The 576716-nt window shown below is 39.6% G+C and overlaps 1 protein-coding gene, 1 long non-coding RNA gene and 1 other non-coding gene across 4 annotated transcripts; 1 reads left to right on the top strand and 2 right to left on the bottom strand.

The window, feature by feature from the left end:
• Positions 1–158502: 158502 nt before the first annotated feature.
• On the bottom strand, positions 158503–188976 carry LOC149183584 (uncharacterized). Of its 2 annotated transcripts, none has more exons than XR_016257191.1 (3): positions 188436–188976; positions 185849–186731; positions 158503–158633 (listed from the first exon to the last, which is right to left on the bottom strand). It is a non-coding gene; the product is annotated as an uncharacterized LOC149183584 (long non-coding RNA). The 2 variants fall into 2 exon arrangements; XR_016257192.1 differs by lacking the exon at positions 158503–158633 and adding an exon at positions 185702–185799.
• Positions 187770–187842, bottom strand: TRNAK-UUU (transfer RNA lysine (anticodon UUU)). Its single transcript has one exon. It is a non-coding gene; the product is annotated as a tRNA-Lys (tRNA).
• An 11166-nt stretch (positions 188977–200142) lies between the features above and the next one.
• SRFR1 (Tetratricopeptide repeat (TPR)-like superfamily protein) lies at positions 200143–456911 on the top strand. Its single transcript, XM_089417193.1, has 18 exons — positions 200143–200210; positions 219273–219373; positions 219472–219579; positions 251002–251072; positions 251260–251316; positions 281312–281420; positions 281568–281648; positions 295419–295505; positions 337242–337448; positions 371269–371606; positions 412593–412679; positions 412763–412862; positions 413937–414028; positions 414499–414537; positions 414664–414754; positions 455881–455978; positions 456150–456264; positions 456465–456911. Exons 2-18 carry the CDS (start codon positions 219275–219277, stop codon positions 456633–456635), a joined length of 1950 nt encoding a protein of 649 aa, XP_089273319.1. The 5' UTR covers positions 200143–200210; positions 219273–219274; the 3' UTR covers positions 456636–456911.
• Positions 456912–576716: the final 119805 nt, after the last annotated feature.

Below are 576716 nucleotides of genomic sequence, written 5' to 3'. Positions count from 1 at the left end.
AAGGGAGAAGTGTGCAATTACATATGAATCTTTTGTTTGAGTTGGGAATTCTTACAGAGGCATAAGCGATCTTTGTACCATAATGAATCATTTTGCCAGCTAAATGTATCAGATGTACTAGAGTCTTGTTGTAACTTTTGAATAAGTGCCCACACTTCTTCATCATTCTTCCATTCCTCCCTTGCTTCATTTATCCAATCTGGTTGGATAATAGAAATGGCACACAACAATGCTTTCACATCCTCATCCTTTCTTGATAGTGCATTTGCCACCAAATTTTGCTTCCATTTTTTGTAGATGATTTCAAATTGATAACCCAACATCTTTGTGACCCACTTTTTTTGCTCTTCAGAGGATAATATTTGTTCTAAAAATTATTTAAGGCTATCATGATCTGTTTTTACCTTGAAGAGTCTTCCTATTAGGTAGGGTCACCATTTCTTAAGTGCATGTAGTATTGCCAGCATATCCTTCTCATAAATGGCTTTGTGTAAAAACTTTCCCTTGATTGGATGACTTTCAAAAGCAATGGGTCTTTCATCTTGCATTAAAACAACACCAATTCCATTTCATGAAGCATCACATTCCACAATAAAGGTTTTTGTGAAGTCCGGTGTAGCTAAGACCAGTTCTTGGCACATTGCCTCTTTAAGATATTTGAAGGCCTTTGTTGCTTCTTGAGTCCATGAAAATGCATCTTTCTTCAATAATGTTGCTATAGGTGCTGCTATTCTCCCATAACTTTTAACAAACTTGCGATAATACCCTATCCACCTGAGAAATCCTCGTAGATGCTTCATGGATGTGGGGATTTTCCATTCCTTAATGGCTTTAATTTTGCTAGGGTGTACCTTAACTCCTTCATGAGATACAATATGACCTAGATATTCCACCTCTTGTACTCCAAAGAAACATTTGGATCTTTTTGCATATAATTGTTTCTCCTCCAATAGTTGTAGCACCCTATCAACATGTTCAACATGATCCTTCCAAAACTTGTTGTAGATTAGTATATCATCAAAAAATACTAATACAAATTTTCTAAGGAAGGGTTTGAAAATGGAATTCATCACACCTTAAAATGTAGAAGGTGCATTGGTAAGGCCAAAAGGCATGACCAAAAATTCATAATGACCCTTATGAGTTCTAAATGCTGTTTTCGAAATGTCTTCAGTCTTCATTATGATTTGATTGTATCCTGAACGAAGATCCAACTTGGTGAAGTAAATTGATCCATGCAATTCATCCAGTAATTCATCAATGACAGGAATGGGAACTTATCTTTAATTGTGAGCTTGTTGAGCTCCCTATAATCCAAACACATGTGCCATGATCCATCCTTCTTGTGCACCAATACTACTGGAGCAGAGAAAGAACTTTGACTAGGTTGAATTATACCAGCGTCTAGCATTTCTACAACCATATGTTCAATTTCACTCTTTTGGGCATAGGGATATCTGTACAGCCTGATGTTTGGAGGAACACTTCCTGGAATCAAATGAATAGCATGATCATGATCATGAATAGGTGGGAGACCTTTGGGAGTCTCAAATACCTTGGAATGATTGTCCAAGACTTTTTGGAGATCTGGAGAAATAGATGATTTTGATGTAGAAACATCTAGTGAACATAATTGTGCAATTACGCCTCTTTGTTCCTTTCTTAGAAGCTTTGTCATACCATTAGAGCTGATTATCTTTCCCTGTTTCCCTGCAACCCCTTAATTCAACTTCCTTTCCTTCCGCAGAAAATTTCATGAAAAGTTCTTGAAAATTAAAAGCTATTGTACCCAAGGATTGTATCCATTGGACTCCTAGTACAACATCAACACCTCCCATTGGAATGGAAAGCATTGGGCTAGTCAATACATATTCTCCCATGGATAGCTTGATATTATGGCACTTTCTAGAGAAATTTATTGTTCCTCCATTTGCAACCATCACTTGACACTCTAGTGCTGGATATAGGAAGAAATTCAATTCTTTTGCTACCTTACAATGAATAAAATTGTGGGTACTTCTTGAATCAATAAACACTATTACCTTTTTCTTCTTGATTTGTCCTTCTATCTTGATGGTTTGAGGAGTGGTAATTCCTGCCAATGCATTACAAGATATGGTTGCATTCATTACTTCTTTATCTAGGCTTTGTTCCTGGAGTATATCCTCTTCTTTTGACATTTCTTGCTCCTTTTCTTCTTCCTCTTCACAATCTATGTAGAATAATTTATTCTTAGCACATTTATGACCTTTAGTGTATTTGCTATCACAACTGTAACAAAGCCATTTTGCTCTTTTTTCTTCCACTTTTTGTGGTGTCAACCTTATAGGTTGTAGAAGACTAGGGGCAACAACACTTCCATCTTTATAGTTGTGAGTGGTATGCTTCCTGGTTGCCATAATTTTGCTTTCTATTTTTCTTGCTAACCTGAATGCCTTCTCTAATGAATCAGGTTCCCAAAGGCGAACATCATGTTGGATATTATCCTTTAAAGTCCCTATGAACACATCAATCCTATGTTCCTCTGGAATATTTTTTACCCTTATGTTCAATTTTTGGAACTCTTCAATGTGCTCCATTATTGAACCCTTTTTTTTGAGACTTATCAATTGGCTAAAAAAAAGTGTTGCTTTTTGTATCCTCATAATGTGTGATCAATTCTTCCATTAAAATTACCCAAGTGATAATTTTTTTACAAGAGTAAAGCCATTGATACCATACAAACTGATTTGGTTCCAAATATAAAGCTGCAATACGTACCGTTTGTGTGTTTTTCACATTATTGAGATCAAAGAATTGCCCCATCTGTAATATCCATGTTGCGGGATCCTTGCCATCAAACTTCATCATATCGATTTTTGTAATATGGTGGGTCTTCGATCCAACATTAGAGTCTATGAAATCATGATTAACATTTCTTTTGTTCGCATCATGAGTTTCCTTTACTACCCTTTCACCATTTGTAAGTATTTCTTGTAGAAAAGTTGTCAAATCTGTCTTCAAATCTGCCATGTCTCTCTTCAAATCTATCTTCAAATCATCCATCTTAGCTTCCATGCCATTCATCTTAGCTTCCACGTTGTTTATCTTAGATTCCACACCATTTATCTTAGCTTCTGTTAGCTTTTGTGAGAGTGAAATTTGTTGCACTTGGTCTTGTAATTTTGATATATCATGTAGCATTTCTTCCTCTTCTTCATGAGTCATGCTAGAGCTTTCAGGTTGCTTACTAGGTGTTTGCATTTCCTCGGGGCATCAGTTATTGATAATAATGCTCTACTGTGCCCTTTGAATTCCTTCAAAATAATTTTTCAAACCAAGCTTAAGCAAAAACTTTAAAAAATATACACACTTTTTTTCACTTTGTAGGAGCTCAATATTGTATCTAATGTATCTCTGTAATTTCGAATCATCCAGTTCTAAAATTGTGATTTGTAGTAGCCCTCTGTGTCCTCTTTCCAATGCCACCAATCTGATCCAAATTGGATTCTCTAAGGAAGAGTTATGCCAAATCTCCCACAATGACCTAATTATAGACTAGTTCAATAGAGCGAACTTGTACGACATGCCACATGTCCCCTTTCGACCTATGGCTCTGAAAAATATATAGAAAAAAATACAGTCTATGCTCCTTCTGTACCTTCTTACAAAACTTCAATCCGATTCTCAGAGGGAGTTATGATGATTTTTCCCAGGTCACCTGTTTGGCATGTAATTCAGGAGTCTGCAAAAAGACCAACTTCCTCATATCATAACTCTGCAAATATAGCACGAAAAGCTCTGAAATTTGGACCCAAGGTTCAGTGAAATTTCTTCCCAAATTGTTTTTTTTTTGGCTTCTGAAAAGTCGTAGAAAAAAATTATAGAGAAAATGCCACGATTACCTATTTGGAGCAGTGAAACCATAGAATTCAAAGCTCTGATACCAAATGTTATGAAACCAGCTCACAAAAATATAGAAAAGATAGATCAACGCCTTAGAATTCATCCTCTTCAAGGGGGAAGCCTCCTTTACGTTACACAAATTAATGATTCTTTGATGATTCAAATGAAAAAACATCCTTTCTATATATAGGAGTCTAAGGAGTCACAATATAACCCAACCGACCTAACAATAATAATATAAAGGCACAAAAATAACAATAAAGGGATTCTATGGGGCACAGTAATAACAATATGGGGACAATAGGGGCACAAAAATATTAATAAGGGATATAACTATAGTAATAGTGGGGTAATCACTAGTATTATAGGGACTTAACATGCCCCTCTCCTTCAAAAAAGTGTTGTCCTCAATGCTTGCGTAGTTTTGGATGCTTTTGTATAAAATTCTCATCCTCCCATGTGGAATCTTCAGTGGATAAGTTCTTCCACTTGATGAAATACTTTGAAATTGATTGATTTCGTAGTTGTCGAGTTCTTGTTTCTATGACTGCTTCCAGTTCCAATATAATTTTTCCTTCCTCGTCAAGTTCTGGAAATATTGTTTGAACTAGGAGCTTGTCACCTATAACCTTCTTTAAACATGAAACATGGAAAACTGGGGGCACTCGAGAAGCTGCAGGAAGCTCCAATTTGTATGCCATCGTACCAATCTTTTGCAACACCTTGTACAGACCATAATACTTTGGTGATAATTTATCAATATTTTTATTTCTTTTGTCATTCCCCTTGTCAGGTTCTGACTCAAAGTTGGAACATGCATCTGACTCTAAAGCCTTCATCTCGACCGTTAGTGATTGTTTCTTGACACTCTCTTGTTTTGTGAGTTGGGCTCTTATGGAACTCACACCATTTTATTGTGTTCCTTTTTGTCTTCATGGTGTTTTTATTTTCTTGTAGCTTCGACAGGTTTCCCTAGGTCACCTCACCTTGGCCTTGTCCTTTGTTCTATAGTTTTGGGGTGCCTTTGCCTTGCTTTGGATTTGTAGATCCAAATTCTCTCTTCTTGTATTTAAGCTTCTTTGTGATCTTGAAATCGTATTAGTAGATGATGCCATTCGAGGACATTTCAAGGAATTACATCTTGTGCTATATGTATTTGTGTAGAAAACTATAGTACTTGAGTACTAGATGCCGCCCAAAATCCTTGATACCCAACATCATTAGAAGGGTATGAAAAATATTTGTGAACTCTGGCACGTCTTAGTCCTTTCTCTGCCATAATGTGGTCCACTTTATGTACTTATCTTCATAGCTCCCGACATGGTAATATTTCTCCTTAATGGCATATCCGAAAGAGTTCCAAGCGTGTGCCACTGAAAACAGTCAGGGTTCCCTCTCGTCATTCTACTCACAATAGGTTTCCCACCAGTCCTTGATGTGTAGGCAGATTTGAGGAGCACAAAAGTAATATTTTCCCTATTGGAAAAATCATGAACAAAAAAATACCCTTCGAATAGATTTAACCATATATCTATGACATTTGTATCTATCTAGACTCCAGAGTGGCTATCGGATGAAGATGTGTCACCTATGGGAATATGTTGAAGGATGTAGGCAAAATTTTCCATCATCACGTTCCTTGATTGCTCGAGGGCTTATTCAAGAAATATTTTGAAGGGATCTCTTGCTCCCTCATCTTTATTTTCTTTTACCATGGGAGGTTGTCAGGGTTTGTGAGGTTGGTATTGCAATGGTTCAACCAGTTCGAGCCCTAACTCCTTATACCTTGACCTCTTTGGGGACATGCAAAGAAAAACAAAGAAAGAGGAGGTTGCTCTAATACCACTAATCTAGACTTATGTAGGAACTTAACATAACACAAATATAAACATAAACACAAATATGCAACAGGAATAAAACTTCCCTTCATTAATATCAAAGAACTGAAATATGTTTACATGTAGAATGGAAATGAACTAGCTCGGGTGCTGGTAGCATATCTATGAGAAGAGATGTGGTGGTTGCATGCCTCTAAACTCAATGTTACAATGAGTCTCAAAGGCCTATTTATTTTAGAAACAATGGAAAACCCGAAACATCGAAAAACCTAACCCTAGGAGATGAAGCTCCAAAACTATAGCCCCCACTGGGGTAAATTGGTACATCAACTTCCCAGGGTCATAACTTTGTTATATGATCTTCATTTGACGCGCATGATACCTTGTTGGAAATATCTATCCGAGGACTATAAACTTTGAATAAAAACATAAAAGTAGCCTATTTTCCTAAAGAACATCATTTAGGGCCTCAAAATGGCTCCAAAAGTTTAGGACCCGAAAAAATTCCAAAAGTAGTACACTATGCTACAATTAAAGAAATTGAAAGAGACAATGGTGGGGGTCCAAGTGGAATGGGTGGGTGGCCACAAATATCCACCTAGATCACTACTCCCCACTTAGGAAGCAACTTTCTCCATTGCATTGAGTGCCTCCATGATATGGGGAAACTTATACTGAACTTGGTCCCTAGTGAGCCACTTTCCTTGGTGCAGAAGTTGACCAATTTTGACAACCTGATACAATTGGGTCTTCTCCTGGCGAGTGCTCTTAATCTACATGTCCATGATCTGATCAGTTGTGGCCCATTCCATGTATTCTGGGTTTATATCTATTGGTGTGATTTGTTTTGTAATGTCTGATGTGTCCAGTAATGTTGGGAAGTATGGCCAAAGGCAGTCCACATTGAATGCTCAGTGCATGCTAAGGAATGGAGGAATCCTGAGCTCAAACACATTGTCTCCCACAACCTTGGTAATGGTGGAAGGCCCATATTGGAGTGGTTTGTGCTTCCGATGGACTCCGATAAGGCATTCTTTCTACAAATGCAACCAATATTTGTCACACTCATGAAACTTATGTGGCACCTGATGTTGATCATGTAGATGCTTGTACTTCGCATTGAACTTCTCCAAGATGTCATGAACCTACTCGCGATGTGTTTGACATTTTCAATAAGTCTGGTTACTTTATCAATCTCAGACATTACATGTGTGGATTCTGTCTGTGTAGTCACATGAGGCATGACAACCTCAATAAGACACAACGGTTGAAATCCTAGGCCCACTTGAAAGGAACTGCAACTAGTCAAGCTATGGAGAGATTTATTACAACTCTGCTTCACATAGGGAAGGCTGTCATCTCAGGTTCATCGTTTCTTGGATTTGTACATGCAAATTATGTGCACTATCATCTTGTTGATTACCTTTGTTTTTCCATAATTCTGGGGATGGAATGCAGTCAACTTGGTGAGCTTGGTGTCCAATAGTGTCCAGAGGCTTGAGAAAATTGTGCTCAAGAAAATTATATCCTGATCTCATATAATGGTTTGTTGGATCCCAAAGTGTATCCACAATCATTTAGAGAAGAGTTTGGTAGTGTCCTCTGCTATGATACTCTTCTTGTAGGACACTAATATAGTCATCATAGAAAATCTTTCCACGACCAAAAATACATAGTCATTACCATGCTTGGTAGAAGGGATTCCAAACCGATACTCCATGTAGATGAATTCCCAAGGCTGGCTGGGAGTAGGAAGAAGAGCGTACAAGCCTTGATTCTGGATGGTTGGCTTAGCGATGATGTAGGAAATGCATGATCTGATATATTTCCCAACATCCTGTCAGAGTTTTGGCCAATAAAAGTACTTTGTTAGTATGACCACAATTTTCTCCACACCAAAGTGTCTCGTGACCAAACTGTAGTGTGCCTTCCAAATTATCATGGCACACTCGCTTGAAGGAACACAAAGGTAGCCCAAGTAGCATAATAATGCACCTTGGAGGTGGAAATCAAGAACTTTCTTTCCATATATTGGCATATGGTATATGGAGGTGAACTCTGGATCATTTTTGTACATTTGCGGCCATCTAGAGATATCGTGGCAAAAATAGTTGAGAACAGTAGTCGATGCTGCATCTAGGGGTAGGTTGAGGCAATCCACAACATGATTGGTGCATCACTTTTTCTATTTAATGTTCAAGTGTAATTGTTGCAAATATGTAAACCACTTCTAATGGCGATCATTATGCAACTTCCCTCATGTCTCTATAAATTGAAGAGGTTGGTGATCTAGGTGGATGACTGTCAACTTCCCAAAATGTAATGCTTCCATTGTCGAAAAGCCTGCAAGATGGAATACATCCCTTTATCATAGGTGGGGTACTTCTAATTTGTATCAGAAAGTGCCTCACTATGATAGGCCACTAGATGCCCATGTTGGGTGAGGATTGCACAAATAGCATAGTTAGAGGCATTTGTCTCAATTTTAAAAGGCTGCGGTAGGTCTGAAAATGTGTGTACTACTGCAGTGTTGAGGCAACACTTCAACTCAAAAAACACCTTATGTTGGGACTAAGACCAATAAAATTTTTCTTTCAATCTGCCCTTGGTAATCTGACTCAAAGGCCAATTGATATGGGAGAATCCCAACATGAACCTCAGATAAAAGTTTTCAACGCCCAAAAAGATGTGAATATCTATTAGAGTGGTCAGGCCTAACCAATCCCGAATGACTTGGATCTTAGTAGGATTCAAATGCATTCCTCGTTCATCTATGATGTAACCCATATAGGACCTGGATCATTCCAAAGGTGCATTTCTCTAAGTTGGCACACAGTTTGTGTTATCGCATGGTTTGAAGGATCTGTCGAAGATATTGCAATTGTTCTTCTCAACTCTTTCTCAAGATGAGGATGTCATCCAGATAAAAAACCACGAATGAGTTGGTGAAGGGTCGTAAGATGTCATCCAATAGCTTCATAAAAGTATCAAGGGAATTTTTCGACCCAAAGGGAATAACCAAACACTCAAAAATGCCTTCCTTGGATTTGAAGGTAATATTCCATACATTTGTGGGCTCTATTGGAACATGATGATAGCCAGACTTCAGATCGATCTTGTGGAAATACTTTCCCCCCTTGAGTTGGTCTAGAAGTTCATCAATCCATGGAATTAGATACATGTTGGTGATAATGATTGTGTTTAGTGCCCAATATCAATGCATAGCCTCTAGGTCTCATCCTTCTTCTGTACAAGTACAATCGGTTCCCACAAGGCAATGAACTAGATCGGATGTTCCATTTTTATAGCAAGTCCTGGATTTTCTGCTTGGTCTCTTCATTCTCTAGAATGGAGCAGTGATATATTGGCCTGTTGGGTAGAGTTGCTCAGGGAGTTAGATCGATCGATTGAATTCTGACCTGACAGTGCAAGGGTACCCATGTGGGTGATGAGAAAGTTTCATGTATTCTTCCACAACCTTATCCACCTACTTCTACTAAATGGAGGAACCCTTCCTAAGGGCCATGGATGTGGCCATGATCATCCCCTTACTTTGAGAGTGAATCATAAAGAAAAAAAATTTCTCGATATGGGAGATGATCTTACTGCCTTTCTTAATAGGGATCAAGGAGATGGCGGTAGGTGGGGCTCCCTCTAGTATCTTGTATAACTTATTTCCCAAATAAATAATAATTGTGCAAGGCTTCAAATCACTGCTAGCTGACACAAAGATCTCATCCTTGGGGAAGCCACCTCATGGTGTATGAATACAGGTTTGGTGTGGTCAATAGGCCCAATATCTTCACAAACTCTGCTGAAATGAGGTTCTTTTGGCTCCTGATGTCGACAATGAATTACAAAAGTGAACCCTTCACCCACATCTGTGAGTGGAAGAGGCATTCCCGCTCCTCCAAATCTTCAGGCTCAAACTTCTGGACCTTGGTGGTGGTGATAGTGGCACTAGGCTCCACATCAATAATATGCTTCCCTTTATCACTACCCTTGTCAAGTTCTGAATCAGAGTCAGAACATGCATCCGATTTTGAAGTCTCCAACTCGACTACCATGATTGTTTGGCTCGAAAATCACTTTTGTTGTGAGTGGTGTTCTTATGGAACTCACACCACTTTCCTGTGTCCTTCTTTATCTTTGTGGTTTTGTTCATTTCTTGCGGCTTCAAAGGGTTGTCCTGGGTCATCGCACCTTGGATTTGTCCTTTGTTCTCTGATTTGGGTGCATCGTTTCCTTACTTGGGATTCATAGATCTAAAGTATTTCTTCTTTTGTTTAAACTTCTTCTTGATCTTAAAAGCATATTGATAGGTGGTACCAAGCGAGGAGATTTTGAGGAACTCCATCTCACCCTATATGTATTTGTGGAGAAAACTGTGGTACTTGAATACCAAATTTCACTTAGAATCCTTGATACCCAACTTCGTGCGAAGGGTATGAAAAATATTTGTGAACTTTGGCACATCTTGGTCCCTTCCCTACCACAGTGTGGTCCCCTTTATGTACTTATCTTCATAGCTCTCGAAAGGGTAATACTACTCCTTGATGGAATCTCAGGAAGAGTTCCCAATGGGTGTGGCTGAAAATAGTGAGGGCTCCCTCTCGTCCTTCTTCTCATAGTAGGTTTCCCACTAGTCCTTGATGTTGGGGGCATATTTGAGCAGTGCAAAGGTAATATTTTGCCTATTGGAAAAATCATTAACCGAAAAATATCCTTCCAATAGATTTAACTATCTATCTACCACGTCTGTCTCTATCTGGCCTTCAAATATAGGAGTTTAAAAGTTGACTTGTATCTTAAAGGGAGTGATGCCTCAAGGGTGGTTGTTGGATGAAGATGTGTCACCTATGGGCATCCGCTGAAGGATTTGGGAAAATTTTTCCATCATCGTGTTCCTCTGTCACTTGAGGGCTTCTTCGAGCAATATTTTGAAGGGATCTTCTACTCCTTTGTCTTTATTTTCTTCCACCATGAGAAGTTGTTGGGGTTTGCGAGGTTGGTCTTGCAAAGGTTAACTATTTTGAGCCCTAACTCCTTATACCCTGACCTCATTGGGGACATCGAAAGAAACATAGAGAAATAGGAGGATTCTTTGATACCAATATTCTAGACTTATGCAGGAACACAACAAAATACATATATAAACATAAACACAGAGATGCAATAGGAATAAAACTTCATTTCATTAATACCAAAGAACTGAAATATGCTTACATACAAAATGGAAATGAACTAGCTCGAGCGATGGTAGCTTATCTCTGAGAAGAGATGTAGCAGCTACATGCCTCAGATGTTACAATGTGGCTCGAAGGCCTATTTATTATTGATAAATAATGTAAAACCTTAAATATCCAAGAACCTAACCCTACGAGATGAAGCGCCAAAACTATGGGCCTCGTTGGGGTAAATTGGTACATCAACTTCTAAGGTTCATAACTTTGGCATATGATCTTTGTTTGATGCGCACAATACCTCACTAGAAATATCTATCCAGGGAATATAACTTTCAACCACAAATGTTAGACATAGAGTCGTGTTTTCCCATTTTCTAAAAAATCATCGTTTAGGGCCTCAAAATGGATTTGGAAGTTCAAGACCTAAAAAATTACCAAAAATAGGAAATTGTGCTAAAATTAAGGAAAATGGAAAACTAAAAGAAACAATGGTGGGGTTCCAAGTGGAAGAGGTGGGTGGAAACCAATATCCACCTGGATAAAAATTTCCCATTGAGGATGAATCTTTAAGTAATCCTATCCCAACATGTTGATAAGGTTGTGGGGATTGAACTACAAATTGAATACTCCTAGTGATTTGGGAATCAATGGAAAAAATGGCAAGTTGATATATGACCATGATGCCCTCCTGGTGAGGGAAATAAATCATCCTAAAATAGGTTGATACCATGACTTCCATGGCATAAACCCATGTTCGACCCAATAAGAGGTTATAATATAAATATTCGTTGATGACTTCGACCTCTACTAATACTATTTTTCTAGCAACTTTTACTTCTAATGAATTCAAGATACTCTAAGGTTTAAATCCTATCCCATCTGTTATAGACATTTTTGTGCCTTGCAGCTCCAAGCATGAAATGTCCATAAACCAAGGGCTCCTAAGTCCCTAAAAGTGTTTTTCTAACCCCTAAAGGAACAAGGTCAACAAATTACAGCTTCTCCCAGAAGTTCTCCACTATAAACTACTCAGAATAAGTCAAAACAGGATCATTTCAGCTGCTACACTGGCTAGGTGCGTTGCATAGCACCTAAACACACTAGCTAGGTGCGTTGCAACGCACCTAAATGCACTATGAGGGTGCATTGGGTGAGAAATGACAAATGGAAATGCCATTCCGCGAGGTGGAAAGACAATGGAAGCTTCCAGAATCTTCTCCTATGACACTTGCCTCACTGAATTCGACCAAGGATGAGTAAGAGGCCTTCAGTCTCCAAGTGGAAGCAAGAACTGACAGAGAGAAGACACTAATCAAATCATAAGCTGACTCATCCTCCTTGCATACATCTATATATGGATCCCTCATCCCAGAGATCCAGAGGTTGGAAGTTTTCACATTGTAAGGAATTGCTGTTGGTTTTGAGACAGATATCAGAGTATTGGGTGATTTATGCTTTGTTGGAGGTGAAGAGGGGCTTCTTTGCTGGGAGGTTGATGTTGGATCAGGAATCATCGGTTGTAACTCCTCCTGGATCTTCTTGTTTATCAATAAAAGCTATTTGAGTTTTTCCTCCATGCTTTTGTATCATTGATGCTTGTTACATTTGTATGGTTAACTTAAATCTGACCCTAAGTTGTTTATGAATATAGATCCATGTCTTTGTATAGTTTTCTTCTTCTGTAATCTTACATGTACTTGGTGAAGCTGGGCAAGTAAGGGAGCAGGGAGCTGGAAGCTGTCAAAGAAGAGAGGGATTGGATCAAAGGATTAGCGCAAGACACAAGTTGGTTCTTTCTATTCCTCTCTGTCTATAGTTCATAAAGGAAATACAAAAGTAGTTTTTCTCTGTTTGTTTCTAAGGTAGTTGTCACACCTTAGTGGGATAGAGCAGTTCTAAATAGACACTTTTCCTGGTAACAAAATGGCGACTCCCGCTGGGGAGATTGTCTAATTAGTTTGTTTGTGTATCTCTTTGTTGTTTGTTTCATAAACTTATAAGTAGCATTCGAACTGCATTTTCCATAACAAATGCAAAGTAGACATCTACTGCTTCAATCCATTCACTGGATTTGTTTATGATTTGAATAGCTGATTCACAAATGATTTGATTGCCCTTCTGATAGCTCTTAGACCCTCCTTAGATATACCCCTGATTGTGCATTACTGATTGCTTTTACTCGGCCAAAAAACAAAGACTAAACTGCAAACCGTGACCCAGAACCCGGATAGATTCTCGTTCCTGGCCCAGCGCAGGTACTGTTAAGAGTTCCTGCATTTCAACGCACTTCCCGAAAGGGCAACCTGCGCTACAATCCAGTTTCTCTGTGTTACAGGTGCGCTGATCAGACTAGCCCTGTGCAGCTGAAGTTCTTGTGCTTCATTCTTTCCAGTTTTGTCTCTGAATTTTGCAGCCTGTGATCAATATATGTCTGTTTAAAAACCCCTTTTCCTTACTGTTATTCCGCCTCCTTTGTACAAAATAACTGTAGATGTTTTTGTTTGTTTGTTGAGTCGTTTACAGTTTTCCATTGCAAAAGTAGAATAGTCGTACTGTCGTCCTTTGATTTAGATCTGTCGCAAGTGTCAATTTCGATCATAAGAGAAATTTTGATTACTGTTGATAGTCGATTATACTTTTACTATTTCCTTTGGTCTGAATTTGTGACTTTCTAGTGTCAAAAATGAGTATTTATTTCAAAATCTTAAAGTGTCGTAATCGTCTCTATCTTTTGATTTCGAAAAGAAGCTTGTTTGTGTTTGTCGCTTGAAAGCAAATTCAGATTTGTACATCAACTTTCTTTTTAGCATCAATACTAAGAAAGTCAAAAACAAATACATGCATGTGCATTTGCATATTGGCAGTCTGTTTGGCTTGATTTAGGAAAGTGCATTTACAGTGTGCTATTTGCTCTTTGTGAAAAGATTGTGTCTTTCTTTTCCTCTAGTAGCTAGGATTTTCATTGCATAAAAGAGATAAAAGTTTGTTTATCATCTTTAGATTGCATTTTAGGAATTACATCTACATCTCGTGGTGAACCCAAAAGGAAAACTTCATAAGGAAGATAAACTTAAAATAAATTCAATGAATCTAACAACGCTTTGGAACTTAACGCACAACATTTAGAGGTCTAGGCTAGAGACGTATTCCGGCATCGTAAAGCCTGGTAATTGTTGTCCTCACTGATGGTTGGTTGATTCCTCCACTTTGAGAAGATAAGTGCCAGTACGGACTTGTTCTCCCACGTACCGTCAAGTATATTTTGGGAGACCCCTATAGGCTTAAATCCTTTATCCATAGGAAGCCGTGTCTGCCGCACTATCGATCGCAATGCACTGAACACAACATTCGGGAAGATTGATTGCCGTACCGTAAAAAGTATTCTGCAGTTTTGCAATTGGTTTGGTACTCCCTCTACCTAGATCTCCAGAGCAGTCCCTTTCGTTCCTTTTCAGACTCCTTAACGGAAAAGGTCCATCTGACCACTTGTCACTTCAGGCTCATTAAAAATCGAAGGAGACTAGTCATCTTTTGTTTTTTCTCGACTCTTAAAAATTGAAAAAACAAGTTGTGTCAAAGCGTATAAAAATTTATTTTAAACGGAATATTCATTACCCTTTCCTACGTTGATCTTGGGTTGAGAAAATGGAGTCTACTAACCAAGGAATTCCCCTTGGAGGAAATCCTAGTCCCTTCTCTTGGGGAGATGTTGGTGCACCCCATATGGTCACATTGTCGCTTCCAGGGCTGACAATTGGTTTTCCTGTATGGCTCTTCTCAACGTCTGTCGTTCAGAACACCACTATTCCTGAACAATCGAATCAGTAATTTGACGAGTCCAGAGTTGCCCACCAGCCTTCTACTTCCTCTAATTCTTCCTCTCCTCCTTCCTCTTCGCTTGATGGGGCTGGTAAAGCCAAAATTCAAGTTCCTAACGAGAAGAAGGAAAAGAAGAAGAAAGAGAAGAAGAAGAAGGAGCCAAAGGTGAATGGGGGAAAACAAGTGTCGTCTAATGAAAATCCACACACTGCACCGACCAGGCCTAAATTTCCATGTGTCATTTGCAAGGGAGACCACTTTCAAAGAGATTGTCCTTGCATCCCTCAGATATTAAGGGACTGGTCTCCTCATTTGCACAACCCAGTGTCGTCAACCTCTGATGACCATGTTGAAAGCACACCATCGACTAGTGAAAGTGAAGCCCCAGGACAAAAAGGAAAATATAGATTTCCTTGTAACCTGTGCGAAGGCGATCATGTCATCCACCGTTGTCCCTTCTTAGACAAATCTAAAAGAGTTTTGGATGATCGTTCGGTTTCGCCATTACGACTTCCTCCTGGATATAAAAGACTCTTGCCGAGTCCTTCACTAGTTGAAAATCTGGCTAGCCCGCTCAAGTGGTCGGCTGAAGCGCCTATCATTGAAGATAAACCATCTGGATCCATACCCAACGAAAGTCAAAAGGTCGAGGTGGCAGTTGACTCGGTCGTACCTTCAGAGGTTTCATCTTCAGATGATACAGTCACTGAGGAGAACAAGGATGACACCATCCAAATTCTTTTCATAAGCACAGACTGCAACGAACATAGGGGAAATTTACCCGTTCCTTTACCGCAGGAAGGAAGTTCGTCAGAGTCGTACCCGTCTGTCTATTTGGTCCCACCTCCAAGCAACATAGTTGTCTCCTGCGACTGGAATCAACTAGGCAGACCCCGTTTACCAGCAAGCATACCATTCCAGATTATCGTTCAAATATATAGAATGGCTATGGCCGGTACCATCATAGATGACGGGGCTTCTGTGAGTATCCTTTCCTCAACTGCTTGGAAAGCGCTTGGTTCGCCATCGCTTTTGCCTGAGATGAGAAATCTGACAGGCTTTGATAAAGGAACCAGTCGACCTTTAGGGATCCTTCCCGATGTGCCCATAACATTGAGAGGGAAGACCGTTCGCATGAACGTAATGGTAGTTCAAGGACCCCTAGATTACAATCTACTCCTTGGATGAGACTATATTTATTGCATGGGAGCTATTGTCTCCTCACTCTTTAGAGTAATGTGTTTTCCGCACGAAGGAAGAGTGGTCAAGCTCGTGGACCAGCTTTCATTTCCCGGATCATACAGAGAAAATAGTCATATACCATCCCTGAATGGTCTTTTCACGCAAGAAATGTCTCAATCTCCAGTCCGTCCTCCCGATGAGCACGAGTAATTCGGAGGGATATGGCTGAAACCCAAGGGGCATGCATCCTGGTCTGCTTCGGCAGGAAAACTTCGGGTATAGAGTAGGTTTTCGTGGGAGAATATGCCTAGTCTGTACCCCCGTCTGTGATTGGAAGAGGGGGTTATTCTAGTACAGGATTATCTTGTCAAAGTTATGTTAGGGATGGTCTCACTATATCATCCGTTCACCTTTGTTTATTTCAGTAGACATTGCCAAAGAAGTGTTTTGTTTGCGCTGTGAACAAAACAATCTTTGGGTAACTTGTAAGAGGTAGGCCTCTCTCGATAAAACAAATGTTTTAACGGACTAAAGAAGGGGTAACCTTGAAACTCTGTTTTATACCTGGGGGCATGCAAACCTTTTGGAGTGCAAGCGAAGAGCGACTATTTGTTTTTTAAATTTATTGGACCTCTAACCCTTTAAACTCGTAGGATTGGTTGTCTCCTAACTTACATAAAGAAAGGATGTGGGGCAAAACTCTAAAAATTGTCATTTTATATGAGACATTCTTATCATACGACTGGATTAATCGAGCAGTGTTACTGCAAGGTTCAAGCTCGTTAAAAAATAAACCCGCACCGAGCAAATGTTTCCACCCGCATTTAAGCTCTTTAAAAAATGAACTATTCCCCGGTAAATAACCACCGTGAATGTAGTAATTCAGCCATTAAAGCCTTGGTCGTGTTTGAACCATCACCTCCACTTTTTCATTGGCCGATCATTCACCTCCACTTGATTTTTTACCCATTTTGAGGAACAGCTGCGAAGAGTGATTTCACTAGCCATCCTTGTGACACTGCAGTGATTGGAAAATTCTAAACCTTACCTGGAATCAGTTGCTACCCGTTTTATCACTCGTTCCTCAAAAGACGAGTCTCCTTTAAGCTCTTTTCAACTGACTCGTAAAATATGAAAAGATTGCCGAGCCATTGGCCTCTCCAGCTCGTTAAAGGGACAGGAAGTGTTATCCCTCCTCTAGATTTTAATCTTTTTGGACCTGAGGGATTATTACACAAAAAGATCGAGCGCTTGTTTTGTTAGGCTCGTTAAAACTATCAAAAATTCATCCCTTCTCTATTGTTTTATACTTTTTCGGACTTAAGGGATTAGATGACGAAAAAGGAATTTTGGAGTTACCTTTACGTACCTTTTCAGACTCTCTAAAAATGAAAACGACCGAGTTATCTTTGTCGTTAAACTCTTTAAAAAGGTTAATAGCGACAAACTTGTCTTTAGACGAGAATGAGTTTCACTATCGCTAGGCTCATTAAAACATAGCGATGGGTTTGCCCGAAGGGCAAATTATAGAACAAGCATATGTTGTCCTCCTCAAGCTTGACAAAAATAAAGAGGTACTGGTCAGCAATGACTGGGGAAAAATTGGGAAGAAAACTCAAAGAATCTTTATAGGTAGCAAGTCGCTCTTGAACATGACACTTCAACTCCGTGTCCGAGTCGGGTTGGGTTGTTTCATTCACCGGTCACATCACCATGGTCACACCATACCATCCACATTTGGGGTTAATGCTACCAATCCATCACATCAGTGTCGCCGACATGTTCAAGAGAAGTCATCCAGAGAAGTCACCTGTGTCCCGCCCACTACCATACATTATACTCCATACTTTCATGACTGCCACCCTGAACCGTATATCATCAGATCGCTTTCACCTCCATCAAAATCATTTGCTCTGTTCCGTGTCATTGATGTGGGATTCATTAAGGCCCTCCTTTGATGGATCACTTATTGTCGACATCAGCTCATTATCCAAGAAGTTGGTCTGGGAACACCCCATTCAGTACTTTGAAGCTTGCATGCCTCAATGGCAAGTTTCTCACTTCCGGCGATAGGTTTACATCAATGGCCTTCGACCGAAAGATTTTGCGTGGTGTTCGACGCCAAGTCCTTTATTCAAACCACGTGAATTGTACTGTAGTACCTTGAGGGTCATTATCATTATCGGTGATTCCTCTCGCGCTTGTTAACAGTTTACATCATTGACTGGTAATCAAGCGATGTCTTTCCATGTTCGACGCTAGAACATTTCTCACATGGATCGACTTGTACTTCGAGTGAAGATCGGATGAGATTGAAGACCCCGGATCTAGTTTCATCCATTCAGGCTGCGATATATATTCAGGGAAATAAAGACATTAAAATGTACAACATTACAGCACAGATAATCATCCTACCAAAAGGATGATGGCTCTATCAGAATCATCAGTCTAGAATCAGACGATTGTCTATTCTATGTACATGAAAATGAATTTATAAAGCTGAGCATGGGAATGCCCACCTCAGCTAGATCATGAAAAAACAGTATGAAGATAATGTATTGTATTGTATCTTATTACAGGTCTCCTCCCAGCATTGAAAGAACTTCGGATCCTCATAATAAAGCATTTCACCCGATTAACGACCTCATACTTTAGGGGGCAACTGTTATAGACATTTTTGTGCCTTGTAGCTCCAAGCATGAAATGTACATAAACCAAGGGCTCCTAAGTCCCTAAAAGTGTTGTTCTAACCCCTAAAGGAACAAGGTCAACAAATTACAGCTTCTCCCAGAAGTTCTCCACCAGAAACTGCTCAGAATAAGTCAAAACAGGATCATTTCAGCTGCTACACTGGCTAGGTGCGTTGCATAGCACCTAAACACACTAGCTAGGTGTGTTGCAACGCATCTAAATGCACTACGAGGGTGAGTTGGGCAAGAAATGACAAATGGCAGGGCCATTCCGCGAGGTGGAAAGACAATGGAAGCTTCCGGAATCTTCTCCTATGACACTTGCCTCACTGAATTCGACCAAGGATGAGTAAGAGGCCTTCAGTCTCCAAGCGGAAGCAAGAACTGACAGAGAGAAGACACTAATCAAATCATAAGCTGACTCATCCTCCTTGCATACATCTATATATGGATCCCTCATCCCAGAGATACAGAGGCTGGAATTTTGCACATTGTAAGGAATTGCTATTGGTTTTGAGACGGATATCAGAGTATTGGGTGATTTATGCTTTGTTGGAGGTGAAGAGGGGCTTCTTTGCTGGGAGGCTGATGCTGGATCAAGAATCATTGGTTGTAACTCCTCCTCGATCTTCTTGTTTATCAATAAAAACTATTTGAGTTTTTCCTCCATGCTTTTGTATCATTGATGCTTGTTACATTTGTATGGTTAACTTAAATCTGATCCTAAGTTGTTTATGAATATAGATCCATGTCTTTGTATAGTTTTCTTCTTCTGTAATCTTACAGGTACTTGGTGAAGCTGGGCAAGTAAGGGAGCAGGGAGCTGGAAGCTGTCAAATAAGAGAGGGATTGGATCAAAGGATTAGCGCAAGACACAGGTTGGTTCTTTCTATTCCTCTCTATCTATAGTTCATAAAGGAAATACAAAAGTAGTTTTTCTCTGTTTGTTTCTAAGGCAGCTGTCACACCTTAGTGGGATAGAGCGGTTCTAAATAGACACTTTTCCCGGTAACACCATCACAATATTTAAATATGGATGGTGACTGATTAAGCTATGGAGAACCAGTGGATTTCCAACACGAAAGCAACATGATGCAAGTGAAATAACCTTCATGTACAATTGTGCGGTGAATAGTTTTACCTCTAATCACAACTTAGATTGCAAATGCGAGTTGTGGCAGAAGATTAGGAGTATGGTCCTCATGATTAGATACAAAAATATTCAAAGCCAAAGGATCTACTACTCCAATCACTGCTAGTAAATACTTCTTTTGAGCAGGATGACTCTACAACACCTTGAGTGCTGAAATAGCTAAAGCGGTCTAAACTAAATCCTCAACTATGGTGTAATTTTGTGTCGCTCTGACATGAGGATTAAATGTTGACTTATGAATCATTTCTTTAGGAGGTTTGACAGTAAATTTAGTAGCCATTATAATCTCTTTAGGAAGATCCAAAGCAGGTTGAGTAGAGATAGAAGGTTGATCATTAACCTTTCGAGTTGAAGGATTCATGTTTCCATAGTCCTTACTCCTTGTAGCCACCAAGGCACCATCTTATTGCTAATTAGGGAATTAGCTTTAATGATCATTGTTTCTAGATTAACTAATTTGCTAGATAACTAACAAAACTTTCCTTTCCCATGTGTGCCTCTCTTAGGATAATACTATTACTTTCCTTCTAGAGACTCACTTTTGTCTCCCTTCTCATGAAGGCCTCCTTTTACACATTGCAATTGTGGTCTCACATTGTCAACATGCTTGCTGATTTTAAAGGTTATACGGATACTCTCTTATGTTATTCATTGCATCCAAGGAAAACGTTGAGTTATGGTGGCTAGGCTAATAATCTGGATGGGGCTCCTACTCTAAATTGTGTGAGGTCTAATTGGGAGTTCACATCAGGGAGACCCCTTATATGTTGGCAGTATCTAGCACCGTCAACAAACCCCTATACCATAATTGAATATGAATGAACATACTATATATATATATATATATAGACTACCACCATGACCATTAAAGCAATTATATGAGATTGGATGTAAGATATTTTGTATAGCTTTAAATACCTAAGGATGTTTAACACAACATAATAGAATTATCAAACGAAATATCTTATTTCCAAGCTCATGTAATTGCTTTAATGGTCATGGTGGTAGTCTATAGAAAACCCATTCTTAATTTTTCTAACAAATTATGCATTGTTAGGGCTTTAAGTTATGAAAACCTATCCATGAAATTAACAGAGTACGAATCAATAAAATAACATTCAAAAAGAATGAAATGAGGAATAAATGTTAACCTACAATAAATTAACCGGGGTTTAGTTTCAGTAAACTAAACATGTGAAATAAGAGCCTATAAAAATTAAGGGCAGGATTGGAATTAATACCTGAGTGAGCTCGAATATAAAGAAAGTGTAGTGTTGCTACCAAACATTTTAAACATTTAATTACTGATAATTTATTCTAAAGAAAACTTTGGGGAAAAGGAGCTCCAAAATAAGACAAGAAACTAGACATGAAACTTGGAAGCAAGAAGAAAAAAAAATCACTAGTTTGGTAAAAGAAAAGGAGTTACGATGAAAGAGAAGAGGTAAAAATTGTTAGGTTAAATAAAATCCCTGCAAAATGAAAAAGAATATCTTCAGTTAAACCACAAAAGCGAGGAGGTGATTTTGTAAACATTTTCCAGAACATTGAATGATCGAGCGAGTTTGATTAAAGCTAGACTCCTTTATTAGAAAAAACAAAGGGTAATGGTGAAAGGTAAAGTAAGACCGGTTGCAGAGCTAGCAGAGCTCATCCAAAAGCTAAAGGAATGATGAACTGATGAACTGGTGGATGAGGTAGTTATTACACATCATGAAAAACCATATACAATGTCAATCATTGATCAAGCAAGATTAAATCATAGCCATCAAGACTAGTGTACATGTGTATCAACATGATTCGACATGAAAATTAGGTGGAACCACCATTGTAGGCTTTGGTTAAAGTTACATTTTTACAAGTAAGACCAAAATTGTTTGAAATGCGTGTTCTCACAATAATAGTAATTTTTATTGGTGAATTCTAATGGAAAATAGATCACTACTTGGGGGGGGGGGGTTAATCAATAAAGATGGCCTTTATATCAATTTTATAACTTCTTATCATATTATCAATTTTCAACACACATCCACAATATTAGCTTATCAAAATATGAAAGCAACAATAAACTCAAAGCATAATAACTATGGAAAATATCAACACAAGCATGCACACATAAGGACACATGTATTTCTAGTGGAAACCCTTTTGAGAGAAAAACCACCTTGTTGTTATTGTGCTGCTCAATTTTACTATTAATATGTTGAAAAAAATATTTATGGATTAGCTTACAACCATAATCCAAAGGACTTGGCTTCCTTCACAGTATGTTGGAACCTATCAATTAAGAAATTTGTTTCTCTCATGGATCTACGGAAAACTATTCCTTGGAAGCTGCCACAACCAACGATCCTCACCCAACTCCCATTGGAATATCAAAATCATATTGTATGGAGAAACATGTTCCTTCTACTGAATCCAAAAAATCACTTTCTACTCTTAAGCCTCCATGCCTTCACTTCCTCCATGCGAACCACGTTTCATACTTTTTCAAATTGGGCTCTCAATTTTCTCAACATGAGCAACCCAACAACATCATCATTCTGCAACCAAAATCTGAATAAAAAAACTATTCTCAGAGGGGGGAAATTCTTCTCTTCTTCTCACACCATAAGTTCCCAATTATTCTTCTCTCTAAACACTGCCACCTGCAACATGAAAAGTCTAAATATTCTTCCCAAATATAACTCTAATTACTACATACAATACTTTGAATGCTCTCACACTCTCAGCTAGACCAACCAAATGAACTCAAAGCCTTCCTATATCTATCATTTTCTTAGATGGTTAATTCAGTAAATGTTATAGGTAATGGAGCAATCGGCAATTCTTTTCACACTTCTGAATTTGCTCAGATCTAGCTCCTTGACTTCATCAAGCCACTCTCTCCGCTAAATGATGGATATTCTCAAGTTTAACCAACTTCTAGAACCTCCCTAGCATTTTCCAACCTTTACAAGGAAAGCTCTAAACAAAACAAGCATGAAAAACACATAAGAACTTGTTTTTCATGAGGAATGCAGAGAAATTCATGCTTTAGGCCTCAACCACACCCACAAAACTAGAAAATTACAGTTGTAACCGCACTCACAAGCCTACCAAATTTTGGTTGGAACCTGTCATCCGCATGCATAAGCCTGAATCCATGCGGTTGGGATAGAGGATGGAATAAACTTAGTCAAGCTAACTTGGAACCCACCCAAACTTCTTCCAGATCTTGATAAACATTAGATAGATCTTAGGAAGCCATTACCACCTTTGAAACACTTCTCCAAGCCACTACCACACCACCAACATCATCACAAGTCAAACTAGGTTGACTTGAGTACCAACCAACAAATACACTAACACTAGGGCCATCAACCTGCTCCACAACATTTCTACGATCACTATGTTTCTCAATGACATGTCATACATCCGTCAACACCTATACAACCTTCTTCAAACCTGATGTATCATATCATCAACATGTAGACCTAATAAGGGACATGAAAACCTAATTATCAAAGCTCCTCAACTCTAATTATTGTAGCAGCAACCAACACCTTCTTGATTAGTCAACATGATCAATAAGATCATCACATCTCCAATCCAAGTCCTTCTCTACACAATTGATCATCATGGGAAGGCCTCCAAACCAATGTAACACACCACCATCCAACTCCATGCAAAAATCATGATCATAACAACATGATCCAGAGGAACATGAAATCCTCTACTCACACTCTGTATGCAACACCTACAAATCACATCTCCATGCCTGTAGACATGGTGAAACTAATGCAACACATCAACCATATACAATCCACCTATAACCAAACATACAAGTGCTAACCAACTCTTTTTCAACCCAAGCTACCAAGTTGAAATCAGTGGAAACCAACAACATATCTACAACATTGCAACACACATCAATGCCAGCAAATCCATATGTCAATTTACAAATATATGTTAAGTGACTTATGCTGTCAGAGTGCTGAGCTTATGATGTTGAGTTGAAGCTAGAGGAGTGGCACAGGATCAAACTGTATTGGGTGATACTCTTCCTTCTACATTAATAAAGAGCTTATTCCTTTCTCATATTATTGTTCATATCTATGATGCTTATGTGTTTCAATGTCTTCGATTCGATTGGATTATAGTAGATAGATCATGTATGCTTTGATCGTTTGTTGTTTCTGTTTCTCTTTATAAAGGTACCAATTGAGCGAGTTTAGTTCAAGTGGGAGTGACGGGAGTGAATCAACAAGATTAAGGAAGCCAGAGACTACAAGTAAGTTCCTTCATCTCATCCATCTACAATAGGAAAAGGTTAAACTACTTTCTTTCTGTTGTTCTAGGTGTAGCCACCTACCTTGGGAAAATGTTTTTATCTGTAGATGAAAATTCCATGTAACAAATTGGTGACTCCGCTGGGGAGAAACTGTTGTTATTGGTGGCTTACCCTAATAAAATTACACCCTAGTAGAATTTTGCTTAGATTTATTGATCTTATTTTGGTCTTTTTGAAGTGTTTTTAGTCAAAAAATCATGCTTAGGTGTCTCTTCCTCTCCAGCACCAGCGCAGTCTTGGCTTAGAGACAATGCACTACAGTGCACCCTTGGCTTAGAGACAGTGCTTTGTAGCGCAATCTCTCCCTCTCTAGACTACGCCGATTCCTCTTAGGCTAAAAAACTTACCTTTGGCTTGATTTTTCCAAAGTTGCTTCTATTTTTGTTTGCTGAAAGATCAATGATTCTTGTGGTTCTAAAATCAAGTTGTATTTCTTTTCCTAGCCCTACTTTGGTGTTGATTCCTTTATTGTTTCTTAAATTATTTCTTTATCATTATCAATTCATTTTCGAAGTTAGCTTATAGTCAATTAATCTTCTCTAAAAAGGAAGTGTCGTAAAGTCTTCATTTCTTTCAAAAAGGAATTGTCGTAAAGCCTTCGTTTCTTGCAAAAATATTGATTGATTGTATGTGCATATAGTTTCCTTTTGTTCATTTAAACATTAAGGGAATTGAAAATAAAAACTTGCATTATGAAATTAGAGGTTTGTGTGTGCTTATAGGAATAGTATAGGGAAGTTGCATTAAATGTGCTCTTTTCTCTTTGTCAAAGATATGATTGCTCTATCCCTTACTAGCTACGGTTTTCATTGTAAATTGAATGAAAGAATGTTTTTCATGTTAGTTGCATTTTAGGAATTGAAAACATACATCATGTGGTGAACCTTGTAAGGAAAATTCTTAAGTATATCAACTTAAAAGTTATCTCAATTAACCTAATGGAGCATTGTAACTTAACGCATAACATTTAGAGGTATAGGCTAGAGACATGTTACATCATCGTAAAACATAGCAGCTGTCGTTAATTGTCTACAATACATTCCGAGTGTGATACCTCATTCCACGTACGTAAGTATATCGTAGCTCGTCCACATACCTTTGGGTATATAGGGTGGTGTTATAGTATGAAAAGTATAAAGGAATGATCTGACTGTGTGGTTTCACATTAGACAGTGCTAACACAGATTGGGCTTTCACATACTTTCAGGTATATATGGGAGGACTACATTAGGTTTCTATCCATCCTTAGATAATCAAGTCAGCCACCTTGTACACTGTGATACACTAAACACGACATTCGGGGAGATTGCCTGCACGTATGTTAAGTCCTTAGTTTACTGGGGAAATATATTGCAGTTCACAGTTACTTGGTAATCCTTTTGCCTAGATTATCCCTCTTTTGTTTTGTTATGTTATTTTGATTAGAATAAATTAATTGATCATAGATAACATCCTCAACATCACTCCTTAGTTGATCTTAGGTTTAAACATATGACAACAACTTCGGAGTCCCCCGATCAAGGAATTCCTTTTGATGGGAATCCTATTCCTTTCCCCCTTTCAGAAATATTGGTGCTCCTTATATGGCTACATTGTCCCTTCTGGGACTTACCATCGGATTTCTAGTATGGTTGTTCTCAACCTCCTTGGCCCCGCAACTGAATATTCCTACAACTGGAAAAATTCAACCTCCAATTGATCCTAAAGTTGACCCTTCGCCCTCTTCATTAGTTGTTTCTTCCTCCCCTGCTTCCTCTTCACCTGGTGAAAGTATTGGCACTAGTAATCAGGTGGCTAAGAAGAAGAAGAAAGGGAAGAATAAGAAGAAGAAGCAAATCTAGCAGGGGGCAACCAAGAAACCATTGCTTCGAATGAAACTTCTGATGAGAAATCGTCTTATAAGCCTCACAAACTTTGATATCCTTGCAAACTTTTTATGGGAGACCATCTTCTTCGAAATTGTTCTGGTATTTCGCAGATCTTAGAAGAATGGTCTTCTCATTCACATCATCCTGTGCCATCAACTTCTGGAGATCATGCTCGTGAGACACTATCAACTAGTGGTAGTAAAGTTCATGGAATGGAGCGTAAAGTTAAGTTTCCCTATAGGTTTTGTGAAGGGAATCACCCCATTCACCTTTGTCCCTATCTCGTTGAAGCCAAAAAAATGTTCGATAACCATCCTGCTTCTCTGCAACGACTTCCATTTGGTTATAGGAGACTCTCCCTCAATCCTTCACTAGTTGATGAATTGACTGACCCAAATCAATCGTTGATCAAACCCACTCTCTCTGAATGTGAATCCCATGAGTTTATACCTGACCAATCACAGGTCGAGGAAACAGTTGACCGGATTTCATCTTTAGTTAATCATACCTTTCCTATAAAGAGTGAGTATGATACCACTCAGGTTCTTTTTGTTTCTTCAGATTCCAATGAGCTGGGAGCTAACCCTCCTATTCCATCAAGACAGGAGGAAAATCCTCATGTTCCTGTAACTCAAGGGGGTAATTCTCCCGTTCATACGATACCCCCTCCAAGTAGTCTGGTCACTTCATTTGATTGGAATCGACTAGCAAGATGTCATCTTCCTTCTTATGTGCCTTTCCAGATCATAGTATAGGTTTGTAATATGATTGCACCTGATACTATTATAGATGAAGGTGGATTTGTGAATATCCTTTCTTCCATTGCTTGGAAAGCACTTGGTTCATTGCCACTTGTGCTTGCTACCCAGAATCTGTCGGCTTTTAACAAAGGAACCAGTCAACCATTAGGGATCCTTCCTTAGTTGCCTATTACTTTGGGATGGAAAATTATTTATATCAATGTGATGGTAGTCCTAGGCCCTTTAGATTACAATTTACTTCTTGGGTGTGAATATGTTTATGACATGGGAGCTATTGTTTCAACACTCTTTTGAGTAATGTGTTTCCAGCATGAAGGTAGAATTGCCACCATTGACCAACTTTCATTTCCCGATCCAAATATGGCTTCCAGTCAACCATCTTCCCTAAATAGTCATTTTGTCCCAATGGTATCTTCCCTACCATGGGTAAATTATGTGGCAACCCGTTCCATGCCTACATTAACTAACGATCAATTCTGTGATGTTGTGCATTATGTACTGGGGGAATTGGAACTAAATCTCTCTAATGGATTCCTTGCTACGTATCCCTTCCAGAGCATTGTTCTCCCATCTGGTGAGAACATCTTGGAAGTCATGACCTCTTATGGGTCGTGATCAAGGGTATGAGGATAGTTCTTTGTCTTGTGTCAACCTCATTAAAAATGAAACAAAGGGCATAAGGATAGTTCTTGGTCTTGTGTCAACCTCATTAAAAAATGAAACAAAGGGTATGAGGATAGTTCCTGGTCTTGTATAAACCTCGTTAAAAAATGAAACAAAGGGTATGAGGATAGTTCCTTGTCTTGTGTCAACCTTGTCAAAAAATGAAACAAAGGGCATGAGCATAGTTCCTTGTCTTGTGTCAAGATTGTTAAAAAATGAAACAAGGAATATGATGATAGTTATTTTACTGTGTCAACCTCATTAAAAAATGAAACAGGTCCTAGAACATAGTTCTTTGTCTTGTGTCAAGCTATTTAAAAAATGAAATAAGGAATCTGAGAAGAGTTCCTTGTCTTGTGTCAAGCTCATTAAAAAATGAAACAAGGTCCCCTAGACCAAAGTTCCAATTTGAGTCTTTGATTAGATCTCGTAAAATCCAGTTGAATCTTTAACTTGAGCTTGTAAATGATCCTTCATTCCATCTATTAGAGTCCTATAATAATAGGATTCATAATTTTGAATTCGCTATGGTTAGTCTTGTAATATTGTACATACTTTTTCTTTCTGCAAAATGTTTTCCCATATTAAAAATAAAAAATGTAAAGAGGGTAAGTCCTAAAAGAATAATCAAAGGACTAAAATAAACAAAAAAGATAAAAAAGATATAAAAAATATGAACCCCAAAAAAGAGATAAGAATAGATCATGAAAGTGTGCAAATTCAAATGCCACTCCTTTTACTTTACTTTGCAAAATAATATTGTGTGCAGCTTGTCAAAAATGCCACAAATCCATGATGGTCAAAGTAGTTTAAACTTGATTCATTCATGCTTTAAATTTCATGTTAATAGATAGAGAATAAAGATCTAGACAAACTGTTTAATCTTGGCAGATCAGTAGTTAGGTAGAGAATAATAATGAGCTCATTAGTTTAATCTGAGACATTGGATGTTATAAGGTTAGAATTAGATAGTTTACTTATCAAAGAAAAAGAAATAAAGGGTAGGTAGAAGAATTTTTGCAAGTGCACAAGGTTGCTAAGTCAAAATCACCTTCATCATGCTTAATCCTATGTTTCATGTGCAGGAGGAATTGTCAAAGAGAAAGGACATTCACTAAAGCTTATTTACTAATTTCCCCTCATTTCACTAGACCCACACATATTTGTTTTATTAATTTCCCCTCATTATCCCTTAATTACTTTTCATCCCCTAATGTTGTCCCCTTCTTGGTTCCAAAGCACCCCTTCCCTCTTCATTTCCCCTTTGTAAAAACCCTTTCCCTTCATTTTGACCTTTTATCCCTTTGTTTCACACATTTCCCTAGACATTACCCTTTAAAAATCATTCCCCTTTCCCAAAACCCCTTTCCCTAGTGTGAAACCCATTCCCATTAAAAATAATACATTGCCCCCTCACTAATTTCCCTTCTTTCCCTTAGAAACCCACTAAACCCTTTATCCTAAGTTATTTCGTAAAATACTACTTTATATATTTAAACCACCACTACAATTTCTTGACCCTCACTAAACCTTAGCAAGTATTAAACCCTCCGTATTATTTAACCCCGGGCCCCGCCAACCACATCCCAACTCCATCTGTGCAACTTCACCGTGCGATAGCCCTCCAATCTCCCACCTCCAAATCCAACAACGCATATCCATATTGCACAGTTTCATCATCTGATAGTTAAAGGTCCAAAAGCACGTGAGATTCGCGGTTTTGGCCGAGCACTATTTTTCTACATGGTGGCACTAGTTTATATCCCGTGCTTGTGAAAAATACCACCCTCCACCCAAAAGCAATGCAATATGGCATAAAACCGCCTCCTCATGTAAAACAAAACTAGCCACTGTTCATTTACCAAATCTCACACCAAAATGTAACCATTGTTGGTTAAAAAGCTGAAAAAGCCCCCTTTCACTCTTTTCACTCATTTTCGCTGTAAAAAACCTATGTTAACCAATTTTGAAACATTGAACCTCTACGCAACCGTTTTAACCACCTTTTGCAACTAGAAGACACTACAAACACCAAATTGAAGCAGAAAATAGACAATTGAAGCCTTAGAAACTGATGTTGCTACCGCAGAACCCTATTTGTGCACCAAATCATCATTTTCGAGGTATTCTTGAAAGGACCAGAATGACCATATAATTTAAGCTATGCATAGTAATTATCAAAAGGTTAATTAATTAAATTAATTTAAAAACCTTGCTAGACTGAAGAAAACCTTATTGTGCATCCAAAAGCCCTCTTATACATATTGTAATTACCCTCCCCACTGTTCCAGAACTTCTAACCTTACTCCTAAAGCCAGAGAAAAATTAATTCAGTTGAATAAACCAAATTATGGCTTCCCAAAGCACTCTAGATGTAAGACCCCTGCAAACCCCTCACCTGGATATTGACCACCTCCCATTGGCCGACAGAGATTTTCAAATTAAAGACATTGTTTCCCCTAGCCATCTACTGAAACTCCACTACTGGAGTAAAGATAAATTCTTGAACCAGAATGATGACATTCACCTATGGGAATCAAATTTTCCCAAATACTTTTTCCCATAGGTATACCTATTCCCAGAAATCATCCACTTCTGCCAAGCTTGCTATGTACCAAGTCAAAGAGCCTTAGTCTCTCCTGATCAATAGATTTTATTCACCATTACTGTAGAGTCAATAAATCAAATGTTGCAGATCTAGCCAAACCCAAATGAGACCCCACTTTCCATTGAAGCCTTACTTGAACTCTACACAAAGATGGACCTTCCCAAGAGAGCTCAAATCTTTCAAACTTTCATCATAGAAGAGTGTCATACTCCTACAGATAGTCCTCCATATGATGCCACCATTTTCTCTGAGAGAGCCAGACAAATTATAACCAAGCTCTCTTGTATTCTAGGATACACCACTGATGAACATGTAGATGAGGCTATACTTTCTTTCCTTTCTACTTTTTTCCCAGACAAGCCTCCAGCTATAGTTTTTAACTTTGCTCAGTTTTTGGAAAATAGAATCCATGAAAAGTTTATTAGATTTCCAAATGAAAGAGTATTCAAATACTCTTCAATATTGTTTCACATGTTCCTATATTTTCAGTCAGAAAGGTTTCCAATCAAAATCCAAAATTTAGACATTAAGGGCTATCCAAGATCTATCATCTTTTGAACACCATTAATCCAAATATATTCCATTGTTTTTAGTTATAAAGAGTTCATTGATTCCTTTGTTCATCCAGTTGTAAACATGCTAACCAGTAGCAATCAACCCAGGATCAATGATGAGATGAAGAGAGTTTTACAATTGTCTAAAAATAGTAGAGTGGGAGACTAGTATCTATACCAAGACCACATAGAAATCAAGATATATGGATGACAGCTCACTCCCTACAAGCTGCCCAAATACCTCCCCATGACGATGTTTGCATTAGAGTATTTCAGGAATATCATAAACTCAGATGCGGTCAATTTTCTGTTAGCTAGGAAGAAAACACAGTTCAAAATCAAAAACCAATTGGGCCCTTTTATTTGTAATAACAGGGAAGTTGGGAAAGAAGCAAAGAAAATTTTACAACAAATGAAGTTCACTAGCAGTTTTGTGTGGTAGTATGACCCTAATGGAATTATAAACAAGTTAAGTCTCAAGTTCAAATTAAGCCCTTTTGTGCATGAGTCTAGGCCAGATATTAAGAGATATGCCAACCAGTCAGAGTGGTTGGAAAATACCTTAATAGATGTAGAAAATACCTTGATAGATGTGGAAAGGCAGATATATACTAGTTCCTTCCTCCATGTTCCAACCCTACATGAACAAATGGGTATTAGTCCCATTCTACAGACTCTAGCCATGCAGGACATAAATGTAAAAGGAACTAGGGAAGAAGGTTCTAGCTCTGGAATGGATACTACAGATGATAGGTTTGAAATCAATTACAGGAAGAAGCCCAAGCTTAATCCTGTAATTGAGCAAGAGGACACCATTGAGATAGTTGAAATCATTGATACTGACACAATGGTTGAAAAGAGTAAAGGTCCAACAGTTTCAGAGGAAACTCATCAACCTTCTACCTCAAATACTCAAATTATTGAAAAATAGCTTAGTATTGAAGTCTCTTCATCCAGCAAACTAGTGGATAAAGAGAAAGATATAAAAGAGAAGTACAAAGAAATCAAGTTGAATAATGAGGCATTAAAGGCTTAAACATATGACCAGTACTTCAAATAGACACCTGCCAATCAGAATAGATTAATGTCAGCCTTTGACATTAAAACTGTTAAAACGAAAAATGACCTTTATGCAGCCTATAGTCCAGCAACCTATATCGTCAGCAGACTACAGGAAGGCAGAGTTGAAGTTTTTGGCATGGATGTTCACCTTATTGATCAAATTGAATTCCATAAGTAGGCAGCTGAAATGATTTACTCTATAATGACTCATAAAGCAATGAGTGTGCACAAGCTTCAAAGTTCGCTAGACAACATCACAGCATAGTTTAAGATAGAGAAGGCATCCTCGCAGGCCAAGGATGACATAATCAAGTCACCGGAAGACTTGGTAATTGAAATTGGATATAATCCAAATGATATCAAGGCTGCAAAAAAACTAATAAAGAAGAAAAATGAGAATATTGTTGCTTTGAAGGAACAACTAAAGTTGCCTCCTTCTAAACATCCATGGACCAAGGAGGCCCTAGCGAGCCAAACCCAGCAGGAGGAAATGATGGATCTCATTCTTCAACTAAATGCTCAATTGAAAGAAATGGAGAATGAATTTTACAATTTAATATGGTTGAAACAAGCTAGCCTTGAGACAACCACTATCATTGTTATTCCTATAGTTACTATAGTGGTTCCTTCAACTTTGGTAGCTTCATTGGCCCCAACAGCTCCACTATCTACAACACTTCCCCTTGCAATGGCAACTACATTAGGAACAGGTTCAACCACAGCAGCATCTCATCCAAGTGATGAAGTAAGAAAATTGGTCAAAGCCATGGAGGACATGTCCATTCAGACCACTGGAATAAATAGACTTAAAGAACAAATAAGAAGTCTAGAGGATGAGAAGAAACTGGCTCAAATTATGCATAAAAATGAAGTACATAAGTCAAACAAGTTGACTGAGAGGATAAAGAACTTGGAAAAGGAATTAACATTAAAGGAGCCACTTGCCCAAGCAAAAGAGTAGCTATGGGTCAATATCATTGACTCTGCCAATGATATTTGGCCATCTATACAAGTTATCTTTGAACAAAATGATTTAGTCAAAGAGGCTAGTGAAGCAATTCAAAGAGTTAAGGCCGAACTTGGAAATATGCCAGAAGAAGCCTCAAGAATAATCCAATTCCTTAACTCAAAGAATAAATATGAATTGCAGGAGCTTGACATAGCTGATAAGATTGGCACTATACTAGAGGTGAAGAAAGTTATCACCAAGAGGAACTTGATGATGCAGCTTGAAGACAAATGCCAAACCATGGAGCTAGCTATAGTTAAGTTCATGGTCAAATTTGATGATTTGAGGTAGAAAGGTCTGCCAAATCCATTGGTAATAAATGATAGGTTAATGCCACATGAAGAATATAACACAAAAATCAGAGAAGTGGCAAGAGAGCAAGCCAATAGTTCCTTTATGAAAGGGATGCCTATAGGAAAGGTTCTTTACCAGACTTTTGAGAACCTATTTTACCTCCAGCATGAGGTAAAACATCCTTTTGTAAACAAGCCCACCTTTGCAAAATACACGGAAGCTAATGAAGTCTATAGAAGAATGGTAAATATTAAATTACCAAATATAGAGACTTGGGAAAAATTAAATGATTTACTGTGAAAATGCAAGGTAAACAATAGATACAGCGTAGTGAAAGAAAAGCAGCATATCAGCTAAGTCAAAGACTATCATATGAAAGAGTATCAATCAAAAGGAAAAGTTAAAGAATAGTCAACGTGGAAGACAAACATCAAAGGAGAAATAGGGACAGCTTGTAGCAGTTACATATATGTCTTTATCTTCTTGCATTGGGATTTTTCTTTTCCCTTGAATGATTCCCAAAACAGTTTGGGATATTTTGTAATAAGTTTTTGTATAAATACTTCATAATTCGAAGTATAGAGGGTGGATTGATTAAAAATTTCTATAGTTGTATTGATATGAAACCTAAGGGTTCATTGTACCATTTTTTCAAGTCAGCAGACTGGACTGAGAAATAAAGGCATTGCATTTACAGGATTCAATTATTGGGCCACTTCAGTGAATTATTTTTCATTTGTCAAATTGTTATACACTTAAGTGTTTCACATACTTGCATGTTATCTAAATTGAATGAAATAACTGGAATATTATTACAGAATATGTTTAAGTACACTCTGTCCTAAATAGTTATTCATTTTAATGTTTTCTTATGATATCTGAAGTAGGGAATTCTTCATTTCTCTCTAGTTTTGATTGGCCTCTATTATTTCCCTCATTATCCATTTTGAGGAACCCTTAACTGCTCCTTGACCCCGATTGAAAACCACTTCACCCTCCAGCCTAAAAGATCTGAATTTACTCAGCTACCTTGCCCTATAAACACTATCTTTAGAACTTGATTCAGTCCTGTTTTCTTGACACTTGACCCCATAGCCCAATGGTAAAGGACATCCCTCTATCCATCTAAGTTAGTGATTCCACCACCAAATCAAAATCAAAACCCAATCAAAATCTTAAATAACTAGCCTAAAATCAATTAACTCAACAAAGTTAAATCATAAAGAGAGAGCCCTCTCTAAGCATTAGGAAGGCTAGATCCTGATCTCAAAAGTAGGTTTGTGGTTACCTCTAATATTTATTTTGACACAAGATAACAACTCGAGGGAAATTTTGGAGTGATAACACCATCCACCTGATAGCCATGAGTAGTCTACTTAGGTGAATGTAATGAAACTTGGGGGGCATGCACCTCGAATTGATTCATCATGTTGGGGGCATGTAAACCAATTCCAAGCATATCTTTTCATTTCAAGCTTGTGTAAACATGAAACTAAATCCAAGCATAGTTACCTATGGTTCATGCTTGTGTAAAAATGAACCCATTTCCATTTTAACCCTTGTGATTTCTATTCTATTAGCCTCTTTCATCATATGAGCCTTGATTTTTCTCCTTCCATCGTCAGTATCTGCTTGGACGATCATACGCTTTCACTTGGTTGTTTTACCCTTTTTGAGGAACATATGCAATGAGTGGTCTTATTAGTAAGCCTCTTGACCATTACATGTTTTGAGAAGTTCCAACATCACAGGAACTAGTTTCTATCCTATACACCACTCGTTCCTCTAAGTGGAGTCCTTGTTAAGCTCTTTTCAGACTCTTGAAACATGAAAATAGTGTCGGGTGCTTGTCCTTTTCAGCTCGTAAACATATTGGAAACAACATCTACTCAGTAAAAGTTTAACCCTTCTCCGGACTGAGATAGATTACTTACAAAAAAGGAATACATTGATCAAACATGGTCAATAGGTTCTCTCTTGTATGATTTTATGCTTTTTCAGACTTGAGAGACAAATTTATGGGAAAGAACTTGTAGAGTTTTCTTTTTGTCCCTTTTCAAACTCTCTAAACATGAAAAGGATCAAGTTCTCTTTGTGGTTAAACTCGTTAAAACATCAAATAGCGATAAACTTGTCCACCATGACAAGACCAAGTTTCACCTTCGCTAGACTCGTTTAAACATCACATAGAAATGGATTCACCCGAAGGGTGGAATTATACTACAAACATATGTTATCCTCCTCAAGCTTGTTAAAAAATAAATAGGTACTGGTCAACAACGACTGGGAAAAATGGGAAAAGGGATAAATCACTTTATGGTAGCAAGTCGCTCTTGAACATGACACTTTCACTTCATCTCCGTGACTATTTGGGTTGGGTTATCTGCTTGATCGTTAGCATACCTATGGTCTATCACACCATCCATCACTTTTGCTTTTGGTCAATGTTGCTAATTCATTCAGTGTTGCCGACATGTTCAAGAGAAGTCACTCAGTAAAACTCATCCTTTGCAATACGCATAAACCTTCATTTTCATGACCTCCATTGTTGAACCTTGTGTCGTTAGTCACATTCTGTCTCCAAAATAATTACACTTGTTTCATGTCGTTGATGTGGGATACATCAAGTCCCTCTTGCGATGAGTCGCTTCTTGTCGACATCAGCACATTATCCAAGAAGTTGACTTAGAAACACCCTTTTAGTACCTTGGGGATTGCATGCATCAATGGAAAGTTTCTCACTTCTGGTGATAGGTTGACATCACTGGCCTTTGACCAAAAGACTTTCTATGGTGTTCAACATCAAAAAATCTATTCACACCATGTAGAATGTACTGTAGTACCTTGAGAATCATTATCATTATCGGTGATCTCTCTCGCATTTGTTAACGTCTTACATCATTGGCTAGTAATTAGACGATGTCTTCCCATGTTCGACCTTAGATCACATATTCACATGGTTATACTTGTATTTGAGCAAACGATTGAACAAGATAGAAGCCCCGGATCTAGTTTCATCCATATGGGTTGCGATTTTAGGAAAGTACTAAATCATCTATACAATGGCTTTACACTGATGGTCATCCCATCGTGGGTCTATATATGTAGACGAATATCTATGTACATGTAACGAAAAGTTTCTATGTTGAGTATGGGTATGCCTTCCCTTAGCAATTCATGAAAAAATAAAATATCATGATGTTATGTATTGTAATCGATGTAGGTCACTGTCCGCTTCAGTTCCTCTCCATCACATCGTAAAGCATATCACTTAACATTATCATTTTCGACTTCATGCTTTAGGGGGAAACTATTACAGGTCTATTTGGGCACATCACTCCCGACATTCAAATCAGTGCTTTTAGGGCTCATCAAACCCTAATTCAATTGTTACATGCCTTAAAGAAGTCAACTCATTGAATGCCTCCTTCTATGAAAATTTCATGGCCTGAAGTCCTCATCAAAAGCCTCCATGGGATACCAACGTAGCCTATGCCTTGAGACAGTGCACGACAGAGCAAGCATGCCCACTGTGGCCTACACTGCAGTGCACTTAGGCCCTCTTTAGCCTATGTTGGGTGATATTGATCGAAATTTTCATAGGGTTTTGGGAATATTCCTTCATTCTAGGTGACTCTAGAAGGTTCCCATCTCTTATCCCCTCCTATGAGCTCAGCATTGGATAGGCTAAGGATCTATTAACCTCCTATCCTCTCATCCCTTGCTCAATAGAAACTAATTCCAATACTGAAAGCCATTCAATACCCTCATTTATGACAAAACCACCTCCATTTCCTATAAATTGAGCACTCATCATAGTGATCAAGGGGCTAGAATCTGAAGTTTGTAAGGAAATTCTGTTGGTTTGAGGATTGAGCTTATGTTAAGCGATGTTATGCTGTCGAAGTGTTGAGATTTTGATGTGGTGAGGGTTGAACTAAAGCTAGAGGAGAGGCACAAGATCAAACTATATTGGGTGATACTCTTCCTTCTACATTAATAAAGATCTTATTCCTTTTCTCATATTATTGTTCATATCTATGATTCTTATATGTTTCAATGTCTTTGATTCCATTGGATTATAGTAGATAGATCATGTATGCTTTGATCATTTGTTGTTTCTATTTCTCTTGATACAGGTACCAATTGAGCGGGTTTAGTTCAAGTGGGAGTGATAGGAGCGATTCAAAGGGGATTAAGGAAGCGAAAGACTACAAGTAAGTTCCTTCATCTCATCCATCTAATATAGGAAAATGTTAAACTGCTTTTTTTCTGATGTTCTAGGTGTAGCCACCCACCTAGGGAAAATGTGTTTATCCATAGATGCAAATTCCATGTAACAGCATGGGAAAAAAATTGAATTCTAGCATAGCTTATCATCCTCATACTGATGGTCAAACAGAAAGGACCAACTGGATCTTATAATACATGCTAAGAATGTATGTCATGGATAGGCCCACTGAGTGAAAAGGCTATCTCCACTTAGTTGAATTTATCTACAATAATGGATACCAAACTTCTTTGAAAATGAGTCCTTTTGAGGTGATGTATGGGAGATGATGTAAAGTACCCTTTATTTGGTATCATATTGAAGATAGGTTGGTTTTGGTTCCAAATATTTTAAATGAGATGGAAGATATATTTAAACAGGTGAAGAAAAAATTGAAAACAACATAGGATCGGTAAGAAGAGTTATGCAGATATGAAGAGAGTTTAAAAATAATTCAATATTGGTGACCATGTTTATTTGAAGGTGAAACCAAAGAAGAGCACACGTATACTTGGAGATTGCACCCAGTTATCACCCAAATACCGTGGACCTTTTGAAGGTAACTTGGGAATTGGAAAATGCTTTTAAAGAATCATATCCATCCTTATTTTGAAAGTTGGGATGAATTCCAAAGTTTAAGATAAGACATCAGGATAGTGTCAAGATCAAGTGGAGGAGAATGTGATATCCCCTAACTTGGAGTTTATATTGTAAATTTGTATATGCTTAGTGTGTTTATTGTCTTGATTTTAAAAGACTTATTTGAAAACTAGTTTATCAGTGTTGTATCACTGGTAAATATTTAATGTAATTCTATGTTATTATATATGTTAATAAAAATAAAGGAATTTGGAAATTATTGTTGAAGCTACACCTGGTTGAAAGAGATAAAGCCTCATGTATATGTTGGTATATGATTACCCATATTAATTAAGTCCTAGGAATATAATCTGAATGATTATATTATCAATGATAATGAGAATGGGAATGATTGATCAATAACTTATCTTAAAGATAGGAAGATATCTTTGAGAGTGGTGAAGTAGGGCTCATAAATGATTTATTAACTACCCACCACTTGTTGGATGAGGTGGAGGCAGTTACCAACTACATATTGTTTTGGTAAGGGGTATTTTGGTTTGTATTTTTCTAAATATAATTCAAACAGTGGAAAACTAGGTGAGAGGAAAAACTGTGACAAAATAAGTGTTGGCATTTTGGCACAGGTATGGCGCTATGGTATAGGTGTTGTCCTTGATGGCAACTCACTTTGGTGACAGATCTCAGTTCAGATGCTTAGAATGAAGGAAATCTTGTATATGCAGGTACAACTTGCAGAATACGCGTATACACGCGGTTTATACATTTCAAAGTCGCGTATGCGTATACACGCACTTTTATGCACATGAAAGCGCGTACATGGTGGGAAAATTATTTTTGGTCCGTGGTTCTTAGTCCTTGGAATTTGAACCTATGGTTGTGGACCATTGTATCTCGTCGGGAGTGTTGACCCTAGGTTTTTGGGCCCTTGGTATTGTTTATTATGGTTTTGGACCATGGTATTGTGCAAGGCCTATAACTATAAAAGAGGAAGGAGATCATGTGGCAAGGCACCATCTGAATTATTGAATATCTGATATTGTGATAGATCTGGAATACTGGTGATTGGGTTATGGTGCAGATCTAGATCTGAATAAAGGAGGAACCTGAGCGCAAGGACTATTGGTGGATCAAAATCTCAAGGCTTGAACATTGGTATCTCTGTATGATTTTGATCTGTTATATGTGGCGCACTCTTGATCTATAAATCTGGGCTAACTAATGTCTGAATGCTTAAAAGAATAAATTATCCTTTATAAGATCTGTACGCAGGTTCAGTAAATTGAAGGTGCGTATACACGCTTTTTATGTGAATGAAAGACGCGTATACGCAGGTTGGTTGTGGTACAGACGCGTATACTCGCAGGTTGATGAACAATGAAGTAGCGTATATATCTTGATTTATGTTCTAGCTGCTTCTGTTTTATTGCTACAGTGCTCTGGGTTCAGAATTGGTGTTTGATTACAGTTACTGTTTTTTGGGTACAGTGGTCAGAGAAGTGCTTATTTGTTTCGGTTTTGATTGGTGAAAAGGAGTTTGGGTTATGCAGAAATTCTTGATGTTACTTGTGGATTCAGTCTGAAAATTAATGAAACGAGGTCCCTGAAAGCAAAGAGAAGGTTGCAGCCTTCTGCATGTAGGAGTCTGCATACTAGTATCTCAAGCTAATACAAGAACTAAGGGGTTTGGAGCTCCCTTCCAGGAAAGCTGGAAAACGAGAGAGAGTTGTAGCTCTCTGCAGGTTGCAGCCTGTGTACTGGTAAAGTCTACTCCAATACAAGACATTGTAAAGAGAAGTTTCTAATTAAAAACAAGATAGAGACGAATTGCAGCAGGGGGTTTTCACCCACATTGGGTTTCCTCCTTATATCTTGTGTTCTTGTGTGTGATTGTCTTCTGCTCTATTTCACTGTCTCTGGTACTGTTTATGTGCATCTGAATCACAGATTAATAAATGACATCTGAAAGATAATTCAATTATAAGTCTGCTTTATATACGCGAGTTTCTTTATCTGTAGTTGCGTATATACGCGGTTTTTATTAACTGAAGTAGCGTATATCATCTGGAATTTAAAAAGGGAATATTTGGCTTGATAATACTGATTCACCCCCCCTCTCAGTATTATTTCCAACAATTGGTATCAAAGTAGGTCCTTCTGAAACAGCTTGATCGCTTGAAGGAAGATCTTTCATCATGAGCAACTGCGAGAGGGAAGCATCAATCAGGCCACCGGTTTTTTATGGGACAAACTTCGTATATTGGAAGGTAAGAGTTACTGCCTATCTTCAATCTTTGGGTACAGAAGTCTGGGATATCATAGATACAGGATATACTTTTCCTGCAGCAACTACAGATTCGGCTAAGAAGAAGAAATATGAAGAGCAAAACTTCAAACCCTCAGGATTCAGTATGAAAATCTCAAGATGTATAATGATGAAAGTGTGGCTAACTATTTTCTTTGTGTGGATGAGATTGTTAATTGCATGAAAAATTTGGGTGAAGAAATAAAAGAGGTTGTTGTGGTTGAAAAGGTTCTAAGATCTTTGTCACCTAGGTTTGAATCTAAAGTTTCTGCTATAGAAGAAAAGGAGAATCTACAACATCTTAAAATGTCACAACTACATGGAATTCTAACTGCTTATGAAATGAGGAAAGGAGGTCCATCTGACAGGAGAGAAGCTACCTTCAAGGCTTCAGGCAAAGGAGAGTACTATGAATTAGGACATGGGTCAAAATAAGAAGAAGAATCAAATTTTGTCAAAAATATTCAAAGGGGTGCTGTACGATTCCGAGGAAAGGAACCTGTTAGATGGAACAAGAAACAAAATCCAAACAAGAAAAGCTATTACACTCATGAAGATAGTGATGGACTCTCAAATAGTGACGAAGATGAATGACGTAATGAGTATAAAATTTTAATGGATTTTGAAGATGATGAGTACATGGATGCTATAGATGTAGAGGGTTTTTATAATGAAATGTCTGATCTCAAAGTTTGCTTAGAAGAGAAAAGTGCAATTATTGATTCTCTACAATGTCAACTGGCTGAAAGGGAAAAACATCTTGAAAAATTGGAATGTGAAATTGTTTGTCTTAGAAAGGAGATTGAGAAAACAAAAGCTATTAATCTTAAATTTGTTAAAGGATCTGAAACTCTGGATGAGATTATCAATGTGCAGCGTTCTCCACTAATCAAGACAGGTCTGGGATATAATGGAGAAACATCTCAAGCATCCACATCCAAAAGTTATCTTGATGCAGCAAGGAGGAGCGAGCAAAGGCCTAATAGAAATCATCAGGTAAATCAGGGACAGTTTACCTCAAGAACAAACAAAGACTATCAAGAAAATTGGGGGCAAGCTACCTTAAGGACAAATAAAAGCTACAATCAACCACAGGTAAAATCTTCTCAATTTTCCTCAAGAATGGATGTCAGTAGAAACTACAATCGGTTGGATGATAGATTTGATAATCGCAGGAGTTTCTTCAATGGCCAATGTTTCTCTTGCCATAATTTTGGTCACAAAGCAGCTCAATGTGTTGCCTATAAAACAATCATGACTAGAGAAGCCCAAAAACAAAGGAATATGACTGGGATCACGAAAAGGACCTATAACAACTTTTCGGCCCTTGAAAATGAAGTTGAATGTTCTATTTGTAATAACTTTGGTCATGAAGATTCTGAATGCAGGAGCAGGTTTTGGAAGACAACTCAGAAGGAACAAACCTCGAGTACTAGAAGATGGAGAATGAAGGAACCACAACCAGAAAGATGTGGGATAGCCTTTTATGCAGAAGGACAGGAAAATCTATGGTATATCGACAACGAATGTTCAAAGCATATGACAGGGGATAAAGAAAAACTTGAATCATATACTGCATTAGAAAAAGGGAAGAAGGTTTCTTTTGGAAACGATTCCCCTGCAGCCATAAAAGGAAAAGGTACTGCTCAGTTGAAAGAAAAGGTCAAAGCTGGAAATGTGTTGTATGTTGATGGATTGAAGCATAATCTTCTGAGTGTCAGTCAGATGTGCGATCAAGGAACCAAGGTAATATTTAGATCAAATGGATATCGTGTTCGTGATCTTGATACAGGTGAAACAGTGATCAAAGGTATAATAACTCCAAATAATCTATACATATTTGAAGAAGGACAACAACAATGCTATTTGAGCAAGGATGATGAACACTAGTTATGGCACTGAAGGTTGGGGCATCTAAGCTTTTCACAAATAAGGAAAGCATGCAAATACCAAGCAGTTCGTGGTCTTCCAGATATCAAAATTACAGACAACACCATATGCAAATCATGTCAGTTTGGTAAGCAAACCAGAACTAACTTTCCTGAGAAGGAAGGATCAGCTAGCAGGCCTCTTGAGCTAGTTCATACAGATGTATGTGGTCCATCTAGGAAAAGGTCACCTCAAGGAGAAGAATACTTTCTATTATTCATTGATGAATTTTCTAGGATGGTTTGGATAGGACTGATGAAGCACAAAGATGAAGCGTTCGAAAAATTCAAATCTTTCAAAGCATTGGTTGAAAACGAATCAGATCGCAAAATTAAATGCCTCAGGTCTGATAGAGGTGGGGAGTTTACCTCAAATGAGTTTTTCGATTTCTGTGAAGAACATGGAATAAAAAGGGAATTCTCTACAGCTAGGACTCCTCAACAAAATCGAGTAGTGGAAAGAATGAACATAACGGTTCAACAAATGGCTCGTGCTATGCTTGATGAGTCTGGAACTCCCGCAACCTTCTGGGGTGAAGCGGCTTATGCTGCGGTGGTTATTCTCAACAAAACAAATGTCTGGGTAAATAGCACTCAAACTCCTCATGAGCTTTGGTATGGTGAGACTCCCTCAGTAAAACATTTCAAAATTTTTGGAAGCAAATGCTGCATTAAGAATAATGATGAACATCTTGGCAAGTTTGAACCTAGAGCTGATGAAGGCATTGTTGGGCCTCACAATGGTCCCTATTTTCACTCCATTATTCACCAATATATTTACATTTTACCTTCATGTCACCTCCATTCCACCTCCACATCATTCCATTTACTTCATTATTGGGTTATAACTATGCTTTTCCAAAGTTTATTAATTCTTAACATTTTTAAGTGAATTTATGGCTAAGCTTTAGAAAATAAGATGCTTATACTTATACCTAACAATTAGAATGAGTTTGTTGACATGTGTAGGCACAAAGGAAGCTTCCAGGGCATCTTTATGTGGCCTTGAATGATCAAATTCGAATTTGATAAGATAATCCTCATGGAAAAGATCATGGAGAAGATCATGGACCTCATGGAGGAAATCATGGAGGATAGGGTTATGTGTCTAGATGGTTGAGAAATGTATGGAACTAAAGGAGAGATTAGTGGATCATAATTATGAGTTTGTTATCTCATCTCATTGTATAAATAGGAGTACCTCATCCATTCCAAAGGGAGGACTCTTAGAGCATTGTATCCAACTGATGATAGAATAGAATAAAGCTTGATTTTACATATAGTTTCATTATGTAGTTTTAGATATAGGTTTTACATATATTTCCATTATGTAGTTTTAGATTTAATTTTCCTTAATGTAGTATATGGAATAATTTGTCTTGTTCTTAAGAGAATTGAGCTCACTCTAAAAGGATGAGAGAAACATGTTATTTCATATTAGATCTTATTTCATTTAATTGCTTAGATGTTTGATGTTTGAGGATTTGTTTATGATTGATGAATGAGTTTTAAATTAGCATCTAATCAGCATATGAGAGGACAACTAAGGGTCTAAGTTAGTCTCTCTCTCTCTATTTGATTTGTATGATAATTGAAATTCATTCTTTTGCTTTTATGTTTCAAGTATCATATGAGGAGATACCAAGAGTCTAAGTTAGGCTCTCTCTCCATTGATTTATATGGTAATTGAAATTCATCCTTTTGCTTTTAAGTTTCAAGTTATTTCATTTCTTATGCTTATGGATGAATCTTAGTTTAGTTTGGATTAGTACATGAGAGGACAATCAAGAGACTAAGTTAGTCTTTCTCTCTCTTTGAATCTGAACAACAATTAAAGTTCATTCTCTTGTCTTTATTTCAAGTTTCTGGTTTTATGAATGATTTCTCTATGATACTGTAGGGAAGGACAACCAGGACCTCCTTAGTCAGGAGCCTCTTGCCTTGCATATTGTATTGAATCTTAAATAATTTAGCTAGACATAGATTTAGTTGCCTACTCCTGCATATATTTTGCTGGCATCATCACAAGCTTACGAGTTTCCCTGGTCGATAATTTAATGCAGCAATTTAAGCCCAATAAATTGCCCAACATTTTGGCGCTATTGCTGGGGATCGAACCCGGGTCACCCACGTGATAGGTGGGAATACTTACCACTATACTATAAAGTAGTTTTATACCTCTTGATATATCAAATAATTTAATCTGAGTAGTTTTATACCTCCTGATATATATGAATTAAGCGATTATCTGCATCAGTTTATACAGAAATCACCCCGAAAAATAGAGATGATCCGCATCAGAGGCCAAACATTTTGTTGAAGGCCTATCTCAGATCCAAAACAATTAACTGATGTCAAGAATTGCGAGGCATCCAATTGCAGTAGCAGACGCAGAAACTGCACGGCCCAGTGCCCTCATTTTCCTGGACAAAAGCATCTGTTAGTACCAAAACAAAAATCACTTGAAACTGCAGATTCCTACCGTTCTAACAGAGACTTTCGTCTATTCCTACGACATTTTATTCTCTGTTGTAGCCTCGACACTCTTGGGCGACACCTCTTCTTGCAAATCCACAGACTTATTTTGATTTTCAAGTCCTGAAGGTGCAGGGAAATCGTCCTTTGGAACTGCATCACTGACGTTTAGAATGTAATACCCGAGAGCTTGCACAACAAATCGAAAAGGTCATGCGCGCTCTCGGGGATTACTTGCAGGTTAAAGTTCATGTGTGCGTAGGTGGAACCAGTGTTCGCGATGATCAGTGGAGTTCATGTTGTTGTTGGAACCCCGGGCCGTGTGTTTGACATGTTACGCAGGCACTCTCTTCGCCCCGATTGCATCAAGATGTTTGTGCTGGATGAAGCCGATGAAATGCTTTCCAGGGGTTTCAAAAACCAGATCTATGATAAATGGACAAGATGACAGCTCATGACAGCTCGTGACCACACTGTCTCTGCTACTCAGGGGGACTTGGATCAAAACACCAGGGATATCATTATGAGGGAATTTCGATCTGGATCCTCACGTGTGCTGATTACAACTGATCTGCTGGCACGTAGTATTGATTGTTGGCATTATGATTCAAGTGTTGTCCTTGATGGCAACTCACTCAGAAGGTTGGTACAGGTGCTCAGAGACTGGTACAGGTGATGACAACTTAACTAGAAGACAGATCTCAGTACAGCAGGACAAGAAAGAGATATACGCAGGTTCAGCAAGGAGAATCAGCGTGTACACGCAGGTTGGCTTCAGCAAAAGCGCGTGTATGTGGAAACGTACCTTTGGTCCATGGCGGTTAGTCCTTGGAAGTTGTGCCTATGGTTTCGGACCATTGTGTCTCGACGGGCGTGTCGATCCCTAGTATTGAAGTTGATGGTATTATGTTTCTATGGTTTTGGCTCTTGGTATTGAACAAGGCCTAAAGCTATATAAGGAGAAGATCACTAGGCAAAGGAGCATGGATTGTGTGTGGCTGACGCAGTGAGAGGATCTGGTATTGTTGGTTATCTGTTCGGGACGCTTGGTAAGGGTCGGATCTGACAGAAAAGGCAGAAGTAATCATTTCTAGATCTGCACGCGGGTTGCCTTTGGAGAAAGCGCGTATACACGCGGTTTTGGTACAGTGAAGTAGCGTATGCATGATAAGGGTTGATATTTCAGGTTGTTGCTGATTCTGGTGGTTGTTGCAGAGTTCTAGATTCTGGTTGGGTTCTGTGTTCTTGATGACAGGGTTTCAGTGATTCGGTATTGGGTTGTTTAATGAATTATGATGCAAGTATAGTTGATGATTGTATTGTGATAATGTTTGCTTTGTACTCTTGGATCCAGTCTGAAAATTGATGAAACGTGGTCCCTGAAGGTTGTAGGGTCAGCACCTACGTACTAGTAAATAGATCAGCTAGTACAAGAGCTGAGGGGGTTGTAGCTCCCTTCCAAAAGTAGTTGGAAAACGAGAGAGAGGGTTGTAGCCCTCTGCAGGTTGTAGCTTGCATACTGGTAAAGGACTGCACCAGTATATTGTAAAAGAAGTTTCTCATTAAAGAAAGAAAGAGACGAATTGCAGCAGGTGGTTTTCACCCACATTGGGTTTCCACCTTATATCATGGTGTTCATGTGTGTGGCTCTTGTGTGATGATTCTGTTCTGTTATACTGCACCTGTTTACTGCTAAATTGCTTAATAATGTTCTGATGCATTTACTGAAGATAAGATTAACTGAATCATAAGATATCTGCATATACGCTAGTTGCTTTAGACACAGTCGCGTGTACACGCTGGTTCACTTAACATAAGTCGCGTATATGTTTCTGAGTAGGAAATTGAAAAGGTTTTATTAATCTGATAATACTGATTCACCCCCCCTCTCAGTATTATTTTCAACAATTGGTATCAGAGCAGGTCCTTCAGAGGAAGCTTGATCGCTTGAAGGAAAAGATCCATCAAAATGGCTAATCCAGAAAGAGAGGCACACATCAGGCCACCAGTCTTTGACGGGAACAATTTTACTCACTGGAAGATAAGAACCACTGCATATTTACAGTCTCTTGGAGCAGAAGTTTGGGGACTCATAGAAGGAGGATACAAATTCCCATCAGCAACTCCTACAGATCCAACAGAGAAAAAGCAATATGAGCTCAATGCCAAAGTAGTTAATGTCCTATTGGGTACTTTGACTCAATCAGAATTTATGAAGATCATGCATCTCAAATCAGCTAAGGAAATATGGGACAAAATCGTTACAAGCTACGAAGGAGATGATCTGGTAAAAATAGCGAAGCTTCAAACTCTCAGAATCCGGTATGAAACTCTTAAGATGCGAAGTAATGAAAGCGTAGCTAATTATTTCCTGCGTATGGATGAGATTGTGAATTGTATGAGGGATCTGGGTGAAGAATTTGAGGAAGTTGTCTTAGTTCAAAAGGTTTTGAGATCTCTGTCTACTAAATTTGATTCTAAAGTATCTGCCGTAGAAGAAAAGGAGAATGTGCGAAAACTTACCATGTCACAGCTTCACGGGATCCTAACTGCTTTTGAAATGCGACTAGAGGTACCACCAGAGGCCGCATTCGAAGTGTCAGAGGAAGAAGATGAGGTAAATTTTGTCAAGAATCTTGAACGGGGAACTGGACGGTTCAAAGATAAGTTGCCTTTCAAATGTTTTCTATGTGGAAGAGTTGGTCACTATGCTGCTAGATGTCCTCATAACAAAGGAAGGATATATGAAGAAGATGGTAGAAGCTATTATTCCCATATTAAAAGTTCATTTAATGATAGTGAAGATATTAGAAGTCTCATGGCGCACAAGAAGAAGAATGCTTCATCCAATGATAGCGAGGATATTAAAAGTCTCATGGCACATGAAGAGAAGAATGTAGAAACTGAAGAAGCTGCCAAATTAAAAGAACTATTGGAAACAGAAACCAGGGTAAGGGAGAAATTGCAGGATATAGCAAAAGATCAGAGCTCAACTATTCAGAGACTTGAATCAAAGATCCTCTCTCTAAAAGAAGATCTTGAAGATCAAGAACATGAAGTGATCAAACTAAAGCGACAAGTAGAAGAAGGGAGAAAAGTTGAAGAAGACCTAAGGAAGCAGTATCTGAAAAAGGAAGAACAACATCAAGTTGAGGTAAATATCTTGAAAGGTAAACTAGAAGAAAAGGATAAGCTTTTACGATTTCAAGATAGTTCTAAAGTCTTGGATGATATTCTTAATAGTCAAAGATCTCCTGCTATCAAGACTGGTCTTGGTTTTCATGAATATGTTGAAGGTGAATCTAGTTCACAAGGTGAGACAAGAAACTCTAATGAGAAATCTGAAATGCTCAAGGAACAACCAAGAAAAGAAATTCCTCAAGGAAGATCCTTTACTCCTAACTATGAACGTGATAGACGATTATTTCCTCCGCTGAATAAAGTTGAATGTTATGTATGTCATAATCTTGGACATGTTGCAGCCAGATGCAGAAGTAGAATGGTTCAAGAAAGATCATCTCATCCCAGGTATTTCAGAGGGTATTGCTTTGCCTGTAATGCATATGGACACAAAGCATTTGATTGTGATAGAAGGAACATGAAAAATATAAGGTGCTATACATGCAACAACTATGGGCATAAAGCAAGGGAATGCAGAAGCAGATTTCAAAATTCAAGACAAGGGGACCATACATCATCACAGTTGCAGGAATTGAAGAAAACAGAGACAGAAAGGTGTGGGATAACTCAGACAGCTGACATAACAGACACAGGGGAATCTGAAAGTGATGAAATTCAGTATTCCATCCTGCATACGCTGATAGACTGAAGACAAGTCGCGTATATACGCGAGTTACAGGCTGCAAAGTCGCGTATATGAAGAAAGGGCAGCAGAACAGACCCAGGTTCAGTCATGGTTGGCTCAGGCTCAGGGAGAGCAGAACAGACTCAGGAAATGGTTCAGACATGGTTGGCTTACACTCAGGGGGAGAATATTCTTCGAATAATGCATTGTTGGCATTATGGTTAGAAGGTGTTGATAAAGTCTATGAAGCTAAATGATACATCTTACTGTTTAGGAATGGTATTGCAGGCTGATGGTACAGATCATGATGCTGTTGGTGACTTTCATAAGTCTTGGTCTAGATATTTCATCACTATGTCAAGTATCTCTTTTATGATGTCAAGGTCATGTAACGGCCTGTGTTGGTTTCCCCACTATGCCTGGGATGAATGATGAAATGTTCATGTATTATCATGTATCTTCACATGGTTAGGTGAATGAGTCAATATTAGGATATCCCCACTAGGTTGGGTGATGAATGTATGTTGAGTCTTTTGATAGGAAGGTCTTCTATGATGTATAAGTCTTTGTTATTCTTGTAGAACATCTTTTACAGATCTTGCCTACAGTCAAGGGGAGCATGAACAGCACAATTCAGCAAGAGCAGGATGGATAGATTGGTACACTTTGGCATACACAAAGGGGGAGCACATTTGGAGATTTCAGCATGTACTCAGGGGGAGTATGGACAGCAGTATGGTCAGCAGAAGGTATACCAAGGAAGAGAATATCTTGGTCCACCCTTTGCCCTTGATGTCAAAGGGGGAGAGTGACTTGGTGTGGTGGTTGCCATCAAGTCCAAAGGGGGAGATTGTTGGCATTATGATTCAAGTGTTGTCCTTGATGGCAACTCACTCAGAAGGTTGGTACAGGTGCTCAGAGACTGGTACAGGTGATGACAACTTAACTAGAAGACAGATCTCAGTACAGCAGGACAAGAAAGAGATATACGCAGGTTCAGCAAGGAGAATTAGCGTGTACACGCAGGTTGGCTTCAGCAAAAGCGCGTGTATGTGGAAACGTACCTTTGGTCCATGGCGGTTAGTCCTTGGAAGTTGTGCCTATGGTTTCGGACCATTGTGTCTCGACGGGCGTGTCGATCCCTAGTATTGAAGTTGATGGTATTATGTTTCTATGGTTTTGGCTCTTGGTATTGAACAAGGCCTAAAGCTATATAAGGAGAAGATCACTAGGCAAAGGAGCATGGATTGTGTGTGGCTGACGCAGTGAGAGGATCTGGTATTGTTGGTTATCTGTTCGGGACGCTTGGTAAGGGTCGGATCTGACAGAAAAGGCAGAAGTAATCATTTCTAGATCTGCACGCGGGTTGCCTTTGGAGAAAGCGCGTATACACGCGGTTTTGGTACAGTGAAGTAGCGTATGCATGATAAGGGTTGATATTTCAGGTTGTTGCTGATTCTGGTGGTTGTTGCAGAGTTCTAGATTCTGGTTGGGTTCTGTGTTCTTGATGACAGGGTTTCAGTGATTCGGTATTGGGTTGTTTAATGAATTATGATGCAAGTATAGTTGATGATTGTATTGTGGTAATGTTTGCTTTGTACTCTTGGATCCAGTCTGAAAATTGATGAAACGTGGTCCCTGAAGGTTGTAGGGTCAGCACCTACGTACTAGTAAATAGATCAGCTAGTACAAGAGCTGAGGGGGTTGTAGCTCCCTTCCAAAAGTAGTTGGAAAACGAGAGAGAGGGTTGTAGCCCTCTGCAGGTTGTAGCCTGCATACTGGTAAAGGACTGCACCAGTATATTGTAAAAGAAGTTTCTCATTAAAGAAAGAAAGAGACGAATTGCAGCAGGTGGTTTTCACCCACATTGGGTTTCCACCTTATATCATGGTGTTCATGTGTGTGGCTCTTGTGTGATGATTCTGTTCTGTTATACTGCACCTGTTTACTGCTAAATTGCTTAATAATGTTCTGATGCATTTACTGAAGATAAGATTAACTGAATCATAAGATATCTGCATATACGCTAGTTGCTTTAGACACAGTCGCGTGTACACGCTGGTTCACTTAACATAAGTCGCGTATATGTTTCTGAGTAGGAAATTGAAAAGGTTTTATTAATCTGATAATACTGATTCACCCCCCCTCTCAGTATTATTTTCAACATTGATGTGCATCAACTATGACCTTCCTACCCAGCCAGAAAACTATCTCCATTGAATTGGTCATAGTGGCAGGTTTGGAAGGAAGGGTGTGGCAATTAACTTCGTTACAAGAGATGATGAGAGAATGCTACAAGACGTTCAAAGGTTCTACAATGTAGTTGTCGAGGAGTTTCCTTATCCCTTACGTGCCAATATTTAAGTTTTGTTTGGGTTTCTTTTTCTATTTTTAGTTTAATTTTGTTTTGTATTTATTGTAAAATATCCTATTTATTTATGTTTGGGATTTGTTTTGTATATATTTAGTTATAATTTATTAATCATGGATATGTTTTGATAACATTTGATTTGTATTAATATATATATATATATATATATATATATATGATTGTATCAATATATTAATTATATTAATATATTAATATGGTTGTATTAGTTATGTTAATATATTAATATGATTATATTAATTATACTAATATATTAATATAATGATAATATATTATCTTTTGTTATCATTTTACATAAAAAATAATTATAAAAAAATTAACAATTGTTGTTTAGAAGTCAACATTGGCATGTGAAGGGTACTAGAGTAAAACAAAACTTTGGGGGCATGAAAATTGAGAGAATCAGGGGAATTACAAGAACAGGATGAAAAACTTTAGAGGCATGAAAATTGAGAAAATCATAAGAACAGGATGAAAGAAAAAAAATAATAATAAATAAATAAACACAAACAAACAAACACACTTTTCACAAAATTCAAGCAGATTTGAAAATAAAGAATGGAACATTTGGAAGCAATATTTGAACGAACATTTGGTGGATTATTTAAATGCTGACTAACTTGTTTTAGAGTTGGAAAATTAATATTGTTGTATGCTTTCACAACGCACTAATCTGCAGGACACAAAAAATCTATGATGCCAAACTTTCGCCATGCACAGAAGTCAGCTGACACAAACAGGGAGTACTACTCTTCAAGGTTATTTTTACAAATGGATTGATATTAATATCATGATTAAGTCAACTTTAACACTTTTTCTGTCCTTAATTTGTTTTATATGGTATGAAATTTTTGCGTAAGAATCATGAAGCAACTGGCCATTTCTTCATGAGCACACTTATGTTTTCTTTGTACCAAGTTTTTTACAGGTTACAGGATAATCAAGTGATCATAAGGAGATTACATTGTGCGCACAATTGGTCTTCAAACGACTAATTTCATGAAAAATTCTACAGACAAATCCATGTCCACAACCATTATTTTGCACTCCCATTTTGCAAAAGATTTTCCACCCATTGTCCATGTCCATAAAGCATACAATCTCCATATCCATTTTTCACAGCAAGAGTTCTTATTCATACACCATGCATTTCCTTATTGTCATTTTCCATGTCATTACCATTCCCCTTCATTTCCGCAATAAAACTCTGCTTGAGTCAAAGTCCTAGAGTCTAAGTATCATTGAAAAAACACCTAGAGGATTGCATGCCTTAATGGCAAGTACTCTTGCCAATGAACAATGGCAGTACATTAATATCCCTTGTTCGTTGGATCTTGTAGGTGACTCAACCACGACAAATTTATTCGTACCTACAAAGATGTGTTAGGCATCCTGACTCCCATTGGAATCAATGGTGGGAGCTCTTGTGTTGGCTAGGGGCATTCATTAACGACCACTAAGTCAACAACTTCTTGCTATGTTCGACATCAACACATTTAATCACATAGTAAGATTTGTGCCATCGAGCGTTGAAGACTTGAAGACCCATATTTTGTAGCGGATGAAGCCAAATTCTTTTCATTGTTTTTCAGTTTGCCATCACTTGAGGACAAGGCAATCAATAAGGCTGGGAGGGACATGTAACTTATATATATTTTGTATACCTTCCAAGCCTTATAGATTTTCAGCCATATTCAGCAGACTCATCATATTCATCATCCAGCAGCAGATACAACTTTCAGCCATGTTCAACAGACTCCTCAGATTCATCATCTAGTAGCAGAGGATCTAACAGTCGATACAATAATACAGATCCATCTTTCATCCACAACTTGAAGAAGCAGATTCAGAGCAGAATTGTGGCAGCTGCACATTCATGATTCATGCATGATTTTCCCAACCAAGTAAAGAGGACTATGAACAACAGTCTTTTCCGCCACACGTGCATAACTCTGATCCATTTTTGGAAGGGTAAGTTAAGGTATGATATTTTCTAACTTTTAACCATTAAATTCCTTGAAAAGTTAGAATAATAATTTTTGGAAAAACTTCACTTCCTTTTTCCTTGCTTTCCCCATTTCACATAATTTCCCAAATCATCCGTTTAAGGGGAAGGATACATCCACATTCATATATCACATTCATATAACATCCACATTCATATATCACATTCTTAACCCCACTTACCTTCAAGCTATATTCACTATTACATGAGCATACAAATGGCTTTGTCAAAAGTATTTAAAAGTTAATTGGATGCCAACACACTCATGGTTGTTACACAAGAACCAACCATGATGCCTTCCAACAAAAATACTCTGCAATAAAAATCACATTATCAATATGCAAAGATCATACATTGAATGCAACAAACAAAATATGGTTGAAACACAAGAACCAACCAAGTTGTAATTCATCAAAATAACGCTTTGCAAAAGTTATGTAAATGATATCATGCAGAGTTTAAGCCAAAGCTCAAGTACCAAAAAGTAATGTAATACATTACATGAGGACATGCAATACCTTAAGTTTGGGGCAGATGTTGGGCCTCACAATGGTCCCTATTTTCACTCCATTATTCACCAATATCTTCACATTTTACCTTCATGTCACCTCCATTCCACCTCCACATCATTCCATTTACTTCATTATTGGGTTATAACTATGCTTTTACAAAGTTTATTAATTCTTAACATTTTTAAGTGAATTTATGGCTAAACTTTAGAAAATAAGATGCTTATACTTATACCTAACAATTAGAATGAGTTTGTTGACATGTGTAGGCACAAAGGAAGCTTCCAGGGCATCTTTATGTGGCCTTGAATGATCAAATTCGAATTTGATAAGATAATCCTCATGGAAAAGATCATGGAGAAGATCATGGACCTCATGGAGGAAATCATGGAGGATAGGGTTATGTGTCTAGATGGTTGAGAAATGTATGGAACTAAAGGAGAGATTAGTGGATCATAATTATGAGTTTGTTATCTCATCTCATTGTATAAATAGGAGTACCTCATCCATTCCAAACGGAGGACTCTTAGAGCATTGTATCCAACTGATGATAGAATAGAATAAAGCTTCATTTTACATATAGTTTCATTATGTAGTTTTAGATATAGGTTTTACATATATTTCCATTATGTAGTTTTAGATTTAATTTTCCTTAATGTAGTATATGGAATAATTTGTCTTGTTCTTAAGAGAATTGAGCTCACTCTAAAAGGATGAGAGAAACATGTTATTTCATATTAGATCTTATTTCATTTAATTGCTTAGATGTTTGATGTTTGAGGATTTGTTTATGATTGATGAATGAGTTTTAAATTAGCATCTAATTAGCATATGAGAGGACAACTAAGGGTCTAAGTTAGGCTCTCTCTCTCTATTTGATTTGTATGATAATTGAAATTCATTCTTTTGCTTTTATGTTTCAAGTATCATATGAGGAGATACCAAGAGTCTAAGTTAGGCTCTCTCTCCATTGATTTATATGGTAATTGAAATTCACCCTTTTGCTTTTAAGTTTCAAGTTATTTCATTTCTTACGCTTATGGATGAATCTTAGTTTAGTTTGGATTAGTACACGAGAGGACAATCAAGAGACTAAGTTAGTCTTTCTCTCTCTTTGAATCTGAACAACAATTAAGGTTCATTCTCTTGTCTTTATTTCAAGTTTCTGGTTTTATGAATGATTTCTATATGATACTGTAGGGAAGGAAAACCAGGACCTCCTTAGTCAAGAGCCTCTTCCCTTCCATATTGTATTGAATCTTAAATAATTTAGCTAGACATAGAGTTAGTTGCCTACTCCTGCATATATTTTGCTGGCATCATCACAAGCTTACGAGTTTCCCTGGTCGATAATTTAATGCAGCAATTTAAGCCCAATAAATTGCCCAACAGGCATTCTTCTTGGTTTTTCTCCCCACAGCAAAGCATATATATGTTACAATAAAAGACTTGGAAGAATTGTTGACAACATTGATGTTGTGGTTGATGAAAAAGGAAGCGTTCCTAGGCAAGTAAATTATGAAAATATAGAAGAAGATGAAGACTACCCTCCAAATCAAACTGATGATGAAGAAGAACCTCAAGGGGCACCAGTGGAACAGATAAGGATAGAAGAGAAGACTCCATCCAGGTATGTGCAGAAGAATCATACAAAATCTCAGATTTTGGGGCAGAAAGAAGCAGGTGTACAAACTAGAAGAACAATTGCAGAAGCCTCAAGCTATTTGGCATTGCTCTCATCCACTGAACCACAAAATGTAAAAGAAGCATGCGAGGATGAATGCTGGGTCAAGGCAATGGATGAAGAACTCGAGCAGATCGAAAAGAACAACACTTGGGAATTGGTCCCAAGACCAAAAGATAAGAATGTCATAGGAACAAAATGGATCTTCAAGAACAAGTTGAATGAAAATGGGGAAGTTATTAGAAACAAGGCCATGCTTGTTTGCAAAGGGTATGCTCAACAGGAAGGAATAGACTTTGAAGAAACTTTTTTTCCCGTAGCTAGACTTGAGGCCATCAGAATGTTCCTTGTCCTCTCTAGCTTTCAAAAATTCAAAGTATTTCAAATGGACGTGAAATCAACCTTTTTGAATGGAGACTTAGAAGAATAAGTGTACATTGAGCAACCAGATGGCTTTATCCTTGGAAATGATCCAAATCTTGTATGCAGACTTAAAAAGGCTCTCTATGGGCTTAAACAAGCTCCAAGGGCTTGGTACTATCGGTTGGAAAAATACCTTCATCATCAAGGTTTTTCAAAAGGATCAGCAGATAGCAATCTCTATACAAAAATTGAAAATAACAAATTGCTAATACTTGTTGTGTATGTAGATGATATTATCTTTGGAAGCAATGAAGAAGCTATGAGTCAAAGCTTTTCCTTGGTAATGCAGTAAGAATTTGAAATGTCCTTGCTTGGAGAACTGACATACTTTCTTGGATTGCAAATCCAACAAAATGAAGGCGGTATCTTCTTGTCTCAAACCAAGTACCTTAAGCAGATTCTGAAGAAGTATGGCATGGAAGATTCAAAACCTGTATGTACCCCCATGATTACAGGATGCAGCCTCAGTGCAAATGATGAATCAGCAGCAGTGCATCAACCAACCTACAGATCCATGATTGGGAGTTTTCTTTATTTGACAGGTACCCGACAAGATATTATGCATGTAGTGGGAATAGTTGGAAGGTTTCAAGCCAGCCCAAAGGAAACTCATCTTCAGGCAGTCAAAAGAATCTTCAAGTACCTTCAAGGAACTCAAAACTATGGGTTATGGTATCCTAGAGATACAAATCTCACTCTTCATGCTTACACAGATGTAGATTGGGCCGGAAGCGTGGATGACAGGAAGAGCACAAGTGGCAGTGCATTCTTTATGGGTTCCATATTAGTATCTTGGTTCAGCAAGAAACAGAGTTCGATTGCTTTATCTACAGCTGAAGCAGAATATGTGGCTGCTGCATCTTGTTGCACTCAACTCCTTTGGATGATGCAAACCTTGCAGGATTTTCAAATCACTTGTACTCCACCTGTCTCTATCTTATGTGATAATACAAGTGCAATAAGCATTTCAAAGAACCCAGTCATGCATTCAAAAACCAAGCACATACCAATCAAGTATCACTTTCTCCGGGAACAAGTGTTGGAACAAAAGGTCAAATTGGAGTATGTTCCTTCTAAGGAACAAGTTGCTGATATTCTCACCAAACCACTGCCCAGGGAAACTTTTGAATATCTCAGACAGAAGCTGGGAGTCGTTGATGCTTCATCCTGCTGTTGAAGCTTTTCTGTCCCAAAGAAAAGTTGGTGTACGTGAGTTGGATGAGGGGTATCCACGTACATACGCCGATTTATGCAGGTTCAGTCGCGCATATGGAGTTCTGAAGAAAATCAGCAAGGGCAGACTCTCGTTGGAGAGAGTCTGAGATGGGTCTGTCAGAGACCATCAGGCACAGGTTCAGGGGGAGCAGTTAATCTTCTCATAATGCATTGTTGGCATTACCTTAGAAGTTCTTGGTTCTCGTACTCAAGCTGTTTTGGTTTAGGTGTATCAGCTGCAGAAAGGAGATCAGAAGGAGAACATGATTGCTGATATGTACAGTGATTGACAGATGCTACTGATAGTAGTTATTGATGATTTGCATAGTCTTGATATCTCATCTCTATGTCATATATCTCTTTTGTGGTATCTATTTCATGGTGTCAAGGTCATGTAACGACCTATATTGGTTTCCCCACTATGCCTGGGATGAAGATGAAATGTTTGGTTGTTATGTGTAAATTTCTGATGTATCCCCACTTGGTTGGGTAATGGTTGTATGTATTGAGTCTTTTGGTGCTAGGAAGGTCTTTTATGATGTATAAGTCATAGTTCTTCTTGAAGAACATATTTTGTAGATTGTTGTTGGGAAAAGTATCCAATACGGAATGACCCTATCCCACTCTAAGGGTGATAGTACCTCAGCAACAATCAAAGCAAAGCTATTCGAGATTACTTCTTTATGAGATGTAAGAGAGGAGAGGAAGAGATCCACTAACCGTTGTCTTCCGCTAATGATTGATCCAATCTTCTCTCTTTGCTGCTTGCTTCCAGCTCCTTGCTCTTTCACTGGCTCAGCTACACCAAGATCCTGCAAAATGGCAAGAGAGGGAAACTACAAGAAGCATACATTCATAATTGATTCAAGGATTAGAATAAATCAAATACACAAGTATAGCAATACACCATTGAGACACATGCATATAGAAGAACCTCAAATGCTTTATTAATGGAAGAAGTAAATTTCAGGAAGTGATACAACCATAAAAGGCCCAATCTAGCACCACCTCCCAGCAGAAAGAAATCTCCTCTTCACCTCCTTCAAGCAAATCACCCAATATTTCTATACTCAAACCAACAGAACTTCCTTACATTCACAATATTCCAGCCTCCATAGACCTCATGAGAGAGCTCTATATATAGGAGTTTTGGAGAAAGGATGAGTCAGCTTGTAGCTGGCATGAAGCTGACTAGTGTCCTCTCCCACTTCAATTATTCTTCAGTTCTTGAGTCCACTTGGAGGTTCTTGCTTCCACTTGGAGATCTAGACCCTCTTACTCATCACCAGTCGAATTCCTTGATCCAAGTGTCATTTTGGAAGCTTCTTGGGCTCTGACACCTTGAGGAATGAGTCTGCCACATGTCCAAACTCGTTCAGCGCAGGTAGCTAGTGTTGGAGTTGACATTCAGTGCAGGTAGCCAGTGTAGCAGTTGACATTCAGTGCAGGTAGCCAGTGTAGCAGTTGACATGATCCAGAATTGCCTTATTTTTGAGTAATTTTCAGTGGAGAACTTATTTGGATTGCTGTGGTTACTTGGCCTTGTTCCTCTAGGGGTAGGAACAACATGTTTAGGGACTTTGGATCCCTTGAGTATTGACATTTCATGCTCAGTGATGCAAGGCACAAAAATGTCTATAACAGTTGCCCCTTAAAGTATGAGGTCGTTTATCGGGTGAAATGCTTTATCAGGAGGATCCGAAGTTCATTCAATCGCTGAGAGGTGACCTGTAATAAAATACAATACAATACATTATTTTTCATTCTACTTTCATGATCTAGCTGAGGCGGGCATTCCCATGCTCAGTTTTATAAATTCATTTTGGTACATATAACAGACGATCGTCTGATGGTAGACTGATAATTCTCTGCTGAAATTATCATCCTTTCAGTAGGATGATCATCTGTTGCAATGATGTACACATCAAATGTCTTTATATTTCCTGAATATATATCGCAGCCCGGATGGATGAAACTAGATCCGGGGTCTTCAAACTCATTCGATCTTCACTCTAAGTACAAGTCGATCCATGTGAGAATTGCGCTGAAGTCGAACATGGAAAGACATCGCTTGATTACCGGTCAATAATGTAAACCGTTAACAAGCGCGAGAGGAATCACCGATAATGATAATGACCCTCAAGGTACTGCAGTACAATCCACGTGGTGTGAATAAAGGACTTGGCGTCGAACACCACGCAAAATCTTCCAGTCGAAGGTCATTGATGTATACCTGTCACCGGAAGTGAGAAACTTTCCATTGAGGCATGCAAGCTTCAAAGTACTGAGGGGGGTGTTCCTAGATCAACTTCTTGGATAATGAGCTGAAGTCGACAAGAAGCGATCCGTCAGAGGAGGGCCTTAATGAATCCCACATCAGTGACACGGAACGGAGCTAATGATTTTAGTGGAGGTGAAAACAATCTGTGAAATATGATTCAGGGTGGCGATCATGGGTGGATGAAGGATAATGTATGGCAGTGGATGGGACACAGTTGACTCTTTCTGAACAACATCTCTTGAACATATAACGACACTAATGCGATGGATCGGTAGCATTACCCCAAATGTGGATGGTTTGGCGAAGACCATGGTGATGAGACCGGTGAATGAAACAACCCAACCCGATGTGATACGGAGGAAAAGTGTCATGTTCAAGAGTGACTTGCTACCATTAAAGCTTTGAGGTTCTCCCAATTTTTCCCCAGTCATTTCTGACCAGTACCTCTTTATTTTTGTCAAGCTTGAGGAGGATAACATATGCTTGTTCTATAACCTGCCCTTCGGGCAAGCCCATCGCTATGTTTTAACGAGCCTAGCGATAGGGAAACTTGTTCTCGTCTAAAGACAAGTTTGTCGCTATTTAATCATTTTAACGAGTCTAACGACAAGGAAAACTCGGTCCTTTTCATGTTTAGAGAGTCTGAAAAGGTACAGAAAGTTAACTCCAAAATTCCTTTTTCGTCATCTAATCCCTTAAGTCCGAAAAAGTATAAAACAATACAGAAGGGATGAGTTTTCGATAACTTTAACGAGCCGAATAAAACAAGCGCTCGACCTTTTTGTGCAATAATCCCTCAGGTCCAAAAAGATTAAAATCTAGAGGAGGGATAGCTCTTCCGGTCCTTTTAACGAGCTGGAAGGCCAAAACTCGGCAAACTTTTCATATTTTATGAGTCAAATGAAAAGAGCTTAAAGAAGACTCGTCTTTTGAGGAACGAGTGATAAACAGGGATAGCAACTGATTCCAGGTAAAGGTTGGAATTTTCCAATCACGGCAGTGTCACAAGGATGGCTAGGTGAAATCACTCTTCGCAGCTGTTCCTCAAAATGGGTAAACAATCATATGGAGGTGAACGATTGGCCAAATGACGGTGGAGGTGGTAGGTGCAAAACACGACCAAGGATTTTTATGGCTGATAAATTTACGATCACAGCGGTTATTTACCGAGATAGGTTCATTTTTTATTTAAAAATGAGCTTAAACACTGGAGGAAACATTGCTCACTGCTTTTATTTATTTTTTAACGAGCATGAAGACCACGTTAAAACTGCTCGGATCTTGCGTTTATTTTTTAACGAGCATGAACTTTATGCTAAAACTGCTCGATGATAAGTTTGCATGCCCCCAGCATAATAATGCAAATCGAGGTGCATGCCCCCCAAGCTTCATTGCATTCAACTCGGTGGTTGGAATGAAGGTTTACCTTTGAGATTTGGAAAGGGGGTTTGTTTCATTTTTTAATGAGGTTGACACAGTAAAAGAACTATCCTCATGACTCCTTGTTTCATTTTTTAACGAGGTTGACACGAGATAAGAACCATCCTCGGAGTCCAAATCCATTAGATATAGAAGGTTTCATATTCCACTGTGGCCATTTCCGCCAGATTACTCGGAGGCGGTAGGGCAAAAGTACCCATTAAGGCAGGGTCTTTTAGGAGATCTACTCCGATATTTTGGAGCGAATAATTGCTTCCATGGATCTTTGGAATGCTTCCCGTAACTTGTGAACTGTTGGGGAGAAAAGTTTGTTGGTCGACGATTGTAATTCCTCCTTGGAAGGGAAATGCAATCTTCCTGAAGTAGGTCGACACAACTGCGGCCATGGCATAGATCCATGGTCTTCCGAGTAGGATGTTGTAATCGAGGTTTGCATCAATTACTTCAACATCAATTCCTACTGTTTTGCCCCCCAGTTCAACTTGCAAGTTACTTAAAATCCTGTATGGAGTGTATGATCATCCATCAAATGCTTTTAACGTCGTTGACGATTTCGACAAGGGTGGTGAGCCTAAATCTTTCTAGCAACTCATTGACATAAGACATGTAGATGCCCCCTCATCAATAATTGTTCGATGAATAGTTTTGTTGAGGGCTTTCACTTGAATAAGGAAAGCTAGTTGAGCTGGTAACTGAGGGTCATATCCTTTATGAGAAAAGGCGACAAGATTGGAATCCATTGGGTCAATTCCACCTATTGCTAATAATAAAGCTTGTTCTTGGGAGAAGCAATTTTGCGGTACCTCAAGTGTCGACATAACGGACGATGATTGGGCCAGGTCCTCTATCTGTGCTATTTTCGCACAAGGATTAAATGTTGATTTGTGTACTACTCCCTTTTGCGACTTTATTATTGGCTTAGGGACGATGGGTGGCACAACTTCGGTCAAAGTTGTTGTCGAACTACTAGGTTGTTCATTAGCCTTGTTGTTCGACATCTTTGGATTCCTGTAATCCTTATTCCTCGTCAAAGCATTATTTTGCTGCTTTGAGGTAGACAACATAAGCACTTGGGATCGGGAAGCATTTTGATTAGCAACCAGATTTTGACCTGGATTAGGAAACGGATCAGTCAATACTGCTGGGGTTTTTGAACTCTTAAAGAGTTTCTTAACTTCAGCTATATGTGGACAATCTTTCGTCCAATGATCCTCATCACATATATGACACCCTACTGGGGGTTTCCTTTTTCTCCCTTTCTTTTTCTTCTTGCCCCCTGGTTGCTTCAGTTGTTTGCCCTTGTCGGTCGACATGGCATTTACTTCTGAGGCAAGAAGTTCTTCATTTGCATTTTGACTATAAATTTTGTGCTTGCCAATCACGCCATCGCCAGCGTGAGAGTCATTGTTTGATTTAGGAGGAGGAGGAATTGAGAATTCCAGTCTAGGGGCGTCAGGTATTTTGTCGTAGAGCGTGCCGGACTGAATATAGACCAAGTCCAGATATTGCGCACGAGCGATAACCTGCTCTTCCGTTACGACCCCCCCCCCCCTTTGCCACATCTTTCGTGATGGCAGGAAGTAATGACTTGATAAACCATTCAGCTAATAGCTGATCGGGAACGTACATTTTTACCATCCTACGACGACGTCGCCACTCATGTATATGATCAGATATGTGGGTGGCAGTCGTCTGTTTGAAGTTGGTAAGGAGTTCTGTTCCCGTTTCATACCTTATTGGTAATTGAAAATGAGTTAAAAAGGTTGTGGCTAAGGTACTGAAGTTGTCAAACGAAGCTCTACGCAATTCAATGTACCATTTTGCCGCTGGACCCGTTAACGTCCTCTGAAAGAGGCGAAGTCTTATCGAATCATCATTCAGAGTGTTCGATGAACACCATAGATGGAATGTCATCACATGATTCGACGGATCTTCACCCGGATTTCCATTAAATTTAGGAATATCTGACGGAAGTTTATGCGGAATCGCTGGCCACCAAGGGGCATAAGCAATTGGATCATTCGTCAGCCGGTTTAGATCTGGTAATTCTAGAGTTGCTACAAAGGGCAACTGTTGGTTCAGGTTAGGCGAAGCATATCTAGGATAAGATGGTATCGCCTGAGCAATGGGTCTTTGCAGACCAGCATAATGTTGGCAACTTTGACAAGGTTGATGGGCATAACCATTATAGCATGGTTGCCCATTACTTACAAAGACTTGTTGCTCAGGTCCTTGATATGATTGTTCGAATGGCGGTTGTTGAGATTGAACCAGCTCTGGTTGTTGGACCATTTGCTGTTGACCAATACTGGATGATTGACCAAGATGAGGAGTCACAGTAATTTTTTGAGCCTGAGTCGCTCCACATAAGGAGGCACTACCCTGAGATTGTGATTGAGTCGTTGAGACAAGAGGCTGTTGTATTGCAACCTGAGAAACTTGGGGTTGACATACAACAGGTAGCGCTTGTACTAGCGACGCATTCACCATAGCAGGTGTGGTGGGAATATCCGACACAGGGTGCACTGGTTGCATCGAATATACAACCCCTGGTTGTCGAGGCAGTATTGGTACCCAACCGCTGGATGTAATTCCAGTTTGACCTGAACTTTGTTGTAAACTCCCATATGGTTGTTCTCTAGGAGGGAACAATGAAAGAGCATACTGCCCTCCATACGGTGGAAACCCAGTACTTAAAGGGTAAATTGGCCTTTGAAGACACATTGGATCAATTTTTTGAGTTTCAACATAAGAAATACCAGATGATAATCTGGATGAAGAAATAGGAACTAACCATGTCGTCGTCCCTAATGGGACTCCGGCTTGTTGTTGAGGACAATTTGCTGGGACAGATGGTATACCAGTGAACATCGTTGGAGTAGCGGCAGTAGGCTCTGCCGCTGTTGTGTCGGGCGACACAGTCCTAGACGTCGACGGTTGTTCAGACATATTGAGTCTATCCAATAGATTGCCTAGCGATTCTACAGGAACTTCACTGGTGATAGACTAACTTCGAAGATCAACGAGGGAAAGGTGATGATTATTCCGCTTAAAATAAATTTTATAACGACGCTTTAGACACAACTTGCTTTTTCACTTTTAAAGAGTCGAGAAAAAGCTAAAGATGACTCTAGTCTCCTTCGATGTTTTAACGAGCCCGAAGTGACAAATGCTCAGATGGACTTTTTCAGTTATAGAGTTTGAAAAAGGCCAAAAGAAACTGCTCTAGAGATCTAGGCAGAGGGTGTGCCAAACCTTTCGCAAAACCACAGAATACGTTTTACGGTACGGGTGGTCGATCTTCGTGAATGCTGTGTTCATTGCATTGCGATCAGTAGGGCGGCCGACACAGCTTCCTAAGGATAAAAGGTATATGCCTATAGGGGTCTCCCAATATATACACAACGGTACGTGGGAGCAAAAGTCCGTATTAGTGCCACCAACTCTCAGGAGGAATCACCCACCTTCGTCGAGATCGACAGTCACTACGTTTAACGACGCCGGAACACGTCTCTAGCTTAGACCTCTATGTGTTTGCGTTATGTTTCAAAGCGTTGTTAGGTTCATTCAATATATTTTAAGTTGATCTTTTTAAAGTTTGCCTTTCAGGGTTCACCACGAGATGTATAGTAACACTCCTAAATGCAGTCTAAGATGATAAGCAAGCTTTTTCAATCTTTTCGACTTATGAAAATCTTAACTACTGAGGGAAAAGAAAGACATCATCTTTTCACACAGATCATAAAGCACACACTAATGCACTTTTTCCTAAATCAACATGCAAGCTGTCAAAATGCACATGCATAATGCAGGTATTTCTTTTCTCTTTCTTAATGTTGGTGCAATACAAAAAGAAAGCTGTTGTATAATTTTGAATTCAATTTCAAGTGAAAGCAAACAAGTTTGTCCAAAATCAAAAGACACCTTAAGATTTACTTGTTTCGACACTAGAAATATATAAATTCAAACCATATGACGAAAGAAAAAGCTCAATCAGCTATGAACAGCAAACAAACTAACTCTTAAGATCAAAACGACACTTATCATAGGTCTAGATCTAAGAGGCCACAGCAAGACTAGTTCACTTTCGTTATGGGAAACTGCAAATGATATAAGAAATACACAAAGAACAAACACAGTTTCTTTATACAACCGAGGCGGAATAGTGGCAAGGAAAGTTGGTTTCAGATAGGTACATTGACTGGCAACAGGCTGCAAAAACAAGGATGAAAACAGGGCAATAAACAGGAGGGAACCCCAGTAGCACTAGGCAAAACTGGTTCAGCGCAGGTAGTACACTGGCAGTTTGACCTTCAGCGTAGGTAGCCCCTTCGGGAACTGCGCTGAAATGCAGACTGCCTTCACAGTGCCTGCACTGAAGAGACAAACTTTTGTTTTTCTCAGTTTCCGGGTCACAGATTGCTCAAAAATTCACAGTTTTTGGCCAAATCAGAAGCTATCAGTCAAGTACACACTAAGGGATGAAAAGGAGGATGAAAAGCTATCACTAAGATCTGTTCAGAGTCCTTGTGGATCAGCTCTTCAAATCATAAACATGCCCAGAAACTGATCTAGAGTAGCTGCCCTCTACTTTGCATTTGAAAGATCCAAATGCAGTTCGATTCGGTACTCCCTGTGTTTATGAAATGAATAGCAAAAACACAAACAACCAACAAGATACGGTCCCCAGTGGAGTCGCCAATTTGTTGTTGGGAAAAGTATCCAATACGGAATGACCCTATCCCACTCTAAGGGTGATAGTACCTCAGCAACAATCAAAGCAAAGCTATTCGAGATTACTTCTTTATGAGATGTAAGAGAGGAGAGGAAGAGATCCACTAACCGTTGTCTTCCGCTAATGATTGATCCAATCTTCTCTCTTTGCTGCTTGCTTCCAGCTCCTTGCTCTTTCACTGGCTCAACTACACCAAGATCCTGCAAAATGGCAAGAGAGGGAAACTACAAGAAGCATACATTCATAATTGATTCAAGGATTAGAATAAATCAAATACACAAGTATAGCAATACACCATTGAGACACATGCATATAGAAGAACCTCAAATTCTTTATTAATGGAAGAAGTAAAGTTCGGGAAGTGATACAACCATAAAAGGCCCAATCCAGCACCACCTCCCAGCAGAAAGAAATCTCCTCTTCACCTCCTTCAAGCAAATCACCCAATAGTTCTATACTCAAACCAACAACACTTCCTTACATTCACATGATTCCAGCCTCCATAGACCTCATGAGAGAGCTCTATATATAGGAGTTTTGGAGAAAGGATGAGTCATCTTGTAGCTGGCATGAAGCTGACTAGTGTCCTCTCCCACTTCAGTTATTCTTTAGTTCTTGAGTCCACTTGGAGGTTCTTGCTTCCACTTGGAGATCTAGACCCTCTTACTCATCACCAGTCGAATTCCTTGATCCAAGTGTCATTTTGGAAGCTTCTTGGGCTCTGACACCTTGAGGAATGAGTCTGCCACATGTCCAAACTCATTCAGCGCAGGTAGCTAGTGTTGGAGTTGACATTCAGTGCAGGTAGCCAGTGTAGCAGTTGACATTCAGTGCAGGTAGCCAGTGTAGCAGTTGACATGATCCAGAATTGCCTTGTTTTTGAGTAATTTTCAGTGGAGAACTTATTTGGATTGCTGTGGTTACTTGGCCTTGTTCCTCTAGGGGTAGGAACAACATGTTTAGGGACTTTGGATCCCTTGATTATTGACATTTCATGCTCAGTGATGCAAGGCACAAAAATGTCTATAACACAGATCTTGCCTACTATCAGGGGGATCATGTTCAGCACAGCAGAGCAGAGATATCAGCATGTACTCAGGGGGAGCACAGCCCTTTGCCCTTGATAACAAAAGGGGAGAAGGACTTTGAGGATCTTGGGGTTGCCATCAAGTCCAAAGGGGGAGATTGTTGGCATTTTGGCACAGGTATGGCGCTATGGTACAGGTGTTGTCCTTGATGGAAACTCACTTTGGTGACAGATCTCAGTTCAGATGCTTAGAATGAAGGAAATCTTGTATACGCAGGTACAACTTACAGAGTACGCGTATACACGTGGTTTATACGTTCCGAAGTCGCGTATGCGTATACATTCACTTTTATGAACATAAAAGCGCGTACATGGCGGGAAACTTATTTTTGGTCCGTGGTTGTTAGTCCTTGGAATTTTAACCTATGGTTGTGGACCATTGTATCTCATCGGAAGTGTTGACCCCAAGTTTTTGGGCCCTTGGTATTGTTTATTATGGTTTTGGACCATGGTATTGTGCAAGGCCTATAACTATAAAAGAGGAAGGAGATCATGTGGCAAGGCACCATCTGAATTATTGAATATCTGATATTGTGATAGATATGGAATACTGGTGATTGGGTTATGGTGCAGATCTAGATCTGAATAAAGAGGAACCTGAGCGCAAGGACTATTGGTGGATCAAAATCTCAAGGCTTGAACATTGGTATCTCTATATGATTTTGATCTGTTATATGTGGTGCACTCTTGATCTATAAATCTGGGCTAACTAATGTCTGAATTCTTAAAAGAATAAATTGTCCTTTATAAGATATGTACGCAGGTTCAGTAAATTGAAGGTGCGTATACACGCTTTTTATGTGAATGAAAGACGCGTATACGCAGGTTGGTTGTGGTACAGACGCGTATACTCGCAGGTTGATGAATAGTGAAGTAGCGTATATATCTTGATTTATGTTCTAGCTGCTTATGTTTTATTGCTACAGTGCTCTGGGTTCGGAATTGGTGTTTGATTACAGTTACTGTGTTCTGGGTACAGTGGTCAGAGAAGTGCTTATTTGTTTCGGTTTTGATTGGTGAAAAGGAGTTTGGGTTATGCAGAAATTCTTGATGTTACTTGTGGATCCAGTCTGAAAATTAATGAAACGAGGTCCTTGAAAGAAAAGAGAAGGTTGCAGCCTTCTGCAGGTAGGAGCCTGCGTACTAGTATCTCAAGCTAGTACAAGAACTAAGGGGGTTGGAGCACCCTTCCAGGAAAGCTGGAAAACGAGAGAGAGTTGTAGCTCTCTGCAGGTTGCAGCCTGCATACTGGTAAAGTCTGATCCAGTACAAGACATTGTAAAGAGAAGTTTCTAATTAAAAAGAAGATAGAAACGAATTGCAGCAGGGGGTTTTCACCCAAATTGGGTTTCCTCCTTATATCTTGTGTTCTTGTGTGTGACTGTCTTCTGCTATGTTTCACTGTTTCTGGTACTGTTTATGTGCATCTGATTCACAGATCAATAACTAACATCTGAAAGATAATTCAATTATAAGTTTGCTTTATATATGCGATTTTCTTTATCTGTACTTGCGTATATACGCGGTTTTTATTAACTGAAGTAGCGTATATCATCTGGAATTTAAAAAGGAAATATTTGGCTTGATAATACTGATTCACCCCCCCTCTCAGTATTATTTCCAACAATAAGACAAAAAACAAAAACTTGTAGACTTGAGTGCTGGAGGGACCCTTTTGGAGAAAGGAGTCAAGGTTGGGTGGAGCTAGTTAGCTCCAATCTTAATTTGTAGACTAATAATTTCAAGTCAGTATCTCAAACTCTCTAAATTTTTAGAAGTTAAATTTTTTATAATGTATTTTTTTGTTATGCAAGTACATGACTTTGAAATAGAATGTTAGGAAAAAAAAGAGAGTTGAAAACTTTTATTGTAAAATATTGAATTTACTTGGAATATTTCATGTATTTGGTACAGTGAAAGAATACAGTGAATGATGAAGTGAAAGAATAAATTTCAATTATTTAATATTCAATGTATAAGCATGTAAATATACTCAAATCTTGTAAACAAGTATACTCTAGTATCTAAGAGCAAAGTATGTAACTTAGAGTGTAAGTTTTACAGAAGGGTTGGTAGTTAGAAATGGCTAGCTTCTTTATTAATCATTCTTTTATTAATATGTTGGGTGTATATGTATATGTATATGTATATGTATATGTATATGTATATATATATGTATATATATATATATATATATATGTATATATATATATATATATATATATATATATATATAGAATTTGGAAGTAAGATATAATAGGTAGGGAAAAAATATAATTATTTTGAGATCAAAAAGACATTTAGTGCTAGTGGTAAAAATAAACAAAAGTTAATTTGCCAAGGCTATAATCTCTAATAAAAGAGATTATGTAAAATTTATTGCCCAAGTTAATCTCTGTGAAGAGTAACTACGTGTTATGGAAAGGACCAAGAATAAAACAATTTAGTGCATAAGAGGGAATGAAAGAACAATTATAAATAATCTTTGTATAGATCTCACAAGATAAAGAGTATTTAAAGTAGACTAGTCCTAAAACTCTTAGTCCAAAAAGAGCATCTGAAGGATACATTAATTATATATATTTATTTTTCATGAAAATACAATAGTTCATTTCTTCAAAAAATAAAAACAGTGAGGTATAAGATTAATGGAGAACACAAGGAGTAGCATATAATGAGTTTGATCAAATATGTTAGATTGTTAAAGTCACAATAATTGTTTGAAAGTGACCTTGGTATTTATTAAAGCAATTGTACAATATTAATGTCGTTAGGTTATAGTAACCCTTTCATAAACATATTACATATTAGGTATAGGCACTTATGGAATACAAAATTCCATTTAGGAAGTATTTCCTAAGAATTAACCTAGTAATCAAACTAAAAAAAATATTGGAAGCTTATTTTTTCATATTCGACAAAAAAGTCATGCACATGTAGATAATGAACCAGGGGTTTTAGGATAATTTGACCTAGAAAGAAGAACTCAAAGTTTCCATGAGAAATAGGAAGCCTCCAAATTATATCCTTGAAGGAAAAAATTTCAAAATTATCCTCAGGATGTATTTACATGTGAAGATACACAAAAAAATAGATTTCACTAATATTTATTAAAGGAATAGTACATTAAATTACTATGTGAATTAAAGAGATATACCTTAAGGATAATCACTTTAAAGAGATCCTTATAAACAAAATTCTATGCCGTAACCCTGCAAGAAAAGTATTTATATATGATTAGGATTCAATTTTATAATTCCTTCTAAATTTAGAAAATATGGAAACCCTTTGAAAAATCAATTGAAAATTTGTTAAGGATTATAACCCTATAAAAACCTTAGGCCATAATTGAAGAAGAATGAAGAGAATTGGTGTGTGTGTGTGTGTGTTATATACATATATATGTTTCTATAGGGTTAAAACCCTAAGGATCTTTAACAGAACTCTATACAATAGAATTATCAAAAATTAAAAAAAACTAGGACCAAGCTTATGTAATTTTTTTAATGTACATGATGGCAGTCTAGCGCAAACCCATTCTTAATTTTATTAACAACTCATGTAGGGTTAGGTTTTCAGTTATGAAAACCTAGCCATGACATTGACAGAGTGTTGGGAATGGGTCCCCTAGGGTCAATTTTGCGGTTAAAAGCACAAGTTTTCGGGCGAAAGGCCCAAGTTTTGTGTAAAGGAATGTAAAGTCTCTACATTTTGTGGTCGCGGAGCGTGAAGATGTCAAGAGTCAATAAAGGGTTTTCGCCCTTCTTTTGTGTAAAATCATGTCGGCTTTAGAGATCTACCCATGGTCCGTGAACAATGGAATTATATATAAAGGAGGTATTAGAGGAGTCTAAGATAGTTTAGTTCATAGTGGAGTCTTGTTATGTTTTATGCATGGGTTTGTGAGATCTAAGAGCGAAGAGTCTTAGCATAGGAAGAGGATCTGCAATTGAGTGCGCAGAGGCCTAGGGTAGAAGTCCGCAACTGAGTGCATGAACCCCTGTAGTTGTGTGCACAGGGTAGTCAGAGTCTGTACTGGATATTTGAATAAATAATAAAGAAGAGTACTTTGAAATTACTTGTGTATTTTACTTTTGTTCCTTGCATGCGATTATGTTATGTTGAATACTGGGCTTGTGTTTTAATGCTACTTTGATGTGCAAATCTATATGTTTCTCTATTTTATATGACTACAAGTACATATATTTATTTACGCGAAGATAACCATAAATGCATTTTAAAGTAACTAATACGTAAGTGAATATGGGTAGATGCATAAGTAGGAGTAGTTACAAGGGCGCGTAAGTACTTGAACTATCTATTTAGGGCCCATGAAGGACGAAAGGGTACTTTCACGAAGGCTTCGAGGATGAATAAGAGAAGTACTTGGATAAGCCTTAAAGGGCTTATTGATCTGCATGAAGGAAGGTTAGGGAAAGTAACCGACATCACAACCATCTCAGGGTGCGGAAACTTGGTTCCTGCATCGCCCCATACTACTTCGGCTAAGACTTCAGCCCGCCCTCCATGGATTGATGCCAAAAGGGCTAGTAGTGTAGGGATTTGCTTGGCTGCTTAACCACTGAACCTGGATCCGGGCCCATCAAGCCAACAAATGGTTATGTTACGGGGAACAGGATTTGCATAACAAGATGTGTGATGTCGCATCATTGGAATCCAACTAAGAAGGAGATTGAAGACTGGTTGGATAGAAAGATCCATGAATTTGCAGCGCAAGAAAATAGGAATCTGTGATTGATGAAAGAATAGTGGTTGGATAGATATCTATACACAGAGATACATGAAATCTTCTTTTGTTCCTTCCCAATTGAATTATATGAGTGGATCGTGAAGTTGGCAGACGACCAAGGGAGGTGGAGGCTTGACGGTCTGATTGTCTGGACCCCAGAGTTAGTGCGGAAATTGGAAGCCTCTAAGGATAAGATCATGCGCGCTATCGATCATTGGCTTGACCATATCATAGGAGGGTTTTTGATAGATTTCGCAGTCAATACTTCGGTCAGTTACAACGAAGCAGAGCGCTGCTTCTTTAAGGTGCCACAATGTAAGTATTTGAAATCATTAAATACTTGGATTAAGATGATCTTGTGTGAGAAACGAGTTATGAAGTTACCTTGGTATTTGGGGCTACGTGAAGTGGAAGTATTTTCAGGGATTGGGAAAGAAAAGGCCCTCAATATAGCCCGCTGATTGAGCCTCCTCTAAGTGACGAAGAAGGAGTAGCATAGGCTTCTCTGCTGAGTGCTATTCAGTTGATAAGCCAGGGGTTCCCACGAATACCTACAATGCCTCCATCTTCACCTCATCCATCCACACTGCCTCCATCCTCACCTCCACTGCTTACCCCCTCACCCACACTGCTGCCACCTCCACCACCGTTCAACATGGCAAACATTGTAAAGCTACCTGTGTTCAACGACATAGGAAATGAAGATCCAGACTAGTTTTGGTTCATCATGAAGGCTGTATGGGAAGCTCAGGGTATCATGGATGATCAAATGAAGAAAAAAACATTGATTATTTCTTTGCAAGACCACGCACTAACTTTTTACATTAAGTACTGCACTGATAATCTGACGTCCGCATTGGTCGATATCCAGACCGTGCTGAATAGGGACTTTAGTAGATCTAATCTAAGGCACAATCAATTGTGGGATTCAAGGAGATCATGATGAAGCCTAGAGAGATGCCCTGGGAATTGGATCAAAGATTGAAGTGTACGATCCGTGAAGGCAACATGAATCAGACTGATAGGTAGCACCGGGAATGATTTGTGGCCTGACTCATGCCTCACCTAATGGTTGCGCTATCACAATATAAGATCAACACCTAGGCAAAAGCTCTGGAAATCGAAATAAGGTGGCATGAGATACCAATTCAGGATGCTAATCTGGGCATTTAGTAGATTCACACGCAGTTGTAGAACTTCTTCCTCGAAATGGAAAGTCTGGAGAAAGACAGAACAACTCAGTCAGAGGCGCGCGAAGAACTGTGGTGCCTAAAGTGAAAAAGCTAGGGGCATGACAAAGATCACTGTCCTGTTTTTGAAAATTATGTTGCATCAGTGGGACCAATGCCTCTGAGGTCGGAAGCTGTAGTAGGGCCAAGTGCAGGGCCGCGCTTTGGTGTGCTATCTGTCAAGTAACTAGGAAACATGTGGTAGACAATTGTCATTTGTTGCAGAAATTTGTACAGACACCGCAACAGTGCTTCTACAACTTTTTTCAATCTGTGGGTCATGATGAGTGCGATTTCTGAAGTTACGAATTAATAATGGATAGGACACTTGCATACAGGGTGCAGGTAGAAACGTGGCCTATGGAACAAGGTGCTGGAGGAGCGCGAGGTGAGTATCAAGGGTGCGGTCGAGGCCAAGGTGGAGGAGGACCTAGTAGAAGTTGATGATAACTTATTTTGTACAATTGTGGAGGACCAAGACACTACGCATGAGACTGCCCAAATCCGATGCAGCTATCATGTCGCTATTGTACTCAGTTTGACCATGCGATGGAGGATTGCCCTATATTATTAGCCAAATACGTGAGAAGGGGGTGCAACCTCAACAACAGACTCAAAAGTTGTAGATGATGAGGGTTGAACCTCACAAAGAAGACCCCAAGGTAAATATTGTGTTGCGGAGTGGAGTGACGATTGGTGAGGATAAGGAGAAGCAACCAGAGGAAGGTGAGTGGGTACACAAAGCACCAGAAAATGAGACCAAGTTTGATCTAGAATACACAAAAGAAACATTTATGGAAGCAAAGAAAAATTTTGCTGAGGCCTCTACCTCAAGGAGTCAGGAGAAACTAGTTGAAGAAATGGACCGGTCCATGCTTACCACATTCTTGGAGACCTGCAAGAAACTGCTATGTGATAGTAAGGTTGTGAAGGGACTGCAAGAACTTATCAATAGGTGTTCTGGCAAGGAAAATGTTACTAATGAACTACGTGTAGTCAAAAATCTTGGTAAGCATAAGGCAAGGAGTGGACATGAGATGAGACTCACCATGTAGATAGGAGAATATGAAATGTACCAAGTTATCTTGGCACTAGGGTCCAAAGCGAATGTTTTTCTGAAAAGGACATGCGAAAGAATGGGAAGACCTGTGCTACAATGGTCTCTGATTTAGTTAAGGATGAAAAATCAATAGAAAATCATCCCAATGGGGAGTTGGCAGGGGGTAACAGTTGATATCGAAGACGCGAGTGCACTAGCAGATTTTGAAGTGATAGAGATTGTGGATGACAACAATCCCTACCATGCGCTCCTTGGGATCAATTGGGCCACTAACATCAATGGGGTAATCAACCTGAAGAAACAAAAGATGATATTTGAGAAGAAATCACTCCATGTAGTAGTGCCACTGGGCCCTGCAGAAGGACTACACTATACTGAATCGGTCCGTGATTATGAAAGTGATTACGATTTGGACCAAATTTACAAGATAATAATGCGAGATCAGGATTGGGTGAATCTGTTAGGGTCCAAACCTAACCCCATTATTTATGTAATAGGGTCGAGTCATAGTTATAGTTAGTTAAAGAGTCAATAAAGCCCATATTAATAATTGTAAGTGGTTGACCTCCATTTAAAGAAAGGGACCATAGTTAGTTGCAAATGTGCCATGGTATTACGATAACCATGGTACTGACCCATGGTATTGCATGTATGAATCCTATATAAAGGATAGAGACTCCCCATTGAGGAGTCGTGTCTTATTTTGTAATCAAGCCTTACTCTATTGGAGGTTGCCCCCTCGAAGAGGCAAGTGAACATTACTTTCATCCATGAATAATAAAATACATTCTATTATTTCTCATTTTGTTATGTGTTTTGGGTTGTATTTCTTTGTATATTTCATATTCTAGCATCTTCTCATAGGTCAAGAGCATAACAAGTGGTATCAGAGTGCTTTCCAGGGCCGGTGGTATCTCCATTTTTAGCAGAATTTTGTTTTGGCTAGAGATGAGTTCCGATGTCTTTAAACCATGGGACCTGTCATTGAGCACATAAACCTATGGATTTGGGGAGGCATGCACGCATGAAATACAAGATGTGGTCATGCTTGTTGCACTTCCTTGTAACCAATGTGGGTACCCCTTTAAGTAGTAGCACATTAGACAGAACCGTGCATGGACTGTCTTCTACGTACCCTCTGGGTATATCAGAAGCCCCCTAGGCTCACCTGAAACCTCGCCATAGATAAACTGTCAGCCGTATTGCTACTATAGTACACCAAGAACAACACTTGGGGAGATTACTCGTGTGTACGATAGGGTAGTCAGGTAGTACGACTAAGGGTACAATTGATCTTCCTTAGTTAGTGCCCTGAAATATTGGGTCGAGTACTACTATTGGACCCTTATGTATATTGTGATCTATAGCACCTGACACCCCTTGAGACCATAGTTCCCTCATCTCTTTGAATATTTCCCATTATCTTCTTTGTAAGATCAAGCTGTTGGGGTTATGTTGCCGCCGTAATAATTAAATCCACCAGTTCAGGGTTTACTACCACAATACCATTCAGATCTAGCAGTTGGGGTTATGTCGTCGTCGTAGTCCAACTCACATTCAGCAGTTGAGGGTTACACAAACAAATCTAACCATTTGTGTAGGGAGGCTTGTGTCTCCTATACGCTGGGGCGATTCTTGCAAGACATTGGGCAGGATTAACTTTTCGAGAAATTGGTCACTGCAATATTGATAGGCGGGGAGTAATACTCCTTTCGAAGTAAAAAGAAAACACTTATAAGAGACTTATCCCATAAGAATTAGGATGATGATCTGAGTGACGGGGTACCATTCACTTGTTAGCTTCAATTTTTGGTTGATCCCAAATTTTTTGACAGTGACGAAAAGTGACTCAGATCTATTTATGGTAGAAGCCAAAGCTCAAGCCATGGCCAATGAGAATATGGAGACCATTGAAAAATGGTTGGAGGCTTTAACATTGCAGATCTAGACATTACAATACATAATCACAAAGGGAAAGTTTACATTACAATCAGAACCATATGCTTTTAATGAAGACCATGAAGGAGAATCTAGCCATCATCTTCACTTCCATGAAAATCGCCAACATTCCCACCCTCGACCACCCAAGCTGGACATGTACAAATTTGATGGCTCTAATTCATCAATATGGGTATCAAAAATCGACCAATATTTCACTCTAAATCACATCGTAGATTATGATACTAAGCTACATTTTGGAGGCCTTTACTTGGACCAAGAAAGATGGCAATTGTGGAAGTGGCATTAGAAATTATATCCAAGGACAATTACTTGGTAGGTGTTCACAAAATCCATTTGTGACTGCTTTCACCATGAATATAATTTTTTGGGTCATCTTACTAAGCTTAGAGAAATAGGCACAGTCAATGACTATATTAAAGCCTTTGAGGCATTAGCCTTCTGCATAGTAGGTCTGGGAGATGAATTCTACTTGGAATGTTTTATAAGTGGTCTCAAAGACACCATCCAAGCCCACGTCTGGATGCACCACCCAGCCACATGGATGGAAGCTTGCATAAAGGCTATCGAAGTGGAACTTGCTTTAACGGTCTAGTCGCCTCGTCTAAATTTCATAGCCAAGGGAAGCCTCACCCAGGCTCGGGGCACTACCCAAACACTTAAGGTTCAAAATGTGTCCCTCGCAAAAATGGCTGAAAGAAGAAAGCAAGGATTGTGTTACTAATATCATGACAAATACTCCCCAGGGCATCAATGCAAGGAACCCAAATTCTTTCAAATTTATGCTACTGATCACAGTTCATTTGAGGAATCCCCACCCTTTGAGGGACTAGAGGAGGAAGATGAGGACAACTAGCAGAACAATGAGCTCCTAGCGACACCAGAAGAACCAGTTATCTCGCTCCATGCTTTGGCAGACATTTCTTCTCCCCAAACTCTCAAAATCAAAGGTTTTATTAAACATTGCCATGTAGTAGTATTGATTGATAGTGGCAACACGCATAACTTTATCCATCAGAGTCACAGAAGTTGTGCATTGTTTTGTCAGAGCAGTCTCTAATTTCCAGGTCCATATTTATGATGGGGGGAAAATGAAATGTAAAGGATGCTATGAAAATATCAAACTTTTGATGGGATATTACCACCTAAAGACCCACATGTTTGCCATCAACATGGGTGGTTGTGACATTGTTTTGGGTGTTGAATGGCTCTGCACACTAGGCCCAATCACAATGGATTTCTAGGAGTTATATATGAGCTTTAAGTAGAAGCACCACACACATACCCTCCGCGGACTCGATGCAGGTACTCCTTCTATCATCAACTCGCATTGAATAGAAAAGTTCTTAAAAAGGGGCCATCATGGAGTTATCGCCCAATTTAATGCCATCTAGGACATCAAGCCCACTACTCTTCATATTCATCTTGAGATGCAACACGTCTTAAACGGCCACCCGCAGGTCTTTGACAAACCTCATGAGCTTCCACCATCTAGAGGGGAACATGATCATAGCATCACTTTGGTCCCAGGGTCACAACCACCAAATGTGCACCCATATAGATACCCTTTTGCCCAAAAGAATGAAATTGAAAAAATCATCAAGGAACTTCTGGAAGCCAGTGTCATTCATCCTAACATCAGTCCTTATTCATCCCCTGTGGTCATGGTGCTCAAGAAATATGGGGAATGGCGCATATGTCCAGACTTCAGGGCCCACAACAAGCTTACAGTCAAAGATAAATTCTCCATTCCAGTTGTTGATGATTTGCTGGATGAAATAAATGGTGCTAAATTCTTTACTAAGCTAGATCTTCGCTCAGGCTATCACCAAATATGCATGAAAGAAGTAGACATTCCCAAGACTACTTTCCGAACTCATGAAGGCCTTTATGAATTCTTGGTCATGCCATTTGGTCTCTGTAATGAACCATCGATTTTTCAGAGCCTCATGAATCACTTGCTCAAACCATATCTCAGAAAATTTGTCCTTGTTTTATTTTATGACATTCTCATTTATAGCATCACCTGGGAAAAAAATCTTCAGCATGTAGACCTGCTTTTGCAACTACTCGGGAAGCATAAATTATTTTTCAATTTGTCCAAGTGCTCTTTTGGCATGGAAGAAGTCGAGTATTTATGCCACATTGTGGGGCATGAAGGTGTCAAGGTGGGTCCCAAAAATATCCAAGCAATGCAGGACTGGCCCCAACCAAATACCTTGAAGAGTTTGAGAGGACTCTTGTGTCTCACTAGCTACTATCACAAATTTGTCCACAATTATGGTCGAATTACTAGACCCCTCACTCACCTTCTCAAGAAAAATTCATTCCTCTAGAGTGATGAAGCACAACGGGCATTTATAGCTCTCAAACAAGCCATGTGTTCCACTCCCATATTGGCATACCCTGACTTCAGCAAATATTTTGTGATTGAATGTGATGCTTCAAGTATGGGTATTGGGGTTGTCTTAATGTAGGAAGGTTGACCCTTGGCCTTCACTAGCCAACAACTAAGTGGCAAACATCTGGGACAATCTACCTATGAGAAGGAGATGATTGTCATCTTACATGTAGTGGATACCTGGCAACCATACTCATTGGGCGACGTTTCCAAATCCGCACAGACCATCAGAGCCTTAAATATTTTTTGGAGCAATGGCTATCCTCACTATAGCAAAATAAATGGGTAGCCAAAATGCTGGGATATGATTATGAGATATTTTACAAGAAAGGGTGAGAAAACGTCATGGCGGATACTTTATCACACCAATTTGAGGAGGACATCACCCTGCTAGCAATTTCTCTTCCCATTCCAGATTGGATTGAAGAAGCCTGCAAGGAATGGTTTTCACATCCTTTTCTCTCCCAACTCATTAATAACTAGCAAGAAGATCCTAATTCCATGGTGGGCTACTCTTGGAAGGAAGAGATTCTTTGCTACAAGCATAGAGTAGTGATATCACTAACATCCACCCTCAAAAAGCACATTTTGGTAGAGTTGCACTCATCTCCCACTGTAGACCATGCAGGCTTTCAGAAGACTTATGCTCGCACTCATCGTTCCTTCTTTTGGAAAGGCATTAAAACTGGCATTCTTACTTTTGTAGTTGAAAGTGATTTGTGTCAATGCCACAAAGGAGAAACAGTTAAGTCCCCAGGCACTTTACAACCATTTCCCATCCCTGCCTCAATCTGGACGGATGTTTCTATAGATTTCATTCTTGGTCTTCCAAAGTCAGGCAACAAGTTAGTCATCATGGTGGTTGTGTAAAAACTTTCTAAGTATGCTAATTTTTGCGCCCTACCCCACCCTTTTATCCCCACTTTGGTGGCTCCATTTTTCATGGACCAGATCTTCAAATTGCATGACATGCCCACTTCCATTATGTCTGATCATGACCTGATATTCACCAGTAACTTTTGGTAGGAACTTTTCAAGCTACAAGGCACCCAACTCCAACTAAGTACTTCCTATGATCCCCAAATAGATGGTCAAACTGAAGCAGTCAACAAATGTCTGGAGACCTACCTCAGGTGCTTCACTTCAAGAAAGCAACATCAATGGGTACAATGGTTACCTTTAGTTGAATGGTGGTATAATAATCACTATCATGCTACCAGCAAGATGACTCCATATGAAGAAGTTTATGGTCAACTCCCCCCTTCACCTACTTCTTATATCCGTGGATGCTCTAAGGTTCAAGCAATGAATCAAATCCTATAGAACTGTGAAACCATGCTATCCCATCTGAAAGGTAATCTCCATCAAGCTCAGAATAGCATGAAGCAATAGCCAGACCAACATCGTTCAGAGCACACATTTCAAGAAGGGGATCAAGTATTCTTGAGGCTACAACCATAAAAGAAAACATCACTCAAAGACAAAGGCTGTCAGAAATTATCTCCAAAATTCTATGGACCTTATCAAATACTTCAACATATTGGAGAAGTAGCCTACATTCTAGCATTGCCACCCACTACAAAAATCCATTATGTCTTCATGATCCAAAATGGATCCTAAAAACCCTCTAAGTCTTCAAAACTCAAAAACTATCGCATGAGAAAAACCTTTACAAAAGGTGGATTACACTATCGCAAAGGAAAAACAAGAAGAAATGGTGAAAACAGAGTCTATCGGAGGCTTAAGCAATTTCACACAAGAGCTGTCGGATCTGGCCAATCAATGTATTGCAGTTGAAGGTGGCAATTGGATTCCATCAGAAGTGTCCTTATGGGAAATCACGATAGCGATTGGTGTGATTAAATGAGAGCCGTTTATCTATGCACGCAGATCAATGGTCCAGATCTACTCACACCATCGCATCGCTAATACACACAAAGAGGACTTATCGGGGCCCGAGGACTATGCAATATGCGATTGCGATATATCGCATTGCAAAATCGTAGTGCGACAATACAAAGGAGTGAGGTCAATGCATATGTGGCTTGTGATAAAGTCGAAACTGATAGGTCTTATGGGTACAAATATATATATTTTGAGTTTCGGAAGAAAAGGGTTTTCCTATGTAATTCACATTTTTGCTAAATAAACGAAAAACAAAGGAAATGTGAATGGAGCGATAAACCGAACCCGAAAGGGTTTATACATCTAGCGATATATATTTTGAGTTTCATAATGAGCAAGATTTCAAGCGGGACTTAGGTGGTAAGCGGTATTGGACGGGCTTCACCCAAGCCCATACACTAGCTGCCACATGGCTTGGCGTTGAAGAGAGAAAACTTCCCTTTCGAGTGGGTAATCTCCATGCGCATCGACCACCAGAAATCAATAGAAATCATTGGATCCACGATCACATAGATCAACGGTGGACATTTGATAGTGCCCAAAGACGGATCCGAAAGGATTATAGGGCAGAATTGATAATAGTTCAGGTCTGATAAAAGGTGTTTGGGTGGATTTTTACAGTGTTTCTGTGTATTTCTCTTTGTAAATAGAGAACAAATGTTTTGGGATTTCTAATGCAATGATGGTCCCTTCTGTTACAAGATAGGTGGCCACCATCCTCGAACACGTTTAACAATGATTGTTTAACGCTTAGAGGGGATTTGAGTAGATAGAGTTCAGGAGCCAGAGAGCTCGAAAGAGAAGACGAACAGACAAGTGCCGATTGGCTTAAAAGCCACTGAATGACAGAGACAGGGGCAGGCAGTGTTGAGACAGAGAGAAAACTGAGGCAGAGAGCGAGAGGGGGAGTCTGTGTACTCAAAAAGACTTGGGGGATCCAAGTAAAGCCCTGTCGTTTTATTCCTGTTGTGTTGAGACTCAATTTGAGCTCACACTTGTAAAAACTCTGCTCTTGAAGACATAATAGAGAGGTCACCACTGAAGGCTAGACCATGAGACATCCTAGGAGTTTTGGGTGAACTCCTTGATTATTTATTTTGTTATGTGTGTGTCTGTTATGTTTCTCTAAATGCTTCATTATCTATATTATTTGAAATCTTTTCTATCCCTTGCACTAAGTAATATAGGCTAATCCTAAACATGAGTCTCTAATACCTTAATATTATTCTAATATCTTCATTTTTAGATCAAGTGGTATCAGAGCTTTAGGTTTGCTCAAGTTAAACAAGCTTGTGGTGGATTTTTGAATGCTAACTAGGTCAAAGCTCAAACTAGGAGAAGGAGAACTCATTAAGACTAATCCAAAGATTGGAAGAGTCTATTCTCAAAGGAGAATGGCCGGAGAAGTCAGCTTGGAATCAAAATCTTAGTTCATGGATAGTTTTATGGCCATGCGAACCATGGTGGAAGAAATGTATCAAGAATTTAAGAAGGGTCGAGGTGAAAGCACTTCAACACCTAAACAAGACAAAGGAGCAGAGGAACCTTCTCTAGATGACCCAAAGGGTAAAGGGAAAGGGGAAAATCCTCCTCCCTCATCTCCTCCACCATCACCTCCATCATCCTCATCTCCTAGCTCTGAAAAGAAAAAGAAGAAAATATCTTTGATTAAATTAGATGTAAAGTTTGATTTGCCAAATTATGAAGGAGAATTAAATGCAGGAAAGCTATATAACTGGATTAGACAGATTGATGTATATTGTAGGGTGTAGAACATTGATTCAGAAAGGAGAAAAATTCAGCTAGCTAGCCTTCGCCTGGGAGGAATTTCACTAGTGTGGTGGGAAGGCAAGACCCAAGCTAATCTGAAGAGACATGGTAAAATTCTTTCTACTTGGAATGAATTTGTTTCTTCCATTAAAAAAAAATTCTATCCACTAGCTTATATGCAACAAGCAATGATGAGTTGGCAAACTTTTTGCCAATTAAAGGGCCAAAGTGTACAAAGTTATACCCAGGGAATTTAGAAAAAGAGCTTTAACTCTAGGCATATCTCTAGACTCACCTGAAAAGTTGCTAAAGTATATAGGTGGTCTGCATAGCTATTTGAAGCACACCATTCTCATGTTTAATCCAACTAGCCTAGATGATGTATCAGTTTAGGCTACACATCTAGAAGCTAGAGGCAAGAATGTGAACCCATAGATTGGGGGATCATCAAAACCCTCTACAAGCAAGAATATGGAAAAGAAGAAGCTGAAATGGAAAGAGAGGAAGACAAATGCTGTACAGAAAGACAAAACTTCATGCACTCACTACAAGAAGGATGGACATGATGATGAACACTGCTGGTCTTTGCATCTAGAGCAGAAGCCTAAGAAGTTTGGTGGTAAGAACAAGAGTACTGTTGCTGCTATTCAGAAAGACTTGGGGTTAGAATCAGGTGATGAAACAACAGTCACAACCACAACTATAAAAGGTAAAAATTCTGAAGCATCTACAAGTAACTCTGCACAATCTATTGATAACGAGGATAATGAGAAGAAAAGACATGATCTTTTTCATATTACAGTTATTTCCAAGCACCAAAAGATTGATACTTTATTTGATAGTGGATCACAAGTAAACTTGATTTTTGAAACAATTGCAAAGAAGTTTGGCTTACTAACAACAGCTCACAAGAATCCATATCCATTAGGTTGGGTATGTGATAAAGCAAAGCTACAGTAACTAGACAATGTAAACTTAGGTTTGCTATTGGGTCAACATTTGTAGATGAGGTTGAGTTAGATATAGTTCCCTTGGATATATGTAGTATTGTTTTAGGAAGTCCTTACTTGTATGATAGAAAAGCCATTTTCTATAGAGCTGAAAATAAGTATCAACTCACTAAAGATGGAATAGAATATATTGTAAAAGCTCATAAAATAAAAAATAACTATTCTCTCATAAACTCAGGGTGGATGAAAAGAATTGTAAATTCATGCAAACAATTATTACTAATGGTTGTAAAGGAAAAGAACCCTGATAAAACCCATGCATTTTAAGGCTGTGATGCTAAATAGAAAGCTGATTTAGTTAAATTTGTTTCAGAATATGATATCCTATTTCAAGAACCTAAAGTTCTGCCACCCAAAATGGAAATAGTACATGATATTCATTTTTAGCAAGATGCCCCATTGCCTAACATCAGAATGTACAAGTTATCTTCTTTAGAGATTGAAGAGATCAAGAAGCAGGTACAAGAGCTGCTCGATAAAGGGTTTATAAGAACAAGCACATCACCATGTGGATCTCCAATCGTACTGGTGAGAAAGAAATATGGTTCATGGAGGATGTGCATTGATTATAGAGCACTGAATAAAATAACGATCAAGAATCATTATCCTCTTCCTCACATTGATGATTTATTAGATCAGTTGAATGAAGCAGTTTATTTTTCCAAGTTAGATTTGTGTAGTGGCTATCATCAGGTCAGAGTTGTAGAACAAGATGCATGGAAGACTGCTTTCAAGACAAAGCAAGGGCTATATGAATGGTTGGTTATGCCTTTTGGCTTAACTAATGCTCCTGCCACTTTCATGAGAGTTATGAATGATGTACTCTGTCCTTTTATTGATGATTTTGTAATTGTATATTTAGATGACATTCTTGTTTTCAGTAAAACATGGGAAGAACATTTGAAGCAGACTTCAGATGTTTTGAAAAGATAAAATATCTATGTGAAGTTATCAAAATGTGAATTTGGCAAAACATTTTTAAATTATTTTGGTCATATTGTATGGGGTGGTGAATTGAAGATAGATCCCTCTAAGGTCGAAGTCATTGTGAACTGGCCTAAACCCAAATATGCTACAGAAGTTAGGAGTTTCCTAGGAGCAGCACAATATTGGAGAAATTTTATTGCTAACTTTTCCTTGATTGCAGCTCCCTTACATGCTTTAATGAGATTGAACAAGCTGTTTCGGTGGGGAGGCAAACAACAAAAAGCCTTAGACACCTTAAAATAAAAAATTAGTACAACACCAGTACTAGCACTGCCAGATCTTCAATGACCATTTGAGATTGAAACAGATTCCAGTGACTATGCCATGGGAGCAGTGTTGATGCAACACGGTAAACCCATATGCTATCATTCTGAGACATTTAATTATGCAGTAGTTAATTATCCCACATATGATAAAGAATTGTATGCATTAGTGCAGAGTGTGAAAAAGTGGAAACATTACCTATTGGACAAAGAAACAATTATACATACAAACCATCAACCACTTCAATATTTACACTCACAAACTAAATTGTAGCAATCAAGACATTATAGGTGGATGGGTTCTCTACAACAATTTCATCTTGTCATCAGATATAAGAAAGGCATACACAATAAGGTTGTAGATACGCTATCAAGACCAATAATAAATGCATCTACTATACTTAAGCATAACTCAGTATTGCATGAAAGCTACATTGAACAATATTCTCAAGATGTAGATTTTAAAGATGTATATGCAACTTTATGTCAGGGAAAACAAGTAGAAGAATTGGATTATCATGTTAAGGACCAACTCTTATATCATTTTGGATAGTTATGCATTCCTCAAACTGAAAGATTTAACATAATTCAAGAAGCACATACTTCTCTAATATCAGGTCATTTTGGTGTAAGTAAAATAGTTGCATAGTTGCAAAGGTTTTGTTATTGGCCAAGAATGCATGAAATAGTTTCTAGGTATATTAAAGGGTGTACCATGTGTGCTACAAGCAAGCCCAGTAATAGAAAATTAGGCTTGTACACTCCACTTCTAGTTCCTTCTTATCCTTGGGAAAGTGTTTCCATGGACTTTGTTGGGGGATTGCCAAAATCTAGAAAAGGTCATGATTATTTATATGTTATTGTGGATAGGTTCAGCAAAATGTGTATTTTGATACCTTGTAACAAGTAGGTTATAGCTGAACAAACAACGAAGTTGTTCTTTCAGCATGTATGGGTTCATTTTGGGTTACCCACTTCTATTATATCTGATCGAGATTCCCGATTTGTTGGGAAGTTTTGGTCAAGTCTATGGGAGTTGATGGACACCAGATTGAAGAAGAGCACAACATTTCATCCACAAACAGATGGTCAAATAGAGGTGGTCAATAGGATAGTGATCCAGTTGCTCAGAGGCTATTACAGCAAGCATCCCAAGCTTTGGGATGAACATTTGTGTTATGTGCAACATGCTTACAACCATGCCAAGCACTCTTCTACTCAGAGATCTCCTTTTGAGACTTGTTTTGGTTTTATACCAAAGTCTCCCTTGGATTTTGTCTTTAGTAAAGACATAGCAGTTGATGGACACAATGATGTGGACAAAGCAAGCATGTTCATTGAACAGATCCAAGAAATTCATCAGGCAGTGCAGGAATAGCTGGAAAGAAGTCGGGCCAAGTATAAGGCAAGGCATGACAAGCATCGAATTGAGCATAGCTTCCTAGTTTGTGATCAAGTCTGGCTATACATCTGCAAAGACAAAAGGCAAGGTGAAGGTAAGAAGCTGAAACCAATAAGGTATGGGCCTTTCAGGATACTCGAGAAAATTGGTGAAAACGCTTTTCACCTTGATTTGCCAGCTTATATGCATATCTATTCAGTCGTTAATGCAGAGAACTTGAGACTATATGAACCTTCATTGATTGAAGATCGTGAAGAGCAAAGTTAGTTGCCTTCTATTGATGATCTGTTTCCTGAATATCTCAATGAGTGGCAGGAAGACACAATTCTAGACAGGAAGGTGAGAACTACGCGCAGAGGGGATGTTGAGTACCTGAGAATTAGAATTAAAGGTTCAAAACCAAGCAGTTCAATATGGATAAAGATTGGACAAGTGAGGAATTTGTTTCCTCACTTGATCGATGCTTAAAAACCAAATTTTAGTGGTCCAAAAGTTTTTTCAGTGGGAAGGTGTGATCCAAAATGGATCCTAAAAACCCTCTAAGTCTTCAAAAATAAAAAATTATCGCATGAGAAAAACCTTTACAAAAGGCAGATTACACTATCACAAAGGAAAAAAAAGAAGAAATGGTGAAAACAGAGTCTTTCGGAGGCTTAAGAAACTTCACACAGGAGCCGTGGATCTAGCTGATGAACAGTCCAGATCTAATCGGCATATCGCAATTGGAGGTGGTAAGTGGATTCGATCGGAAGCGGCCTTATGGGAAATCGCAATAACAATCGACGCGATTAAATGAGATCCATTGATCTATGTGCATAGATCAATGGTCTAGATCTACTCACACCATCGCATCACCAATACACACATAGAAGAACTTATCGGGGCCCAAGGACTATGCAATATGCGATTGCGATATATCGCATCACAAAAATGAATCACGACAATACAAAGGAGTGGGGAAAATGCATATGCGACTTGTGATAAAGTCAGGCCTGACGGGACTTATGGGTACAAATATATATATTTTGAGTTCTGGAAGAAAAGGATTTTCCTTTGTAAATTTGCATTTTCGTTAAATAAACGAAAAACAAAGGAAATGTGAATGGAGCAATAAATCGGACCCAAAAGGGTTTATACATGCAGCGATATATATTTTGGGTTTCATAATGAGCAGGATTTCGAGTGGGCTTTAGGTGGTAAGTGGTATTGGACGGGCTCTACCAGAGCCCATACACTAGTCGCCACGTGCCTCAGTGCCGGAGAGAGAAAACTGCCATTTCGGGTGGGTAATCTCCGTGTGTATCAGCCACCTGAAATCAATAGTAACCATTGGATCCACGATCACATAGATCAATGGTGGACTTGCGATAGTGCCCAAAGATAGATCTAAAAGGATTATAGGGTGGAATTAATAATATTTCATGTCCGATAAAAGGCGTTTTAGCAGTTTCAACAATGTTTCTGTATATTTCTCTGTGTAAAGAGAGAATGACTGTTTTTGGATTTTTAATGCGTCAATGGTCCCTTCCGTTACAAAATAGGTGGCCACCATCCCCGAAGACGATTAACAATTATTGTTTAATGCTCAGAGGGGATTTGAGCAAACAAAGGTCGAGAGCCAGAGAGCCCGAAAGGGAAGATGAACAGACAAGCACTAATTGGCTTAAAAGCCACTGAATGACAAAGATAGGGTAGGTAGTGCCGAGACAGGGAGAAAAAAAAGACAGAGAGTGAGAGGGGGAGTCTGTGTACTCAAAAAGACTTGGGAGATCCAAGTAAAGCCTTTTTGTTTTATTCTTGTTGTGTTGAGACTCAATTTGAGCTCACACTTGTAAAAAATATGATCATGATTACATAATAGAGAGGTCACCAATGAAGGCTGGACCAGGAGACGTAGCCCAAGAGTTTTGGGTGAACTCCTTGATTATTTGTTGTGTTATGTGTGTGTCTGTCATGTTTCTCTAACTGCTTCATTGTTTATATTATTCGCAATCTTTTTGATCCATTGCACTAAGTAATATAGGCTAATCTTTCGCATGAGTCTGTAATACCTTAATATTAGTCTAAGATCTTCATTTTCAGATCATTCCATGTATCATGCCTCAAGAAAGTGGTGGGGAACAGTTGCAGAATTCAAACCAGTCTACCTGAATTGGATGAAGAAGGTTCAATTTGGCTCCAACCTGCACAAGTCCTTGCCAAGCAAGAATGAAATTTGCGTGGCCGCACGACCAAGGAAGTCCTTGTCAAGTGGAAAGACACCTCTCCAGAAGATGCGACCTAGGAACCAGCCACTATTCTTTAGCAGTTTCCGCATCATCAGCCTTGAGGACAAGGTTGTTTTTATGGGGGAGGGCATGTTAGGTCCAACCCTAATCCCCTTATTTATGTAATAGGGTCAATTCATAGTTATAGTTAGTTAAATATTCAATAAAGCCCATATTAATAATTGTAAGTGGTTGACCCGCATTTAAAGAAAGGGACCACAATTAATTGCAAATGGGAAATGGTATTAGATAGATGGTATTATGAGAACCATGGTACTGACCCATGGTATTGCATGTATGAATCCTATATAAAGGATACAGACTCCCCATTAAGGAGCGTCATGTCTTATTTTGCAATTGAGCCTTGCTCTATTAGAGGTTTCCCCCTCGAAGAGGCAAGTGAACATTGCTTTCATCTTTGAATAATAAAATACATGCTGTTATTTCTCATTTTGTTCTATGTTCTGGGTTGTATTTCTTTGTATATTTGGTATTCTGGCATCTTCTCACAGGTCAAGAGCATAATAGAATCCAACTGTAGACGAACATATTGCATGGGACCACGAGATCTCCTACACATCAGATTCAGACAAAGAACTAGAGCACTAGCAGAATCAACTGCATGCAGTATCTACGTTGCACTGTAATATGATGACCAAGTCATTGCATTGTGTATCATCAGAGGTAATAAATCTGCCTTATTATGATGGGTTAATTGATGTTGATCACTTTTTGGATGCATTTGAAAGGGAAGGGATAGAGAAGCACCACTTTTAGGCATTAGATTGGGCATTGCGCACTATGTTCGCAAGATGGTGGGGTACACACAAACATAGTTTTGATGATTGGCACGAATATAGGGGGACAATGAGGGTACACTTTGGTCATCCAAAGGTATGATTAATAGAAAAATATGATGGGAGAAATGATCCACGCGACCATTTGGCCAAATGGACTGAAGTGTATGAAGCAAAGCCTTAACCGAAATGGGTCTATCTATTTTTTCATACCTTGGATGTTATACCAATGAATTGGTACTTGGAGACGAAACTCCTCCATGGCCCTGAAGAATGGGATATTTTGCACCAAGAAATTTTTAAGACATTCAGTTTTGAGGATGGATTTGAATCTATCGACGAAGGATTACAGGAGATTAAGACTACAATTTTTAGGATACCGTAGGATCCTCTAGATTTGATTCAACCTGATTGGACCACCCACTTGAGCCACGCGTTGGAGTGCTGAAATGTCATAGCGGAAGAAGAAGACAAAGACCCGAGGAAGATTAATATTCTAGAGACTGAAGGACACCGCGAAGTTGAAGGACCATAGCTAGAGAACCCAGACATAACTAAGCTGCTCAAAACCAGGCAGGTAAACATTAGCACAGAGGAAGAGCTGAAGTTAGCAAGGATTGGGGACTACTGGGACGACACAATAATAGATAAGGTCACCGAACTACTCCTCGAATATCAGGATCTATTTCCCACAAAGTTTTCAGATCTGAAAGGGATAATAGGGGACTTGGGTGTCATGAAGATCACCCTAAAAGCAAATGCAAAACGTTTGAAGCAAATACCTTACCACCTCAATTTGAAGTATAAATAAAGGGTCCGCTTAGAGTTAGACAAGATGCTCGCGGTAGGTATTATTGAACCGGTGGAAGGATCTGATTGGGTAAGCCCAATAGTGGCTCAGGAAAAGAAGCAAAAGGAAGAAATAAGGATATGCGTAGATCTTAGGAAGTTGAATGATGGCTACGTGCATGATCCATTCCCAACCCCATTCACCGATGAGGTCCTGGATAATATTGGTGGCTAAGAAGCATATTCGTTCACTGATGGGTTCTCTAGGTACCATCAGATCAAGATTGCGCCAGAGGATAGAAGTAAGACAACCTTTGTGACTAAATGGGGATGGTTCTAGTATATAATGATGCCTTTTGGGCTGAAGAATGCACCGATGATCTTTTCGCGCGTAGTGATCACGACGTTCAAGGATTTCATTCATAAATTTCTGGAAGTATACTTTGACGATTGGACATTGTTTGGACTATGGAAGTGCCATGTGGTCAGTCTGTGCTTGATGCTAGATACATGTTGGATGTACCAGATCACTCTCAATCTGAAGAAATGTTTGTTTTGTGTCCCTTTTGGGATATTGATGGGCCATTTGATATGCAGGCAAGGCTTGATGGTAGATCGATCAAAGATCACGGTCATAGCCAATTTGGACACGCCAAGGAGTGTGAAACAACTGCGTGCAACGTTGGGGCATACGACATACTATAGGAAATTCATCAAGAGATATGCCTAGATCACCTCACCGATGGAAAAATTGTTAAAGAAGGATGTTACGTTCTGTTTGAATGAAGAATGCCAGAAGAGCTTGGATGTGTTAAAGGAGAAAATGGTCACCGCACTAATCCTAGTCTTCCTTGATTGGAAGAAGTAATTTCATGTGCACGTGGAGATGTCATGTATTGTGCTGGGGACAGTACTAACATAGGCTGGTGAAGGGGACTTGGATCACCCTATAGTGTTCGCAAGTAGGAAGCTGTCCAAAGCTAAGAAAAATTATTCCACGACAGAGTGCGAAGGACTAGCTATGGTGTATGCGCTCCAAAAGATCAGGCATTATTTGTTGGGTGGACATTTTAAGATGTATACAAACCATTTGACATTAAAATTCTTGGTTGACAATCTTTTGTTGGGGAAGAAGATATGCAGGTTGCTGTTGTTGTTCCAAGAGTATGATTTTGAAGTTATTGTGAAACCAAGACACTTGAATGCTAGACCGGATTATCTGTCGCAAATTGAAATAGGAGAGCAACCTATGAATTTGGAAGAAGGACTACCCGATGTGTAGCTCTTTACAGTACAAATTGCAAGCAACCACTTTGAAGATATTATACACTTCCTGTCGATAGGTATGACTTCGGAAGGATATACAAGCCAACAGAAGGAGGAATTGGTGGTGTGCGGGGAAGACTTTTTTGTCATTACAAGGCACTTCTACAAAATTGTATTAGATGAAATATTGTGACGTTATGTGCTAGAGTTTCAATGAAACAACATCCTTGATAAGGCTCATGGCAGAGCCGTGGGAGGTCATTATGTAGGAAAAGCAACAACGCAAAGGATTCTACGCGCTGGGTTATGATGACCGACCTTCCATAAGGATTCAAAAGCATATTGTAGGGTATGTGACACATGGCAAAGGATGGGAATACCCTCACATAGGAATGAGCTACCATTGAATCTGAAAATATCATTACAGCCCTTTGAGAAGTGGGCGATTGACTTGTAGGACCAATTCAGCCTCTCAGGAAGAAGATGGGTGCGCGGTACATCATCACCGCAACAAAGTATTTAACCAGATGGGCAGAGGTGCAGCCTGTGAAGGACTGTACAAGTGTGACATCAGCCAAATTTATCTTTGATTATGTAGTACTGACATGATTTCATTGGCCAAAATTTCTAATGAGCGACTACGTTACACACTTTCTCATTGAGACAATCAGCATGATGATAGAAGAATTTCAGGTTTCGATTAGAAGAGCACACCCTATCACCCATAGGCTAATGGAACGGTAGAAGAAATTAATAAAATATTGGAGAGTGAACTCACAAAGGTTTTCAATGCTCAAAGAAATGACTGGGATGTTTGCGTGCCCACGGTGCTTTGGGCTTACAAGACAACTTGCAAGAAGTTGACTAGACAAACGCCATTCAGACTAGTTTATGGCGTGGAAGATGTGATACTGATGGATTACATTGTACCTAGTTTGCGCATAGTGGCATTCATGGGAACGGTGGATCATAGAGCCTTGGAGGAGATGCTCACGTAGCTAACAGAGCTTAAAGAAGATAGATTCCTAGCTGGATTCCATCAACAAGTTCAAAAGGAGCGTGAAAAGGCATGGCACGATCAACACATCAAACTACGCACCTTCAAGGTAAATGATTTAGTTCTATTATATGACAACAAGTTTGATAAATTTACAGGAAAATTTTGGATGCATTGGTTGGGGCCCTATGTCATCAAGGAGATTACCGATGGTGGAGAAATTCAGTTAGAAAAGTTGAATGGAGAACCATTCCCAGGGAAGGTGAATGGAAATTGATTGAATCCATACACTGGTGATCTGGCTAGATGAATACATGGTGGAAGAGCAATCTTAGCACTCTAGGCAGTTGAAAGGAGGCACGGGACTATAAACTACATTGCCTAGGTTGGGGAGTTGCGAGATTGGGGAACTACGTGGAATGAAGGAATGTCACAGTGTCAATAGAAACGCGTAGGGATTTGCGTTATCCAAGAATGGACCACGCAAGGTAGATGGAAAGTGACCATTATAGTCAATGTTCATGACTTGATATTGGGAAAACGACCAAATAGGGGGGGGCGGCATTTAAGTTGGAATTTAAGGGCAAGATCTATGAAAATCTGCCGCCAATCTAGCATTTATGAACGAATTATGGGGGAATGGTCGAATTTGAATTTGAAAATGCCTATAAATTACAGGTGGCTGCCCAATGAAAAACACTTGGCATTTTGAGAATTTAGGTGTTGAGCTCTCAGGCGCACATGAACCATGAGAAATTTGAAGCTTTGATAACGAGTTCAGTGTTTGAGAGATTGCCAAAAGAGACGAAAAAGTTGTATTCTTGTATTATGTCGGTACCTGTAGAAACCGTGAGCGTAAGAAAAGCAATGGCAGCTGAGAAAACTACCCCAGAAGTAGCAATAGCAGCTAAGGGTGTTGACCCAGAGGTTGAGAGTGTCGAAGTACCATCCAAAGTTCCTAAATCACTAAGGACACCTAGGGCAAGTCCTACGCCGACCAAGAGGGTCCAAAATCAAATAAATACAAGCAGAAAGTGCCGTAGCTGGTGTGTGCATCACCCAGAAGGCACTTGCAGAAGGAAAAGCCCGCCATACAAGAGAAGGGAAAGCTAATTGACCTTGAACCTAAAGAGGATGTTGAAGAGATCCCTATGGATGAGGAAGACATTGACATAGGGGTGGAGGATGTTTTTGTTGAGGGGTTTGACCCTATCTCTAAGCTGCTCAAGTACATTCCTCCACGCAGAGGCAAGACAAACATCTCAAAGGACATTGATGAAAACAGGGTCACTGCATACACCCTTGCTACCAGACAAACTCACCTTTGAAGGACCACGCCTGGGACACATTCCCTTGTTGAAATTGGAGGATTGGGATTTGGCTAATATGGAAAGGTTTCCCCACTTACCCACATATCAAATCATGCATAGTGTCATCTACAAAGACTCTGGTGTGATCACGCTGGAGCCAAGAATGTGGGAAAAAGAGGTGGATAAGGCTGGTCTGTTAAACATGTTGTGGGTATTGCATTACAACTGCACGCCCATTACCATGATATTGATCAAGCAACTACTATTCTTGGTGCATGATGGGTGCCTATGGCTAGAGGAGTCAATACTGGTCACTGACTTTCTAATCTGTAGGATCACTCGACTGTCACATGCAGGGGAAAATCCAGCCATGGTGTTTGGAGGAAAGGCAGGAGAGCGCAACCTCACCGAAGCAATGAAGGATAAATTTAATCTCGCAAAGAAGTCACATGGCTACTCAATCACTAGCATAGCCATCCTCGTAGTCAAGGTAGCGCTCAGATCCTCATAGGCAAGATTATGTGGAAGTGTCACACAGATGAAGTGCTGGCACTAGTAGTGTCTTTAGTGACCCAGTGTTCGAAGGGTGTATAGTTCAACTGGGCAAGCTACCTTTGCAATGAGTTTATTGCTAATTGTAGAGAGGCGTAGGACCAAAGCAAGATGTTTTGCTATGCATGGCTATTTCTGTTCATAGTGCTGGTCGCATGGGAGTTACCAGAGGATAGTCAATTTCCTCTAGTTGAGTAGGACCTACCAGAAGTAATGAAGTTCGCTTCGCTTTGGACTTTAAAGGACCCCCAAAGGGTCAGGGACAAAAAGGTCTTTTGGATCTTGATGGAGATGAATATTCACATGGCCATCAACTGCAAGCCAAGGTTGTCACCGACTATTTACGATAAGCTGGAAGAGTATGTGGAGTTCAAGGTAGACTTCCATCTGGTCTCAATGCATGTGTGGAAGGATCCTAAACAAAAGTGGTATCACCTTCCATACCTGGCCACAGACGACGCGATCACAATGGTCCTTGACCGCTGGCTGGCAGATTGGCACATCTCTTCAGACTTGACAGCTGGGTCTCACAATTCTGCAGCACAACAAAAGAAGGAAGAGGCCAAGCGAAAGATGGAACAACTAGCAGGAAAAAGGAAGAAGGACGCTGAGGACAAAGCTAGGGCAGAGCGCGTTGAAAAAAAGATGGAGGAAGAAGAGGAGCATGACTTTGACAAGAGTCAGAAGTCTTCTTCCCCAGAAATAGAAGAGGAGGAGGAACAACATATATGGTAGGGAGGAGAGGACCCGAAGACTACTTGTTCCAAGTTAAGCGCAATAGGGAATCAGAGAAAGTAGGGCCATGGAATAAATCCAAGGCCAGCAAGACTTCCCTTGACCTAGTCACCTTGAAAGAAGGTGATCTATATGAAATCGGTGATATAGTGAGGGATGCCACTACAAAACTCCTACAATAGTTTGAGCTGCAATAGAAGCATGCCTTGGGTTACATTCAGATGGGTCTGTGCAAGCTACACATCTAGGCGTCAAGAGTGTAGACTAGTGTGAGTCGAAGTAGTGTGACGTCAACCAGATTGGCACCTGGGAAAATTTAAGTAGTAGAAATGGTTCACCCCTTGAACCCCATGTTTATTGCATTTCCAGATGGAGTGCTAACTGAGGAAGCAGAAGATGATTGGGCCATTGTCTGCACCCTCAAGAAGGTCAGGCTAGACTTGGACGCACTTCCAAGAGAAGCCCTTCAAAGCCTGCATGATGGTGTGTGTTATCACAAAATCACTACTAAGGGCTGCAACCAAGTGAGATTTTATGTAACTCTTTCAACCAGACTTTAGACTAGGAATTAGCCTTCTTAATCAGAGAGGGCTCTCTCACAGATTTATAATAGAAATCAATTAGAACAAAAGATGGCTAACTCTTCACTCATTCATGAAAACAACAGCTGGTTGAACACATATCAAATTGGTCTTCATTGGGCTATGGAGTCTTACACATTTAATAGACAAAGGCACAGTCATTTCATGGAAGTCAAGGCTCTTTGCATTAGATGTCCAAACATATTTCACAAAAACCACAGCTTGCCAAACACACAGGAAGTCAGAGCATAAGATATGAATTCTGAGTGATTGTGCTATAACAAGGCTGTAAAAGAACAAATAAGATAAAACACCATCATTATATTTGAACAAAACAATCCATTGAGAATCTTGAGAAGAAATAACCACTGTTTTACTATTACTGTAACAAGTCTTACATTGGCCCAAATAACTCTGTTTTTGTATAAAATGTCCAACCTTTTTTACATCAGAGTCATTTCTATATATAGCAAACCAAAATACTACTACCTGAGACTCCTCAAAAAGCATGAAGGGAGCTCAGAATTCTATCATTAATTATCTTATCTATATCTTAAACAAACTAATTAATTACAAAGGTATTGTGCTGCGAAAACAGAGGGTTCCATTCCCATTGAAACTTCAAGTCTATCTCCTCGTGTGCATTGATGCGTTCTTGAAATTTGACACCTGTAGCACTTCAATAATAGCCAAGCCAAGCTGGAAGAACATTCACTGAATGAGCAGCTTCGGATGCCTGATATATGGATGATTCATCAACTGATAAGAATCTGTGCCCTATGTTCACGGTCTCTGCCTCCCATTAGTGTTCATGCATTTAAGATGATGCTTCAAGCCATTTAATCCTCTAATAGTCACGTATGATGGAAGAAACCTTATGATCTGGCCATCTCATAAACTGAACAGGTGTACCACTCAACACCTCGGCAACCCTACCAAAACCCTAAAAATTCGGATATAAAGTGAAAACTTTAACAAAAGACAAAATTTCACCTTTTCCTTAAATACTTACACCTGGCACCTTTTTAAACATCTGAATGGCTTTATATAATCTCCATGCTAGCCTCGAGTCATCCCTTTAAGATTCGCTGACCTCAACATAAATCTCAAATTTTTCATATAAACAGTCATCTACAGCAGTTTCGTAGCGCGCTACGAAACTGCTGTAGGTAATCAAAATTAAGCATATGAACCTTAAAGCAACAGTGACTTAACTCTGTGATCTCTTCAGCTATTTTACACAGGTGTAAGGACTTCAAAAAGTTTCAAAAAGTTTCAAAATGATGACAGCCAAAATTTACCAAAATTTGGAAGGCAAATTTCCCCTTGGATCAATTAGCTAGTTTGCCTAGCTTCCTTTTCAAGCTGCTAACTTCTTCCTTTAACACCTTGTTTTCTGCTCTTAAGCTTGTATTCATTTGTTTCATGATTTTTGCCTGCTTCAGAGCTGGCACTGTCCACACATATGCATCAGATACTGAGTCAGTTTGGCTAATCAAACTTGTTCTGCCTTTCATTACAGCCTTTTTATAATTTGTATATCTTACTGCCCTTTCCTTAGAAACATTTTTAATCTGAGGTATTTCTTCCTTTGTTGCTCCAGCTTGTTTCTTGATAGCAATAACATTTCCACTTTGACTGATGATAACCTTATTATTCTTGTTCTTGCTTTTGGCTGCTTGAACTATTCCGGTGAAAACCTCAAGTACCTCTGTCCTAGGCACTTCTAATGGTGCCTTCTCTTTCTGTGCTTTCTCCACTTCTTTGATTTTCCTTCTTGTAACTGGTCTGCGTGGCTTAAAAGCATATTCTTTACTTGGCTCTTCAAATTTCAACCTTTTAGAAGCCCTTGATTTTTTAGAATTTTCAGGTGAGGACTGAGTGAGGTCAATATGCATTGGCTGCACCGAGTGATCTTGCTCAAATTCTAGTGGTTCAATTTGTATTGGCTGATCTTGCTCTAGTTCAATGGCTTCAAGTAAGTCATTTAAACTACCTTTTGAAATAGGACTTTCTTCCACAGTAACTGACTTTCCTTTCTCCTTGTTTAATTGACCTCTGGTTCTCACCCTTGAAATCTTTTCAACTTCACTTGATTTAGCTTCATCCTTCTTTTTCTGAATCTTCTGCTTTGATGACTGAGGTGTTTCCTTAGATGATGACTTAGGAGTTTCCTTTTCTGATACTCTAGATGGCTTAGGAGTTTTCTTCACTGATGTTTCAGGTGTCTCTTTAGCTGCCACAGACTTCCCTGACTTCCTTGATTTAGTTTTAGGCTTCTTATGGTCTGTCACTTCTCTTCTAAGTTCAGCCAAAGTGGGTTCTTCACTCCTTTCTTCCCTTTCTCTCACAGGCAATGGAGTGAGGCCTGTTTTGCTTGGGAAGCCGGCCATAAACACAAATGAATCCCAATCTCTGCCAATTTTTTGTAAACTATCCAACACCAGCAATTTTATGAGACCATGATGAAAAAGGGATGTTTCACAACCATCTTTCTTTAACTGAATTTTATCACACATTTTGCTAATGCTCCTGAACAAATAGAAAGGTATGTCTATTGAAACCTTACCTGTGAAATGTAACAGAAGTTTGAAGTGGTAGGAGTAAACTTTATTGTACCTACCCTCGCATGTCAGGTATTTCTGGATGCATGTGAGGAGCATAGCATAATTCTCTTTTATATAACTCCTTGGCACCGCTTTGGTGAGATCTTTATCTACATAAGGTTCCTTCAAAAACTCTTTACAGGGACTCATGTCGAACTTGAAGTTTTTGAACCATTCTTGGCCACCCCTCGGAATTTCAGTGACAGTGGAAATAACTTCAGGAGACACCGGAAACTCTAACATTGCCACCTTCGAATTCAGTCCAGTGAAATTTAATGCGAAAGCCTTCGTCACCTCTGCATGTCCTCCTTTCAATTTTTCGCAAAACCTCCAGCAACCAGCATTTCGAAAGGCTCTTGCTACACCTTCATCCCTGAGAGTAACATCTAACCCCTCCGGCTCTGTCCTCACACACTTACCAGATCGGTGTTCCCTCCTTTCCATCCTGCTTTGAATATTTTCACACAGGAAACTAATGGTAGCTTGTAGCACGAAAACAAACTTCGACTTTGGAGTGCAGGCTCGCTTGCAGTAGTCCTTTTAAATAAGAACTTGGGCTTCTCATACAGCAAACATGTTTACATATTATGAAAAACCCATTATGATATAACGATTCCTTGTAAAATCCCTTAAACTAACACTCAAATGCATGACTCTGGACTTTATGGCGGAATAATGGTTTATCATGACATGGAGAGGACGTAAACTGACAATCATGAACGGACCTATGACTCACTTCTCTCGGATTTGACATTCAAAGGAAGAGCGCTACAAAAAACCCTGAAACCCCGATTTCGTAGCGCGGGCAGTTCAAACTTAACAAGATGCGCTACTAAATCGCTGACAAACAGAACGCTGCGAAAAAATGAAAACATCATTTCGCAGCTAAACTGACCAATCAAACCTGCGCTGCAAAACTGCGCAAAGTACTAATGACATGACATGCTTTAACTAACAATGATGGAGGGTGTCTAATGATTTTTCCTTTACACGAATTCACATCAATACCTTTTGAAATTCAAATTTCAAATTGACATACACCAATAAACCTATTCACAAGACTTAAAACCTTTATATAAAACTTATGGACAACCTTATATACATGAACTATAGTTCTAAGTGATAACAGTGTGATTGCATAACTTCGGGCTCGGGAATAACGAGAATTAAACATCATCAATGAGCAAAAGATGAACAACGCCCAAATGTTTGCCAAGAATAATTCTGCCATTGAGCTCTTTAAGGCTATCACTGTGAAGAATGAGCACACTACCAAGGTAGTGGTGGAGGCATGCAGGTCTGTCCCCAAGCTGGATATTCCTAAAGATATGCCAGTGGACGAGAAAATTTAGAAGGTCACTGCCAGAGTGCACGAAGCGAGATCAGAGCTGGCCAAGTTTTAGTTTGAACTAAACCTTAAGATCACAGAACTTTTGTTGAGGGACCAACCGTCGACTCTGCCAAAGGTAAAGGAGCACCGTGATGCTGCTGTTAAAGATGTAGTAGCCACAATAGATAGCGTAGTGAAGGAGTACACAATGCTTTTCAAGCTGGCATTCCAAGTGGTTACCAATTTACAAGAGGATCCCACCTTGCAAAGGTTGGAAATAGAGGCCCGAGAGCTGCAGCGGAAATATGATGAAGTCAAAGCGACAGTGTGCACAGTCTCCCTTACGCAGAGGCTAGTAAAACTGCAGGAACAAAAGGTGCTAAAGGATCAGGTGAATGTAGCATAGTGCAAAGAGAGCATCCTTAAGGCTAGAATAGGGCCTTGGCTTGATGAATCCTATGCACTCACAACCATCATCAAAGAAAAACTGGCTAGTCTGCAGGGAACACAGTAGAAGGTACAAGCAGATGGCGCAGGGCCAGTGACGGAGCAGGTAGTCGAACAAATGAAGCAGGTGACAACACAGTGCATTGCCAAAGTTGTAGTCATACTGGTGGAGCTAGAAAGTCTTCACGACAAGATCTTCACGCCAACGGAGTGACTCGAGGGCGAGTCACCAGATTTGTGTTGGGGGCCTTTTGGGAATGGGTCCCCTGGCGTCAATTTTGTGGTTAAAAGCCCACGTTTTGGGGCTAAAGGCCCAAGTCCTGTTTAAAGTAATGTAAAGTATCTGAATTTTGTGGTCATGGAGCACGAAGATGTCAAGATTCAATAAAGGATATTCGCCCTTCTTTTTTGTAAAATAATGTTCACTTTAGAGATCTACCCATGGTCCGCAGACCATGGGATTGTATAAAAAGGAGGTCTTAGAGGAGTCTAATATAGTTCAGTTCATACTGGAACCGTGTTATGTTTTATGCATGGGTCTGTGAGAGCTAAGAGCGAAGATTCTTAGCATAGGAAAAGGCTATGCAGTTGAGTCCGTAGAGGCCTAGGATAGAAGTCCATAACTATTTTAGTGCGCGGACCCTTGGAACTGTGTGCATAGGTGTTGGGTCCCTATAATACTAGTGATTACCCCATTACTATTGTAGTTATACCCCTTATTTATATTGTTGTGCCCCTATTACCCCCATATTGTTATTTCTGTGCCCCATAAAATCCCTCTATTGTTATTTTTGTCGCTTTATATTATTATTGTTAGGTCGGCTGGATTATATTGTGACTCCTTAGACTCCTCTATATAGAAAGGAGGTTTTGTCATTTGTATCATCCAAGAATTGTTCATTTATGTAATGTAAAGGAGGTTGCCCCCTCGAAGAGGCTGAATTATAAGGCGTTGATCTTTCTTTTCTATCTTTTCTTGAGCTTGTTTCATAACATTTGGTATCAGAGCTTTCGATTCTAGGGTTTCGCTGCTCCAAAAAAGTCATCGTGGCATTTTCACTATAACTTGTTTTCTGTGACGTTTCAGAAGTCACAAAAAAAACCCATTTGAGAAGCAATCACGTTGAACCTTGGGTTCAAATTTCAGATCTTTTCGCGCGACATTTGCTGAGATATGCTCTGAGGAAGTTGGTCTTTTTGCAGACTCCTGAATTACATTCAAAACAGGTGACCTAGGGACAATCGTCATAACTTTCTCTCTGGGGATCAGATTGAAATTTTGTAAGAAGGTACAGAAAGAGGACGGACTGTAGTTTCTTGTATATCGTTTTCAGAACCAAAGGTCAAAAAATGTACACGTGGCACTTCATACAAGTTCACTCTTCTGGAAAGGTCAAAATCAGGTCATCTTGGGAGATTGTGCATAACTATTTCTTGGAGAATCCAATTTGGATCAGACTGGTGGCATTGGAAAGAGGACACAGGGAGCTACTACAGGTCACAATTTTAGAACTAGAGGATTGGAAAGTATAGAGATACATCAGAGGCAATATCAAGCTCCTACAAAGTGAAAAAAGGTGTGTAGATTTTTTTAAATTTTTGCTTAAGCTTGGTTTGAAAATTTATTTTGAAGGAATTCAAAGGGCATAGTAGAGCATTATTATTGGTAACTGATGCCCCGAGGAAAGAAAATGCAAACACCTAGTAAGGAACCTGAAAGCTCTAGCATGACTCATGAAGAAGAGGAAGAAATGCAACATGATATATCAAAATTACAAGACCAAGTGCAACAACTGTCCCTTGCACAAAAAGGAACAGAATCTAAGATGGATGGTTTAAAGAAAGATGTAGAAGCTAAGATGGATGGTTTAAAGAAAGGTGTAGAAGCTAAGATGGACTGTTTAAAGAAAGGCGTAGAAGCTAAGATGGATGGCATGGAAGCTAAGGTGAATGGCATGGACGCTAAAATTGATGGCATGGATGATAAGATGGAAGAATTGAAGATAAATATGAATAAGTTGCTACAAGAAATGGTCACTAAGGGTGAAAGAGTACTAAAGGAAACTCATGATGAGAACAAAAGAAATGTTAATCATGATTCCATAGACTCTAATGTTGGATCGAAGACTCACCATGTTCCAAAAATTGATATGAGGAAGTTTGATGGCAAGGATCCCGCCACATGGATATTACAGATGGAGCAATTCTTCGATCTCAACAATGTGAAAAACACACAAAAGGTACGCATGGCAACTAGGAATCATACCATTCACAACTATAAAGACAGAAGTGTTGTTGCCCATAGTCTTCCACAACCTACAAGGTTGACACCACAACAATTGGAAGAAAAAAGAGCAAAAGGGCTTTGTTACAATTGTGATAGCAAATACACAAAAGGTCATAAGTGTGCTGAGAAGAAATTATTCTACATAGATTGTGAAGAGGAAGAAGAAAAGGAGCAAGAAAGGTCAAAAGAAGAGGATATATTCCAGAAATAAAGCCTAGATGAAGAACAAATAAATCCGACCATATCTTGTAATACATTGGCGGGAATTATCACTCCTCAAACCATCAAGATAGAAGGACAAATCAAGAAGAAAAAGGTAATAGTGTTGATTGATTCAGGAAGCACCCACAATTTTATTCATTGTAGGGTAGCAAAAGAATTGAATTTCTTCATATACCCAGCACCAGAGTGTCAAGTGATGATTGCGAATGGAGGAACAATAAATTGTTCTGGAAAGTGCCATAATATCAAGATATCCATGGGAGAATATGTATTGACTAGCCCAATGCTTTCCATTCCAATGGGAGGTGTTGATGTTGTACTAGGAGTCCAATGGCTACAATCCTTGGGTACAATAGCTTTTAATTTTCAAGAACTTTTCATGAAATTTTCTGTGGAAGGAAAGGAAGTTGAATTAAGGGGTATTGCAGGGAAACCAGGAAAGATAATCAACTCTATTGGCATGACAAAGCTTCTAAAAAAGGAGCAAAGAGGTGTAATTGCACAATTATGTTCGCTAGATGTTTCCACATTGGAATCATCTATTTCTCCAGATCTCCAAAAAGTCCTGGACAATCATTCCAAGGTATTTGAGACTCCCAAAGGTCTCCCACCTATGCATAATCATGATCATGTTATTCATCTGATTCCAAGAAGTGTTCCTCCAAACATCAGGCCGTACAGATATCCATATGTACAAAAAAGTGAAATTGAACGTATGGTTGCAGAAATGCTAGAGGCTGGTATAATTCAACCGAGTCAAAGTTCTTTCTCAGCTCCAGTAGTATTGGTGCACAAGAAGGATGGATCATGGCGCATGTGTCCAGATTATAGGGAGCTCAACAAGCTCACTATTAAAGATAAGTTCCCCATTCCTGTCATTGATGAATTACTGGATGAATTGCATGGATCAATTTACTTCACCAAGTTGGATCTTTGTTCGGGATATCATCAAATCAGAATGAAGATTGAAGACATTCCAGAAACGACATTTATAACTCATGAGGGTCATTATGAATTTTTGGTCATGCCTTTTGGCCTTACCAATGCACCTTCAACATTTCAAGGTTTGATGAATTCAATTTTCAAACCATTCCTTAGAAAATTTGTGTTGGTATTTTTTGATGATATACTAATCTACAACAAGTCTTGGAAGGATCATGTTGAACATGTTGACAAGGTGCTACAACTATTGGAGGAGAAAAAATTATATGCAAAAAGATCCAAATGTTTCTTTGGAGTCCAGGAGGTGGAATATTTGGGTCATATTGTATCTCATGAAGGAGTTAAGGTAGACCCTAGCAAAATTAAAGCCATTAAGGAATGGAAAATCCCCACATCCATAAAGCATCTGCGAGGATTTCTTGGGTTGACAGGGTATTATCACAAGTTCGTTAAGAATTATGGGAGAATAGCAACACCTCTAACAACATTATTGAAGAAAGATTCATTTTCATGGACTCCAGAAGCTGAAGAAAGATTCATTTTCATGGACTCCAGAAGCAACAAAGGCCTTTAAACATCTTAAAGAGGCAATGTGCCAAGCACCGGTCTTAGCTACACCGGACTTCACAAAAACCTTTATTGTGGAATGTGATGCTTCAGGAAATGGAATTGGTGTTGTTCTAATGCAAGATGAAAGACCCATTGCTTTTGAAAGTCGTCCAATCAAGGGAAAGTTTTTAAGCAAAGCTATTTATGAGAAGGAAATGTTGGCAATACTCCATGCACTTAAGAAATGGCGACCCTACCTAATGGGAAGACACTTCAAGGTAAAAACGGATCATGATAGCCTTAAATACTTTTTAGAACAAAGATTATCCTCTGAAGAGCAACAAAAGTGGGTCACAAAGATGTTGGGTTATGACTTTGAAATCATCTACAAAAAAGGGAAGCAAAATGTGGTGGCAGATGCACTCTCAAGAAAGGATGAGGATATGGAAGCATTGTTGTGTGCCATTTCTATTATCCAACCAGATTGGATAAACGAAGCAAAGGAGGAATGGAAGAATGACGAAGAAGTGTGGGCACTTATTCGAAAGCTACAACAAGATTCCAGTACTTCTGATACATTTAGCTGGTAAAATGATTCGTTATGGTACAAAGATCGCTTATACCTCTGTAAGAATTCCCAGCTAAAACAAAAGATTCTTATGGAATTGCACACTTCTCCCTTAGGAGGGCACTCAGGATTTTTAAAAACTTACCACAGGGTTAAGAAGGAATTTTTTTGGGATGGCCTTAAATAACCCTGTGATTCGCAGCCGAAAATCTGAGTTTGAAGCAAAGTTGAAGGGTTTGACTTTGTTAACTTTAGATAACAAGTTTGTGGTGGAATGTTTGGTTTGCCAACAAAATAAAGTTGAAACAATTAAGACACCGGGTCTATTACAACCTTTATCCATTCCAAGCCAACGTTGGGAGGAGGTTTCAATGGATTTTATCACAGGTTTACCCAAGTATGAGGGAAAGAGTGTCATCATGGTGGTAGTTGACAGACTTACCAAGTATGCACACTTTTGTGCATTATCACATCCATTTAAAGCCAGTATAGTTTCTACTGCATTTATGGAAACAGTTCAAAAGCTACATGGAAACCCAAAGATTATTGTAAGTGACAGAGATCCCATTTTCACTGGAAATTTTTGGACAGAATTATTTTCTTGTCTTGGTACTCAGTTAGCTCATAGCTCATCTTATCATCCTCAATCTGATGGGCAAACTGAGATAGTAAACAAATGTTTGGAAGGATATCTTCGTTGCTTTGTATCTGATAAACAGACACAATGGGTCAAATGGTTGCCTCTGGCTGAATGGTGGTATAACACTTCCTTCCATACAACAACAAAAATGACCCCATTTATGGCACTTTATGGGTATCAACCACCATCAATCACATCATATTTAAGAGAAAATTCTAAGGTTCAGGCAGTGGAACATCACATCGAACATCAACAACAAGTCCTCCAACTCTTAAAGGATAACCTCGTGTTGGCACAAAATAGAATGAAACAACAGGCAGATCAACATCGCAGTGAAAGAAGTTTTGATGTAGGTGATTGGGTATTCCTACGGCTACAACCATATAAGCAAATGTCCCTAAAGCAAGCTAAGAAGGATAATAAATTATCACCAAAGTATTATGGTCCGTACAAGGTGTTGGAAAAGATTGGTACTATGGCATACAAATTGGAGCTTCCTGCAGCTTCTCGATTGCACCCAGTTTTCCATGTTTCATGTTTAAAGAAGGTTATAGGTGACAAGCTCCCAGTTCAAACAATATTGCCAGAACTTGACGAGGAAGGAAAAATTATATTGAATCGGAAGCAGTCACAGAAACAAGAACTCGACAGCTACGAAATCGATCAATTTCAGAGTATCTTATCAAGTGGAAGAACTTATCCGTTGAAGATTCCACATGGGAGGATGAGAATTTTATGCAGAAGTATCCAGAACTGCTCAAGCGTTGAGGAAAACATTTTTTTGAAGGAGAGGGGCATGTTGGGTCCCTATAATACTAGTGATTACGCCATTACTATTGTAGTTATACCCCTTATTTATATTGTTGTGCCCCTATTACCCCCATATTGTTATTTCCGTGCCCCATGGTGTTGTTGGGAAAAGTATCTATTTAGAACGCCCCTATCCCACTCTAAGATTTGACAGTGCCTTAGCAACAAACAAGGAAAAACTACTTGAGTATTCTTCTTTATGAAATGTAAATGAAGAGGAAGGATAAACTAACCTGTGTCTTGCCCTAGTTTGTTGATCCAATCGTTCCTCTCTTCAATAGCTCCCTGCTCCCTTACCGGCCCAGCTTTACCAAATTCCTGCAAGATCACAGAAGAGAGAAACTACACGAAGATATAGATTTACATTCATAAAAAGCTTAGGATCAGATTAAGCTAAACATGCAAATATAACAAAACATCATTGATACACAACATGTAGGAGAAACTCAAATAGTTTTATTGATATGATAAGAAAGTCCAAGAGGAGATACAACCAAGTGAGTCCCGATCCAGCATCTACCTCCCAGCAAAGGAATCCCTTCCTCGCCTCCAACAAAGCATAAATCACCCAATGCACTAATCTCAATCTCAAACCAACAACAATTCTCTGCAAAGTACAAAATTCCAGCCTCTGGATCTCTGGGATGAGGGATCCATATATAGATGTAAGCAGAGAGGATGAGTCAGCTTATGTTTTGACTTGTGGCTTCTCTCTGTCAGTTCTTGCTTCCACTTGGAGACTGAGAGCCTCTTACTCGTCACTAGTCGAATTCAGTGAGGCTAGTGTCATTGGAGAAGATTCTGGAAGCTTCCATTGTCTCTCCACCTCGTTGAATGACTCTGCGACTTGTCATTTCCCGCTCAACGCACCTGGGTAGAGCATTCAAGTGCGTTGCAATGCACCCAGCCAGTGTATTTGGGTGCTTTGCAACGCAGGCAGCTAGTGGAGCATTTGAATTGATCCTGATTTGACTAGTTCTGAGTGGTTTTTGGTGGAGAACTTCTGGGAGAAGCTGTCATTGGTTGACCTTGTTCCTTTAGGGGCAGGAACAACACTTTTAGGGACTTTGGATCCCTTGGATTATGGACTTTTCATGCTCAAAGTTGTAAGGCACAAAAATGTCTATAACAGTTGCCCCCTAAAGTATGAGGCCGTTTATCGGGTGAAATGCTTTATTAGGAGGATCCGAAGTTGTTTCAATGCTGGGAGGAGACCTGTAATAAGATACAATACAATACATTATTTTTCATACTGTTTTCATGATCTAGCTGAGGCGGGCATTCCCATGCTCAGCTTTATAAATTCATTTTTTATGTACATAGGACAAACAATCGTCTGATGGTAGACTGATGATTCTGATGAAATCATCATCCTTTTGGTAGGATGATTATCTGTTCTGCAATGCTGTACATGTCAATGTATTTATTTTTCCTAAATATATATCGCAGCCCGGATGGATGAAACTAGATCCGGGGTCTTCAATCTCGTCCGATCTTCACTCTAAGTACAAGTTGATCCATGTGAGAAATGTTTTGAAGTTGAACATGGAAAGACATCGCTTGATTACCAGTCAATGATGTAAACTGTTAACAAGCGCGAGAGGAATCACCGATAAGGATGATGAACCTCAAGGTACTGCAGTAAAATTCACGTGGTGTGAATAAAGGACTTGGCGTCGAACACCACGCAAAATCTTTCGGTCGAAGGTCATTGATGTATACCTGTCGCCGAAAGTGAGAAACTTGCCATTGAGGCATGCAAGCTTCAAAGTACTGAAGGGGGTGTTCCTAGATCAACTTCTTGGATAATGAGCTGATGTCGACAAGAAGCGATCCATCAAAGGAGGGCCTTAATGTATCCCACATCAGTGACACGGAACGGAGCAAATGATTTTGATGGAGGTGAAAATGATCTGATGCTATATGGTTCAGGGTGGCGGTCATGAAAGAATGAAGTATAATGTATGGCAGTGGATGGGACACGGGTGACTTCTCTGGATGACTTCTCTTGAACATATCGGCGACACTTATATGATGGATTGGTAGCATTTACCCCAAAGGTGGATGGTATGGCGAGACCATGGTGATGTGACCGGTGAATGAAACAACCCAACCCGACTCAGGCATGGAGTGGAAGTGTCATGTTCAAGAGCGACTTGCTACCAATAAAGGTTCTTTGAGTTTCTTCCCAATTTTTTCCCCAGTCATTTCTGACCAGTACCTCTTTATTTTTGTCAAGCTTGAGGAGGATAACATATGCTTGTTCTATAATTTTCCCTTCGGGCAAACCCATCGCTATGTTTTAATGAGCCTAGCGATAGTGAAACTCGTTCTCGTCTAAAGACAAGTTTGTCGCTATTAATATTTTTAACGAGTCTAACAACAAAGATAACTCGGTCCTTTTCATTTTTAGAGAGTCTGAAAAGGTACGTAAAGTTAACTCTGAAATTCCTTTTTCGTCATCTAATCCCTTAAGTCCGAAAAAGTATAAAACAATACAGAAGGGATGCATTTTCGATAGTTTTAACGAGCCGAAAAAAACAAGCGCTCGATCTTTTTGTGCAATAATCCCTCAGGTCCAAAAAGATTAAAATCTAGAGGGATAGCTCTTCCTGTCGCTTTAACGAGCTGGAAGGCCAAAACTCGGAAATCTTTTCATTTTTTTTACGAGTCAGATGAAAAGAGCTTAAAGAAGACTCGTCTTTTGAGGAACGAGTGATAAAATGGGTAGCAGTTGATTCCAGGTAAGGGTTGGAATTTTCCAATCACGGTAGTGTCACAAGGATGGCTAGTGAAATCACTCTTCGCAGCTGTTCCTCAAAATGGGTAAACAATCAAATGGAGGTGAATGATCGGCCAATGGAAAAGTGGAGGTGACGGTGCAAACACGACCAAGGCTTTAATGGCTGATAATGTTACATTACCGGTGGTTATTTACCGGAGGATAGTTCATTTTTTAACGAGCTTAAATGCGGGTTGAAACACTTGCTCGATCTTATGTTTATTTTTTAACGAGCATGAACTATGTGCTAAAACTGCTCGATAATCCAGTCATATGATAAGAATGTCTCATATAAAATGGCAACATTTAGATTTTTGCCCCACTTCCTTTCTTTATGCAAGTTAGGAAACGACTAATCCAAAAAACAGATAAATAATCGCTCTTTTCTTGCACTCCAAAAGGTTTGCATGCCCCCAGGTATAAAATAGAGTTTCGAGGTCTACCTCTATTCGAGCTGACAAAAAATTTTTTTTATCAGGAAGGGTCACCCTTTATTCGAGTTGACAAAACATTTGTTCTATCAGGAAGGGTACTACCTCTTACAGGCTACCCAAAGATTTTGCTATTTACAGTGTAAACAAAACACTTCTCTGGCGATGTCTACCAAGATAAACAAAGGTGAGTGACAATGAGCGCCACACACATAACTTTGACGAGAGAATCTTACTCTAGAATAACCCTTCTTCCAAGCATGGACGGGGTACAGACTAGTCATATTCTCCCGCGGAAACCTGCCCTATACCCAAAGTTTTCCTACCGAAGCAGACTAGGACGCATGCCCCCTAGGTTCCAGTCATATCCCTCCGAATTACTCGTGCTCATCGGGAGGACGGACTGTGGGTTAAGACATTTCTTACGTGAAGAGACCATTTAGGGATGGTATATGACTATTTGCGATGCATGATCCGGGAAATGAAAGCTGGTCCACGAGCTTGACCACTCTTCCTTCGTGCAGAAAACACATTACTCTAAAGAGTGAGGAGACGATGGCTCCCATGCAATAAATATAGTCTCGTCCAAGGAGTAGGTTATAATCCAAGGGTCCTTGAACGACCATCACATTCATTTGAACGGTCTTCCCTTTCAATGTTATGGGCACATTGGGAGGATCCCTAAAGGTCGACTGGTTCCTTTATCAAAGCCTATCAGATTTCTCATCTCAGGCAAAAGCGATGGCGAACCAAGCGCTTTCCAAGCAGTAGAGGAAAGGATACTCACAGAAGCCCCCTCATCTATGATGGTACTAGACATGACCATTCTATATATTTGGACAATAATTCTGAATGGTATGCTTGCTGGTAAACGGGGTCTGCCTAGTTGATTCCAGTCGAAGGAGACAACTAGGTTGCTTGGAGGTGGGACCGAGTAGACGGTTGGGTACGGCTCTGACAAACTTCCTTCCTGCGATAAAGGAATGGGTAGGTTGCCCCCGTGTTCGTCGGACTCTGTGTTGATGAAGAGAATTTGGACGGTGTCATCCTTATTCTCCTCAGTGACTGTATCATTCGAAGATAAAACCTCTGAAGGCAAGACCGGGTCAACTGCCACCTCGACCTTTTGACTTTCGTTGGGTATGGATTCAGCTGGTTCATCTTCAATGACCGGCGCTTCAACTGACCACTTGAGCGGGCCAGCTGGATTTTCAACTAACGAAGGACTCGGCAAGAGTTTTTTATATCCATGAGGAAGTCGTAACGGTGAAACCGGACGATCATCCAAAACTCTTTTAGCTTCGTCTAAGAAGGGACAACGGTGGATGGCGTGATTGCCTTCGCACAGTTTACAAGGAGATCTAGCTCTCCCTTTTTGTCCTGGGACTTCACTTTTGCTACTTGACGGTGTGCTTTCAACATGGCTATCAGAGGTTGACGACACCGGATTGTGCAAACGAGGAGACCAGTCCCTTAGTATCCGAGGGATGCAAGGACAATCTCTGTGAAAGTGGTCTCCTCTACAAATGACACATGGCGATTTAGGCCTGGTTGGTGCTGTGTGTGGATTTTCATCAGACGAAACTTGTTTTCCCTTATTTGCCTTTGGCTCCTTCTTCTTTTCCTCTTTCTTCTTCTTTTCCTTTTTCTCCTTAGGAACTTGGTTTTTAGCTTTACCAGTCCCGTCACGCGAAGAGGAAGGAAGAGAGGAAGAATTAGAGGAATTAGAAGGTTGGTGGGAAATTCTGGACTCGTCTAACTACTGATTCGACTGTTCAGGAATAGTGGTGTTTTGAACGACATTGGTCGAGAAGAGCCAGACTGGCAAGCCAATTGTCAGTCTTGGAAGCAACAATGTGGCCATATGGGGTGCACCAACATCTCCCCAAGAGGAGAAGGGACTAGGATTTCCACCAAGGGGAATTCCTTGGTTGGTAGGCTCCATTTTCTCAACCTAAAGATCAACGCAGGGAAAAGGGTATGAATATTTCGTTTAAAATAAATTTTAACGACGCTTGGACACAACTTGTTTTTTCAATTTTAAAGAGTCGAGAAAAAGCAAAAGATGACTCTAGTCTCCTTCAATTTTTAATGAGCCTGAAGTGACAAGTGCTCAGATGGACCTTTTCCGTTAAGGAGTCTGAAAAGGAACGAAAGGGACTGCTCTGGAGTTCTAGGTAGAGGGTGTGCCAAACCAATCGCAAAATCGCAGAATACTTTTTAAGGTACGGGCGGTCAAACTTCCTGAATGCTGTGTTCAGTGCATTGCGATTAGTAGGGCGGCCGACACGGCTTCCTATGGATAAAGGTTTTATGCCTATAGGGGTCTCCCAATATATACTCGATGGTACGTGGGAGCACAATCCGTACTGGCACTTATCGTCTCACAGTGGAGGAATCACCCAACCAACAGTGAGGACAACAGTTACCAGGCTTTACGACGTCGGAACACATCTCTAGCCTAGACCACTATGTTGTGTGTTAAGTTACAAAGCGTTGTTAAGTTCATTCAATTTATTTTAGGTTGATCTTTCTTAGAAGTTTGCCTTTTTGGATCACCACGAGATGTAGATATAATTCCTAAATGCAGTATAAAGATGATAAGAAAGATTTTATCTCTTTCCAACAATGAAAATCCTAGCTACAAGGGGAAAAGAAAGACACAATCTTTTCTCAAAGAGCATAGAGCACACTGTAAATGCACTTTTCCTAAATCAAAGCATACAAACTGTCAAAATGCAAATGCACATATGCATTTATTTGTTTTCACTTTCTTAATATTGATTCATAAAAAGAAAGTTGTTGTACAAATTTGAATTCGATTTCAAGTGAAAAACACAAACAAGCTTCTTTTCGAAATCAAAAAGACGATTACGACACTTTATGATTTTGAAGTAAACACTTGTTTCGACACTAGAAATTCACAAATTCAAACCAAAAGACAAAAGTAAAAGCGCAATCAACTGTCAACAACAAACAAACTTTCTCCTAAGATCAAAACGACACTTACGACAGGTCTAGATCTAAGGGCGACAGTATGACTAGTTTACTTTTGTAATGGGAAACTGCAAATGATGTAACAAATACACAAAAACAAATACAGTTTCTTTTATACAACTGAGGCGGAATTAAGGCAAAGAAAAGGGGTTTTTAGATAGGTACACACACTGATAACAAGCTGCAAAAATCAGAGATAAAACGGAACAAAATGAAGCAAAGAACCACAGCTGCACAGGGCAAAGGCTGATCAGCGCACATGTTGCACAGAGAAACTGAATTGCAGCGCAGGTATCCCTCTCAGGACCTGCGTTGAAATGCATAACCTCTTCACAGAGCCTGCGCTGAAGGAGAAACGAGAATTTTCTCTGGGTTCTGGGTCACGGTTTGCAGTTTAATCTATGGTTTTTGGCCGGATAAAAGCTATCAGTAAGGTACAATTAGAGGGATGATTTAAAGGAGGACTAAGAGCTATCATAAAGGGAAATTAGAGCATTTGTGGATCAGATGTTCAGATCATAAACAGGCCCAGTGAATGGACTAGAGTAGCAGATCTCTACTTTGCATTTGTAAATGGCAAATGCAGTTCGATTCGCCACTCCTAAGTTTATGAGAAGAATAACAATAGAAACACAAATAAACTAACTAGATACGATCCCCAGTATGGTCGCCATTCTGTTGTTGGGAAAAGTATCTATTCAGAACGCCCCTATCCCACTCTAAGGTGTGATAGTGCCTTAGCAACAAAGAAGGAAAACTACTTGAGTATTCTTCTTTATGAAATGTAAACGAAGAGGAAGGATAAACTAACCTGTGTCTTGCGCTAGTTTGTTGATCCAATCGCTCCTCTCTTCAATAGCTCCCAGCTCCCTGCTCCCTTACTGGCCCAGCTTCACTGAATTCCTGCAAGATCATAGAAGAGAGAAACTACATGAAGATATAGATTTACATTCATAAAAAGCTTAGGATCAGATTAAGCTAAACATGCAAATATAACAAAACATCATTGATACACATCATGTAGGAGAAACTCAAATAGTTTTATTGATATGATAAGAAAGTACAAGAGGAGATACAACCAAGTGAGCCCCAATCCAGCATCTACCTCCCAGCAAAGGAATCCCTTCCTCACCTCCAACAAAGCATAAGTCACCCAATGCACTAATCTCAATCTCAAACCAACAGCAATTCTTTGCAAAGTACAAAATTCCAGCCTCTGGATCTCTGGGATGAGAGATCCATATATAGATGTAAGCAGAGAGGATGAGTCAGCTTATTTTTTGACTTGTGGCTTCTCTCTGTCAGTTCTTGCTTCCACTTGGAGACTGAGAGCCTCTTACTCATCACTGGTCGAATTCAATGAGGCAAGTGTCATTGGAGAAGATTCTGGAAGCTTCCATTGTCTCTCCACCTCGTTGAATGACTTTGCCACTTGTCATTTCCCACTCAACACACCTGGGTAGTGCATTCAAGTGCGTTGCAACGCACCCAGCCAGTGTATTTGGGTGCTTTGCAACGCAGGCAGCTAGTGGAGCATCTGAATTGATCCTGATTTGACTAGTTCTGAGTGGTTTTTGGTGGAGAACTTCTGGGAGAAGCTGTCATTGGTTGACCTTATTCCTTTAGGGGCAGGAACAACACTTTTAGGGACTTTGGATCCTTTGGATTACGGACTTTTAATGCTCAAAGCTGTAAGGCACAAAAATGTCTATAACACATGGAATCCCTCTTTTGTTATTTTTGTCCCTTTATATTATTATTGTTAGGTTGGCTGGATTATATTGTGACTCCTTAGACTCCTATATATAGAAAGGAGGTTTTGTCATTTGTATCATCCAAGAATTGTTCATTTATGTAATGTATAGGAGGTTTCCCCCTCGAATAGGTTGAATTCTAAGGCGTTGATCTTTCTTTTCTATCTTTTCTTGAGCTGGTTTCATAACAATAGGGTAGTCAGAGTTTGTACTAGATATTTGAATCAATAATAAAGAAGAGTATTCTGAAATTCCCTGTGCATTTTACTTTTGTTCCTTGCATGTGATTATGTTATTTTGAATACTAGGCTTATGTTTTAATGCTACTTTGATGTGCAAATCTGTATGTTTCCCTGTTTTATATGACTGCAAGGAGAGATATATGTTTACGTGAAGGTAACAATAAATGCATGTTAAAGTAACCAATACTTAAGCGAATCTAGGTAGATAGAGAAGTAAGAGTAGTGACAAGGGCGCATAAGTGCCTGATCTATATATTTAGGGCCTGTAAAGGACAAACAGATACTTTCATGGAGGCTATGAGGATGAATAAGACAAGTACTTGGATAAGCCCTATAGGGATTATAGATCTGCGCAAAGGAAGGTTAGGGCAAATAATCGACATCACAACCATCTTAGGGTGCAGATACCTGGTTCCTGCATCCCCCCATACTGCTTCGGGTGAGAATTTAGTTCGCGCTGCATGGATTGATGTCGAAAGGGCCAGTAGGGTAGGGATTTGCTTGAATACTTAACCATTCAACCTGGGTAAGGGCCCATCAAGCCAACACAGAGTAAAAAGTAATGAAATAATATTTGAAAAGAAGGAAAGGAGGAATAAATGTTCGCCTGTACACAAAAAGAGAATGTTTATGCATTGGAATTGCTCCAAATAAATTTTCAATAAGAGAAAATTAAAATACTAGATAGAAAAATGGGTAGTAAACCCTTATGATCTTGTAATGAATTGGTTAGGGTTTAGTTTTTAGTAAACTAAACATGTGAAAGAAGAACCTATAAAAATTAAGGGTAGTATTTGAATCAATACCTGAATGAGCTCGAATATAAAGCAGACATAGTGTTTCTACCAAACATCTAAAACATTTAATTGCTAGCAATCTATTGGTGGGCTCCAGTATTGCATCAATAATGCTACAACTCCTGGGGCTCCCTTTTTTACTTTTAACAACCTGGTAGTTCGAAACAACCTTAGAAGCGATGGTGCTATATGCACAAGTACTATCTCTTACTGTAGGCTGTCACTTGATCAGCTGGCACAAGTCCGCTAGGAGCTTAAGCCAACTTCTATGAGCTCTTAGAAGAAGCTTTTAACTGTGATGGATGAAAGCTAACTCAAAGGAGGCTAGTCTACTTGCAGAAAGAAGCTGAAAGCTGAAAAGAAACACAAACCCTAGCAAACCCTAGTTTTACCGACTAGCCCTACTGGTGCAAGAAAAGAGATGAAAGTGGTGGAAATGGATGCCATTGACTCTTGGAAAGGTAAAATGCATGTGACTGGGCTACTTCTAAAGTAAAATCTAGAAAAAACATCTTTTTTTTATTTTTGAGTAATCTTGTAGAATTATTATGCATGCGCTTTAATTGTTTTTTATTGTGTAGAGGTTGATTGGCGAAAAGAAATGGAGTGGGCACTTGCAGGAGGTTGGGAAGGTGAGAAGAGGGCCTAAGGGGTCCCTAGCACCCTTCCATAGAGTTTCACAATGATCATATCTCGAAAAACTATTCATGTGAACTTCTACATGAAGTCTGTAGGGGTTCTATAGGATGTTCTATAGGAAGTTCTACAGGAAGATCCGAAAGAGGATTTTGGAGGGTTGATAGTGGAAAAACGGTGGGAAAGTGGAAATGGAGGTTGGATAAGGATGTTAAGGGGTCTAGGACCTGGTGAATGAGGCTAAGGAGTGATTAAGGTGATTGGATTTGTTCAAGGATGGAGGGAGCAATGATGCACAAGAATGTAGAAATTAGGGCAAAGTGGGGAAATGTGAAAATGAAGGGAAGGAATCTTAGATTAGGGGTTGGAGTAGGTTGTATGATGGAGGAAGGATAGTTAGGGAGGTATTACAGATGCTCTACACACTATTTCTCAGAATTGATCGAAGAAGGACTAGAAAAACCCGAAATCTATCTACTTTGACCTACTTTGACCTACAAACCAGAAATATGATGAAAAAAAGTTTATTGGCAGAAAATCATGCAAGATAACTATGGAAAATAAGCAAGAACAGATTCTAAACATGCAAGTACAACTGGTATCAACTTTCCTAACTAAAAATCTAACACTAGCAATTGCATTGAAAGGCAAAATCAGTGTTTTTGTGGCAGCAAGAATGCCTTGGTCTCAGCTCATGGTCCCAAGGAGGGAGAGATGAGATCAAGGATTTCTTGATGGCCTTTTTGCAGATCTTTTCTATTACCAAGCTTTCAAATCAACCTAAAGCATGAAAATCTATCTTAATCATCAAAAACAACCTAAGTAACAAAGCAATATTTAAACCTAAATAACATAAATTATTCTATGAATGTAGAAAAAACACATAAAAGTACACAAAGGAGGTACTGGAAGTTGGGTTGGGCCCAGCCCCAAGAGCTACAGCCTCCTAAGAAAGATCAGATATAGTGCAAAGCCGGATTCATCTTTATTGATCACTACAATCTGACTAACTGACTAACTGAAATGAGGCCCTAAGCCTTCTTATTTATACAAATGGGGACCTCCAACAGTCCTCCTAAAATCAAGCAACTCGGCTTCCTGGAACTGAAGATAATTAGCAGTCCTACTTGACTTGCTTGGTTGCCGCTTGTGCAACGAATTTTTGATGGAGAATTCGAGGTAAGGGCTCATAAATGAAGGGGACACCTTCCTACAAATCCTCTCCCTTGTTCCTCTGTGAATTTGGCTGCCAAGTTCTCATTAAACCTTTGATTTTGTCTAAAAATTGACCAAAAATCCGCATAAAGCACACATTAGACTTTTTGGCATAATGAATAACCCAATTCACTCTATTAGCATAAATCTAATCAAAAGCATGCAATAAACTAATGAGGATGGTGTATTAAGTTGAATTAGGAGGCTAAATGAGCCCATATAATTACCTATTTCTGGGGCTCATCATCTATTATGAATAGAGCCATGGCCAAAAGGAGCTCCAATATAAGACAAGAAAATGTACATGAAATCTGGAAGCGAGAAGAAACAAAAATAGTTAGTTTCGTAAATCGAAAAAGGAGTTACTATGAATGAAAAGATGTAACATTTGTTGGTTTAAATAAAATCCTTGTAAAAATAAAAAGAATACCTTCCTCCAAACCACCAGAGTGAGGAGGTTACATTGCAAACATTTTCCATACCATTGAAATTCCAAGTGAGATCAATAAAAGTTAGACTCCTCTCTTAGAAAAATGAAGGGTAATGGCGAAGGGTAAAGTAAGACTAGTTGCAGAGTGAATGGAGATCTATCCAAAAGCTAAAGGAATGAATAAACTAATGATCTAATGGATGGGGTATCATTAAAAATTATGAAAAACAATAAACAATGTCAACCATTGATGAGGAAAGATTAAATCACATCCCTCGAGATTAGGGTACACACATATACACATGATTCCATGTGAAGAGCAGGTCTAATAACCATCATGGCCTTTGGTTAAAGCTCCACATTTGCAATAGGGACAACACACATTTGAAACACGTGCTCTCACATTAATTGTGATGTTTATTGGAAAAGATATATGTAAGTTACATATATAGATACAAATATAAACAGAGTTAGAAGTGGGCCAAAGTTTATTACTAGCAACCAATATATTAACCAAACATAAAAACTATATGTATCACATGCATGTACCTTTAGATATGTAAATATTGATTTCATAGTGTCAGGCTAGGAATTGGTAACTCCATGAATGTTTCATTCTATTAGGAAAATGATAATATATACAAGGAGAAGGAGACTATTGGAATTAGTATTCCAATGTCTTTTCATCTTCTCATTTTTTGTATTTACAATATTTTCCTAATCCCTAAATATTAGCTTGCAAAATTCCCACCTTAATTTGAAGGGATGTTGGTGATTCCAAACATCACTTTAAATCTTTCAAACTTTTATCTTCTAGGTGCTTTGGTGAATAGGTGAATAGTCTTGGCCTCAACATGATGTCAAATGAAATGATACTTTGCGTTGATATGCTTAGCTCAATCATGGAACTTTGGATTCTTGGCCAATTTTATTGCAGAAGTATTGTTAATCAAAACAGGAGTAGAATGCACTTGTTTCTCCTAAAAATATTCAAGAAATTTCCTGAGACTCACAATTTCCTTCATTGCTTCTACAACTACCACATATTCTACCTCTATTTTGGAATCTATTGGAATTGATTGTTAGCATTACCTCCAAGAGATAGCTCTTGATTTATGACTCATAACATAACCTGACGTAGATACTCCATTTTATTTATCTCCATCAAAATTTCAATCAAAGTATCCAATCAAGTTGAATTCATCAACTCGTGTATACTTGACACCAAAGTCTTGAGTTCCTTTCAAATAACTTAGTGTTGGAAATAATACTGAGAGGGGGGGGGGGTGAATCAGTATTATCAGATCAATAATACTTTTCAAATTTCATGCTCAGAAACATATACGCTACTTCAGTTAAGTGAACCTGCATGTACACGCTACTGTGTCTAAAGCAACTAGCGTATATCCAGAAATCTTATGATTCAGTTAGCTTATCTTTAGTAAATGCATCAGAACATTATTAACCACATTAACAGTAAACAGGTGCAGTATAACAGAACAGGTCATCACATAAAAGCCACACACATGAACACCATGATATAAGGTGGAAACCCAATGTGGGTGAAAACCACCTGCTGCAATTCGTCTCTTTCTTCTTTAATAAGAAACTTCTTTTACAATGTACTAGTGCAGTCCTTTACCAGTACGCAGGCTACAACCTGCAGAGGGCTACAACCCTCTCTCGTTTTCCAACTACTTCTGGAAGGGAGCTACAACCCCCTCAGCTCTTGTACTAGCTGATCCATTTACTAGTACGTAGGTGCTGACCCTACAGAAGGCTACAAACTTCTTTCGTACAGGGACCATGTTTCATCAATTTTCAGACTGGATCCATGAGTACAAAACAAACACTGCTGCAATACAATCATCAACTTATACTTGCATCATAATTCTCTAAATCACCCAATACTGAATCACTGAAACCCTGTCATCAAGAACACAGAACACAAACCAGAGCCCAGAACTGTGCAACAACCACCAGAATCAACAGCAACCTGAAATATCAAATCTTATTATGCATACGCTACTTCGCTATACCAAAACCGCGTGTATATGCGCTTTCTCCAAAGGCAACCCGCGTGCAGATCTAGAAATAATTACTTATACCTTCGCGGTCAAATCCGACCCTTGCCAAGCATCCCGAACAGATAACCAGCAATACCAGATCTTCTCACTTCGTCAGACACTCCTTGCTTGCACCCCTTTGCCTAATGATCTTCTCCTTATATAGCCTTAGGCCCTTCACAATACCACGGTCCAAAACCATAGTAACACAATACCATCAACTTCAAAACTAGGGATCGACATGTCTGTCGAGACACCATGGTCCAAAACCATAGGCACAACTTCCAAGGACTAACCGCCACGGACCAAAGGTACGTTTTCACATGTACGCGCTTTTACTGAAACCAACCTGCGCGTATACGCTGATTTTCCTTAATGAACCTGTGTATATCTCTTTCTTGTTCTGTTGTACTAAGATCTGTCCTCTGATTAAGTTGCCATCACTTGTACCTGCTTCTGAGTGAGTTGCCATCAAGGACAACACTTGTATCATAATGCCAACACTTAGAACTATTTTTACAACAAACCAATGCACCTCACAAGGATTTTTCATAAACCTAGACAGGATTCCAACAACAAATGAAATGTTTGGTTTGGTAGTAGTTAGGTAGTTAAGAGTTCCTACTAGTTGTTTGTACTTTGTTTTATCCTCAAATTCATTTCCTTATTTGCATGTGAGCTTTAAATTTTGTTCCATTGGAGTGGTCAAAGGATTGCACTCAACCATGCCAATGTTTTTCAAAAAATATCCAATGTACTTCTTTCAAGAGATGAATATAAACTTCAGATGTTGGGTTACTTCAATACCTAGATAATGGTGAAAATATCCCAAATATTTCATCTCAAAACTTTTCGTCAATCCTTTCTTTATAAATGAAATGTAATTTTCGTTGTTATCTGTCATCAGTAGATCATCTACATACAACAAAATATATATAACAATTTTTCCAACTTTCTTGACAAATAATTTTTCATCATCAAGATCATAGTGTTTGAAATTTAGTTTCAGAAGATGTTGAGTCAATTTCTCATACATGGCTCGTGGTGCTTGCTTGAGGCCATACAAGTATTTGACAAGCTTGCATACTTTTTGCTCATGTACCTTCACAACAAATCCTTCTCGTTGAAATATACTAAACATTCTCTTCCATATCTCCATTCAAGAAAGTAGTTTTTACATCCATTTAAAGGACTTTCCAACCATTTTGTGCTACCAAGGAAAAGTGAGATTTTATGGTAGCTCATTTTGTTGTGGGGGGGGGTGATTATCCTCAAAATAAACCCATTATTTTTGTGCAAAACCTTTAGTCATGAGCCTAGATTTATGCTTATGAAGTGAGCCATCTACTTTATACTTTTTCTTGAAGACCCACTTGCAACCAAACAGTTTGGTTCCCAATGGAGGGTCCACCAGCTTTTAGGTTCCATTCTTTATCAAAGAATAATACTCTTTCTACATTGATTCTTTCGATTCATCATGAGAAGAAACTTCTTTGAAATAAGCTGGTTCAAAATATGTAGACAAATTTAATTCACAATCATAAGAAACATCCATATCAACAGTTGAATCATAATCGCCTACATCACTTCCATTCTATGTAGTAGAACTACTCATTCTTGTCTCTCCAACCTCATCAAGGCGAACACTTTCAAACGTCTTAGTGATCCATTTTGGAGGAACTTTCTAAGATGGTCCAAGTTATTTAGTTGACTAAGATGGGGTTGAATCAATATCTAGCCTTTCAATTCTCTCAATCACATCACTCAAAGTGTATTCTTGATCAGTTGTTGGAGCTTCATGAGGGGGAGATAGTGATTTAGAAGGAGATTCCATAAATTTATCTATGATAGATATCCCCCCTTCAATATGTGGAATCTCATTATCAAATTCTTGAAAATAATTTTCATGCCTAAATTTGTCCAAGTGATCAAGTTGTTGCTCTTGTTAGTTTCAGTCTTTCCAGCCTTCCTCCAGTGATCAAATATGCTCTTACAAAGTGGTCTCAGAGTGTCAAGGTCAAATTTTGTCATTTCAGTGAGTCTTCAAGCAAAATTTGGTCACTAGGCATTAGGTCTAGGGTTTGCTTTCACTCCTTCTAAAGTTTTCCAAATGTTGGTCCATGTCATCATTCAGCTGAGTGTACCATCATTCAAAGGGTTTTCATTATCATGTCAGGTTCCATTGGGTCATTTTACTCCTTGTTCATGCTTCAGTTGCGCCTAGGCAAGGTTCATTTGCCTCTCCTAGGGTTTTGAAGGCAGTTTCTCTTGGATGGTCAAATCATTAGAAAAAATTGTATCCAGATGTTCATACACCTTCCCCTATCATTAAAGTACCTTATCAAACACTTCCCATCACCGAGATCCCCCAAATTCCTCATTTTCGCACAAACCCTAGTTTCTTGCTACAACCTGACAATTTTCTAGGTTTGGCCTGTGTTTTTCCCTTTTGGACCCCTTCCCCTCACTCAATCTTTGATATTCCAATTTCCCCTGCTTCCTAACATCCCTCCCTACTTCCAAAAATTTTCTCAAGAATTTAGAAGCCCCTCATCCCCTTCATTTCGCTTCATTTCGACAAAATCCCTTGTTCCACACATCGGGATAAGTTTCACTCAAATGATGTTTCAAAGCAATAAAAGATGAATTTTGGAAACCTGAGAGAGGTTTTTGTTCAAAAAATTCCAAGGAAGAAAAAACTCCTTCACGTTTTACACAGGTATAATGGTTTTGGAGAAATGTCAAAAATACAATCGCCTCGGGAGAATTGATGCACCTATAAAGTGACCTTGGGAAAATCTGGTTTTCTCCTAGCTTGGTTGGCCAAATAACTTTCTTGGTGATTCAAAGGATAACTAGACAAAAATATCTTTCCAATGAGCTATCATGAACTCAATTTGGAGTTGAGGAAGGCATTCAAAAGTTGACTGCAACAGCACTCTGCCTTGAGGCAGCCTCATTTGGCACATTTTGACCAGTCTTGGGAGATTTGATTTTTGATAAGGAAAATGAACTCTAAATTGAGAAATTATAGCTGGGTTGGAAAGTAGACTCAAATAACCTTCCAACGAGCTATCCTTCGCCCGATTTCGACACCGGGAAGGCCTCCAAAATCCTCCTGCAAAAGGCACTACGCACTGGGCCTCACTGGCCAGTGTAAAAATACACAGGCGCTACGCATTCAGGTGTGCGCTACGCATTGGGTAAAATATTTTGCTCCTTCATCCAGATTCATGCCAAGTTGCCTCCAACTGCTTGCAAGTAGGTTCTTTATGTTTTCTCAGTGAATTTTAGACATGATTATGGTGTTTTGAAGTGGAGAAACAAGTGTGAAATGTAAAACCCTATGTTTATTTCCAAATTCACTTCTTAGGGTTTGAAACAAATATTAGGGACTATGTGTGTTAATATATGCCTATGTCATCTATTTTTAGTGGTGTCCATGCTCATTGTTAACCTTAGCCTCACACTCTCTTTTTCCCATTACATCCCTGCTGTCAGTGTTATGGCCATTGTCATTTCCACCTCTTTTCTACACACTTGTCAAATTCCTTCATAATCAAAGCAATGACTGTTTTTTCATGCAAACTCATTTGACAAAACTATTCTCATTGTGTATTTCCTATGATACTTGGATACACATGTGACATATTTTGAAATTGCACCAAACTCTCATTCTTCATCTCATTGAAAGTCAAACAGACTTTGAAACACCATGAAGGCGGATAGACAGTGACTTTACAACTGAAACTGCATGCACCAAAAGGGCACTAAAATGTCGAAAAAGGGAGGATAGACTTTGGATTTTGGCCGAAGCCTCTTTGATTGAGCATAGTACTTGATTGGGGACCCCCAGCCCAAATTTCAACAAGTTTGGGGAAAATTTTGTCAATTTTGAAATTTTTGTGTAAAAAACAGGTTTTTGGGCTCAACGCGTAGCGCACCGCGCGCTACCCTTAAAATTGGGAGGTCCAAATCACGAAAGGTTTGCATTTTTGGATTTTTCATGATGAAATACACCTTCTCAGCCACTACCAAGGCATTTCATCAAGGTTTGGGTCCCCAAAAGGTCAAAAAACATGCAAAAAATGACCTCACTGCCCCTTTTTGGACACACAGGAAGCAACCTTGGCAGAATGCACTTTTGGAGGAGAAAATGGATATCAAATTGGAAAATTCCACTTGGGTTGGAAATTAGACATCCAAGGCTTTCCAAAAAGCTAACCTGAGCTCAATTTGGATGTCGGGAAGTGCCCCAAAAGCAGGTGGAAAGGCGCACTACGCATAGGGCTCACGCACGCTACGCATCAGGATTTTTTGCACAGTTTTCATCTTCAGCTCAGGAAACGAAGCCAGTTTGACCAGTTTTGAATTGTGATAGGATTTTTCACCCTCCTTGATGTAATTAGTGTAAATTTATTTTGACTTGACACTTATTTACCTATTCTAGATGATTCATTCATAAAATAGCAAAAATTTAATGAATGAATTGGTTTCCTAGCTTATAGAGGCAAGTTGTTTTGACTGCCTAGATTGTAGTGCTTTGTTTAGAATTGGTTGAAACAGCTCCTAGGATGATGAGCTCGACCCCTAGAGGCAAGGGAATGTGTTATCTTGCCTATATTATGTATTTTCTTAGTCATTTTTAGGGTTGGACTCTTGGGAAGAGCTTGATACACTATTGTACATATTTTATTTGCAATTTTGGCAAAGGATAGACCAGGGATTTGCAGCACTATTTGGGATTCATGTGTCCTTATGTGTTGATGGTGTGTTTCTCTCAGTACTTGTAAGTTGTGTATGTGTACCACTTTCCTTATTTAATCTTCTATAATTAAACAAATGAAGTGTTAAGGTAGAATCCATAAATTTGCTATGCTCTGCCTTTAAATTTGTTTAATTTTCCATGTTTTCTTCAGTTTAAGGAGAATCCTTGAGACTTCCTTGCTCTCCTTAGCTTCTCACCTATCAGTACTATTCATTCTATCACTTTAAAGGCATCAAAACAATTTCCTATCTTGCCCCAAGTAGACCTCTGCAAAAGCTGTGCCTCATCCCCGCACCCAAAATTGCTTTTCCCTTGAATTCAACAAAACTTCAAAAAATAAATTCCATAATCCTTGTACTTCATACCTAGCCTAAAATTAGTCATCAATTCAGTCATCTCGAGCCTCTTCGATTACCTTTTGCCGAGATTGACCGGAGAGAGCCCTCTCCTGTCCTCGTAGGGCTAGCTACGAGGCTGAGCTTGGTTTGATGTTGCCTCGAGTTTTGCCTTCCTCAGCCTGAGGCAAATTCGAACGCTAACAACTCTAAAACATTATCAGTCTTGGAATATTAAAGAAATATTACATCTTTAGAGAATATAAACTTCTTATTTATTTCATCATAGAGATGATATGCTTTGGAGGTATCTGGGTACCTGAAGAAGACACAATTTTAACTCCTTGCACCAAGTTTATTTCTTTTTTCCTTAGGTATCAAGGCATAATAGGTGGAACCAAAAACCCTGAGATGCCTCATTGAAGTACTATGGCCATACCACATTTGATAAGGAGTATTTTTTTTATAGCATGATATGGAGACTTGTTCTTAGTATACATTTAACATATAAATGCATCAACCCAGAACATTAACTTAACATTTTTGAAAAACATCATTGAACGTATCATATTTAATATTGTCATGTTCATTATTTCAGCTACATTACTCTATTGAGGATTATAAGTTAAAAAATTTTGATGTTGGATCCCATGCTAGCAAAGACAGTTTTTAAATTCTTTTAAAGTATATTATTTTCCATTACCAGTAAAAATAGAGCCAATATGAAATTGTGTATTGTTTTCAATCGATCCATGAAAGTTTTTGAAAGTTTCAAAAGCTTCATATTTTTTCTTTAGTAGATTGTTGTCGTTGTGACTAATACCCTCCAAAAATTTTATTACAGTTGAATTTTGGAGCCTCCTTGTGATCTTATGATCTATTGTTCCAAGCTGATCTTAGTCACTTCATGGTTAGTTGATGTTTTGCTAAGTGTCCATGTCTTCTTCTGAGACTATAACTATTGAAGCCACTTGATTACACATGCTGAGATCTTTTAAGCATTCACAAGTACACCTCTTTCAAGAAAGCTTAGCAATCTATGTATATCCTTTTAATACATGGATTGCATTAGTCTCAGAGGACAGTGTTAGCATAGCCCTTGGTAATAGTAATTGCACAGTCTTTAGTGGCAGAAATTATTCAGCTCTCAGACATTGTGCAATCCCTAATGGTAGCACCTGTGCAGTTGATAGGGACAGTGAACTATGCAATCCATGTGTATATTCAATGTGAAATTTCAGTTGATAGTCTCCCTCACTATTAGTTGCAAATGTACCATCATTTGGGTGAGTTTCTCAATTGTTTCTTTTGCGTAATTTTCTTTCATAAGTGTTGCTTTCAATTTCACAATTGTCCCTTTTGCTTGCTTGAAATTTTGAAAGTGTCACTGTTTCTTTCTTTAGCTTTTTAATGTGTCACTTTACTTTCTTTACATGTTTCAAATGTCATTTTCACCTTTTCTCATTGTCGCAAGTGTCATTTTTTATTGTTTTCATTCTTGCGTGTGTCACACTTTGGTGCACCATTAGATGCAGCTCTAGTGCACTCTTATGCATTATATGATATTATACATTATAATAATATGCACTAGACACTCTCCCACAACTTAGCACACTTTTTGGTTGTAATCGCCACTTGTATTGTAATGTGTACACTAAGTGTCACAAAGCTATGTTTTAACTGTCGTACTTAGAATTAAGTCACATTTTTCTGGCGTTTCAAGGTATGCACGTGGATATTGAGTATTATGCATTCTATTAGCTTTTTTTCATGGTATACATGTGTGTGATTATGTTTTGGAACTTGTTTATATTGTTGTTGTTGTTCCAGGAGTATGATTTTGAAGTTATTGTGAAACCAGGACACTTGAACATTGGACCGGATCATCTGTTGTGCATTGAAAAGGGAGAGGAACCTACAAATTTGGAGGAAGGACTACCCAACATGTAGCTCTTTACAGTACGTGTCACGAATAGCCACTTTGAATATATTATACACTTCCTATCGAAAAGTATGAATTTGGAAGGATATACAAGCCAACAGAAGAAGGAATTGGTGGTGCATGGAGCAGACTTTTCTATCATTGCAGACACTTGTAGAAAATGGGATCAGATGAAATATTGCAACGTTATGTGCCAAAGTTTCAACGAAATAGAATCCTCACTGAGGCTCAAGGCGGAGCCGTGGGAGGTCATTATGCAGAAAAGCAACAACACAGAAGATTCTACGCGCTGGGTTTTGGTGACCAGTCTTCCATAAGGATTCAAAAACATATTATGGGTATGTGATGCATGGAAAAGGATGAGTAGACCCTCGTATAGGGATGAGCTACCATTGAATATGTATATATCACTATAGCCCTTCGAGAAGTGGGCGATTGACTTGGTAGGACCAATTCAGCCTCCAGGGAAGAAGATGGGTGCACAGTACATCATCATCGCAACTGATTATTTAACTAGATGAGCGGAGGCGCAACCTATGAAGGACTATACAAGTGTGACAATAGCCAAATTTATCTTTGAGTATGTACTGACACAGTTTGGTTGTCCAAAAATTCTAATGAGCGACTGCGATAGAGATGATCAACGCAATGATGGAAGAATTTCAGGTTTACCATCCGAAGAGCACACCCTATCACCCAAGGCTAATGGAATGGTAGAAGAATTTAATAAAATATTGGAGAGCTCACTCACAAAGGTTTACAATGCTAAAAGAAATGACTAGGATGTTCACATGCCTGTGGTGCTACAGGCTTACAGGATGACTTGCAAGAAGCTGACTAGACAGACGCCATTCAGACTATTTTATGGCATGGAATTTGTGGTATCGACAGAGTACATTGTACCTAGTCTGCGCATAGTGGCACTCACAAGAATAGTGGATCACAAAGCCTTGGATGAGATACTTGCGCAACTGACAGAACTTGAAGAAGATAGATTCCTAGTTGGATTCCATCAACAAGTTAAAAAGGAATGTGAAAAGGCATGGCACGATCATCACATTAAATTGTGCATCTTCAAGGTAAATGATTTAGTTCTATTATATCATAGCAAGTTTGATAAATTTACAGTAAAATTTCGGATGCATTGTCTGGGGCCCTATGTCATCAAGGAGATTACCGATGGTGGAGAAATTCAGTTGGAAAAGTTGAATGGAGAACCATTCCCAGGGTGGGTGAATGGCAGCTAATTGAAGCCATACACTAGTGATCCAGCTAGATGACTACATGGTGGAAGAACAATTTCAGTGCTCCAGGTAGCTAAAAGGAGGCGCGAGACTATAGACTAAACTGCCCAAGTTTGGGAGCTGCACGATTGGGGAACTACGCGGAATGAAGGAATGTTACAGTGTCAACAAAAATGCACAAGGATTTGCGTTATCCAAGAATGGACCATGCAGCGTAGCTGGAAAGTGACCGTTATGGTCACTATTCATGACTTGACAATGGGAAACGACCAAATGGAGCTGGGGGGGTAACATTTAAGTCAGAATTTAAGGGCAAGATCTGTGAAAATCTGCTGCCAATCAAGCATTTATGAATGAATTATGGGGGGAACAGTCGGATTTGAATTCAAAAATGCTTATAAATTACAGGTGGCTACCCAATGAAAAACTCTTGGCATTTTGAGAATTTAGGTGTTGAGCTCTCAGGTGCACATGAACCGTGAGAAATTTGAAGCTTTGATAGCGAGTTTAGTTTTTGAGAGGTTGTGAAAAGAGACTCAAAAGTTGTTGTCTAGTATTACGTCGGCACTTGCAAAAACCGTGAGTGTAGGAGAAGCAATGGTAGCTAAGAAAACTGCCCCAGAAGTAGCAATTGCAGCTAAGGGAGTTTCCACGGAGGTTGAGAGCATCGAAATACCAGCTAAAGTGCCTAAATCACTGAGGACACCCAGGCCAAGGCCTATAACAACTCAAGAGGGTCCAGAATCAAAGAAATACAAGCAGAAAGTGCCACAGTCAGTGCATGCATCACCAAAAATGCACCTACAAAAGGAAAATCCCACCGTACAAAAGAAGGGAAAGATAATTGACCTTGAAATTAAAGAGGATGTTGAAGAGATCCCTATGGATGAAGAATGCATTAACATAGGGGCAGAGGATGTTGTTATTGAGGGGTCTGACCCTATCTCTAAGCTACCCAAGTACATTCCTCTGCACAAAGGCAAGACAAATGTTTCGAAGGACATTGATGAAAACAAGGTCATGCTGCATACACCCTTGTTGCTAGAAAAAATCACCTTTGAAGGACCACACCTCGGGCGTGTTCCCTTGTTAAAATTGGAGGATTGGCATTTGGCTAATATGGAGCACTTTCCCCACTTAGCCATATATCAACTCATGCACCACGTCTTCTACAAAGACTCTGGTGTGACCACGTTGGAGCCAAGGAAGTGGGTAAAAGGGGTGGATAAGGCTGGTCTATTAAACATGTTGTGGGTATCGCATTACAACCACACACCCATAACCATGATAGTGATCAAGAAGCTGCTGTGCTTGGTGCACGATGGGTGCTTGTGGCTAGAGGAGCCGATACCGATCATTGATATGCTGATCCATAGGATCACTCCACTGTCACATGTAGGAGAAAATTTGGCCATGGCGTCTGGAGGAAATCCAGGAGAGCGCAATCTCACCGAAGCAATGAAGGATAAATTTAAGCTTGAAAATAAGTCGTGTGGCTACTCCATCACTAGCATAACCAACCTTGCGGTCAAGGTAGCCACTCAGATCCTGGCAGGAAATGTCATGTGGAAGTGTGACATAGATAAAGTGCCAGCACCAGTAGTGTCTTTAGAAACCCAGTGTGCGGAGGGCGTACAGTTCAACTAGGCATGCTACCTCTGCAGTGAGTTTCTTTCTAACTGTAGAGAGGCACATCATCAAAACAAGACGTTTCACTATGCACAGCTGCTAGTATCCATAGTGGTGGTCACGTGGGAGTTACCAGAGGATAGTAAGTTTCCTCCATTTGCATAGGACCTATTGGAAGTAGGAAAGTTCACTTCGCTTTGGGCTACAAAGGACACCCAAAGGGTCAAGGACAAAAAGGCCTTTTGGATCTTAACGGAGATGAATATTCACATGGCAATCAACCACAAGCCACAGTTGTCACCGTCCATTTATGATCAGCTGGCAGAGTATGTGGAGTTCAAGGTGGACTTCCAATAGCTCTCCATGCACACGTGGAACGATCCTGAAAAAAAGTGGTATGACCTTCCATACCTGGCCATAGACAATGTGGTCATAGTGGTTCTTGACCGCTGGCTGGCAGATTGGCACACTACTTCAGACTTGATAGTTGGGTCTAGCAATTCTGTAGCACAACGAAAGAAGGAAGACGCCAAGCAGAAGATGGAACAACTAGTAGAAGAAAGGAAGAAGGAGGGTAAGGACAAAGCTAGGGCAGAGCGCGCTCCTGAAAAACAGACAGAGGAAGAAGAGGAGTGCCAATTTGACAGGAGTCAGAAGTCACCTTCGTCGGAAATAGAAGAGGAGGAGGAACAACAGACATGGTAGGGAGGAGCGGACCTGAAGACTACTTGTTCCGAGTTAAGCGCAATAGGGAATTAGAGAAAGTAGGGCCACGAAAGATGTCCAAGGCCAGCAAGACTTCCTTTCACCCGATCACCTTGAAAGAAGGTGATCTGTATGACATTGGTGATATGGTGAGGGATGCCACCACAAAACTGCTACAACAGTTCGAGCTACAACAAAAGCAGGCCTTGGATGCCATTTAGATGGGTCTGTGCGAGTTGCAGATCCAGGCGTCACAAGTGCAGACTAGTGTGAGTCAAAGTACCGCGATGTCAACCAGCTTGGCGCCTGGGATAGTTGAATTAGTAGAAATGGTTTGCCCCTTGGACCCCATGTTTATCACATTGCCAAATGGAGTGCTGACCACAGAAGTAGAAGATGATCAGGCCACTGTCCGCGCCCTCGAGAAGGTCAGGCTATACTTAGCCGCACTTCCAAGAGAAGCCCTTCACACCCTGCATGATGGTGTGATTGCATAACTTCGGTCTTGGGAACAACAAGCATTGAAAGTAATCAGTGAGAAGAAGGTGAACAATGCCAAAATGTTTACCAAGAAGAATTCTACCTTCGAGCTCTTTAACGCTTTCACTGCGAAGAATGAGCACACTACCAAGTTAGTGGCGGAGGCATGCAAGTCTATCCCCGAGCCGGATATTTCTCAAGATGTGCCAGTGGACGAATGAATTCAGAAGCTTGTTGCCGGAGTGCACGAAGTGAGATCAGAGCTGGCAAAGGTTGAGTTGGAACTAAACCTTAAGATCACAGAACTTTCATTGAGGGACCAGCCATTGACTTTGCGAGAGGTAAAGGAGCATCACAATGCTGCTGTTAGAGATGCAATAGCCACTGTAGATAGTGCAGTGAAGGAGTGCACAGTGCTCTTCGAGTAGGTGCTCCAAGTGGTTACTGTTAGTCTCCTATACCAATAGGGTTTCATTTTTCATGATTGACAGTGGAAGTGCCAAAAATGGTCATCTTTGATGATACAAAGGTTTTATTTTTGTGAAGGAGACAGACAGTTAAAAAATGTAAAGAGGGTATGCCTTAAAAGAATAATCAAAAGGCAAGAAAATGAATTGGTCAGAAAAAATAATTGAAATGAACCCCAAAGAAAGACCACGAAAGTGGCCAACCAAAATGCCACTACTATCTTGATGAATGGCCCAACAGTTCAAGCTGGGCCATGCCATGTTTTAAATTGCCTGTTTTAGACTAGAGAAACAAAATATGTCCAAACAGTTTAAGCTTGGCAGATTAGTAGTTAGGTAGAGAACAAAGGCGCCCAACTGCTTAATCTAGGCCCTTGGAAGTGATAAGGGTAGTTGTAGATAGCAAATCATTTGAAAAGAAAAAGAAAAGATCAATTGAGGGTTTGCAAGTCTAAATGCACTCTCCCTGAAGTAAGAAAAAATGCTAGGTACTAAGATGGGTAGGTAGATAGGGGTTGCCGAAGCCTAATTGTCTTCATGAGTTAGCTTGACAAAGAAAATTTATATCAGCAAGAACAGAACTGGTTATTCAGCATTTTGATAACAAAATATGGAAGCATGTCTAACTTCCCCTGTTTTCCCAGGAAATCTTTTTCTAACATCCCTCCAATGGACCTTGGGATTCGCTCAACAAGTCCTAGCATCACTTTATCTTTTGTGAAATATTAAGCCAAGGTGTTGGTTTCTATCACACAAGAAAGCCACATTTCTTGTGTAAAATCATTTCTCACTCTCATCTGCTTCTAAATCTAAGTTTACTCTTTAAACTTAGCTCTCTGCCCCTCTTTCACATCTCAAATTCATATCCACTTCTAACCTTACTATTTAACTCCCTAAGTGTTCCCCTCCCCCTACTATTATCATATTTTATGCAAAAACCCAAAAATACGTACATACCCCCCCCCTTGGGCATTATAGCCATATATTTTAAAGTTCGGGAAGCATGACAAAATCAAAGGCTTTCATGTATATAATTCTCCAGGCTATGTTCGGGAATTAGATTAACACCTGGTTAATTTAATAACCCTCACACGCAACACCTTTCATAATGTTAATTCCCTCATTTCCGCTTCACTTGTATAAAGTTCCTGTAAACCCACATTTGCCACTTATCCAAGGTTTTGTGTCTCTGCGTTGTACCAAAAGAAATAATTTAATAATGGTTGGGTCCCACCGTTATCGCACTGGCGACTTGTCCTCCCGTCTGTCGTCAGATCTGGGCCCTCCCATCCGACGGTCATTGGGCATTTCGAAGCCCTTCTGCTATCCGTCCATTAGCGCTCGAAATCTGTCAGTGGGTGACGTAGTACCAGGGACATGTGCCCATTTTTTATTGGATCGGGCGGCCTCTGACAGTTACCGGGCCCGTACCACAAGCGGTCCGATAATACCGCTTACCACCGTTTGCTTCCCGCCCCTACGTCATCGCCCACATCAGCAGTCACGTCAACTGCCATCTCACTCTCTATCCGACATGGCCGCCGCGTCATCCCTCCACGTCAGCCCAGTCATACATCGCCACGTCATCCCTGCCGTACCCGGGCCCGACCAGTGACGTCATGCTGACGTCATTTACAAAAAAGGCGCCAAATCCCTTTTTTCCATATATTCGCCCAAAATCATTTTTTTTCGCATTTCTATTGGACAATTGTTGTGCACCCTTGCATGTTGTTTTACGTCGTTTGTCCGCCAACTACAAAATTCATGCCCTGAGCTGCTGGCGCTGCAAATTCACCAACCTTCAACACCGTCAGCCTCACAGTTCCTGGGTATTTACCGATTTCCTCTGTGTACCCTGGTCTTCCGAGTTCTCTGCAGGATATAAAAAAAGAGACAAACAGAAAAAGCATAATAACTACTCAAATTCCTGAATGCTAAGACCCTCCATCTACCAGTTTGGCCCCAAGTTCATGTGAAAGGGCTCCCATTGTTCAAATTTCGCCCACTTCCCACAGCTTCCTGCACATTTGCGACTTAAAACCATTAGCAGACAAATTCCACTGAAAAAGCAGCACTCACTCCCAGCATTGGTTACTTTCACTTTCTCAACAAGCTGTTGCTCCCTGTTAACCCAATTCACCTTCATTCTCATCTCTGCAAGTTATCTCATCGACCATAATTTACTATTTACTGCCAGTTTTGCTGAACCAAAGCACCAATTCAACTCCAAGTGACAACTAAGCAATGGAGACCCCTGTGGCATTGAATATTGCACCCCTGAATGCCCCACATAAGAACCTAGAATGGTTGGCCCTTGCTGACCGAGATTATCAAATGAAAGAAACAGTTGAGATAAGTAACAAATATCACATAGAAACCATTTTTGAGTTGAAGAAGAAACACATAAGTGGTGCTGATGACATAGGTATCTGGGAGTCCAACTTGCCCATCTATTATCTTCCACAAGTGAATGTATTCCCACACTTTATCCATCAGTGTTGTGAACACTATGAACCCTCTCAAAGAGCAGTTTTGGGTCCATCTGGGACTATTTTATTTCACATCGCTCCTCAATCCATAAATGAGATGCTAAGCTTTGAGCCAACTAAACCTCTGGTGCCCCTTTCTATGAATTTTCTGCTCAAACAAGGTGCCAAACTGCCCAGCTCAGAGGTCACAAGGATTGGCCAGTTGTTCATGCAGCCAGATTATCAGCCCCGACAACCTCCTCCTTATCTACATGTCTAGTTGAATGAAACAGGGAGACTACTTGTGGACATGATATCCTGCATTTTAGGATTCAATACCAGTGAGTTTGTAGACGAAACAATCTTGGTAATGCTATCCATGTTCACTCTAGGACAGCCCCCTGCTGTCCAGTATGATTATGCCACATTCATTACTAACAGAATTCATGAGAAATTCATGAATTTGGAGAGAGAGAGGGTATTCAAATATACATCCTATATATATCATTTGATATTATACAATCAGCCTGACAGTTTCCCTATTTTCTTGAAAAAGCTGGATGCAAAAGGAAACAGGAGGTCAGTGGTATTCTGGACACCAATCTGTCATTATATCTTTTACTCTCCATACAGCTACTGTGAGTTCATTAATATGTTCATCCATCCAGCCTTGTCCCTACTGCAGAGTTCTCCTCCTCCTAGACTCACCGATGAAATGCAGAAGATCCTCCAGCTTTCAAAGAATTATAGCATTGGAGATTGGTACTTCTACCAAGACCACACAGTAATCAGAGTATATGGCTGTGAGCTAGCCCCATACAGACTACCAAAGTACGTTCCCATGAGACTTTTTGCATTAGAATACTTCCGGAAATTTGGAAATGCAGACATGATCCATTTTCATAGCAGAAATAAGAAAGCACAGCTGAAAATTAAGCACCAACTGGGTCCATTCATCTTTAATAAGAGGGAAGAAGCTTGGGGGGAGGCAGACAAGATCCTAAAAAGCCTCCAGCTCAAGACAAGCTTCTATTGGGCACCATATGACCCTAATCACTTCATAAGCCTCAGAAGAATCAAATATAGGCTTGCTACCTATGATCATTTTAGCATTCCAGAAATTGAAAAATATGCTAACCAACTAGAGTGGAGAGAAGGCACATTAGTGGAGGATTATTCTGAAGAAGAATTAGCAGAGAGAGCATTTAAAAAATTAGAAAAAGTAGTTGACTTGGAATATTTTGGACAGGTTTGGTCTCCAGCCCCTCGGCATCTTGGAGAAAGTGCCTCATCCTCCACTGTTCCCCAGTAGTCTGCCAAAGCAACTGGTCAAGCAGCAAATATAGCTAAAGGCAAAGAAGTACAACAAGAGGAGTCACTTCCCAATTTGGAGCAGCAAGCAGAGCAACAAGAAGAAATGGCTAAAATGCCTGCCTCCACAGAGCAGCAAACCCAAGAGCAGATCCCTCCAAGGCAGGAGGTGACAGTTGAAACTACAGTTTTACAGACACCTGCAAATGAAGAAAGAATGAGGAAAGGAGATAAACAAGAGGAGGCTCCTCCTACCACTTCGACAGATCAGCAAGGTGAGAAAAGGCAAAGACTTAACCCTTTCTCTGAGGAGGAAATGCCTAAAAGACCAACTGATACTATGCTCCCTCCTAGCATCGAAACATCGGCCAGCTCCTTACAGCAAGAGCAAGAACTACAACAAGAAACAGAAGTAAGTTCTTCAAGGCAGCGGACCAAGGCAGATTCTAGCATCAAGAAGCATTTTACAGACATAAAAGCAAGAAATGAGCCGGTTAGATACCAGCTCTATAACCAGCTGCTCATGTCAGCCTATGATATCCAAGAAGGAAAAATGACTCTTAGTCATTTTAGGCCTACTATGCAGCAACCTCAATTAGCTACAGACTAAATCAGAACTAACTTGGAGGTGTTTGTCAAAGACATCCACCCCATGGACCAGATCGAGCTGCACAAGCAAACAGGGGAGATGCTCTATTCTACATTGGCTGATAAAACTCTATTAGCGCACCACTTGCAAAATTCTCTACATAACACCATTGCCCAGTTAGAATTAGAGAAGGCTTCATCTCAAGCCAAGGACAACAGAATCAAGTCCTTGGAAGAAATTATTATAGAGCTAGGACATGATCCAAATGATCCTAAGGGTGTGCAGGCCTTGATGAAGAAAAAAGATGAGGATATAGCAGCTTTAAGAAAGCAGATCAAACTACCACCCACCCATCACCCTCAGACTGAAGGGGTTGCAGAACAAAAGAAAGATCAAGATGTGGTTGCTCTACTCTTGACCCTGCATAAGAGATTGGTGGAAACAGAGGGTGCCTTGGAGGTAGCATTAAGGGAAAAACAAGGAGAATTACCAGCTCAGCCAGCACAGACATCTGCAGCCATTGAAGATGTGCCTCTTGTAACTACTTCAGTAGGTCCTCCCACTGGACAAACATCAGAGGCAGTCCCTTCAGGCTCAGCACCAGCTCCAGAAGCGACAACACCAGCAACAACATCAGAACAGGTACCCAGCCTTAACACGCAAAATATGATGAAAGAACTAGAAGCTCTGGAGGCACAGATGGCAGAACTAAAGGTGGCTAAAGAGAAATTGGCTACGCTTGAAGAAAAATATGACAAATCAAAGCAGAATGTAGCTGAAAGAACAAGAGAGGTGAGAACTCTTGAAAAAAAGATAAAGGAGTTAGAAAAAGAGCTTACTCTGGACAAAACTATAAGTGAAATCAAGAAGATTCTATGGGCCAACATTGGTCAATCCATTACAGACCAATGGCAGTCCATCGAAACTATCCATGAGCAAATGGATCTCCTAAGCAGGGCAAAAGCAGAAGGTCAAAGAGCCCGGGCATCCCTGGGAAGTATGCCTGAAATAGCCAACAGAATGATTCAAGTGCTTAACAATCGCACCGGCCTTCAGCTAGCAGGAATGGGTATCAGAGACAGGACTGATACCATATTACTAATAAAGAGGGTGCTTACCTTGAGGAATTATGTGCAGACATTGGACAGAAGGTGTCAAGAAATGCAGACAGAGGTAAATGAATTCATTGCAAAAATCACAGCATTGCATAACAGAGGTCTTCCCAGCTTGGTAACTAGTGCAGGAAGGTTGTTATCACATGAAAATTATGCCAAGAGGGTCAACAATTATGCAACAAATCAAATAACAACATCCACAAGCAGTTCAGAGGAAATAGGGCCCCCATCTGGGCAGACTCTCTATGAAAAGTTGGAAAATTTGTTTTTTATTGAGCATGAGATCAAGCACCTTTTTGAAGTACCTCCAAATTACTACAAATATACTGAAGCTGATGAGACTCTGATTAAAATACAGAGACACCAATTGCCTACTGAAGATTGGTGGAGAGGCATGATAGAAACATTACTTTGATAAATCAAATTTTGTTTGAAATTTTTTGATCAATCTTGAGTCAGCATTTTCAAATGACTCACATGTTCAATCTACTTGGGCGGCAAAAGAAAGAGCAGCTGAGTGACAAAGATGATGACTAGGCACCAATGGATGATTACAAATGATGCGACCACAACAGCAGCATCGTGGCAAAGCAGCAAGAAAGCAAACACTCCCGAAATGAATGCAAATCAGTCGGCCGACCCAGTTGGTTTCAAAGTCAAGGGTCTCTGACAAAGATAAACAGTTGTTTATTGATCTTTTAATAAGCAATAACTTTTGTATCTACTATTCGTAGAAAGTTGGTAAGAAAGTTATGAGTTAATGACTCATCTTTCAGATATTTTGTGAAACACTTTTGTATATATATCCCCACGCATAACTTAGTTGGGGTTGTTGATTTTTCTTCTGAAGAGCTACACTGTAATTACAGACTTTGAATACAAGAAGCTAATGAAGTTCCTGAGATTCTGCGTTGTTGGATGTGTTGTGATGAGTTTGCTTGTTGTTGCAGGATTCCTGCGTTATTTGATGATACAATAAGTTTTCTAAATCGTGTCTTTATATTCTCTTCGCTTATCAAAACCCGCATATGTTGTATGTTCAATGGTCTTATCATCAGAGAAAAGGAATAGTTCAGGATTTGTTTATTAAACACCCTAAGCTCAATCTCTGCTGTTAATTATGTTTTCTTCAGAATTAGTTATGAATGTGAAATTCTTAATTGCTCACATTTACACTGAATCTTTCATAGTAAATACTGTTCATGAATTCTGAGTTGCTCCTGAGCAATATTTCATTTCTCCATCTCACCAGCATAGTGACAGAACCTTAATTTCCTCTCATTGACTTATTGCAATCCATACTTCCCGAATTTGAAGGTTGTTTCATGAATGCCCATCTGGCTCTATAGTATCATCATTCTCACTAAACACCTCAAGCAACATATAATCACAGACTCCAATGCCCAATGGACTAAAACCCTCTGAACATTGCATTTTCAGCTGTTAGAAGATATCATTCAACCAAACTTTAAACAAAATTCAGTGCATCCTAACTAGCCTAAAATTCCCAAAACAAAGCTAAATCAGAAAGAGAGAGCCCTCTCTGATTGCAGGTGGGCTAGAACCTATAATTCAAAGATTTGTTAGTGGTTACCTCGGCCGTATTCCCTTAGGATTCAAAGGGAACAACCTAAGTGATAACAGTTACCAATTTACAGGACGATCCCACCTTGCAAAGGTTAGAAATGAAGGCCCGAGAGCCGCAGCAAAGATATGATGAAGTCAAAGCGACGACACACACTATCTCCCTTATGCAAAGGCTAGAAAAACTACAAGAGGAAAAGGCTCTAAAGGAGTAGGTGGATGCAACATAGAACAAAGAGAGCATCCTCAAGGCTAGAATAGGGCCTTTGCTTGATGAAGCCTATGTACTCACAACCACCATAGAAGGAAAATTGGCTAGTCTGCAAGGAGCGTAGTAGAAGGTATAGGAAGATTGTGCAGGGCCAGTGACAGAGCGGCTAGTCAAATAGATGAAGCAGGTGAAAACACAGTGCATCATCGAAGTTGCAGTCGTACAAGTGGAGATGGGAAGTCTTCACGAAAATATCTTCGTGCCAGTGGAGTGACTAGAGGGTGACTCACCATATTTTTGTTGGGGGCCTTTTGGGAATGGGTCCCCTAGGGTCAATTTTGCGATTAAAAGCCCAAGTTTTTGGGCTAAAGGCCAAAGTTTTGTGTAAAGGAATGTAAAGTCTTTGAATTTTTTGGTTGCAAAGTGCGAATATGTCAAGAGTCAATAAAGGGTTTTCGCCCTTATTTTGTGTAAAAGCATGTCGACTTTAGAGATCTACCCATGCTTCGTGGACCATGGGATTGTATAAAAAGGAGGTCTTAGAGTTGTCTAAGATAGTTTAGTTCATAGTGGAGTCTTGTTATGTTTTATGCATGGATTTGTGAGAGCTAAGAGTGAAGAGTCTTAGCTTAGGAAAAGATTCAGCAGCTGAGTGCATAGAGGCCTAGGGTAGAAGTCCGCAGCTGAGTGTGCAGACCCCTAGTTAGAGTTTGTACTGGATATTTGAATCAATAATAAAAAAGAGTATTCTGAAATTACCTGTGCATTTTACTTCTATTCCTTGCATGCAATTATGTTATGTTCCTATACCAATAGGTGTCATAATTTATGATTGACTTAGTTGTCTCTGAAATATGTACATACCTTTGCTTCTACAAATGTTTTCCATATTTGTAAAAAATCAAAAAAATAAAAAAAATGTAAAGAGTGTATATCCTAAAAGAAAGATCAAAGGACAAAAAAAGAAATAAAGCAAAGGTCAAAAAAGATGAAAAATATGAACCCCAAAGAAGGAAAGACCATGAAAGTGTCCAAGCCCTAATTCCACTATTATTTTACTTTCTGTACAATAATTATTGTGTGCAAAGTGTTGTTAAGCCACAATCCATGGTATCCAAACAATTTATTCTTGGTTATTCCATGTTTTCAATTTCATGCTCAGAGATAGAGAATAAAATCTAACCAAACGGTTTAATCTTAGCAGATAAGTAGTTAGGTAGAGTAAATAAAGGATCTCAACAGTTTAATCTAAGCCCTTGGATATAATAAGGATAGACTTAGATAGATTTCCATTGTAAAAGAAAAGAAAAGTTTCATAAGGGTTTGCCAGTTTAAGTGCACCCTAATAAAGAGTAGAAAAATGGTAGGATGTGTAGGTGGGCAAGTAGATGGATGGTTATAGAATGGTGTATGATCAATGATTATTTGAAGCTCATATCATTTACTTTCCTCATCATATTACTTTGAAAGTATGGATAACAGAGATATTTACAAAGTCAGGTTATTAATTTCCTCATTTTCTTTTACCCCTAATATCACTAATTTCCCACAAATAACAATCAAGTCACCAAAAACCTTAAACCAAAGGGGCTCAGAGAATTTCTCTAACTTTTGGAGGGACTGGACACTCTACCTAATGATTTATAGGTTCCAAGTGCTAACTCATCAACATTCACTCCTCCATAATTCATCCATTTCATCTAACAAATCCCTTTTCCTAAGGTAAAATCATTATTTGCCCAGGGAAAGTAATTAACCTCATATAAAACCCCCTTTTTCCCAAAAAACCCACAACCTGCATCTAAGCCTAAGTTATGAATGTTTAAATGCGGAAATATAGTATATTTCGTAACATTTTACTTAGCGTATTCTCATGTCCACACCTATTTCATATTAACATAATTTATTGTTGTTAGCTCCCGCAAAATACACCCCATCCCCTATATATTATTAAAATCCCTTATTCTAATATCCTGCCCTAGTTTGAAATGTAAACCATAAATAAAAGATTAATTCAATAGATTAATTAATTTATCTGCGATCAAACTAAGCCATATAACCTCTCTGCTGCATTAAAAAAGAATTAATTAATCAACCTATGATTAATTAAGAACCTTCCTCCAATCGCATCACCCCCGACGTAATTAACCTCCCTAATCCATAATTACTACCCCGTCGGGCCCCTCCACTAAATCTCGAATAAGTCCCTTCCCCAACCACCATATGATCTGACACCTTCAGATCTAACAGCTGACGCTCATATCGTGCAGCCCCCGATGCCAAACTTTACCCGCCCGATACGAGCAGTTTCACTATTCCCCCGCTGCTATGTGTCACCTGATGAATGGCATTGGGCGGACCTCTCCCAATACCACTACACCCTCATAAGCGGTGTGATAGAATCCACTTACCACCTTTGCTAAATGACAAAATGTCCCATCTGTTAACTGGCGCCAACTGTCATTTTCATCATACCCACCAAAACATTGACTTTTCCAAATAAAAAAAAAAATACTCATTATTTTGTCCTACCGAGAAAAGAAACTTTTGTTCTCCATGCACACTTAGAGTACGTTCGAGCCGTCACCCTGCTTCCAACCATCAACTTTCAGAAGCTGCTGAATTCCAGATTGCCATTGCAGACCCATGCACTCCATGCAAATAGTGCACCAGAGCCATTTGTCCCTTCATGCAACCTTAACTAGGTATTTACCTGCTTTACTGAGAAAACCCTATTTTCATATTCAACCTGGACTGAATTGCTGTGAAAATCAAGTAAATTTAATGATAGCAAGCCGTTCTACAGTCTAGAATCTCTCTGAAACGACCCCATTCTTCACAAATTCCCTGAAATTCCCTACCCTCATCCTTGAATCCACAAGAACCAAGGATGGATGTTCCAGTTGCTTTGGATGCCAGGCCAATTACCACTCCCCACAGAGATTTAGACCATCTTCCCCTGGCTGACAAGGATTTCCAGATAAAGGACCTCACCTTTGATGAAACCCCTTTGAAATTACATTGAAAATACAGAGATAATTACTTAAACCATGCAGATAAGATAGGTCTCTGGGAGTCAAACCTACCCAAATATCAATTCCCAAGTGTTCATGTCTTTCCTGAAATTATTCATTACTACCATGCAAATTATGACCCCGTTTTGAAAGCTGTAATGTCCTCAGACCAGAAAATCCTTTTCACCATTACAGCTGAGTCCATAAATGAGATGTTATAGTTACAACCTGGTCAAGACCTCACCCCCCTGTCCATCCCTGATTTGCTTGAAAGGTTCACCAAACTGTCTAGTTCCAGATGTACTCAAATCCTCCAGACCTTCATTTCTGAAGAAAAATACATGCCAAAGGATCCCCCTCCTTACATGTCAGCCTTCTTTTCTGATCTAGGCAGAGACATCACAACAATGCTATCATGCATTCTGGGTTCCACCACTAATGAGTATATAGATGAAACTATTTTTTCCGGTATGTCTATATTTACCCCCGATCAACCTCCTGTAGTCAAGTTTGATTATGCCAAATTCATAGCAGATAAAATGCATGATCAATTTATGAGACTCAAAAATGAGAGGGTGTTCAAGTATTCATCAATCTTGTATCATTTGTTTCTTTATTACCAAACTGATAGGTTTCCCTTCTCTGTACAAAAACTTGATACCAAAGGGAATCCTAGATCTGTCATTTTCTGGACTTCTCTTTTCCACAGGTCTTTTGATTCTCCCTATTCATATATAGATTTTGTTGACCAATTTGTGCATCTAGTGACTACAATGTTGATAGGCAATCCCCCTCCCAGAATTAGTGTGGATATTAAGAGGGTTCTTTAGCTTTCGAAACAATACAAAGTTGGGGTTTGGTATTTATACCAAAACCATACTGAAATTAGGATTTATGGGTCTGAGATGCCTCCATATAAATTACCTAGATATCTCCCCATTTGATTATTTTCCCTGGAGTACTATAGGCAAATGATTAATTCTGATGAAATTCACTTTGTCAAGACCAAGAAGAAGGCCCAGTTGAGGATAAAGGATCATCTAGGCCCATTTATTTGCAATAATAGAGAAGCCGGAAAGGTGGCAGATGAAATCCTTGAGAGATTGAAATTAAAAAAGAGTTTCATCTGGCCCTATGACCCTCACAGATTCATTTGTGACAGAAGGCAGAAACATAAGCTATCACCATATATCCACCATAGGATCCCAGAGATTGAACAATATGCCAACCAATCAGAATGGGTGGAAGGCACACTGATAGATCAAGATAGCACTCAAGTTGAAGTTGACAATGTAATGGAGGACTTAGAAAGAAGATTTAATGAGGATTCATTTGTATAGGTGTTTAGAGAAACTTCATCCAAGAAGCAGTCACAGGAACCCAGTACACAACCATCAGAGCAACAAGGGACCTCAGAAAGAGTAGAAGATTTAGAACAACAAGAAGAATCTGAGCAGCCCGAAATCTCAGAGGAACTAGCTCAACCTCAGCAAATCATGGGCAATCCTCCTGTGTTGCAGACTCCTCTCAATGAGGAAAGAAATATCAAAAGAGATAGAGAAGAGGCCACTCCTTCCAGCAGGCCTATTGATCAAACTTTTGCTAAAAGGCAAAGGTTGAATCCCTATTCAAAAGAAGAATATACTGAGGACACCACGGGTAACACAATGGCTCAAAAAGGTAGATAGTTTTCAGACTATCCCAGCAGGTGGTACACCATCCACCTCCCATATGCAAGCATTGGAGAGACAACAAATGTTAGGCCCCTATACTACTAGTGTAACCCCTTATTGTTATTAGTATAACCCACTTATTATATTGATGTACCCATGTAGTGCCCATATTGTTACTATTGTGCCCCATAGAAGCCCACTATTGTTATTATTGTGCCCTTACATTATTATTGTTATGTCAGCTCTGATTATGTTATGACCTCTTAGACTCCTATATATAGAAAGGAAGTCTTTTCATTTGTATCATCCAAGAATTGTTTATTTATGTAATGTAAAGGAGGTTTCCCCCTCTAAGAGGCTGAATTATAAGGCGTTGATCTATCTTTTCTATCTTTTCTTCAGCTGGTTTCATAACATTTGGTATCAAAGCTTTGGATTCTAGGGTTTCGCTGCTCCAAACAAGTCATCGTGGAATTTTCGCTATAACGTTTTTTCTGCGATGTTTCAGAAGTTGCAAAAACAACCCATTTGAGAAGAAATTGTGCTAAACCTCAGGTCCGAATTTCAAAGCTTTTCGAGCTACATTTGTAGAGGCATGATCTGAGGAAGTTGGTCTTTTTGTAGACTCCTAAATTACATTCCAAACAGGTGACCTGGGGAAAATCGTCATAACTTTCTCTCTAGGGATCAGATTGAAATTTTGTAAGAAGGTATAGAAAGAGGACAGACTTTAGTTTCTTTTATGCATATTTCAGATCCAAAGGTTGAAACAGTGACACGTGGCACTCCATACTATTTCGCTCTTCTGGAAAGGTCTATAATCAGGTCATCTTGGGAGATTATGCATAACTCTTTCTTAGAGAATCCAATTTGGATCAGACTGGTGGCATTGGAAAGAGGACACAGAGGGCTACTATAGGTCACAATTTCAGAACTTAAAGATCCAACAGTACAAAGTTACAGTCGTTTCAAGGTCGAGCTCCTAAAATAAAATAAAAAAAGCAAGATGAGGAAGTTTGATGGCAAGGATCCGGTAAATTGGATACTTCAAATGGAGCAATATTTTGATCTACATGGCGTAAAACTATTACAAAAGGTATGTATTACGTATTTATAACCAAATCAATTTTTATGGTACGAAGGGCTTTGTTCTCGTAAACAACTTGTTACATGATCAATTTTCATGGAGGAAATGATAACACATTATGAGGATACAAAGAGCATCACCTTCTTTAGAGCAACACCACAACAATTGGAAAGAGTAAAAGGGCTTTGTGACATAGTCGAAAGCAAAATTATGGAAACCAGGAAGCGTACCCCTCACAACTATAAATATGGAAGTGTTGTTTCTCCTAGCCTTCCACAACCTACAAGGGTTACACCACAACAATTGGAAGAAAAAAGAGAAAAAGGGCTTTGTTACAATTATGATAGAAAATGCACTAAAGGTCACAAGTGTGCTAAGAAGAAATTATTTTACATGGAATATGAAGAGGAGGAAGAAAAGGATCAAGAAACATCAAAAGAAGAAGATATACACCAGGACTCTACCCCAAAGAAAGAAGAAATGAATCAGACCATATCTTGTAAAGCATTGGCAAGAATTACCACTCCTCAAACTCTCAAGATAGAAGGACATATCAAGAAGAGAAAGGTGCAAGAAGTGAAAGATCACATCAAGAAAGAAGAAATGAATCCAATCATATCTTGTAATTCATTGTTCAAAATTACCACTCCTCAAACTATCAAGATAGAAGGGCGTATCAAGAAGAAAAATGTTCAAGAAGTGAAAGATCACATCGAGCATCAAGAAATGAATCTGACCATATCTTGTAAAGGATTAGAAGAAATTACCACTCCTCAAACTCTAGAGATAGAAGGACATATCAAGAAGAAAAAGGTTCAAGTAGTGAAAGATCACATCGAGCATCAACAACAAGTCCTCCAACTTTTAAATGATAATGCCACTTTTGTGCAAAATCGAACGAAACAATAGGTGGATCAACATCGTAGTGATAAATGTTTTGATGTAGGTGATTGGGTATTTTTACTACTACATCTCAAGAAAGCTATTTATGAGAAGGAAATGTTGGCAATACTACATGCACTTAAAAAATGGTGACCTTACCGAATGGGAAGACTCTTCAAGGATGAGGATGTGGAAGCATTGTTTTGTGCTATTTATATTATCCAACCAGATTGGATAAACGAAGCAAGGGATGAATGGAAGAAGGATGAAGAAGTATGTCCACTTATTCAAAAGTTGCAAAAGATCCCAATTCAAACAATATTGCCAGAAATTGAAGAGGAAGGAAAAATCATATTGGAACCTAGAGCAGTCACAGAAACAAGAACCTGACAGCTACGGAATCGATCAATTTCAGAGTATCTCATCAAGTGGAAGAACTTACCCTCTGAATATTCCACATTGGTGGACAAGAATTTTATACAGAAGCATCAAGAACTACTCAAGCGTTGAGGACAATTATTTTTGAAGGAGAGGGGCATGTTAGGCCCCTATACTACTAGTGTATGTTGAAAATTGTGCAACAAGAAATGCTTGTTGAGAATGCAACAAGATGATGGAGCTTAGTGAAAAGAGTCACCTTCACTAAGTGGGCCCGCATGCAAATTATGGCGCAAGTCCTATTTTTTATCACAGTGTCGATGATCATAGTGTCGATGATCATAGTGTGGGTGATCATAGTATGGGTGATCACAGTGTGGGTGACCACAGTGTGAGTGATCAAAGTGTGAGTGATCAAAGTCTATTTTTTAGACTGGCTGTCAAAAATAGAAAAGTCAAATATTATTGTCTCATAATAATATTTGGACTATAAACTTGATCTTATTCTCTTGGAGCACTTCAGGATGAGCTATAGATGTGGTACATGCAGATCCCAGAGGGAAATACGTGGTTACCTATGGGATGACTAATATTTGCATGCAGGACTTCAGTTAGAACTCAAGTGAGTTGAGTTTAGCGGACTGGAGGTGCAGTTGGTGGATTTGTGTTCCGTTTAGCCTTGTTAAACTAGTTGTATTTAGTCTCACTGATAAATAGACTAGAGATGAGTTGGGTGAATTAGCTATTAACTAATTCACAAGTTATTAACTCATAATGCAACTATAGAATACATCAGTTAACTCAGTTGCATGTCAGTGCATGTTCAGTTCAGCAGGGACAGGTGTTAGAGGATCAGATTACTATCAGTTGTGACTATGGTTGTGCATGATGATTTGCACAATCAGAGGGATTGAGTATGCCAATGAATTGGCCAATATCAAGAATTGTAGCCTGTGCTCACATTCAACAGAGTGTGAGTGATTATTTTCAGGTAAAATATGAGTTTGGTAAGCCATTCTCATCAGTTCTTGAGCTGGAGAGGCAGGCAAGCAGTGGAATAGATTTGGAGATCATATCTAAGTTTTATTGTGTGTAACAGGTGGAGCTGGTACTGGATTTCTTGTGATAAGCATTGTACTTTGTAATGTTACATGATTCAATCAATATAATATACAGATAGTGTGGGGTTTTTAGCGAGATGCTTTCCCCAGGAAAACACTGAGTTGATATGTGTGATTGATGCTTCTATGTGCGCCTGTGAATGTTTCTGGTTCTGTAAATTGATGATCAACGTAGAGGAGGTTATGTATTATGCATGTTACAATTATAAGTGTATAATCAAGATAATCTCTATGAATATGTGTCATATTATTCAAAATTTATACATGGTATCAAAGCGAGTTGATTTGTAGAAAAATTTCTACATGGTATTAGAGCTCCTTGATTTGTAGAAGAGATTTTTACAGGATATCAAGCGAGGATTGATCATCAGATCTATTATTCAGGAAGTGTTTACATTTTATTTCTTCAGGCAGAGTCTGTAATCGGGTCAGGTAGCGTCTGGATTCATCCTTCTTTTGGAAGGTGAGATATCCGGTGAATGCCCATATAGTCTATCTCTGTACAAGAAATACTTTATTCTCACGAATTCTAGATCAGAAGTAGTTGAGTTTTTGAGCTGGTGGAATTCGAATTTAATTACAAAGAAAGAGATAAAACTCAGAAACATTAAGTGTGAGAATGGAGACAGTATGCCCCAGTATCTCATGAAGTTCACCCAATGCCGAGATGAGCTGGGAAGTGTGTGGGTGACTGTCGGATGAGGATGGTGAGTCTAGCACTCCTTGACCTTCCTAAGAGTTGGCATAGCTACCAAGACTCGGTGAATGGAAGGGAGAAACTGCCAAATTGGGAACGACTATGGTCGGATTTGATGCAGGAGGAGATTAGATGGCGCACCAGAGACAGTTCTTCGTCTATGCATGATGAGGAGAACTGTGCCTTAGCGAGTAAGGCGAAGAAGGGGAAGGGGAAGGTTTCTCTTTCCAAATATAATTCTTCCAATGATGGGAAGAAGTTTGACAAGGCGAAGGTGAGATGCTTTCGTTGTCATGAGTTGGGTCATTATGCTACTAATTGCCCAAAGAAGAAGTCCAAGAAGGGATCCGGGGAAGGATCTGAAGGTGAGGCACTTGCTTCACAGTTTGAGTTGGATTTCACACTCTTCGCATGCATGGTTTCATCCATGATGGGAAGTGGTTGGTTTCTTGATAGTGGAGCTTCTTTCCACATGACCGGTGACAAAATTTTGTTCAGTACTTTGGAGGAGAAAGATCTCCAGATACTCATAGGGATGGGTAATGATGAGAAGTATAGTGTCTCAGGTGTAGGCACGGTTATTTTTCAGAGGGAGCATGGAGCTCGCCTTACCTTGACCGATGTCAAGTATGTACCAAGACTGAAGAGAAACTTGGTGTCGATCACGATGATGGATGGCAAAGGCTATGATGTAGTCTTTAGTAAGGGAAAGGTTTTCCTTAGACACATCATCACCAGACAGGTGAAGCAGTTTGGTTCACGGGTCAAGAACTTGTATGCTCTTGAGGTTCAAGATGCATGCAAATCCTTGAGCAGCGAGGCAACTGATGGAGACTTGGTGGTTGAGAGGGAGCATATATTACCTCTCAACATGCAGAGCCAGAAGAAGTCTCAGACGATTGTGGAGGAGCCACGATTGGTGCAGCAGCTTGAGGAGGTTGTGGAGGAGCCACAACAGGGGAAGCTGAGAGGAGATCAAGTAGAGACATCTACTCATCCAGAGACCTCTAGTAGGGGTAAACTTCGAGCCAGGTGGGCTGAGGGATCGCATGCAGCCATACCTCCAGGTAGGAGGTCGGGTGATGTGGATTGATCGTCCCAAGGAGGAGGGGTAGGATCCTTGAGGTACCCAACCTCTTGGATGAGACCTTGCTACGGGAGCCCCAGATGTGTAGTAGCAGGAATTGACTGATTGGGTAGAGACAGATGCAGATGGAGCAGTAGAGAGAGCGACAGTGCAAGGAATCCCAAGACAGCGCATAGCTAGCAGGCTGCAGCAATGCGAGAGGCACAAGTGTTTTGCACAGTGCTAGGTAGCACAGAGAGGTGTGCAATGGTGTGAGATGCATGGAGATGTTGCAGTAGCGTAGATGTCGTTGAGGGAGCACTTGTCAGCAGCAGGTAGAGCTTCAGCATTAGAGGGTGTTTCTAGCTCAACAGGGAGGTCAGTTGGGAGGTGCAGTGCGAATGCAATGATAGGAGATAGAACTAGCAGCAGCACGGATGCAGTCAGAGATCAAAGTGACAGAGGCTAGAGCAGTCAGATACTGAAGAGCACAGAGATGTAGAGTTTCAGTCGACAGAGGCAATAGCAGTCAAAGACTTTGATGACAGAGCAAGTGGACCAACTAGATGTGTTGCATGGAGAACATTCCAGAGTTTCAGGATCGGGTTTGAGAGGAAGCCTTTCTTGTTGAGAGGGAGTGTTGAAAAGTGTGCAACAAGAAATGCTTGTTGAGAATGCAACAAGAAGATGGAGCTTAGTGAAAAGAGTCACCTTCACTAAGTGGGCCCGCAGGCAAATTATGGCGCAAGTTCTATTTTTGATCATAGTGTGGATGATCACAGTGTGGATGATCACATTGTGGGTGATCATAGTATGAGTGATCACAATGTGGGTGACCACAGTGTGAGTGATCACAGTGTGAGTGATCAAAGTCTATTTTTTATTCTGGCTGTCAAAAATAGAAAAGTCAAATATTATTGTCTCATAATAATATTTGGACTATAAACTTGATCTTATTCTCTTGGAGCACTTCAGGATGAGCTACGGATGTGATACATGCAGATCCCAGAGGGAAATACGTGGTTACCTATGGGATGACTAATATTTGCATGCAGGACTTCAGTTAGCACTCAAGTGAGTTGAGTTTAGTGGACTGGAGGTGCAGTTGATGGAGTTGTGTTCAGTTTAGCCTTGTTAAACTAGTTGTATTTAGTCTAACTGATCAATAGACTAGAGATGAGTTGGGTGAATTAGTTATTAATTAATTTACAAGTTATTAACTCATAATGCAACTATAGAATACATCAATTAACTCAGTTGCATGTCAGTGCATGTTCAGTTCAGCAGGGACAGGTGTTAGAGGATCAGATTGCTATCAGTTGTGACTATAGTTGTGCATGATGATTTGCACAATCAGAGGGATTGAGTATGCCAATGAATTGGCCAATATCAAGAATTGTAGCCTGTGCTCACGTCCAACAGAGTGTGAGTGATTATTTGCAGGTCAAATACGAGTTTGGTAAGCCATTCTCATCAGTTCTTGAGCAGGTATTGAGTTGGAGAGGCATGCAAGCAGTGGAATAGATTTGGAGATGAGTTGTATTGTGTGTAACAGGTGGAGCTAGTACTGGATTGCTTGTGATAAGCATTGTACTTTGCAATGTTACATGATTCAATCAATATAATATACAGATAGTGTGGGGTTTTTATCGAGATGCTTTCCCCAAGAAAACACCGTGTTGATATGTGTGAATGATGCTTCTATGTGCGCATGTGAATGTTTTTGCTTCTGTAAATTGATGATCAACATAGAGGAGGTTATGTATTATGCATGTTCCGCTTATAAGTGTATAATCGGGATAATCTATATGAATATGTGTCATATTATTCAAAATTTCTACAGTGTAACCCCTTATTGTTATTATTATAACCCACTTATTATATTGATGTACCCATGTAGTGCCCATATTGTTACTATTGTGCCCCATAGAAGCCCACTATTGTTATTATTGTGCCCTTACATTATTATTGTTATGTCGGCTCTGATTATGTTATGACCCCTTAGACTCCTATATATAGAAAGGAGGTCTTTTCATTTGTATCATCCAAGAATTGTTCATTTATGTAATGTAAAGGAGGTTGCCCCCTCGAATAGGTTGAATTCTAAGGTGTTGATCTATCTTTTCTATCTTTTCTTAAGCTAGTTTCATAACAGCAAAGCACAAAAGTGTCTTCTTTCAGAGCTTTCTCTGAACAGAGCTTAGACATTAAAGGGAAATACAAAGAAATCAAAGCAAGGAATGAGAAATTAAAAGCTCGAACCTACGCTCACTACCTCAAAATGGCTCTAACTAATCAGACTAGGCTTATGTCATCTTTTGACATAAAAGAAGGGAAAATGAAAATGAGTTTCCTGAAACCAACTGTAAAGCAGCTGAAGTCAATGGATGACTATTTGAAAACTTATTTTGAATTTTTGGCCAAGGATATCCATCTGATTGACGAAATAGAACTACAGAAGAAGACTGGTGAGATGGTCTATTTAACATTGACTGGTAAAGCTCACAACACACCAATTGCAAAATTATTTGCACAACACAATAACACAGCTGCAACTGGAATAAGCCTCCCCTCAGGCTAAAGACATCAGAATAAAAACCTTAGAAGACTTGGAGATAGAGCTGGGACATGATCCCAAGGATGTCAAAGCAGCTGAACAATTGATCAAAAAGAAGAATGATGATATAGTTGCATTGAAGAATAAACTTAAAAACCCTCCTCTCCACCATCCCAAAACTGCAGAGGTTATAGAGAAACAGAAGGAAGAAGAACTTATGGACTTAGTCCTTAAGTTAAATAAATATCTAAAGGAAACTGAGAGGGAATTGGAAAATGAAATATAGTCTAGGCAGAGTGCGCTGGCCACCGCTCCTCCAACTGTCACACCCACGGTTTCTACAGTAGTACCTTCCACTCTGGCAGCATCTTTGGCACCAATACTTCCACCAGTAATAGCACTGCCAGTGGTAGACGCTATTCCAACTACAGGTACATCAACCAGTGCAGGGACAAAAAAAAAAGTTGAAGTGATCAAAGCCATGGAACAGATGAGTATCCAGGCTACAGAATTAAAAAATCTCAAAGAAAAAATATCAAGTATGGAAACAAATTATGAACTGGCACAAATTCAAAACAAAGAAGAAGAAAGGAAGAACAAAAGAATGGAGGAGAGAATCAGAGTCCTGGAAAAGGGCTTAACACTAGAAGCCCGTGCCGTAATTAGAAGCCTTAGTAAGGTAAGTAAGGTTCCCGCTGAGGTAAGGTCCTCATCCTTAAGTTCCAGTTTCCCTGAGCTCCAGCGAATAAGAATCAGGTATTGCCTTAGTAAGCTATCTGTAAGGTATTAGCCATAAGGTTCCCGTAGTCCCAGTAGTCCCACAACCATAGAGATAAAAAGAAAGTAATAGTTCCATAGAGTGCGCCGCGAATAAGCCTTATGAAAGTTCTAGCCTTAAGAGACACTAGCGGCCGTCTTACTCATAAGGTACTACTAGCTCTAGAGAAAGTCCTATTAGCTCTAATCAGTACTAGCTTTCTTGACTTCCTTCCATAGCTCTACGGGTACGGTAACGGTGATAGACTTCAGGTCTTGCTTACTTACTTGAATTAGCTTCAGTCTTACGAGTAAGGTCCATGCACTTTAGACTTACTTAAGGTGCTCCATCATGGTAAGAAGCCTTAATAGACTCTCTTAGTCCATGCACTTAGTTCCATGGAGTGAAAGCCTTAATAGACTTGCTTTAGCCCAATGGTATCCCTGTAGTGTAGTCCCTAGTCTTAGCCTTAGTCCAAGCAGTTAGTCTTAGCCTATTGGACTGGACTAGCTTCAGTTATTCTAGTCTTATTTATATATTTGAACTGCTGATTCCATTGAAAGGGTTCTGGCTGCTTCTGACAAAAGGGAAAAGGTTCTATTAAAAGGTTACAGGCATCTTTCTGTTGGGCCTGTTTATTAGGCTTTTGGGGCTTGTGATGAAGGCTGAAGATGAAAGGTTCAAGGCTGTATCTGTGGGACCAGGATCTGTGGGACCAGGTTAAGCATCTATGGGACTTGGTGTACTTGGCAAAAGGCTCCTTCAAGGCATCATCTGTTTAAAGGCTCCTGGGTAAAGGCAGCTTCCATCTGTTGGACCTGGTTAGGCCAAAGGTGACAGTTGACAGGTTTCTTCATATGTAATGTGATATGACCACCGGTATGGTGAAGTATTGTCCTATTGGAGTTAGGTGGGTGTCCCATTGTCGTTGTGGGCAGGTTATTTGTGTAGGCCCTGTGGACACTTTCTCTTACTTGCCCTAAGGCCCCATATAGAGTCAATTATTAGCAGTAGTCTGAAGCTGTAGAGTAGAACTACTAGTTGTAGAGTAGTAGCGGTAGAGTAGGTCTACAGGCTGTAGATTCAAGGTTGAGAGGTTCAGTCAAAAGGTGAAGTTCCTTGCCCCCCGGAGGGACAAGCGGCTTCGCATTCCTTGGTTAGAGAAGCGGGTAGGTTAACTAAGGTAGGAACTATGGTTTCGTAGGGGTACGCCGCCCCGTCCAAATATGGGGACCTTCTCCTTTCGGCAATGACTGATTGACTATGATCGGCGGTGGATCGGCGGTGGCTATAAGCTAAGGCAACTGGGCTATGATCGGCAGGCAATGACCTTCCTTCTGGCAATGTGACTACTGTCAATGAGACTGTCTTGTCTATTGGTGACAACCACCTCCTGTCTATGATTGGCTGCTATGACTCCTGGCTATTGGCAACGACCCTATGAAGGTAAAAGATATCAGCAAGCATAAAGGCGCTAAACCGTGAAGCAAATGAATGCATCCCGGCTCTAATAGGGAAACGCTCAAAAAAGGTGCGAAGCCGCCAGAGGAGAAAAAGGAGGGGGCTCTCGGAAGAGCAAGCGATGAATCCCTTCCTCAGGCAAGGGCACTTCAGCTTAAATAATTAGAATAGTACTATTCTTATCTATTGTTAATACGTCTTACAGTTTATAGAAAGGGAGGGATTTGATGAGGAATGGTTACTGCCCTGTTTACTGCCTCCCTTAGAAAGAGTTAGTGCAATCTTTCTTAGTTAGTGTAAAGAGGAGACCTTTAGTAGATTGTGAAAAATAGATAATAGACTCTACTTGTTGGTTGGGGGGGAGCTTCAATGCCTGAAAAAAAGTGAAACAGGTCGGGAGGGGTGACATGAAAACGACTCTATTTATCCCACCCCGGTTCGATTGGTCTTCGCCTGTGTGACCAGTATCGTAACTCTTCTGGGGGAAGGCGATCAAGATCAACCGATGTTCAAGCTTTTCCGTACATTCTTGGGTTGGTTGCTTTGACGGGTGGGAGAGGGAAGTAGCTAGCTTTGTTTTATAGGGCAGTTGAGAACCGACGACCGACTACCTGCTCTAGATAAGACGTAAGCAGCTTTCGAGTTCAAGGGTGGTGGACTCTATTTGGTGTTGGGTTCTGGGGTCTGCCATCCACCCCTCATCCTTACTCAGAACGGGGTTGGGTGGTTTCAGTGGGTCTCTATAGCTCTATAGAATAGATAGTAGCTCACCTTTCTCGAAAAGCGAGCAGGGCATGCTTGCGGGAGCAGGACTCGAACCTGCAGTATCCAGGTCATGAGCTTGGCGGCGAGTTGACCGATTACTCTATCCCGCTTTCTGAATAAATTGAATGCATATAGAGTGGATGCCGAGGTGGGTGGTACAAGAATTGAGGATGCTTTTGAAAGGGTAAGGGTATATGCCCGCCTATTTCATATGTATGTCTGCTGATCCCTTTCGATGAGATTTGCTGCACTAAGTCACCACCCGCGGAGGTACGCATACGGTCCGGGGACACTTCGGGAACGTCTCTAAAAATAGAACACTTCAAAAACACTAAGCATCTAAGGTATATGTCCGGCGGAGCCTTTCATCCATCCAAAGTAGCATACTCCTTCTTCGGCGCAGCCTCCAGCCCCCAGCTCTTATCCGTTTTTTATTGCTTCTCAACCCGGGTCAACTAACTATGGATAGATTCACTATAGATGAGAATGAGAATGAGAGTGAGAGTGAGAGTGGTGGGTGGGCTCCTTCCCGTTCGCTTTCGTCTTAGGACCAGCCGGTAACCCGATAAGCTGGGTAGGACCAGCCTTTTGAATTGAGGGGAAGAAATCGATCTATCATTCATGGCATAATAACATATATAATATATGCATTCACGCTCTCTCGATCGAATAGGGTGAGGTACAACCGACTGGATCCACTCCCCGCGCTTTTCTCTGAACCGACTGGATCCACTCCCATGATGCGCTGATAAGGATGCACCTTACTGGTTAGGACCTTTAGGTGCTCGACTGATAAGGACCCTCACCATATGAATAGTGAGTGACTCCGTCCCTCACCCATATGATGAGTGAGCGTTAAAACCCTCACCATATGAATAGTGAGTGACTCCGTCCCTCTCCTCTCCTTATCAGTCGAGCCCCCTAAAGGGTCCTCTCCCTATGGTCGAGCCTGCTTACGCATCCTTGACAGTCGAGTGTGCTAACGCACCCTTTAGGGGGCTCGACCATAAGGGAGAGGAGAGGGAGAGGAGAGGAGAGGATGGAGACGGAGGACGGATACGGAGGACGGAGATGAGACGGAGGACGGAGATGGAGACGGGTCCACCACTCCCACTGGATCCACTCCCACTGGGTCCACTCCCGCTGGATCTACTCCCACTCGAGGACCCTCACCATATGAATAGTGAGTGACCCCTCACCATCGGAATAGTGAGTGGCTCCGCCCCTAAATAATATAGGGCCCTCACCCATATGATGAGTGAGCGTTAAAACCCTCACCATATGAATAGTGAGTGACTCCGTCCCTTTAGGGTGCTCGACCATAAGGACCTTTAGGTGCTCGACCAAGAGGGAGAGGATGCGTAAGCAGGCTCGACTGTTAAGGCCGCCATCACCTTTAGGTGCTCGACTGATAAGGAGAGGAACTTTAGTTACTTTCCCTCCGAGGGGAAGGGTAAAGGGGCTAAAGAAGCAATCTAATAAATCACTCCTAATCGGTACCACCTCAAACACTTGTAAGCCGTGTACTGTGTGCCGCCTTGGTTTCTTCAATACGTGTCCTGGGCCCTCTTCCTTCTTCTTCCTTAGGCGTACTGGGCGTTGTTTGACGTGTGGGGATGCGGGCATGACTGTGAGAATGCAGGTAGAATGCGGGGATGGGAGGATGCGGGTATACTGGTTATACTGTTATACGAGACTGGTATAATGCATATTGAATGGGTGACGGTGGACTGGGCAGGTGTTTGAGGCGTACTGTGCCTTGGGTGCCGTGGAGTTGTAGGTTCGGGTAGGATTTTTTTGTAGTAGGGGAGTTTCTGCGGATGTTACCTCCTCATATTGGGACGTTATATGGGGAGTTGATCGGTACGTGAGATGGGTATGAAGGGGACGTGATCTGACAGTGAATGATGGGTACGAAAGATTTCAACACTAATGGTACATGAGATGTAATCAAGTAAGAAAGCTAATCTGTCAGTTTTGTATTGGGACGTGAGATGTGTATATGACGGGTACGTGATCTGTCAGTGAATGCTGGGGCCGTGAGATGGCTACTTATCGGGCCGTGAGATGGCTACTTATCGGGCCGTGAGATGGCTCGTATTGGGACATTAGATGGGTTGATTGGGCCGTCTGTGAATGATGGTCCTAAAGCTGTGAATGAGGGGTACGTGAGATTGAACCTCGATGGGGAATGACCTTATCCCTTGATGGGGACGTGATACAAGATCAGGTAATAGAGCTTATTAGTCAGTATGGGTATGAAGGGGACGTTATATTGGGAATGAAGGTACGTGATCAGTCAGTGAATGATGGGAACACTTTTCTTGGGAGATGGGGCAGTTGTCTGTGGTAGGCTATCCCGGAAGATGTGTCAGTTTTGAAGCTTGCATTATATACGTCATTATACAACAATGGGCTCAGTCACTTTTCAAAACAGGTGCATCGTGATAAATATCGTGCATCGGTTCCAAAACATCCAAGAAAGCATCGACACCTGAAATCGAGTGCATTGACAAGCGGCATTGACTTCTGGGGTCACCTCTATCGGAAGATGTGGCATTTTTGAGTTTGGAGTTTGGAGTAGGGGAGTGTGGAGTTGTAGGTTGGGGTAGGGCCTTTGAGAGGGAATGAGGATTTCTAAGAGGATAGTGAACCCGGTGTTAAGGAGAGGTTGGGTGCTTTTACCGCGAGATTCATCCCTAGTCACCAACTCTATCCCTCCTCTAGTGTAGTGGACTTCACATCCCGAATTAAGACCTTGGGGGGAATTGGATAGTTTATGAATCATACTATAAGTAGTATCGAAACCGGATCTAGTGGCTACCATCCGGATTCCACCTTATATTCTCACTAGAGAAACCCGAATCCAGACCATTGGCTTACACCTTGGACCCTACGTTACACTTACTGGGCGAAGACCCCGGACCAAAACCCTTGGCCATTATTCGGGTTAGGCAAGAACCACGTAGGCGAGGATACACTATGTAGGTAAGAATACACTACGTAGGCAAGAATACATCGAGTCGAGATGTGCTTGCTATCACTTCGATTATACGAATACATCGTGGAGGCAGGGCCACACATTTGGTCGGGGCGTGTCGGCCTTTCTCCTGGGTGGGAAAGAATACATTATGTAAGTGAATACGTGTATAGGAAACTCTCCCTATTCACAGTGGGGTATTCTTAAAACGCCCTACTATTATGAATTCCAGCCCCCGTATATTATTTCAAGGGCGCCCTTGCCCCCCGGAGGGACAAGCGGCTTCGCACCTTAATAATAGTGGGGTTGGAGATAGAGATAGAGAGCACTCGACTTGTTAGATGACTCTACCTTTATGCTGGAACCGGGAGAGAGCGGAGGGTTTGATTCACTCGACTGCAGATGACTCGATCTTAAACTCGACCGATCACTCGAATTACCTGTTGATCATTCGACCTTCATGCCATGCCACCTGTTGAAATGCACTCACTTTGAATCAGGCGCCTATCATACAGAAACCATATCTGATATTGATGCAAGGGGGATAACATTCTTGGCAAAACCACCCCCATCCACCTACTGATTGACCTTGGATTCTTGGTTGGATCATGAATCTCAGCCCGCTTCTACGATGTAACAAGAACCTCCTTAGACGTTACTTACAACCTGAAGATACTAATACATAATCAATTACAACCATTACTCTGGTGAGATAAGCACTTGGTCAGCTTATTCATATTCATTATGTAGAACACATGTACCCGCGTGTGTTAGTAGTGGTGGGATGGGAGTGGTGTGTGCTTCTGTAATCAGTTAAGAGAGAGAGGATGGGTGGGATTGGTATGAGAGAGAGAGGTGGGATTGGTATGAGAGAGAGTTCGTTTAGTGGAGAGAGGTGTTGAAGATAGCTTGGCTTTGGAGATAGGCGGGATAGAAGCTAGGCACGAAGACGCAAGCTTGAGCGAGCTTTCTCCTTGTTGAGTTTGCTAGCTCAGGTTCTCTGGTTCAGGTGAGATGATACGAGATTGTTTCTCAATGTGTCCAAGGCCATTAAGATTGCTGTGCGCTTGACCCCATTAAGATTGGGGCTTCTGGGATCAGTGCCTTTCTCATGTGCCTTGACGAGAGAGACAACCAACCCTTTCGATTCAGTGCCCGACCAGAACCATCCGTTTAGGCTGGCCTTAGTGTGTCTGCTGGTTAGATTGCCTTGGCTTATCTGCCTTTCCCAGTATATAAAAAAAAGATTCGTTTGGGTTGTACCGTGAAAGAAGTGTCCAATATATATTCGGTGGTAAGGTCCCGTATTCACATTGCCCAGTGATAAGTAGATCAATATGTATGTGGATAGTGGAACCAATGTGATATGGGGGCACGGCTCAATACAGTCAAGTGAGGAGAAGGAAAAGGGTCTATATTCACATAGGGAGTCCGATGGTGACCAACAACCATAACCCTCCCTCCACCTTAGGGTTCAATGTGGATATACACGGTTTCTGTCCATCCATGGGCAAAACCATTCGTTCGTTTTGACTAGAACGGGCATAGGTCCAAACACCAGCCAGGCAGCATGATCACTTCGTTACTACCCCTCCTTTATGGATGGATTTTTAGGGTCGGTGGTTAGTGGCTCTGAGAAGAGGGCTTGGTGCCGGTGTAAGGATTCACTGCCATATAGGCGGTTCTTATGCAAGGAGGAAGACCGATTTGCTACCATTCAGAGTTCTTTCATGGAGAAGTGTTGAACTACCCTACTTATGCTAAAGATATCTTTGCCTTAGTTCGAGCAGTCAATAAATCATCGTATTATCCTATTATATCTAGTTACCGATATATTAGAGATCATCACTTCCTTATAGAATAGATAGCGCAGTGGAAATCTTTTCCATGACTTTCACTCACTTACCTAATAACTCACTTTCCTGGTGGGTCATGCTCCCCATACTGCCTACCTAACGTAATGACATCCCCAGATTCTAGGTACCCAATACACCTACCTTAAGTAACTCACCTATCCCTTTCCCCTCACTCACCTGCCTTAACTCTCTATCCTACCATTACCTGGGGAAGCAAGGTAAGTCAAGCCCCTACCTGCCTGGGAGAAGGAATGGAGCTTCCCACTTAGCTATTCGTTCACTCCTACCTACGTCGTTCACTCATGCATGCATAACACCATACCTTATCACCTTATAAGGAGGGAGTAAGACCATACCTGATGGGGAAGTCAGTAGTGATCTCCATAGAATATAAGGTAAGGAAAAGGGAAGATAAGGTGAGAAAGATCTCCCTCAAATTGAAAAGGGAAGGGAAGTGGAAGATAAGATGAGATATACCTCCATAAGAAGATGACAAGAAATATAGACCCTTAACGTGCGTGTCAGATAAATAGACTCCACAAGATATCTGTGCAGAGGCTCGGCTTAAATACGAACCATGCCTTAGATACGAAATACTAAAGCCTTACACGCACGATGAGGACATCTTCACTTAGGGGCCTACAACGAAGCATTAGACAGGGGCCTAGAGGCAAAGGGGTAACCAAAGCATAAGAAAGGGCTGTTCCCTGCGAAGGAAGCATTAGAAAAGGCCATAGAACAAACTTAGAACCTGGGAGCTGACCTTTTGAGCAGTCTAATCATCTTATTACAGTCTTACAACCTGCAGTCTTACTACCTTAGGAAGAGTATGCCGATACTCTGATCATGCTAAGAAGATTAGGATCTTGAGTTCAGTCCAATAACCCTCACCATATGAATAGTGAGCCCCCTAACGGGTCCTACCGGGCCTCAAATTAGATTGCGTAATTACGTATATAATGAATGAATGCATCGATATGTGTCATTACGCTCCTACCTACAAGCCCTCTCACCTGCCAAGCAATCTCACCTGCCAAGCTGAGCCAAGCCATCGAACCAATCTAATAGAATATATGCGTTGTCTGCAACGAGAGATCTTATATATGTCATTTCGGTTTCTGAAGGAGAGAGATTGAAAGCAGATCTTATATATGTAATTTTCACCCCTATTTTGATATATATAGCGCGGAGGTTTTTGAACTTTTAGCTCCTATTTGGCCATTTGATGGAGGCGGAGGTTTCTTCTCCCTACGAGATTATTTGATGGAGGCGGAGGCGCTCTTCCCTCTCCCGTTGGTCGAGCGATGGCGGCCTTATTAGTCGAGCGTTCGTACCTCACCCTGCCGGGGGCACGATGGCGGCCTTATCAGTCGAGCCTGCCTCCGCATCCTCTCCCGTTGGTCGAGCCCTCTCCTCACCATATGAATAGTGAGCCCCTAAAGGGTCCTTGCTTTCCTAACGTCAAGCAAGCACTACGTTCCTCTCCTTAACAGTCGAGCCTGCTTGCGCATCCTCTCCCTCTCCTCTCCCTTATGGTCGAGTACCTAAAGGTTCAATTTACTTATTGGCCCCCCCAAATTAAGTCAAAAAAAGGGTCGAGCCTGCTTACGCATCCTTAACAGTCGAGTACCTAAAGGTCCTTGGGGTCGAGTACCTCTCCTCTCCCTTGGGGTCGAGTACCTAAAGGTCCTTATTAGTCGAGCGTGCTTACGCACCCTAAAGGTCCTCTCCTTAACAGTCGAGCCTGCTTACGCATCCTCTCCCTCTTGGTCGAGCACCTAAAGGTCCTTATGGTCGAGCACCCTAAAGGGACGGAGTCACTCACTATTCATATGGTGAGGGTTTTAACGCTCACTCATCATATGGGTGAGGGCCCTATATTATTTAGGGGCGGAGCCACTCACTATTCCGATGGTGAGGGGTCACTCACTATTCATATGGTGAGGGTCCTCGAGTGGGAGTAGATCCAGCGGGAGTGGACCCAGTGGGAGTGGATCCAGTGGGAGTGGTGGACCCGTCTCCATCTCCGTCCTCCGTCTCATCTCCGTCCTCCGTATCCGTCCTCCGTCTCCATCCTCGAGTGGATCCAGCGGGAGTGGACCCAGTGGGAGTGGATCCAGTTAGGCTGAGAGAGAAAGCACGGGGAGTGGATCCTGATCAGTGGACCCGTCAGTTGAGTGAGTGGATCCAGTGGGAGTGGATCCGTCAGTTGAGTGGATCCTGATCAGTGGACCCGTTGAGTGGATCCAGTGGGAGTGGATCCATTATCATGGGATCCAGTTCGGTTCAGATAGAGCAGGAGCACCGGGAGAGGATAATCTTGAAAACCTCCGCCAAGCTAAAATGGCCAAATTATTAGGGAGAATGTCCAAAACCTCCGCCAAGGGAGCTGAATGTATGTGATCCAGCAAGCAGTGAGCCTCCTTGCACTAGGAAGCGCAAGCCCCTCCGGGACCTTCTTTCTGCTTTCCGATTCCGCGTGCCAGGTTCCGGTTAAATGAAGCACCGCCAGGTTCCGGTTGAATGAATGTTTTGGCCTTCCGAGCTTCCATCCAACTCTTCGACGAGCTTCCCTTGCCTTCCTTACTTCCGGTTAGGATTCTCAGGTGATGAGTGAAAGCTTAAACTAACGGACGAGCTTCCATCCAACGACTAGCTCGAACAACTGCCCCCGATTGATTGTTTGGGCATTCACCCTCGGTTCCATCCTTCACCCCCGATAGTCGATTTGTCTTGTTTGGCTGGTTCCATCCTGTGTAGGCGAGGGTCGGTCGTCGAGAACAACTGCTCTGGGGAGGGGAGAAGAGTATTAGAACATCAATCTGTATTTCCGATAGAGGGTGAAGGACGGCTAGTTCTATCCTTACATACGTTATATTGGCCTTCCAGAATATGGATTGTTCGTTCAACCGGAAGGTCTTACCATCCTGGGCTCCTGCTCCCTCCCTCCCGGAAGGAAGGACCATCAGTGAAGTTGACCCCCACTTCTTTTAGGGACCAGCTGGAAGGAAGTAAGTAAGGATGGAAGGAAGGAAGTCAACTCCATACAACTAGATATAAGTTATAGCTCAACCGGAAGTAAACGAGGAGCCTACCTACTTAATGGCCGGCCTACCTGAGCTTTCATTTCCATCGGGTGTGGATAAATCAATGCGACGAGTTCATGGAGGAGTGAACGAGAAGGCAACAAGGATAAGGAGTAGACTAGTGCTATTCCAGCAGGGAGGAAGGAAACTACATTGAAGTAATTGAATTCTACCGGCCCCTCCCTTATTTCTTATCTAGCTCGAGCATGCTTTCATTTTAGCTAGCCTACACCCCCGGGTTCTACAGCGTGAGCTTGATCCAGTTGCCCTGCTACCTGGGTAGCTTTCCCTGCCTCCCGGGAGTTCAGTTACATCTTTCTTTCTCCTTGTCCTCCCACACATAGTAACCCTCCCTTCCAAAAGGTGTGGCCGAAGGAAGGTGTAGCCAGAGAACCAAAAGTGTAACCAAAGGAAAGGATTTGGTGTGATGTTTCCCCCTCTTTGCTTGCATAAGTAGTTTGGACTAGCGACGCCGAAATAGATATATATTAACCTTCCTTCTTCTGATAGGTTGGTTGTTTGCCCAAGCCGAAGTGGTTAAGATCAACCAAATGCTACTCCGCCTAGTGCCCTATGCCCCTATCTGTTCTCCTGTCTCAGTACTGTTCCGACCTGTGTCTGTCTAAGCCCCGTCCTCCCTGTGGCTAAGGTATGTCCTCGGTAAGCTAAGCACCTGCTTGGTTCGTTCTGGTCGTAAATAAGCTAACTAGTTATTATGGTCCTATCCGTTAAGCCCGCCTTGTTGTGCACATGAAAAAACCAGTGAATGACCGGCGGATTCAGTAGCAGCCTCTGCAGTTGCTCGTGAACCAGTCGATGATCCAGTCGGTGAAGCAGCACCGTCTAAAGATCCAGCTACATAATCCTATCCTCTTCGGTGCATTCCATTCTAGTACCTAAAGGTCCTTATGGTCGAGTACCTAAAGGTCCTTATGGTCGAGTACCTAAAGGTCCTTATGGTCGAGTACCTCTCCTCTCCTTATCAGTCGAGCCCCCTAAAGGGACGGAGTCACTCACTATTCATATGGTGAGGGTCCTCTCCTTAACAGTCGAGCCTGCTTACGCATCCTTATTAGTCGAGCGTGCTTACGCACCCTAAAGGTCCTCTCCTTAACAGTCGAGCCTGCTTGCGCATCCTCTCCCTTGGGGTCGAGTACCTAAAGGTCCTCTCCCTATGGTCGAGCCTGCTTACGCATCCTTAACAGTCGAGCACCTAAAGGTCCTTATGGTCGAGTACCTAAAGGTCCTCTCCCTATGGTCGAGCCTGCTTACGCATCCTTAACAGTCGAGCACCTAAAGGTCCTATGGTCGAGCACCTAAAGGTCCTCTCCTTAACAGTCGAGCCTGCTTACGCATCCTTATGCAAATAGCTTTTACCCTAAGTTTTTGTGGGAATAGTGGAATAGTGTTAATGACCCAGCAGTTATAGCATGGGTGGATTCTGCACCCTAGAACTTCAAGTAGATGGATGGACGGGATGCCGGCGGGCCTCAAAGTTGAATCAAATCGGGATGTGTGCCCCCCTCCTTTCCTTTGGTTTACTATGTTAAGCGGCAAGCAGGTCCAGTACGGGTTAAACCTGTGCCTTCAATCTCTTCAGATCTCCAAATGAACCAAGGGTCGATATATCCCTGGGTTTTATAGGTCCCAAGGGGCAGGCACACTACTTTATAGCCCGCACTTATTAGGAGAAGACACGTGCCCATGTCATGTACAGGCTTAAGCTCTATGGGGTGAGCAGTTATGGGGCAGGTGCGATGCGCACCATAGATCTCTAAAGGTCCCCGATGAGATCACTGGCCATGATCTCCCTGGGTTCCAAAGGCCCAAGGACAAAAGGGCGTTACTTTATAAACCACACCAATGGGGTTGTTACACTTGGCAGCAGTGTGGAGCCTGAATGTATTATGGGGTGAGCAACTCTATGGTGGGTGCAACACGCATCATTGATCATAAACTTGATCAACGATCAAGATCTCTGGGGTCCAAAGGGAGTACGGCCCTAGGTGCGCTGCTTTATAACCCGCACCGATGGGGTTACGCCACATGGTGGGAACGCAGGGCTCGGGCAAACATGAAAGGACTACCACTTCCACCGCCGGTTAATCCTCACCATTGATCCATTCTCAGATCTACGACCAGGATTGCTATGGGTTCCAAAGGGGAAAGTACATGGACGTGCAAGCTTATACCTACACCAATCGGGTCGTGTCACGTGGAAGGATCGTCGGGTATTACAAAGTCAAACAATGAGGTTTTACCTCATACCGTGAATTTCTAAGGTCATACCACAGGTTTGGACCCTAAAACAGGCTCTCTATTTCGTGAGCCACAAAACACAGTTACACTACAGCCAGGAAATCTATGGTTCACTTAATACCTTGAGATCAGGAAAGGTTAATAAATATTTGAATCATTTTCCCATAAATAGAAAATCCAAATGGATTTGGGCCATTGTGGATATGTAATGGAGAATCCTAAGTCACTATGGACCCAATCAGGTGTTTGCACCCCAAACTGGACCCATAGAGTGAGGAAATACCTCAAACGAGTGCCTCAAGAGTCGAAGTGAACCAAATCGGTGACAGAGGGCCAAAGACGAAGAGAGGGAAGGAGGCAAAGGACCCTACCTAAGCATTAGACATCCCTAAGAGGTCATACATCTAGGTTAAGGTAGGGGAACTCAAGTAAGGTGATCTAGCACAGAAGGACGGTAGAGAGATATCATTTTCTCACTGGGTGGGTCACGCATGAACACGACACAGAAGAGGGTCACAACGCGACCTCCCTAGTGGGTAGGCATATGTGAGTTATAAAATGCAAAATCCATATGCTACATATTGCATCCCCTGCAGGAGATGCTATCCATAAGATGGGAATAGTAGCGAGTTGAAAGGAAGGAGAGAAGCGAGGATGCCCCCGGCAGGGTGAGTAAGCGAACTCTCGACTAAAAGGCCGCCATCGCTCGACCACCGGGAGAGGAGCATTTTGGAGAGTTGTGACATGCATAGAGGTGCTATGCCATGCTAATGAGTGAGCATCTTGAGTCGCTTGAAGTGAGTGAGCTTGATCGAGGAGTGCATGCAAGAGGTGCTATGCCTTGAGTCGCTTGAAGCTCAAGTGGGCTTGATCGAGTAAGTCGAGTGAGCTTGCTTGAAGTGAGCGAGCTTTCATCCTGCTTGAAGCGAGCTTGAGTGGGCATCTTAGCGAGTTAGCTTGCTGAGTGGGCGTAAATCTTACTAAGCTGTTGGAACAAGAGTGCTGATCGGGAATTGGACTAAGATTGGGTTCAAGACTAAGCTGTTGGATGGGAACTAAGATTGGGAATTGGAATCTCTGTTCGCCGCCTACTTTCTATTATTCAAAAGGGCCAATGCCTATATAGAATGCAATAGGTAGTACGGACCATTGCAAGATCGATCGTAAGTCTTAGCTAGTACTACCAAAGAATGAGTAGTAGCCGGCCTATTGAGTGAAGTGACCGGAAGCCAAAGGATGGGATAGAGGGGCCACCAATGCCGCAGGGGGCGATTGGCCGGACACCAATGAACCCTAAAAAAAGGGCCAAAAGGGGGATTAAGGAACACAACTTTGCTTCAATGACTCAACCATATGGTTTAGCAACTTGACAGGGGCTCGACTTATCAGTTGGTCGATGGGGAGAGAGCTCGACCAGATAGAGAGGGCCTTTACCGGCATTAGAATGAATTGACTGCTTGGCCGGAGTGAACGGTTTCAATTCTTATATAAGGGGCTCCGCCAATTCTTACTTTCTTCTAATAACAGGTAGAGAGCTGAAATGCCCGAAGAATTAGTCACTCTACCACCCCTCCCCATGACCCTATCGATCGAGTGAATCAGCTGCACTCGAATCTCTTTGAATCAGAAGGGCCTGCTGCTCCGTCCGGTAAGTGAAAGGGGATTAGTGAAAGGGGGCTGGGTAATGCGGAGGGGATGCGGATTGAATGGAATCGTTAATAAGTGAATGCGTACTGGGCCATCCTGGATGAGTGTACTGGGCAGGCGTACGGAATGCAGTAATGGGATAATGTGAACGGGGAATGCGAACTCGGACTTCAAAAATCTGGGTAACTTCAAGATACTTCCTTCTCTTTTGGGTCAGTTTCGATCCGTCCGCCCGTAGGTATGGCCTCACCTCAAACTATGTTTCCATCAATTGAATCAATCTCTATCTCTCTGGCCCAGCTCAGGAGCCCAGTCGGAGGGGCCAAGCTGAGTAGCCAAGTATCCAAATCAAATTGATCGGAGTTTATTAGCAAATTTGTAGCGAAACTACCGAATGGAAATCAAAGATCATTTTCTAATTGAACTGCGCTAGCGTCATATCCATATATCCTTATATCCCTTTTCGGCAGTTTCCTACAAAATGGCTTGAAACTGTCGAATGCATAATGACATATGCCCATAGCAGCATTGTTCGTTAAAGCGTAATGACGGCAGAAATGCATAATTACATATATAAGAATCTTGATTTCGGTCACTAGAGATAGATACGAAATAAAAGCATACTCGACATAAATGCATATATTATATATGTAATTACGTGATCTCAGAATTGATCAAATCATATCTCGGTGCATGAAATTCATATGATCTGAGTTGATTGTGTTCAATGAAGAGAATGAAATGACCAAAGACGCTAAGGAAGGAGTGATGGTTGTACTTCCATTCTAGAAGTTCTCCGATCTGCTGTAAGGGTGCAGTAGCAAAGTAAGCATAGCTATACGAGCTTATCCAGCAGCATCTCTTCCAGTCCCAAAGCTAGTTGTTTACCCAGTCCCAGTAGCAGCAGCAATACCAGCTTAAGCCATTGATCCGGTAGGTTAAGCAGTCGGTTAAGCTGTTAATGGTTACGCATAGATAGAAGATCCAAAGCTAGCAGCAGTACGACCAGCAGCAACACCAGCATAAGTAGTCATTTTACGGCTTAAGGCAGTCTTGATGGTAAGTGCATGGAGCTTACTAAGGCTAATAGTCCGGCTAGTACCGGCAGTCTAAAGTGCATGGACAACCGGAAGGAGTCTAAAGTGCTAAGTCCATACGGCTTAAGACTAAGGCTTGTCGATAGAGGCTAGAACTCTAAGTAACTCCATGGAACTAAGTGCATGTAAGAGAGTCTATTAAGGCTTCTTACCATGGAGCAGCTTAAGTCAGTCTCAAGTGCATGGACCTTACTCGTAAGACTGAAGCTAATTCAAGTAAGTAAACACCATCAACCATAGGGCATAGACTCAAGACTAAGTCTCTATTACTAGTAGTAAGGCTATAGCTTGAACTCGTAAGACGGAAGCTCATTCAAGTAAGTAAGCAAGACCTTACAGTCCATGCAGCTAATGCAATGACGGAAGCTAGTGTATCTAGAGCTTATTGACATGGACTAAGGCTGAGGTCGATAGCCAGTATCATTGACAGGAGGTGGACTTTGCAGTCATATAGCCAAACATAGACAGTGTTCATTGCCATATTGTAAGTAACGCATTTGATAGCCGATCATTGGAAGCCATAGCTGCCAGACATAGCTCTACCCTACAAGTAAGACATAGACCTCTACCCTCAATCTCTTCCTAGACATCGACCCTAGATCTCGACAGAAACATAGCCTTCGACCCTAGAACTTAGAACCTAGAACCTAGAACCTAGAACCTCTACCCGCTACCAAACACACCAGCTGATAGCCGCTAGTCGTTGAATAAAGGTCCTTTTCAATACCCAGTTGTCATTGCCGGGAGTAGAGTACTCGCTTTAAGGTCAGTGACACTCATAGTCAGTTATCATTTCCGATAGCCAGTTGCCCATAGACAGTCTCATTGACAGGAAGGTGGTCGCCATTGCCAGCCAGCAGGTGGTAGTCATTGTCATAGGGTTAGCCAATAGCCGCTAGGAATTGCTTGAAACTCATTGCCGATAGTCGCTAGTTGATACAGGTTCATAGTCCGTGCCGCTAGTCGATACAGGCGTCAATGCTGGTACTCCATGCCAGGTGTCAATCACTATATGCCAGTACTACATCCAGGTTTCCATGCCAGGTTTCAATGCACTCAATGACAAGAGTCGATCCAAGAGTCAATGCAATCAATGCCAGGTAGGTGTCAGTGCCAGTCATAGCCCATAGGCAACAGTTTCATAGCCGGTCAGATAGAGCTCTTCTCATTGCTGCTAGAACTCTTCTAAGTGATAGAAGAAACCTATACTACGTGCATGAAACTCTAATCTGTGCTCAGTTGTACGTGCCCAGTAGTTGTTCGTACCCCATATTCCGTGACCCATAGGACGTGCCTTAAGGTAAGTAACACTCATAGCCACTAGTCATTGCCTGTTGTCAGAGCAGTAGCCAATCATAGTCGCTAGTCGTTGAATAAAGGTCCTTGCCGAGAGAAGGTGTTACCCATATGCCCCAAGACCACGGATGAGGCTTACCCCTACGGAATCACAGTTCCTACAGAGCTTACTCCTACGGAACACAAGGGCCTATCTCAACTTGCATCTCTCACATGCATTACTTACAATGCACCTGTTTAGGATCATCGACAGACAGACACATGGGTTCATTCACGCTAGGAAGGGAGTGCCGGTCATTGCTGCCAATCATAGCCGGGAGTCATAGCTGATAGCCAGTTATCATTGCCTTAAGGTAAGCGCTGCTGATAGTCGGTAGTAATTGACTTAAGGTCATTGTCGATAGCCGATCATTGTAAGCCGGTCATAGCCAGCCAGGAGGTGCTCAGTGCCAGGAGGTCGATAGACAGTCTCATTGCCTTAAGGTCACCAATAAGGAGAAGGAGGTGGTCACCGATAAGGAGGTCACCGATTGCCAGTCTAATCGCCAAGATTCAATGCACCAGAATAAGTAAGGACGAACAGCCGGCTAAAGCCTTTGAACCCTAAAGCCGGTAGTTGATATGCCGTTTATAAGATCTGGGTCAACAACCCCTGGGGACAACAGATAGAAATCAAGCTCGAAAAGCAGGATCAGGCATAGGCAGCTATCATAACACCTCAGGTGCGGTTAATGCCCCTTATTTCCTACGATTTCATTGGTTTTTGTTGATCAGATCGGATCGGATCGGACAAGCTAAACCCTTTAGCGGGGACTCGACCAAGAGCAATTGAAGCTGGAGCTGCCGATGTTGATAATGGAAGGGGAACCTGACGAATGCGTACATCTGTACGGGGGCCTTAGCGAGTTAGCTTCGATCGGATGCACTTGCAGGTCTCGCTTCAGCAAGCTTTGAGAAACTCTCTTCGCTCTCATAGATGGTTGGAACCCTGCTTCCAGAGCTTGCTTTCGATTGGCAAATACATTCTCATTGAAATGCACCACCGGCAGGCAAGCAGCAGCAATGGGCATGGGAGTTGGAGCATTCCTTTGTTACTCGATTCCTTCCAATAAGCAGCTATTTCTAACCGTTCATGTTCCCGTTGGGAGCTGCCTTCGAAAGCAATCAAGAAAGTGCTGGAACTGGTGACCGGATCTCGTGTTCGGGCATAGCTTTAAGGGCCTTTCTTCGAGGGCTTTCCCAGTCCCATGAACAGAAGTCAAATGCCTCCATTTCTCGGAATGCCTTAACTTCCGGAAGGCAAAGCGGGAACATAAGAGTGCATTCATCGGTTCACATCATATTACTACCCCCGGGGGCATATCATATCCAATTCCATCTTACTTGGCATTACCCTACCGTGAGCCTCCATCATGAACACTTGGCTCGGTGGTGTCTATCCAAGTCATATCTTATGGGTGTTGACAGCGACCCTCCATGGAAACCCCGGAATGCAGAACAAAAGGCTGAAGCTTTCATCCTTGAAATGGGGTTTTCTTCAGTAAGAAATGAGATTGAATAGGTAAGTGTTTGGTGGGGATACTAACGGTAGGGTAGTTGGAGTCTGATTGTGAAGGGAGGGACTAAGATGAAAGGTAAGGTATGGATATCCTAGCAATGGTGTCTAGTGGGGAGTAAGAAAGGTAAGGATGAGGTTGTCTGATCCCGTCCTGATACCTGCTGATAAGAGAAGGGTTAATAGCAGTACCCGACTCATTAAGTGCATTCATGAATCCAAGTGGTATAAGGCTAACATGTCTAGCTCTGAAGGTGGGCAGGTAGTAAGGAAACACAGAAGTAAGGGGGAAGGGTAAGGTTGTCTCATGCTATGCTATGCCATGCAATCCCGGGTCTATAGCTGTACCTCCTAAGATTCACGAATCCAAGTGGTATAGGGAGAACAGGTCTAAGTCTATGGGTAGGTAGTTTGTAAACACTGAAGTATGTTTCATGCCATGCCATCCCGCCCGTATAAGTCTATAGCAGTACCTACCTCCTAAGCGCTTCATGAATCATCAAGTGGTATAGGGCATCCAAAGGTGGGTAGGGTAATAAGTGAGGGGGTAAGGTTGGTTGATCCATCCGGTGGTTATAAGTTATAAGCATTGGCTCCTAAGGGACGGAGTCACTCACTATTCATATGGTGAGGGATTAATTAAGGAAGTGTTATCGAACGCAGGTGCTGTATCCGAACGCCCGTGCACCATTGGGCACTGCTCTATGTGAAGCCGGTAACTGCTAAAAGGTGGGTAGATGGCTGGGTAAGTGAGTTATTGAGAGGTTTGAAAAGCAGGTGGGTTGGAGGAGGTAACAGTAAAAGTAAAGGTAGTGTAAAGGGTTCATAGGAAGAGTGCCGTACCAACTAAGATTCATTCATTCAGTAAGTGTGATAAAGCATCTCCAAGCAATGCTAATGCTGCTGTTTGTCTTAATTAATCAATTGTATCTGGAAGCTTGTCCCCCCGAGAAGATCAATAGTGGTACCCCTTTAAGCATTCCTGGCTAAGCACTAGGTTGAGGCATCCATAAGTAAGTCGGGTAAGTGAGGTATGAAATATAGGTTAGTTAAGCAGGTAGGTTGTTGATAGTGGTAACAGTTAAGTAAAGGCGAATAGGCATAGGTAATACGACAAGTAAAAAGACGTACCCAAGCCGGTAACTAATAAGTAAGGCAGTATGACATCAATAAAAGAGGGCAGTTAGTGAAGACGATCCAAGGATCCAAGACTGTTGGTAGCTGCTGTCCAAAAGACAGTAGTCCTGTAGGCTGACCAAACGAAGGAGGTGATAGCAATCAATGTGAAAAGTGCTCACCCAAACAAGCCCTTCTTTCTTTCCATCCAAAAGGTCTGCCTGTCAAATCCTTGCACTAGGAAGCGCAAGCCCCTCCGGGACCTTTCCTTTTGCACCCACCTAAAGCGATTAGTAGGCAGGCCAATGAATGCTTCTACGCTACCAAGGAGAAAGGCTCTTTTCTCAAATACTAGGATAGATATAGGAGTGGCTTTATCCCCCTTCTATTGCTTCCCCGCTTCCCTCCCATACCCGCCTTCTCGCATTCGTGCATCCCCGCATTCTACCCATTCTGCCCACTACTGCCTACACCTCGCCCCATTATGATGATAGCCACCGCTTATGAGGAAGGATGGCTCACCTGACTTAGGAAGGTTAGGAAGGATGGGTAGAATGCGGGGCAATGCGGCGTGCGTGCAACTATACTTTACCATTGTGAAATCTCCGTTGGAATAAGTAAGAATAACGTAGATAATATAATTCGCTAAGTGGTGGGTATACGCGTGGCTATGGGGCAAATATGTGTATCGTGTAAGCATAAAGTGTATCTTTGTATTGTCGCGCTATTGCATGTAGTGTGATCGCGGGTATTGAGGTATCGTTGCTAATGCGGGGCGTATGCGGGGGCTTTATGCGGTCGGCTCTATAACAACCGGGGGAGGCTAAAGGAATTACCAGTCGTCTATATGAACTAGGGTAGTCTATATGGAGAACCAGTCGTGTCTCTCTGAACCAGGGTAGTTGGCAGGTGCGTATTTAACATAAAGCGGGAATGGGTGAACAGCAATAACAGCAATAAAAGAAAGAACAGCATGGGTGAACGGAACGTGGGAAAGCGGATTGAATGGGAAGCGGGAATGATGAAATTGTCACCTACCTACTATCTATCTACCTACCTGCATGCTGGGGAGAAATACTTTTTATTTGCTACCGGCCATAGAGTCCCTCAATCCTGGGGATAATGTCCTCCCGTGAATGTAACCTCTCTCTCTATATTGTTTCATCTCTGTGCCGCTCAATTGAAGCCTATTGAAGACTGCCTGATGATCTTCCGTATGTGGTCCCTAATTTTCAATGGGGAAGGGGGGTCTTTCTTTCTTTTATCTCGGCATGGTAAATACGAGTACTCCCGGCAAGTACTAGTGGCTCTAAGCAAATAAGGCGATGTATGGAGGCTATGACTGGCATATTGATCTCCCTGGGATTTTGTACCGGCCATTTAGATTACAACCCTAATTAAGTACCATCCTTATATAGTAACCAGCATGAAGTAACCGGCATAGAAATCATAAAGATATATACCAATACCGGAAAAGAGTAACAAGCATTGGCACCTTAAATGTACTATTTCATTGGCAGACTTACATTGACCGGCGGATATGGGCTTTGGGCTCTTGTCAATGATCTAGGGAATGAGTTTCTTCAATGGGGATAAGATCTCCTCCTATGGGCTTACAGGTACTTACTGACTGATTTCCTATTGGCATACATAAATTGACCTTGCTTGTGGGAATGATGTTCATTTTCTCGGCTCTGACAGGCGGTGAGCAGTGGGTAAGGAGGGTAGGTTTTTGTTTTCACGCTTGTCTGGTTGGTTCCATTAAGGCCTTACTCCATGAGACCAGGGACTACTGAAGCTATGTTGATAAACCACCTCCTCACCTTTACCTTTTGCCGCCAGCAGGTACAACACCGGTTGAGCGTTATCAACCGTAGATCCCCTGTGCCCTAGATGTGTGGTTGGGTTGTCCATGCGGTACCAGTTTTGTGAACGGAAGAAGTTGGTTTATACATGACCAGCAGTTCTCCGCTGTGCTGCCCAGCAAGAAAGTACGTGTTCGTGCCAAGTTATCCTGTTTAGAGGGGATGGGAATAAGCCAATGGGACTAATCTATCTGGGGTTTACTACTCTACTACTAAGCTCACGTATTGGAGATGGGGCAATCCAACAACATATACTATATCCAATAGCGTAGAAAAGATGGATCATTTCTTCTTTGCCACTGCATCCAGGTTTTATACTGGTAGGAGACCGCAGGCCGCCTTAGAAAGGTTCCAAATAGGTGCACCAAACAACTTCTATCAGCATTACAAGGTGCATCTGAAGTTGAGTTGGATGTGTCCCTAGCGAAGGAAAGGGTGTGTCCATGCCTCTCATTTATTGCCTTGAGTCCTAATCATTAGTAGTGTGAGGTGGAACCAACCTTACAACTTCTCCATGCATGCATTCGTGCAACAAACAATCTGTTTAGTGTGTCCGTCCTAGTGTCCCAAAAGAAATGAGAGAATAACTAAAACTATCAACCTGTGACTCTATCACTCTCACAACCTAGTTTCCTTCCAGCTTCTCCCTACCTGCTGCTTCCTGAGATTTCACTTCTTCCTTCCGGACTCGCGCATAGAGAAGTTTCACTTGTCCATTAACAAATTATTGAAACTAGTTATAATGAGTGAGCTGTAGTGCAAGTTGTTCTAACTAATTAGCAATAGTTAAACTGATTTGATTGATTCACTTGAACAAAGCCGGCCAACTACTCGCTGCTTCTGCTTGCTGCTCTCCCTTGCTTGCTTTCCTGGCGTCGTGGTTCTCCCTCCTCCTCTCTGCTGCTCCTACCTATCCTCTCTGGCGAGTGTCATAAAAAAAGTAAGAAAGTAGAGTCCCTACATAGTATACCATAGTATACATAGTCTCCCAATTTTTGAGTAGTTATAAAAGTTCCTCCGTTAGTGTAAGTTCCGATTATTTCAATTAGTAGGATTAGTTTCATTAGTAGTGAGAAAGGCTCCTTCCTTTGCAATAGCAATAGGCTCCGACACAATTCATTAAACAAACAAAGGCTAGTCATCAAAGTAGAGTCTCTTCTATCTAGTGCACTAGTTCTAAGTAAATAAGTGCCTTAATTGGCATTCTGACTAAAGAATCGAATCCATTTTAGTTCCCCGATATAGCTAATCCAAACCCCCTAAAAAGAGGTTTCATTGAGCAACAACACCAAATTGGAAGAAGTTGTCATTTTGAAAAAGAAGTATCATTTCAACTATTGGCAGAGTTCACTACAGCTAATTAGAACTAGTTGGACTGAAGTTGAACTATTGGGTGGGACGTGTAAAGTTGTTGAACTACTACTAGTGGGACTAGTTTGATAGTCAGGCTTCGCGGTAGCAGCAAACAAAATAGTCGTTCGTTGTTAGAACTACAGAGCTTTATAACTCCATTGCAACTATCTATTTCACTACAGCTTATTAACTACTGCTAATTAGAACTAAGATTTCACTACTTGCAACAATCGAGACTCAACAAAGTTTTGAACAACTGAACTACAGCTTTATGTACTAGGAACATCATGAATAGAAGAACCAGGTGTTACTCAATGGGGAAAAGTCTCATATTTAGAGATTGAAACTTGAGATATTTCAATTATTCCAACCATTGGATTAAGGCCTTAGAAACTGCCTGAAGTCCATACTCGTAAGCTCTACTAGTTATTAGTGCATGGAAAAAGGCAGAGAGCTAGCAGTGTCCAGTATACCCACTCTACCTTTCAGTGAAAGGGTAATGGGTAAAGCGGTAATGTAACAGCATGAACAGCATGAATTTATCCCGGTCTCGGCTAGCGTAGCGGCAGCTCACACACAGTTTCATGTCTCGTCTATGCGGCAGGTTCCTTGTTCCCGGATATTGATCGGTAGCGCTCCATTTCAAGGGGTCAAGCGATAGCGATCTGTGAGCCTTTTGCAACCCAGTGCTCAAACCATTATGGGGGGAAGTATCTATCCAACCAAGCTCCTTCCTTCAAGGTTCGAAGCGTCTGTCCTGTTTAAGCGTATTGATTGCAAGGGGAACTAAGTAGCGGAAACACAATCAAGCAAGCAATATGATAAAAGCCAAGCTCAAGCAAGGTGCGAAGCCGCTTGTTCCCTCCGGGGGACAAGGGGTTTCGCTCATTATTCTTCTTCCCGCGGTAGCGCTCCAAGCTCAAGGGTTCAAGCAGTTGTATCTATCCAACCAAGCAGCATCAGAACCGTATCTGTTCCTTCTGTCTCATAGTGCTGTGGGACCTGGCCTCGACTTGGTATTGTTCCACAAATGCGTAAAGGTAGCAGAGTCTTTTGGATCGAATCTTGGATCGACAATGCTGCTTATAATTACGCTTTATTATATAAGTAATTACGCTTTAGCATCTACTGGGATCGTAGCTCAAATCATCGAGCATAATATCTTATACAAAGAAAGAGAAATTGAAAGTATATAAACAACCCTCGACCAGCAACGCCAATAAGTGTTGGACTTATCTTGGCTTTCTTCTTGCTAGAAGGACGGGCGGATCTTCGAATCAAGGACCGGACGGATGCTTCAAGTTCAGGGACGGATGCTGCTCCTAAAGCCATTCGTAACTCCATGAAAGGTGGGTGGTCGAACGCGGGCCTCTCCTAGTTTCGTATGCTGCTGCTTCGAACAATAGGGATTAGTTCCTATGCACTATGGTAGGGATTAGTTCCCACAGGTTGAGTGACAGCTTAGGGGTTTAGTTCCAATAGGGTCCGGTTTATCAGGTTGGTTTACCGATTAGTCCCCACAGGCCTTGAAAAGGTTGGTTTACCACCATTGGGGATTAGTCCACTGGGGCTTTTCTCCTCTCCACCTTAGAATTATATGCTCTACCTAGCTTATAAGGGTAAGCTCTACCTAGCTTATAAGGGGTAAGGAACCTTATATAGGGGTAGGGCTCCACTGAGGTGAGGAAGGTACAAAGCTATTCTCCACAACTTAGCAGGCTATTCTCCACTACCTTAAACCTTTTAAGGGGTTTGGGTCATAGGGTAGGTAGGGTTAGCCGGCGGAGGCTGTAATACATTTATAAGACTGAAACTAGAAGACTTCCGGGCGTCTAGTTATGGTAGATGAAATAGCTTAAGACTCAGCTTGTTCCCCCTGAGGGTAGACTGACCTGAGTGAAGGGGGAAGGTAAGGTACCGAACTGATAGCGGTGAGACGTTTCCCTCGAAGATTGCCTAGCTTCAAAGGCAGCGTGATAATTGGAAGAAATGGGTCGACTATGGCTGAGCAAAGGATGAGTCTAAATGGCATAATGAATATATGCGGGGTAATTTAGTTAGTCCGAGAAATAACCAGTCAAAGCGGCCATTCCAGTACCCGGGTATAGAGGAAGAAGAGACTAGGTAACCGTAGGCCGGGTAACAAGCAAATGATGCGTAGGAGGGTAGGAAGAGCATAAAAATGGTGTAATGAAGTGATTCGCCCGCCCTATTTATATATATTCGGGTAACAGATGCATATATTCGGGTTGTGTACGGTCAAATTAAATGAAAGTCCCTAAGTTTACCACTGTTCCCAAGGTCCCGGAGGGGCTTGCGCTTCCTAGTGCAAGGATTGTGCACATATATACCTCTTCCTGGACTATATACCCGCCCGCCGGGAGTAGGTAAACCAAGGTCCCGGAGGGGCTTGCGCTTCCTAGTGCAAGGAATAAGTAGCTCCAGAGCTATAGTACGTCGTTAAGATTGGTTCCGGGTATGGGTGAGAAGCGAGTCGATGGGGACATATATAAGTGGGCGGTCAAAGAAGAAGGTTTGTGGAAAGGATGCGACCGATTAAGTTAGATTTGGATTGTGGAAGTGTGGCGAGACTTTATAGGCTTGGCTCAAATAATATCCGGCCGGTAGGTAACTTGAAGTGAAAGAAAGCGTTGAAATGACTTGTTGCTACCCCAAGGATGGGTAGGATCTTAGCTTGCTGGATGAAATAAGGGTTTCCCTTCTGTTCGATGACCCGACCGTAGTTATGGGCATGTGTGTAAATGTTTGAGTAGCTGGGCCCACGTTTATCCCATTGAATATGGATGTAATTCAGTATCTATTGACCAACATCCCCGGTGGCGTTGCGCACTTACCCGAAAAAGATGCGGGTTGGGACGCAATAGATATCTGAGGGAAGCACTCGTTGGGAGCTACTTCATGATACGATATAATGGGTCGTGAAATGATGGATGCAGATTAGTAGATGACGCTTTACTGACTTAATATCATTAACCTTGTTTGCACGGACCCACCCACCTGAAGTAACTCCTCTTCAATAAACATAAATTGGGCCCGTCATCGCTGCCTGGTGAAGAAACCCGTGCACCTTAGACGATTAGGGATTGTAGAAGGTAAACGCGACCCCTGCCGTGGGCCACCTGACACCTTACACGGACCCCTTGGATTGGCTTACCATAGTTGACTACCCGTTTCACGCTAATGAGTACCTGTGCTAAAGAGACTGCCCTTATTTCTTTACAGGTACTAGCATGGGCCCCTCGTACCCGCAAACACGGAAGCAAACGGTGAACAGATTTAGAATGTGGAAATATATATATATATTAGGTGGCATTATTAGGAGGACTATTATGGTTCAAGAATGAGCATAGTGTAAGGGAGCGAACTCCCGGAAAGATTTCTATGATAAGGGAAGGACGGGGCAGGATCGTGTTTGGGCGCTGCACCGAACCCTTTGTCCAAAGCGGGTATAGGTCATCTCCAGTAGACGCAGCTAAGTCTCTCTTTCTAAACATTTCAGTTCCGAGCATCAATAAAAAGAAATGCCTCACATAAATAGTTGTTCGTGCGGGTTCATTCAATATACACACCCCATTACCGAGTCACATCATCTAAATATATAAATATATAGAGGGAGTTATTTCGTTACCAGGTGAAACCTTGGCTGAACCTAACTTAGTTAGGGAAAGAGGGAACCTCAACCTTGTTACCTATCTGTATTGTATCGCCCCATCAGGGAGAGGCGTGCAACAATGTCTCTTTTTTACATAACCATAGGGTCAACCTTTACCAACCCAAAAAATGACAATGAACATGAGCACTCTATATATTACCTCACCTTTAGCACTCACCTTAGCGACCAAAGCACAGAGCGAGAGGAAGCCCATCCACACCGCTACCACCCGAACCAATATTTCGTTCGGAGCTATGAAACCATGAATCCATGGCCTTCCCAGTGATCAATACAGCCTACCAGACAAGCTACTACCCCTTCCCTCATAGATTTATATTACATATGTAATCTAGTTCATGATTCGAACATGTTTAATGAATGGATTGACTGGGGGGAGAGCATATTTGATCTTGGGTTTCGGGAGGTTGACTTATTTCTTTGCATCCTTTTCACTTACTTGAAAACTATATGATAGCGCGTGCCATTGAGTGATACCAAAAAACCCAACAACCCCTTCTCACTCTAGAAGCATCATGGAGTTATCCCCAACCCATTACCCCCTTCGATTAGAAGCTCCAGATTTAGGGTTGATTAGCCAATAGGGTTAGGGTTTCCCTTTCACTTAGATCCTTTCACTTCCGGATGCCTTGGGGTACATTGGATTCTTGTTGGGACATCGCCCCTTGGGATGGATTGAGGGATTTCTTCTAGTTGTCCCGAGAGGCTGGCCTTTCCCTTTAGCTTTGATCGTTTTCACTGCCGGATGGAGGATTCTCTAGTTAGTTGCCCAGAGAATAGGGTAGGGGAGCCTTTACAGCGGGCTTGATAATTGACTCTTATTACTTATATAATATGACGACACTTCTTGTGAGTGTGAGCTTTCTTTTCCACGAATTACCGTACAACCCAACCAAGTCAGGCAAGTCAGGAAGGAGAAGGACAAGTGCTTCATTCACGAACTTCTATTTTAGGACATTGAGTGAGTGCTTGCTGCCCAACCTATTAATTGGATGAAGCCAGCCCAGCCAGGAACACGAAAGTTGCAGTCAGGTATGGCAGGCATAACCCCTTTTTGACCTACTCTTTACCTGCCAGAAATAGATCTTTAGAAACCCTAGATCATGAGGTGCTTTGGAGGGAGGGAATGCTAGAAGACCTTAGATTAGAAGCAAGTACCGGGTAGACGGGATGGATTGAGAAGGAATAACCTTCAAGGCAGGCTATCATTTAGCTACTTGCCTAATGACAAATTACCTTTACCAACCCAGTTGAGGTGAGGATTATGTCCACGACCCATGCCAACCACGGGTTTAATATAGATATAATCACATCTCAGAACGTTTCTTTGGATCGACCGGAACCGCTTCTTGGGCAACCGGAATCTTCAGAATTGACTTGAAAAACTACTTACCCACTGGAAGAACTAAACCTAGTAGCGATGGCGGCCTTTAGTCGAGAGTTCGGCAAGCTCACCCTAGATCACTCACTTAGTTCATCTTAGGGAGGTACCAACCTTTCGATCGGGCTTTTTATAATAGAACCTCTTTTTTATGGGATTTAGCATTATTATTATTAAATATATAATACGAACACTTAGTTGACCCTTTTTTACCTTGTTGCATTGCACGACCCAACTGAGCAAGGATCAGAAGTAAGTGCTTTATCCACGAACTTACCACTTTGTTACCTTTTTCTTTATGTATTATGGATTTGACATTCCACAAATACTCTTAGTAGCTTACTTTACTCCCCCTGCATTACAACATGCCGGGACGGAGGAAGCCAGATGGATCGATGGCTTGGCTGGAAGGCTTTATGTTTTGGATGGGACATCAGACAGAGAGCAGAGTTTGGATGGATGGATGGGTGGGAGGGGAGGGCTAGCATTCAATACTATTCCCTTCAGATACGGCGGGTGGACGTGATGACCCGATGATGGATTGGGTTGGCCGTTGATCCATATCTGATATGCTTTCTGTTCGATTGCCCAATGATCCGAAAGGTTGGGAAGTTGAACAGAAAAGGTTGAATGCTTGTACGAAGAATATCCAAATATATCATTATATATGTCATTATGCATTTCATATGGTTCGGGTCTGCTTAAGGCTGGGGGGCTGGGTGAAGGCTTCTCTTGCTGGCTTCTGGCTGGGCTCTGGCTTCATCTAGAGCCTTTCCTTTTAGGACCTGATGATGGATGAGCGAGAAATCCCTCATCCATATGATGGATGAGCGAGAAATCCCTCATCCATATGATGGATGAGCGAGAAATCCCTCATCCATATGATGGATGAGCGAGAAATCCCTCATCCATATGATGGATGAGCGAGAAATCCCTCACCCTGCCGGGGGCATGATGGCGGCCCTCGACCTCCTCTGTCGGTCGAGCGAGAAATCGATGGCGGCCAGTCGAGCGATGGCGGCCAGTCGAGCGTTCGTACCTCTCCCATAGGTCGAGAGTTCGACAGGCTCACCCTCATCCATATGATGGATGAGCGAGAAATCCCTCACCCTGCCGGGGGCATGATGGCGTTGGTCGAGTCATGCTTACGCATCCTCTCCTCTCCCTCTCCCTTATGGTCGAGCGGCCTAACGGCACCTCTCCCTCTCCTCTCCTTAACAGTCGAGCACCTAAAGGTCCTCTCCTTAACAGTCGAGCCTGCTTGCGCATCCTTAACAGTCGAGCATGCTTACGCATCCTTATGGTCGAGCCTGCTTGCGCATCCTCTCCTCTCCCTCTCCTCTCCCTCTCCTCTCCCTTATGGTCGAGTACCTCTCCTTATTAGTCGAGCGTGCTTACGCACCCTAAAGGTCCTCTCCTTAACAGTCGAGCCTTAACAGTCGAGCCTCTCCCTTGGGGTCAGTACCTAAAGGTCCTCTCCCTATGGTCGAGCCTGCTTACGCATCCTTAACAGTCGAGTACCTAAAGGTCCTTATGGTCGAGTACCTCTCCTTATTAGTCGAGCGTGCTTACGCACCCTAAAGGTCCTCTCCTTAACAGTCGAGCCTGCTTGCGCATCCTCTCCCTTGGGGTCGAGTACCTAAAGGTCCTCTCCCTATGGTCGAGCCTGCTTACGCATCCTTAACAGTCGAGCACCTAAAGGTCCTTATGGTCGAGCACCTAAAGGTCCTTATCAGTCGAGCCCCTGACGGACCTTATGGTCGAGCAACTAAAGTTCCTCTCCTCTCCTCTCCCTAATGGTCGAGTACCTAAAGGTCCTTAACAGTCGAGCCTGCTTACGCATCCTATTTGGCGAAGACCCGAGCATAGGTCAAGACGCTAACGCCGGGGATCTTGAAAGGGTCCTTTGAAGGGATTTCCGTCTAGCTAAGGTCAGCCACTTGGTCTTTTTCCCTTCCATTTTCTATATAAAGTAGTGACATATGGAGTTTAGCTCTGCTCAAAGGGCTCACTAACCAAGCGCGGTCGGCTCCGCATCCTACAGCCGGATTCGCTTTACTATCCGAAGCGAATCAGACTTCTCTTTCCTGGGATATTGTAGTGGGGATAGTCGGGGAAAGTCCGCTAAGCCCCAAGGTGTCAAGGTCTAGCCCATAGCGAGGGTCATTCTTGTCCTGGGAGAGTAAGTCCAGTGGGGAGGGATCGCAAGATGGCTCGACTAAAAGGTCCTAAGCCAAGCCATCCCAACATCCATCAACAGCATGAAAGGAAGCATCAGTAGCAGAGGTAGCTAAGGCATAGACAATAGCATATCCATACGCGAAGGCAAAACCTATAGAAGCACCAGTAACAGAGCTAGTTGTTCCAGATCCATAGCCCGTAGCTTACCTTGCAGAGCTAGGTACTTACCTTCTAGTTCCAGGTCCAGGTTAACCAGTTGAACCAGTCTATAAGTAGCACCTGTACCAGGCTTAGCACCACCATTATTACGTATAGAATATCCAGCAGTAGAGCCGTCTATAGCACCAGCATAAGTCAATCCAGTAGATGCTCCAGTAGCAGCCGTTGATCCGGTTGATCCAGATTTGAACCTTTACCTTGAGTCAGTTGATCCAGTTGATGAAGTCGTTGGTTAAGCAGCAGTTTAAGCACCACCTGTAGAAGCACCTGTAGCTCGTGAGTCAGATGCTTGTGATCGGGATGAAGAACCGGGTGTTCCAGATCGATAGTCAGATGCACCAGAAGCAAAGGTAGCAGTACTTGACCCAGTACCAAAGCCAGTCGTAGCAGCTTATCCAGATTCACCGCTACGAGTAGTAGTTTCTCCCTCCGATCCATCAGTAGATTAAGCACTAGTTCCAGATCCATTCTCAGATCGATAGCCATATATAGATCCATAAGAGCAAGATCCAGTTCGATACCTAGAAGCACTAGCAGCATCTGAGCCAGGACCAATACCCGCGGTCGTGATCAAGCTAGCAGAGAAATGCGTCAATGGCGTTCAGATGGCATGGGCACCGTTCCTGGCCAACCAGTTCTTGGCGGACTGCGTTGAAGCCCAGGAGAAACACCAATCATTTTCTTATTCATGATTACTCGTGTTAATTGCACTAGAGGGCTGGATGCATCCCACCAAGAAAGAATTTCCAGCAGCACGGAACAGGGAATTTGTGGCCCCAAGATATGGGAAGTACCAGTGCACGAAGGACAAGATAGCTCAGAGGAAAATTGATGAAGACTTCAGGCTGTAGGGGGAACAAATCAGGGCGAAAATTCAGAACCTAGGAGGTCATGTCTCAATTTATGTAGCGCATACACTATTGCTAAACCTTTTTAATCTGTAGTTGTATAGTTTGTTTATACATCAGAGAATTTCCTACTTGCAAACAAAATCGGGTGATCAATGTTACCCGGGTTGCGCGAGTGCTACGCCCAATGCAATTGTTGAAGCATCTACGTGTATGTGAAATAACTTTGTCCAATCCGGGAAAACAAAGATAGGCGTAGTCACCAATTTTTATTGCAGCAGATCAAATGCCTCTTTACATTCTGGAGTCCAACTCAAATTTGTATATATTTGAAAAAGCTTTTCCAGAGGTGGTGTTATGCGCATGTAATTTATGTAGGTAGCTAAGGACTTGCCTGTCTTCGTTGGTGCCTGCTGGGAGGGCGGGAAAGAGAAGGGAAACACAGGGAGTGAGTGCTTGCCTGTATTCGGGATGGATAGTGCCCGGTGCCATAGATAAGTGCCCTTCGGGAAAGAACAGAAAGGCCAAGTGCTTCTCGTCTTTCGTGCTGTATTCGCCAAAGTGCCTGAATACCTTATATACGCGCATTAAGCAATAGGCATATGAATGATGAATGAGTGGCGGACCTGTCTTCATGCATTATATACGCGCATTAAGCAATAGGCATATGAATGATGCAGGTTATCGCTAGTTCATTGACCAGTCGCTCACGCAAGACCAGTCATCCCAGCCAGCGGAGGGGTTATCTCGCTATTTCCGGTTGGCCTTTCACTCGAGCTCTCCCTATGCATAGCGGGCGGAGCACCTTACTGAACTGAGTAGCGGGAATAGCATTCTTTTCTTTCTTCCCCTCACTGAGCCTACTCTCTCTCTACCTGAGCCAACCCCCCAAGCAAGCATGCTTCCTTTCTGGCTACCCCCAAGCACTCTATCAAGCCTGAGCCAAGCGCAAGCATAGGATATATATGCTGCTTTTGTTTTTTTTACCTGACTGAGCCCGAGCCAGGTAAGTCTCTAGTAGCCAGGAAGGTCTTTCCCAAGCCCCTAAGTTGTTAGTCCTTAGGTAAGAAGTTATATAAATCTTTAGCTTCTTACTTGTTAGCCCGTGACTTTCATAACGAAGTGAACTCCTTGCCCTCAGAAGCGCAAGCCCTCCGGACCTTTATGGTGTGGCATTGATTGATGGATGCCTAGTAAGTCTTTCCATCCATAAAGAGAAGTACTCTTTATTCTGACTGAATGGAAAATAGAACCTCATATCTGGACCTTTCCTGACCAATGATACCTTTGCTTACCAATGCGTTCCTTACCTTTCTAAATCTGTGGTAGCCTACCTAAAGAAGGCGCTAAATTACCTATATAAAGAAGGGACTTATACTTTGATTCCCCTAAATTGCATAGCTCAGGCTGGTCACTTCTATAGCTCAGGGAAGACCTAGTGATCCCTTCCAATAACTACCACAGCTAGTCCGTCTGCCCTAGCCTGCTAGATTGCTGCCCTAGCCTGCTAGATTTGTATGCCTGGCCAGGTATCAGGAAGGGGTTTTTTATGCTATGCTCAGCTACGCCTCATAAGTCAGTCAGGAAGTATACCCAGTGCCAAGGTCTGCCTAGCCTCGTGTAGTTGGTATCCCTTCCTCGGCCATCATGCCCGAAGGTCTGCCTGCCCGATAGCACTGCCTTATCTACCAGGTAAGACATAGTCTATTCCTTACCAAACCAATGATACCTTTCCTTACCCGAGCGAGTGGTATAACCCGAGCGAGTAGTCTAATATAAGGGGCCACCACAGACAGATACCTTTCCTTATCTGTAGTATCTTCACTAACTCGTTTGGTGCCAGACCCCCAACCTGGTGTCTATTTTATATGAGTCTCTTCTCACGAAGCCGAACTGCTTTAGATCTGGTCTTTATCGGAATATGGTTCCGCATTCAGCGAGATTAGCTCGGCAAATACGGAATGCGAAGGAAAGGTTGACTTGGGTGGGGCATCACTCCATCTCCAAGCCAAGGGTGAAGGCTGTAAATCATATCGCCGAGGAGTGTGGATTACTTATTTCAGTTAGCAAATAGGCCTCTATGAAATAGAAACTAAATCTTTCACTGCTTTAATTGCTTCAATGGATACTACTGCTAGCTTTAGATCTTCTATAGAAAACATACATACTGGTGCTTGCTCTGCTGCTACCTTTGCTACTTGATCTCCTCCTTTATCTGCTGTTGGATCTACCCATGCTACCACCATTCCCACCAGAAGAGAGAGCCAATTTGCCATACGTGAGAAACGATGATTGCATGTTCCCATCAGACAACAGAAGGGAAGTACTTACCACAGAGAAGTCAGTCCTTACCGCCGCCGAAAGAGAAGACCCCATAACCGCATACCCGGTATATTTCATTCATTACCCCTTTCATTCATACCCTCTCACTTACTTTCGGGTGAGATACGTTACGCCTTACCCTATTGCTCTGGCTGGCCTTACCTAAAGCCCCTCAAAGCCTGAGCTAGCTCTGTGTTGATTATAACTTACCTTCAGGTAAGATCACCTCTCCCGTTGGTCGAGCGATGGCGGCCTTAACAGTCGAGCGTTCGTACCTCACCCTGCCGGGGGCATCCTCTATTTATTTCCCTCAAATAGCTAGAAGGTAAGGTCCTTCGCCTTGGTGGGGATAACCTAACTAAGGGATAACCTTACTAACAGAATGGATTACTGGGACAACAGAATGGCAGTTCATAAGGCAAGCAAGCCACGGAAGCAAGGCAGTGATAGAACGAAAGCAAGCGGGTTAGCGAGAAGGGAACAGGACAGGGCTAAAAAGAGAAGGCACCACCCACCTTTATTCTGCCTTCCTAAGTCCTTTAAGTGGGGGGCCGTTGTCAAGTGAGCCATTCTTCCTCACCCTTCCCTTTCTAAGAAACTGTCACTTTGAGAAGGTTTCCATTTCACACTTCGACCAATCTGCCAAACTGTTTTCTTTTCTATGACGTGGGTGACGCGAAAGAATAAAGATTCTTCACGTTCGAACTGAGGATGGAAAAGATTGCATAAGTACACTCCATTTCAGCTTGTTTACGGGAGAGAAGCTGTTGTGCCTGCAGAGTTCCTGATTCCTGTACATTGCTCAAGCTACAAAGATGTCTGATGAGACTTCTGTTGCGGAATGGCTTCATGAATTATGGGATTTAGATGAGCATCGATTCTTGGCTGATTTTCATCAAACAGTAGAGAAACAGAGACAAAAAGCTTGGCATGATCGCCACATTAAGAAGAAGTCTTTTGCTGTAGGAGAGAAAGTCCTTCTCTACGACAGCAAGTATCTGAAGCATCCTGGTCAACTTAAGATGCACTGGTTGGGGCCTTTTATGGTTGCGGAAATCAGAGATTCTGGCGCTGTTCGACTTGCGCAATTGGATGGAGTTATCAGACCTGGATGGGTGAATGGCGCCCGCCTGAAGCCCTACCATGCTACTTAATTGACATATTCTCATGGCTCTCTGTCCGAGAGCTTAGGTTAGGTTTTAGTTAGGTGTATTTTGAAACTTTTATTCTTTTTCGTAGTTCTGTCCTGTCTAGTTGCGGCAGACCGAAACCGATTGTGGTCGGGGAGGTCTAGTCATAGTTATTAGTCCAGTCTGTTTTATTTCATTGTCCAGGTCAGTTGTCCATGTGTTGGTTGTGTCCAAGTCATCCCTGTCGAAACGGTCTTACCTGCCTCGTCAGCTGTCACTTTTCATTCCTGTAAGTCGTACATTCGTCAACAGTTACCTTTTTGGAAATCTGTCTTGTCTGCTCTACCGGATTACTGATTTGACACCTCGGGAATTGTTTTACCGTCAACGTACACTCCTCGGATCTGCCTATATCCAGCTTTATTTCGTCAGCCTTCAATACGACGCTACCGCATTTATGTCCGGTCATTTCCAGAAATGGAAACTTGTGGTCATTCCCGCCGCGTTTTGTCTATAAGTACGGGGTACATTCGGCACTGCTTATCAGTTTGTTTTTTAGTCCCTTTCATTCTTCCGCCCTGGCGTCCTGTGCTCAGTCCGCGTCCATCTCTCGCCCACGGCCCCCTGTCCTCTGTGTCTATCGCTGTCAATCTATTTCCATGGGTCGAGCTACTGCTGTTCCTGCCGAAATTCATGATCCCCGAGTCGAAGTTTAAGGTGATTGGCAAGGCAAAGTCGAGAAAGTTCATCTTGTTGATCACAATTTCTCAGATGGATACTTGTTTCCAGCTCTACGGCCTGAAATGTACCTTGATTATGTTCCCTTGATGTCTGGTGAGATTGTACCTCAGATTAAGTCCTCTTATGAGCCGCTCCAGAAATCCACTATCCCGATACTTAGAGATTGACTTGTTTTTGGTACAACTGGAGAATTTGCTCGATGTACCAAGTTTATCATCAATCGCGTACATCATGGTTCATTGTGGCTTGATAAGGAATATCCTATTCATGTGCACGATATTCATAAGCTGACAGGACTTTCTATGGCAGGTAAAGACGTTACAGTCGCGTTCCAGGGCCCTATATTTATTACTTAGGGGCGGAGCCACTCACTATTCCGATGGTGAGGGGTCACTCACTATTCATATGGTGAGGGTTCTTCCAAGCACGGTAAGAAGAAGGGTGATTCTAATTTGTATCACAAATACGGCACGCGCCGAGGTGGTCGTGGTGCTGTCATTGAGCATATCAACAATGATCAGGTCCGTTTTGCTTGTCATCTCATCGCGGGGAAGGTGACCAGGAATTAGACTAAGGGAGAGTGCACGCTGGACACCATTTGCGTTGCAGAATTCTGTGCACAGGGAGCTGTTCTTAACTGGTGTAAGTATCTCCTTGCCCCCCGGAGGGACAAGCGGCTTCGCAACCTTGATGAATTCCTTGCTTTCCTAACGTCAAGCAAGCCCCTACCGGTCCTTGCTTTCCTAACGTCAAGCAAGCCCCTACCGGTCCTTGCTTTCCTAACGTCAAGCAAGCAATAAATTCCTTGCTCTCCTAACGTCAAGCAAGCAATAAATTCCTTGCTCTCCTAACGTCAAGCAAGCCCCTACCGGTCCTTGCCCGGTGCGGGACAAGTAAGAAATTCCTCTCCCGTTGGTCGAGCGTGCTCCGCATCCTCTCCTCTCCCTCTCCTCTCCCTTATGGTCGAGTACCTAAAGGTCCTCTCCTTAACAGTCGAGCCTGCTTGCGCATCCTCTCCCTTGGGGTCGAGTACCTAAAGGTCCTTAACAGTCGAGTACCTAAAGGTCCTTATGGTCGAGTACCTCTCCTCTCCTCTCCCTTATGGTCGAGTACCTAAAGGTCCTTATCAGTCGAGCCCCCTAAAGGGACGGAGTCACTCACTATTCATATGGTGAGGGTCCTCTCCCTCTCCCTTATGGTCGAGTACCTAAAGGTCCTATGGTCGAGCGCCTCCGGTCCTTATTAGTCGAGCGTGCTTACGCACCCTAAAGGTCCTCTCCTTAACAGTCGAGCCTGCTTACGCATCCTTAACAGTCGAGTACCTAAAGGTCCTTATGGTCGAGTACCTCTCCTCTCCTCTCCCTTATGGTCGAGTACCTAAAGGTCCTTATCAGTCGAGCCCCCTAAAGGGACGGAGTCACTCACTATTCATATGGTGAGGGTCCTCTCCCTCTCCCTTATGGTCGAGTACCTAAAGGTCCTATGGTCGAGCGCCTCCGGTCCTTATTAGTCGAGCGTGCTTACGCACCCTAAAGGTCCTCTCCTTAACAGTCGAGCCTGCTTACGCATCCTCTCCCTTGGGGTCGAGTACCTAAAGGTCCTCTCCCTATGGTCGAGCCTGCTTACGCATCCTTAACAGTCGAGTACCTAAAGGTCCTTATGGTCGAGTACCTCTCCTCTCCTCTCCCTTATGGTCGAGTACCTAAAGGTCCTTATCAGTCGAGCCCCCTAAAGGGACGGAGTCACTCACTATTCATATGGTGAGGGTCCTCTCCCTCTCCCTTATGGTCGAGTACCTAAAGGTCCTATGGTCGAGCGCCTCCGGTCCTTATTAGTCGAGCGTGCTTACGCACCCTAAAGGTCCTCTCCTTAACAGTCGAGCCTGCTTGCGCATCCTCTCCCTTGGGGTCGAGTACCTAAAGGTCCTTAACAGTCGAGTACCTAAAGGTCCTTGGGGTCGAGTACCTAAAGGTCCTCTCCCTATGGTCGAGCCTGCTTACGCATCCTTAACAGTCGAGCACCTAAAGGTGATGGCGGCCTTAACAGTCGAGCCTGCTTACGCATCCTCTCCCTCTTGGTCGAGCACCTAAAGGTCCTTATGGTCGAGTACCTAAAGGTCCTTAACAGTCGAGCCTGCTTACGCATCCTTATCAGTCGAGCCCCCTGTCGGGTCCTTGCACTAGGAAGCGCAAGCCCCTCCGGGTCCTTGCTTTCCTAACGTCAAGCAAGCCCCTACCGGTCCTTGCCCCCGGAGGGACAAGCGGCTTCGCACCTTAAAGCTTGTGAAGATGCTCATGATAAAGGGGGATATTTTCTTTATGGCTACCTTCTCGTTTCTTTTGCAATGTGGAAATGGCAAGCCCCCTCTGGTCGAGCCTTGCATGCTCCTTTGGACCGTAAAGCTATTGCGAAATCTTTCGATCCCTGGAAGACCCGTTCTGATGCGCCAAATGTTGCCTTCAATGAGAATGCCTTTGGGGACTGGTATAACCAATTGATTGCCGCAACCCAAGTCATGAGGGTTCCTCAACCTTTCATTTCTTCCCCTAAAACACCACTGATAAGGCCGGCACAAAATGAAGGCCGGCACAGGACGCATCATTTCAAGCGGGACCAGGACCTTACTTGATTCACCTTTCAAGACCAATCACTACAAGACCAATCACTATACGTAATTTCGTAATAATAATCTGACTAATCTTTCTTCATTCCGGGTTATACCTAATATAGATGATTCGGGAATATGATTCGGGATTGGATTCGGGGTTAGGAACTACCTAAGAATTCGGGGTAGGAGAGGTTGTAAAGGTGATACCTATTGGTTTGGTTGGCCACTTCATGGCGGGTCCTTTTATTCCGATACCATTCCCACCTTTTCTTACGTGATAAAGAAAGTCCGTCCTTTTCGGACCTTGTTCACCTTCCTCTCACTGTCCGTTCTGGTTCCGAACGGGACCTCACTTTGGGTCACTGTATTAATAACCTCTATCAGTCAAGCAGGCGTGGGTATAGCAGGACTCGAACCTGCGACCATTAGGTTAAAAGCCCGATGCTCCACCAACTGAGCTATACACCCTCCCTGAAACCAACCCAACAATCAATAGCATATTATAGCAGCAGTAGAGAAACATGTGCTTCTCTGGTGTGGGAGAGGCGGGCGATGGCGGCCCGGTGGTTCTTCAAGTTCCTCTCCTTATCAGTCGAGCGATGGCGGCCTTTTAGTCGAGCGTTCGTTACCTCACCCTGTCGGACCTCTCCCGTTGGTCGAGTCATGCTTACGCATCCTCTCCTCTCCCTCTCCTTAACAGTCGAGCCTGCTTACGCATCCTCTCCCTCTTGGTCGAGCACCTAAAGGTCCTTATCAGTCGAGCGATGGCGGCCTTTTAGTCGAGCGTTCGTTACCTCACCCTGTCGGACCTCTCCCGGTGGTCGAGCGATGGCGGCCTTATTAGTTCTTCTCGTTTCATTTTACTTATTGGGTGGCCCCTCTCAAATAAGTAACTAAAAAAGTAATGCTTACGCATCCTCTCCTTAACAGTCGAGCGATGGCGGCCAGTCGAGCGTTCGTTACCTCACCCTGCCGGGGGCATGATGGCGTTGGTCGAGTCATGCTTACGCATCCTCTCCTCTCCCTCTCCTCTCCCTCTCCTCTCCCTTATGGTCGAGTACCTCTCCTCTCCTCTCCCTTATGGTCGAGTACCTAAAGGTCCTTATCAGTCGAGCCCCCTAAAGGGACGGAGTCACTCACTATTCATATGGTGAGGGTCCTCTCCCTCTCCCTTATGGTCGAGTACCTAAAGGTCCTATGGTCGAGCGCCTCCGGTCCTTATTAGTCGAGCGTGCTTACGCACCCTAAAGGTCCTCTCCTTAACAGTCGAGCCTGCTTACGCATCCTTAACAGTCGAGTACCTAAAGGTCCTTATGGTCGAGTACCTCTCCTCTCCTCTCCCTTATGGTCGAGTACCTAAAGGTCCTTATCAGTCGAGCCCCCTAAAGGGACGGAGTCACTCACTATTCATATGGTGAGGGTCCTCTCCCTCTCCCTTATGGTCGAGTACCTAAAGGTCCTATGGTCGAGCGCCTCCGGTCCTTATTAGTCGAGCGTGCTTACGCACCCTAAAGGTCCTCTCCTTAACAGTCGAGCCTGCTTACGCATCCTTAACAGTCGAGTACCTAAAGGTCCTTATGGTCGAGTACCTAAAGGTTCAATTTACTTATTGGCCCCCCCAAATTAAGTCAAAAAAAGGGTCGAGCCTGCTTACGCATCCTTAACAGTCGAGTACCTAAAGGTCCTTATGGTCGAGTACCTAAAGGTGATGGCGGCCTTAACAGTCGAGCCTGCTTGCGCATCCTCTCCCTTGGGGTCGAGTACCTAAAGGTTCAATTTACTTATTGGCCCCCCCAAATTAAGTACCTAAAGGTTCCAGATTAGCAATCACATCAACATTAAAGTAAACTTTAGATAGAACATAAATATAAATTGCAAAAGACAAGTGAAGACAAGAGGACACAAGGTGTGGCGCTAGCCAGGGACAAACCCCAATGTGGGGAAACCCTTGATCAATTCTTCTTATATGTTATTCAATAGTTCAACAGAGAGAGAGAGTACGTTAACAACAGAAGTCAACACTTTGACTCTTCTAGATAAGAGCATAGATCATCTCTAAGAAGATGATACATGAGATCAATTGAAGACATGCTGCTTCAACTGATTCTCCAAGGTGACTCCTTCACCTGTCGTTGTGCTGCATTTCGTCATCATGCTGCACCTCACTGCGCTGCACCTTGCTGCAACCATCATCACTATGCTACATCTCATCACGCTTCATTAATCATGACTGTACCCATCATTGTACTGCATTATGTGCCATTGTTGCACCATGTTGCCATCATGGCCTATGTGTTGGTTGCACCTTGCTTGGTTGTTGTCCCTTGCTGCTAAGTACCATACAACTGTCCCAATGTTAGTTAGTTGTCGCTTGTATGTTGCTCTCCTTTAGAGACAGATGCTTCTGCTGTTTCGGCAGTTCCCGACAGTTCTGGTAGTTCTGGCTATTTCGGCTTTTCCAGCAGTTCTAGCAGTTTCGGCTTTTCCGGCTTTTTCTGCAATTCTGGCAATTCCAGCGTTTCCGGCTTTTCCTACAGTTCCGACTTTTCTAGCTCCTCCGGCAGTTCCGACTCATCTAGCAGTTCCGACTATTTCGATAGTTCCAGTAGTTCTGGAAAGGTATGTTAGAATAGTACCAAAAGTTAGCAATGGCCTTTCTTGCTTGACTATGGATATCTTTATCCAACCAGTGGCATCTAAGGTAGGTTGGGAAACGATTTTAGTATTGGGAGAAAAAAAGGTGTTTATGTTTCCACCTGCAGTGTTGAATGTAGGAGGACTCATTTGGCCTTGAGTTGGACTTGGACTTGGAGGAATGGGTGGGAAACTTGTGAACATCATTGAGGATTCAACAAAGGGAAATCACATGGGGGTAGTCGAAGAAAAATCGTCAACTCCAGGAATTTGTGGGAATTGGTATGATCATAAAATCTAACTTGTTAGGGACGAATGATAAAAGCCAAAATCCTGAACCTTTGAAGTTTTGGTAGTGAAGGGTTTGTTGTATTCTCAATGGAAACCTAGCTCATTAGGGTTTGGTGGAATGTGTGAGCAAGACCCTTATACTGTCTTAAAAATGATTTCCTTGGTATGTGTGTGTTTGTCTGATTAAACCCTAGTGTGATCGAAATGATTGAGTGTCTAACTCTTATTTGATATTGTTGAGAAGCTAAGTCACCTGACACGGGGATTCAGGATTCGTAGGATACGGGGATTCGAGAGTCGGATTGAGACACGACCCCCCGTAATAGGACACGTAGGATTCATTATATATATATATATTAAAATTTAGATATTTCTTACACAAATTCTCATTAATGATACAAATTCATTGATTTCAAACATAGATCATCTAGATGTTAGTTTTACTGTTTACAAAGTAAGTTAGTAACATTATAGCAATTAGCATGCATAGTACATACAAAATTCAAATACATGTCACATAAAATGATAAATCATGATTCATAAATGAAAGACAACTTACAGTTACAAGATAGTAAGATAAAGACATTGACAACTGTAGTTTTCTCATTAAGTCATCAAATCAAAATGTGTTACATAGGTAGTGCAATGGCAATGCCGCAATGGCAAATAGAAATAGAAAATATAAAACAACTACAAGTATACAAGCCTCAAGGCAATAGGTAGCCCATGACTCATGAGTCAACAATCCTCATAGTCATCATCAGAATCAGCATCAATGTCCTCATCATCATGCTCCAAACCCTTAGCTCCTTGCCCAAAGCTCAATGTATGCAAAATTGAAAGAGAGAAATGGTAAATGACTGAAAGAACAACGCTTTTTTAAGCCCGCAGGTTACATTTTTTTGGGATTCGAATCCCAAAATCAGGACACGTTGTGTCCTAACGGGACACCTACGCGTTTTTAAGCCCGCAGGTTACATTTTTTTGGGATTCGAATCCCAAAATCATGACACGTTGTGTCCTAACGGGACACGTACGGGATTCGTACGTGTCCCGTTAGGACACAACGTGTCCCATTATGGGATTCAAATCCCCAACGAATCGTGTCCGATTTGTGGGATTCGGACACGCAGGGGATTTCTAGCGAATCTGGTTTCATAGTTGAGAAGTTGGGTTTGACTAGGACATGATATGAAATGTATTTGCATGAAATAGATATGTCCTTTTGGTTGAAATCCTAGGTTGGTCTAGCTCAAGATGTATTAATATTGTTAAGACATATGATATGTTTATGTATGGTTATGAATTCCTAGATATGTGTTTACCTAGTCATTCGTGGTCATGAGCTTTAGGATTTAATGGAAGACCTTGTCTGAGATTCCTATGATGATGATATCTGAAAATCTAGGGTGTTATAGCTAAACCCTAGTAAAGTTAAAATTGTCTAGTGTGTATAATATAACAATCTGAAATCTATTATGTGATAGTTGGAAATGAAAATCTAGGGTTTTGTTGTTAAATCCTAGTAGTAACATTGTCTAGTGTGAAATGTAACAATCTGAGATCTGTGTGTAATGATTGTTGAGATTGTGAAAATGAAATTCTAAGGTTTTGGAATTAAACCTTAGTCAAAGTAGAAATCTTTGATGAATGTTAACTTGAGATGTGTGAGAGATTTGTTGAAATTTGAATTTTTGGTTGAGATTGATGATTGCTTTAGAAATCTAGGGTTTGCAACTAACCCTAGTAGTGGTTGGTCATGTTATTGACTGTCTGATGGTTGATTGAAAATATAGGGGTTTGGAACTAACCCTAGTGGAAGCTAGTCAAGATAATGACTAAGCTATGATTGACTTTGATTGATCCTTTTGTATGAAATCTAGGATTTGTATGAATCCCTAGTGAGAAGTCTAACATATGTATTTTGAAAGGTTAGATGCTTTGTAGATCTATATTTGTGTAAAGTGTTTCTAGGGTTTGCAAAATGTTAAAGTAACGTATGTCATACCTTTGGAAGAAACATTGAAACCCTAGACGGAATGAAATATTGTTATGACAAGTCCCTAGTAAAGATGTTAACAAGTGTATGTTTCTTGTTCGTAATTAAGGCTAGGTATTTGATAGGTATAGAAATGCTTCCATGATTCTGATATGGCTAACATCATGCTTCTGAAGAATTGGTTGTACTTTCTATTAAAGTTATGCAGGTACACAATCATCAACTTGGTGAAGATGTTCATTGATGTGATAAGCATGATGGGGATGATGATAACTCTGATGAAATGGTTGGAAGCCACGAAAGATTCTCCGATGTAGAAGAGAAGAAGCTAATCTTCCGAACGAAGCATGAATAGAATAGATATCCCTAATATTAAGAGGGAGTCCGGATAAAAAGGTACTTCCTGGTTGAAAGGGAGTGACAAATATGGTTCTCTGCTTCATGTGTCATGCATTAGACCAGGACTAACAACCGTAAGTCTGTGTGAAGGCCATGAACAAGAGAAGGAAACTGGAGAATATGTTGCCGCATGTGAATTAGCCGGGAAGTAGCTTGGTTAAGGAAGCTACTGTTTGACTTATTTGAAGGACCAATGAACCCTACATTGATACATTGTGATAACACAAGTTGTATTCGTTTTTCTGAGGACCTAGTGTTTCATGGGAAGACAAAGCATATCAACTACAAGTATCACTATAAACGAGAGCTAGTACAAAATGGTGTGGTGTAGCTACCGTATATCTCCACTGATGAGCAAGTAGTTGACATATTGACGAAAGCACTTCCAAACAAGAAGCTTGTATACTTAAGGGACAAGCTTGGTTTGGTGTATTTGTCCTCCCTAATTGAGAGGGAGAGATAGACACAACATTCTTGTCTTCACTTGGGAAGAATGAATGGAGGATTGGGTAACCATCTGACATTTGATACTCTTTGAGAACGTGGTAGGGCATTCAAGATAAGTGTAGTCATGGATTGATATTCTTTGAGGGTTGGCTACCCAAGATAAGAATAGTCCAACAGGACGGCATACTCTATGAACACTCGGTGGGGTATGTACCTTGGAGAGACAATGATGATGATGTCTATACATCATTGGTGTCGCCAACATTGTGCTCTGATCTTGTGGAGAGATAGAGTTGTTAGTCAAGGCCTTGCTATGTGACAATGCTATTTATTATGATGCTAGACAGATGGGTTACCAATCCGACTCTTCTTATGAGATCTCTTCAGATTGAAAATAGCTATGTACCTCTTATGAATACGTCCCTAGTTAAGAGGGAGTGTTGAAGAATGTGTAACTAGGATTGGTCTTCATAATTATGAAATGTACTCTTGTATATATAAAATGAAAAAGAAATTATTATTATTATTATTGAGCTTGGGTTTCTTGCCCAAGGAATTTATTTTATAGGTCAAGCACCCATTGAGTGCTTCTAGGGTTTGTCCTAGGTATAGGAGTCATTGTCATATATGAAAGACCCTATGGGCACATTGTAAATTGTAAAAGAAAATTTATTTTGTCTTGAAAATGTCAAAAATACCTCAAAGATCAAGTCGGCCTAATGAGCTATCAAGTCGTTCTGCATGAAGAGCCACATCCACCCTTGAAGGAAGCCTATATATAAGAACTCGTCCTCCATTTGGATCATTCATTCACTCATCTCTCATGTGAAGAAGGAAGCAGAAAAAGGTTGAAAATGGAAATACGAAAAAGAGAAGGACAAGGAAAGTCGAAGTGTCTGGGTCTCTCTACATTCTTCTGGCAACAATTTCTTCTAGGCAACAGAATCTTCTGGGGCAGTGCGAAATCTGTGCAGCAGAATCTTCTGGGGCAATGTGAAATCTAGGTAGCAAAATCTTCTGGGGCAATGCGAAGTCTGAGCAACAGATTCTTTTGGAAGTGCGAAGTTAGGGTTTCTACATTGGGGAAGTCTAAGGTTCGATTTTGGGAGCAAGAAGGGCAAGAAGGCAAGTGAAGGTGTCTTAGGGTTTCCTACTAGCCCTAGGACTCAAAGAAAGGCAAGCGAAGTCAAGGGAAGAGCAGTTAGATGGAGATCGAAGTCTCCTAGAGAAGAAGCAACAGTTGCTGGGCAACAAAATTTCAGATTATTGGGAGGTCGAAGATATTGCAGCTGGAGGCCAAGGAAGACTTGATCTTAGAGGGTATTTGTCTGAGTCTAGGTCATGGTATTCGTCAATTGAAAAATCTGAAAGATAAGAAGAGATTTTCGGGGTTTTCCCCTCAAGAGGAGGGGTTTTGGCCCTGGCTTGTAGCCTATATACTGTGTCACTGTTCTTACTGTCTTGGTAGCTGTATGATGTATTGCACATTGGAATAATAAATATCAAAGATAATAAGTAGAAAGGTAACACAAATAGTTATCAAGTTAAGAGAATTAACATATACATTGCCCTATTGAATTCTCAACACCCCTAGGGGGAAGTAACATTTCCCTGGTCCACCCTTCAATTGATAGGTGTTAGTGTATAATAAGGTCGTAATGGAGGGGAGAAGACATGGTCAAGTGCCATGTTCAAAGGGAGCAGTTGATGGGGGCCTCCACATTCTCAGTGTATAGATATGAGGGGGGAGCATTTGTGGATGCATGAGTTACTGTCTTGGCCTCATTTTTCTACCCCTTGTATTACCGCTCAAGGGTTAGGGCTTGCTCTATATGATTTAGTAGTTTTATCACCCCTTTAAGATGAGTTAGCTTATTGCTCATCAGGGTTGGGACATGCAAGGGTTCCTTTTTGACATAATTCTATATCATGTGCTCAGGAACCAGGTGATGGCCATATGAGGGAGGTAGAGCTCATGCTAGGCTTTTTCCGACATCCTAATCTTTATGTCCCAACCATATTTTGCGTTTTGTTTTTCTTTCCTTTGTTTTATTGTGGCCCTAATATGCTTTTACTTTTTCTTTAGCTGCATCAACCTCCCAAGGCAAAGTTTCTGGGCCTTATTCAAGGTATGTGAACATGTGAGTGCCAAATCCCCAAAAACCAATGACAAGCTGTACCCGGAGATTGGAGGTGAAATATGGGTTTCTTAATGTGGGGTGAAAGGTGTTATGTATGGCATAGGGAAAATGGAACTCGCTATCTCAATCGTGGCTTTCCAAGCCTCTCCTATAACCCATAGGCCCTCAAGGGAGGTCCCATTGGACTAGGGTCAACGATTAAGCCCCTTGGTAAGGGGAGAGAACAAAATTACAGTAAAGGTCTGTCAATCTTCCAGAATCCAGATCACCCTATTATCCATACTAAATGCCCAAAACAAACAAGTATAAGCACTTGATTGCAAAATGATCAAAGTACCTTTTGGACAGCAGCTCACCTTCATCCAAGCATCAATGCCGGATGGTGAGAGGCACATGGCTGATGCAAATGATGGAGGCACATGGCATATCATCTTCTAGTGGTGGCTGGCAGTGGCTGTCTGGCTGTCAAATGTAGGAGAAAAACTTCCTCCTATGGGGTTACCCATTTTGGTGGTTAACACTGTAACAGTGAGCATGGCTCTTCCCTGAATTGCTCTTAGTGTCTTGTATGTGGAAGTTTATTAGTGGTTGGCTTTTGCTGTTTTTCTGGGGTCAAGCTCTATGTAGCTTGCAAGGCTTTTATAGTCTCTGTTGTAGTGCTGGAACTGTGCAAATGCGTTTTTCGGTGCTATTCTATTTTGCTCCCCTTTTTTGTAATATGTTCCCTGCATCTTATTGACCGATAAATTGAAATTTGAAGCATATTTCAAAATGAAAGAGGAAACAAAAAATGAACTACACACATACTCACTTGGTCATAACTATCTTGTAGAATCTGTCAACTGTATATGATAACTGTATGAGTCAAGTAAATTATTAAATTACAATGACAGTGGATACAGAGATGGGACGATTAATTTTATCTGGGCTTTATCGAGTTATAGGATGAAATTTGCAATCAATATTCTCTTGGGAGAGCTATTGAAGAAAAAACAATACTGCACGGCTGCATGTACTCATTCAAAGGAGGATGGACAACTAGCAATTCTGAACTAGATTTGTCAAAACACATAGTTCTTGTATCTTAGATACTGTGTTGCTGGGCTAAGACCAGTGTTTTTAAAACCGGAACCGGTGACCGGACCGGTCCACCTAATGAACCGGTTTACCGACCAGAACCGGTCTAACCGGGACTGGTTTGGTCTAAACGAACCGGTTTTAAAAAAATACATTAAATAATTAATTTTTAATGAAACAAAACTATTTTTAAGATGTAAAACCATGATTCCAAGCCAATAGAGACAAAATATGCAAAGTTTGCTCATTTATATACCATGCAAAGGTGATTATATCAAAATGGCACTGAGTGCAATACATATCATCGACAAAATAGCAAAATACATAAGAAATGAGGCTCTAAATGGCCTATAAAGTCCAAAAACAATGCTGCAAGCTATGAGGCCATTGGCCTACTACAAGTCTACAGTGTACACATGATCAATCATCAAGTCCATCAGCACTACTAGACACAGGATCATCATCAGGAGCTACATAGACATCATCTGGTTCAGAGTCTGAGGATGCCTCAGCCTGATCTGCAACCTCAGTATCAATGCCACCAATGACATCAAGGAGAGTACACAAGAATTTGCTCAACAATAAGCTCAGTTATGTATGATGTACATTACTACATCCAACATTTAGCAGGTAAACCTGGAAGGTAGTACAAGACTCCCCAAGTCTAAAGATATGCAGACTAAGTCTGCAGGGGTCTTCAGTTTCCTTTACAATCAATCAATTCACACATTCATTGCTGCTCTATGACTGCTGCCTACTGCTATTCTCACTGCATCTTCCTTTTGCACTTCCTGCTCCCTCTATGCAACTGTTCACTGCTCCCACTGATCCAACTGTCCACTAACACTGCTGTCACTTGCTTACTCGTAATACCAGGTTACTGCCATCAAGAGGATTACTGTGTCATTGCCACTTTCACTGTCCATACTACAGATCTGAAACACTGTAATATCGTAGGCAGATAATCCTTCGAATTTGAGAGCAGAAACTAGCATTTCACAATCCAATTTTAACATTTGCTGAGGAACCAAGCTAAGGCCAAGAGGTAAAAACTAACCAGCATAACAGCTGACCAGGTATTCAAAAATGTTAACTATGGTAAAACCTGCTTTGCATGCACCTAGATCCCCAAGCACTTAGCTGTCCAACCATAGCAGCTGTTATCAACAATGCGGAGTATAAATACTCTCAAGTAACAAGAAAAGAATATTGGGAACAATATTTACCTGTGACAATGTGAAAATAATATTTATGCTTGCTGCGAAGACGACATAGTTATCAGAGTAAAACACTACTTAACATATATACTATACGACAGGTGGCACTGAACTAATTTTATGCATTACATAATTTCAATGGATCGACGGAATTTATCTTGCTTCCCTTGAGCACACCTCATCAATCTCAGCTTCATGAAGAAAGATGGTTTCTACAGTAAGCACAGAATTCACAGAGCTGAGTTCCAATATTCATCCATCTCAACCAGGTGTCAGGTACTGACCCCTACTTTAAGAATGCCACAACACAATCCTCAAAAATGCTGCTTCACAGAACAACTTAACTACTAACAAGAAGATAAACAGAATAAGGAAAAATAGTAAGGCACAAACTAAGATCAATGTTCATTCGCCTAATAAGAAGGGCATCAATACAGCTTTCTTGTGTGGCGGTAAGTAACACCATATAAAGGTAAATAGGCAATATCGAAGTCAAGACATGCAATATATTCACTGCTGCAATTATGTGGTTTGAAGACTAGCACATAGCTAAAAGTATTCCCACCAACTAGCAATGATCCTGTTGGGTACATTTAATAGAAACATGTAATATAAGACAATAATGAATGGAACTTTATTCCAGAATCCAAATTTCATGTGGAACTGAGAGGAATTTGTGTGTAATACAATGACTGTATCTTCAGAACAACCCACCCTACACAACATTATTTCTGGGTGTCCAAACAAAAGCATGCATAAACTAAATCACATAGGTGTATGCATCAAAGTTTTAAAAACCGTTTAGATAAGTCACAGGTCACAAGTTGTGCCTAAAACCGGCCGGTTTAGGACAAAACCGGCCGGTTTTGTCCTAAACCGGCCGGTTTTTACCGGTTAGGTCAAAAAATCGGGCAAGTGATGGGTTAAACCGGGTTTTTAGGCCGGTTCCGACCGGCCAGCTAGCTAACCGGCCGGTTTGACCGGTTACCGGTTTTTCAAAACGGTTTTTAAAACTATGGCTAAGACCTGACTGGTACCTTCCATCTGACTGAGAGGTTTTCCCCTCTAAATATGCAAAATTATTAAATAAAACAAGAAAAAATGGAGAAGAGAAGAATAATAAAAAAGACCTACAAAAGGCCTCTTCCAATGTAAGTTTAAAAGAGATGAATGCCAATATTTATAAATGAGGAGCAGAATTCAGCAGTAAACATGCAGCAAAAAAAATAATCAAACTGGAGACCAAAACATTTAAGTGATAAAGCTTGTATGCTTTCATCCAGCTTAGGAATTCTCCCTTGAAAGTTCCAGCATCATTGTTGAAGTATGGATGGTTGAAGAAGTCATTACTTAACCATTTTATGTGAAGGAGAGGTCATTTTTGAATGACATTGTATTAGATATGTAGCTTTTATCAACTTGTATCATATTGAGTATAATTCATTAGTGTTGTGTATCACCTAGTTCATGCCATGGATAATGCTCGTCTATTAATCTTTCATGGTTCCTACTTCTAACTTTTGCCATATTAGTGCAGCGCACGACCACGTTCCTGTGAAATCTGTGCAACCATTTTAAAAAGGGTCATTAGAAAAACATGTTGTACATGATCTGGTGGTAGTTTATTTATTGTACTCGGACAAGTTCTCTTCCTGCTTGGGTGGGAGATGGCATAAGGTAGGGTGGTGTAGTTGGTAGAAATCTTCAAGGATAATGCATTACATATATGACTAGAAAAGAATGTCTGTTAGTGTTCTTATCTTCCATAAATGAATATTGCCTTTATCAGTGAATATAATCGTTTTATATAATCTGGGAAGCTGTGGATCACAGCCATTTATAATTAGGAAATTAGTTCAGAGGTAAATGTTTGAAAGCAATTTTGGAAAAAAAATTGTGCGAACAGGAAAACATGTTGGAAGAATGGTGTGGTAGTTTTTTCTGACTTTATATGAATTTTCAATTGACAGATGACAGGTTTTTCCCAGGAAAACACTTGTGAGAGAAACATTTTGAAGTCTGGATAGCTTCTTAGGCTGATTAATTAGATACAGTGTTACAATAATATTCTGTTTCAATCTATTTGTAGAGATTGTAATCATCTTCACTTGTTTTGACATGCTATCATCCTTTATCAGTTATTATTTCCAATTTGGGTCAGAACTTGTTTAAGGTTAAGAAAATCTCAAATGTGCTTTGCCAGAATACTAGAATAGCTTTGAGGGTCCTTATGTTTTCTTTTCCATGCATGCTGGAGAAACTACAGACAAATCCATGCATATTAGATTCACTCCAAGATTTACAAGATCCATAGAGCAACATTCTCTGTATATAATCTGAGTGTGTATGTACACCCCTCAAATTTTCCAAATTCATTAATCCCATTGAGAAAGATAACTTACTTTATGCTTATCTAGTGATCTTGGTTGTTGAGACTGCCTTCAAGAATCATTGTATATGTTTTATCTATTTGGGTGAAATGTGTTGTACGTCTTTTAATACCATTTTTTGTATTTGCTAGTACCTGTGAGATTTAATGTTTGGCTTTCTGTTTGAACTTTCAGGCTGTCAAAGACTTAACTAAAGCTCTTGAATTTGACCCGAATTCATCTGACATCCTACATGAAAGGGGTAAATTGCTTCTTCTTTCAAACAATATGCACTTGATTGATAGAAAAACTGCTTTAAAAAAGAATCCAGTTTCCTGGTCAAATGTTGATACGTTTTTAGCTTGTTTGTGCATGGAAGGGCAAAATACATGTGTTTGTTTTTTCCTTTCTTGTTCATCGTGCCTTTCTTTAATATTTGATTTTGGATGCTATTTATGGAGAACTAGATTTTTTGTCTTTTTTCTTTTTTGGAATGGGTAGATGGTTTAAGGATGACGTGGTCTTTCAGATTTACGTATTGATTCCTTAATTATTAATCTTTGACAGTTGGCTCTAGACTTGACTTCCTTTTTCTGTACAACCATACCTAATACAAATGTAGATTGTTTATTCAAAATATTCTTGTCAATATCTGTAATTTTAGTTCACTTAAAACAGCACTGGCAGGCTAAATGTTTATGTATTGAAAGATAATTTCCCTGCTTTTTGCGGTAATATAGAGTGACGCAGTTAACTAATTGGATTTGTATGGCTCAGCTATGGAAATGAGGTTCTTTCCGATCCCCTGGAAAAATAAAGCAGCACTAGCTATGTAACAAATAAAATATATAAATAATATAAATATAATGTAAATGATAATAATCATAATTAATTATTAGTTAAGTAGTAATTAGGTTGAAGAGGCATGTCTAATAAGACATGACTCTTCATGAAGAGACACTTGCTTGGTATATAAGCAAGCCTCTCGTTCTCATTGTAATTCATCATCATTCTTATTTTTATTCACATATTTAATATAATATTTATATCTTTAATGGATAATTTGATATTCCAAGTCTTTTGGAGTAATTAATCTTAAGAAGGAACTTTGTTCGCTTCATGTGGTATCAGAGTCACGTTGGCTGATCACCAGGCCTTTGGCTATCAACCTATCATCAACTTCGTTGCTGTCATAATTGAAGCAAGTTTTACATTTTACATTTTACGTGGAGAACATTAACCGAGGTTTTAGAAACAACCCATGGTAATAGCCCATGGTATTTTATAAGTTAAAGAGAAAACAGGGATACAAAAGCTCTTACGTGAAAGGTAAATATTACTTTTTACTTAAAAAGTATTGTGAACATCGTGACCGTGTCATATGAAAAGACGTGACCTTTATATTAAGTGGGGTGACATTAAAAAGTTATCAAGGGAGTAATTAAGTATATAAAAAAGGGACCAATTTATTATTAAAAAAAAAGTGAAACTATTATTATTTTAAGATAATAAAGTTATTTTGAAAAGGGGTCTTAATATAAAGAAATACATACATATATAGAGGGCAACAATATAAAGGAGTATTTTTTTTTAATAAAAGGGTATTCAAGTTTTTAACAATCCACATTAAGGAAGAATATTGGAAATATATATATATGTATAAAGGGTATTCAAGTTTTTAACAATTCACATTAAGGGAGAATATTGGAAATATATATATATATATATATATATATATATATATATATATATAATATGTATATATATAAATGGAGATAAAATAAGTTATTAAAAAAAAATTCCATGCAAAGTTAAAATGATGAAGGAAGAAAGGTTTTCCTATAATGATCTTTCAGTTACAGATCATAGAGTAATTACATTAAAATGAAATATCCAAGGAAGAGAAGTTAATGTTGCCATCAACCCAAACAATGATAAAAATTATATCAACATCAACTTGGCAAATCAACTATTAATTCCAGAGCTAAGCGTTAGTGTAAAGAAAAATATTTTTGACCAAAACAAGTATAAAATTAGTGATCTACAAATGATAATAGGTCATTATGACTACATATCTCAATTTCATGTTGTAAGGACGGATAGAAACACTGACATCATACGCGGTCAACCTTGGTTTAAGGATTTGGGTACATTCATGTTAAACATAAAGAAACAAGTTTTGACGTTTCCTTATAAAGGGAAGATGGTTATGTTTCGAGACATAACAAGTAAATCAAAATCAATAAAATCTTCATTAGAAGACCTTAAGGATATCTTAGATTTGATGTTTCAAGATAACGAAAAAACTATATCAAAGAAGCAAAAAGAGCTTGAAGAAGTCATCTGCAACATAGACAAAGAAATTTTGCGCCTAAGAGATCACCGAGAAAAGCTACTCGAACAAGTCAAGAAAGCTAAAGCATCAAAGAAGGAACTCAAGGAGCACTTATCAGAACAAGAAGAGGAAACTTTGCGTTTAAAGAATCTCAATAAAAATTCATTAGAACAAATTAGAGATCTAAAAGATGAAAATTTTAAAATTCAAAACACTGAAAATAAGGTTGATGAATCAAAAACCAAAGAACTTTTACGTATGAGAAACCATAATCAAAGTCTGCTCAATCAAACTAAGAAACTTAAGGAGGATAAGAAAGCATTAAAAGATAAGTTGGAACAAGTCACTCAAGAAGAAGTATCAAAATCACCAATTACAACAATTTAAGTTGAAAATAAGGGAACGAATACCGATCCAGTGAATATGACAACTGAAGAAGACAAATCAGTTGAAGAAACGACACACTTAGATGTTGCAGTTCAGACAATGGAAATCCCAAGTGAATGTTTCATAACCAATTCAACAACATCTTCACCAAAAGAAAATCTAAAAACTTTATATCAGCATCCGAATCACGAGAGTAGACAAATCAACCAAGCTACGTATCAGTACCATTCAAACCAAAGACAACACATTAATGTTTCAGAGAATAATGACGTAACATCCATCCAGTCTTACACTGACAAGTCGTTACAAAATTCCATTGATCAGAATACTATACATAAAATTAATCTGGGATGGTCTGATCCCTTCTTAGTGCGACAATTCTGTTTGTCACTAAGAAGATCATATCAGCTTGTATCGACAAAGATCACTGTTCCAAGAGAGAAAGACTTTCAAAGCCGAAAAAGAGATCAAGCCTTTTTTCATCAACAAGCTTTGAGGACAAAGCTCTTTGAGGAAGGAGGCAATGTAACAAATAAAATATATAAATAATATAAATATGATGTAAATGATAATAATCATAATTAATTATTAGTTAAGTAGTAATTAGGTTGAAGAGGCATGTCTAATAAGACATGACTCTTCATGAAGAGACACTTGCTTGATATATAAGCAAGCCTCTTGTTCTCATTGTAATTCATAATCATTCTTATTCTTATTCACATATTTAATATAATATTTATATCCTTAATGGATAATTTGATATTCCAAGTCTTTTGGAGTAATTAATCTTAAGAAGGAACTTTGTTCGCTTCAAGCTACTGGCATTCAAGTCAGGCAAAATTGGTAAGAACATTAAAGAGCAATTGTATACACTCTGATCCATAACCCAATGGGTGAAGTGAAATTTCCTAATGGCACTAATATTGGATTTCTATTTAAAACCAACAGTATGCCTTGGGGTGATTATTCTGGCCTAGATCCGTTATTAAATATTCAATAGAATAAGAGTTAGGAAATCATTCTCTGAACATTCATACGTAGGGCATTAATACTTTTAGCCAAGTAATAGAACACGGCCCATAGGGTTGCTATGTCCATATCTTGCCTGTCAGACACGACATGCTCTGATATTTCTCAGACACATGTTTGGAGTTGCATGAAATGCTCTACATCTGAAAGTCTATGGTAACTCTCATACTTGATTACATGATGCAAAAATCCAAAATTAGCGTTTATAGATGAGGCCGTACATCGAAGGTTCTAAAATCAGCCTTTCTACATGAGGCTACATGTACTAAAACTGAAATAAAACGTGAGCTAAAGACAATTATTGACTACATATCAGTAATCATAATAATCCACATCTTCATCAACAAAAATAGAACGAGATGCTTGTTCAGCAGAAGCGACGACTCTAGTTGTACTTCAGGTGCCACTTGCATCACCACTAATATCAAGAGCAACAATAGAGAACTCTTAGTCTAAACATTCTGCTTTGGCAGTCCAATCTTTATGAGGTCCACTTCTATATTCTTCACCCTTACGAGACACAAGGTATAGGTTGAATGAACATATACAATCTTCTTAGCCTTCTGTGATCCCAACCTATTGCGCTTCACAGAGCATTTAAGTTTTTAAGGAAACTAGCTTAAAGTAAAATAAAATTTACGAAAAATCTTTAAATAAGTGCTATAGGGCCATAGAAGGGATCCACGACCTTCTTGGCTGCTTAAGTGTGGGCCTAAACTGACTACTTAACTCCCTGAAACACTGCGGTTTTCGGATGAAACAACACCGGCTGTACCATATGGTGTTTCATAATAGTGAAATGTTGTACGGTACAGATGGTGGTGTTTCGGGGATGTTTTGGCATTTCTGTACATTTCTGTTACCAGTACACTGTCCAGGGAGGCATTTCGTGCAACATAGGTTCATACATAGGTAAACAATGTATTTAGATAAGTGATAGAACACGGTCCCTAGGGGTGCTGTGACCTTCTCCTGCATGTTGCATGTGACAAGTTAGGACACATGTCAGTCGTGTTTGGCATGTGTCCTGATTGTAGAAAATCCACGAAATTCTGATCTGCTACTACGAACAATCTGAAATATAATTGTTAATTTTAGGTGTGTTCTATGCTTAGAGCAATTTATTTCAATTTTCACAGTTAGCTCAATATCTTTTCCAGATTAGCAATCACATCAACATTAAAGTAAATTGCAGATAGAAAATAAACATAGATCGCATAAGACAAGCCAAGACAAGAGGACACAAGATGTGGCACTAGCCAGGGACAAACCCCAATGTGGGGAAACCCTTGATCAATTCTTCTTATATGTTCTTCAATAGTTCAACAAAGAGAGAGATATAGTACATATACAACAGAAGTCAACACTTTGACTTATCTGAGTATAGATCATCTCTAAGTAGATGATACATGAGGTAGCTGAACTTAGTTGAAGACATGCTGCTTCCACTGATTCTCCCAGGTGACTCCAACACCATGCATTGTGCTGCACCTCGTCATCATGCTCCACCTCACTGTGCTGCACCATGCTGCACCCATCATCACTTTGTTGGACCTCATTACCATAGTGATGCACCTTATGCTGCACCTTCCTATACTGCAACATCTTGCTGCACTCACCAGCGCTGCCTCATACTGTACCTCACTGCTTGCCACCATGTGCTTGCGGTACCTTGCTTACCGTACTGCTGTCGCATCACAGTTCCTGTCCCAATTGTGCCATGCCATAGCTGCTGTCCCAATTGTATTGCTGCTGTCTTATCACAGCTGCTGTCCCAATTGTGCCATGCCGTAGCTGCTATCCCAATTGTATTGCTGCTGTCTTATCATAGCTGCTGTACCATGCCATCATTGTAACATTGTTGTACATTCCTAAACTGCATCACCATGTTGTTTAGATGATTTTCTATTTGCTGCATTGGTGGGCAGTCTTTAGGTGAGGCCATCAACAGTGCTACCTATTGGCATGCTGCTTCAACTCTGTTTGTTAGAGCACACTGCTGTATCCTCCATGTTATCCCACAGTCAACCCCATAAGGACTGCGGCCAGCTTCATGACCAACAGTTAGGGTGAGACTAGATACTTATTGACTGCGGCTAGGGATCTTTAGAACAACAACATAGGACCTGTGTTTAGGCCAATGTTTTCAACATTGGCCGGCTTGGAACCGACTCGGCCGAGTTGGTCTGAGCCAGACCCCAAATTTTTGACTCGGCCTAGGAAACGGTTCAGCCGACTGGGTTAATACCGAGCTGGCTGAGGTTGTCTAACACCCTCGGCCGAGTCCACATTAACTCGGTCGAGTTGGAATAGCGGCCTGTTAACCACGATAAACAACGATTTTTTTTAAATTGTTCTTTTGGGGGACTCTGAGCCAGATTGTATTTTGTCTATTTTGTCTTTGGGGTCCATTCCCCTCTCCTAAACCCTATTTAACCCATCCAACCCCTCTCATTTCCTCACAACCATCTCATGCATTTGAGTGAGAATTTCACTGAGAGTTTATGAGGAGTTGTTGAGTTTTTTTTGGAGCAGCAGTGAGGAGTCTTGGGCAAGCATTGTAGCTGGAGTGAGGAGCTTCTTGGGCAGCCATTTGGAGCAACATTTGCCATTGAGGAGTTGGTTTCTTGGAGCAACCTTGAGGAGGCAGTTTGTGCCTGGAGGTATTTTTTTTCACTTGTAAAAATTTGTTTTTGCTTATTAAATTTTATGTGCAAATCTAGAAATTGAAAAGAGTTTTTTTTGTGAAAGAAATGAACATTGAATCAATGCTTTTTTTGTTTGTTTTCATTTTCAGATTTTTTTCTTTCATTTCCAAGTCAAAAAATGGCACCTAGAGTGAAAGACGCTGCTTGGGCATATGTTGAAATGGTTGATAGTCAAATGCAGTGCAAATTATACCATAGGAAAATTAAGGAAGGTTCTGGGGGCATTAATAGGTTGAAACAACACTTGGCGGGGATTAGAGGCCAAATTACTCCGTGTACCTCACCAAAAATTGGGGAGATTAGGAAGGATTTGTTAGCCAACTTTGAGAAGTTTAAAGAAGATAAGACTAGGCAAAAGGAGTTAGAGGTTGAAATTGGGAGGAAGAGGAATATACAAAAAATGCTAGCTACCAACCCCCATTTTGATTTTGAGGGTTCTTCCTCTATCCCTTGTACTGATGCATCCAACCCTTTTTGATATGTTCCTCCCTCTTTTGAGCGTATTCAAGAAAAGGGAAAGGCTAAAATGAAAAAGGGTGTTATGAATATCAAAAGTTATTTCGCTCCCTCCTCTCCATCAGATGCACATGGTCCTCAAGCTAGTAGAAGTCATATAGAACCCACTTTAGATGACCATTAGAAGAAAGAATTGAGGGAGACTGCTTGTGATTTACATAGCTAGATGGTGGTATGATGCTGATTTCCCCTTCAATGCTTCCTATTCATCATGTTTGATGCCATACATGCTGTTGGAAAAGGCTTCAAAGGCCCTACTATGCATGAGCTAAGGGGGTATCGTTTGCAGAAAGAAATTTCCTCCATTAATGAGTATTTGAAAGATTTCAAGGACTCATGGGCAAGAATAGGATGTACCATCATGTCAGATGGATGGACTGATCAAAGAAACCGTACCATCATAAACTTTCTTATCTTCTACCCATAGGGAACCATGTTTCTAAAATCAGTTGATGCATCTGATAAGGTAAAAGATGGACAATTGTTGTTTTAGCTATTGGATGAGGCTATTGAAGAGCTGGGGGTGGCTAATGTTGTTCAAGTTATCATGGATAATGCCTCGAACTATGTTTTCGCTGGTAAACTGTTAGAGGAAAAACAATGAACCATCTCTTGGACCCCATGTGCTGCACATTGCATAGACCTCATGCTTGAGGATATTGACAAATTAGATTGGGTCAAAAACACTGTAGATCATGCCAAAAGCATAACAAAATTTATCTACAATCATTCATGGATTTTGAGCCTGGTGAGGAAACACACAGGGGGCAGGAATATTATTAGGCCTGCCATTGCTAGATTTGCTACTCATTTTTTGACATTGCAATCTATGCTTTCACAGCATAGAAACTTGCAAAAGATATTTTCCAGTGAAGAATGGAATCAAAGCCAGTGGTCTTACAAACTGGAAGGCAATGAATTGAAAAAGAAAGTTAATGAAGAAATATTTTGGAGAAAGGCAGCAAAGATTATGAAGCTTGTTGAGCCATTAGTTAAGGTGTTGCGGTTGGTGGATGGGGAAAGATTGGCTATGAGCTTCATTTATAAGGCTATGGATCAAACAAAGGAGCAAATAAAGAGGGCATACAAGGATAAAGTGGCTAAGTATGGGCCCATTTGGGCAATCATTGATGAAAGATGGAACAATCAACTCCATCGCCCTATACATGCAGTTGGGTATTTTTTGAACCTACGGTATCATTATAAAGCTAAGGCGACAGGAGCTTTGAGGGGGGAGGTTAGAGATGGATTGATTGATTGCATTGATCGCATGATCCCATTGGAGTGTGATCAGCTGGAGATACACCGACAGGTCACAACCTTCAGCACTGCCACAGGTAATTTTGGGAAGAACCTAACAAAGATTGCAAGGGAAGCAAATGAGCCAGGTAAACAAAAATTTCAATTTTCAAATTCTTAATACTTATTTTGTTAAATCGTTTATAATTTGAAAGTTGGATATAATTTGTAATTTTGTTGAGCTAACTCATTACACTCCTATGTTTTTCGCAGCACAATGGTGTGAGGCTTTTGGTAGCCATTGTCCTGATTTGCAGAAGTTTGCAATTCGTATTTTGAGTCAAACTTGCAGTGCTACTGGGTGTGAGCGCAATTGGTTTGCCTTTGAGAGGATTCACACAAAGAAGAGAAACCTTTTGGATAAAAAAAGGTTAAATGATCTAGTATATGTCCAATACAACCTCCGGCTCAGGCGCAACCAATTGCTAAACAAAAGACCTAATTCAGATCCCATTGTGTTGGAAGACATTGATCCAACATTAGATTGGGTAGTGGAGAGTCATCCAGTAGAGTTTGGTTTTGATGAGCATATGGATTATGAATTACAGACGATAGCATCACTCGAACATAATGTTCAGTTGAATGTAGATCCTGATCCACTTGTACCAGCCTTAGCCTCAGAGCCAGCAAGTCCTCCAGTTGCAGGCGCTTCCTCAGCTCAGTGACGACAAAAGCGCATATCTCGTCTATCTCAGCTTGCAGCTGCTGCACAACCTACTAGTGCTACCACTTCTACAGTTGCAGTTGGAGATGATGATGAGGAGGAGCCATGGGGCCCCTTGTCTGACTCTAATCCAGAGATTGATCCACATGATCTCAACTCCTCTAGCAATAGCTAGTATTATTGGTCACAGTTTACTTTTGTTGTAGAGGCCATTTCTAGCCTCCTTGGTTATGTGTTTTTGTTTTGATCTCTATATCATGATCATGTATGTATTGGACAATGCACTGGGTGCCATTTTGATATAATGGATATATTCGAGCCTACTTTGATCATATGTTGTCTTCTATCTATATTCTAATGCTGTGTGTTTGGAAACAGGAATGAAAATCTTTAATATTATGTTTTTTTATAAAATAAATAAATATTTAATGTATTTTTTACAACGACCAAGTCATTGAAATTGAGCCGACCGAGTCGAAGTCGGAGTCAGAGTCGACCCTCGGCCAAGTCAGAGTTTTAAAACATTGAGAGATAGTACATATACAACAGAAGTCAACACTTTTACTTATCTAAGTAAGAGCATAGATCATCTCTAAGTAGATGTTACATGAGGTAGCTGAACTTAGTTGAAGACATGCTGCTTCAATTGATTCTTGCAGGTGACTCTGTCACCATGCACAAGACACCTCTACGTAGCCCTAAAACAGTTTGCCCTACCTCGGCCTCCCTTACAACAATTCGACTCTCCAAAAGACCCAAGACTTGCTGCGGCTAAGACCTTTTGTTTGACTGCGGTTAGGGCACCCTATAGACAGCTTAGGATCACCCTTGGGACAACATATAAATCTCTTCCCTGACTGCGGTTTGATTTCATTAGGGCAACTTATAGGTGTCTGCAATTATGGATCTTTCTTTCACTGCGTCTAGGGTTAGATCTCCCCTCTAGGATTGCGGCTAGGGTTTGTTAAGGCCTCCTCCATAGCTATGTTAAATGTCTTCCATGACAAAGGTAAGGGCTCCTTTAGGTCAACGTATAGATCTCTTCCATAACTTCGCTGGCTTGTCTTCTTTGCTGCAGCTAGGGCAACCTCCTTTCCTCCAATGTCTAGGGCTTCCTCTCCTAGATTCCTGATTTCTGTTCCACTAAAAATCCAAAGCGAGTGGAGAGAAATCAAGAGAGAAGTCCGTGTGTGAAAAGACTCTCAAGTCATCTCCTTTTATACTAAAACGTTGAGCACATGTGGGTGATATTTAGTTGCTGACCAACCTTGACGAATTGTCTTATAACAGAAATAAATTCATAACTCCATGAATACTTATTTGAATCAGATGATCGTTAGATCAATCCTACACCTCTCAATGCGAGGGATCCAAGAAAAATATCAGCTGTCATATATAAGATAAACCACATGGAGTTTGGCTCTAGTTGCCAATTTTAACAATAATTTCTTTTCATTTAAGCACATAATTTCTCTACCAAACCTTGCAGCAGAATAGGAATAGAAGTAAACAATCACAATAAGACACTATTTTTTTTAGGGAACCCCACCGGGAAGAGCCTCTGCTTGATTGAAAATTTTAATGAAGAAATTAGAGCAATATATCTTATACAAATACAACTTGTTTTAATTTGAAATCAATATGATTTATTTGCTAGTACAAAGCTTGAACCTATCTGCAAGATCCCTGTTTTGCTTGCCTCCTTCAATACTTGCACAAGCTCCTCTTCTGCATTCTTTCTCTCACAAGCTCCACACTTAAACCTGTGCAACGTTCTCACAAACCCATGAGCTCTATTATCTTGTCTCACCAACTCGTGCTCACAAGACAATGATGAAATGGTGCCTTCGTTCCTCCTTATAAACACTCTGATTAGGCTATTACTGGCAAGTTCTATTTGAATAAAATCGAACTTTTGATTGACTAGTTAACAAAAGCTCAATGGTTGTGTTAAATTGTCCTTCCTATAATTTAGGAGCTTGACTCAATCAACTCATTCTTTACCCAAAATAACTCGCACTAGAAGACAATAAACTCGACCTTCTGCTAATTAGCTCTAGTCAACTTCTTCTTGCACTCCTAACTTTTAGGAATTTGCCCTGAATTTTAGGAACTCATACTACATTTTAGGGATTAGCTTCTAACTGATAGGAACTTGTGCATGCTCAAGGAGAAACTCGTTGTGGTTCCTTTGATTAAGACACAAATCAAGGAACCCTTTCTCGCTAACATTTTCAACACTGAAACAGGACGTACCCTAAACATCTATGAAAATAAGACACATACCAAGCACGTGTTGGACATGTGCCCTAGAGGTGTCCCACATGTGTTGTGTAAAAATGAGACATGTGGGTCTCTAGAAAGCGATTTGTCACTTCTATTTTGTCATTTTCATTTGCAGGAAGGAGCTCTGAGGTCTATTGCTGTTCAGTTGAAGGGTAAATTTGATATTTTAAGGGCTTCCAAGTGCTTTCTAAATAGATATGCATACCAAATTTCTTCCTTTTTCCAATAGTAGTGTTTTTTTAAGTGCATTCCACAGAATTCTTGGCTCAATCTGTAAGGGCAACTGGTAAGGGTCAATGGTAAGGTAGGAATGCAACTGTTGGTGTTGCCGGCCCCCCTCCCCCTTAAAAGTTCATCTCTCTTCTAGTGTTCCATCTGTTGCAAGTGCAGCTTCCAATGCTGAAAAATCCTTTGGTGTAGCAAGATAATATGATCAATAAAGGAAATATCTACTGTGGAAGTATGTAACAAGACAGTGGGGGCCCAGGACCAAGTTAGGTGTGGGAGGAATGCTCTTTGGACATGTAATCTTTGCAACGTCTAGTATAAGAGCACCTACTATCGAGTAAAGGGCCATCTGTTGGCCCTTGAATGTGCACTTAGAGCATATAAAGCAGTGAGTGCATCCAAAAGGAAAGAAATTGAAAACGAGGACAATATTGTCTTGGAGAAGGTGGCAACAACAAGTAGTAAAAACAAAAATACAGATCCTCTTCCATTCTTGAGGAAGTCATCTAGCGGATCTGGGAGTGGGACTACAATTTATCTAGCAAGAAATAGGTCAACTCCAAGTGGTGGTTCAGTAAACAAGATATTTCAACAAGAGAGGTAAGAAGAGGTTGACCTTAGTACTTACTATTGGGGTTTTTTTCCCTATAACTTAATTGCATTTAATGTTGCAAACTCTTTGTTTATTGAGATGTGTTGAGCTTTAGTTGAATGAAGTCCCGCTAGGTATGTGCCTCCTAGTGTAGATAAGGTTAGAATCACATTGTTGGTTAACGCAAAGAAGTAGGTGGATAAAATCCTAGAGCCTATAAAATCATTATGGCCCTCATTTAGTGTTAGTATTGTTTTTGGTGGTTGGGCGATTATAGCATGCCATCCGCTCATCAATTTCATGGTCTCTTCCCTCAATGGACTGGTCTTCTTGAAAGCGGTAGGTGTTCTTGGAAAATACAAGGATGCATGATATATGGGTGAGTTGTTCATTAAAGTTTTATAAAATGTAGGTGTTGATTCTTTTGTGCAAATTATTATGGATAACACACTTTGCAAGGTTTTTGGCATAATTGTGGAGGCTAAATTTAACGAACAAAGTTCGTATACGCCGCAGAGTAATCTTCAAAACACATGGAAGACGTAAACATTCATAGTAGGACAAGTAATTGTATATTAAATATTGTATAAGAATTGATATGAGTTGATTATAATGAGGGTGAGGGCCTGCTTATATACCTTAGGCATGTACCTTCACCAACGATTATGTACTTTATGGACACACCTTCAGTATTACAAAGCATCAATGCAAAATAATGGAGAACTTTTGCGTCTAAAAGACCATAGTCAAAAACTATTGGCAAAGGTGAAAACAACCAAAGATGCAAAGAAAAAAGTAAAAGAAAACACCTACAGACATCGTTCTTGCAAGTCATTACCATCCACACGACCATCCTCACTGTTATTTGCACTGTTCCATTGCAGCCCAAGGTGGCCAATTCTTTGAAACGCGAAAATTCAACGACCAACGAAATTGCAAACACTGCCATTTAATAGTTCAGATTGCCATAGCTCTGCAATCAATTTCGCTTGCCGAACTATCTACGCCATACCACTGCTCGGAAGGTTACCATATTTTGGCTATATTCCTACCACCACAATCATCTAACAACGCATCTCATACTTGAAGTCGATTCATTCGATAATTGAAACTGCTTATAGTTCGTACTCTAATTAATCTTGATTGTGAATAAACATAAGGTCACATCTCAATTTGATTGCCATCACGTCTTTTAAATTTTGAGAGAAGTATTATATTTTTAAAAGATATTAAAGGTCTGGTCTCTTCGATTTAGAGCATTATAACTCTCAAAGGAAAAAGGTATATTAAAAAGTATACTTCAAAGAAAAGAAAAAAAAAGGGGGTGAAAAGTTATAAAAGGGATACTTTTTAAAAGTTCCCTAAGTTCCAAAGTACAAAGTTACAAAAGAAAGGTATTATTACTTTTATAATAAAAAAAAGAAAAAAAAAAAAGAAAGATATTTTTATATCACCAGAAGGAAAAAGTATTTAAAAAAAGAGAGAAAAAGAAATTAAAATTTTTGAAGGTTTATAAAAAAATAATAATATTTTATTATAGAGGTTGGGAAATGGTTACCTTCAAAACCATAATATTATCTCGAAAAAGGCAATATGGAGTCAAATTATTGAAGAAAAAGGAATGGACTTTAATCCAGAAAAAAGGAAGGAAAATTTTCCTATAAAGGTTTTCGATCCCAGATTACAATTTAATTGCATTAAAAGGGAACATCCAAGGGAAAAAAGTTAATATTGTTATCAATACAAACGCCGACGAAAATTACATAAATATTAATCTGGCGAATCAACTACTAATTTCAGATGCCAATGTAGGTGAAACAATAGATATTTTTGGAAAAAAATATGAAATGAATGATTTAGAAATGACAGTAGATCATTATGAGTATATATCTCAATTTTGTGTTGTAACTTGTAACTGTATATGACAGAGAGGTTGACATAGTTCTTGGTCGACCTTGGTTTAAAGAATTGGGTACGTTCATGTTAAACATAGAGGAATTTGTTTTGGTGTTTTGTCATAAGGGAAATACGATCACATTCCGAGACATGACAATGAAGTCAGAATCAATAATGCCCATATGAGAAGACTTTAAAGATGTTATGAAATTGATGCCCCAAATGAATCAAAACACAATATTAGAAAAACAAAAATATTTGAGGAGGTCATATCCAATAAAAATAAAGAAAATTCTCGTTTAAAAGATCATATTCATAAACTACTTACACAAGTCAAAAAGTGTAAAACTAAGAAGCACAAGTTAGAACAAGAAAATGAAAGCTCTAACAAGAAGCTCAACGAAAGTCTATCAGAGAAAGAAGCAGAAAATTTATGCTTAAAGGACCTTAATGAAGAATTATTAAACAAATCAAGTGTTTAAGAGATGAGAAGCTTGAGTGCCAAAACAAGGTTGAATCGGAAGATGAGGAAGTCATACATCTCAAAAATAATAATCAGAGTCTACTCACTCAAATTAAGAAACTTAAAAATGATAAGAAATCATTGTACAACAAAATAGAATAATTTATCACGAAAGAAGTGTTGAAGTCTTCAGTCCAAGTTGAAGAGAAAGGAATAAATGCTGATCTAGTGAATATTACAACTCAAGAAGTAGACAAGCTAGTTGAAGAAAAGACACTCAGATGTTGCAGTTCAAACTTCAGATGGTGAACATTACAAGTGAAGGTTTTGTAATCAACTCAATAACATCGTCACCTGAAGTAAATCATAATATTGCCATACACATGGTAAAGGAAAGACAAACCAAAATAACTCCTTATCTACATCCGAATCACAAGAATAGACATCTTAATCAATCTACGAATCTGTATCACTTAGAACATAAACAACGAACTTATGTACCAAAGAATGCTGAAGTTTGCACAATTCAGTCCGATGATTACAGTTCGTTACAAATTTCAAGTGATCAAAAGATTCCATAGAAGATTGTTTTAGGATGGTCAAATCCCTCTCAGTTCGACAATTTTGTTTATCACTTAGAGGATCATATCGTTTTGTATCAACGAAGATGACAGTTTCGAGACGAGAAGACATTCGAAACAGAAAAAGAGATCAAGCCTTCTCATCAATAAGCTTTGATGACAACACTTTTTGAAGAGGAAGACAATGTTATGCATAATATATATATATATATATAAATAAATATAAGAATAATAATAAAATAATGTAAATAATGATTAATGATTAATTAACAAGTAGTTAATAATGAAGAGGCATGTCTCTAAGGACATGACCATACGTGAAAATTTACCTGCCTAGGGTATATAAGCATCCCCTCAACCTCATTTGTAATCATCTCACTTGTATTCAAATGTGTTTATATAATATTATTGTCATATCATGGATATTTATATATTTCAGATCTTTTGAAGTAGTTCGATGCGTATATGAACTTTGTTCGTTACATTGGTATCAGAGCGTATGCGAACTTTGTTTGTTATAGAGAGAAAAGGGGCAGGATGCCCGGCTGGACTTCTGATCTTCAAAAATTGCAAGTGTCGTGTCCATTGGGCAATGGGGTCTTTGTTTGCTGCCATGTGCATATGAGTAGGTGACGGGGTGGGGAAGGTGACACATAAAGATGTTGAAGTGGTGGGCATGGGTGACAAAGTGATGGAAAGTAAATTGTTGCTTTTGATGGTTATAGAAGGTGTAAGTGAGTCGCTTAGAAATAGGATGCATGAGGAGGATTGGCAATTCAAAATTAGAGGATTGTCTAAGAGCGAGGGTGAGAGTAAGTAGAAGAGTAAAATATGACAAATAGGAGGAAGATGAAGTGGGAAGGCTGACGTGAAGTAGAAGGTGGAAAGGGGGTAATGGAGATCATGAGTTGTCTTGAGTTGGGTCAGGAAATGTGCTAGAGGCACATTTTTTACTGAAAATATTGTTGAATATGAAGATGAGTAGATAAATGCCTTTTTTCATGTCTATGTATTTCTAGATTATTTAGATTATTTCCTAGAAATAATAGGAGGTACCCTTGGTATATTCCCCTACACCAAAATTGTGATGTTTTGATATTGTTTTCAAGTTCTCAGGCAGTAGCTTTTCCTTCTTTATCACCATTGAACTCCTCCGAAATTTTTGAAGGAAGGAGGTTGTTTAGGCTATTGAGTTGTTCCACCATTGATGCTTCTTGTGTGTGTTACCAGTTGGCCTCGTGATTAAGTTCTAATTCTATGGAGAATATTGACGCAACATGGAATTTATTAGTGGAGGACTTTCAATATATAATGGGTCCTTGGCATGTGGTGTTTGCTTCCTCCTAAAGTAACTGTAAGGGCTCATATTCTCTGATTGGTCTAGTGGTCTACAACGGTTGTTTATGCCAACAATTGGACTCGTAACTCCCTTTTCGTCAAATGCAAAGATATTTTGATTTGAGAACATGGTTCTATGTGATGTTAATAGATGTCTAGAGTGTAGTGGGGTGAAGTGGTTCCATTAACATTTTTGTACACACAAACATGTATATTTTTATTTATTTATATATTTTAGTGCATACATGTTTAAAAATGGAGGTTCCAATGAAACTAAGCTTTCATAGTAGGTGTGAAACCTTATGAATTGTTCTTTGGTAAAACTAGTCCTATCGATCCAATTCATGCCTCTTTCCATACCTTTCTGGAAGTCAGAGGAGGTAAACCACAAGTGTGAATTCATTCTTTGTATACATGTTTGGGTGATACAATCCTAGACTGGATTAGACTATGTCAAGCTTCTTTCTTTCTATAACACTGTTGAAATTTCAAAAACTGTGCAATCAGTGCAAGTCTGAAATTTCACATCATTAACTTGAGGTTTCCTGCATCTAATCCCTATTAATTTTTAGTGTTAAGACTGATATGAAATATTTAATTTACAGCAGCAAAATGGTCAATATTTCATTTCACTTCAAGAGAAGAGATACCAAACAAATGCCAACAAGATTCATCCCTTAGCACACACTTTTCCAAGCATCTACCAGATTTGAAAATCATTTTGTTACTAAGATTTTACAGCAGAAAATCTTCTCTGTTATCTCCAAGTTCAAATTATATGTTAAATCACTAACAATTTCAGCACTATGCTATGTCAAATCAGCATGAACAAGTGCTGGAATTACCCAACCAAGAAGACAATGCCAGTTGAAAATAAAATCTGCAATTGCACAATTTTTGATAGCTGAAAATTTCATATATATGTAAAGGAATTGAAGTACATGCACTCACCACACTTTTATCAAAAAACTAGTACAATCTCCAGCTTGCCAAACCCTATCATGGGAAAACCATGAAAACCCTAGTAGTCACCAAAGATCTGTAGGAATCAACATCGACAAGTCCTCTTTAGTTCGAGAAGCTTTTATCACATAAGCTCTCCATGGTGCCATTGTTGTCTTCCTTGGGGTTTGAAAACCTTATCATGTTGCATCACACAAGTACATGGTAAGACAACTCTAGCAGTAGCCTCTAAATCTACATGTCCATCCTAGGGTTTGAGTCCTCAAGATCTAGGATTCGAGTTCTCAAAACCTAGGTCTTCCTCTCTTGTATCAACACAAGCACCATGACCTCCATGGAACATCAAGGATACCATGAGTGATTCTTCCTCCAAGCAAGGCATCACTATGCTTGAGAGTCATCAAGATTATCTCTTCATGATTTTGTCCTTGTCTTAGATGCCACAAGAATAAGACTCAAAAATCTTGGAAGGCATTAGTTATATGCTCCATGTCTTCTGATAGGCTAGAAACCCTAGTGCTACAACAAGAGCCATAATAACCACCATCGTCTTAAATGCTGTGCTATTTTTTAGGGCTTACATGAATAGCACAAGCTCTAGCATCACACAAGTAATATATCCATGAACACTTTCTTTCCATGTCTTTTCCTATTGTTTCCTCATAAACCATAGCGTCTTTATCCTTACAAGGCTACTCTCTCCTAGGGTTTCCTCGTGAACCCTAAGTACAATGATGATAATGGATGCAAGGGTTTTCTTCTCCCTTTATATATAGAGTAGGTGACAAAGGTTAACATAATGGGACATGAGTCCATACAAGTAACCAAGAAGGATACCCTAGTTGGTATGCTCTATTATACAATGATGTACATGTGTCAAACTATAGGTTTATCCATTCCCCAAAGTGAAATTCCATCCAAGCATGATCCTCCATGGACTCAATGCCTCTCCTCCAAGATATTGTGCTCTCCAACAAGCTGGTCGTCCATTTCTTCCTCCACAGTGGTTTACTATCCAAGCGTCCTCATACAATGTGTGCCTCCTCTAACTGTATGCCACTCTCATGTGCCCAATACCACTCGTGTGCGAATGTGGTCACAAAGCTCCCATTCATCTCCTGAAAATATGTCTGTTCGGGTCCATCTCCAACCTCCATGAAGTATGCTTTCCAGCTCAAAAGTCAAGTGTCCAGCTTCCAAGGTATATATCACATGGTCCTAGACTCCTGGGGCTAATTGCCCTCCTACAAATGCCCAATACTGCTCCTCCTAGGTAGGTACCTCCCTTAATCAAGAAATTGACTCCCCATTGTGTGCACCCAATGGGTTATACCTGACTAATTGATCTTTTGGAGAATGTTTTTGTATTTCCTTCCATCAAGTCCCCTTTGTTCCTTATTTTGCTCGTTTTCAGTTCTTGACCATTCAATACATTCAATTTTTTTATTTCTGAATGATTTTATGCAACTTGAACTTTGCTGTAATATTATGAGTTTGTCTGTTTGAAAATTAATGGTTTTTTGAACAGGTTCTATTTGCAATAGTGGCGACAATCTTTGCGATTTTTGAAAACATTAAAAGAATAATTCGTTTAAATAATTTTTTATGTACGTTGAAGGATGATCTGAGTCAGGGTGCTTCAATTGTTCCTATATATTGATCAGGACACATGCTATATACCATGTTTGTGATTCAAAGTTTTAGTAACCAAAATTTTTCTTTTCATCACAGTGATGCCAATCTAAAAGTGTGCAGAAATGCTACTGTTATTTCCTTACCATATGGGGCAGGAATGGTCTTCCAAAGTAGGGTAGTATATGGATATAGAGTTGAATATTCTTGTCTCCTAAAATGTGGGATTGTAAGAAGTTTCCTTTCAGTACTCTTTTGTAGACTACTGATCAAGCTTTCCTGGAGAAGCTCATTAACTGCCACAGGCTTGCCTCCAGGCTCAGAATAGTTCAGAATATTTGATTTAAGAAAATCTTAACAGAAACGCACTGTGGCGGGTATGATATTTATTGTATATGTTAATGCAGGTATGGTATTTTTCAAATCCAAGGATTATATAGATGCTGTGGCAGACCTGGATACATGTGTACGGTTGGATAAGGATAATAAGTCTGCGTACAGTTACATGGTAGACTTCAATACTTGTTGATCTAGTAAATCCTGTTTAAAATTTCCATTTAGCAGATGACTCATCTATATTCTTTGAATTCATATGCACTCTGAAAGGGATTAGCACTAGTATCTGTTGGGGAATACAAGAGAGCTTTTGAGGCACATGAAAAAGCATTGCAGCTTGATCCAAATTTCAAGGAGGGATGGTGTCATATGGCCCAGGTAACATCCTGATTGTTTTGTCACATTGTTTATTTGATGTCAAGTTCTATCTCAGACGGGCTTGCTACTTTCAGATTTAAATTAGCATGTGTGCGAACTCTGGTGGTGATTGAAGAACCTGAAAAATAGGTCCAAATAAAAAAAAATCTATACATCGATGGGATGGTATGGTTATGGAGAGGAAAACCTTGAAATTTCAAGTGATTTTGATTTGTGCAAAATTAGAATTACTGCTAGTGCTGAAAATAGAGGTACTTGGGGATTGCTTTTCTAGCAGCAGATATGGCTTTCAGGTTTCAAATGATTATGAGCACTTTAATATTTTGTGGTTGTAATGTTCCTAGGGGATTTTTGCCTTTAGGGTTCTATTTGTCTATGGTTTCAAGTTTCAACACCATCTGAAGGGATTTGTAAATCATGACAGAAGTACACATTTATTTACCAATATAACAGTAGGTATCCTTAATGATATAAAACATGTTGAACAGTCATAAGTTCTTCCGTAGACTACTATAGATTAGGGCTAACTATCCAATGAACACCAATCCCAAACAACCAGAACAATTCCCAACTATAATAGTGATATTCAGTAGTACTGGAACCAAATCAAGAGTGCTGGTCCAGAAATAACTTCAATTAACTTACAAAATAATTGTTCTATGTAACCAATGGATTTCAGTCTACAAAAATCTCCACTATGCTAATGATGCCCTGACTGGCTGGGTGTCTGCTGAACTCATGCCCACAGGGATCCAAGCCTCTTGCTACCATCAACAGTCCGCAATATGCCTCTATACAAAATTCGCTGCCACACAAGTCTAGGAGTAGCGCTGACGATAGTCAGCCTGGGCCCTAATCTAAGTTTGACAAAACGGGGAAACAGGTACGAGTTTCCGAAACGGGCACGGGTATGAAATGTGACAATATATATATATATATATAAGGACATTTAAGAAATATGTGCAGTCATAAAGCATATATGATACATTCTAATTTATTACATTATGATTAAATTGTCAATTGTCAATGCATAAACTATAGGTCTCTAAATTTACATCACATTTACTCATGAATGATCACATAATGAAAATAGCAATATCCAAAATTAGTCACGAGAAATTTCTAATTTCTTGTTTCGTGCTTGATTGGGAGTCTCCTCCTACATAGTCGAATGACATTAGTGCTCTTGATTAAATACAAGTTCCATACCCTAGTATTCTACGTGCTCTTGATTATTGGGAGTCTCCCCTGCATAGAGGGCTTGGTTCTCTTGATTAAATACAAGTTCCATACCCTAGTACATGACAAAATTCAATGGAAACATTGCAATCCCCCCAATCCTGAAATCCTGAAAAATAGATAAGTCTGTTGGATTTTGAGTGAGATCTAAAATTCGTCTTTCTCCATATGAAATCCAATGAAGGTGAAACCACTCTCAAACATCCTGAGTCATTTCATGGTAATGTTAAAGGAGAATGTCACTTTTACTTTAAGAATTTAACATTACCATGAACTGCATATCAACACTAGGGCCATAGGCTTGAACATTAGGCTGTCCCACTCAAAAAAATCCTCTTTTTTTATAACTTGAGAGGCATCTAGAAGCATCCAGAAGATATTTTGATTTCCCAATAAAAATTAGAAGCGAAAAAAAAATACAAGAAAAAGTCAAGTTAGAAGAGGAAACTCCGTCGTACGGCTTGGAAACTCTATTCCGCCCATACTGGCCACGTTTTCTCATCGAGAAACGGGCCAGTACAGCCGGAAACGTGTTTTGCAGGCCGTACGGTATGAGTTTCCTCGTTTTCGACCGAAAACAAACCCTTCTCCAATGTTTCCTGCAACTTAGGCCCTAATTCTTTTTTTGTTGCAGAAAGATCTAAATTATCTTCTTGAGGAGGGCTGCAGCCCTACAAGGGCCTATCACTAAGTCTCTGTCCTCAAAATGAGCCTCAGACTGGTTTGGTTACTTTGCTGCTCCTTGTTGTGCCTTTAGCTGTCATCAAAATGAGCCTCAGACTTCACTCTTCATTACTGTGCCTTAGCTGTCCTCAAATTGAGCCTAAGACTGGTTTGGTTACTGAGCCTCAGACTGGTCTGGTGACTTTGTTTCTCTTTGCTGTGCCTTTAGATGGGAACGAACTTTGGTTGTATCCTTTGTTAGCATAAACTGTACCCTCACTGCCTCTAGAGCATCCTCAGATTTCAGATGAGAAGGTATGATCCTTAATAAGAGAAATGAAATGGCTTTTAATGACATCCACGAGACTTTGCGGTCTAAGGGACCACACACTATTGCTTTATCCATATTCAGATTTTTTTTCTAGGCTGATTCTACTGTTATGGATCTTGAGTAAGAAATTCGCTGTTTTGTGAAGCCTGGTCTCCTCAAAAAGCTCATGGAGACTGTTCACCTTTAGGCTGCTATCAAACTGACGACAGATCACCTTTAGGCTGCATATACTTTGATAAAATGCCATTCTGTTTCTACCAGCCCTCTGTTGCAAAATATGCAAGTTCGTTCTTCCCAATCTTCTTTAGGGACCACCCATCTACTAGTTTCACATCTTTAGATGATGGGAGCTAGTCCTCAGCTGAGCAATTAAAATTTTAGCTGCCTCCTTGATTGAGGAACTCAAATAATCTTTTACATAATGTTTCCACGTTGGGTTAAATTCTTTGATATAATATGCTTTCTTTTTTCCTACCTGCTTTGTCCACATGGCAATCCTAAATTTTTCTAACACCCACCTTTTTATCTCCTCCTTAGCGCAAGGAAAATCATGCAGATTTATGCCCCATTTGCCTAACCACTTTCTGTTTTGTTTCATCCATGCCTTTTTCCGGCGATTTAGCTCTTCTTCAACAACCAATTTGGGACACCGATGCCTAACCATATTTTCAATCTTCTTCAGGGAACTTAGCAAATGAATGATTGCTGACGTCTCAATTGGAAACATACTAGCCTCAGCTAAAAGGATATCATATGGGACCGTTGATTTGATTTTGAGGTTACTTGTGATTAGGTGCTTTTGAATTCTTTCTATTTGTCGCCAGTTGTGGCTTGACATGTTGCTCCCCCATATTTCGCAACCGTAGAGGATAACTGGCACCACTAATATACCAAAGAGGGTTTTCTTAGTCTTCCTATCCCATAGTTCTGCCTGTCTACACCTGTTTTGAAGAAGGTAAGAAACTTTCCACCCTCCTTGGATTCTCTTTGATCTACAAGTCTCCCAGCGAAGCCTATCGTGAAAATCAATTCCTAAATACTTGTACTCATCTACAACTTGTCAAATTCCACTTTGGACAGCTTGTTTGATGGATATAATGATTGCACTAAATTCCTCTTTTCGAGAGGACCAAAATCGACCTAAAGATCATCAAATTTGGATAAGGGAAAGTGTACTTATGAAGAAAAGCCCACATATGCACATTTGGATAGGTCGGCCCTCAAGCAAATTGGCACCATGGAAGCCTATAAATACAAGTGACCTCAAGCTCATTTCGACATCTCCAAGCATATTCTTCTTCTCTTCTTCATTGATTGGTTTGACAGGTTTGAGGTTGGGACGACAAAAGAGGTTTGCAAAGGTCTGAAATTACAGGTTCCGAGGCTGGCATCTATTTTAGGGTTTTTGGGTTATAGTCGTTGGCTTGTCATAGGAGAAATTAGACCACAGTCGCTGGCTTGCAGGCTTAAGGGAGCAATTGGAAGCCTTTAGTCGCACGCATAGCTCCTCCTCCATGCAACCGGGAAGTTTGACTGAAATTGACTATTGACCGAAGTTGACCGTGTTGCACAGTTTTTGTCAAAGTTCCAACGAAGCGAAAGTACTAATTTTTCCAACAGGATTGGATCATCTATCAGCAGTTTACGTGTCATTGTAAACCCATTCTGCAAATTATGTAATGCAAGTGATGCTAGTAAGACAGTGAATGTATGTAACAACCTAGGTAAGCCTATTATTTTGGCGAAAGTTTCATCCTAGGAGGTTTTTCGTCGCACTGATTCATTTGTGTTTCTAAACACGGATGGTCGACAAAGTTTTTTACTCCAACCTCACCCCAAAGCTAGTATGGAATTCTTAATCAAAGTCTTAGGTGAATCTTAGCGTTCTAATCGAGTTTTATGTAAAAGTGATTTGAGAATAATTTAAGCTAGTTGTCTAAGTTATTTTCTTACAAATCACTTAGTTTACTAGATTACATTGTGTCGCAGATTGTTGGAATTTCTAAGTCTGACACGTTAGAAACCCTTCATGCACTTTACTGATTTATTCCTACCTACTTGTTCTGTTAATTAACAAGTTATTTACCATGTAAATATTGGAAATAAATACAAGTACATGCTCAACACATTACAGAGCATCAACTGAAGGAAATAGAAACAAGCACACAAGTGACACCGTTGTTTTTGGACTAATGTCCTTGGAAAAACCCAATGTGGGAAAATCGGTGCAATTATTTGAGGGTTTAATTTATTAAGTAGTTTCAGAATACAATTTAGGTGCCAAATCTAGCTCACGCAATAGAGAAAAATCTCGGCAGTAGTACCTCTCTACTCGGAAGCAGATATTCTAGCTAAAACCCCAAATAAACACTCCGACAGCTTCATAGCTCCAATGTGCCCTATAAAACCCCAGCGTCAACCTCTCTCTGGCCCAGCGTTAACCTAGTGTCACTCTGGCTTGGCCTGTGTCAGCCTCTAGAGGCACTGCATCAGCCCTCTGGTCCTTTGCGTCACCCACGCTAGCCCTTTGAGATGCTACGCAACTCCTGGCTGGCTTTGCGTGAGCCCTGGCTGGCTCTACGTGAACCCTTGGCTGCTTCTCCGTCCCTCTCTCTGTCTACTGCGCTGATCCTCCCGGTGCTATATCTGCCTCTCTGCTTCTATATTCATTGCCCCTCAGCTGCAACTCTGATCACTCTCTCAACTTTCTTAGCAAACCCAACGCCAGAAAGTCGAAATCTTGATCTCTTGGTGTGTTCTCCAAGTGACCCTCAAGCCTCTTATACTTTTCTCGTTGACGAATCAACGACCGAGATTAAGTCCCTAATGAACGGCTAAGATTAGATTTGGCTGGATCCAAGACTTTTGGACCATTTTAACACAATTTTATATTAATTCACACTAATATTCTAATTTCCCTAAGTTTGAACTTAGGGACTATATTAAAAATATTAATTATTTTAATATCTCCCAAACTGCTTAGAATCTGCCCAAACTCGTTCTAGGTATTGGAGATCTCATGTGCCTTAGCCTCTCCACCAATTTTCATGGCTAGAGCACATCCGATGCTACCTCAAATCAACACTCCCTCTTAGTGAGGACTGTGCTCTAGTAATAGTCCTCACTGAGCATCACTCTGATCATCTGGCATCGGTCCCTGTGCTGATGCTAGGCCTGCTGTCCATCATCTGCACTGCTGCATCCTGTAATGCTACCCATGGCCCTGCTACTACCGCTATTGCATCCCTACTGTAACTCCCTCTACATCCATGTTGCTGCCCATGGCCCTGCCACTGCCATCGTTGCATTTGCATTGCAACCCCTCTCATCTTGCTACATCGTGCTGCCCATAGCACTAGCACTGCTAACTGCTGCACGACAACCCAGTTACTGAGAAGTAAGTAACTGATCTCCCAACCGTGACATCTCTGTCAAGATAGAAACACTCCCGATGCTGAAGCTCCCTCTGTCACTTACAAGTGCTCCCTCTCTGACCTCTATGCTACTGCAACAACTCCATGCATCTCGCACCGTTGCACACCACTCTGTGCCATCCTGCACTAGTGCAACACTCTCGTGCCTCTCGCACTGTTGTAGCCTGCTAGCCTCGCGCGTCCTGGGAATCCTGCACTGTAGCTCCCTCTTTCGCTCCATCCACATCCGTCTCTACTGACATCGCCAATATTGCTACTCCTCTTTGGGGCTCCCGTAGCAAGGTTTAATCCAAGAGGCTGGGTACCTCAAGGATCTTGCCCCTCATTGCCTGTAGTCCTCCTAACTACAACTCGATGTCTCCCCACTTCTTCTGAAGTGGCACATGAGCACTCATGGCACAATCATCGTCTGTCTCCACTTCCTTCTCTGCCCTTGCTGGCGTTGCCTTGGTCTCGGAGGTCTCTCCCTTACTCTTCTTCCTTGGACACTGGGTTGCATAATGACCCAGCTCCCCATAGTGGAAGCATTTGACCTTGGGGAGGTCCTTCTTCTTCTGTTTCTCTTGCTTTCCCTCGGATGCTAGGGCAACATCCTCCTCCTCCTCCTTGATTCTAATCCCCTTGCCGCTGCTTCTTGCCTTGGTCAGCCTTCTAATCTCTTCTTGGCGAAGAGAAGCCCACATTTCCTCCCAAACTGGAAGGGTTGCCCTACCTAGTATGCTCTGACAAACACCTCCTAGTCTTCTGAGACCGCGTTCAGGGCTGTTCTCACCATCAATTCTTGATTTGACGTTGCCCCTATGGAAGTCAGCTGATCCCAGATCTCCTTCAATCTACTGAGCAATGGGTTGATCTGTTCTCCCTCCTGCATCTGGTATGATCGCCGCTGATTTTCTAGTAGCATCTTTCTCTGCACGGAAGTATGCTGATACAACTTGGTCAGGGCCTCCCACATCTCTTGTGCCGTGTTCTTTTCAGCGATATGTGGTACTATATGATCCTTGACCCCATCAAGGATGATACTCTTAGCCCTCGCCATTGCATCTTTGTACCTTTAGTTATCAGTCGGGTCAACTGGGATAACTATCGTCCTCAAGGCGAAGTGCTTGATACGATTCCTGTCTAGTACGGATAAGACTCTGGCCCAGTGTTGCACGAAGCGCCCCCCCCCCGGTTCCAAGCCCCGAAGCGCGTCCCGTACGGAAGCGCCTAGGAAGCTTCGTAGGAAGCGACGCTTCCGAATTTGGAAGCACCGCTTCCATGCCTCCGAAGTGCGCTTCGTATGGTGCTTCGGGCCTCAGAAGCGCGGCGCTTCGGAGGAGGAAGCGCATGCTTCACGCACGCTTCTGTACGCTTCGGGCAAGCAGGCCGCACGCAAGGGAAAAAGACACTTTTTTAATTTTTTTTTTTTTAAGTTATGTTAACTTAGCATTAAGGGGTGGGTTAGGGTGAGGTTAGAGTGAGGTTAAGGTGAGGAATGAAAAAAATAAAGCCCCCATTCATTCCTCATTTTCTCACTTTGAGTTTATGAGAGTTGGAGAAGAGAAGAGAGGAGAGGAGAAGAGAAGAGAGGAAAGGAGAGGAGAAGAGAGGAGAGCTTGGAGGACTGAAGAAGGAGGAGCTAGGAGAAGGAGGAGGAGCTTGGAGCAAGAGCTTGGAGGACTTCATCTACAAGAGCTAAAGAGGTAAGTTCAAACCCCAAACTCCCTTATTTTTTTGACAATTTTTTTGTATTTTTCTCCTCCCTCTCCTACTCGTTCCCATTGTTTCTACTTGCTCCTTTATTTACAGGTTGTCCACCACCTATATCCATATTCCAAAATGGTGTTCTTTTGGCTTCTATGTATCATTCCACTCTTGGTTTTAATGATGGCAAAGATGAATAGGAATAGAAGGGAAGAAACAGAAGAGGACAGTGGTGATGGTCCCAATATGAGTGACCCAATGTATGATGAGGAGGAAGGGTTTGAAGAGGAAGGGGATGAACCTGAAGGGGACACTGAAACACAAGATGGGAAAGCTACATCAACACCCTTGTGGAACTATGTGACCAAACTTGATGGGGGAAAGGGTGGTGGATCTTACAAATTTGTGTGCCCTCATGGTTGTCATGGAGGAAAACCATATTGTGGTTCATATACCCGTCTGAGGAGGCATCTTTGTGGGGTGCTGGACAATGATGAAAAAAAGGGTCCTGTGGGGGTACAAATTTGCCCAAACATTTCAACTGAAGAAAGAAGAAAATACTCCAAATAGAGATGGCTGCACAACAAAAAAACAAGAAACAAAAAACTCATTCTGAATCAAGTGCAACCTCTAAATTTGGTAGTTTCTCATCTCCTCATGGTACTTCTGCAAGCTCTGGAGGTAGAAGAACAATAGGGGATTTCCTTAATGTTGCTGGGAGGGATGATGTGGTTGGAAAGATAGTTTGTTTTCTTTGTGCTTGCGGTGTACCATTCAATGTGCTTCGCTCTCCCTATTGGCATGAAATGGTAAAGGCCATCAATGAAGCCCCAGAAGGATACAAGGCCCCCAACTATGAGAAAGCTAGAACAGTGTTATTAGAAAGAGAAAAAGCTAAGGTTCAAAGAGCTTTGACACGTTTTACAAATATTAGAAACCAACATTTGATAAATGTTCTCGGTGTTTCTTCTAGTGGTGCAGTATTTATTACATGTCATGACTCCTCCTTCATCACTGCATCGGCACAAAACATTGCAGATCTCCTATTGAAATCAATTAAAGATGTTGGTCCGAATAATGTGGTTCAAGTGATCACAGATAATGCAGCAAATTGTAAGGCAGCAGGAAAAATTATTGAGCGTACTCATCCACACATCTTTTGGTCTGGGTGCTTGGTTCACACATTGAACCTTTTGATGCATGATATTGTGAAACACAAAGAATGTGGGTGGATTGCTGAGGTTTACAGGAAAGGGAAGCAACTCATTAAATTCATCACAGGGCATACAGGGGTAAACTACTTCTATGGCACTTACTCCAAGCTGCAGTTGCTTAAAATTGCAAAGACAAGATTTGCTAGTTATTACCTCACCTTTAGGCGGCTAGTGAAGGTGAGACAAGCTTTAACTAATCTGGTGTGTGCTGATTCATGGGATGAAATTAACACTGACATAGATGGTGCTAATGCAGTCAAGGACACTGTTCTTGACAGTTACTTTTGGGGACAGGTTAAATATGTTTTGCAATTCACCAAACCAATTTATTATATGATCAAGTTTGCAGATTTAGATCGACCAGTAATTGGGGAGGCGTATGAGCAAATGGATAGCATGTTGGGGCAGATTAAAGACATTGTTGAGCCTAGAGATACCACCTTGTACAATTATATTCGTGTAGAGGTGGAAAACCGATGGGAAATGCTAAATGTTCCATTGCATGCATTAGCATATGTTTTGACACCTAAATAATATCATCCATCATGGCTTTCAACACCAGCACCTGGGGGGGAAGCATGAGAAAACCACACCAAGACCAAGAGGTTCACAAAAAATATATGGCTGCATTGAGTAAATTAATCCCTGATGAGGAGGAGGCTGCATTGATATGGAGACAGGTGAGCAACTATACGCTCAACACTGGTCCATTTGGGGGCATGCATGCAATTAAAGATCGAGAGACTTTTTCTGCTCTTGAGTGGTGGAACATGCATGGAGGGGGTACTCCACTTCTACGGAGTTTGGCATTGTGGGTGCTATCACAGGTGGTAAGCACTTCTTCTGCAGAGAGGTGTTGGAGCTCTTATTCTTTCATGCACAGTGTTAAAAGGAACAGGTTGAGTTTAGACCGGGTAGAGAGCTTGGTTTATGTTCATTACAACTTGCGATTGTTGTCCCATTACTGTGAAGATGCAAAGTCTAATAAAGACTTGTTGATTTGGGACAAGAATCCAGAGGAGCCCAATTTAGAGGATGGAGTGTTGCGATTAGAGCAATTAGAGGATGCTCTTATCCAGGTATGTCCATTGTGGTATGAATTTTCCAATTTTCCCTTATAAAGCATTTCTCTAATTCATGTTTTTAATTTTTTTGTTAACTAGTGTTTTTTTTTGCATGAATTTTTTGAGCGATTCCAGGATGATGATGATCGTGTTGATATGCCACCCCCACCCCCATTTGGTCCCTTGGTTCCTACTCCTAGGTTCCATGGTTCAACACCAACAGCAGGGGGTTCTTCTTCATCAGTTTTAGTGTCATGACTTCCACAGGCACCATCTTCTTCATTGCCACCACGTGGAGGCCCGCCGCCACGTTCCATTCGTGGTGGAAGGAGGAGAGATTAGTAGATATATTCACAATCTACTACTTTTTGTCATAGATTACTCATTAGACTTGTAGACTTGTGAATTTGAATTTTGAACCTTTTTGGCTTGGCATTGACCAAGTGACATATTTTGAAAACATTATTATTTGAATTTTGGAAATGACAAATGTTGACAGTTGCTCACTTGCTAGATAAATCATAATATGCTCTATGTTTTATGTTTTATAATATGCTTAAATGTTTTATGTTTTATAATATGCTTAAAAATTTGATGTATATTCGTAATAGCTAGAATATAGATGATTGTTGTACATACTAGTAACTACAATGGAATCATGGATGCCATATCTATATTTCTACAATTAATTTGGTATTTGGGATGTTTGTTTTGAGTATAAATGCAAAAAAATAAAAATATATATATATATATAGCAGACGCTTCCGCGGACGCTTTGCTTCCTAGATTTTTGGAAAATGACGCTTCGGCGTCTCCGCTTCCAAAAAATGCTTCCGCTTTGCTCCCGCTTCGTGCAACATTGCTCTGGCCTTCCAAACTAAGAAGTTTGAGGCTTCGTCCAGCCTGTCCTAGTCTCTTACTCCGTGTAGTGCCATTTCGCTGCTCTACTTCCCTCTTGGAAGTTCTTGGTATGACTCCTCTGAGCTTCGATTTCCCTCGTGGAAACCCTTCTGCCAATGTTGAGATGCCCCTCTCCAATCGTCTGTGCAACTGCAACACTGATCTAGATTCCTTGGCTAGAAATCCACCTCGACAATAACTCCCTCTACCTTGGACTTGCCCTGTTAGGTACTGTTCTGACTACAGTACCCCACCAGCTCCACTCTGCAACTTACCACAGCCTCCTAAACCCCAACAAACTGAAGGTTAGAGCTCCTAGGCTCTGCGCAATCCCGGCACCAACAAATCAGCGTCATCAGCCAACTACGTTAGCCCTCTTGGCCTCTGCGTGGCTGTACATGAGCCTGTCTTTGCCTCCCTTGGCCTCTGCGTAGCCTTTTCTTGGCTCAATCTTGATGATGCAAGCACTCTGTCACCCCGTCCTTGTTCCTACTCTGCTAGGAACAACTTTTGTAACTCGGGACAACTATTTTCTGCTGTTGCTACTTTGCTCGGATGATGTCCTTAGTTCTCCTGTGATCTGCAATCACGCTCTAATACCATGTTGGAATTTCTAAGTCTGACACGTTAGAAACCCTTCATGCACTTTACTGATTTATTCCTAACTACTTGTTCTATTAATTAACAAGTTGTTTACCATGTAAATACTGGAAATAAATACAAGTATATGCTCAACACATTACAAATCATCAACTGAAGGAAATAAAAACAAGCACACAAGTGACACTGTTGTTTTTGGACTAATGTCCCTAGAAAAATCCAATGCGGGAAAACCAATGCAACTATTTGAGGGTTTAATTTATTAAGCAGTTTCAGAATACAATCTGGGTGCCAAATTTGGCTCACCCAACAAAGAAAAATCTCGGCAGTAGTACCTCTCTACTTGGAAGCAGATATTTCGGCTGAAACGCCGGATAAACACTCAGACAGCTTCACAGCTCCAATCTGCCCCATGAAACCCCAACGTTAGCCTCTAGGGACTGCGTCAGCCTCTCTCTGAACTAGCGTTAGCCCAACATCACTTTGGCTTGGCATGCGCCAGCCTCTAGAGGCACTGCGTCAATCCTTTGGCCCTCTGCGTCACCCACGCTGGCCCTCTAAGGCACTGCACAACTCCTAGCTGCTTATGCGTGAGCCATGGTTGGCTCTGCATGAACCCTTGGCTGCTTTTGTGTCCCTCTCTCCGGCTATTGTGTTGATCCTCCTGGTGCTATCTCTGCCTCTCTGCTTCTGTATTCACTGCGCCTCAGCTGCAACTCTGATTACTCTCTCAACTTTCTCAACAAACCCAGCCTCAAAAAGTTGAAATCTTGATCTCTTGGTGTGTTCTCCAAGTGACCCTCAAGCCTCTTCTTATACTTTTTTTGTTGACAGATCAACTGAGATTAAGTCCCTAATCAATGGGTGAGATTAGATCTGGCTTGATCCATGACTTTGGACCGTTCTAACTCAGTTTTATATTACTTCACATTAATATTTTAATTTCCCTAAGTTTAGATTTTTAGGGACTACATTAAAAATATTAATTATTTTAATATCTCCCAAACTGTTTAGAATCTACCCAAACCCTTTCTGGGTATTGGAGATCTCATGTGCCTTAGTCTCTCCATGAATTTTTGTGGCTAGAGCACATTCGATGCTACCCCAAATCAACACAGATTGGGTATGTCATTTGAGGGTCTAAGCCGAACGGGTATCCCACTTTTAGGGATGAAAGGTAAAAAATATTACATAAAACATATTTGAATGCATGGTCCCTCATACCCAGACACCATGGTCAAAATATTAGAGGGTGGAAAAACATTAAATCCCCTCGTGTCAATTAATTAATTTTTTTGGCAAAAATAATTACAATTCTAAGCCAGAAATATAAGTATTAGAGTCAATTAAATTCTCCAAGTGGAAAAATTCGTGGGTCTTAAAAGAATTAATTTTTGGAGGTCCTCCACAAAGAGAATATTGGATATTTCAAGAAAAATTAGACCCTTGGACCTTGGTGGTTAAGTCAAAGTCAAATTTTTGAGGAAATTAGCTCAGGATAATTAATTTTGAGCTAATAAAAATAGAATTAAATGAGACATTTGAAAATTCCTCAAAAAATAAAAATTCAACGGTTAAAATTAAAAAATGATCAAGTATTTTTTGACGACTGAGATTATCTTGACAAGGATCAAACAAACTAGCCGTTATTTTTCCACTGGGAGGACTTATCTATAAATTAGAGAATCATTTGAGTCTCTGGCCATTTGATTTTTGGCTAAGAAATTGTTGCTGAAGCATTGATGTAATACTGTTGTCTCACTAGGGATTTTTATTTCTATCATAATAAAGACTTTGGGGTGCAGTTCAAGGTGTTCAATGTTCGTTGATTTGTGGTATGCACTGGCTACGGACTTTCCTATGTTGTGTTGGTAAATGATAAAAATCGTTTTTCATTAGATGTGGATAAATTCACGATATTGATAGTTTTGGGCTAATTTTAGATGATTTGGTTTGCCATATGATTAACATATTTTCTTAAGATGTATACATAGTGTTTGTAGGTACCTTAGTCCTTGGTCTCCAAGATCACAAAATATAGGCATTAACCAACTTTGTTTGGATCCCAAATATTTATGTGATTGATTTAATCTTTGCTAAGGCTATAGTGTGCATTGGGTTTCTGAAGTATTTTTCAATGTCGCGAACATCGTGATAGGGATTAAATAGGCGAGGGGAAAAAATTGGAAAATCGGGAAAAAACCGGTAAAAATCGGGAAAAAATCAGCAAATACAAAAATATTCATTTTTTTCAAATATTTTAATATCTAAAGCATCTACAATATAAAATAAATGCATTGACACATAAATATGATAAAAGAACTAATATATAAGATGTGTAATATCATTTCTAGTGCTACATCACAAATAACAACGAATCATGTCCTAAATAGTAAGTCGTGACTCCTGAGTCTCAACTTAGCCTCAAAATATCAACAAAAAATATAATGTTGTGTCTCATATCATGAGTCATAATGTCATATACAATGAAATGAACCAAATAATTGATACTACTGATTTCCTCTTCCCCTCTTGTGGGAAAATGCAATAGCTTTCTCTTTAGATGTAGCTGCCAATGGAGTTGTCAGTGGACTCTGCTGTGCTCTAGAAACTGAAGAACTAGGAGCTACTGGAGGTAGACCACGTCCTCTATTGGTGACAGGGGTAGCCTGGGTAGGTGGTGTCACCTCCTTCTGTTGCTTGTTGTTGTCTTCCTGCTCCCCTCTATCCCCTCCACCCTCCACTCTTGCTCTAACCAATCATCGACAGACTCCATAAGAGGCCTCTTGGCCTCAACCCTCCATGCAACAGTGGTGTCAATCCCATCTAATGAGATGGCCTCCATATTAGGTGTCCTCTCAAGTTGCCTCACCCACAATCGAAGATTGTAGTAGATGTAGACCATGTCATTAAGCCACTAGGAAATACTAATTATAAAAAAATATTATTTAATGAATTCAAAAAATTATTTGGAAATTTGGAATATTTTAAATTTTAAGTTAAACTTGTTGCGCTTCTTGGTGTGTATTTTTTCAAGTACACTCTAGTTGCGCTCGCATCCTGAAGAGCTACAATTTTGGTTGAGGATTCGAATGGAAAGCTTTCGCAGATGGGATACTTTGGCACCATAGCTTCTCCACCATGCTTCTACAACAAAATTACAGATAAGATAAACATAAGAAAAAAATGAAATTTGAAAGTTGAAGCAAAGTATGAAGTTATGAATTTGAAGAGACAATGGAATTTGAAACAAACTAAAAAATACCTGGCATTTTAGTCTTCCTATCAACCGCAACCATTTCAATGCTAAATGTGTATTAATTTTATGTATGTTCTATGCTTAGAGCAATTTATTTCAATTTTCATAATTAGCTCAATATCTTTTCCAGATTAGCAATCACATTAGCATAATAATAAATTGCAGATAGAATATAAACACAAATAGCAGAAGACAAGCCAATACAAGAGGACACAAGATGTGGCGCTAGCCAGGGACAAACCCCAATGTGGGGAAACCCTTGATCAATTCTTTTTATATGTTCTCAATAGTTCAACAGAGAGAGAGAGATAGTACATTTACAATAGAAGTCAACACTTTGACTTACCTAAATAAGAGCATAGAACATCTCTAAGAAGATGATGCATGAGGTAGCTGAACTCAGTTGAAGACATGCTACTTCAACTGATTTTCCAAGGTGACTCCATCGCCTTGCTGCACCTATCATTGTGCTGCTCGTCATCCTGCACCTCATTGTGATGCACCATGCTGCACCCATCATCACTATGTTGCATCTCATCATGCTTCACTAGTCATTAATGTACCCATTGCTGTGCTTAATGTATACTGCAAAGTATCATTACGCTGCACCACTGTCATCAAGCTGCTCTTCGTCACATGCTCCCATCACTGTGTTGCACGCGATCATTATGCAACAATATACTGTTGTCTCTAACACCATGCTGCATCCGATAGCTGCATCTAGATATGTAGCTGCATCCATAATTGCTTGTTGTCCCGTGTACTCTGCTCCAACAAGCACTGTCCTTGTTGTCCCATTTACCATGCTCCACCAAGCATCATAGCCTAGTTGTCCCAATGTGTTTGCAGCACCATGCTTGCCACCATGTGCTTGCTGTTGCTGCTGTCCCATTGTGTTATCGTTGCACAATGTCATTGCTGTCCTATTTACCATGATGTTGTCCCTTGCAACACCATGCTGTTGTCCCTTGTAGCTCCATACTTGCCAATGCTGTCCTAATTGTATTGCTGCTGTTCCAGTTGTATCGCTGTCGCTGCTGTACCTAAAGTGCATGCTTCAGCTCATTGTTCTACTATCCTTTAACTGTTGCAATCTTGGACTGGTTAGGGTACTTAAACATAGTCCCTGACAACCCTTCAATCTGCCCAGAAGTGTCCTCCTTTACTGTGGCTGCCCTTTTAAGAGGGGAGGAGACCCTACGCTACAATTTCTGGGCAGTCTAGCCCTCATCAACAACTTCGGCCTACCTCCTTTTGCTGCGGCTTGCTACATCAAGCCTCTTCTTAACTGCGACAACCCTTCCAAGAGTCTGCACTCCTCCAAACGACCCTAAAACAATCCTAATGGTTGCGACATGACAACAAGGGAACTCGGCCCCTTCTCCAGCACTTTGGACCCTGAAAAAAACCCTTCAAACAGTCCTTGAATTCTTCGTTGGTCTTGCCTCCTTTGCTGCAGCCCAAAACAAACTTCTTCTCCTTTCCAACGAGCTGCTCTCCAAGGTATGCGTTGCACTTGATTGGATTGCGTCTAGGGAATCCTTAGGACTGTGGCTAAGGCTTCCTTAGAACTTTGTTTAGGGCTTCTTAGAACTGCATTAGGGCAGCGTAGAGGTTCCTTCCATGGCTGAGATCTGATTTCCATTAGGGCTTCCTCTCCTAGATTTCTTTTCCACTAAAACCCAAAGCGAGTGGAGAGAAATCAAAAGAGAAGTGTGTGTGAAATGAATCTCAAGGCATCTCCTTTTATACTAAAACATTGAGCACATGTGGGGTTTATTTGGTTGTTGGCCGACCTTGATGAATTGTCTTATAACACAAATAAATTCATAACTCCATGAATACTTATCGGAATCTGATGATATTTAAATCAATCCTACACCTCTCGATGAGAGGGATCCAAGAAAAATATCAGCTGCCATAAATAAGATGACCCACATGGAGTTTGGCCCTAGTTGCCAATTTTAACAATGTGCCACCTGCCATCTTGTATATCTCCATTTCTTTGGAGATTTTTGCACTTTCTGCTGGAGATGGCACCATCCTTTGAACACAGGTGAAGAATCCGTCTATGACCTTAGCATGAAATAAGAACCCACAAGGGTAAGAAAATGCGGGGTTCAGGTAGATCCCTGCAGCATGAATGAGACGATGGAGTGTGTTGTTTCATCGTTCATCAATTACTGCCCATAGGAGGAGTTGTTTCTGAAACCCCTCATCTCCCTTATCATCATAGTAGGTTTGAATGGATTCTTTGGTCCTGTCCATGGCCTCATACAAGTAGTCCATTGCGGGCTTGTCACCATCAACTAATAGAAGAACCTTTACCAAAGGTTCAGTGATGCTGCACACTTCCTGCACTCTCGCCTAGAAGTTTTCAAGGTATGAAACTAATCTGCATATGGCCTCTCCCTCTGGTTAGTGGCTAAATGCCAAAGCACACCACTTATTTGAAAGAATCATTCTCTTCATATCACACATAGAATTCAAGAGAGATTGAAGAGATATGAAACTGGTGGAAAACCGTGCAATGTCGGACACACCAACTCCTTGTTGTTGGTGAATGTTCTCATCAAATGAAGCACAGATGCATGATTATATATAAGTTTTCTAATGCTTTTTGATAAGTCAACAATATCTTTGACAATAAGAATTTTTCCTATGTCCTCCAACATCAAATCAATGTAATGTGTAGCACAAGGTGTTCAAAATAAAGTAGGATGCCTGTGCATAAGCATCTTGCCAGCAACAACATAATTTGCAGCATTGTCCGTTGTGAGTTGGACAACATGTTCTGGACCCACCTCCAAAATAAACACATCCAACAAATCACATAATAATTGTGCATTTTTGATATGTGCAGATGCATCAACATATTTCATAAACATTTTCCCCTTGACAATTAACCAAGAAGTTTATAAGGCTTCTACCCTTTTGATCCATCCAACCATGTGACATTATAGTGCATCCTGTGTGTGCCCATGATACCCTAGACTCCTCCAATCTCTTGGTGTAGTTAGCCTTTTCATTTTGAAGAATGCAGTCTCTAAAGTCATCATAATTAGGGAATTTGTACTCTGGGTCAATAGTTGCAATAGTATCAACAGTAGGCTGGAAAAATGGATTATTCCTCCTTTTGCTAAGGTAAATCATAGACTATTGAATCATTATAATAATAAATCGTTTTTGAAATTAAGTTTGCCCTAATCCGAAATGAAATCAGAAGAACTAGGGCAACGTTAGACAAACTCAATCGCTTGGCCCTTTCCACTCATCTAAAACTAACTAAACTTATTTATGTATTAAGTATATCAACTAAATAAATAATTAATAAAGTTTTTATAAAACTATTATAGAAATAAAAAATAAAAAATAAAAATAAAACAAAAATAAATAAAAATAAATTAGAAATCATATATATAAATTAGGGATCTAGGTTTATTTATACCCAGGTCGACAGACTCTTCTCTGAATAAGCTTTCAATCATATTCTATCTAATTTAGTCCTGATGATGGACCCCCTTTGGGGTTCGAAATGTCGACAAAATGAACACGAAACTGTGGATAATCCGGATCATGCCACTGCAAAAAACTAACACAGAAGCTTAAAATCTAACATGGATTATTCTTTGCAACGCTGAAAGGAATATCACTCTAAAGAAGAAACTTTCCCAACAACTTGTTAGATTCTTCTTTCTCATTTTTTTAAATAATTGAAGAGATAGATGGCTGTGAACTAGGCATGGTTCTAGGAACAAAATATGATGAGGTAGCTACAAGGTTGGTTGTAGATACTGATGCTAAAGTAAAACCAATGCCACTCTCATATTCACCTTCTAACACTCTATTCCTTTCTAGTTGACTCTTTAGAGTTGACTTTGACAGTTTGGTTCGCCCTATTTCTTCCAATGATCTGAGGGCTCTTCGGATGATTTTCGGATTTGTATTGTTGCAAGGCCCTACCTCATGTCCAGGGATTTGTGCAAGGTGATACTTCAATCTGTATATCCCCCTGTCATATGATGCCCACACAGCTTGCAGGTCAAGTTTGATCTGTGAAACCCTCCATCAGGTTCATCAAATTCCCACAGAGGGTCCAATTTCCATGGCATAATTGTAACTTGGTTGAACTCTTGAGTTTTAATGTAAGATGAAGTTTGAAGTTGAACGTAGGCCACAAGAAGAATTGCAATTTAAAAAAATAAAAATAAAATTTACATGCACCACTGAATTTTTGACAAAAACAAAAAACCTTAACTCAATGCAACAATAATAAAAAAAATGCACATTCAAACCTAAACAAAAATGATGCAAAAAAATAGAGCACAAGAAGAGAAATGAAACTAATAAATCTAATAATTAAGTTTTTGCATTTTTGACCAAAATGAACCTTCTCCACTCTATGCAACAAAAATGAAAACAAACACAATCAAATCCACTAAAAAATTATTGATAATCAATGGGTTATAGAAACCCAAGCAAAAACAAGAAAAATCCCCAAAAAATGGCCAAATTTGGTGCCCATACCTGGAAACCATGCTTTCCTGAAGAAATTTGGTGCAATCTCGAATTTGTCTTGCTTGGGATGCTAAATCTTTCGTTTTTCTCCTCCTCTATCTTCGTAGTCAGCTTCCTCTCCTCCTCAGCTCTGAAACAAGCCCGCTGTTTGCAAAAAATGACAAACAAAAACCCAAAATCGCTTTAAAATCCCGCTGTTAGGAGCACCCACGATTTTTTCGCATCGGATCGCGATTTTTTCATGATTTTTTGAAAATAAAAAAATCGCCAAAAACATCGGCGATTAAATCATTCGGATGAAAAAACACGATTTAATCGCGATGTTCGCAATACTAGTATTTTTCATCCATTCATCAAATAAAAACTTCCATAAAAACTATTTTCTCAAAATTTATTTTAAAACCCTTGTATATTTGTAAAATAATTTGAAATTATTTTTTGGTCATTGGGGTTTTGGGGTTTTGAGATTTTGTATATATTTGGGGTTTTGGGTGTTTGTGAATCTATTTGTGCAAGTGAGATCTATTGGAGAAAGTTGGAATAGATCTAGATCTAGGCCCTTGAGGGTAAGATCTAGTCTCCATAAAATTTTGTAGGGCCAACCATTGGAAAATTTACAACAAATTGAAGATCTTAAGGGATTTTTTTATTTTTATTTCTCTTTCGAAGTTGAGGTTTTGAGTTTCATCCGTCCTGGGCCTAGATCTGGCCTCTCCAAGGCCAACATCCTTCTCTATCCCCTTGCATTAGCCCTAGGACCCAATGCATCATCTTGGTGCGGCTCCTTGAGGCTTGCATTAGCCTCTAAGGGCCTTTGTCAGCCTCTAAGGGCCAATGTTTGCCCTTTTCAGCCTTTTGGAGGTTGGCTATGGCCCTTTTGGGCCTCGACCTCTTTTCCTAGGTCGTGGGCCTTGTGGAGCCGACGACAATGTTTTCAGGCCCCTAACCTAGCCGTCCAACTATTTAAGGCTTTCTCCCTCCAGCGTTGGCATTTCTCCACTTCCTCTTCCTTCCTTTGCCCTTCCTTTAGCCTCCTAGCCTTTTTTTCCCTCAACGCTATAGCCCTACTGGGCCTAGCGTTGGCCCTCTTTGGCCCTAGTTTGCCCTAAAGCCATATTTGAATTTTTTGGACTGAATACTTGGTGCTTTTGCAGGTTTTTGGCCTGGAACGATGCCTCCGAGGTTGATGCAACTAAAAAGAAATTTAAAAGCATAATTTGGGCACTTACAACAAGAAATGTACCATAAAATGCAAAAGATGGCCGCGACATAAACATTTAGCATGTGGGCAAAAGCCAAAAATGAGCTCTACCCGTATAATTCAATGTTTTAAAACTCCAACTTCGACTCTGACTCAGTCGAGGGTCGACCCTGACTCCGACTCTGACTCGGTATCGACTCGGCCGACTCGATTTCAATGACTCGGTCGTTGTAAAAAATACCTTAAATATATATTTTTTTATTTATAAAAAAACATAATTTTAAAGATTTTCATTCATGTTTCCAAACACACAACATTAAAATATAGATAGAAGACAACATATGATCAAAGTAGGCTCATGAATATATCCATTATATCAAAAGGGCACCCAGTGCACTGTCCAATACATACATGATGATGATATAGAGATCAAAACAAAAACACATAACCAAGGAGGTTAGAAATGGCCTCTACAACGAAAGTAAATTGTGACCAATACTACTGGCTACTATTAGAAGAGCCAAGATCATCTGGCTCAACCTCTGGATCAAAGTCTAACAGGCCAGGCCATGGCTCCTCCTCCTCATCATCTCCACCTGCAACTGTAGAAGTGGTAGCACTAGTACGCTGTGCAACAGCTGCAAGCTGAGATAGAAGAGATATGCGCTTCTGTCGTGGCTGAGTAAAAGGAAGCACCTGCAACTGAAGGACTTGGGGCTGGCCCTGACGATGGTACAAGTGGATCAGGATCTGCATTCAATTGAACATCCTATTCTAGTGATGCAATCGTCTGTAAATCATAATCAAGATCCTCATCACAATCAAACTCTATTGGATTACACTCCACTACCCAATCTGATGTTGGGCCAATGTATTCCAACATAATGGGATTTGAATCATGTCTTTTTTTAGCAATTGGTTGCATCTGAGCCGAAGGTTGTATTGGACATAGACTAGATCATTTAACTGTTTTTGATCCAAACGGTTTCTCTTCTTCGTGTGAATCTTCTCAAAGACAGACCAATTGCGCTCACACCCAGTAGCACTGCAAGTTTGACTCAAAATATGAATTGCAAACTTCTGCAATTCAGGACAACGACTACCAAAAGCCTCCCACCATTGTGCTGCAAAAAACATAGGAGTGCAATGAGTTAGCTCAACAAAATTACAAATTATATCCAACTTTCAAATTATAAACGATTTAACAAAATAATTATTAAGAATTTGAAAATTAAAATTTTTGTTTACTTGGCTCATTTGCTTCCCTTGCAATTTTTGCTAGGTTCTTCCCAAAGGTACCTGAGGCATTGCTGAAGGTTGTGACGTGTTGGTGTATCTCCAACTGATCACACTCCAATGGGATCATGCGATCAATGCAGTCAATCAATCCATCTCTAACCTCCCCCTTCAAAGCTCTTGTCGTCTTAGCTTTATGATGATATCGTGGGTTAAAAATAATACCCAGCTGCATGTATTGGGCGATGGAGTTGATTGATCCATATTTTATCAATGATTGCCCAAATTGGCCCATACTTAGCCACTTTATCCTTGTATGCCCTCTTTATTTGCTCCTTTGCTTGATCCATAGCCTCATAAATGAAGCCCATAGCCAATCTTTCCCCATCCACCAACCACAACAACTTAACTAGTGGCTCAGCAAGCTTCACAATCTCTGTTTCCTTTCTCCAAAATATTTCTTCATTAACTTTCTTTTTCATTTCTTTGCCTTCCTGTTTGTGAGACCACTGGCTTTGATTCCATTCTTCATTGGAAAATATCTATTGCAAGTTTCAATGTTGTGAAAGCATAGATTGCAATGTCAAAAAATGAGTAGCAAATCTAGTGATGGCATGCCTAATAATATCCCTGCCCTCTATGTGTCTCCTCGTAAGGCTCAAAATCCATGAATGATTGTAGATAAATTTTGTTATGCTTTTGGCATGATCTATAGTGATTTTGAGCCAATCTAATTTACCAATATCCTCACGCATGAGGTCTATGCAATGTGCAACACATGGGGTTCAAAAGATGGTTTTGTGTTTTTCCTCTAACAGTTTACCAGCAAGAACATAGTTAGAGGCATTATTTGTGATGACTTGAACAACATTAGCCACCACCACCTCCTCAACAACCTCATCCAGTAGTTGAAACAACAATTGTCCATCTTTTACCTTATTAGATGCATCAACTGATTTTAGAAACATGGTTCCCTATGGGCAAAAGATAAGAAAGTTTATGATGGTACGATTCCTTTGATCTGTCCATCCATCTGACATGATGATACATCCTGTTCTTGCCCATGAGTCCTTGAAATTTCAAATACTCATTAATCGAGAGGCAAAGTTCTTTTGCAAACGATACCCCCTTATCTCATGCATAGTAGGGCCTTTGAAGTCTTTTCTAACAACATGTATGGCATCAAACTCATAATATGGTGAACGAGAAGCATTGAAGGGGATATCAACATCATATCACCATCTACATATGTAATCACAAGCAGTCTCCTTCAATTCTTTCTTTCAATGGTCATCTAAAGTGGGCTACAAAGTTCTACTAGCTTGAGGACCATGTGCATCTGATGGAGAGGAGGGTGTGACAGTGAAATAACTTTTGATATTCATATCACCCTTTTTTTTCATTTTACCCTTACCCTTTTTTTGAATAGAATCCAAAGAGGGAGGAACATATCGGAAGGGGTTGGATGCATCAGTACCCCTCAAAATCAAAATGGGGATTGGTAGCCAACATTTTTTGTATACTCCTCTTCCTCCCAATTTCATCCTCCAACTCTTTTTGCCTAGCCTTTTCTTCTTTAAACTTCTCAAAGTTGGCTAACAATTCCTTCCTAATCTCCCCAATTTCATCTGATTCACATGGAGTAATTTGGCCTCTAATCCCTACCAAGTGTTGTTTCAGCCTATTAATGCTCCCAGGACCTTCCTTATTTTCTCTATGGCAAAATTTGCAATGCATTTCACTATCAACCATTTCAACATATGCCCAAGCAACATCTTTCACTCTAGGTGTCATTTTTTGACTTGGAAATGAAAGGAAAAAAAATCTGAAAATGAAAACAAAAAAAATAGCATTGCTTCAATGTTCATTTCTTTCACAAAAAACACTCTTTTCAATTTCGAGATTTGCACATAAAAATTAATCAGCAAAAATAGATTTTTACAAGTGAAAAAAAATACCTCTAGGCACAAACTACCTCTTCAAGGTTGCTCCTACAAACCAACTCCTCAATGTTGCTCCAAATAACTGCCCAAGAAGCTCCTCAGTCTTGCTACAATGCTTTTTCAAGACTCCTTACTGCTGCTCCAAAAAGAAACTCCACAACTCCTCACAAACTCTCACTCAAATTCTCACTCAAATGCAATGAGATGGCTGCGAGGAAATAAGAGGGGTTGGGTTGGTTTTATAGGGTTTAGGAGAGGGGAATGGACCCCAAAGAACCTAAAGGCAAACTAGAGATGGGTTTGGGGTCCCCAAAAAGCCATTGTCAAAAAAAAATCATTGTTATGGCTTTTTCGAGCCACTATCACCGAGCCAACCATTCCGGTTCGAAGGCCGAGTCGACCCGGTGGGGGCATGACTTAGACCAACTCGGTCGAGTTGGTTTCGAGCCGATCATTTTTTAAAACATTGCCATAATTATGGCTATCACCCTAGTTCCTAGGGACTCTTATGTGAGCCTCCTAGATCAATAAGGAACCAATGATTGTCCCAACCCTTGTAGGGCGATGAACTGCCCTACCCAAAGGGGGTATCCACTGAGATATCGTTCACATCGTGCTCTCATTCCCTGGAGCCCTAAGAAGTTTAAGGAAAAAAATATTTGTAAAAGGAAAAAGGCATATGAAGAAGGGTGGAAAAGCAAAGGCTGGGGTAAATCATGTGCCGCGATTGCTCCCTCCCACATCTATACGCCCAAGTGTGGGCCTTTCTCGTTATAACTACCTTTGTACCATGGCGTTTGGCTTTGAGCCTTCCCTGTTGCCCCACTCCATTCGATCATTATTTCATATGACGCCTACCATCTGATGGATGTACCATGGACCTGCCACTCCCTTAGAGGTTGAAATCACTTAATAGGGTCCTTAATTAGCGTCCTTCTTGAGCTTGGAGACACCTGTACATTCTAAAGCCCATAATGGAAGGGCATGCCACTATGAAGTGCCTACTTGTTCCATGATTTGTAAGCTCATTTGCTCAATTGCATTGATGAATTGTTGAACTAGAGGGTGAGGAGAGACTTTGGATGTTATATAGGATTGCAGGTAGGTCTTCATATTGGGGTTTGGTCTCTCTATACGGTATCCAAGCCCTCCAAAGGTCTTAATGGCACTATGTAGGGTGAGCGTTGAGGGCCATGGGCATCCACCATAACAGAGAGCAGATAGCCACACCGTGGGATCCTTTAGCACCACCTATTGCTTGCTTGTGTCTTAGTTATTTGATGATGATGATGCGCTTGGACCACATTGCCCAACCGACTACACACTTGTACCATACAATTGGCAATAGATCTAGGTCACAGGTGGGGTTTTGTCTCACCTTAGGAGACAAGGGAAGGCTTGCATCATAATTACAACTCTTATAGATGGAGCACAAGCTTGCTTGATTCAGTTGGAGACCCATGAGGCCATTATTTGTGCCCCCACAACTACTTGTGAGCACCTCAAGTTATTTGCTTGGAGATTGTTGATTTGGGGTAGCATCGGATGTGCTCTAGCCACAAAAATTGGTGGAGAGGCTAAAGCACATGAGATCTCCAATGCCCAGATATGGTTTGGGCAAAATCTAACCAGTTTGGGAGATATTAAAATAATTAATATTTTTAATGGAGTCCCTAAGTCTAAACTTAGGGAAAATAAAATATTAATGTGAATTGATATAAAACTGAGTTAGAATGGTCCAAAAGTCATGGATCAAGTCAGATCTAATCTGAGCCGTTGATTAGGGACTTAATATCAGCCATTGAATTGTCAACGAGAAAAGTATAAGAGGAGGCTTGAGGGTCACTTGGAGAACACACTGAGTTGATCAAGAATTCGATTTTCTGGGGCAAGGCTTGCTGAGGAAATCGAAGGAGTGATCAGAGTTGCCGTTGAGGGGCAGTGAATACAAAAGCAGAGAGGTAGAGAGGGTACCAGGAGCATCATCGCAGAAGCCAAAGAGAGAGGGACGCAAAGCCAGCTAGAGGCAGCTAGGAGCTACGCAGTGCCTAAGGAGAGCTAGCTTGGGTGACATAGAGGCTCCATAGGTTGACGCAGGGCTAGTTGGGCTGACGCTGGGCCAGAGAGGCTGACGCAGTCCCTAGAGGCAGATGCTGGGCCAGAGAGGCAGATGTTGGGCCAGAGAGGCTGACGCAGTCCCTAGTGGCAGACGCTGGGAGATTTCGTGGGGCAGATTGGAGTTGAGAGCTGTGGGATTGTTCATCCGCGGTTTTTAGTCGGAATATTTGTCTCCGACTGAGTGGTACCACTGCCAAGAGCATTCTCTGTTGGGTGAGCCATTTCTGGCACCCATATTATATTTTGAAACTGGAAACCCTCAGATAGTTGCACCGATTTTCCTGCATTGGGTTTTTCCAGGGACATTAGCCCAAAAATAATGGTGTCACTTGTGTGCTTGTTTTTCCTTCAGTTGATGATTTGTATGTGTTGAGCATGTACTTGTATTTATTTTCAGTGTTTACATGGTAAATAACTTGTTAATTAACATAACAAGTAGGAAGAAATAAATCAGAAAGTACATGAAGGATTTCTAACAGATAGAATTAGAAATTCCAAAATGGTATCAGAGCGTGGTTGCAAATCACAGGAGAACTGAGGGCATCAACCAAGCAGAGCAGCAACAACAAAAACAGCTGTTCTGAGTGATAGAAGCTGTTCCTAGTGGAAAAGCAACAAGAAAGGGGTGACGCAGTGCCTGCGTCATCAAGTTTGAGCTGGGAGAAGGATCAACACAGTAGCAAAAGGAGCAGACCTGACCTATGCAGTGCCCAGTCATCAGCACAAAAATTGTATCAGCATACATCCGTGCAGAGGAAGATGCTACTAGAAAATCAGCTGCAGTCATATCAGATGCAGAAAGGAGAACAAATCGACATCTTCCTCGGTCGATTGAAGGAGATCCGGGATCAACTGACTTCCATAGGGGCCATGTCGGATTAGTAATTAATGGTGAGGACAACATTAAACGTAGTCTCAGAGCACTGGGAGGTATTTGTCTAGAGCATGCTGGGTAGATCAACCCTTCCAGATTGGGAGGAATTGTGGGCAGCTATTTGTTAGGAAGAGATCAGAAGGCTAACCAAGGCAGGAAGTAGCGACAAGGGGGTCAGAATCAAGGAGGAAGAGGAGGATGCTACCCTAGCATCTGAGGGAAAGCAGGAGAAATGAAAGAAGAAGGACCTCTCCAAGGTCAAATGCTTCCACTATGGGGAACTGGGTCATTATGCGAGCCAGTGTCCGAGGAAGAAGAGCAAGGGAGAGGCTTCTGAGACCAAGGCTGTGCCAGCAAGGGCGGAGAAAGAAGTGGAGACAGATGATGACTATGCCATGAGTGCTCATGCACCTCGTGAGAGGAAGTGGGGAGACATCGAGCTGTAGTCAGACGGACTACAGGCGATGAGGGGAAGGATCCTCGAGGTACCCAACCTCTTGGATACGAAATTGTATGAGCATACTTCCGTGCAGAGGAAGATGTTACTAGAAAATTAGATGTAGTCATGTCAGATGCAGAAAGGAGAACAGATCGACATCTTCCTCGGTCGATTGAAGGAGATCTGGGATCAACTGACTTCCATAGGGGCCACACCAGATCAGGAATTAATGGTGAGGACAACATTAAACGCAGTCTCAGAGCACTGGGAGGTATTTGTCCAGAGCATACTGGGTAGATCGACCCTTTCAGATTGGGAGGAACTGTGGGTGGCTCTTTGTCAGGAAGAGATCAGAAGGCTAACCAAGGCAGGAAGTAGCGGCAAGGGGGTCAGAATCAAGGAGGAAGAGGAGGATGCTGCCCTAGCATCTGAGGGAAAGCAGGAGAAACGAAAGAAGAAGGACTTCTCCAAGGTCAAATGCTTCCACTTTAGGGAACTGGGTCATTATGCGAGCTAGTGTTTGAGGAAGAGGAGCAAGGGAGAGGCTTCTAAGACCAAGGCTGTGCCAGCAAGGGCGGAGAAAGAAGTGGAGATAGATGATGATTGTGCCATGACTGCTCATGCACCTCATGAAAGGAAGTGGGGAGACATCGAGTTGTAGTCAGACAGACTACAGGTGATGAGGGGAAGGATCCTCGAGGTACCCAACCTTTTGGATTATACCTTGCTACAAGAGCCCCTAAGAGGAGTAGCAGAACTGACAAAGATGTCAGAGTTGGGAGATCAGTTACTTATTTCTTAGTAACTGAGTTGCAGTGAAGTAGTTAGCAGTGGCAGTGCTATGGGCAACACGATGCAACACGGATACAGAGGGAGATGCTGTACAAATGCAGCAGTGGCAGGGCCATGGGTAGCAATACATGATGCAACAATACAGAGGATGTTGGGTAGCAGGCCTAACATCAACACAAGGACCGATGCCAGATGATCAGGGTGATGCTCAGTGAGGAGTATTATTAGAGCATAGTCCTCGCTAAGAGGGATTGTTGATTTGGGTAGCACTGGATGTGCTCTAGCCATGAAAATTGGTGGAGAGGCTAAAGCACATGATATCTCCAATACCCAGAAATAGTTTGGGCAGAATCTAAACAGTTTGGGAGATATTAAAATAATTAATATTTTTAATGGAGTTCTTAAGTCTAAACTTATGGAAAATAAAATATTAATGTGAATTAATATAAAACTGGGTTAGAATGGTCCAAAAGTCATGGATCAAGCCATATCTAATCTTAGCCGTTGATTAGGGACTTAAGTTCGGCCGTTGAATTGTCAACGAGAAAAGTATAATAGGAGGCTTGAGGGTCACTTGGAGGACACACCGAGTTGATCAAGAATTCGATTTTCTGGGGCAGGGCTTGCTGAGGAAATTGAAGGAGTGATCAGAGTTGCAGTTGAGGGGCAGTGAATACAGAAGCAGAGAGGGTACTGGGAGCATCAGCGCAGAAGCCAGAGAGAGGGATGCAGAGCCACCTAAAGGCCACGCAGAGGCAGCCAAAAGCCATGCAGAGGTAGCTAGGAGCTGCACAGTGCCTGAGGAGAGCCAGCGTTGGTGACGCATAGCTAGTTGGGCTGATGCTGGGCCAGAGAGGCTGACGTAGTCCTTAGAGGCAGATGCTGGGAGATTTCTTGGGGCAGATTGGCGCTGAGAGCTGTGGGATTGTTCATCCGGGGTTTTTAGTTGGAATATCTGTCTTCGACTGAGAGGTACTACTGCCGAGAGCATTCTCTGTTGGGTGAGCCATTTCTGGCACTCAGATTGTATTCTTAAACTACTTAATAATAAGACCCTCAGATAGTTGCACCGGTTTTCCCACATTGGGTTTTTCCGGGGACATTAGTCCAAAAATAACGGTGTCACTTGTGTACTTGTTTTTCCTTTAGTTGATGATCTGTATGTGTTGAGCATGTACTTGTATCTATTTTCAATATTTACATGGTAAATAACTTGTTAATTAACAGATAAAGTAGGAAGAATTAAATCAGAAAGTACATGAAGGATTTCTCACGGATAGACTTAGAAATTCCAACAGAGATTAGGTGGTCCCTCTGCTTTATCATTGTTATTGGAGCCCTCCTATTCATTATGGCACATGAGGGACTTGATTTGGCCTTCCAACGACCCTACTAGCTATTGTTCTGTCAGTTCGGCCCTCTTGAGAGGCTAATTATTCATATTTTGGAGCTATTTGGTGGGCTTATCACCAAAGTGATGTTATTTTGCACATTATTTTATTATAGGGGCATCACTAGGCTAATTTAGGCCATTCAAATGCCTCCAAGGTTCATATAAATACATGAGAGCCTCATTGTATCAATCATCATCACTTGGATTAGATTTCTCTTGTGAAAAAGAACTTGGACCTGCAGTTTGGATGAAATTTTGGATGTTGGGATACACTTTGATGTTTGGAAAGTTTTGCTATCTCATTTTGGAGCTTCTATTTGATGTTTTGATGGATGGATATATTTGCTTTTTCTTGTAAGTGCCATTTTCATGCTATTTTCTCTATTATGTCACATGATTAATGTATGGAATGTTTTGTCAAGTTTTATTGTGCCCTGATTGGAATGCGAATTCTTGGAGACATTAAGATTTGAAGTATTGCATGCATTACATGTCTAAGATAAAGTGAATGAATGTTCCTAGAGGTCTATTTGCCATTGCATTACCTTGAAACTCCATCAACCATCTTCAAAGAAGTATAAATACCTATAGTAAATGTGGCTAACCCTATAATGTTAGCGAAGTTGCTTGGTTCTCCTTGATAGAGTGAAATTTTAAAATCAAAGTAATCCTTGAATCCATATTTCCCAATAGACGGACACTGAGTTTCGAATCCTTGATGATTAACCTTAAAACTATCTTTTATCCTTTCTTTGCATTTCTTCCCTAATCCTAGACGACCTAGCTAGGGTATCAAGCGAGTTCCTTTAGAGCCATCCTCTCGAAGATCGAGTTGGTGAGTAACCGCACTGGGGTGTCCTCCACTAACCCTCCAGATTTGAGGCCTATCCCACGGTTGGTTTATGGGAAACATCAATCCCTAGCTCCAACTTCATTTTGGTTTAGGCCATCTTTGTTTAGTGGCATGTTGAAGGTCTATCTATTCAAAAACTCAAAGGAAGTTAATCTTTCTTGTGACCTTCCTTTATCCTTACTTGACCTAGACACTCTCTTAAGGATAATTCAAACCCTATTTCAAGTTTGGACCTTCCCGAGACTCCCTTTTGTGGTCGCACAACATAATTTGTCCTTTGTCTTTCAAAGGCACTTGAGGAACCTTATTTTCTTGAAGAGTCTTAGGTCTAGGATACCATCACAAGAGAATCTCCCTATTCCCTAGGCTTAAACCTCACTTTTAGCCTTTCTTATAGAGCCCTTATCCTTCTCTTGAAGCAACCAAGCCTATTATCTATGTCTCTCCTTTGAATGTGCTTTGGAAATTACACTGTACATTGTTATTAATCCCTATCTTTCTAGTGATTTCCTTAATACTGGGACTCCTCCCATCGGTGAAAGTATGTATAGAGCAGAGGATATCGACTGAGGTGACAGTGCGTCCTTGTCCCGTCATTGTCATGTGGTCTAGTAGTAGTTCCTTTGGAACCCCTCCTAGGGTCCCGGCTAAATCGTGTGGTGACAGACACAATTTGAGACTAGAACACGTGTCCGAGCTACACAGACTAACAGAATCATGGTTTGAAATCTGATTTTTTTTCATTAAAAATGAATTATTTTATGTATTTTTTCAAATTGGTTCATTGAATGTTATTTGATCTATTTACGTTTAAAACCTGGCTATAAAAGAACTCAGTTCATATGTGAGAGTGACACTTTCAATAGAAAAGCAATGTTAATGTAATATCTGGCAGTGTTCTTTTCCACCAACTTATGAAGGTATGATGTGTACAGATTTTAGAATGTGTTGTCTGAAGAAATGAGATTGAGTTCGGGGTAAATTGGCTTTTGGTTTCCACTGTAACTTGTAAGACAGCAAATCCTGTCACCTGGCAGTTTACTGTCATACCCAGTTGTAACTTTGTTATATCCATCTTTCTGTCAGTACAATCTGAAAATGGCAGACAAAGCTTGTGAGATTAAAATAAATGTGAACCTCTTCAAGACAGAAAACTCATTCTTCTTTATAGGGATGACTATTGATTTTTCCTGCAAAAATGGTAAAGGAATAATGTATAGTCTACTGTCATGTTACTTCTTTACTTATTTAGAATGGCTGCAGTTGCTACATTATGCAAAATGGCTTTGTTTGCCACACTTGTATTAATGTGGGGTGAATTAAAATTATTTGTGGCATAAATTAATGTATACTTCTAAGTTGATTGTTTTAAATTTTAATTATAATGTCCAGTAGAGCTGACTTATGATGATTAGTGGCTATCAGCAGCTAGAAGTCTTCCCTTTCTGTTACACGTATCTTGTGATCAGAAACAATGTGTGATTCAACTGTAATGCATGGTGTTGTGTCTTAAATTTGTGTTGGTTTTGTGATTATAATTTGCAATATGGATTTTTGTTGCTCCCTTTACAAGAATATGAAGATATAAATATGAATAGGTTCATTTGGCTATGGTGGTTAACTGATTTTTAAATTTTCATTTATTGACATTTTACTGGATGACAGTCATACCAAGAGCTAGCAAAATCTGAGAAGGCTGTTGAATGCTTACAAAGAGCTTTGTCCATTGATAGGAGGTGATAGTCCAATTTTTTTATCTATTGCTGGTTCTGATTTTGCAGTAGTTTGAAGTCGATATTATGTCTACTGTTGTTTTCTTAGTTTAAAAATACGATTTTATTACCCTGTTCTAACAAAGTTTAAGTAGTTCTAACAAAGTATAAGTTAGTTCTGCAGTGATATTTTCTGATTGTTGTGGTGCAGGTTTGTAAATGCATATCGTTTGCTTGGTTTGCTTAAACATGGATTGGGAGACCATAAGTAAGTATACTTTCTAGTATATACTAGTTTATGTTGTCATGGAGTATGACAGGTTCCAGTAATGCTTGGGATTGATGAACCCAATACACACCAAAAGTCAGTTTAGTTTATAAACCAGAAGATGTAAACGTTCAAAATCCCTACACTATATGTAATCCCAGCACTTTTGTTTATCTTCTTTAGTAAAGGTTTTACTGGTTGTCCTGCGGGTTTTGTCTGGACTATTATTCTGCTAAACCTATTACTTAACATAAGCAAGAAAATGCAGAAGAAACACTCTACAGCAGAACCAAAGCATGCTTACATTGATCCATAGTGCTTCCTCTACAGGAAACTAGTGCCACTATATTTGACTGTTAACAAATCTAAGACTCCCTGGATGGATCCTTCCAAAATCAACCGGAAGGCAGTTTTCTTGGTTTACTGAATCTTTCTGGGAAGATCGAAACCAGTTGTAATAAAAGTTACTGTGTTATTTAACATTACAGATGTGAAATCATAGAAAGCTGAAGTAATGATAAAGAAACATTTACACTGCATTATTCTTTCCATTGATGAGTGGGCCTAATGGTTAAGAACAGGCGCTTCCTCTTAAATGGGCCACAGGCTCAGATCCAGAGGGGAGTGGAATATGTACACCTCCATAGACTTTGGACATCAATAAAATTATCTTGTCTTATTGATCAAGAATGCAATCAACAGGAAATAATGGTTCAACAGAAAATGAAATCTAATGCTATGAACACAAGAGGCATCCAGTTGTACACTGCAAGAGTGGGCCCTTACTCTGCATGTCACTGGATCTCTAATAATTTAACTGAAGATGGTAAGTACGACCAGTTACTGGAACTAGAAGGATCAAGATTATTCTATTAGCTGCCAAACCAAAAATGGTTACAAAGTCAGTCTTATTCAACTTGTTCTGTTAGATAATTGGGTAGTGACGCAAATTCTGGGAAAGAATACTTAACATGACTAGGTAATTCTGTAACTGCTTTAATGCTTTTCTTTACAATAATGAGAGGAAAAGAAGGAACCTCATTGCTTAAAAAGAGCTACTAATCTTTGAAGCCATATTGTAAAGAACCTCATAATAAATGGAGATATTCGCTGCAAGAACTTTGGATTGAGTTGCAAAAAGAGGGAGACATACAAGGTTCTCAGCTCTAGTCATGTATAAAATCATTTATTACAAGGCACAGCGCACTGTGCCGACTCATTAGCAAACTGGAAAGGTTTATCCACATATGGAAGGAACTCATAACACTTTAAGGAGCTTGTCAGCATACCGAAGAACTCTTCAGCATGCTTAAGGACTTTTCAGCACACCACTGAATGATGATTTCCGTCATGACATTCCTTGCCCAGCAGATATCTCTGTGATGTCAGAAAATGTAATTGCTCTATGTCCTGAAACAGGACCACCAACAACTTCCATTCTTGTAGTTTAATGAATTACACTTAATCCTTAACAATAACATTCATTAAAACATGAAATTCCACAAAAAAATGCATAAAATCATAACTGATTATTGTATACATGAATTGGGCAAAAAGGTACTGGTGGAAAGACTGAAATGTTGATATTCAGAAGAAAACTGACGCAGAAATAAAGAGAAAAATAGGGAGGTTACAAGGTTCATTGGAGTGCTTTGCATTCCAATAGATTATACCTTGTTTGGACTGCCTATTGGAAACAGAGAGTTGATGTGGAGATGGATTGGGAATATTCCTTTTTGCTGTACCATTTTTTGCTTGTAGCTTTGAGTCTAATAGGCCACTTTTGTTATCTACTGATATTAATGCCAATATCATTTGTGCTTCAATTTTCATATGACTTTGGGTTTGATACTTTTGTTCGGACAACGAAGCCCCTATGAGCTACCGTGACTTCGAAACTTCACTAAATGCTATTGTTTCCATACAGGAAACATTTCTGGTTTGGAAGCAGTACGGAATGCAGCAGATAAGATAGGATAAGATAATTTTATTAATTTCCAATGAATGATCACAAAAGTAGGTCGATGGGACCAAAGGATACATCCAGTACAAGTACAATGTGGGAGTGCAAACAGAACTCCTAGAAAATTGTAAAATTCTCACATAGGGAACAGCACCAATTTTCAATAATTTTCTGATTGGGTGACTGAGTTTGATGGCAGATTTCTTCAAACAATTTAGGACAAACACTGCTGTAGGTGAATATTCATGCATTCACTCTCAATAATGACATACAGTGATAATAAACACCCTTAAAACACACCCCAGTGGACTGATATTTTTATATTAACATCTCAGAAATTTTACAGTGCTGATATACAATCTTCACGACAATGGAAATGACAGTTTTTTTTTTTTTTTTTTTTTTTGTAATTTCCCGAGTAAATACATCAGAGAATAATGTAACAGGGAATCCTGGTTCTTTCTCTGCAACGAAAGTGTCTTCAATTTAGCAGTTCCTCCAGAGAAGATGGTCACACATGCTTGCTGTTGTGTTTAGAACTTTAGAGTGTCCAACATTACTCCTTTCTTCATACCTCATTGCATGCATAAGGAAATGACACCAGTGTTCCAGTCTCTAGAGAAATGGGCTGTATGAGGCTCAACCTGGATAATATTTAAACTCAGAACTTCTTTGCCTCGTCCCTGACAGAGAAACACGTAGCAGAATGAAGGAATACGACCCAGAAACTTCCGCCAGCAGAAAAGAGGCTCAAAGCTCAGTGTTAATTCGTCCCCAGTGGCAGCAATATGTCCCTCAGCAGAAAGGAAACACGTCCAGCAGCAAATGTGAGGGTATTCTACCTCTTTCCACCTTAGCAATTTTGTACCTCGGCTAAAAACTTCGACCGGCAAGGAAGTGAAAGTTTTTCGGGTCTGTTCAAACTCCAGAACTCATCTTTGGCACCAGTTGTTCAATTTCCCTTGGCTGTATGAGATGTGGCCACCAAATGGACCCCAACAGTGGCTTGGCACTTAATATCTTCATGGTTATCTCCCAGCCTGTCACAATGAGACAGAAAATAACAAATAAGACCATAAAATCAATGGATAACACCAGAATACCTCAATATTTCTGAGAAATCTTGTCTGCCATTGAAGCTGAGCGGTGAAATTTGATTGTCCATTCTAAAGCATAGGCCAATAGTGGAGATCCAATGGGACTAGGATTGAGGATTAACACCCCATTTAAGGTGAGGGAACAAAACCACGGTCAAATCCCTTCCTTCTTCTAGTTACCCAATAATCCATGCCCAAATTGCCCAATGAAAAACAAGCATAAGCACTCGATTGTGTTAGATTTTGTAGGATCGGACAGGTGGTTTAGTCTCGATATGTGTCTAAGAGGCTAAGGAACACAATATCTTCAAAACGCAAAAAAGGTTTCACGAGATAAGCTTGCGAAACACCTCAATTAAATTAATTGATCAATAATTAAAAATTGCCTAAGTCTAAGTAGGGAAATTGATTAATTAAAGGGAATTAATTGAGGATGATTGAGAACACTCTAGAGACTCACATGGATCGATTCTAAGATGTTCTTAGCTGATGATGGGGATCTAATCATGGTCATTGGTGCTCCAACAAGAGATTATAAGAGGAAGTCGATGGGATGGAGATACACAACAGTGGTGAGAGCAAGAGCAAGATAGATCGAGCTACCCAGTGTGTAGAGGTTCAACAAGGGAAGAAGTTCTAGTCAAAGGGAGAGCATTAGAGATTGGGGGAGCAACAGGAGGATAATTCCAAAGAGTTTTTCAGTGTCATTCTAGTGCTAGTCGAGCATGAGAGAGGAGGTCGAATATTTCAAGCAATGTTGTAGGAAGCGTCCCCCCCCCCCCGGTTCTAAGGCCCGAAGCGCGTCCCGTGCGGATTCATACAGGAAGCGTCCTTGGAAGTGCGCTTCCGCCTGTTTTGGATGCTTCCGCCTATTTGGGATGTTTATTTTGAGTATAAATGCAAATATATATATATATATATATATATATATATATACTGCCTGAAGGATTAATCCGACATCTCAACAACAGAGGCATCAAATATTTGGCTCAGATCGGAGACCCTCATCGATCAACTATATTTTCACAAGCTTGGGTTACGGATCGGCATTGGCTTCTGCCAGAGGATTGGTCTGCACTTTGGCAAGGTTACATACGGGCCCTCACCGAAACTCACATCAAGTTACAGGAGGAGGAAGATGAAATAATTTGGGCCCCAGCCAAATCTGGTTCATATGCACCAAAGCTCGGTTACTTGAAGATAATCGAAGCAAAGAAACCGGACATTCTTAAAAGCTGGTGGCGGGATGTCTGGCAGCTACAAGCACAGCCCCGTACCAGACTTCATATGTGGAACATCATAGCTGATAAGCTCCCAACAGGTGCCACTCTTAAGAAGCGGGCTTTCTCTGGACCATCTTGGTGCGTCCTCTGCAAAAATGAGGAGGAATCGACGGCCCATCTTTTCCTTCACTGCGAAGTTACAAAGAATATATGGGCTCAAGTCACGCAGGTGCTCAATATTAATACTGTCTGGCAGGGTGTTGATATACTTTCTGCCTGGGATCAATGGTGGATTGCGGTGTCCTCCGAAAAGGCCAGGAACCTTCCGCTGGTGGTATCCTGGTACATTTGGAACAGCCGAAATGCCATTATTTTTGAGGACTATAAAGTAAACTGGCATCTTCTTCCGCCATCTATCTGCGCGGCCTACACTGAAATCCCTTTTGAGCATAAAACTAATATCCCACGGAACATACAGCCTGAAATCATTAACAAGGAAATGCCCTGGGCTTATTTTGACGGGGCTGCGCCCCTACAAGGATGTGGGGGGGGTATTGTTCTCCATATAACAGATTCACATTTTTATCACTTGAGAATGGGATTAGGGACTGGCTCTAATAACTTTGCTGAGCTGATCACTTTGAGACATCTCCTCTATTTTGCTCTTACCAAACATTGCAGACAAATTCAAATTTTTGGGGATTCAAAGATTGTTATTGATTGGGCAAACAATATCTCTATTTGTCATGCATATTCTTTGAAACATATCTTGGAAGAAATTGTTTTTCTAAAAACACATTTTGACCAGATCACTGTTTCTCACATCTACAGGGAAAGAAATGCGCTTGCTGACCGGCTCTCGAAAGAAGCGGCGGATCGCCACATAGGAGACTGGCAGATTGAAGAGTACACTCCAGAAGGCATGCACAGTTACTACCACCGCCCATATATTGACGGCCTGCAACAGGGGGATCCCCCCTATACTTAGAAATTTTTTGATCTACATGTTTATATTATTGTATATATCAGCTATGCACTATATCGGCTCTATGTCTATCTTTCACAGCATGAGGATGTTTATGCCTCAGATACCTGTTTTATTTACTGCTACATGAACTCTGTTTATTCCGGTACTTTTTGATTTGGATACTGAGCACAGTATCTACCATTTTTGGACATTACAGGATGTTATTTTGTAAATCCTTTGATCTGTGGATTATACCACATTACAGCATATGCTTCGGCATCAACAACATGTAATCTCTGTTATTATCTTTTTAATAGAAATTACGAACTCTATTTCTTCGGAAAAAAAAAATATATATATATATATATATATATATATATATATATATATATATATACAAACGCTTCCGCAGACGCTTTGTCCCCGCTTCGTGCAACATTGATTTGAATATAGAGGGACAAATAACCAATTTGAGCAACCAAAAACCCCAATGTGAGTGCTAGAAAGGGAGACTTTTCAGCTATTGGAGGTTGGGAGATCGCCAGGAAAGCAGAGCAAGCGATTTCCAGAGGCAGAGGGAGGCTGTACAACTCAGTTGGAGTTGAATTGCAGGTTGTATGAATTTCCAAGCCAATAGTGCAAGTTCCAGGTAGGCCTTGTTGTTGGCGAGAGGGAACGAGCAAGCCAGAGGGAGGCCAAATTAATGCAGAAGGGAGGAAAGTTCTTCAAATTATTTTGCCAGTATATTTTTTGGAGGATTTCCAGTTGGGCATCCAGATTATTGTACTCAGATTTTTAATGCTGTATAAATAAAATAAACCCTCATCTACTGCACCGATTTTCCCTTCAGGGTTTTTCCAAGGACTATTTGTCCAAAAATATTGGTGTCTATTTTATTGTGTGTGCGCATTATTTTTCAGCTTCCAGTTTATTTTCCGTGACGTATTTTGTTATTGGTGAAGATTGCAATTGTGAGTTTACTGATATTTGTCATAATAACAAATAAACTGCAGAACAATTCGAAGATAACATTCTAGTAATTGCTATCAAGGAACTTTCATAGATTGCACAATGAAAAACGTACCTTTTGGGTTGGATTGCCCACCTTCTAACATATGCTGTTGATAGATGGGTGAGGAAACATACAACTGATATAAGGAGTAGAGATAAAGCAACACATCACATCGACTATGAGGTGGCTCTCAGGGGTTGTTGGCTGCTGGTTGAAGAAGATGATTAGGAAAAAAACTCTCTTAGGGGTCCCCACTTTTAGTGGGTAACAATCCTATAAAGCCCATATTTTCCCTAAAGTTAATTGGTTGGCAACTTTAGATGCTTTTGGCCATTAAACTCATGTCTCTGGTCCTCACCCTTTGTATGGCTCTTGTCTTTCAAATTCTTGATATAGATTACGAAAACCTTCATGTTTAATGGAATATTGTAGAACATTTGGAATTCTAACTTCTAATGCAATTTTGAAATTCACCTCACATTGTAGGTTCCTAGCTCCAAAGAGGGCTGATCTGAAATATAAATGACAATATTTGAATTGATTTCAACCCCAATCCACTAGGCACAAGAGTAAGATAAAATAAGATAGGATAATTTTATTAATGTCCAACGAATGACCATAAATAGGTCAATGGGACTGAAGGATAGAACCAGTACAAGTACAATACGGGAGTGCAAACGCAACCCTGCAAAAAATGCCAAGGCTAAATCTAGGATATATTGAAATTAAGTAAAAGAGGTTACAATGACATGATAGCCTCATATACATGTAAAGAAAGATCATGTAGAAGGCTAAGTGAATAAGTCCAGGGTTGAAGGTCGATGATGTCAAGAATCCCAGAGTTTGATAGCCAATGATGAAGGGGGCAACAATGGTTGAAAAATAATGTAGCTAAGGTCGACATTTTTCATTGGAAATAGGAAGAAGAAATTAATTTTTGGTCATCTATAAGTCAGCTCAACTTGATGTTCAAGCTGGGTCCAAGAAGGCTTTCATGTGGGCTTCATTAGGGCTAATGAGCCCACACTCATATATATATATATATATATATATATATATATATATATATATATATATATATATGAGTTCTTTGGCTCACATTTGAGTCCATTATTATCACATCAAGCTCAGTGTACTACAAAACTCTTTCACACATGTGAAGATCAGAAAAGGTTCCATTTTTTGGCTACGTTGTTTATCTCTTTCAAGGCTTATTGGCTACAATTGATGTGGGTGATTTTTGGAATCAATTGATTTCTATTTTATTCCATTTTGGAGGTCAAAGACTACAAGAGAAACTTGATCTTTTGCTGACTTCAATCTCGCTTTTTTGATGAGATGTTGACCTAAAGTTACACAAGGATTTGATTGCAATTTTGGGCCGAGTTTTATAGATAGTTTGTTGATAATTCTGTGGTGATTACAATGCTATATTCTACCTTCTACAATAATAATCATAGACCCTAATTTTGGTCTTGTTGTTCAGTTGATATGAAGTTGATTCTCTCTCTACATTGGCAGATTTTCACTGGTATTTCTTTATAGACTGATTTGGATTTATTGGAACATTCTGATGTACTATTGATGGACAAAATTTCTCTCTCATAAGGTAAGAATTTTGGGTTTTCCTCGTGTGGGGTTTTTCCCTCGTTGTGAGCCTAATATTGGTGCCTCCTGTCTCTTGCTTATTTTCTATTGTTCATTGTCTACTATGATCTCTATTTACTACTCATGTTGAAGAATTATTGGTTGAATTTTTTCATGTGTAGCTACTTGTTGACTAAAGTATGAAGAAGAAGCAATTTGCATCAATAGAAGTAGTTATCAATTCTGAAAAACTATTCTAGTTCCTGGATCACTAGAATTTCGACATCGTTTCGAAGATTTGGTGAAGGAAAAAAGTAGAGAAATCATCTCAAAGAGCACTTAAAGATCCTTGAAGAACATTTTTAAGAGTATTTGAAAAGCCTTTTGGGTTTTGTCCTACATTTTCACCATGAATTCTTCATTCATGAAGACCGAAAGCTAGCTTGAAGGAGCCACTAACTATGGGGCATGGGAGGCAAGAGTTGAGATCATTCTTGAAAGGAACAAAGTCTTCGGAATTGTCATAGGTAAAGTCATTGAACCAATTGATCGAGAAGAAAAGGAAAAGTATCATGAAGACGATATTTTGGCAAGAAGCATTCTATTAGATTCTGCTAGAGATCATTTGATTCCCTATATTTCTGAACACAAGACTGCTAAAGCAATGTACGATGCCATCATTGGATTGCACACCATCAATAATGTGAATCAATGTATCAATCTAAGAGGCTAGCTTCCTAACATCAAGAATGACATGGTGGCATCATATTTTGTTAAGATATCTCAAATCAGAGACCAACTCAAAGCCATTGATGATGAAGTATCTAACAAGGAATTGGTAGCTATTGCTTTGGGTGGTCTTCTTAGATCTTGGGACTCATTTGCATCAGATATTTGTGCAAGAGAGTATGCTCCAACCTTTGACAAGTTATGGCCAACATGCACACAAGAGGAGTCAAGACTCCATTCTAGAGGAGAAATTGAAGATCCAAGTATAGAAGCATTTGCAGCTCATGCAAAGGGAAACAAGAAGCAGAAACCAAATTTTGACAAATTCCAAACAAGTGTTGGTAAAAGACAAGGTCCTAAATATGCTTCAAGATGTAGGAATTTACAGGGTAAGTTCTTCAGACAGAACACCAAAGGACACCGCTCACAAACAGATCACAGATCAATACACCAGGACTTTTGACGTGGTTAAAACCCTCAAAGAGGTAAACAGTCCACGGCCTGAGCCAACGTTGCCACTTCAGGCAATTTATTAGTAAAAGAATGAAAATTTACATATGCTTCTCTCATAGACGGATTACCCTACAAATGACCCTCCATGCTCTTTAAATAGAGATCATGGACCAATCGGGTGTTAAGCCACGGATCAAGTGTCGGTAATACCGAGGAGAGAATGAACCGTCAAATCACTACATATCGTGACTGTCGGATTGTAAGTTACAAAATGTACATAGTAAAGAAACACACTTTACCTAACTCTATACTAGACCAAGTTGTACTTAACTATTTCCTATGTGTCGGAATATCCTAACATCCCCCCTTAAGAACAACTTGGGATAGGATTGAAGGATTTACAAATATGACACAATAGGAGAAGGAAGGAGGCACTAGAGCCTATCCCCCCTTAGTGACAACTTCCTGAACTCCAACCATAAATCGAAGTTTAGTGAACTTCGCTCTGTGAGAGCCTTTGTAAAGATGTCTGCAACTTGATCATCTGTTGAACAATATTGCACTTCAAGAACATGGTCGTGAATGAGCTTTCTGATGAAGTGCATGTGCAGTTCAATGTGTTTGCTGCGCTGATGTTGGACTGGATCTTTGCATAGCTGAATGGCACTTTGATTATCACACCAAAGTGTAGTTTGATGCTGCTGCTGAAAGCCAAGCTCTGACAGGATCTGACGAAGCCACAAGGCTTCCTTACTAGCTTCTACGGCACCACGATACTCTGCTTCTGCTGAAGAAAGAGAAATGGCACCTTGTTTCTTGCAAGCCCATGTAATAGGTCCTGAACCAAGAGTGAACACATAACTTGCAGTAGACTTCCGATCATTAGGGTCACCAGCCCAATCGGAATCAGTGAAACCAACCAATAGAGGAGATGCTTCGGCACTGTAATGAATCCCAAACTGAACTGTACCTCGAACATAACGAAGTATTCTTTTAGCTGCTTTCCAATGACTTTCACGTGCGTTTTGCATAAACCGAGCAATAAGGCCAACAACAAAGGAAAGGTCAGGACGAGTATGGGTTAGATACAAAAGTTTTCCTACAAGTTGACGGTATAAGGTAGCATCAACTTCAGGAGAAGTACAAGTGACTGAAAGTTTGACTCCAGACTGAAGGGAGAAGGGGCTGGCTTACAGTCTTCCATGTGAAAATGGCGTAGAATATCACAAGCATACTTGGACTGGGAAAGGGAAGTACCTTCCTTGGATTGCAAGACTTGAAGACCGAGAAAATAATGTAAGTGTCCTAAGTCTGTCATTTCAAACTTCCTTTTAAGGCTAGACTTCACATGGTTTATAAGGTTGGGATCACTACCAGTCAGGATAAGATCATCAACATAAAGAACAAGAATGATAAGAGACTTGCCCACTTTCTTGGTGTAGACAGTATTGTCAGAATGACACCTAGAAAAGCCATTTTCTAAAAGAAAGTTATCCATTTTGGCATACCAAGCTCGAGGAGCTTGCCTGAGGCCATAAAGGGATTTCTTAAGCCGACATACAAGGCTGGAGTCTGTTTGTATAAAGCTAATAGGTTGTTACATATAGATTTCTTCATGCAAGTCCCCATGCAAGAAGGCGGATTTAACATCCATCTGATGGACTTCCCATTTGAAAGAAGCAGCAAGGGAAAGAACAAGGAGGATAGAATTCATTTTGGCAACAGGGGAGAAGGTTTCAATGTAGTCAATGCCTTCAACTTGTGAAAAACCCTTAGCAACAAGACGAGCTTTATGTTTATCAACTTTCCCATCTGGTCCATACTTGGTTCTGTAAACCCATTTGCATCTAACAAGTTTTCGTCCCTTTGGTAGAGGAACAAGATCCCATGTATCATTTGCCAATAATGAATGATATTCTTCATTCATAGCTGCTTCCCAATCTGGATGGCCTGAAGCTTCTGCAAAGTTGTCAGGATCATAATTCACTGAAGCTTGAGCCAGTAAAGAAGAGGCTCTCTCGAACTGAGAATGTGTACGTCGCTGATCTGTAGGATCACCGACAAGATCACCTGCTGCATCCCGAGTAGCACGTACCCATTTTGGAAGCTGAGGAGCTGAAGGAGGATCCTGAGAAGGTGGGGGGGGATTTTCATCCTCGCTTTCATCATCTGAAGAAGAAATATTTTCAAAAGTAGAAGAGATAGGGAGAGGTGGCACATCCGCCGAACTAGGCTCGCAGGCCGATATATTTTCAGCAAACTTTACATCTCTTCTAATGATAACATTTTTGGACTAAGTGGAATAAGTCTATATCCTTTGACATCTTCAGAATATCCAACAACACGAAAGTGACTTACATCTGGTTTGATTGAGCTCCATGCTTCTTCTGGAGTGATATTCTTTAAAACCTTAGTAGGAGTGCGATTTATTATGTAATTTGCACAGTTAATTGCTTCTGCCCAATAATTAAGACTAAGTCTTTTAGATTGAAGCATACAATTAGCCATTTCCTTTAAGGTGCGATTCTTCCTTTCAGCTACACCATTTTGTTGTGGAGTATATGGAATAATATGTTGCATTTGAATTCCATTCTCAGTGCAAAAGTTGATGAATGTGTTTTTAACATATTCTCCGCCATTATTAGATCTTAGCTTAAGAATTTGATGTCCAGATTGTTTTTCAACAAAGGCCTTAAAGGCCAAGAACATGTTAAATACTTCACTCTTGAGTTTTAAGAAGTATACCCAAGTGCGTTTGGAGAAATCATCAATGAAAGTTAAGAAATACTTGTAGCCAGAGAATGAAGCAACTAGAAGTGGACCACATAAATCACTATGCATGATGTGTCCCGATGATGTTTTCCGAGTACACATCCGGAACAAACACCATCTCTGCAAGATACCATTGGAAGACCTGTCACCATATTTTTTTTACATAGATTCTGAAGAGAGAGATAGTTTAAGTGACCAAATCGCTCATGGCAAAGTTTGCTCACTTCATCATTATGAGCAACAAATACCGAGGGAAGATTTGATGACCCAAAGTTGTGAAACTTATACAACCTTGTAGAATCATCAGCAATGCCAGTAGCTAAAATCTGTCTAGGATCTCTTAGGTCCTTAATTATAACATCATGAGGTGAAAATTCTACGATTTTACCTTCACCTGAATGAGTTATCTGATATATAGATAGAAGGTTGCAGTATAAGGTTGGAACACATAATACATCATTAAACTGACCATTGTCTAGATGAACAGTTCCAGTCCCTACAACATTAAGAGATCTATCATCACCAACATATATATTTTTGGTGTTACAATCATTTAAAGAAGAAAACATGGCTTTGTTTTTGGCCATGTGATAAGAAGCTCCAGAATCAATGAGCCACTCATGAGAATGAGAAGAAGATACATTTAGTGCATAGCCAGACCGAGATGGTTGACAACCACATGCAGAAAGTGCCATTCCTGAAGATGAAATTGAAGTTGAAGAGTGCTCCAAATGGATATTATGCTTCTTCATTGCTGCTTCCAAGGCTTCCATCTTCTTAAAGCATTTGGATTGTAAGTGGCCATCTCGATTACAAAAGTTGCAATGTCTATCAGTTTTCTTCCCTTTATTTTTATTTGTCTTATCATTTTGTTGAAATGATTTTTCATTTTGAGGCTGAAATTGCGTAGGACCCTTGTTTGGTTTAGGACCATTCCTTTTAGGATACGACTTCTTAGGATTCTTTGAATTTGGTTGCTGCTGGGCAGCTAACGCTTTCTTAGAAGAGTTTCCAAGATGAAGAAGACCAAGGTGTAAGAGTTTTTATTGTTCTCTTATTAAAGAATTACAAAAGGAATCAAAGGAAGGGGACTTGTAGGTTTGTCCTTGAGAAATAAAGGCTTCTCTTGTAGAATGGAAGGTGGAAACAAACACAGAATAGGCTGGTCCCAACTTAGTAAGAATGGAGTAGATAAGGCTACTATCTTCTTTCTTAACCTTAACACCTTCCAAGAGAAGTCTAAGGGTCTTGAACTTGGACAAAAATTCTTCAATGCAAGAAAAATTATTGGGGCCCAATGTAAGCAATTCATTTTCAAGTTGATGGGCTTTAAGTTCATTTTTAATTCCAAAGACTTTAGTAATCTGTTTCATTGCTTCATTAGGAGTATCAAGTTCTGCAATATGGAATCTAAGATCTGGAGAAATAGACATCCCTATCAACCCACGTGCTTGGTCTTGCCTATTTTCCCATTTAGCTGCCTTGTCTTCATCTTTCGATTTGGTCTCTTGGCCTGTGGCTATTCTGTAAAGACCTTTACTTCTAAGTAAATCCACAATGTAGGACCACCATTGGAAGTAGTTGGTGCTGTCAAGAATAACTTGGCATGGACTTTTCATTTAAAAAAAAACTGAAGCTATAGATGTTGAAACTAAGTGTTTCAATGGAAAGATCTCGAAAAATTAGGCTGTTTAAAAAAAAGGTTCTGAAAACCGCTTTCGGATGAAGAAGTTATGACTTTTTGAAAAAAAATTGATGAAGTCGCCGACGAAGTGCAGGAATGTGCGGAAATGAAGAAATCCGCCCCACAAAATGGAGACTTGAACCCAAGACCTCTACTCTCATAAATTAGCTTTGCACCAAGTGAGCTATACAAAAAGTTTGAGAGAGAGAGGGGGTTGATGCTTTGGGTTGCGTGCTTGCCTTGAGAAAGCTCTTTTTCCCTACAAAACAAAAAACGCAAAACCCAACACGGACATACAAAAAAACGAACCTTGCGGCTCGAAGTTAGCTTTAGCCGGAAACTAAATATTTTCAAAAATGAACCTTGCGGCTCGAAGTTAGCTTTAGTCGGAAACTAAATATTCAAAAACGAACATTGCGGCTCGAAGTTAGCTTTAGCCGGAAACTAAATATTTTCAAAAACGAACCTTGCGGCTCGAAGTTAGCTTTAGCCGGAAACTAAATATTCAAAAACGAACCTTGCGGTCGAAGTTAGCTTTAGCCGGAAACTAAATATTTTCAAAAACGAACCTTGCGGCTCGAAGTTAGCTTTAGCCGGAAACTAAATATTTTCCTCGATGTTTCTGATTTTCTGAGATCACACTAAGGTGCAGCGGAAAAGAGCATACGCATGAGAAAAATCCTTCCTTTCTATTTTTGATTTGCCCAGATCGCACAGAGTCGCAGGGCAAAGAGCATACGTAGAAATGAAAGGTATAGATCCGGTAATAAAAAAGGCTAAATAAACCTAAAACCGAGATAAACAGAGAGAAAATAACTGTAAACTGCAAATAAACACTGTATACCTCCAGATCTTAAAAATGACGCAGCTAGGGCTACCGGAAACCTTTTCACGTGAAACGAAAGGGGTTCCTCACTGGAATAGATGCTCCCAACACAACAGAGCAATCCTCTCGGCCCGAAAGCAGTCAGAAACAGTAGATCTAGGAAACGGTAGTCGGATGCAGTTCTACCGGCTTCAGATTTGGATCACCAACGGACGCGGCCCTCAAATAGCTCTGATACCATGTAGGAATTTACAGGGTAAGTTCCTCAGACAGAACACCAAAGGACACCGCTCACAAACAGATCATAGATCAATATACCAGTACTTTTGACGTGGTTAAAACCCTCAAAGAGGGAAACAGTCCACGGCCTGAGCCAACGCGGCCACTTCAGGCAATTTATTACTAAAAGAATGAAAATTTACATATGCTTTCTCATAGACGGATTGCCCTACAAATGACCCTCCATGCTCTTTAAATAGAGATCATGGACCAATCGGGTGTTAAGCCACGGATCAAGTGTCGGTAATACCGAGGAGAGAATGAACCGTCGGATCACTACATATCGTGACCGTCGGATTGTAAGTTACAAAATGTACATAGTAAAGAAACACACTTTACCTAACTCTATACTAGACCAAGTTGTACTTAACTATTTCCTATGTGTCGGAATATCCTAACACAAGAAAGGATTCCACCTCTCATAAAATACCTCTTCCTCCCTCTCTCATAAAAGACCTTCCTCACTAAGAGGGAGCGTTATTTTTTAGATAATATGGCAGTATCAGATAGATGTTCTAGTCTCAATTTGTGTCTAAGAGTCTAAGGAACCCAATATCTCCAAAACATAGAAAAGGTTTCAGGAGAAAACACTGAGAGACCACTCAATTAAATTAGTTGATCAATAATTAAAATGCGTAAGTCTAACTTAGGAAAATTGATTAATTAATGGGAATTAATTGAAGAGATCGGCTTATGCTTTAGAGACTTCCAGAAAGACCTGGATCAAGTCTAAGATAATCTTAGCCATTGGTCACAATTAGATCTTGGCCATTGATGCTCCAGTGAGAGATTATAAGAGTAAGTTGATGGGATGGAGAAAGACACAAGAGGGAGAGCAAGTTAGCCAAGGCAGTGCGAGTTTCCCAGTGCGCAATATTCAATAAGGGAAGAATTCGAGCCAAAGAGTAGCAAGGGTTGCAACAAGGTGAATTTCTAGAGAAATTTTTTGGTGGCTTTCCAGATTCTTGATGCAAGAAAGGGAAGCTGAATTGTCCAACAGGGAGGCCGAAATTATACAGTGTGAGTTGCTAGTTGCAGAGAAATTGTGTGTAGAATCTCTATGTTGTCATGGAGTACAATAGGTTCAAGTAATGCTTGGGATTGATGAGCCCAATACACACCAAAATTAAATTTAGTTTATAAACCAGAAGATGTAAATGTTCAAACTTCAAATCCCTACACTATATGCAATCCCAACACTTTTGTCTATTTGGTTTATTAAAGGTTTTAGTGGTTGTCTTACTGGTTTTCTTTGGACTATTATTATGCTAAACCTATTACTTAACAATAAGCAAGAAATTGCAGAAGAAACACTCTACAACAGAACCAAAGCATGCTTACATTGATCCAGAGTGCTTTCCTGGATCACTAGAATTTCGACATGGTTTAAAAGCTTTGGTGAAGGGAAAAAGCAGAGAAATCATCTTGAAGAGCACTTTTAAAGATCACTTGAAGAACATCTTGAAGAGTATTTGAAAAGCCTTTTGGGTTCTGTCCTACATTTTCACCATGAATTCTTCATTCATGAAGACCAAAAACAAGCTTGAAGGAGCCACTAACTGTGGGGCATGGAAGGCAACAGTTGAGATCATTCTTGAAAGGAACAAATTCTTGGGAATTGTCATAGGTAAAGTCACTGAACCATCTGATCAAGAAGGAAAGGAAAAGTATCATGAAGACGATATTTTGGCAAGAAGCATTCTATTAGATTCTGCTAGGGATCATTTGATTCCCTATATTGCTAAACAGAAGACTGCTAAAGCAATGTACGATGCCATCATTGGATTGTACACCAATAGTGTGAATCAATCTAAGAGGCTAGCTTCGTGACATCAAGAATGACATGGTGGCATCATATTTTGTCAAGATTTCTCAAATAAGAGACCAACTCAAAGCCATTGATGAAGAAGTATCTGACAAGGAATTTGTAGTTGTTGCTTTGGGTGGTCTTCCTAGATCTTGGGACTCATTTGCATCAGGTATTTGTGCAAGAGAGAATGCTCCAACCTTTGACAAGTTATGGGCAACATCCGCACAAAAGGAGTCAAAATCTATTCTAGAGGAGAAATTGAAGATCCAACTATAGAAGCATTTGCAGCGCATGCAAAGGGAAACAAGAAGAAGAAACCAAATTTTGACAAATTCCAAAGAAGTGTTGGTAAAAGACAAGGTCCTAAATCTGCTTCAAGAAAGGATTCCACCTCTCATAAAAGACTTCCTCCTCCCTCTCTCACAAAAGACCTCCTTCATCGCTAAGAGGGAGCATTAGTTTTTAGATAAGATGGTAGTATCAAACAGGTGTTCTAGTCTCAATTTGTGTCTAAGAGTCTAAGGAACCCAAGATCTCCAAAACCTAGAAAAGGTTTCAAGAGAAAACACCGAGAGACCACTCAATTAAATTAGTTGATCTATCATTAAAATGTGTAATTTGAACTTAGGAAAATTGATTAATTAATGGGAATTAATTGAAGAGATCGACCTATTGTTTAGAGACTTCTAGAAAGACATGGATCAAGTCTAAGATAATCTTAGCCATTGGTCACAATTAGATCTTGGCCATTGATGCTCCTGTGAGGGATTATAAGAGCAAGTTGATTGGATGGAGAAAGACACAAGAGGGAGAGCAAGTTAGCCAAGGCAATGCGAGTTTCCCAGTGCGCAATGTTTAGCAAGGGAAGAATTCGATCTAGAGAGTAGCAGGGTTTGCAACAGGTTGAATTTGTAGAGAAATTCTCAGGTGGCTTTCTAGATTCATGATCCAAGAAAGGGAAGCCAAATTGTCCAACAAGGAGGAGGCCGAAATTCTACAGTGCGAGTGTAGGAACTCAAATCAACATTTTGAAAAAAGAGCGAATTAGATCTAGAGGCAAGAAGAGGTAGGATGACTCATCTGGAAGTGATCCAGAGGTAGATCGAGTTCTTTGTAGCAGATAGTGTGCATTGTGAAAATTTGGAGACCCAAATTTCTACTGCAACAACTGATTAAATTCCTTTTATTTGTTAATTATTGAACAAATTATTTACTGCATCCTACAACAAATACCGAAACTAATACACTGCAACCTTCACCAATTAAATTAAGTGCAGAAATGAGAAACTGAGCAAGAAATAAATACACAACATATTATACCATTATTTTTGGACAACTGTCCCCGGAAAAACCCAATGCGGGAAAAATGATGCAACAACTGAGGGTCTTTATTGTTAAGCAGTAGTTTTCTGAATACAATTCGTTGGAAACCCAATTGGCTATCCGATATAGAGAGAAACTGGATAAAAAGAGTAGTGAGATGATCTCACACTGTCACTGGAAGAACCGACATTGATCTGCGCTGGAGGTAAGCCTCTGTGGTGCCTCTGTGCAGTACTGCGTCAAGCCTACATAGTCACTGCGTAATTGCAGCTGGGACTGTGATACACCTCCTTTTGATCCTCTGCTCGCTGGAAACTTCAGCTCTTAGGCCTCTCTGTCTTACACCCCGGCTCCAACACTAGATCATGACAGTTCCTCAGCAGAATTTCAATCTCCCTCTGAAGCTCTGTGCTGCCACAACATAGCTCTATGGCCCTGTGTCAGCGTCTCTGGACGTCTCTTTGCGCTCTCTGCCTTGTACTCTTCGGTCTAGGAAAACTTCCCCCAGAAACTATCCTTGCCCCTCACTACAAGAAATCTCTTCAATCGATTCTCTAGCAACTGTTGCGCTGCCTTCTCTGAGAAATTCGATCTCTCGATCTCTCTTCGACGTGTCTCTCCAAATGCCCATCAAGCCTCCTCATATAATCCTCAAGTTGAGAACCAACAGCCTAGATTAGATTCTAATCAATGGCTCAAATCATTTGGCTTGTTCCTCATCTTCTTCTAGAAGTTTCACCCATAGTTTGATTAGTACCCTTTAATTATTTTAATTTCCTAAGTTTAGACAGGCACCCATTAAAAATAATTAATTATTTTAATAAAACTATATCCAGGTGGAATTTCCCAAAACGATTTGTGGGTGTTGTGGAATACATGTGTCCAAGCCTCCCTGCAAATTTTGAGGCTTAGAACACACCCAATGCTACCAGAAACCAACATGCATTTCCAGTCCAACTGAGTGAATACGCTGGGAAGTGTGAAATTGTCAAGGAGGGCCAGATCCATATGTTAAGAGGGAAAATTTAATTTTTTCTGTTGAGATAAATTGTGGGAGCTGCACTAGAAAGGCCAACAATTGTAATCCTCTAGATTTGCTGCATAGTAAAGCAAACCCTCATCTGCTGCACTTAGTTTTCCTTTTAGGGTTTTTCTGAGGACTTTAGTCCAAAATAATTGTGTCAATTTTTATGTGTGTACATGTATTTCTCAGTTCCTTATTTACTTCCGCAGCGTATTTATTTTGCAAACAATTGCAATGTGGTTTATTTGTTAATTGCCATAAACAATTAAACTGTTAGTCAGTTAGGAGAATAAATTCCAGTTGCTGCAATTTCAAGGAAGTTTCACACTACCCTTTGGGGGAATCCAAGGTGTTTTGAAGTAATAAACTTTTAGTGTACCTTGTAAAATATTTCAAATCTGCAAAATGTACACACCAAATCTCTGAAAGTAAGCAAATCTTCACAGCTACCCAGTTGAGAATAACAAGTTTGTATTTACGTGCAATATTATTAAATCAGCCTTTTGCCTTGTAAATCATCAACAAAACCTTTTAGATCTGTAACAAAACGTTTGAAATCTGTGAGTAGAACACTCGCAAAACAATGAAATAAATTATTCCTTCTATGCAATTTTTGTAATTGTACTTTTTATCAATATTGCAAACATCACGATCGGGATTAAATCGATGAGGGGAAAAATCAGAAAAAATCGGAAAAATTGGGAAAAGATCATCAAATACAAAAATATTCATTTTTTTTTTCAAAAATCTCAATATCTAAAGCATCTACAACATAAAATAAATGCATTGACACATAAATATGATAAAAGAACTAATATATAAGATGTGTAATATCATTTCTAGTGCTATATTACACATAGCAGTGAATCATGTCCCGAGTCCCAAGTCAGTCTCAAAATATTAACAAAAAATATAATAATGAATGAGTCATAATGTCATATACAATGAAATGAACCAAATAACTGATACCATTGATTTCGTCTGCCCCTCTTGAGAGAAAATGCAATAGCTTTCCCTCTAGATGAAGATGGCGGTGGTGTTGGCAGTGGACTCTGGTGTGCTCGAGACGCTGAAGAACTTGGAGCTACAAGAGGTATACCACGACCTCTACTAGTGACAGGGGTAGCCTAGGTAGGTGGTGTCACCTCCTATTGTTGCTTTTCCTCCTCCTCCTCCTCCTCTACCCCCTCCACTACCCCCTGCTCTAACCAATCAACGACAGACTCCATGAGAGGCCACTCAGTCTCAACCCTCCATGCGACAGTGGTGTCAATCCCTTCCAATGAGATGGCCTCCATATCAGGTGTCCTCTCAAGTTGCCTCATCTAGAATCGATGATTGTAGTAGATGTAGACCATGTCATTAAGTCGCTGGGACTCCAACCTGTACAAGGGTCATAAAATAATAATTATAAATGAAATATTATTTAATGAATTCAAAAAATTAATTGGAAATTTGGAATATTTTAAGTTTTAACCTGTTGCATTTCTTGGTGTGTGTTTTTTCAAATACACTCCGGTTGCGCTCGCATCCTGAGGAGCTACATGTTTTGGTTGAGCACTCGAATGGCAAGCCTTCGCAAATTGGGTACTCTGCCATTATAGCTTCTCCACCATGCATCTACACCAAAATTACAAATAAGATAAACATAAGAAAGAAAATGAAATTTGAAAGTTGAAACAAAGTATGAAGTTATGAACTTGAAGAGACAATGAAAGTTGAAACAAACTAAAACATACTTGGCATTTTAGACTTCCTATCAACCACAACCATGTCAAAGCTAAATGTGCCACCTGCCATCCTCTATATCTTCATTTCTTTGGAGATTTCTGCATGTTCCGTTGGAGATGGCACCATCCTCTGAACACAAGTGAAGAATCCATCCATGACTTCAGCATCAAATAAGAACCCATAGGGGTAAGCAAATGCGGGGTTCAGGTAGATCCCTGCAACATGAATGTGACGATGGAGTGTGTTTTTCCATCGTTCATCAAACACTTCCCATAGGAGGAGTTGTTTTTGAAACCCCTCATCTCTCTTATCATCATAATGGTGAAGAATCTAGGGCAAGTAGGATTGATGTGATTATTTTTAAATTTGTTAAAATTGGCAACTAGGGCCAAACTCCATGTGGGTCTACTTATTTATGGTAGCTGATATTTTTCTTGGATTCCTCTCGTCGAGAAGTGTAGGATTGATCTAAAGATCATTTGATTTCGACATGTATTCATGGAGATATGAATTTATTTGTGTTATGGGACAATTCGTCAAGGTCAGCCATCAACCAAATTGCCCCCACATGTGGTCAACGTTTTAGTATAAAAAGAGGTGGCTTGCTAGTCATTTGCACACACTCTTCTTGTGATCTCTTCCTCTCCACTTGTCTTTGGGTTTTTGGTGGGAGGAAGAGATCCTAAGAGACTACGCAACCCTAAGAAGAAGATGCCCTAGCTCTACGTTGTCATGGAGAAGACATGCCCTAGATCTAGATGCAGTCAAGGGAGAGAAGGCTCTACGCTGTCCTAATATGGTAGCCTAACATGGAGGACAACTCTTATGGTGGACACAAGCCTAAACGTTGTCCATAATGAAGCTGCCCTAAACGCTGTTCATGATATAGCTACCCTAAACGCAGTCTCCTAGCCGCAGCACATAAGGAAGAAACAATGAGGAGATAAGGGTTGTTTTAGGGTCAAATCAAGGGTCCGAGTTGATGTCATGGAGGCCGAGGGTGCTAGTTGTTAAGCCGAGTTCTTGAGGGCTAAATGTTGTTGATTTTGACACTTCTTTGGACATGTTTTAAGGACCGAAAGCTACAAGTTGTTGTTGTGCTAGGCTGCAGGCCATAGCACCACAGCTGGGCTTGCGTAGGGCAGTAAAGGGCTGGCATATGCCCTAAGACAACAATGTAGCAAGGGAGGGGCTCTCTTAAAGTGTGCCGCAGTCTTTCAAAGGGCTGTTTGGGGTCTGTTGGAGGAGTCTAAGGCTACAACAGTGTGCCCTAACCAGACAGTCACAAACAGTCATATACAAACAGGGTTGGAGCAGCATGGATCAATTTGATGTTGTTGCTGATGTGTGAGGGTTGGTAGGACTGTCTTGATGCCCTAACCAGTCCATGATGAAGGCTGCCCAATCTGTTGTTAGAATGCCGTCCAATGCAGCAAATAGAGAATCCCCTAACAGTGAACTAATGTAGTGCATGATAAGATGTGACAACATTGCTATAAGGTGCAGCATGATGTTGAATGTTGCTGCATAATGATGGGCATAGTGATGAAGTGTAGTGTAGCATGATGTGTGCAACACAAGTGTAACAAAGTGCAGCACAATGATAATGAATGCTGCAATGAGATGTAGCATGATGGGCACAGTGAGGTACAACATGATGATGCAGCACAGGGAGGTGCAACATGATGATAAGGTACAACATGATGATGCAGTACAGGGAGGTGCAACATGATGATAAGGTGCAACAATATGATGTGTGCAACATAGTAATGAGGTCCAACATGATGATTGGGTGTAGCATAGTGAGGTGCAACATGGTGATGGAGTCACCTTGGATTAGTGGAAGCAGTATGCCTTCACTTGAGCTCAGATCAACTACCTCATATGCCATCTTCTTAGAGAAGATCTCTGCTCTTATTTAGATAAGTCAAAAGGTTGACTTCTGATGTATATGTACTATCTCTTTCTCTGCTAAACTATTGAAGAATATATAAGAATAATTGATCAAGGGTTTCCCCACATTGGGGTTTGTCCCTGGTTGGCGCCACATCATGTGTCCTCTTGTCTTGGCTTGTCTTCTGCTATTTATGTTTATGTTCTATCTGCATTTTACTATCATGCTAAATGTGATTGCTAATTTGGAATTGATATTGAGCTAATATGGAAAATTGAAGTAAATTTTCTATTAGCATAGAATATACCTAAAATTAACAAAATTGATAACGATTTGTGAAGTATTCTATTTTTCTTCTTAGCACAATCTTCTCTTTGACATTATTAGAGTGCGTGGTTCTTATTTCATGAAATAGCTACCAAAACCAAAGAGACAAGAACACAAGATGTTTGGGTTTTTGCTAGGGCCAAAACCTCTCCCTCTTGGAGAGGAAAACCCGCACACAATTCTTCTTATAGAGATTCCATTTGACGAATACCAAGACCTTGACCCTTGACCTACTAGGCCACTGCAAGACCAAGACACCAATCCTCATCTTTGGCACTGCTGAGATCATCATCATTGCTGCACCATTGTGGTCATCATTGCTGCATGATTGAGGTCATTATTGTTGCACCATTGTTGTTCCTTTACCTAGATCATTTCTGCATTCTTCTTTATTATCATCATCATATCTTCATCGATGGACTGAGGTCTTCATCATGCCCTTGTCTTCACCAAGATCATTACGTTGATATCATCCCTGTGTACAATATGTTGAGAGAGTATTGTTGTGGGATTACTATTATGTTGAGACAGTGATCACTGTATCATCTTCATCTTCTTCATAACAAACATAGGGTTTGTCCTTGGTTGGCACCACATCTTGTGTCCTCTTGTCTTGGCTTGTCTTCTGCGATTTATGTTTATGTTCTATCTGCATTTTACTATCATGCTAAATGTGATTGCTAATCTGGAATTGATATTGAGCTAATATGGAAAGTTGAAGTAAATTTTCTATCAGCATAGAACATACCTAAAATTAACAAAATTGATAACGATTTGTGAGGTATTTTAATTTTCTTCTTAGCACAATCTTCTCTTTGACATTATTAGAGTGTGTGTTTCTTATTTCATCAAATAGCTACCAAAACTAAAGAGACAAGAACACAAGATGTTTGGCTTTTTTCCAGGGTCAAAACCTGTCCCTCTTGGAGAGGAAAACCCGCACACAATTCTTCTTATAGAGATTCCATTTGACGAATACCAAGACCTTGACCCTTGACCTACTAGGCCACTCCAAGACCAAGACACCAATCCTCATCTTTGGGACTGCTGAGATCATCATCATTGTTGCACGATTGAGGTCATCATTGCTGCATCATTGAGGTCATTATTGTTGCACCATTGTTGTTCCTTTACCTATATCATTTCTGCATTCTTCTCTGTTATCATCATCATATCTTCATCCATGGACTGAGGTCTTCATCATGCCCTTGTCTTCACCAAGATCATTACGTTGATATCATACCCGTGTACAATATGTTGAGAGAGTATTGTTGTGGGATTACTATTATGTCGAGACAGTGATCACTGTATCATCTTCATCTTCTTCATAACAAACATACTGAGACAGTGATTAGCCCTAAGGTCTATGTTACTACATCTATAACGAGATTGTGACTGTGGTCTTTCCTTGCACCCTAGACTCTGTCACCACCATGGAGGAGAAGACTGTAATCTGCTTATTGAAATTATACCTGAAATAACAGCGGTATACGAGATGTATCCTTCTGTAATGCGAGGTGCAGATTCCTGTACCCATGGGAGAGGATCTAAGGTCTTGTACTTATCCGAAGTTTCAGAGATCCGAGACATTGTTCTGCTGCCTTGATTCAAGATTCCTGTACATACCGCACCCATCCAAATTTCAAAGAAGAATCTGAAATCTTACTTTTCTGTGGTGACCCTAACTATGTATATATAGTAGTTAGGTCTCTGTATTTGAGTCGACGTGAAAGTCTGAAGTGTTGTGTCCTTTCATTGAGCCGACATGAATTTCTTTAGTCTATTTAATTCAGTTTGAGGCCGACATGATAGCTCTCTTTAACATTTTGCTTGCTGTCTTCTTCATGAGGATTGTGCTGGTCTTGGAGGGCTAATCTAGTCACTAGGTAGACTTATATACATTACATATATGCTCAAGAAGAGCTCTTTGACTCTGACTTTCCTAGACTTATGAAATTGTTAAATATAGGTATGTTCTATGCTTAGAGCAATTTACTTCAATTTTTCATATTAGCCCAGTGACAATATTCAGATTAGCAATCACATCAGCATGATAGTAAAGTGCAGATAGAATATAAACATAAACATCAGAAGACAAGCCAAGACAAGAGGACACAAGATGTGGCACCATCCATGGACAAACCCTTGATCAATTCTTCTTATATTCTTCAATAGTTCAGCAGAGAGAAAGAGATAGAGTACAATGATTTGAAGTCAGTACTTGACTTGCCAAATAGGAGATCAAGGATCTTCTCCGTGACGATGACACAATGAGGTTGCAGATCTGATACCAAGGACTGAAGATATGCAACAGATGATAGGCCTAGAACAACTCAACCAATTACCCAAAATACTAAGGCTTTCCTTCGATACGACTCTCCTTCCTTTGCTGCTTCATTGATCATGACAAGGCTGCTAATTTGGCACCTTTCATATGCTGCAAGGGTTGGTGCATTTCATGGCAGACCTGGTCACTGGTTAGGGCACAAGTTCTGAGTGCCACAACACCTTAAACACACCCCGTAGTCTACCTATTGATTGCGGCTGCCTTCATAGAATCCCTCCAACCATACACTGCCTTATAGGATTGCTAACATTCTAAACGTAGCTCCTAAAAGGGCCTCCAACTGCTGGCTATGGCCTGCGGCCTAGAATAGCAGTGGACTGAAGCTTAGGTCCCTTCAAACATTGATCCAAACAACCCTTACACAGCAGCCCCTAGCTCCTCCTTTGTGCGGATTCTTCTGCCCAACATACCAAGTTCAAGAACAGTTTGATCATGCCCAAAACAGTCCACGCTGTCACCTACAACAATGTGGTTTTATCATTCATTATGACAACAGCTTAGGTGATTGCAGCTAGGTCTCTTTTGAGAGACCTTCCATGCTGCAACTTAGGCCTTCCTCTTGCTGTGAGTAAGCCTTCCCTTGACTATGGTTAGGATAGCTTTTGACCAGCGGAATGTCTCCTCCTGTCGCTGCTTATAAGGGTAATTGCTGTGGAGTTAGGGTCACTCTTTAGCTGTGAATTAGGGCTCTATAGACTTCATATTTAGGCCTTCTTAAGCTGCGGATTGGGGCTCCTTTGGACAGTGTAGGTGCCTGTCTTCATTGTGGTTTAATCCCTTTAGGACAGAGAATTAGGGCCTCCTTTAATCTACGGCTAGGGCAGCTCCCTTAGTCTCCTTTCCTCTTGCGTCTAGGGTTTCATCATCTTGACCTCTCATGCCATCAAAACCCAAAACGAGTGGAGAGAGATCATGAGTGAAGTGAGTGTGAAATGACTTGAAGGCCACCTCTATTTATAGTTCAACGTTGAGGTTGAGTGGGGTAATTTGGCTGCTAGCTGACCTTGACAAATTGCCAAGTAACACAAATAAATTCATATCTCCATGAATACTTGTCGGAATCGGATGATCTTTAGATCAATCCTACACCTCTCGATGAGAGGAATCTAATAAAAATATCAGTTGCCATAAATAAGGAGAACCACATGGAGTTTGGCCCTAGTTGCCAATTTTAACATCAAGAAACTCATTCTCATAATTTAAAAAAAATATTTCTTTTTCTTGACAAGTATAAAGATTAAAATTACATTTGTGAATACCAAACCTAGTTACATTTTCTTCAACACATAGTAGGTCCAAATGGATTCTTTGGCCCTGTCCATGGCTTCATACATGTAGCCCATTGCGGGTTTGTCACCATCAACTAATCAAAGAACCTTTACGAAAAGTTCATTAATGTTGCACACCTCCTGCACTCCCTCCCAGAAGCTTTCCTGGTATGAAATTAATCTGCATATAGCCTCTCTCTGTGGTTTGCGGCTAAAAACCAAAGCACACCACTCATTGGAAAGAAACATTCTCGTCACATGGCACATAGAATTCAAGAGGCATTGAAGAGATATGAAACTGGTGGAAAACCGTGTAATGGAGGGGTGCACCAACTTCTTTTTGTTGGTGAATGTTCTCATCAAATGAAGCACAAATGCATGATTATATATAAATTTTGTAATGCTTTTTGTTGAGTCAACAATATCTTTGACAAAATGAATTTTTCCCATGTCCTTCAACATCAACTCAATGTAATGTGCAACACAAGGTGTCCAATAAAGTAGGATGCCTCTCCATAAGCATCTTGTCAACAACAACATAATTTGCAGCATTGTCCGTTATGACTTGGACAACATGTTCTGGACCCACTTCCAAAATAAACACATCCAACAAGTCACATAATAATCCGGCATCTTTGATATGTGCAGATGCATCAACAAATTTCATAAACATTGTCCCCTTGGGACAATTAACCAAGAAGTTTATAAGGCTTCTACCCTTTTGATCTGTCCAACCATGTGACATCACAGTGCATCCTGTGTGGGCCCATGATGCCTTAAACTCCTCCAATATCTTGGTGAAGTCAACCTTTTCATTTTGAAGAATGTGGCCTCTAAAGTCATCATAAGAAGAGAATTTGTACCCTGAGCCAACAATTGCAATAACATTAGCAGCAGGCTAGAAAAATGATTATTCCTTGCAACGCTGAGAGGAATATCACTCCAAAGAAGAAACTTTCCCAACAACTTGTTAGATTCTTCTTTCTCCTTGCTTTTAATAATTGAAGAGATAGATGGTTGTGAACCAGGCGTGGTTCTGGGAACAAAATATGATGAGACAGCTACAGGGTTGGTTGTAGACACTGATGCTAAAGTAGAACCAGTGCCACTCTCATATTCACCTCCTAACACTCTATTCCCTACTAGTTGACTCTTCAGAGCTGACTTGGACTGTTTGGTTTTCTCTATTTTTTCCAATGATCTGAGGGCTCTTCGGATGATTTCCGGATTTGTATTGGTGCAAGGCCCTACCTCATGTTTAGGGATTTGTGCAAGGTGATACTTCAATCTATATACCCCTGCCATATGATGCCCACACAACTTGCAAGTCAAGTTTGATCTGTCAAACCTCCCATCAGGTTCACCAAATTCCCACAGAGCGTCCAATTTCCTTGGCATGTTTGTAACTTTGTTGAACTCTTGGGGTTTAATGTAAGATGAAGTTTGAAGTTGAACCTAAGGCATAAGAATTGTAAGTTAAAAAAATAAAAATAAAATTTACATACAACACATTGAATTTTTGACAAAAAAAAACCACAACTCAATGCAACAATAATGAAAAAAATGCACATTCAAACCCAAGCAAAAATGATGCTAAAAAAGTAGGGCACAAGAAGAAATTAAACTTATAAATCTAACAATCAAGTTTTTGCATTTTTGACCAAAATGAACGCTCTCCACTCTATGCAACAAAAATGAAAAAAACACAATCAAATCCACTGTAAAATCATTGAAAATCAATGGGTTATAGAAACCCAAGCAAAAACAATAAAAAAACAAAAAATAATGGCCAAATTTGGTGCCCATACCTGGAAACCACGCTTTGCTGAAGAAACTTGGTCCAAACTCGAATTTTTCTTGCTTGGGATGCTAAATTCTTTCACTTTTCTCCTCTCTTGCCCTTGTAGATGATTTCTTCTCCTCCTCAGCTCTCCAACTTGCCCACTGTCTGAAAAAAACGACAAAAAAAACCCAAAATCGGCTCTTAAATGCGCTGTTTCTGCCTGATGCGATTTTTACGAGTCAGATGCGATTTTTTGAAAATAAAAAAATCGCTGAAAAAATTGGGGATTAAATCAGGAGCATGAAAAAATCGTGATTTAATCGCGATGTTTGCAACACTGCTTTTTATCCAATGTGCTTGCAGTCAGAAAAGAAGAAAATCAATGAGGCAAGTGTTACTTGAAGCTTCTCAATTCAGAAAGTTACACATCAAACCATTAAATTCACTCCATAACAAAGCTTTGGTCACTGGAAGAGTTTCTCCTTTATTTCAGAGCTGTAAATACAGAGTCTGAGAATAACAGATTGACAATCCAAAGAACCCAAGCGGGCGTAATGTCATTCATCAAGAACGTTTTGCTCACATAACTCAGGGACAAAGTGACATGATCACAATGGAAGCATGTCCAATACTTAATCACGAACTCACTCAAAGATTTGACATGGAAGGATTCAGAAAGCGAAGAATGCAAGGACTAGAAGATTACTGATCATCTGTTCACTACCCGTTCTTCTTTCCTAATCAAGGTTGATACTTTAGCAAAACCCAACAATATCCGTGAATCCTAGAGTAGGTGCTATGCAAGGTTACCTTCTTAGCCAAGTAATCTTATAATAGAAATAAGGAGACAAAGATGCGTTCAAGTGAACCTCTTGTCTTTGAGAAAGATTCAAATGTGACATCTCGTATTTTTTACTTTGATAGTTTCATTGTATTGGTTGCTCTATAAAGGAAAAAATTGGTTCTGCAATCTTTGAATATGTGACACACTGACATGTTATACCTGTCTATGTAATAATTTTACATTTTAATTTATTGATATTTGTTATTATATGCACATTTTCTTTAAATGCACACACATCTAGTGTTTCCTCATCGTCTCAAGTTTTTAATGTAGTATTCATTAATCCCATACATATTTTGGAAGCTATACCTTTTTCCGGATTTAAGAGAGCATAGGCCCCAGGATTTGTAAACATATTCTAACTTATGCACTTAAATGAAAGACCCATGCTTGTACACTGCTATTAAAGTTGTATGTTCTTTGTGTTCTTAACCAGCTGATCCATTATTGCCTTAACTTTTCAAAGTAGTATTTCTGAGACTCATACCTGTTTTGAAACCTTACCCATTTCTAAGTTTAAGAGAGCATAGGCCTCAAAATTTGTATAAATTTTCTAATTTAAGCACTTAAATAAAAGACCCATGTTTTTACACTGGCATTAAAGTTTTTTTTTTGTGTTCTTAACCAGCCATTATGGGCACTAGCTACACTGGTATTAAAGTTTTGTTTTCTGTCTGTTCTTAACCAGCCCTTATGGACTCTGGCTTACTTTTAAATTTTAAATAGCCTGTTGCAAAGCTTGTATCATATAGATATAGTTTATTCTTTATTAAAATGAAAGGTTAGGATAGATGATCAAGTATATTGTGTGATGCATACTTGTATCTGTTTCTGAGTAGCTTGGCCAAACCTGTTTTAATATATGATTTCATCCTTTATAGCTGTTCTGTGTTCTGTAAATACATTTTGAAATTTATTCAGAGACAAAAGTCCTCACCTGTAGAATACTGACTTTTTGGTTGTATGTTTCCATTTAGTTTCTTATATTTGTTAATTAGCTTGCCTGTATGCTTCTTTTTCTTCTCTGAAATGCATGGTATTATATCTAACAGGGGTGCTATTAGAGAGCTTTCTGCTGGCTTGGAGTTTGATAAGTTAAATTTAGAGTGCTTGTACTTGAGAGCATCATCTCACCATGCAATTGGAGAATATGCTAATGCGGTAAAAGCAATTTATCTTGATTGATGAAGTAACATCGAAGCTTTGATTTATTTTTGAAGTGTCAATCTGTCAGGCTATTCAGAGATTTTCAGGAAGGGACGAGATAAGAACCGTTTTTTTAATTTAATTTGTGCTTGTTTTCTACAGATGAAAGACTATGATGCTGTTGTTAATATGGATATTGACTCACAAGAAAAGTTTGTACTTCAGTGCTTGGCCTTTTACCAGGTTTGTTCATTGCAGTAGTGAGGAAGTCTATTCCTACGGAGCATCCGGTTAATGCATTGAACTAGTTTTTATGTTTGTTTACTTTGTGATCTGTTCTGAATTACATTAGACTCTAAAAATTGATTTTAAGGATTTTTTTAGATGTAATAATGCTTCAGGATGTTCTCAAAGTGGGTTTGTTACATGCAAAAAATCTGGATCGCAGAATTTTTTTCCTTCATCTTACAAATACGGACTTGTGTCTTACATCTTGATGGGAAATAGTGACATTCCTTCAGATTCGCTATGTCAATGTGTTGTTGTTCAGTATGTTGGACACAATAATGTTCTAGTTTATGGCCCTTTTTATGTTTGATATTTTGGTACTTTCAGTCATCTGTTGCAGCCTTTTCATTACTCTTGAGTCTTGACCAGATGTATTAGTACTACCTTTTGTGAATGACAGCTTTTGTTTCTGTTATTGGAATCTTGTTGGCATCTAGATCAGAAATTTTTTGTATATTTTAAAGAAATGAAAAGGAGATTTATCATTGTATCAATTAATAGAGCTGTTTTGTATTCTTCACTTCGATTATAACAATTTTTATTGGAAAAATAGTACTTAGATTCTTCAGAAAATTTGTACAGTTGTACAAATGAGATTCATTACTTACAACAATCAAGCTACTTTCCTAATTGGGAATGCTGGTACAAGATCTGAGTATGCATCTGCAGAACAACTTCTAGCATTACAGTTGTACAAATGAGATTCATTACTTACAACAATCAAGCTACTTTCCTAATTGGGAATGCTAGTACAAGATCTGAGTATGCATCTGCAGAACAACTTCTAGCATCTTTAACAAGCAGGTAGCCTTTGGCCTTGACTTGGGAACTTGCCCTCCCATACCTTTTGAAAGGAAGGGGAAGAACTAACGAGGCCCTAAAAAATATACTTACAGAGCATTTCCTGTAATAAAAATGTTGAAGTTTTTGGTATCTTCGGAAGGTCTTCTACATGAGCTTGGTGTCTTGGCATGTACAAGATGGTTGACTGCCTCTTTGGGTGCTTGCTTGATGGAGTAAGTGATTTATGACTTCTTACCTAAGTCTAATTTAGGAAAAGTACAATAATCAATGCCAATTAATTATTGTGGACTATTAAGCCAAAGTACTAAGGATAAATAATAAAATTATTTAAGTGACTTAGATATGATCTCAATTGTTGATCTCAAGTGAGGTGAGATCTAATCTCAACTGTTGGTCACTAAGGAGATTAGGGTTACGGATTTGTCTTAATGAAGTTATACAATAAGCCTAAAGGAGATGTGAAGACACATAAGTGGAGGAGGTGATTTTCTCTAGAGCGAGAGGCTCAGCTACTTTGAAGAGTGCAGGGAAATTTTAGGAGTATTTCTAGGAGGTTGAGTTTAGGAAATTGGGAGGTTGAGTAGTTGAAGCACAAAGGAGGCCGAGTTGTGGAGAGGTCGATTTAGCTAGTGGGCCAATTTTCTTAAGCGCGCAGGGGTTGTACGAGGAGGAAAAGAGAGGGCCGCTTCGCTGGTGCGCTGAATTCCTTGGGGATAGTTTTTCAGTGGGGCCAAATTATAGGTTCAAACAATGCATTTTTATGTGTATTTTCTTTGTGGGTCTAGGCACAAAATTTCTCGAGGGTTTAGTTGAAGGAAAATTGTTATGGATTTATACTTGTTGTTGTGATGTGATTGATGTCTTCGATTTTATTTTTCCGTTGCAAATTATTTTTTAGAAGTTAAATACCAATGATTTTATTTTCTAGCAATTCATAATTTTATCTAATAATTTTTTGGGAATAAAATTATTGAGGTATAAATAAATTTGGATTGGTTTAGGAAATTTGACATGGTATCAGAACTTCAAAAACTCTAAGGGAGAGATCCGAGATCACAAGGGTTTCACTACAAGAAGTTATTCTTTTTTATGGAAGATTTATTCATTTATTTATTTTGTAGCTGTGGTTTTGTTGCTATCTTCGATTTGTGAAATTGCATCGATGAGCTTGAGATATGTGTTGGAAATATGGTAGCCATTGTCGGTATTTTCATCATGTGGAAAAATGTAAATTTTGAATTTCAAGTCGGCTAGGCCCCTAAATGCACCCACTCGGCCCCATTTAAAGTCTGTTTATAGGAGATCCTCTCTCCCCATGTTGTATCATCAATCTATCTCTTGATGAGCTTTGATGAAGGAAGAGGGCCGAAAATGTGAAGGAGGGCATGGCACTTGGCTTCACATTTGATCTTGGTTCTTGGTTCTTGGTTTGGCTATCATTTTGCTATGGTTATTTCTGATGTATTGATGAATCTGGAATTCTCTCTCATAAGGAAATATTTCTCGGGTTTCCCCTTGTGGGTTTTGCCGTGGACTCAGACCTAAATTCTCTATGTCTCTTGTCTCATTGTCTCATGGTTATCTTTACTGTTCCTTCATGTTTTTAATGGTTGAAATTTTCTTCTATGTAACTGTTGGAAATACTGGGGGGGTGAATCAATATTTCTTTTTCAATTATTATTTATCACTTGAAAACATTTATTTTTGGAACACAGAAGTAGATAACATGAATAGATGCCTTTATAATGTGATATTTACAATAAATCAAGTACAATATATATATATATATATATATGGTTTCAATTAGTTGCCAAGCACCAACTTGGACTCTTTGTGAGGCTCCAACCTCCATAGTACCAACTCTGTCTTGTCAAGGCACCAACCTTGAATTAAGGAGCACCAACTCCCAAGGACACCAATCTTTTCAGTTCTGAGGCACCAACCTCAAGGGCTCCAACCCTCTGCTATAAACCGTGTGGATCTGTTTGGTTGTAATTCTCTGCTCCCAACGCTGCTGGGCCTATGACTTACTTTTGTCCTCTTGTTCCTTCCACTTTTGCCAGAGCTTTGGCTTCCTTTATTTTCTTACAGTTGTTTAGTAACACTAAACTTTCCTTGTTCTTTGTTTTATATTCCTGATACCCCTGACCTTTGGCTTCCTTTCTCCATTGGCTATTCGGCTTCCTCAACGCTCGCTTGATCTTTCAGCTTCCTCTATGCCCACTCTTTGGCTTTCTCTCTCTCTTCAAATCCATCAATACACAAGACACATTAATGTGGAAAAGAGGCCGAATTACAATAATGTTGCATATTAAAGAAAATATCAGAGAGGCCCCCCTTTTATAATATTCATACAATATACAATAGTAATCCCGCAGTCGCAATTGCAATCACAATGGTTTAGGCCCACTAAACTATCAGAAGCGTTAATTTAACTTTAAGCCCCAGGCAACACATTTATCGGAATCACAGGACTACACGAAAATACACCCTCCGAACACATAAGGCCAGACTTCAAATGCATTACGCCTGCATTTATAACTTCATTGGGTCCACTCCTCCATAGCTTTATCGCAATCGACAGATTCACACATAACATAGCCAATTCCCCGATACCCAGACGCGATATTATTATAAACTGTTTTTAATAACTCCATTGGGTCCATATATATATATCGGAAACGGTGGTTCGGGGGTGACAACCCTTTATACATTGCGATTACCATGGATGCGACATCTAATTAAGCCATGCTATAATGGTGTAGTCGGGTCCGCAATTATATCGCAATCGGCATTTTAATGTGGCAAGGCTTTAAAGAGGATTGCGATATTGTGACGAACGCGATATGTTATTACATCATATTGTAATGGTCTCGTGGGTCCATATATATATATATGGACCAAATGAACCAAATGATTTGCGGGAGCGTGCCCCCAAAATGCGCTCCCAATTCGCTCTCGCTCGGAGCATGCTTCGAGAGCGATTTGAAAGGTGTAGAGCTGCTCCCCCACAACCCTGGTTTAAAATTTATTATAGTAGTACCATACCAACCCTTTGCTAAAGTATCATTTAGCAGAGTTATTCATCTGCAGGTTGATCATGGTTATTTGTGATTAGGATGGGTGCAAATTTGGAAGTTGAGCTCTCTCAATTATAGCAGGCCAAATTGTAGCTATTGTCGCATGTAGAGTTGGTATTATTGCATGCCGAATTCCACTTTGGTAGGGAGACGAGTTTATATTATTCTTGCAGGATTATATCATTCCTTCTTGGAGGCCGAGTTAAGCTGATTCTGTGGTTGAGTAAATATTTAAGGCAGGTCAAGTCCCTTCCTATTAGCAGCTGAATTTATATTTCACCTTAATTGAACTAAAACTAGCAGTGCCAGGTTTAAATGGTGGATACATCTTCGAAGAATGAAAACCAAAGGTCATTGGAGGATTCGAGTCATCCTCAGGGAAAATTTTAGGGGCTAATATTTGCAGGTGGGCTAATTTTCCATGCTTTTACCAAAAAAATGATTTGCCAATTTTCATCATTTCTAAAAATTATGCGCCCAAATTTTATAGTACAAACTTATTTTATCCTAATGATCGCAAAAATTATATAGAGACTATATATACAATCATTACAAATTTGAACATTTTTACACCAAATATTTTATAGCTTACATATTAGGGACTAGTAAGATTAGCCAAGGTTTCTAAAGTTTATGATATATTTCCATCTTTAAAATTTTCCCTGGTCATCTTGAGAAAACCAAGTTATCTACAACCATCTTGCTTAAGAAAATCTCAAGCTTGAAAGAAATAAAGTGCCATGTAATTTCCTTAAGTGGACTAATAAAAGTTGGCTCAAGTTCGCTGTTGCATATTAGAGTTTATTGTATTTCTTTGCTGAGTAAGGGTTTATTCTTAAGTGTATGCCAAACATTTGCAACCCTTTGTTTACAAAGTGTGATGAAATGTCCTTTCTATACATTTGTTGCTTGCTTTTCCCATGAAATGTTTGAATAAATCTCTTCATGCAAAGTGTGTTAAAATCAGGGTTGTGGGGGAGTGCACCCCCCCACTCTCCACTGAATCTGCTCATGAAGTGTCCTTCACTTGGGAGCGTATACAGAGCGAATTCTGGGAGCACGCTCCCTTAAAAAAAAATTTCTCCCCGCCCTTTCGGGAGCGATCGCTCCTATTCGCTCCTGGAGCAAGGTTTTAAATCGGGGAGTGGTATGAGAGAAATCACTCTAGACTGCACTCGTGTGCCAAAAATCGCGACCGTTTATTTTTTTGATGGAGGGAGGGCGATGGCCAAAAGAAATAAAAGGTCTCCTCACCTCTCACAATGCATCATTTGCATGATTGAGAGAGTAAGAGAGGGATTTTGGAGCTTGAGTTGAGGAGTTGAGTGAGAGGAAGATTGAGAGGGTTTGAGCTTGCAAGGGAGATTGAAGACTACCATTTGAGAGAGATTGGGATTGAAGACACCACCATCGGAGAGCCAAAGACTCAAGAATTAGGGTCTAATCCTATTCTTTTTATTTTTCCATGTAACATTTGTGTTTTTTATATGTCCATTGTTGAATGAAAGATGTTCTCTTCTCTCTCCCCCATTCCCATTCCTTCATTTTATTGCAGGCAAGAAACTATAACTCCACCAAACATGATGGGTATATGGCTTGGCATTCTCTTGTTGGTTCCTTTTTCGTTATGATGGTGTTGGGGAGCAGAAGGAGTGATGAAGATAATGAAGAAGTGGGTAGTGGTGGATTAGGAAACCATGGAGAGGAGTATCAAGAGGAATAGGATAATGAGATTGGAGATGATGATGGCAAGAAAACCAAAGTAGACCAAACCACCTTGTGGAAATATGTCACTAGGCTTTCAGGAGGGAAAGGGGATGGAACCACTAAATTTACATGCCCCCATTGCAAAATCACTTTCACAAGTCCGTACACCCGTGCTAGAAAGCATCTCTGTGGGAAAATGGCATGGGATGGAAATAATCAAATAGGAATCAAAACTTGTGGAAGTGTGTTAGTGCAACAAAGAGCTAAATACATAAGGGAAGAGGAGGAAGCCCAATACAAATTTAAAGATCAAAGGGTGACTTTGAACTTGACACCAGTAGCCCACAATCACATGGACTAAGAACTCCATCAACATCCACCCTTGGTAGTGGATGAGACATAGGCACAAACATCCCTTTAAGGCGTAGAACTATATCATATTTCCTTGATCAAGGGTGTAGGGATGATGCGGATGCAATGTTCTTCGCTCACCTTATTGGCACGAAATGGTTTTTGCCATTAATGATGCCTGTAAAGGATACAAGAGCCTTGGGTATGATAGAGCTAGAACTGTGGGACTTGATCATGAAAAAGCCAAAATAACACATGATTTGGGTAAATCGACAAATTCTTGGAATGACTTTGGGGTATCCATTTATCTGATGCCCCATCAACATTGCACAACCATAACTTCAAAGAATTGAAAGTATTGGGCCACACAATGTCATCCAAATCATCACTGATAATGCTTCTAATCGTGAGGTAGTGGGAGCAATCATTGAGGATAAATAACCCAAGATATTTTGGTCTGGGTGTTTGGTTCACACAGTGAACCTTTTGATGCATGATATTATTAAGTTCAAGGAACCTCAATATAGATGGATTGGTGATTTGTACAAGTGAGACAAGAGAATGATAAAATTTATTACTAATCATAGCAATACCCATGGGTTTTTCTGCAGTCACTCAAGGTTGGAGCTATTGAAGCTTGGGAAGACTAGATTTGTTAGCTATTAGCTCACCTTCATGTGCCTTTTAAAGGTAAGAGAGTCATTGGCTAGCATGGTATCAAGTCAACATTGGCAGGTATTAAAGGACAAGGCTCCAAACGCACTTGACAGGGAAGGTTTTGAAGTGGTGGAGGAGGCTGCTCTTGATGGTCTGTTTTGGGCACGTGTGAGAGATGTTTTGCAATACACCAAGCCAGTTTATAACATGATTCGTTTTGTTGATACAGATGCACCAGTGATTGGGAGGTGGTTGAGTACATGGATAACATGTTGGGGAAAATAAAAGATATTGTTCAACCAAAAGATCCCAATTTGTATGATCATATTTACAATTTTATGTGTGCACAATGGGATAAACTTATTGTTCCACTACATACCTTCGTGTGTATCTTTATGCCAAAATACTACTCTCCATCTTGGTTGGGAAAACCTGCTCCTGGGGTTGGGGTTAGTACCAAATAACATTCAAATTTAGAGATACAAGTTGGGTATATGTTGCATTAGATAAGCTAGTCCCTGACAGGGAGGAGTGTGCTATATTGTGTGGAGAATTAGGCAAATACTTAATTAGCATTGGAGTGTTTGGTTCTTTGCATGTAATGGAAGATAGGGACAATATGATGCTGTCATGTGGTGGGACATGTATGGTGGTAGGGGACTCTTGGAAAAATTGGCAATAAAAGTGCTTTCACAGGTTGTTAATACCTCTTCTGCAGAGAGGAGTTGGAGCACCTATAGCTTCACCCATAATGTGAGAAGAAACTACCTCAATGAAAACCATGTAGAAAGCTTGGTTTTTGTGCACTACAACTTGAGGTTGTTGACACATTATTGTGAGCGGGCTTGTGCTAATACATCAGATATGACTTGGGACAACAACCCAAAGGAAGATAATTTGAAGGATGGAGCTATATATTTAGAAGAATAGGAAGCAAAATTTTTGAAAGATGACAATGAAGCAACAACAACAACAACAACCATGCCACTTGCATCATCTAGTAGCAGTGCTCGAGTTCCACAAGATTTGATGCGGCCACCTCCATCTACAACCTCACATGAAGGTCATGTGCCATCTGGTTATCATTTTGGACATGGCCATCCGACTATGCAAGAGGAGACTCCCAATAGACCACGAGTTTCTCGGAAATTAGACATTTCTTGTGGCAAGAGGCCCAGACAATAGATAATAGATTTACTTGTCTTTTCTAGCTTTTAGTAGTTTTTATAATTGTTGACTCTTTCATGTTTATTATGATATTTTTTGTAAAAAATATATGACAATTTAAGTTTGAAGTTTGAAGTTGGCAATTATAACTTATTGGTAATGAATTATGAATATGATGCTTTGTGAAAGTTGAAAGTTGAAACATTTCATTTCATGTTAGATATTCTTTCTTATAGTTTGTTTACTTGGTAATGGTAATGGTTACAAGAACAACTTTAGTGATCAATGATGACAAATGTTATATATTGAATTTTAAAAGCTTGAAACTTTAAGATTGATGAATAATGAGACTCGATATGTTGTATGCTGCTAACTTGTGGACATGTGGTTGATGAAGATTATAACTTCTAGATGATTGATGTTCTATGGTTTAAACTTTAATCCATGTTTTTATGCTTTTTATCAATGTTGCGAAAATCGTTATCGGGATTAAATTGGCGAGGGGAAAAAATCAGAAAAATTTGTAAAAATCGGGAAAAAATCGTAAAATACAAAAATATTCATTTTTTTTCAATTTTTTTAATATCTAAAGCATCTGCAACATAAAATAAATACATTCACACATAAATATGATAAAAGAACTAATATATAAGATGTGTAATATCATTTCTAGTGCTACATCACACATAACAATGAATCATGTCCTGAAAGGTAAGTCCTGACTCATGAGTCCCAACTCAGCCTCAAAATATCAACAAAAAATATAATAATGTATCTCATATCATGAGTCATAATGTCATATACAATGAAATGAACCAAATAACTAATACTACTGATTTCCTCTGCCCCTCTTGTGAGAAAATGCATTAGCTTTCCCTTTCCCTTTAGATGTAGATGCTGGTGGAGTTGGTAGTGGACTCTGCTGTGCTCTAGAAGCTGAAGAAGTAGGAGCTAGAGGAGGTAGACCATGTCCTCTACTGGTGGCACGGGTAGCCTGGGCAGGTGGTGTCACCTCCTCCTCCTCCTCCCCCCCTTTACGCCTTCCACTACCTCCTGCTCTAACCAATCATCGACAAACTCCATGAGAGGCCTCTCAGCCTCAACCCTCCATGCAACAGTGGTGTGAATCCCATCCAATGAGATGGCCTCCATATCTGGTATCCTCTCAAGTTGCCTCACCCACAATCAAAGATTGTAGTAGACGGAGACCATGTCATTAAGTCGCTGGGACTCCAACCTGTACAAAGATCATAAAATAATAATTATAAAGAAATATTATTATAAATTCAAAATTTTAATTGGAAATTTGGAATATTTTAAGTTTTAAGTTTAACTTGTTGCGCTTCTTGTTGTTTATTTTTTCAAAAATACTCCAGTTGCACTCGCATTCTAAGGAGCTACATGCTTGGCTAAGGATTCGAATGGCAAGCTTTTGCAGATGGGGTACTCTGGTACCATAACGAGTCCACCATGCATCTACAACACAATTACAAATAAGATAAACATAAGAAAAAATGAAATTTGAAAGTTGAAACAAAATATGAAGTTATGAACTTGAAGAGACAATGAAATTTGAAACAAACTAAAAAATACCTGGCATTTGAGTCTTCCTATCAAACACAACCATCTCAAAGCCAAATGTGCCACCTGACATCTTGTATATCTCCAGTTCTTTGGAGATTTCTGCACGTTTTGATGGAGATTACACTATCCTTTGAACACAGAATAAGAATCCATCCATGATTTCAGCATCAAATAAGAACCCACATGGGTAAGAAAATGTGGGGTTCAGGTAGATCATCGTTCATCAATCACTTCCCATAGGAGAGTTGTTTCTGAAACCCCTCATCTCCCTTATCATCATAGTAGGCCCGAATGAATTATTTGGCCCTGTCCATGGCCTCATACAAATAGCCCATTGCGGGCTTCTCACCATCAACTAATCGAAGAACCTTTACCAAAGGTTTAGTAACGGTGCACACCTCTTGCACTCTCGTCCAAAAGTTTTCCTGGTATGAAACTAATCTGCATATAGCCTCTCCTTCTGGTTTGCTGCTAAATGTTAAAGCATGCCACTCCTATGAAAGAAACATTCTCTTCACATTCCACATAGAATTCAAGAGGGATTGAAGAGATATGTAACTAGAGGAAAACCATGTAATGGCCAAGTGCACCAACTCCTTGTTGTTGGTGAATTTTCTCATCAAGCTAAGCACAGATGCGTGATTATATATAAATTTTGTAATGTTTTTTGATGAGTCAACAATATCTTTGACAAAGGAAATTTTTTCCTATTTCCTCCAACATCAAATCAATACAATGTGAAACACAAGGTGTCCAAAATAAAGTAGGATACCTCTCCATAAGCATCTTGCCAGCAACAACATAATTTGCAGCGTTGTCTGTTATGACTTGGACAACATGTTCTGCACCCACCTCCAAAATAAACACATCCAACAAATCACATAATAATATTGCATCTTTGATATGTGAAGATGCATCAATAGATTTCATAAACATTGTCCCCTTGGGACAACTAACCAAGAAGTTTATAATTGTTCTCCCCTTTTGGTCTGTCCAACCATCTAACATCACAGTGCATATTGTTCGTGTCCATGATGCCATAAACTCCTCCAATCTTTTGGTGCAGTCAACTTTTTCATTTTGAAGAATGCGGCCTCTAAAGTCATCATAAGAAGGGATTTTGTATTTTGGGCCAACAACTGCAATAGCATCAACAATAGGTTGGAAAAATGGGTTATTCCTTGCAACGCTGAAAGTAATATCACTCCAAACGAGAAACTTTCCCAACAACTTGTGAGCTTGTTCTTTCTCATTTTTTTAAGCATTGAAGTGATAGGTGGTTGTGAACCAGGCATGTTTGTAGGAGCAAAAAATGATGAGGTAGCTACAGGGTTGATTTTAGACATTGATGCTGAATTAGAACTAGTGCCACTTCCATATTCACCTCCTACCACTCTCCCTGCTAGTTGCTTCTTCAGATCTGCTTTGGTCACTTTGTCTTGCTCTAATTTTTCCAATGATCTCATGGCTCTTCAGATGATTTCTGCATTTGTATTGGTGCAAGGCCCTACATCACGTCCAAAGATTTGTGCAAGGTGATACTTCAATCTATAAACCCCCCCTTACATATGCTGCCCACACAACTTGCAAGACAAGTTCATTCTATCAAACCCTCCATCAGGTTCACCAAATTCCCATAGAGGGTCCAATGCCCTTGGCATGTTTGTAACTTGGTTGAATTCTTGAGTTTTAATGTGAGATGAAGTTTGAAGTTGAAACTATGACACAATAAGAATTGCAAGTAAAAAAAAAAAAATTACATACATGACACAACACATTGAATTTTTGACAAACAAAAAAACAACTTAAACTCAATCCAATAATAATAGAAAAAATGCACTTTCAAACCCGATAAAAAATGATGCAAAAAAATAGAGCACAAGAAAAAATTAAACTAATAAATCTAACAACCAAGTTTTTGCATTTTTGACCAAAATGAACCCTCTCCACTCTATGCAACAAAAATGAAAAAAAAACCACCATCAAATCTACTCAAAAATCATTGTTAATCAACGGGTTATAGAAACCCAAGCAAAAGCAAGAAAAAAACCAAAACAAACGGGTTGTAGAAACTGAAGCAAAAGCAAGAAAAAACCAAAACAAAATGGCCAAATTTGGTGCCCATACCTGGAAACCATGGTTTGCCGAAGAAATTTGGTCCAAACACAAAGTTCTCTTGCTTGAGGTGCTAAAATCACCCGTTTTTCTCCTTCTCTGCCCTAGTAGACGCCTTCCTCTCCTCCTCAGGTCTCAAACAAGTCCGCTGTTTGCTAAAAATGACAAATAAAACTCAATTTTGCTTATAAAACGCGCTGTCCCGGTGCCCCGAGATTTTTTCCTATCGTATCGCAATTTTTTCAGCAATTTTTTTTGGAAAAAAAAACTTATAAAAATCATGCGATATTATCCTTTGAACCAAAAACCGTGATTTTTTCAAATAATCGTGATAATATCGCGATTTTCGCAACACTGTTTTTTATATCTAAAACATCATTCGACATGCTTTTGTTGACATATATGCATCAAAATATATTATATAAAAATTCTCTCCGGATCCGGGAGCTTTTGAAAATGTCGCTCCTTGCTCCCGCTTCCCGCATCCACTCCTGCTCCCAAGCTGCCATGGTTAAAATATCTAGAAGAGAGCCTTGAGGATTCTTGCGAGTGTATTGGCATTTTAGTAAGGGGACATTAAATGCATATGGATCCACAAACTGATTTGGGAACCATAAACTGTTTGAGCCTTTTGTTCATAAACCAGATATAGACAAAGTGCTTTGGAGCTCTCGAGAAGGTGACTTTTAAGACGCACATCCAGTGTTGTATTATCTCTGATTTCTCCTGATATATATGATATTTTCCAAGTTTTTCCATCTATTGATTTTTCTAATATTTTCAGAGTTTCTCAGGTCTAAATTTTTTCTATAATTTCCCTGATATATCTAATAAGCTTCATTTAAACTCTCAGTGATATATTCTCTGAAATTATATCTCAAATGTTACTGTCATCTATCATGACTAGTGATAAAGAATTCAGAAGATTTATAATTGATAAAATGTTTGATTAGTGATGAAATATGGTTCAATAATTCAAGAATTACATGGTAGGGAGCTTCTCACACACAGGACAACAGAGTTGGGCAACGTACTCAACCCATGTGGATAAGATTATTAAAGTGTTTTGAGTCTTGACATTGCTGGGGGCCACAAACAACAATAATAGTGCAATGCAGCACTTTTTAAAAGAAAAGGAGAAAGCCTTTAGATAGGCTTTGGGTGCTCTGTGGCATCGGTGTGGCTCCCATATTCCTTGAACTAGGTTTTTGTGATGGCTCATGCACAACCTGACTGAGAAAATACCCTACAAGTGTCAGATACTCGAGCTTATCACAAGCACCAGAATATTTATCAACATAAATATCCATAGGAATTTCATTAGGGGGGATTTCATTACCTTGTGAAATGCTTTCAGATTAAACTTTTCAGTGATCTTTGAAAGCACCATGATCACAATGAGCAGATGCAGCTACCGTGGATGCACAGGCCTCTTGTTAGATGAACATATCTGACTTTGGACCCAGGGGTTTCCTTTAGAAGAAATCCACAGGCATTGTTATAGGAAGCAGTGGCATCTCAAGGCTAGTGCAGGACAACTAGGCTGTCAGAGCAAGGAGTAACGGGAAATCAATGTACAATGAAAGAAAACAGACCTAGATCACCAAAACCTAGTGGAAGTCGACTCTATTTTTTTGACTATGTTTACTTTTATAATATACTTGTTTTCCTAAAATATTGCTAATGCATGTGTTTGTTCCGTCATGTTTTGGAGTTGTACCCATTTATCCATTTAGGGCAGTTTAGGGTTGTTTCTGTATGTTTGTTTCCTTTTTTGTTTCTTACTCAAAATTGTCTATGTAATGTTGCTTTCATAAGAAGACGAGGTAAGCAACAGCTAACAGTAGCTAAAATATGTTAAGTATCAGGTTCATTTGTATGAGAAGCACACTAAAAATGGATTTTGCAGATATCATCCCATCTGAAAAGTCTATCATTTGACCATTTAAATACCAAAAGCTGACCACGTGAATATTTTGAGACTTCAGGTTCCTAACTCCATTTATTTCACCCAAAAGGCTTGCACATGAATTGTATATGATGCCTCAAATTGATTTCATGTACAAGAACATGACTGTTATATATATTCTTTAGATTTGGCTAGTTAAAGTAAGGTATTATTCTTTCTTTTGATCTCATTTGCATGAATAATGAGTCCTATAGCTGTGAATGGATTTGAATGATCTTAATTTACCTGATTTCATATGTACCTTTATGTTTCTCCACATGAAAACTAATTTCTAGTGATTATTTGATGCAGCGGGAACTTGCTCTATATTCTGCCTCGAGGGCTAATGTAAATTTCAAATGGTTTAATCTTGATGATGATATCCATCCAATGTTCAAAGTAAGTATAATCTACTCAGGTTTATTGAGTTTGAAGTTATATCAAAGCCGCTTGACATGATATTCTGTAACCCCAATGAAACCTTTGAAATGTAAGTAGTTTTATAGTATCGAAATAAGATGGTGAGAACAACACATTCTAGTTGCACTGGCAATGTTTTTTGTTTGAAAGGGTGATTTCTTTCAATTGTTTATAAAATAAATATTTTAGTAAGTGTGTTGGGAGCATGAGGATATTTAAATAAGTGAGCTTCATAAGGTTCTCATGATGAATGGCAATAGGAATATTTTATTAACACCAAGTTTGTCACAAATGAAAATATAGATGAGTATGCAAGCTTTCTGAGATGTCGAAATTGCTGGAAATATTGAGCATTCTGCTACTAATTGAACCCATGAAATGAAAATACACTTTGCTGTAGCTGTTAAAAATTCATTTTGTATGAGATACAGAAAGGCAATGGGGATTTTGACTCATAGATGTCCGAATAAAATTTCTTATCCCGTTGAGTGTTCATTAACTATAATGCTTAACAATGGTCTGGAATGATCAGAGTACTCTGTCTGAAATAGAACAGTAGAGACACTTTTCAGTGAGGATTTGAGATCATTGCTAGAGTAAAAAGGAAAGGTGCTTCACTTTTAAGCCAATTTACGCAGGGTGAAGTAAATATTCATTGCATCTGGCTATGAATTTGTTTTCAGAGCTTTCTGAAGTGTGGATGATTTTTCTTCCAGTACTAATGTAGCGGTAGCCCTGTATTGATTACTGTATCCCAGATAAGTGTAAACTTTCCATTGAGGGTTACAGGTCTAATTCTCATTAAGAAGAACAAGGAAAAATTGTAACTAAATTGCATATTTTAAATATTGTAACTATAATTAATAATGATAACTTCAGAGATAAAGATATGGAAGTTACGGATGAAACTACTGCTTCAAGAGGCTGGCCTCCATTTGGGCTACTTTTGAGCTATGTGGGCCCCCACATTTGGGGATACGATGACATTGGTTGGTCATTTGGGGATAGGATGGCATTGGTTGTGTATCAAAACTGACCTCGTAAGTCACCCTCACGAGGTTGGGTTATAAAATAATTGCTTCTTCCTTTCAACTCAGACCCCATTTCTGAGGTTACCATCATCTTCTGCTCATCAAGCTCTTTTAGACAATATAAATTTTGTCAAAAGTCTAGGGCACCAAATTGGAGCCATTGGAAGATTCTACAATTTGTGCCACATTAGCATGGACATATTTCTGACACGTAGCATATGATATGGTACCCCAATTGCACATGTAACACTGAGGGTGGTGCCCTGTTAGCACCAGGGCCACCTAGCCCTGCCATGCCCTTACCTGTCTCTGCATGGATTCCATTGTATTAATAATAGTTGTAAAATAAGGAACTGGTAACCGGCCTGGTCAAACTATCAAACCAGTTTTTGAATCAGAACAGGACAAGAAAAAACCAGACTTGTCAGATCTCAATAAATTGGTCTTTAAAAAAAATACATGAAATAATTAATTTTTAATGAAAAAGAGTTATTTTTAAGATTTAAAACCATGATTGCGAACCATTAGAGACAAAATAGGCAAAGTTTGCTCATCTAGATACCATGTAAGGGTGAATATATCAAAATGGTACCGAGTGCAATGCATGTCAACAACAAAATAGATAATCAATGAGACTTTAAATGGCCTATAGAGTGCAAAGACAATGCTACAATATACTGGGCCACTGGCATACTGCAAGTCTACATATCAGTGATCAACATGATCACTCCTCATCAGGATCATCACCACTAGTACACATGGGATCATCAACAAGAGCTACGTAAACATCATCTGGCACAGAGTCTAAGGACACCTCTGTGACTGCAACCCTGGTGGTAATAATAGAAACAACAAAACTAGACCTAATGGAAGCACGAGTTGGTCTCAATAATATTGTAAAAATCGCCAGATGATCCAAAAAATAACATGTTGCGGACAATGTCAGTTTAAGTGTTTTTTTGTTTTTGTTTTGGTCTTTTTGATACATTTTGCAACTTGAAACAAGGGTTTAGAGAGCAGAGGAGGAGACTGGTTTTGCTTGAGCCAAGGAGGAAGAGGGCACCATTTTCCTTTGCCATCACCATGTTTTTTTGGTGTGGGGATTGATTTCCCTCAACCGTGGAAGCATTTACATCTCTACTGCAATCTTTGATTGTGTGAGGAAAATTTAGAAAACACCTGACATGGATGCCATCTTATTGGATGGGATTGACACCATTGCTTCATGGAGAGTTGAGAATGAGAGGTCTGTCATGGAATTGATCCTTTATTGGTTAGAGGAGGCAATACAGGATGTAGTAAGGGAGAGGTAGAGGAGGAGGTGACACCACCACATTGATGGACTCAGATAAAGGGAGTTGGACTTAGCAGTAGCATAGGCACTGTTGCCACACATTTTAGCAGGCCTTGTGAGGGGACTCACAAGGAAAATGCCAGACCCTATGACAACAATGAGGAAGGATTGCCACTCTCATATCAACAATCTTTCTCTTGTTGTTTAGTGGAATTTCAGCACAAGGGAGGGAGGCTTCGCTGTATTCACCTATAAAGGTAGCCTAATTAGAGGGCTCAAGGTGATATGAATGTCTTAGGGAAAGATACCTTCAAACCAAAATAGACCTAAATCTTCTTTATAAAGGAACATGTGTTCTAACCCTAGACTAGCTAAGGACTACTACAAGTTAGGGTTTATTGATATGCAATGATAAGGAGTATCTAGACATATAGAATTCAAATAAAGGATTCCCTCAATAAATTAGATTATCAAAGGAATAGTGGAACCCTTAGATATGGCTAAAGACTAGGGTTTTAGTGACACAAAGGAGCTTGGAAAAGATGATGTTAGTCCTAATTAGGGAGGTTTTGACACACTTAATGCTATATTTTGCGTTTAAAAGGTTTATGAAGGCAAAAATTGGGATTTCGTCCACAGGCATCCCCTCAAACTCGACTCTATGGTAAATCAACCCTAGAAAAGCCTAGTGACTTGCCTTAAAAAGGCTAGAAGAGATAAGAAAGGATAAATATTTAGTTTTTGACAATTTTTTATCAACACAACTTTGTTCAATGCCTAATCATATAATGTTTAATGGAGTTTTTATGGAAAATTTTAAAGGACAATGAAAATTGATTGGAGTAAAGGAGAAAAGTTATCTTCCTCTTGGAAAACACTAGCTATCTATTTTGTGAGGGGAGAAATTAAATATAAAAGATGCACCCTAGGAGTTCTTCTATACTTTTCAAGGAAGAATAATTTTAACATTGAAAGTTACCAAGATTTCCAATAAACAATATGTATTTAGTCATGGAAAATTTATAAACCCTAGCATAAATTCATTCACATGCAAAATCAACAATAAACTTACGAATTTGTCTAAGAAACTTGTCTTTCAATCCCAAAAATATGTGTCCAATGCAAAAATCAATCTCCAATATAAAGATGCTCAACAAAAATTACATTTTTCCAAGCAGCGAGTTAGACAAAAGCAATTCACAATCTCTCTCAGGAGGCCAAATTCACATGTGTGATGTTGATGAAAAGGAGTAGAGGGATCCTTTACTTATATGAGGTTTATACCTTCACTTTTACGAAATAATAAACCTACAAGCCCTACAACAAGTTTGACTTGAGTGTTGACAAGAAAAGAGGTTATAAGCCAACTTCATAGCTCAAAGCAATAAATAATGACTTAAATGCCCACACGAGTGGGTCAATATCCTCTATAAGCATGAAATCATCTCCTTTTAGAGCAATAAATGCCGCAACAAGGTGTGGAATGGGCTGTGTGAAAATTTCTAAATAGAAATCCTACTGCAGTGATTAATATTCTTTCTTCTACTTATTACCTCATAAATAAGTTATCCATAGTATTCTTACGACAAATATCGAAATATATTCTACTGCAGCCTTCACAATTAAAACATTGTAGAAAGTAAATGTAAGGAAATACACTAGCACAAATACAACCACAATGACAGTTATTTTTGGACAATCGTCCCCAGAAAAACCCAATGTGGGAAAACCGGTGTAGCAGATGAGGGTTTTATTATTCTTAAGGAAATTCTCTTGTACGAATTACAGCCAGCAAAATAGGAATGAGAAATTTTACAGATACATCTTGACCAAGTTTTGCCCCAGGAGAAGCACTTCTTCCTCGGAATCCTTCTGGTCCTCTTTGTGTCAAACTGCTTTCCTAGGCTCTGCGTCAAGCTGCCCACACAAGCTCTATGTTAAACTGCGTATGCGCTGCCTCTTTCTGCATCACCTTGTTCCTGCTCTGTGTCTTGCTGCCTTGCGATCTCTGAATTTGCTAATGCCCTCCCTCCCTTTCTCACCTGCAACTCTCCCTCTGATTCGATTTTCTCTTGTCGAACTTCGACCAGTGAGAAAAGCGATCTTACTTGGGTAACTGAGTATCTGCCTCTGGTCTGTTCTCCAAATGTTGATCAAGACTCTTCTTATAATCTCTCGTTGATCATTCAACGATCTAGATTAGATTCTAATCTATGGTTAAGATCATTTGACTTGATCTCTGCCTTCTTCTAGAAGTTCCATCCACAGTTTAGATTAATACCCATCAATTATTTTAATTTCTTAAGTTTAGACATAGGGTCCCATTAAAAATAATTAATTATCTTAATAAAACTGTTTCCAGGTGGAATTTCCCAAAACGATTTTTGGGTATTGGAGAATGCATGTGTATAAGCCTTCTTGCAAATTTTGAGGCCTAGAGCACATCCGATGCTAGCCCAAATCAACACTAAGGAGATGCTCCACCATTGTAATCAACTTCAAATCCTAAGGGGAAGCCTCAAGAAATGCCTTAAAGTGCCTCCATGTCCAAAAACCATGCTTTGGGTCAAATTGGGTTCCCTATGTCACCCTCTCAAAGGCTAGATGGGTGATGTGGCACCTTCTCTCTCTAGTGTTGGGGTTTCAAGAATGAGTACAAGTCGTCCCTTGTCATATTAGCGATGACCATCACCATTTTTACTTCGGAACTAGCAATGCCCATGTTGAGATTTGGTAATTTGGGAGGTATTCCAAGCCCTAGGGTTCTGGGTTTGGAGGTTGGAGCGTCACAAATGGTTTTGTGGGCTTGGAACCCAAGCATGTGGGCTTTGCACCCAAGTTGGTGGGTGTGAAACCACGAGGCATTTGAGTGATTTGACACATGGAGGTGTTAGAGGACCCTTAGAGGAGAAAGGGGCAACAAAAATCACTCAAATCCGATGTGTCTATGATGAGATATTAATTTTTATGTATGGTTGTAGGTTAATTTGTCTAGTTGGACAGGTTGGCTTGGGGTTAAAATTCAGCCCAACTGGCAAAGACAAATGTGTCAAAGCCACACCTTAGCATATAAATCTAAGGTGTGTGAAAGGCATTCTACCCACATCCCAAGTGCAACAATTCATAGGAAAACATCTTCTGTGGCAACCATAGCTCAAGGAGGACAAGGCCTAGGTATTGATGGACTATTTGGAGGTCTTTTGGTGGGTTCCAACAGGTTCGAGGAGTAGCAAAGTCAAGGTTAGGGTGGTTTTCTCCCTGTTTTGGTAAGCTGCAAGCTCTGTGGCAATTGTAGTAGCACCACAGGCCTGTTTTAGGCTAGTTGGAGTGGTTGTAAGGTCTATTTCCCATAGTAGAACCAAGCTATTGGCAGTGTAGGTAGGAAACATAAAGAAGGAGGCAAGCCGTAGCGATAGGAGGGATTATTGGAGGAGCTTGAGAGGGCTGATGTGGACTATGATCAAGCCCTAACCAGGTATTAGACTTACAATAGTTGCATCAATTACATCAAAAGTTATGTTGATGTTTTCAAGTTGAATTTTGTTGCTAGGTGGATGGGAGTCGAGTTGGATTAGTTTGTTAGGGAATTTGTGGTCTATTGGAGGGCAGTGTGAAAGTGCCCAAATCCGAGCCCTAAGTGCAGCACCTTGACGGACTAAGGTCGCTGCTAGGAAAGGCAGTGAAGTTGAGCTCAAGCCCTGGCCAGCCAAGAGTAGTTTGGACAATCTGTGTTCATTGTTGGAGAAACGACATTTGACAATGATAGGCAGCAACCCTCTTGCCCTATGTTAGTCTTCATTGGAGCAACACAGGAAGGCTCTAGTGGGAAGAAGTCCTTGAGTAGCTAAGTAGTAACAGTAGGCAAGAAGTCTCAAAGTGTTGTGGCCTTGAAGGACGAGGGATCAATTTGTGAGCGTGAAGACCCTATGTGTTGATTGTAGATGGACTCATGATTAGCTAGAGGGCAGTTTGGAGAGTTGAGTTCAATGGCCTAAAGGAGTTGTTGCATTGATAGAGGCAGGTGTTGTAGAATGGAAGCGAAGGACCCGCAATGTGCAGGATACGACAAAGCAGCTGTGATTGCATGCTACATTAGCGAGATCGTTAGAGTATCTTGTATCTTGTATTTTTGTATTAGTGGATGTATGAGGGCCATTATCCCTGGTACAGGAGCCCTAGATTGTTTTATTATCAGTTTGATTAATATAACGAAGTTGGGTTGTTGTATAAAATTGTAAAAAGTTGTGTATATTTTGTGCACTAGTAGATTTATTGTTGTATATTGTTTCGTTGTGCAAAGTAGTCTTGTTGTGATACTTGGATTGGTAGCGTCAATGATTTAAGATTCTATCCTAGACTCCAGTATTGTGGAAAAACAACATGGTATCAAAGCTACTTTGAAGGGCCAATGAATTAGAGTGTGCACAACAAAGTACAAGTTAAGAGGGAGTTGGTCACATTGTTGGTGAAGGGCTCAAAATAATCTCGAAGTTGTAGGTTAGTCTCCATTATGAGGACAGGTATCAAAACTACTTTGAAGGGCCAATGAATTAGAGTGTGCACAACGAAGTACAACTTAAGAGGGAGTTAGTCACATTGTTGGTGAAGGGCTCAAAATAATCTCGAAGTTGTAGGTTAGTCTCCAATATGAGGACAATTTGGAAGCACTGTCCAAGTATAGGCCATGGAAGGAAAGGATTAAGTTGGTTTTGGTGGTAAACGGGATTTGAGAGTTCACCAAGAAAGCAATCAAGAAGCCAGCAGGCCCTAAGGAGCTGGAAGTATACGAGGAATTGGATACGGAGTCGAAGTTGATCATCTTAGACAGTGTTAAGGATTCCTTAATACCTCATCTGTCTAGGAAGAACACTGCCCATGACATGTGGGAGGCTCTTCAGAATTTGTTCTAGAATAAGAACGAGAACCGGGTATTGGTATTGGAGGATAAGTTGAAGGCCACCAAGATGATACAGGGTGAAGGGGTGACTTCGTATTTGATGAGGTTGTCTCAGGTTCGAGATGAGCTTGCCGCCATTGGTGTGACTATTGCAGATTCTGAGATGGTAAGGATTGCCTTGAAGGGGTTTACTCCAGAGTGGGAGCCATTCATCAAAGGGATCATTGTTTGATTGGAATAGGTTGTGGGAGGACTTCATTTAGGAGGAGTTGCGAGATGAGGATCTTCATTCAAAGAAGCATGCTTCAGATGATGGCGTGGCACTTGCAGCGAGAATGAAGGGCAAGCAAAGGGACTTGAGTAAGATTAAGTGTTTCAATTGTGGTGAGATGGGTCATTTTTCGATGAGATTTCCAATGAAGAAGGGAGATGATGAGAAGAAGAAAGGGAAGCAAGTCGCAGGTGTAACCACTTATGTCGAGATAGATGATTTCTCTAGGAGGTTGGAGAAGGAGGACTTTGCTTTGATCTCTCATTTCTCGTAGGGTACCATCAACAAGGCTGCATGGTACGTGGACAATGGAGCGTGAAGCATATAACAGGGTCATAGAATGTGTTCGAGACTCTAGTTGAGTGGGACTCGAAATTACACATGGTGTTGGGCGACAAGAGTCAAAAGGAGATCAAAGGATTGGGGGTTGTGCCATTTAGGATGGAGTTAGGTTAGGTGATGCGAGTTCAGGATGTATTGTTCGGACCAGGACTCATATATAATGTGATGTCTATGTCAACAATCGAGCAAAAGGGGTTTGAGGTCTTGTTCCATGATTGGAAGGCTAGATTCAGGCCCAGAGGCTCTAGCTCCATAGGTGTCGTGATTGGAGTTAGAGAGCATGATCTCTACAGGTTGACGACAAACATATAAATCACAGGAAGAAGAAGAAGAACCAGGAACAAGTTCCAGAGAAGCAGGTGCAAGTTTTAGAGGAGTAGATACAGGTTCTAGAAAAGAAGGTCCAGGTTCTAGAGGCTCAGAGGGAGTCGAGTTCGAGAGGGAGTTTGCATGTTCAAAAGGACAATGTGCAGCCCAAGTAGAGCACGTGGTCAATAGGAAGCAAGGGTGCTTTTACAACGTCTAAGAAGGAATCATGGAGAGATTGAAGAATATTTCAGGAGAAGCAACAGGCTTTCATTGACAGTGACACTTCCGAGAGAGGTGTAGTACATACTACAGGGTTTGCTGCAGTTATGGGTGCCAAGAGTTGGAGGAGTGATAGTGATGATGACGAGTTACTTCCTAGTCTTGGAAGTACTTCCCTAGTTAAGTGGGAGTGTTGAGATTTGGTAGCTTGGGAGGTACTCCAAGCCCTAGGGTTCGAGGTTTGGAAGTTGGAGCGCCACAAATGGCTTTGTGGGCTTGGAACCCAAGCATGTGGGCTTTGCACCCAAGTTGATGGGTGGGAAACCACGAGACATCTGAGTGATTTGACACATGGAGGTGTTAGAGGACACTTAGAGGAGGATGGGGCACCAAAAATCACTTAAATCCGATGTGTCTATTGTTGAAATATTAATTTTTATGTATGGCTGTAGGTTAATTTGTCTAGTTGGGCAGGCCGGCTTGGGCTTAAAGTTGAGCCCAAAGAAAAATGTGTCAAAGCCACACCTTAGCATATAAATATAAGGTGTGTGAGAGGCATTCTAACCACATCCGAAGTGCAACAATTCATAGGAAAACATCTTCTGTGGCAATCGTAACTCAAGGAGGACAAGGCCTAGGTATTGAGGGACTATTTGGAGGTCTTTTGGTGGGTTCCGACAGGTCCGAGGAGTAGCAGAGGCAGGTTGAGGCAAATCTGGGCTGATTGGTGCAAGGTTAGGGTGGTTTCCTCCCTATTTTGGTAGGCCACAAGCTCTGTCGCAATTGCAGTAGCACCACAGGCTTGTTCTGGGCTAGTTGGAGGGGCCGTAAGGTCTATTTCCCATAGTAAAACCAAGCTACAGGTAGTTTAGGCAGGCAACATAAAGGAGGAGGCAAGCCGCAGTGATAGGAGGGACTGTTGGAGGAGCTTGAGAGGGCTGATGTGGACTATGATCAAGCCCTAACCAGGTATCAGACTTACAACAATTGCATCAATTTAGATCTAAAGGTATGTAGATGTTTCCAAGTTACTAGCTGGATGGGAGTCTAGTTGGAAAATTTGGTTAGGCATTTGTGGTCTTTTGGAGGGCAACATGAAAGTGCCCAAATCTGAGCCCTAACTGCAACACCTTGATGGACTAAGGTGGCTGCTAGGAGAGGCGGTGAAGTTGAGCTCAAGGTTTGGCCATCCAAGAGCAGTTTGGACAACCCATGTTTATTGTTGGAGAAGCGACATTTGACAGTGATAGGTGGTACCCCCTTGCCCTATGTTTCTTCATTGGAGCAGCGCAGGAAGACTATAGTGGGAAGAAGTCCCTGAGTAGCTGAGGAGCAGCAGTGGGTAAGTAGTCTCAAATTGTTGTGGCCTTGAAGGACGGAGGAGAAACTAGTGAGCGTGAAGACCCTATGTGTTGATTGTAGATGGACTTATGTTTAGCTAAAGGGCAGATTGGAGAGCCGAGTTCAGTGGCCTAAGGGAGTTGGTGCATTGATAGAGGGAGGTGCTGCGTAACGGAAGCGAAGGATCTGAACTTTACAAGATACGACAAAGCAACTGTGATTACATGCTACATTGGCTAGACCATTAGAGTATCTTGTATCTTCTATTCTTGTACAAGTGGATGTATGAGGGCCATTATTCTTGGTATGGGATCCCTAGAATGTTGTATTATCAGTTTGATTAATATAACAAAGTTGGGTTGTTGTATAAAATTGTAAAAAGTTGTTTATATTTTGTGCACTAGTAGATTTATTGTTGTATATTGTTTTGTTGTGCAAATTTATCTTGTTGTGATACTTGCGTTGGTAGCATTAGTGATTGAAGATTCTATCCTAGACTCCGGTATCATGGAAAATCAACAACCCATCAAAGAGTGCCAAGGCCAGCGTGGCAAGATCTTGTGTGCATTAGGTAAAACATCAAATGAATCCAACACCAACTAAGAGGAGCTCAACGTTTCAACATCTAGGTGTACTATGGGGTGTCAATCATCATGTGGAACCATCAAAGTGCCCAACGATGCATCTGTAAGGTCATCACTGATCTCTGGAAGGTGCAAAATGCCTTGGCAATGCTGTGTAGTGTTGATTTTTCTACAATGATGAACAGTAAAAAGATATTTCTCTGATCTGATAATTACTTATAAAAATCTTGTGTAGTTGCTACAACACCCTCCAAAATTTTGCATATGACTTGATTTTGGAGCCTACTTATCTTTCACGGTCGTCAAGTCTTTCCCTTGTTGTTTACTATTGATATCACTTTTCTTTGAATGTAGTGCTTGTGATGAATTCACTAGATTGTCTTGATGATGACTAAGTCTCGTTGACAACAACTGAACAACTTCTAAACACAAGCCAACTTCTCCCTTGATCTTTCCTCAATTGTTGGTCTTCCCTCTAGGAATTGCCCAATCCACTACCACTTTAGATTGCGCAAGCCCTTGAGGATTTCAACTATGCAATCCTTTGAAGATCAGAACTACACAACCCTAAGAGACTGGGAATCACTAAGCATGTGAACTATGTAATCACTCACTGAGAGTCAAGATTGCACAATCCCTTGTCTTGGGAATTGTGCAATCCCTTTTGCCAGTGAGACTGCGTAGGTTACCCGAAGCAAGTAAGTGCACATCCCTAGAAAATAGGGAATGCACAATCGCCTTCGGACAAGTGGCACAAAGTTTCTATTTCCGATGTGAGGACCAATGTCTCTTTCTCCTTGATTTTAGGAATACGCATCATAAACCCTAGCCTAACCTCGTATGGGTTTAAACACTTGTATAGCTTATTTGCACATTTGATTTTGGAGTTGTAGCCTTCCTCACGAGATCAAGGAGCTTTGGACTTGGTTTGCAACGCTTTTTCGGTAAGTTTCTCATGTGTCGCTTTGTGTTGCTTTTCCTGTTTCTTTTGTTGCTTTTGTCTCTATGAGTGCTATTTTTTTCGTTTCTTTTCATGGTAGTTGGTATTTCTATCATTATTAGCTTGTACAAGTGTTGTTTCATTCTGTTGTTTAGTTTTTATGAGTGTCACATTGGCTTCTTGCTTTTTGCCTACCAGTAGTTGCCACTGTTGGGTCTTTTTGTGCATGCATGTTTTTCCTTTTGCATGATCTCTTCTAGCCCATGTTCCTGATTGATCTAACTCTTGCTAAGGCCGATCCACACATGTTCTTGCCCTAGCTTTAGAGCTCGAAGTTTCTCTCTCTCTCCTGGGAAGAACTGCGCAATCCTGTAGCAGTTGCTGCCTCCCCAACTGCACATTTCGCAACCTCAAGCTTGAAGCTCACCTCTTGGCCCCTGAGAGTGTGCAGTGCGTAATCACTGGCTTCCCCAGTTTCACAATGTGTAGATCCAACCCTTAGTGTTTGCCTTGGCCACCCTTCTCTCTCTTGCCCAACTTAGATTGTTCATTGCATAGTCTCAATCCTCAAGCTCCCTCCTTGTCTGTTGAGATTGTGCAATGTGCAATTCCAGAAGTCTAACTTGCCTTGCAGAGCTCAACAATTGCGCAATCCTCCTACTTAGTCAGTATGTTGTTGCTTTAAGTTTTTTTTATGAACTAATCTGCTTAAGCCAATGTTGCACTAATCGTTATCGGGATAATATCAGCGCAAGGTAAAAATCGGAAAAAATCGTAATAATCGGGAAAAAATCGGTAATAATTGGGAAAAATCGTTTGGTACAAAAATATTCATTTTTTTTCAAATTTTTTAATATCTGAACCATCTACAACATAAAATAAATACATTGATACATAAATATGATAAAAAAACTAATATATAAGATGTTTAATATCATTTCTAGTGCTAAAATCACACATAACAGTGAATCATGTCCTGAATAGTAAGTCCTGACTCCTGAGTCCCAACTCAACCTCAAAATATCAACAAAAAATATAATAATGTATCTCATATCATGAGTCATAATGTCATATACAATGAAATGAACCAAATAACTAAAGTCTAATACTACTGATTTCCTTTGCCCCTCTAGATGTAGATGTCGGTGGAGTTGGCAGGCCGCAGTAGACTATGGAGTCTGCTGTGCTCTAGAAGCTGAAGAACTAGGAGCTACAGGAGGTAGACCACGTCCTCTACTTGTGACAGGGGTAGCTTGGGTCACCTCCTCCTCCTCAAAATATATATATATATATATATATATATATATTTTTTTTTTTGTTGCTTCCAACAAAAAAATCGGGCAAAAAGAAAATTTCTGATTACTAAGTGCGATTTTATCTTTTTGTTGAAAATATCGCGATTATACGATAATATCGCAATTTTAACAACACTGGCTTAAGGTAACTTGTTTTTCCATGAGTGCATCTCTTGTTACATGTACTGTAGGTTTTGAGCTCATCTCATTTTTATCAGTAGCCGCCATCATGCCTCCCAAGAGATTAGCCTCAAAAGAAACAATAAAGAGCAATATCGATGAAGTCATTGAGATCCCTCTAGCTACCGTTCCTATTCTATCAGATACTCGACTCTTCATTGAAAAGGACTGAAATATTACATGGCACATTGTCAAAGATGCATTAACAGTTACAAAATTCAAAGCAGATCTTGAGGATAGGCAGGTTTACATTAACATCGAGGGATCAGGTTTTCACAGCGCTGCTTGCAGGTTCCCAGTCCTACCATGTGAAAATGTCATCAAATGGATTCTGCAACACTTGGATACTAACAGTATGACCCTTAACAGTGTCAGTGGGCAACAACGTGCTTCTTGTTTAGCCAATGATGTTCACTTGATGTACCACTTGCCTAAGCCTGAGGAATGTATGGATTCACACTTGTATGTAGTCACTGACAATTTAAACACCAAGGATGTTATCAAGACGTAGTAAAAGAGCCAACTAAGTTCCATCAGACACCTAGTAATACTTACAAGACTAGATCTATTAGAAAGTTGTTTTAGTACTTGATAGTGTTATGCTGTCAAATATATGGACAAAAGAATATTGAATCCTTCCCTGAAGGATGGGTTTACATGTTGCATCAGATTGTCACGGAGGGGAAGGTATTCAACTGGCCTAATCTTTTGGTTCAACAACTCAGGATTAATGTAAACAATGCAAAGAATCCACCTAAGGGCAAGCAAGCTAAATTCTACATGTTTGGATACTTGTTGGATTGTATATGTGCTCAGAATTATTTCACTGACATTGATTGGAAATGGACAACTAGGGAACATCCTATTGTCATTCATTGCAAACTGATTTCAGAGTGCAATTACAGATGAGTCATAGAGAAGTTCGCTGATCACTTCTTCAAAGTCTTGTACCATATGATCTTTGAAGAAGAACCTCCTTGCATGTCCCGTGAGGCGATGGACCCAATGTCAAAAGTTTTCGATTGGCTTGCCTCACCATATGGCACTTACATTAGGGTGTTTGACTGCCAGAAACCATCACATTTGTTACCAAAGTATGCCATAGATATGTTAGTCATGCAAGAGGTTGCATATCATCTTGCCACAGGCTTATCAACAGTACTGCAAAGGAAAAAGAAAGCACCTTGACCTACTTTTCCTTTGTAGGTGGGATTCTACAAAATCAAGAACTTGAAGGCTACAGAAGCTGAAGGCAAAGAGTTGGAGAACTTTAGGTTTGGCACGATAGATTATCATCAGTACAATCCCAAAGGTATTTGCAAGCAACACAGTGCCAAGTTGCATTTTAATTGGCCATGTGGAACTTTCTGTAGGCCAGAGGAGGAGCATATCAAGAACTATTATAATGCCTCTAGGCCTCACACACCAGGTAGCCGGGCAGGCCCTTCCCATGTGGCTCTAGAGCATGACACTACTCCGGTAGCGAGAAAACTAGACGAGCGCAACTTAGTCAGTATTAAATATAAAAGGAAGGTTGATTAGAACCCAACAGAGGAGTAAAGCCGCAAGTTCAAAGTGGATCCAGTTATTTTGAAAGCAAATATGGCAATGGAAAGAAAAAGGAAACAACAAGGAGAAGAGTAGAAGGATGAATAGGAAAAGAAAAAATAAGAAGAAAGGAAGATGCAAGAAGAAGGGAGGAAGAAGAAGCAATGCTGAAACAAGAAAAAGAAGAAAGACAGAAGTAGCTACAGGAAGAAGAGAATAAACAACAACAAGATCAAGAACTTGCTCAAGAGATTGAAGAGCTAATAGTTGTCCAAGACATGGAGGTAGAAGAAGGGCAGTAGAACCAAGATGTTGATCTTATGCTCAGTACATAACATATCATCACTTAATCTCTGCCCCTCTTACAGATGGGCAAGCACCAAGTGACGAAGAAGAGATTGCTCCTTTAGGTGATAGCGTGGTCATGGATATTTGTAGTCTAACTTTCAAAGAAGAATTGTTCAAGCAAGGAATAAGCATTTCCCCAATGACCTCACATGTCTTGCTTTCATTAATATAGAAAAGGTGATTTTCATGAATATTAGGAGGATTAAACCATTGCCGTAGTTAACTTGGCCTTTTCAGGAGCTTCAAAGGCAAATACAGGTTATCTAATGGCAGAAAACAAACAAATGGCAAAGGATTTGGACACACTGAGACAACAAATAGAACAACTTCAAGCAGAAACTCCTAAGTTGTGTTCCGCACATGTTTACTTGAAGGAGCTTCAGGCAGCTATATATGGTGAAGTTCAAGCATTGGGAGACACTATGATGAATCTTTATGAGGAGTTGGTCACCATGCATAAAGCAGTTGTCCCCTTGCATGATATGCAAAAGAAATCACGGGAGAATGCAAAAGCTTTGAAAGTCATTCACGTAGCCATCACTGCAATTCATGAATGGGGAATGAAGTACAAAGGTGCACCACCAGAATTGGCTAGGAAAACAAGACAACAAGCTGAGTTGGAGAAAGATGAAGTTAGAATGCTTATGCAAAGCAATAAACAACTCAACACTTTCATAACCAACATCTTATCTTCTTATGCATGGTTGTACAATGATGTGGAATCCCTGGTGAAATCTCATAAGATCCCTTCAATTGGGTCATTTACAGAGGCAAAGGGCAAAAATGCAGTCAGGCAGGAAGTTTCAGAATACTTGGACCAACTAAAGCAGATTGCTACCAAAGAAGACTTGGAGATTAATAGACACACCATGCAGAAATATATTGGTGGCCCTACTAAGATCAATACTATGTTCTTATTAAAGGAGGCACAAACCGATTCCAAAATTGTCTACCCAGATGCAATGGAAGCTAGAGTCCGCTATCAGCCTAATCTTCTTGCAAAATTTGAGGAGACCATTGCACAGTACAAAGCATGGCATCACTATGTAATTGAAGATTTACAAATTGAATTTGATGAGCTAGAGTTTCCTCAAACTCAAGCTTGATGTGTCTAGTTTGTCGTATTAGGCTTGTCTTATTAGGCTCTACCCATTTTTGTCTCATATGGATTTTTGTATTATTGTATTTGAAATAAGTATGTAAGTAGAAGTCTAAGTGTTAATTGTGAAATGTGAAAAGTCATTGGTTAGGAAAGACAAATGAAGTCAAAGAGTCATGATGGAAGCTCAAAGGTCACAAAGGGAGATTAAGAGTTATCCCATTTGTTATAAAAAACCCTCATAACTCAATCAAAGGGGTTGGAACTGAAGGCTTGGAAGCTTTGTTTTAGAGCCTTGGCTTCTCTAGTTTAGCATAGGAGGATTATCATTCTTTGGAGAAGTAAGTGTTGGCTTCATGTTCCACTATTGGGGCTAGTGCCTTGTCCATGTAATTGTATGCCTGGAAGTTTCACTCTATAATAAAAGCTTAGAGACGGTACACCTTCATGCATATGTCGTGGATGTAGTAAGACTATTCTTTATATATTTGTGATAAATGTTGTTTCACTTACGCTAATGCTAATGAACTAATTCGTTTGCTTTTGTATGAATCTTGTTGAATGCATGTTGTTTATGTCATTTTGATCATTGTTATCTTGTGAACTATTTCCCAGTTTAACTAACGATTCTTTTGTAGTGCTCGTGTGTCTCTTCTAAGTTAGTACTATTACTTGCTTGTAAGGGGTTCACTTATTTCCCTTCGATGTGATGGAACCTCTCATGCATTACATTTGATACATCACAAAGCTTATACATTTGCTGTCACCAAAGTTATGTATATATCATTCTATGTGTTTATCGTAGCCAAGGCACATTTTTGAAACCACCACTTTGGCAACTGGTCGTTTTCCAGTTGGGGCTCCTGCTCATATGGTGTGGGTTCTAATTGGGACTTCACATCAGGGAGACCCCCTTCCTTGTTGCCGGCTTCCAACACCATCAACAAATCTATAATTAATTCATCTTATTTCATTGATATCATTAAGCAATTATACATTGAAAATATCAATAGTAAAGTAGTGAAAACAATAGAAACAATAAAGGTCATAAAGAGGCAACCATGTATAATAGAGACAACACAATTTTGCCTGTGAAACCCAAACTTGGGAGAAAACCCAACAACTCTTCTTCCAGGAGCAATTCTTCTTCAACAAGGTTTACAAAATCTGTGCCAAAAACCAAATCCAAATTGTAGCCATTTCATCCTTTTTTTGCTCCCACAAGTGTCTTTTATATAAAAGAAATTATGAGAAAGTGAGACAAATGAAGTGCATTAACCCAAAGGGACACACCCTTTCATGGTGGGGCCAACTTCTCCCTTTTGAGCTATTGTAGCCACTACAACCACCCTCCAAAATTTTGTCCATGCTTTGATTTTGGAGCCTTCCATCTGTCCACATGAGCTTATCTTTTACTGTCATCGAGTATTTATGCTATGATAAAAGACTTATCTTTTCATGCTTTGCTTGTGATGCACTGATCCTTGCTTGACATCTTTCAAGCACAAGCTAACTCTTGACTTGACCTTACAGCGTTGCTAGGATTTCCTCCAGAAACTACGCAATCTTGGAAGGTAGGCCAACCTTGCCTCTAGAAACTATGCAATTCTTCTCGGCAAGCCAACCTTGAGCATGAAAACTGCGCAATTTTGGATGGCCACCCAACCTTGATGATGGAAACCGTGTAAAGCATCTCATCAACTCAAAAACTACGCAATGCACTGAGTCAAGAAGTTTCCCAATCCTCTGGAATTGCGCAATCCTGTAGTGTGCATGCAAGTTTCCCGAAAAAGCAAAAAAAGCAAAACACATCCCTAGAAAATGGAGATTCACTAATTAGTGTCCTGAAGGTGGCACACTTACTATTTTTAGAACTTTAGGCCAAGTGTTGCTTTTTCCTTGATTTTACGCATGCGCGTCATAAGCGCTAATCAGTCTAGATATATATAATGGACGCCCCTAGAGCTCATTTGTACTTTCGATCTTGGAGGTCTAACATTCCCAAGGAGATCAAGGAGCCTTCGGTGGAGTTTGCGGTGCTTTGCCAGGTGAGTTTTGCTTTTGTTGTCTTTTATTGCTTTTTACGTTGCTTTTTGTCATTTGGCTTCTATGATTGCTGTTTTTCTTGTTTCTTTTCATGGTTGTTAGCATTTTAATGTATATTAGCTTGTACAAGTGTTGATTTGGCCCGTTGTTTGCATTTTTCAAGTGTTGGATTAGTTTTCTTGTTTTTGCCCATTAGTGGTCGCCGTTGCGGTGACTCTCCATGCATGTTTGATTTTCCTTTTGCATGTTGATCTTCCGCACTTGGTTTGCACTAATCTATCCATACTTAGTCCGATTTGCGCTTTAACATGCACTATCCCTCAGATCTGCTAGTTTCCCACACTTAATCAGGTAGATCTGCCCTTACACTGACCATGCATCACCTTGTGTAGTTGGGCATTACGCAAGTCCGAGGCTCAAGCTCTCAGCTTGGTCTCTGAGAATGCGCAATGCGCAGTACTAGGCTGATCCAACTGCACATTCCGCAGTTCCAGGGCTCAAGCCCTCTCCCTTGGCCATTGAGACTGCACAATACACAATGTCTACCTCAGTCTGCCCAGTCCGAACTACAGATTGCACAGTATCTAGCCTCAAGATTCATCACTGATTGCTGAGACTGCGCAATGTGCATTTCCCTCAACCAGTCTCTCTCCCTCACCTCCATAATTGCATAATTTTCCGCATCAGTCCATGTAGTTGTTGCTTGATCTTGCTTTATAAGTTGATTTGCTGAAGCTAATTTATGTCTACCATGAGTGCTTTAGTCACTATTATCATGGCACCCAAGAGCATTGCTTCAAAGGATACCACAGAGAACAACATCGGGGAGGCAGTTGAGAGTACGCAGTTGAGAGATTTGTTGGCTCAATAATTGTGGATCCATGTATCTAACACCCTTAGTCCCCCCAAGGGCTGGCAAACCAAATTTTACATGTCCGCCTATCTACTGGATGCAATCTGTGCACAATGCATTCCTTGGCATGAATTGGACTTGGACAACACGAGAGCTTGTCGTGTATGTTTATCGCAAGCTTCTTTCGCAGTGCAGAGATAGAGGAGTAATGGAGAAGCTAACCGATCACTTCCTCATTCCATTGTACAAGTTGATCTTTAAGGAAGAGCCACCTTGCATGTCACGTGTGGCAATGGAAGCAGTGTCGGAGATAGCAGATTGGTTTGCCTCACTGGATGGCACTTTCCTCAGGGTGTTCGACAGACACAAATCTTTGCATCTTCTACCGAGGTATGCCACCGATAAGTTAGTCATGCAAGAGGTTGCGTATCATCTCTCCATAGGGTTTTCAACAACCTTGGACAGGAAGAAAAAAGCACATTGGTCGTGGATACCGAAGGAAAGGCGATAGAAAAGTTTGCATACTCTAGTAGAAAAGTTTGCATTTGATACTCTGGACTTCAGTCTGTACGATCCGTGAAATGTTTGTAGAGACCACTGTGTGAGGATCCATTTCCAGTGGCTAAGCGGGACCTTTCATTGGCTGGAGGAGGAACCATGGAAGAATTGTTACAATGCCTCCAAGTCTCGCGAGCCGATCAATTTTTGCAGGAACTCCATCGGTTACTCCACATAAAGAAATCACTCTAGAGGCAGTACTAGGGGAAGGGCACAACCCAGTGCACAAGAAGGGAAAGAGGAAAGTTGGCACAGTTCAAGGGGAGAGCGAAGCTGCAAGATGAAAGCAGATCCAGTCATTATGAGTGTGGCGATAACTACGGAGAAGAAGAGGAAACAAAGGGTGCAGGAAGCAAATTGGAAGCAGAGGGAAGAACAAGAGTAGAAGAAATTGGAGGAAGAAAGGCAGAAGCAAGAAGAGGAGGAAAGGCGAATAGTAATAGCAGAAGAAACACCGTGAAGACACGCTGAAGAACAAGAACAAAATCAAGAACTAGAGGAGGAGAGAAAACAAATGTAGGACAAGGAGCTCACTTAAGAGATTGAAGAATTCATTGAGATCCAAGACATGGAGGAGGAACCGGAGCCGCAAAATCAGGATGTCGGCCTGATGCCATGTACGCAACAGGTCACCATTCAGTCTCCCCATCCTCCTTCAAAGCAAGCTCCAATCAAGGAAGAGGAAATTGTTCTGCGTGATGATGGTTCGGTTATGGATGCGTACATTCTGACTTGTGGGGAGCATCAGAAAAATATTGTACAAGCGAGGAAGAAACATTTTCCGGACGACCTCGCATCTCCTGCATTCATTAAAGAAAGGGTGATCGTGATAGACACCAGAAGAAATCCGGGTGCCATTGCGTAACCAACTTGGCCTTTGCAGGTGCTTCAAAGTCAAATATGAGCTATTTGATGGCTGAGAATAAGAAATTGGCAAAGAACTTGCAAGCTGCTAGGCAAGAGGTTGAACAACTACGAGTAGAGTTACAAAACACAGCTCCGACATAGGTCTATCTAGAAGAATTGAAGGCAGCGATACGCTGTGAAGTATCGACACTGGGAGAGACCATGCAGAGTCTTTATGAGGAGCTTGTTACCGTGCATAAGGCAACTGTCCACTTGCATGGTTTGCAACAGAAGTGTAAAGATTATGTCAAAACTCTCAAGGCTGTGCAATCCGTTATTGCTACCGTGCATGAATGGTCAATGCAATACAAAGGGGCACCGCTTGAATTGGGAAAGAAGACAAGGCAAGAGGTAGAGTTGGAGAAAGCAAAGGTTTGGATGCTCATCCAGAATAACAAACAACTTGCCTCGTTCATTGCCAAAACTCAAGCCTCATATGCACGTTTGTACAACAACCTGGACTTCTTGGTAAAATTGCATGAGATCCCATTAGTCGACTCACTCAGGGAGATCAAGCGCAGGAATAAGCTCAGGCAGGAGATTGAAGAATACTTGGAACAATTAAGACATGTTGCCATCAAGGAAGATCTTGAAGTAAACAGACAAAGTATGCACAATTACATTGGTGGCCCTGTCCAATCAACACAATGATGCTCCTACTCAAGAAGGAAACACAAACCAGTTCCAAGTCAGTGGACCCAAATTCCATGGAGACTAGAGTCTGCTTCTAGCCTAATACCATCACACAATTTGGGGATGTCATTGCGCAGTACAAAGCTTGGCACTGTTACGTAACCGAGAAACATCAAGTGGAAGTTGCTGAGCTGGAGTTTCCCCAAACTCAAGCTTAACTATTTTGTCTTATTAGGCTGTCTAGTTAGCTCTACCCAATTTTGTCTTATATGGGTATGAGTGTATTATAGTATTCTTTTGTAATTAATTTGTAAATGGAGTTCCAAGTGTCAATATTGGAATGTGAAGAGTCATGATGTAATGAATATAAAGAGTCATTTTCTAAAGAAGCTGAAGAGTCACGAGGGAAGTCCAAGAGTCACAAGGGGAAGTGAATAGTCACCCCTTTTGTTTTGGTTAGCATAGAGGGAGTAACTTTCTTTGGAGGATCAGGTGTTGACCTTATGTTCCACTATTGGGACTAGTGGTCCGTCAATGATATATGAATGATTGGAACATTCAATTAATAAAACCTTAGAGCCGACACATTTTCATGCATATGTTGTAAATATAGTAGGGCTATTCTTGTTAGTTTTGTAATGTATGTTATTTAACTTATGGTTATGCTTATGAACTATTTCATTTGCATTGTTACGAATCTTGTTGAATGCGTGCTGTTGTATATCTCCGTCACTTTTAACGTGTGAACTATTTCACAGATTAGCTTGTGATGTCTTTATGCTCGTGTGTTCCTTTCAAGCTACGTACTATTACAGGCTTCTAAAGGATTCACTCAGTTTCCCTTCGTGTGTTAGAACCTTCATGCATTACACTTGAATTTCAGCAGAGTCACACACTTGTTCCCAATAAAGTCACCATACACCACTCTATGCGGTATTGTAGCCAAGGCACATCATTAAAACCCACTGCTTCAACAATCGGGTCGTATTCCGAATAGGACTCCTACAGCAAAAGATGTGAGGTCTAATTGGGATTTCATATTGGGGATATCCCCTGAATGTTGGCGGGTCCAAAACCGTCAACATGAGCCTACATGAAACCGAAAAATAAAATTTATATTATTTTAATTTTCATAAATTTTCTAGGTCGCCTTAGGAGGCCTCAAATGCCTTTGCTATTGTGTGAAGATTCACGTGTCAACACCATCTCAAGATCAAGTAACAGTCACCACTCATTAGGGAAATTAACCATAGATGCATCATAGTGGTTTGTACTTATTTGTTAGGGGAATAATAACACTTCAATTGTAGATCACCTTCAAATATCTAACTAGACGAAGTCCCATAAAAGTGTTCCCTACTTGTGTTAGGGATGACTAGATGGTCAACCTTATTAGGTGTTTCTATCCCCTAAGGGGAAGTGATAGATCCTAGGTCAACCCTTCAATACATGTGTGCTTGTGATAATAGGGGCAATGGAGGGGAAGGGCCTTGGGGCAAGGTGCCATAACCATGGAACTAGCTGATGCAGCTCCATAATCCAGAGTGTATAGATGTAAGGAGGGAGAAAATGTGGAGGCATGAGTTACCCCTTTCCATGTCATACTTTTTTAATCCCTTTGGTGCAACTTTTACTTCTTTTTTGATAATGCTTTGTCTGGGAGCATAGCTTAAGAGTGTTGTTAATGATTTAACATTTATTTATCCCTTAATGATGAGTCAATTTATTGCTCATCATGGTCGGGACATGCAAGAGTTCCTTTATTACATGATGTAGCATTGAGTGCTCAAGGAACTGGGTGATGGCTAATGAGGGGGTAGAGCTCATGCTAGGTTTTTTACCATGTGCTGATTAATGTCCCAACCATTTTTTGCATTTTATCATTTCTTTTTCTTTCATTGCGGCCCTTTTATGCTCTTAACATTTTTTTAGCTACATCAACCTACATGGCAAATTTTCTGGCCCAGACTCATGGATGAGGATAAGGCACAGATTCCAATGAGCTAATGACCACAAGCCCTAAGAATTGAGATGAATTCTAGGGAATGACGGAAAGTGGTCAATATGGAATATCATGGAAATGCTACTTGAATCCAAGTCTCCCAAGTAGTGCCATTTCTATAATCATAAGGCTTCAAGGCTTAGAGGATGTCCCACTGGACTATGGTAAAAAACTAACCTTCCAGGTGAAGTGAGAGAATAGGTTTACAGTCAAGATCAGCCAGTCATCCTGATCACCCCTTAATCCATGTTAGAATGCGCAAAACGTTAACTAAAAGTACATGATTGCAAGATGGTTAAAGTAACTGCTAAAGGATGACCTACCTTGCATTCAAGAGGAATGCCAACGGGAGAGAGATATCTAATTGGTGCAAATTGTGGAGCATCTTGGCACAATGTCATGTACTGGGAAATGTATGGTTTTTGGCTGTCTAGCTGTCCAAAGAAGGAGAAAAAATTCTCCTATGGGATTATCCAGATTTTGGTTGGTAACAGGCACTAGTAGAGGATGTCGAGTCTACCTTCTACCTCTTCTAGACTCTAGAGGATGATATGGTCCAATGCCAGCGGTAGGGCCTTATTCCTATAGAGGAAAAGCCATAACTTTTGTCTGTAAAAGGAGCAGAGGAAATTACTAGTTTATGTATCTTATTTCATTGTAGATAATTAATGATGATTTATTATACCTTTTGTTGATATTTTGAGTCCGAGTTAGGGCTCAGGATTGAAGACATGATTCGGTGTTTGATGTGTGATATAGCACTAAACATCATATACATCTATTATATTAATTCTGTTTTCATATTTATTTGGCAATGCAGTTATTTGATGTTATTGTTGCTTTAAATGTGAAAAAAAATGAATACTTTTTTTATATGTTTTTAAATTTTGTTGAAGTTTGTTGATTTTTACCAATTTCCCAATTTTTATGATTTTTTGCTTTTGTGGACCCTTGTCAATTCCAATGTCAGCAACACTGGTATTGAGGCCTGACTCCCAAGTATGTAGGTCTGACCTAGATTTTATGTAACTACAAGTTTTATAGGTAGCTTGTCTGCCTTTTTCTTGTCCTTGCAGTACATTCGAAGGATTTCTTCTGTTGTTTTCATTCCTCGCTAATTGGTATACATGGCTGTTATTGGATCTATGATCTGTTTTGGGTTCAACAACTGTTACAGAGGTTTGACTTTTTCTATTAGTTACTACAAAAGTCTTATCTGTGCTTGGCAAGTTGTTTCCTTCTGTTACATAGGTGTAGTTTGTGTTTTCTAAATCTGTAGACATTCTTACAGAGGCGTGGCCTGTGTTTCGTTAGACAATCAAAAGGCAGAAAGATTTCCTTATCTTTGGTAATTACTTGTGATGTTTAGTTATCTTCATTAGGTCTTCTTTTAACTTCTTCATGTCTTCATTTATCTTCTTATAATCAAGTAGCTACCAAAACATAAACGATGAAGATCAAAACAACAAGAACACAGGATGTAGGCTCTCAGCCAGGGAAAAACCCCTTTCCTAGGGGAAAACCTAACAAATTCTCCTCTCTTCTTTCGGAACCAAATCAAATGAGACAACCAAGACCTTTAAACCAACAACAAATTCTCTTCCAACCACCAAGTTAGCCTCTCCAATCAATCTTCTAAAAACAAGTCCAAATCAACCATCCAAGAGTCAACTTAAATCAATGCACAATCTGCTCCGATCATATTTCGTCCTTCTTCTTCCTGCAACTTCGGTCTGTGCCTTCGGCCTTCCTGCTAGCTTTTGTACCACAAAATTTTTGCACATGTGGACTGTTATATGGCAGATTCAGTCCCTTTCCCTCTTCATTTTTATTTTTCTTTCATTGCAATGTAAGGGACCTCCTTCCTTGACCTTTTCACAGTTCTTTTCTTCATGTAATTTGCAGATCAAATAGATGAGATTATGATATCCTACAATAGGTCGAGTGCTTGTTTATATATAGTCTTCAAAGTGTTAAAATCATCTTCAACAAGGGTGACATGAAGGATCTTGAGGCCGACTTGTAGAGTGAGTAGGCCGACTTGATGGTGGAGTAGATGACCAAATTACGTCAAAATAATTTTATTTCTTTGATACAAAACGTCCAATAAGGGTCTAGACCATTATAACAAGGACATAGACTCATGACTCAACCCTAAAAGCACACAATGGGTGCTTTGACCTAGAAACAAAATAAACAAAGCATGAAACCCATGCTTATAAATAATTTTCTTTTTTTTTTCTTTATTACATCATGACTCAAATACAATTATGAAGATCGATACTAGTTCCATTTCTCAACGCTCCCTCTTAACTAGGGAGTTATTCATAATTGTTCAACTAATACAAGGTTGTCCTCAATTTGAAATGTTCCAAGAAGAGTACAACAACATATGCAATGCTAGGGATACCCTAACTACCAAGGTATCCAACACATCAAAGATCCCAGTGTCAATGACACTATTTCAAGGATCCATTAGCTTACAGATTCGTGTGTCATTTCCAAGACACTGATACAAGGATCTAAGACATTGTTAGGGATTGAGGTGTCATCAAGGCAACATGCCACTATAGGTACCATGAGGGTGTAACCCTGGTACCAATATAGATACCATCCAGGCTTGTATGCCTTGACACCAACCCTCAGGGATCTAGGTATCTCAACAAGGTTGTTACGAACATAAATTGGATGAAATAAAATAAATATAAATAAATGTAAATACTAAATAATCAAGTAATGATTATGCTTAGTAGTCATTAGTTAAGTGAAAAGGCATGTCATAGGACACCTACTTAGGTATATATGCGGGTCCTCATTGTAACATTCTACATTACTTGTACATTTTATATATATAATGAATTATTATTACAAATACTCGTGTGTTTTTACATTCAAGGCAACAAGCTATAATTTTAGATACTCTTGCGTATTTTTACATTCAAGCCAACAAGATATAAGTTTTGTTGCTTCAGTGGTATCAAAGCAATGCCACACAATATAATCATGCGAGTCATTGAATGTTGTTCGCCGCACAATACGCCATTATGTTTACATCTTGAATTCGTTGAGCAGTTTAGTAAAATTCAAGAAGTATTTCAGCGTTTAGAAAAACCATTTGCAGAAATTAAAGCATGTTGAAAGGAAATCGATAATAAGGAAGATAATAGCGACAGTGAAGAAACAAAAAAAGAGCAAGATGATGATCCAAATGAAGTTGATGTTGAAATTGAAGGAGAAGGGGAGCACTCTAACTCTAATTAATTTGAAATGACGACACTGCAATCATTTGAAAATTCCAATTTCCCCGCAAGTCGCTGCAACACTCACACTTCCTATGACGGCTGCAACAAACACACTTCCATAGAGAATAAAAATGAAAGAGAAAACCCAGTACCTGACTATGACTTTGAGATGGAGGAGGATCCCTCACCAAACGAACATGAAGATGAAGCCAACAATGAAGAGTTTAGAAAACCAGAAGACGTGCATTGGTTAGACATGCTAGCAAAACTCGAGAAGAGGCTTACAACTAGAAAAACAAACTGTCACCCTATTGTTGGAACTGCTCAGAAATTATGTCAATCACTCGAATGTTCTATGCCTAGTGCAAGGAGAGATTTGACATTTGGAACAAGTTGTTGATTAAAAAGAATAAATTAATAAGGGAAGTGTTGGAGGAAGTGTCACCTCCGACCATCCTTGAAGCTTCATGTGAGAGTGGGCAAAGGCTACGTAAGACATGTAGAACTCATATGATGAATGAGACAACAACAATTGTTATAGGGAAACCTTTTGTTGGAGGAAGCGAGCACAATCAATTGGCTGGGAAAGGGGTCTTTTCTGTCTGCAGAAAGTTGCATTTGGTATCTCTCTGTTCTCCTAGCACCAGTGGCATTGTTACCATGGTTATTCCCTTCCAAAGAAGATTTTACATACCTTGAGTTGTCCCTGTAATAAACATTGTAGGGTTTCCTATTGAAGGATTCCTTCTGCAACAAAAATTCTTATAACTCTTCCTTTGTACACTCCCTCTGAATCTAGTCATGATCCTTACTCTTTAGAATATACCTGCATGCTTTGTCCTTCCAAGGAAAAATACAAGAGAAAGGATAATAATCAAGCAACAAATATATATATATATATATATATATATATATATATATAGATAGAAAATGAAAAATAATACTTATCTTTTGTAAGAAGGTGGAAGCTCCTTTTGGAAGGGCTCCCTCTCACCATGAGGTATCAACATCCTTATTTTTATACGTACCTGCAACATTTACTAACAAGTACTAGTACTACCAAAAGTATACAAGTACAAGAGTTTGATTACAAACTAGGGATTTCAGATCCAAACATTAAAATATCAAGTCTAGGGTTTCAAATCTAATTCTATACTTACTAGGGTTTCCAATTTCTCCCCATACTACCTACAAACCCTAGAGACCAAATGCTATGGTTTCTATTAGGGAATAAAATAGGGTTAGGGTTTCATTTTAGGGTTTCCCAAAAATCAACAAGGGTTTACAAAAGCTTAGATGCCAATAACTTCCAACAATATGAAGATTACAAACCCTAAAAGAAATCTATGCGAACCTAATTTAAGTTACATATTAAATGAGTAAAGTAATTATACATACCTCAAGAACTACTTACCTTGGTCTTCGAAGGTCTGTTGCAAGAGTTTCTTCAAGATGCCATGATTTACTTACTGCTTTGTTGACGATGCTGGACCCACCAACATGTTAGGGGATCTCCCCGGTAAGAAGTCCCAACTAGACCTCAGATCGTTTGGAGGAGTCCCAATAGTGGGTAGTAAAGTAATGCCTTCACTGTGGTAGCATGCAGAGGTAAGTGCGATAACTTTGTCGGAAGAAAGTGTGTGACCTTGCAGTGAGTCAAGTGAGATGCATGGGGGTTCTAACACACAGAGAGGGAAAGGAAGTACGTCCCTTAGAAGCTTGTAATGGTACGCAGCCTGAAAGGAACACACGAGCATAATGGCATCACAAGATGGAAAGCGGAGTAGTCCAAAAACCAAAGTGACGAGTTAAACCAACAACACGTCTACAACAAGATTCATACAATTGCATACAAAATAGTTCATACACAAATGCATAAGTTAAATAACATACATTGCTAAAGCAACCAAAATAGTCCAACTACAATAACAACATATGCGTGGAAACGTGCTGGCTTTGTTATATATTATTAAGTGAAAGTTCCATCCATACATACACCATTAACAACCACTAGCCCCAATAGTGGAACATTACAGTCAACACCGCCTGCTCCTCCAAATAGATGTACTCGCTCTATGCTGTGGAGAAGCCAAGGCTCGTCGCAATACTCTCAAAGCCTCTAAGAAATGCCTAGCCAAAAGCTTGTACTATGAGTTATGAGGTTCTATATATAGCAAAGGGTGGGGTGACCCTTGACATTCCCCTTTGACTCTTGGACTACCCTCATGACTCTTCACATTACATAATGACTGTTCACATTCCACTAGTGACACTTGGAATTTCACTTACAACATATTTACAATAATACAATTTCCACATATACCCATGTGGGACAAAATAGGCTTGAGTCAGCCTAACAAGACAAACAACATCACTCGGGGTCTTGGGGAAAGACCAACTCGGTAACCTCCTCATGATGGTCTTCAGTGACAAACTGATACCAAGCTTGGTACTGCGCTATTGTGTCCCCATACTGTTTGGTGATGTCTTTATCGAAGCGAACTCTTGCCTCCATAGCTTCTGAGTATATGGTTCTGAAACCTCCGTCCACATCATCCTGAAGCATGCGCAACACTGCCCTGAGTGTGGCTGGACCACCGATGTACTTCTTAATGTTTTCTGTGCTCAGCTGCAAGTCATCACCGATGGCCTCGCACATCAACTGCTCTATGTACTTATCGACCTCCAGCATGACTTGGCTATTCCTCATGGCTTGAGTGAGGGTTCCGATTGAAGGGATCATTTGTGTCCTCACTATGACATCCAGACTCCTGAACAACCGTGGATAGGAAGCCTCAATGCTGGTGATAAGTAGAGGGAGCTGCTCATTGTTCCGGATCAACATTTGAATCCGTGGCTTCGTCATCTTGTGCAAGTAAAGCGGGGCTCCCTTGTACCTCATTGTCCATTCGTGTACATGCACAATAGCAGCGTGGATGTCTTTAAGAGTTTGGGTTGTCTTCGCCCACTGCTGCTGAAAGCCGTATAGATTGACAACTGCTTTGCGCATGGTGACAAATTTGCTATACAGTGTCTGCATGGTGGTCTCTAGAGTTGGTACTTCAGCAAATATTGCTTTCTTCATTTCTGCCATAACAGATCTTGTGGACTGCTGTGTTCTTTGCCTGGCCTCTTGCAAGTCCTTTGCCATCCGATCATTCTTTGCTATCAAGAACTTGACCGTTGAGCTCGTGGCTTCTGCATAAGCCTTAGAAGCTTCGGCCATGGCAGCTAGATGCCTTCTAACATCTTGATACAATCATCCTTTCCTCTATGTGCGTAGGTAATGTGTGATCATTCGAGAGTTGATTTCTTCGTGCATGTACAATCCTTTGCTGTGACTCATTAAATGACCGATTGTACACGTCCATCACCAGATCATCATCAAGGAGAACAACCTCTCCTTGCTTTCTTGAGACTGGTTGTGATTTTGGAGGTGGCGGAGATTGTGGTGCAACCTCAGATGCTCTCGGCATGAGATCGGTGTCTTGGTCCTGTGGCTCCTATTCCGTCTCCATGTCTGTTGCTTCAAGCATCTGCTCAACTTGCTGAACGAGCTCCTGAACATGCACCTGCTCACCCTCTTCTTTATCTGCTGGCTGTTTTGATTCTTCAACCTGTATAGGCGCAATTTGCTTTGTTAGTGCGCCTTGCCTCTCCTCCTATTCCTGTTTCTGCTTCTCTTCCCTTTTTCTCCTCCGGAGCTCTTGCTCTGCTTTCAACTTCTTTTCTTTTTCTGCAGCTTCCTCTCTGTATCTTCCAACTTTTGCTGCTCTCTCTTCCTTCGTTCTACTCCTTTCGTGTTGTCGCCTCTTCGCCTCTATCTCCAAAGCTACTTTCTCAACAAGATGATCTTCTTTGAACTTGTAGCTTTGCTTAGCCTCTGTGCTCTCGACAATCTTCCTCTTGCCTTTGTCTTGTGCTAGTTTGCTGCTCAATGCTACTGTTGTTGTTGCTTCTTGTGGTGTTGCTTTCCATTCTACTACCATGCTGACCAGTTCGTTAAGCCTAGAGGGGTTGTAGCAATACCTCCAAGGGTCTTCCTCTGGCCAGTGACATGCTTTGTGGATCCATGGGTATTATACCTTCGCATAATGGTTCTTGCATATGCAGTGGGGGTCGTATGGATTGAAACTCTTGGTGCCGAACCCAAACTTCTTCAAGTCCTCGACCTCGACATCTGCATCCTTCAAGGTACGAATCTTGTACAACCCAATCTGCAAAGGAAGAGTAGGCCATGGTGCCTTCTTCCTCCTGTGCAGTCCTGTTGATAACCCTATGGAGATGTGGTATGCAACCTCTTGCATGACCAACTTGTCCATGGCAAACCTCGGTAGCTCATGTGGAGGCTTCTCTCCACCAAACATCCTGATGAAGGTGCCACTGGGTGAGGCATACCAATCTGCAATGTTAAGCAATGTCTGCATCGCTTCTTGGGACATGCAAGGTGGATCATGTTCGAATATCATCTTGTAAACTGGGGTGATGAAGTGGTCAGACAACCTCGCCATGACTCCTCGGTAGCTACACTCAGAGAGCAACTTGCAATAGATGTTCACAACATCATCTGATGGTGTCCATGTCCAACCCATGCCAAGGAACTGCTGTTGGGCACAGATTGCATCAAGCAGGTACGCGGACATAAAGAATCTTGCTTGCTCATCCTTAGGCGGACTCTGGGCATTAGACACATGCACTTTCAGCTGAAGAGCCAACATGTCAGACTAGTTGAATGGCCTTCCTTCATTTGCCAACTGATCCAACATAACCACCCAACTTTGTGGAAAGGTCTCTGTGCTCTCTTAACCATACAAGCGACATGCAAAGATGATCAAGAGTTGGTAGGCCTTCCTGAGTGACTTCGTCTTGTAGACCTGGTTGGGTGTTGCTTTGAACTTCGATGGCTATTTTACCCAACGCTTCATGATGTCTCTAGTGTTCACATTGCTGTTGGTAGTGTAGAATAGTGCGTCCATGTGGTTCACCAATCTGGCAAGTGATACATTTGATGGTACTTTTCTGACCTGAAGGTGGCAAGTTGTGTTCCACTGGTATTGCTTAGTGTCATCGTCTCGGGGTCGGTATGTGAGACAATCCAGTGAATGATATCCGCGCATGGGAAGGCGGGGTACCTGCATGCAACCCTGTACAATCTTGACTTGTGAATGTTGACATGGACCTGCCAATCTTCTAGATATTTGTTGAAGCTACCTGCAAACATGTTCTTTATTTCTTTCCATGTAATCTTCATGACCTTTTCTACGAACAATTGCGTGTCTGCATAGATTGGTAAGTTCATTAGAACTTGTTCAACCACATCTCTAGTGCTTCTCTCTACAATGTCCTTTGATCCAACTCTCTTCGAAACCATGTTGCCTTTACTGTTGAGAAGCAGCTCAACAACTGCTATACCTGGTGACAGAGTGAACACACACTCCAAGAAAATGTTAGCTTAAAACAAAAGCACTTCAAGGACAGTTCATGCAACAAATTGGGTAACTGCTGGGCAAGATTGCGTAGTTGTGACTCTCAGAGATGAGGGACTGTCAACTGGATTTGCGCATTGCGTAGTCCTAGCTGTCAGTGAGAAGTACTAATGATTGGAATTGCATAGAGCGTAGTCTTGTGTGGCTTGCTGAGGACTAGAACTGCACAATGCACAGTTTTGTCTAGCTTGATGCTGGCTGGGACTGCGCATTGCGCAATCCCAGTGGGCAAGACTCGGGGACATCTCCTGGAACTACGTAGGGCGCAACTGGATCCAATCACTGGCAACCTTTGTGCAATTCCCGGAGCCAGGGCAGAGCCTTGAGTTCCAGAAATGCGTAGTGCATGCCTAGAAGAGCTAGATTCGGGCTAAGGCAACCCAGATTTGCCCAAGGGAAACTTGAAAACAAGTAGATCTGAATGCATGAGCGAAGGATGGTGCAGATATGAGTGAATGGTCATGCATGCAATCAAAGCAAGTGCAAAAATTAGTCAAATAGATGAACAATGAAGCTTGTGGGGAGAGTCGTCGCAACGATGACTGTTAGTGCAAAAACGGGGTTGTGCATGCGGTGCTTCAGAAAGGCAATGCAAAACTTGGAACAATGCTTCTACAAGTTAAAACCAACTAAAACGCCAACGGTCGATCAATAAATTATAAAACATGCAAAACAACACTCACACAAGCCAAGGAAACAAAAGTGACAGAAAAAGTAGCAAAAGACTTGAAAAGCAAAACTTACTCGAAAAGGTTGTGCCGTTGGGCCGATGGTTCCTAGATGGCTCTGGAATGCCAGAGCTCCAAGATCGAATGTGCAAATGAGCTCTGGTAATGCCCATTAAATTGATTTGATCGATTTACGGTTTATGACTTGCATGCCAAAAATCTAGGAAAAAGTGACAAGTGGTGACAATTTTCCAATGTTACCAGACTCGGAATCGGCAATAAATCGACGAGGCAAAAGAGCGAAGAGTTTTAATCGGATCGGGAAAAAATCGGGAAAAAATCGGCAAATTCATTAAATAAAAATATACACATATATTGAATTAAAAAACCATTTTTCATTAATATTGGGTAAAGGTATGTCCAAACAATGCATAATATCAATAGATGTCCAAAATATCATGAATAAATAAGTATCTCATATATGTTATGAGTCCACACATGATCCAAAGCACTGAGTCTTGAGTCCTTAGAAGCATATGCTTCTAAAAGTTTACAAAAAAGTTAAAAACTGCATACTAATCAGAAAAAAATTAGCAACTAAGAGTCTAAGATTCTTAAGAGTGAGAACTAGAAGCGATTCCTTCCACTCCTTCGCTTGCTTGACTCTCAAAGTTCTCCAAGTCATGAAGGCTGAAAAGAGGAGGCTCATCTAATTGAACCCATTCTGCCGCATTTGTAGCTTGCAAATCTAACTCTTCAAGGTCGATTGGTGAATGATCCATACCTGTCATTATCATGAGACATTGAAATGTGAATTAAAATTTCACTTTGAAGTTTGAACTTTAAACTTTTAAAGTGTGAACTAGATTATGAAACCTTCAAATTCAAGCTCTCGAATCTCACCTTGTATTTGTTTGTTGCGAAGTCGTAGATTGTAATGGACAAATACAAGGTCATTCAAGCGTTTTTGTGTCAATCGGTTGCGCTTCTTAGAATGTATTTTCTCAAACATGCTCCAGTTGCGTTCACAACCTGAATCACTGCATGCTTGGTTTAAGATTCGAATGGCAAATCTCTTCAAATCTGGCATATCACTACCAAAGTTTTGCCACCAAAGACCTAGCAAGTGGTAAGGGTTTGTGAGTAGAAAACTAGAAGTACCAAATTAGTAAATAGTAAAAACTTAGAAAGAAAAGAAAATTTATTAAAACATTTAACATACAAAATAAAGTTTAAACAAATTTAATGAATTGATGAAACCTTCAAGCTGGGTACCTGGCAACATCTTTGACCTTTGTCTTATAGCACTGGTATAGGCAAACAATTTAGATGGTGCCCTATAATCTTGTAGTTGGGAAAAGACACGACTTTGTTGTTCTGGATCAGGGAAGCACCTTTCCAAGCATGTCATAAGTCCTCTGCCAACCTCCCCATCCTCATTAAATTTGCTCTTATCAAAAAATATTGTGGGTTTAAGAAGTACCCAGCAGCATGTAAGGGGGAATGCAATTGCCTATCCCAACGTGCATCTATAATGTCCCAAAGAGGCATATACTTTGTCTCATCATCCCCATATCTTCTTTTGATGGCCTCCTTTGCGAGATCCATCGCCTCATAAATGTAACCCATAGCGGGTTTGTCACCATCAACCATCCTGAAAGTTCAAGCATTCAAATTTAAAGAAATATGAAACATTGTAAATAAAAAGAAGCTTGAAATGAAATTTAAAAAATGAAAAAGTTAAAAGACTAAAAGTACCTGAGAACTCTAACAAGGGACTCCGTCACAGCAATAATCTCTTCGGCATCTTTCTAGAAGCCATCATTAAACACAAGTGCAGCAATTTCGATGCCTTCAGGGGTCTTGGAATGTTTAGATCCCATCCACTCAGGTCCCAAGAACATCCTCTTCAGATTTATCTTTTGCTCAACCACAGATTGCAAAGATATGAAATTTGTTGCAAATCTAGTCACTGCAGGTCGAACAATTTCTTTACCTTCAGTGTATATTCTCATAGTGTTTAGGACAATAGTGTGGTTGTATAGGTATTTGGTTATGGATTTTGCCTTCTCCACAACCTCATGTATCCAATGAAGCTTACCAATGTCCTCAAGCATTAAATCTATGCAATGGGCAGCACAAGAGGTCCAAAAAATAGTGGGGTGCCTCATCTCAAAAGTCTACCAGCAGCCATATAATTCGCTGCATTATCGGTGACAATTTGTACAACATTTTCTTCTCCCACTTCTTGAACGACTTCCTCCATCATTTCACAGATAAGTTAGGCAGTCTTAACCTTATCTGAAGCATCCACTGACTTGAGAAACATTGTGCCTGCGGGACAAGATACAAGGAAATTTATTAAAGTTCTATTCCTCTGATCTGTCCATCCATCACTCATGATGGTGCACCCTGTTTCTACCCATGATGAACGAAACTCAGCTAGCACAAGCATGACATCTTCAACACTCTCTAACAACATATCTGTCCTAAGGCTCTCTGATGTAGGGGCTTTGAACCCTGGACCTGCAGCAGCAATTGCATCAATCATAGCTTGCCAATAAGGACTTCTGGCACAGTGGAAAGGTATGTCAAAATAGTACCAAAAGTTAGCAATGGCCTTCCTTCCCTGACTATGGATATTTTTTTTCCAACCAGTGCTATCCAAGGTAGGTTGGGAACCGGGTTTTGTGCGGGGAGCAAAAAAGGTGTTTATGTTTCCACCTCCAGTGTTGAAGGAAGGAGTTGAAGGACTGGCATGGCTTTGAGTTTGACTTGGCCTTGGAGGCATGTGTGGAAAACTTGGGAACGACATTGAGGATTCAACAGATTGAGGTGACATGGGGCTAGTGGCAGAAAAAGTATCAACTCCAACATTTCCTATTTCAGCATTTTGCTTTGCTTTCTTGGCATTATGCTGCTCTAACATATCAAGGGCCAAGGCTGCTTGGTATTGGACATTGTCGTCAACGTTGCCGAAAATACCTATATCATGGCCATGTATTTTTGCAAGGTGGAACTTGAATCTATAAATGCCTCCACTGCATTCCTTTTTGCAAAATTTACAAAGGAGCAAGGATTTTCTGGGAATCTTGTCACAATAAGCCCAAGCAAAGTCCCGCTGTCTCGGCATTGTTGTTGCTTTGAACTTGTGTTTAATTTGTGGCTTCTGTTAAGATTTGAATTTTGGAGTCTGGCTTCTGTTTAATTTGTGGCTCCTGTGAAAGACAACAAAAAATCAAATTTAAAAATGATCCAAAAATTTAAAATATACTAGAAATTTAAAAATATGCTATCAACACTATGTCTGAATTTCATGGCATTGCTTGAAACGAAAATGGAAACAAGGGCTGATAAAGATAATCTTTGTTACAAAACCATATTGGTTCCTAATTTGCTTTAAACTGTTTGAGTCCTTGAACAATTTCAAAGGTCAGTCATGTAACCATGTTAAGGTTACTGGAATATGGATGGGGTTTGGAAAAAAATATCAGATATATCTAATGTTATGATAGATGAAGCAAAATCACCAATTTCATATTTATTTATCTGCCTTTGTCAAAGGTGGCTTTGTTTGAAAGAAAGTAGAATCAGCTCCCGAAATTACAAAATTTGCGAAATATGGTGTTGTGTAACCTGTCCAGAGGTTGACATATGCCTTCATAGGAGTGTCACGTGTGTCAAAACATGAAGTTTTCTATCTGGTTAGCAGGCCTACCACAAAAATGTCTATCTTATTTGAAGTAAAGTCATGAACAACTAACTACAATCATAAGTGCTGCTGATGACATTCTCGAACCAAATAACATTCTAATCTACTCGCACTGTGATCCAATTATTGACTCTGAAACAGCCAAGGCAAATAATGCACTCTGTTTCTCAAATGCAGTATCATCCTGCAATCAAGATTCAAAACATAACATCCTCATTAGCATGACATGGAAAAGAACAGGCACTGAATATTCAGATGAGTAGATCCGAAGTTGTTAATTGGAAAAGAAAATTAAACTAAGGATCCATAGATGAAATGTAAAACCCAAAATAGTAACTTTAGAAGAATGATTCCAAAGTTTTGACCATTTCATCTATTTAAAAAATTAAGACAACAAGTATATATGAACAACCAAGTGAATGAACACAGTTTTCCTATATTGGAAAGTTAAAAAGGAGTCCGAGTCTCTTGGATAAAAGTTTGGAACAAAGCAAATTCAGAGCAAGTCCCTTGGCAACATCATACAGACAGTCATATTTGAGATATCTATTGAAATTTGATATATTGAATGGGCAGAGCGTGTGAAAGTCTTTAACTTTGCATTACTGAGATCTGGTAATCAGTAGATTGATGATTCAGATCATGAAACCATGCTTGAGGGAGAGCCGGGAGTGGCAAGCTAGTCAATCGTTTGTTAAACCTCCCTTGTTTAACTTTGTCTGATACTATGTAGGTTCATTTTGCTTTTAGGAGTCTTTTACAAAGAATATGAATAGTGGGTAAAAAATTCATAGGCTCTTAATTTTTTGGACATTTGAAAGTAGAATCATTGTGGAACTGGACGAAATATGTAAGGCCTCTGGCCCAGAAACTAGTCTCTTTTTTTAATAGAAGAATCTTAACTGTTCCTTTGAAAAAAAATATATATATCTAGTAAATAATGACCAAAAAAATGATTAAAGTTAGAAGTACAATCCAGTGCAAATACATAGTGGGGGTATTGCAGTATTCCCATGATGACCCCGACCTAATCCAAGCCTAATACAAAGTTGTTTAAGTTGCATTTTTTGTAATCAATGGGAAAACAAAGGTAAAAAATAAAAATTCTCTAATAAAACTTACAATTTATATAATATTTATTAACATGTTTTATTTAGCAAATTAAAATTTTCTAATACTCCATAGACGTAAATGGTTCAAAATTCTAATTAGGAATGTCATCCGTCTCCTTGGTTTCAAACATCTGGTCATCCTTCCCTGTCCACTGGACAGGATTCTTAACCAACCATTGACCAATTTGAACCTGTTACACAACGTACCAATATAAAAGGGATTTATCTTTTGAAACAATACAGGTCAAATTATCCTATTGCCGTGTGCGAGATAGAGGTATGACAATAATAAAGCTTGTCGCAATCCTCACCACGTTCTGCAAAATAATAATGTTCCAACAAACACATGTAAACGATACACAGTGTGCATCTAAGATAAATGTCAAAGCTTGAGTTGCTGACGGTCAACACGAACTAGAAGCAAAACTCATGCTTGATAAATACTTTCAATCCCTTGTTTGACAAGGCATACACAATTGTTAGTTGGTGTCAAGAATGAATCAGGACCAAAACTGCATTGTAAAAAATGCTATCAGAATTTCAAATGCGTACTAAGTGTACCACTATTATAATCATAACGCGATAAATCACAGCTCGATAACGCGATAAATCAATTATCACACAAACAGAAACAGCTCGATAACGCCTTTAGGTAATAATCAGTCTATGAGGCGCCAATCGAACACAGGAGAAAGGCACTGCTGGACACAACTGACTTATAGTCGCGATAAATCACACAAACAGAAACCCAGAACAGTTACCTGGGTCCTGAAGGCTCACGCACTGCGCAGGTTGCCAGGTATACGATTCTCAACAATGCAGCTTCGAGGCTCTGCGGCGGGGTGTCCACTGTCGACGACTCGACTGTGCGGTTTCTGGACGGTGGACGCGGAAGTATGGACGCGGGAGTATGGACGCGGGAAACAGCTCGATAACGTGATAAATCACACAAACAGAAACCCAGAACCCGATAAAATTTTTGGCGGGACTCGGGAAAAAAACGCAGAGTCGGAATAATCGGAAGACGCGCGAGTCAAAATCGCGTTGACCACGAGTCAAACTCGGTCAACGCGATTTGACTCGGGAAGATTCAAGTCTGCTCGTTTGGTGGCCGATCCGAGTGGGAATCGCGATTAATCGGGAAAATCGCCGATTCCTGTTTCACTGCAATTTTCTAAAATTAACTCAAGTGTAACTCCTAGTGCTAAAAATAGATCCCTTTTTTAGGGATGTTTTTTGCTTTTTCTTTTTTGATTTTTCGGGAAAGGTTGCCATGCATGCATGGAGAACTTGTGCAGTTCTGGAGGGAACTGGGCAACTTGACGGCACATGCATCGGGCAACAACTGAGGGAATGTTTTTGCGCAATTCTTGGGCTGAGTGGCTTTGTCTGCCTCTTGTGCTCTGCGCAGTTTCCTAGCTGAAGAAATGTTTTAAAAAGCGGAACTGGTGATTGGACCGGTCCACCTAATGAACCGGGTTATCGACCGGAACCAGTCGAACCAGGATTGGTTAGGTCTAAATGAACCGGTTTTAGAAAAATACATTAAATAATTAATTTTTAATGATACAAAACATTTTTTAAGATTTAAAACCATGATTCCAAACCAATGGAGACAAAATATGCAAAGTTTGCTAATTTATATACCATGTAAAGGTGAATATATCAAAATGGCACCGAGTGCAATACATATAATTGACGAAATACATAAGCAATGAGGCTTTAAATGGCCTCTAGAGTGCAAAAAAAAGCCTACAAACTATGGGGCCAGTGGCAAGACAAGAAGCCGAGATTTAAGGAGGGAGGCTCCAAAACAAAGCGAAGGAAAAATTTTGGAGGGTGGTTGTAGCCGCTACATCATGCTCTAAAAGTGCTGACATTAAGGACTGCCTTGATATCAAGGTCTTCTCAAGAGCTACCTGTAAATTTCGGATTTTTTGAGATCACTGAACCTTCGGACCTCTAGCTAGGGCTACTTCAATTGCTAGAATAGACTCTTCATAATAGGCAAATACTGGAATTCCTTTTGATCCCTTTTGTCGGCTATTATGACACTGTGGAGGCTCAGCCTTCCCTTATATATATGCATAGGTCATCATCCTTCTCCTCAGGGATCTCGGCTCCTTTCAAGGATTGGGGACTGTAGCGTTAAACTAGGTCTTTTAAATAGGTCTAGACAACTTCTATACAGCTCGGTCCTGGATCTTTTCTTTGTTAACTGATAGGACTATTTTTAGTCCACAAAAGATGCTCCAATCTTGTGATTCGGTCACCCATGCACAGAACATTACAAATTCAGGTCTCTGTGGTAAATTTTAGATCCTTAAGTTCATGCCCAGAACTTTCGTTTTCCATACAGAACTTTGATCTCTATCACAGACTTCTTGGCTTTTGTCTAGGTTAGTAATTTGGCCTTTTGGATTTCCAAAAAAAGGTTTCTTGGTCTCTATGCACTTTGGTCTTCAAGCTCTGATCAAGATCAAGACATGGGGATATTAACTTGAAGATATGCCCAGAAATTTGTTACAAAGCTTGACACTGCTTCTATATAGCTTGGATTTAGTATTTAGACTTGGAACCCTTTTTCTCTTGCACAGAAGTGATCTTCTAGCTGCCTTTTTCCCTTCTCGTTCACCTTGGCTTTGATACCATGTTAGAAAATCAAAGGCCGAAATATTTTCTTGTCTTTGGTAATTACTTGTGATGTTTAATTATCTTCATTAGGTCTTTTTTTTTTTAACTTCTTTATGTCTTCATTTATCTTCTTATCATCAAACAGCTACCAAGGTCCAAAACATAAATGCATGAAGATCAAAACAACAAGAACACATGATGTAGGCTCTCAGCCAGGGAAAAACCCCTCTCCTAAGGGAAAACCCGACAAATTCTCTTCTTTTCTTTAAGAACCAAATCAAATGAGACAACCAAGACCTCTAGACCAGCAACAAATTCTCCAACCACACCAAGCCAGCCTCTCCAATCAATCTTCTACAAGTCCAAATCAACCATCCAAGAGTCAACTTAAATGAATGCATAATCTGCTTCAGAGCAGATTTTGTTCCTTCTTCTTCCTGCAACTTCGGTCTGTACCTTCGGCCTTCCAGGTAGCTCTTGTACGACAAAATTTTCGCACATGTGGACTGTTATAGGGCAGATTCAATCTCTTTCTTCTTTGCTTTTATTCTTCTTTCATTGCAATGTAAGAGACCTACTTCCTTGACCTTTTCACACTTCTTTCCTTCATATAAATTGCAGATCAAATAGATGAGATGAAGATATACTACAATAGGTTGAGTGCTTGTTTATATATAGTCTTCAAAGGTGTTTGAATCATCTTCAAGAAGGCCGACATGAAGGATCTTTTGGCCGATTTGTAGAGTGAGCAGGCTGACTTGATGGTGGAGGAGTAGTTGACCAAATTACATCAAAATAATTATATTTCTTTGATACAAAATGCCCAATAAGGTTCTAGACCATTATGACAAGGATATAGACTCATGACTCAACCCTAAAAGCACACAATGGGTGCTTTGACCTAGAAACAAAATAAACAAAGTATGAAACCCATAACAAAATAAACAAAGTATGAAGCCCATGCTTATAAATAATTTTCTTTTATATTGAATTTTCTTTTTCTTTCTTTATTACATCATGACTCAAATACAATAATGAAGACTTATACTAGTTACATTTCTCAACACGTTTTAGGGCCAAGATGTGCACTGCAGTCTACAAACTTATGCCGCTTTGATAGTTTGAGAGCTGGTTTACTTTCTCCTGGCTCAGATACGACCACATTGATTTGCACTGTCCATATTGATTGAACGTATGGTTCTTTTCTTTGCTTTTTTGCACGCATGTGCACACATACAGATATGCAGTTTCTTAGCCTTATTGTATCCAAACTATTGAAAATGGTGGTTGTATCCGTATCTCTTTATGAATGGATGTCCATGTAACTTAGTTAAGCTACAGTTCACGATGAACGGGCCAAAGCTGGGCAAGGAAAAGGTTTGTAGCCCTACTGTGGGTCTCTTGTGGGGAAATGTAGTAGATGTCCAATTGAACTTGGCTTCTTGCATTGTTTCAATGTTCATCAAGATTGAAAATGAAGTCAGGTGACAGAATTTTAAATTTCACTGGTGGAAGTCCTCGAGTGCAAGATGGTTAGGGTGACACTATTTTTAATGTTGTTTGATATGCAGATCCACAAAAATAAAACTAGCTGTCTAGGGTAAATACTAAAAACAAGATGGTCTCTGCATCAATGAGGTATTACTTATAATGGTGGCCTCTGTTTTAACAATAAATTTGTTTAAGATTTAAATATTAATATTAAACTTCGAAGCTTTTAGTTTCTCATCTTCTAAGTTTGAGCTTTCACAGTGCTCTCAATTTTGTCATACTTCTCATGACTATTGCAATGCCATTTTCTTTCTTGCTTGCAACCCTTAAATGTAAAGATACACCATCTCTTTTGTCATTGAGCGCTGGAGGTTGTTTGTTCTGATGTTTTTCACCACTATTTGTCCATACATACCTGGCAATTGGCATTAATAGGTTAGCTTCCTGTGTTATTTCCTGTATTTTCTTTAATTGATCTTTTACTGGTTCTTTTTGCTTTATGGTTTCAGAATAACAGTTTTTTTCTTGGGATCAATATTAGCAGTTGCTTTAAATTATAGTTATTCTTGCCAGACAACTTTAGGACACAAGTTGTAACATGCAGAAAAATTATATGGGTTGGGGCATTTTTCATTGATTTTACATGATGTGCTCATTATATGTTGTTTGAGCAGGAGGCTTGGTGTAAGAGATTGCACCCAAAAGGCGTGTGTGAAGTGGTGGTTAGGCAACCACCACTACGAGAGTCCTTGAAAAAAGGTCGTGTAAAACAGCAAGATTTTATAATGACAAAGCCAAAGAAACTACTTCTCGAAACTGCAGATTGTATTGGCAAGAAGATTCAATACTATTGTCCAGGCTTCTTACATAATAAGCGTCAAGTAACTATCTGATACTATCTCAAAGACATGCTTATGATTTGACTTCAAAAGCTTGTATATCTCTTGATTTTTTGATTAACACTGACATATTTATGCTTTGTACCTTATGAAAAATTGTGTTTTGCTAATGAAGTGAGAGCATCCAAAATGAAGTGAAACAAGGATGCAAGTATATAATCAACTCCTTAAAGTTGTCAAATTAAAATTCATTACACATTGCCAAACCTCATACATTTTTGACAATGCATTGAATAATATGTTAACAGTTGCAGCATTCTAGGGATTGATCTCTACATTGCATTTAAGCAGAAATGATGTGAAGGGAACTCTAGGTCACATCTCAGGAAAATCAGGGTTTAAAATTTGGAAGTACTGGCCAGGTCAGAAATTAAAAATGGTTTCTGGCTTGTTTGTTTACTACAACAAAGGAAAGACTAGTAAAAGCAGTGTCCATTTAATATTTATGAGAAGCATATACAGTGATCTATGTTACCGGATCCGTCCACCCTGAGAAATAGATTCGTGGTTCCCCGGATCAGAAACGGATTCGGATCCGGATTCACTTGGATTCGCTAGAAAACAGTTTTTGAGTAAAATGTCTTGGTAATGCATTGTACTCTAACCCGATAGCTGCTAGCTGGAAGCTCAGATAATATGTGCATGTGCAGCCAATAAGACGGCCAGAATGATGCCATTGGTATTTAATATCATTGTTTTTGGTATCTACGGACTTGGCAGTGCTGGGTTTTTTATTTATCAGCGGGGCATATGCAATTTGGCACATTTGAACTCATATTATATTTGGGATATGATATAATATTAATTTAATTATAAATATGTTATATTATTTACATTAATTTAATTATAAATTTATAAATCTGTTATATGTTATAGACATTAGTTAAGAAATGTTATAAAAAAACCCGTATGGTTATAAATCTGTTATATGTTATTCACATTAGTTTAGAAATGTTATAAAAGGACACGTATAGGTACATGGTGTTTATATTTTAGGTATGTTATAATATTATAATTTAATTATAAATATGTTATATTTTATTTATATTAATTTTATAATATTATAATTTAATTATAAATATGTTATATTTTATTTATATTAATTTAATTATACTTTTATAAAGCTATGCTATATTTTATTCACATTAATTTAATTACAACTTTTTAAATATGTTATAATTTATTTATATTAGTTCAGAAATGTATATACATGGTGTTTATACGTTAAATATGTTATAATATCACAATTTAATTATAAATATGCTATATTTTATTTATATTAATTTAATTATTTTTTTATAGCTATGCTATATTTTACTCACATTAATTTAATTAAAACTTTTTAAATAGGTTATACTTTATTTATATTAGTTTAGAAATGTTATAATTTTATAAAGTAATTTTCTTGTGTAAATATCTTATAAATTAATTATTCAAAATATTAAAAAATTGTTATTTTATTGTATATATATTATAAATTAAAATTATTTAAAATATATCAAATTTGTTATGTACAAGTTTCAAAATTTGTAGATTATATTTTATATTAAACTTTTATATATTATAAGCTTATTATTTAAATCATATAAAATAATATGTGTAGTAAATTATTATTATTTATCATTTAAATAGTTTTGTAATATATTATAATTTATAATTTAATTTTTATAAAATAATTAATGCTACTTTAATAATGAAGTATTGTATGTTTTTTCATGAAATTCATCTACACAATTCAACTTGTGTGGGCTTGATGGTTAAGAGTATGTGTTTCCTCCTATGAGGTCATAGGTTCAAAACTAGAGGGGTAGAGTATGTATGCCTTCGTAGACTTAACAATCAAATCGCTACACGGAGGTGAGTCCCTTGTCCCACAAACAAGGGGGTCTCATACACCAATTTGGTGTCTGGCTTGGTCGTGACTTTAAAATTGGATAATAATAATAATATAAACTCTATTGTTGTTGATGGATAGTGATCACAATAAATTTGGACATTAATATCAAATTTTTTATTATAAAATATATTTATATTAATCGTACATGTCTTTTCTTGCCGTATCCGAATCCTAGCTTTTCAAAAATCAAGCGGATCCGGATCCGGATCCGTATCCGAATCCGAATCCGTATCCGAATCCTGGTAACTTAGACAGTGATTATTATTGGAATAAAAAAAGGGAATATTTATGTTGATGAGTAGCCAAAATTGGTCCATGGAAAGAAAAAGCATAACCTGTTATCCACCAAAAGTTGTTAATCCATAGGAGAAAATTTTCCTCCTCATTTGACAGCCAGCCAGCCAGCAGCCCTATGACGGTTTGCATATGACAACATGCCAGAGTTCTCCAATCATTGCTCTGGTCAGATCTCTCCCCCATTTGGCACTCTTCTTGAAGGAAGGTGGGTCATCTCTCAGCAGGTATTGTAACCACTCTAGTGATTGTGTGTTTTCATTTAATGTTATGGCATATTAATATGGATAATGGGGACAAACAGGATGATTGATCAATCTTGATAGTGTTCTTGTTCCCACACTTGACTTGGGAGGTTAGTTTTGGCTCTAGTCTACTGGGACCTCCTCTAAGGCCTTAGGGCTTAGGAAGGGAAATACTAGGAAGACATTGATTGATATAGCATCTTCAAGGTGATCCTTACTTAGCATTTTCCATCCCTCCTGATTGGCCATCTATATCTTGTAGTCATTGGTCAGTGACATTGGCACCCTATATCTACAACCTTGAGTAAGGGCCTGGAAACTTAGCCTCAGGTTGATGCAGCTGCAAGAGTGATTAAAGCATATAAAGCCACAATGAAAGGAAATGTAAAATGCAAATGATGGTTGAAACTTGAGACATATTTAGCACATGGGGAAAAGCCTAGCATTAGCTCTATCTCCCTCATTAGCCACCTTCTAGTTCCTCAAGCATTTAATTCTTCATCTAAACGAAAGGAACTGTTGAATGTCACTACCCCGATGAGTGAGAAACCATTACATCTTGAAAGGGTATTGGTAAAGCATAAACCAAGCTTGGGCTCCTAAGCTATGCACCAAATAAGGGAAAATCATTAGAGTAAAAGGCACACTAGAGGGGTGGAAAAATCAAGCTGAGGAAAGGGGCAACTCATGCCACCACGATTACTTCTTGCTTAGATCATTACACTCTAGATGTTGGATCCCATTAGCTGGTCTCATGGTTGTGGTTTCTTCTTTGAAGTCTCCCATTCTCCATGTTCACGATCTCACACACACCTATGGATTGATGGGTCAACTTAGGGCACGCCACTTCCCTTGGAGGCTGGAAACACTTAATATGGGTGTTGACCTAATCATCCCTAATGTGGGTGAGGTAACTTTTATACAGGTTTTGATCTAGTTATACATTTGAAGGTGAGTTTTGTGTGAAGTATTTTTGTGCCCATAGAATTAGATATGGCTCACTATGATGGTTTAATGGTTTCATGTCCATAATGAAGATGACCTCACTTGATCTTGAGAGGTTTCGTTAAGGTGGTTTCACATTCCAACAGGGGTCTCTTGAAGGATAGCTTAACTCTTCTTCAACACTTTCTAGAGGGCACTTTGCCTTGTTTCAAGAGCAGACCTAGTTTTGTGTCCCCAACATTGCCCCTCCAAATATGAGTGTTGGGCTTGTTGAAATATGAGTTAACTATGGTCGGCATTTTTCATCAAACACATGGAAAATAAATTAAATTTTTTTGGCCCATCCTAATTCTTCAAGTCAACCCAATCTGCCCTCAATGTTAGGTTTTGGTATCATTGGAAGTGCTCTAGCCTTGAAAATTGGTGGAGAGGCTAAGACACATGAGTTCTAAAGAACCTAGAAACTGTTTGGTGTAATTCCACCCGGATTGTATTTTATTAAAATAATTGATATTTTTAATGGGGTTTTAAAGTCTAAACTTAGGAAACTTAAAATATTAATGGGTATTAATCAAAATATGGGTGAGAATGATCTAGAAGGCGGATCAAGTCATGTTTTAATCTTACCCATTGATTAGAGACTTAATCTCGACTGTTGAAGACTCAACAAGAAAAGTATAAAATGGAGGCTTGCGGTTCATTTGGAAACACAGAGAGATTGAGGAAATCAATTTTCCGAGGTGAGAAGTTCTCAAGAGGAAAATCGATTGGGGAGATCTTGCAGCTGAGGGTCAGAGAGAATCCGAGAGGAATTTTCGGAAAATACAGAAAAGAGAGGCGGAGAGAGGTCGCAGAGAAGCAACACAGTAGTTGGGAGAGCTGACGCTGGGCCAGTCTGGGCCCACGTAGTCCTTATGCAGAGCTAACAGGGCTAGCGCAGAGCAGAAAAGCTGCCTGTCACGCATAATCTAGAATTGTCGGAATTGCTGGGAATTACAAGGGACCGCCAGAACTTTTGGGAGAGCTGACACAGAGGTCATAGAAGGTGATGCAGGGCTGAAGCAGAGCCAACGCAGAAATAGCTGGGTTAGCTAGTCTTGTGTCGGATCAGCCAAAATTTTGCCGGGTGAAGTGAGGTAAAACTCACTCATATTTTCTGCCAGTATTTTCTCTGTAAAGGATTGCTAGATGAGCATCCTAGATATGTATTTAGATACTTCTCTTGCATAATAATAAACCCTCAGAATTGTTGCACCAATTTTCCTGCATTGGGTTTTTCTGGGGACTATTGTGTCCAAAAATAAGTGTGTCCTATGTATCTTGTTCTTTGCTTTGTTTTCTGTTTCATGAGATCAAATATTTAATTACTGTAGGCTGTAGAAGTAATTTGCTTCAGTATTTAGAAGAATAACTTGGTTAATCTATATTAAAAATGAAGTAGGTGAAGTAGATTCAGATTTGTTGCAGTAGGGGTTCCTTCGAGCCTAGGAATTTTCACACGCAAGTCGGCCTCAAGAAGGACATGGTGTTGGCCTCATTAGGGCTAATTAGCGCTCTTATGACACCTATTTATATGAGGTCGTTGGCATCATTTCATCCATCATCGTCACAAACAATTTGGTATGTATTTACTAGATAGTTCGGTCTTCTATTACAGGCTTTTCCACACGTGTGAAGAATATTTCTTGACTGTGTCTTGACCGAGTATTTTTTGGGCATACGTTCTATGCAGCTTGCTGGTAATTACAGTGGTGATTTCGGCGTTCCTTGACAGTGACTTCAGGACTATAATTCGGCTATCTTATGCAGACCTTTCTTGTAGGACATAAGTGATATCTCTCTCATTTTATGAGTAGGCTTGGATAAGTACTTTATTGAAACAGTTTTTGATGTACTATTGATGGACATAATCTATCTCTCATGAGAAAAGAATTTTGGGTTTTCCCCTAGTGGATTTTTCACTGGCCATGAGCCTAATTTTGATGTCTCTTGTCTCTTGCTTGTTGTCTACTATTCATTGTCTACTATGATCTCTATTTATTGCTCCTATTGAAGAGAAAATGGCTAAAGTTTTTCCTGTATAGCTACTTGTTGACTAAAGTATAAATAAGGAACAAATACATTAATAGAAGTAATTATCATTTGTAAAAAACTATTCTAGTCATTGCATTACTAGAATTTCAACATGGTATCAGAGCTTTGGTGAAGGAAAAGAGTAGAGAGATCAATTTAAGAGCACTTGAAGAATAATTGAAAAACATCTCGAAGAGCAGTGGAAAGGTTTTTGGGTTCTGTCCTATATTGTCATCATGAATTCTTCATTCATGAAGACTGAAAACAAGCTTGAAGGAGCCACTAACTATAGGTCATGGAAGGCAAGAGTTGAGATCATTCTTGAAAGGAACAAAGTTTTGGGAAATGCCATAGGTAAAGTCACTGAACCATCTGATCAGTTAGGAAAGTATCATGAAGATGATATTTTGTCAAGAAGTATTTTTTTGGATTCTGTTAGGGATAATTTAATTCTTATATTGCTGAACATAAGTTCGCTAAGGCTATGTACAATGCTATCATTGGATTGTATATCCATCAATAATGTGAATCAATCCATCAATCTAAGTGGTCAACTTTGTAATGTCAAGATGATAAAGAATGACACAGTGGCTTCATATTTTGTCAAGATATCTCGAATTAGAGATCTTTGAAAATTTTAATCTATTGCAACAACTGGAAATTATTCTTCTAACGATTACAAATTAAGTGCAACTTATTTGCTATGACAAATAACAAATAAAATCAAAATTGCAATTTTCACCATAAAACATTGCTGAAAATAAAATGTTGGAAACAGAGAAATATAGAGCACACACAAAAATTTGACATAGTTATTTTTGGACAAATGTCCCTGGAAAAACCCAATGTGGGAAAACCAGTGCAACAGATGAGGGTTTTATTATTATGCAACAGTGAAATAATCTGAGTACAATCTATGGATTCTCAGCTGGCTATTTAATCGGCAAATATCTGACAAAAATATTAGAGAGAAATTTTTGTCTCTCCAAAAGCAATCCTAGCACTGCTCTGCTCAGAAATTCTAGCTATCCAAACGTTGCGCAAGCCTTTTGTGTTGCCTCTGCACAGACCCTCACATGTGTGGCTTTGTTCAAACTTTGATCAAGTTGTCTTGCTTGTCTCTGCTACTGGAAATGACTCTCGGGCCCTCTGGAAAAATTTGCCGTCCTCTAGAAGTTGAATAGACCTCCCTTTTAGCTAAATCAAACTTCTCACTAAAGCTACTGCACAGCCCCTGTGCAGCGTCACTGTGGAATACTTCTGTCACTTGCTGCTGCCTCTCTGAAACTAGAATCTCCTTCGAAATCATTGTCTTCGTCCCTCACTAATTCTGATTCCCATCTAGCTCGAACTCCTCTTCCCTGCTCAACCGTTGTTGTTGGATAGCTTGATCCACCAAAGAAATTGATCTCTCAAGTGTGTCAAGTTTCAACTGTGTCTTGATCCAACCCCATCGACGTCCTCTTATAATCTCTCGTTGGCTTGTTGTTTTTCCATGGTCCTGGTGTCTAGGATAGAATCTTAGATCATTGACGCTACCAATCCAAGAATCACAATGAAGCTATTTTGCACAACAGAATATAAACAATAGTAAATCTTCTAGTGCACAAAATATAGACAACTTTCTACAAATTTTCAACCCAACTTCGTTATATTAATCAAACTGAATAATAGAACAGTCTAGGGCTCCCGTATTAGGGATAATGGCCTTCATACGTCCACTGATACAAAGATACAATTTGCTCACTAGTTGTGCCTTAGTCTATCAAGGGCACAACACGTTGAGACCCTTGTCAAGTTGTTCACAACTCTGTTTGTGAACAACTCTTATCTGCTCACTGCTGCTCCTTAGCTACTCAGGGACTTCAGCCCACTATAGTCTTCTCGCGCTGCTCCAATGAATACTAACATAGGGCACGGAGCGCTGCCACCTATCAGTATAAGATGCCCATCTCTCACAATGAACACAGACTGTTATGAATATAATTTATAATAAAATAAATACAAATAAATGTAAATAATAAATAATCAAAATAATGATTATTTTAATAGTCATTAGTTAAATGAAAATGTATGTTTAAGAGACATGCCTAGTGATGAAGGGACACTTGCCTAGGCATATTAAGTAGGCCCTCGTTGTAACATTCATACCTTGTACATTCATCTTATTAATAAAAATATTATTTACAATACATTGTGTATTTTACATTTTAAAGTACAACAAGCTATAGTTTTGTTGCTTCAACGATATCAAAGCCATTCGACCCTTTGGACGTTATCTGTTGCACAATTTTCCCATTAAGCTTAGACTTGAAATCGTGGAGACGTATTTTACTATTTTGAGGAATTAAGTGAATCTCATAAATCTAAAATTGAACTGTTAAGTGAAATTTGAGAATCATTACAAAAAAATAAAAATATCATTTACCGAATCTCTAAAGGCTTTTAAAACACCAGATTTAGCACCTATAATAGAAGTTGACATTAATGTCAAAGAGGATGAGTTTGAGAAAAGTGTTTTGACAGAAAAAAAATATGACTGTTGAAGATGCAAGCAAGGAGGAAAAAATGAATCTACATAATTTTTTCATGAAGATTCACTACATTTTGCGGAAGATTAGGGAGAGGTTATGTCAATTTCAGATTATGATGAGAATGAAGAGACTATTGAAGAAGCTTAAAAAGATGATGAACATGAAATTAATGACATGCTTGCCCCCTTAAAGGATGGAAAGAAATGAAAGCAATTTGAAATTTTTATAGGTGGCCTTGACAAAGAATCCGATGAAGAAGATTTAAAAGAAGTTTTTGGTGCAGTTGGTGAAATTAAGGTGAATGATAAATGTTGCGGGGATAAAATTACATGTAATAACATGATAGCCGACGACATCCACAATGCAAAAGATCATGACTACGAGTTAGTAGAGATTCTTAATGTCCTACCTCCAAGATTTAGAGAAATTGGTGCCAACTCAACGACCATCAAACATTTCAATTTCATGAACAACGTCCTTATAAGGAATCAAATTATTCCATATTTTCACACTCATCAATGATGCTCCATTCCCAACGCCAAACTGAGAGCTATAGCGAATAAACTCCGTAGTTTTGTTGACTCAACATCCCCATCGTCGAAACAATGTAGTGTTTTGTTCTATCTGATCGAAAAAGTTCTAGACCAGAGTTACAACAAATTTGTGGATCACGTCACTCAAGGCTGAAGGTTGTCACCTCTCCATGAATTGGAAAGATGGGTGTAAATTGTTCATCACAAATGGGTAAAATTCGTAGAAGCTCAAGAGGAACCCCTTGTGGAAGCAATTCGACAAAAAATGATCTTTTGGACATGGGTTGACTTGTCACATCCATTTTGCTAGATCATGACTGTGGGAACTAGTAGCAACTCCGATTGGGTTTTCCAGTCTTTCAAAGATACTCCACTAGGTCTAGAACTCATGCATAATTCTGCTTCTTGGATTTCTGAGGAAATAGTCGAGGATCGACTAATAGTGTTGTTGAGTTTTGGTAGAGAAGTTGGGATTTCCAACGAGGCTATTTACGCTATGAATGACCCTAAAATTGGATGGAGGTAAATACAATGCCGGAAAAGTGCACACACTAGACAATTCCATCTGCTCAAACTCTCTGACTCTTCACGAAAAGTTGAAATCTATTTATATACCAGAATGAAGTGTTTGGACAGGAAGGAATGAGAAGTAAATAGTTTTGATAATGGATCCGTTCTAGGTGTTTTGGAGGAACAAGAAAACACGACACCCATAAATTTTGATGCTTATGATGATATCCCTGTTGACAATAGAGGTAACAATGTTCCCCCTTCTGTAACTACATTTCAAGAAATAAACTTGGGAGAGGCACTTAATAGGACTATCAAGAGGTGCAAGTTTGTCAAGCTGGCTCCTCTGCAGTGGTATGTTATTCTGATTTCTCTTTGAGGATGGGATATCATGGCGTTGGTGCAGATGGGTTTTAGGGAAACTGTAGTGTTTTGTTTCCCTATAATTGTAACAATTATGAAGGGTCAAATTCCTCAGTGTCCCAACGGGGCACAGATAGCATTGTCATTGGCACTTATTCTTTCTCGAACAAGAGAATTATCATGTCAAATAGACATAGAAGCTAAAAATGTTTCTTATCAAATTGTTGTCACAGTGGTGGTTTCTTATGGGGCTCACCAATTCGTCAACAACAACACGACCTCGAGAGGGGTGTTGATATTCTTGTTGCAACATCTAGTCATCTGATGGACCTTGCTAAACATAATCTTGAAGATTTAGCGCAGTGATATGTACAAACAGTGCTATTTAATGTTTCAGGAGATGGACATGTTAGTGGTGATCTGTCATATGCTTCGTTGTAGTTTTCCCTTCTAGTGACAACACAATAATACCATATTGAATAGTCAATGGATGCGTAGGTCTAAACATGACTATACGAGTGAAATTCACTATACGGGCATGACTCGTAATAATTTTAATAAAGTATAAAGTACTTTATGAAAATTATTAAAGTTACTTTATTAAAATTATAAAGTTACTTTATAATAATTTTTATAAAGTTAGTTCAAAAGAAAATTACTTAAATAATAATAATAATAATAAGTGGGTTTGCAAAGAAAGAAATCAGGATGCCAAATTCACGTATGCAACATGGAGAAATTTATCTATGAATAATTATTTTAATAGTCACTAGTTAAATGAAAAATCTAAAAGAGACATGCCCAATGATGAAGGGACACCTTCCTAGGTATATTGATTAGGCCCTCATTGTAACATTCATACCTTGTACATTCATCTTATTAATAAAAATATTGTTTGCAAGACATTGTGTATTTTACATTTTAAAGTACAAGAAGCTATAGTTTTGTTGGATCCATTCTAGGTTTTTTGGTGGAACAAGAAAACACGACACCCATCAATTTTGATACTTATGATGATATCCCTGTTGACAGTAGAGATAACAATGTTCCACCTTCTGTAACTATATTTCATGAAATAAACTTGGGAGAGGCACTTAATAGGAATATCAAAAGGTGGAAGTTTGTCAAGTTGGTTCCTTTGTAGTGGTATTCATTCTGATTTCTCTTGCGGGACAGGATCATGGCATGGGTGCAGATGGGTTTCGGGAAAACTGTAGTGTTTTGTTGCTTCATGGGCTAGGAGGACTGCCCATCTTCTATTGTAGTTGTCCTTCTCCACACGACACATCTAGGGTTTCTCAAATTGCTCCTAGCTGATCAGAACTTTGAGCTCTTCATCTTCTGCCACTCTAGCAACCACCTTAGTCCATCAAGATGGTGCACATCGAGCTCCAACTTGGACACTATCACGCTACCCTCCAACAGACCGTAAGTGCCCAATCCACTGTCCACACTTGGTCCACTCTCACGCTACCCTATAACATACCACAAGTGACCAATCCTTGCTATAGAATCTGCGCATTGATTAGGGCATCTGATAGTCCACGTCAGCCCTATCTCTTGGCTGCTATAGTCATGCAAAAACACTCCATCCAATCTAGTCCAAATCTAGACCAAACACCTAGCAACAAAGGAGAAATGTCATATCTCTAAATTGCGGTACATGGATTGAAGTTTGGCCCACAACAACCCGCCATCTGTGACCAAAACTTCCAGAAAACATTGCGACCTTCTCCCTTCTCCAAGTTTGGTAACTCACTGCCCTAAATGATTGCTCTTGCACCTTGATTTAGGCTTGTTTAACCCTTCAAACAACCACTACAGGACTACAATCTAGTCACCATAGGTCTGTCACCCTCTCGGCCTGTTCATGGAAGAATTATCATGCCAAAATAGGTCCAGAACAACTTCTCACTGCTGCAGCTCCCTTCTTCCAACCTCCTCCTCTCATGTGTTTCCTTCCTAGGGAGAAATCAACCTTAGATTAGGCCTTCCAACCCTCTCCAACTCACTTGACCCTTCTCCCAATTTCAGATAAGGTCTACGACTCCCTTGCAACAATCCTATCAAGCCCTCAACCTCCTGTAATGAGATAATTCCTCGCGGCCTTTAGAACAGAGATAACCTGCCACACATTTCCCCAAAACTCCACCAAACACTCCTCTCCTATGTGACGTCGCTGCTAGGTTGACTCAACACCCAAACAGTCATGGAAAAGCTCCAAGACTAAGCTCCTCGTCCTCCGCTTGGCTACTTCTAACTTGTGGCCCAAACAAAGATACAAAAATGTATCGAGTTACTTGTGTTGCTCCATGGATGTGTCTAAATGCCTCACATCTCTCCTTTTTCTCAAGGGCTCTAACGAATGCCCTTGGTGGGCTTATCGACTGTCATGAGGGCTAATCTTTCCCTAGCTAACCTCAAACATGAGCCACAAGCCCACACACAAACTTCAGAAATTAATACCTTCATTTCTACGACTCGGATTTCGACAATTTTCGATGCCTCTATTTCGTCTCATCGTCCTCTACCATCTCCATCCATCACATGTAGAAATCTCTCCATGGTTTTTGCCCCAACATCGATGGATACAAAACCCCAAGCTTCGGTTTCAAGCCCACAAGCCACACTTGTGTGCCAACTCCTCTATAATCCTCAAGCTTAGGGTTTGGAGTACCTCCCATGCTACAAATCTCAACATGGCTTATCAACAGCCATGATTAAATCCTCATGAACAACTAAGATCATCTCTGAGTAGATCCATGTGAGTTTCTAGAAAATTCCCACCTTTCTCAATTAATTCTTGTTAATTAATCACTTTTCCTAAGTTAGACATAAGAAATAAATAATTATTGACTAATTAACTTAATTTAGTCATCTCTAAGTGTTTTATCTTGAAACATTTTCTAGGTTCTAGAGATCTAGTGTTTCTTAGCTTCTTTGACCAAAGTTGAGGTTAGAACACTTGTTCGATCCTATAAAAATTTACACTCCCTCTTAGCGAGGAAAGTGTTCTACTATCTCATAACATCCTCCCATACACGCTGCTGATGTTTGACAATTGTGACAACCTGCCACTGCTCACCAAGCTATTGTGCAACTTTGAATCATCTGCCACTTTGTAGTTGAACCACCCTGCATTTGCGCTATTGCTGACATTGCATGTTGATTTGGGGTAGCATCAGATGTGCTCTAGCCACGAAATTTGGTGGAGAGGTTGGGGCACATGAAATCTCCAATACCTAGAAAGAGTTTGGGTAGATTCTAAATAGATCAAGAAATATTAAAATAATTAATATTTTTAATGGAGTCCCTAAGTCTAAACTTAGGCAAAATAAAATATTAATGTGTATTGTTATGAATCTCTATTGGAGAATACACCAGAGTGATTAGTCATTCTATTCTCTAGAGTGGGGTTTGCTAAGAGAGATAGAATTAGTGATCGGGGGATGCAGCTCAGGGGCATTTGAGTACAGAGAGATAGAGAGGCATTTGAGTACAGAGAGACAGAGAGGCAAAGATAGTGCCGGGAGAGCAATGCAGTAACCTAGGAGAGTCACGTAGAGCCAGCCAGGGCTCACGCTCGACCATGCAGAGGCAAACGGGAGTTGCGCAGAGCCTCAAAGAGGCCAGCGTTGTTGACGTCAGTGTTTTACAACCCGCCCGTTTCGACTCCGACTCGGCCGAGTCGAACCGAGTCATCACCCAAAACTCTGACCCGGCCAGCAACCCGGCTCGGTTGACCGAGTCACATATGACTCGGCCGAGTCATCCAATGACTCGGCCGAGTCATATGTGACTCGGTCAACCCGGCCGGGTCCGTTATGACTCGGCCGAGTCAATGAACCTACGGCTGGGCAGCGTAAAAGATGAAAAAAATTCACTTTTTATGTGATTTTTGAAAAAGTTAAATGCAGTTAATGGATTCTAAAGGGTAATTGTAATTTGTTAAATGCTTTTGGGGTCCATTTCCCCCTCCCAAACCCTATTTAAGACAGCCAAATGCTCTCATTCTCTCACAGCAGTCTTATGCATTTGAGTGAGAGTCTTCTTTGAGAATTAGTGAGCAGTTCTTGAGCTTGTTTTGGAGCAGCAGTGAGGAGTCTTGGAGGAGCATTGTAGCTGGAGTGAGGAGCTTCTTGGGCAGCCATTTGGAGCAGCATTGAGGAGCTGATTCTTGGAGCAAGCTTGAGGAGGTAGTTTGTGCCTGGAGGTATTTTATTCCACCTCTATAAATCTGTTTTTGCTTAGTAAATTTTAGGTGCATATCAAGAAAGCTTAGAGAGTGTTTTTTGTCAAATAAATGAACATTGAATCAATTTTTATTTTTTTTTTCATTTTCAGATTGTTTTCCTAGTCAAAAAATGGCACCTAGAGCAAAAGATCCTGCTTGGGCATATGTTGAAATGGTTGATAGTCAGATGCGTTGCAAGTTTTGCCATAGGAAAATTAAGGAAGGTCCTGGGGGGATTCATAGGCTGAAACAACACTTGGCAGGGATTAAAGGCCAAATTACCGCATGTCCCTCTGATGAAATTGAGGAGATTAGAAAGAATTTGTTGGCCAGCTTTGAAAAATTTAAAGAAGATAAGGCTAGGCAAAAAGAGATACAGGATGAAATTGGGAGGAAGAGGGAGATAGAAAGAATGATGGCTACCAACCCCCATTATGATTTTGAGGGTTCTTCCTCTATCCCTCAAACTGAGGCATCCAACCCTTTCCGTTATGTTCCTCCCTCTTTTGGTTCTGTTCAAGATAAGGGAAAGGGTAGAATGAAGGGTGATGTGACTATCAAAAGTTATTTCACTCCCTCCTCTCCATCAGATGCACATGGTCCTGAAGTTAGTAAAGGTCAAATTCAGCCCACTTTAGATGACCATTGGAAGAAAGAATTGAGGGAGACTGCTTGTGACTACATAGCTAGATGGTGGTATGATGCTGATAGCCCCTTTAATGCTGCTCGTTCACCATATTATGAGCCTATGTTTGATGCCATACATGCTGCTGGAAAAGGCTTCAAAGGCCCTACTATGCAAGAGCTAAGGGGGTTTCGTTTGCAGAAATAAAGTCAATCCATTAATGAGTATTTGCAAGACTTCAGGGACTCATGGGAAAGAACAGGGTGTACCATCATGTCAGATGGATGGACTGATCAAAGAAACCGTACCATCATAAACTTTCTTGTCTTCTGCCCACAGGGAACCATGTTTTTAAAATCAGTTGATGCATCTGATAAGGTAAAATATGGCCACTTGTTGTTTCAGCTATTGGATGAGGTTATTGAGGATGTGGGGGTGGCTAATGTTGTTCAAATCATCACAGACAATGCCTCTAACTATGTTCTTGCTGGTAAACTGTTAGAGGAAAAACACAAGACCATCTTTTGGACCCCATGCGCTGCACATTGCATAGACCTCATGCTTGAGGATATTGGAAAATTAGATTGGGTCAGAAACACTGTAGATAATGCCAAAAGCATAACAAAATTTATCTACAATCATACACTGGTTTTGAGTCTCATGAGGAAACACACTGGAGGCAAGGATATTATTAGGCCTGCCATCACTAGATTTGCTACACATTTTTTGACATTGCAATCTATGCTTTCCCAACATAGAAACTTGCAAAAGATGTTTTCCAGTGATGAATGGAATCAAAGCAATTGGTCTAACAAACCAGAAGGCAGGGAATTGAAAAGGAAAGTCCATGATGAAACTTTTTGGAGAAAGGCAGCAGAGATTGTGAAGCTTGCTGAGCCACTAGTTAAGGTGTTGCGGTTGGTGGATGGGGAAAGGTTGGCTATGGGCTTCATTTATGAGGCTATGGATCAAGCAAAGGAGCAAATAAAGACAGCATACAAGGATAGAGTGGCAAAGTATGGGCCCATTTGGGCAATCATTGATGAAAGATGGAACAATCAACTCCATCGCCCTATACATGCAGCTGGGTATTTTTTGAACCCATGGTATCATTATAAAGCTAAGGAGTCAGGAGCTTTGAGGGGGGAGGTCAGAGATGGACTGGTTGATTGCATTGAACGCATGATCCCATCGGAGTCTGATCAGCTGCAGATACATCAACAGGTCACATCCTTCAGCAATGCAACAGGTACCTTTGGGAAGAACCTAGCAAAGATTGCAAGAGAAGCAGATGAGCCAGGTAAACGAAAATTTCAATTTTCAATTTCTTAATGGTTTTACAGTTTTACTTTTTTTATTAAAGACTAAAGTTTGTTAAATCATTTATAATTTGAAAGTTAGATATAATTTGTAATTTTGTTGAGCTTCAGCCTTCATCTAACTCATAATTCATTACACTCCTATGTTTTTTGCAGCACAATGGTGGGAGGCTTTTGGTGGCCAGTGCCCTCAATTGCAAAAGTTTGCAATTCGTATTTTGAGTCAAACTTGCAGTGCATCTGGGTGTGAGCGCAATTGGTCTGTCTTTGAGAGGATTCACACAAAGAAGAGAAACCGTTTGGAGCAAAAACGGTTGAATGATCTAGTTTTTGTCCAATACAACCTTCGGCTCAGACGGAACCAATTGCTGAACAAAAGACCTGATTCAGATCCCATTGTGTTGGAAGACATTGATCCAACATCAGATTGGGTAGTGGAGAGTCGTCCACCAGAGTTTGATCCTGATGAGGATCTTGATGAACTTGAACTGGAACATCCACTTCAGCCTGTTCAGTTGAATGCAGATCCCAATCCACCAGCCTCAGTCTCACAGCCAGCAAGGAGTAGGACTCCAGTTGTACGTGCTTCCTCTGCTCAGCCACGACAGAAGCGCAGCCGCATATCTACTCTATCTCAGCTTGCATATGCTGCACAGCCTGCTAGTGGTACTGGCACCACTTCTACAGTTGCAGTTGGAGACGATGATGATGAGGAGGAGCCATGGGGCCCCTTGTCTGACTCTGATGATGATGATCCAGAGATTGGTCGAGATGATCTTGGCTCCTCTGGCAGTAGCTACTAGCCAATAGTACTAGTATTGGAGTCTGGTCACCATCACAGTTTACTTTTGTTGTAGAGGCCATTTCTAGCCTCCTTGGTTATTTGTATTTTGTTTTGAGTCTTTGATCATGTATGACAGTTGACTATGTATTGCCATTGGGTACCATTTTGATATAATGGATTGGTTCATGAGCCTACTTTGATCATATGTTGTCTTCCATCTATATTATAATGTTGTGTGTTTGGAAACATGAATGAAAATCTTTAAAATTATGTTTAAAATATTTAAAATTATGTTTTTTTATAAAAAAAATAAATATTTAATGTATTTTTTACAACGACTGAGTCATTGAAATCGAGCCGGCCGAGTCATTACCGAGTCGGAGTCGGAGTCGGCCGAGTCGGAGTCGTAAAACACTGGTTGACGTAGAGGGCCAGAGCGCTGACACAAGGCATCGCAGGGCTGACACAGACCCATCCAAGGTGACGTAGGGCCAGCGTGGGACAGAGAGGGGTTGATGCAGTCCGGAGAGATGCTGACGTTGGGGTTTTTGGGACAGATTGATGCTGAGTAGTTGCCAGAAGGATTATCTGGGGTTTCAGCTAGGAGATTTGTCAGAAATTGAGAGGTATTACTGCCAAGGAAATTCTCTATTGGGTAGGCTAGTTTCAGCACCCAGATTGTACTATGATATTGTTTAATAAGAAAACTCTCAGATAGCTGCATTGGTTTTCCCACATTGGGTTTTTTCGGGGACATTAGTCCAAAAATAATGGTGTCATATGGTGTGTTTGTTTCTGTTTCTTTTAATTGTTGATCTGTAATATGTTGAGCATGCACTAGCGTTTATTTTCAGTATTTACATTGTAAATAACTTGTTAAGGTAAATAAAAAGTAGGTAGGAATAAATCAGATAAAGTGCATTTGAGGGTTTCTAACTAAGTAAACTTTGAAACTTCAACATTGCATTGTACACCTTGTACTGTTGCCAACTCTGCACTACGCTGCAACTGATCTCATGTTGTTGTTGCTGCTGCAACTGCAAACAAAACTCTCATGTCCCTGCTACTGAAAGGGTTCTCCACTCTACCCATTTGTTCCCTAAAATAAACGAACTTAGCTCTTGCTAGAGCTTTTGTGAGTATATGTACAACCTGCTCTTCTGTGGGAACATGTTGTAGCTAGACTGCTCCACGCTGCACACAATCTTTGATGAAATGGTATCGGATGTCTATGTGTTTTGACCTATTGTGAAACACTGGATTCTCAGAGAGTCTGATGCAACTCTGATTATCACAGTAGATATTGGTTGCTTTCATCCTCTAACTGAACAAACTCACTAGCAACTTTCAACGCTGTATAGCTTCGCATGTGGCTGTGCTAGCTGCCATATACTTTGCTTATGCAAAGCTTAATGCTACTGACTTCTACTTCCTGCTGCACCAAGAAACCACCCCTGATCTAATGTTGAAGTGTTAAAATTGGCAACTAGGGCCAAACTCCACATGGATCATCTTATTTATGACAGTTGATATTTTTCTTGGATTCCTCTCTCCGAAAGTTGTAGGATTGATCTAGAGATCATCTTATTCCGACATGTACAAATGAAGTTATGAATTTATTTTGATTATGGACAAATTGTCGAGGTCGGCCAACAAACTTATGTAGGCTCAAAAGCCCAATAGTCACATCTATTCATCCTCAACATTTGCTATAAATACATGATGCCTCATCCTCGTTTATACACATTCATCTTCACACATTTCCCTCTCCTCATTGATTGGGTACGGATTTCTAGGCAGCAACTCTCTCCACACTTGCGAAGGAAAGGAAAGATAAATTTCTGTTTTGGACGTTGACCAAGTTTGACCGAATTTCTAGATTGTTGTTTTGACTGCGTTGACCATGCATTGGCCACCTTTGACTGCATTTTTGTGAGGGCTATCTCTATTTGGGCAGGCCGCATTTTTGGGCATAGAAATTGAGGCAAACTATTGACTATTTGACCAACGTCGAATGTGGTTATGGTTGGTCGCAGGTGGACTGTTTGACTAGACTTTGACTGCGCTGAATTTGATTGTTTTGAGCGCTGATTCATTTTGTTGTTTGGAGGCCGAAGTTGACAAGTTGACCAAATTGTTCAGGGTCAAATCTACCCTGTTGACCAACGTTGACTTATCTGGTTGGGGCACTTTTGCTGCTGTTATAAATTATCAGATTTGTAAATTGCACTATCTCTCTCTCCGTTGAACTATTGAAGACTAAAGAAGAATTGATCAAGGGTTTCGCAACATTGGGGTTTGTCCCTTACTGGTGCCACATCTTGTGTCCTCTTGTCTTGGCTTGTCTTCTATTGTTTATGTTTATGTTCTATCAGCATTTTACTATCATGTTGTTGTGATTGCTAAACTGGGTATTGATATTGGGTTAATAAAGAAATTGAAGTAAAATTGCTCTTAAGCATAGAACATACCATTGTTGTCTATAATTAACATGGTATCAGAGGTGAGGTGAAGACAAAGCCCAAGCAAGAGTGAAAGAGCAATCACCAAAGACAGTTGGACAAAGACAAAAGACTCAATGGGTTCCTCATCCTACTTCCCTGCTGAAGACAAGCTCCATGATAAATCTGACTATCATGGATGGAAGATGTCTCTTGATTTGACCTTGGTAGAAAAAGAAGTGATGGATTATGAGTAGGGTAAAATCCTTGAACCTCCTTCAAATGCACCGATCGCTGCAAAGACGAAGTACAATAGGGCTGAAGTCAAGGCAAAGAAGATTATTAGGGATTCCATTGACAAGCATTTGGTGGCTTATATCTCCAAATTGAAGACCTCCAAGGAGATCTACGACAGGTTGGTCGGCGTGTTCAAGGTTAGTAATGCTAATCAAATTCTATTTCTCAAGAATAAGTTGAAGGATATTAAGAAGGGCGAGGACGAGGACATTCAATCCTATTTCTTGAGGATTACTGAGATCAAGAATGATCTACTCTCGATTGGAAAAGTCATTCCTGACAGGGAACTTACTCTCACCACCCTTGGAGAACTCCCACCTGAGTGGTATGTATTTAAAACCACTATACTCAACAATGATTGAATTCCAGGGTTTGAGGAATTGATGTCGAGATGCATTCAAGAAGAAACAAGAATGGTGGAACAAGAAATGCCTTCTAATAGAAGCAAAACCACTGCATTCTCTGCTCATGCCAAGAGGAAGAACAATGCAGGTTCAAAGAAGCAAAGTGAAGGAAGACCAGGGTTCAAAAATGGAAGGAAGGGAAGATGCTTTGTTTGCAATAAGTTTGGGCACTATGCAAGGGAGTGTCCTAATAGAAGGGACATACCTCGAGACGATGACTATCATAACAACTCCAGGGGCAACTTCAACAACAACGATCAAAGGAATGGCAAGTCCAATGGCAAAGGAAAAAGGAATGTGAGACATCAAGGAAATGGTCGACCCTCCAAGAAATCAAGGAAGTCCAGGTATGAAGAATCCAATGTTGTTAAGAATAAGCAAAAAGAGTACTATCTTGTATCGGCCCTCTCCACTGCCTCTCCCCCGGACACTTTGGGAAATTGGATGATTGATAGTGGTGCCTCAAGGCACTTCACCGAATACAAGGAAGCCCTCTCTAATCTGATAGAAAAAGAGACAAACTTGGAGATCAACCTTGGAGACCATGCCACTTATCCCTTGAAGGGAGTAGGGAATGTTACCCTTCAATTGAATCAAGGTAATACTATTCGTTTGCAAGAAGTACTATATGTACCAGATCTCAAGAAGAACCTGGTGTCCATTTTAGCAATGGAAGATAAAGGATTCAAGGTGGATTTTATTGATGGAAATGTATGTGTTTGGAAAAGAAATTCTAAAGATGCTTTTACTTTTGGGTTCAGGGTTGACACTTTGTATCAAGTTGGAGGATGTCCATTGGGAGCCATGTCTTGCGACACTTGTCTACAATCTGAACTATGGCACCAGAGGTTCACCCATCTTCATTATAAGGCTCTACCCGATGTGAGACAGATGGTGATATGCCAGAGTTCAAAGGAGAGCATGAAGGTGTATGTTTGGGATTGCCAAAGGAAAACTTACAAGGGGACCATTCCCCTCAAGTGATAGCAAGACCATAGACATATTGCAATTGGTCCACTTCGACATATCTGGTATGATGCCCATAAACTCCTTGGGAGGATACTTATATTATCTCACCTTTGTGGATGATATCCTCGCAAAACCTGGGTCTACTTCTCGATGAAGAAGGATGAAGTGTTCACTTGGTTTTGACACTTCAAAGCCTTGATTGAAAACCAATTCGAGAAGAAAATCAAAATATTGAGGAGTGATAATGGGGCCGAGTACAAATCTAATGAATTCCAAGATTATTGCAGAGAAGCTGGCATTAAGAGGGAGACTACAACACCATACACTCTCGGGCAGAATGGTGTGGCTGAAAGGAAGAATCACTCTATTGTAGAAGTTGTTCGTGCCATTCTTGATGATCAAGGCCTTCCAAAGTTTCTATGGGCTGAAGTTGCCGCCGTGTTTGTTCAAAACCGATGCCCTCATCAAGCATTGGACTCCAAGACTCTCGAAGAAATGTTCATTGGTAAGAAACCTGATGTCTCTCATTTTAGAATTTTTGGGAGCCCCATATATTTCATGTGCTGAAAGAGAAAAGAAGCAAATTGGGTGCATCTGGGAAGAAAGGAATCTTTGTGGGCTATAGTGAAAATTCTAAGGGATATAGAATTTATGTGGCTGGTCAAAAGGAAGTTGAGATAAGTCATGATGTCATCTTTAGCAAAGATATGGTCCTCAGGAAGATCAACAATCTTCCCATCCTAAGGAAGGACAAAGAAGCTGACAACGTAAATCAGGGTGAAAAGAGGACGAAACGATGCCTGATGTTGATTAACCTATCGATTCTATTGATTTGCCTCCTCATGGGCCTTCCTCCTCGAAGAGGAGACTCATGGCTTAGGGAGACTCTCGAAGATGCTGAGAGACACATTGCGCCAAAGGGTGCTTTTCGTGAAAGAAAGAAGCTGAACAGGTGTCAAGGATATTTGACTGCCATGAGCACTATCATTCAAAAATGAGCCTTCATCATTCGAAGAAGCCGTGAAGCAAGAAGTAGGGAAGGATGCTATGAATGAAGAATACAAGTCAATTATGAAGAATGATATCTGGGATGTGGTTCCTAGACCCTCGGACAAATCGGTTGTCACCTCTAAGTGGCTCTACAAAGTCAAGCATGGAGCTAATGGAAGTGCAAAAAAGTTGAAGGCTCGCTTTGTTGCTTGAGGCTTCTCTCAAAAGGAAGGTGTAGATTACGATGAGATTTTTGCACATGTTGCCCGATACACCACCATTGATGGTGTATCAGGCAACATGTGGACTGGATTGTGGTATCTTTGTTCTCGGACAGTCACATAACTATACTGTGGTGTAGCTCGGATGCACCTCATTACAGTGTTCGGATCCTTGAATAAATGCTAGTGTTACATCTTTGTGTAGTAGCATTGGGGCAGTGTGATAATTTGGCACAGGAATATTGATATGGTGAAAAAATCCTTTTATTGGATCAGTGTGACGCAAAAGTATTTGGCGCAGTAATATTGGTGGAGTATGGTGTATAAATCCTTGTGTAGAAGTATTGGAACAGTTTGAACAGTGGTCTAGTGTAGTGTGGTGCAAGGACATTTGTAAAGAAGAATTGTCATAATGTTGTGTTGAAGTCTTGGTGCAAGAGTGGTCTAGTAGTCTTTATATAATATGGTGTTGAAATATTGGTGCAGTGCAGAAGTCATGGTGCAAACTTTAGTGCAGAATTGATGAAGAAGTGTAGATGGTGCAGTTTTTGGAGCAGACTTGGTGCAACATAGTGAAGAGACCTTGAAAACATCTTGGAGTACCTATTGAATAGCTTGTGGAGAAATCTCTTGTTGGGCAAAGCATTGTGAAGACTCCTTTGAGAAGTTCTTGAAGAAGCCCTTGAAGAGGCTTAGAGCAGGGGCAAAACTTGGACTGCCTATTGTAAACACCTTGAAGATAATATTGAAGATCATATTGAAGATCATGATGATAATATTGAAGATAATATTGAAGATCATGATGCATTGTTGATGTCATCATGAGGTGACCTTGGATTATCATCCTAGAAGTACCTTGTGAAGACATCCTGAAGAAGACATTATTGGAGACCATGATGCATGAGATATCATGAGGTGAGTTGAAGAACTTGTTTGGGTACCATGAAGGATAGTGAAGATACCTTCTATGGGACAAGGTTGTCATTGATGATGCGGCGTGACGATTAAGTGAAGGGAAGTTGAAGATTGACAGGGCTCAGTGAAGAAGACCTTGGGAGCTGTGAAGTACAACCAAACATATCTTGACAAAGCGAAGCTATAGGATTGGTGTCCTTGGAGTTGGTGCTCCTAAACTCAAGGTTGGTGCCTTGGATAAGATAGGGTCGAAGCCCTAGAGGTCGGAGCCTCACTAAAGTCCAAGTTGGAGCTTGGCAACAATTATTGTACTCATTCATTTGTACTTGATTCAATTAATAAAAGCATTTATTCTTATCATTGTTCATTTTGTGTTCTAAATATAAGTGATCTAATTGGTAAAAGTAACAATTGAAAAGAAACACTGATTCACCCCCCTCTCAGTATTTCCAACAATTGGTATCAGAGCCAGTACCTTCACTCAAAGCCTAACAGGTTTGAAGGTTGATCATTAGAATGCAAATGGCGAAGCCAAAGAGGAAAGTCTCGAATCCTCCTAAAGATGTGTCTCCCTCAACCACCGAAATTGAAGTCAATCAATTTGTGAAGGCTCCATTGTTCAATGGAAACTTTGATATATGGGAGGCATGAATGAGGAATTTCTTAAAGTCTCAAGGCATTGAAGTTTGGAAATCAGTGATTACTGATAGGATGATGGATGGAGAATCCAGGGAACATAATACAAAAGCAATGAAAGAAATCTTGAGCAGGCTACCTAATTCTATGAAGGAAAAGTTTGAAAAATGTTCGTTAGCAAAAGGCATATGGGATAAACTTCATGATCTTCACTCAAAATGAGCGTTGACAATGATTTCTAGTCAAGAAAATGATGGAAAACAAGAAGGAAATCCAGAGCCCATCAATGAAGCTGAAGATAAGAGTGATGACATCAAGGCTATAAAAGACCTAGAAAATGAAGAGAATGAAAATGATTTTGAAGAAGATCAACTCGCTGAACTTATGGTTGCCATGGAAGAGATTAACAATTTGAAAAAGGAAAATGAGGAACTTAGGAAGAAAGCACAAGTTGGTGACCAAGACAAGACAAGGAAGGAAGTTGACCTTGTCGAGAAAGAGATGATGAGCTTGCGAAAATTAAGGAAGAATTTCATCAAAACAAGAGAAAGCATCATGAAGAAGTCATATCCATGAGAAAACAATTGGATAAGGCAAATAGATGGGAAGATACCTTGTCAAGCCACCTTGAACAAAGGCACAAGAGCTTGAAGAAACTTGAAGTAGAGATTGTTCAATACAAGGAAGAGGTATCCTTCCTTAGATCTCAACTAGAAGAAGCAAGGAAACAAGCACAAGGAGCTGAGAAGGTGATGGAAGCTTTGACATTCATAGAAGGACAAGTTGATGAAGCAGAAAAGGAGAGAAACACCATGATATGCCAACTAGAAGAAAAGGATGATGACATCACCAAATTAAAATCATAAATCACTTCTCTTAAGGCCCAATCGTGTGAAGTAACCAAGATGAAGGAAGAAATGGAGATCATTCTATCAAAGAAGGATGAAGAATGCAAGAAAATGAAGGAAGAAATCGTCTTTCTTAAAAAGGAAGTTGACTTGCTGAAAAAGAGATGACATCCTAAGTCATCAAAGGTCTCCCCTCAATAAATCAGGTCTTGGCTATGCAGGTGAATCCTCAAGCAAGAATGATGCAAACCCTAATGCTTCAAACAACAAGGATGTGAGGAAGCCTGGAAGAAATGTTGATGCTCCTAGTTCCAGCAAAGGCAAGGAGAAGAGTCAAGACAACTATGGAAGAAACCCTCCTCCAAGAAGAAATGCAGATGGTGTCAAGGATGCAAGAAGCAATGGTTATCATCAAAGGATCCCAAGGCAAAAAGACTTCAGAAGTACATCAAGGAAACCTTCTTCTCCTAGGTACCAAAGTATATTTCTTGGTTATTGCTATTCTTGTACAAACTTTGGGTACATGGCAAAAGATTGTAGGGCATAAATATAATGGTCCCAGTCAATCTGCGAGAAACAATTTTGCAAGAAGAAGTCATGAATTCTTATTCATGAACAACATAGAGTGCTTCAAGTGTCATAACATTGGACATATGGCACGTGATTGTAACTTGACTTGGGCCCCTACACAAGCTAGAACCATGCCAAAGAAGAAAGTTACACAAGTATGGAGAAGGAAGCTAATTGAATCCGAAAGTCTCTTGAACACTCCAGCCAACAACACACGTTGTTGACTTGATGAAGTCATCCTTGATATTCCAAGTGTTTGATGATGAAACTCTGCCAAACTGAGACTATGCATACAATTAGGGGGAGTTTCTGATTCTTGAGCATTCTTGAAGAAGCTATTTGTGAATGAGCCTTATGAATTCCTTGATGAGTCACATGGACAATCATCCTTTGATAGATTATCTCTTGGGAACACTCCATTGGAAAACATAATCCTTATTCATCCAATGGACTATTGTTGAGGATCTCTTCATTTAATCACAAAGAAAGCAATCTTAGTTGAGTTGAAGAAGTTTATGAACGCAGGGGGAGTTGGTTCATCACATGAAGAAATGGAAACATATCATGAACTACTTTGCTAGAAGGAAGAGCTACATATCTATCATTGATGAAGAAAAAATGAAGAAAAGAAGCAACTTGACAAGGGGAGTACTTGGGCACCCCATTTGCCATTGATATCAAAGGGGGAGATTGTTAATCAAGGTTGTCATTGATGTCAATATGGCACTAGCCGAGATGGTAAATATTCTTGAGATGTCTGGTTCAAAATGATGATGTCATATCTCTTGTTTGAAGAAGATGTCAATCCACGAAGATGTCAAGCAACTAATGAAGAAGTCTTGCCTGAACAAATCCCTTGAACTAACTTTAATGTTGCTGAGTGCCAATCATGTGCCTTGATTGGTGATCTAGACCTTAGGTGCCAATATACAAGCCTTTGAAGTGGAGGACTATAGTTGATGGAGTCATACACATGATAATGTGATACTCTTTAAGAATGACCACACTTTGACATAATTGGAAGACTACTCTGGTGTCTTTGACAAATTAATGAAGGCTGCACTATGACATATTACTGGACTATCATTGAATACATGATGCTATACCTACATCATGATGCTGGATACTATCATGATGACATTGCAAAACAATGGAGAAGCCACGCTGTCTCAAAACATTCCTCATACTGTTCCAAATATTTTATGTAAATAAATTTAAGGATAGTCACAAAGAAAATTAATTTTCACTATCTTAGAGGCAGCCTCTCAATGTGATTCCTATACCATCTTTTAGAGCATGATTTTAGCTTTCCAACGAGCTATTACTTAGCCCAAAACTCCAAGCAGTTTGAAAGTTATTGATTTTACAAGTTAATGGTGAAATTTTGGTCAGTAACCCGACCTGAGCTTCTCTTCCATGTCAGTCTGCCCTTAAGAGACATGTCTATTCGGTTTGGTGAGCAATTTATTGTATAAATAAGAATTAATTCATCCATTTCTAGGATCATCACTAAATCAACACAGAAGCTTCACAGGAGCTTGTATAAGGAGAAAGGAGCACATGAATAATTAAAATGTGTTTGGGTCTAAAGTTAACTATAGGACAACAAAGATTTTTGGTTGCATATGAATTAGACCTCTCCTAGACAACTCAGATTGCTCCTTGGTGGACTCTGGTAAATTCATTACCTTGGATTGTGAACTTTTAGCTTGTTTGAGGCAACAAGATGGTGCATCTATAGGACTCGACTTCAGTCCTGTGGAGAGGCTTGGACAATTACTTCTGTTTTATTCTCAGACCAGTGATAAGACTATATAATAGTCATTCTACAAGAGCTCGTATTAGCATGTAAGCATCTCAGATCATGTAGCTCAGAACTAAAAGACACAAACTCTAATAACAATCATTTTTGGAGCCTCCATTCAAGCTCGGACTTGACAGAAAATAGTGACATGTTTTTGTAACTCGGACTGCACAACTGGACTGTGGTATCTCTGTTCTCGGACAGTCACATAACTATACTGTGGTGCAGCTCGGATCCACCTCATTACAGTGTTTGGATCCTTGAATAAATTCTAGTGTTACATCTCTATGCAGTAGCATTGGAGCAGTGTGATAATTTGGCATAGGAATATTGATATGGTGAAAAAAAATCCTTTTATTGGATCAATGTGATGCAAATATTTAGCGCAGTAATATTGGTGCAGTATGGTGTATAAATCCTTGTGTAGAAGGATTGGAATAGTTTGAACAGTGGTCTGGTGCAGTGTGGTGCAAGGACATTTGTAAAGAAGAATTGTCACAATCTAGTGCTGAAGTCTTGGTGCAGCAGTGGTCCAGTAGTCTTGAGATAATCTGGTGTTGAAATATTGGTGCAGTGCAGAAGTCATGGTGCAAACTTTAGTGCAAAATTGATGGAGTGTAGATGGTGCAATTTTTGGAGCAGACTTGGTGCAGCATAGTGAAGAGGGCTTGAAAACATCTTGGAGTACCTATTGAATAGCTTGTTGAGAAATCTCTTGTTGGGCAAAGCATTGCGAAGACTCCTTTGATAAGTTCTTGAAGAAGCCCTTGAAGAGGCTTATAGCAGGGGAAAACTTGGACTGCCTATTGTAAACACCTTGACTAACCTTGGAGATACTATTGAAGATATTTCGGTGATTTGTCTTGAAGATAATATTGAAGATCATGATGCATTGTTGATGTCATCATGAGGTAAACTTGGAGTATCATCCTAGAAGTACCTTGTGAAGACATCTTGAAGAAGACATTATTGGAGACCATGATGAATGAGACATCATGAGGTGAGTTGAAGAACTTGTTTGGGTACCATGAAGGATAGTGGAAATACCTTCTATGGGACAAGGTTGTCATTGATGATGTGACGTGACAATTGAGTGAGGGGAAGCTGAAGATTGATAGGGCTTGGTGAAGAAGTCCTTGGGAGCCGTGAAGTACAACCAAACATATCTTGACAAAGCGAAGCTATAGGATTGGTGTCCTTGGAGTTGGTGCTCCTAAACTCAAGGTTGGTGCCTTGGATAAGATAGGGTCGAAGCCCTAGAGGAGCCTCACTAAAGTCCATGTTGGAGCGTGGCAACAATTATAGTACTCATTCTTTTGTGCTTGATTCAATTAATAAAAGCATTTATTCTTATCATTGTTCATTTTGTGTTCTAAATATAAGTGATCTAACTGGTAAATGTAATAATTGAAAAGTAATATTGATTCACCCCCCTCTCAGTATTTCCAACACAATCAACAAATTATGCCAATAATGAATCTCTAAGAAGAGAGAGAGATATCCAAGCATCAAAATTCATCCATTACATCCAAAATCCTCCTCCAAAGGGATAGAGAAAAATCTCACAAAAGATAAGAACCCAATCCAAGTGATGATGACGAAAATGAATCATCTTACTTGTATTTATACACTCTAATGAATTCGATTTAGCTAAATTGGCCTAATTGATCCCCTAAAATAAAATAATGTGCATAATAACAATACTTTTGGTGACAAGCCCACCAAATAGCTCAATAATGTAAAGATAAGTCTTTCAAGATGGTCGAATGATCAACAAAGTGAGTCGTTAGGCCTTTGAGGAGGCCTAATGAAGTCCAAGGGGTGCCATGATGTAGAAATCGACTCCAAACATAGTGGACAAGGGTTTGCCCCCTTGTTTTCCAAACAACAACGTGTGGTGCTCCCAATTGGGTGTGGGGGCATAAGGACGTCTTCATGGGTCCCCAAATGGATCAAATATGCTTATAGACCATCTGTAAGGGCTATATTAATGACATAAGCCCTCCCTCTACAACGGGAGACATCCTCTGGACCTTGGAACATTTGCCAAGTGTATGGTGCAACTATGGGGCCGACTGGCATGGTGAACCAATGCATCATCCTCATCCCGAAGGTGGAACATGAGCCAATCGATGAGTGCTGTTGGGGATCCATGAAGTAAGATTTGCTATAGTGGAGGCCCATGGTTCTCAACGCTCACCCTACAAGTGCCAATGTGGCCCTTTGTAGGGCTAGGACCTTGTATAGGGAGACCAAGCCGCAAATGGAGACCCACCTGCAATCCTGCATAAGATCCAATATGTCCCCTTGCCCTCTAATACAACAAATCATTAGAATAATTGAGTAAAAGAGCTTACAAGTGATAGAATCAATGGGGCACTTCATGGTGGCATGCCCTTCCATAGTGGGCATTGGCATGTACAAGTGTCTCCAAGCTCAATAGGGGGTTAACCAAGGGCCCTATTAGGTGGTTTCAATCTGCAAGGGGGTGACATGTCCATGGTACATTCCTCAAGTGGTAGGTGGAAAATGATATAATAATGGAACAAACTGGAGATCAAGGGAAACATTCAGACCACATGTCATGGTGCAAGAGTAGCTATAATGAGGGAAGTCCACACCCGGGTATATCAGTATAGGAGGGAGCAAATCAGGGTACATGAGTTACCCCGACCTTTGGTTTTCCACTCTTCTTAACATGGCTTTTGCCTTTGATTGATTTTTCTTCACAACTGCTCGGGGCTCCAGGGGATGAGAGCATGATATGTAATATGTAGCAGTGGATACCCCCTTAAGGTGGGGCAATTCATCGCCCACCAGGGGTTGGGACAATCATGGGTTCCTTAATGATGTTGGGGGGGGGGGGGGTGTGCTCATATAGGGCTCATATGAACCAGAGTGATGGCCATGGATAAGAGGTAGAGCTCATGTTTAGCTTCTTCTCACGTGCTAAATTTGTGTGTCCCAACGATCTTTTGCATTTTGTGGTACATTTTCTATTGAGAGTGGCCGAATTATGCTTTTTATTTTCTTTTTAGCTGCATCAACCTTCGGGGCATCGTTATAGGCCCAACCCAAGGTGTGGAGAAGGGGAGGGGGAGGCTAGCCCTATGTGAACCTAGTGGACACATGCAGACCTGGATGGGAAAAGAGATGAATGGGGCTAAAATGAGTGGAAGGGGAAGTAATGTAGGTGGCATTGGGAAGTGGGACCGTGCAAACAAAATCGAGATTTCCTATGTGGTGCCATCCCTAAAGCTAATGGCCAGTAAAGGAGATCCCACGGGACTAGGATACAAGGGTAACCACGAAATCGGGGAGTGGAGACAAGAATACAAACCTAACCCACTCTTTTTGCCAAATCCTGCCACCAATCCATGCCCAAAAGTGCCCATGACAAGTAAGAAAATCTACTCAACTATACCAATGCAAATCCATACCTTTGGGGTCGGGAGGCCCACCTTCAAACATACATTCATAACAGGTGGGCGAGGGACCACATGGCTGGCTTAAGTGCTGGAGAAAATGGCACATCGAACTTTCTGGGGACTGTAAGGGGCTGTTGACTATCGGCTGAGGACCATCCAAGAGAAAATTTCAGTCCTATGCATACTACCCACAGGTGGTGGGTAGCAGGTTCCAAGCCATGGGAAAACCCAAAAAGGGGAAAACACAAAAACTCCTTATAAAATCAATTCAAGACCTTGACCGAAGACCAACCACCAAAAGATAAGCCAACCACCCTTCAATGAATTCTCTGCAAAAACATATCTGAGCAAACTCGCATGTGTGAACAAGAGATGGCAAACATAGAAATTCGCTTCCTCTTCTTCTTTGCTGCTTTTCCTAGAAAGTTTGTTCTTCCTTCTTGGTTTAAATCAGATCAGAAACATGATGTGTTATTTCTCCTTCTAATGAGCTCGAGCCTCTCTTTTATAAGCTTCTTGATGGGCAGATTAGGTCTCTTCTGGGGGCTGGTTGACTTACCTTTTGGTGGGCTTCTAGACTTATCTTTTACACGTTGATTCTTGAGCCACACATGGGCTATTAGATCATGACTTTGAATCTTTTGACACGACTCAACAAATCCTAAAGAACACAATGGGTGCTTGACTTACAATGGGCAAGAAACCCATTTCATAATAAAATAATTTCTATTTTTACAAAAAAATATTTTTCATTTTTCTCTTTATTTTTATGAGTACAATGATGACATAATTTTGAAGACCAACACTAGTTACATCTTCAACACTGTGTGCCAAGAGACATTGTTGTTTGGGAGATGTATTGATGATTCCTCCTGTAGGATGTGTGCCGAGTGATGTATTGATGATTCCTCCTATATGCTGTTTGGTTGGGAGATGTATTGATGATTCCTCTTGTAGGTTTTGTGCCGCGAGATATTGTTGTCCGAGAGATGTATTGATGATTCCTCCTATAGGCTGTGTGCTGAGAAACATTGTTGTTTGGGAGATGTATTAATGATACCTCCTGTAGGTTGTCGACCAAGAGACCTTGTTGTTTGGAAGATGCTTTGAGATGGATGCTATGTCTCTTTCCTTATGTTGAGTTTGAAAGAGAGAGAGGCTTGAATTTATTATCTTCCTTAGGCTGTGGGTCGTGAGACCTATGGATTGGTCGAGAAGATGAATCTTGAGAGAGAATGAAAAACTACCTCCCTAGCTAAGAGGGAGTGTTGAAATATGAGGTAGCTATGGTCGACATTTTTCATCAAACACATGGAGAAGAAATTAAAATTTTTTTGGCCCATCCTAATTCTTCAAGTTGGCCCAATCTGCCCCACAAGTCAGCCTCAAGGACATGATGTCAGCCTCATTAGGGCTAATTAGCCCTCTTATGACGCCTATTTATAAGAGGTCATTGGCCTCTTTTCATCCATCGTCATCACAAACAATTCGGTCTACAAATACAAGATAATTTGGTCTTCTATTACAGGCTTTTTCATTCGTGCGAAGAAGGTTTCTTGACTGTGGTTTGACCTACTTCAAGGGTTCGTTGATACAATGACTTGGGATAATTTATATCTTTTTTATTGTTGATTCTCTTATGGCCGAAATATTGCAGTGAGTCTTGCTCTATGTTGTGACATAATTTTGAAATTGACCTAGTTTTTTTTGGGTAGTTTGTTGGTAATTACAGTGGTGACTTCAACCTTCCTTGATAGTGACTTTAGGACTACAATTTGACTATCTTATACGCACCTTTCTTGTTGGGCAAAAGTGATATATCTCTCATTTTATGAGCAAACTTGGATAAGTACTTTATTGAAACAATTTTTGATGTACTCTTGATGGACAAAATCTCTCTCTCATAAGGAAAGTATTTTGGGTTTTCTCCTTGTAAGTTTTTCCCTAGCTATGAGCCTAATCTTGGTGTCTCTTGTCTCTTGATTATTTTCTATTATTCATTGTTTACTGTGATCTCTATTGACTGCTCTTGTTGAAGAAAAAATGGTTGAAGTTTTTCATGTATAGCTACTAGTTGACTAAAGTAAAAAGAAGGAACAATTTACGTTAATAGAAGTAGTTATCATTTGTGAAAAACTATTCTAGTCATTGCATTACTAGAATTTCAACAGGGCTTTGAGCAACTTCCACATGTCTCTAAATCCGATGATGAGCTTCTAGATGCTGAAAAGGTAATCTTAAAAGTGTGGGCATTGGACTATTTGATGATGTGCCCAGAATCTAGATGGACCTAGGACGCCCCCAGGGTGGCCTTTACCTTGTTTGTTGGACAATGCCTTGTTTCAGAGTCCAGATGCGAATGGTTATCACTGAGATGACTTGGGAGGGCTAGCATATCCCCTTTGATGCCAAAGCTTGCCCTAAGTGGCGCCACATCTCTCCCACAAGCATGAAAAGGGTGACATTGGGCTTCTTTTGGATAATGTCATAGTGTAGGTGATGCCTTTTGGAGATGTACACATGCAATTTGAAGTTTTCTTGGAGCGAGGAGCACTCTTGGAACATTGCCGCAATTCCTTAATGCATTTTTTGAATTTTTCCTATTTGGGAGGATGATGTCATGGTGGAGACCATTTTTATCGGTTATTTTTAGCATTTTTCTATGTGTTAAAGTTATCTCAAGGTCGACTTGTGACGTTTGACCTATTTGAATGCTCAAGTAAACTTGGTTTAGGGCTATGCTTGTAAAATCATAAAAAGATGACTTGGTTACCTTCCAATAAATAGAGGGAAGTCAGCTTGTAAAGTCATAAAAAATGACTTGGTTACCTTTTCATTAATAGAGGGGAGTCACTTGTCAGTTTATGATCGTTCATCAACATGCTTCTCTCTCTTTGGAAGCACGCACTAGCTCGTCTTCTATTCCATTTGGCTGCAATGTGATTGTATGGTGTGAATTTGTCTTAGAGAAGGATTTTTGCATGGGGAAGTTTTCTTGGGATATATTGAAGAGATTCTTGTGGAAATTTTGTAAATTTGTTACCTATCTTTTAAATTTTGCTTGATATGTTATGTGAGCTAGGGTTTTTGTATGTGCCAGGTATGAAATTCAATATTTATCTTGAAATCTTGATTCCTTATGCTATCCAAAATTGTTTTCCTTCAATCCTTCAAGAGAACTTTGAATTGTGTATCTTTTGAACCTAAAATATCCTTATTAAGGAAGCTGCTAGGGTTTGTAAGAAGAGGCTACTATCCTCTTACCCTCCTCATCAAGGCCGTCTGCATTAAATTTTCCCTAAGTAACTGTATTTCCCATTTGGATCAAGGTACTAGTTTAGGAGGTGTTGATCAATCTCTTTTTTATAATTATTTTCTTCTATTCCCTCTAAAATTCTAGATATCAATGGTTAGGGTTAGGGTTTCCTTGAAATATTGTTATAAAGTAAATTTTCTTGATGTATTATTGCCATTTTCATAAGGATTGCATTAAAGAATTCATAAAAAAACAAATCTAGCATTAATTGCATTATAAAATCCTAATTTTAGGGGTGATGTCATCATTTATATTGTTCTTTTCTGCATATTTCATCTGTTTTATGTGTGTATGTGTGTAACATGTCTTCCATGTGTGCCATGTCAGATGCTTGTATTCTTGTGTCCTTGTGTCATGTGACTTAGTCTCTTCCTTGTTTCCAAATCTAAACACTTGAATCAAATCCTGGCATCAACTATTGTGACTGAAAGCACATATTTGCTCATCAATTTATAATTATTGCTAGCACTGATTAAATACATAATTCTTTGGTATTTCCTGACCCACTTGTGCTTATGCTCTCTGTTTTTACTCATAAGAGTTGTTTGTGATCGCTCTGATGAGTTGTCGATCAGGTGGCCTTATTCTTCTCTGTTTGACATTTCAGCACCGTATGGCAGGCTTGGCGGCAATAGAAGTTGCTCAAAAGGTATCAAGCACATGGCAGGCATTGCGGAAGACATTGATATCTCGAAGTAAAAGTGAAGCAAAGGGCGGGAAAAGATCAAAGAAAAAGGAGAGGAACAATGTGATTAGTGAGAATCGTGGTGGTGTGTGCTGTAGCACCAGCAGCAGCAGTGACACTTCATCCTCTTGTAATTGTCATGAAGAAAAGTCTTCATCAGAACGTTTTACATTAAGTTGGGAAGATGTTTATTCTATAGCTGTGAAGTGGAGACAGGTCTCAGAACCTTGTGACCCTGTAGTATGGGTAAACAAATTGAGGTAAATCTCAGCAACATAATGCCCAACAGGTTTTATGGATTGTAACATCCTTAATGATTCTAGTACCTTGGATAAGCCTGGATTCTTTTAATGCTTTTAATTCATTGGAAACAAATTGTAGATATAATATTGCATTATATCTCATTATTGTAAAAGTGATGCATCATACTATCAGTCTGGTCTGTTGTATTTTTCATTGCAATTCTTTCAGATTTTGGTCACTTTAGAATCTAGATAACAAATGATCATTTGTGTAGTTTGAGAGGATGATATTTTGGATGTATTCATTGCATATCAATATCTATACTGTTTGCTTGAGAGTATGCTCCTTTTTCAGTTTTTTGGGGGTACAAGGGCAGGGTGATCAAAATAGTTAGAGGGGCTTTGGACAGGCATCATTTACAGGGCCATATTACCTCACATTTGAAATGTGGTTTTCATCTGTCCCTGTTCGATTTATGGTCCTACATACCATGATGTCGAATGTATATTGTCATCCAAGCAAGTGCGTCATGACTGCAACCAATAGTTGTCATACCTTTTCAATGTGTTTCCTGTCCATTCTGATTTACGAGCCATGGAGTCAAATTTATGAACAGGGTGTGTGTTCTGTCGTTTTTCATGGTCATTGTGCTCCTGGCATTTCTGTAGTCCCTTTGTGTGATTCTTAAGATTGACCAACTCAAAAGGCTGGCACATTTTACTGTTGAACAGAATGACATATCTGCAATATCATTGTTGACCTCAGCCTATAATATATATCCAAAAATAATAAGTACGTAGTGTTAAAAGTATATTTATGCATGCATCATGTAAATACATAGAATGAATATTATGATATTAGTTGAATTTATAGGAATACAATATTAATGGTTAGACATTTATAATTAAATATTATGGTGTACCTGCATTAAATATGGTAGGTGAAAGTTGTCAAGTGGGTTTCAACTTTCAATAAAGTGGTTTAAACAAAGAAATTCCAGTGCTGAGGCCCAGGTTCAAAACCTCCTGAAGACATGTTGCATCTATTCGGGCAACATAATCGTACTGCGTTGGAGACCAAGTGCAACTCCTGGCAAACAGATGTTCTGTGTCTCACCGGGTGAGGCCAGATGTATGCTGTGTTGCATAATTTCCTGTAAAATTGGTGTTTTGGCAAGTCATTTTGCAGGCAATTCGTTGGCAGAAAGAATTAATGATTTTAATCGTTTTCTGCAAATTGGAAGTCAGCTGATTCATTGCTGATGTTTTCCTAATTTATTTTAATTTTTCCTGTTTTTTCATCACTATTTTTATTTTCAATTTTCGACTGCACTGCTGTGGAACTTCTTGCCTTTTTGTTTTGTACTTTATTTGCAGAAATCTTAATATTTCTGAAAAAAATATTTACAGACAGAGATATGTACAAGCAAGGGTAGGAATGTACAATGACTATAGCAGCTATCTCACGGCAATTAAGAATGCAATAAGGACAGTGTGGTAATCATTAAGGCATTTTTTGCATCCCTAGTGAGCAAATAACTTGTGGTCGGAACCACTCTCAAACATCCTGACTCAATTAATGGTGATGTTAAAAATTTAAGTAAAAGGATTTACTTCAAGAATTTAACATTACCATTAATTGCATAATATTTGCAGGGCCCGGACAAATCCACTTCCCAACACTTGGAATCCCTTCTAACATTGCTTAATCACCCTTAGCTGCACTCCAAAACCTTTGAGAGCTCCAGATGTGTGACTGAATTGTGTTAGAATGAGGCAATAGATCAATTTTAATATGCATTTTTCACCAAACACGTTCAAATTTTGGAACACCAGTAGGACTCGTCTTTGACACCAGTGAAACTTGTGTCCTACGAATAGGACATGAGTAAACTCATGTCGGACACGTGTCATGTACGACACGTGAAATATGTGACATGAGTGGGTGGAAGAGATGTCATGTTACTTAGGTGGTCATTGTTACCCACCAAAAAGTGGGTAACCTCTAAGAGAAAATTTATCTCCTCTTTGGACAGCCATCCAGCCAGCAGCCCTATGATGATTAGCACATAACACTTTGCTAGGATTCCCCTTCTATTCCTCTGGTCAGATTTCTCTCCCATTTGGCATTTCTTCTTGAAGGAAGGTGGATCATTTATTAGTAGGTACTTCAACCATTGTTGCAATCATGTGCTTTCATTAATGTAATGGGTATACTAATATGGATCACGTGGTAAATTGGATGATTGACCAATCTTGATTGTATTCCTTTTCCCACACTCCACTTGGAAGGTTAGTCTTTGAATCTAGTCTAGTGGGACCTTGTCCAAGGCCTAAGGGTTTAGGAAGGGCACTACTGAGGAAACACTGATTGATGTATCATGTCCAAGGTATTCCATAGTTACCACTCTTCCTCTATCCCTGTTATCCATCTCCATTCTTTGAGCAAGTAGTCATTGTTCATTGACATTGACACCCCTCATCCACATCCTTGAGTCAAGGCCTAGAAACTTGGTTGGGGCCCCCTAGGTTGATGCAGGTAAAGGAAAGGTAAAAGCATATGAAGCCACAATGAAAGAAAGTGTAAAATGCAAAAGATGGCCGAGACATTCTTTAGCACATGGGAAAAAAGCCTAGCATTAGCTTTACTACCCTCATTAGCTATCATCTAGTTCCTCAAGCATTTATTGCTTCATCTAAAGAAAGGAACTCTTGAAAGTCCCAACATTGATGTGCGTGAAACAACTACATCTTAAAGTGGTATTGGAAAAATACGAAAGCAAGCTTGGGCTCTTAAGCTATGCACCAAATAAAGAAAAATCATTAAAGTAAAACGGGGACTAGAGGGGTGGAAAAAGAAGGTTGAGGAAAAGGGTAACTCATTCCGCCACGATTACTCCCTCCCTACATTTATACACTCAGGATGTTGAACTCCCTTTAGCTAGTGTCATGGTTGTGGCACCTGCCCTAAAGTATATCTCACGTTGCAACCATCATTATCACAATACACCTATGGATTGATGGGTTAACCTAGGTCATGTTACTCCCCTTAGGGGCTATAAACAACTAATAGGCTTGTTGACTTGATCATCCCTAAGGTGAGTAACTTGTTTGCATGTCTTGGTCTTGTGAGACATGAAGGTAAGTTTGTGTGAAGTACTCTTGTTCCCTTAGCATTAGATATCATCCACTATGATGCTTTAATGGTTTTCCCCCCTAATTATTATTGACCTCACTTGATCTCGAGAGGTTTTTTCCAACTGGTGTTATCACAATAACATAGACCTCTTGAGGGATGGGCTCGATCCTCTTCAACACCATTCTAGAAGTCACATCCTAATCAAAGTGCATTTCAGACCTTCATGATGCAACATGGCCCCTCCAAAGATGTGCGTTGTGCTATGAAATGATTCCACATGGTACTTGACCTCCATATGTACCTTTAGAAGTTGAAACGTTGAGCCATTGTGCTTGAACATTGGACAAGTTGATTATGTGCCCAGATGAACCTGTTGTCCCTACTGCAGGGTAGATGGTTTGCTAGAAATGTTTGAGGAAGTAAGGGAAGTGCATATGTATTTTCTTATTTGAGAAACAAAGAGACATTTCTTGCAGTGGATGATATGACAATCGGAGGATTTGAGGTTGGTGTAGGAGGGGTGAGCATGGGTGAATGCGTGTTGAAGTTAGTGGTGGAGAGCCTTCAATTCCTCATCATGCCATTGGTTCATAGTGAAATAGTTGTTTATTTGGGAGGTGGTAGTGGGCTAGGTGAGCAAGGGTAGGATTTGAGGGTTGTTTTCCTAATATGGATTAGAGCTAGGTGCACTTGGTAGATGTAGAGCCAAATAAGGAGAATTGTGTCTTTGCAGGGAGCATTTGTTGGAGATGAGTAAAAAATGTGTATGTGTCCCCTCCTCGAATTAGGGGTTACAATAGGGTGGGCCTTGAGTGGGGGCTGTTAGCACATGGAGAGAAGGAGAGAAATGTAATATCAACAATAGTCACCTTCATCATGAGGATGATATGTGAAAAAATGAGAATTTGGAAGACATGGGGGCCCCTTTAGAATCAACAACTTTTGAGATTCCCCTAGCTACAAAAGGTTCTGACCATAGGTTGTGAAGCACCCCAACGCATCATTTGAAATCTGTTGAAGCCCCAATGTCTTTTGATCAAAACATACAAAGGCATGAATCTTGTAGAATTGATTAGTAGCAACCAAGAATAATTTTAAGGATGAATTTTTATATTAAAAGCAATGTTTTAAAACTTTGACTTAGGTTCAGAACCAACCGAGGGTCGATTCCGACTCGGTATCGACTCGGCCGATTTGATTTCAATGACTCGGTTGTTGTAAAAAATACATTATTTTTCTTTTAATGGAAAAACATAATTTTAAAGATTTTCGTTCATGTTTCCAAACACAATGCATTAGAATATAGAGAGAAGACAACATATATGATCAAAGTAGGCTCATGAATATATCCATTATATCAAAATGGCACCTAGTGCACTGTCCAATACATACATGATATAGAGATCAAAACAAAAACACATAACCATGGAGGCTCTAAATGGCCTCTACAACAAAAGTAAACTAGAAAATATCACTAGGCATCAGTACTACTGGCTATTTCTAACCTCCCCACCCCCTAGTGAACCTTCTTCGTCCAGAGCTTTATAATGATACCTTGGGTTCAGGAAAAACCTAGGTGCATGTGCCATGTATAGGGTGATGGAGTTGATTGTTCCATCTTTGATCAATGATTTCCGAAATGGGCCAGCCACTCTATCCTTGTATGCTGCCTTTATTTTCTCCTTTGCTTGATCCATAGCCTCATAAATGAAGTCCGTAGCCAATCTTTCCCCGTCCACCAACTGCAACACCTTGACAGACCGGCCAGGGGTCTGGCTCGGTCATCTTGGTTACCAAACCGGCCATCGTACCATTTTTTCTATTGAGCCGGCATGGTCAGAGGTCCGGCTCGGTCGAATCTTATTCAATCCGGCCGAATTTTAAAACACTGATTAAAATCTGTTGACCTTGGTGAATTTTCCTTATAGAGAGAAGACAACATATATGATCAAAGTAGGCTCATGAATATATCCATTATATCAAAATGGCACCCAATGCACTGTCCAATACATACATGATATAGAGATCAAAACAAAAACACATAACCATGGAGGCTCTAAATGGCCTCTACAACAAAAGTAAACTGGAAAATATCACTAGGCATCAGTCTACTGGCTATTTCTAACCTCCCCACTCCCTAGTGAACCTTCTTCCTCCAGAGCTTTATAATGATACCTTGGGTTCAGAAAAAACCTATGTGCATGTGCCATGTATAGGGCGATGGAGTTGATTGTTCCATCTTTGATCAATGATTTCCGAAATGGGCCAGTCAGTCTATCCTTGTATGCTGCCTTTATTTTCTCCTTTGCTTGATCCATAGCCTCATAAATGAAGTCTATAGCCAATCTTTTCCCATCCACCAACTGCAACACCTTAACAGACCGGCCAGAGGTCCGGCTCGGTCGGCTCGGTTCGGCCGGTTTGGTAACCAAACCAGCCACCGAACTGTTTTTTCTACTGAGCCAGCCCGTTCAGAGGTCCGGCTCAGCCGAATATTATTCAGTCCAGCCGAATTTTAAAACACTGATTAAAATCTGTGGACCTTGGTGAATTTTCTTTATCCTTATATGTGAAGTGTTAAATATGCGGTGATGCATTTATAAAGATATTCAAATTTTAAGGATTTTATGTAGTTTCAATAAATTTTGACAATTTTTAAGTTAAATTATTTTATTAAGTTTGGGTGAATTCGTTTTACAAAAAATGGGAATTGGTGAATTTTCTTTTTGGAAAAAGCATGGAAAATCAGTTGCTAAAATTTTCCATGGCAGCATCATAATGTAGCAGAAACAAAAGAAGTTTTGAGCAAAAGCTGGTAAGAGGCTGTGGAGTTAGAGAAAGCAAATTAATATGGGGATTTGGTACCGTCAAAAAATTATTGGCTGCAGAGAAATTCAGTAGGTACAGAGAAAATAGTGGCTGCAAAGAAATTTAGCTACTGTAGGATAAAACTATGGCTGCTGGGAAACTCACAGTGACTGAAAATTAGCATTTTTATAATTCTTATTTCAGTTTATCTTTTATTTAATTGAAATTACATAAAGGATCCTACCAAAATTGGTTTTTGACAAGATCCACAACCAGTGGGAGTTGAGGTTTTTCAACCTCATCTCAAGACTTTTTTATATTTATAATCTTCTTTTTTTTATGTAATATTTTTTATTTTTTGCGATTTACAAAGCTGGGAATTGGTTGTTTAGTCAGATTTGAAGGTTTCAATTTTGAGGGCCTTCAATCAGATTGAGAGATGGGTAGTTTTGTAAGCTTGTAAGAAACTCGTTGGATTTGGGTTCTCTGTATATGAGATAATGGTGATTAACAAGATGAGGGGTTTGAGTAGCCTCAATAGTCCATTACCAAATTGTTTCATTGTTAAAAACTGTTTTGACCTCATAAGAACCTAACCATTATGTATGAAGATACTTTTGAACATTTTTAGCCTAGAGTCACATAGTAAATCCCAATCACTTCACTAAAATGACGTTGATTTAAGAAGATGATCATGCCAATGAGTTTGTGGTTGCTGTAGAGTTTCAGTATGCTATAGAGCTTGTGGATGGAACTTGTCTTAAATGTTTATTTGAGTCAAGTGTTCCTATCAGGCTGTAGAAATGTCAATCCCTAGTTAAACAGGGATTCAAAAAGTTTTAATTTGAGAGACAATTAGCAGAAGTATTGTTTATCCATAAACTAATTAGTAGGGAGTGAAACCTGTAAAATTCACTTTTCATATTTCTGCTTTTTCCAGATTTAGATAAAGGCTCTAAGAGTGGCTGGAAATTATGCAAGAATTACTCTACATACAAGTAAATAAGGATTTTAGTCACTATAGAGTAATGGAAAGAGGTTTGATGAGGGATTCACATCAATTGTTGAAAACTTCTGTAATTGTAGATTCTGCTTGGTACAACAATGTGATCTTCAAACCTGCAAGGCCAAATTGCTAGATGCAACAGTAAAATAACCTTGAAATGGAGCCTATAACTATGCTTGGCTATATTTAACAATATGCGAGGCTTAAGTTCCCCAACGAATTGCTTGCTAGAATGATAAACAATGAAACATCATGAAGCTAAATAACCTAAAATAATTACAGGAAATTAAGATTTTGTGGAATTTTTAATAGAAAATGTTTGTTGGATATACCTATGTCCTTCAAACACCTCACCTTGCAGGAGTGCAAAGTTGACACCCTCTTAAGTTGATATAGTTGGTTAAAGTCAAGGGAGTGGGGTTTGTCTTGGACAAAAATCGCCCCCACTATTGACTTAATTCTCTTGGTGGCTTTTAAACTCGCTTTGGAGCAACCTCTCTCAAAGTGGTGTCTCTAGACTTCAACTCCTGTGTGTGATGAATGCAGGACCTGCACAAATTGAAGCTTCCCTCTAGAGATGGTTTGGTGGTAGCTTGGATCAACTCACCTGTAAGACAAAAGAACTCAAGCGAGGTCACCCCCTAGTTGACCCTTTCCACATGACTTGATAGCCCCTTAATGGAAAGAATTGCTATCTTTAGCATAATTTTCTTTATCATCAAAAATAGTTAGAATAAAAAGCCATAGAGTATATATAAAAGTAAAAAGAATGAAAACAATATCCAATGCACACAATGTATAAAGAAAATTTACACACTAGTTTGGAAAATGTGGGCTCTTTATTATGATAGCACTTATCTCAATTGACAACAATAAAAATACAATGAGGGGAGGCTAGCCTTTTATAGAACAATTTGCAATGGCTAGATATTGGCTAGTTTTGACTAAATCCTCAAAATAATAATTTATTAGTCATCCAAAAGTTGTAGGCTTAGTAATTTTTTATAAAATATTACTATATAATTCTTAATTCACCCATGATTTAGCTCCAGATTTCCTTTAACAATGATCCATGATGGTCAATAATCAAAATAGTAAAAAATAGTAGCTCAATGTTCCACTTGGTCACCCTTGAGGAATTCGACTTGGTCCTTAGAGGAGAAATTCATTTTCTAACAACTATGTTCTTAGTGCATTGCTCAACTAATTGGTCCACCTGGTCTCCAACGGCTAGTTAGGCCCTCTAACAATTAGTTTGACTTCACCAACGACTATTTTTGAATTGACTTTTCCCTTTAGTTTGACTTAGCCACATGGAAGTTGGATCTCGAATGCCCTTGACTTTTTGACAATTCTAGCACCTGGGTATGCTGAAACTAGCTTGGATTTGAGCTGGGTATCTCTTAGAATCTTCATATCTTTCCCAACGTTGCCACATCATCATTCCCTGTGATGGACCTCTAATGCACTTGGGAACTTGGAGAAATCGAGACATGGGTTTTGTTCCTCTCGTTCTATAGACCAATTTTAACATATTATATATCAAATTCTATGAAGATTTCCCTTGCTATGCTTCTTGAAAACTTATCTTGCCACATCATTGCGCCCAAGTGGATGATCTCTAATGCCCTTAAGGATTTGCAAAATTTGAAACATGGCTTTTGTTCCTCTCATTGGGTAGACCACTTTTGATGTAACACACATCATCGACAACCCAATGGTGCCCCTGTTCTTTCATCTGGAATTTTTTTATGACTTGTTGGCCAAATTTGACCAAGCTATAACTAGACATTCCCTTCTTTGATTGAAAAAAATTGACGTGGTATGGATTCCTCTCTTCAAATGGCACATTTTGTGACCAAATTGACTTTTTGGCCACTGGGACCACTTTGCATTGGGAATCATGAACTACCTCGAGAAACATGAAAAGTTGTCAGATGAGATTTCCATGCTTCGAGCATTGTCATGAGGGATACTGCACCAAATTCAAGGCTACCAACATAATCAATAGACCCTAATGATGTGGAATGACAAAGTTGCACCTTAACATGGGCTGGACTAGCCCATACACCGATCATCCCTACAAATGCAATCTCCCATAAATCCATGAGTTCACAAGAGAGTTCACCTAAGGCCCTCCATTTTTGTATAAGATGAGAGTAACTTGAAGTGAAACAAACTCAAAAGACATGGGTCTAGGAAACCTAATATGGGACCTCCCATTTTTTTTTCACATTGCTTTTGACTTGTGGCCTTGGGCTTACAATGGTGATGAAAAAATGTTGCACTAGTTTATATATATATATATATATATATATATATATATATATATATATATCCTTGCTAACACTCTTTGTACCCTCCCTGAAAGCTCCATACTTTTACTTAAACTTATAACATTACCACTAATTATTTCAAAATCTCTGAGAGTGGTTCCAAGTTTCCAACCTCATTGGTCTTCATATGGAGAAAATAGAATTTCATATCCCATTCAAACTTCAAACTTTACAGTTTTAATGATTTGAGGATCGATTGGATTGCAACATTTCATTATATTCTATGATGTATGAGGGTATGTGATTGGCAATTAATAAGAGCACCATGCCCTATATGTATCCCATTGTTGGTAGTGTCGATTGCTGAGCTCATTTGAAATTCATGGCCTTAACAAAAATGTACCCTTCACTCAAGCTGAAATCATTGATTAGGCTGTTGAATTTTGTAACTATGGTTGACCTTCATAATGTATACTTTAAGCGCAGGAAAAAGAGACACTCATTTGACCTAGTGATCACTATATAAAGATAGATCAACCTCCTCCTCAAGGAAACAATTCAATCTCTCTCAAGCAAGAATCTTCTCAGCATCCAAACGAAGGTCAAGAAAGAGAAAGAGGACGAATTCATCTCTTTCTCTTTCTATCTAGCTTGCAGACGTGGAAGATCTCTCTCTCTCTCTCCAGCTCACATAAGTTTCTGGGTAGTTGTAGTCGTAGGGACATTTTTTGGGCAGCTGCAGGGCCAAAATTCTAGGCAATTACTGGGAGGCTGAATTTCGGCCTAGTACAAAACAAGAAGGTTGAATTCTTGGGACAGATTTGGTCACTATATGACCCAATGTCCTAAAGTAGCGAATGATAAAAAGATGATAGGAAAACAACATACCTCAACAATAGACTTTGATGAACATCCAAAGAAATCCAAAGGTGACAAGATTTCTTTTATTTTTCTGCTCTAATAGGTTCTATTGCAAATGACGATGATATGTGGCTAGTGGATAGTGGTGCTTCAAGACATATGACAGGAGATCGTGGCAATCTCACTAGCATGATGGAAATAAGATTATCACAAAGGGTAGAGGTTGGAGACAACCACAACTATGCAGTTTAAGGATTTGGGAAGACATCCATTGAGCTGGAATCTAACAACAATGTTCATCTCAACAATGTTCTATATGTGCCACATTTGAAAAAGAATTTAGTCTCTATTTCATGCTTGGAAGATAGGGAGATAGAGTAGCGTTTGTTGATGGAAAAGTGCTTGTATGGCTCAAGGGATCTATTACAGATGATGCTAGAGTTATTGGAATTTGTGAAGGAAGATTGTATAGCCTGTTGGGTCAACCAACTCAAGCATTAGTACATGATGAAATCAATCCATGTGAACTATGGCATAGCAAATATGCTCACCTTAATTATAGAGCCTTATCGGCTTTAAGTCAAATGGTTTCAAGTGTTCCTGAATTGCAAATAGAACATGAAGGTGTATGTAAAGGTTGTGCACTTGGAAAGAATGTTGAAAAGTCATTTCCAAGCAGTGATAGTAGATCCAAAGAAATTTTGGATTTGATTCATTTTGATGTATATGGTACTATGTTAATGAAATCACTTAGAGTTTCTTTATACTATGTAACTTTTATTGATTACTAATCTTGTAAGACATGGATCTATCTCATGAAGACCAAGGATGAAGTCTTCACCAAGTTTAAAAAATTCAAGGATGAAGTAGAGAAATTGACAGAAAAGAAGATCAAGATCTTAAGATCCGACAATGGAGGAGAATACCAATGTTCCATCGAGTTTCCGGGATGGGGAAACACGAGAGTGAGGATAGGCACAAGGGGGACGTATATAGGCAACTCCAAAATTTAGGGAAATTTCCGGGAAACAGGGGGCATCAGAGTCATACAAATTATCAAATTATAAAAATTGATAAATTGTTAATTTTAGATAACAATGGTATGTTCTATGCTTTAGAACAATTTAGTTCAATTTATTAGCCCAATGTCAATATCAAGATTAGCAATCACATTAACATGATAGTAAATGCATATAGGACATAAATAATAAACAGAAAGCAAGAGGACGCAATATTTGGCGGATGCCAGAGAAAAACCCTTTGATCAAATCTTCTTATTATTCTTCAAAAGTTCCGCAAAGAGAGAGAGTACAATATACAAAATTCACTTTCCCTAACACTGTCAAAACAATCCAGTCAAATTGCAGTCAACAGGATGCCCTAACCAGAAAGTCAACATTGGTCAAACCAACAAAAATCCTCCAAATCAGCACTGTCAAACCCAGTCAACTCGGCCTTCAGGGATAGTCCAAATCAACCCAAAACAGTCTAGAAATTCTCGTCAAAGATGGTCAACGCAGGTCAATGATGCTACAAACTCCCTGTAGTCAACGCTGGTCAAACAACCCAAAAAATCTCGGTTTCTGTGCCCAATTATGCGGCCTGCCCAAACAGAGATATTCCCACAAAAATCACAGTCAAACACTGCCCGATCAATGCTAGTCAAAGCTGGCTGCAACTCGGTCAATGAAAAGAACAAAAATCTCAGTCAAACCTTCGCATGTCTGGAGAAGAATAGGCTGCCCTGTAATTTGTATGACCCATTCAGATGAAGAGAGAGAGAGACGTGTGAGTGATGAGTGTCCAAATGAAGAAAATGACTCCTCTATATATACACAATGTTAAGGGTGAAGAGACACAACGGTTGGGCTTTTTGAGCCCACGTTTGACTTCTAGCTAACCTTGATAATCTGCCCATAGGAGGAATAAGTTCATAATTCCATTTATACTTGTCAGAGTGAAACGATCTTTAGATCAATCCTACACCTCTTACAAAGAGGAATGCAACAAAAATATCATCTCCATCATATGAGCTGTCGAAGATGGAATTTGGCCCTAGTTGCCAATTTTAACACTCCCTCTCAACTCGGGAGAAATCCACCTGCTAAACCATTTGACAGTCTATACCATCTCTAACATCCTTGTTCTGCTGAACCATGAAGAAATAATGAACAAGAAATGATCGAGAGTGTAACATACCACTCTCCACTGACCCGAAGTCAATCGCCATTGATCCCAGATCAATATCAAACATCCTAAGTTCTAACATAGGGAGTACGGTAGTACACGATGCCATCAGTAGTACTATGGCCCCTATCTTCATTTCCCTACTCATTGGCCAGATGAGAGGTACTTCCCATGAGTCTTGGACTGCATGGGTGGGATGTATCGGCAGGAGAAGGTGAACCGCTCATCTTGCTCATATGCCATATGAGAAGGTGAACCACTTACCTTGTACACAACACACCACTAGGGGAAGGTGAACCACTCGCCCTATGGTCGCTCATAACTCCAAGAAATACCCCAGGCCCCCGGAGCTCACAGAGCTCAATTTCCAACTCAAACAGGATCCTCATAAGAGGGTCTCTCCACGACTCCAAGTCGTTCACGAAAGGTTAAGAATTTGACTGTCCTCAGGGGCTTCGTAAGATTATTTGCGACCTGATCATCAGTCCCAACGTGACAGAGCCTTATTGCTCCCCGTTGTACCATATCCCGGATAAAGTGGTACCTGATATTAATATGCTTGGAGCGGTCATGAAACACATGATTCTCAGAAAAATGAATCCCACTTTGATTGTCGCAATAGATTACAGTGGTATCCAGCACATGCCCAAACAACTCACTAAAGAGCTTCCTCAACCAAACAACTTCATAGGAGGCCATACTAGCAGCAATATATTCGGCCTTAGCGGTGCTCAAAGAAACTGATTTCTTCTTCATGCTCATCCAAGATATCGAAGCAGAACCTAGTGAGAAGCAACATCCCGATGTGCTCTTACGATCCACCACACTGCCAACCTAGTCAGCATTAGAATAACCATGGAGCCTCAAATTCTCGACAATGTATCTCAGTCCATAGGTGATTGTGCCCCAGAGATATCAAAAGATTCTTGGCAGCAATCCAATGTATGTGATGAGGCTCGACCATAAACTGACTCAATGTATTCATTGCAAAGCATATGTCCAGACGAGAGTTCACCAAGAACATCATGGTCCCCATGAGTTGATGATACTTGGAAGGATTTCCCAAATCGAGCCTAGGAAAACTTTCGCATAACTTCTTGAAGTTAAGTTCCATTGGAGTAGTCACGGACTTACAATCCACCATCCCAAATCTTTCAAGTAGCTTCACAATGTATTTTCCTTGGGAAAGTAAAATCTCACCTAGATTTTGCTAGACCTCCAAGCCTAGGAAGTAGTGCATCAATCCTAGGTCCTTCATCTCGAATTCAGAAGCCAACTCCCTCTTGCATTGATGAATAAGAGGGTCTACACCTGTCAAAAAGAGATCGCCCACATAAAGTACCAAGGGGAGAGGTCTATCATTTTCAACCATAAAGTAAAGGTTCGGATCAACTTCACTTCTTGTAAATCCTAGCTTCATCAGATAACTGTTGATCCTCTCATACCAAGCCCAGGGAGCTTGCTTCAACCCTTAGAGGGATTTCTTCAACCTGCATACATGTGTCTTTCGATCTTGAACTTCGAACCCCTCGGGTTGTTCAACATAGACTTCCTCCTTAAGTGAACCATGCAAGAAGGCGACCTTGACATCCATTTGTTGTAAATTCCATCCTTAAGAGGTAGTAAGGGCAATGATCGAACGGATGGTGGTATATCAGGCGACTGGTGCAAATATCTCATCATAGTCCACACCTTCCTTTTGAGAGAAGCCTCGAGCAACAAACATGGCCTTGAACTTTTCAGCACTTCCATTAGCTTCATGCTTCATCTTATAGAGCCATTTCGAGGTGACAATGTATTTGCCCTTGGTTCTAGGGACCACATCCTCGACCTCATTCTTAATAATTGACTCATATTCTTCGTTCATAGCATCCTTCCAAACTTGATGCTTCACAACTTCTTCAAATGTGCAAGGCTCAGTTTGAACAATGGCGCTCATGGTAGCTAAGTACCCTTGGTACCTATTCAGCTTCTTACTTTCACGAAATGTCCCCCTTGGTGCAATATGTCTCTTGGCATCTTCGAGAGTGGCTTTGAGCCCTAACGACGTCCTTTTTGAGGAGAGGGGCTCATGAGGAGGTGGATCAATGGAATCCATTGGTTCTTCAACATCGAGCACCAACTCATCCTGTGGTTCTCGCTATTTTTTGTATCTACTTCTTTGTCCTTCCTTGGAATAGGAAGGTTCCTAATCTTCCCAAGGGCTACATCTTCATCGATGGTGACATCATGACTTATTTCCAATTCTTTTTGACCAGACACATAGATTGTATATGCCTTAGAAGTTTCATTGTAGCCCACAAATGTTCCTCTCTTCCCAGATGCATCCATTTTTCTTTCCGGCACATGAAAATACACGGGGCTACCAAAAATTCGAAAGTGAGAAACATCAGGTTTCTTACTGGTGAAAACTTTTTTGGGAATTTTGGAGTCCAAGGCTTGATGAGGGCATCTATTTTGAACATACATGGCAATGTTGGCAGCTTCTGCGCATAGGAACTTCGGGAGGCTTTGATCCTAAGTTGCACTGAAATGGATACAGATACAGGGTTTGAAACGGATACGGAATTTTTAAAAAAAATCAGGATACGATACAACAAGGATCATATCGTATCCTGATTTTTTGAAAAATTTTCGTATCCGTTTCAAACCCTGTATCCGTATCCGTTTCAGTATATATATATATATATATATATATATATATATATATATATATTACCATTCATCTTTTGAGAATCTAGATTCTATATCTAAAAATACATAATCATCACCATGAATTCAACATAAACAAATCATCATCATCAATTCAGCATAAACATTGTCATCATCATTAGTGTTTATTATAACATTCAACATATTATCATCATCATTAGTAGTGTAATCAGAAATGCCACAACCTTTGTGCTTTTGGGTCCAACTCCTTGAAAGAACAAGTCATGCATGGCAGATGGTATCTATCTTCCTTGCATGAGAGTTAAAAGGCCCATGGGATCATTGGGATATTCTGTCAAGACCTATTTGAACATTTCAATCTTCTCAATGTTAGCTTGGTCTCTTGACTATATGTAGGCAAAAATTGGCTAGAGAAGATTTGTTATATTGGAGTGATTTATGAAATTAAGAGCAAAATCAATGACGATTAACAAAATGTTAACCTAACTGAAAATTATCGCTCAAATAAATCTCTTTATGAAGACATTTATCAAACCCTTCCGTTTGTATTTTTGAACATCTATCTTTTTCTGTTTGTATAAATTTTTGAACAAAATTAAAAACCCTTGGAAATGCATCCTATTCCAAATCCTAAGTTTCCGATTTTTTGAAACGACACAGAAACATTTTTACAATGTTTCGGACCAGGGTCATATCTGTTTCCATTTCAAAAATGGGGATCTGCATTATTGACAATTTCTTCAGGCGTTTCTGGTAACGTAGCTTTGATTATGAAGCATGGCACTGGTGGCTTCTATAATGGAACGATTCTTTCTTTCAACAACACAATTTCGCTTAGGAGTATATGTGGTAGTAGTCTCCCTCTTAATGCGAGCTTCTCTACAATAGTTATTGAACTCATTTGATTCATATTTGGTTCCATTATTGGTCCTCAATATTTTGATCTTTTTCCTTGTTTGATTTTCAACCAAGGCTTTGAAAGAGTGGAACCATGTGAACACTTCGTCCTTCTTTAAGAAGTAAATCCAAGTTTTGTGAGAGAAGTCATCCACAAAGATAGCATAATATAAATATTTTCCCAAAGATGTCACGGGCAACATACTAGATAGATCAGAATGAATCAATTGCAAAATGTTGGTAGTCTTTCTATCACTTGAGGGGAATGGTCCCCTTGTATGTTTTCCTTAGGCAAATCCTTGACAACACCTTCATGTTCTACTTGTATTCGGGCATACTTGCCACCATCTTCCATTCATCGGGTAGAGCCTTTTAGTGAACATGAACAAACCTATGGTGCCATAATTCTGATTGAAGAGATGTGTTGCAAGACATAGCTCCCAATGGACTTCCTCCAACTTGATATATGATATCAACCCTGAATCCAAGAGTAAATGCTTCTTTGAAATTTCATTTCCAAACACGTACCTTTCCATCAATGAATGCCACCTTGAATCCTTTGTCCTCCATCCTCGAGATAGATGCTAGGTTCTTCTTTAGATTTGGTACATATAGTACTTCTTGTAGATGAATGATGTTACCTTGATTCAATTGAAGAGTAACATTCCCAACTCCTTTCACGAGATAGGTGGTATTATCTCCAAGAATAATTTCCAAATTTGTATCCTTTTCTATCAGATTTGAAATAGCCTCCTTGTAAATGCCTTGAGGCACCACTATCAATTAACCAATTTCTCAAGGTATCCGGAGGAGAGTCAGTAGAGAGGGAAGATATAAGATAAAATTCTTTTTGCTTGTTATCTACAACATTAGATTCATCATACCTGGAGTTTCTTGATCTTTTGGGTGGTCTATCATTTCCAAGTTGAGTAGCTGAAGCATTCCTTTTTTCTTTGTTGTTGAACTTGCCATTCCTTTTATTGTTGTTGCCCTTGAAATTGTTGCGGTTGTTGTTGTTATCATTCCGAGGTGTATCCCTTCTATTAGGACACTCCCTACCATAGTGGCCAAACCTGTTACAAATGAAGCATCTACCTTTTCTTCCATCTTTGAATCCTGATCTTCCTTGACATTGCTTCTTTGAACCTGCGTTGTTCTTTCTTTTAGCCTGAGCAGAGAATGCAGTAGGATCATTCCTATTTGAAGGCATGTCTCTCTCTATTGTCCTTATTTCTTCTTAAGTACATCTAGTCAACAATTCATCAAAACTTGGAATCTGGTCATTGTTGTGGATAGTAGTGTTGAACACATCCTATTCATGAGGGAGACCTCCATGGGTAACGAGAGTGAGCTCCCTATTAGTTATAAGTTCACCAATAGATAGAAGGTCATTTTTATTTCAAAGATCCTCATGAAGTAGGATTGGATATCTTCTCCTCTTCCCTTCTTTATGTCCTTCAACTTGTTCTTGAGGAAAAGAACTTGGTTTTCATTGCTAGCTTTGAACATGCTAACCAACTTGTCATACATCTCCTTAGATGTGCCCAAATCGGAGATGTAAGCAACTAAATGCTTATGAATAGAATCCTTGATGATCTTCTTAGCTTTGACTTCACCTTTCTTGTTCTTTGTATTAGCGGCAACCGGTGCATTTGAAGGAGGTTCAACAATCTTTCCTTGCACATGTCCCATAACAACATGCTCTTCCAAAGTCAAATCAAGGGACATCTTGCATGCGTGATAATCAGACTTATCATGGAGCTTGTCATTGGGTTTTGTTAATTTTAGGTATGTTCTATGCTAAGAGCAATTTATTTCAATTTTCACAGTTAGCTCCATATCTTTTCGAGATTAGCAATCACATCAACATTAAAGTAAACTTCAGATAGAACATAAACATAAATCGTAGAAGACAAGCCAGGACAAGAGGACACAAGATGTGGCGCTAGCCAGGGGCAAACCCCAATGTGGGGAAACCCTTGATCAATTCTTCTTATATGTTCCTCAATGGTCAGTGGAGAGAGAGAGAGAGAGAGTACATTTACAACAGAAGTCAACACTTTGACTTATCTAGATATGAGCATATATCATCTCTTATCATGATGATACATGAGATCAATTGAAGACATTCTGCTTCAACTGATTCCCAAGGTGACGGCTTCGCCTAACATAGTGATGCAACTTGTACTCATGTTGCACTTGTCACTGTGCTGCACCTAGTCACTGAGCTGCTCCCATTTGCTCCCATCATCATGCTGCTCCTTACTAATATGCCCATCATCATGCTGTCTCATTCATCATCATGCTGTTGGGATCATCATCCTTGCTGCACCTCTGAGATCATCACTACTGCATCAAGAACTTCATTACTGCTGCAAGGTTCTTGAGAGCATCATTGCTGCACCATGACTTTTCCTTGAGATTATTACTGAGATGATCTCTGCACCTATGAAGATCATGACTGCACATTACTGTAGGATGAGATCATTTGTGAGATCATGATCCTAGACACTGATCCTTGCCAAAGCTGACTCTTCTTGACTAGGTGATCATTGCTTCTTTCATCATGCTGAGGCTGTTATGATCCTTATCATCTTGACTGCCTCTGAGATACTTATTCATATCAAGAATACTAGATCTGAATACTGTGATGACTATTGACACTGTATGTCTCCTTTTACAGGTATGCTGAGAAGCTCTTGATCAACACTGAAACCTGCTTCATCATTGTGGTTATGCCGAGACAGTAACATATACATATGTGAGACTGAGATGACACCCAACGTAATTTTCATTGTGCAATCTGAGTTACTGTTGTTCATTGCATCTAAACTGCCACAGGGATACCACCGAGATCTATATGGATTAATTGCGGCTACAACAGTTCCTTCCTACAGCCTCATTACCTTACTGCGGCCACTTGTAGCTCCCTGCAACTCTTCCTTATCACAGCGGCTACCCTCTCCTTGACCGCGACTTCCTATGTCTTGATTGTGGCTTCATATACCTTGATTGCGACTTCTTCATTCCTTGTGGCTTCGTCATTTTCCCTTGACTGCAACTGCTGCAGTTATATGCGTGTTTTGTCATACCTGTACAACGTATACATGTATCCAAACTGCACGTGGAATGGCAGAGAGGGATGCGAAGGTCTGTTGCATCAACAGGTCTCGTTGATTGCGTTCTATTGACCCATTGACTGTGTTTAGATTTCTTCATAAGCCTGTGGCTTACTATGGCTAGGGCATCACTGCATTTAGGGCATCACCTACGGCCAGGGCATCACTACATCTAGGGCATCACCTATGGCTAGGGCATCAACTGCTTAGCCCAGCGTACTCTTAGTGTCTCTCTCCTTCACCAAAAACCCAAAGACATGGAGAGGAGGAGATCACATGAAGAGTGTCTCTCCAAAATGACTTCAAGTCATCTCTTATTTATACTAAAACGTAGATGATGAATAGACATGACTATTGGGCTTCGAGCCTACTCAAGTCGCTGGCCGACTTGGCAATTTGTCTTATAACACAAATAAATTCATAACTACATGAATACTTGACAAAATCGAATGATCTTTAGATCAATCCTACACCTCTCGATGAGAGGGATCCAATAAAAATATCAGCTGTCATAAATAAGATGACCCACATGGAGTTTGGCCCTAGTTGCCAATTTTAACACTCCCTCTCAACTAGGGAGAACTCCATCCGCTGATCCATATGTCCAACTGTACTATCGCTGCCATCAGTACCCTGCATTGCTCTGCTTAGCTCAGCTCTGCTCAACTCTACTCAGCTTAGCTCTGCTGAACCATGAAGAAGAAGAATTGATCGAGAATGTCTCATACCATTCTGCACTGACCCGAAGTCAGTCTCAGAGTGTGTACCACTGTTGCCAGACTAGTCCTCTACTGACCCGAAGTTAGTTTCAGAGTATGTACCACTCTCACTTGTCCTAGACTAGTATCATTGATCCCATAACAATGCAGGTCATCCTAGCATAGGGAGTATGGTAGATACAATGATGCGTCCATCAGTGCTACTAGGGTCCCTATCCTCATTTCCCTACTCATTGATCAGATGAGAGGTACTTCCCATGAGTCCCAGACTGCATGGGTAGGATGCCTCGACAGGAGAACTAATCATCCTATCCACAGGAGAGCGAATCATCCTGTCCACAGGAGAGCAAATCATCATGTCCAGTGGATGCCATGGAGAACTAATCATCTTGGCCTACAGGAGAACGAATCATCCTGTTCCACAATCGCCATGGAGAACACATCATCTAGGCCCACAGGAGAACTAATCATCCTGTTCCATAGTTGCCACAGAGAACAAGTCAATTAGGCCCACAGGAGAACTAATCATCCTGTTCCATAGTCGCCACGGGGTGTCACAGGGGAAGGTTGAACCTGTCATCCTGTACATAGCGCACCACCAGGGGAGGGTGAGTCGCCCTGTCGTCATATGTTACTCCAGTAAGTACCCCAAGCCCCCTAGAGTTCCCAGAGCTCAATGCATGTACATGCAGGACCCTTATAAGAAGGTCTCTCAACATCTTCAAGTCGTTCGGGAAAGTCACAGATTTGACCTTTCCGAGGCTTTTGACAAAATGTCTGCGACTTGAACATCAATCGCAATGCGATGGAGCCTCGTTGCTCATTGACCTACCATATCCCAGATAAGGTAGTATCTGATGTTTATCTGCTGGAGCAATCAACGGATATGGGATTCCTCAATAATCGAATCCCACCTCTGGTTGTCACAGAGAATCACAGTGGTATTCATCGTGTGTATAAACAACTCATGCAGCTTCACACAAGATCATACTTGTAGTATTGAAGCAGAATCCAAAGAGAACTAGCACTGAGAAGTGCTCTAGTGATCCTCCACACTGCCTGCCCACTCAGCATTTGAATAATCATGCAGTTTCATATTTCTGGCAATGTATCTCAATCCATGAGAGATTGTGCCACAAAGATATCTCATAAGATTCTTGGCATCAATCCAGTGAGGCCTAATCAAATATGAGCTCACCGTGCTAACTGCAAAACATATGTCTCGGACGGAAGTTCACCAAGAACATCAACGCGAATGAGTTTATGAAACTCAGAGGCATTTCCCAAATCTGGTCCGACATCATCACCATATAACTTCTGAAAGTTAAGATCCTCGATGTAGTCACAGGCTTGCAGTTCACCATTCCACATTCGTAATCCAACTCCCTCTTACTTCTGCAAGTGAGAGGGTCTGCACCTATTTGAAACAGGTCATTCTCAGAAGGTGCTAGTATGAGAGGTCTATCATCCACAACTTTCAAACAATGGTTTGGATCAGCTTCACTCTTAGTGAATCTCAGCTTCATCTGGCAGCTATCAATTCTCTCATACTACACCCGGGGAATTTTGCTTCAAGCCATAGAGGGTTTTCTTCCACCTGTGTACATGAGATTCTTGATCATGAATCTCAAACCCCTCGGATTTTTTCCAAACCTGTGGACTTGCTACATGAGGGGAATGGTCCCCTTGTAAGATTTTCCTTCTGTGCATCTCAGACATGTACCTTCACGCTCTCTTGAATTTAGGCATCCCTGTCACCATCTGACTTACAGACCTTCGGTGCTATGTGTCGTTGGACATGGTCCCCAATGGACTTCCTGCAACTTGATACAACCCTGAACTCAGAAACATCTTTGAAAATTCTATTTTCAAACACATACCTTTCCATCGATGAGTGTGACCCTGTAACCTTTGACTTCTATTGCCGAAATGGAAACCAGGTGGTTCTTGTGATTAGGTACATAAAAGAGATTCTATAAATGAATCGAGTTACCCTCATTCAATTGAGGGGTAACATTCCCTACACCCTTTCCGGGATAGGTGGCATCGACTCCAAGTATAATCCCATTATTGTTTCCATCTCTACCAGATTAGAGAGAGCACCCTTCTATCCAATGAAGTGCCTTGAAGCACTATAATCCATAAGCCAGATTCCCAAAGAATCTGAAGAAGAGGGCCAATACAAGATCTTATCATAAACAACATTTGATTCTTCATACCTGGGGTTCCTTGCTTTCAAAGAAGAGTCGGTCGTGTCCTTGATGACCTGCTTTACCTGTCATTCCTTTGATCATTGAAGATATCCATGGAATGATTGTTATCATCATCAAGTGACGTGTCCCTGCCATTCAGACACTCCTTCGCATAATGGTCGAACTAATTATCTGCCTTTCCTTCCACCCTGAGATCCAGTCTTCCCAATGAAGTGATCTTTAGGTAGGCCATATTCTGTTGTGCCATTCTGATAATATTCTCTGCTTCGACTTCACCCTTGGTGAATTTGAAGAGGGATAAGGAACCCACTGATCCTGTTGTCCTTTCCCAACTGTCTTCGTTGATTGCTTTTTCACTCTTTCTTAGGCATTGTCTTTACCTCAGCTCTGATACCATGTTAATTTTAGGTATGTTCTATTCTAAGAGCAATTTATTTCAATTTTCACAGTTAGCTCCATATCTTTTCCAGATTAACAATCACATCAACATTAAAGTAAACTGTAGATAGAACATAAACATAAATCATAGAAGACAAGCCAAGACAAGAGGACACAAGATGTGGCACTAGCCAGGGACAAACCCCAATGTGGGGAAACCCTTGATCAATTCTTCTTATATGTTCTTCAATGTTCAGTAGAGAGAGAGAGAGAGAGAGAGTACATTTACAACAGATGTCAACACTTTGACTTATCTAGATATGAACATATATCATGTCCTATCATGATGATACATGAGATCAGTTGAAGACATTTTGCTTCAAATGATTCTCCGAGGTGACGGCTTCACCTAACATAGTGATGCAGCTTGTACTCATGTTGCACCTGTCACTGCGCTGCACCTAGTCACTGAGCTACTCCCATCTGCTCCCATCATCATGCTGCTCTTTACTAATATGCCCATCATCATGCTGTCTCATTCATCATCATGCTATTGGGATCATCATCCTTGCTGCACCTCTGAGATCATCACTACTGCATCAAGAACTTCAGTACTGCTGCAAGGTTCTTGAGAGCGTCATTGCTGCACCATGACTTTTCCTTGAGATTATTACTAAGATGATCTCTACACCTATGAAGATCACAACTGCAAATTACTGTAGGATGAGATCATTTGAGAGATCATGATCTTTGACACTGATCCTTGCCAAAGTTGACTCTTCTTGACTAGGTGATCATTGTTTTTTTCGTCATGCTGAGGCTGTTATGATCCTTATCATCTTGATTGCCTTTGAGATACTTATTCATATCAAGAATACTAGATCTGAATACTGTGATGACTATTGACATTATATGTCTCCTTTTACAGGTATGTCGAGAAGTTCTTGATCAACACTGAAAACTGCTTCATTATTGTGGTTATGCCGAGACAATAACACATACATATGTGAGACTGAGATGACACCCAACGTAATTTTCATTGTGCAATCTGAGTTACTGTTGTTCATTGCATCTAAACTGCCACAGGGATACCACCAAGATCTATATGGATTAATTGCAGCTAAAACAGTTCCTTCCTGTGGCCTCATTACCTTATTGCGACCACCTGCAGCTCCCTGCAACTCTTCCTTATCACAGTGGCTACCCTCTCCTTGACCGTGACGTCCTATGTCTTGATTGCGGCTTCATATACCTTGACTGCGACTTCTTCATTCCCTGCGGCTTCGTCATTTTCCCTTGACTGCGGCTACTGCAGTTATATGCGTGTTTTGTAATACCTGTACAACGTATACATATATCCAAACTTCACGTGGAATGGCAGAGAGGAATGCAAAGTTTTGTTGCGTGAATAGGTCTCATTGATTGTGTTCTATTGATCCATTGACTGCATTTAGATTTCTTCATAAGCTTGCAGCTTACTGCGCCTAGGGCATCACCTGCGGCTAGGGCATCAACTACTTAGCCCAGCGTACTGTTGGTGTCTCTCTCCTTCACCAAAAACCCAAAGACGTGGAGAGGAGGAGATCACATGAAGAGTGTCTCTCCAAAATGACTTCAAGTCTTCTCTTATCTATACTAAAACGTAGATGATGAATAGACATGACTATTGGGCTTCTAAGCCTACTCAAGTTGCTTGCCCACTTGGCAATTTGTCTTATAACACAAATAAATTCATAACTCCATAAATATCTTATAACACAAATAAATTCATAACTCCATAAATACTTGATGGAATCGGATGATCTTTAGATCAATCCTACACCTCTCGATGAGAGGGATCCAATAAATATTAGCTGTCATAAATAAGATGACGCACATGGTGTTTGGCCCTAGTTGCCAATTTTAACAGGTTTGAAGTAAGATGAGGAGGCCATTGAATCTTGTCTTTGTCCAACAAATCTCTGTGATTTCTCTTCTCATGCTTGCTTGGGCTTTGTTTTCACCTCAGCTTCGATACCATGTTAATTTTAAATAACAATGGTATGTTCTATGCTTTAGAGCAATTTACTTCAATTTTTCTTATTGGCCCAATATCAATTTCCAGATTAGCAATCACATTAACATGATAGTAAATATAGATAGAACATAAATAATAAACAGGAGACAAGCCAAGACAAGAGGACACATTATTTGGTGGATGCCAGGGAAAAACCCCAATGTGGAGAAAACCCTTTGATCAAATCTTCTTATTATTCTTTAAAAGTTCAGCAGAGAGAGTATAATATACAAAATTCACTTGCCCAAACACTATAAAAATAGTCTAGTCAAACTGTACTCAACAGGATGACCTAACTAGAATGTCGACGCTGGTCAAACCAGCAGAAATCCTCCTCCAAATCAGCTCGATCAAACCCAGTCAACTCAACCTTCAGTGACAGTCCAAATCAGTCTGAAGCAATTTGGAAATTCTTGGTCAAATATGGTCAACGCAGGTCAACGCTGCGGTGAAACTTGCTGCAGTCAACATTGGTCAAACTACCCAGAAAATCTTGGTTTCTATGCCCAAATATGTGCCCTACCCAAGTAGAGATATTCCCACAAAAATCATAGTCAAACAAAGTCAAACACTATCCAATCAACGCTGGTCAAAGCTGGCTGCAACTTGGTCAATGCAAAGAACAAAAGTCTCAGTCAAACCTTCGCATGTGTGGAGTAGAATAGGCTTCCCTATAATTTGTATATGACTCGATCAAATGAAGAGAGAGAAAGATGTGTGAGTGATGAGTGTCGAAATGAGGAAAATGACTCCTCTATATATAGTATATATACAACGTTGAGGGTGAAGAAACACAACAGTTGGGCTTTTTGAGCCTACATTTGACTTCTCACCGACCTTGACAATTTGTCCATAGAAGGAATAAATTCATGATTCCATTTATACTTGTCAGAATGAGATGATCTTTAGATCAATCCTACACCTCTTAGAAAGAGGAATCCAATAAAATTATCATCTTGATCATATGAGTTGTCCAAGGTGGAGTTTGGCACTAGTTTCCAATTTAAACAAAAATAAAATCCCAACAATATGTCAATAACAAAGTTAGTAAATAATGATTCTTAATAATTATGAAATGTACATCTAAATATGATCATTGTTTCGTATTAGATTATTATGAATCATAATTATCATTTGACATTTCTGCAATCATCAATGCAAAATTGGAAATCTAAAAGTAATTATTTAATTGCATCCATCATTTGACATTATGCAATGTTCCATCTAAATTAATCATTTGGCAATGGGCATTAATATTATGCAAGGTACATCTAAATTAAATTAATCATCTGACAATTGAAATTACAAAATGCACATCGAAAGTAAATTCATCATATGCCAATGACATTATGCTGAAGTCTAAAATAGCCATAGAATACTAAACTAAAAGTAAACATAGAAAGTAGTGAAATACTAGTAAATTTCTCAAAAAGTACTAAATAATAAATCACAACTCTAATCCATTGGCTCCATGTCAGAAATGAAAATCGCAACTCCAATTCGACAACTCCAAATGTCTTAGGCCCCCGACTATTGGTAAATCTGTATCACAACGAATTGCAAATGGAAAATGTCGAGTAGTGGCAGTAGGAAAATCTCAGGTGGCAGGGTAAAATGTTGAGCAACAATAGAGGGAAAATGTCGAGCGACAAGGTAAAATTGTAGGGTTAATGAGAAATGAATGAGAAATGTGAATGATTATGTTTTAATGTTTTAATTTATCCTTTTTATTTTCATTTTTTTTGAATTATATAAAAAATTGTAATTTTTTAATGTTTTTATTGGTATTAGTAAAAAAAATGGGGGCGGGATGCTTTTCATTACCAAGAAAAATTCCCCCCAAAGTTTCCTTGCGTTTCCCAAGAAAAGGGGATGTGAGGAAACGTTTCCCCGTCCCGGGAGCATGAAGCGAGGAATATTCCCCTTGGAATATTAGAATAATGCTATTTTAGTATTTAATGCTCATTTGTGATTGTAAGTAGCAGTTTCTTGTTAGAAACTTGTTGTTTCTACTTTCTTAGTAGAAACTTGTTGTTTTTGTAAATACAATTGTATTATTTTTTGAGCTTCATTGCTCATTGTAAATCAATTGAATTCATTCATTGATTATGGTATCAGAGCTTTGGTATTCTTTCGAAAGAATTTTTCATTATTTGAAAAATTTCGTGCTTCATTTCGAAATTGCTCTCTAGGAGTCTGGGATTTCTTTTACTGGGCGTCAAAATTTTTGAGCCGCAGTTTTTTGGTTTTATTTTTTTCTAGTGATGATCTTTGTGACCTTTGGATTTATTTATATAAGGGTTTTGATCTAAGATTTTTACGAATTCTTAGTTCCCAAATTGTATGGAAACCCTTCCACATCGTTCTTAAGTGGCTGTTTCCGTATTTTTTTTTTGAAACAGTGAACTTGCTCATCGATTTCCGATCAACGTGGGTTAATTAAACATTTCAGATCGAAGATGGGTGCGATGAGGTGTTCTTTACAGATGAAGACGACACTCCGTTCTAATTGCTGCTGGCGATCCTGTTTCGATTTCTTTCCATAGCACTGCCCCATACTGTCTCAGAGCCCCACGGGTTTCACCTCATAGAGCCAGGGGCATGTTACCGGATCTCGAACACGAATAACACGTGTTTTAGAACACTTGCCACCCCCCTCGTTTTTTGTACTCCGCTTACACTGTGTGGTTCCTCGTCTCTGGAGCTGCAGATTGGAGGAATCCCTCGGAGCTCTCAGTCGACTCGCAAGGGTTGTTGCTGTGAAAGCACGGAAATGTGGCTACATTACCATTGCCGCTCTGGCGATCTGAACACTGAGGACCTCAGCGAATTTGAAGAATTTGTGACGGTAAATTAATTCACAGAGCAGGGTGTAACTGTCGAGCAAACCGAGGAGGGCCGCACGCCTGAGCCGTGGGCTTTTTTGTTTGGCATGATATAGCCGCTATCATCTGTTGGTTACATTGGACATTTATTTTCAATTGGACTGCATAGCGGGTACACAAGAACAATGTTTTGCATCTGAAAGAAATCGATTTCCTCTTATTAGGGTGCAAGGAGTTCCATATTTCAGTCTTGAGCGTATTTTCCTTGCATAGAACAAGTCTGTTCCAGAGGAAATTGAGTTTGTAATGACTGTAACATGAAATTGAGAGCAAATTTTATTTGTGCATGTTTGTGGAGTGGTTGAGCGAAGTATCTGAAGCAGGTTCATTATGATATCAGCTTCTTATTAGCGACAGAGGGCTTCTCTACCACAGATTTCTTCTCTGCTATTGGTTTCTTCTCTGCCTTGGGAACCCTTACTCAAGTTCGTGTGAAATACAGACCAACGTTCTTTTGCTCCCTCTTTGAAATACCAATACGGAGAAAGTTTTCATGGATCATTTTTTTCATTTGTTGAAATTTTTTTCCCGATTACAGATTTGATGTGGGTTTTGTGATATCTCAACTAGGTAGTCGTCAGAATTTTCTGGGTGCATCGTTTTCCGTGCCTCGATTTTTTGAGTCAGAGTTTTGTTTCTAGCACCTGTCAGGTTTTCTTCGGATTAGCCGGCATCTACATTGAAATCTGTGCTAGACTCCTTTGTTGTTTTATGTGTCTTTGGAAACGTGTAGATGGCCTCGCTAACCAACCTGATGTTGGAAGGTAGTCAGCACTTTAATGGCACCAATTATAACATCTGGAAACAGAGAATGTTGACCATTTTTTAATATAGGTGTCTTGAGCAGCTCGTTTTGGGCAAAGAGCTCCGTCCTGGTACACCTAGTGCAGATCAAGAAAAGTTTGATCATCGAAATCGAAAGGCTGTTATGCTTCTCAAACTCTCTGTGACTAATGATCAGTTACCGCAGATTCCTTCTGGCAAGACAGTTGCCGAAATTTGGCAACATTTGAAGGAATTTCATGAGATATCTGACAAGAGCAGAGCTTTCTTTCTCAAGAATCAATTGTTCTCCATCATGATGGACAAACATATGTCTTTATAGGAACATCTTAACAAGATTAAAGACATTCGAGATTAGCTCGAAGCCATTGGTCGGACCATGGAAGAAGAAGATATGGTAGTCATCACTCTGAAGTATACCAAAACCTTATGAGCACTTCATATAAACACTCAACATTACCTCCACTAATGTTGATCTGAAGTTTTCGGAGTTATGCACCAAACTCATGCAACAGGATCGTTGGAAACAACAATTTGGTAGTGGTGCTTCATCAACCTCCTCAGAAAATGCTTTTGCTGCCAAATATCAGTCCTCTAAGTCCTTTCGGCAGACAGGTTATTCTCAGCCTTCTGATCCTGTGAAGAAGAAAATTGTGCAGTGTAATTATTGTCACAGGTTTGGCCACATGAAGAAACATTGCTGATAGAGAATTTCTTATGAACAGAAGAAGCAGGGTGGGTCTCATCAACAAGCAAATGTTGCAGAACATTCTGAGCAGAAGGAATCTGCCTTTTACTCCTTTATGGCTAAGAGGTCCTCGGATCATGCCCTGTCCTCTGCTTGGTACATTGACTCTGGTGCATCATGTCATTTTTCTCGCAGGCGTGACTGGTTTATTGACTTCTCATCTTTCAGTGATTTCGTGGTATTCGACGGAGGTGAAGAGTACACAGTGGTTGGTAGAGGTACAGTTCAAATCCAGTCTGGTGGGCGCACACTCATCTTCCTGAATGTGTACTATGTTCCGGGTATGGAAATTAATTTGCTGTTTATCAGCCAGATTATGAGGAACTCTCCTTAGCTTGATGTGGTGTTCAATGTGCACAAGTGCTCCATTATTGATAGGGAAACTTGTCTTACGGTTGCTGTTGGCCTAGAGGATCATGGTCTATACAGGCTTCTTGACACTGGTGATTCTCCAGAAGTGGCTCTAGCATCTCGTGTTTCTCCCATCGACACTCTATGGCATCAGCGATATGGGCATCTAAACACTCAGTATCTCTCTCAGCTATCTCGGGAGGGACTTGTGTCAGGGTTACCTGATATTCAGACTCAGCAGTTGGGAGTGTGTAACACCTGTCAAGATGGCAAGCAACATCGGTCATCATTCAAGGATGGAGAATCTTGGCGCGCATCTAAGGTACTCCAGTTAATTCATGCTGATATTTGTGGTCCTATGAATACATCCTCTGTTACTGGTTGCAAATATTTTTTACTTATCGTCGGTGATTTCAGTAGAAAGATGTGGGTGTACTTTCTAAAAAATAAATCTGATGTATTTAGTATCTTTCAGAAGTTTAAGTCCCTAGTTGAAAAAGAGTTTAGCTGTAATATCATAACTCTTAGGACAGATAATGGGGTGGGGGGGGGGGATTTATTCTTCTGCTTTCTCCAACTTCTGTGATACCGATGGCATCAAACGCTAGTTAACTACACCCTACACTCCTCAGCAGAACAATGATGTCGAACATCGCAACCATACGGTTGTTGAAATGGCTCGTTCCATGTTACAACACAGGAGTGTTCCGAACAAATTTTGGGCTAAAGCAGTGTTTACTACTATCTATCTTCTTAGCCAATCACCTGCGCACGCTGTTAAGGGGAAGACTTCAGAAGAGGTTTGGCCTGGCCATAAGCCTAAGATCAGTCACCTCAAAGTGTTTGGTTCGGTTGCATATGTTTGGATTCCAGCTGCTAAGCGCTCAAAGTTGGATTCCAAAAGCCAAAAACTCATGATGACAGGGTACAGTGATCACCACAAGGCCTATAGGTTGATAGATTTAGACGCTGATCGTCTTATCTTCAGTCGGGACATAGTATTTGATGAAGATAGAGGGTTCTTTCAGTCTCCTTCTTCTGACCAGTGTTCTGAGGATCTGCCTCACAGTGTTCTTGTTCCATTTGGTCCACCTGATGGGAAGGATAATGCAACATCAGTATTTGATGATGCACTACCTAACCTTCCTCCGGAAAATAATCCTCCTCTTGCTGTTCCTGAGCCTCCTCCATCTACTCCAGATATTGGTTCTTCTTCTCTCCGACCTTAATGGTGGCTAAAACTATCGGTGATGTCCAGGATAATGAGCTCCTTGAAGGTAGAACCTCCAGAAATAAGAGCAAACAATAGCCTACCATAAATTTTGCTCTTATGGCTAACTTACACAGTGTTTTTGAGCCTTAAACCTATTCAGAGGCTAAGGGTATACCTGAGTGGGAACAGGGTATGGAAGCTGAATTCCAGAGTCTTTAGAAAAATCACACTTGGACCCTTTCTGATCTTCCTACAAGGAAGAAGCCCATTAGCTGCAAATGGGTGTATAAAGTGAAATACAAAGCTGACGAAACCCTAGACAAGTATAAGGCTCGCCTTGTTGCTCGAGGGTTCTCACAGAAGGAAGGCATAGACTATGAGGAGACCTTTGCTCCTACAGCCAAGATGAGTACCATAAGGCTTGTGCTTGCCTTAGCAACTCAGTTCAATTGGAAAGTCCATTAGATGGATGTAAAGAGTGCTTTTTTGAATGGTGACTTACAGGATGAAGTCTACATGACACAACCTCTAGGATTCAAGGTTGTCGGTCAAGAACAAAACTCTGTAGATTAGTCAAAGCACTCTATGGTCTGAAACAAGCCCCCGGGCTTGGTACATGAAAATTGACAAGTACCTAATAGATCATGGCTTTTAGCAAAGTCCATTTGATGCAAACCTGTATATCAAACATATTGGTGATGATATTCTATTTGTGGTTGTCTATGTGGATGATCTTATCATTACTTGCAGTTCAACACATTTGATCCATGGGATCAAACAGGATTTGTGCAGCACTTTTGATATGACAGATTTGGGACTTCTTCATTACTATTTGGGGGTTGAAGTCTGGTAGACTGGGAACAACATCTTTCTCTCTCAGTCCAAGTATGCAAAAAATCTTGTGGATAGGTTCAGAATGCAAGATTGGAAACTTGCCACGACTCCTATGGAACCAGGGTTCAAACTTTCAGCTCAGTCACCCTCACCACTTGTGGATGAAACTTTATTTAGGCAATTAGTGCGCAACCTCATCTACCTTATTGCCACTAGACCTGATATCAGTTTTGCAGTGGGCTACATTTCACGCTTCATGTCAGCTCCTAATGTTGATCATTGGATAGCAGCAAAGCGTGTGCTGCGTTATGTAAGAGGCACTCCTAATTATGGACTTCTATACACTCGGAGTTCAGATCCTACACTCAGTGGTTACACAGATTCAGACTGGGCTGGTTCGGTTGATGACCGTAAATCTACAGTTGGGTATGTGTTTAGTCTGGGATTCGGCGCTGTCACATGGACTAGTAAGAAGCAACAAGCAATGGCTCTCTCCTCGACAGAAGTAGAGTATCGAGGAGCAGTTAAGGCATCTTGTGAGGCAGTTTGGCTTCGACGCTTGCTTGCGGATATGCATGTTTCCCAGGCAAGTCCTACTCCCTTGTTCTGTGATAATCAGGGAGTGCTCAAACTCGCCAAGAATCCAGTCTTCCATGAACGAACAAAGCATGTGGAAGTCCATTGTCACTACATTCGACAGCTTGTTGAAGATGGATCCTTTCAGTTGCTGTATGTTCCCACAACGGAGCAACGAGCAGACATCTTCACCAAGCCTCTTGGTCCTGATAAGTTTGTAAAATTCAGAGGGTCTGTAGGTGTTGTAAATAGATTGAGCAAAGGGAGGGTATTAGAATAATGCTATTTTAGTATTTAATGCTCATATGTGATTGTAATTAGCAGTTTCTTGTTAGAAACTTCTTGTTTCTATATTCTTAGTAGAAACTTGTTGTTTCTACTTTCTTAGTAGAAACTTGCTATTTCTGTAAATATAATTGTATTATTTATTGAGGTTCATTACTCATTGTAAATCAATTCAATTCATTCATTGATTATGGAACACTAGAGAATACACTTCAAAAGAACTTGTTGCATTATGTAAAGATGGATTAAGAGGGAGCTGATTGCCCCCTATAATCTTCAACAAAATGGAGTGGTAGAAAGAAAGAACAGGTCCATCAAAGAATCCTTCAAGTCTATGATGCATGATCAAGATCTGCCTATGTTCTTATGGGGAGAATCATCCTTAACAATTGTACACATTTAGAATAGAAGTCCTCATCGAATTCTAGGAGATATGGCTCCTGAAGAAGCATTCACTGGACAAAAGCCAAAGGTTGGGCATTTGAGAATCTTTGGCTGCCCAATTTACATTCATGCTCCCAAAGATAAGAGGAATAAGCTAGAGCCTTCAGGAAAGAAAGGAATATATGTTGGTTATAGTTAATCATCAAAGGCTTATAGAATCTACATTCCATAGCAACGACAGGTTGAGGTCAGCAAGATGTTACCTTTGGTGAGAAGGTTGCATATTGGAAGTCTAAAGAAGTTTCCATGGACTCCAACGATGAAGAAGAACATGAAGCTTCAAAGGAAGAAGGTTCAAGTCCTACACAACATCCTGAAGAGCCAGAAGGGCCCTGTGAACCTGTAGAACCAGTTGTTCCTTAGATCACGAAAGGACCATCATGGCTTAGATCTACCTTGCAAGATGCAGAACTACATGCAACTCCACATGGCACAACCAGAGAAAGTAAGAGACCTAAAAGGTTCCCTAGTTATACAACCCTTGTGACTAATCTCATTGATGCAAAACTTTCCAATTATGAAGAAGCAACTAGCCAACAAGTGTGGAAGGACGCTATGATCGAAGGATACCAATCCAGCATGAAAAATGATGCATGGGAGATTGTGCTAAGACCTGAAGGGAAGTCAATTGTGCCTTGCAAATGGACATATATGATCAAGCATGCAATGGATGGAAGTATTGACAAATACAATGTGTGATTTGTGGCTAGAGGGTTCTCACAAAAAAAGGGAAAGGTCTATGATGAAACCTTTGCCCCAGTTTCTAGGTACACCTCTATTAAATCTATTATTTCTCTTGGTGTTTCTTTGGGTTGGAGTTTACATCAAATGGACGTAAATACTGCTTTTCTCATTGGTGTAATTGAGGAAGAGGTGTACATAGAGAAACCTCACGGTTTTGAGGTGCATGGGAAGGATTCTCATGTTTGCAGGTTGAAGAAAGCCTTGTATGGACTCAAGCAAGCTCCAAGAGCTTGGTATGCTCAAATTGATAGCTACCTAACGAGACTTGGATTCTCTAAGAGTGATGTTGATCCAAACCTCTATTTCAAGGTTGTGAAGAATGCACCTGTGATTTTATTGTTATATAAATATGTTGTTGACTTATTTCTGACAAGTGCGAGCCTCTCATTATTCAGTGTAAGAGGGAGTTGGCCTCTGAGTTTGACATGAAGGATCTTGGCTTGATGCATTATTATTTGAGACTGGAAGTATGGTAGAAGCCTAGTGAAATCTTCCTTGGTCAAGGAAATTATGTTATTGAGATCCTTCATAAATTTGGCATGATGGATTGTAAATCCATGGCAACTCCCATGGTGACTAATTTGAAGAAGTTGAGAGACTCTGAGTCTAATTTGATAGATCATCCATGTATGGGTAGTTGATTTGCTCGTTGATGTATTTGGTTAATATTGGGCTAGACATTTTCTTTGCAGTAAACATGTTGAACTAGTTCCAGGTGGAACCGAGACATGAACATTGGATTGCAACAAAACACATATTGAGATATCTACATGGTATTGTAAATTATGGTTTGAGATATGTCTCAAACAGTGATGTTCAACTGTAGGGATATACAGATTCTAACTGGGCAGGGAGTGCAAATGATAGGAAGAGTACATCAGGAGGATGATTAAGTTTGGGCTCAACCATGATTTCATGTATGAGTAGGAAATAGAGATTTGCCACACTTAGAAATGCAGAAGAAGAGTATATTACAACCAATGAAGCTTGCACTGAAGTAGTGTGGCTTCAGAGGTTGTTTGTAGGATTGTTTGACCATAACCTGGAACTGATTGTGAAAGTTGTGTAAAGCTTTTAGAGAACCTTGTGTTCCATCACAGGTTGAAGCACATCGAAATCAAGTATTACTACATCAGTGACACGGTGCAAAAGGGAGCAGTGAAGCTTGAGTTCATCTCCATTGATGAGCAGAGAACTCATATTTTGACGAAGCCTCTGTCTAGAGCCAAGTTGTTATACTTTAGGGACAAGCTTGGGCTTGTGGAGATTGCCCCTCTCGTTGTGAGGGAGTGCTGATATGATAGAATCATGGATAGTCATTCTTCTTGTGTCAAAGATGTTGATCAATTGGGGAGAATGGTCTGAGAAGCCCAAAATCACTCAGTTGAGTGTGCGGCTTTCAGCATTAGGCTCAGTCTCTCTGGATATGATGAGGAGCTCATTTAGCATCGGTCCCAATTGCTCATCTAGAGTGTGGCCTTTGAAGTTTCACCAAGGGGTTAGAGATACCAAGCCAGAGAATGATGAACCAAGACTAGTCTAGTTTAGAACTTAGGAGTACCAACCAAGATTATAGGTTAGTGGCAACTAGTTGATGCTGATGATTTACCTTATGTCAAAGCTGCTGACTAGGTTGATGATCATGACGATTTGTTATAACATTTTCTTAGAGAAATTCGTCTACTTGAGAACATCTAAGATAGTCATTATGAATACCTCCCTAGTTAAGAGGGAGTGTTGAATTTTGTAACTATGGTCAGTCTTCATAATGTATATTTTAAGCCCTTGATTTATTTATATTGATCAATGTCAAACATGTTCTTTATGCTAGAGTCATAAGAAAAAAATATTTTCGAGTCATGTCTTTATGGACTTTTAAAGAAAGAAAAAAAATCTAAATTTTCAAATTTGAATTTTTGGCTCCAAAACTAGTCAATCCAGGCTCTCCCTCCAAGTCAAGTTAGCCTAGGCTGAAGAGATACCCATTCGACCTAACAGATCACTATATAAAGATAATTTGACCTCCTCCTCATGGCAGCAACTTGATCTCTCTCAAGCAAGAATCTTTTGGGCATCCAAGCGAAGGATGGGAAAGACAAAGAGGATGAAAAAGGACGAATTCATCTCTTTCTCTCTCTATCTAGCTCACACATGTGGAAAATTTCTCTCTCCATCTTCCATAAATTTCTGGGCGATTGTAGGACCAAAATTTTGGGTTTCCTGGCAGTTACTAGGAGGCTGAATTTTGGCCTAGGGCAGAACAAGAAGGCTGAATTGCTGGGACAGATTGTAGGCTTGACTTGGAAGGTGTTGACCAGTTTTGACCATAGATTTGTTGAAGGTCAAGTTTGACCTAGTTCTTGACGAAAACTCTAGGGGTGTCTCTTGTTGAAAAGAAGAATTTATCTATTGAAAAGGTTGTTGGGGTTTTCCCCGAAGTGGGTTTTCCTAGGGTCAATCTTGTGTTTTCTTTGTGCATTGTGATCTCTACTGTCCTATTGTTTCTATATGGTTGAATTTCTGAAGTATAATTGCTTAATGATATACTGGAAAAATTAAAGTAAGATCAACATCCTTAGAAGTATAAGCTTTCAGAAATATCGTGCTGGTATCGATTACACTTGAAAAATCAACAGAGGCATGTTAAGCCTTTTCTATCATATTTTTAGTCTTGGATTAGGCAATTTCATCAAAATTGTGCGGTGTTGAGTGATATCCTTAGAAGATCAAGTTAAAGGCAAAGGCTAGACAAGAGGAAAAGAATGAAGGATCATACTAATGATGAGCATCCTCATATAAGCAATGGTGGAACATTGCTTGTCAAGGAGTAATGGAACATGCATGGTGGTGCTACCCCATAGCTACAACATTTGGCAACATGGGTGCTTTCACAATTGATGAAGACTTCTTCTGTAGAGAGTTGTTCAGCAACTTGCTTAGTTTATTGTGAAAGCAGGGAGCGTGCCCAAAAGGTCTAGAGCTGGCTACTAGATTTTGGGAGTATGTCCCTGCTCAGAGCATGGTTCCAGGCAGTGTTGCGGGGGAGTGGCCCCCCCCCTCTCGAACCTGCTCCTAATCTGCGCTTCGGGTGGGAGCAGCTCGGGAATGGGTCGGGAGCACGCTCCTAGAAAAAAAATTTGCGCTCCTTGCCAAAACAGGGAGCGACCTCGGGAACGTGGCAGGCTGCTGTCTAGAGCGAAATGGGTGGAAAAAAATTCCTCGCGTCAAAATAAAATTAGTTTTAATTTTTTTTTTTTTTTTTAATATAAAGGCTTGGAAGGCTTTTGTTTTGTCATTGTGACTTGAGAGAGTTGGAGGAGAGCCAAGGAGCTTGTGCCAAGGAGCGAGGAGCGAGCGTCGAGGAGCAAGGAGCAAGCCTGCAAGGAGTCTTGGATTTGAGGTAGGTTAGTAACTTAGTATTAGTAACTTATTTCTAGAATGATGAATCTAAATAAATAAAATTAATAAATAGTAAATACATTTTTAATTTTCTCATTCCCATTCCCATTAAATTTTGCAGATTCAAAACTACAAATTTCAAACATCATGGACCTAGTTATATTTCTTGGCATTTTCTTCTTCTTGGTTCCTTTTCTGGTTATTATGGTGCTAGAGAGTAGGAAAAGGAGGGGTCAAAATGAAGAGGGGGATGAAGAAGGTGGACGAAGTGGATTTGATGAAAACCCCGGTGAGGAGGAGCTGGAGGAGAGTGAACATGATTCAACAACTGAAAAAACTAAACAAGACCAAACCCCATTGTGGAAATATGTTAACAGGCCTAAAGCAGGGAAAGGGGGTGGAACCACTAAATTTCGTTGCCCCCATTGCAACAATAATTACACAAGTTCATACACCCATGCCAGAAAACACCACTGTGGGAAAAGGCCATGGGATGGAGATAAACAAATAGGAATCAAAACTTGTGCAGCTGTGTCAGCAGCAGATAGAGCCAAATACATAAGGGAAGAGGAGGAAGTGCAATACAAATTTAAAAAATGAAGGGGTTTCTTTGAACCAAGCTCACAATCACAAGCACAAAGAACTCCTTCAACATCCTCCCCAGGCAGTGGATATGGAGGCATAGGGTCATCAGCTTTAAGCCGTAGAACCATATCAGATTTCCTTGATGAGGGGTGTAGGAATGATGTGGATTCAAAAGTTTATAGGTTTCTCTATGCATGTGGGATACCATTCAATGTTCTTCGCTCACCTTATTGGCACGAAATGGTTTCTGCCATAAATGATGCCCCTAAAGGATACAAGAGCCCTGGGTATGACAAGGCAAGAACCGCTGGACTTGATCATGAAAAAGCAAAAATATCACATTCTTTGAATAGAATGACAAGTTCTTGGAGTGACCATGGGGTGTCCATTGTATCTGATGGATGGACAAATGTAAAAGGCAAGCCATTGATAAGTGTTCTTGTTGTGTCTGTTAGTGGTGCCATCTTTCTAAATGCATATGATTACTCAGAGAAGTTCAAGACCGGCATCAACATTGCAGAAGCATTACTTGAAACAATTGACCGTATTGGGCCATACAATGTCATCCAAGTCATCACTGATAATGCTCCTAATTGTAAGTGAACGGGAGTAATTATTGAGGATAAATACCCCAACATATTTTGGTCTGGGTGTTTGGTTCACACATTGAACCTTTTGATGCATGATGTTGTTAAGAACAAAAATGAACAATACAAATGAATTGGTGATTTGCACAAGAAAGGCAAACAAATGATAAAATTTATTACAAATCATAGGAATACCCATGGCCTTTTCCGCTGTCCCTCAAGATTGGAGTTGTTGAAGATTGCGAAGACTAGATTTGGTAGCTATTACCTCACCTTCAGGCACCTTTTGAAGGTAAGATAGTCATTGGCTAGCATGGTATCAAGTCAACACTGGCAGGTATTAAAGGAAAGGGCTACAAATGCAGCTGACAGGCAAGGTTTTGAACTGGTGGAGGAGGCTGCTCTTGATGGTATGTTTTGGGCAAGTGTGAGGCAAGTATTAGATTTCACCAAGCCCATTTATCACATGATTCAGTTTGCAGATACAGATAAACTAGTGATTGGCGAGGTGTATGAGCAGATGGATACCATGTTGGGGCAAATAAAAGATATTGTTCATAACAATGATCCTGACTTGTACAAACTGATTCACGATTGTGTGTGTGTACGGTGGAATAAACTTAATCTTCCACTACATTGCTTGGCATATATCCTTACGCCAAAATACTACTCTACATCTTGGTTAGGCCAACCTGCACCAGGGGGTGGGGTTAGGACCAAACCCCATTTAGATGAAGAGGTAACTAGAGGATATTTGGATGCATTACAAAAATTGATACCTGACAGGGAGGAATGTGCTAGTGTGCGCCTTGAAATAGGCAGATGCTTCAGTGGCACTGGTTTGTTTGATACCTTCCATGCAATGGAAGACAGAGACAGATTTGATGCTCTCACATGGTGGGAATCATATGGTGGCCAGGGACTTTTGCCAAAATTGGCAAAAGAAGTTCTATCACAGGTTGTAAATACTTCTTCTGCAGAGAGGTGTTGGAGCACCTACAACTTCATACATAATGTGAAAAGAAACAGACTCAATGAAAACCGAGCAGAAAGCTTGGTTTATGTGCACTACAACTTGATTACTGTGATCGGGCTTATGAGAATCCAACATATAAAATTTGGGACAACCTTCCAGAGGATGACAATTTGGAGGATGGCACTATACATCTTGAAGAACTGGAAGAGGAACTTATAAGGGATGAAGATGAAGCAGGTGCAGCAGCCATGCCACCTCCACCATCCAGTAGCAGTGCTCGAGTTCCGAGTCTTGTTCCTTTGCTGTCGCCACCTCCATCTACACCCTCACGTGGAGGGCACGTGCCTTCTAGTTATGGTCGTTGGTCTGTGCGGGAGACTCCTAGAAGACCACCACGACCTGCTCATACAATAGACTCTCGTGGCAAGGGCCACATGCAGTAGTAGATAATAGATTTACAGTTTACTTGTCTTTTCTAGTTTCTATTAGTTTTCATAACTGTTGAGTCTTGAGTCCTTGACTCTTGACTCTCGACTCTTTCATATCATAATGATATTTTTTGTAAACAATATATGACTGAGACAATGAAAGTTTGAAGTTTGAAGTTGGCAATTATAACTCATTGGTAATGATTGTGAATTATGAATATGATGCTTTGTGAAAGACTAAAGTTGTTTCATTTCATTTCATAATTCATTTTATAACATTTCATTTCATGTTAACAGTTAGAAACTTAGATATTGTTTCTTGTAATGGTTAAACTTCGCTGACAAGTACAACTTTGGTGATCAATGATGATAAATGTTATATATTGAATTTTCAATTTTGAAAGCTTGAAGTTGAAACTTTAAGATTGAATTTGATGAATCATGATTTACGAGACTCAATATGTTGCAGTTGTAATATGTATGTCACTAACTTGTGGACATGGTTGATGAAGATTATAACTTCTAGATGATTGATGTGATATGGTTCAATGATCAATCTATTTTTTTTTATGTTTTTTATATCTAATTCATCATTCTACATGTTTTTGTTGACATATATGTATCAAAATATAAAAAATAATATATATATATATATATATATATATATATATATATATATATATATATAAAAAATCGCTCCGGGATTCGCTCCCAAACCAGGAGCTTCTAAAAATGTCGCTCCCGCTCCCGTTTTTACTCCCACTCCCAAGTAACACTGGTTCCAGGGCTGGGAGTGAGAAGGGGGGGGGGGGGGGTGTCCAGGGCTGGTGCAGTTCCTGCAACACTGAGCAGTAGTGTACAACTTAGAGTGTGTGTGGGCTACCATGATCATCTAATAGTTATCTGGATTAGAGCTCTGGACCCTGCATGTAGATGGGAACTGTGCTCATCTACTGCAATGCTGCTGTTCATCTCCCAAATCACCTGTCTGATATATGAGTCCCAGATGATGTGGTAAGCTAGTTTTAGGAGATTAAATCCCCAAAACAGGCCTGCAACACTTTTAATAATGATACCAGTAATGAAGATATGCAAGTCTGTATATGGACAGCCTACCTCAGGCTAGCCCTGTTGTATATTTGCTGTAGCATGAATATATAATTGTTTCATATTCGCTCCACCTTGTCATGTTAAATATCAATGTGCATGTTCTTTTGTACAATCATACAACTAGAGGAAGGTATCAAAATTGTTGAAAAGCAGGAAGATGGTCTCTTGACGATTTCATGTTTCAACGATCTCCATTATAGAAATTTAATTTTAGCTAATTTAAGGAGTTAATGGTTCAGTAATTTAAACTGTTAAATATCTTTACATCAGTGTAATAATTGTTGATATGAGATGGTAAATGTTGGAGATTAAAGTGGTAACATGTTGATAAAGATTATGTTGTGAGAGACCACTATGGGGTATACTGCGTCCAGTGTTACACTTCCTCAACCATCAGCAAAGAATTATATGGATATCTTATAGATGTGTTTTATAAATGCAACATCCATTACTTGTGACTATATAGTATATGCACATTAGGTTAAAGTTAACAGTAGCCAGTGATTGATTATTTTGACTTGGTTCTGGATGATTCCTTTATTGTACGGAGTTTTTATTAAATAGCGTGAACATTTCTCTCTCATTGTAGCTGAACTGGCGTAAGTCAATTTTTCATTTTTTGTTGCTGAAATAGATAAGGTTTTCTCTCTATACTTAGCAATGCACTGGATATTTACTAGGATTAAACTTAAACTTATTAATCACTTGTTTTGGCACTCTACAGCGAGGAGTTTAATACTGGGTTTGGTTCGCATACACCTTTGATTCTTGGACAAGCAAAGATTGTTCGCTACTATCCAAATTTTGATAGGTATGAAATCACTCGTTAATTTTCGAGTTTCAAGGTATTTGCTATTGCCAAAGATTTGATTGATAAGAATTGGTACACTACAGGGCATTTTCTATTACAAAGAATCTGATGATTGAGAGAAAAGAGGTCTACAATGCTGCCAATAACTTGGTAGATGTTTCAAATCCTGTGACGTTGGAAGCTGTGAGTAATTGAAATTATCGATAATAATTATGTTGGAGCTTTCTACATATATTATTTCAGTATCCTCTATCCCAATAGTTTGTGAAGCCAAATAATTTTGGATTGCTGATAAAAGTGTCATTTTATTGGTCTTGTACCTGCATCTATAAGGTACGTAAAAGATTTTTAATTCAAGGAAATTTTTTGCACAACGTTTGTCTGGTCTTCACGGTGTGGTAAAACATATAAATAAAACACCAAACTGGATGTGACTACATTGAAAATATTATGTGGGTTATAAAAAATTAAAATAAAAAAATTGACATTTTCTACTTGAACTTTGTATTTTAATATTGAAATGAGGATTGAAATCTGAATGTATGCACGGGAATTTGCTTTCCATATTTTTTTAAATGTGGGCTTTAATTCCATATGGATTAGTTTTTCACTTAAACACACACACATATCAGGAAAATCTCACAGCAAAACACCTGGGCATCCCAAATTTTGCAGATCATACCTAGTGCAAACCTGTTGGCACTGATTATGGTGCCTGATTCAGTAGGGGCATCAAGTGAGGCATGCAGCAGAAGCAGCTGGTATGGGGGATCAACCCTGAGACCTTTCGCATGAAGCTTAAAGCACTCAAACACTGAGCGAGTCTTCTGAGCTTGTTCTTTAATATATATATATATATATATCTCTGTGTGTGTGTGTATCATTCTATGTATATGTATATGTAGTTTTTTACCCCATGTAAGAAACCACTCTACCCTCCAGCCTGTAAGTGGAGGCAAGATATTCTATAGGGCTTATGGCCATACAATAAAAAGGCTTAAAGCCAACATGTCACTTGTGGGAATTGAACCTGGATGGAGAGGATAATATTCTTTCCAACCACCTGAGATAAACCCAATTTGACCTGGAAAAACTAAGAGGTCAAACCAAACATATCCACTTTCTCTTCAATCCTTAACTCCTTTCTTGTATCCTATGTCCTATTATAATTGTCTAAACTTGACTGGGAGCTTTGCTTTAATCATAACGTATGTAAATTTGATATATTGTATCTTACTAAAGCTTCACCATTTGCAGATAGGAGCAGCCCGAAGTTGCTGTGAGCTTTTTGGTACTGTGAACGAAGATTTTTATATCGTAACACCCTGTTACAGTACAGCTTTTGAGGGGTATGGTTTCTTAGTAATAACAGCTTAATTAAGTGAACTCCTTTTACAATTTAGATAGTGAATGTGATAACATTTGATTGTTGCTAAATTTGAATGTTCCGTGCTGGCTTCCGTCAGTTTGATTAATATCCATCTTCAGACTCCTCTTATTATTTATCTTTCTTTGATATTGCATGAGAGGGAAATTCTTTATGCATTCCCTATTGATATGTTATGTGATACATGTAGCAATCGTTCCATAGATTGGGTTTCATCATCCCTGGAGTCTGGACATAGATATAGGTTTCTGCTTTCTTTGCTATAAAATTAGGTCTAAAATCTTCACTATTGTTGTCTACATTTAATCGTGAAAGCTATTTGAAATTGTTGTGCACAGTGCACACTTAAATAGGGTTAATATTGAGGTTTTTTCTAATTTACTTTTGCTATTGGAAAACATCTGATTGTGTCGTGGATACACTTGCTCACAGAAAATCTCTTGAAGGAACACGGCTGACGATGCAGAAAAAGTACACTTCAGACCTCACCTCATAAGTTTGAACTTTGAAGTATATAAGAAATTCTGTTTGTTTCAGTATTCAAGATTTAAATTATCTGGAAAATAGCTTTTGATTAGAATGTTTCTCTTTTTACAGAGGAGAAAATGGTTTTGATTTTTCAATAAGGACACCTTGTACTCGCCCTCGGTGGGCAGAGTATGAGGCTGAGATGACTGCAGCTTGGGAGGTACGTGAATACTATGAAATCGTGACATGTTTTTTGAGCTTGTTTTGTATCTCTTGAGTTTAGCATGTAGATGATAGATTATATCATTTTAGGTTAAAATGAGCATTCAATGGAGCTTCAGACATTCATTTGTGATTAAACTAGCTATCAATTCCTTCCTGCCTGGTTGATTATTGCTTTTTCTCGTGTTTATTCTGGTGTTAGAGATCAAATTGAAGAGCATGCATACTCATCTCAAAATACTACCCATTGAGTTCACGTTGACATATACGTAACACAGGAATGGTGATCACCTACTTTAGACGTGCATTTAATAGAAATTGGTTAAACCAGATCCTGAAAGGCGTCTGCAATGCCAAAGTTATAGGGTTGTTTCAGGAAGGATGATATAGGGAATATGGTTCAGATGTCAAGATCAAATTGGAATGCGCAGCCTTTTTAATAGAGTAGAATATCCAGATAGGAGTCTTCTTAACATTATCATAGAATTTGGGGGACCATGTTGTCCTGTTTTGATTTTTTTTTGGAAACCTACATTGTCTACGGAAGCTTAGTTATAGTAGGTCTTATCTTATCTTTAGTGTATTTCATGTTTGTCTCTTTCTCATTTCCTGATGTTGATTTGGGGTAGCGTCAGATGTGCTCTAGCCATGAAAATTGGTGGAGAGGCTAAAGCACATGAGATCTCCAAGACCTAGAAATGGTTTGGGCAGATTCTACCTGGTTAAGGAGATATTAAAATAATTAATATTTTTAATCGAATTCCTAAGTCTAAACTTAGGAAAAATAAAATATTAATGGATATTAATATAAAATTGGGTTAGAAGGCTCTAAAAAACATGGATCAAGCCAAATCTTATCTTAGCCATTGATTAGAGATGTAATCTCGGCCGTTGAAGGACCAACAAGAAAAGTATAAGAGGAGGTTTGAGGGTCAGTTGGACAATACACTAGAGTGATCAGTCATTCGATTTTCTAGAGCGAGATTTGCTAAGAGAAATCGAATCAGTGATCAGTTGCAGTGAGGGACAGTGAGCACGAGGCGGAGAGGTAGAGTTAGTGCCGAGAGACCAATGCAGAAACAGAGAGAGGCAGACGTTGAGCCAGAGGGAGCCACACAGAGGCAGAAGAGACTGCGCATAGGCCAGAAGGGCTTGTGTCATCCACGTAGAGGCTGCAGGAGTGACGCAGAGGGCTGTAGAGGCTGCGTAGTTAGTGCCGAGAGACCAATGCAGAAATTGAGAGAGGCAGATGTTGAGCTAGAGGGAGCCACATAGAGGCAAAAGGGACTGCGCATAGGCCAGAAGGGCTTGTGTCATCCACGTAGAGGTTGCAGGAGTGACGCAGAGGGCTGTAGAGGATGCGTAGTTCCTTAGAGGGCTGACGCAGGGGGTTCTGGGCTGACGCTGAGGCCAGGTGGGCTGATGCTGAGCTTTAGAGTGTGCTGGAGAGGGTTCCGTGGGGCAGACTTTCTGAATATCTGCTTTCAAATAGAGAGGTATTATTATTTTCTCTATAGGGTGAGCTGGTTTGGCACCCAGTTGAACTCAGAAACATCGCATAATAAAATAACCCTCAGAATTGTTGCACCGGTTTTCCCAAGTTGGGTTTTTCCGGGGACGAGTTGTCCAAAAATAACGGTGTCACTTGTGTGTTTGCTATTTCTTTCAGCTGTTGATCTGTGGATGGTTGAGACCGTATTGTGTTTATTTCAATATTTATATGTTTAAATAACTTGTTTGTAATTAACAAGTGGGCAAAATAAACTAGAGAATACAGATAGAATTCCTAATGGGTAATACTTAGAAATTTCAATACCTGACAGTTACTTTGAGAGCCTACCTTCCACAGTGGGCATCTAATGTTCTTTTTGTTCATTTATTATTCTTCACCTATTCCATGTATGAAAGATGCTTATGGGTATATCTATTTTTCCTAAATGTTTAGCCTACCTGTCGTTTCAGTGGTGGAAATGTTTCCAGTATTGGAATATAGCAATGCTGTTTACAAGCTGATTGTTTCTTAGACACCAGGGGGAGGAGCGGGGGGCTGTAGAATTCAGGAACACGGGTATTAAACAAATAAAGAACTAGTAAATAAAACAAAAAAGAAACACAGGTTTTAAAAAATGAAAGTCAATCTTTGAAATCTCAAATTCTTGTACTTTCTTAGGAAATATGTATATGTTTTTATGGCATTCACAAATAGAGACTACATGTTTTGGTTGGTGAGTTTGTCATTCCCTTAAATTTCAGAAGTGCAATTTACAGAACGTGTATCATTTCTCTGATCCAGGTCAGATATGTTTGGAAGTTGTCTTATGGATTGTTATTTTTTTCTAATTGGATTTCTCATTGTTGCCCTATTTATTTTAGATATTCCATATATGATCAACTTCGGTACATTGCAATTAGTAACTACAAGTTACAACCAGCAGTAAACATATAAATGGACTCAAGATGTTATAGATAAAGTGGGAGTCAATTAGTGACTACAAGTTACAACCAGCAATAAACATATAAATGGACTCAAGATGTCATAGATAAAGTGGGAGTCAAGGAGCTTAGAAAGCAGGAATAAAATATGGAATCTTTTATATTCTTTGGGGGATGGTTGAAAGGGAAGGTCAGTGCCTTCCTTTATTTTGGGCTATGCAGTCAAGCATGCATATTTAGAAAGCAGTCCTATGAAAGATTTAGGAGTTGGTTGAGCTGCCAAATGCACACCACAACACTGTTAAATTTGGTGAGCAAATGTCACAAATTTGTGGAAGGAAAGGATCTTTAATGGGATCCTCTTTCAGAACAATACAAGGGTGGGTTTGCCTAAGGATTTCAACCAATGCAGTAACTCCCTAGATGTTTATAGCAGAAGTTTTCCTCTTTATAGCAAGGAAACAAAGAATTTAAGGAGTACATAACCTCTTCTAATGTAGCAAGGATACTCTTCTATGGCACCTTGAGTTGATTTTGACAATCCAAAACCTGCAATATGAGTCATCAATATGCACCAAGAACATCCACCGCATATTCACAGAGAGGTATAACTGTTCCACAAGCCTGAATACAGGAAGCACAAATTTACTTCAAAGCTTTTTTGAGTTGCCTAAGGATTTCAACTAATGCAGTAACTTTCTAGATGTTTATAGTAGAAGTTTTCCTCTTTACAGCAAGGAAACAAAGAATTTAAGGAGTACATAACCTCTTCCAATGTAGCAAGACTACTCTTCTATGGCACCTTGAATTGATTTTGACAATCCAAAACTGTTAATTTTAGACAACAATGGTATATTCTATGCTTTACAGGAATTTTACTTTAATTTCTTTATTAGCCCAGTATCAATATTCACATTAGCAATCACATCAACATGATAGTAAAATGCAGATAGAATATAAACATAAACAGTAGAAGACAAGCCAAGATAAGAGGACACAAGATGTGGCACAAGCCAGGGACAAACCCCAATGTGGGGAACCCTTGATCAAATCTTCTTTTAGTCTTCAATAGCTCAGCAGAGAGAGTACAATTGACAAATCTGATCATTTATAACAGCAGCAAAACAGCCCTAACCGGAAAAGTCAACGCTGGTCAACAGGGCAGATTTGACCCTCAGCAAATCGATCAACTTCAGTCAACTAAGGCCTCCAAACAACAAGATAAAGCCAATGTTTTAAAACTCCGACTCGGCCGAGGGTTGACTCCGACTCGGTATCGACTCGGTCGTTGTAAAAAATACATTAAATATTAATTTTTTTTTAATTAAAAAAACATAATTTTAAGGATTTTCATTCAGGTTTCCAAACACACAGCATTAGAATATAGATAGAAGACAACATATGATCAAAGTAGGCTCATGAATATCTTCATTATATCAAAATGGCACCCAGTGCACTGTCCAATTCATACATGATCATGGAGATCAAAACAAAAACACATAACCAAGGAGGCTAGAAATGGCCTCTACAACAAAAGTAAACTGTGACCAGTACTACTGATCAATCTTTGGATCAGCATCAGGGTCAGACAGGGGGCCCCATGGCTCCTCCTCATCATCATCTCCAACTATAACTGTAGAAGTGGTAGCACTAGCAGGTTGTGTAGCAGCTGCAAGCTGAGATAGATGGGATATGCGCTTTTGTCGTGGCTGAGCAGAGGAAGCGCTTGTAACTGGAGGACTCGTTGGCTTTGAGGCTAAGGCTGGTACAAGTGGATCAGGATCTGCATTGAACTGAACATTATGTTCAAGTGATGCTATCGTTTGTAATTCATAATTCATATCCTCATCAGAAGCAAACTCTATTGGATGACTCTCTACTACCCAATCTGATGTTGGATCAATGTCTTCCAACACAATGGGATCTGAATCTGGTCGTTTGTTCAACAATTGGTTGCTCCTGAGCCAGAGGTTGTATTGGACATATGCTAGATCATTTAACCATTTTTGATCCAAACAATTTCTCTTCTTTGTGTGAATTCTCTCAAAGATAGACCAATTGCACTCACACCTAGTAGCACTGCAAGTTTGACTCAAAATACAAATTGCAAACTTCTGCAATTCAGGACAATGGCTACCAAAAGCCTCCCACCATTACGCTGCAAAAAACATAGGAGTGTAATGAGTTAGCTCAACAAAATTACAAATTATATCCAACTTTCAAATTATAAACGTATTAACAAAATAAGTATTAAGAATTTGAAAATTGAAATTTTTGTTTACCTAGCTCATCTGCTTCCGTTGCAATATTTGCTACGTTCTTCCCAAAGGTACCTAAGGCATTGCTGAAGGTTGTGACCTGTCGATGTATCTCCAGCTGATCACACTCCAATGGGATCATGCAATCAATGCAGTCAATCAATCCATTTCTAACCTCCCCCCTCAAAGCTCTTGTCTCCTTAGCTTTATAATGATACCGTGGGTTCAAAAAATACCCAGCTGTATGTATAGGGCAATGGAGTTGAGTGTTCCATCTTTCATCAATGATTGCCCAAATGGGCCCATACTTAGCCACTTTATCCTTGTATGCCCTCTTTATTTGCTCCTTTGCTTGATCCATAGCCTCATAAATGAAGCCCATAGTCAGTTTTTCCCCATCCACCAACCGCAATACCTTAACCAGTGTCTCAACAAGCTTCACAGTCTCTGTTGCCTTTCTCCAAAACATTTCTTCATTAACTTTCTTTTTCAATTCTTTGCCTTCCAATTTGCAAGACCACTAGCTTTGACTCCATTATTCATTGGAAAAAATCTTTTGCAAGTTTCTATGTTGTGAAAGTATAGATTGCAATGTCAAAAAATGAGTAGCAAATCTAGTGATGGCAGGCCTAATAATATCCCTGCCTCCTGTGTGTTTCCTCATCAAGTTCAAAATCCATGAATGATTTTAGATAAATTTTGTTATGCTTTTGTCATGATCTACAGTGTTTTTGACCCAATCTAATTTGCCAATATCCTCAAGCATGAGGTCCAAAAGATGGTTCTGTGTGTTTCCTCTAACAATTTACCAACAAGAACATAGTTAGAGGCATTATCTGTGATGACTTGAACAACATTAGCCACCCCCACCTCCTCAACAACTTCATCCAATAGCTGAAACAACAATTGCCCATCTTTTACCTTATCAGATGCATCAACTGATTTTAGAAACATGGTTCCCTGTGGGCAAAAGATAAGAAAGTTTATGATGGTACGGTTTCTTTGATTAGTCCATCCATCTAACATGATGGTACATCCTAGTCTTGCCCATGAGTCCTTGAAATCTTTCAAATACTATTTAATGGAGAAAATTTCTTTCTGCAAACGACACCCCCTTAGCTCATGCATAGTAGGGCCTTTGAAGCCTTTTCCAGTAGCATGTATGGCATCAAATATAGGCTCATAATATGGTGAATGAGAAGCATTGAAGGGGATATCAACATCATACCACCTTCTAGCTATGTAATCACGAGTAGTCTCCTTCAATTCTTTCTTCCAATGGTTATCCAAAGTGGGCTGCATATGACTTCTACTAGCATGAGGACCATGTGCATCTGATGGAGAGGAGGGAGTGAAATAGCTTTTGATATTCATATCACCCTTTTTCATTTTAGCCTTTCCCTTTTCTTGAATAGGCTCAAAAGAGGGAGGAACATATCGGAAAGGGTTGGATGCATCAGTACAAGGGATGAAATAATATAGACAAGGGGAATGGACCGCAAAGACAATATAGACAAATTACAATGCAGTTTGGAGTCCCTGGAAAGAAGAAAATAAAGAAAATTGATGATTTTCGGGGTTAACGGGCCGTTGTTCCAACCCGACCAAGTTATTGTGGGCTCGGCTGAGCTGACCGGGTTAATACCGAGCCGACCGAGTTGTTAGACAACTCGGCCGACTTGGTATTAACCCAGCTAGCCAAACCGTTTCCATGGCCGAGTCACAAGTTAAGGCTCTGGCTCAAACCAACTCAGCCAGCTTGGTTCAGAGCCGGCCGGTTTTGAAAACAGTGGATAAAACAACCCTCAAAACAATCAAATTCAACCTAGTCAAAGTTTGGTCAAACAACCAACTTGCAGTCAGCCCTTGTTGTAGTCAACGCTGGTCAACAGTTAGCGCTTCTGTGCCCATAAATGCGGCTTGCCCAAACAAAGATAGGCCTCACAAAAGCGCAGACAAGGGAGGTCAACACATGCTGGTCAAACTATCTAGAAATTCAGTCTCCTGAAATTTCGCTCTCCTGAAATTTTGAACGTGTGGAGAGAGAGAGGCCCATAAATCTGTACCCAATGAATGAGGAGAGAGAGAAAAGTGTGAAGATGGGTGGGTACAAATGAGGCTAAGTCATCTTCTATTTGTATGCAACGTTGAGGATGAATAGAGGTGACTGTTGGGCTTTTGAGCCTACATAAGTTTGATGACCGACCTTGACAATTTGACCATAGTCAAAATTAATTGATAACTTCATTTGTACATGTCAGAATCAGATGATCTTTGGATCCATCCTACACCTCTCGGAGAGAGGAATCCAAGAAAAATATCAGTGGTCATAAATAAGATGACCCATGCGGAGTTTGGCCCTAATTTCCAATTTTAATGCTCCCTCTCAACTAGGGAGAACTCCATTTGCTAATCCATCTACCAATTTGTACTATTTCTTCCATCAATGCACTACTGCGCACTGCTCTGCTAAACTATGAAGAAGAAGAAGTGATCGAGAATGTTTTGCTAATCCATCTACCAATTTGTACTATTTCTGCCATCAATGCACTGCTGCGCACTGCTCTGCTGAACTATGAAGAAGAAGAAGTGATCGAGAATGTATCATACCATTCTCTACTGACCCGAAGTTAGTCCCAATCAAAGGGGAGTGTGTCATACTACTCTTACTGAGCCGAAGTCAGTTCCAATCAAAGGAGAGTGTCTCATACAACTCTTACTTAATCGAAGTCAGTTCCAATTGATCCCAGATCAATATCAGTGATCCTAGCATAGGGAGTATGGTAGTACACGACGCATCCATTGGTAGTACTATCATCCCTATACTCATTTCCCTACTAATTGACCAGATGAGAGGTACTTCCCATGAGTCCCAGACTGCATGGGTAAGATGTCTTAGCAAGAGAAGGATGAGCCACTCATCCTGCCTCCATGTCACCAAGGGGTATCGCAGGGGAAGGCTGAACCACTCACCCTATACACAACAAACCACTAGGGGAACGTTGAACCACTCATCCTATGGTTGCTGATTACTCCAAAGTACCCCAAGCCCCCAAAGCTCCTAGAGCTCAATGTCCATCTCATACAGGACCCTCATAAGAGGGTCTCTCCACAACCCCAAGTCGTTCTTGGAAGGCCAAGAACTTGTCGTTGCCTAAGGGCTTTGTCAGAATTCAACGATCTACTCATCAGTCCTAATGTGATGGAGCCTTATTGCTCCTCATTGTCCCATATCCCGGATAAAGTGGTACCTGATATCTATATGCTTGGAGCGATCGTGAAACACGAGATTCTCTGATAATCATATCCTGCTTTGGTTGTCGCAAAGGATCACGGTGTTATCCAACACATGTCCAAATAGCTCACTGAAGAGCTTCCTCAACCAGATAGCTTCACAGGAGGCCATACTAGCAGCTATGTATTCGGCCTTGGCGATGCTCAGGGCAACTAATTTCTGCGTTTTGCTCATCCATGATATCGAAGCAAAACCCAAAGAAAAACAACATCTGGAAGTGGTCTTTTGATCCACCACACTGCCAGCCCAATCAGCATTAGGATAACCATGTAGCCTCACATCTCCGATAGTGTATCTCAGTCCATGAGTGATTGTGCCCCGAAGATATCTCAGAAGATTCTTGGCACCAATCCAATGTATATGATGAGTCTCAACCATATATTGGTTCAATGTGTTAACTACAAAACATATGTCCGGACGGGAGTTCACCAAGAACATCAGTGCTCCTATGAGTTGACGATACTCAGAAGCATTTCCCAATTCAGGTCCAACAACACTACCACATAACTTCTTAAAGTTAAGTTCCATCGAAGTAGTCGTAGGCTTGCAGTCCACCATCCCAAATCTTTCCAATATCTTTACAACATATTTTCCTTAAGAGAAGAAAATTTCACTTGGCTTTTGCTAGACCTCCAACCCTAGGAAATAGTGCATCGGTCCTAGGTCCTTCATCTCAAATTCAAAACCCAACTCCCTCTTACATTTGTGAATGAGAGGGTCTGCACTTCCATTAGCTCCATGCTTGATTTTGTAGAGCCACTTAGAGGTGACAATCGATTTGTCCTAGGGTCTAGGGACTACATCCCAAACATCATTCTTCATAATTGACTCGTATTCTTTATTCATAGAATCCTTCCATACTTGATGCTTCACAATTTCTTTGAATGATGAAGGTTCATTTTGAATGATAGTGCTCATGGCGGTCAAATATCCTTGATACCTGTTCGACTTCTTGCTTTCTCGGAAAGTCTCCCTTGGTGCAATGTGTCTCTCGGCATCTTCGAGAGTCTCCCTAAGCCATGAGGGTCTCCTTTTGGGGGAGGAGGGCTCATGAGGAGGAGGATCAATAAGATCCATAGGTTTATCAACATCAGGCATCGTTTGGTTTTCTTTTGCACCTTGATTTCTGGTGTCAACTTCGTTGTCCTTCCTTATGATAGGTAGGTTGTTAATCTTCCTAAGGGCCACATCTTCGTCGAAGGTGACATCATGACTTATCTCAACTTCCTTTTGACCAACCACATGAAATCTATATCCCTTAGAATTTTCACTATAGCCCACAAAGATTCCTTTCTTCCCAGATGCACCTGTTTCGGCACATGAAAATACATGAGACTTCCAAAAATTCTAAAATGAGAGACATCGGGTTTATTACCAGTGAACATTTCTCCAGGAGTCTTGAAGTCCAATGCTTGATGAGGGCATCAGTTTTGAACATACATAGCGGTATTTGCAGCTTCAGCCCATAGGAACTTCAAAAGGCCTTGATCATGAAGCATGGCACAAACTGCTTCTACAAAGAGCGATTCTTCCTTTCAGCCATACCATTCTACTCAGGAGTGTATGGCATTGTAGTCTCCCTCTTAATGCCAATTTCTCTGCAATAATCTTGGAATTCACTAGATTGGTACTCGGTCCCATTATTAGTCCTCAATATCTTGATTTTCTTCTCTGATTGGTTTTCAATCAAGGCTTTAAAGTGTTGGAACCAGTGAACACTTCATCCTTCTTCTTCAAGAAGTAGATCCAATTTCTGTGAGGATAACAATTCGTAAAGATGAGATAATATAAATATCCTTCGTAAGAGTTTACAGGCATCATACCAGATATGTCAGAGTGGATCAATTGCAATATATCTGTGGTCTTGCTATTACTTGGGGGGAATGGTCCCCTTGTAGGTTTTCCTTTGGCACATCTTGGATATACACCTTCATGCTCTACTTTGAACTCGAACATACCTGTCACTATCTGTCTCACTTTGGGTAGGGCCTTATAATGAAGATGGGAAAACCTTCGGTGCCATAGTTCAAATTGTAGAGATGTGTCGCAGGACATGGCTCCCAATGGACTTCCCCCAACTTGATACAAAGTGTCAACCCTGAACCCAATAGTAAAAAGCATCTTTAAAATTTATTTTCCAAACACGTACCTTGAATCCTTTGTCCTCCATGGATGAAATGAACACCAAGTCCTTCTTGAGATTTGGTACATATAGTACTTCTTGCAAATGAACAGTGTTACTTTGATTCAACTGAAGGGTAACATTCCCTACTCCCTTAATGAGATATATGGCATCGTCTCCAAGGACGATGTCTAAGTTAGTTTCCTTTTCTATGAGATTAGAGAGGGCTTCCTTGTATCTGGCAAAGTGCCTTGAGGCACCACTATCAATCAACCAATTTCCCAAAGTGTCAAGAGGAGAGGCAGTGGAGAGGGACGATATAAGATAGTACTCTTTTTGGCTATTGTTAACAACATTTGATTCTTCATACCTGGAGTCCCTTGATTTCTTGGAGGGTTGACCATTTCCTTGATGTCCTGCATTCCTTTATCCTTTGCCATTGGTCCTGCCATTCCTTTGATCGTTGTTGTTGAAGTTGCCCCTGGAATGATTGTGATCATCATCATGCGATGTGTCCCTTATATTTGGGCACTCCCTTGCATAGTGGCCAAACTTATTGCAAACAAAGCACCTGCCCTTCCTTCCTCTCTTAGATCCAGGCTTTCCATGGAAATGACCTTTAGGCCTTGCCTTATTTATCCTTTTGGCATGAGCAGAGAATGCAATGGGGTTGCTTCTATTAAAATGCATTTCTTGCTCCACCATTCTTGTTTCTTCTTGAATGCATCTCGACATCAATTGAGCAAACCATGGAATTCAATCATTGTTGAGGACGGTGGTTCTAAATACATACCACTCAGGTGGGAGTCCTCCAAGGGTGGTGAGAGTAAGTTCCGTGTCAGGAATGACTTCTCCAATCAAGAGTCAATCATTCTTGATCTCCGTAATCCTCAAGAAATAGGATTGAATATCCTTGTCCTTGCCCTTATTAGTATCCTTCAACTTATTCTTGAGAAATATAATTTGATTAGCATTACTAACCTTGAACATGTCGACCAACCTATCGTAGATCTTCTTGGAGACCTTCAATTCAAAGATGTAGGCTACGAGACGCTTATTAATGGAATCCCTAATAATCTTTGTTGCTTTGACTTCAGCCCTATTGTACTTGGTCTTTGCAGCAACTGGTGCATTTGAAGGAGGTTTAGGGATTTTACCCTGCACATAGTCCATCAGTTCTTTTTCTTCCAAGGTCAAATCAAGAGACATCGTCCATCCATGCTAGTCAAATTTATCATGGTGCTTGTCTTCAGCTGCGAAGTAGGATGAGGAACCCATTGAACCTTTTGTCCTTGTCCAACTGTCTTTGGTGATTGTTCTTTCACTCTTGCTTGGGCTTTGTCTTCACCTCAACTCTGATTCCATGTTAATTTTAGACAACAATGGTATGTTCTATGCTTTAGAGCATGTTTACTTCAATTTCTTTATTAGCCTAGTATCAATATTCACATTAACAATCACCTCAGCATGATAGTGAAATGCAGATAGAACATAAACATAAACAATAGAAGACAAGCCAAGACAAGAGGACACAAGTTGTGGCACCAACCGGGACAAACCCCAATGTGGGGAAACCCTTGATCAAATCTTCTTTTAGTATTCACTAGTTCAGCAGTGAGAGATAATACAATTTACAAATTTGATAATTTATAACAGCAACAAAAGAGCCCTAACCAGAAAAGTCAATGCTGGTCAACAGGGCAAATTTGACCCTTAGCAAATCGGTTAATTTCAGTCAACTTTGGCCTCAAAACAACAAGATAAAACAACCCTCAAAATAGTCAAATTCGGGCCAGTCAAAGTTTGGTCAAACAACCCACCTGCAGTGAGCCCTAGCTGCAGTCAATGCTGGTCAACAATCAACATTTAGCTTCGATTTCTGTGCCCAGAAATGCGGCTTGCCCAAACAGAGATAACCTCACAAAAACGCAGTCAAAGGAGCTCAATGCATGTTGGTGAATGCTTGGTGAAACTTTTCAGAAATTTGGTCTCTTGAAATTTCGACCTCCTGAAATTTTGCTCTCTCGAAATTTCGCTCTCCTGAAAATTCGGCCTCTTGAAATTTCGGTCTCCTGAAATTTCGGACGTGTGGAGTGAGAGAGGCCCAGAAAAATTCGTACCTAATCAATGAGGGGAGAGAGAGAGAAGTGTGAAGATTAGTGTGTCCAAATGAGGGTAGGTCACGTTGAGGATGAATAGACATCACTGTTGGGCTTCTGAGCCTACATAAGTTCGCTGGCCGATGTTGACAATTTGACCATAATCAAAATAAATTCATAACTTCATTTGTACATGTCAGAATCTGGTGATCTCTTTAGATCAATCCCTACACCTCTCGGAGAGAGGAATCCAAGAAAAATATTAGTTGTCATAAATAAGATGACCCATGTGGAGTTTGGCCCTAGTTGCCAATTTTAACAAAAACCTGCGGTGAGTCACCGATATGCACCAAGAACATCCACCACATATTCACAAAGAAGTATAACTGTTCCACAAGCCTGAAGACAGGAAGTGCAATTTTACTCCAAAGCTTTTTTGACCACTTCCGATCCATGATCTCAAATAGAGAGAAAACCTTTATATAGGTTTGATGTCAACTCCTTTTACAGTAGAAAATTAATTGTTTCCAAAGATTATCTTATGAATGATAAAAAAATATTACATTCCTAATCTCCACAACAAACTTCTTACTAAAAGTAGACATGAGTTGTTGAGATCCATTTTTCTCTCTTACAAGAAACAATAAGATAATCATCCTCCACAAAGAAAACAATATAATAATGTTCTCATCTTTAACTAACTCCATGAGAGTTTCAACAATAATGCATTAGTTAGACACAATGGCCTAAAATAGCCAAGAAGGTAGCAATCTCCTCAACGTGGTCAACCTCTAAAATGTCTGCAAAACAAAACTAAAAGGGATTGTCCATGCTCGAAGTGGACAAAAGTGGCTCCAAATGGTGTAAACATCAATGTCATATGCATCTTTGATGTGGATAGAACATAAAATGTCAATTCTTGGAAATGAAAACAAAGATTGATGGTTCAAAAAACATCTTAGTGAGCTTGTGGACCCAATGTTGTTGAAAATATCTAGTTGTTGTCGATATTTTTGTCAACAAAGTCAAAGGAAAAATTATTATTATTATGTTGTTCAAGTCAACCCCAATTTGATAGGTTGGCCCCACCTCGTGAAGGGATTTGACCCTTGGTCAAAAGCCACTTGTTTGGACATGTATATATTGACAAGTGATCCTCCTCATTTGGCATCCAACTCAACAACAATCTAGACTTGTTTTAAGTTTCTTTTGTTCACACATGCAAAGGAGGAGAGAGAAGTTGGCCAATGAAGTTTGACCAAGTCTTTTCTCTGCTTGACTAGTATTGACCTTGACCTGCAGAGTTGTTATTGACCAAAGCTTTGACTGGATAGAAGGCTGAATATTATGGGAATCTTTCACTGGATGTTGATCAAATTTTTTGGTCCGATTTTTTGAGTTGACCAAGCTTGCTTTGAAAAGTGTTGACCACAGGTCAACTGCATTAGTTTGACCAAAAATTTCATAGGAGTTGCAGGGTCAGAATTCGGCCCCTTTGACTGCAGTTGACCAGGATCAGAAGATGGTCGAAATTTGTCCAGTTGACAAAGTTTGACTCATTGATAAGAAGTTTTTCTCTCTCCTTTTACCAAATTCTACTTGGAAAGTGGTACAATTATTTTGACTATGTTTGACTGGGAATTTAGATGTACAAATTGATTGAATTGGACAATTTATCCTAAGAAAAGGTTGTTTGGTTTTTCCCCTGGTTTGGAGTTTTGTAGGGTAAATTTTATGTCTATTGTGTATCGTTAGTTTATTATGATCTCTACTACCCTATTGTATTTATGGTTGAAATTTTTTGAAGTGTAATTGCTGAATGATCTGTTTGCGCTAAGAAGATAAATTGTATCATTGGAAGTAATTATTTGGCTGAAAATTTGTGCTTGTTTTTATTGCACTGTAAAAACCAGTGTTGTTAAAATCGTGATATTATTGCGATATTATCATTTACTCGCGACTTTTTAAACAAAACGATAAAATCGCGGTTAATACTCAGGATTTTTTTTTATAGCCAATTTTTTCGGTAAAAATTGCAAGAGGCTTGGGCAGCGCGATTTTAAAAGGGAAAAACACGATTTTTGTTTATTCATTTGGACAACAGAGCGCGCAGAGGGGTTTGGAGACTTGGAGTGTTGGAGAAGCTTGGAGATCTTGCCATTTTGGAGCGAAATCAACTACGTGGAGGAGAAAATCAAAGAGTGTGCTAAGGAGGACCGATTATCTCCATAAAAACGGTATGGGCACCAATGTTTTTTGTTTTCATTGTTTTGAAACTTTGTTTCCGTTTTTTTTTCAATGTTTTTGGTTGGGTTTGGAATGGGGTTTTTGACATTTGTCCAATGTAATTTTTTTTTAGTTTTTTTGGTTGGGTTTGGAATGGGGTTTTTGACATTTGTCCAATGTATTGTTTTTTTAGTTTTTTTGGTTGGGTTTGGAATGGGGTTTTTTAATTTGTATGTATTTTTTTTTTAGTTTTTGTACAATGTAAATAGTAAAATACTAAATTGTAAGTTTGTAACTTGTAAATACTAAATTGTAATCCTTATTTTCCCATAGGTTTAGAACTTCACCGAAACACCATTCAAGTTTTCAACCTCAAAGTTCAAAATCAAACATGCCAAGGAAATTGGACCCTTTCTGGGAATCTAGTGAACTTGATGCTCCGAATGATAGACTAAACTTGACTTGCAAGTTGTGTCGGCAACATATGTTGGGGGGGTGTATAGATTGAAGTATCACTTTGCAAAAATCCCTGGATTTGATATAGGGCCTTGCAAAAATACAAATCCTGAACTTATCCAAAGAGCCATGAAAGCATTGGAAACTTTACACCAGAATAGAGAGGCCAAAAGAGAAGTGAAGAGGCAACTAAAAAAGTTAGTTGAACAAGCAAGGGCACTAGTTCAACTGCAGCATCAACCAATCCGGTAGTTGCCTCATCATTTTTTGTTCCTCGAACCACACCTGGTTCATAACCATCTATCAGTTCAATGCTAAAAAAAACTGAGAAAGAACAAGCTGACAAGTTGCTGGCAAAATTTCTCCTTTGGAGTGATATTCCTTTCAGCATTGTAAGGAATAATCCATTTTTCCAACCTACTATTGATGCTATTGCAACTGTTGGCCCAGGGTACAAAATCCCTTCTTATCATGATTTCAGAGGCCGGATTCTTCAAAATGAAAAGCTTGACTGCACCAAAAGATTGGAGGATTTTAGGGCATCATGGGCACAAACAGGATGCATTGTGATGTCAGATGGTTGGATTGACCAAAAGGGGAGAACCCTTATAAGCTTCTTAGTTAGTTGTCCCAAGGGGACTATGTTTATCAAATCTGTTGATGCATCTGCACAAATCAAAGATGCAAGAACTTTATGTGATTTGCTAGATGTGTTTATTTTGGAGGTGGGTGTAGAAAATGTTGTCCAAGTCATAACGGACAATGCTACAAATTATGTTGCTGCTGGCAGGATGCTTATGGACAGGTATCCTACTTTATTTTGAACACCTTGTGCTGCACACTGTATTGATTTGATGTTGGAGGACATAGGGAAAATTCCCTTTGTCAAAGATATTGTTGAGTCATCCAAAAGCATTACAAAATTTATATACAACCATACATCTGTGCTTAGCTTGATGAGAAGATTCACCAACAACAAAGAGTTAGTGTGCCCCGCCATTACACGGTTTGCCACCAATTTCATATTTCTTCAATCCCTCTTGAATTCTATGTGGGATGTGAAGAGAATGTTTCTTTCAAAGGAGTGGCATGCTTTGCCAATGAGCCGCAAACCAGATGGAGAGGCCGTATGCAGACTAGTTTCATACCAGGAAGACTTCTGGGCAGGAGTGTAGGAGTTGTGCACCATTACTGAACCTTTGGTAAAGGCTCGTCGGTTAGTTGATGGTGAGAAGCCCGCAATGGCTATTTGTATGAGGCCATGGACAGGGCTAAAGACAGGGCCAAAGAAGCCATTCAGGCCTACTATGATGATAAGGGAGATGAGGGGTTTCAGAGACAACTCCTCCTATGGGGAGTGATTGATGAGCGATGGAACAACACACTCCATCGTCCCATTCATGCTGTTGGGCTTTTCTTGAAGCCCGCATTTTCTTATGCATGTGGGTTTGTATTTGATACTGAGATCATGGATGGATTCTTAACCTGTGTCTAGAAGATGGTGTGATCTCCAACAGAACATACAACGATCTCTAAAGAAATTGAGACATATAGGATGGCAGGTGGCACATTTGGCTTTGACATGGCTGTGACTGATAGGACGATTAAAATGCCAGTTATTTTTTAGTTTGTAACTTTGTTTCAAATTTCATTGTCTCTACAAATTCCATTTTTTTCTTATGTTTATTTAAAATTTTATTTGTAATTTGGTTGTAGATGGATGGTGGAGAATGTATGGTGCCAAGGTACTCCTTCTGCAAAAGCTTGCCATTTGAATCCTCAGCCAAACATGTAGCTCCTCAAGATGTGAGTGCAACTGGAGTGTATTTGAAAAAATACACAACAAGAAGTGCAACAGGTTAACACTTAAAAATTTAAAATATTGCAAATTTCCAAATAAATTTTTGAATTCATTAAACACTATTTTTTTTTTATAATTATTAATTATTATTTCATGATCTTTGTACGGGTTGGAGTCCCAACGACTTAATGACATGGTCTACATCTACTACAATCTTCGATTGTGGGTGAGGCAACTTGAGAAGACACCTGATATGGAAGCCATCTCATTGGATGGGATTGACATCACTGCTGCATGGAGGGTTGAGGCGGAGAGGCCTCTCATGGAGTCTGCTGATGATTGGTTAGTGTAGGATGTAGTGGAGGGGGGGGAGGAGGAGGAGGAACGAGAGGAGGAGGTGACACCACATGCCCGGGCTACCACTGCCACCAGTAGAGGACGTGGTCTACCTCCTATAGCTCCTACTTCTAGTTCTTCAGCTTCTAGAGCACAGCAGACTCCATTGCCAACTCCACCAACACCAGCATCTACATCTAGAGAGAAAGGGAAAGCTATGGCATTTTCTTGCAAGAGGGACAGAGGAAATCAATAGTACAAGCATTACATCTAGAGAGAAAGGGAAAGCTATGGCATTTTCTTGCAAGAGGGACAGAGGAAATCAATAGTATAAGTTATTTGGTTCATTTCATTGTGTATGACATTATGACTCATGATATGAGATACATTATTATATTTTTTGTTGATATTTCGATGCTGAGTTGGGACTTAGGAGTCAGGACTTACTATTCAGGACACGATTCACTATTATGTGTGATTTTAGCACTAGAAATGATATTAAACATCTTATATATTAGTTCTTTTATCATATTTATGTGTCAAGGTATTTATTTTATGTTGTAGATGGTTTAGATATTAAAAAAAATTGAAAAAAAAATGAATTTTTTGTACCAAACGATTTTTGCCCGATTATTACCGATTTTTGCCCGATTATTACGATTTTTTCCTATTTTTTCCTCGCACTGATATTATCTCAATAATGATTAGTGCAACATTGATAAAAACCAACACAATATTAGAGCTTTGTTGAATGAAAAGTCATTGGGATCACTCTTAAGAGACCTACTTCTGCAATCTGATTATTGTCGAGATCTATGGCCATGGGTTCCTACTCTAAGATAGAGAACAAGTTGGAAGGTGCTACAAATTTCAGCACTTGGAAGAAAAGGATTTGATCTTATTCTTGTAGAGAATGATGTCTTGGATTATGTGAAGGGCAATGTGATTGAACCTCAAGACAATGAAGGAAATGCAAGATTCAAGAAGAATGAGATCACAACCATGAGGATCTTCATTGGGTCTATCAAAGTTCTCCTAATCCCATATATTTCACATTTGGAAACTCCAAAAGCTATGTATGATGCTCTAGTAGGATTGTGTTGATTTTCTAGGGCACAGCTAGAAATAAATTTTCTTCTACATGATAACTACTTCTAATGATTAGCTAGCATTAATTCCTCATAGCATTTATTGAAAATCATTAATCAGTTATACAAAAGAAAAATGATCAACCATTAAACCATGAAAGAGTAGTAGAAAATAACCAAGAAATCATGAGACAAGAGACACAGTAATTATCCCTAAGGCCAAGGCATAACTTGCAAGGGTAAAACCCATAAATTCTTCCTTATGTGAGAGAGAGAGAGAGTTCAAGATTCATCAATACATCAGAAATACCATCAAGATAATAGCCAAACCAATACACAAGAACAAGATAAACTTCCAAGCCCTCCTCATGAGATTTTCAGCCCCATGTTGAGAAAAATGGTACCAAAGAAATGTTTCGTAGGAATTTTTCCTTTTGGCCTTGGGAGACACTTTAATCTCCTTTTGTCTTATGTGACATTATGAGATTATAAATGTCAAGAGGGGCTAAAGTATTTTTTTTTTATGTGGAGTTGTACCGTGTTAAATTATTAAAGTCACATGTGTAGAAGTGCTTTATGGGTAAAGTGTACAGTTCACTTTATAATATTAAAGTGGCTTATGTTTTATAAGTTACTTTATGAGAAAGGTGACCATGGTGCAAAATAACATTAAAAGTACAAGGAAGTCTTTCTCAAAGAAGGGGACCACATGTATGAGGGTTAAAGTGGAGAATCGATCCTAGCCATTAATCTAATGGCTTGAGATTAAATCTCAGCCATTAGATCCTAGGGATAGGGTTCCAAGCTTTTCTCAAGAGAATAAAGGGAGAGAAAAGGTATTTTCATTAATCCTTCTCAAAGGAAAGAGGAGAGTGAGGAGGCAGCTTGAGGGGAAAAAGACCCAGAGGTGGTTTTTCTCAACCTCGAGACATGGAAGGGAAAGCACCATCATCTGTGCCCTCATTTGGAGCTGTGTACATGCTTATCTCTTATTAGGAAACCCATGAGACTAGTATTTGTGCCCCAAAGCCACTTTGGAACACCACATGATGACTTACATGGACAACAAGGGACCATCCCTTGTGCACTATTTATGGAGCTCTCTCTCTCACTTTGGCACTTAGAGGACTCAATGTGGCCTTCCAACAACCTCACTTCATCATGATGTCATCATTTCGGCCTACTATTGGATGGTTTATTCATAATTTTTTAAGCTACTTGGTGGGCTTGTCACCAAGGCCTTATTTTTGCACATTAAAATAATGTTAGGGGCTTTAGAATAGAAATTCGACCTCTAAAGGTCTCATATAAATAGAACTCGCTCTCATTGTGAGAGAGCATCATCATCACTTGGATTTCTCTTGTAAAAGACATTCACACTTTTTCTCTTGGACGAATTGGAGACTCTTTGATGCATTTCAATATCTTTGGAAGCTAGAATTTCGTTCTTCTTGGAGCTACATCTTGGTTTATGGTTGGATATATCTCATTGTCATCTTGTAAGTGCTATTTTGTTGAAGATTTCTCTTGGAATAATGTCTAATGTGTGGAATTATTGCAACTAGTTAATTCTCTTGTGCCCTAATTTATTGAATATCATTGTAAAAGGTTATTTGGTTGTAAATTGCACATGTTACTCATTGCATGACAATTAGATGAATGTTCCTAGTGGATGAGAATTTGTTTTTCTTCCATGAAAATCCATAAATCTTGAGTAGGTAAATGTTGAAGATTGGTTGCTAGGGCATCATTCTTTAGCCTCCTTGAAGATGTTTTTGGAAAATCTTGAATCATCTTAGACTCCATAGCCCAAGGATTAAATGTTGGTCCAAGAAAAATTGGTGATGAACATTTCCTTCCCTTTCTTTTCTCATCTCTAGAAACTTTAGCCCCTCTTTCCTTGTAGTTCTATCTAGGGTATCCAATGAAAATCTTTAGAGGACGAATTTTCAAATTCCGCTTGGATAGAACCCTTCCTTTGTGTCTCCTCTAGAGGATCCCAAATTTTGATGTTATTTCGACAGTTATTTCTCCATAAATTTGTGTGCCCTAGGTGTGCCTTGTTACCACTCAAACCAACAAGGGACCTAAGAGGGGTTCCTGAGAGGGCAACTACTAGGTTAAGGGAAACGGTGGAGGCTTAGCCCATTGTCACCACAGCTAGGTCTCCCTTCTCTTTACAAACTTTCGGCGATGGGAGGAGTCCCGATAGTGTAGGGATCACTTGTAAAGTATTGTCAATGGACACGTGGAATGTGACCCTGGGAACCCTTTCCAAGGGCACTGGTCCCTTGAAAGGGTGATCATTTTAACCCTCTTTTTACCATTTTCCTCTTTTTCCCTACAAATCCCACATGCCTTTGTTTCTACAAGGGGACTAAGCCACCTCCATAACTGCATCGATCACATGGTTGGAGCCTTACTCCATACCAAATAGAAGAAAAATTAAGAAAATTTCATCCTAAAATGTCTATTCAACGAAGCTTATGCTTGGAGGTAAGTTGTTAAATGTGCGAGTCTAATGTTAGAATGCAAGATAAAATGCTTAAATGAGAAAAATGCTTCCAATGAGATATGTTGATGACAAAGTGCTTTTAATAATGATGGTGCTCAAAATAACATGCACCAACAATTCAATGGAAACAATGAAATGGAAATTAGCTCAATGCCTTTAGAACATCAACTTATAAGCTTTGAAGAATGTATCTTCTCATGCGATATATCATTCAAATGAAAGTTGTATCATAAGAAAATATAATAGATCATATGCCAAATGAGTTGCTTGTAAATGAAATGAGCTAGATCAAAAATACAAATTAGATGCCTCAAGACAAATTGCAAGCTTGTTTCAAGCAAATGATGGTAACAAGATGCTCCAAGACATATACATCAATGAAAAATATGATATGCAAGATGGTATCTCAAGCATAAATTAACATGTAAAGGAAATGATGAAGCATGTACCAACAAGCACGTGAAACAAATGCCAAAGTTGAGAGAGAACTTGAACAATAAAACAAATCTAATTTGCCAAGGAAGTAAAAATGATTGCTTGTAATGTGTTGTAGCTTAAGTGAATGAGATACAAGTTGCACCACACAAGATTACAAAATACTGTAGCTCAAGCAACTATGAAATCGATTCACAATGCAAGAAACTAATGAATAAATCGGAAAGTTCGATTTGCTAAATAGAAAAAGTGAGTGCTATGTGTTGAAATTATGAGTTAAACCATGCACAAGTTAGCTTAGATTAGCAAGAGAAAATGCATGCAAGTAAATTAGAAAGTAAACTAAGAAATTTAATCCACCCAAGAGAAAAAGTCCTCCCTCTAAATGAGGAGGTGGGATACTATGGGAAAGACTTCCCAAGCTCCCTCAAGAAAAATGAACTTTTATTAACTTGGTTACAAGAGATGAAAAACCTTCAAAGGTCTCAACTAAACCCAAGGCAAATCTTTACAATGGTTGCTTAAAGCTTAGACACTAGATCTTCTCCTTGGTATAGCTAGGTTGATTGCAAATGAGGCGCAAAGGAGAGCCTTCAAATCTGAAAATTAAAGGACTGCTTTAAATATATAGGTTAGCCTTCCAAGAGTGAAAATTTATGCAAGGAGAAAGAGGCTAGGCCTCTAAAAGCTCATGGCCTTGCCAAAGAAAGAGGGATGCTTTGAGGATGGCTCACGGCCTATGGAAAAGTTTGCTCAAAGTGCTCACTGCCTTGATGAAATTCTGTCCCAAATGTGTAGGATGTGCAAAAGCAAAGATTAGTAGTTCAACCTTCTCACTTTCCTTAAGCCTGCCAACAAAAAGGTTGAATGAAATCCTCAAAGTAAGTCCGATTTTTCTGCAAAACAACCATCAAAGTTAGTGGAAAAATGCATAAGCAAAGGAATTGATTATCTACAAATAATATACAAAGGTTAGACCAAGGACTTGACTACAAGCCAAAGCCAAGGAGCCTGCAAACATAAATCGAATACTGAGACTTAAAAAAACAACAAATGTGGGCTCTTCCATGTGCATTCTCGAGAGTGGGATGATTCCTCCAAGAATTTCCCCTCGCGCTTGAGGTTTGATCCAAAAATATTTTTCTACACAATTTCAAATACACATTAGATCCATATGGGTTAAGAAAAAATACAATGACAAAGAAATTTTAGAGATTTATTGGAAAATCAACTAAAACATTCCCTATCTAGAGCAAATTTTTAAAACCAAATGCCAATATGAGGTAACTCTACATTAAAAAATTTTAGAAGCATAATGGAAATACTAAGCATAATAACATAAGTAGAAAGATGAAGCACAATGATCAAGATATTACCATGCTCAAGAAGAACAACACCTCATAAGTGAACCCCAAAGTCTTTTATTGCAATAGAATGTAAGTGTACAAAAAAGCAGAGCTTCCCCAAGCACAAGAGCTCGTATCAAGAATAAAAAATGAGAGCCCAAAGCTCATTTAAATAGAACTATGGGAGAAAATCCCAATTAGAGAGCTTCAATCCAAGTGTCACAATATATGATCCCAAAGCCAACCTCCACGCAAATCGAATTCCATGTGGGGAATGTTGAAGAGGAAGTGGACATGTGGATGAGTGACATGGAGTGGTAGGAGACCACTCTCCACTTCACTCAAGTGAACTCAATCAAATCTCCACCAAAAACTCTACTTGACTTTGGAACTCGAGCTAGCTTCCACAATTTATGCGATGTCTCTTGGAACTTGTGGTCCCTCCTCTAGAAGTTTGATTTGCACATGTGCTCCTCTTTTCTTAGCTTAAGTGGAGTCCACATCACTTAGGTACTTGACTCTAACTCTTGATGAATGTCCACCTCATTTTTGAGCATCTTTGACTTGGAGACAATCTTTATTTTCTCTCGTTTATTTAGTTTATGGCTAATTTATTGCCACATTTTGCCCTAGACTAAGGAAAAGTGGGTTTTGGGGGTTTATAATTTATTTTTTACCCCTCAAAGTGTGTCTTAGTAGAAAGTTGAGGAGGACAGTGTAGCATCAAAACTGATAGCTTGTTGACTTTAATTAAAAATACACAAAAGGTATTCTGTAATAATAATTTATTATATATAAAAATGTATAAGTGATGAATGTTACAATGAGGACCCACATATATATACCTAAGTAGGTGTCCTTTCGTGACTAGGCATGTATTTTAAACATGCCTTTTCACTTAATGACTATTTAACACAATGAATATTTGATTATTTATTATTTACATTATTTATATTCATTTTATTTTAGGTAATTTATATTTGTAACATTGCCCCTTCCTTCAAAAGCTTTGTCCTCAAAGCTTATTGTTGGCAATTTCCTTGAGTTTGCATTTGTCATCTCGACATATGTAACTTGACGCCATTGGCACCTCTGCCTGTATAATTCGTTTGGTAGCACTGTCTTGAATCCAAGGTTATCGAATAATTTTTTTTGTTTGTTTTTTTTAATAATAATATAATAATAATATTTTTTTTAAACAACTCTAATATTTTTTTATTAACTTTTATATATATATATATATTTATAGTTTAATTAATTAAATAATTTTAATTGATTAAATTTAGTTGTAATATAACTATAGTGTAAAAATTGGATTATATACCAGTTGTAGTATATATATATTGACCATATCACCATAACTCGACTATATATCGTTCACGTAATGTATATATCGATTACCAATTATACACACTGCTCCACGTACAAATCGTTGCCCAACTGTATATTAATTACGGTGAATCGAAATATATATATCGACCAACCCTTTACGTACACCAAGCCCGTATGAATCGCAGTGGGGGGTCACACTTCACACCTATTGACCCTTCGACCTTGGTTATGATGCTTGATGGTGGGGGAACGACAACCTTTTTTTTTTTAATTGTGTATTGGTTTGTCGGGCAATGGCTTTCGGACAATGCTCCTTCTGCAACATGCCGAGTGTGTGCGACAAAACAGTTTCATTGTATCTCCCTTTGCAAAGCTTGCAGTGGGGAGGACGAGTTCAAAATCTCCACTATTGATTCGAGAAGCAGGATGAGTTTGACGCCTCCTTTAGTTTATTTTCCAGGCGCGCGAAATCATCTCTCCCCTTGAAATCCTTTTTATCGTGAGTCGATTGTATGTAATTGACTTCAAGAACATCGACTATGCCTCTGCCTCTGCAAGTGCTTTCTTGAAATACTTTCCAGAAGGGCAAAATTATGCGATTCTTGTGATAAATATTGAAGCCATGGACATTAAACCGACACACGTTCTCAATAAACTCTAGGGTTGTGCTCACGGAAACCCTTTGCACAACTTTTGCGGGTTTGTAGGTCACAATTTTTGGATTTTGGAGGGTTTCTACGATTTTGTAGGGTTTTATGGGCTGCCACCTAAGAATTATCTGGAAATTGTTGTGCTAAGCATTGAGGTACAAAATGGAGGCGTAGGCGCGGAGGGAGAATTTGAGGAGATACGAGATGTGGCATTTCAACAAATCTTGATATTTGTACTGTTGCAATGTGGGGCACTGAGCTGTATGTCGTGGGCGCGGTGTCAAAGTCGAGCTTCGAGACATCGTTGTCGTTGTACAAGTTATAGAGCACGATCTTGGTTCCATGAGCACCGATGCCCTTGAATTGCTTGAGGAGGAGCTCCGGTGTCGAAAAGGGGGCCACTGGAGAACAACGTTGAGCCTGTGGTTCTAGGCATCGAGGGTGGTGCGAAAGTGATTGGCAACGAAGGGCATGGGTTGTCCGGTGGAAGAGATATTGAAGTCTAAAACAGACAACCTTTTTGACACAACCCTGCGAACCTAAAAATCAGTTGCATAACTAATCAAACAGTGCATTCCAATTGTAACTACTGTCATGCCAGTTATATCAGTCGTCAAAAATTACAGAGGGGATGAAAATATAACAACAATTGGAGCACCTAGAATTGATGTTGCTTGACCACTTCTTCCAATAGGATTCCTATCAATCCTAAGTAAACTAGTCTTACAGTAAATTGCAAAAGCTTCACAGTTATTCTTAAAAATATTATAGCATCTAAACCCATTTTCAAGCATGTTGCATGATGTACAACTATCTCGATTAAAAATATGGAAGTGGAAACAACGAAACTGTCATGTCTGCACACACTCGACATGTTGCAGAAGGAATGTTGTTCGAAAGTCACTGCCCGACAAACCAATACACAGTTAAAAAAAACCGTCGTCGTTCCCCACCATCAAGCATCGTAACCAAGGTCGAAGGGTCAACAGGTGTGAAGTGTGACCCCTGGCGGCAATTCATACGGGCTCAGTGTACGTAAAAGGTTGGTCGGTATATATATTTCGATACACCGTAATTAATATACAATCGGGAAACAATTTGTACCTGGAGCGACTTGTATAATTGGTAATCGATATATACATTACGTGAATGGTATATAGTCGGGTTATGGTGATATAGTCAATATATATATACTACAACCGGTATATATCTCGAAGTCTAAAATAGACAACCTTTATATACATTATATAAAGAATTGATGTAGGATGATACAAATGAGAATGAGGGTCCTGTATACTTAGCTAGGTAAGTACCCTTTCACTAACGGTTATGTCCTTAGGGACATACCTTTTCATTAATTGCTAACTATTTAATCATTAATTTAATTTGTTGTCTTTTACATTATTTTTGTTTATTTTTATATAAATTTAGTTTGTTACAAAGAGGTCCTATTTTGACCACTCATACCCCCTACATAATCAATGAATGAATTGAATTACATGAGCAAATGAAGCTCAATAAGAATACATAGATATTTATAGAAATAGAAACATCAAGTTTCTATTAGGAAATCGAAACAACCAGTGTCTTCTAAGAAATTGCTAAAAAGATAAAAATAGAAACAGCTAATAAGAATGAGCATTAAACACTAAATAGCATTATTTTAATACCCTCCCTTAATGCTCAATCTATTTACAACACTGATAGACCCTCTGATTTTACAAACTTATCAGGACCAAGAGGCTTAGTGAAGATGTCGACGGGCTGCTCCGTTGTGGGAACATATCGCAACTAAATGGATCCGTCTTCAACAAGCTGGCGAATGTAGTGACAATGGGTTTCTACATGCTGTGTTCGTTCATGAAAGACTGGATTCTTGGCAAGTTTGAGCACTCCCTGATTATCACAGAACAAGGGAGTAGGGCTTGTCTGGAAAACATGCGTATCCACAAGCATACGTCGAAGCCAAACTGCCTCACAAGATGCCTTAACTGCTCCCCAATACTCTGCTTCTGTTGAGGAGCGAGCCACTGCTTGCTACTTCTTACTAGTCCAGGTGACAGCACCAGATCCTAGATTAAACACATACCCAGCTGTAGATTTACGGTCATCAACCGAACCGACCCAGTCAAAATCTATGTAACCACTAAGTATAGGATCGGAACTTCGAGTGTACAGAAGTCCATAATCAGGGTTGCCACGCACATAACGCAGCACACACTTCGCTGCTATCCAATGATCACACGTAGGAGCTGACATGAAGCGGGAAATGTAGCTCACTGCAAAACTGATGTCAGGTCTAGTGGCAGTAAGGTAGATGAGGCTGCCCACTAATTGCCTGAATAAAGTTTCATCCACAAGGGGTGAGGATGACTAAGATGAAAGTTTGAGCCCTGGTTCCACAGGGGTCGTGGCAGGTTTGCAATCCTGCATTCTGAATCTGTCCACAAGATTTCTGGCATACTTGGACTGAGAGAGAAAGATGTTGTTCTCAGTCTGCCAGACTTCAACCCCCAAACAGTAATGAAGAAGTCCTAAATCTGTCATATCAAAAGTGTTGCACAAATCTCGTTTGATCCCATGGATCAAATGTGTTGAGCTGCCAGTAATGATAAGGTCATCCACATAGACAACCAAAAACAAAATATCATCACCAGTATGCTTGATATACAGGTTTGCATCAGATGGACTCCGCTGAAAACCATGATCTTTGAGGTACTGATCAATTTTCATGTACCAAGCCTGACGAGCTTGTTTCATACCATAGAGTGCTTTGACTAATCTACAAACTTTTTGTTCTTGATCAACAACCTTGAATCCTGGACGCTGCGTCATGTAGACTTCTTCCTGTAAGTCACCATTCAGAAAAGCACTCTTTACATCCATCTGATGGACTTTCTAATTGAACTGAGCTGCTAAGGCAAGGACAAGCTGTATGGTACTCATCTTGGTTGTGGGAGCAAAGGTCTCCTCATAGTCAATGCCTTCCTTATGTGAGAACCCTCGAGTAACAAGGTGAGCTTTATACTTGTCTAGGGTTCCGTCTGCTTTGTATTTCACTTTATACACCCATTTGCAGCGAATGGGATTTTTCCCTGCGGGAAGATCAGAAAGGGTCCAAGTGTGATTCTTCTGAAGACTTTGGAATTTAGCTTCCATAGCCTGTTCCCACTTAGGTGTACCCTTAGCCTCTGAATAGGTTTGAGGCTCAAAAATATTGTGCAGGTTAGCCATAAGAGCAAAATTTACTGTAGACTGTTGTTTGCTCTTATGTCTAGAAGTTCTACCTTCAAGGAGCTCATTATCCCGGAGATCACCAATGGTTTTAGCCTACCATTTAGGCCGGAGAGTAGAGGAACCAATATCAGGAGGAGATGGAGATTCAGAGAAGTCTCAGGAACAATAGGAGCAACAAGAGGAGGGATATTTTCTGGAGGAAGCTCAGGCAGTGCATCATCAAACACTGATGCTGCATCATCCCTCCCATCAAGTGGACCTACTGGAAGAACACTGTGAGGCTGATCCTCAGAGCACTGCTCAAAAGGAGGAGACTGGAAAAATCCTCCGTCTTCATCAAATATTACCTCACGACTGAAGCTAAGACGACCAATGGCTATATCTATCAATCTATAGGCCTTGTGATGATCACTGTACCCTGTCATCATGAGTTTCTGGCTTTTGGAATCCAACTTAGAGCGCTTAGCAGCTGGAATCCAAACATATGCAATTGAGACAAATACTTTGAGGTGACTAATCTTAGGCTTATGGCCAGACCAAACCTCTTCGGGAGTCTTCCCCTTAACAGCCTGAGTAGGTGATCAGTTAAGAAGATAGACAGCAGTAAATACTGCTTCAACCCAAAATTTGTTCGGAACATTCTTGTGTTGTAACATGGAATGAGCCATTTCAACAACCATACGGTTGCGGTGTTTGACAACACTGTTCTACTGAGGAGTGTAGGGTGTAGTTAACTGACATTTGATGCCATGAGTATCACAGAAGTTGGAGAAGACAGAAGAACAAAATTCCCCCCCGTTATCTATCCTAAGAGTTATGATATTACAACCAGACTCTTTTTCAACTAAGGATTTAAACTTCTGAAAGATACTAAATACATCAGATTTATATTTTAGAAAATACACCCACATATTTCTACTGAAATCATCTACAATAAGCAAAAAATATTTGAAACCAGTAATAGAAGATGTATGCATAGGACCACAAATATCAGCATGAATTAACTGTTGTACCTTAGATGTGCGCCAAGATTCTCCATCCTTGAATGAAGACCGATGTTGCTTGCTAGCTTGACAAGCGCCGCATGCTCCCAACTGCTGAGTCTGAATATCAGGTAACCCTGACACAAGTCCCTCCCGAGAGAGCTAAGAGAGATACTGCATGTTTAGATGCCTATATCGCTAATGCCATAGAGTGCTGATGGGAGAAACACGAGCTACTAGAGCTACTTCTAGAGAATCTCTAGTGTCAAGAAGCCTGTATAGACCATGATCCTCTAGGCCAACAACAATCGTAAGACTAGTGTCCCTGTCGATAATGGAGCACTTGTGCGCACTGAACACTACATCACGCTGAGGAGAGTTTCTCATAATCTAGCTGACAGACAGCAGATTAATTTCCATACTAGGGACATTGTACATATTCAGGAAGATGCGTGTGTGCCCACCAGACTAGATCTGAACTGTACCTTTGCCAACCACTGTGTACTCTTCACCTCCACCGAATACTACTGTATCACTAAAAGGTGATAAGTCAATAAACCAGTGACGCCTGTGAGAGAAATGGCGTGATGCACTAGAGTCAATGTACCAGGCCGAAGATGAGACATGATCTGAAGACCTTTTAGCCATAAAGGCGTAAAAGGCAGATTCTGTCTGCTCGGAATGTTCTGCAACATTCGCTGTCTGTTGGGTCCCTCCCTGTTTCTTCTGTTCAGAAGCAATCCTCTGTCGGCAATCTTTCTTCATGTGGCCGAATTTGTGATAGTAATTACACTGCACGTTTTTATTCCTAGCAGGATCAAAAAACTGAGAAGAATCTTTCTGCCGAAAGGACTGAGAGGACTGATATTTGGCAACGAAAGCATTTTCTGAGGAGGCTGATGAGGCACCACTACCAAACTGTTGTTTCCAACGATCCTGCTGCATGAGTTTGGTGCATAACTCTGGAAACTTCAGATCAACATTAGTGGAGGTAATGTTGAGTGTTTCTATGAAGTGCTCATAAGATTTTGGTAGACTTTTCAGAGTGATGAATACCATATCTTCTTCCTCCATGGTTCGACCAATGGCTTCGAGCTGATCTCGAATGTCTTTAATCTTGTTACAATGTTCCTGTAAAGACATATGTTCGTCCATCATGATGGAGAACAACTGATTCTTGAGAAAGAAAGCTTTGCTCTTGTCGGATGTCTCATGTAGTTCCTTCAAATGTTGCAAGATCTCGGCAGCTATCTTGCCAGAAGGAATCTACTGTAACTGATCATCAATTACAGAGAGATTGAGAAGCATAACGGCCCCTCGATTTCGATCATCAAACTTATCTTGATCGGTGCCAGCTGTACCAAGACGGAGCTCTTTGTTCAGAACAAGCTAATCAAGATGCCTATATTCAAAAATGGTCAACATTCTCTGTTTCCAGATGTTATAATTGGTGCCATTAAAGCATTGATTACCTTCCAACATTAGATTAGTTAACGAGGCCATTTGCACATTTCCCAAGACACAGAAAACAACAAAGAAGTCTGGCACAAATTTCAGTGCAAATGCTGGTTGATCCGGACAAAATCTGACAGGTGCTGGAAACAAAATTCAAATCTGCTGACTCAAAAATCAAGGCACAGAAAAAGATGCACCCAGAAATTTCTGATGACTACCCAGCTGAAATATCACAAAACCGACATCAAATCTGTGATCGAAAGAAGTTTTCGACAAATAAAAATAAAATTAAAATAGCTTGGTTGATAAAAATTGAGCCACGAAGGATGGTCGCGGTTAATGTTGTGGAGATATTTACTGTTGTTGCAGCACCACGAACAGCTTCTAACGATACAATAATTCCTGGTTTTATTGCATCAAGGCATATAACACAATTGCTAGGAGAAACCTACGAAGACTGTACAAAACCGCCAAGAGAAACCTGCGAAGACTGTACAAAACCCACGATTGATTCGCGTACCCCTCCCAAAAGCGCTGTATCGGAAGAACTAGATCGAGTCGAAATAGTCTCATAAACTGGAACTATCCTCTGCAAATGAACACAGTCTTCTCTTGAAGATAACCTATCTATAGGCAGAACTCAACGCCAAATCTTGTAAACAAGACACAGAACTTGGTTGCAGAGATAGATCACCAAACTGATAAATATATTGCACAGTACATGGCTTCAAAAATATGGAAGGTGCGTCGAATGGATAAGCATGGAGATTGTTGTGTCTGAGACGCCAACCTAATTGATGTGCGGCAAAAAAAAATTCACGTGGAGCCCGTTGTAGAGCTTGTGTGAAGTGACGGACGTGCCTGTGATGTTGGATAGAACATGGTGATCCTCGCATTGAGCAAATTCGTCCTCTAATTATTTCTGCCCTCGTAAATGATAAAACTCGGTGCCAGCAAAAATTGTCTTGATATATTTTGGCTTCCTCGACCACTCTATCCATCCATCAAAATGATGGATTTGGCTCTTATAACTTGTGTGGATGGAGCCAATGAATCACCAAAGCAATGAGCCCTTTGGCAAACTGCCTCTATGCAGCTCGAACCTCTCTAGGGTTCGAGGGGAGCAATAACTTACAGAATGTGCACTGTCCGATCCTTTCCCAAGTTCATCAAGGGTCGTACTGAGGCACTAGAGATCTCAGAACAAGAGCGGGAAGAGAAAAAAAAAAGAATCCTTTGATTACTACAGCTTAGAAAATTTAACGCCTAGTAAAAATTTCAGACTTCTAGAGAGCTATTTCGAAATGAAGCAAAATTTTTCAAACAATGAAAAATTATTTCAAAAAAATACCCGAGCTCTGATACCATAAACAATGAATGAATTGAATTACATGAGCAAATGAAGCTCAATAAGAATATAGAGATATTTACAGAAATAGAAACATCAAGTTTTTATTAGGAAATAGAAACAACCAGTTTCTTCTAAGAAACTGCTAAAAAGATAAAAATAGAAACATCTAATAAGAATGAGAATTAAACACTAAATAACATTATTCTAATACTACAACATCTCTAGACATCACTTATTATAATTTACATAAACAATTTATTAAAATTCTCGTCCTACGGGAAATTTAAAAAAATTTAAAAATTGACAACTAGACCTAATCAAATTCCTCGAAACTTTATGAATCATTTAACATGGTAATATACAATGACTCTAAACACTAGGACTCACTTAAGGTTTCTGTGTCAAGCCACACTCCAACTTTGGGCTTCTATCTGGGAGAAAAAATTCAATTAATTATTGCACGCTAAAAAACACAAATAATTAACCAAGTAGAAAAAACTCCCTAAAACGAACTCACTTGATAACAAAGTCCTAAGCTACCTACGCCTGTTACATGACTCTATTTCATCATGCTAGTATCACTTTACAATATCCCCGCAGGGCTTGCGGAATCTGAGTACAATAGAGAAGGAGAGAGAGAAGAAAGAGCTTAAAAGCTCTGATGATATATGAACTCTGCAGGTACAAGAATCCTTTAACATATCCTTGGGCATGGAGTGTTCAAGTGTACTTCAATGGTCAACATTTGGCTCCACATGGGGATGTGTGCTAGATAGGAAGTGAGAGCATGCAAGGACCTAGAATTTGCATCCACAAAAAGGCATATATCAGTAGTGTCCGCTCAAGAAATCATCATATAAAATCAAGTACTCAAATGAAATACTAATCTAACATGTTGAAATAAAGAACTACTCTAGTAACATGAAAATGGAAACTAATCTAATAGCATAAAATGAAACTAAATCCAACAACAAATTGACAAGGGGTAGGGTTAGAGATACAATACAAAGATGGCCCATGGCATCAAATGTTTTCCTTGTAAAATAATTTGAGCATTTGCCCATTTGCAATGACTCAAGTGGTTCTCCATCCAAAGTGCTCATGTGGTAGGAATTTTGCTCGCTGCTCCTCTGATGATGTATGGTCCAAGCCATAAGCTGTAAAACTAACTGTTGTCGCACATAATGTCTAGCTATCGCGACAACGGCTTAGATTGGGGGTTGCCACCCTAATTCCCAATCTCTTCGTTTAAGTTGTCTCCCCACAACAAGCTAAGTGGGGTAGACCCTATGGAAATGAAATGAAGGAGAACTAGTTGGGAACCAACAAGTTCGGGAGACATAGTCAAACGACCAAGTACTTGATATATATTTAGCAAGATCTATAGGATTTGTTTAGATTTAAATGATTGATACCAGTGCCTTATGGAGTAAACTGTTGCTTGAATGAATAACTATCTTATATGAAGTACAAATTCTAAAGCTAATGTGAGATGCAAGAATCTTGGTAAATTTTAGTTAAATGCCTATCTAAGTTTCAACCCTCCGATCCTTTTTATATTGAGCATGATTTCGTAGTAATTGGCAGAGAGAAGATAAGGTGAAGCACACTAAGGTGTGGATTAACGATATCTCTCCTGAAAATCTAACATACCTAGTGCTTTCGGCGCTGCAGAGAGCTGTGGCTCTGACGACTGCAAGGTCACCGTTTTAAGTACTATTAAAAGCAAGCTTCTCAAGCAAAGATGGATGGGTACCTATTTTTCTATTAACCAAACCTATGCTTGGAAGTAAATTTTAATTATGTAGAACTAACATAATATGCAAATGCAGGAGATGATTAGAAGATGAGATGAAGTTAGATTCAAGGATGAAAAATGCTTATGCCACAATCTATCAAAGCCCTTAATCACCAAATGGAAATGTTCACTTCACTAGACAAAGATTGAAGATAAACTTCTCAGTAATATCACAATTAAACAACAAGCTTACTTCAAATCTTTTTAATACAATTATAGTTCAAAGAGAACAAGAGCTTCTTCACAATTTAATATCAATGCCAATTATATTGATGCTCAAAAATAATACTCAACTTAAGAAACAAAAGATATGCAATTTACCATAGTTCCATGAAAGAGTACTTAACAGTTACTTGAAAAATTAACCCAGAAATATGCAATAAATATCCAATAATTCAAGTAATTAAACTATGCTTAGAGTTGCTTAAATAACGAGCAATCTCAATAGATATCAAGCATAAAAATGCTTCGCATGCAAAAGACTTAAGCAATTAAATTTTGAAATTAAATACCATGAAGAACCATGAAATTCAAATGCTAAGCAATTCAAACAATAGTGACTTTTCTTAAGTGACCCCAATTCAGAATAATTTATTGTTTTCCTATAGTCAACTTTAGAGTATTTAAAAATATTTAAATGTGTTTTGACTATAGAGAAATTTAATTTTTTTTTTACCACCACAAAATTTTCCCTTTAAAATTTTTAAAATCCCGAACACCTAACACAAAAACCCCAAAAAGAAAATTAGATTAAAAATGTAATTATTCCTTCGGCAAATTTAATGTGATAAAGTTTATGAAATGAAAGTTAAAGTTTGAATGTGGAAAAATGTGAGAAAAGGCTTAGTTAATAAAAATTTTAATGAGCCAGAGGGCACATAAAAATTTTAACATGAAATATTAAAACCTTCCTTTAAAAAATCAAAAGCCACAAATGAAAATAAAAAACCCTTTTAAAGTTTTCTTTTGTTTTTAAAAAAAAAAAAAAAAAAAACCTAAATCAAAATGAAATCAAAATAAATTTTTGTAATGTGAGGTGCAACAATCTTTGAGCCCCACTTTAGATACTCTGCTTGGAGTTCAACTAAGTCTGTTGCTTTTCCAACACCCAACTTCTTGATACCAGTCTCTACCTCTTGAACCATGAAGAGTTCAGTATCAGTGTTGACCAAGCAGGGATGGTCAACCTTGGGATCTTGCTCATAGAGTTGTCTTGCATAGTCAAACCATTTAAAAGCTGTAATACTATTTTCAATGTGCATCTTCTTCTATTGGAGCTCCTTCCAAAATAATTTGGGATTATTTTTTCCAAGGAAGATTGGTTCTTCCTCCTTGAAATCGTGAAATCGACCTTTTTCTTTCTTAATATCTGCTTCTAAGCTTTGAGCTTTATGTTATCTTTGTTTGACTCTTTCCACATTCTCCTTGTCTTTTTGCATTCCTCGTCAAACCAAGCATTAACCAGAAAGCAATTTGTTTCAAACTTCTTAATGTTTTCTCCTTTGCACTTTGCAAGTGCGCTTTGAATTAAATGTGTTAATTCATGACTATGAAGGCCGTGAATTGGGATTTTCTCCTTCTTGAAGAGCCTCTCTAGAGTCATTTTGAAGGTATTACAATTTTCTGGAGTCAAAAGAATTCTTCCCTTTGGGAGATTTTGTTGAACACACTGAATTTTTTACTCTAATTGCTTCTTTCCAGTGTAAGAGAAACTTAAATAAATTGGCTTGTGATCTAATTTTATGTCCCAAAGTTTATCTCCAATAAAACTTCCTCCATTTTCTCACACAAACCATGCAAGCAAATTACATAATCTACTACACTTGCTCCATTGCAAGTATTGCAAGTGAAATTACTGGACTTTGCCGATCTAGTCGAGCCATTACAAATGACTAAATCGAAGGCCCCACATAGAGTAAGCAATTGTTCACCAAAGAGATTGCAGCCCTTGTCCTCTGAAATTCTTCCCCACTGAGGATTCCTCTCTTCTATAAGCCAAATAGGGTCGCAATCTTCTTTGCAACAAAAAATGCTAACTTGCTCACTTGTAGTCCTAGCATTGAAATCGCCCACTATAAGGACTTCACCTAGCTGAGAATATGTTGCAATATTTGCTTTTAAGGCTACAAAGGGATCTTTGTGGTCAAACCCTCTACTTTTGTAGATTTTTGAAACTTGCGGCGCAAAATAACATGTTGCAATTCTGATGTGATTTCCGTTTTCTGATATTTTAAACCAAATGAATTGTTTATTTGAGTCTTCTTTTTCTAACTGAATGAAACGACCTTCTTTTTCCCTCACTAATACCATGATACCCCCATGTCCTTTGCCATTCCCTATTGCCTTGTTCCACACTGCCATCTTCCAGTATCCTTCAAACAAAGGTGTCTTGCACCCTTCATGCTCATGTGTTTCTATGAGGCAAATTATGTCTCTATCTTCCGCAACAGGCCCTAACCTAGGTCCTCATCTCCATGGGTAACCTCTGCAGTTCCAACAAACTAATATTAAGGAAACTTGGGTATGACTTGATTGTTGTTTATTTGGACATGCAAGACTCATAGTTGAGTCTTTGTCCCTGCTTTCCCATACTGACCTTGCTTCTAATTTCCTATTGAAGAGTTTGTTTCCTCTTGTTTATTACCATCTTGCTACTCTGCTTTGGAAGGAGGTCCAAATCGCGCTATCACAACTTTACCTTTATAGATCCATGCTCTCTTGCCTTCATCTCTTGCTGCCCTAACCTTTAACATTTCCTTCTACTTTCCTCTTATTGTCTTACAGTTAAATCTTCTTCTAGAAAAAAGCGAGAACCCCTCAAGAGATGCTTCTTGCTTAGAATGATATATATATCTCGCAAGCCAGGCGTGATGACTGTTATGGGCTTGGCTCTCTCACCGTTAAACTTAGCCACCCTCCATGCTTGGCATATTTGTCCTTGCCATAGCAAATTGTCTTTGAAGAAGTCTCTTGCAAGGTCAAGAGTACATTCATTTTTCCCATAGCCTTTCACCCCTTTAATAATTATGTTTGTTGCTGTATTTTGTCTTTCCTTGCTTTCTCTATCTTGAATGTCTACCCGAATATTTGTTTCTCCTTCCCTATTAGCAAAATTGCTATTAGCTTGAGCCCAAGTTTTGGAAACTTTTGTGGAATCTCCTTTCCTTTCTTCTCTTGCTTTCTCTTCATTGTTGTCTATTTCGGAAATCTCTTTCCCTTTATCCTGGGATGATTTCGTGTTCACCACCTGTGTACTTTCCACTACAATTTTCTTTATGTTTTGCACATCCGCCTTCATGCGTTGCCATTTTGTCTTCCCTATCAGGAGAGCTTCGTAGTAATGCCACTTGTTCTTTCAAAACTTTATTTCTTTCTGCTAAAGCCTTGTTCTCAGTTGTTATTGTATGAATTTTATGATCTCTTTCCTGCTCTTTAACTTCTAGAAGCTCCAACCTCTGTTTTGCATTTAACTATTCTTTCACATAAAAATCAGATGACCAGGTGAGGTGTGGATGTGGGACTATAGAAGGCAGAATCATCAATGACTTTTCCTTTGGGCTTGTTGTTGCCACATGCTTCAAAAGGGGACTTGTTTGAATGCTTATTGTGAAGGGCCCAAGTAATTTCCCTTTGAGACTGTTTTTTCCTTGTCTGCTCCCATTTTAGACGGGCTAGCCTTCATTTTAAAATGCCCCGAAACTGTTTGGCATTGACCTAAACCCGCTTCCCAGCTTTGGCGGATGAGGCAATTTTCACTTGTCCTAGATCATTTGTTTCAACTTTCCACAGGTTCTGAAATTTCTTGACCCATTGTCATGTTTGAATGCATTTCTAGATACTACCAACAACATTACTGGCAAATTTAGACGACCGATCGAATGGTAAATGCGCGTGTTTCCTTCACCTTTCACTTCTTTCAATAGTGGCTCAATGTTGTGTGCGCAATCCTCGTCAAAAGTGATTAGGTGCAACTTTCCTTTTTACCTTAACATTGTTGGCGTTTTACCTCAATTTTCGTTGTGTTAAGTGCATGTGCTTATGAAATTCAAATGATTTCTTCCCACACTTAGAATCCTTTGCCTGACGGCCTCTCTCATCTTCACTGCTCCCGATTTGTCATTTCTCCAACGACAGACAGGTGAGTTTCTTTGTACACATCTTTACTCTTCTTCCCGCACTCTTGGCTGCAAGCACTCCGAAATCCTGAAGGAAATTCCTGCTTGGACTTGACAAAACGCCTTTTGGACTTGGTAACAATAATTTGTAAAATCCAGTGTCTAAAATCAAACCAGAGGAGTAGTTCTCATGTTCTTTTGCCCTGCACCCACTTATAACCTACTCCTATGCCCTTACCACCCACATTTATTTAAATATTCAAATATGTTTTAAAGTTTATTTTCAGTGTATAAACAAGTTTTATAAAATAATTTTAATACCCGCTTAATATAAATATTATAATTAATAATTAATGTTTAAATATTTATAAATGATGCATTAATTTTAATATTATTAAACTAATAATTATTTATAAAATATTATATAGAAGTTATATATTTAAAACTTTACATATATTTTTTTGTTTTTATACAAATTTAATTAATGTTTAATTAATATGAGTGTTGAAAATATCGGTATCGACAAAATATCGGCGAGGGTCCAGAAAACATCTTATCGGCGATATCGACAAATATCGGCAAGCATAAAAAATGCATAATATATTCATTTTTTTCAGATTTCTAAACATATAAAGCAATAACAACATGAACTAAACACATTGAAGCATAAATATGAAGAAAGCACTGATATATATGATGTCAAATAGAAATGATACATCAAACTTCAAAGGTGATACCAAATCCTGTTGATCCCTGATAATTGTCCAATCAAGGACTCAAACAAAATAACATCACATTTATAAAACTTTAAAAGTATTTCATCATCATGAGTTATAAACTTATATGTAGCAAAAGTTGCAAAACAAATAAAACTAGCAGCTACCTATCTAAGACCATTGGCCTCTCCCTAGCAGCCTTCTTTTTGTCTTGTTCAGCAATTGCTTCGAGAGCTTTTTGTATAACCTCTGCACTAGGGTAACCCCTCCTGACATCTTGGTCCCACACAATTTGCATGATATATATGCCCGATTTGCCCCACCAACAACCTCCCCATACTCCTAAAATGGGTCCAAGGCTTTTGGCATATTTGACATTTGTAGTGAACTAAGTCAAACCTAGGGCACAAAAGAAACAAAAAATTGGCATTAAACCCCCCAACACAAAAAATAATAAGTAATAACCATCTCATTTTAAAAAATTACTACATTACTTGCATTTTGCAATGTGAATGAAAAATGGCAATAAGAGGGTGAATAAGAAAGTTGAAAAAAAGATGAAGCTTGCTGTCCAAATATGAAGAAAACCCTTGCATTGGCTCATGGGCATGCAATCATAGCAAATCGAAAAAAACAAAGAAACAAAATGTTGGTAGGCAAAGAGGCAAGCAAGCATAACCCTAAATCTATGAAAAAATCATTAACATAGGGGTTTTTAAGAACATCCCTGTTAATGGAAGAAATGAAGTTTGTCTCACTATTCTTCAATTTTTGATCCACAAAAAAATCTTAGTTGGTGTAAATGATCATATTGTTTGATCCTCAAACCCTCCTTGACAACCACCACGAAACTCTTCCCCTTCCTCCTCCAACACTCGGAAACCAAAATGAAGAAAAAAGAAAAACGATTTTCCCTTTTTCTCGCTGCAGCAAAACACGCCCAGTGATCTTTTACGTTGTCTCGTGATATTTTGCCGAGATATATTGCCGATATTATCCTCACTGATTAATATTAATAAATGATATATTGAGTCTGATATTATTTATCTAATAGTTAATATGTAGAATTTATATATTTACAAATTTGTACATGTTTTTATTTTTATGTTTATAATTTTTGTAAATTATAAAATATTTTATATGTGTTTCTTCTTGCCATTTCCGGATCTTCGGTTTCCAAAAAATGGCAGATCCGTATCCGTATTCGTATCCTGGTAACATAGGAAGAAAGCCAGGGAGTGGACCTTTTTTTTTTGCGGAAGTGAGCTTCGGGAGTGGATACGTGAGGTGCTCCCCCGCAGCCCTGGTTTTTTTAGACAGGGCTTGTCAAGTAACTCCAAGGGTGTATGGTGTGGGTGGTATATTATTTTTAGATGAAAATAATTATATATCTATGAACTTTAAAGTATGCAGTATGGATTCTATGCTGCTCATGAAATGTGCTTCAGATAGAGGAATTGATATGTTACAGGTCCTACGAGATACAAAACTGCTCATGGATTGAGCAAATTGCAAATGTCAAATTGAAAATTTGTAGGTTATTCCAATTATGAACAGGGTGCTTGAGGTAAAGGGAAAGTTTTCTGAAATTACTCTCACATGTATATAGGATTCAATTCTTAAGCCGACAGACTATCTAAAGAAGCTTTCTCTTTGCAGGAAGAGACATTTTCTTAATAGGGAGTTCAAGGGTGGTGAACTCTTTTCAGAAAGTGTTTGGTCTTTATATCAATTATTGGATGGAAGATCTGTTATGGCAGATTCACTGTATTTGGAAGTATTGTCAAGATGACATTATGGCCTGAAAAGGAACTTCTATGTATAGTTTTCTGCTTTGAAGCAATGTTGATAATATTGGTATCGGCAAAATGTCGGCAAGGGTCCAGAAAACATCTTATCGGCAATATTGGCGAAAATATCAGTAAAATATCGGCAAGCATAAAAGATCAATTTTTTCAGATCTTTAAACATAGCTGATATTTTCAACATATGGCGATATTTTCCCGATATTTTCTGTGCGATATATCGTTTTGCCGAAAATATCGCGATATTTTCGAATATCACTGATATTATCAACAGTGCTTTGAAGCACAAAAGGAGGCCTACTATGGCTGAGGAAGAAGAAAATAAATAGTTTAAGGTTGAAAAACTGTCACTTCCTTTTTGTATAGAAAGTAAAACCTTTTAAGACTCAGAGAGGGCCGTTAAGGCAAGACATTGTATATTGTGCTTTCAGCTGTGAAATATCATATATATATAAGTCGTGTATTTATCATTTATGTTTATTATTGTGTTATTTCATATATATATATATATATATATATATATATATTCATGAAATAACACAATAATAAACATAAATTATAAATACACGACTTAAATGTCACGACTATTCATAATGGCACCCTTTAAGAGTTATAAACATACTTGGGGTTCTCCCTTATTGTATTATCATTCACTCATTACTCAATATATATTTTAAATACATTACACGTTTCTGTGTTAATAATTTAATAGAACCAATTGTGCTTGTATCAGTGTCTGCTGCTGAAGGTCCCCCAAACTGACAAAAACACAGTCTATTCCTGTAAATGAGGTGAGATTCAGCCTAGCTTAATTGTATGATCACCTTAATTTCATTGAATATGTTAGCTTAAATAAATAAATCCCCAAAGCTATGAAGAATTTATCTCATTTCCCTATTTGTTCTGATTCTCCTGCAAGGGTTAGAACTTACAACTTAACAGGGAAAAAATAAGTAATCGGTGTTGAAATTTGAGGGATAAAAAAAAATGGTGGTTATCTCCAAAATATGTTTCTTCTTGCAGAGTTCAGGAGTTTGTTCCCCTACATGTTTAGAGTATCAGTACCAGTTCACGGGGGTGATGCCTGATTTATCCTGCATCTGTATCTCACAGGATCTTCATATAGATGTATTATCCTGGAAAACAAATATTATTATGAATATCTGTGATATTTCCTGATCTGCTTACAATTGCCCTGATTAAGTCTTCACAAAGAGACTCAAAAATCCTGGTTGTACAGTAAATCAGTTACTACTCCTGGACTCCATGCAGGCACTTTGTGAGGCATATTGTGGTGAAGTATATGGGTCAACTGACATAAGCCGCCTCGAGAAAGTTCAGGAATGCATATTAAGGTTATCCTTCTACTGGTAAGGTCACCATACTATCTCCTTCAAAATCTCTGGGAAAGCTATGGGAATCCATGTGTACAAGTCAAGGCTTTATTCATAAAGTTCAATGGAAGAGAATGATTGACACTTTTTTTCAGGATTAATTACTTATGCCATCCTAAAAATCGACTATGATGTCCATCTACACAGGTATAATTTCATGCCTTTAGTACGGGGAACAGCTGCTGTTGGCTTTATAGTATTACTTGGTTTGCTTCTTGCAGCAAACATTGAATTCATAGGGAATATCCCGGAAAGATTACAGGTAAGGAATATATTTAAACTGTTTATAATTTAAAATATTCATTTGGAATTGAATTAAATTACGTTCATATGTAAGCTTTTAGTCTGTTGAACCTAAAGTACAACCTATAATTTGATAATATTTAGTTATGGTTACTCTGCAAATCTGATTTTAACCTCTGTCTAGAACTTTAATGAAAGACAAATTCATTTGTATTTCAGGTAGACTGGGAAGCAATCCTGTCTCCAGAGTTGAAAACATTCATGCAAGCTGTGCAACCTTGGTTATCTCCATCTTTGAAATTAGACACTTCGTGGCAAACTCTTCCTAATGTCTCAACAACATTTGTAACAACGGGATCTGTTATTGCAGCGTTGAGTTCATATGATTGATGGGTTTTTAGTGTTCAATTCAACAGTAGCATTTGTAATAAGCACAGTTGTATATCAAAATTATTATATAATTTACTGTGAAAGGTGCACTCATTTATTTATTTTAGCAGTATTGATGGCTCAGCAAATGTGTTCAGAGAAGTGTATATTTTTTAATTTTTAAGTAGAGACTCGGGGCTCATTTGTATTCAGTGTGATGTCTTTTTGCCACATGTGATATCAAATGTACAAGTATTATTTGCCATTTTACTGGAGTTTGTAGTTAATTCTGACCAACTTACACAACAATTTTGATGGATTTCTCCACTACAGCAAATTCGACGATGTCCTATAGATGGGGACCATATTGATGATGGGTCACTTTTTCATCTGTAAATATGGTGTGTACGGTTTTCACTCGTTATTTTCTTTATTATCATATAATTCAATGTAATGAACTGCAATGGGTCATATAATGAATATTCAAAATAAATAGACAGCAATGAGAAATCCATATAGGTTAAATATAATGTACTGAATATATAATATGATTATGAATGATGATCACAATATCATAATGGTCACATAGTTAAATAGACCTATCTTTTAGACTTGATTTTTCGTTATTTAATATTGTTTATTATTATTATATGATGTATATTACATTGCCTCCTTTTCAAGGATATTTTTTTCTCAAAGCATAAACTGGAAAAGCTATGTCTTTGTTATTGCATGTGATGTTTTCCTTTAATACTCTATTCTTGATCTTTTTGTGGTTGAACAAACAAAATGGTATGATATTCAAAGTGGTCATATTGTTAGATGGTTGTTTAAACATAGCTTGTGTGTTGATTGTGTCCCTACTCTCTTGAAATTGTAATTATTTTGAATGTACGAAGAACATTGTTTATATTAATATTGTAATTATTTTGAATGCACGAAGAACATTGTTTATATTCATATTGATTTCCTTGTCGGTGAGCGTAGTTGAGCAACATAATTGACTTTTGTGATGTGGATGACCATCTTTGTATCTTGATTTCATTATTGGAACATTTGGTAATGTATTAATTGATAACATTCCAACATAAGCATCATTTTAATTTATGATGTTGATAAGATTTGTGTTTGTTTCCTTTTCCATGGTTTCAAACTTTATTCTCATAAAACTTTTATAATTCAGTTTGGATTGGTTAATGTTCCTTTGCCAATAAGTTGTAGAAATATTGATGTGAGTGGGGAAAACACTGTTAAAAAATGTGTAACTAAGTTCGGTCTTCATAAATATGAAATGTAATTTTTATTCTTTTATATTGTAAAAATGAAAGAAAAATTATTATCATTATTTTGGAGCATGGGTTCATGCTCAAGGTCTTTAATTTAATATATCAAGCACCCATTGAGTGCTTCTAGGATTTGTCCTAGGTCAAGAGGTTAAAAGACTAATTGTCATAAGTTGAAACCCTCATTGGGCGCATTGTAACTTGTAAAGAAAATTATTTTTGTCATTAAAAGTGTCAAAATACCCTTCAAGGCAGAGTCGACGTGGCAGTTGGGAAGTCTGTCTATTTTGAGGAGCCACTTCCACCTTTCGAAGTCTATATAAAGGAGGGAAATCGACCTCCTTGATTGATACTCATCCAAGTGCAGAAGAAGAGCAAGAAAGGCAACAAAGAAGGAAGAAGACAAAGAAGACTTATTTTTGGGTTGTTTCTCTCTCACGCGTGCAAAGGAAGGCTATAGTTTCTGCTGCTACCCTAGGGTTTTTCTTCTGCAGGTTTGGTCTTAAAGGAAGAAGAGAAAGAAGGTCAATGAAGGTCACACTAGGTCGTCCTCAAGTACCAAAAGGGGAAGGTTTGAAGGAGCCTTGGGAGGCTAGAATAAGCTCACACGTGGCAATAATTATTGTTTGGAGGGCTGAAAATTTCAAACCTATAGTAGAGACCTACATTCTAAAGTTGGGGGTCGAAGTTGTGTTGCTGGAAGAGATTTGACTAGGTTTGACTTGGACAAAGGAAGCATATCATCCGGAAGGGTTGGACTTGGTCTTGGACGGTATTGGCCTTCATCTAGAGGTCTTGGAATTCGTCAATTGAAGAGTCTATAAGAAAAAAAGGGATTTGTGGGTTTTCTTCTCAAGTGGAGAGGCTTTGGCCCTGGCTTGCAACCTACGTTTTGTGTTTGTCTGTTATTGCTCTTTTTGTTTTGGTAGTTGTTTGATGATACACAAACATAATAATAAGAGAAGAAGCTAATAAGTAAAAGAAAGTAAAAAGACATCACAAGCAGTGATCAAGAAAAGAGAAATCATCATAACTATTGCCCTATAGATTTCTCAACAACTTTTCAGAGCTAAGGTTGGCTAAGGGCATAATGAAGATCTCCTCTACACTGAAGAAGTTCCTAAAGAAGTTTTCGAAGGTGGCAAGTCAACTCAAGAAGGGCATCAAAGAAGTATGGGATCTCCTATGTTCCTCTAAGAAGAAAGTGACCAAGACATGCACGAAGGATGAAAGATTATTCTCAGCACTCACTAGCACATTTGAAGATGAGAATATTTGGGTGATCAATAATGGAGCATCAAGGCATATGACTAGTCAACATAAGAAATTGAAAACATTAGACATCTTACTATGTAGAACTTGGTGATAAAAGCTACCATGTGAGAAGAATTGGATCAACTTCGATTGAGCTGGAAAATGAAGGAAACATTCATCTCACCAATATCTTATTTGTTCCAGGTTTGCACAAAAGTTCACTTTCCATTTCATGCTTAGAAGACAAGGGTGATCAAGTTGCATTCATTGATGAAAAGGTTGTAGTATGGGGTAAAAACTCAAGCATAAAAAATGCTACAATGATTGGGATTTGTGAAGGAAGACTATAGATTGATAACTCACCTTGCTCAAGCTTTGGTTCACATTGAAGTTAGCCCATGTGAACTTTGGCATAGAAGATTTGGTCATCCCCACTAGAAAATCCTTCCAACCCTCGATACTAGAGTAAATGGCATCCCCAAACTAATAGAAGATCATTTAAGTTTGCAAAGGATGTGCATTTGGTAAGAACATCAAGAGCCCTTTTGGAAGCAGTTTTTCAAGGTCAAAAGAAATCTTGGATTTTATCCATTCCAATGTTTGTGGCCTTGTGATTTTTATGACTCCAATATCTCTTGGAGGCCATTTATATTATGCCACATTCATAGATGACCATTCAAGGAAAACTTGGGTTTACTTAATGAAATCCAAGGATGAAGTATTAACCAAATTTCAAGAATTCAAAGCTGAAGTAGAGAACCTTACAAAAAGAAGAATTATTAAGATCTAATAATGGAGGAGAATACACATCCAAAGAAATTAAAACTTTTTGTAAGGAGTATGGGATTAAGGAGGAGTTCATAGTTTCATATAATCTCGAACAAAATGGAGTTGCAAAACGAAAGAATCAATTCATTGAAGAAAGTGTAAAAGCTATGCTACATGATCAATATTTACCGAAATTTTTGTGGGGTGAAGCTACGAAGACAATTGTATAGATACAAAATTGAAGTCCCTAAGGATCACGAGATAACAGGACTCCGGAAGAAGTATTCGTTGGGAAGAAACCAACCATGCATCATCTCTAAATTTTTGTTTGTCTTGTCTATATTCATATACCTAAGGACAAAAGAAAGAAGTTGGATCCATCAGGCATGAAGGGAACATTTGTTGGCTACAGTAACCCTTCTAGGGCCTATAGGATATACATAAAGGAAGGACATTGAATAAAAGTAGAGATGTGATATTTGACGATGGTATTGCATTCAAGAAATGAAAGGATCTCCCTATGAACTCTGATGATGAAGAACTTCTAGTTTTTGAGGAGGAAGTTATTAGGGAGGAAGAAGAATCAAATCATGAAGATGAAGGTCTCAGTGAGCCTATACAACTTGTGGTAATCCCTAAAACTAGAAAGAGACATAACTACTTGAAGTCAACACTACTTGATACAAAAGGTCATGGAGCAGTTCAAGGCACATTCAGGGAAAGCAAGAAACCCAAATGATATTCTAGGTATGCAACCTCTATGACAAAATTGATAGAAGCAGAGCCATCCCACCTTTGAATAAGTTGTTACACATGAATAATAGAAGGATTCCATGAATGAAGAGTATCAATCAATAATGAAAAATGGAGTTTGGGAGAGTGTACCTAGGCCTGAAGATAAATCTATGGTAACTTTCAATTGGCTCTACAAGATTAAACATGTAGTGGATGGAAATATTAATAAATATAAGGCAAGATTTGTGTTGGGTGTTATCACTCAGGTTGTTCCCAAAATTTTTAAGAAAGGAAATACGGCCGAGGTAACCACAGACCAATCTTTTAGACACAGATTCTAGCCAATCTGCATCCAAGGAGGGCTCTCTCTTTATGATTTAGTTTTGTTGTTGAAGGTGTTAGACTAGTTATGAAGTTCAAGGGTTTTGTTTTGAGTTTGGGTGGTGAGATTCAGTAGAACAGTGAGGCAAAACTAAAAAGTTCAGTCCATTGGGCATGATGGAATCAAAAGAAACATGCTTCCTAGATTCGGTTTCTAACAAAGGATGGCATCACAGAGCAAGGTAGTCAAACATGGAACAATTTAAAAGCTGGAATCAAATGGAATTGACTCAAATGGGTGAAGGGCAGTTAAGAATCCTTCATCATATTGACAGAGGGAAAATGGATGATTACTGTTAAGGAGCAATTAAGAATTCCTTAGCAAATACTCAACGTGAAAGAATCAGGGGAAACAGGAGCAATTAAGAATTCACTGTTTATACTAATTCTGAAGAAAACACAGAGAATAATAAAGACTGAAAACAGAGTGCAGTTAAGCAAATTCTGAATTAATCTTTTTCTTTATCATTTAGATCATGAAACATAGATGACATAATATACAAGAGAACTGTAAAACACAAGATATAAGGATACTTATTGATCCATAGGTTGATTGAAGAATTCGGTGACAAATCTTCTACATCAATTCTTCATCCAGTAAGCCAGACAATAGTTTGATCGTAACAGTTTTTTATCCAGAAGTTCAGTATTACAACAAAGTCTAGGAAATCTACACATGTCCAACTTCTTCAAAACTCTGATGAATATGGTATTTATACAACAAAATATGTACAACAGATATCTCATAAAAGCTTTGAGATAATATCTAGATTTTAACCTAAAGTAATTTACAAGTAAAAATAGCTACCTTATGCTACGCTGAAGGCTGGCTCTTTAGGGTTCAGCTGGCAGGTGTCCTTTGGTAGCTTTGTGTCAACTGTCTGCTTCTCTTAGTTAGCTCTGATATTCATTAATTTTGATTTGATTTGCCTTTAAATTCCCCACTGATACTCTTTATCGTTGATCTGACCCCTGCTCACCGCTTTTCTGGCAAAAAGGAACTGTGGCGTGTCTTCTGAGTGCTTTTCCTTTGGTAAATCATGTCTCTAACGGTCGGCTGGATGGGGCAGCAAGTATCCCTGTTTCTTTCTTCTGCGAGCTTGGGAATTCCTCTATTTTGCTTTCAACTGTGTCTAAGAGGAAGAAAAACTGCATAATGGCGGGTTGAATGGTAGTCTTGCAGAGCTCTCTTTTGTAGTTATGCTGGTCGGAGGCGGTCACAACTAGTACTGAGTCGGTTTTAAGCTTGGAGTGCGCGGGCACTATATACAGAAAACATAACAAAAATGACCTTCTTTACCCTTTATTGACAAAAATGAATTTTGGCGAGAAATTTTGGTTCAAAGGACGAATGACGTCAGCGGGTGACGTGGCAGTACGGATGGTGACATGGTTGGTGACGTCAGCGAGGGGCAGTGGGAAGGCAGTAAGTTGTTTTGCCTGCACCGCTTTCGGGCTTGGGCGGTTTTGGGTGGAGGGGCAGCGAACACCACGGGATCTCGACGTGTGGCACTTGTACGGGAGAAATACCACCGTTTCCCCACGGCTTAATGTTCGGCAGATGGAGGGCTAGCGAAATGGATATCCACTGTTGGATGTGAGGACAAAGATCTGACGACAGACAGTTTATGAACAATGCAGAGATTTAATGCGCGAGGCCGATCAATTAATCGTGTTTTTTAATTGCATCGGGCGCGTTTTGATTGGTTGCGGGGTGAGTTTAGGTTAAGTTATTTTTTAACCAAATGTTAATTAATCCTCGAGCATGCGGCGGGTTATTAATAAATCCCAAATGAATCTATTAATTCCCAAAAAATAATGATATGGTTGTATTCAACTAGGGGACGAGGATATTAATACATGGGGTTTTTTATTATATATACATAATACGGGGTTTGGGTAATAAAGAGGGAGTTACATAATAAAAGTCAATGGTTAATATGATTTTGAAATGAGATTGAAAGCGCTAAGTCATAGTGTTTGAAAAACTTAGGCAAAAGGGAAAAACAAGTGTTTGGGGGGGTGATAGTATGCATTTTTCCTAAGTAAAATGGGAATTCACTTAGGCCAATGATGAAATGGAATGAGTGGCTTAGTGATGTTAAGCAGATCTTAATATCATTAGGGAAATTAGTGAATGATTGGGGCAAAGGATGAAGAGGAGTTAGTCATGAAACTCTGCCTCGCTTGAGCTGCTCCAGAAATATCTGCCATAGCACTTCTGATAGAGATAAGATTAACACATTCAGAGACAAAATCAATCGCAAGTCTCATTCTGCAACTTCAATCTTCCTACCCAGCCTACTTTGCCTAACATTCTTTTTTCTTTCACTTGGGTGCACTTAGACTTGCAAACCCTTATCGACTTTTATTTTCTTTTGCATGATAAGCCTACCTAAGTCTGCACTTATTTCTTCCAAGGGCTCATATTAAATAGTTGAGCTCCTTTGCTTCTCTACCTATCTACTTATCTCTCAAGCTGAAACAGTTTGGACAGATTTTATTCTCTATCTCTAAACAGGAAATTGAAACATGAACTGGCCAAGATTAAACTGTTTGGCCATTCACCAATTGTGGCATGAAATTAACAAACTGCACACAATGCTTTATTTTGCAAAAAATGGAATAGTAGTTGCATTTGGACTTGCACACTTTCCTGGTCTTTTTTATTTGGGGTTCATTTTTTCATTTTTTCTTTTAACCATTTATTTTTTTACCTTTTGATTTTTCTTTTAAGGTATACCCTCTTTACATTTTTTAATTTTTTGATTTTTCCATAATATGGAAACCTTTTACAACAAGGAAAGAATGAACATATTAAAAAGCTCAACCAGTCAATCATGAAATATGGCACCTATTACTATAGGAGTATAACACTGGCTCCACATGCGGATGGCTTTCCCTGGTGGAAAGTCAAAAACAGCAGGTCAGATGGCCTTTTTGCATAACTTTTGCTCTGATCTGAAATCTTCTTTGCTGAATGTAGAAACTGTACAAAAGGATGTTGTAAAATATATACACTATTCTAGAGCTGATTCAAACAACTGTATGTCTGTTCTGAATAGCTTTTACTTGGATTATTTGTTGCTGCTCCCAAGTCTTTTGTAATCTGAGATAAATTGAAATGAGACAAAACAAAAATGGTAAAGTTCCTTCATTGATTTTTGAGTTTTCTGCACTTTCCTTCTCATTCGTATTGCTGCAATAAACAAGCTGATTACTTCTTTCAAGCTGTTTGAACCTAAATTTTCTTATGTATATGTTAGAGTTAGAATATAACAAAACACTGGATCAAAATAATGTTTCAGCGTTCGACCATTCACTGGTCCTTCCTCTGTTTTTGTACCATCCGGCCTCTTCAAAAAGTAAGTATTGTTCCCTTGCAATGCATGGATGATATATGGCCCTTTCCATAGGAAGTCAAACTTCCCATGCTTTCCTCTGTCTTCTCTCCTGGAATCCCACCTTAGAACTTTGTCTCCATTGTAGAAATCTTCTACTTTGGTCCTTTTATCAAATATCTTCTTAAGTTTTTCTTGTAACACTTGGGATCTTTGGTGCACTTCTTTTCTGGTTTGCTGCAAATTGATGGTTTGATTTGTTCTTATTTGAATGTCATTGGATTCCACCTGAGCTTCTTGTAGCAATTTCATCACTGGAACTGCTAAGGATGAAGGAAACACAACCTCCATGACATAAACTAGCTCATAAGGGCTGGTTCCAATAGATCTTTTTGTAGTAAGTCTATCTGCCCATAGTGCATTTGTGAGTTTCTTGTGCCAGTTTTTCTTGTTCTCTTCCAACAGTTTCTTAATAATATTGATCAGGCTTTTATTGGAGGATTTAGCTAGACTGTTACCTTGAGGGTAATAGGCTGTGGAATGGCCTAAAGTGATATGATATTTGCTGCAAAAATTTATCAGTTTCTTGGATTTGAAGGCAGTAGCATTATCGGTTATGATCTTTTCAGGATAGCCAAACCTAGAAAAGATGTTGGTTTCTAGGAATCCTATAATCACTGTATCATTGGCTTGTCTAGAAGGAATGGCCTCTATCCATTTGATAAAATAGTCTGTGGCAGTAAGGATCCATTTATGTTGGCCAAAAGAGGGAGGATGTATTTCTCCAATGAAGTCTAAACCCCATTGTTGAAATGGTCTTTTAGTAGCAATTGGTCTCAAGGGTGAGGGTAACAGTTTTCTCTTGCCTTAAAAAATTTGGCATTTGTGGCAAGCAGTGACAAACTTCCTTACATCAGTGGACAAGGTTGGCCAGTGAAATCTAGCCTTTAGGATTTTGTCTGCAGTTGATTTCCAGTACAAGTGTCCACCACAGTCCCCTACATGAAATTCTTTGAGAACTTTGTCAACTTCTTCTTTTATCAAACAATTCAATAAAATGCATTCATGATTTTTCCAAAAAATAACAACATCTAAAATACAAAACTTTGAAGCTTTCATCTTTAAAAATCTTTTCTTTGTTCTGGATAACCCTGTAGGAGCCTGCAGGTTTAATAATACATGAATTATATCAGCATACCAAGGTGATTCTAAGAAGGTATGGCTGATTTGTGGAGTCACCATCTCTTGCTCATTATCCAGTTCATCGATGTCTAGGGATTGAAAGTTTGTTTCAGTCATGAGTTTAGCTAGCCCCTGTCCTTTAATCAGCGTTGTAGGTTTTATTTCAATGTCATACTCCAATAGTTTAGCTATCCATTTACCTCGTTTGCCTTCAATTCCATCCTGAGTCGGGATATCGTTTACAAAAGCTATTACATGTGAGTACAGTATATAAACTCTGAAGTCTTAAATAGCTTTCACAAGTGCAAAGCTTGTTTTTCCATGATTTTGTAATTCAAAGGTGCATCTGTAAGTGTTTTACTAAAAAATACTATGGGTTTTTCACATCCTTGATCATCTTTTTGAAGTAAAACAGTTGCTATGGTGTGTTCTGATGCAAATGAGAATATTATGAAGTCTTTGTCAAACCTTGGACTTGCGAGAACTAGTGTTTTGGTCAAAACCATTTTGATTTCTTCAAATGCTTGTTTGGCTTCTACTATCCATTTAACTTTTGAATCCTTTTTTAACATGTTGTTCAACAATCTTATTAGTTTAGCCAAATTAGATATGAATCTTCTCAAAAGGTTAATCTTTCCTAAGAAAAATTGAAGTTCTTTGACATTTCTGGGGTGACGTATTTGCAGAATGGCTTCAATTCTAGCAAGGTCAATTCTGATACCGTCTTTGGAGATGATGTGGCCTAACAGTTTCCCTTCTTGTAGACCAAACAGAGATTTTTTAGGATTCAGTGAAATACCATATTTTCTGCATTTTAAAAATACTTGTCTGAGATGATCTAAATGTTGTTGATCTGTTTTGGAAAATACAGTGAGGTCATCTAGATATACAACCAGAAAATCGTGAATCTCTTTTGCAAATGTTGTGTCCATTGCTCACTGAAACGTTGCCCCTGCATTCTTGAGTCTGAATGGCATTTTAATATATTTGAATGTACCCCATGGTGTTGTAAATGCAGTTTTTTCTTAGTCATCAGGATGAACTAGAATCTAATTGAAACCTGAAAACCCATCCAAAATGAAATCCTAGAAGCACCTACTACCCTTTGTAAAATATGATCCATTTTGAGTAAAGGGTAGTTGTCCTTCAAAGAAACCTTGTTTAAATTTCTTAAGTCAACACATAACTTGATTTCCCCTATTTTCTTTCTGGTGCGCACTAAATTAGACACCCACACTAAAAATCTAATTGGGGCAATTATCCCTGCATCATGCATTCGTCTGATTTCTTTTTCAATTAAAGGAAGGAGTACATAGTTGATTCTTCTGAGTTTCTGTTTAAATGGTTTTTGATTTTCTTTGAGGGGTATTGTATGTTGAATTACAAAAGTGTCGTAAGATTTAAGATCTTCATAGCTCTAGGCAAAAACATCTTGGAATTCTTTGATCCGTTCAACATACTTAAGTTTTTTATCAGGGGACAAAGATTTGGATAGTTTTATCATTTTTGGAGTTTTTCAATTCCTATGTTGTAGTCTTCAATGTCTGCTTTTGGAGGTCCCATCTGAGGTTTTTTGGAATATCGTTGAAATCGAAGAGATCTTCCAAAGGAGTCAATCCCTTGGGCAAAGGATTGTCTTTCCAATTGATAATTTCAGTTTCTCATTCGATAATCTCATCAACATTTGTTTCTTTAAGCTCTTGAATTTCTTCTATGGTGAATTTTGTTGGATGAAGCATTTGAATTGCGCTTTCTGCTAAAATGTCTATTTGTATCTGATTGGCTGGATCAAACTCACTAACTGTGTCTTCATCTGCGTTAGTGCTGGAAAATTCCTCTGCAAGGGTCAAAAAATCGTTGATATGTTTATCGCTTTCAAACACTTGCCAGTGCTTTACATTGTCAGGTATAGATGGCCTATGCCTAATTTCTGTTGTGAATTGATGATTTGGTTCAAATGGTAATTTACAGGTGCTGGCAAAAATTGCTAGGCTATGAGCTTGCAAGTTATGTTTTCTTGGAATTTTGGCAAACTGAGTTTCCAAAAATGTGTTGAGAATCTCTATGGTTGTCCCTCTGTATTCTTTTAATCTGGGATCATTTTTCAAGAACTTCCATTTTATTTGTTGAGTGATTAAATCGAAATCTCCTAAGACTGACACTCTAGTTGCTCCCAATTTCTTCAGCAGTTTAAAACCTAGCAACAGGGCTTCATATTCTACCATATTATTAGTGCACCTAAAGTTTAACCTGTAGGCATGACCTTCAACATGTTTTTTTTCAAGATTGTGCACCCAGACTCCTGCTCCAGCTCCTAATTTGTTCACAGAACCATCAAATTCCAAGTACCAAAGGATTTCATGTTTATGATTAGCATCTGGAGTTTTAGGGATCTATTTAGCAGGGAGATCTGGTCTTTCAGACTGTTTTGGTTTATCCAACGTTTCATGATTTTCAGAGATCTCTTGGATTCGGGCACTAGACTTTTCATTTGTTGTTTCTTCCGTTTCATATTTTATTGCGTGTGGGGGATCAATTTCAGCATTGTACAAGATAAAAGAATCCATGTCTGAATGTACTGAGTAGATAGGGAAATTTTGAGGTTTTTCTTGACTACTTACTACATACTTCATTAAGGTTTCTCTGTATAGTCTCTTGAGTTGAGTAAATACTGAAATAGTAGCATAAGACATGTCTAGCTGTAGAAATCCTTGAAGCTTTGCACCCCAAGATCTAGACAATAGCATACCATACTTTGGTGGAATATCAGCTACTACTATGTCCATTAAGATGGTTTTGGCAAAATCCAAATTTTTATCCCTAAAACTCCATAGATGGTTTTAACCGGATAATAACAATAATCAATCCTAGCCCGATCAAGGTCAAGTTTTTCCATTACAGATTTAGGCATTAAGTTGTGGGAAGCACCAAAATCAAACATGGCATTATGAAAAATTTTATCATGTATTTTCAAAGCCACATAAAAAGGAGGAACTTGTCCTTCTACTGTTTTTCTGTTTACTTCAGGGCCAAATATCAGTTCTGGTTGGTCATCAAAAAATTTATTAAATATTTTGAATCTTTATTCACAGAAATTTTGAGTGATCTACGGATTTGACCTCTGTAGACATCATGTTTAGCTAATTCTGACAATGGAATAGCTATCTTTAGTTTGTCTACTTCTATCTCAAGATTGAAAGGTTTCTCAGTCTGAGTTTTAGTATTTCGGACAACTGAATTATCTGTGTTTTTCTCTTCTTCAGGTGTGGGATTATGTGTTGAACTGTTTTCCAAATGATGTTCTAGAGGTTTTTCTTCTTTTCCTTCAACAGGAGTAGGAGTGGAAGGTTTTCTATTAGGTGGATGATTATCTTATGTGTCTTCAACAATTGGTTTACTAGGGCTAGGATCTGTTTTGGACAGAGTATGTACAGGGGGGTTGTTGGTCTTACCTTTGTTGGGTTGCTTGGTTTCTTTCTGTTTGCTGATTTCAAGGACATCTATTCTTCTTCTCCTCAAATTGTATTGTTTGTGTACTTCATAAATGGCTGTATCATATCCCTCCCTAAAGTCAAATGATTCACTTGACTGAGTTTGGAATTGTTTCATAATTCGAGCTTCTTGATCTTCATGGGTCAAGAAAACTTGTTGTTCATTGTTGAGTCCCATCAAATTAATTTGAGTGTCTTCTGTTGGTTCATCAGAAGTTGAGGCTTCAACATAATTTTTTTGAAATGGGGGCCTAATGTTTTGGTCAGGCCCTATTTTTCCAGTGTTAGGATTTTGATTCTTCCTGAAATTTGGATTTCTTCCCGCATTATTTGGTTGACCATCCCAAGCAGATTTTCTCTCGATTGTTTCCAATCTATCTTCAAGTTTGTCCATTCCTTTAATAATTGCATCTAGTTTTTGTTCAATGGCAGAAGGTTCTTCTTTGAAAGGTGTCCTTCTTTCAGCTCTGGCTCTGGACCATTTGGATATCAGATTGGCCTCAACACTTACAGCTATGCTCTGCATTTCTTCTAAGTTTCGAAGAGCTCTTTCCCTAAGTTGGTATGCCATATCAGTGTCAAATGCGTCAGGGAATTTGATCAAGGCCAAATCTGGAGGAGGTCTAAGATTCTGAGGAAGAGCATTATAAATATTATTGAATCGGGTACAGTAATCTTGGACAGTTTCTTGTGTGCCTCTTCTTAGGTTTTCATACTCTGATAAAATGTGGAGAGGATCTTTCTTCTTTTCCCATCTGTTTAAGAAAGTATGATAAAGAGCTTGTGTGTCATTAATATTGTTTGCAGGGAGGGCTCTATACCAGGTTCTAACATCTCCAATTAAATTTTGAACAAATACTTTCATTCTGACATCATCATTATCAATCTCATAGTTTTCAAAATAGTCGGTCATTTTCTTGGTATGCTGTTGAGTTGTGTAAGTGCCAATACCATCAAAATAGGTAATTTTACTTTGATAGTCTTGAGGCATAGCCCCTGGATTTGCAGGTAAATTTAGGGGAGTATATCGGTTTGCCATGATTGCAGAGATAAATGTGACAACTGGGAGAGCAGGGATGACAATGGGAATGTATGTTGCAGATGGAGGAGTGGAAAGGGTGGATTGAGGTGCTAATGGTAAACTTGAAGAAGCAGTTGCAATCACAGAAAGGTTTGGGATTTTTACATAGGTAAGCTCAAATTGGATGGGGTTTTGTAAATGTTTGTCAAGGTGTGAACTAGCAGTATCTTCTTAGCTCTCTTGTCTTCTTAAGGATCTTGGGAATCAGATTAAGATTTTCAAACACAGGTGGAGGATTTGGATCAGGAGTTGATCTGGTGTAAGGAATCCTTTTTGGATCCAGTTTCTAGGTATGTTTTTGGTTTTTTCTTGGAGTAGTTTTAACAGTACAACTTTAAACAATATCTTCTAGGAAGTTTTGGATTTTGGGGTTTTGAACTTTCCTAAAGATTTATTTAAAAAAGGAACTGATCAAGTATTTGGAACCAACTGTTCAAAACATAAACTACACTGGAGATAGACTGAAGCGGCATTTATTTACTTCTGCAATTTCAAAACAAAAGCAGTTTCAAAGGCTACCTGGCTAACTTCAGGCTCCATCTGTAGCTTATACAAAAAACAGTAGCAACAAACAATTATTCAGATCCCCAATGGAGTCGCCAATGATGTTATCACTCAGGTTGTTCCCAAAAGTTGTAAGAAAGGGAATACGGCCGAGATAACCATAGACTAATCTTTTAGACACAGATTCTAGCCAATCTGCATCCAGAGAGGGCTCTCTCTTTATGATTTAGCATTGTTGTTGAAGGTGTTAGGGTAGTTATGAAGTTTAAGGGTTTTGTTTTAAGTTTGGGTGGTGAGTTTCAATAGAATAGTGAGGCAAAACTAAAGAGTTCAGTCCATTGGGCATGATGGAGTCAAAAGAAACAGGGTTCCTGGATTCAGTTTCTAACAAAGGATGGCATCGCAGAGTAAGGTAGTCAAATATGGAACAATTTAAAGGTTGGAATTAGATGGAATAGACTCAAATGGATGAAGGGCAGTTAAGAATCCTTCATCATATTGACAAAGGGAAAATGGATGATTACTGTTAAGGAGCAATTAAGAATTCCTTAGCAAATACTCAACGTAAAAGAATCAGGGGAAACAGGAGCAATTAAGAATTTACTGTTTATACTAATTCTGAAGAAAACACAGAGAATAATAAAGACTGAAAACAGAGTGCAGTTAAGCAAATTCTGAATTAATATTTTTCTTTATCATTCAGATCATGAAACATAGATGACATAATAGACAAGAGAACTGTAAAACACAAGATATAAGGGTACTTATTGATCCATAGGTTGATTCAAGAATTCGGTGACAAGTCTTCTGCATCAATTCTTCATCCAGTAAGCCAGACAATAGTTTGATCCCAACATCGTTTATTCCAGAAGTTCAGTATTATAGCAAAGTCTAGGAAATCTACACATACCCAACATCTTCAAAACCCTGATGAAGAGGGTATTTATACAACAAAATATGTACAACAGATTGTTGGCCCTCAGTTTTGGTTTATTTTTGCTTAGGGAAACCTACTTAATCCTTATATTTTCCATCCATTTTCCATCACATCCATCTCATTTTGATGTATTTTATGCATATTCGGGTGTTTAATTTTAATTTTGCAATTTCTAGAAGTTTTTATGAAAATTGAGTTTCAAGTGCAATTTTGGACTGAATCAGAAATTCTCGTAATAGCTATGTGGATGGCATATTTACAGGACACTTGGGCTCGAGTTTGATGCATGGATGGACAGCTTGGGAACTAGAACTGAGCTAACTCCACTTGGTTCGGCCAGAACAAGCTTTATTCGGCCCGGTCAAGGCTGGTCAAACATGACTAGTCACCAGAAAATCCCTAGGAAATGGGGTAGTTTTGAGATTTTATGGGATTGACCATATTTCTTGGGATGAATTGGATGAGTTCGACTTAAATAGGTGGATATGAGTAGATATGAGTGTTAGAGATAATATAGATCAGTTTGTTTCATTAAACCTCTATTTAAAACCAAGACTTTGATGGCTTTTGTGACGGAATTTGTATGTAACTTTTGTATAATTGGAATTGGGAGCTAATTTGAAGAACTTGTTTCATTCCAATTTGTTGTTCATGCTTGGTTGATTTACTAAATTTTTTGTAGCTGAGATTTCTTCAAGTGTGCAAGCAAGGGTGGAGGGCCCCCACGCCAAGCTAAGTACACTTCTTGGTTCAATTTTCATGGTTTTTGTAGATTAGTTTTTGTTTCAAATGTATTTAGATGTGTGATGATTGCTCAATGAATATGGGTTTAATTCTAATCTACATATGAAGGGACACAAAGGAATTTAAGTTAAATTCCCCTTCTATTTGATCTTGAACTAAAACTGAATTTCATTCTCCATTTCTCATTTGAAGTTATTTCTGCATTTCTGGTTTGAAGCAATGGTGATTGTGATATAGTAGGATTGTGAAGAAAGACAATTTAGACCTCATTAGTTAGGAGCCTCTTCTTTTACATCTTCTGCATCATAAGTCATTGTTAATTAGTGCTCTTAGATTTATCTTCATGAAAGTAGTATCGTAGGGAAGGACAACCTAGTTCTCCTAAGTTAGGAGCCTCTTCCCTCATATATTACATAAATAAAGTAAAAATTGTTAAAATAGGTTTATATTTGTAATATGTACTTCTTTAAATTTCCAAATCTTATCTTCTAAACTTGATTATATCTGATGTCCATATACAGTGGATTTGCCTCCAAGTTTTACAAACCCGGATTGATAATTAAATACTTGTGTTAATTTAGTCAATAAATTAGCCCAACATTTTGGCGTCGTTGTCGATGAGGTAATTAACAGCATAGTCAAATAGAAGATAAACAAAAACACTAAAAAATTTACCTAGTATACATTTCTCTTAGTTATGTTTCTTTATGCCTAGAAATAGAGATCCTAAAATTAGGTTTCCAAAACAAAACCCAAAAAAAAAAAAAAAACCTACAAAATCCATTTACAACGACAAGATCTAAAAAATGATGTTAAAGAATAGGTTACAACACTACTCCATTCTTCAACATTCTTTCTCATCAAATCTTTATGATCAGATAAGTTTTCATGTCCAAACATTCATTAAAGTATATTTTTCAAATTTGGATATGAGTTTACTTATGATCTTGTTACGAAAATGGATGCACTGGAAATTCTCTTATACTTGAGAGAATGAATTATTTTTCTAAAATAGAATAGGATAGAATAGAATAAATAAACAAGTAGAATGAATTCACAATAAGACTTCCATAATAAATTTGTTTCAAACTATTTCTTCAAATCATTATTCAAAATTCATTTAAAAGGACTACATGGAAAAATGCAGTAAGAACAAGCCTATTTTGGGTAACCATATAGGATCATTTTGAAATCATGTTTTTTTTACATATCTCTTGAAATCTAGTTTTGGAATCCATTTTGAAGTTTTCAATTTATATCACAAATAAAAAGTGATCAAAATCAAAACTAGGTCTCAAGTGAAATGTTGAAGACAGAGTTAGTACAGCCTATATTTGAAGTGTCTAATGGAAACATTTTTATCTGAAATTCATAGGGAAGATAGCCCTTGGAATCTAGTTTCCAAATCAATTTGAATCACTTCAATCAGATATCATATGAAAAAGTTATTCTTGAAATACTAACTGCTTGTCGAAAAATCTGCATGGTGACAATTCTAGGTCTTGAATGTTCATTGGCATATTTGACATACCAAATCATCTTCTTTTCAAAACCTATTTATATGGGAGATATATATTCAAGTCTAGTTTAAGAAAAAATTTGAATCATCCCATTTAGTGACTGCATGTCTTCAAAACAGTATAGTAAAACTCTGCCTCATAGGTCTGTTCATCACCAATTTTGTGATATCAAGCCTAAGAATCTTTAAAACCTGTTTCTACTAGAAATAAAAAAATGAATCTACTTAATCTCCAAGTGGAATCACATTGATCTGATTTTTAACGAAGAAGTTACATTTCAAATAGTGACTGTTGGTCTAGTTACAAATTCACAAGAAGTTATATCAAACATGGCACTCCTTATAATATTTACCATATCATTTTAAACAATTTTGAAAACCTGTTTATACAGGGGGTAGCCATATGAATTCACTTCAACTTGGCTTTGGAATCACTCTAATTCGATATAAAACAAATATTTTGTAAACAAAATACCGCTAGGAGGTCTAGGTTGGCCACCATTCCTCAAAGGGGTAAATAAATTCATTATGTTTGTCTATCATCTTTGGACTTGTTTTCTAAGCAATGCTAGTAATGATTTACATATATATTGGAAGAAGAGAGACTGTACACATCTCTTCCTCCATCATTTAATGTTGTATTGCAGGCAAGTGCTATGTTTTTGCAGGTCATAGGAAAAATGAAGGAGTGAACTCCATGGATGAAGTAATTTTCCAAATCAAACGCATATTTCAGAATATGAATACAAATGTTCAAGTAAAAGAAAAGTGAAGATACATATGATGTTGAGTTCATTCAATGAAAGCTTGCTCTTCAATGTTGACCAACAACATCCACAAACCCTACAACATGATCGAGATCAAGGCAAAAAGACATGAAGATAATCATTAGAAGAAGCAGTCAAGTTCAGTACTATGTCAAGTCACATCAATCTTCAAAGAAGCCTTTCATATTGTTCATGATTTGAATTCATATTGTTCATCATCCATATTGTATGTTAAGCTCCATGACCAAGCATGTTGAAGTCCAGCCTTACTACTACATCATGACTTCAATATAAACTATTTTCATAAGCTTTCATACTTCCCTACTCCATTACACCCCACCTCCATTCAGAAAAGAAAAAAATAGAAAAATGTCAAAAATAATAAAGGAGTTTGCTTGTGAAAATCCATGAAAGTGGCACAATACAAACTCGAATTCATATAGGAAAACCAACTTGTTTGGCCAATATGAATTCTCTATTTTGTTTTACCATTTCTTCAGTTTGAGTTTGCAGGAATCATCCTCCAAAATAAACAAGACTTGAGGACAAGTTTTCCCATCAGCAAGGGGGAAGGTTCACAAAAAGAAACTTAGTTGTGCAGCTGAATTGATGACGGAACTTGTATTGTTGGTAGTTGGGACCTGAAATATTTTTGAGATCAATTGCAGAGGGACCTGAAAATTTAGCAAAAACATGTATATATTGCATAAAAATGTACATGACAAAAGGGACCCGAGTTATCATGAATCAATTGCAGAGGGACCTGAACGACATCAACAATCAATGGACCAGAATCAATGAAGGATGCTAGAACAGAAGGCATAAATAAGCTCTATCTATCTATGATATTTGATCAAGACAACTTCATCCAATATTGTTAAAGAACAACAACATTCATCCAATACTACAGGGAAGTACAAGAATAGTAAGTACAAAATTTTGCTCTTGCAAATTTACATTTTTGTAGAAATTTCTAGACTTTGTTAAAATTGAGTTAATACCTGAATGCATATTTTATATTCATCACATTTTTAGCCTATGTCCATCCTACATTTACATTCTACATTTACCCTAGACCTAATCCAATGTACATATGTACATATTTTTCATTCCATAACCCTAATATGCCATTATCCTTATATTCTACATTCCCTTCATATATTCCATATTCATAACCCTAACCCTAAGTATTTTTTTTCCATAAAGCAAAATGGATCAAAGTGAGGATTTTTAAAAAAGTTGAACCTGCACAAACAAACCAAGCAATTAGCATCATGGAAGTAATTTTAAACATGACCTAAATGGTCATTTTAAAATTAAAACGATATTAAAACAATATAGGAGATATAAGAGATGTGCATATTGTAAAGAATAAAAATCAACACAATTAAACCTTATCATGGCACATAAAGATATGGCATAAGGTTTGTTTAGAGGAGAAGTCATAATAGCAAATGAGAAACGATATAATGGCAATACATGTGCACACAATCTTAGCTTATGAGCAATATGGGAAACATTTCTAATACATGCGCAAAGGCAATAAGAAAAGGAAATATATGTGAAAAACATATATAAGACAATATTTCATAAGGAAATATATGCGCGCTGAACCATTTGCATACAACAAAGGAATGTGTTAAACATATGCGCTGTATTAAAACATAATCTTTTTGCATCCTGAAAATGGCAAATGAGTCATATAATGATATGGCAGAGTAAATGATATTAGGCAGGGGATATGATTCAAACAGGCTTTCAAAACTTTCTCAAACCTTATGGCAATACAATTCGATGGGCACAATGGTAATACGGCAAAGGGTAAGGATATGCGCCATTAAATCGAAATAATTTATGAGTGCATGGTTCATATGAGAAGGAATGAATGGTGAACAGCCGTAGGTAATGGCGAAAGTAAAAAAACCATGATTTATTTTTTTACAGCAGTCACGGCATAATGAGTTGGTATATAGAAGGATGGCTTCAAAGATGAATTCAAATATGAGATGGTGGCGACAACATGGTATAAACAGTTCTATTCAGCAGCCCAATGGAAACTATACATGGCATATCAGTCAAAAGGACAACAACCAAATAACAAAACAGTCAAATATGCATTTGAAGCTCAGAGAATTAAGCAGTTCTGAAACCCCGCGAGCTGTAGAACAACGTTGGAGCTGTAGTAAAACATTCATGGCCATTAAAAATATTATTCTGAGCTGAAGCAAAACGTAGAGCTGCTGTGAGTTGTAGAGAATTACGTAGAGCTACAGCTACAGTCAATAGGACAGTAAATGGTAAAAACGTTTTGAAACAGCAGAGAAAAAACCCTGTGCATTTAACAGAGAGAGCTCCACCATCTTTGAAAGAAGAAAAACGTTTTGACAGCGGAGTCAAGGGTAGAAATAGCATGTTGAATCCGTGGAGAAATAAGTAGGTAAATAGTGCCAGTGGGTTGCCCGAATCTCGTGGGAAATTTCAGTCAACACGCTGAGCCGTTCAAAATGCAGCGAATCCCTTGAATCACGCAGAGAGATCCCAGTGAAGGTAAGCATTGGTCCCTCAGAAATTAAACTAAAATGATCGAACTTCAGATTTAGTTGAAATGTGTCATATGAGACATTAGTTCCAGAATCATTTGCTATTTGTTGACATTAAAATCCTCTGCCACCTGTAAGAGTTAATCCCATAAATTTATCAACGGTTAGAGGATTACAAGGATAAAGATATAACTTCAGTTAAAGATTTGTCACCATAAGATATACGCTGCCACAAGCTGCTTTATTGTTTTGAAATGCCGAGAGAAGATTTTAAATTGAAATTGTTTTGCTTAACACGGTGAGCCAACAAATTCCAGAAAATCCGTAGAATGAGGAGGAATGCTCAGAAATATCTTCAAGTCACTGCCAGATATAGAGGAATCATGCCACTTCTTCAACAACAGTCAGATTAATTACACAGTGAGTTTGCAGATTAATTACATCAGATTGCCTGCAGGTTTATTCAGTGACAACCTTTTGTAGATATTGATTGAGAATTATTGAATTAGTTACAATTGCTACAACAATAGTTGGATGGGTTAATTAGAGTAGCAGATCCAGGCATTGAATTCTACTGGCGCAACCCTTAGTTTTGATTACAGCCTCTCTGCAAGTTTAAAGTGTACAAGGATGGAACAAACAACATGGGTTGGGGACTTTCAACCCTTTTGTTGTTACGAAGATTGCGAGGCGAACTTTAGTATTACCCGAATTTCCTCCTCTGAATAATTCAAAAGGGACTAGCGTCCACAACGGTTCCTTCTGCAACATAGTTTGATCCTTTGATCTGCATCGTGTGAGAGTGGACAGAGTCTGCCAGATCATGTCTGTTATGTTCACTGTTTGGGCTGAACGATCTTCTAGGGCTAGTTTTTTTGAAAGGAACATTGACTGGCTGGAAAATTTATGCATGCTCGTATTTTCGTATGCAGTGACCATTCACTGTGTAAGTGTTTTTGATCCCGTGTTGAAAGAGTTTGTGAATTAGGGTGTTCTGCTGTCACTTTGGCTTGCAATTCAATTGTTTTAAAAAGAGCATCAGAAAAGAGGTAAGCAGAATACTGGAGAAAAACTTGAAGAGAAAAAAATTGATTTCAAATTGAATGATCATTCAATCTCAGAAATGCATTTTAATTCTTAAAAGGCCACTATTTTTCGTTGCTTTTTCTGAGTAAAATAAAATGAAATTTGAAAAACGAAAACATGGGTTTTCTTCAGAATGAGCCTAATTAGGCTCCATGCAGGCAGTTTTCTCAAATTCATTTATGTTTGGGATATTTTATGGTTCTTTCAACCCCTATTTTGCAGATTGCACGGGTAAACGAGTGGCTAAATTGAAAGTGAAAGCCTAGACATAAATTTTTTTCTTCTTTTAATAAGATGTAAGAGCAACTGGATATTGGATCCTTTGAGTAAAATTTTTTATTTGAGAGGGACATGAATCCTGTGTCGGAATGTATTGCAAAATTCAAGTTTTATTAGTCGTCTAAAGTTGCTCATCCAGAATGATATATTGGTAAAGAAAGTCATCCACAAGAAAAGAGAAGAAGTACATGAAAGCATAGATATCCTTTTACAGGTAGCTCAAGAGAAAGCTTCATCTTCAGGGACAGAGCCATCGGTAGAACAACAAGGGAGGCCAGCATACAGAGGCAGAAGATCAATGAGACAAAGGCAAGCATGAGGACATGCTTGAAGATCAGCAAGGGGAAGATGTTGGCCCTCAGTTTTGGTCTATTTTTGCTTAGGGAAACCTACTTAATCCTTATATTTTCCATCCATTTTCCATCACATCCATCTCATTTTGATGCATTTTATGCATATTCAGGTGTTTAATTTTAATTTTGCAATTTCTAGAAGTTTTTATGAAAATTGAGTTTCAAGTGCAATTTTGGACTGAATCAGAAATTCCCGTAATAGCTATGTGGATGACATATTTGCAGGACACTTGGGCTCGAGTTTGATGCATGGATGGATAGCTTGGGAACTAGGACTGAGCTAACTCCACTTGGTTCGGCCAGAACAAGCTTTATTGGACCCGATGAAGGCTGGTCAAACATGACTAGTCACCAGAAAATCCCTAGGAAATGGGGCAGTTTTGAGATTTTATGGGATTGACCATATTTCTTGGGATGAATTGGATGAGTTCGACTTAGATAGGTGGATATGAGTAGATATGAGTGTTAGAGATAATATAGATCAATTTGTTTCATTAAACCTCTATTTAAAGCCAAGACTTTGATGTGTTTTGTAATGGAATTTGTATGTAACTTTTGTATAATTGGAGTTGGGAGCTAATTTGAAGAACTTGTTTCATTCCAATTTTTTGTTCATGATTGGTTGATTTACTAAAGTTGTTGTAGCTGAGATTTCTTCAAGTGTGCAAGCAAGGGTGGAGGGCCCCCACACCAAGCTAAGTACAATTCTTGGTTCAATTTTCATAGTTTTCATAGATTAGTTTTTGTTTCAAATGTATTTAGATGTGTGATGATTGCTCAATGAATATGGGTTTAATTCTAATCTACATATGAAGGGACACAAAGGAATTTAAGTTAAATTCCCCTTCTATTTGATCTTGAACTAAAACTGAATTTCATTCTCCATTTCTCATTTGAAGTTATTTATGCATTTCTGGTTTGAAGCAATGGTGATTGTGATATAGTAGGATTGTGAAGAAAGACAATTTAGACCTCCTTAGTTAGGAGCCTCTTCTTTTACATCTTCTGCATCATAAGCCATTGTTAATTAGTGCTCTTAGATTTATCTTCATGAAAGTAGTATTGTAGGGAAGGACAACCTAGTTCTCCTAAGTTAGGAGCCTCTTCTCTCATATATTACATAAATAAAGTAGAAATTGTTAAAATAGGTTTATATTTGTAATATGTACTTCTTTAAATCTCCAAATCTTATCTTCTAAACTTGATTATATCTGATGTCCATACACAGTGGATTTGCCTCCAAGTTTTACAAACCCGGATTGATAATTAAATACTTGTGTTTATTTAGTCAATAAATTAGCCCAACACAGATATCTCATAAAAGCTCTGAGATAATATCTAGATTTTAACCTAAAGTAATTTACAAGTAAAGTAAAAACAACTAACTTATGCTGTGCTGGAGGCTGGCTCTTTAGGGTTCGGCTTGCAGGTGTCCTTTGGTAGCTCTGTGGCGACTGTTTGCATTAACTATTCTTTAACTTCTGACCTACTTCTCTTAGTCGGCTCCGATATTCATTAATTCTGATTTGATTTTCCTTTAAATTCTCCACTGATACTCTTTATCATTAATCTGACCCCTGCTCACCGCTTTTCTGGAAAAAAAGAATTGTGACGTGTCTTCTGAGTGCCTTTCCTCTGGTAAATCATGTCTCTGACGGTCCGCTGGATGGGGCAGCAAGTATCCCTATTTCTTTCTTCTGCGAGCTTGGGAATTCCTCTGTTTTGCTTTCAACTATGTCTAAGAGGAAGAAAAAATGCATAATGGCGGGTTGAATGGTAGTCTTGCGGAGCTCGTTTTTGTAGCTATGCTAGTCGGAGGCGGTCACAACTGGAACTGAGTCGGTTTTAAGATTGGAGCGTGTAAGCGCTATATACATAAAACATAACAAAAATGACCTTTTTACCCTTTATTGATAAAAATGAATTTTGGCGCGAAATTTTGGTTCAAAGGACGGATGACGTCAGCAGGAGTACGGTATGGAGGACGTGGCAGTATGGATGGTGACATGGCGGGTGACCTCAGCGAGGGGCAGTGGGAAGGCAGTAAGCTGTTTTGCCTGCATCGTTTTCGGGCTTGGGCGGTTTTGGGCGGAGGGGTAGCGAACACCACGGGATCTCGACGCGTGGCACTTGTACGGGAGAAATACCACCATTTCCCCACGACTTAACGTTTGGCAATGGAGGGCTAGCGAAATGGATATCGGCCGTTGGATGTGAGGACAAAGATCTGACGGCGGATGGTTTATGAACAAGGCAGAGATTTAATGCGCGGCGCTGATCAATTAATCATGTTTTTTAATTGCATCCGGCACGTTTTGATTGGTTGCGGGATGAGTTTAGGTTAAGTTATTTTTTAACCAAATGTTAATTAATCCTCAAGCGCGCGGCGGGTTATTAATAAATCCCAAATGAATCTATTAATTCCCAAAAAATAGTGATATGGTTGTATTCAACCGGGGGCGGGGATATCAATACATGGGGTTTTTTATTATATATACATAATATGGGGTTTGGGTAGTAAAGAAGGAGTTACATAATAAAAGTCAATGGTTAATATGATTTTGAAATGAGACTGAAAGCGCTAAGTCATAGTGTTTGAAAAACTTAGGCAAAAGGGAAAAACAAGTGTTTTAGGGTGATAGTATGCATTTTTCCTAAGTAAAATGGGAATTCACTTAGGCCAATGATGAAATGGAATGAGTGGCTTAGTGATATTAAGCAGATCTTAATATCATTGAGGAATTTAGTGAATGATTGGGGCAAAGGATGAAGGGGAATTAATAATGAAACTCTGCCTCGCTTGAGCTGCTCCAGAAATATCTACCATAGCACTTGTGATAGAGATAAGATTAACACATTGAGAGAAAAAATCAATCACAAGTCTCATCCTGCAACTTCAATCTCCTTACCCAGCCTACTTTGCTTAACATTTTTTCTTCTTTTACTTGGGTGCACTTAGACTGGCAAACCCTTATTGACTTTTCTTTTCTTTTGCATGATAAGCCTACCTAAGTCTGCACTTATTTCTTCCAAGGGCTCAGATTAAACAGTTGAGCTCCTTTACTTCTCTACCTATCTACTTATGTGCCAAGCTTAAACAATTTGGACAGATTTTATTCTCTATCTCTAAAACAGGAAATTGAAACATGAACTGGCCAAGATTAAGCTGTTTGGCTATTAACCAATTGTGGCATGAAATTAACAAACTGCACACAATGTTTTATTTTGAAAAAAATGAAATAGTAGTGGCATTTGGACTTGCACACTTTCCTGGTATTTTTTATTTGGGGTTCATTTTTCCATTTTTTCTTTTGACCATTTATTTTTTCACCCTTTGATTTTTCTTTTAGGGTATACTCTCTTTACATTTTTTTATTTTTTTATTTTTCCATAATATGGAAACCTTTTACAACAAGGAAAGGATGAACATATTACAGAGCTCAACCAGGCAATCATGAAATATGACACCTATACTATAGGAGTATAACATTGGGAATAACACTGAGAGGGGCGTGAATCATTATTTACAAATCAATAACTTTTTCATTTCTCAATCAGATTTATATACGTTACTTTAGTGAAGGGAACTTGCGTGTGCATACCACTGTTATTAAGGCAACCATCGTATATCAATGAATGTATGATTCAATTAATTCATCATATGTTGATCTTTAATCAGTGCATCAATACTTTATTAAACATTAAATAGTAACCATGTGCAGTAATAACATAATAAACCATCACACACATGAACACCAAGATTAAAGGTGGAAACCCAATGCGGGATAAAAACCACATGTTGTTGTTGTCTCTGTCTTCTTTTAATATAAAAAATAATATGTTTACAATCTTGTACAGGTTTAGACTCATATCAGTACGCAGGCACCCACCTGCAAAAGGCTACAACCTTCTCTCATTTTCCAACTTCTACTGGAAGGGAGCTACAACCCCCTAGCTCTTGTACTAGCCGATATGTTTACTAGTACGTAGGCGCCAGCCTACAGAAGGCTACAACCTTCGTTTATTCTCCAGTTGCTAATGGAAGGGAGCTCCAACCCCTTGATCAAATCACCAACCACTACTGACAAGAAGCTTCGACTTCCTCATTGAAGGCTCCAACCCTTAGTATCCTCTAGGGACAACGTTTCATAAATTTTCAGACTGGATTCTCCTGGTATGTAACAACACAATATGAAGGCCATATTTCATCAAATTTTCACTCGGACCCATCAGAAACTTTGAAGCTCAAACTCTATAATAATAATTGCATCAACCAATAATCAGTCAATCTGAGCAGTGAGAATTTTCAGACTGGATTCTCCTGGTACATAACAACACAATAAAAAGGCCATATTTCATCAAATTTTCACTCTGGACCCATCAAAAACTTTGGAGCTCAAACTCTATAATAATAATTGCATCAACCAATAATCAGTGAATCTGAGCAGTGAGATCATTGTCACCAAAACACTGTGATGAACCCAAAAAACAACATTATCATTCAAAACCAACTGCAACCTTAAAAACCATACATCAAAATGCATACGCTACTTTAATTAACCAAACCTGCGTGAATGAAACAAACCTACGTGTATATGATACTTCCTTTAACCAAACCTGCGTATACGTCCAAAACTACTGAATTGTAAAAACTTTTGAATCAAATTTGTACCAACCAGTAATATTCTAAACATCTATTATCAAATTACAGAGATCTAGACAGTTAACATCAAAGATCACCCTTCTCACTTAATCAATCAATCAATTAGACTCAATCTCCTTATGCTTTCAGTTCTACTTTCAGATTTTAAGAAGACATCATTGACAAACAACAGTAAAACAAAAGCACTGATCAGATAGATCAGTGATCTCTGAACATCAAGTTTTTCTTTTGCATATGCTACTTGGAAGAGTCGAACCAACGTGTATACACACCTTCACCAAAGCCAACCAACGTATAGATTGGCAAATACTTACTTATAACTTCACAGTTATTCCAGACTTCAAACATACCCAGACCATAGCATTTAAAGGACAAAACATTTGTTAGCACTGAGATCTAGCCTATCCGTTATCAGATCGCATAATGATAAGTCATTATGATCCTGATCCATCATGAGTTCTCATCCATCATCAAACGCTCAAGTGCATACTTAGTTCAAATCAAGCAAAGCATCAGAAACCCATAGCATGCATATTTTCTTTTGATCTAACACTTCATAAGATATTCATTGCTTGTGCACTTAGCCCTTTGATCTTCTCTTCCTTATATAGTTTTAGCCTTTCTCAATACCTTGGACCAAAACAACACTTAGAACCTATGGTATTCTTGGACGAGATCAAATAATTGTTACTCCACTCAATATTGTGGGTTAATACCATGGTATTGACCCTTGGTATTCTTTCACCTTAATTTCCTTAATTTTCCATCCCATATGCAGTTTTCTTCTTGTGAAAGTGTGTGCATACGTATATGCTCTTTTTGTACTATGAGTCTGTTTGTATACGCTCTTTTGTATAGTGAACTCGCGTATACAACTTAATATACCTGAAAACATTCTTTTTCATCAATTGCTTGATTATGATCTATAGTCCTTTGTTCCATCATCATGTTCTTCTATACCATTACTTTGTTACCTCTAAATAGACCTGTTATAATGTGATTTTCCATTGTACATTACTTCTAAACTGATTCCTTTGAACTGCCTTGCATTTTGTCACATTTGTAAACACAATTACCATGCATTTTGTCACATCTGATATCTCTCCTATAGATTCATCTAGTTACCATATACAAGTGAGTTGTTCTGCTACTAGTGGGTTGCCATCAAGTACAACACATGCATCATAATGCCAACAATCTCCCCCTTTGGACTTGATGGCAACTACTTTGGTGTTTGGTCACCACAACCTGTAAATAACATCAAGACAAGCACTAAGTTGTTCTAAAAAGCAAGCTACTCTCCCCCTTTGACATAAAGAGCAAAAGGATGACTGAAAAATGTTAAATGAAGAATTTCTATATCTAAACTACTGAATTTGAACACTGATCATGCTACCCATAAGCACATGCTGAATTCTCTAATCAAACTCCCCCTTAGTACATGTTGGGATGCACTATATTATCCATGCCCCCTCTGAGCATATACAAAGTCTGCAGAAATATTTTGAAATGACTATATAACTCAAATATGTGAATATGACCTTCCTATCACCAATGACTCATACATACATCAATCGCCCAGCCAAGTGGGTATACACCAAATTTGACTCATCCACCCAACCAAGTGGGTTTACATATTTGACATGATCTTAAAAGTCCATACATGACTCAATATGACAATTATTACATCATAGGTCTTTACATGAACTTTACATAAAATGATATACATGACATTTATAACAAATACCAAAGATCTAAAACAGACCATGATAATTATCAGCAACTATCACACACATAGATGATTTGCACCATAAGCATCTGTCAGTGGCATCCAGACCAGCAACCTGTATTTGTCCAATATCAGTTTATAAGATAAGCTAATGTACCTTTAATATCATCAACCTCTGACAAAGTATGTTGTATATGGATATCAATTCATCCTCTTGATCTCATCAAGATCAATTTTCTCAGTTTCCTTAGTAGAAAGAGCTTTATCATAACCTTCCATGAATCAACTAAGCATATGTCATATCTCCACGCAGTAACATAAGATCATTCACATCATATCATATGTATGTGAAAACACCATAGTCATCATCCATGACTATACCATCATCATCATACCAAGAATGGTATGATCTTTCAATAACATCCCTCAATATATCAACCATTTATCTTTACTAGGGGTTTTTCCAACATCCCATATATGATAAGCATCAACCATGACAATCAACATATGTGAGAATCAAACCTATCATCATAAAGTAAGAAGTCATGACCATTATGTGAGTAAGCCATGTTTCCAAATAGTCATGTATTCAAATATATATGTCTTCATGAAACCTGCAATAACACCATTCTCTTGGCCAACCAACATGTATCAGCATAATATGTATCCATCATAGACATAGCAATATGTATCTAGCAAACCATGAGCTCATAATCATTTGCTAAGCTTTCTTGATACCATCAAGAATAGCGATCCTCAACCATGAGAGAGCCAAGAACTACAAGAATCCTCATCCATAGTTGCACCATATGAAGTTTATGCATATTTAAAGGCACGATGACAATAGCATAAAAGAAAGACTCTTATCAAATAATGAAGTTGTGTACTCAAGCTTTCTTCTTCGCCTTGTCCTTATGAAGATCACCATGTAAGCAACATACCATATGTATGCATCATCAAAAGAGTCATCCACAATCATCTATTAATCTGATATGAATAACAACTTTGTGGCTCAAACAATATAAGTATCATCTGAGATTTCGTTATAGGCAACCCATGACCGCAACATATCATTTAACCAATTCAACAACATAAGCATCCTCACCATTGATAAGAATCGTTATGTACCAAAGACTTCTAAACATAATGCCAACAATGCATTATTAGAAGTGTAGCGTATTCTCCCCCTGAACCTGTGCCAACGGTTCACTGTCAGATTTGATCATTGCATATATCAGTAAGAATCATCAAGGCGCCATCATCAACTAATAATACATCAAGTCATCAACCATTTATTAGGATCAAAGGAACTTCCAAATAACATCCATAGACAGTAATCATCAATCATCGAGACAGAATACAATTGATGATTGATTGAATCATATCAGACCCCTTTTCTAAGTCTTTCCCACAGCTTCTTCATTAATCCAACATATACGTGATTGTGTAGCTTCTAACTCGCGTATATACGCAACTTGTCTTCATGATAACTACGTATGCGAATTAGAACACTGTAATTTCATACTTTTAGTTCCTCCTAAGTTTGTTTTGTCTGTATCCTAAGTTATGCCACATTTTTATGATTGTAATTCATTTTTCTTCCATACCTTGGAGTGTGATGATGTTTGCTCCTTTTGGTATGTTGGCCGAAATTTACTCCTGCATTCTTTTGCTATATGCCCAAACTTGTTACAAGCATAATATCTTATATGTTTAATATTCCTTGTAAAGCAATCAATGGTTTTGTGACCAAACATATTGCAAGAAAAACAATATCCCTTAAAGTACCTCGAAGCTGATGATCTTTCTGTGTGAAGGAGATTGATTCTGATTGATTAAGTGATCTTTTTTGCTAACTGTGTAGATATTTGTAATTTGACAGTAGATGTTTAGAATAGTACTAGTTGGTACATATTCGATTCACAAGTTTTTATGGTTCAGTAGTTTTGGAGGTATATGCAGGTTTGGTTAAAGGAAGTAGTGTATACACGCAAGTTGGGTTCATTAAAGTAGCGTATGCATTCTAATGTATGAATTTTAAGGTTGTAGCTGGTTCTAAATGATGATGTTGTTTTTGGGTTCAGCACAATGTTCTGGTGACAGTGATCTAACTGTTCAGATTGATTGATTGTTGGTTGATGCAGTTATTATTATAGACTTTGAGCTTCAAAGTTTCTGATGGGTCAAGTATGAAAATTTGATGAAACAAGGCCTTCATATTGTGTTGTTGTGTACGAGTAGCACCCAGTCTGAAAATTTATGAAACGTGGTTCCTTGAAGAAGAAAGAAGGTCGTAGCCTTTATAGGTTGGCACCTACATACTAGTAAACATATTGGCTAGTACAAGAGCTAGGGGGTTATAGCTCCCTTTTAGTAGAAGCTTGAGAACGAGAGAAGGTTATAGCCTTCTACAAGTGGGTGCCTACATACTGGTATGAGTCTACACCAGTACAAGATTGTAAACATATTTTCTTTATATTAAAAAGAATATAGAGACGACAACAGCAGGTGGTTTTTCTACCTCATTGGGTTTCCACCTTAAATCTTGGTGTTCATGTGCGTTTCTTATGTGTGATGATTTATTATGTTATTATTGCACATAGTTACTGCATAATAAGATATTGATGCACTGGTGAAGGATAGTTCCCTGGAAAGAAATACCGATCAGGTGGCGGGAGACGGAAAATTGTGCAGAGCTCTGAGACACACAGTATGTGACCCTAATTGCGGCCCGCAGAGAAAGGAGCTCCACTCCCTCCTACAAAGAAGTTGTGGCCAGTAGAGGCAAGACCCATCTGAGTAATGTCAGAGGTATAGGGGAAGAAGAAAATAGAAGTAAGGAGAAGGAGACAGATGGGGCAGAGTCAAAGGAAAAGGGCAACACTAAGGACAAGGAGGAAGAAGACAAAAACCAGGGAGGCAAAAAAGAGGACGTCAATCAAAAGGGACCATGTAGACCCAGAGCGAACATCACTCCAAGAGTAGTTTTAAATAATCCAGCACTGCAGGAGCACAGGGAACATATGGAAACGTACGCCATCATATGCAAATTCATGGGAGTATGGCCCACTGAGAAAGCTTTGCAAACCTGGATCAAATATCACTGGAAACCTAAGGGCAGCATCGATCTTCACCTTGGGTCAAAGGGTTTCTTCACAGTGGTGTTTACAAACATCGAAGACAAGGATAGAATATTCAAAGGAGGGCCCTACTTTTTTGCAGCAGCAGGCCTCTATATGCGGCCTTGGGTGATGAACTTTGTTCCAGAGAGGGAGACCTTCACCTCAGTTCCTGTTTGGGTAAGGCTTTTTTCGCTTCCCCTAGATTATTGGCAAAATGAATCACTTGTGGCTATAGGAAACAAACTAGGTCGTTTTATCAAAGCCTCGGAAGCCACCAGAAGGGGTAAATATACTTCCTATGCAAGGATTTGTGTGGAGATGGACCTTTCAGGAGCTCTTCCGGACGAAGTTATCTTGGAAGTCTTTGATGAGGAATGGGTGCAAATGGTGGACTATGAGCATATTCCGTTCAGATGTCGTAAATGCCACGAACATGGACACTTGATCAGAGACTGCCCTCTCAGTAAAGAAGAAGACAAAAGTAAACTAAAAGCAAAGAAGGACACTGAAAACTTTCAGAAAGTTTCAAGCAGAGGAAAAGGAAGCAAAAAAGAACCAAAGCAACAACATAAAGAGGGACAAAAGGCCAGTCAAAATAAATTCCAAGCGCTGGTTGAGATGGAAGACATGCCATTCGAAAACCAGTCTATGGAGAAAGACCCTAAGGAGAAGGAGAAAGAGGAAAACAACACTCTAGTACAAAATATCAATGAAGAGGAAGAAACCAGGATGAGTGAAGCAGAGCTAGAAATGGACCAGGAAATGGCCTAGAGTGAAACAGATCTGGAGGATCATGAACTACAGGAAATACTAGATAAGGAAAACCTAGATCTGGAAGGATTTCTACAACAGGGAACCAGGGCGGGGATAGATTCATTACCTCCAGATGAATGCAATAGGATATAACAGCTATTTGGTGGAAAACCCAGGAAAAGGGGGCAATTAGAGGAAGAAACAACGACAGGCAGGAATACAGAGGTGTGAAAACGATGAAAGCTAATCCAGGTTTAGCAAGCAGAAGTACAGGTAAGAAACGAGGAAGAAAGAAGCAGAAGGAGCTTTTAATGGAGTGTGGGACGTTGATGATAGATTCAGGTTAGATGAAAGACCTGACTAGTTACTCCTTCACAAATATTTAATTATGAAGTTTATATCTTGGAATATAAGAGGTATGGGTAGTAAAATCAAGCAAAGAATGCTAAGTTTGAGAATGAAACAAGATATGCTGGATATAATCTTCATTCAGGAAACGAAGAGTTCCATTTAGAAAATAAAAGCAATCCATAGCAAATGGCTTCAAAGATTTGAGTTTTTAGAAGTTAAAGCAGATAACACAGCAGGGACATTCTCACTCTATGGAACCCTCAAAAAGTTAGAGTTTTAGATGCAGAGGCATCCAAAAACTACTTGTCAGTAGTCATTCAACCAGAAGGGGTGGCTGAAACCTTCCTAGTCACTAATGTTTATGGTCCTCAAAGAGTAGAGGATAAACTCAGATTGCTAGAATCCCTCACTGATCTCAGGAACAGACAAAATGGCATCCCCTGGATCTTGGGAGGGGATTTTAATATGATAAAATCTCTTTCGGAAAAGAAAGGAGGAACCAGAGTGCTAAACAAAGATTCATCAGCATTTCAAGCGTTCACGGAGAACTTGAAATTGGTTGACTCAGACTCAGAGAATGGCCTATTTACTTGGAACAACAAGAGAGGAGGGGAAGCCCAGGTGGCCTCCAAGTTAGATAGGTTCTTGGTATCAGAAGAGCTTATGCTTATAAATAATGAAATTATAGCAAGAAGTCTTCCCTTTGGTGGCTCGGATCACTGGCCAATACAATTAGAAATTAAGGGTTTGGATTCTCCAAGGAACAGACCCTTCAGTTTCGAAAACATTTGGCTTGCCCACCCGTAATTCTTGAGTAATATCAAAGAATGGTGGAGTGAGGACTTACAAATCCAAGGATATAAAATGTTTCTCCTTCACAAAAGACTAAAGCATATTAAGAGAAAACTCAAAACTGGAATAGAAAGGATTTCGAAAACATTTTTGTGAATAAGAAATCTGTGGAAAGTAAAATTCAGGAACTCAACCAGAAGCTGATCCAAGAAGGCTTTAACTATGACATAAATGAACAGTCTGACAAACTGCACCATGAGTGGGAAAACCTATGTAAACAAGAGGAAATATTCTGGAGACAAAAATCCAGAGTGCAATGGCTCAAAGAAGGAGAGTGCAATACAAGATTTTTTCATAGATCCACCATGGCCAATAGGGCATTCAACAGAATCTCGGCAATAAGGGATAAAAAGGGAGAGACTCAGAACACTCATAAGGAAATTGAAAAAGTGCTTGTTCAGCATTTTCAAGACATTGCACGAGAAAACAATCCAGATAGGGAAGATTCCATAAAGGAAATTACAAGATATATCCCTAAGCTGGTGTCTAGAGAGGACAATATCAACCTAAACAGACCAGTTTCTGAAGAGGAGGTTAGCGAAGTTCTCAAAGATATGCAGAATGGCAAAGCACCAGGCCCAGATGGTTTTAATGTGGATTTCTTCAAAGCTTGTTGGGATATAGTTAAACTGGATATTTTAAATGTTGTGGAGGATTCCAGGGTCAATAAAACTATCCTGAAAGCCCTCAATACCTCCTTCATCTCCCTAATTCCCAAACAGGACTCGGCTCAAACATCAAATAAGTATAAACCCTTAGCTTTATGCAATGTTGTTTACAAGATTATATCCAAAGTAGTGGCTAACAGACTCAAACCCTTCCTCCATAAACTAGTGTCTGAGGAGCAATCTGGTTATGTGGAGGGCCATAAAATTTTGGATAACATTATTCAAGCTCATGAGGTGGTTCACTCTCTCAAAAGAAAAAAGCAAGCGGGGATGATCATGCAACTGGATATTGCTAAAGCGTATGATAAGGTCAATTGGGGGTATATCAAGAAGATACTCACAGCCTTCGGGTTTGATCACAACTGGATAAGATGGGTAATGGCTCTGGTAACTACTTCTAGCTTTTCTATCTTGGTTAACGGCTCTCCCTCAGTTATCTTCTTTCCCTCTAGAGGCTTGAGACAGGGAGACCCGCTCTCTCCATTTCTCTTCATCTTCATGATGGAAGGACTGGGCAGGGCTATCAAGCAGGCTAAAAACATGGGAAAAATCAAGGGTCTTCAAGTATCGGAGAATGGACAAACTCTTACTCACCAACAATTTGTAGATGATACCATGTTGCAAGGTATTCCCACAGTCAAAGAAGCGGCTGCCTACAAGCAAATCCTCAATGCTTTTGCAAAGGCTTCAGGTATGGAAATTAATCTCACAAAATCAAAAATATTCTTTAATACTAACATTGCTATTCAAAGGAATATCTCAAGAATCCTTGGCTCCCAAAGGGACTCCCTCCCCTCAAAATATTTGGGAGTACCTCTCACAGACAAACCAATGCTTAAAAATATTTGGGAACCTGTGCTAATTAAGTTGCAAGATAAAGTTAAAAAATGGACCTTCAGAGCATTGAACTTGGCGAGCAGATTGGTTCTGACAAAGGAAGTTCTTCAATCCATCCCGATTTTCATGCTATCAACCCTTCCAGCTCCCAAAGGAGTCTTAGAAAAAATCAGAAATATTCAAAGAGATTTTTTGTGGGGTAAGGAGGAAACAAGGAAGAAATGGGCCTTGGTTTCCTAGGAAAAAATCTGCAAACCCAAAAGCCATGGGGGTCTAGGCTTAGATGATCAGGAGATTCTAAATAAAGTACTAGGAGCCAAGCTTTGGTGGTGATGGGTGCAAGAGCCAAGAGCCCTTTGGGCAAGGGTCTGGAAAGAAAAATATGCCAGCTCTTGGCACACTAATAATCTCATCAGAATGTCGGGAGATATAAGGGGCTCTCTCATCTGGAACAGGGCTTGGGAGAATAGAAATATAGTGCAACAACACAGTTTATGGGAAATTAGAGATGGTGAGCAAGCACTCTTTTGGGAGGACAAATGGCAACAAGAACCGGTGTTGTTAAAGGAGGACTTCATAAGTCTCAAACAAGAAACAGATTCCCAAGGATTGAACAAAGTTAAAGATTTCTGGAACATCCCTTAGGGCCAGGACAAGTGGAGAAACTGGAGTAACATTGATTGTAGAAATAACAGCCTCATAACAACAAAAGCAGAAGCACTGAGAAGCATTTTAAAATAGAGGATGATCATGGTCACAGAGGGGCAGGATCAATTGAGATGGGGTAACAACAACAAAGGCACCTTCAATCTCAAAGAGGCAAAGTATATTCTCCTGGGGCTGGAGTCCTGTGTTCCAGAAAAATCTTGGAGGCAACTCTGGTCTCACCAAGGATGGATGAAAATCAAGCTCTTTATGTGGCTGGTGCACCATAAGAAAATTTTGACTTGGGACAATATTAGAAAAAGGGGCGTCTTGGGGCCTTCTAAATGTCAGCTTTGTGAAGAGCAAGAGGAGACTATGGAGCACATCCTCAACTGCTGCTCTTACACCACCTGGTTGTGGAATTCCTTTTCTAACATTTTCCAACAATCAGACAGGGACAGAGAGAGCATCACAAATACCCTAAATAATTGGAGGAGGAGCTTTTCGGAGAATGAGGCGATTAATCGGGCATGGGCTTTCACACCAGGATTCATTATCTAGAATGTTTGGAAAGAAAGAAATAAGAGAATCTTTAAGGATGAAAAAGCCAACCCTCAGAAGCTATATGATTTGATTCTAAAGCAGATAAGGGAAACAGTCAGCACCACAGTGCACAATATCCCAGAGACTCCTCCCTCAACAATGGAGTTGAGAACACTCAGACTACTGGGATTGCACAAGATCATTCCGCAAGGGCTTGGAAAAAAGAAAACGACAATGAATACAGAGAAAGATTGCTGGCAGCCTCCTCCGAAAAACTACCTGAAATTCAATATTGATGGAGCCTCCAAAGGTAATCCCGGAGTAGCTGGGTTTGGAGGAGTTTTAAGGAATGAAGAGGGAAGAATCATATTAATCTTCCACAGCCATTTAGGTAAAGCAACCAATAACATGGCGGAACTAATGGCGATGGAGCAGGGCCTAGAGATTCTGATTAAAAATCATAGCTCAAATGTCATTATAGAGGCAGACTCCGAAATCACCATCAACTCTGTTAAAAGAATCAGCTGTGGATCCAAACCGGAGAAAGTCTCAAATCATTGGAGACTAATCCAGGTTTATCAAAGGATTCAAGCTCACCTTCAAGGTTTGGGATCTGTTAGTTTCAATCATGTGCGCAGAAATGCTAACAAGCTTGCAGACATTCTAGCCAACCAAGGGGTGAACAATGAAGATTGCAGGATGGTGAAGAAGTGGCAGGATTTGCCCCAGAATCATTTAAAGGTTCTTTGCTATAACCAAGCGGCAGAGGACATTCAGGTGGTCCGTCATAGTGGGAGGGTTTCTTGCAGAGGTGAAGTGTCCCCAGCCAATGATTCCTCGGCCTCTTGATTTTCCCTTTGGGCGCCATTGGTTCGTGGATGGTTTTGAGACAATTCTTTTCGCCTCTTCAGATCATTCTCCGGTTATGGGTCCTTCGTTAGAGTGGAAGTGGTGGGAGAGTTGTTCCTTCAGTTATTGGATCAGTTTTCCCTGCCGGTTTTGTGTGGAGAGCTTGGCTGGTTTCGTTCTTTTGGGGCAAACAGGTAAAAGAATGGCCTTGGTGGATAATGGCAGTTGGTTTATCTCTTCTTCTATAATCCTCATTGTTTGGCACAAGCTTTCCCCAATCCAGGAAAATGATTTAGTGAATAATCGTCGGCAGTGGAGCTGGGGGCTTCCGCATCCTAATTCCTATGGTCGGGCGAATATTCAGCAGGTGGAGCGGTATTCAGGAGTTCGCACCACTTTCCATCAGAAAGTGGTTTCGGAGTATGGGCAGCGATTCCATATAAAGAGTGACACGTGGTGGTGGGACGGATTCGAAAACCACCCTCATCGCGCCTTAAAGTTTGGTGCCTTATGGCTGTGCGATATCAAGCACAACCGTCCTTTTTTCTAAGCCATCCGACGGTCTGGATGGATCGAGCAGTTTTGTGGCACGGAAGTGGTTTTCACAACCCCAACAGGCAGGAAGTGGTTTTCCCCGTTCGGAAGCGATCACAATCGTTGAGCTCCACGTGGCGGTGGGGTTGGGAGGAAAACCGCCCTCATCGCGAGTTATCTTCTGTGCTTGTTGGCCGGTCCGATTTTAATATACACCGTCGGCTGGCTCTTGGGGTTTCAATAGTTCAGATCACCCGTGCAGGTTTGTGGTCTCGGGTGTACAGGCAAGCAGCTCTTCAGTACGTTTTTGGATCATTTTGTCTAACCCGAGAGGTCGAATCATTGTTTGAGTTCTCGAGCGTTGGAGCCACTTTTTCTTGTCAACCGCTTTGAGTTTTTACGACTCCATGTCTAAACTCATTTATTTTTCTTCTTTAGAAAGGTTTAGTTTGATGGTTGGAAGCAAGGAAAAGTTTTACTTTAGTTTTTTCCTTAGTCAACGACCTTGAGGGTTGTGTTGTAACTCTATGTACTATATTTCTTGATTAATGAATGGGAAGGTCCGACTCTTGCATTAGCAACAAAAAAAAAGATATTGATGCATTGATTAAAGATCAACACATGATGAATTAAATAAATCATAAGTTCTCTGGGTATACATTGGTTTCCTTAATCACAATTGCGTGCACACGCAAGTTCACTTCACCGAAATAGCATATATAAATCTAATTGGGAAATGAAAAATTATTGAATTGTAAATATTGATTCATCGCTCCCCCTCTCAATATTATTTCCAACAATTTGTGGCTAGGATCTTCTCTCAATAGGAAGGAATCAATTATGAAGAAACATTTTCTCTGACAGCAAGGTATACAACTATATGTTCATTGGTCTCTTTGGCGGCATTGATGGGATGTAACATCCACAAAATGGATGTCAAGGCTTCATTCTTGAATGGCACAATTTATGTGGAAGTCTATATAGAGTAACCCTTGGGAAGATAAAGAGGCATATGTTTGCAGATTTAATAACGCGTTATATGGCCTCAAGCAAGCCCCAAGGGCATGGTATGCTAGGATGGATCCATACCTACAGAGATTAGGCTTCACAAAGAGTTTTGTTGATTTGAACCTTTATATTAAGGTTGTGAAGGGAGAGTCAGTAATCATTCTTTTGTATGTGGATGATCTTCTCTTGACAAGTGTGGAAGGTCAAATTGAAGAACGTAAGAAGCAACTAGTAGCATAATTTGACATGGAGGATCTAGGGCTAATGCACTACTATTTGGGACTAGAAGTTTGGAAAGGACTTGATGAGATCTATCTAAGTCAAAGAAAGTATGTGATTGAGATGTTGCATAGGTTTGACATGATGGATTGCAAACCAATGACAACCCTGATGATCACAAACTTGAAAAGACTAAGGAGTTATGAATCGAGCCCTGTGGATCCTACCAGGTGTAGAAAATTGATTGGCTCACTGATATACTTAGTGAATAAACGACCATACATATGTTTTGTAGTGAATATTCTCAGTCAATTCCAAGTGGAGTCGAAGCATGATCATTGGATAGCAACAAAACATATACTGAGATATCTGTAATGAACAATCCTGTTGAGAAATGAAAATAAGAAATTCCAGTTTAATTTGTCCTTGAATTAAACTGTGAATTAAAATAGAATTATTTTCTCATAGCAATTTGAAAATGATTAATTAACTTAATTAATTTAGGAAAATTGAATTGGAAGTCTTTTAGAAGACATATATATGTTCTCCCTAACTTATAAGAGTTAAGGATAAGTTATGAATGAGTTGTAATTAGTTAACTCAGTTTATTGAGTTAAGTCTAATTAAATTAGTTCCAATCAGTTTCAGGAACTGTCGAAGCCTCGAAAATCGCTGCAACAACATTGGGGATAACCACCCGGTCCGGACCTTAGTACAGCTCCTTTTCCGTTTGGAATAGTGGCTCCGACTGGGGATAATGGGACTAGTTTCCCAAAAGTGGATAAACGGGATGAATGGATGATTTATAAACTAAGCTAACAGTGAGCAAATAACTAAACTATCAACAAGAATACCTAAACTATAATCTATCCCGGGAACTTATTTGAGCTTTAAAGTGCAGCGCTTGATGATCTGTGTCTATAAACAGGCATATAGATGACTCTATTTAACAGACATAGACATTCTTCCATTCGTGATTACTATGCTTAAATAGTTAAGCAAAGCGATTAAAGCGATATTACCACACTTATCATTTATATCATTGACATATACATGATTAAAAAGAAACACATCATAAAACATCCAATAGTTGAATGAATACAGATCTGCTGTTACAGCGCATGCATATAATCAATAATAGCAGAGAATAATCACATAGCAATTCATATGAAAGGAATGAATTCAGACATAGATAAAAATACCATATGAGCTGTGTGACACTCCCAATATCAATCGCTACTTGTAGTTCTTCCTTCAACGCAAAAACATTCTCAACAAAGACAATAGTGCACAATTGCATAAAAAGCTTCCTTGTCGAATTAAGAACAACTGGTCCAGTTTTATAAAAGAATATTGACTGAAGCACAAAAGTGCAAACTTCAGTCTTTTAAGTCTGGTACAAAACTTTACGACCCTTTCTAAAAACATGAAAGGGTCTATAAATACTAAATTAATCTAAATATCTATTAAACTGAAATCCTACTAAATTGGTATCAATAAATCTTGATCCTATTTCCCTCAGCGATCTGGCAATCGGCGGCATGATTCATCAAGTAGGCTGCTTGCCTTTAAATCAGAGTTGACTTATCGCAAGCATTGGCTCTACTTCAGGAGGTTTGTTGAGGCGCGAACTGAGCTGGGTGGCATAGGTGGCATCTTGAATATCGGGAATTATATACCCGATTGCATCTGTTAAACACTTAAGGGCGGCTCTCTGTGTGTGCGGCTTAATCAGGAAAAGCCAATATGCATCGAAGGTTAAACTGTTAATCCCGGCGATTAATCTCCCCTTTTCCTCTAAATCAGGATAACATGATTGCTCCAACATGTTTGTTGTTGTCAGCTTTCCTGGTGTACATTGGGAAATCATATTTGCTAAGTAGAGAGTGTTGTTAACTAGATCAACTAGATTGCTGGAAGTTGATTTACATCTTGAAGCCACCCTCTCCGCTTTCATCACTTGAGTATGCCATTCTGTGAAGAGTATATCTTTATGTGTTTCTAGGATCCAGGGCAAATTTGCTGCTTTCCCTTGATCAGAATCTTGCCAGTCAAGATATGCGGTTATGATCTCTTCGGCTTGGTCTAACTCATTCCTGGCCTTCTCTACCTGCTGATTTATGGATGTCGTTAGCTCACACAATGGCTCTGCCTGAGCGATTTGTTGACACAGAAGCCTAATTTGGGATATTAATGCAGTGTTTATTTGCAATGCTTCTGCTCTGAACTCATCCACTTGTGGAGCTCCCTTTATTATTTCGAGCTGCGATGACAATTGAGCGATTTGCTCATCTTTCGTTTTCATCATTTGCTCGTTTGGTGCCCTCAATTGTGCCAATGCCTCCGATAATTCCTTCTGTTTCTGGATCGCGCTTTGGTCGATCCTTTGCTTTTCTGCCTGCAATTGCTGAGTTAATTGACTGTTCACTTGTTGTTGTGTCGACAATTGCTGCTCCGCCTGCTCTGCCTTCTGCTTTGATTCAGCCAACTCTGCCTGTAATGCGAAAATTTCTTGGTCCTTAGTTTTTAGTAGAAGACTTACCTCCGATGCCTTGTCGATTGTCGCTGCCGAATAGGCTCCCGCATACTGCGACAATTTTGTTAGGTCATCGGAGGGGTCGAATTCCTCCTTCCAAACCACGCTGCTTGTAACAGTTTGTTCTGGGAAAAGGGAAGGTTGATCAATCTTCCTTCTTTTCCTTTGTCGTTTTACCACTGCTCTATGCCTCGGGCTGTAGAAAACATCCAGGGGAGGAATATCTTCTACCTGTAGAATGATTTGGTCGAAGGGGTCTTTTGGTATTACTTCAACATCCTTAGAAATGGGTGGGCCGCTAGTTCCACTTAGAACCTGAGGTGAAGTGATGTCCTGTGTATCGTTTGTCTTGGAAGTGTCTGTATCTTTGGAACATTCCAACCCACTGATGATAGAGTCAAATTGCTTCCATTCCTGGAGCAATTTGGGGTCAATACGAGTATCTATATTGACATCAATGGTGGTTTGTTTCTGCTTTTCGGCTTCAGACTCCTTCTGCACTTCTTCCTTCTGTTTCTTCTGTTGCTCTTCTTGTTCTTTCCTTTGTCTTTCCTCTTGCTCTTTCATTTGCTGTTCCTCTATCTCTTTCCTCTTCCTTTCCTCTTGTGCTCTCTGCTGCTTTTCTTCCTGTTCTTTCCTCTGCCTTTCCTCCTGTTCCTTTTTATGATCTTTTGTTGTAACAGGAGGTTCCCTTGACTGTTGCCGACCAGGCTCGCTTGATGATGTTGCTGGGGTTGTTGCTAATAAATCTAGAGGCAGAGTTTGCAACCTTTGTTCTCTAAGTTTATTGAATTCAGTCAACCCTTCATCATTATACTTTGCTAGGGCGAATCGTCTAACCTGACTTATTGACTCAGCTGAGGAGAACAGGTCATCAAAGATATCTTCCTTATGATCAAATCTTGTCAGTTTGGCCTGTTCTAATGCATTATAGGCAACTTTATTTGGATCGAAATGCCTATTTGGGAGAGTCGCTAGAGTCAAGGATTGAATTTTTGTGGCTTCCTTTTCTGCATGTTTGAGGTCATGTAGGGTATATACACCACACCTCAAAGGAAAAGAGGGCCAACCTTGCTTCTTATTCTTCTTGAGCGTTTGTGTAACACTCTCGGAAATGATTTGGTAAGAAATTTCCCTCGCTAGAAGCTTATCTGGTATTTACAGAGGGAGGACATGGGGTCTGGCTTGGCTGCCGAAAACTCTTATGTAGGTAAACCTTTCCTCTCCAAACCATCTACCTATTCCGGTTAAATCAATTCCGGCTTGATAAGAAATCTTGGGAGCAGGTCTATCAAAGATGGAATAATGAATAGGCAACATAAAGCCATTACAGACTTGGTCTAGATGATGTTTATAAGAAGATTTCCACAATTTCTGGTGATATATATGAATGGGCGAGGGGTCTTGTGCAGTCCACCTCCAGCCGAGTACGGGGAATTCAGAGTTAAAACAGAGGGTATCTAGAATATAGGCACTGTAGTAAAATGGCGGAATTATTCTTTCAGAAATCCGGGTCTTGTTTCTAAACTCGAGCACAGCTTGTGCTAGTTTATCAGAAAGGATAGTGGCCCAATCCATAATTATACTATTTACTGCTGCCTCCATTAGAGGAACCATTTCTATGGTAAAATTAGCAGAGTCATGCAATCCCCATAGTCTACACATCATTATTCCCGCATAGCAATAAGGAGAAGCCAGTGAATCAACCGAGTACTTACCGGAAGATTCGTGTTTGTGTTTGGCTGGATTCTGTCTCCAATCCCAGATGGGTTCGGATTCAACTTCATTATCGCTTGCAAACTTCTCCAGGAACGCCTTGTTATATATCTTCTCTGGCTCGGGCAAATGATACATTTGCCTTAGATCATCTGCCTTGAATGACCCGAAAATTCTCCCGTCTCTGGTGCTGAAAGTTCTATCCAAAATTGGGATTTCTTCAATCGCCCACCGCACGACGTCTGTGTATGGGAGAATTTGCTCCCTGGCCGCTATCCTGTGAAGGAAAGAGTCGGCTAAATCCTTTAGAGTACTCTCAGACTTCCGAAGTAAATCCACACTAGCCTCTGTTATTGTCTTTACTGGTTCTTCAGCTTCAATCAGGTTGTAAGTGCCTTGCCAAGTAACTCTGGTGAGACCCGTACATGTAGTATCAGATATTAAGCCCTTCTTCTTGTCTACGACAGCTTGTCCTGCAACTTGTGTAGCGGAAGCGCCCGCGGTCTTCTTGGATTTCTTCCCCATCTTGTTTTAGCTTCCTTCTATGGATGAATTCTGCACAGCGGCAAAAATAAATGTAACACAGAGATATGCTAATGAAAATCCAATACGGGAAAGATATATTGATCAAAGCGTGCTGAGAGATTAACTCTTAAAAATAGCTGCGGATCCAATCGATGGGAAGATCTTACAGATACATTAAATGGCCATTTAAGACCTGCCACCCCTTAAATGCTCATTACACCATAATTCGGTCGAATAGCTCGCTTAAGCGTGCTATGGATATTTTTGCGGTTGAGTGCAGGTGATTGATTATTTAAGAGATCAAACTTTAAATACGAATGTATCATAATATCCCTCCATTTAACGGCTTTTTCGAAATCCACGCTATATCATAATCGGGCATCGGGAACACTTTAAATCTTTATGTTGACAATTTTGAAATGCTGATCGCCGATAGCGATATCGCATCGCATCGGGAGAATAGGTGTTATATAAACATATGAATAGCATACCCCCGACCGCCGATAGCGAAATCGCATCGGATCGGCGTGAAAAGGCATAACAATGTGCATAGATAGTGTATCGCCGATTGCCCGATCGCCGATATCGCATCGCATCGGGGGTAAAACCTGGGCGCCTTATTATTGTACATAGGATATTGTCGATTGCCGATTTGCGAAATCGCATCGGATCGGGGTAAAAAGGCTTAAGGTGCTTAGACTTCATATAAAGTATCGCCGACAGCCGATCGCCGATTGCGCATCGCATCGGGGCTAATGGTATGGGGGCGCTTTTAAAATATGCATAGAGTATTGCCGATAGCCGACAGCGAAATCGCATCGGCGGAGACCAATGTGCCACTTATTTGTGTTTTTTATGTCATTGCGATATGCGATCTTGCGATCGCTTTATCGCAATGATAAAAGATTGTTTTATTTGATCAAAAATGGGTTTTTTCAAAGGTTTTATATAATATCTTCATTTAGTTTGCGGACCTTTTACAAATAATGCGCTATTGATACCAATTAATTTCTAAAGGGACCCATTTCATATAATAATTTTGTAAATATAAATGATATGAAATGGGGGGTTGTTGTAGGGCACAACAATTGGCGATTCGCTGGAAGAACCAGTTATCTCTGAAAAGTACAGGACTACTTAAACTTTCGCAAAATAGAGTTCTAATCAAAGGGGAAAATTCTAATATAATTAGGTATATATGCATTCCAAGTAAAATGAATCTATTTTTTGCTAATTTCCTCTCTTTTTTAAGAAAATAGATACATTCTAAGTTTTAAATAGGTCTCTATGGGTTTATAATAATAAAACAGAAAGCTTTTCCAAATCAGCTTTTAAAATGAACTCCTCTGTCATAGGTAGAGCCTCTGCTACCAGCAAACATTTGTAGTTTCGACAGGGATACCTTTTAACCATGCTATTGTCCATTGTTCCATTCAATTAAGAGTGCGATTAACAGAATGAATTCAAAACATGTTTTCATATTTTGTATTTCATTTCCTTTTTCTGTTGTTGATAAGATAAAAAGCCATTGTCCTGGTTTGGTGGCCAGCTATTGACAATGCCATTCACTGGTAGTAATTTAACCGAACAAGCTGGCTCGTGATGAGACCCCTTGTCTTTTAATTTCAAGCCATTACCCTGTTTTGGTATGCAGTATTGGTAATGTCGGTTAAACTATTTCCCTATGAACATGGTAAGCAGGCTTGTAATAAGACCTCTTATCTTTAATCTCAGATATTTTAGAATTACACTCTGAGTAATCATAAACTTTAGTGAATGGGATGAACAATCTTCTCCTTAAGAGTAAATGGATGACAGGTTAAGAGTTGAAGATGCTGAAATTGGATTGGCTTCTATCTTAATATTGATAACCTTTTGAGACCGATTTGAAAACAGAAAATGATTTACAATACTTTTAAACTTCTGAGAGGAGTTCACAAAACTTGAAATGTGGTTTCAGAATACAATGATACCTAATTTCCTAGAAATTATCCCTTTTGGTTAAGAGTTCTATTATTTTAAAAGTCAATATCATAGTACTTCTGTAGATCAAATTTTCAAACACAGCAAAGGTCAATAGTAGATACCTTACAATATTATTTTCTACAAATCCTACAAACTACAAAAATTTATCAAACTAAAAGGAGAAGGGGTTACCTCCTCAATTAAAGAATTTCTTCAAGATAAGGCCATTAACAGGGAGAGAATCTCTCAACCCTGATAAGTCTTGCAATATAAAGGTCGAATGGCCCACCTTTTCACAGATCTGAAATGGTCCAAGCCACATCTTCTGGAACTTGGTGTGTTTTCCCTTATCCTCATGGGCTTTGTCCCATTTCAGAACTAAGTCACCGACTTGAAATTGTTTTGAACTGGATGAGACTGAATCAAAAGCTGCTTTGATGATTTGCTGATGTTTGGCATGAGTCAGTCTAGCTTTTTCTCTTTCCTCTTCTAATTTTAGAATTTGATCATGTCTAAGCTGAATAGAAGAAGAAGGAGTTTCCTCAATGTACTGTACTAGGGCTAAAGAAGGAAGAACAAGATTTGTGGGAAATACTGCTTCTTTTCCATACACAAGATTGAATGGGGAAGATCCTATAGAAGCTTTTTGTGTTATCCTATCAGCCCATAATGCAAACATTAAAGATTTGTGCCAGTTTTTATGATTTTGCTCTATAGTTCGCTTAATGATTTTGATCAGATTCTTATTAGTAGATTCTGCTAAGCCATTACCCTGGGGATAGTAATTAGCAGAATACTTCAATTTAAACCCTCTTTTAATAGTGAAATCAAACATAGCATTGCCTGAGAAATAAGATGCATTATCAAAAACAAGAGCATTCGGGACACCAAACCTGGTAATGATGAATTGGTCTATGAACTCAATGGTTGCTTCGGAATTTGCTGTTTTCAAAGGAATGGCTTTCACCCACTTAGTAAAATAATCAGTAGCAGTAAGGATATACTTATGTTGTTTGGAAGATGGTGGAGTAATCTCCCCAATGATATCCAATCCCCATTGCTCAAATGGTTGTTCAATGTTGACTGGTTGCAAAGGGAAAGCTGATTTACGTTGTCTTCCACTAGAAGTCTGGCAATTGAAGCATTTCCTTACATATTCGTGGGCATCTCTAAACAGAGTAGGCCAATAGTACCCAGCATGAATAACTTTGTGAGCTGTTGTGTCAGCTCCAAAATGTCCTCCTGCTGGTCCATCATGTAACTCCTGCAAAACCTTTTGGGCTTCAGGTTTCTCAAGGCATCTTAACAAGATAGAATCATAATTCTGCTTAAAAAGCACATCATCAATAATTGTGAAATTCTTTGCTTTTAACCTAATGGCCCTTTTGTTTTTATAAGACAGGTTTGGAGGGGCATAACCATTCTTCAAATAAAAGATTAAATCTGCATATTGAGATTGAGAATCAGTGACACTTATCTGGTTGATTTCTTCAGTTTGACTCGTATCGCCTGATTCTGGAATGTTGGATGCTCCTGCCAATATCCTGCAAAAACCTTGACCCCTAACAATCTTTGCTGGTTTAATTTCTAAGTCATATTCTTGAAGCGCTGTGACCCAATTTGCCCTTTTTTCACCCAGTTCCTTTTGGATTAATAGTTGCCTAACTACGGGGAAAGGAACTATAACTTTTGTGTGGGTTTTCAAAAGGAAGGGTCTATAATGCTTGACTGCTTTAAATACAGTAAAGGCTTGTTTTTCTACATCGGAGTAATTCAATTCAGCACCCTGAAGATTTGAGCTAAAAAATGAAATGGGTGCTTCCAAATTGTGATCATTTAGTTGCGTGAGCACTGCAGCATAAGAGAAGTCGGATGCAATGGTATACAATGTAAAATGATTAGAAAAATTTGGAGTATTCAAGGCTGGGGCATTGATTATTGATTGCTTTATTAAATCAAAAGCTTCCTTTTCTGTTGATCCCCACTTAAAGACCGAATTTTTCTTAATCATTGTTTGAAGTGGCAAAATAATTTGAGAAAAATCCGGAACAAATCTTTTAACAAAATTGATCTGGCCTAAAAATGACTGCATCGATTTTTTATTGTGTGGGAAAAGGATTTCAGAGATTTCTTTGATCCGATCAGGATCAATATAAATGCCATCTTTGGACACAATAAATCCCAAGAGCTTTCCTTGATCAAGAGCGAAGAAAGACTTTTTAGGGTTAAGAGAAATACCATATCTTTTGCAACGCTGAAAATTTTGATTTAGATCATGCAAATGATTATATCTTTCCTTAGAGAATACAGTACTATCATCTAAATAGACGACTACTGTTCTATTAATCAACCCTCTAAAAGCTATATCCATAGCTCTTTGGAATGTCGCTCCTGCGTTTATAAGTCCGAAAGGCATTTTCTGATAAGCATATGTTCCCCATTTTGTTCTGAATGTAGTTTTAAGCTGGTCATCAGGATGAACCAGCACTTGGTTATATCCTGAGAAACCATCTAGAAAGGACATTAATTCGGAGCCAGCTACCGATTGAAGTATTTTCTCCATAGTAGGTAATGGGAAATTGTCTTTCAAGCTCGCTTTGTTCAAATTTCTGAAATCAATACAAATTCGAATGTCGCCATTTTTCTTTCTGACTGGTACCATATTAGAGACCCAGTTTGAGTGTCGGACAGGAAAAATAATCTTGGCTTTCAAGAGTTTGTTAAGTTCTGATTTTATCTGGCTCTCTAAGTTTGGATGTATTTTCCTTAACTTCTGCTGAATCGATTTCTGGTCGGGCAGCATTGGAATGGTGTGCTGGATAATGGATGTATCATAAGTCTTCAAATCATCATACTTCCAAGCAAAGACCTGTTTGTTTTTCTTTAACAATCTAATGAATGCCTCTTTTTCTTCAAAGGAAAGTCCTAATCCTAAATTAATATTTTGAGGAGCTTGTTCAGTACCTAGATTTATCAATTCAAACCTAAGGGTAGAGCTTTGGAGCTTTGCATTAGTTACAGGTTTAAACCTGTCTTTAATATCATAAAGATCTTCCAGCTTTACCACAGGCTTAGGAATTGCATTTTCCTGAGGTGTTTCTCTCATTTGGGAGTCATGTTCATCTTCCTCAATGATTTGATTATCATAGGACTTTTCGGAAATTAAGAATTGTAAAACATCCTCATCATGGTTGAATACTCTCCAATTAGTGACATTGTCAGGCACTGAAGGCCTAAAAAGCAACTCTACAGAAAATCTATCTGGGCTGTAGTCTTCAGAAGGTAAGAGCTTGGAAGCTACATTAGCTAGGAGATCGGCTGCCGAGTTTTGAGACCTGGGAATGGAAGAAATGTTGAATGCAGAAAAGTGCGAGGTAAGTTCCTGCACTAGCGATTGATAATGCTTGAGGTGATTCGAAAGACAATGAATTGCATTCCTCACCTGTTTCACAATAATTTCAGAATCGCCAAACACTTTTAGATATTGCACTTTAAGGCCGATTGCTTTATATAATCCCTGAACTAAAGCTTCATATTCGGCTGTATTATTAGTGCATTCAAATTCTAGCCTACAGGACAGCATTGTCTTTTCTCCTTGTGGGCTAACCAAAATACATCCTGCTCCTGAGCCTTCACTAGACTTAGACCCATCGAAATATAAAGACCAAAATAAAGAGGTATTAACAAATGTATTTACAGTTTTCTCAGCATCATTGAAACATCTAGACCTATCTGTTTGTGAAAAATTCTCAATCTGAGATGTAAAATTATTAACAGAGAAAGGGGATGGTTGGGCAATAAAATTACCAAAGAATGACTCTGATGAATAATTCCCCAAAATATTGTTGTTGAATGCTACCGGCTGGTTTTCTTGTTCGAATTCAGTAACCGTATGGATCATATGTGATCCAGGTGGATATTGGTGGACACCTGCCAAGTCCACCTGGACCCCCACCATTGTCTTTCTCAGCATTTTCAGTTTCCTTAATTGTAGCACAGTTTACTATTTTTAGCAGTTTTTCGGGTCCTGAACTTCCGGAGCCGTTTTGAGGCCCTAAACGACGTTTTTTTGGGAATCTGGGGCAACATGGGTCCATGGACCCATGTTGCCTCCCAAAGTGGTAGTACTCGGATAGATCTTTCTAACGAGCTATTGTACGCGTCAAACGGAGATCATATGCCAAAGTTACGACCCCGGGAAGTTGACGTACCAATTTACCCCCAAACGGGGCCCACAGTTTGGCGTTTCATCTCCTAGGGTTAGGTTTTGGAATGTTAAGGGTTTTCCATTGTTTCTCAACAATAAATAGGCCTTCGAGCCTCATTGTAACACAGTTCAGAGGCATGTAGCGATCACATCTCTTCTCAGAGATAAGCTACCATCGCCCTAGCTAGTTTATTTCCATTTCTGTTTGTAAGCATATTTCAGTATTTTCCATTAATGAAATGAAGTATTCTTTCCGCTGCATCTTTGTGTATATGGTTATCTTTGTAATTTGTTGCGTTCCTGTTTAAATCCGGATAAGTGGTATCAGAGCGGTCTGCTTTTTCTCTGTTTTTCTTTGCATGTCCCCAACAAGGTCGGGATATAAGGAGTTAGGGCTTGAACTGGTTGAACCTTTGCAAGAGAGCCTCGCAAATCCCGACGGCCTCCCATGGCGGACGAGAAGAAAGACGAGGGGGCAGGAGATCCCATCAAAATCTTGCTCGAAGAAGCACTCGAGCGACAACGGAACGCGATGATGGACAGCTTTGCGCAAATCCTTCAGCGGCTACCCAAAAGCGGCGCATCGGCTTCCAGCAGCTCCTCTGGAAACGCCACACCCTTTAAGGTACAAGTTAATTTTGAAATCCCCATATTCGAGGGTCAGATAGACGCCGATGCCGTAGATAAATGGTTAAATCTGCTAGAGGGTTATTTTTCTGTTCATGAACTTTCGAGTCGGGAAAAGATTGTTTTTGCTCTTCTCAAAGCAGCCCCCCACGTCAAGGACTGGTGGGAAACCTACTGCGAGCAAAAGGATGAAAGTACTGGCTCACTATTTTCAGCCGCACCCACCTGGGATTCGTTCCGGGATGCCATCAAGGAGCAGTACTACCCTGTCGGAAGCTATGAGGATGAATACATAAAGTGGACCACGCTGCGGCAGGGAAGGGACCAAGACGTGCCGGAGTTCACCAATCTTTTCCATACCCTTCGCACAAAGTTGGGTATTAAGGATTCGGAGCAACATTTGATACTCAAATACCGTGGCTGCCTGCACAAGTACATCCAGGAAGAAATACAGTTCCTAAACATCCCCTCGCTTGGCGCAGCATACCGGTATGCCGTCAAGGTCGAGCAGAAGTTTAAACAAAAGAAGCGAGACTTTGGATCTGCGAATCCAAAGCAGGGGAAAGGTGCCCCTAAACCACAGAACAAAGGACAAAGCCAAGGCGGGACAGCCCAAGACAACCAGCCGAAGCTGCAAGCAAAGAGCAACGCCGCGAAGCCGAGAAAGGACACTGGAAAATGGTGCGAGTTCCATAAGAGCTCCACTCACAACACAAGTGAGTGTCGGGCCAAGCAGTCACTGGTGGCTGAGCTAAAGGTTTCAGAATCAGATGCATGTTCCGACTCTGAGTCAGAACCCGATAAGGGGTATGAAAAAGGGAAGCAAATCATTGATGCGGATCCCAGCGCCACTGTTGCTACCGCAAAGATCCAGAAAAATGAACCCGAAGATCCAGAGGAGGAGGAGCGTCTCTTCCACTCCCAGATGTGGGTAAAGGGCTCCCCGATACAGTTCATTGTTGATAGCGGGAGTCAAAAGAACCTCATTTCGGCAGAGGTCGTGAAGCGGTTGGGCTTACCGACCACAGCACATCCACAACCATACACCATTGGGTGGCTTCACCAAGGGCGAGATCTTCGCGTGAGCCAGCAGTGTCGCCTTCCATACAACATCAAGCCCTTCACGGATGAGGTATTGTGTGACATTGCTCCCCTTGAAGTTTGTGATGTATTACTAGGACAACCATACTTGTGGAAGCGACATGCTGTGTATGAATCAAGGCCCCGTGCTGTTATTATTACATTGGGAAATAAGTTGTTCAGGATACCAGAGGTAGCACCACCTGCCGCCATCTCTTTGATTACTGCAAAACAATGCAGTAAGATCATTTCCAAAACCAGGAAATTTGTTTTCCTGATGATACGCCCTCAAGGGAAGAAGAAGACAGTGGCCGCGGCCTCCAAACGGGGTCCCTCTGCACGGCAGCTACAGATGAACAAGATTGTGGAGGAGTACGAAGACATCTTCACCTCCCCGGCAGGGGTTCCTCTGCACTGTCAAGTCAAGCACTCCATCGATCTGACCCCAGGTGCGCCGCTACCCAATGGACCAATTTATCGGCGCTCCGTTATGGAGAACAATGAAATCAAGAGGCAGATTCAGGAGCTCCTGCAGAAAGGTCACATTCGTCCGAGTTCTTCGCCCTGTGGGAGCCCGATAGTGTTGGTACAGAAGAAGGATGGGACGTGGAGACTCTGTATTGACTATCGGGCGCTGAACAAGATCACTGTCCGTAATAGGTACCCGATCCCGCGGATTGATGACCTCCTAGACCAACTAAAGGGGGCGAAATATTTCAGCAAGATCGATCTGAAGTCAGGATATCACCAGGTACCAATTGAACCCTCAGATGTGTGGAAGACTGCCTTCAAATCCAAGGAGGGCCTCTTCGAATGGTTGGTCATGCCTTTCGGATTGACGAATGCTCCTGCAACCTTTATGAGGCTAATGGATGACATCTTGCGGCCATTCACCAACTCCTTTGTAGTAGTATACTTGGATGACATTCTGATCTTCAGCCAGAGTTGGGAAGAGCACCTCCACCACATCCGACAAGTTCTCCAAACACTGCGGCAACACAAGCTATGTGCCAATTTGGAGAAATGCACTTTTGGCATGACCGAGGTTCAGTATCTGGGATACATCATTGATGAACAGGGGGTGCATGTCGATCCAGCCAAGGTCCAAGTCATTCGGGATTGGCCCTCTCCAACCACTCTAACAGAGCTCCGCAGCTTTCTAGGTCTTGCCAACTTCTACCGCAGGTTTGTGTTGGGATTTTCTCATATTTCTTGGCCCTTGAGTCAAGTCACCAAGGGCGGGGCGAAAGCAAAATTCTTTTGGTCTGAATCTCAACAGAAGGCATTCAGGGAGTTGAAGGATCGCCTCTGCACGGCACCAGTGCTCGCGTTACCAGATTTACAACAACCATTTGAGGTCGAGACAGATGCCTCTGACTATGCTATTGGGGCAGTCCTTACTCAACATGGACATCCAGTGGCATATCACAGTGAAACACTTTCAGACACAGTCCGGAAGTACCCCACTTATGATAAAGAGATGTATTCCATTGTACAGGCCTGCCGACAATGGAAGCATTACATTTTGGGGAAGGAAACGGTCATCCACACAGACCACCGACCTCTGCAGTTCATACAGACCCAAGGGAAATTGCAGAATGATCGCCATCAGAAGTGGTCTACATACCTGCAACAGTTTCACTTGAATATCAAGTATAAAAAGGGCAGCACCAATAATGTTGCAGATTGCCTCAGTCGACCACCGATCATGGCGCTAACCACCGTGCTCAACTCTTGCGGGCACGAGACTTCTGATTGGCCACTTCTCTACAAAAGCGACCCAGAATTCGGCCACACATACCAGACACTCTTGGAGGGTCGGCAGGTTGCAGATTTTCACCTCCAAGATGCCCTATTATGCCACCTCGGTCACCTTTGTGTTCCTTCAAGTGAGCGTGCCAAGATGATTTGGGAAGCACACTACAGTCGGGCTGCTGGGCATTTCGGGGTCGAGAAAACAGTGGCAGTACTGCAAAACTATTTCTATTGGCCGAATCTTCGACAGGATGTTGGGAAGTACATCCGATCATGTACTGCCTGTGCCATTGCCAAACCGACCATTAAGAAGCAAGGCCTCTATACCCTGTTGCCTACCCCTAGTCGACCTTGGGAATCCATCTCCATGGATTACATGTCAGGCCTTCCTTCCACTAAGCATGGAAATGACTGTGTTTTTGTGGTCGTCGACAGGTTCTCAAAGATGGCCATTATGATGGCCTGCAAGAAGAATATCACAGCAGAAGCCACTGCTAAACTCTTCTTTGAACGAGTGTGGGTGCACTTTGGGATCCCACAGTCTATCATCTCAGATCGGGACAGTCGGTTTCTCAGCACCTTTTGGTCCAGTCTCTGGTCAATGCTGGACACCAAACTCACGAAGTCCACAGCCTTCCATCCTCAAACTGATGGCCAGACAGAGGTTGTCAACAGGATGATTGTGCACATTCTGCGCATGTATAACTCAAAGCATCCACGCACATGGGACGAGAGCCTCCCCTATGTTCAGCACAGCTACAACCGAGCTCTTCACAGCTCCACTGGCCATAGCCCTTTTCAGGTGGGTTTGGGATTCCAGCCACTATGCCCCATTGATGTGGCCATGCCCTTGCAGCTACTCACATGAATTCAGCTCATGTCCAGTCCGAAACAGATAAGGCCACCAGCTTCATTGAGCGCATCCAACATATTCGCCAGCAGGTCCATGACATTCTTGAGAAATCAAATGCCAAGTACAAGCAGCGACATGATCAACACGGGTGCCACACAAGTTTCAGGTGGGCGACAAAGTCTGGTTGCATTTGCAAAAGGAACGCCTTACTGGAGCCTATCGGAAATTGAGACCACTCCGATATGGTCCTTACACCATTACTAAGGCTATGGGAGACAATGCATTTGAGCTCAGCATTCCCCCATTCCTTGGCCTGCACCCAGTGTTCAATGTGGACCGCCTTCGGCCATACTTTCCACCATTGCTAGACACATCCGACATTGCAGAACAGCTCAAACCCACAGAATTAAATCCAGATTGCATGGAACAAGCTGCAGCTGATCAGATCATGGACACACAGATCAAGAACACTCGCCAACAGAATATCCAACTGTATCGAGTTGTCAAAGCAGGCCAACTCCTTCAGCAGGGCAAGTGGCTCACCAGGGAACAAGTTCAGCAGAAGTTTCCTCATCTCATGGAGGAGCTCAACGCAATGGGGACCATTGCTTCCTAAGGGGGGAGGAATGATCCAGGTGGATATTGGTGGCCACCTGCCAAGTCCACCTGGACCCCCACCATTGTCTTTCTCAGCATTTTCAGTTTCCTTAATTGTAGCACAGTTTACTATTTTTAGCAGTTTTTCGGGTCCTGAACTTCCGGAGCCGTTTTGAGGCCCTAAACGACGTTTTTTTGGGAATCTGGGGCAACATGGGTCCATGGACCGATGTTGCCTCCCAAAGTGGTAGTACTCGGATAGATCTTTCTAACGAGCTATTGTACGCGTCAAACGGAGATCATATGCCAAAGTTACGACCCCGGGAAGTTGACGTACCAATTTACCCCCAAACGGGGCCCACAGTTTGGCGTTTCATCTCCTAGGGTTAGGTTTTGGAATCTTAAGGGTTTTCCATTGTTTCTCAACAATAAATAGGCCTTCGAGCCTCATTGTAACACAGTTCAGAGGCATGTAGCCATCACATCTCTTCTCAGAGATAAGCTACCATCGCCCTAGCTAGTTTATTTCCATTTCTGTTTGTAAGCATATTTCAGTATTTTCCATTAATGAAATGAAGTATTCTTTCCGCTGCATCTTTGTGTATATGGTTATCTCTGTAATTTGTTGCATTCCTGTTTAAATCCGGATCAATATGTTTCTCTCGATCGATCTTTATTTGATTTGGTTTGTCCTTGTAGGGAAGCCACATATGTGACCAATCAGTGGAAATATACCCATGCAATTTCTCAGACCAATCCCTACTCAAAATTAAACCGTAAAACTCAGGTATATCAGCTATTAGGATATCAATCCTCTGCACTATTCTTGGATCAGCAGATAACCTAATGGTTACAGAGTTAATTTCTCCTAACACCTGTACTTTGGTCCTGTCCAACTGTACAATATGAATAGCAGACTTTTGGGGTTCTATGTTCAGTTTAGAACAAACTGAAGCTGGCATTATGTTAGATGATGCCCCTGAGTCAATTAAACAGTTGTGCAAGTTTCTATTGTAAATCTCATAGGTTAAAAGGAAGGGTGGGGTGTGAGAATTTGATCTGTCTCCAATCAGAACTGAATCGGTAGCTTCAACCATTCCTGGAGGAGGTTGGCCTGAATCATTAGCAGCTTTAGCACTGGGAAGAGGTGTAGAAGGAACAGCATTCAATTCTTTAAGAAGTAATTTCTGCTGATGCTTTAATTTACTAAGTTCAAACATAGTAATGTTTGCTTTAGTTTTCTTCATGTCATCAACAATATTATATTCCATTGAATCTGATACTACTAATGTTTTAGATGTTGAAGGAGTATTAGAAGTTGAAGGCTGGTTTTGGGGAACTGCCACAGGTGATTTCTTTGGAGGTGTTTTTTCTTTGGTTGTAGCAGCACCAGCACTCCTTTTCTTTGACGTTACCTGAACAGGTTCGGAAGTACCTTTGCTTCTAGTAATGACCGGGAATGCTTCTTCTTCGTTTTCGGTATCAGAGTTGGGGAGTATAAAATCCCACATTCCATGACATTCTACTACTTCTTCTTCATCGCTAGTTTGTGAAATCAATTCCTCTTCTTCTTCTTCTTGTTCTGAATCAGCATTAGATATGACATTTGGTGGCTTTGATTCATTTTTCTTAAAAGTTCTAAAGGGCCTTTTGGTTGATGTCTCAGCTACCTGTTTCTTTATTTCAACCATTTCATTTGATAAAGTTTTTAGAACTTTTTGCAAACCTTCCATGTCATAGGGGTCTTTTGAGGTTTTCTTTCTTGAGTCATCTTTAAAAGAGACCTTTTTGGCTTTTCTGTCTTCCAGGGCAGCTTTCTTTTCCAGGGCATTAATGCGTTTCTCCACAGCAAGCGCTTCTTTCATGTTTTCGGCTAAGGTAGGTTTCCCAGCCCTGTCTACAAAGATGGCTATATTGGCAGGCAGAGCTGTTATATACCATTCGCTCCGAATTTGTTCACTTGGTTTGGAGGCTATGGGGATTTTATTTAGGAGTTTATTGAAACGGGCATTAAATTCCTTAATTGGCTCCCTATGCTCTATTCTCAAATTGGATAGGTCATTTATTAGGGTAGCCAAAGACCTATCATCTCCATATTTGGTAAGAAACTGCTCTTGGCAAGTGTTCCAACTGGTAATGGAACCGGGTGGTAGGGAAAAATACCAGGATCCTTCTGATCCTTGCAAAGTATAAGGGAAAAGCCTAACAACAACATCTTCTTCTGTTACTCCTTTCAAGTTGACTGCCAACATGAAATTATTGATGTGTTCCGCAGCCTGGGTCCCATTATCTGGATTAAACTTGGGTAGCCATTTTTCAGGAAGATAAGGTAATGGATGTAATGGTGCAGGCATATTGACTGCACCAGGTCTGGTCCATGGATCTGCCATTATAATAGCAGTAGTGGTTGATACTACCGCTGGAACTCCAGATGTCTGGGAAGGAAACAATGTTGAGGAATGAGCAGGTTGGGATGCTGAAGCTTCTAATCCCTGGTGAATGACAATATGTAATGGGGGAGTGGGTGGTTGACTTTGCAGATAAGAAGTTGAAATGGAGGATGTGGATGAAAGCTCTTCACTGTCAGATCCTTCAGTATTTTTCTTCGCCTTTTTCCTTTTAGGTAAAGGGAACTCAGTGGGTTCAATACCGAGCTTTTCGCTCTGAAGTCTGGTGAGAGGATGAGGTAAATTGAACTGCGAAGTCGCACTGCTTTGTGATACCTCAGATTTCTGTGGCGAAATCGAGAAGCTCTGAAGTTTGTGGATAAGAGACTGAACTTCAGGTGATTCAAGACTTAATTGTTCTGGAGTATGATGGGTTTGAGCAGTGGTAGTTAACTCCTCTTCTTCTTGTTTGGGTACTAGCGAACCAGCATGCGAATGAGAAGTTTGAGGGGATTCGGAGGGAGAATTACTCTTAGAATGGCTTGCAGATTTGGGTTTGTTTGCCATTCACAGTCGCCCTCCTTCTAGCGCTAAAAATGTTGAAGCCTCGAAAATCGCTGCAACAACATTGGGGATAACCACCCAGTCCAGACCTTAGTACAGCTCCTTTTCCGTTTGGAATAGTGGCTCCGACTGGGGATAATCGGACCAGTTTCCCAAAAGTGGATAAACGGGATGAATGGATGATTTATAAACTAAGCTAACAGTGAGCGAATAACTAAACTATCAACAAGAATACCTAAACTATAATCTATACCGGGAACTTATTTGAGCTTTAAAGTGCAGCGCTTGATGATCTGTGTCTATAAACAGGCATATAGATGACTCTATTTAACAGACATATACATTCTTCCATTCGTGATTACTATGCTTAAATAGTTAAGCAAAGCGATTAAAGCGATATTACCACACTTATCATTTATATCATTTGACATATACATGATTAAAAAGAAACACATCATAAAACATCCAATAGTGGAATGAATACAGATCTGCTGTTACAGCGCATGCATATAATCAATAATAGCAGAGAATAATCACATAGCAATTCATATGAAAGGAATGAATTCAGACATAGATAAAAAAAATACCATATGAGCTGCGTGACACTCCCAATATCAATCGCTACTTGTAGTTCTTCCTTCAACGCAAAAACATTCTCAACAAAGACAATAGTGCACAATTTGCATAAAAAGCTTCCTTGTCAAATTAAGAACAACTGGTCCAGTTTTATAAAAGAATATTGACTGAAGCACAAAAGTGCAAACTTCAGTCTTTTAAGTCTGGTACAAAACTTTACGACCCTTTCTAAAAACATGAAAGGGTCTATAAATACTAAATTAATCTAAATATCTATTAAACTGAAATCCTACTAAATTGGTATCAATAAATCTTGATCCTATTTCCCTCAGCGATCTGGCAATCGGCGGCATGATTCATCAAGTAGGCTGCTTGCCTTTAAATCTGAGCTGACTTATCGCAAGCATTGGCTCTACTTCAGGCGGTTTGTTGAGGCGCGAACTGAGCTGGGCGGCATAGGTGGCATCTTGAATATCGGGAATTATATACCCGATTGCATCTGTTAAACACTTAAGGGCGGCTCTCTGTGTGTGCGGCTTAATCAGGAAAAGCCAATATGCATCGAAGGTTAAACTGTTAATCCCGGCGATTAATCTCCCCTTTTCCTCTAAATCAGGATAACATGATTGCTCCAACATGTTTGTTGTTGTCATCTTTCCTGGTGTACATTGGGAAATCATATTTGCTAAGTAGAGAGTGTTGTTAACTAGATCAACTAGATTGCTGGAAGTTGATTTACATCTTGAAGCCGCCCTCTCCGCTTTCATCACCTGAGTGTGCCATTCTGTGAAGAGTATATCTTTATGTGTTTCTAGGATCCTGGGCAAATTTGCTGCTTTCCCTTGATCAGAATCTTGCCAGTCAAGATATGCGGTTATGATCTCTTCGGCTTGGTCTAACTCATTCCTGGCCTTCTCTACCTGCTGATTTATGGATGTCGTTAGCTCACACAATGGCTCTGCCTGAGCGATTTGTTGACACAGGAGCCTAATTTGGGATATTAATGCAGTGTTTATTTGCAATGCTTCTGCTCTGAACTCATCCACTTGTGGAGCGCCCTTTATTATTTCGAGCTGCGATGACAATTGAGCGATTTTCTCATCTTTCATTTTCATCATTTGCTCGTTTGGTGCCCTCAATTGTGCCAATGCCTCCGATAATTCCTTCTGTTTCTGGATCGCGCTTTGGTCGATCCTTTGCTTTTCTGCCTGCAATTGCTGAGTTAATTGACTGTTCACTTGTTGTTGTGTCGACAATTGCTGCTCCGCCTGCTCTGCCTTCTGCTTTGATTCAGCCAACTCTGCCTGTAATGCGAAAATTTCTTGGTCCTTAGTTTTCAGTAGAAGACTTACCTCCGATGCCTTGTCGATTGTCGCTGCCGAATAGGCTCCCGCATACTGCGACAGTTTTGTTAGGTCATCGGAGGGGTCGAATTCCTCCTTCCAAACCACGCTGCCTATAATAGTTTGTTCTGGGAAAAGGGAAGGTTGATCAATCTTCCTTCTTTTCCTTTGTCGTTTTACCACTGCTCTATGCCTCGGGCTGTAGAAAACATCCAGGGGAGGAATATCTTCTACCTGTAGAATGATTTGGTCGGAGGGGTCTTTTGGTATTACTTCAACATCCTTAGAAATGGGTGGGCCGCTGGTTCCACTTAGAACCTGAGGTGAAGTGATGTCCTGTGTATCGTTTGTCTTGGAAGTGTCTGTATCTTTGGAACATTCCAACCCACTGATGATAGAGTCAAATTGCTTCCATTCCTGGAGCAATTTGGGGTCAATACGAGTATCTATATTGACATCAATGGTGGTTTGTTTCTGCTTTTCGGCTTCAGACTCCTTCTGCACTTCTTCCTGCTGTTTCTTCTGTTGCTCTTCTTGTTCTTTCCTTTGTCTTTCCTCTTGCTCTTTCATTTGCTGTAACTCTATCTCTTTCCTCTTCCTTTCCTCTTGTGCTCTCTGTTGCTTTTCTTCCTGTTCTTTCCTCTGCCTTTCCTCCTGTTCCTTTTTATGATCTTTTGTTGTAACAGGAGGTTCCCTTGACTGTTGCCGACCAGGATCGCTTGATGATGTTGCTGGGGTTGTTGCTAGTAAATCTAGAGGCAGAGTTTGCAACCTTTGTTCTCTAAGTTTATTGAATTCAATCAACCCTTCATCATTATACTTTGCTAGGGCGAATTGTCTAACCTGACTTATTGACTCAGCTGAGGAGAACAGGTCATCAAAGATATCTTCCTTATGATAAAATCTTGTCAGTTTGGCCTGTTCTAATGCATTATAGGCAACTTTATTTGGATAGAAATGCCTATTTGGGAGAGTCGCTAGATTCAAGGATTGAATTTTTGTGGCTTCCTTTTCTGCATGTTTGAGGTCATGCAGGGTATATACACCACACCTCAAAGGAAAAGAGGGCCAACCTTGCTTCTTATTCTTCTTGAGCATTTGTGTAACACTCTCAGAAATGATTTGGTAAGAAATTTCCCTCGCTAGAAGCTTATCTGGTATGTGTTAGCACTTGAAATTTCACCTCAGGCTGAAAAGGCAAATCACAAAGCTACATCAAACCATTCAGCCTCGTAGCTAGCCCTACGGGGCAGGAGAAGGCTCTCTCCGGTCAAATCTCGGCAAATCTTCAATGGGATGAGATGACCAACAAAGGTAACACTGATATTAGGCTAGTAAACTGATTATAAAGGTTGATTTGGGGATTTTGAGGTTTTTGGTGGCAAATTGAGGAGCTGCAATTTAGGGTGCGGGGATGTGACACAGTTTCTGCAGGGGGGTCTTTGGGGCAAGGTAGGAGCCTGTGTTAATGTCTTTAACTGAAGTGGATGATTAGGAGGAAAGATAAGAAGGCTAAAGAGAGCAAACAATGGATTTGAATTCTCTTCAGACAGCAGAAAACATAGAAATTAAACAAATTTGAAAGCACAGCATGGCAAGCATGAATTCTAACTTTATCACTTCATTTGTTTAATATGCAGCAGTATAGAAAGGAAATGAATCACATAACAAAGCTTACAATAACATGAAGAGACACACCATCAACACAATGAGTCCACAAGAATCCCAAAGATGACTGCAAAACCCTGGTCTTCCTTAGCCAAAAATTGCAGAGATACAAGTGAATAATACAATGATAGCTTCTCCCTCAAGAGTCCAACCATGAAAATGAGCAAGAAAGTACATAATATAGATGATCTAACCTCTTTCCCTGCCTCCATGGGTCGAGCTCACTATCCTAGGAGCTATTTGAACAACTTCTAAACTAAGCACTACAAAATAGGCAGTCAAAACAACTTGCCTCTATAAACTTGGAAACCAGTTCATACAGTCAATTTTACCCTTTTACATGAGAGAAACTTCTAAAAGAGTAAAAAAAGAGTAAAAGTACCCAAAAAGTGCCACAAGTATAGTCAAAAGGACCACCATCGACTTCAGAAAGTCAAACTGAAGCTAAACTGCAAATTCTGGGCTGAACTGGTCAAATCTGGCACAAATTCCTCAACGGGTCGCGCACATCATCCTCAACGGGTCACGCACTTTGGAGCGCTGTTTGGAGGCCTTCCCAGTGTCAGAATGAGGTACATGATAGCTCGTTGGAAAGGTCTCTGAGTCTACTTTCCAACCCAACTAGAATTTTTGGATTTGGAGGTAATTTGCATAGTAAAAAGTCAATTCTCCCAAGACTACTTCTGCAGCTCAAAAAAGGGGCAGAAAGTCAAAATTTGGCTGTATTTTGACCTTTTGGAGGCCCAAAACTTCATGAAAACTCAAATCCATCCATAGACATGTGTAACTTTGCATGACAAATTCAGCAATGCTGATTTTTCGCAAAACGGAGCTACGATGACAAAGGGTCTCACCGGGGGTGAGACCCGTTGAGAAGCCAAAACCTGTAAATTGCCCAAAAATGCCAAAAATGAGCCAAAACTTCCAAAAAATTTTGTGCTTGGTGCTGTGAAGAGGCTAGTGGGTGTCATGATGAGTGAGAGAAGCCTCGGCCAAGATGCGGAGTGGGTTGGTCTTCTTCTTCCTCCTAAGAGCCTCGGTCAACCTTCTTTGGAACATTTTCATCTTTGCTTTACAAACGTGCATCCTAGCCCAATAGTGGTTTTTCATGTTCCTTAGCAGCTTTTTCTCTTGGTTGGCCTTAGCCAATAGCCTCTCCAAGTGGGCATTCTCCTGAATAAGCAATGACTCCCGGTCAACAGGCAATGGGTCACCGGCCTCCTACGGTTTAGGACTCTGTCACTACGAATCCTCCAAATCTCATCAAGTGCCTTCTCCTCCTCCAGCTGTGTGTTCCGCTGCTCTAGATATGTGATGGTCCATTGGGCACCCTCAAGTCTCCGCTGCAAAACATCATTCTCGGCCCTGAGCTGCTGAATGACCTCCTTTGCCTCTTGGCTAGGAGAACTGACCTCAAGATCAATCACCGGATCCTCATGAACCATGGGCTCTTTGCCCCTCTGCAATACCTGTGCTGGCGAAGAAAATGAGGCCCCTTCCACCTGCTGTGGAGATAACACTCGCTGCTCTGAAGATGAAGGCGAGACCCCTTCCACCCGTTGTGGAGATAATACTCGCCTAGCTGCTGCAAATAAGGCCCTTGGGCCTTTCTGATAGGTGACCATAGGAGTGGAGCTGACATGTCGGGTGATGGGAGCATCAGGCTGCTGAGATGGTCCTCCCTCCTCATGAATAACCTCCTGATGTGGCTAAGGTGGCACTGTGAAAAACTCACGGGAGATGAACTCCTCCCATGAGATGCCCTGCTGAGTCAACTGATGAGAGACTATAAGCTGGATCAAACCATAGTGACAAAGGCTCCTGTACTGCTGGGCCGGGGTCTTCCTCTGGAACATGGGCACCATCCTCTGAATGTTCTGAAACAGGAAGACCGGGAGGTTCATCATCCTCACTCGGGTGAAATGCATCAACAGGCGAATGTGATATGAATACACCTGTGAAAATATGCCCTCACATGTAAAATAATGCATGATAAGTCTCATGAGGGGAGCATACTCGCTCCGGAGAAATCTGAATGGGAAAACACCCGTCAACAGTCTCACAAATGATGGCCGGACATAAGGCTCAAAGTGAACAAAATCAAGTAATCTGCGCTTAGGCCACACCTCACCCACATTTGGTATCCCTGTAGCCTCTGAGATCACCTCGGGTGTCAATATGAAATTCACCCCTGCAAGGGTGACATGTCCATCATGGAGGTGTAAGACAAACAAGCGGGCCAACTCTCTATGATGCTGAATCTGAGAGAGCCTCTCACAAAACTGATAGCATGACATATACTGGAAACAATTCAGTGCCAAAGGACAAGCCTGTAACTCTGCCAAAGAAGTAGGCTCCTCCCTCTTATGATGGCCTCCCTTTACCCCTCTACGAGGCCTCCTCTGTTCCTCAATCTCTGTAGATGATGAATGGTCATCACCTTGCTCATAAGTCTCGGTATCTGACATGGTTTTGGAGCAAGGTGGACAAACTGAAGGACAAATTGAACTGCTGCCTCTGCCTGCAAAAGTACTGAACTCTATGCTGTTTCAAGGGGAAAAAACATGAGGGGAATGTTAGGGGAGGGAACTTCTTAACGAGGAATGGGAATATATGAAAATAACAGGGAATTTTCAAGGGAAACTTTACAAATTGTCATGCATATAGGAACACATTTTAACATTGGGAAATCATTTGCAAAGAACATCTCATATGGGACAAAAACATGTATGATAATGAACATGGAAGGGGCATACATGTATCAATAGGGACATAGGGACACCATACACCAAATTTGCTGATAGGAGTTCATGTGTGTCATAAGGCAAATTTTTGCTCTTTTTGTTCTTAAGGAGTACATGCACATTTTTTTCACATAGAGGGAAGGTTTTCATGTACAAGGGGATGTCAAGGGTATATATGGGTTATGTACATGCCTCTAGATATACAGCAACATTTATTTTCACATGACTCTTTCTTTATTTACAAATGTATCTTTTCTTTTTGTTTCATTTTTTTGCATGTGTATGGTAGAGGGAATTAGGGTTTTGTGTACTTGGGAGAGGGGTAGGGTTTATAGTTTAGGGATAGGGACAAAGTCTATGTTTTATGCACAAATAATATGGGACAGAGATGAAAGCATGACTGTGAATGAAAGAGGAAAAGAGGGAAGGGACCAAGTGGGACAAAATCACTTGAAACAGTCACAAAACCCTAGCATTTTACAAACATTAGCAAGCAGCCATATTAATCCATTCATTTGCAAATTTAGAAGATGAAATCATAGCATACATCCTTATTTTCACCACCAATATCAACAACCATGCATTAAGAGCCTACCTCAATCGATTGAGCAAATTTGAAGTGGAATGAAGGAATTTGATTGAAGTTTGGTGGCAGACAGTTGAACGGGTCACGCACGCTCCCCAATGGGTCACGCACAGCCCAACGGGTCGCGCCCGTTATAATTTTACACTGCCGGAGTGCGCTGGACGGATCGCGCACCGCCCAACAGGTCGCGCACAAGCCTGGACGGGTCGCACACCTGTAAACTGCCCGAAACCATTGCAATTTCGCCTCCTTCGCCTATCACTCTCTCACAATCTCTCTTGCAAGCTTGAAATGCACAATGAGAGTGAAAGGAGGGAAAATTACCTTTTATAATCTCATTTGAAAAAATTTCATCCATAAACCCACTTTATAAAGTCTATTTTGACACTTTTTTAAAACACTGATTTTCTTGGTTTCCTTTATCCTGAAGTTGACTTTTTGAGTGCCTTGACCTGATTCTTTTTGCAGGTAGATCATCTGAAGGACTGTGGCAAGGGGACCAGGGTTGTTGCTGCCTTTTTTGAAGACATTTTGGAAATTTATTCTTTTTACAAAAATTATCATGACCTTGGCTTTAAAAACAGGGTTTTTAAATCCAAGGTTAAAAATGAACTATACATGATGAAAATTTCAAAGGAACATGTTTACCATCCTCCCTCTGGCTTGCTGGTCACTCAAGGACTTTCAGAGACATGACCTTGCTAAGACAACTGACCAAAATCCTAGACCTAGAATTTTGACATTAAGACCAAACAAGAGCAGCTTGAAAAACTCAATGACTGATATGACCTGATCCAGCAAAGCCAAGAGGGGTATGAATAGACCAGCTCCTCCATCAGGGTTATGACATGCCTAACGGGATGCAAACTTTGACACTGATGAGACACCTACTAATGCAAATGCAAAGAGCTTTGATCACTGATGGAGGGCTTTCAAGACCGACACTAACATTGGCTCCAATGGGGATGGTAGCTCCTTGGAGGTACCAAGAACCTCAGACCTCTGGGAGAGCAGACCAGTGCCTTTATCATTGGGCAATGGAGTCAACTTATTCACATGTGACCAACTTGAAAACAACTTTATTTGACTTAGACAATTGACTAAAATTCAAGACTATCTTGGACACTAACTCACTAACTCTATACAAAAAATGAACTGACATGAAACAACTTGTAAAACTCACACCAACTAATCACCATTTTCAGAATTATAGCCTTCACCGCGGGCCCCAAACTGAAGATGGAAATCAGCTTCACACTTGCTGCAGAAAGAAAATGACATGGTATTTACAATGAGAGTGATTAGAGCAGAAAATGCTCAAGCATGATACCTTTTGAGCAGCCGGCCATTCACCGACCCTCCAAGACATTCATCTCCATTCATTTCTTTGAGAAGGAAAGCATTTGGACCACGGTATGCTGCAATTTTATAAGGACCCTTCCATAAGTTGTCGAATTTTCCATGCTTCCCTTTATCCTCATTTCGGGCATCCCACCGTAACACAACATCATCAATCTGAAACTCATCTGCCTTGGCCTTTTTGTCATAAATTTTCTTTATGCGCTCCTGCAACTTAAGGGAATTCTGGTGAACTTCTTCTCGTGTCTGCTGCAAATGAATCATTTGACTGATCCGTCGTTGCATAGGATCCTCCTCACCACTAGCTTCTTGAAACAACTTGGCCACCGGGACACTAAGTGAAGTAGGAAACACTGCATCTACTCCGTAAACAATTTCAAAAGGTGACATACCAATTGACTTCTTTTGACTTACCCGATCAGCCCATAGTGCATTTATTAACTTCTTATGCCAGCTCTTCTTGTTTATTTCCAGCAATTTCTTTATAATATTCACAAGGGATTTGTTTGAAGATTCGGCCAGCCCATTACCTTGCGGATGATAAGCGGTTGAATGCCCCAAACTGATGTTATATTTAAAGCAAAAATCAACCAACTTCTTTGATTTGAATGCAGCTGCATTGTCAGTAATCAACTTTTGTGGACAGCCAAAACGTGACAATTATTTTCAAGAAAGGAAATAATTACCAAATCTGTGGCCTGTCGGGTGGGAATGGCTTCAATCCATTTTGTGAAGTAATCTGTAGCCGTCAAGATCCATCGATGCTGCCCGGAAGATGCATGGTGGATTTCGCCAATAAAATCCAAGCCCCACTGTTGAAATGGTGCACTGATTTCGACCGGCTTAAGAGGCAATGGCTGTAATTTCTGTTTTCCTTGAAAAATTTGACATTCATGACAGCTCTTTACCGCTTTATATACATCAGAAAATAAAGAAGGCCAATAGAAACCAGCTCTCAAGATCTTATTAGCCGTGGTCTTCCAAAATAAGTGACCCCCACAGTCACCTTTATGAAAATCATTCACTGTTGTTTTAGCTTCCTCTTCAACCAAACAGTTCAGCAAGATGCCACCGGGATCCTTCCAATAAAGTGCAGATTTGATAATGCAAAATTTGGCAGCCTTAAGCTTCAATGTTCTAGCTTTGTTTCTAGGCATGCCAGGAGGTGCAGATAAGTTTTGAAGCACATAAACTATATCAGCATACCAAGGAGAAGACACAAAGATATCGGACACCTGTAGAACTGAATTCTCTTCGTCTTCATCCGACAAGGCAGCAATCAAATTTATATCAAGGACATGAAGGTTTGCTTCAGCCATCAACTTAGCTAGACCTTGACCTTTAATCAACTTGGTAGGCTTAATTTCAACATCATATTCTAAAAGTGCAGCAATCCACTTACCCCTTCTTCCTTCCGGTTCCGTTTGCACTAGAACATCCTTCACAGCTGCATTGGGAACATATGCTAAAACATGAGAATTCAATATGTAAACTCGGAAATCTTTCAATGCTTTGATCAGGGCCAATGCTTGTTTCTCAATGATATTATAATTCAGCGCTCCGTCTCTTATGATGCGGCTGAAAAAAGCTATGGGCCTCTCAACTCCATCTCTCTTTTGCATCAACACAGCTGCCAATGTATGCTCAGAGGCGAATGAAAACAAAATAAAATCCTGTGTATAATCCGGGCTAATCAATGTTGGGGCTGAAGATAAGATTACCTTTATCAAATTAAACGATTTCACCGCCCCTTCGGTCCATTTGAGCTCGCTGTCCTTCTTCAGCATATTTGTTATCTCTCTAAGATGTTCAGCAAGATTGGGAATGAAACGACGCAGAAAATTCAATTTACCATTGAAGGACTGAATTTCTTTCTTGCTACGGGGCTGCTCCACTTGCTGAATTGCTTTTACTCGTGCAGGGTCTATACGAATGCCGTCTTTAGAAATGATATGGCCCAGCAGCTTGCCTTCACTCATAGCAAAAAGACTCTTCTTTGGATTCAATGAGATGCCATATTTTCTGCACTTTTCAAACACCTTAGTCAAATGAAACAAATGTTCTTCATCGGATTTAGAAAACACGATCAAATCATCAAGATAAACCACTAAAAAGACATCCTTCTCGTTTGCAAAGGCCATGTCCATTGCCCGCTGAAATGTAGCACCCGCGTTTTTCAAACCAAACGGCATCTTGGCATAATGAAATGTACCCCATGGAGTAGTAAATGCTGTCTTGTCACGGTCATCTTCGTGCACCAAAATCTGATTATATCCGGAGTAACCATCAAGCAATGACATCCTAGATGCCCCCACAACCCGCTGTAATATGTGATCCATCTTGGGTAGCGGATAATTGTCCTTTAATGACACTTTGTTCAGATTTCTAAAATCTATACACAAGCGAATCTCACCGGTTTTCTTCCTCAGGGGCACCAAGTTTGAGATCCAGTCGGAAAACCAGATTGGCACTATGATTCCGGACTTATACAACCTGTTGACTTCTTTCTCAATCAATGGCAGCAATTTAGGATTAATTCTTCTCAACTTTTGCCGGAAAGGCTTTTGATTTGGCTTTATGGGAATGGTATGCTGAATAATACTTGTGTCATAAGTTTTCAAATCTGAATAATCCCATGCAAAAACATTAGAATACAGAGACAATAATCTGATATACTCTTGCTTTACCTTAGGCGACAATGCTTTTGAAAGTTTCACCATTTTTGGATTCGCAGCTGTCCCAAGGTTCACATCTTCAACTCCCTCATCCGTTGGCCTCAAAGTTGGCTTGCGGGCCACATCATCCTGATCAAACAATTCCTCTAAAGGAATCAATCCTTTTGGAATGTGATTGTCTTTGAGCTGCAATACATCCATCTGATTCACTCCTTCAGCTTCCGTATCTATTGAGATGTCTTCGAACTTACCCTTAACTTGCAGAAAATCTTTGATTTCTTCGTCATCTTGGAACACTTGCCAACACCTTTGGTTATCTGGAACTGTAGGACGATATTTCACGTATATCTCGAACTTATTGCTGGAATTCATGGGTATTTTCAGATTACTTGCCGCCTTAGCCAAAGCATCCGCAACACCATTTTGAATCCGGGGCACACATGTCAAAGTATGTTCAGAAAATCTTTTCAAGATATCTAAAACAGCATTTCTATAAGCTCTCATGCGAGGATGTTTGGCCTGAAATTCACCTTTTACTTGCTTGATAACTAATTCGGAGTCGCCATATACTGCTATTTTCTTTGCCTTTAACTTCAGAAGGATTTTCAAACCAGCAATAAGAGCTTCATATTCCGCCTCATTATTCGAGTAGTCAAATGCCAATTTATAAGAACATACCCGTACCTTGCTTGGAACTTGATCTTGGACTGAGAATGGGCTTCGAATCCACACACCGATACCAGCACCATCGCTGCCCACTGGACCATCAAAATCCATGGTCCAAAGACCCTCTTCATCATCTTCTAAGTGCTGAAAATCTGATTTTGTTTGATGTTCTACTTGCTGCCCATTTATTTCTGCATTTGGCTTTATGACAGCAGACCTTTCTTCACTTTCCTTCCTCAAAACTTCTCTGAAATTTTCTGAAATGTCTGGTATATCTTCTACTTGAACTAACTGACTATCTACCTCATTGAAATTTTCCGCAAACAAAACAAAAGATTCTAAATCTGTCTGTACATAATTTACAGGATGATTCACGGGCTTTTCCTTACTAGTGATCATGTATTTCATCTTTTGCTCTCGATATAACTTCCTCATTTGACCAAAAACTGGAATTGAAGCATATGAAAAATCAAGCTGAATTGTACCTTTGAGTTTGGCTCCCCATGACCTTGACAACAACATGCCAAATCGTGGAGGAATGTCCGCCACCACCACATCCATTAAAACATTCTTCGCTGGAATTTGATCTAGACTCACCACTAAGTCTTTGATCAAACCAATGCATCTTACCCGGCTGGAATCAAACGAATACAAATCATGGTACTTCCTTGTGATATCAAGCCCCAGCTTCTCCATGATTGTTTTCGGCATCAAATTATGTGAAGCTCCCGAGTCAAACATAGCATTGTGCAGCACAAACTCATGCAATCGCAAACTGATATAAAATGGAGGAATATCACTCTCGGGAGATTCACCATTCAAAGCTGGCCCAAAGATTAACTCCGGCTGATCGTCTTGTACATTCACCATGTCTAGCATTGGATCAAAATTCAGCAACTTGGAAATTTGGCTTCGGTAAGTGGCATTCTTCATGACCTCCGTTAAAGGAATAGATATCTTCACCTTTGCAATTTCATTCTCCAAACTGAAAACTGGAAACTTCTCACTTTCCTTTGCCGGATTATCTCTCTTCTCAGCTTTATCCTTTGGTGCATTTGATGGCTGGTCCACTTTAGCTGCTGGTGATGATGGAATTGTTGAGGGACCAAATATGTCTTTACCTTTTGAAGAAACTGAATCATTTTTTGCTGCAATGTCTTTCCTTTTCTGCACGGGATTTATAGGAATGGTCCGGCCTCTCAATTGCCTTTGTTGTCCTTGCTGCGCTGATAATGCATTCAAGTACCCTCTTTGATATTCTTCGGATTCTTCTTCAAGTATTGTATCGCTTGACAAAATATAATGCTCATCTTGGGGAAAGACAGAATTACTCACCAACTCATCTTCTTCCGTGATATATGTAGGCATATCATCAGGGGTGAAGAAATGATTTTCCTCGCCAACATTATCACCCTCATCTTCAGACTCTTGACTAACAAAATTCTGCTGAAAAGGTGGTTTCATTTGCTGCTGAACTGCCGTGTCTTGTGCCTTTGTTTCACGCTGCTTGATTCTATATTGTTGCTGCGGTTGACCTCTGAAATTGGGATTACGAATCTGAGGCTCCGGCTTGTCAATAGTCATCTTTTCAAGTGCCCTCTTTATCTGCTCAACCTGCTGAAGAACCTGATTTGATGTGGATGCTTCCTCCTTGATTGTAACTCGCTTTTCTGCCTTCATCCTTGCTCTTTTGTCATTCAAATTTGCCTCAACGCTGACAGCAATTTTCTGCATCTCCTCCAAGGTAGGCGGATCTCTGTCTCTCAATGAATAAGCCATCTCCGGATCAAAACCATCCGGGAACTTAAGAAGTGCTGATTTTCTAGATGGCCTCAAATCATCGGGAATAGCATTATAAACTGTATTAAATCTGATTATATAATCTTGAACTGACTCACCCGGATTACGCTTGAGGTTGTTGTATTCGGCATTGATTTGAAGCGGATCCTTTCTGATTTCCCACCGATCTAAGAACTGATTTTGAAGTGCCTCCAAAGTAGTGATGCTGTTAGCGGTCAACCCTCTGAACCACTTCCTAACTTCTCCTGCAAATGTTTGCACGAATAACCGCATGGTAACATCTTCTTCATCTAACTCATATAGATCAAAAAATGTGGTCATCTTGTCGATATGTTGCTGAGCTGTAATACTTTGTGGAGTGCCATCAAACATGGGGATTTTACTTTGGTAATCAGCAGGCATATCATGAAGATTTGCAGGTAAAACCAATGGGGCAAACCGGGCAGCCATTGCTCTAGGTGGGGGAGTAGGATGTGTATGTGGAGGAGGAGCTGTGATAGCAGGGATTATAACAAAAGGAGGTGTAGTTTGTGGAGTTGGAGGAGTCGGAGGAGTAGGAGAGGAAGGCGGAGAACCGACTGCTGATTCGGGATATGTGATTATAGGTGAAACTGAAACATAAGGAGGATAAGCTTCTTCGTGTGCCGTGATAGAAGATCCAATATGTCCAGAGATATTTTCAAGGAAATCAGCAAGAGTAGTAGCTTGTACACGTGTCTGAAGATGTCTTAAGATGAAATGTTCAACCAACTTATTATGTCTTTCAAATTCAATAGCAGCTGCAAAATCAGGGTCAAGGACTAAAGAATCGAGTGCACTTTCAGACTTAGCTTTAAACAGCGATAACTCAAAGCTTTCGTCAAATTCTAAATCTTCAAGATAATCAAAAATAGCTGGACATGAATGAGATCTGAAAATGGTTTTGGGATCTGTAGCCAGCTTGTTTTCTCAGAATAACTAGGAAAGAAAAAGCATTCAGCCTGTGAAAACTCTCAACCTATCATCCACGGCTAAGAGTTAACAAATACATGGGGATAAGATGTCAAAGAAGCGCTATGTTCACAAGCTCACGGAGATTGACTGAAGCAACGTTTATCTACTTGCGCTGATGTAAAACAAGAGCGTTTTCGAAGGCTACCTGGCGTAACTTCAGGCTCCGTCTAAGACCTATGAAATAACACGTCAATGAGCAAAAGATCAAATTGTTCTTCCCAGTATGGTCGCCAGTATGTTAGCACTTGAAATTTCACCTCAGGCTGAAAAGGCAAATCTCAAAGCTACATCAAACCATTCAGCCTCGTAGCTAGCCCTACGGGGCAGGAGAAGGCTCTCTCCGGTCAAATCTCGACAAATCTTCAATGGGATGAGATGACCAACAAAGGTAACACTGATATTAGGCTAGTAAACTGATTATAAAGGTTGATTTGGGGATTTTGAGGTTTTTGGTGGCAAATTGAGGAGCTGCAATTTAGGGTGCGGGGATGTGACACAGTTTCTGCAGGGGGGTCTTTGGGGCAAGGTAGGAGCCTGTGTTAATGTCTTTAACTGAAGTGGATGATTAGGAGGAAAGATAAGAAGGCTAAAGAGAGCAAACAATGGATTTGAATTCTCTTCAGACAGCAGAAAACATAGAAATTAAACAAATTTGAAAGCAGAGCATGGCAAGCATGAATTCTAACTTTATCACTTCATTTGTTTAATATGCAGCAGTATAGAAAGGAAATGAATCACATAACAAAGCTTACAATAAAATGAAGAGACACACCATCAACACAATGAGTCCACAAGAATCCCAAAGATGACTGCAAAACCCTGGTCTTCCTTAGCCAAAAATTGCAGAGATACAAGTGAATAATACAATGATAGCTTCTCCCTCAAGAGTCCAACCATGAAAATGAGCAAGAAAGTACATAATATAGATTATCTAACCTCTTTCCCTGCCTCCATGGGTCGAGCTCACTATCCTAGGATCTGTTTGAACAACTTCTAAACTAAGCACTACAAAATAGGCAGTCAAAACAACTTGCCTCTATAAACTTGGAAACCAGTTCATACAGTCAATTTTACCCTTTTACATGAGAGAAACTTCTAGAAGAGTAAAACAAGAGTAAAAGTACCCAAAAAGTGCCACAAGTACAGTCAAAAGGACCACCATCGACTTCAGAAAGTCAAACTGAAGCTAAACTGCAAATTCTGGGCTGAACTGGTCAAATCTGGCACAAATTCCTCAACGGGTCGCGCACATCATCCTCAACGGGTCGCGCAATTTGGAGCCCTGTTTGGAGGCCTTCTCGGTGTCAGAATGAGGTGCAGGATAGCTCGTTGGAAAGGTCTCTGAGTCTACTTTCCAACCCAACTGGAATTTTTGGATTTGGAGGTAATTTGCATAGTAAAAAGTCAATTCTCCCAAGACTACTTCTGCAGCTCAAAAAAGGGGCAGAAAGTCAAAATTTGGCTGTATTTTGACCTTTTGGAGGCCCAAAACTTCATGAAAACTCAAATCCATCCATAGAAATGTGTAAATTTGCATGACAAATCCAGCAATGCTGAGTTTTCGCAAAACGGAGCTACGATGACAAAGGGTCTCACCGGGGGTGAGACCCGTTGAGAAGCCAAAACCTGTAAATTGCCCAAAAATGCCAAAAATGAGCCAAAACTTCCAAAAATTTTTGTGCTTGGTGCTGTGAAGAGGCTAGTGGGTGTCATGATGAGTGAGAGAAGCCTCGGCCAAGATGCGGAGTGGGTTGGTCTTCTTCTTCCTCCTAAGAGCCTCGGTCAACCTTCTTTGGAACATTTTCATCTTTGCTTTACAAACGTGCATCCTAGCCCAATAGTGGTTTTTCATGTTCCTTAGCAGCTTTTTCTCTTGGTTGGCCTTAGCCAACAGCCTCTCCAAGTGGGCATTCTCCTGAATAAGCAATGACTCCCGATCAACAGGCAATGGGTCACCGGGCCTCCTACGGTTTAGGACTCTGTCACTACGAATCCTCCAAATCTCATCAAGTGCCTTCTCCTCCTCCAGCTGTGTGTTCCGCTGCTCTAGATATGTGATGGTCCATTGGGCACCCTCAAGTCTTCGCTGCAAAACATCATTCTCGGCCCTGAGCTGCTGAATGATCTCCTTTGCCTCTTGGCTAGGAGAACTGACCTCAAGATCAATCACCGGATCCTCATGAACCATGGGCTCTTTGCCCCTCTGCAATACCTGTGCTAGCGAAGAAAACGAGGCCCCTTCCACCTGCTGTGGAGATAACACTCGCTGCTCTGAAGATGAAGGCGAGACCCCTTCCACCCGCTGTGGAGATAATACTCGCCTAGCTGCTGCAAATAAGGCCCTTGGGCCTTTCTGATAGGTGACCATAGGAGTGGAGCTGACATGTCGGGTGATGGGAGCATCAGGCTGCTGAGATGGTCCTCCCTCCTCATGAATAACCTCCTGATGTCGCTGAGGTGGCACTGTGAAAAACTCACGGGAGATGAACTCCTCCCATGAGATGCCCTGCTGAGTCAACTGATGAGAGACTATAAGCTGGATCAAACCATAGTGACAAAGGCTCATGTACTGCTGGGCTGGGGTCTTCCTCTGCAACATGGGCACCATCCTCTGAATGTTCTGAAACAGGAAGACCGGGAGGTTCATCATCCTCACCCAGGTGAAATGCATCAACAGGCGAATGTGATATGAATACACCTGTGAAAATCTGCCCTCACATGTAAAATAATGCATGATAAGTCTCATGAGGGGAGCATACTCGCTCCGGAGAAATCTGAATGGGAAAACACCCGTCAACAGTCTCACAAATGATGGCCGGACATAAGGCTCAAAGTGAACAAAATCAAGTAATCTGCGCTTAGGCCACACCTCACCCACATTTGGTATCCCTGTAGCCTCTGAGATCACCTCGGGTGTCAATATGAAATTCACCCCTGCAAGGGTGACATGTCCATCATGGAGGTGTAAGACAAACAAGCGGGCCAACTCTCTATGATGCTGAATCTGAGAGAGCCTCTCACAAAACTGATAGCATGACATATACTGGAAACAATTCAGTGCCAAAGGACAAGCCTGTAACTCTGCCAAAGAAGTAGGCTCCTCCCTCTTATGATGGCCTCCCTTACCCCCTCTACGAGGCCTCCTCTGTTCCTCAATCTCTGTAGATGATGAATGGTCATCACCTTGCTCATAAGTCTCGGTATCTGACATGGTTTTGGAGCAAGGTGGACAAACTGAAGGACAAATTGAACTGCTGCCTCTGCCTGCAAAAGTACTGAACTCTATGCTGTTTCAAGGGGAAAAAACATGAGGGGAATGTTAGGGGAGGGAACTTCTTAACGAGGAATGGGAATATATGAAAATAACAGGGAATTTTCAAGGGAAACTTTACAAATTGTCATGCATATAGGAACACATTTTAACATTGGGAAATCATTTGCAAAGAACATCTCATATGGGACAAAAACATGTATGATAATGAACATGGAAGGGGCATACATGTATCAATAGGGACATAGGGACACCATACACCAAATTTGCTGATAGGAGTTCATGTGTGTCATAAGGCAAATTTTTGCTCTTTTTGTTCTTAAGGAGTACATGCACATTGTTTTCACATAAAGGGAAGGTTTTCATGTACAAGGGGATGTCAAGGGTATATAGGGGTTATGTACATGCCTCTAGATATACAGCAACATTTATTTTCACATGACTCTTTCTTTATTTACAAATGTATCTTTTCTTTTTGTTTTATTTTTTTGCATGTGTATGGTAGAGGGAATTAGGGTTTTGTGTACTTGGGAGAGGGGTAGGGTTTATAGTTTAGGGATAGGGACAAAGTCTATGTTTTATGCACAAATAATATGGGACAGAGATGAAAGCATGACTGTGAATGAAAGAGGAAAAGAGGGAAGGGACCAAGTGGGACAAAATCACTTGAAACAGTCACAAAACCCTAGCATTTTACAAACATTAGCAAGCAGCCATATTAATCCATTCATTTGCAAATTTAGAAGATGAAATCATAGCATACATCCTTATTTTCACCACCAATATCAACAACCATGCATTAAGAGCCTACCTCAATCGATTGAGCAAATTTGAAGTGGAATGAAGGAATTTGATTGAAGTTTGGTGGCAGACAGTTGAACGGGTCGCGCACGCTCCCCAACGGGTCGCGCACAGCCCAACGGGTCGCGCCCATTATAATTTTACACTGCCGAAGTGCGCTGGACAGATCGCGCACCGCCCAACAGGTCGCGCACAAGCCTGGACGGGTCGCACACCTGTAAACTGCCCGAAACCATTGCAATTTCGCCTCCTTCGCCTATCACTCTCTCACAATCTCTCTTGCAAGCTTGAAATGCACAATGAGAGTGAAAGGAGGGAAAATTACCTTTTATAATCTCATTTGAAAAAATTTCATCCATAAACCCACTTTATAAAGTCTATTTTGACACTTTTTTAAAACACTGATTTTCTTGGTTTCCTTTATCCTGAAGTTGACTTTTTGAGTGCCTTGACCTGATTCTTTTTGCAGGTAGATCATCTGAAGGACTGTGGCAAGGGGACCAGGGTTGTTGCTGCCTTTTTGAAGACATTTTGGAAATTTATTCTTTTTACAAAAATTATCATGACCTTGGCTTTAAAAACAGGGTTTTTAAATCCAAGGTTAAAAATGAACTATACATGATGAAAATTTCAAAGGAACATGTTTACCATCCTCCCTCTGGCTTGCTGGTCACTCAAGGACTTTCAGAGACATGACCTTGCTAAGACAACTGACCAAAATCCTAGACCTAGAATTTTGACATTAAGACCAAACAAGAGCAGCTTGAAAAACTCAATGACTGATATGACCTGATCCAGCAAAGCCAAGAGGGGTATGAATAGACCAGCTCCTCCATCAGGGTTATGACATGCCTAACGGGATGCAAACTTTGACACTGATGAGACACCTACTAATGCAAATGCAAAGAGCTTTGATCACTGATGGAGGGCTTTCAAGACCGACACTAACAGTATGTACAGAGGGAGGACATGGGGTCTGGCTTGGCTGCCGAAAACTCTTATGTAGGTAAACCTTTCCTCTCCAAACCATCTACCTATTTCGGTTAAATCAATTCCGGCTTGATAAGAAATCTTGGGAGCAGGTCTATCAAAGATGGAATAATGAATAGGCAACATAAAGCCATTACAGACTTGGTATAGATGATGTTTATAAGAAGATTTCCACAATTTTTGGTGATATATGAATGGGCGAGGGGTCTTATGCAGTCCACCTCCAGCCGAGTACGGGGAATTCAGAGTTAAAACAGAGGGTATCTAGAATATAGGCACTGTAGTAACATGGCGGAATTATTCTTTCAGAAATCCGGGTCTTGTTTCTAAACTCGAGCACAGCTTGTGCTAGTTTATCAGAAAGGATAGTGGCCCAATCCATAATTATACTATTTACTGCTGCCTCCATTAGAGGAACCATTTCTATGGTAAAATTAGCAGAGTCATGCAATCCCCATAGTCTACACATCATTATTCCCGCATAGCAATAAGGAGAAGCCAGTGAATCAACCGAGTACTTACCGGAAGATTCGTGTTTGTGTTTGGCTGGATTCTGTCTCCAATCCCGGATGGGTTCGGATTCCACTTCATTATCACTTGCAAACTTCTCCAGGAACGCCTTGTTATATATCTTCTCTGGCTCGGACAAATGATACATTTGCCTTAGATCATCTGCCTTGAATGACCCGAAAATTCTCCCATCTCTGGTGCTGAAAGTTCTATCCAAAATTGGGATTTCTTCAATCGCCCACCGCACGACGTCTGTGTATGGGAGAATTTGCTCCCTGGACGCTATCCTGTGAAGGAAAGAGTCGGCTAAATCCTTGAGAGTACTCTCAGACTTCCGAAGTAAATCCACACTAGCCTCTGTTACTGTCTTTACTGGTTCTTCGGCTTCAATCAGGTTGTAAGTGCCTTGCCAAGTAACTCTGGTGAGACCCGTACATGTAGTATCAGATATTAAGCCCTTCTTCTTGTCTACGACAGCTTGTCCTGCAACTGGTGTAGCGGAATTGCCCGCGGTCTTCTTGGATTTCTTCCCCATCTTGTTTGAGCTTCCTTCTATGGATGAATTCTGCACAGCGGCAAAAATAAACGTAACACAGAGATATGCTAATGAAAATCCAATACGGGAAAGATATATTGATCAAAGCGTGCTGAGAGATTAACTCTTAAAAATGGCTGTGGATCCAATCGATGGGAAGATCTTACAGATACATTAAATGGCCATTTAAGGCCTGCCACCCCTTAAATGCTCATTACACCATAATTCGGCCGAATAGCTTGCTTAAGTGTGCTATGGATATTTTGGCGATTGAGTGCAGGTGATTGATTATTTAAGAGATCAAACTTTAAATACGAATGGATCATAATATCCCTCCATTTAATGGCTTTTTCGAAATCCGCGCTATATCATAATCGGGCATCGGGAACACTTTAAATCTTTATGTTGACAATTTTGACACGTTGATCGCCGATAGTGATATCGCATCGCATCGGGAGAATAGGTGTTATATAAACATATGAATAGCATACCCCCGACCGCCGATAGCGAAATTGCATCGGATCAGCGTGAAAAGGCATAACAATGTGCATAGATAGTGTATCGTCGATTGCCCAATCGCCGATATCGCATCGCATCGGGGGTAAAACCTGGGCGCCTTATTATTGTACATAGGATATTGCCGATTGCCGATTTGCGAAATCGCATCGGATTGGAGTAAAAAGGCTTAAGGTGCTAAGACTTCATATAAAGTATCGCCGACAGCCGATCGCCGATTGCGCATCGCATTGGGGCTAATGGTATGGGGGCACTTTTAAAATATGCATAGAGTATTGCCGATAGCCGACAGCGAAATCGCATCGGCGGAGACCAATGTGCCACTTATTTGTGTTTTTTGTATGTCATTGCGATATGCGATCTTGCGATTGCTTTATCACAATGATAAAAGATTGTTTTATTTGATCAAAAATGGGTTTTTTTTTTCAAAGGTTTTATATAATATCTTCATTTAGTTTGCGGACCTTTTACAAATAATGTGCTATTGATACCAATTAATTTCTAAAGGGACCCATTTCATATAATAATTTTGTAAATATAAATTATATGAAATGGGGGGTTGTTGTAGGGCACAACAGGAACTAATAGTAAGTAAATAGTCAGTTGGGACACTAGTGACCTAATTAGTGCTACTCTAGTTAATTAAAGATTCCACTATCAGAAACTCATGCATGTTGATTTTGAGAAAGACCCAGTTGAGACTAGAGTGCAGGGACAGTGCACTATTTGTTTTAGATTTTTTCTGAGTTGCACTGATAGTGCATGCAATCAGGAACTAATCCTTGAGGGATTGCGCTATTTTTAGAGGCTTTATTTCTCTTTAAATACAAGCTATCATTCATAGGAATTACACATTGGAATAGAGACTTGGAGATTTTGTGAATTGGCTAAGATCTGGCCTTGAGCTTTCTTATGAGTTGGAGATTGAATTTGTTGAGTGATAGGATTATTCTAGAGAGAACAAGCATTGCATTTTCATCTTGATTTTTTGGATTAATACAAAACAGATAGTGAGGTTTTGAATTGTGGCTTTTCCCGAATATTTATTGTGTTATGTGTCTTTGATTCTCTTCTTCTATTGATTATTGTTTGCTCGATGTTTATGGGTTGTAAATAGTAGAAGTAGATTCTTGTCTCTTGCTTTAGAAAATTGCATTAGCTTGTGAATCTACAAGATTTTCTAAATGGTATCAGAGCAAGATTTTTTTTTGGGCCGAAAGTTTGCAGAGAAGTTCTGAGAAATTTTCAAGAAAAGAAATTTGCAGATTTAGATTCCTTGGGAAAATATACCCAAATTCAAAAAAAAATCGGTCGAATTCGAGTTCGGATGAGGGATATATCACTGATTTAAACTCAACTCTCTAGAGGAGATTTCGAAGTTTTGAGTTTCTGGGTTACAGGTGAAAGTAAAATTTTCATACATACTTCAGGATTGGCAGATGGCATTCCATGGGTTGAGGCTTGAGTATACCTTGGAAGGAATCTCGAATTTTATAGCCTAGAGGGACAAGATGGATGTTGTGCTAAAAGATAATGGCTTGAAGGAATTCCTTGATCAATAAGTCCCCAAGCCAGCAGCTATGGATGCACAAAACTGGGTCAAATGGAAGAAGTCTGTGGCGAAGGCAAGGCGGATAATCCTTGAGGGAGTTTGAGACCACATTTTCTCGAGTCTCCATGGCAAGAAAACTCCGCATGATATGTGGAAAACATTGACGGACTTGTATCAGAATAGAAATGATCAAAGGAAGTTGGCACTGAAGGATAAAATTCACAAAATAAAGATGGAGAAAGGCTAGGTGATTCCAAAGTACTTGACCAAGTTCACTCGATGTCGGGATGAACTTGGAAGTGTTGGAATTAAGTTGCCAAGGAGGATATGATGAGCCTTTCTCTTCTTAGACTCCCAAAGAGTTGGCATAGTTATCAAGACTCTATCAATGGTCAAGAGAAGCTGCCAGATTGGGAACGACTATGGTCGGATTTGATGCAGGATGAGATCAGGAGGAACACCAGGGATGGCTCTTCATCAAAGACTGATGATGAAGAGAATTGTGCCTTAGCAATTAAGGAAAGGAAGGGTAACGGTAAAATTTCTCGTTCCAATCATATTCTTATCATGGAGGTAAGAAGAAGGACATGACAAAAGTTAAATGCTTTCATTGTCACAAGATGCGTCACTTTGCTCCAAATTTTCCATTAAAGAAGTCCAAAGAGAAGTCCTCGGGAGGAGCGGCAAGTGAGGCTTTGGCCTCCCAATTCAAATTGGAATTTTCCCTCATTGCATGCATGGTGTCTTCAATGATGGGAAGTGTCTAGTACTTAGATAGTGGAGGTTCTTTTGACATGATTGGTGACAAAGAGTTATTCAGTGAACTAGAGGAGAAAGATCTCAAGATGCATATCGAGATGGGTGATGATGGAAGTATAGTGTTACTGGTGTGGGCACTATTACTTTTCAGAGAGAGCATGTGGCTCCACTCACCTTGAAGAATGTTATGCATATACCTGGACGGACGAAGAACTTGGTATCTGTTGCCATGCTTAATGATAACTGTTATGATGTGATCTTTTCGAAAGGAAAGACATTCCTTTGACACATAGCCACAGGTCAAGTAAAGAAGATAAGGATTCGAGTTCAGAATCTCTATAAGATAGAGGTAGAGGATTGTGCTTCTTTGAGTTCAAAAGTGGAAAAGATGTTGATCCAAGATGTCGGCGAGTTGTGGCACAAGCAATTGGGCCACTTGCATCATGGGGCTTTGAAGATATTGCAACAAATCTCTACTGGTCTTCCCAAAGGTACGCTTGAGCAAGTTGATACATGCAAGGGTTGTACTTTGGGAAAATACACCAAGTCTTCCTTTGGAGACAGAGACAGTCGAGCAGAGTCTATTCTGGAGAGAGTCCATTCAGATGTGTGTGGACCATTCTCGACAGCATCCACGGCCAAACATAGGTATTATGTTATATTTGTTGATGACTATTCTCGTAAATGTTGGGTATTTTTTATGTAGAAAAAGGATCAAAATTTCACAAAGTTTTGTGAGTTCAAAGCATTGGTAGAGAAAGAGTCTAGCAAGAAGGTTAAAGCTCTACAAAGTGATAACAGTGGTGAGTATGTCTCCAATGAGTTTAATAAATTTTGTGCAGTGGAAGGGATCAAACGAGAGTTGACAGCACCTCATAACCCTCAACATAATGGGGTTGCCGAGAGGAAGAATAGGAGCATAGTAAGGGCACCAAGGGTGATGTTTCATGATCAAGGCCTACCACTACAATTGTGGGTTGAGGCATGCAACACAGTGGTTTATGTTCAAAACTGCAGCCCACATCGGATACTTGAGATGAAAACACCAAAGGAGGCTTATTTCGGTAAGAGGCCAGATGTTGGTTACTTCAGGATTTTTGGATCATCGATGGAAGAAGCTTGATACAACAACAGAGTTGGGGATCTGTGTGGGGTACACTAATACACCCCACAACTATCGGGTGTACATGCTGACCAGTCGAATGATAGTGGTTCGCAAGGATATCAGGTTCGATGAGGAGAAGGCCATGTGAGTATCCCTTGAGAGGGAGCTTGAGCTACATGCGGATGAGGGGCCTCTGAATTGATGTGGAGTGGCCACATGCAGAGGTTCAGAGAGTAGAGACATCCACTCAGGCAGAGTTTCCCAGAGAGGGAAGAAAGCGCACTAGAGAGGCTAACGGATTGTTGGATAATGCACGGAGAATGTGGGAGCACCCTCTTCTCAGCGCAGAGAGAGGAGGTCACCAGAGAGGTACACTGGATACATGGCACTTATGGGTGCATGTGTTGTGATAGAGCCATATTCCTTTCAGGAAGCAGTGCATCAGCAGGTTTGGATTGATGCGATGGTGGAGGAGTATGACTCCATAGTTTGAAACAATGTTTAGGATGTGGTCTCGAGACCAGAGGACAAATCAGTTATGAGCTCCTGTTGGCTTTACAAGGTAAAGAAAGCTACAGATGGTAGTGTGGAGAAGCATAAGGCCATATTTGTGGCCTATGGCTTTTCACAAGTAGAGGGGATTGACTATGAAGAGACCTTTGCTCCTGTTGCAAGGTACTCATCTATCAGATCTATTTTGGCACTATCTGCACAGATGGGTTGGAGTATCCATCAGATGGATGTGAAGACTACCTTCCTCAATGGCATGATTGAGGAAGAGGTATATATAGAGCATCTCGAAGGTTTTGAAACCTTGGACCCTGAGTCACGTGTGTGCCGACTCAAGAGAGTGTTGTATGGACTGAAGCAAGCACCTCGTGCTTGGTACACCAAGATAGATAGCTACTTCAATGGGTTGGGGTTCACAAAGAGTGAAGTGGATGCGAACCGGTATCACATAGTGGTGGAAGGTAAGTTTTTGATCATTGTACTTTATGTAGATAATCTCATACTGACAAGTGATGAGAAGCTCATCAAATATTGCAAGAGAGTTTTAGATGAAGGATATGGGGCTCATGCATTACTTTCCTGGCATGGAGGTATGGCAGGGAGATGGGGAGTTGTTTGTTTCTCAAGGCAGTATGCCAATGAGATACTCAGGAGATTCTACATGGAGAGTAGTAAACCCATGGAGACTCCTCTAGCTAGTAACTAGAGGAAGGAGGATGCTACTTCAAGAGAAGTAGTGGAAGCTACTATTTACAGGTAGCTTGTGGGTTCACTAATGTACTTGGTGAACACACGACCAAATATGTGTTATGCAGTTAACCAGCTTATTCAAGCAATGGTTAGGCCTACCAAGCTGTATTGGAAGGCGAAAAAGCATGTATTGAGATACCTCAGAGGTACTACTCAGTTTGGGTTATGTTACAGACAGACAGAGGGAGCGAAGCTTCAAGGCTTCACCAATGCAGATTGGGCGGGGAATCCATCTAATAAGAAGAGCACACCAAGAGGGATCTTTAGTGTTGGGTTAGTTGCAGTTTCTCAGTTGCACTTAGTTCGACAGAGGTAGTGTGCATGGCTGCAAGTCAAACAACTTGTGAGGTTATCTGGATGAGGAAGATCCTGGTCAGTTTGTTTGGTTAACAGATGGATCTGACAGTGATTTATTGTGATAATCAGAATTGTATCAAACTCTTTGAAAATCCAATTTTTCATGATCGGTCCAAGCATATAGATATCCAATATCATCATCTCAGAGATTTTGTATTGAGGCAAATCATGTTGTTAGATGACATTCCCACGGAGGAGCAAGATGCTAACATCTTGACAAAGGCATTGCCAAGATGTAAATTCGAGTTTCACATAGAAAGGATCGGGATAGTGGATAATCCCTTTCTGGTTAAGAAACGACAGCAAGAAATTCCAGTTTAATTTGTCCTTGAATTAAACTGTGAATTAAAATAGAATTCTTTTCTCATAGCAATTTGAAAATAATTAATTAATTTTAATTAACTTAATTAATTTAGGAAATTCAAATTGGAAATCTTTTAGAAGACATGTATATGTTCTCCCTAACTTATAGGAGTTAAGGATGAGTTATGAATGAATTGTAATTAGTTAACTCAATTTATTGAGTTAAGTCTAGTTAAATTAGTTCCAATCAGTTTCAGGAACTAATAGTGAGTAAACAATCAGCTGGGACACTAGTGACCTAATTAGTGCCACTCTAGTGTTGGAAATAATACTGAGAGGGGGGGGTGAATCAGTATTATCACATTAATAAAACTTTTTCATTTCCATAATCAGATTCATATATGCTACTTCCACAACTTCTTATGATTAAGTTAATTGATCTTCAATGAGTGCATTAGAACATTATCAACCATATTATCAGATAAAAGATGCAGTAATAGAGAATAGATCATCACACATAAGGCACACACATGAACACCATGATATAAGGTGGAAACCCAATGCAGGAGAAAAACCACCTGCTGCAAGTCATCTCAATCTTCTTCTTAATAAGAAAATCCTTTTACAATATTTGTACTGGTGCAGTCTTATACCAGTACGGGAGCTACAACCCCCTTTGCTCTTGTACTAGCCGATCCATTTACTAGTACGCAGGCTGCTACCTGCTACAATGCTCCAAAGATCTCCCTTAGCTTTTGTACTAGCTTAGATACTAGTACATAGGCACTAGCCTATAATCTTCTCTCCTCCAGGTACCACGTTTCATCAATTTTCAGACTGGATACACTGAAGCACAACACATAATCTGAAAGGCCACTTTTCATCCAATTTTCATACTGGACCCAACAACAACATTGAAGCTCATAATCAAACAACCTTCTGAATCACCCAATCACTAGATCCATACATATACAATGATATTATGAGAGTTATCAACCAGATCTAGTACATAAAGATAAGTCATTAATCATGTTGTTATCTGAACTCAATACCAGTAACCAAACATCAGTTATGCACCCAAAACCCTGCAGAATAGTCAAAGGCAGTTAAAACAAATTTTAAGCAGGGATCGAAACTTCACTGGTATAGATCTGCGGATATCTGTACTACCTCCGCACCTGCACCTTCTGTGGCGCCGCGACCACCGCACCTGCGCCTTCTGTGGCGCCTCCGCACTGCGCCTTCTGTGGCACCTCTGTGGCATCTCCACACTGCGCCTTCTGTGGCGCCTCCGCACTGCGCCTTCTGTGGCGCCTCCGCACTGTGCCCTCTGTGGCGCCTCCGTGGCGTCTCCGCACTGCGCCTTCTGTGGCGCCTCCGCACTGCGCCTTCTGTGGCGCCTCCGCACTGCGCCTTCTGTGGCGCCTCTATGGCATCTCCGCACTGCGCCTTCTGTGGCGTCTCCACACTGCGCCTTCTATGGCGCCTCCGCACTGCGCCTTCTGTGGCGCCTCCGCACTGCGCCTTCTGTGGCGCCTCTGTGGCATCTCCCCACTGCGCCTTCTGTGGCGTCTCTGCACTGCGCCTTTTGTGGCGCCTCCGCACTGCGCCTTCTGTGGCGCCTCCGCACTTCCGTAGCTGCAACGCTCGAGAGATCACCCTTCACAGATTCGCTTTCAACTTCACTTTCATAGATCAAACTTTCAAAACAATAACCCAATATTTCAGATCTTAAGATATTCAATTGCAAGGATGAATTAGCCAAGTGATCTCCTTTGCTTTATATAGGCTTAGGCCTTTCACAATACCACGGGCCAAAACCATAGGATCAAAAAACTGTTGGACTAATACCATGAACCAACCATGAAAGTACGTGAGATCAACACTTTTGACGAAGTACCATGGTCCAAAACCATAGGTTCAAATACCAAGGACTAACTACCATGGACCAAAGGTAAGTTCTCCAACATATACGCGCTTTTCTTCATAGGTTCAAATACCAAGGACTAACTACCATGGACCAAAGGTAAGTTCTCCAACATATACGCGCTTTTCCTCATAGGTTCAAATACCAAGGACTAACTACCATGGACCAAAGGTAAGTTCTCCAACATATACGCGCTTTTCCTTGCATGAAAGTGCATGAACTTTTTCTCTACATGAAATAAACTTTTCTCTGCATAAAAGTGCGTGAAATTTTCTCTATATGAAATAAACTTTTCTCTGCATAAAAGTGCGTGAACTTTTCTCTACATGAAATAAACTTTTCTCTGCATATAAGTGCGTGAACTTTTCTCTACACTATAATTTATTATCTGAGATGAGTGGGTTGCCATCAAGTACAGCATATGTATCATAATGCCAACATCTAGTTAACTGAAGATTCCACCATTAGAAACTCATGCATGTTGATTCTGAGAAAGACCCAGTTGAGATTAGAGTGCAGGGACATTGTATTATTTGTTTTATATTTTTCTAAGTTGCATTGATAGTGCATGTAATTAGGAATTGATCCTTGAGGGATCACAATATTTTTAGAGGTTTTATTTCCCTTTAAATACAAGTTATCCTTCATAGGAATTACAAATTGAAATAGAGACTTGGAGAGCTTGGGAATTGGCTAAGCTTTGGCCTTGAGCTTGCTTATGAGTTGGAGATTGAATTTGTTGAGTGATGGGATTGTTCTAAAGAGAACAAGCATTGTAATTTCATCTTGATGTTCTGGATTAATACAAAACAGATAGTGGGGTTTTGAGCTATGGCTTTCCCCGGATATTTATTGTGTTATGTGCCTTTTATTCTCTTCTTTTATTTATTAATATTTGATCGATGTTTATGGGCTTCCGCTTTAAAGAGTAGAAATAGATTCTTGTCTCTTGCTTTAGAAAATTGCATTAGCTTGTGAATCTACATGATTTTCTACAAATCCACCACTTAATGAAATATGATAGGAGGAATGTTTTCCACTCAATCGGATATACAAATTCTAACTAGGGAGGCAGTGAACAGGATGGCAGGAGCACTACAAGAGGATGTTTTAGTTTGGGATCCTCCATGATCTCATGGAGGAGCAGAAAGCAAGATATGGTTGCTTTGAGATATTGCAGCGTGTGAAGTAAGCAGAGAAGTTGTTTGGTTAAGGAAGTTGTTGTCTGACTTGTTTGAAGTACCAATGGACCATACAATGGTACATTGTGATAACACCAGTTGTATAATATTGTCTAGAGACCCAATATTTCTTGGAAAGACAAAGCATATAAACAACAAGTATCACTACATTGGAAGCTAATACAAGATGGTGTATAGCAGCTACGATATATCTCCACTTATGAACAGGTAGCTAATATTTTGACAAGATCTCTTCTTAACAACAAAGTGTATTTGAGAGACAAGCTTGGTTTGGTTCATATATCCTCCTTGGTTGAGAGGAAGACACAGGCACATCATTCTTGTATACACTTGGGAAGATAGAATGGAGGATTGGTAAGCATCTGGCATCTGATACTCTTTGAAGATGTGGTAGGGCATCCAAGATAAGTGTAGTCATAGGGGGCCAATATTCTTTGAGGATTGGCTATCCAAGATAGGAATAGCCCTAGTGGAACATACTTTGAGAGAACTCGGGTGGGGTTTGTTCCGAGAGAGATAATGATGATGGTGTATATCAATCATTGGTCTGACCAGCGTTGTGGTTTGATCTTGTGGAGAGATAGAGTTGTTAGTCAAGGCCTTGCTATATGAAAAATTGGTGTTGATATGATGCTAAACAGATGGGATACCAATCCGACTCTTCTTATGAGATCTCTTCAGATTGATAATTTTCATGTACCATTTATGAATACCTCCCTAGTTAAGAGGGAGTGTTGAAAAATGTGTAACTAGGTTCGGTCTTCATAAATATGAAATGTACTTTTGATTCTTGTATATTGTAAAATGAAAGAAAATTTATTGTTATTATTTTTGGAGCATGGGTTTCATGCTCAAGGTCTTTGATTTTATAGGTCGACCACCCATTAAGTGCTTCTAGGATTTGTCCTAGGTCAATAAGTTAAAAGAGTAATTGTCATAAGTTGAAGACCCCATCGAGAACACTGTAACTTGTAAAGAAAATTATCCTTGTCATTAAAAGTGTCAAAATACCCTTCAAGACCAAGTCAACCTATTTTGAGGAGCCATGCCCACCTTTAGAAGCCTATATAAAGGAGGCAACTCAACCTATTTGAAGGACATTAATCACTCACTCATCCAAGTGAATAAGAAGAGAAAGAAAGGCAACAAACAAGGAAGAAGACGAAGAAGACTTGTTTCTGCACTATTTCTTTCTCATGCATGCGAAGGATGGCTAGGGTTTCTACTGTTAGACTAAGGTTTTTCTTATGCAGGTTTGATCTTGAAGGAAGAAGAAAAAGAATCTCAACGAAGGTCACATTAGGTCATCCTCAAGCACCAGAAGGAGAAAGGAAAGTGAAGGTTTGAAGGAGCCTTGTGATGCCAGAATAAGCTCACATGTGGCAACAACTCCTGCTAGGAGGGTTGGAAATTTTAGACCTACAATTGAGTCCGAAATTCTGAACTTGAGGTCAAAGTTGTGTTGTTGGAAGAGATTTGGCTAGGTTTGAGTTAGACAAAAGAAGCACATCATCCGAAAGGTTCGACATGGTCTTGGAGGGTATTGGGCTTGGTCTATAGGTCTTGGAAGTCGTCAATTAAAGAATTTATAAGAGAAGAGATTATCGGGTTTTCCTCTCAAGTGGAAAGGTTTTGGCTCTGGTTTTTAGCCTACGGTTTGTGCTTTGTTTGTTATTTATCTTTTTGTTTTGGTAGTTGTTTGATGATACACAAACATAATAATAAGTGAAGAAGCTAATAAGTAAGAAAAAAGTAAAAAGACGTCATAAGCAGTTATCAAGAAAAGAGAAATCATCTTAGTTATTGCCCTATAGATTTCTCAACAAATACATAGTAGGATTCTTTTGAATGTGTCTTGGTCTCCATATTAGCAAGCTTTGCTTAGAGCATTGAATGAAGTGCTAAGAGGCCAAACTTTGAAAAGAGCTCACCACCTTTTTAAAAAAAAGAAAAGTTAACTATGGAAAGTGTTGGAATTGATGCATTCAAATTAATGGGGTCTACATTATTTTGGATTGCTATGAATGGAATATTGGTAGATATTATAATAGACTTGTCTCATTTAGGCCATACTTCTTGATAACAATAGATGTGTGGGGATATATTAAAAAAAAAAAAAAAAACCAAAACCAACAACAACAACAACAATTGAAATCATGGGCCTTTTAAGTCTCATCAATGTCATCATAAAATATGCATTTATCATGAAAAATCATCGAGACCATTATTGAGGGCAAAAATGTCCTTTCTTGGGCGACACCAAAAGCTTAATGGATGAAAAAGAGAGTGATGAAGGATTTTTATTTTTTTTTGGGCATAGATGTCATATGCATAGAGAATGTATGGGGAATTTGCCAAGCTCCACCTTCAAGATGTTTTGGAGCAACTAGATTTGAATCCCATTATGTAATGATTTAATAATGCTTATGGGATATGATATAGTGTTGGGTTCCTTAGTGTGGTCAGTCCACAATTGCAATGATGGAAATCATGTAATATTCGCAACACATTATTTATTGGAGTTATCATTCTTGATGAAGCATGGTATGATCCAATCAATTTGATGTAGAGCCACCTATGGTGGAAGACATGTGTGAGGGGAAAAAAATGTTAGAAACATCTTGGCATGCTTTTGAAGAGTAGTATTCTTTCTGTAATAAATGAATTTTCTCATCTTTGAAATTGCGAGAAAATTTTCCAAATACATATCGAGTAATAAATTATTGATAATATAAATGATCATTATAATGAGCCTCATGATGGTGTATGTATATGTATTGATGGGTCATGAAGTTAAGGGGTATGTACCCTTTGACTCTTTATTAAATTAATTACATAACTATTATTTATTAGATTTTTTTCTCATGAGAAAGTTTTTCCCCAAGAGAATATTTTTATACTCCATACAAAAATATATACGTTTCAGTTGTTATGGGTTTGTTTAGACAATAAGACTTGAAGCTATTACAAGAAATGCACATTATGATCCTAACATGTCGCATGCAAGAAGTGACCTTGGGTGGGGATGATTTTTCCCTACCACGTGAACTAAACCCAATTGACTATTTATTGTATTTTTATTATTATGTTTATAACATTCTTATCCTCTTAAAGAATGCTTTGTCCTCAAAGTATATTAAATATGATTATTTCTAGTTGAGCACATTTTTGTGGTGGAAAAAAGTTTATCGATTTTTATGGGTTGACTGTGTTCATGTTTTGAGTGTTCGTGAGGTTCATTTGTACTATTTACATCATAATTTGAAGTCTTTTTTCATGATTATTTAGCATAAACATTTTACGCTTCTTAGTAATATATTTTCTTTGGTTCCATTGTTGTATGTTTGATTGTGGTTCTTGCCTCTTTTATTAATTGTAATCAATTCTTTTTGGGACGCGTGACCATATGATTTTTAGTGTTGACTTTTCCAACTAAACTCCATGACTCATTCTTTATGATTTGTGGTATATTTTCCTAATCGCATCAACCATTTTGCATCTAGCATCATATCTTTCTCTTCAAAGCATAAAGTCTTGTCTGTAATTTGAGTTATGGTATTTGAATTGATAATTTTTGACATTCTTTTACTCTTTTCACATTTTGTCCATTAGCAGCCATATTAATGAGATCTTTGGTGGGGTATATGAAAAGATTTAGTGGTTTTGCAACAACAATGTTTATACATTTATGAGTAGTAATAGAATCTGAGTAGTACTACATTTTTGTTTTTCATGACTCCATTAAGATATTAGGCTCTTAGGTTGTGGTTTCTCTCATGGTTGCTAATATAATTGTCGGTTGTCTTTCTTTTTTGGGAGATCCAATCTTATCCTTTATGAGATCTAGAATGTATTTTGTGATCCGTTGTTGTATTAGGTCTTTTGAAGTAATCATTTCTCTTTGAAGATGATTTTATTCATGCACATGAGATTGAAGTTAGTGATGTTTTTTCTTGTTTTTCATCATAGTTAGAATCTGATTTTTATGTTATGGTGATTTCAACATCCGGCTTTTGAACTTGTTTTCCATCCACTCCTCTATAGTAGAGTAATGGCATCTTTAAATCTATGTCTTTGGTCCAATCGTTTCCACATGATAATTGTGTTTTTTTCATCATCTTATCTTATTAGTCTCTTGTAGTGATGTTGTAACCACCTTTTGCACCATAATTAGTTGTCTTCATTGAAAATCCAAAAGCTACTTAATGATGACTATTGAGCTTGCCTTTGATTGTCTTCGCCATCCTTTTGGCCTTAACCAAATTCCTTGGTCTTTAGTCTTAGTTTGTTGCAATTAATGGGTTTTAATGATAAAATATATAGTTTTAGTTATTGATCCTTTATCGGGTTTTAGAATCTAGTAGCTAGGAATTTCCCTTAATGGGTATTTCATTAATTGCTCCTATTCCTTATAAATGAGTGAACCTGGTAAATGTGTTATTTTCTTTATCATCATCAAATGTGTTTAGAAGATAATTTTGTGAATATTGGTGACAATGTGACCAACTTAAAGAGAGTTATAACTTCAAAATAAAACTCTAGTACAGAAAACCCCATTTTTGCGCAAAAAAATTAAATAAAAACACCTTGAAATCGAAAAATGGTGATGTTGCACATCTTTTTATTTGTAGGATTAAAATTTCAATATTTTTCAATCATAGCATTAAAAATTAAAATTATGATTATAGAAAACCTTGAAATTCCAACAATTTTCAACTATCGCATTAAAGATCAAATGACATGACTCCAAAAAAGCTTAAAATTTGGACATTTTTAAATCTTAAAATTAAAACCAAATATCACAAGTATGAAAAAAACTTAAAAGTTCAACTTTTTTCAACCATGGCATTATAAACCAAATATCATGATTAAAAAAAAAAAACTTAAAAAATCAACAGCCAATTCAAAAAGTCACTCTATTAAGAAAATACATACACACACACACACACACACACATATATATATATATATAGGAAAGCTAAAAGTACGGTTCTTTTGAAACTTTAGCCTAAAACAACTTGACCATTTTCAATAGAGCACTAAAACTGCAATATATTTTAAATTGTGGCTCATAAAATTATCATAAATATATAAAAAATTATGAAAAACACCCCTTAAAATAATAATAATAATAATAAATAAATAAATGTTGCAAAAATTTATATTTTTTTAATCGAAAAGTTGAAAACTTTATTTTTTAATTGAAATACTAAAATTTTAAATTATTTTTTTAAACAAATTAAATAATTAAAAAAATTGTCTTTAACAAATCATTTTTTTTCAAACGGAACATGTAGCATTTGTATTAAAATATATGGTTGCATGCCCATAACCATTTACATGTTGCAGTGATTTCAGATGCTTCAATATTCTAGTATATCCACAACAAAATTTTCTTGCCTCTGTGGGCTTTCTAAACTACAATTTACATTGGAATCTCTCATATTCTATGCGAAATTGTCCCACAAAGAATACATATTTGCAATACATAAAAACACACGAAAATTATCATTGAATCTCCTAAGAGCTTTATTATCTTTATACCTTTGCTTATGGGAAGCTCCAGACCTTTCTATAAAGCCAAAAATTCAGCCCCGGTTATTAGTTGTTGAACCCAGACCCCAAAAATATCCGATTTTTGTTTGTTCTTCAGGGAAAAAGAACACCACTTCTGCCCTTGCCGCCCATTTAATAATCATTTTTTAATGAATAAAAATTATTAAAAATAAAAATTATTTTAAAAATAAATAACAAAAGCAATAATTTATGTGTGTAGAGAGGGATAATATGTATAAAAAAACAAAAAATATATTTAGGAAAAAATAAAATAAAAAGAAAATAAAAATATATATAACTTCAAAATAAAAATAAAAATAAAATAAATAAATAAACATAGAAAAATAAAAACACTTAAAAAAAACTTATAAAATTAATTAAACAAATTGTAACCTAACAACAAACTCCCCTCTCCTACCTCGCAAAAAAAATGAAAAATAAAGTAAATTTAGGTGAAATGGAAACATTATTGTGAGTGAGGGCGATATTTCTGCCTTCACCCATGACCGGTCTATAGTCATTGCTCGGGGCTTATAAATTATCCTCTTATAATATTCTTCTTATAAATTATGTAATATTCAATAAATATTCATACATATATTTGTAGAAATATAAACATAAATTTTGTTTACTGCGATGGGTATCACAATGAACTCTTAGCCAAGTTGTGAATTAAACTTGCATAATGTTTTGTCCAAGTTTTCAAATGCCATCATCATACACAATAACTAGATACATCACATCGCTGGCTTGTTTTGAGACCACATTTATTCATGTTATTGACTTGAGAATAGTGCTTTTAAGTTCGCACAATGCATTTTTACACTTAATTGTAAGATGCAGTGTGATTTTTTATAAATAAGGTTCCTTGCTATAAGTTCGTAGATGTAATGCAAATGTGGAAAATTTCTCCAAGTAGTCATTTGAAAGAAAATACCTTTATCAACATGTACAAGAAAAGGGGACAACGAAAATAGTACAAGGGACATCTTCATACAGAACCTTTATTTCGCATAGTTTTGATAATAATAAAAAAGTGGAAGAGGCACTGAAGTAGATAACAACAAGGGTTTTTGGCATTTTTTTAATGTGAAAATGAAGAGTTAACAAAGTTATTAGATTATAGGAATAACATTAAAATTGAGCTTGATTTAGGCTAAGGGCATTGGACATAGGGATACAATTTCTATTTACATATTAAGCATGGATAAAATTACCAAGTTGATTCAATGTATTTTTTTTTAATAAATAGATATAGGGTAATTTATATTAATGAATTCTATGTGAATCTATAATAGAAGAACATTCAATCTTTAAGTATAATATTTGCCAATTTTTTTGGAAACTAATCTAGATTTAACAAACTTCCTATACCACTATCCAATTACAAGAGACTAGCAAAGTCTATACGGATATTGTTTGTAGAAAATGCCAAGTATTTAAAAATATTTTGTTGGAATGAACAAAACTAAGAGAAGATACTAATACTAATAATATAAAATTATTATATTCTCCATTGGTTCAAATGATTATCTAATTTTATCTAGAGTACCCTTGAAGGGGAAGTATGTTATCATTGTATCTTTGAGTACCTTGAGAATGAATTTCAATAATAGTCTATTTGGGGTAGTATCGGATGTGCTCTAGCCATGAAAATTGGTTGAGAGGCTAAAGCACATGAGATCTCCAAGACCCAGAAATGGTTTGGGGAAATTCCACCTGTTAGAGAGATATTAAAATAATTAATATTTTTTAATGGGTTCCTAAGTCTAAACTTAGAGGAAAATAAAAATATTAATGCATATTAATATAAAACTAGGTGAGAAGGTTCTAAATGACATGGATCAAGACAAATCTAATCTTAGTCGTTGATTAGATATTTAATCTCGGTGATTGAACACTCAACAGGAAAAGTATAAGAGGAGGCTTGAGGGTTAGTTGGAGAGACACCAATATTGATCAGTCAGTTCGATTTTCTGGAGCAGGGTTTGCTAAGAGAAATCGAACCAGTGATCAAAATTACAGTGAGGGGCAGTGAGTGCATATCAAAGAGGCAGAGATAGTGTTGAAGGATCAGTGTTGAGGCAAAGAAGGCTACACAAAGCTGACAGGAGCCACACATAGGGCCATAGGGATTGTGTAGAGGCTACCAGAGCCTGCCTAAGTGACGCAAAGGGATAGAGAGCCTGTGCAGAGCATCAAAAGGCTAACGCAGAGGCCGGAAGGGCTGATACAGAGCCTCAGAGAGGCGTTGGAGAGTTTTTCGTGGAGCAGACTTGCCAAATATCTATTTCCGAAGAGAGGTATTACTGCCATATTAATTTCCCTGTCGGGTGAGCCAGTTTGGCACCCAGTTGTACTCAAGAAAGTTTCTTAATAATAAAACCCTCAGAACTGTTGCACCAGTTTTCCCAAGTTGGGTTTTTCCAGGGACGATTTTCCAAAAATAACGATGTCCCTTGTGTGTTTGTCTATTCTTTTAGTTGATGATCTGTAGATGGTTGAGAATGTACTTGTATTTATTTCAGTATTTATATGGTTAAATAACTTGTTAAGTAATTAAACAAGTAGGTGAAATAAACCAGATAGTGCAGGAAGAATTTCTAATGGATTAGACTTAGAAATTTCAACATGGTATCAAAGCATTGGAGATCACAGGGGAGCTGAAGGCACCAACTAAATCAGAAAATTTGCAGCATAAACAATTGTCCCGAGTGAGAGAAGTTATTCCTAAGTAGAAAGCAACAGAGAAGGAGTGACGCAGAGGGCTTGCGTCATCAGTTTGAGCTAGAGAGAGGGCCAACGAAGAAGCAGTGAGAGGTAGAAGAGGCTCACAAAGAACTATGTCATCCTGCTCATCCAGGTAGGAGTGACGCAATTGGCTAGAGCAACGATTCAACCTTACCAATATTGCATAGAGCTAAAAGGCTCAATTTCTTCAGCTGTTGGAGCCTAGGGAGTTGTGAGAAAATTGTGGGTTGTGAAGCTGTTGGGGTGTTATTGTTGTTGAAGTAGAACAGTACCTAACGGGACAGAGCCAAGGTATAGGGAGTCACAAACTAGACGGATTTCTAACCAAGAAATCCAAATTAGTGTTACAAGAGCAAAGGGGATAAGAGAGGAGTGATTCGATTATTGGCAGAAGGATTTCCAAGAGGGAAATCAAGACTCAGAGGGAGTCTAGGAGAGGATTTCTAGAAGGGAAATCAAGACTCAGAGGGAGTTTAGAAGAGAACTTCTAGGAAGGAAGTAGAGACTCAGAGGGAGGCGAAGAGAAGAGTAGAGATGAAAATGAACAGACTGAGGGATCAGGACAAGTTGGACAAAGCATCCAAATTTGTCATCTGGAAGGCCAAGATCCTGTTTGTTTTGGATAGACATCACATCAAGGCCTTCGCCTTAAGAACCGTGGCTGTCCCAGTTGACTCAACTGATAACGAAAGGTATGAGGATGCAATGGACAAGGCAAAGTGCATAATCCTTTATGGGGTCAAGGATCGTGTAGTTCAGCATATTGCCAAGAAGAATACGGCAAAGGATATGTGGGATACCTTGACGACATTGTTTCAAGGCACTTTCATGCAGAGGAGGATGCTACTGGAGAATCAGTTGCGTCGTATTAGATGTAGAAGGGGGAGCACATAGAACTATTCCTCAATAGGTTGCAAGAGATTCGGGACCAACTTACTTCCATAGGGGCCACACTAAATCAGGAGTTCATGGTGAGGACCACCCTGAACGTTGTCTTCGAGGAGTGGGAGACATCCATCCAAAGCATTTTGGACAGAGTGAATCTTCTAGGTTGGGAAGAGATGTGGGAAGCTCTTCGCCAAAAAGAGATCAGAAGGCTGATCAAGACGGGAAGTAGCAGCAAAGGAGGTTGAATCAAGAAAGAGGAGGAAGAGGATACAACTATGGCATCTGTGGGACAACAAGGGAAGACGAAGAAGAAGGACATCTCCAAGATAAATTCCTTCCATTATGGGGAGGTGGGTCATTATACAACCCAGTGTCCCAGGAATAAGAATAAGGGAGAGGCTTCTGACTCCAAGGCAACGTCGGCTAAGGCAGAGAAGGAAGTAGAGATGGATGACGATCGTGCCATGAGTGTTCATGCACCTCTAGAGAAGAGGTGGGGTGATATCGAGTTGTAGTTAGGATGACTACAGAAGATGTGGGGCAAGATCCTTGAGGTACCCAAAATCTTGGATCATATCTGGCTAAGGGAGCCCCGAGTGACAGTAGTAGGATGACGGATGTCGGTAGAAGCAAGATGCGGATGGATCGGCAGAATAGTACTAGAGTGCAGGGATATGTAGCAGCGCAGTGAGGGTTGCAGCAGTGCGAGAGGCACAGAGGAGGTTGCAACATTGCAGAAAGGAACAAAGGTGTTTGCAGTAGTGCGAAAGGCACAAAGTTGTTGCAGCAGCGCAGAGGCAGCAGAGGGATCATAGGATAGCAATAGAGGGAGCTTCAGCATCAGGAGGGCTTCTAGCCTGACAATGATGTCAGTATTTGGGTAGATCAGTTACTTACTTCTCAGTAACTGAGTTGTAGTGCAGCAGTAGTAGTAGTAGTGCTATGGGCAACATGATGAAGCATGATGAGAGAGAGTGGCAGTGTTGGGAGAAAGGATCAACAGCAGCACGGATGCAGAGGGAGCTGCAGTACAGATGTAGCAGTGGCAGTGGCAGAGACATGGGTAATAGTACAAGAGGCAGCAGTGCAGAGGATGTTGGGCAACAAGCCAAGCATCAACACAGGTACCAGTGCCGACTGATCAGAGTGATGTTCAGTGGTGGAACATTACTAGAGCACATTCCTTGCTAACAGGGAGTGTTGATTTGGGGAAGCATCGAATGTGCTCTAGCTATGAAAATTGGTGGAGAGGGTAAAGCACATGAGATCTCCAAGACCCATAAATGGTTTGGGGAAATTCCACCCGGTTAGGGAGATATTAAAATAATTAATATTTTTAATGGGTTCCTAAGTCTAAACTTAGGAAAATAAAAATATTAATGGGTATTAATATAAAACTGGGTGAGAAGGTTCTAAATGACATGGATCAAGCCAAATCTATTCTCAGTCATTGATTAGAGATTTAATCTTGGTTGTTGAAGACTCAACAGGAAAAGTATAAGAGGAGGCTTGAGGGTCAATTGGAGAGACACCAAGATTGATCAGTTAGTTCGATTTTTTGGAGCGGGGTTTACTGAGAGAAATCGAACCAGTGATCACAATTGCAATGAGGGGTAGTGAGTGCATAGCAGAGAGGCAGAGATAGTGTTGAAGGATCAGTGTTGAGGCATAGAAGGCTACGCAGAGCTAACAGAAGCCACACAAAGGGCTAGAGGGATTGCGTAGAGGCTACCAGGGCCTACATGAGTGATGCAAAGGGCCAGAGGGCCTACGCAGAGCATCAGAAGGCTGATGCAGAGGCTAGGAGGGCTGACGCAGAGCCTCAGATAGGCGTTGGAGAGTTTTTTGTGGAGCATACTCTCTGAATATCTGCTTTTGAAGAGAGGTATTACTACCAGATTGATTTTTCTGTCGGGTGAGCTAGTTTGGCACCCAGTTGTACTCAAGAAAGTTGCTTAATAATAAAACCCTCAGAACTATTGCACTACTTTTCCCAAGTTGGGTTTTTCCAGGGACGATTGTCCAAAAATAACGGTGTCCCTTGTGTGTTTGTCTATTGTTTCAATTGATTATCTGTAGATGGTTGAGATTGTACTTGTGTTTATTTCAGTATTTATATGGTTAAATAACTTGCTAAGTAATTAAACAAGTAGGTGAAATAAACTAGATAGTGCAGGAAGAATTTCTAATAGGTTAGACTTAGAAATTTCAACAAATATCTACTGTCACCAAATGTTATTGGGGAAAATCAAGCTCTTGCAATAACTTCCATGCTCAACAACCTTTAAATTCAACCAATAAATGACCTAAGGTAAGAATTGGACTAAACATTTACCATCAAATAATGAATTTCATACTCATGAAAGAAGGAAGAATGAATAAGGGCAAGTGTTATATGATCTTCTCTTTTTGATGAATCAATAATTCAAAGGTGAAAAATTAAATTTGTATATAGATGACTTACAATTAAAAAATTATGATGTCAATGTTGGCTAATTGGCATTGTCTAATTATGGCATTTGGTATGCTGGCATTGATGTTAATTGAACTAGCATTGAGGTAGAGAGCTTTGTAGCTATGTTACAGGTAACATATGGGCTCAAAGCCTACATCGGACCTTCTCCACTAGAAATTTCTATGAAAGATCTTTCCAACGGTATGTGGAAGTCCATAAATGGCCATCAGGATCAAAAGTTATTTATAGCCAAAGTAAAGGATATTGGAGTCCTTTGAAGCAGGTCAAATATCGAGATCCGAATTTTAAAAGGCTGAATATCGAAAGTAGGGAGCCATCGGGACCTCAACAGTTTATTTAAAAGAAACCCAAAAGGAGAAGTTAAATATCAGAGCCGATTTTTGGAGGTTTGGAACCTCGAGAGCCTAAAGATTTCAGAACTTGAAATATCATAGCAAGCCAGATATTAGAGGTCGGAGTCCCTTATAATTCTTTTGAGAAATTTTTTTGATCTGATATTAGAGGTCGAAGCACATTGGGACCCGATATTAGAACCTTGGAGTAGAGGGCATATCGGAATATCATAAGGTTGAGGCCATCAGAACCTCGAAGCCTCATAAGTCCTTATAAATTGCAATTCAGTGAAAGTGTCGAGGTTTGCGAAGGAGAAAAAATACAAAGGAATTCGTTGAAAAACCAAGGACCAATGGACCTTTTCTCTCCCTAGACACATGGCAACAACTGATTGGCCCTGAGGAACTGACGTGGAAGATGGCGTCAGCATGAGTTAGTTGTATGGTGGACATGTGGCAATTTGATTCGACATTCATAAGAGGTTGGTGCCTCTTGGAAAGTAGGTGCTTGTTATCCTAAAGGGGTGAGTGCCTCTTGCGAGTGGGCGCACACAAATAAACTAATGTAATTAAGTACCTACTTAATTTACATCATAACAAAAAATAGATTGGCAGGTTTCCACGTAAAAATACCAGTGTCAGTATGTCTCTGTTTCTCATGTGATGGATTGTATATACATATGAATGTATCATCTTGTTGTTCATCTGTGTTATGTATGAATTCTCTCATAAGTAATGAACAATAGAGGAAAGAACTAAATACATACTCATAAAATATTTTAAGAACCTCACTATTACTGATTCACCCCCCCACCCCAATAATTCATTATTTCAACAACTGGTATCAGAGCCAAGTTCCTTCAGGGAACATTCTAACCACTGGAAGGTAGATCCATAAGGAATTATGTTTAGGAAAGAGAGTTAATATGGTTACTCAAGCAAGATATCGTTCTTTGATGGGACAAACTATGCCTTCTGGAAAGTCAAGATAGAAGCTTATCTTATGTCCCTAGGAGTAGATGTTTGGAGCTCTATACTAGTATATTATGATGTCCCTGATGTCCCCCCCACTGATGCAGATGGTAAAAAATTGTATGGAAATAATACTAATGCCAAGAATGTCATTCTCTTTGGCCTTAGTCAATTTGAACTCATAAAGGTTATGCATTGTAATTCTGCCAAGAAAGTGTGGGTGAAAGTCAATCAGAGTCATGAAGGAGATGACAAAGTCAAGCAGGGAAAATTTCAATCTTTCATAATGAGTTTTGAAAGTTGAAGAATGAGTGAAGAAGAAAGCATACCAGAATACTTCCTCAGAGTTGATGAAGTAATAACCAATATGATTAGAGGACTTGGTGAAGAAGTCAAGGAAGATATGATTGTTCAAAAAGTCTTAAGATACTTACCCATGAGATTTAATTCCAACGTCTTAGCTATTGAATAAATGGCTAATTTAAATAATCTCAAGATGGACCAATTGCTTGGTACTCTCACAACCTATGAGATGAGAGTAGGAAAAGAGAAGTCTGAACCCAAGGAGGCAGCGTTCACAATGTCCAAGAAGGCCAAGGAGCACAAAGATCATCAAGGTTTCTCCAATTGTGAATCTGATCAGGATTTGGATCAATTTGCCAGGAAAATGAAGAGTGGCTTAGGAATAAAGGGAAGTTTCCCTTTAAATTCTTTAATTTTGGGAGAGTTGGACATTTCTCATCCATGTGCCCTTACAAAGAAAGGAATGAAAAGGAAGATGATCATATTTTTAGAAACAAATCTCAGAAACATTAGAAGAAGAAGTTCTATAAGAAAAAGGGGCTCTACTCCAAAGAGAATAGTTCAACACCAGAGTCAGACAGCAAAAAATCTTCAGAAGATGATTCAGATAAGTACTTACTTATGGCATTTGGAGTAAACTCCAAGGAAAAAAATATTATTAATTCTGAAGAGGAAGAAGAAGAAGTAGGAATAGTGGAATTTGAAGGGGAACTCACCAGTTCTCTTGATGGGTTAAAGAAGGCCACAAAAAAGAAAAGGAAATTAAAGAACAATTGCAATGTGTTGAAAAAGGTATGTACAACGCAGACAATGAAGAGTTTGTATATCAAAAAGAAAAACTTGAAGAATCCATTAAAAGAAAATATAGTTTAGACTTTCTACTAGAAGAAAAACAGGGAACATGTGAGAGACTAGAAGAAGAGAACAAGAATTTAAAACAAGAGTTGTTCAAGGTGCAGAAAGAAATAATCACAAAAACATGTGAAGATGATATTATTTCCTTGAAATTCAAATGAGAAGAATTTAATTGAAAGGAAGTTCTTCGAGATTTGATCCATGAATGGGAAGAAAATTGTCAAAGTCTCGAGGTAGAGGTCATCTCCCTGAGAACGAATCTTGAGAGAGTGGAGACCGAGAAAGGTTTAAATGAAAAATTTGCAGAAGGCACAAGAAAGCTAGATCAGATTCTAAACAGTCAAAGGTCTTCAGGAAACAAAACAGGTCTAGGATACTCAAGAACACAAGAATATTCTATGGGAAAGATAAAATTCAGGTCTGTAGGATTTGAGGAACCACAAAGCTATGCAAATAAGATTCAAGAAAGAATCAATGAAGACAAAAGGGCAGCAAGGAAAAGAGGAGATCATCACTGGAATAATAACTCCATCCACCCCAAGGAGCCACACCAACAGAGAATGAATCAATCAACCAGACAACAGAGGTACCTACATGCACAAACTCATAAACCTTCCAACAATAGGTACACTTATTCTTTTATGGTTATTGTTATAAGTGTCTAATCTTTGGACATAAGGTTGTTGACAGTGAAAGGATCAAAGTTGAAAGAAATGAAAATCCTAGATATAATAAGTATCATAATTTTAGATCTCAAAGCCCTCCTCTTAGTGATCGAAATTCCTTCACTCCCTTGTTAAGTGATGTTGAGTGTTTCAAATGTAATAATTTTGGGCATAAGGCAAGTGAGTGCAGAAGTAGGTTTGAGTACCTAAGTCCCATAATATTCAGTAGCTAGCTTCTCAAAAGAATAAGGAGAATTGGAAACAAAAAACTAAAAAGATCATGCAATGTGGACTTTCTATATCTGCACATAATCAAGAGAACAAATGGTATGTGGATAGTGGTTGCTCCAAGCATATGATTGGGGATAAGAGAAAAATTTTGTCGCTAAAAGAAAAAGATAGAGGAAACAATGTCACTTTCGACAACAATGCCCCAACAGGAATTAAGGGTAAAGCCATAGTCAATCTGCATTAGGGGAATTTTGAGGTCTAAAATGGGTCTTCTAAGGAAATTATAAAATAATACTAGAAATAATAAAATAAGATTAGATTACATCATAAAATTTTAGAGGGAAAAAAGAAAAAACTATTTTTTCAAATTGTATTTTCAACTTATCTCCCTATAGGTTTACTAAAATTTCGAGTGGAAACACTCATTGGATGTAGAATTTGATTCCTCATCCAAGGAGTACCCATGTTACATACTTTCAATGGACCCTACTACACTAAAAAGGAGAAATACATGAAAAATGTGATTGCAATCACTTTTTTTCATGTATTTCTCATTTTTCATGTAGTAGTGTCCATCAAAAGTATGCAACATGGATACTCCTTTGATGATGAATTAAATTTTTCATCCAACGAGTACTCCCTCTCGAAATTTGAGTAAAACCTTAGGGATATAAGTTGAAAATACGAGTTGAAAATGTAGTTTTATTATTTTATTATTTTATAATCCTTTTACTTTTCTACTCCAGAATGATGAATCATCCCCCATGGTTGGCATCATCATCTTGAATCCTATTGTTCCTTTTAAAGTTTATTTTGGCTGTACATTTTTCTTAGGAGACCCATTTTAGACCTCAAAATTCCCCTAATGGATGAAAAGACAAAAGCTCAAAATGCGTTATACATGGAAGGTCTCAAGCACAACTTGCTTAGTGTAAGATAGATGTGTGATAATGGCTATGATGTGATCTTTCAATCCAAGGACTGTGAGATCCAAAATGAGAAAGATGGAAAGTTGGTGGGAAAAGAAATTAGAACTCACAACAATGTATATGTGTTTGATGACTCCAGATTAAATTGTTATTTAAACAAAATGAATGAAGCACGGTTGTGGAACAAGAGACTTAGTTATATGAATTTTGACAGTTTCATAAGAGTTAACAAGCTGGGAGTTGTGAGAGGTTTTCTAAGATTATCAAGGCCTGATAATTCAATTTGCAATTCATGTCAATTTGGTAAGCATACTAGGACTCATTTCAAGTCAAAAGAGTTATCTTCCTCTAGACCAATGAAGCTAATTCGCACGGATATATGTGGCCCAAATAGAGAAAAAAATCTAAGAGGAAAAAGGTATTTCATGCTACTCATTGATGATTTTACTAGGGCCACTTGGATCATGCTCTTAAAAGAAAAATCAGAAGCATTTAAGCATTTTAAAAATTTAAATCTCAAGTAGAAAATGAGAAAGACTTAAAGATCAAATGCTTAAGATCAAACAGAGGAGGATAATACACTTCAAGAGAGTTTGAATAATTCTATGAAGAGCATGACATTAGGAGGCAATATTCCGTGGCTAAAACTCCACAACAAAATGGAGTAGCTAAGAGAAAGAATAGAACAATCCAGGAAATGGACAGATCTCTACTGGATGAAGCAGATGTATCCCACATCTTCTAGAAGGAATCAGCACAAGCAACAGTGCACCTATCAATCAGAACTTAACTCGTGCCTAATAGTGATAAAAATTCCTATGAGTTGTGGAAGGGAAGACCTGCATCAATTAAACACTTCAAGGTGTTTGTTGCATCAGTTAAACACTTCAAGGTGTTTGGGAGAAAATTATTTATCAAAAGGAATGATAAAAATCTAAGAAAGTTTGACGCACACACTGATGAGGGTATATTACTTGGGTACTTTGATCGAAGTAAAGGACACAAGTGTTACAACAAACGGACAAAGAGGGTTGAGGATTGCATTGATGTAGTAGTAGATGAAATAAATTCACAACCTAAGTCCTCCAAAGGAAACATGAACTCAAATGGAGAAGAAAGTTCATACATTAGGCCCTCAGATCAAGATGAAACAGATTCAGATAATGAAGACATGGAAACAAGCACAACTCCAAGGCCCAAAACACCTTCTAGGTATGTACAGAAACAACATCCTAAGAGTCAAATTCTTGGAGATCAAAGACTTGGTATTCAGACCAAAAGGAAACTTGTTGGCAATTCTAGTTGTGCAAATATTGCTCTATTGTCTCATATTGAGCCTAAAAATATCATCCAAGCAAGTGAGGACAAGTTCTAGGTGAGAGCTATGAATGAATAACTTGATCAAATTGAGAAGAATGACACTTGGGAGCTTGTTCCAAGACCCAAAGAGAAAAATGTCATAGGTACAAAATGGGTCTTCAAAAATAAGCTAAATGAGCAGGGTCGAGTAATTAGGAACAAGGCTCGATTAGTTTGCAAAGGGTATGCCCAGATAGAAGGAATAGATTTCGAGGAAACCTTTGCACCAATAGCAAGACTGGAAGCTATCATAATGTTTCTTTCCTTTTCCAGTCATAAAAATATCAAGGTATATCAAATGGATGTGAAGTTTGCCTTTCTCAATGGAGATCTGGAAGAAGAGGTTTATATTGAGCAGCCAAAAGGATTCACACTCACCAAAGATAAAGAGTTTGTGTGCAAACTGAAAAAGGCCTTATATGGACTCAAACAAGCTCTAAGAGCTTGGTATGTAAGACTGGATCGATACCTTCAGAAATAAGGCTTTAAGAAAGGTATTGTAGACAACAATTTATACATAAAGTCTGAAGGTGATCATCTATTAATTGTGGTAGTATATGTGGATGAGATAACCTTTAGTAGTTACATGGAACGATTGGGACATAAATTCAAAAATTGTATGCAAACAGAGTACGAGATGTCCATGATCAGAGAGTTGTCTTTCTTCTTGGGACTACAAATTTCTTAGTCACAAATGGGGTGTTTAACTCCCAATCCAAGTACCTATGTAAACTTTGAAAAATTTTGGGTTGGAAGATTGCAATCCAGTTACCACACCTATGGTTACAGGCTGCAAATTGTGAAAAGAAGATGAGACACCGCTAGTAGATCAAACTGAGTATAGATCAATAATAGGAAGCTTGTTGTATCTCACAGTGTCGAGACTAGACATCATGCAAGCAGTGGGTCTTATGGCCAGAATTCAAGCTTCTCCTCATGAAATGCATGTCTTCGTTGTCAAACGGATTTTCAAATATCTTCAAGGATAAACTGAGTATGGACTATGGTATGCTAAAAGCAAGGAATTTAAGTTGAAGGGTTATACTGATGTTGATTGGGAAGGCAAATATTGATGATAAGAAGAGCACTTCAAGTGCAACATTTTTTTTTGGGAGACTACTTAGTGTCTTGGGTCAACAAGAAACAAGCCTCCATTTCTTTATCAACTGTTGAAGCAGACTACATTGCAACTTCCACTTGTTGCTCAAAAATTCTATGGATGAAGCAAACCTTGAAGGACATTAAGGTAGAGTTAACTAATCCTATTCCAATCATGTGTTATAATACTAGTGTCATTAGTATCTCTAAGAATCATGTCATGCATTCAAATACCAAGCACATCCCTATCAAGTTCCATTTCTTAATAGAACAGGTTGCAACCAATGTTGTTCGACTTGAATATGGGGCCACTAAAGACAAACTTGCAAATATCTTTAATGTCAGGCCAGGAGGTAACTCCTCAAATGAATTTTGATTTTGCATTCATACTAATCATAGATATATACATGGAGGGAGAGTGTTATGAAACCAGCTCACAAAAATATAGAAAAGATAGATCAACGCCTTAGAAAGAAGCCTCTTCGAGGGGGTAACCTCCTTTACATTACACAAATGAACAATTTTTAGATGATTCAAATGAAAAAACCTCCTTTCTATATATAGAAGTATAAGGGGTCACAATATAACCAAGCTAACCTAACAATAATAATATAAAGGCACAAAAATAACAATAAATGGATTCTATGGGGCACAATAATAACAATATGGGGACAATAGGGGCACAACAATAATAATAAGGGATACAATGACAATAGTAATGGGGGGATCACTAGTATTATAAGGACCTAACATGCCCCTCTCCTTCAAAAAAAGTGTTTTCCTCAACACTTGAGTAGTTCTGAATGCTTCTGTATAAAATTCTCATTCTCCCATGTGGAATCTTCAGCGGATAAGTTCTTCCACTTGATGAGATACTCCGAAATTGATCGATTTCGTAGCTGTCAAGTTCTTGTTTCTGTGACTTCTTTCGGTTCCGATATAATTTTTCCTTCCTAATCAAGTTCTGGAAATATTGTTTGAACTAGGAGCTTGTTGCCTATAACATTATTTAAACATGAAACATGGAAAATTGGGTGCACTCTAGAAGCTGCAGAAAGCTCCAATTTGTATGCCATAGTACCAATCTTTTGCAACACCTTGTACGGACCATAATACTTTGGAAATAATTTATTATCCTTCTTAGCTTGCTTGAGGGACATTTGTTTATATGGTTGTAGCCATAGGAACACCCAGTCACCTACATCAAAACTTCTTTCAATGCGATGTCGATATGCTTGTTGTTTCATTCTATTATGCACCAACGTGAGGTTATCCTTTAAGAGTTGGAGAACTTGTTGTTGATGCTCGATGTGATGTTCCACAACTTGAACCTTAGAATTTTCTCTTAAATATGATGTGATGGCTAGTGGATGATATCCATAAAGTGCCATAAATGGGATCATTTTTGTTGCAGTATGGAAGGAAGTGTTATACCACCATTCAGCCAAAGGCAACCATTTGACCCATTGTGTCTGTTTATCAAATACAAAGCAACAAAGATATCCTTCCAAACATTTGTTTATTATCTCAGTTTTCCCATCAGATTGAGGATGATAAGATGAGCTATGAGCTAACTGAGTACCGAGACAAGAAAATAATTATCTCCAAAAAATTCTAGTGAAAATGGGATATATGTCACTTACAATAATCTTTGGGTTTCCATCTAGCTTCTGAATTGTTTCCATAAATGCAGTAGAAATTGTACTAGCTTTAAATGGATGCGATAATGCACAAAAGTGTGCATACTTGGTAAGTCTGTCAAATACCACCATGATGACACTCTTCCTTTGGACATGGGTAAACCTGTGATAAAATCCATTGAAACCTCCTCCCAACGTTGGCTTGGAATGGATAAAGGTTGTAATGGACCTGGCGTCTTAATTGTTTCAACTTTATTTTGTTGGAAAACCAAACATTCTGCCACAAACTTTTGAATATCCAATTTAAGGCCATCCCAAAAAAAATCCTTCTTGACCTTGTGATAAGTTTTTAAAAATCCTGAGTGCCCTCCTAAGGGAGAAGTGTGCAATTCCATAAGAATCTTTTGTTTGAGTTGGGAATTCTTACATAGGTATAAGCAATCTTTGTACCATAACGAATCATTTTTCCAGCTAAACGTATCAGATGTACTGGAATCTTGTTGTAACTTTCGAATGAGTGCCCACACTTCTTCGTCATTCTTCCATTCCTCCCTTGCTTCGTTTATCCAATCTGGTTGGATAATAGAAATGGTGCACAACAATGCTTCCACATCCTCATCCTTTCTTGAGAGTGCATCTGCCACAACATTTTGCTTCCCTTTTTTGTACATGATTTCAAATTCATAACCCAACATCTTTGTGACCCATTTTTGTTGCTCTTCAGAGGATAATCTTTGTTCTAAAAAGTATTTAAGACTATCATGATCTATTTTTACCTTGAAGTGTCTTCCCATTAGGTAGGGTCACCATTTCTTAAGTGCATGTAGTATTGCTAACATTTCCTTCTCATAAATATCTTTCTATAAACACTTTCCCTTGATTGGAAAACTTTAGAAAGCAATGGGTCTTTCATCTTGTGTTAAAACAGCACCAATTCCATTTCCTGAAGCATCACATTCCACACTAAAGGTTTTTGTGAAGTCTGGTGTAGCTAAGACCGGTGCTTGGCACATTGCCTCTTTAAGATGTTCAAAGATCTTTGTTGCTTCTGGAGTCCATGAAAATGCATCTTTCTTCAATAATGTTGCTAGAGGTGCTACTATTCTACCATAATTCTTAAAAAACTTGCGATAATACGATGTCAACCCAAGAAATCCTCACAGATGCTTTATGGATGTGGGGATTTTCCATTCCTTAATGGCTTTAGTTTTGCTAGGGTCTACCTTAACACCTTCATGAGATACAATATGACCCAAATATTCCACCTCTTGTACTCCAAAGAAACATTTGAAGCTTTTTTCATATAATTGTTTCTCCTCCAATAGTTTGAGCACCTTGTCAACATGTTCAACATGATCCTTTCAAGACTTGCTGTAGATTAGTATATCATCAAAAAATACTAACACAAATTTTCTAAGGAAGGGTTTGAAAATGGAATTCATCAAACCTTGAAATGTAGAAGGTGCATTGGTAAGGCCAAAAGGCATGACCAAAAATTCTTAATGACCCTCATGAGTTCTAAGTGTTGTTTTCAGAATGTCTTCAGTCTTCATTCTGATTTGATGATATCCTGAATGAAGATCCAACTTGGTGACGTAAATTGATCCATGCAATTCATCCAATAATTCATCAATGACAAGAATGGGAAATTTATCTTTAATAGTGAGCTTGTTGAGCTCCCTATAATCCGGACACATGCGCCATGATCCATCCTTCTTGTGCACCAATACTACTGGAGCATAGAAATAACTTTGACTAGGTTGAATTATACTAGCCTCTAGCATTTCTGCAACCATATGTCCAATTTCACTCTTTTTGGCATAGGGATCTGTACGGCCTGATGTTTGGAGGAACACTTCCTGGAATCAAATGAATAGCATGATCATGATCACGAATAGGTGGGAGACCTTTGGGAGTCTCAAATACCTTGGAATGATTGTCCAAGACATTTTGGACATCTGGAGAAATAGATGATTTCGATGTTGGAACCTCTAGCGAACATAATTATGCAATTACACCTCGTTGTTCCTTCTTTAGAAGCCTTGTCATACCGTTAGATATGATTATCTTTTCCAGTTTCCCTGCAATACCCATTAATTCAACTTCCTTTCCTTCCACATATAATTTCATGAAAAGTTCTTTAAAATTAAAAGTTATTGTACCCAAGGATTGTTTCCATTGGACTCCTAGTACAACATCAGCACCACCCATTGGAATGGAAAGCATTGGGCTATTCAATACATATTCTCCCATGGATAGCTTGATATTATGGCACCTTCCAGAGAAATTTATGGTTTCTCCACTTGCAACCATCACTTGACACTCTGGTGCTGGATATAGTAAGCAATTCAATTTCTTCACTATCTTACAATGAATAAAATCATTGGTACTTCCCGAATCAATTAACACTATTACCTTTTTCTTCTTGATATGTCCTTCTATCTTGATAGTTTGAGAGTGGTAATTCCATCCAATGCATTACAAGATATGGTCAGATTCATTTCTTCTTTATCTAGGGTTTGTTCCTGGAGTATATCCTCTTCTTTTGACATTTCTTGTTCCTTTTCTTCTTCCTCTTCGCAATCTATGTAGAATAATTTCTTTTCAGCACACTTATGACCTTTAGTGTATTTACTATCACAACTGTAACAAAGCCCTTTTGCTCTTTTTTCTTCCAATTATTTTTGTGTCAACCTTGTAGGTTGTTGAAGGTTAGGGGAAACAACACTTCCATATTTATAGTTGTGAGTGGTAGGCATCCTGGTTGCCATAATTTTTCTTTCCATTTTTCTTGCTAACTTGAATGCCTTCTCCAATGAATCAAGTTCCCAAAGGCAAACCTCATGTTGGATATTATCCTTTAAAGTCCCTATGAACAAATCAATCCTATGCTCCTCTGGAATATCTTTCACTCTTTTGTTCAATTTTTGGAAGTCCTCAATGTGCTCCATTATTGAACCCTTTTGTTTTAGATTTATCAATTGGCTAAAAAAGGTGTTGCTTTTTGTATCCTCATAATGTGCTATCATTTCTTCCGTAGAAATTGCCCAAGTGACACTATGTTTATGAGAGCAAAGCCATCGATACCATACAAACTGATTTGGTTCCAAATATAAAGTTGCAATACATACCTTTTGTGTATTTTGCACATTATGGAGATCGAAAAATTGCTCCATCTGTAGTATCCATGTTCTGGGATCCTTTCCATCAAAATTCCTCATATCAATTTTTGGAACATGGTGGGTCTTTAATCCAACATTAGAGTCTATTAAATCATGATTAACATTTCTTTTTTTCTCATCATGAGTTTCCTTTACTACCCTTTCACTATTAGTGAGCATTTCTTGTAGCAACTTATTCAAATTTATCTTCAATTCTTCCATCTTATCATCCATGCCATTCATCTTAGTGTCCATTCCATTCATCTTAGATTCCATCTTAGCTTCCACGCCATTCATCTTAACTTGCATGCCATTCATATTAACTTCCACGCCATTCATCTTGGCTTCATTTACCTTTAGTGAGAGTGAAATTTTTTGTACTCGGCCTTGTAATTTTGATATATCATGTCGCATTTCTTCCTCTTCCTCACAAGTCATGCTAGGGCTTTCAGGTTGCTTACTAGGTGTTTCCATTTTATTTTTTCGGGGCATTAATTAATGCTAATAATTCCTCACTATCCCCTTTGGATTCCTTCAAACTAATTTTTCAAACCAATCTTATGCAAAATTTAAGAAAACTACACACCTTTTTTTTTCACTTTGCAAGAGCTCGATATTGCATCTGTTGTATCTCTGTAACTGTGGATCTTGAATATCTGAAATTTCATCCTGCGGTAGTCCCTTGATTCCTCTTTCTAACCCTGCAATTCTGATCAAGATTGGATTCTCCAAGGAAGTGTTATGCCAAATCTCCCATGGTGACCTAATTATAGACTAGTTCAGTAGAGCGAATTTGTATGACGTGCCACGTGTCACTTTTTCAACCTTAGTAGCTAAAACTGATACACAGAAAACTACAGGCCATCCTCTTTCCGAAAGTTCTTATAAAATTTTAATCTGATGCTCAAAACAAAAGTTATGACGATTTTCCCTAGGTCACCTGTTTGGAATGTAATTCTGGAGTCCGCAAAAACCCTAACTTCCTCAGATCATATCTCCGCGAATATAGCGAGACAAGCTCTGAAATTTGAACCCGAAGTTCAGAATGATTTCGGCTCAAATGGTTTATTTTGTAGCTTCTGAAATGTCGCATTATAAGGACCTAACAGAGAGACTCTTTGGCCTCATCTCCCAGTGTCTCTTCATACTCCAATTCTCCTTATTTTCTATTTACAATATTTTACAAGGATTTACCTAATCGCAAAAATTAGGTGTCAACATTTCCCCCCTTAATTTGAAGGGATGTTGGTGAGTCCAACTATCATTCTGAATCTTTAGAACCTTTCTCTTCCAAGAACTTTGGTGAAGATGTATTCAATCTGCTCATTTGTGGAACAATGGCGTAGGTGAATTATCTTGGCCTCAACATGATGTCGAATCGGATGGTATTTTGTATTGATATTCTTTGTTGGATTGTGGAACTTTGGGTTCTTGGACAACTTTATCGAAGAGTTTCGTCAATCATGAGAGGAGCTGAATGCACTTGTTTCTCTTGCAAATCTTCTAGAATTTTCCCGAGCCACACAATTTCCTTTGTTGCTTCAGTTGTTGCCACATATTTTGCCTCAATTTTGGAATCTATTGGAACTAATTGTTTGCGTGAACTCTAGGAGACAACCCCTAATCCAAGACTCATGGCATAACCTGAAGTAGATACCCCATTTCTTTATCTCCATTGAAGTTTGAATCAGAGTATCCAATTAAGCTAAATTCTTCCACCTTTGTATACCTAATTCCAAAGTCTTAAGTTCCCTTCAAGTACTTTAGAAAATAATTCGTAGCAGACCAATGTCACAAGGCTTTTGCATAAACCTAGAGAGGATTCCAACAACAAATGAGATGTCTGGTTTGGTATTAGTCAGGTAGTTGAGTCTTCCTACAAGTTGTTTATGCTTTGTTGCATCCTCAAATTATTTTCCTTCAGTGGATGTGAGATTTAAGTTATGTTCCATTGGTGTAGTAAAAGGATTGCACTCAACCATGTCAAAATTGTTCAACAGATCTCCAATGTACTTATTCTGAGAGAGGAATATAAACTTCGGATGTTGAGTTACTTCAATACCAAGATAGTAGTGAACATACCCCAAGTCTGTAATTTAAAAACCTTTCATCAGTTCCTTCTTTATGGATGCATTATAGCTCTCATTATTCCCTGTCATTAAAATATCATCTACATGCACCACAAGATATACAACTGTTTTTCCAACTTTCGTGACAAACAAAGTTGCATCATCAAGGTCACAATGTTTGAAGTTGAGTTGAAAAGATGCTAAGTTAACTTCTCATACTAGGCTCATGGTGCTTGCTTGAGGACATACAAGGATTTTACAAGATTGCATATTTAATGTTCCTAGCCCTTCACAACAAATCCTTTTGGTTGGGACATAAAAACATTATCTTTCAGATCTCAATTCAAGAAATAAGTTCTTACATCCAGTTAATATAATTTCCAACCATTATGAGTTGCCAAGGCAAAGAGTGTCTATATGGTAGCCCATTTTGTCGTGGGATAAAAAGTCTCCTCATAGTTGACCCCTTCCTTCTGTGCAAAACCTTTTGCCACAAGCCTAGATTTTTGCTTGTCAAGTGAGCCATCAAGTTTATACTTGTTCTTGTAGACCTGCTTGCAGCCTGTTGGTTTGGTTCCCAATGGAGGATCAACCATCTTCCAAGTGTCATTCTTTATTAGGGAATCATACTCTTTTTGCATTGGTTCTTTCCATTCATCATGAGAAGTAGATTATTTAAAGTAAGTTGGTTCAAAATTTAAAGACAAATTCAGTTCACAATCATAAGAAATATACATATCAATAGGTGAACCAAAATCGTCTACATCATCTCCATTCTATCTACTATAGCTCCTTGTTCCTATCTTTCCAATCTCATCAGGATGAACACTTTCAAGTGTCTTTGCCAACCATTTTGGAGGAATTTTTTGAGATGGCCCAAGTTGCTCAGTTCACTGAGTTAGGGCCGAATAAAGATTTAGTCTCCCAATTATATCAATCACATCACTCAAAGTGTCATCTAGATCAATGGTTGGAGTTTCATGCGGGTGATAAAGTGCTTAAGAAGAAGATTCCACAGATTGATCAAGTATAGGAATCCCCCCTTCAATGTTTGGAATCTCGTTATCAAATTCTTGAAAATACTTTGCATGTTTGAATCTATCCAAGTGATCAAGATGCTGCTCAACAACATTGTTAGCCTTGGAAGATTCAAGAAATATCACATCTCTAGATACTAAAAAACTATTATTAACTTCATCGTAGAGATGGTATGCTTTGGACGTATTTGAATACCCCAAGAAGATACCCTTACGACTCCTTGCACCAAGTTTGTTTCTTTGTTCCTTAGGTATCAAGGCATAACAGGTGGAACCAAAGACCTTAAGATGTTTTACCAAAGGAATGTGGCCATACCACATTTCATGAGGAGTCTTGTTTCTAATAGTATTAGATAGACCGTTATTCTTTACATACACAGCACATAGAACTCCATAGACCCAAAACATCAATTTAACATTCTTGAAAAAATCATAGAACATGCCATATTTAAGATTGTCTTGTTCATTCTTTTAGCTACTCTGTTCTGTTGGGGATTATAAGGCACAATTGTTTGATATTTGATCCCATGTTGGTGAAGATATATTTCAAATTATTTTGAAGTTTATTATTTTCCATTATCACCGTGAATAGAGCCAATACGAGATTATGCATCATTTTCAATCCATGCATGAAAGTTCTTGAATGTTTGAAAAGCATCAGATTTGTTCTTCAATAAATAAACCCAACACATTCTGATGTAGTCATTAATAGTGTCATCATATATTTATTTCCATTTGCAGAAGGAACAGGCATTGGGCCATATAAGTCTGAATGAATAAGTTCAAGTTTTCTATGTGCTCTAGAATGTGAATCATGAAAAGACTGTTTGTTGTGCTTTCCTAAGGTACAAGCATCACATTACTTAAGTTTCCTAGGAATTGTAGGAAAACCAGTAACACCATTTTTCTTCAACACACGAAGGTTGTCATAATTCAAATGTCCAAATCTAGCATGCCATAAAAGACTTCATGGAAATATACCTTCATCATAATGAGAACTCTATGAAAAATTGTGTGCATGAGCAGAGGTGCCTTGCAGCTTCAAAAGTATTTCTTCTTCTATCCCTGTCATGACAAGTGAGCGATCTGATGCTTTTATGACCTCAACCTTGCCATAAAGCATATTAATGGAGTGTCCTTGTCGGCGGATGTGGACCAAATATATCAACTTTTTCCTCAACTTTGGGAGATATAAAACATCATGCAAAAGAAATTCTAGAAGACTAGACGGTTTCAACCTAATGCTTCCAAGCCCTAATGGCTTGAGTTTTGACTTGTATGAAAAGTATACTACTCCATCAACATTGTCAGTAAATTCTTCAAAAAAAACTCTTCTAAAATTCATGTGGAAAGTTGCCCCTGAATCAAGAAACCAATTATTTTTCCAAGAATAAAGTTAAGCATTAAATAAGTCTTCAGTTACTCCAATATTGAAATGTTCCACAGCATAGTGAGCGGATTCGAGTGCTTTACCTTTCCCTTTGTCATTGGTTTTACCTTTGCTTTCATTTCTTTCCTGCTCAATTCTATTCCAATAAAACTTACATGTAGATGCATCATGTCCATCTCTATTGCATCATATGAAATGAATATCTGACTTTTCTCCTTGGAACTGTCTGGCCCCCCTTCCTCTAAAATTTCTTCTTCCTCTTCCTCTTTAACGACCTCTTCCTCTAGAAGAATCTTGTGCACAATTCTTTTCTTTATGTGCAAGACACACAACTTCTTCAGAAGACTTAGGAGTTGTCTTCTTCCCAAAATCCTTATCTCTCTTAGCAAATTTCTTCTCAAGGGAGTCAAAGGTAATCTCCTTGAGGTTTCCACTTGCTTGCAATGACTCAAGATAATTTGAATAAGTGGGATATAGTGCCTTGACATAAGCTATGAGAGGAATGTATATTTCAACACCAATGGTTTTTATATCATGCATAATGGATCTTACCTCTGATGCTAAAGCAAGAGGGTCATCATTTTTCAATTGAAGACTGAACAATTTAATCATCAATTGGAAAACTTCAAGTTTAGAGTGTGAATCATACAATTCCTTCAAATTATTTAAGGCTTCAAAATCATTTGAAAATGGTGAAATATGGCAACTCACCTCTTCATTTACAGATGTTGCAATCAAGGCATAGGCCTTGTTGTTCTTATTTTACCAAATGGAAATCTCCTTTTCTGAAGTGGCCTTTGTGAGTTCATTATCTCCTTCTCGTTCACAAAATCCTCTCCACAACTCATTGAAAATGAGTGTGTTTTATCTTTTGTGACCATTCAGGATAGTTCTCTTTTCCATAGAGAACTAATCCAACAATTAATATCAATGAATGCATTTAAAAGTATGTGTATTGTGTAAAAAATGTATTTCTACTGGCAAAAAAAATTCACTTCTGGTGGTAATTTTGTAAAAAAATGCACTTTTGGTATATATTTATGTGACAAAGTTATTAATTGAGGGAGGGTTATATGGGGGAAAGAGTATATGGTGGAGGTTGTATATGGGGAAGGGTGTATATGGGGGAGGGAGGTGTTAACTGGGAGTGGGAGCGAAGTTGTATGTGGGAGGTATTATTTGACTGAGCGTTATATATTGACTTGGCGGTGGAGCGTATTGTTAAGAAATGGTATGGGAGAGGTGGTATGGTGGTATGGTGGTGGAGGCGTTAACCAATGTTAACCAAACATGGTATGGGAGATATGAACTAGGAGTATTATATACCAAATCGGTATGGGGAGGATTGGTGCCACAACACAATAATACTGCAGCAGTTTGGTGGTATGCGAAGAGGGTGGTATATGAGGAGGGTGGTATGGGATATACCATTCAACAGTCCGATGGAAATTTGCGTGAGATATGAACCATTATGGTGTATATAATACTCCAACGCAATGCAACCACAGTAATATAGTCAACGCAACAAAGAGCGGTGTGATTTTTATAACCGAAGGGAGTAATACAACCAAGAGGAAGGTGGAGTTATATAATTGTGTGAGGATTAGGGAGGTGTTATAACTTTCAGCAGGGAGGAGATGTTATATATGGCTCAATGAATGTATTAACCATGGAGGAGTATGGAGGGTCAGAGATATATAACCGCAACAGAGAGCGATGATGTTATATATGTTGATAGGGAGGTGGAGTATAACTATTTGAGAATTGAACATATCAAATACACTGGAGATACCACATATTAAACACAGTCACATGATCCAGGTGGATATTGGTGGCCACCTGCCAAGTCCACCTAGACCCCCACCATTGTTTCTCTCAGCATTTTCAGTTTCCTTAATTGTAGCACAACTTACTATTTTTAGCAGTTTTTCAGGTCCTGAACTTTTGGAGCCGTTTTGAGGCCCTAAACGACGTTTTTTGGGAAATCTGGGGGCAACATGGGTCCATGGACCGATTTTGCCCTTCCCAAAGTGGTAGTGCTCGGATAGATCTTTCTAACGAGCTATTGTACGCGTCAAACGGAGATCGTATGCCAAAGTTACGACCCCGGCCAGTTGATGTAGCAATTTACCCAAACGGGGCCCACAGTTTGGCGTTTCATCTCCTAGGGTTAGGTTTTGGAATGTGAAGGGTTTTCCATTGTTTCTCAACAATAAATAGGCCTTCGAGCCTCATTGTAACACAGTTCAGAGGCATGTAGCCACCACATCTCTTCTCAGAGATAAGCTACCATCGCCCTAGCTGGTTTATTTCCATTTCTGGTTGTAAGCATATTTCAGTATTTTCCATTAATGAAATGAAGTATTATTTCCGCTGCATCTTTGTGTATATGGTTATCTCTGTAATTTTTTGCGTCCCTGTTTAAATCAGGATCAGTGGTATCAGAGCCGTCTGCTTTTTCTCTGTTTTTCTTTGCATGTCCCCAACAAGGTCGGGATATAAGGAGTTAGGGCTTGAACTGGTTGAACCTTTGCAAGACCAGCCTCGCAAATCCCGACGGCCTCCCATGGCGGATGAGAAGAAAGACGAGGGGGCAGGAGATCCCATCAAAATCTTTCTCGAAGAAACCCTCGAGCGACAACGGAATGCGATGATGGACAGCTTTGCCCAGATCCTTCAGCGGCTACCCAGAAGCGACGCATCAGCTTCCAGCAGCTACTCTGGAAACGCCACGCCCTTTAAGGTACAAGTTAATTTTGAAATCCCCATATTCGAGGGTCAGATAGACGCAGATGTCGTAGATAAATGGTTAAATCTTCTAGAGGGTTATTTTTCTGTTCATGAATTTTCGAGTCGGGAAAATATTGTTTTCGCTCTTCTCAAAGCAGCCCCCCACATCAAGGACTAGTGGGAAACCTACTGCGAGCATAAGGATGAAAGTATTGGCTCACTATTTTCAGCCGCACCCACCTGGAATTCATTCTGGGATGCCATCAAGGAGCAGTACTACCCTGTCGGAAGCTATGAGGATGAATACATAAAGTGGACCACGCTGCGGCAGGGAAGGGACCAAGACGTGCCGGAGTTCACCAATCTTTTCCATACCCTTCGCACAAAGTTGGGTATCAAGGATTCGGAGCAACATTTGATACTCAAATACCGTGGCTGCCTACACAAGTACATCCAGGAAGAAATACAATTCCTGAACATCTCCTCGCTCGGCGCAGCATACCGATATGTCTTCAAGGTCGAGCAGAAGTTTAAACAAAAGAAGCGAGACTTTGGATCTGCGAATCCAAAGCAGGGGAAAGGTGCCCCTAAACCACAGAACGAAGGACACTGGAAAATGGTGTGAGTTCCATAAGAGCTCCACTCACAACACAAGTGAGTGTCGGGCCAAGCAGTCACTTGTGGCTGAGCTAAAGGTTTCAGAATCAGATGCATGTTCCGACTTTGAGTCAGAACCCGATAAGGGGAATGAAAAAGGGAAGCAGATCATTGATGCAGATCCTAACGCCACTGTTGCTACCGCCAAGATCCAGAAAAATGAACCCAAAGATCCAGAGGAGGAGGAGCGTCTCTTCCACTCCCAGATGTGGGTAAAGGGCTCCCCGATACAATTCATTGTTGATAGCGGGAGTCAAAAGAACCTCATTTCGGCAGAGGTCATGAAGCGGTTGGGCTTACCGACCACAGCACATCCTCAACCATACACCATTGGGTGGCTTCACCAAGGACGAGATCTTCACGTGAGCCAGCATTGTCGCCTTCCATACAAGATCAAGCCCTTCACGGATGAGGTATTGTGTGACATTGCTCCCCTTGAAGTTTGTGATGTATTATTAGGACAACCATACTTGTGGAAGCGACATGCTGTGTATGAATCAAGGCCCCGTGCTGTTACTATTACATTGGGAAATAAGTTGTACAGGATACCAGAGGTAACACCACCTACCGCCATCTCTTTGATTACTGCAAAACAATGTAGTAAGATCATTTCCAAAACCAGGAAATTTGTTTTCCTGATGATACGCCCTCAAGGAAAGAAGAAGAAGGTGGCCGCGGCCTCCAGACGGGGTCCCTCTGCATGACAACTACAGATGGACAAGGTTGTGGAGGAGTACGAGGACATCTTCACCTCCCCTGCAGGGGTTCCTCTGCACTGTCAGGTCAAGCACTCCATCGATCTGACCCCAGGTGCGCCGCTACCCAATGGGCCAATTTATCGACGCTCCGTTCTGGAGAACAATGAAATCAAGAGGCAGATTCAGGAGCTCCTGTAGAAAGGTCACATCTGTCCGAGTTCATCGCCTTGTGGGAGCCTAATCGTGTTGGTACAGAAGAAGGATGGGACGTGGAGACTCTGTATTGACTATCGGGCACTGAACAAGATCACTGTCCGTAATAGGTACCCGATCCCACGAATTGATGACCTCCTGGACTAACTAAAGGGGGCGAAATATTTCAGCAAGATCGATCTGAAGTCAGGATATCACCAGGTACCAATCGAACCCTCTGATGTGTGGAAGACTTCCTTCAAATCCAAGGAGGGCCTTTTCGAATGGTTGGTTATGCCTTTCGGATTGACGAATTCTCCTGCAACCTTCATGAGGCTAATGGATGACATCTTGCGGCCATTCACCAACTCCTTTGTAGTAGTATACTTGGATGACATTCTGATCTTCAGCCAGAGTTGGGAAGAGCACCTCCACCACATCCGACAGGTTCTCCAAACACTGCGGCAACACAAGCTATGTGCCAATTTGGAGAAATGCAATTTTGGCATGACCCAGGTTCAGTATCTGGGATACATCATTGATGAACAGGGGGTGCATGTCGATCCAACCAAGATCCAAGTCATTCGGGATTGGCCATCTCCAACCACTCTAACAGAGCTCCGCAGCTTTCTAGGTCTTGCCAACTTCAACCGCAGGTTCGTGTTGGGGTTTTCTCATATTACTTGGCCCTTGAGTCAAGTCACCAAGGGAGGGGCGAAAGCAAAATTCTTTTGGTCTGAATCTCAACATAAGGCATTCATGGAGTTGAAGGATCACCTCTGCAC

The sequence above is a fragment of the Pinus tabuliformis genome, chromosome 3_2, assembly GCF_031772625.1.
Source record: "Pinus tabuliformis cultivar Carrire ecotype Pingquan chromosome 3_2, CPIR1, whole genome shotgun sequence".
NCBI lineage: Eukaryota > Viridiplantae > Streptophyta > Pinopsida > Pinales > Pinaceae > Pinus > Pinus tabuliformis.
The sequence above is the reverse complement of the archived record's forward strand: the minus strand, read 5'-3'. Positions and strand labels throughout refer to the sequence as shown.

Coding starts and splice junctions, on each gene's coding strand:
- SRFR1 (XM_089417193.1), top strand. CDS start 219,275: ATGGTATTTTTCAAATCCAAGGATTATATAGATGCTGTGGCAGACCTG. Junction 219,374..219,471: donor AGTCTGCGTACAGTTACATG/GTAGACTTCAAT, acceptor GCACTCTGAAAG/GGATTAGCACTAGTATCTGT. Junction 371,607..412,592: donor GTATGGGTAAACAAATTGAG/GTAAATCTCAGC, acceptor GGCACTCTACAG/CGAGGAGTTTAATACTGGGT.